The following is a 573,528-nucleotide window of genomic DNA, read 5'->3' on the forward strand; positions in this document are numbered from 1 at the left end:
GGAGACATCAACACGGTTGTTCATTTCAGCATTGTTTGTGGCTGTGAAAAATTAGAAATAATCAAAATGTGCTTCAACTAAATAAATAAATGAAATGTGATACATATAGTGAAAAGCTGTAGAGCATTTGAAAGGGAATGAAATATATTTAGATGTACCAATAAGGATAGATTAGCAAAACACATTTTGAATGAAAAAGTTGCATTTGGCAATATTTGAAAATACACACACAAAAATTACACTATATGTGTTCTATGAAATATATATATTAAAACTCATAATGATGGTTACTAGTATTGGAGGGTGAACACTAGTATTGGGGGTGTTGGTCAAAGGTGATTTAGCATTGTTTGTCATTCTCTCATTTTTATAAGGCAAAAGTATTCATGTTACTTTTGAAATTTAAAGCTATATTTTAAATCCTATGAATGTAGTTTACTACATTAACACTCAAGAGTATTCATGACAAATTATTAGAACTAATACAAGCATCGAGAAGGTGGTGCAATAAAAAATCAACAAAAAAAGATCCAAAGAATTCCTATTCCTCAACAAGCATCAATTACAACATAAAACAGAAAAAATGAAACCATTTATGATCATGAAAACTACAGAATACCTTGGAAAAAACCATAACATGAAACGAACAAAACCTGTATGAAGAAAACTGTAGAACTTTACCAATGGAAAGATATCCATAAAATGTATGCATAAAAGATTTGAAAAATTCCATTTCCTTATATCACTTGATAAAGATGTCATTTCTCCTCAAATTAAACTACTTTCAAATTAAATTTCTTTCAGTGAATGAAAGAATCAAAATAGAAATACAGTAAGTCCCCTACATACAAACGAGTTCCGTTCCAAGAGTGCATTCGTAAATCCAATTTGTTTGTTAAGTCCAACAAAGTTAGCCTAGGTACCCAACTAACACAATCGGCTATATAGTACTGCACTGTAATAGGTTTATAATACTTTTCATGCAAATAATACATAAAAAACAAACACAAAAAATAAAGAAAACATTTTTAATCTTAACAGTACAGTACCTTGAAAAGTACAGTAGTATAGTACAACAGCTGGCATACAGGGGCTGGCATCAAGTGAACAGGCAAGAAGAGTTACTGACTGGAGGAGGGAGGGGAGGTGGGAGATGGCAGAGCTGAAGGATCATCAGCAAGAGGAGATGGTGGGCAAGCTGCAATTTCAGTCACACCTGACGTTGATGGCACAGGTTCTGGTTCCTTGCTGGATTCAATTCTATCTACCCTCTTGAAAAAATGATCCAGTGATGTCTGGGTACTAGCTGTTTTTTTTCCTCATCATAGATGACATGGTAGCACTGGATTGCATTCTGAACGGCTGCTGCAACCTTCGTGTACCATTCTAGGTTCGGGTTCTATGCCTCAAAAACTAACAGTGCCTCCCAAATAAAGAAAATCCCCTTGCCGTTTCCTGCATCGTGAATCTCTTTGGTTCTTCAGTTACTTCTTCTTCCTCTTGTCTCTCTTCCTTCTTTCTCTGGGCCTCCAATTCCATCAGGTCTTCAGTGAAGCTCCTCGTGTTACACAGCAAGGAGTTGAATGAAGTCATCCTCTTGCAGATCTAGCTTAAAATAAAGATACTCTACACTGTACTCTATACAGTACCGTACAGTAGAATACACAAAAGCACAACCACTTGTAGAGGATCCACGCACGTGACAATGTATGCCAGACGCGTGAACTAACTTAAATGATTCGTCATGTGAACGCACGTTGGCATCTTTGAAAGTTCGCAACTTGAAGGTTCGTATGTAGGGGACTCACTGTATGTAAATAATTAAGAGAATACAGAAACAGATCCATGTATATATGAACAATTAATTTATGATTAACACAGCATTTCAAATGAAGGTAAACAATAAACTATTCAATATATGCTTTGGGGTCTATTTGTTATCCATTAGGAAAAAATAACAAAGTCAGATCCCCACATCAACATTCACAAAAATAAGTTCCAGGTGAATCAAAGAGCTTGATATAAAAAATCTAATAAAATATTTTAAGATTCCTTCCCCTTTTCCTTCCTCCTTCTTTTTCTCTTCCTCTTCCTGAACATTTCAGTCCTAAAGCCATTAGGAGTGCAGAGTAAAGTAGGTTTTCATAAGAAGAGGTTGCCTGGCATGGAATGTTTGAGCTAATTAGGAGTTATGACCTGGCATCCCAGAGCCCAAGTGGGATGAAAAGGGTAGATATACAGAAGGTCAACCTGGCATGGGATACCTAGAGCCCAAGTAAGGTGAGGCGGGCATCCATGAATGAGGGTCATCTGGTGTGGTATGTTAGAGTCCAAACAAGGTGAAGAGACTGCTCTCGTTGGGGGAAAGCCTGGCACTGGAAGTTAGAGCCTGGGGAAGGTAAGGAGCGCATTCACTCAGGGACCAGCAAAGGACACTGAGAAGACTAAGAGATACCTTAGAAGTAGGAGGAGAACAGGAGACTGGTGCATCCTGGAAACAAGGCAGGAGAGAATTTCAATATGGAGAACCATTCCCAGAGGTCAAAGGATAAGCTGAAGTCAAGGCAGATGGAGGACTGAGAAGCAGGATATTGACACTTGCAACAAATATATTTTAGCCTGGAGGTATTGCCATACATCACTTCTATTAGTTTGTAAAAACTATCATCCAAGCTCCAGCATAAACATTACATTCAAAATCCTGCCACTAATTAAACGAGTTGACTTTTACCCCAAGGAACATCAGAAGTTTCCAAAAGCCCTTAAGAGTTAGCAACTAGAAATTTGGAGTCTGTTTGGACCTTGATTCCTCAATTGCAGAACAATTAGAATACAATTTTCTGTCTAAATCTGCTTCTCTTAAATAGCACAAGAATAGTGTTTTGTGTGAAAATTTAAATGTTTTATGTTATTTCTGTTAATGCATTGCACCTGTGACAATTAATGAAGCAGACCATCAGTACTAAGTGCCTTGCCTCCTTTTTTTTTTTTAAGAATTTTTCTGTTGAGGAATCATTTCCAGAGAAATGCACAGATCTTAAGTGACCAGTTTCTTCAATTTTACAAATGCATACATCTGTATAACCCACACCCCTCTCAAGATGTAGAACAGGGGTCAGCCAACTACAGGCCAAATCTGACACACCACCTAATTTTCTACAGCCTATGAAGAATGATTTTTACTTTTTTTTTGGCCCAGCCATGCGGCTTGTGGGATCTTAGTTGCCAGACCAGAGATCGAACCCAGGGCCCCAGCAGTGAAGCACACCAAGTCCTAACCACTGGACCATCAGGGAATTCCATATTTTTACATTTTTTAATGTTTGGAAGAAAAACAAACAGTAGTAATATTTTGTGACCATGAAATCTATGCAGAATTCAAATTTCAATGTCTATACATAAAATTAGAACACAACCTGTAAACAGAGGGACCTCATAACTTATTTTCTTCTGTAGTTTCCTTAATGTCTTCAAAATGTGGTCCCTAAATATCTCTAGATAAATTCCCTGGATTAAGTCCACAGGAAAGGCTAATACGCCCCCCCGCCCCCCCACACAAAGGAATCTCTGTCTTAAAATCATATATTTCAGTTACTGACTTCTTACCATGTGGCTGAATGACTCTGTAAGTGACAAAATATTGTTTCAAAAGTTTTGTAGAACTTGTCTTTTAGTTAGTTGACTTATGGCTGAATATATTGTTATTTCTCCAGCTGTTTTCTGTTCTACAACTCCGACCTCAACAATCTGTGCAATGAGTGGAAAAGGGAAAGAGGGAAAATTTCACATGGGACAGTTCCTAGATGCAACCTCTTGTTTGTTTTTTTCCCCCAATGCTTTATTATGAAAAATTTTAAATATTACCCATATGCCTACCATCTAAGTTCAACAATTACCATTTTGCCGTGGTTGCTTTATTTATATAATTTTATTTACATGTATATATATAATTTTTTTCTGAACCATGCAAATTTGCAAATATCATTGAACTTCACCACTAAATACACCAGTGTGCATTTTCTAAAAATAGTCTTTTCTTACAAAACTATAGTATTGTTATCTAATATAATTTAACATCCTGTCAATTTTCAACTTTCTCCAATCATTTTGAGTTTAATTTTGAAAAACAGGCATTCTTGGATCTCAAATATTCCCTTAAGGAAAGAGATGATAAATAATCTATAATTAAGAAGTTTGGATCTTTCCCTGGTCTCTAAAACAAAGTGAGAACTAAAGGGATTTAGTTCATTAAAGTTGAACAAACAATTCTTTTATGCAAATCTTTCTGTCTCCCTCCTAAGAAATCACAGGGTAGTAATTATCCCTAAGAAGTTTTCCAAATAAAAGATTATACATGTTCGGATTCTTAATATCTACCCCTCTCCCCCAACAAAAAGTGATTAACTGATTTTAAATCCTGATGATGATAAGTTCTGGCTTTTCATAGTTAAATGATTTGGGATGCCTAAAAAAATTTTTTAGAACACAGCCACACCCATTCGTTGTTTTATGTATGGCTAATTTCATGCTACAACAGAGATTGTATGACCCCCAAATTCTAACATATTTACTCTTCATCCCCTTACAGAAAAAATCTGCCAAACCCTGACAGAGAACATTCCATGACCCCTGAATGTTCCTAAGTGTTATTTTCTAGTCAATACCCCTGCCCAGGTAAACTTTGTTCCAATGTCTATTACTATAAATTGACTTTGCCTGTTTTTTAATTTTATTTAAATGACATAATACAGTATGTATTCTTTTGTGTCTAGCTTCCTTTACTCAGCATGTTTTTGAGATTTATCCATGTAATTATATCTATAAGATGTTTATTTCCGTTCATTGCTAGGTAGTATTCCATTGTCTAAATATGCCATATTTCGTACGTCCATGCTCTGTATAATATCTGAATTGTTTTCAGTTCTTGGCTATTATGAATAATGTAATTATGGGGAACTTCCCTGGTGGTCCAGTGATTAAGACTCTGTGTTTCCACTGCAGGGGACTTGGGTTCAATCGCTGGTCGGGGAACTAAGATCCCACATGCCATGAAGTGCAGCCAAAAAAAAACCCAGTAATTATGAATATGTTTGGGTTTAAGTCTATTTTCTTAGTGTTTGATTTCTGTTTGTCTTATCTGTTCTGTCTTTATACTTTCCAACATTTTAACTCTTTCTGCTACTGTTCATTCCTTCCTGCAAAATCAGATTTCTATTTCATATTATTTCCCTTCAGCCTAATGAACTTTTAAAAATGGATTAACAATTTATTCAGTAATTTAGATGGCATAAGGACAAATAATCTGATAATCTGATAATTGCTCACTGTGTAATTCTGACTACTGACAATGCTAAGCCAAGAATTTGATATATATTCCACTCAGTTGTATTACAAGTTTCCATGTGTGTGATTTGATCAACAACAACAAAAATAATGTACACAATGTCAAGCTGTTTTTCTTTTTTCTTTTTAAGAGTAGCTCAATGATTTGGGGAGTATTAGTACAATACAGAAAACATAAGGGGGAAATGATATTAAGAATTTTACTTTGGAAAGAATTAATGAGAAAGCAAATTGGAAGATAAGACTTCATCTTTGTTTTCAAATAAGTGATCTTAATTTTTCTATATAGAAAAAGTTTAATTCAGTTAATTATAAATATACCTAAACCATTAATTTTTGCAGCTTTCAGGTAGAACCCAGCACTTTAACACTAATGAACTAATTTTAGTAGCTCTTACAGTGTGCAGATGTGCTGCAGATAAATTCTTTCAGCTTCTGTCCATTTAAAAAGTCATACTTCTAGGGAATTCCCTGGCAGTCCAGTGGTTAAGACTCAGTGCTCTCACTGCTGGGGCCAGGTTTGATCCCTGGTCAGTGTACTAAGATCCCACAAGCCGTGAAGCTTGGCAAAAAAAAAAAGTCATAATTTTACCTTCATTTTGAAGGATATTTTTGCTAGATATAGAATTCTAGATTGACAGGGATTATTTTTTCCTTTTACCTTTAAAGATGCCAATACATTATCTTTTGGTCTCTATTATTCCTGATGAGAAGTCAGACATTATTCTTATCATTGTTCCCCTGTATGTAATGTATCTTTTAGTCTCTGCTGTCAAAATATTCTCTTTACCTTTGGTTTTTAACATTTTGACTCTGATGTGCCTAGGTGTGGTTTCCTTTGTATTTAAACTACTGTAGATTTACTGAGCTTCTTAGATCCGTGGGCTAATATCTTTAATTAATTTTAGTAAAATTCTTAGCCATTATGTCTTTAAATATTTTCATTCCATCTCTGTTCTTGTGGGAATTCATTCACACATATATTAAACTGTTCAGTATTGTTCTACACACTCAGATATTTTGTTTTGTTTTGTTTTCACTCTTTTCCTCTTTGTATTTTGGTTTGGGTAATTTCTAATGACTTGTCTTGAAGTTATCTAATGCCTGTGTGTAACCTGCCCTTTAAAAAAATTCTTTATTTCTTATATCATTTTTTTTTTATACCTAGCATTTCCACTTGGCCCTTTATTATAGTTTTCCTCTTTCTGGGGAAATTCCCCATCTGTTAACATATGTTGTCCACTTTCCCCACTAAATCTTTTACATATATATCACAGTTATTTTAAGTATGGATTTTGATTATGCCAACATATGAGACAGCTCTGTGTCTGGTTCTACTGACTATTTTCTCTCTTGACAATGGATATAATTTTCTTGTTTTTAAAATGTCCTTACACAGGACTTATTTGACCACATTATTGAGGCAATTAGTCTAAGACTTATTTTGCCCTTCTGAGGACCCTATCCAATGCCCAGTGAATTATGATGCATTCTACTCTGCCTGGTACAATCATGGATTATTCCCAGCTCTCTGGTGACTGTGTTCCTTTCACACAGTTATTACCCTAGCTATGGGTAGTTTACTTACTCAAATGCTCTGATCAGCATTTAGCTAACTACTCAAGGTGGACCTTTTACAGTTATCCAGAACTTTTTCTTTGTGCAGCTATTTCCCTTCTGGTACCCTGCCCTGTGAACTCGAGCCTCCTTGGCCTCCCCAGTCTCCCAACTCTATCTGTTCAACTAAAGGAGACCTCCAGGCTCTGCCTGTGTTCCCACTCCTTGCACTGTAACCTGAAGCCTCTCTCAAAAAAAGTAAGCTGGGGCAATTGTAGGGCACACTTCATTTGTTTCCCTTCTCTCAGTTCTGCACCATCCAATGTTATGTCTGTGACCCGTTGTTTCATATAGTTTGCCTTGTTTTTTAATTTGTTTCAGGCAGGAGGGATGAATATGGTCCTCAATACTCCATCTTTCCAGAAGCAGAATTCCATCAAAGGTGCAATTCAGATCAGGGAGGAGAAGCTGAATTGTTCAATAAATGGTGGCAGCACATATATTAATTGGGGGTCCTAATTTGCAGTTATAGAGTCCATTGTTGATAGTTTTAATAGAAAATAAATGTATGAAGCAATAGGAAGTAGAATAAAAATTTTCCAGAAGACTTGGAGCGTTAGACTTTGAAGTGAAGCATTTGGAAACTGAGTTAGCTTGTTCAGCTACCCAAAGGAATGGTTGCACCATTTCTGGTACTGGCACCATACTTTCCACCATAGATGTGCTGTTGTTGCTGCTGACTTCTTCATGGCTTTCTGCTGCACTTCATCACCCTCTTCAGGAACTACATTCAGGTGGAAACTGTCTCCTCATTCTGCTCTTTTCCAACTCAAGACCTCACTTGTGCATACCTGGTTAATGAAACCTAGGTCATATTCCTCTTAGCCACAAGAGAACCTGGGGAATCCTCTTTCCTAGCCACATGAGGAGGCAGGGCACATAACATGAGAATATCCCCAGATATAGAAATGGGATTCAAATGACACTAGGTGGCCACAAATAAGACACATGATCCCACAGCAAAAACTGAATAATCATCTGAAAAAAAGGTAAAGTTGAATTCCCTGTTTCATACCTCACACCAGAAGGTCAAAGAGTTAAGCAGGAAAAAGTAAAACAGTAAAGGTACTAACAGAAAACCAAGAACAACTGAAAAATAACCTATTTTATTTATTTTTTTGCATCTGTATCTTCTAATAAAGTATCTAAGAACTTACGAATCTAAAATAAACAACATAAAACCCAATTGAAAAATGGGCAGATGACCTAAATAGACATTTCTCTGAAGAAGATATACAGATGGCCAATAGGCACATGAAAAGATGCTCAACATCACTAGTAATTAGAGAAATGCAAGTCAAAACTACAATGAGGTACCACCTTACACTGGTCAGAATGACCATTACTAAAAAGTCTACAAATGACAAATGCTGGAGAAGGTGTGGAGAAAAGGGAACACTCCTACACTGTTGGTGGGAATGTAAGTTGGTGCAGTCACTATGGAAAACAGTATGGAGGTTCCTCAGAAAACTAAAAATAGAATTACCATATGATCCAACCATCCCAATCCTGGGCATATATCCAGACAAAACTATAATTCAAAGAGATACATGAACCCCTATGTTCACAGCACCACTATTCACAATAACCAAGACATGGAAACAACTTAAATGTCCATCGACAGATGAATGGATGAAGAAGATGTGGTACATATATGTAATGGAATACTACTCAGGCATAAAAAAGAATGAAATAATGCCATTTGCAGCAACATGGATCCAACTAGAGATTATACTAAGTCAGAAAGAGAAAGAATAATACCATATGATATCACTTCTATGTAAAACCTAAAATATGACACAAATGAACATATCTATGAAACAGGAACAGAATCACAGACATGGAAAATAGACTGGTGGTTGCCAAGGGGGAGGGGGCTGGGGGAGGGGTGGAGTGGGAGGTCGGGCCTAGCAGATGTAAGCTTTTATACATAGAATGGATAAACAACAAGGTCCTACTGTATAGCACAGAGAAATATATTTAATATCTTATGATAAACCATAATGGAAAAGAATATATATATATATATATTTTTTAAAGGGAGGTCCAGGGAGGGTTTTTTTTTTTAATTCATTTTTAATTATTTTATTTATTTATTTTTGGCTGTGTTGGGTCTTCGTTTCTGTGCGAGGGCTTTCTCCAGTTGCGGCAAGCGGGGGCCACTCTTCATCGAGGTGCACAGGCCTCTCACTATCGTGGCCTCTCCTGTTGCGGAGCACAGGCTCCAGACGCGCAGGCTCAGTAGTTGTGGCTCACGGGCCTAGTTGCTCCGCGGCATGTGGGATCTTCCCAGACCAGGGCTCGAACCCGTGTCCCCTGCATTGGCAGGCAGATTCTCAACCACTGCGCCACCAGGGAAGCCCAGAATATATTTTTAAATGCATATATATGTATAACTGCATCACTTTGCTGTATAACAGTAATTAACACAACATTCTAAATCAACTATACTTCAATTTAAAAAAGTAAAAATAAAATAAAATAATATAAACAACATTAAAGTGTACCAATGAAATGCTGATGACCTGTGAAACAAACATAAAATCCAACTAAATGGCTCTGCCTTAGGCATAGGCTGTACTAGTAGGATCTGGGAGGTGTCTCAAAGAGTCTACAGAGTTTTCTAATCTGTATGACAAAATATCCACAACCAATCAGCTGTGCTTCTGAGTCTTATCCTCTAGGGTCTCTATTTTTGTCATCAGGTACATATCCAACAGAGTCCTTTTAGCCTTTAAGAGCTGGAGGTGAGGGCCATTTCTTGTGGTGTTATTAACAGTGCTGCTGGAGGTTCTTAACTGCACTGTGGAACAACAGACACAGGAGAGGCAGTTGTGCAGTGGAAAGAACAAGGGCTTTGACTCATGAGCCCTGGTTTGTGCCCTGGCTCCCATCACTTACTGGATGATTGAGCACATTATCTAATCTCTATGGGGCTCAGTTTCCTCACAGATAAAATTACCCCAGTAATACCTACCACACTGGGTTGTTCATGAGGACAAAATAAAAATAACATGTACGTAATCTTATTTTTATGAAAGAAGAGATGTTCAGTTATGCTTATTTTATGCATACACATTCCATCACAATATTTATAAAATCAATTTTAAAATAGCACTTTCCTTTGAAGAATGAGGAAAATTATCCTTCTAATATATCAAGGAAGACATGGTTTGCATTGTGGAATATGAAACACGTTTTAAAGTCACACATTTTAACTATCCAGGGGCTTGCAGTTGAATTGGTGAGCTCAGGGGTTAAAAAAATTGAGATGAGTGAGGGGTTTTCACTGTCACTAATTTTGGACTCTCATAGACTTTCAGAACTCCATCTCATTTGCCTACAGTAGGAGAACATCCCCCTCATTTCTTGTCACAGAGCTCTGCTAAATTAAAACTGGTTTTATCCATTCTATATTTGGAGAAACATGAGTTTCATCCTTGCAGTTCCTCGTTTAACAAGAGCTGTAGGGACATAATACCTAATGTTGGAATCTTGAGGATGTATCGTGAAAAATGAACTATTTAATAGACCACCTTCAATATATGTTCTAACAGAGAAATTATTATGAACATCTCACCTCTCAAACTCCAGCGTATTATTGGCTTAATTATTTGACTTAGTGACCTTGGCTGTTACAACCAATAATAAGGCAGATTTGAGGATACTGTTGCCAGGATAAGGTTCTAGAAAAGTGAAATCCCCTCACTGGTCCACTTACCTGCCATGTGGCATCCTCAAAACCATCTTTCATACTACTGCTCACCTACCAGAATGACCAAAATCCAAATTACTGACAATACCAAATGCTGACAAAGATGTGGAACAACAGGAACTCATTCATTGCTGGTGGGAATGCGAAATGGTACAGCCACTTTGGAAGACAGTTTGGCAATTTCTTACAAAACTAAACGCACTCTCACCATGGGATCCAGCAGTTATGCAGTTTGGTATTTCCCAAAGGAGCTGAAAACTATGTCCACCTGAAAACCTGCATTCAGATGTTTATAGCAGCTTTATTCATAACTGCCAAAACTTGAAAGCAACAAAGATGTCTTTCAGAAGATGAATGGATAAATAAACAGGTATATCCAGACAGTGGAATAATATTCAGTGCTTAAAAAGGAATGAGCTATCAAGCCATGAAAAGACATGGAGGAATCGTAAATGCATATTACTAAGTAAAAGAAACCAATCTGAAAATACTACTTATTGTATGATTCCATTCGTATGACATTCTGGGAAAGGTAGAATTGTGGGGAGAGGAAAAAGATTAGAGGTTTCTGGGGCTGAGACGGGCAGGGAGAGGGACGAGCAGGTGGAACACAGAGGACTTTTAGGACAGTGAAAATACTCTGTATGATACTATAATGATGGTTACATGCCATTATACAGTATATATACATTGTACATAAAATGTACAACTCCAAGAGTGAACTGTAATGTAAACTGTGGACTTTGGGTGATTATGTTGTGTCAATGTATGTTCATCAGTTATAACAAACATACCACTCTGGTGGGAGATGTTGATAATGGGGAGGCTATGCATGTGTGGGGACAGGGGGTACATGGGAAATCTCTGTACCTTCTTCTCAATTTTGATGTGAACCTAAAACTGATCTAAAAAAAAATGGAGTCTCAAAAAAAAAAAAACCATAAAAACTTTTCACACAATCCCACCAGAGTGGTCCTCCTGAAATGGTTGTAGCAAAAATATTTCAGTGGCTGGAAAGAATAAGTCGAAGACCCTTACCATGGCTTTTGAGGTCTTCCATGCTTCCCCCAACTTGCTGCTGCCCTGCACATATTAATTTTTTTTTTCTTCTTGGCCGCACTGCACGGCATGGGGGATCTTACTTACTCCACCAGGGACTGAACCCACACCCCCTGCAGTGGAAGTGCAGAGTTCTAACCACTGGACAGCCAGGGAATTCCTGCACATATTAATCTTGATTAACATAAACATACCTGTAGTTCCACACCTTCACGCTGATGTTTCTTGATTTCATGGTTTTGCGTATACTATTCCAAGAATCTAGAATAGCCATTACTTCTCCAAAGCCTGGCTAATTCCGGCTCACCTTTGAGACACAGATCCAGTGCCACCTCTCTGACACTCCTAGGCTGGGCTGAGGACTAAGCCTTCTGTCTCCTTCTTTCAGGGCTCATGGATTAGGGTGGGTGAGTGAGGCGGGGGGATAGTGAACAGAGAGAGTAGTGAATGCTATGGTGGGAAAGTACAGGGTTCTGGTGGCGCCCCCATCTCATGCAAGTGACACTGCAGCTGATAGCCAGCAAAAGGGGATGGAGAGAGAATTTTACACCAAGGGAAGAGCTTGTGCAAAGGCCCAGAAAAAGGAAGCCGAAGAGTTATACTGGGCCCAGGTGGAAAGGAGTTTTTGAGCCATGTCAAAGAGTTTGGACTTTATGCTCAGAGTAAAGGACAGCCATTGAAGGATTTACGCAAGTTTAAGCAGATCTGCATTCCAAAATATCACTTTGATCAACTGTATCATGAATTATAAAACAGAGGAGGTGAGAACAACAGCAGGGCGGTGAGTAAGGAGACTGTTTTCTTAATCAAGATGGAAGATGGTGGTAGCTTGACGTAGGTTAGCCAAAGAGGAGTTGGAGGGAAATGGAAGGGTTTGGAAAGTAATAAGGAATAATCAACAGGACTTGGGGATACTTAGAGAGAGGCTGGTGGTCCCAGTTTTCTGGGTTGGATGGTGACACTATCCATGAGAGAGGAGACAGGTGAGAAAACTGTGCAAATGTGAGTTGGTCTAATATTTTAGATCTTTAGAGCTTAAAATTTTAGATCTCAGCTACAGAGGAGTCATTCAACATTTAACAAAGATTTACTGAGCAACTACTATGTGCCAGACCCTGTTCTAGGCACTGGGGATATAGTAGTATATAAAACAGAAAAATATTCTTGCCTCTCTGGAGCTTACATTCTAGTGGGGAGATGGGAGGAAAATTAGTATATTGTACAGGTTATCAGAAGATGATAAGTGCTAGGAAGGAAAAAAAAAAAAAAAAGCTAGAATAGTGTCCTAAGTGAGAAGGTTACCTCTGGACAGAGACCTGAGGCTTTAGGGGAACAAGCTATGTGGGTAACCAGGGAAAGAGTATTCCTGGCAGAGGGACCAGACAGTGTCCTGAGGCAGGCATGTACCCCGCATGTCCCATGGAGGCCAGAGTGGCTTCAGCAGAGGGAGCAAAGAAGAATAAATCTAAACAGGTAGCAGAAGGCCAGTGGCAGTCCTGACAGGCACTGTAAACACCTTGGATTTTAAGTTGAGTGAAATGGGAAGCCACTGGAAGTTTTTCAGACTAAGAGAGAGATGACCTGGTATATGTTTATCCAGGATCCTCCTTGGGGCAAGAATGGAAGTTGGGGGTCCAGTTAGGAGGCTATCGCTGTGGTCCAGGTGGGAGATGGGGGTAGCAGTGGAGGTGGTGAGAGGCAGTCAGGTTATAGATGTATTCTAAAGGCTCTGCTAAATGATTGAGTGTGAGGGGTGTGAGAAAGGGGAGAGTCAGGGATGCAACCATCCTGATACACTGCCTCGTTTTCGCACGGTGGCCTCGCTCACTGATGCACTTCATGAGTGGCATTCCCTAAGTGACTGCGCTGACTTCTGTGGTTCACCACGAAGTCTATTTCCATGAAACGTTGAGCTTGATGGTGCCCATTATGGTGTCTTTAACATCACCACAGAATAATTGATCCATGTTCTGTATCCTCTTAGCATGACCCTCAAGAAGCACATGCTTTCTGTTCTTACATGCTGAATAATGTTTTGAAATACTTAATTCTTTGATTCTCCCTGAATTTTCCCCTTTCTCTCTCCTCTCTGAAAGCCCCCCTCCCACCCTGTTGAACTCAGGAGTAACATTTGTTGGCAAAAGTGAAGTGGATCACTTTGAAATCAAAGCTTTAAGAACTAGCCCATGATTCTCCACATTTCCTCTCCCTCGGCCACAGTGACTGACAATATTCCATCCAGAGACTGCCCCATCAGCACGGGTCCAGAAGTGAAAACAACATGGAATAGAGACACAGCTTACTCCTCAATAAACATGTAGTCCAAGGGAGAAGAAAAAAAAAAAACAAAAAAACCCAGAAAACAAAAACAAACAAACAAAAAAATCTTTGCTGCTGTAAACAATTGAGATTTGGGGGTCGTTTGTTCCCACAGCATCATCTAGCCTATCCTGACTGATAGACTCACCTAAGGACATGTCACAATAAGCAGGGCTGCTGGACTCCTGGGGCTCAAACCTATACAGTCTGGCCACAGTTATTGATTGGTCACAATATGTAACACTGTCTCTTTGTACAAATACAAAAGTTGCAGCCCACAGCAGCTCAGGTAAGCAATAGGTAGTAACTATTTCAAGAATTCAACCTCACTTCTGCTTCAAGCCTCTACTCCATCAGGGGCTATAAACTTCAGTGCAGGGTTGGGTCTAACACTATACCATGGACATACTTTTAAGTTAGTAGATACAGATTTGCAGAATGATCTTCCTAATTTGCACCACTCCCCTGTTTAGACTTTTCCAATGACCTCTTTTGTATTCAAAATAAACCCCAAACCCTTACCATGACATGGACATCTTCCTGCTCTGGCCCTGCCACCCCTTTGGTCTCCTCTCCAACTTCCTGGCCCATCCACACAAGGCTTCAGCCACTTCCTAGCCTCACTAGACTGGTCCCCACCTAGGACCGTGCCACTGGCAGTCAAGTCTGGAGCTTTCTTCGCCCAGATGTTCCTAAGACTGGCTTCTCCTACTCATGCAGGTTTTCAACTCAGCATTTATTTCTTTAAAAGGGCCTCCCCTGGCAAGCCCCTCGCTGCACTGCCTCCGCTTTCCCTACCCAGCCCTGCCCACCGCTAACACACTTATTTTATTTTTGAAACTTATCATACCTGAAACTATCCTGTTGATTTATTTATTTACCTGTTTATTATCCATCTTCACCCTCTTTCGCACACCAGAAAGAGAAGAATTGTTGTATGTCTTGTTAACTGCAGAAAACCTGACTAAAAACCCTGCGGGAAAAGGGCTTAGTGCGTGGAAAGGCTCAGTTGTGGAAATATTATTAACGTTATAAAGAGTCTCGATACATATTGTCAAAATGCTTTCCAAAAAAATTGGACAACTTACATCTTTCCCTACACTCTTGATAATATTGGAGAAGATTTACAAGTTTTGGTTTTGCTAATTTTCTAGTAACCAAATTTGAATCTGGTTATTTCAAATCTGCTTTTCCTTGATTACTAGTAAGTCTGAATATTTCTTAACCTCTTTCTAAACATTGTTTATTCACATCATTTGTTCATTGATGAGTTAGGGAGTTAGTTCTTGTCTTACTGATTTATATGCCTTCTTTATAATGAAAGGTAGAATTTTGAAGATCAGTAACTTACTGGGAGCTTGAAATCTATTTTAAAATATCCCATTGGAAGCCCAGAATAAAGACACGCTCACATGGTTTGTTTTGTTTGTTTGTCTTTAAACTTTTTTTTAATATGTATTTATGTATTTTATTTTTTACTGCATTGGGTCTTAGTTGCGGCACACGGGATCTTCCTTGCGGCGTGTGGGCTTCTCTCTAGTTGTGGCCCGCAGGCTCCAGAGCACATGGGCTCTGTAGTTGTGGCCTGTGTGCTCAGCAGTTGTGGTGCGGGGCTCAGTTGCCCCACAGCATGTGGGATCTTAGTTCCCCGACCAGGGATCGAACCCACATCCCCTGCATTAGAAGGCGGATTCTTAACCACTGGACCACGAGGGAACTCCCTGTTTGTCTTTATTGGAGGGGGGAGTGCACGCCTAGTTAATAAGCCATGTCAAGGGGAAGACTACAGGGATAAACAAAATGCTTTTCACAATATGGTAAAAAAATCCTACTGAAAACAGACAGGAGCCTATAAGTGAGTCAGGTAGGTAAGCCAAAGTCCTAGATCAGGGTTCAAAATAAGATTCAAGGTGAGTTCCAAAGGGAATTGTGAATAGAGGACTCCCCATGAGACCAGGATTAGATGAAGCTACAATTAATAATATTAAGGCGAATTTAAAAGGTAAAGTAACTACTTCTATTTAATGTTTATTAATTTGCTTAAATAATTCTTATTAACTCTGTGTACTTGAGCTGTTTTAATGAAAAGTTGATTTGCTGGCTACTTTGTATCTGCCCCTCCAGATGTGCCCATCTCTTGTCTCTGTGCCCCAGGAGGCTGACCCTCCTATTGGGTAAGAGGTTGGATGGTGGGAGAGGGAGGAGTTGGCATGTGTGTTCCCCAGGCTCTCCTTTCCCTGCTGGACCCTGGGTTAACTGCATTCCTTTAGTGAAGGTCACATCTCCTGCTGGGTGGCTCTCTCCTACAGCCATAGCCTCTCCTTCTGGGCCCCAGTGACCCCTTCCTCTTCTTGCCCCTTGAGGTAATGGGTGGTGATGGCTCCACCTTGTTGCTAGCCTTGGAGTATTGCACCGTCCTTGTGGTTAACTTTAACCCTGCCCTGACCCTGTAAATACAGTCCCTTCATTACGCACTTCTTGGTTTTCTTACTTGAGTGTGCTATTTGCTGCCAGGATCCTGACTGATAAAGTGATGTTCCTTAGTAAAAAGAAGGAAGGGAGGAAGGGAGGGAGGGAGGGAGGGAAGAAGGAGGAAGGAAGGAAGAGAGGGAGGGAGGGAGGAAGGAAACTGTCAATCTGGTACTAGTACCAATTGGTAGGATCATAACGTATCCAAAGATGAGAAAATCTCTTAACAATCAAACTTATAAATCTCAGCAAACCCAATGACACATTCCCCTTTTTCTCTGCACGTCTCTGCTTACATTGTGTCCCTGTAATGTAACACACCACCCTTTGTTGAGTATGTTGGCAGAGACAACTAGTTGTCTCTGCATATCCATTATCCTCTCTTTTAGTAATGAATCCCCAAGTTTTAGCTGGGCTCATAGTCATCCAGCTCAAGATTACATGACTGAGCCTGCTCTATAACTAGATGTGGCCATGTGACTAAGTGCTGGCTAATGGAATATGAGCAGAAACAATAAATGAGGTGCACCTTCAGGTCATGCCTTTAAAGGGAAGGTGTGACCTCCATGTTTCCTCTCCCCTTCCTGCTGGATGGAGTATTACAGGGTGACCAATGGCCCCGGTTTGTACAGATTCCTGAGATGCAGGACTTTCTGAGCTAAAACTGGGAGAGTCTCAGGTAAACTGGGACATGTCGGTCACCCTAAATGTGGATGTGATCGTAGAGACTGGAGCAGCCATTTTGAAAGCTGTTAAAGACAGAGGAGCTTGGATTCCTGGCTCCATGACTCTTACATAATTGAAAAACAAACTCTTTTCAGGCTATTGTTATTTTGGCTTCTTTTACAGTAACTAAACCTGTATCTTGACTAATGCATGTTTTTTCCTTCTATATTTTTTCTCTTTCATTTTCTCCTCCTTCTTTCCTCTCTTTCATCATCTTCTCCTTGAGAGCTCTTACTTCCTACTGGAGTATTATAATGGTTTTTGTTAAATTTACTTGTTTTATTTATGTTGTATTTTTAAAAGATGGCCCATTAGACGTATTATTACCATATGACCCTGCAATTCCACTCCTAGGTATATACCCAACATAATTAAAAACAGGTATTCCAACAAAAGTTTGTAGATGGACATAGCAGCATTATTCACAATAGCCAAAAGCTGGAAACAATCCAAATATCCATCAACTGATGAATGGATGAACAAGTACAATGGAATATTATCTGGCTACAAAAGGTAATGAAATACATTGCTACAACATGAATGGACTTTGAAAACAGGCTAAGTGAAAGAAGCCAGGCATAAAGGATGACATATTGTTTTCCATTCATATGAAATATCTAGAGTATAATATTGTATAGAGACAAAGTAGATTAGTGGTTGCCAGGGTTTGGAGGAGGGGGAAATGGAGTGTCACTGCTAAGTGGGTATCCTTTTGCAGTGATGAAAATGTCCTGGAACTAGATCGTGGTGATGTTGAACAGCATTGTCAATGTGCTAATGCCACTGAATTGTACACTTAAAGATGGCTGAGATGGTGAATTTTATCATACTCTCTCTCTCTCACACATACACACACACACACAACTCTGTGTAACTGGAACTGAGAAAGTATAGACTGAAAAGTATAAAACTGGTTGAGTCTTCTTCCTCCCTCCAATGGGCTTTTCTCCCTGTTTTACCTCTCCTGTGACTTCCTGGAGAGCTGGGGCAATAATGTGTCCAGGGCACAGTGTATCCTTGGCTTTCATCACAGATAACTAGACCCCACTCCTCCAACCCCTTTTTAGGGAAGGGTCTCTGTTTGCTATTGGACTGAATGATGATACGTCAGAAGTCAGAGGCAGCATTCTCAACAGCAGGGTTTTGATGTGTTAGATGGTCCTCCAAGGCAGATCTGAATAATTTGTTCCTAGTAAGAGTTAGGTCTTAAAGAGTTAGGACACCTTAGCATGGACACTAGGTTAATCCTTACGGGGGGATATGGTAAATAGAATAATGACCACCTAAATATATCCAGGACCTAATCCTCAGAACCTTCAAATATGTCACCTCACATGGCAAAGGGACTTTGTAGGTATGACTAAATTAAGGATCTTGAGATAAGAAGATTATCCTGGATTATCCTAGTGGGTTTGATGTAATCCACAATCGTCCTTATATAAGAGGGGGCAGGAGGATCAGAGAAGGAGATGTGATGGCAGAAATGAGACAGAAAGAGAGAGGTTTGAAGATGCTATTCTGATCACTTTGAAGATGGAGAAGGAAGGGCCCATAAACCAAAGAATGCAGGAGGTTTCTAGAAGCTGGAAAGGGCAAGGAAATGGATACTTCCCTATAGCCTCTAGAAAGAATTTAGCTCAGCTGACACCTTGATTTTAGGACTTCTGAGCTTCAGAACTGTAAGACAATAAATTTATGTTTTAAACAAACAAACAACAAAAAAGTGGCATGGTTGAACCTTTTCTTTTTCTCCCTCAAGAAAATCCCAATACCATAAAAATGCTTTTCTTTCCTCTCTAGCTGTCTTGAAAATGAACTCTTTTCTCCTAATGAGTGAATAATGAAGGCTATCCTTTGTTGATTGCTTATCACATAATTTGTAAGCTTTATCTTGTAGAATCTTCAAGATAGCCTTATAAGGTAGGTATATTATTCTTACTTTTCTCAGGAGAAACTTGAGCCTTTGAAAGGTTAGGAAGCTTGCCTAAGAGCATGTAGCTAAGAAGGGTGAGTTGGTCTGTCTTCAAAGCTGGTGTGTCTTTACCCCAGTCTTATACTATTTGTGACCCGGGGTGTTAAAATGTGTCTGAACTCTGCCGTAGACCATTATTGACTGCTGCAGCTGTGACTGCATGTGTGCAAGGGGCTGAGAGGGGCCTCCTGGCAGCCCAGTTGGTTTAACAGATTTAGCTGACAGCTGCCTACTATTGCAGTGTGGTTTCTCCCAAAGAGCAGCCTGCAAGGGGCTCCCACAGGGGACTAGGGCCAGAGGACAGGGGTCCTGCTCTCTTGCTCTATGCCCCCCACCAGATTCCTCCCTATGGGCTGCTTCATCCCTAAATTCCTTCTTAAACACTCACCCTTGACTGTGTTTCATGAGTATATCTTTCCTTTTTAAGGGTTTAGTCTGAAATAGTTTTACCTTTGTACTTTTGTATTGTCTTACTTTGTTTTTTAATTCTGATTTATGTTGCTCTGATTTATTTTATTTTATTTTTATAAATTTATTTTACTTATTTTATTTTTGGCTGCATTGGGTCTTCGTTGCTGGGCGTGGGTTTCTCTAGTTGCGGCAAGCAGGGGCTACTCTTCGTTGCGGTGCACAGGCTTCTCCCTGCAGTGGCTTCTCTTGTTGTGGAGCACGGGCTCTAGGCGTGCGGGCTCAGTAGTTGTGGCTCGTGGGCTCTAGAGCACAGGCTCAGTAGTTGTGGCACATGGGCTTAGTTGGTCCACAGCTTATGGGATCTTCCCGGACCAGGGCTCGAACCTGTGTCCCCTGCATTGGCAGGTGGATTCTTAACCACTGCACCACCAGGGAAGTCCCTCTGACTTATTTTAAATGGTATTCTCTTATTTTTTCACCTCTAAAGTCTTTATCAGTTTTCTAATTTTATCTTTTTAATCTTTTCATATTTGTTTTGCTTTAAAATGTTTCCTTTTTAAACTTTTATTTTGTATGTAATTTAAAAAATATATAGCTTTCCTAACATTGTGTTTGATTTTTAATATTTTTGTTGCTGTTTTTCTCCCTTTAATCTTTTTCTTTTTTTGCCCTGCTATCCTTTAGCAGTCACTATTTTATCTTCAACAATTTTGATCTTCTGGTTTTGTTTCAATATATGGTTTTTTCCCAATTCTTTACATTTTAAATTAATTGGCTTCCTTGTTTTGATTTATTTTATAATTTCTATTCTCAAGCTCATTGTCTCCTTTTTATCTGAACACATTATATTAGCTTTGGGATTTATTTAAAGATTATTTGGTAGGTTTTTTTGATATTTATTTTCATATTTTATATTATTTTAAATTCCTTTAAAAATAATTTTATATTTAAACTGTGCCATTGATTTCACCAGATGAATTATTAAGCTTCTGCCTTGTTTTGAATTTGTTTCATGAATTTGAATCATGATTCTTTCCCTCTCCTTTTCATTTCATTTCTTTATCCCCTTAAAAAAGATAACTTCATCTTAATAGTTGTATCTATTTCTTCTTTTCTTAACTTCTACTTTTCACTGTTTGTGTTCATAATGGTCATCAAGAAGTTGCTGGGAGGGTGAAAGCTTCTGCAAAAACTCTCGCCATAAACTGGCGAGATTTCTTTTCAGCTCTGGCTACAGAGGTCCCTCTGGCTTCTCTTAATAGATTTCACATGCTCCTGCTACTCAAAAGATTTAAAAAATACCAATAAGAGAAACAAATCACCCCTCCTGAAATGAACGCCCTTCTGGCCGTGGAGAGCTTGCTGTGCATCAGCTGAGGGGCATGGATTTAGCAGACACGTTCCTTGAGCTTGGGGAGCAGCGTGCCCCCATGCAGCCACCGAGGCAGTACCAGAACTACACACGTATTCAAGCGGCAGGCGTGCACCAGGGATTATTTTAAACTGATGTTCATGTTCTTGGTCCTTACGCTCCTGAAAAAAATGTCTTCAGCAAGCGAGTAGGTGTGAATCTCAGTCCATAGATACAGGTAAGTAAGAAATGGAAGCTTCTTTACTTTTTATAACTCACCTCAAATTCCATGTCCAGCCTAGCAGAAGATCTTGAGTCCTGGCCGGGGTCCCCATCCACAAGGTTGTGTCATGGTTTGAGGGCCTTACTCTGGTCCAAGAAATGGGCATGCCTGGAGTCTGTCTGGTCATCAGTGATCTGAGCTGGGGCTCTGCCACTCTCCCGCTCCACACTTGCTAAAGAAGGGGCATCTTTTTGAGGCTGACAAAAAGACAGGATACCCATTCCTCCAAAACCCACAGGTCCTCTCCCTCCCTGGCCCTTACTATTCCGTCTCATTACTCTCCTCCCAGACAGTCTTTTTGGGTTTGGGGATGACCCTTCTCTCATCTGAAATTTCTTCAAAGCCCTTGTTTATGCCCAGGAATTTCCCTTCCTGGTAGAATTCATGGCAGATGTGTGGGATACTTCTGGTTCTACTCCAGAGCAAGATGGGAAAGCAAGTTACTTAATATCTCTATGCCGATGTTTTCTCACTTGTAAAATGAGAATAATTATGGTATCTATCTAAAAGATAGATTTGTTTGTTGTAAGTACAAGACACGAAGTGTTAAGACAGTGCCTGGTACATACATAGTAAACACAAGTCCCATGAGCCAAGAGGGGCTTATACAGTTTTAAGTGGCTGAAAAAAATCAAAGGAAGAGGGACTTCCCTGGTGGTCCAGTGGTAAAGAATCCGCCTTCCAATTCAGGGGATGAGAGTTCGATCCCTGGTGGGGGAACTAAGATCCCACATGCTGCGGGGCAACTAAGCCCCTCACACCACAACTAAGACCCAATGCAGCCAAAAATCAATCAATCAATAAATATTTTTTTAAAAATCAAAGGAAGAATAACTTTCTATGACACATGAAAATGACATAAAATTCACATTTCAGTGCAAAACAGAAACAAAAATGAAAAAACAACTTTCCCATATTTCTCAATGCCTCCTAAGAATCAAGAATAGGAGAGAGATTGGGTCCCAGTGTCTCAACTTGCAAATTATTCTGGTGTCAGGATGACTGGACACTTCCAGAGCCCAAGAAGAGCTTCAGCCATTGGAATATATACCCAGAAAGGAAAACAATTCTCTGGCCCTGTGACTTGTTTTGACTTGGAATGCTTTGAATTCTGTGGAAGTGATACAGTGTGGCTTCCAAGGTCAGGTTTTAGGGGCACTGTCACTTTTGTTTTCAATGGAATGCTGCCTTGAGTCCACTGTGCTCTGAGGAAGCCCAAGCTATCCACCTGAAAAGATCACATGGAGAAGATCCAAGATACCCCAGCCAACTACCCCCCACCCCGAGCCCAGCCCCCAGCTGACCCACCAGCCCATCACCTATCTCAGCCAATATTGTATGGAACAGAAAAACCACCCAGCCAACGCATACAATGACAATCATCACAACAATTTATGAAGAATTGTCAGAAATAATGAATTATTGTTTCAAGTCATTAAGTTTGGGGTGATTTGTTACACAGCTGTACTCTCAAATGCTAGAGAGATTGTATGAGCCAGTGCATTCCATCTGCATATCCCAACCTAGTTCACCCCAAGTGAATGTATCAGCTATTACCATCCTTAGAATCTGCTTCCTAGAACCAATTTTGATACCAATCATCTGATGTCAATTTCCCTGGAAGTTTAGCCTGAGACAGGGATGCATGTGCATCTAATTTATTGAGGGTATGCTCTCAGAAGAGAGGGAGTGAGGGAAGCTAGATGATACAGGGGAAGGAGCTAAGCAAGGATGTAGTCTCAGCCTCAGCAGTGTGATCACACAGGGGCCCCAAAAGCATGAATTGTACCTCAGCCCTGGTCCTACCTTGAGGCAGGGAGCTGGCCTTTTTTAAAAAACAGCTTTATTGAGATATAATTTCACATACCATACAATTCACCCATTTAAAGGGTACAACTCAATGGTTATATCCATCGCCCTTTAGTTATCACCTCCCTATGCTCCATCCCCACATCACATGCCTTAAGCAACCACTAATCTACTTTCTCTCTACATTTCCTTATTGTGAACATTTCACATTAGTGGAATCAGACAATGTGTGGTCTTTTGTGACTGACTTCTTTCACTTAGCATAATGTTTTCATGATTCATCCATGTTGTAGCATGTATCAGTACTTCATTCTTTTTTTATAAGTGAATAACACTCCATTGTATGGATATACCATATTTTATTTATCTATTCATCAGCTGATAGAAATTTGGGTTGTTTATACCTTTTGTCTATTATGAATAATGCTCCTATGACCATTTATATGCAAGTTTTTGTCTATGTTTCATTTCTCTTGGATATATACCTAGACATGAAATTGCTGGGTACTACAATAAATCTCTGCACAATTTTTTGAGGAACTGCCAGACTCTCTTCTAAACTAGCTGTACCATTTTACGTTCCTGCTAGTAGTGTATGAGGGTTCTAATTTTCCAGGATCTTTGACAACACTTGGTATTCTTTGACTTTTTGATTCTAGCCATCCTACTGGGTATGAAGTGGTATTTTACTGTGATTTTGATTTGTATTTTCCCAATGACTAATGATGTTAGTGTTTCCAAGTGCTCATTGGCCATTTGTATATCTTCTTTGGAATCAGATCCATTGCCCATTTTATAACTGGATTATTTGTCTTTTTACTGTTGAGTTGTATGAATTCTTTATAGGTTCTAGTATAAGTCCCTTATCAGATACATGATTTGCAAATATTTCCCCCCGTTCTGTGGGTTTTCTTTTCACTTTATAATGGTGTCCTTTGTTTTTGTTTTTGTTTTTTAATTTATTTTTGGCTGCGTTGGATCTTCGTTGCTGCATGCGGGCTTCTTCTCTAATTGGAGTGAGTGGGGGCTACTCTTCATTGTGGTGCATGGGCTTCTAATTGCGGTGGCTTCTCTTGTTGCAGAGCACAGGCTCTAGGCACATGGGCTTCAGTAGTTGCGGCATGTGGGCTCAACAGTTGTGGCACTCAGGCTCAGTAGTTGTGGCTTGCGGGCTCTAGAGCACAGGCTCAGTAGTTGTGGCGCACAGACTTAGTTGCTCCGCGGCATGTGGGATCTTCCCCTACCAGGGATCGAACCCGTGTGCCCTGCATTGGCAGGCGGATTCTTAACCACCACACCACCAGGGAAGTTCCTAATGGTGTCCTTTGAAGCACAAAAGTTTTAGATTCTAATGAAGTCCAATTTATCTATGTTTTATTGCTCACAATTTTGGTGTCATAACTAAGAATTCATTCATTGCCAAATTCAAGATCATGAAGACTTACTTCTACGTTTTCTTCTAGAAGTTGGTAGTGTTTAGCTCTTACATTTAGGTCTTTGATCTATTTTGAGTTAATTTTGATATGTGAGATTGTGGTGTTAAGGTTAGGATGTAACTTCATCTTTTGCATGTGGCTCTAAAGTTTTCTTGGTACCATTGGTTGAAATGACTATTCCTTTCCCATTGAATGATCTTGGTATTCTTCAAAAATCAGTTGACAATAGACACATGGTTTTGTTTCTGGACTCAATTCTATTCCATTAATCTTTTTTTAAAAATACATCTTTATTGGAGTATAATTGCTTCACAATGCTGTGTTAGTTTCTGTTGTAGTTTCTGTTGTACAACAAAGTGAATCAGCCATATGCATGCATATATCCCCATAACCCCTCCTTCTTGAGCCTCCCTCCCACCCTCCCTATCCCACCCCTCTAGGTGGTCACAAAGCACCAAGCTGATCTCCCTGTGCTAGGCGGCTGCTTTCCACTAGATATCTGTTTCACATTTGGTAGTGTATATGTGTCCATGCCACTCTCTCACTTTGTCCCAGCTTACCCTTCCCCCTCCCCATATCCTCAAGTCCATTCTCTACATCTGTGTCTTTATTCCTGTCCTGCCCTTAGGTTCTTCAGAACCATTTTTTATTTTTAGAATCCATATATATGTGTTAGCATGTGGTATTTGTTTTTCTCTTTCTGACTTACTTCACTCTGTATGACAGACTCTAGGTCCATCCACCTCACTACAAATAACTCAGTTTAATTTCTTTTTTATGGCTGAGTAATATTCCATTGTGTATACGTGCCACATCTTCTTTATCCATTCATCTGTCGATGGACACTTAGGTTGCTTCCATGTCCTGGCTATTGTAAATAGTGCTGCAATGAACATTGTGGTACATGTCTCTTTTTGAATTATGGTTTTCTCAGGGTATATGCCCAGTAGTGGGATTGCTGGGTCGTATGGTAATTCTATTTTTAGTTTTTTAAGGAACCTCCATACTGTTCTCCCTAGTGGTTGTATCAATTTACATTCCCACCAACAGTGCAAGAGGGTTTCCTTTTCACCACAGCCTTTCCAGCATTTATTGTTTCTAGATTTTTTGATAATGGCCATTCTGACCAGTGTGAGGTGATACCTCATTATAGTTTTGATTTGCATAATAAATAATCTTGAAAAAGAAGAAACAAGTAGGAAGACTCAAATTTCCCAATTTCAAAATTTACAAAGCAGCAATAATAACTTTATGTCTATCTATATGCCAATACCACACTATCTGTATTATTGATGCTTTGTAAGTTTTGAAATTGGGAAATTTGGGTCTTCCTACTTGTTTCTTCTTTTTCAAGATTATTTTGGCTATTCTGAGTCTCTTGCAATTTTATATAAATTTTAGAATCAGCTTGTCAATTTCTACAAAGAAATCCACTGGGATTCTGACAGAAATTGCATTGAACCTAAAGATAAATTTGAGAAGTTTAAACATCTTAACAATATTAAGTTTTCCAATCCATGAACATAGATGTTTTTCCATTTATTTAGATCTTTAATTTCCTTCAACAATTTTTTACAGTTTTCAGAGTATAAAATTTGCATTTCTTTTGTTAAATTTACCCCAAGTGTTTTATTCTTTTTGATGCTATTGTTTAAGTGGAATTGTTTTCTTAATTTCCTTTTTTTGATTGTTTATTGTAAGAATATAGAAATATAATTAATTTTTTATATTGACTTTACGTCCTGCAACTGTGCTGAATTTATTCATTAGTTTTAATAGTTTTTTAAGTGGATTCCTTAGAATTTTGTACCTACAAGATCAAGTCATTTGTAAATAGAGATAATTTTGATTCCTCCTTTACAATCTGGATGCCTTTTATTTCTTTTTCTTGCCTAATTGCCCTGACTAGAACCTCCAATACAATGTTGACTAGAAATGGTGAAAGCGGGCATCCTTATCTCACTCCTTATCATAAGGGGAAAGCATACAGTCTTTCACTATTAAGTATGATGTCATCAGTGGGTTTTTAGGTAGATATGCTTTATTTTTTTTATTTATTTATTTTAAAATTTTATTTATTTATTTTTAGCTGCATTGGGTCTTCATTGCTGTGCACAGGCTTTCTCTAGTTGCGGCGAGCGGGGGCTACTCTTCATTGTGGTGCAGGGGCTTCTCACTGCAGTGGCTTATCGTTGCAGAGCACGGGCTCTAGGCGCGCAGGCTTCAGTAGTTGTGGCATGCAGGCTCCAGTAGTTGTGGCTCACAGGCTCTAGAGCGCAGGCTCAGTAGTTGCGGCGCATGGGCTTAGTTGCTCCACGGCATGTGGGATCTTCCTGGACCAGGGATCAAACCCATGTTCCCTGCATTGGCAGGCGGATTCTTAACCACTGTACCACCAGGGAAGCCCAGATAAGCTTTATCAAATTGAGGAAGTTCTTTCTACTCCTAGTTTATCTAGTATTTTACCATTATAGGGTGTTGGATTTTTGTCAAATAATTTTTCTGTGAATATTGAGACAGTCATGTGTTTTTTGTTTTTTTCTATTAATATGGTATATTACTTTAATTGATTTTGGATGTTAAACCAACCTTTCATTCCTGGGATAAATCCCACTTGGTCATGGTGTATAATTCTTTTTATATGTTGATGACTCTGGTAATATTTTATTGAGAAATTTTGTGTCCATGTTCATTAGAGATATTGGTCTATAGTATTCTTTTGTTGTGTTGTCTTTGTCTGGTTTTGGTGTCTGGTTATTACTGGCCTCATAGAATGAGTTGGGAAGTGTACTCTCCTGGTCTGTTTTTTGGAGGAGTTTGTGAGGAATTGATATTACTTCCCTTTTCAATGTTTGGTAGAATTCAACAGAGATGTTATCTGGGTTTTTCTTTGTGTGTAGTTTTTTTATTATGAATTCAATCTCTTTACTTGTTATAGGCCTATTCACGTTGTCTATTTCTTCTACAGTCAGTTTTGGTAGTTTGTATCTTTCTAGGGATTTGTCCATTTCATCCAAATCATGTAATTTATTGGCATACAATTGTTCATAATATTCTTTTTTAAATTTAATTAATTAATTAATTAATTAATTATTTTTTGGCTGCGTTGGGTCTTTGTTGCTGTGCACGGGCTTTCTCTAGTGAGAAAGCAGGGGCTACTCTTTGTTGCAGTGAGCAGGGGCTACTTTTCGTTGCGGTGCACAGGCTTCTCATTGCAGTGGCTTCTGTAGTGCAGAGCTTCTCTCATTACTGAGTACAGGCTCGGTAGTTGTGGCACATGGACTTAATTGCTCTGTGGCATGTGGGATCTTCCCGCACCAGGGCTCGAACCTGTGTCCCCTGCATTGGCAGGCAGATTCTTAATGACTGCATGACCAGGGAAGCCCCATAATGTTCTATTATAATCCTTTTCATTTCTGTATGGTGAGTAACAATGTCCCCTCTTTAATTTTGGATTCTAGCAGTTTAAGTCTTCTCTCTTTTTTCTCTGTAAATCTAATATTTACTAAAGATTTGTCAACTTTGTTGAGCTTTTACAGAAACAACTTTTGACTTAATTTTCTGTATTGTTTTTCTATTCTCTATTTCATTAAGTTCTGCTCTAATCTTCAATATTTCCTTCCTTCTGCTTGCTTTAAGTTTAGTTTGATCTTCCTTTTCCAGTGTCTTAAGATGGAAGATGAGGTTATGATTTGAGACCGACCTTCTTTACAACTATAAATTTCCCTCTAAGCAGTACTTTGGCTTCATTCTATAAGTTTTGAAATATTGTGTCTTCATTTTCATTCATCTCAAAGTATTGTCTAATTTCCCTTTTGATTTCTTCTTTGACCCATTGGTTATTTAAGAATGTGTTCTTTAATTTCCACATATTTGTGAGTTTCCCAAATTTCTTTGTTTTTGATTTCTAATGTCATTCCACTGTGGTGGGAGAACATACTTTGTATGGTTTCTATCCTTTTTAATTTATTTTGTTTTATGACCTAGCATAAGGTCTCTCCTGGAGAATGTTCCATGTGCTCTTGTGGAGAATGTATATTCTTGTGTTGTTGGGTGGAGTATAACATAAATGCCTGTTAGGTTTCTAGTGTTGTTCAGGTCTTCTCTTTCCTTCTTGATCTTCCAGTTAGTTGTTCTATCCATAGTCATAAGTGGAGTATTGAAGTCTCCAACTCTATAGTTTAATTGTCCATTTTTTCCTTCATTTGTGTCGATTTTTGCCTCTTGTATTTTGGGGCATATATGATTATAACTGCTATGTCTTCCTGATGGACTGACTCTTTTATCATTATTAAGTGATTTTTTAAATCTCTAGTAACATTCTTTTGTCTTAAAGTCTATTTTGTCTGATAGTAGTGTAACTACTCCAGCTTTTTCATGGTTGTTGCTTACATGCTATTTTTCCATTCTTCTACTTGCATCTTTGAATTTAAAACACTTCTTTCCTAGGTAGCATATAGTTAAGATCTAGTTGAGTTTTTTAATACAGTCTGACAATCTCTGCCTTTGGATTGGATTGTTTCATCCATTCACATTTAATGTTTGTATTGATATAGTTGGATTTACATCTGCCACTTACGTTTTTGTTTTCTATGTTTCTCATGTCTTTTTTGTTCCTCTATTCCCCCTTTCCTGCTTTGTTTTGTATTAAGTGAATATTTAGTAATGTAGCATTTTAATTACTGTAATGATTTTTCACTACATTTTTTAAGGTATTTCCTTATTGGGCTGGCTTATCACATACATTTTAACTTATTAGAAACAACATCAGATTTATAGTAACTTAATTCCAATGAGATATAAAAACATTACTCCTGTATAGCTCTTTTCTTTTCTCCTTTTTTGTGGTATTGTTATACATATTGCATCTATAAATGTTATAAACCCAACAATAAATTGTTATAATGATTACTTTATATAATTTCATGTTTTATATAAGCTGAGAGAAGAAAGAACCATATATATTAATACTTTTTGTTATATTAACCTTGTTTTTTTTTATATTTACTTATTTATTTTTGGGTGCATTGGGTCTTCATTGCTGGGCACAGGCTTTGTCTAGTTGTGGTGAGCGGGGGATACTCCTCGTTGCAGTGCACGGGCTTCTCACTGTGGTGGCTTCTCTTATTGTGGAGCATGGGCTCTAGGCACGCATGCTTCAGTAGTTGCAGCTTGCGGGCTCAGTAGTTGTGGCTCACGGGCTCTAGAGCAGAGGCTCAGTAGTTGTGGCGCGCCAGCTTAGTTGCTCCGCGGCATGTGGGATCTTCCCAGACCAGGGCTCGAACCTGTGTCCCCTGCATTGGCAGGCAGATCTTTAACCACTGCTCCACCAGGGAATTCCCTATATTAACCTTTTTACTTGTCATTTCTAGTTCTTTTTATTTATTCTTATGGATTCCAGTTACCATCTGAAGTCATTTCCTTAGCCTAGTACAGCTTTGCTCCCTCCCACCCACATCCTTTGTACTGTTACTGGCAAAAACATTACATTTCTATATGTTATAGACCAAACAATACATATTATTTTTGTATACATATATTGTTTTTTAAATCAGTTGAGGAGAAAGAAGAAAGTACATGCATTTATATTGTGTTTTTAAATTACTTCCCTTCACTTGTGCTCTTTCCTCCCACCCCCCAGCTCCCACTTTGTGGATTCAGATTACTGTCTGGGGTCACTTGCTTTCAGCCTAAAGAACTTCCTTTAGTAGACTTGTAAGTCAGGTTTGCTAGGAACAAATTCTTTCAGATTTTTGCTTATCTGGGAATGTCTGTATTTTGCCTTCATGTTTGAAAGATAGCTTTGCTGGATATAGGATCCTTGGTTGACAGCTTCTTTCTTTCTTTTTTTTTTTGGTGTGTGTGTGTTTGGCTGCTCTGCACGGCTTGCAGGATCTTAGCTCCCTGACTAGGGATCGAACCCAGGTGCACAGCAGTGAAAGCACCAAGTCCTAACCACTGGAATGCCAGGGAATTCCTGACAGCTTATTTCTTTGAGCACTTTGTATATGTGATCACATTGCCTTCTGGTCTCTATTGTTTCTGCTGAGAAGTAAGTTGTTAATTTTATTTAGTTCCCTTTTAAGTAATACATCATTTTACTCTTTCTGCTTTCGAGATTTTTGCCTTGTCTTTGGCTTTCAGCATTTTTTTAAAAATTTCTATTTATTTATTTTTGGTGGTGCTGGGTCTTTTTTTTAACATCTTTATTGGAGTATAATTACTTTACAATGGTGTGTTAGTTTCCACTTTATAACAAAGTGAATCATCTATACATATACTTATATCCCCATATCTCCTCCCTCTTGCGTCTCCCTCCCATACTCCCTATTCCACCCCTCTAGGTGGTCACAGCTTTCAGTATTTTTATTATGATGTGTCTATAGAACTTTCTGTGTTTATCCTACTTGGGATTCATTTAGCTTCCTGGATGTGTAGATTATTGTTTTTCAATAAATATGAGAGATTTTTCAGCCATTATTTCTTCAAATATTTTTTCTACTCTTTTCTCTCCTCTACTTCTGTTACTTGTGTTACATATGTATTGGTGCTTAATAATGTCCCATATTTCTCAGAGGCTCTGTTCATTTTCTTCATTCTTTTTTTTTTTCCTTTGTTCTTCTGATTGCATAATCTCTATTGACATAGTTTTAAGTTCTTTAATTCTTTCTTCTGCCAGTTCAAATCTACTGTTGAGTCCCTCTAGCTAAGCTGTCATTTCATTTATTGTACTTTTAAACTCCAGAATTTCCATTTGCTTCTTTGTCACAATTTATATCTCTTTATTGATACTGTCAATTTGATGCAACACTGTAATAACATTTTCCCTTACTTCTTTAATCATACTTTCCTTGAGTTTATTGAACATATGTATAATAGCTACTTTGAAATCTTTGTCTGTAAAATGTGACGTTCGTTCACTCTCACAGGTAGTTTCTGTTGGCCTGCTTTTTTCCCAGGGTGTGGGTCATATTTTCCTTTTGTTGTTGTTGTTGTTTTGTTAGAAACTGGATATTTTAGATAATACATTGTAGCTTAATTTTGTGTTTAGTGACTGGCTGGATTATTTTAATATAGTCTATCCCACCCATCCCCAGTGTTTATCCTCTGATGTTGTTTCTTGGGAATGCAGCCTTGGGTATGCCCATGGTCACCCAGGGATGACAGTAGTTTTGGTAGGGCTCTTTTTGATTATCTCTTTTCCTGACCACGCTCAGCTGTTAAGCTCCACTAATTGTCAGCTGATTTCTCCATTGTTTTCAACAATGTCCTGGGGCATAAATTGCTCTACAGATTAAACCAATACAATTCAGCTCCTAAGAAGGGATAGTTGCCAAAGTCAGTTCTTAAGATTTGATCCCAGACAAGCTCCTCCTAGCTGCCTCTCTTCCCAGTACTTTTGGACAAACCTGCTGGCCTCAGATTTAAGCTATATGCCCAGTGAGTCCACTAATCTCCTCCTAACTGCCTTTCAGCACAACCTCCACTGTCTTCAACAGTGCCCTTAGGCTTGAAGTTCTTTATACTCTGTTCCTAATAAAGTCAGTTCCTTGAGAAGAGATTAGGAACTATTTGTTTTATGGCTTACTTCTCCTCCCAGGCAAAAATCTCTGAGCCACAGCTCTGGATCTGGGGGTGAAGACAGAAAAGATCCTCTTCTCTCTGAGTGATACCCCCATTTAGGAGTTTGACATTTGGTGGATTGGGGGGCAGTAACCTCAGATCTCCTTGGCTTCTTTCTCTTGGTGTGAAATCACTGCCTTATGAGCTGGGACAGGGGTATTTGGGTCCCAGTATTCTCAGTGACACCATGCTTAAGGAGCACTTTCTCCTCATGAGTGGCGGCTGGATGGAAAATGGTAGCCCCCACCAGCCAGCCACTTTCCTGGGACAGGTAGCTCAGGGCCAGATGAGAAATGTTGATGTCCTGCCTGTTGGGCTGCACCACACAGGCCTACAAGGCCTGTATTTGCCCAGCTTCAAGACCAAAGAGCCCAGAGTCAGCGACAGAGGCATCAATGGTTTAACGGATGCGGGAGTTTACACATCTGAAGCAAGGTCCTGTAGTGACGCTCCACCGTGTGTGGTGGATAGCAGGCAGGACATGGAAGCAGTCTTGGCTCCCAGGGGGAAGTGGAGATTGCCAGTTATAGGGGGAATTAACATCAGGTTGGCTCATCAGTTACCAGGGAAACTAGCAGAGGGGCACGCCCCTCAATCCCCTTTGATAAGAACAGTCACTAGCTGGGGCAGGGGCAAGTATGTAGGGTCAGTCATGGGCATAAGGTGTAGGTGAAGCAGACACTGGTCAAGCAGGAATGTACAGAGAACAAGAGAACACAGCCTTGAGTGGCCTGACCATACACTGCCCCTTTCAGGAAGACAGTTCTCCAACTCAGAGCTGGGGAAGAGGGGTGGGAGCCCTGTGTTCTTGGTTGAACCAGTCTGGAGTAGAGTTTCCATCTTGCCGAGTTGGAAAGTTGAAGGCGGGGAGCACATCTGGGTTCAAATACCATAGAACTATTCATACGGAATTTTAGTAGGTTTTCTTGAATAAATATTTCTTCATTTGCTGTATGTCTTTGGAACCATTTCTAGAGGCTTTAAATGACTTTTTAAAAAATAATCTTCAACAGTTTCATTAGGGAGTGGGTCCACAGAGCTCCAGAAGTCCCTCTTCCAGGATCTTTCTTTTTGTATACCTAAGTCGTATGTCTTTGGTTGTGGGATGCCCTTGGATGGGAAGCAGGAAGAGGGCAAAATATCCCAGCTGCTATCCCTGTCTCAGGTTACTGGCAAGTCAAGATGGCACTGCTTGCTCAGTCAGGATGGATAGATGCTTCTCCAAGGTGATGTTCTCTTCTCTGTTTTGTTTCCTGCCTTCCAAACACACACCTGGACTCTGGGGGTGGGGGGGGCATTGGGGGGGAGCAACGTGTTCTCACTTGGCCAGAGGGTCTGGGGTGTGGCCTTGGCACTTGACACACAGCATTTACTTCCAGACCCCATTGTGAGCCTGGCCCCAGCTCACAGCAGAGTTCTCTTGGGCAGTGATTCCAAACCTCAGTTGTCCCAGTGACCAGAAATTTCTGCTCCAGGAGAATTGGACCCTTAGGAATGGGGAAAGAAGAGCCAGGCTATTCTCAGTTCCTCCCACCCATGTTGGCTGCCCCTGTTTAGCCTAACATCTTTTTTAGCAGCAAACTACAGCTGACTGGGACTTCCCTGGTGGTCCAGTGGGTAAGACTCCACGCTCCCAATGCAGGGGCCCCGGGTTCGATCCCTGATCGGGGAACTAGATTCTTGCATGCATGCCACAACTAAAAGTCCACATGCTGCAACTAAGAAGCCCGCATACCGCAACAAAGATCCTGCATGTTGCAACTAAGACCCGGCTCAGACAAAATAAATAAATAAATTAATTAATTTTAAAAAAAACCTACAGCTGACTGTCATTGCCTCCTATTCCCACCACCCTGGGCTCTGGGCTACAGTTACAGTGGTTGCAGGACTCTGAAAAAGGAGTCTCGAACCAATCCAACCTTTAAACCCTCAGAAGGGAAATGCTGTTCTAAGTTAGGGAATCTCAAAAAAGGCCTGTCGGCCATCTGGTTGTTAGCAAAGTCTCTCCAAGGCCTAGAGTTCAGGGGGCCTCATCCTCTTGTCTGGTCTCAAGGCAAGCTGCACAGTGTGTTTTCACACTCACCTAAATCATTCAACTTAACGTCACTAATAATGGGGCCCATTGCCATAATGTGTGCTATTAACTGAATGTTTGTGTCCCCCCCAAATTGAAGCCTAATCCCAATGTAATGGTGTTGGGAAGTGGGGCCTTTGGGAGGTAATTAGATCATGAGGGTGGAATCCTCATGAATAGGATTAGTGCCCTTATAAGAAGACGCTCCAGAGAGCTCCCTCCCTCTTTCTGTCATAGGAGGTTGTAGGAGGAAGACAGACATTGATGAGCCAAGAAAAGAGCTCTCACCAGACACCAAATCTCCCCATACTTTGACCTTTGACTTCCCAGCCTCCAGAACTGTGAGAAATAAACTTCTGCTCCTATAAACAACCCAGTCTGTCGGATTTTGTCATGGCAGCCCGAGCTAGGCCAACGTGACTCCTCATGTGCTGCTCAGAGAGCAACACAACATCATCTGTGAAACATTCCTCCTAAAAATATTGAACTGAATGTGATCATGAGGAAACAGCCAGACAAATGCATTGAGGGATGTCCTGCAAACAACTAGCCTGGAATCTTCACAAATGGCAGTCAACCCTCCCTGGGTATGTGTGTGTAGGGGTAGGAGGTAGGCTGGCCCTGGGACACTAGGAGGACCAGAGGTTCCTGGGCATATATCTCCCACCCCCTGCAGTCCTCAGCCCATCCCTGACCTGAGCACAACAGACACCCCAGCATGCCCACTGCAGAATCAGGCTGGAGCGCCCCTCCCTGGGACTTGATGGAAACCGTACTTTTGTTTCCCCTCTTCCCTTTCCCTGTCCTGCTGACCCCACTCTGTGATGATTTTCCTTGATAAGTCTCTTGCACAGGAGTTCTCCTCTATGGGTCTGCTTCTGGGGAATCTCTCCAAAGTGGGGGTACCACAACCTAGCAGGGATTTTCCACTTTGCCCTCAGAGACTCCTCCTCAGGCTCCTCTCAACATTTGACATCCCAGCCACTCCCCTGGGCACAGCTCTTCTTAAAACCTGTGTCACGACTTCTCCTTTCTGCTTCCTCTCTAACACCTCCTCTTCTGTTTCTCTCTCTGGCTAAGAGTGCTTGCTCCACCCATGAAGGAAGTGTTCCCCAGAAGTTTTTTTTTTCTTTTCTCTCTACATTTCTCACTTGACAAACTCATGTATTGTCATAGTTCATCTGTTATCTCCATACTGGGTGGCTGCCAAAATCCATCTTCTCTCCTGAGTTGCAGTCTCACGGTACCACCAGATCCTGGCAGCTCATCCTCACTGTCTAAAATGGGACTCTCACGAATTCCCTGGTGATCCAGTGGTTAGAACTCGGCACTTTCACTGCAGTGACCCGGGTTCAATCCCTGGTCAGGGAACTCAGATCCCGCAAGCCATGCAGCACAACCAAAAAATAAAAAATTTAAAAATTTAAAATAAAATAAAATGGGACTCTCCTCCAACTGGCTTTGCCTCCTTGTCGCCTAGTTCTGGGACCAACACCTCCACCCTACTTCACTGTCACCGTGGGATCCTCACTCTACTTTGTTCCCCTTTTCCAAGCACTGACCAAGGACTATTGGTCTTGCCACCACAATTCTTGACTCACTAGCCCTCCTTTCTCCGCCCTCCACCACCTCAGTGAATCAAGTCCATATCCAGGTCTCAGCCCCTCCCATTCTGTGTGGTCTCAGGTCATTTCTGGTTCTACCCCAAGATATCACAGAAGTTGGGACAGACCCTGGGATCCCAAATTTCTCTCTGAAAGCATCACTAATGAATTCAATGACTTATATCACTTTATATCTAGTAGATCCTCATTACAGTATTGATGTCAGAAAATGTTAATATCAGGAATTATAGGCATTTTGTAGTGACAGAAAGAAAGAAACCCTAGGTACTATGGAGTAGACAGAAAAGGTAAGTTAAATTCAGTTTACCCCAAACCATGGCATAATAAAGCCCTTTACAAAAGATTACTATAGGGCTTCCCTGGTGGCGCAGTGGTTGAGAATCTGCCTGCCAATGCAGGGGACACGGGTTCGAGCCCTGGTCTGGGAAGATCCCTAATGCCGCGGAGCAATTAGGCCCATGAGCCACAATTACTGAGCCTGCGCGTCTGGAGCCTGTGCTCCGCAACGAGAGGCGGCGATAGTGAGAGGCCCGTGCACCGCAATGAAGAGTGGCCCCTGCTTGCCACAACTAGAGAAAGCCCTCGCACAGAAATGAAGACCCAACACAGCCATAAATAAATAAATAAATAAATAAATAATTAAAATAGCTTTACCTTTAAAAAAAAGATTACTATAAAGTAAATGAGACACATTTTCATCTCATGGACATGCACTGAGTTGTGAAGCTATGGTAATTTTCTGAAAATATCTGGATTAAAATACCTTTTTTCTGAAACTTTAAGTAGTTGTTTGTTTATATTATCAAAAGATAAACACCTTATTCTAATTGTGTAAAAGACAATCTATTACTGGCATCAACAAAATAGAATTTAAAAATATTGACTTGCTCACTAATTATGTCACTGACATGTATTTCCTCCATAGCAAAATTTAACATGCATCCGTGTGGTATATTATTATTTATATCATCTGCCCATAACTGAAACATCGTTCTTCTGGGAAGTTGTCCCTACCCTCCAGGCACACAAGTCTGCCATTCTTGATACCCTACACTTCCGGTCACCAGTGAGGATAGATCCAAAGGATTCCTGGACCCAGTTCCAGTGTGAGTGTGTGTGTGTGTGTGTGTGTGTGTGTGTGTATGTGTGTGTGTGTTTGCGCACGTGCACATGGACTTCCCCACACCAACAAGGAATTCTTGGATGCCAGCAAGATGTCAGAGAATTCAACTCAGTTCTGACACTATCTACCCAGAGACAGAATCAGATTCCATAGGTAAAGGGCTCAGTCCCACAAGACCGCCCTCCACTTCAGACACGAGTCACAAGCCCAGGTTGCTACCTGTACTTCTGACTGACTGGCTATAAATCAGATGTTCCCATGACCTCCTCTTGGGGTTCAATTAATTTGCTAGAATGGCTCATAGAACTCAGGAAAACCCGTTTACTCACTAGATTGCCAATTAATTATAAAAGAATATTAAAGGTTACGAAGCAGCAGTCAGATAAAGAAATACATATGGCGACATCCCAAACAAAGGAGATTTTGTCCTCATGGAGCTTGGGGCCTGGCATGGTGGCACTTGGAAGTGTTCTGGTTCGCTCATGGGGAAGCTTTCCGAAAAGGGCCATAGAACTATCCTTTTGGGGTTTTGTGGAGGCTTCATTACATAGTCATGATTGACTAAATCATTGGCAAATGATGATTAATTCAACTTCCAGCCCTTCTCCCTTCCCCTGAGGTCAGAGAATAGGAAAGGACTGAAAATTCTAACCCTCTAATCACATGGTTGGTTTCCCTGGCAATCAGCCTCCATCCATAGAATCTACTAAAAATCACCTCATTCACATAACCAAAGACAACTTTCCCTCCACATCCCCGCAAGGGATCAAACCCATGCTCCCTGCATTGGAAGCACGGAGTCTTAACCACTGGACTACCAGGGAAGTCCCAACAAAAGACAACTTTATTACTCTCCACACTTAGGAATTTCCAAGAGTTTGGGGACCTGTGAGCCAGGAACTGTGGATGAAGACCAAATATATATGAGAAATGTATTTTGGTTATCTGAATGACCAACTATATATTTCTTATAAATCACAATATCACGGTGGGTAGTGCAGGCCAAACATTAATTCCTAAGGCATAATGATTGGGCCAGCAATGAATACATGACCTAAGCCTGGACAATCAGAGTTTTTCTGTAGGATTTTTCTCATTAGAACTTGGAGAAAAGAGCCTTATTTCCTCTCTGGTTGTGTGCTCTATGGCCACATCTCCTACCCCATAGAGGAGCCAGTCTAAGAGAATAAGCTAGAATGAAGAGAGGAAAAGAGACTCAAGCACAGAAGAGAGTCCTGGCAGAGTTTAAGCCCTGGATCCAGCTGAATCTGAAGGCAGATCTATTTCTACTTTTTCTGTAGTCTTTCTCCTTGAGCCAATATGTTTCCCCTGCATCTATTTTTTTTAATATTTATTTATTTTATTTATTTATTTTTTTTGGCTGTGTTAGGTCTTAGTTGCGGCACGCGGGGTCTTCATTGAGGCATGTGGGATCTTTCATTGCGGCGTGGGCTCTTTGTTGTGATGCGGGCTCTTCATTGTGACGCTCAGGCTTCTCTCTAGTTGTGGCGTGCGGGCTTCTCTACAGTTGTGGCCTGCAGGTTTTCTCTCTCTATTTGTGGCATGTGAGCTCCAGGGCACATGGGCTCTGTAGTTTGTGGCACGAGGGCTCTCTCATTGAGGCGCACAAGCTCAGTAGTTGTGGCGCGTGGGCTTAGTTGCCCCGCAGCATGTGGGATCTTAGTTCCCTGACCAGGGATCGAACCTGCATCCCCTGCACTGGAAGGCAGTTTCTTTACCACTGGACCACCAGGGAAGTCCCTCCCCTGCATCTTTAAGCTAGTTTGAAGAGTCTTGACTAGTAAATACTTGTAGGCAGAAACCGTGTCTTGTATTGATTTATGCTTCATGGAATCTAGAGCAAGCATAGTGTGAGGTCTTAATGAAGACCTGCTTAAAAACTAACACGCAATTATCTGAGTCAGGTTTAACTGATTCATTTCCTTGGAATCTCCAAGATAAGCATGCAAATGCACACAAACATACTCACATACACAACAGACTTACTTTGGCCTCCACCATTTAGCAGAACTGGAGTGTATGCATGTGTACACACATATACATGCACACATACAAATGCTATTTTCTGGAAACACAGAAATAGTCAAAGGCCAAATTGCCAAAGCCAAGTTTTTTAGGGAATATATCCAGCATTATATTCAAGACATGAAAGAAAAACTGGTATTTTTGAGGTCTTACTTTCCCAGGAGTGGGCTTTGTGTTGTTTTCTAGTCCCTCTCATTTGCATCCCACAGTATCCTGTCAAGTAGATATTATTATCCCCATTTCACAGATGAGTGAGCTGAAGGCTCAGAGAATTGAAGCTCAAGGCCACATATCTAGTATCTAAATCGGAATTCAGAACCAAACCTGGCTCTGTGCTCCTGTACCACACCTCGTGGATTACAGACTGCTCTGAGGTGGAACAGAACACAACAGTTCATTTCTGAGAACACACCTCATATTTTCCGGAATCAAGAGAGGTACATAGCTAAGGTCTCAGACAAACCCAAATTCTGGGGACTCATCCACATGGAGAGAGGTGGGCACTCTGTTGACAGGTATGGGGTGGTGTCGGTGGCCTTGCAGCTGGTTTGCTCTGTGAGTCTGTGGAACCCACACTGTGAGGAGCAGGAACAAGAAGACAGTGTTGGGGGCAGCGGGAAGACCAGGGTTAGAAAAGGGAAGTAGACAAGAGCCAAGAGGGAAGGGCAGAGACCCAGACCTCCTCGTCCCCAGTCTTCTAGTTTTGTTCTTTGCAAACCAATGATCATCGTTCAATGAACCACTGACTGTAAATTGATACTTACATACCCCAGGCCATCTCTCCTTCTTCAGTAAGTGGATGACAGATGTAAATACTACTGAAAACGCTGTCTATTGGGAGGATTTCCCTTCACCCCTGTCTTTCAGACTTACTTCTGAGGGAAGAGGTAAAACAGCATCTGTTCACTTGAGGCTGTATCATACAGACCCATCTGCAAACTAAGGCTACCCTTTGTCTTCCTCTGTCAATTAGTCATAATTCCCCATGAGGCTGTGGATGTGGGCTGAGAGTGAGATGGTAAAACAGTAGGAGCAAGAACCATGGGAGTACGGCTGACCTACTCATGCAATATTCTTGAGCTTTTAGACCTGCTGGAACCTTATCTTCTTCTTACCATTTCCATTATATACTGAGCGCTGTTCCAACTTTATGACTCAGTGGATCAAATAACATCTAGTTCATGAGGGACAGTTTGGGTTTCCTGGTGCCCCATGTTCAAGATTCAATCTCTATCAGGGCCTTGTTCTGATAACTGGTGCCTGGGGACTTGCGGTTTCATGGGATTTCCGGACTATCTTCTCTAAAGGGCACAGGGCTTCCTGTGTGCAAAAGAGGACCTTGTACCAAAGGCTAATTGAAAATCTCCATCCCTAACATGGTTTTGTTGCTGCATAAACCAGGGTAATAATGATTAACATGGTTCCCACTTCCACTACCTTAGTTAACCTTCGTAACAATTTGGTGAAGTAGGTTTTATGATCTCCATTTAACCAGAGAGGAAAACCAAGACATGGCTCTAGATGTTAAAAGCCTTGCTCAAGTTCACATGGCTCAAAAGTGGTGACAGCTGGATTCAGAATGCCAACTGCAACAGCGTCCCTTTGCCCATCCAAAGTAGCTGCCTAAAGGCATGTTCACATCATTGGCTTCTGGAGTCTTCTCATCGCAAACAGTCAAATTAGATTGATCTAGCTTTGGCCAAGGGAGAGGGCATGTTGGGGGTAGGGGTGGTCAAGGCAGGATATCAATGGCTATCAATGGGCACACGCTGATTTTGTTGAACTCCAAAGGACCACATTGTCAAAGGTGATGACTACATTGTGATATATATTGAAGTACTTATGGATAAAATGATATCATCTAAAATTTGCTTTACAATGGCCGGGAGAAATCAGTGATGCAATAAGATTGGCCATGTGTGGATAACTGTTGAAGCTGAGTGATGAAAATATAACTCATTATACTATTCTTTCCACATAGTAAAAAGTAAAAAATGTATTATATTCACCAAGATAGACCACATTCTGGGCCACAAAACACACCTTAACAAGGTTAATAGAATGGAAACCATACAATATCTGCTCAGACCACAATGGAATTAAACTAGAAACCAATAACAACAAGATATCTGGAAAAATCCCCAAATATTTGGAGATTAAACAACATCCTTCTAAATAACACATGGTCAAAAAAGGAATCCTTTTTTTCTTTTTTTTAATTGGAGTATGAGTATAGTTGTTTTACAATGTTGTGTTAGTTTCTGCTGTACAGCAAAGTGAATCCATTATACATATACATATATCCACTCTTTTTTAGATTCCTTCCCATTAGGTCACCACAGAGCACTGAGTGGAGTTCCCTGTGCTATGCAGTAGGTTCTCATTAGTTATCTATTTTATATATAGTAGTGTATATATGTCAATCCCAATCTCCCAATTCATGCCACCTCTCCTTCCCCCCTTGATAACCATAAGTTTGTTTTCTACATCTGTGACTCTATTTCTGCTTTGCAAATAAGTTCATCTGAACCATTTTTCTAGACTTCACATATAAACAATATTATATATTTGTCTTTCCCTTTCTGACTTACTTCACCCTGTATGACAATATCTAGCTCCATCCATGTTGCTGCAAATGGCATTATTTCGTTCCTTTTTATGGCTGAGTAATATGCCATTGTATATACATACCACATCTTCTTTATCCATTCCTCTGTTGATGGACATTTAGGTTGCTTCCATGCCCTGGCTATTTTATGTTATTTTATTTTTATTTTTTAAAATTTCATTTATTTTTTGGCTGTGTTGGTCTTCGTTGCTGCACGTGGCCTTTCTCTAGTTGCGGTGAACAGGGGCTACTCTTCGTTGCAGTGCGCAGGCTTCTCGTTGAGGTGGCTTCTCTTGTTGTGGAGTATGGGCTCTAGGTGCGTGGGCTTCAATAATTGTGGCATGCGGGCTCAGTAGTTGTGGCACACGGGCTTAGTTGCTCTGCAGCATGTGGGATCTTCCCGGACCAGGGCTTGAATCCGTGCCCCCTGGATTGGAAGGCGGATTCTTAACCACTGCGCCACCAGGTAAGCCCCAGTAAACCACTTTTAAGAGAAGAGAGGTAAGAAAGAGGGAGCTACACAACTAAACAAATATATTGGGTATGAATCTTAGTTTGCTAAATTTACTTTCCTTAAATCAAGTTAATTCTGACTCTACGACTTCATCCTTCCTACAAAAATCCATCTTGGGCACTGTTGGGCCCCTCCCCCTGATGCTGAAAGCTCAGCTTCTCTGTGCACCGGTGCCAAATCGAATCTCGGAGATGGAGTTTTGGGTGAAGCAGAAAAGGTTAGCTTTATTGCTTTGCCAGGCAAAGGGGGACACAGTGGGCTCCTGCCCTTGAAAACTATGTGTCCTCACCCAGGAGGATTTGATAAGGAATCTTGTTTTTGTTTTTGTTTTTTTTGGCCACTCGGCATGGGGGATCATAGGTCCCCAACCAGGGATCAAACCCGTGCCCCCTGTATTAGAAGCACAGAGGCTTAACCATGGAACTGCCAGGGAAGTCCTTAATGAGGAGTTTTATAGCACTAGTTCAAGGGCGGGGTTGCTGACAAGATTAGGGTGTGTACAGGGTGTCAGGTGGTGGGTCTCCTAATCTTGATGAGCTTCTCTGGTCCCTTTAATCTTGCCTCAGGTGGTTTCTTGGCTGCTCTTCCCTTGATTAGCAATTGTTTGAATCTGCCATTTGGAACTCAGGGAAGGTCATGGAGGCTGGTGTCTCGCCTACAAGAAACAGGGGACAAAAAAAAAAAAGAAAGAAACAGGGGGCAAAAAAGGCTTCCGTGCTCAGGAGCCCCACAGGGTCCTCCTCGGTTTCACCCCTCCCCCTGTCCCTGCGGGGGTGTCATGGCACTCCAAAATGCTGACAGAGAGCCCTGAGAATCAGAGAAGGGTCTCTACTCTCCAGTTCACCACAATTGCCACTGTCCCCGAGAGAGGGAACAGCGGGGAAGCACCACATTCTCCGTAAAGTAAGTCTTCCAGCCCCTGGCGGTGTCCTCATGTGGCCACGGTCACGGAGCTCACGCCACTTTGTAAGGCAGTATCCCCTCCTTAAGACTGAGTGACCCTGGAGGTTAGCATTCCTTTCTTTTTACCTAACTTCTGTACCTTCTGGGGGAGGGGGGCTCAGGAACGTGTGGCTGGCTGGTCCCCCATGCCACTTCAGAGCCATGGGAAGTTAGGTGAGGCTGTGCCAGGACCTCTGTGCCCCTGGCATCCCACTCAGCCATTTTTACTCTATGGCTGCTACTGCATGAAGGCTTGAGAAACTGCTGCAAGGTACCAGAGTTCTGGAGAGAAAGAGGGAACAGAGCTCTCCTGATCTCAGATCTCCAAACTTACTGCATCTCTTTCTGGGCCGCCCAGATGGTAACCACTAGCCACGTGTGGGTGTTTAATTTTAAATTAATTTAAATTAAGTACAATCTGGGGGAGGGATAAATTAGGGGGTTGAGATTAACATATACATACTACTGTATATAAAATAGATAATCAACAAGGACCTACTGTATAGCACAGGGAACTCTACTCAATACTCTGTGATAACCTATATGGGAAAAGAATCTGAAAAAGAATAGATATGTGTATATGTATAAATGAGTCACTTCGCTGTACACCTGAAACTAACACAACATTGTAAATCAACTATACTCCAATATAAAATAAAGATTAAGAAATAAAATAAATAAATAAATAAATACTTTAAGTAAAATGTAAAACTCACTGCCTCAGTCACACTAGCCACATGTGTCTAGTGGCTACTGCATTGGCTGGTGCAGATACAGACTGTTCCCATCATTGCTGAAAGTCCCACTAGACACCTCTAAACTACTGTTTTCCATTTCATTTGGATCTAGGTGGGAAACCATCAGTTCTCTTGCTTCCTCTCCAGCTGTCTTCTATTCCACAGGCCAGAGGGAATTTTTATCTCCTTTCATCTCCTTTCGAGAGCATGTGTGTGTGTGTGTGTGTGTGTGTGTGTGTGTGTGTGTGTTGGGAGGGGGGCGCATACTGGTTAATTATAACACCCCTCCTCTCAGCTTTCCCATTCTTCTTCCTCTCCCATTATTTCCTCAGTGATACCTGTCATTAAATTGCTGACCTTTCCTCGGACTCATGAGAAGAGGAAGGAGTTTGTCACTCAGTGATTTATTAAAAGTGTCCTATGACAGTGCAATTCCTTTTATTATATAGGAAGCTATTAAAATGGATATTGATTAGTACTCTTTATTAGTCAACGTGAACATTAGATTTTTTTGCATGCACTTCTTTTACCATAATTGAGGTCTGTTAAAAAACAAGATTCTGGAACGCTGATCTGGCAATTGAAAATCTGAGAACAAAAGGAATTTCAGGGCTTCCCTGGTGGCGCAGCGGTTGAGAGTCTGCCTGCCAATGCGGGGGACACGGGTTCGAGCCCTGGTCTGGGAAGATCCCACATGCCGCGGAGCGACTAGGCCCGTGAGCCACATTTGCTGAGCCTGCGCGTCTGGAGCCCGTGCTCCGCAACAAGAGAGGCTGCGATGGTGAGAGGCCCACGCACCGCGATGAAGAGTGGCCCCCGCTTGCCGCAACTAGAGAAAGCCCTCGCACAGAAACGAAGACCCAACACAGCCAAAAATAAATAAATAAATTTATAAAAAAAAATTTAAAAAAAAGGAATTTCATCTTATCCCAGGGATTGTTTCAGAGGGAACATCGAATGTGAATGAATTGGTAAATATCTAGCAAAGCAGGAGGGAGGTTTTGAGGAGGGAGGGGGCTTCTGCAGTTAATAGATAAACCAAAATGCCCTGCTGTTGGCTGTCAGGCACAGAGTTTTATGAATACCATACTGCTGCATAATTTTGTTCTGTCTCTCTCCTCTTTCACAAAGAGAGGAAAGATTCAAGAGAGATGTGGAAAGGAAATGAGAAGGGCAGAAATAGACCCCCACCCCCGCCCCAGTGGTGCTGTAAATAAACAGTTAAATGTCTGTGCTCCTGGAGGGGAATCAGATCTTGAATGTAAGCTTCCATAAGGCACAGTGAAGTCAAGCTTTCCTCCTGCTACTGAATGCTGGAGATGTGCATATTGTTTAAAATGTATCATACATTTTCTTTTAATTATAAAAGTAACACATGCTCAGTCTAAGAAATATAGAAAATATAAATAAATATGAAGAAATGAAAAATTAATCACTATCCAGAGATAAACACTATTATAATTTCCTTCTGTTTCATTATACACAAACACACCTTTTTAATTTTAACACAGTTGGGAATATACTACAGAAACATTATTTGACTCCTTTTTCTCTTTTTACATCATGAGTATTTTCCCATTTCATTAAAAATTGTTTTAAAATGTCATTTTTTTAAAAAAATAAATTTATTTTTTTATTTCTTTTTGGCTGTGTTGGGTCTTCATTTCTGTGCGAGGGCTTTCTCCAGTTGCGGCAAGCGGGGGCCACTCTTCATCGCGGTGCATGGGCCTCTCACTGTCGCGGCCTCTCGTTGCTGAGCACAGGCTCCAAACGTTCAGGCTCAGTAGTTGTGGCTCATGGGCTTAGTGCTCCACGGCATGTGGGATCCTCCCAGACCAGGGCTCGAACCTGTGTCGCCTGCATCAGCAGGCAGACTCTCAACCACTGCGCCACCAGGGAAGCCCCTAAAATGTCATTTTTAATGACCACGTAATATTCCATCTTGTAAACACACCATAATTTATTTAACCATTCTCCTGTTGTCAGACTTTTAAGCACTTTTTTTCTCTTATAAAAAGCATGGCAATGAACTTTTTTTTTTGCATTGGCTTATTGTGGATCTCTAGAAGTAGAAATTCTTGATCAAAGAGAATGAATTTTTACACATTTTTTGATGCACTCATAGCCAGGTACTTATCAGGCAGGTCTCCATCTGCCTAGATTCCAATTTAGACAAACTTAAGCTGTTTCCTAAGGCAATGTGAGCCCCATGCAAATCAAAGGATACTGTTTTTCAGTGTTCTGAACATTCTAAGATAGTTATAGAGTGTGCCGGTTATCAGTTTATTGCTTTCCAGCTCCAACTTCACCCTTTTTGACTGCTCTGTCAAAATGGGGCTGGGACCTTTAAACATTTTTCCTTTCCCACTGGCCTTAAAGCTGTGTCAGTAGAGGGCGCTGGAGAGACGCCGCAGAAGGAAAGCTTTGCTTCCTCCTTCCAGTGTGCTTGTTCAGCAGGTTCCTGCAGCAGGCACAGCTTCCCCAGCCCCAGGCACAGCTTCCCCAGCCCCAGGCTCAGCTTCCCCAGCCCCAGGCTCCTGCAGCACCCAGAGGCTAGCAGCTTTCCCTGGCACTCCCACCTCTGGTGGTTTTGCAGCAGAATGTCTCCAGTGACACCGCAGTGTGAGCAGCTTTCCCTAGCCCCCTAGAGGACTGATTCTCAGCAAGTTCTGTTGCTGCAGCCTCTCGGTAACCCTGCTATCCTGTCCACCATGGCAGCCCTAGGGGTAGCAGCTGCTCCTTGTATTTGCTATGGCTATATTTTTTAGAGTCCTCTTTGCTTCTTACTGGCCAATCCTTTGTTACTCCAATCCACGATTATAGTGAATAATTCTTTGTATTAAACTTTTCCTGTTCAAACTGGTCTGTGGTTTCTCTTTTCTGATCAGACCCTGACTGATCCTGGAGCTAGACTGCCCTGATCTCTCTGAGGGGTGATGCAGCCTGACTCCTCAAGCCAGCCTGGGTCTCAGCTCTGACCCAGACCCAAATATTCTATGTTGCAGTATTAAATAAACTGCTGAAACACTGATTTAAACTTCCTTTTAAGCTTTCAGGTTGAAAGCCTTATTGATATTTAATTTAGGAGGCAAAGTATAGGCACTATTGAACTATTGCTTCTTCCTCTTTTCTGATGGCCTCTACTCAGTAGCCACCAAGTTCAGTCAATTTCTCCTCCTTCTCTCCTCTCCTCTCTGTTGATGTCTCTCCATTCCTCTTTCCCCATTTCAGGCATCTAACCCTCTACACACAGCAATGCATTCTTGCTGTCACCAGGTAATTCTCCTTTCCACCTATTGCTCTACTCAAAACCAGCGGCATCTGAGTTAACAGTCCCCAGCCATGACCTTGGGTGATTAGTGACCTCGTGAACTAATGAAGATCATATATTTTCCCTTTTCTGTTATCATCCAGAGCCACCAGCAAATGAGGCTGCCTGACTTACAGGGTAAATAAGAGATATCAAGGATAACAGCTCTTCTGCTCTGTTGAGCATAAAAGAAAACCCTGAGTTTAAGGATATTTGAACTGTTATTAAGTAATAATAAAGTCCTTCTTCTCTGCCTGCTGGAAATTGCACACAGCCTTCAAGATCCAAATCACATGTCACTGTTTTGCTACCTGAAAACTGAGTTTGCCTCTTGGTGGGTGTTGAGCTAAAAGACACAGCCAAGCCAAAGAGCAAGAGAGAGAAGGATTTATTACTTGCAGCAAGTAAGAACACCAGGGATCTTTCCCAAAGCAGTTGTCTCCCCAGACAGCAAAATCGGGGAAGTTTTATGCATATTCATGAAGAGGCTTGAGCAGAGGAGAGTTCAGCAAAGAATTTGGGAAAAAGTTGACAGAGGCCAAGCTTTAGTTGATGGAAGTCATGAGAGTCAGAAAAAGCCAACGTCGTCATTCTTTAGATTCCAGCTGACCTGGTGGGCTGGAGTGGGGTTTGAATTCGGGAAAACTGCTCAAGAAAGTGCTTCAGGCTAATCTTTGCCATTGAAACAGAACTGGGAGTCTTTACAACTGATTTATTGCCTTTGCTATTGTTACTTCTTTTGCCTGAAAACAGTCATTTGTTCCTTCATTCTTTTGTTCCCTTAAGGTCATTAATTACTGAGACCTGTTCAAGGGCAAGCATTGTGGCCAGGCTTAGATCACAAAATGGCTTGGGCCAAAAATGGCTTCTCTTACGTCAAGAAAGCCATGCCTGGTTCCCTTTCTCCAGGACCTCCTACCCTATGTACCTAACAGTTTCAGTAATATTTTCCCTCAGCTTATCAGTGGGAATAAATCCCTTCTTTCTTCTGTGCCCTTAATGTGTTTATCCCTTGGCTGTAGAGCAGATCACAGTTTGTCTGGGTTGAAATCAAGTTTCCCATCAGATTGTGAACTCCTAAAAGAAGAATTCTTGTTCACTTTCGTGTTGACTCATAAGTGCCTAATTAATGAATGCTATATTGTTATATTAACAGCAATAAAATCGATCCTATGTAATCAACATTCAGAGGACAAGAACACCCAGAATAAGAAGAACTCTAGATAAGTGGTTCTCAAACTGTAGCTTGCATCAGAATGCTGGAGTGGGGGTGGGGTGGAGAAGGAAGGTTTGTTAAAACACAGATTCTATGGGCCCCGCCCATAGAGTATCTAATTCGGTAGGTCTGGGGTGGGGTCCCCAAATCTGCATTTTTAACAAATTCCCAGGTGATGCTGAAGCAGCTAGTCTGGAACCACATTTCGAGAACCACTATGAGACAGGAGGGAAGGGGGCAGGGCACAACCATTAAAAGAATGATACAGCCATTGAGAAGAACTGGATACGACAAAAATTGGTTAGAACCAAGTAGGCCCAAGATGGCGGAAGACTAGACTTCCAGGGGACTTTGAGCCTCATTATACGCTCATTGTAATATATTAGCATTTGCTAAATGACACACCCACCGGCGCCATGACAGTTCCGAGGCCCAGCATAAAAGGCTGAAAGTGGGTGGTGGCCCAATACCTGGAAATCCCCTGCCCCTTCCCCGAAACAGCTGGAATAATCCTCCCACTCGTTAGCCTATGAAATTACCCAGCACATAAAAACTAACCACCCTCCACACCTCAGGGCCCTCTAGCTTTTTGAGACAGACCACATTCAGTCTCTGGAATGTGTACTTCTGCTTTTTTTTTTTTTTTCCTATCTCTATTGGAGTATAATTGCTTTACAATGTTGTGTTAGTTTCTGTTGTACACCAAAGTGAATCAGCTATGTGTATATATATATCCCCATATCCCCTCCCTCTTGCGTCTCCCTCCCACCCTCCCTATCCCACCTCATTAGGTGGTCACAAGCATCGAGCTGATCTCCCTGTGCTATGCAGCAGCTTCCCACTAGCTATCTATTTTACACTTGTGTACTTCTGCTTTCACTTTACTGTGTCTTGAATTCTTTCCTGCTCGAAGCCAAGGACCCTCACCTGGTGGCCCGTCCCAGAAACTCGTCTGAGACCTGGGACATGACTATCCTCTTGTGCCCCATTTTCCTGCAACCCCTTTAATAAGTAGATATTTAAAAATCTACTTCTTACCTATCACTTTGCCTCTCATTGAATTCCTTCTGCACTGAGACGTAAGGCACCTGAGCTTCATTAAGTCCTAGGACACGTTGTGCAGCTTTAGTTGTAAGATTGTGGGTTCAAGTCCCATCTGAGGTGCGGTTTCAGCTAGGCTAGCGCACCCCCGTCTTTCTCAGTATTTCCTCCAAATGTGCTTCTGTCATCCTCAGATTAACTCCAGGTGTGAGAAGACCCCCCCCCAAATGCACTTTTCCCTAAAGCAGCACCTGTGGTAGAATCACAGATTCTTGACACAGAAACTTCAATTAGAGAAACTTCAGAGTTTTCTATTAATTGCAATTTTGTATCCAAAGCGGGAATCCTTTTGACTGTCAAGTGGTCCTCCGTACTTCAACTTTCGTCTAATATAACAGTCGATTGTCCTACTCCCCTCAAGTTTTGACACTTTCTGAGTTGGACCTCAACAGCTTTCACCTCACCTGGCTGCCTCTGACCGGCCGGGGAGTGAAGATGATGTCAGCTGACCAGCGCCAGGGACTGTCCCCTGTGAAGCGGGCCCCTCCAGGAACCTCCCTTGTTTTGAAATTCTCACCCACCTGTTCCCGATTCTAGATCCTCCCAGGGCATAAGTGTTGGGACAGTCCGGGTTTGAACTTGGGTTTAACTTGGTGACTTAACTGAATTGCCGTCCCTCGGGAAGAGCCAAGCGCCTGCTGAAGGCAGCGGGTCCTCGGAGCCCCGTCGGTGGCTTTTTTCGCACCCTCCCCGCAAGCTCCCCCAGGGGGCGCATGAGCCCCAGGCTAGTCTCGGAGACGTCCCTTCTCGGGGCCGCACAACGCGGGGCGGGCTTCCTCTTGGCGAGACGGTCTTGGGAGAAATCGGGTCGATTTGGGCTTGGGAGTAAGATTGCTGGGTCCTGTCTGACACTGTATTCCTGCGTGACCATGGGCAAGTTACTCACCGTCTCTGAAACTTCGGGAAATTGCAGGATTAGAGTGAGAAAAATACATTTAAAGCACTTGCCGCCAGCCTGGTAGATAACCGTGTTCTAAATGTTCGTGGCGGTTAAGTTTGAATCCACTGACTTCCATTCGAGTCGTATTTTCTCATCTGATGGAGGGATGTTTGCAGGAAAGAGCCAGGGACGCAGGGTTCTGCAATTAGAGGAAAGGTTGGTGGGGGGGGCGGGTAGATGAGGAGGGGGCTTAGCAGGCTGGGGTGCAGAGGAAGAAACAAGAATTCAGTGAATGCTGTGTGCCACTTGCTTTATAGACACTGTTTGATATAATCCTTAGAATGAAGCAAAGGAAATACAAGAAAACCATCCTTATTTTACGGATGAGTGGTAGAGAGGTTACATAACCTGCCCATGGTCAGCACGTGGGAGTAGAGCTGGGGTTTGAACCCAGGAATTGAATAGCTGTGCTGCTCTTCTTACTGGCATCCAGTGGAAGCCAGGGCACGAAGGAAGCTCAGGGTAAGGGGTACCTGGGTAAGGAAGGGCAAGGGGGCTTTGGTCATGAAAGACACTGTCCCCAGTAGGCTGCTTCACAAAGTCACCCCCAAGTCTGCCTGTCCCACTCACAGCCCAGCAAGCCACCTCTCTCTGCCCCTGAAATTATACCCCAACCCTCCTGATTACAAATGGATATGTCACTTGATTGAGGCAAAGTTAATAGCCTGGTGCCATGCTGCCTGGGTTTGCATTCTCACTCTGCCACTAACCAGCTCTGAGCCCTCAGGCAAGAGTTTCGGGCCTCCAGTTAGAAATGTCTGTGTATAAGCAACTACTACATTTCCTTTTCGAAATGATGTTGAGGATAATCATTGATTTAGTAGGATTAAAAAAAAAAAAAGAGTTTTGGGCCTCAGTTTCCTTATCTGTAAGATGGGAGAATTTTACACTTCCCCTCTTGGGATTGTCATGAGCTTAAGTGAGTTATATTTGTGAGGCCCTTAGCCCAGTGCATAGAGGAAGTGTAGGTCCGGGTTATGGGAGTGTATCCCACATGTCAAAAGTTGATTTGGCTTGGCTTTGCTACTGGCCAGCCTGGCTGGAGATTGAGCTCTTCTAAAGCATTCTTTTCTTCTCTTCCTTTCTCTTATAGCAGTAGGTGCCCAGAATAAGTTATTGCAGTTTATCATTCAAGTGTAAAATATTTTGAATCAATAATATATTTTCTGTTTTCTTTTGGTAAAGACTGGCTTTTATTAATGCACTTTCTATCCTCTGTAAACTCTTTTTGTGCTGAATGTTGGGACTGACTATGCTAAATAAAATTTGTTGCATAAAAAAAAAAAAAACCTCAAGGAGTCACTTCCTGTCTCTGGTCAGCAGTTTCCTCCTCTATAAGGTGGCAGCAGAATCCTTTTGGTTTTGCTAGCGCTAGGTGTCAGCGCTGTCCTATGCTCTTGACATGCATTGAATGACCACCCCGGAATATAGCTGCTAGTATTATCCCCAGTTCACACTGGGGACACGGAAGCTCAGAGAGGTGACGTGATGTTTGCACATCACAGGACTCGGAGGGGCAAAGCTCGGAATCAGAGTCCCTTTTTCAGACAGAATCCCGTGATGAAGTCCTGGGGGCAAAATAGTTCAACAGTTTGGCCCAGGGTGGGGGAGGTAGGGAAGGGCCTGGCACCTGTTAACATCTGCCTTCTGCCCACCTGTCTCCCAGCAACTGTCAGGACCCTCCAGCTCAGGAGACCACAGAACACTTTCCCAATGCCTTTTATTTTATTTAGCCACAGATATGTCTGTTTTCTTCATGTCCATGTTCAGTGTAAACACCTGGCTCCAGAACAAAATATACCCACTCCTGCATCTCTACTTTCCCTTAGATAATCTTTCCATCTGGAAGGTTCTGGCTCTCTGCCCTACCCATTTTAATAATAATTAGAATACCTAATATTTATTGAGAGCTTACACTATGCTAGACGCTTAAGAAAAAAATCCTTCGAAACATTAGCCCCTCAGGCTTCAGAACAACCCATGAGGTTGGAATTAATTTTGTCACTATTTTACAGGTTTTTCTACACGGAGTGTTGCTTCTCCTGCTAAATCATGTCCTTCAGCTCTGTTGTTTCTTCCTTTCTTTTTATGAGCACATGTCTTATCTGCCCTTCTCTGTTACCTACTAGCTTTTTGACCTTGGGCACATTATTTACGTCCAACGGCCTGATGAGAGGCTAAAACGAGACATTGTTTGTAAAGTGCGTGGCGTGCTGCCTGGCATGGTAAGTGCTCAGTAAATGGTAGTTTTCATCATTACATTATTAATAAGAACTGGATCATAACCTCCAAGTGCTTTTGCCTCCTCATTGTCTCCCCAGCACCCAGCCTTGCCTATTTTTAGTAAAATTCTGCTCATTCACTAATGTTACCTCCACACTGGCTCATTTTATCATCTCTACTATAGAGAGGGGGCAACTGCGCTGCGGACTGCCTCCTGGCCCTGGGCCCTAAGCCTGGACTTTGCACAGGGCTATTTTCACAGGGCGTCCCTGTGGCTGGCTGTTACAAACCCAGGGCCCTGTATGCTTTGCTCACATGACTGTGATTCTCACCCCGAGCCCCGCCAGGGATGCGGGAAGAGCCCAGCCTCCAGAGAACAGGGAGAAAACAAAGGCACCTCCCCAGAGATTCTGAAGGCAGCTGCCTGTATCAGTTTCCTAGGACAGCCGTAAAAAATTACCACAAACTAGGTAGCTTAAGACAACTCAAGTTTATTCTCCAATGGTTCTGGAGGCTGGAAGTCTGAAATCAAGGTGTGGGCAGGACTGGTTCCTTCCTTTTTTAAAGATATTTATTTATTTATTTGCGTTCGGTCTTAGTTGCGGCAACCGGGCTCTTCACTGCGGTGCCGAGGCTTCTCTAGTTGCGGCACGTGGGCTCCAGAGCACTTGGGCTCAGTAGTTGCAGCGCCCGGGTGCAGGGAAATTGAGAACTCAGCTAAGGGGCTTGGCCAAGGGGGAGGGCTGGGGGCGGAGAGAAGGGAGTGGTTGGCATCCGGGCTCTGCAGAGGGAGGGGCTCTACCCGTCCTTTCCCCTCCTATTTGCCTCCCTCCCCTGCCCCTCTCCATCACCCCTGCTGCCCTCTGGAGGTCAGGCTTCTCTCCTCGCCTCTGGGGGGTGTCCTTGCCCCTGTCCTGGAAGGTTGTACAGTTAGCTATGCCACACTCTAAAACGAGCCACAGTCTGGTGGTGTCTGTCTGCTCAGAGGCCCCCTCCAAAACCTCCCTCAGTTCCCCATTCTGCCCCCCACACCCAACCGCTGCCACCTAAATGCAGGTGGCAAAACCATGGTGCGTGGTCGGTACGTCAGTATCACTTGGCCAGTGGGTTAGAAGGCAGGTTTCAGGCCCCGCCCCTCAGGGTTATCATGTGATTTTCACGGGCCCTGGGCAGGTCTACCTTCCTCCATAAAAAAAAATACTAAAAGTTATATTTTACCACGATGTTGGTACAAAGAACCTACTGCAGGCTAGACTGTGTTTCTTCTCGTTTTAAAAGAAATTAAAACATTTTCGTGGGCCCCAGGCACTGTGCCTAGTGTGCTTGGGGGATATGGCAGCCCTGCCCTCCCCCGGATATTTTGACTGGGAGGGGCTGGGAATTCGCACTTGAACATGATGCTGACCGCACTTAGAGGAAGGAAGCCGTCGGGGTTTTTTGGACATGTTCCTAAGTGTAAAGAAGCAAGAACAGGTCCCAGGAAGTGGCTTTAGGGAAGACTTCTAGGTGGCTGAGGGAGTCCTTGACCTCAGGACCCCCCCCCACCTCAAGTGGGGAGTATGGGGAGGGGGTCTGTGTGTGGTGCCGTGTGCTGCCATGAGGAGAGTCCTCAGGAGAGGCAGAACAGAAGGTGAGGTGGAGCCAGACCTTCTAAGGTCTGGACTAAGACCAGGGCTTCTGACCTTTGGCGGGGGGGGGCGGTGGGGGGGGGAGGGGGGTGTCATTGACACCTCTGAGAGTCACGGGAAGGCTTTGGATCCACTGCCCAGAATGATGCACGCATGCACACACATAAAACAGCATTTAGGGACTTCCCTGGCGGTCCAGTGGTCAAGACTCCGCGCTTCCACTGCAGGGACACATCATGTTCCATCCCTGGTCAGGCGACTAAGATCCCACAAGCTGCGAGGCTCGGCCAAAAAAGCAAAAAAAGAAAAAAAGAAAAAAAACACCAAACAACATTTACACAGAGTTTCTGGGGTCAACAGCAGCAACCTGTGCCCTGGAAAAGAGAAGCATTGCACCAGCAGTGTCTCCCTACCTCCTACACGGAGGCTCCCTGCTCCTGGGTTCCAGAACTCAGGTTGGAACGCTCAGCAGCGCTGTGGGCTACTCAGAGAAGGCAGTGCTGTTCTGGACGCAGCATCAGTTCCCATGGGGAAAGACAGGCCTGCTTCTACAGCAGACTTTTGAAGGGCTCTTGCAGCACGACTGAGTTTGTCATTTGGGGCTCGGTTGTCCTGACAGTAATCCACGTTAATGAGCTCAACAGTAAGAACAGACAAAGCAGCCTTTTCTTGTAGTCCTGGCTCTGAGTTGAAATGCTTCCTACCTCCAAATCCAAGTGTCCCACAAGCATCGCTCTCCCGTGCCATGGCTAGCCAGCTCCCATCACAATAGCGTGGCTCTGGGTGGATTAATTAGAGTTTATGGTAACAATTCACCCAGCTTCTGCAGAACCTGCTTCTGCCTGGAGAGCAAAAGAAAAGACTTTAATTAATTCTGAATTAAAATAACTAGAAAGAAATCTCTCCAGTCTACCAATCAGAGAAGGCAAACTGAAAATTAAGCTAACCACAGAGGCCGGAATTTCAAGTTTCACACACTCAGCTAGCTCAAATTATTAACGTTGGTCTTGTACTTGAAGTAACTGTTTTCAACTAAATCAATTAAAATATAAAAGCAAAAGATTATTTGGTTAAAATAATAGTACCTGGTCATCGAATGTAAAGAATGTAAATATCCAGAATAAATGGGGGTGTGTGTGGGGGTGTGTGTATCCTTTTAAGTTATCATTTATGGGGAATTCCCTGGTGGTCCAGTGGTTAGGACTCCATGCTTTCTCTGCTGAGGGCCTGGGTTCAATCCCTGGTCAGGGAACTAAGATCCCGCAAGCCGAGCGGTGTGGCAAAAAAAAAAAAATTGATCATTTATGAACTTTCATTCTCCAGTTCAGTGAGATAAAGGCTGGTTGCGACAGGGAAGCAGGAGAAATTTAGGGAGTGCTTCCTTTGTGTCTACCCTGGTACTTGCTTCATATGTGTGACTTCATTTAATTTAATTATCTTGTAAATAACCCTGTGGGAGATCACAATTTTGTGGATAAGAAACTGAGGTTCCGAAAGCAGTAGTTTATCATTATCATCATTATTGTTGTTGTTGTTTTTTCTACTGAGATAGACTCTTCTTTCCTGGATAGCCTAAATTTTCTGTTTCCTGAAGTCAGATGGGTGAACCAGGTTTCTTCTGGTCTGGAAATTCTCTGCTTGTATAATCTACACAGTTCTCACGTGTGGAGCGAGAGCTACTTGTTTTTCCGGACATGTCAGCCAGGTCTTCTAGAACAATGGCATTGCAGGGAAGCGTGAACTTCCTTCACATTTCTCTGTGGGACATTACCCTGAAATCTAATCAACTCTCTCTAGGCCCTTGTCCGGAGGATCCTGGACCTTTGGGAAAAGAGGGGTAGGCAGTAAGCTCTGCTCAGCACTTGTCCAGCCCAGCTGTCTTAGTCCATTCGGGTTACTACAACAAAATACCATAGACTATGGGACTTCCCCGGTGGTGCAGTAGTTGGGAATCTGGCTGCCAAAGCAGGGGACACAAGTTCGAGCCCTGGTCCGGGAAGATCCCATATGTCACGGAGCAACTAAACCCATGTGCCACAACTACTGAGCCTGCGCTCCAGAGCCCACAAGCCACAAGTACTGAAACCTGCATGCCTAGAGCCTGTGCTCTGCAACGAGAGAAGCCAACGCAATGAGAAGCCCGCGCACTGCAAGAAGAGTAGCCTCCACTCACCGCAACTAGAGAAAGCTCGCGCACAGCAATGAAGACCCAATGCAGCCAAAAATAAATAAATAAATTTAGGGGGAGAAAAAATACCATAGACTGGGTGGCTTAACTGACAAACATTTATCTCTCATAGTTCTGGAGGCTGGAAAGTCCAAGATCAATATGCCAGCAGATTCCGTGTCTCGTGAGAACCCACTTCCTAGTTCATAGTCAGCAGTCACTTTGCTGTGCCCTCACTTGGTAGAAAGGGTGAGGTGAGGGAGCTCTTTTTTGAGGGCACTAATCCCATTCATGAAGACTCCACCCTCATGACCTAATCACCTCCCAAAGGCCCCACCTCCAAATACCAACACATTGGGGATTAGCTTCCGACATATGAATTTGTGGTGGGTGACAGGGGGGCAGGGGGTGACATGACACACAAACATTCAATCTATAACATCAGCTTTGTGAAGTAGTAAATGAACTCTTTAGATGGTCATCAGTGAGACTGTTAACACTCTAGAAAGATGTCTGGAAGCTAAAGAGTTTGGGTAGAAGCTGGGGATGTGGTGAGAAGAGCAATCAGCCTCTTCTCTGGGTTGGATACGAGGGAATAGAGATTCTTTGTCTTCTGGGACTGCCAACCTGGGAGGATAGAAGTCTGAGGCTGCTGGGCCATCTGTCTTCAGCCTTCTGTGTGGCTACCACCTCCATGCAGACACAAATATCAGAGAGGCACAGTAAGAGAAATACAGCTCTGGTAAAGTAGGCATAGCCTGGGAGTTTGTCTAGTGTTTTTGATTGATTGATTCATTCATTCATTCAACAAGCTTATATGTAACACCTGCCACATGCCTACCATTGGGTCATGAGCCAAGGAGCCAAAAACCATAGATGGATAAGCCAGGCCTATGTTCTCTTGAATCTCCCAATCTGCTGGGATTGAAAGATGTGTAATGAAATACAAGGCATTTCACTACTCCCTGCTAGGTGTGAACAAAACTTCAGGAGAAACAAAGCAGGGAGTGATCAGGTTTGCTCCAGACAGGATCTTATAAGATGTAGAAGAGTCCAGGGTGATGAGAAAAGGGTCTTCTGACATTGAACACAGCCAGGATAAGTGCTAGGTAGATGCTGCTATGTTGCGTGCCATAGAGAGAAAGCCGGCAGTGGGGGAAGCAATATTAAAATCCACCTACAAGAGGGAATGTGCTGTGGATCCAAACCCCACTCTTCCACAGCTGAGCTGTGGGGAGTCGGGGCTGTGCATGTGGGCGTCACGGTTCTCATCGCAGAGAATCAGTACTTGGGGCTTGGTACGCCTGTAGTTGGCTGTTGGTGAATGTCCCTCAGCATCTGGGAGTCCTCAGCAGTCAGAAAGTCTTTGATGGGAATAGTTGGCCCTTTGCACACCTTTATGTCCATCTGTGATCTTGTTTTCCTTTCCATTCTAGGAATGAATAAACATCTCATGGGAATAATTGGAATCATATTAAAGACTTTATGGGGCAGTTTCATTTGAGCCTCATAACAATATTATCAGGTAAGCAGGGCAAAGATGATTTCCCCTAATTTCCTGGTGGAAAACAAAAACCTGAAGCTCAGACAGGTTGTAATTTGTGCCAAGGTCAATGGCTCACTAGTTGTGCAGGCAGAACTCTGACAATTCTCTCAGTACAGTCCACATTGCTTAATCCACATTGCTTGTCTAGCATGTATCTTACCAGGCGTATCTAAACTTGTGTGGGATGAGTTCAGGGGCCTCAGAGGTCCCATGGACCCTGAACTGTTACCCCCAAAGAGCTTCCCTCCATGCCTGAGTTGAAGTTTTTGTCTCCAGGTAGCCCTTTTTAAAATGCTGGGCTCTTACCTTGAAGACCTCGAAGCTTGGGCTGCTATAACAGAAATGCCATGGACTAGGTGGCTTAAATAACAGGAATTTATTTCTCACAGTTCCAGAGGTTGGGAAGTCCAAGATTAATGTGCCAGCTGATTCAGCCCCTGGTGAGAGCTCTCCTCCTGGCTTGCAGCTGGTCACCCTCTTGCTGTGTCCTCACATGGGAGATAGAGAGAGAGAAAGAGAGAGAGAACAAACTCTCTGGTATCTCTTTTTATAAGAGCACTAATCCCATATGAACACCCCACCCTCATGACCTCATCTAAATCTAATTACCTCCTAAAGATCCCGTATCCAAGTATATCACATTGGGGGGTAGGACTTTAACATATTAATTTGGGGGAACACGGTTCAGTCTATAGAAACCTGCTATGTGAAACATTAGCACTCATTAACAGAATCCAAATTAATTGATCAATTTAGTCAGACATCACCATGGAGAGCAGAGTGCGGGATCCAGTGGGAATAGGACACTAGGTCAGCTTTGCCTTCTAATAGATAAGAGGAGAATAGTAGAAGCCTGGGCATTATTGGGGAGGGGGGAGCTGGGTAGGTTTGGGCACGTGGGAGGGGGTGGTCCTGATGTGGTAGTGATGGCTATTTATAGCTTCTTTCTTTGAGCCCTATGATAGCATTGTACTTCTTAGCTACTCTGTGGTAAGGTGGGACCATGAGAAAAGGGTCAATGAGATATGAGCTCAGGGGGTATTCATCACTTTTGGACTAGAAAATTTAATCATCAGTGTGAGACTCTCCAGGGTACCCCTTCCCAAGCCACATTTCATTGGTGGCTGTTCTGTCAGCCTCAGTCCCAGAGTGAAGACTTGTGGAGTAGCCAACCTGTGATTGTCACGTGGCATGAGAGAGAAGTAACTTTGTGTGATAAGCCATGGAGCGCTTGGGGTTGTTTGTTACTGTGGCACAGCCTAGCTCTCTTAGTTGATGCATCGGGATTCATAAAACAGTAGGAGACTATCCGGGGCATCCTGGTGGGAAGTCACAGGGGCTAGGTCTTCATGCTCAATAGTTGAGCACTGCTGGAATCACACAATTCAGGCACACAACTCAGTCCTGCTGACTCAGTCTTCAGGATGTTGGGCCCTTCTCAACGAGGCCAGTGAATTCCCTAGGATTTGTTTTTTTTTTTATGAAGATGGGCCGTAAGTCCATCCTGTATGCTGACCATGATGATTCTGGAATATTGGCTGCTACTTTAGAAGCCTTAGGCTGGAGGGGGTGTGTGGAGGGTGTCTTGTTGGTTTAAACAAGAATGTATCCAAAGCTCTTGTGTGATGTGAGAAACATAATTGTCTTAGAACATTTATTCATTCATTCAACGATACAGCAGTGAACAAAATGAACAAATGCCCTTATTTTCATGGAATTAACATTTTAGTGACAAGAGACAGATGTCAAACAAGAAAATTAAGTAAAAAGATAGTATACTGTAGCAGCCGCCTCTTTTAAGTTACTCATGTTTGCTGAAGACAGCCTGATCTAGAGGAAAGAGCATGGAAGGCAGTCCTGGGTCCCAGTACTGCCCTTTGCTGGCTGGGTGACCTGGAGTCTCAGTGGCCACATCTATGATTCTAAATGTATAGGCTGTAGAGGTCAAGGGCAGGTATAACCAACATGATTACAATTCCCCAGCTGTGAGGGACATTTAAACTATCATCAGATATTTCAGGCATACAAAAAATAGACAGAATAATGTAAGAACACTCACATAACTACCTACCAGCTTTAAGTCATGAAACTGCAAACTTAGGGTGGCTTTGTAATGTGTCAATTTGGCCGGCCTGAACTGCATTTCCCAGAATTTCCTTCCCTGTATGTTTCTGCTGAATTGGGCCACGAGAGACTTTTCGTGAGATTTGGAGGGCAGAGCTGAAGCGGCAGCCATATTATTTCTCACATATGGAAAGTCAGGGCAGTTGCTTTTATTGCACATTGTTGCTTCTCTGCTCACCTTGGTGGCTGGGACAGCATCCAGGCCTGCAGTGCTCCACCATGCCCTGCTTCTTCCTTCAGTTTCCCTGACTGCTGAGCCAGGTGTGTGCTAGGCTCCGTGACAAGGAATGCCAGCTTCTCCTGCAGGACACCCTTCATCAGGGTTGGAGGTGGTGAGTGACGGACACGGCTTCCCGTCCAATCTTGTGGGTTTCAGCTCATGCTCATGGGTTCTACCTCGTTCTCACTCTCCCCAACTTTACAACCGTCTTCCCTTTCTTAGCCCAAGTTTCAGCTAGAGCATCATATTATATACAAAGAGGTAGATTTAAAAAAATCGATTTACTGAGGTATAATTTCCATATAATAAAATTCATACATTTTAAGTGTATGGTTGGTTGCGTTTTAAAATATATATATACTAGGCCACATCCGTCACAATATACGTGGAGAGAACATTTCTGTTGTGCTCTCTCCCAGTCAATCTTCTCTCTCCACCCTATGCAAATATCAATCTGCTTTCTGTCAATGTAGATTAGATTTGTCTTCCCTAGCATTTCCTATAAATGAATAACACAGTATGTATTCTTTTGTTGCTGGTTTTATTTATTTTCCTCAGCATGAAGTTTTTTGAGATTCATCCATGTTATTGTGTGTGTCAGTAGATCATACCTTTTTGTAACTGAGTAGTATTTCATTGTATGGATACACCACATTTTGTTTATCCATTCACCTGTTGATGGCCATTTGGGTTGTTTACTATTTTAGCTATTACAAATCATGCTACTGTGAACATTTGTTTACAAGTCTGTGTGATCATATGTTTTTATTTCTCCTAGGTAAAATACCCAGGAGGTAAACGTATATTGGGCCATTTGGTAAACATATATTTCTTTTTTTGTAAAGACTTATGCATCATCTCATATTTATGCACTTTATGTGTATATTTTATTTGATGAATGAAATTTTTAAAACATTTGGCATTTTATAAACAACCAACGTGTTTTCCAAAGTGGTTGTGTCATTTTTCATTCCCATCAACAATGTACAAGAGTTCCACTTGCTTTTGAGTATTTGCTTTCAGCATTTGGTATTGTTGTTCTTTTTAATTTTAGTCGTTCTCCTGGGTAGGTGGGCTGTCTCTTTGTGGTTTTATTTTATTTTATTTTTAAAGGTTTTTTTGATGTGGACCATTTTTTAAAAATTTATTTATTTACTTATATTTATTTTTGGCTGCGTTGGGTCTTTGTTGCTGTGCGCGGGCTTTCTCTGGTTGCGGCGAGCGGGGGCTACTCTTCATTGTGGTACGCGGGCTTCTCACTGCAGTGGCTTCTCTTGTTGTGGAGCATGGGCTCTAGGCACGCGGGCTTCAGTAGTTGGGGCATGCGGGCTCAGAAGTTGTGGCTCGCGGGTTCCAGAGCGCAGGCTCAGTAGTTGTGGCATACGGGCTTAATTGCTCCGCAGCATGTGGGATCTTCCTGGACCAGGGCTGGAGCCCGTGTCCCCTGCATTGGCAGGTGGATTCTTAACCACTGTGCCACCAGGGAAGCCCGATGTGGACCATTTTTAAAGTCTTTCTTGAATCTGTTACAATATTGCTTCTGTATTATGTTTTGGTTTTTTGGCCACGAGGCATGTGGGATCTTAGCTCCCTGACCAGGGATTGAACCCGCACCCCCTGCGTTTGGAGGTGAAGTCTTAACCACTGGACCGTCAGGGAAGTCCCCTCACTGTGGTTTTAAATTGCCTTTCCCAGGCCGTGTTTTAAGTGCTTACTTCTCACAACCACCTCATGAAGTATGTACTATTATTATTATCCCCACTTTACATATGAGGAAACAGAGGCACAGAAAGGTAAGGCAGCTTGCCCAAGGGCATGACATACCTAGTAACTGGCAGAACTAGGGTTCAATCTGGGCCCTCTTCCTCCAGAGATCAGACTTTTAATTCCTTTGCTGCACTAGCCTCCCCAAAAGTTTTTGGGTCCCACTGCAGGTGATCATTTATAAAGAGGACTGGCAGCAGCAGCCAGTCACCTGAAGGGAAGAGGTGTTGCCTAAGTCACAGCTTTACAGCCTAAAGATGGACGTCTGAAGAACCACATGCCAGGAAACAGAAGAAGCCGCCGCTGCCAGCCCACAGTTGGGGGCTGGGCCAGGACGAGGGCCAAGGGGCCCTGGTCTCAATCTCTGCCTTCCCCTGCTGAGCTCTGCCGAATGGCAATGTGGCAGCTCTGTCTGCAATAGATAGCACAAGATCATCCCTCATCCAGCCACTTCTGCTGTTTGAATCCTGTCGGCACCCGGGGAAGGGCCCCATCTGACTCAGTAACCGTTATAAGAATCTGGGGGTATGCCAGGGGAAAAACTGTCTTGCTGCCTTGAATCCTTTTTGGAAACAGGTGGGGTATAAATTATAAATCAACATATGTGCTAATCCTATAAGGGAAGAGGGAACAACCAAAGAAAACACGAAACCCTACAACAATGTCAAGTTTCCTGTGTATCCACCTCTGAATCCATGATACTCAGGGAATAGGACAGAGCAATGGCCCCTGGACTTCTGAATTTCAAATACCAGTGAAGCTTAAAAAAAAAAAAAAAAAAGGAACTGAAGGGAATGACATTAGTTTGGTAGCTTTTTACTTTGCCAGGAAGGACATTAGTAAAATAACAACCACTAATTGCTATCACCATTATGTCATAAAAGAAAGGACATATTAAGAACCCCAAAGGTATAAAAGGCAATCTCAGAATAAGAGACGGTCTTTTAAATGGCATATGTTAGCTTTATGAAAAATGCACTATGTTACCTTGATTTTTCTCACTGAAAATGCTATCATTGCCGGGCACTGGTTCCCAGGAACCACTGGTGAAGTAGAAAGTTCACGGTCTGGAGAATCAGAAAGATGAGTTCAAATCCCAGCTTTGCTACTACACCTGGAGCTTTACTTGGCATTCTGATTATCTGTCTATTGCTATGTAACAAACTACCGCAAACTAGTGGCAAAAAACAGCAACAATTTTGTTACACTTATGTATCCTATGGGTCAGGAATTTGGACTGGACACGGTGGGATAGCTTGTCTCTGCTCCAATATATATGGAAACTCAGCTGGGAAGACTCCAGTGGCTGGGGGTGACTCTAATGACTAGGGGCTAGAGACATCTGAAGGCTTCTGTGTTCACATATCTGGTGCCTGGGCTGGGGTGACTTGAAGCTGGGCTCAGCTGAGACTGTCAACTAAAACACCTACATACGGCCTCAGCGTAGTCACATTTCTTTTATGAGCCTGGTGGCTCAGTCCTCCGAGAATGAGTAGCAGATAAGGCAGAAACTACATGGTCTTTTATGACCTGGCCTTGGAAGTCATATGGCGTCACTTCCACCATAAAACAGTAAAGTACTGAGCTAATGCCTGACTCCCTGCATTCTCCTGTGCTCATGGCCTCTCAACCTGAACCTTTAAGCCAGCAGACCATACCCTCTGACCTAGCAAGTGCAGGAGCTGCAGGTGCCCAACACTGCTTGAAGAGAGGCCAGGGACCTGCTTTCTGCCTTAGCTGATCTATTCCTATAAATCTACTTCCCAGGCCCCTAGCTCTCTCTGCCTCCTGGTCTTGGCCCTGATGAGAACTGAATCCTCCACTTACAATTTTATACAGCCAATGATTGGAAGAATAGTCACAGACTAGATTTTTGGCTCTGTACATTTCAAACCTATTTCTCTGTCACTATCCAAACATTTCCAGGGGCAAGGCTGTAGGACACATTCATACCATGATCATACCAATCTTTAGCTCTGTACCCTTGTGTCTGAAGCTGGGTGAGTTGGCACAGAGGACAGTAGGAGGATTCTTGGAAGCCGTTCCTCCAGTGGAGAGTAGCCATAGCTTAAACTAGACATGGAAATGACTGCAAGTCCATAAATCTATATCTCCAAACCCTAACAAAATGTATTCCCAATTCAATTTCACTTTAGCCAGCTCCCCAAAATGCTTTTGACCACTTGGATAATACTCAGTACAAGGAGAAGTATGATTGAGAGATGGAGTAGGAAAAATAGCCACCCCAACAGATCTTAATTAAAATATTTTACTTTTGCACATGTAATCATGTGACTATATTGCTAGGGTCCTGCCTAGGGTCTTAAAAGGGAAAAAATTAGAGGCCCTAAAACTCAAGTTGTTTTTTTTTTTTTCATGGTAAACCACTTCTGGTTTATCTGTACCTTATGCTGAGTTTTCATATCAATATCAATCTTTAAGGCAAAAAATTGTATACAGTAAAAAATTATTTATATGGTCCATAACAGTCTAATACAATGAGTTTTTCCTCAAGCCATGAATCAGATCACTTTATATTTTTGTTCATTTCCAGATGAAGCATTGGAAGTGCCTAGGATGTCTTGCTTTCAAATAGGAAGGCTAGATATTGTAATGAAAAAATTTCTCACTAAATTAATTGACAAATCTTACCTCATAACAATTAAAAATAACCAGAAATTCTTGAAATGAATAATACGACTCTAAAGTCTTATGAAAGTATAAATGGCAAGAATAACAAGAAAAATTCAGGAAATAAGTGGAGGAACTAGCCCTACCAAATAGTAAAATATATTATAAAAAGCTACATTAATTAAAATTGTTTGGTAATAACTCATGAATGAATGGGCAGAACAGAACAGAGTCCCAAAATAGACCCTGATATAATAACAATTAGAGTATATCATAGAGATGGTCTTTCGAAGTAAGGGAGAAAATGGTGGATTATTCAATGAATAGTGTCAGGACAATCAGCTAACTCATACACTAAAATAAATTCCAGATACACTGTAAGATAAAAGGTGTGAAATTAAAATTGAAGCCACAACAGCAGAAAGCACGGGGAGATTTTTTTAATTAAAAATATTTTTAAATTACAAAAGTTTTTTTTTTTTAATTTATTTTTGGCTGCATTAGGTCTTCGTTGCTGCACACAGGCTTTCTTTAGTTGTGTCGAGCGGGGGCTACTCTTGTTGCGGTGTGTGGGCTTCTCATTGTGGTGGCTTCTCTTGTTGCAGAGCTCGGGCTCTAGATGTGCAGGCTTCAGTAGTTGTGGCATGTGGGCTTCAGTAGTTGTGGCTCACGGGCTCTAGAGCACAGGCTCGGTAGTTGTGGTGCACGGGCTTAGTTGCTCCGCGGCACGTGGGATCTTCCTGGACCAGGGCTTGAACCCATGTCTCCTGCATTGGCAGGCGGATTCTTAACCACTGCGCCACCAGGGAAGCCCCAAAGCTTTCTTTGAAAAGAAAAAAATACCATGAACAACGTCTGAAGGAAAAAAACGACAAACTGGAAAAAAACATTTTTAATGTGGCTTGAAAGACTTATTTTCTTAATATATAAAATCTTAAATCAATCAGTAAGAAAAAGACTAATAAAAAACATGGTTTCCTAGAACTACTGAGCCTCACATAGCACATTATAAACTTTTTTCCCTAATTTTAAAGATTAGCTTTACTGAGATATAATTACATAAAATAAAATTCGCCAATTTCAAGTGTAAAGTTTGGTGAGTTTTGACAAATGTATATGGTTGGTAATTACCATCACAATCAGGATATAGAATTTTTTCATCACCCAAAAGTTCCCTCTTGCCCTTTTGCAGTCAATTCCCTTCCCCCATTCCTGGCATCTGGGCAACACTGACGTATTTTCTGTTACTATTGATAGTTCAGGTACAAGCAGCTAGAATTTGTAGAGCAAAAGGTTTTGTCTTGACTGGAATTTCGTATAAATGGTTGAAAGTGGAAGTGTCTTTTTCCTATTTTCAACTTTAAAAATCCTAGGGGAGATCTTTGGTCTAGCTTATGTCCAGTGCTCACCCATGGCCAATCGAGGTAGTAAGGACCTGTGAGAAAATGACACTTAAAAGATTGGAAAATTAACACAACGTTATAAATCAACTATACTTCAGTTAAAAAAAAAAAAAAAAAAAATTGGTGTGTGCGTAGAACCATTCCCCAATGCGAAATGGAGAGATCTTCCCAGAAGAAAGGGGAAGGGTACAGGGTGAAAACAGATCATAAGCATCCACATGAACAGCAGTTCACGTGAAAAATAACTTAAAGTGAACCAGCTGATAGGGCTTTAAGAGTCGCATTGTCTAGAAGGCTGTATCCATCCCCTGGCCTGATGTTTTCCAGGGTCAAGGACAAACTGGAAGGGGTCTATGATGGAGAGATGTAATATGTGTAACAGTTACCCTGAAAGAGATAGAATGAAATAGAAAAGCAACTTTCTTCTCTCGGTTCTTTCCCCTTCTGTGTCCGTCAATGCTTTGCAGTGTTGAACATGTTCTTTCCCCAACCCTTGAGTGAAATCTGCTTACGAGGCAGACAGACAGAGGGAAACTGTGGTTTCTGCGGGAAGGAAAAAGCAAGGCAGGATAAACAGGTTCAGGATTGGCTAATTTGAATAATTTCAGTGGGCTCGAGGGCGTAGGAGCTGTCCCCGGCCATCTGGTACCTGGCCCTGGGGTGATAAGCCAGGCGTATGGTGGCCTGTGTGAGAGCCTGATAAAGCAGGTGGTGGGGTGTGGACTTATTTGGCTGCCTAAGAAGGGGAACTGACCGGTCCCTGATGGGCCTCAAAACTGGGTCAAAACAGCATTAAAAACAACAACAACTGTATTACAGGTATTTTAGGGGTTCTTTGGAGACCCCTTATCACAGAGGATGTTTTGTCTGCTGTCCCTTTATTGTGGGCAAGGTCTTTCTTCAGCCGGTATCACACCCACTCTCTCTCTACTACCTCTGAAGGTACATTTCCAGCCTCTTTCCGCCAAGGTCTGAGGTCTCCTTGCCTGTGCTAGGAAGCTGTCTTGGGCAGGGTTCCTTTAAAGAAGGCTTCGAGCTAGCTCTTTCCTGTGCCTCTCGCAACTGACACTGAATTATACATGACATAGCATCAGCAAAGGAGGACAGTGCTCTGAGAGGGCACCATGGAGGCGGTGAGGAAGGCAGCAACCAAGGCCAGGAGCAATGGACAAAAGTTTTTCAAGAGCACAAGGAAACAATGTACCAGGCAGCACTTATATAATAAGGACCAGGATTAGAGTTGTGGAGAGTGAGGCACTCTCCTCAGTGGCAAAATGTAAGGGAGTGCCACAAAATGCCGTAATCAAGATAAATCACATTCAATGCAATATTTTAAAAAACACATAAAAAACGGGCATACGATGCACATCTTCCCTTTTGCCTAAGGCTCCAAAATGGCTCCGCAGGGCACTGGAACTAGGCAATTTCAGCTTCTAGCTTCCTCCCAGCCAGATCATACCCCTGAGTCACTTTGATACAGAAATACTGAGCAGCCATCTAGGAAGGGCTTTCCTTAGGCAATAAACTTTATCTGAGGCATGGAGTGTATGAACAGGGGAGAGGGAACAGCACTTGTCCGAGTCCAAAATTCCTCAAGTGGAAAGGGCTAGAGGGATATCTGGGGCATGGTGGTGGCAATGAGTTTGCAGGCAGGGACAAGATCTTGTAGGGACTCTTTAGAATTTTAACTAGGGGAGACACAGGCCCAGATTTGTTTCTTATGCAGATAATGCCTTGTGGGGGACAACTGGAGGGGTCAGATCTGGACACAGTGAAGTCCCTTATGAGGCTAGCGCAGTATCCCTATCCGAGCGAGGGATGACTGTAGGGATGACTGTATCTCAATCAGAACAGGTGGAGACAGATTCCCAAGATCCAGGCCTCAGTTTCCCCACTGGAGCACAGAGGGTGGGGCGGCCCCCGGGTCTCTGCTCTGCCAACTGGACCACCTCAGGGTCCCCTGTGAGCGGCGGGGGCACCGGGGCGCGCAGGGGAACCTCCCGAATTCAGCCTGGGGCCCGGGGCCAGCGGGGCGGGGCGGGTCCCGCTGGTGCCCGACCGGCTCGCCGCCCAATCGCCGCGGGCCCGCCGTGCCCCGGGGGGCTGGGGCGGCCGCCGCCGCCGGAACGTGCCGCGGCTGCGCCGACGCGCCAGCGCCGGGCAGGGCGGCGGGCGCGTTCAGTCTGGCGGCGGCGGCCGTGCGCGGACAGACGTGCCCGGAGCGCCGCAGCCGCCAGCAACCGAGACGCGCCGCGCCGCCGGGCCGCGCCCGCCCGCCCCCCGCCATGGTGGCATGGATCATCTCCAGGCTGGTGGTGTAAGTGGCCTTCTTCCTCGCGTCCCTTCCTACCTTCCCCTCCTTCTCCGGCCCCCGGCCCCCGGGCTGCGCGTGCCCCTGCAGCGCCCGCTCCGGTCGTTCCGGCTATTAATACCCGGCGGCCGCTAAATTTAGCAGGTACAGTAGCTGCCGAGGTCGCGGGCGAGCGGGCGGCACAGAACGCGGCTGCTGCCCTGCGGGGCCCGGCGGGCGGGGCCGCGAGGGCTGGGGCGCACGGGGCTTCGCTGGGGTCCGCGTCGAGCCGCGCCCGGCCGCTTTGTTCCCCCGCTTGGTGGGCTTGGCCGAGGCCCCGAGTAAGTGCGCCGCGGGGACACGTGTCCCTCTCCTTGGGAAGAAATGTTGGCCTGGGGTCGCCCGTTGCCGCGCCCCGCCGCCACGCTTTTGTCAGGTGAAAATGACAGAGCCCAGAAGAGCCTGGGGCGCTGCCTGGAGGGATCGGCGCGGAGAAGGGCGGAGAGCTGGAGGCAGGGCTCCTAAGGGGGTTGAAAAATACTCCTCCTTTTTAGGGTTCTCAAATTGACAGCGGCCAAGGCAAGTGGGACGGAGGAGGACAGATCCGAATCTTGGGGTAGCCGCCCCGCGTCCCCTTGTCTGATTCCTTGGGCGGGGGGTTTAAAGGAGAGATAGAGATGGGCATCTCCGGGAATTCACGGGAAATTTCCAAGTGACAGATGGCCACACTGACGGTGGCGATGACACCTGCCAGGCCTTGCGGGAGAGCGCAGAGTCATCTGGGGTGAGGCCTGTGTGAAGCCATTGCGGGTGGGCGCGGGGGCGTTTTGCTCTGTCAAGCCCCAGAGCCGAGTGGACCTTTGAAGAGCTCCTTCCCTCGTGGATTTGTTCTCCTTTGGAGGTAGACATGGCCATCTATTCCAGTTCCCCTTCTTTCCTAACCATCCTTGCCTGAGTCAGGACAGATTTGCCACCTGCTTGGGGAGCCGGGGTGAAATTGTTCTGGGGAGTGGGAGCTGGTGGTGCCATTCCGGCTTTTTCTTTGTCTGAGAAAGAGGGGCTCCCGACTCTGGTTGATTGTGCACCATCACTCCCCACGTTTGGGAACACCTCCCATCTCCTACCCTTCTTTCCTGATTTTCAAAGAAGCCGGTCAGGGTAGCCTTCTGAAGCCATTCTCAGCATTGTCTCCTGGCCACCATTATGGGCTTTCTTCCCAAGGCCAGTGTATGTCCCTCTCGGCCCCCAAGTCATTCATTCCTTGTGGGCCTCTCCACAGCTGTTGCCACCTGCTGGGGATTTGTGCTGTATCTAGAGGAAGCATGTTAAATGTTTGGAAGATTCCTCCGGGCAGAGCTGGCATGAATAACCCAGGGAAGTGGCTGGCACGGCTGGGTGCCTGCCACTCATGCCTGATCAAGGCCTGTCTTGCCTTCCGGGTGGTATTTTTTTTCTCCTGAAGTAGTGCCGTGATCGTCAGATTTGCAGGTGGCTTCTGTGGGGGTGGGGCTCAGGGTGGGTCAGAGAGTTGAGTTGGCCAGGCTGGAGGACTCACTCCCTATAGGTGCTCCTGGGCTGGGGTTGGAACACTGAGGAGCCAGGGTTTCTGGTCTGGGGTCCATGTGACCGTCTTTCATTTTATTAGCACCCACCCCCTGTATACTAGACAGCTAAGAGGGGTGAAGGGGAGAAACATGTGTTTGGGTGGGGTCTCAAGGACTAGCAGTTACTTTCTAAAACAACCACACTCCCCAGAAGTGAAGAATTTCATGTCAGAGAATTTATTTATTTATTTATTTTTTTAAAAAATATTTATTTATTTATTTATTTATGGCTGTGTTGGGTCTTCGTTTCTGTGCGAGGGCTTTCTCTAGTTGTGGCAAGTGGGGACCACTCTTCATCGCAGTGCGCGGGCCTCTCACTATCGCGGCCTCTCTTGTTGCGGAGCACAGGCTCCAGACGCGCAGGCTTAGTAATTGTGGCTCACGGGCCCAGCTGCTCCGTGGCATGTGGGATCTTCCCAAACCAGGGCTCGAACCCGTGTCCCCTGCATTGGCAGGCAGATTCTCAACCACTGCGCCACCAGGGAAGCCCATGTCAGAGAATTTAAATGACCATGAGAACTGCCCCTCAGGTCAGCCCAGGACCCTGTGCTCCAAGGGAGAATTTGTGAGATGTGGGGTTATTATTCCCACTGTCAACTCCAAAAGGTCAGAGATATGACCTATCCCTTCAACCCCTAATTCCGTAGAGAAACCCAACATGGATGTGTCAGTTGTGAGTTGTTAAAACCATTTTAATAAGCAGCACCTGTTTTGCGTAAATCATACCTGTTCATTATAGGAAAATTAGAAAATGTAGATCAATAGATGGAAAATCATCCACATTGTTCCCATACAGAGATAGCTAATGAAAATTTTGAGAAGTATATTCGTCAAGCTGTGTTTCCCTAGGCATATATGCACATATGTTTATATTTACCATTCGAGAAAATTATCGATTCAGCCCAAATTTCCACAAACCTCTTAGCAAAGAGTAGAAATGCCATGTTTGGAGTCAGAAAACCCTTGATTCAGATCCCACTTCTGCCTCTTGCCAACAGATCCCAGTTCACAACTCAGATCACAGGGGATCCTAGTTCACAAGCACTAGTTAATCTCACTTTACTGTTGCAAAGATTTCGATGATACATGATTTCTAAATTGCCAAGTACCACAGAGGACATTCAGTCAATGAGCGTTCGCTCCTGTCTTCCGAGAGAGGGTGTAAGAGCTCTGGAAGGGGCTTTCAGACATTATTCCTGCAGTTTTCCAACTGGCTTCCCTGAAGGCCACTCAGCCTGAGTGGGTGGGCTCTGGGCTCCCAGTCCTGATTCCTTTTCTTTGTTTTATATCCTGGGGTTCTATATAAAATATAATTTGGAAACTATATGGGTTTTACTGCTAATAAAAACCACTGAGCCAGTCCTCCCCTCATCTGTAAAACTGTAGAGGGAGTGTGCTTTGCCCAAGGACACGCGGTGAGCTGGTGAAGAACACAGGCTCTGGATTTTTGGGTCAGTGCCCTTTCCACCTCTGCCTGTCCTTGACCTAAACTGATCTCTTTCAAGCTTTCAAGACCTCTAGTATGGCATCCTATGATTTTGTCCACAGGTCCCTTTTCCTATAAGCAATCTTTTCATGGTTTCGTAAGCCTCTGTCACATCAAAGAACATTTAAGGAAGACCTATCACTGTGCTCTGAGGATGCGGAGGGAGCGTCTTCCTTCCAACCAGAGGCGTCAAGACAAGCTGATGGTGTCTGGGGACAGCCAGCTGTGATGGTGGCTGTCTGTGTTGCCATGGGCTGTGAGCGTTTTTAGGGCAATGGTGCTAGTTCTTTTCCCCCTCCCACCTCTCGCCCCCTCCCAAGGCTCTTTTTTGAAGTACCTGGCACCTCAAGTGCACTCAGTAAAGGTTGGTTGTGTTGAGTGAGATCAGAGGCCCTAGGATAAGCAGGGGAGCTGGTCAGTGTTATCCCCTGGGGACAGAGGTTAGTGGGCGTCGGGACAGGCTTGTGCCCACTGGGCAAAGCTCTTGGAATGGGAACCAATTTGAGACGCTGCTCTCTTGCCAGCTGTCTTCCTCCTAACTCCCTTGGCTTAGCTTAGGAAGAATTAAGGAAGAAATATTAGTGCAGTAGCAAGGTTGGCCTTGTTAAAACCTGGTTGATATCTGCAGGGAACATGGGAGCTCATTTCGGACTGGTCTGCTCGCCTCCTTTAAAATACTTTGTTTTCTTTCCAAACAACTCAAGGCCTAGGTGTGAAAGCATTTCAAACTGTGCACTGGAGCGGGCACACAGAGGTTGCTCTGTGCCTTCTTGGGAGAATGCATTATCTTGAAACATTTATTCCAAGGAGCAGGTTTTGCCTCTCTGTCTCTGGACAGAATTTTGGCTGAGGCCCAGGATGTTGGCTAAATGGATCCAGAGCTTCCCACCACTTACTGGGTTAGTAGACCAAAACTCCAACTCACTGCATGGGGAAAAAGAGAGTCCTAATTCATAAATAACCAATAGCTATGCCGAAAAATGCCATTTTTCCACGTTGCACATCTTTAAAAAAATGTTAGTTTTTAGAAAGTAGAGTCTGATGTTTAAAACAGTCTTGAGTTGATAGCTGAAGATCTAGCTAAGTCCTAGGACTGTTTAGAGCATGAAGTCTCTGTGCCCTGGGTCAGGGATGGACATATAGAGAAGCCTGGAAGAAATGTGGGTTGTCCTCAAGATGTTCCTCAACTGTTGCAACACAAATGGAAAAAAGAAAAAAACATACACTCTTAAACATAAACTTGCCTTTCTTTGGGGCCTGCTTTAAAAAGTGGAATGCAGAAAAATGATCCTATTAATGGAGGGTTCAGGTTAGTTGATGATTTCTTTCCTGGCACTGGGTGCGGTACAGGGTAGGAACTGGGTGACTGTTTCAGTTGAATTGTGAGAGGAAAGATGTTGGGTTCTAGTCTAAGTGCTGGTCTGACCCGCCTGCAGAATCCTAAGGGCAACTCGCACCTGCGCTGGGGCCCTGCTCCCGGTCTATGATACAATGTTATTGGCCAGCATCATCTTGGAGGTCTTAATAGTTCCAAGAGCCAGTGCTTCTCTGGGCCCTTTCCTTTCCTTCACGTCCCCCAGCCGGCCTACATGCACTGTGTTTATTTATAAACAGGGGCAGTATCCTCAAGGAAGTGAAAAACATTGGCCTAGATTTCGCTGCTCTTCTGCTGCCCTGGTCTTTGTTTATTAATCCTGCCTGCCTGCTGGGAAGTAGCTTTTGTGCACTTCTTCCTGCTGTGTCTTATTTGAAGGGTAGCTGACAAGTGAGGGTCTCACCTGGTTATTAATGGCTCAGTTTTCCTCTTCCGTCTAAAGCGAGCTATCCTCTTTGGAGTGTATATTGTTTGGTGGGAGGAAGAGCCCTGGGAAGAATGAGGGAAGGGGGGTCAGACCCTCAGTAGCCACCTAGTGAGGCTGCCATTTTGTATTGTGTATGTGTGTCGTGTGTGTGTATGTGTGTGTGTGTGTGTGTGTGTGTGTGTGTGTACTTTCCAAGGGATTTCAAGAGGCTTGGGGATGGGGTAGACTTGGCCGTGCAGTAGTCAGAGTGTATGTTACCTTTGCAATTTTATTGCCAACAATGAACTGTGCACATGCCCAGCTGGTTACCAGGATTCTTGGTGTCTGTGGGAATTTTTCCGAGAACAGGAGGGGGTTTGCATTTGGGCCGTGAGAGTATTTTCCTCTCACTTCAGGGCCTTGGGAAGGCCCTGATGGATTGGAAGATGGATAGTTACATGCCTGTGGTTTGTTCTGAACTTTCAGATCTCATCCATTTTCACATAGAAGCACACTGTTTTCCCTCTGGGTTGTTTTCGTCGCACCCAGGGCCTTTCCTTTGATTTTAGAGAAAAAGTAAATATAAAGGACCAAGTATCTGGCACGCAGTAGGGGTGTCTGAAGGAATCTTGACAGTTAATCTGGTATTATAGGCCCTCAAGCATGGCATGTGTACCTAGACCAGGATGGCTAGTAGGTTTTATCTCTTATAATTGACTGGAGGCTGCCTGGGACCTGTCTTGAGATGGGGTATGAAGCTGAGTTGGGCTCAGTGGGGAAGGAGACCCCTGAATTATGCATGCAGGGAGGATGGTAACGGGGGCACACATGTTGGCTCAGTATTTGCTCTCCCAGGACTTCCCTGGCGGTCCAGTGTTTAAGACTCCGTGCTTCCGCTGCAGGGGGTGCGGGTTCAATCCCTGGTCGGGGAACTAAGATCCCACATACCTCATGGTGTGGCCAAAAAAAAAAAAAAATTAAAAGTTTAAAGTATTTGCTCTCCCACACCTGGCCTGTTCCTGATCACAGAAGGTCTGTCCCACTGTCAGAGTTTTAACAAGCTTCCCTGAATTAGGAAACAGGAGGCGCATTCTTTACCTGAGTTAACATCGCCTCCTGACATCCTGCCCCCACCAGGCTTTGTCAGTCACCTGGCAGTTCTAGGCCGTAGGTACCTCCTTGATGCCAGCACAGGGAGCTGTCCAGCCAGTGGCTCTCCAGTCTGCTTCTTTCCTCTTAGGGTGATCACACATATGCCACCTTTTCCCTTTCTCCTTTGCCCTTCGCCAGTCGCAGCTCAGTTACATTCTGCCTTGGCTGCTCTCACGTACTTGTGCATGCACATCCTTTCCACCTCCTTTAGGGATCTGTGGATGGTACTCTGGGCTTCAAAACGCATTTCCCATTCCCCTCTGGTCACATACCCCATCCTGTCTCCCTCCACTCAACCATGGAGGTGGGCAGGGACTCAGGCCTAGCGACACATTTCCTTGGGCACAGAGATTGGTCCAGAGGCGGGTCTGTGGCCCAAACAGAACCCCTAGATCCTTCCCCAGGGTGTCATGATTTGAAGCTGGGAGAGAAGAGCCTTGCCTATGGGACCCAGAGCTGGAACGATGTGAAGGTGGGGCTGCTGGTGGCTGCCTGGCACATGGAGAAGGCATGGTGGCCAAAGGGGCGAATTATGGCGAAGCAGAGGTGAACACAGAGTCTTGACTCTGGTGACTCAGGCCCCGGTTCCTGCAGCTCCTCGTTTAAGGCCTTGATCTGTCCCATAGCCTAGAATGAAGGCCTGGAATAGTGCTTGTATTAATTAAGCATTTATTGTCGTGGTGAGGATGGATTGGGCCATGCTGCAGTAACAGCTCTCACATCCCAGTGGCTGGAGACAACAGAGGTTGATTTCTTGCTTTATGCTGCCTGTGCCCTGTGGGTTGGCAGAGGTAACCTGCTCATTGCCATCACCAGAGGCTCAGGCTGACTGAGCCTTCTCTGTCTCAGGGTGCTCTCATTGCAGCACAAGGCACCAGGGCTCGCTGGGGTAGGGAAAGAGAAATGGAGAGTCATGCACCAGCTCTTAAGTACCTCTAACCGGAAGTGACGCGTGTCACTTCCGCTCACATTTCATCAGCCAAAGAAAATCATATAACCAAGCCTGAATTCAAGCGGGTGGAGAATTACAGTTACTAAACATCTGTGAACAGCCCCAGTGACCACCATGTATATTGAATGAATGAATCCTAACCAGCTTCGCAAACCTATAAATGTCCTTTTTTGTTGAAGTTGGTGTAAGATGGGTTGGTTTTTTTTTTTTCTTCTTCTTGCAACTGGGACAGTCCTAACACATTCCTTTACCTCTTCATATTAGAAAAATCTCTCACTCTCCTTTTGACCTCTGTTCTTTATCTTGTTTTTGAGTTTTAAAAGGAAGTCTTCATTTTGAGGAGAAATCAGCAATTGTAGAGAACTGATGCTATTCCATGGATAAAGACCTTGAAGGTGCCCTACGATTGTCATTACACTCTCCACGTTTGCCTCCATCTACCTTCCTCCAGGAAACCTCCCTCGGGTCCCCTAACTGAAGGAAGATTTCTGTTCCTGGGTCCCCAGTGTGGCATTGTCACTTTGTACCTTGTGATGTGGTGGTTTGTGCATTTACCTCCCACATCTGTTTCTTAGTCTCCCTCTCAGCTCTTCATGGGTAGTAAGTGCCCGATGAGTGTATGTTGGCTCATGAATGAGTCAGGACCTCTCTATTCAAAGAGTGGTCTGTGCACCAACGACATCAGCATCACCGGGAGCTAGTTAGGAATGCAGAATCCGGGGCCCCACCCAAGGCCTGGTGAATCTGCATTTTGACAAGATCCCCATGAAACTTGAGAAGCACTGAGTCAGGATTCAGGGTGTCATCATCTCCCCGGTGAAATGAACAGAAATGGGCTTGCCTAATGTTCCCACTATTGGCTGTAAATGGGAATTCAATCCCAAGGCATCCATTTGTGCTGGATTGTGGTTCATCCGTCTGATTCTGAGAGGTCCCAACCCTGACGTTGTATGAGTTCTGAATAGCCTAACTGGATTCCACCAACCCAGCGCTCAGCTACGAACCTTTCACAAGCGGGCTGCCGAATTGTGATCTATGTAAAATTTAGTTTTGCTACAGCTGGGGTTTAAACCGCCAAGACAATGCCTGTCAGACAGAATATTGCGGTGAGCAGATCATGCTATTCAGGAGGGTGGGTTACAACCCACCGTGAGAAAGAAGCTGGTGAAATACAGTTGGCTCATGCCGGGGACTCACAGTGGGTTTACAGGAACATGAAAGGACTTTTTCTCATGAGCCCATGAGGCCAAGAACCACTGGTCCCTAGATGTCCCTCCTGAGGAAGTCACAGGACCCAGTGGGCTCTGTAAATGCTTCATGCCAGACCCTGTGTGCTGTGGAATCCAGTAGTGTCAGTGAGTCCTCTCAGCCCTACCTTCAAACCCTCCCTGCCCAACCAACTCCCACCTCCACTGCCACCACCCTGTTCCAACCCCAAATTATTGCTCTCCTGGACCATTTCAAAACTCTCCTAATTGTTTTCCCTGCTTCTGCTCCCATCTCTCCAATGTCTACGTTGTTTAAAATATAAGATAGGGGAATTCCCGGGTGGTCCAGTGGTTAGGACTCATCGCTTTCACTGCTGTGGGCCTGGGTTCAGTCCCAGGTCGGGGAACTAAGATCCTGCAAGCTGCATGGCGCGTCCAAAAAAAGAAAAAAAAAAAAATGTGAGATAGGTCTTACATAGAAAACAAACTTATGGTTACCAAAGGGGAAAGGGGGTGGGGGATGGATAAGTTAGGAGTTTGGGGCTAACATACAAACTACTAAATATAAAATGGATAAACAATAAGGACCTACTGTATAGCACAGGGAACTATATTCAATATCCTGTAATAAACCGTAATGGAAAAGAATATGAAAAAGAATAAATATATATATATGTATAAATGAATCACTTTGCTGTACACCAGAAAGTAACACAACATTGTAAATCAACTATATTTCAATAAATAAATAAATTAATTAAATATAATGAAGGAAAAAATTTTCAAAAAAAACCCATAAGGTAGGTCTTAGCTTTCCCCTGCTGTTTAAAAACTGTCTAAAGAACTCCTATCACACTAAGAATAAAATTCAGACTCCTTACCATTGTCAACAAGACTCAGCAAGGCCTGGCCCCTGCCCACTGCCCTGACCTCACCTTGTACTGTTCCCCCCTCACTCACTCAGTTCCATCATCCTCACTATTCCTAGAAGGCGACAAGCTTGTCCCACCCAGGGGCCTTTGCACTTGCTGTTCCCTCTGCCCTGAACACGGTGCCCTGGATCGTGCATGGCCCTTTCCCTCTTTCCATTTAGGTCTCTGCTTACATGTCACCTATTCAGGAGAGGCATCTTTTGACCACCTTCTCCAAGATACACCCCACCCACACGTCTGTGCTTTAGTCCCTCCCTGAAACTATGCTTCTAATTCTTTTGCTTGCTTGTTTCTGGTCTGTCTCTCCACTAGGATTTGATCTCCATGACTTTTGAGACTTTTATCTTGTTCACAGCCGTTTTTCCCAGCAGTTCTAAGCTCATAGAACATGTTTAAAATGTATACGAATGATGACTTTGTATTCCCTCTGGGGTTAGAAGATCCTTTCTTAAACCTAGGTTTTGTAGAACCTTGATTTGTGACCATGGCAAGTAACCTAACCTCTCTAAGCCTCAATTTTCTCATCTGTAAAGTGAAAGATTTGATTTCTATTTCTGGCAATATAGAAAACTATATAGTCTGAAACCCCTCCCTAATAAAACTGAATTGAACATTTTTCTAAAAATTTTTCATGAAATATAACAGCGATCCCCTAAAAGTATAGCAGAGCTTTTAAGTAAGTAAATTTTCCAGGAGACAAAACAGAGAGGGAATCATTTTGCAAGGCTGTAAACCAGTACTGTAGCAGCTGCACGACAGGCTACCCTGAGATTTAGCTTAAAACAACAGCCGTTTTGTTATCGTCTCTCCTGGCTCTGTGGTCAGGAAGTTGGACAGGACACCGAACACAAAACTCATTTCTGCTCCATGATGTCTGGGTCTCACCTGGGATGATGCAAATGGCAGTGGCAGACTGGCTGTCTCTTCCTTTTTTTTTTTTAATTTATTTATTTTAATTTATTTATTTTTGGCTGTGTTGGGTCTTCGTTGCTGTGCGCGGGCTTTCTCTAGTTGCGGCGAGCGGGGGCTACTCTTCGTTGCGGTGTGCTGGCTTCTCATTGCGGTGGCTTCTCTTGTTGCGGAGCACGTGCTCTAGGCGCGCAGGCTTCAGTAGTTGTGGCATGTGGGCTCAGTAGTTGTGGCTCGCGGGCTCTAGAGCCCAGGCTCAGTAGTTGTGGCGCACGGGCTTAGCTGCTCCGCGGCATGTGGGATCTTCCCGGACCAGGGCTCGAACCCGTGTCCCCTGCATTAGCAGGCGGATTCTTAACCACTGCGCCACCAGGGAAGCTCTGGCTGTCTCTTTCTTTTTGTGTGTTGCAAGGCCTCTTCATGTGGTCTTTCTATGTGATTTCTCCAGCATGGAGGCCTCAGGATAGTCAAGTTTCTTACATGGTAGCTCAGAGGTGCAAGAATGGGTGTCCAAGAAACATCAGTAGAAACTGCAAGACTTTTTATGAGCTGGTCTCAGAAGTCCCAGGATGATACTTCTGCTGCATTCTATTGGCCAAACAGTAGGTCACTAAGGCCATCCTAGATTTGAAGAAAGGGGGATTAGACTACCTCTCCATGAGTGGGGTAGCAAACGGTTCACAGCCATCTTTAATATACCACACGGGAGGACTGGCCTAACTTGGTTTTAATATCTCAATAGAGAAAAGAGGGGCCTTGGACTTCCCTGGTGGCGCAGTGGTTAAGAATCCGCCTGCCGGGCTTCCCTGGTGGCTCAGTGGTTGGGAATCCGCCTGCCAATGCAGGGGACATGGGTTCGAGCCCTGGTCCAGGAAGATCCCACATGCCGCGGAGCGGCTAGGCCTGTGCGCCACAACTACTGAGTCCGCGTGCCTAGAGTTCATGCTCTGCAACAAGAGAAGCCACCTCAATGAGAAGCCCATGCACCGCAGCGAAGAGTAGGCCCCGCTCGCCACAACTAGATAAAGCCCATGTGAAGCAAGGAAGACGCAATGCAGCCAAAAATAAATAAATAAAATAAATAAATTTATTTAAAAAAAAAAAAAAGAATCCGCCTGCCAATGCAGGGGATGCGGGTTCGATCCCTGGTCCAGGAAGATCCCACGTGCCGTGGAGCAACTAAGCCCGTGCGCCACAACTACTGAGCCTGCGCTCTAGAGCCCGGGAGCCACAACTACTGAAGCCCTCGAGCCACAACTACTGAAGCCCGCGCGCCTAGACCCGTGCTCTGCGACAAGAGAAGCCACCGCAATGAGAAGCCCGCGCGCCGCGACGAAGAGTAGCCCCTGCTCGCCGCAACTAGAGAAAGCCCGCGCGCAGCAATGAAGACCCAACGCAGCAAAAAATAAATAAATAAATAAAATCTACGTTTAAAAAAAAAAGAAAAGAGGGGCCTTGAGTCTGTGGGGGTATTAAGTCAGAGCTGAACGCTGGCATAAAGTTCAGACTTGAAGGGCGATTCTGCAGCATAATCCTGAGTAAAAGCATAGACCCCCAATCACTGAGAGATGACAGTGAAGCTTGTCTGTCTTGCCCAGGGTTCTTGGTGGAGGGAAAATCTCCCTTGGGAATTTGAAACCATCTATGGACCTGTCCTCATCTGGATTTGGGGTTTAACACATTCTGCACGGTCTGCGTACCCTTAGCTGAGAGATTAACATAAACATTGGTCTTGGGCCAGCATTACTCCTGGGACATCTGACAGAAATTAATACAGTCTCTCTAAGAGCTCTCAATACACATCATACAGAATTAGCCCCAAAGCACATGAATTCATACTCCAAATTTACAAACTGCCCTCCTAAGCAGGAGTTAACAAACACTACAAGGCAGGATTAGCCCTCCAGAAATAAATAGGTAAATAGCATACCTATATTAATTGTATGTTATTTATATAAAGTAACTATTAATGCTTAGGGACCTTAGAATAAATCTTTCTAAAATGAAAAAGTAAAGAACATATAAGAAAATAGCAGATGCCGGGCTGGAGCAGGGAGAGGAATGGGCCCATGGGAAAAGAAGCAATTCTAAAAGTAAAAAATAAAGTATTAAAATTTAAAACCCAATGGATAGTTTGAAATGATGAGGGATTGAACACCAAGGGGGTGATGTTTTCCACCCTGCTTCTTGGAGCTAGAGGGGCTCTTAGTGATTTCAGGCTCTTGTTGACAGACAAGGAAGATGGGACATGAGGGTTTAGTTTTAGGTCATTCATCAAGGTCAGTAACATGATCGGCTAGGCCAGGACTTGAGGCCAAGTCTCCAATTTCTGAAAGTGTTTTGATGTGGAAGAAAGAGGTTTGTTTTATGTGGTTAGAGGCTTGGACTAGGACCAGTGGGCGATTAGAAGACAAATTCTTGTCATGATAGAAGGAAGAGTTTTCTAGTCATTGGTGCTAAAGTGAGGCAATGAGCCCCTGGCTTCCAACCCTAAGACCTTCCAACTCTGAAACTCTAGGATTTTAATCTTTTCCCTTATTACAGTGGAGGAAGGGAGAGAAGAGTTGTTGGAAAGATTCTGTTTTTCAGTGGGTAGGCCTTCTATCCTTGTTCGAGATTGATTGATTCATTGCTTGATTGATTCATTCATTGATTACTGCCCATTTATTGACCATTTGCTTTGTGCCAAGCATACACTGGGCACCAGGGATAGAAAGATGAATGAATTCCAGTTGCATCTTTGAGAAGTTTCTGAGTTCACATAGCCAGTCAGTGGGGAACTTGGACTTGGATTCCAGTGTCCTTCCTGCCTGGCCAGAGTTCTTTCCGTTGGGTGGTTATTTTGTGGGTGTGTGTGAATGACTTTTCTGGCTTTGGTTGGAAATTGTAGGGAGGAGCCCTTTCACAGGGGAAGTGGTACATCTGATGTATGAAAGGAGATTAAACCACTGCTGTATCTCTGCCTGGGAGACACTGTGGCAGCCAATGTTGAGAAAGAAGAGGAGGCAGAGGAGAGGATGTGCTGCGTGAATACAATCAGGGACAAAGAGGTGGATAAAGTTGAACATCCTTATGCACTGTATTAGTCTACTATTGCTGCTGGAAGAAAGAACCACACAGTTAGTGGCTTAAAACAGAAATTTAGTCTCTTACAGATCTGGAGGCCTGAAGTCTGAAATGAGTTTTTGGGGGCTGAAACCAAGGTGTTAGCAGAAGTGTTTCATTCTGGAAGCTCTGTGGAGGATCCATGTTTTGCTTCTGGAGTGTCTGTTGGCTGTTGGCTTATGGCCGCATCTCTCCAGTCTGTGCTTCCATGGTCACATTGCCTTCTCTTCTGTCTTTATGTCTTCCTCTACCTCTCTCTTAGAAGGACATTTGTGATTACATTTAGGGCCCACCTAGATAATCCAGGATAATCTTCCCATCTCAAAATCCTTAATTTAATCACACCTGCAAAGTCTCTTTTGCTATATCAGGTAATATTCATAGATTCTGGGGATTAGGACCTGGACATCTTTGGGGACCATTATTCAGCCCATTAAACCCATGGCTGTTAGCCCTGCTGCCACCAAGCTGAGGGGAGTTAAGAAGAGCCTAAAGAAAGAACACTCTGGGGGAGTTCCCTGGCGGTCCAGTGGTTAGGACTTCTTGCTTTCACTGCCGAGGGTGCAGGTTTGATCCGGTGTGGCCAAAAAAAAAAAAACACTCTGATGTTCTAACATCTCATTTTGTCTCCATTTCCAGACTCTCCTTGATTTGTAAAAATTAATTATTGCATCAATAGAAAAGATTACAAAGAAGTGGTTAGGGCATACAGTAATGGATAATAATACAATGAATACTCCTTTACTCACCAACCAATTTAAGAAATAGAACATTACCTTCATTGTATCAATATACCACTGTTTACAGACATTTGGGTTCTTTCTAATTTTTGTTTTTCTCTTGCTCTTGAAAAGAAAAGACTTCCGCAATGAACATTCTTATATGTGATTCCTGGCGCATTGGTGCACAAATTTCTTTAGGAATGGAATGGCTGAGGCATAGGGTATATGCATCTTTCACTTGACCAAATAACATAAATTAAGTTTCGTAGATGTGTGGGTCTGTTTCTGGGCTCTTTATTCTGTTCCATTAATCAATTTGTCTGACCCTGCACCAGGACCACACTGTCTTAATTACCATAACTTTTATGAAAATTCTTGATATCTGGCCTGCCAAGTCCCCTCCACATTTTGTTCATCATAAATTGCTATCCAAAATCGTTTTTCTCCAGCAGCATATACAATTTCAGTTGTACCATGTCTTTACCATCACTTGCTATTGTCACACTTTAGAAGTTTTGCCAGTCTGGTGGGTACAGAATGGAATCTCATTATAGTTTTAATTTGCATTTCCCTGAATACTAATGAGATTGAGCATCTTTTCATATGTTTATTGCCCATTCATCTTCTCTCTCCTGTGAAGAACCTGTTCAAGTCTTGCCAATTTTTCTCTTGTCCTTATCTTACTGATTTGTAGGAGTTCTTTAAATACTTTAGATGCTAATCCTCTGTCACTATGCATTACACATGTTTTCTCCCAGTCCCTGGTTTATTTTTTCATTTTCTTTATGGTGTGTTTTGATAAACAGAAGTTCTTAATATTAGTGCAATGGATTTATCAGTTTTTTTCATTTATAGTTTATACTTTTTGTGTCCTAGGAAAACCTTACCTAATCATGAAGGTATTCTGAAATCATGAAGCTATTCTCCTATATTGCTCCTAGCTAGCAGTTTCATAGTTTTTTTCATTCACATTCAATTTCTTAATCCATTTTGAGATGATTTTGGTATATGATGTGGAGTAGGACTCCAGAATTTTTTTTCCATAAGGAAAACCAATTGTCCTAGCACCGTTTATTATAAAGTATGTCCTTTCTCTTTACATCTGCAATGTCCAGCCCTGTCATAAATTAAGCTTCCCTGGATGTGTAAGTCTATTCTGGGCTCTTTATGCTGTTCCATTGAACAGTTTTTCTGGCCCTGTACCAGTACCACTGTTTTAATTACCATAACCTTATGAAAATTCTTGGAATCTGGCCTGGCAAGTCCCTCCACCTTCAAAAGCGCCTTAGCCCTTTCTCTTCCATATACATGTTTAGAATTATCTAGAATTATATATTACAACACAGACACACACACACACACACACTCACTCACTCACTCAAAAATCTGTTGGGAGTCTGATTGGAATAACACTGATGTTCTTAAGATATTGACTGTTCCAATACATATACATATACATGGCATCTATCTATATTAATTTAGATCTTCTTTAATGATTTTCAATATAATTTTATAATTTTTACTGTAAATGTCTTGTGCATCATTTGTTAGATTTATTCCCAGTTACTTGATGTTCGTTGATGCCAGTGTATTTGGTATCTTATTAAAATTTTCGTCTTCCAACTGTTTGTTAGAACAATGCATCCTTGCCACACTATAGGTTCTTTTGGGCTTTCCAGATAGAGTCATGCCATCTGAGTATAGCACAGTGTTGTGTCTTTCCAGTAATTCTTTTTTTTCCCTTCCTCTTACTGTCCTGGTTAAGATCTCTAGTACAAGATGACTAAAAGGGGTGAAGGCAGATCTTCTTGTCTTTTCCTGGTTTAAAAAGGAATGCTTCAACATTTTCCCATAAAGTATTGTGCTTGCTGTAGGGTTTTCAGAAATATACTTTATCACTAAGTTTTCTTCTCGTCCTAGTTTGTTGAGAGTTTTTATAATGAATGATACTGTATTTTAGCTAATGCTTCCATTGAGATGATAATGGGGTGTTCTTTTTGACCTTTAATTTGTTAAGTGGCAAATTGTATTAATTAGTTTTGCCATTAAACAATTTTACCTTCCTGGATAAACAAAATTTGCTTATAAAGTTGTGTTTTTGTTGTTGTTGTTAGAACAACCTAAGATTCAGTTTGTTAATATTTAGTTTAGTCTTTTTTCTTTTTTAAAGCTATGTTTGTGAGTGATATTAGCTGTGCTATCTTGTCTGGTTTGGGTATAAAGATTATACTAGCCTCATAAACCACGTTGAGGGCAGATATATCCTCTTTTTTATACCCTGGAATAGTTTGTGTAAGATTGGATTTCTTTCTTGCGTGTAAAATACATGACCTTACCAGTAAAATTATCAGGGACAGGTGTTTTTTCTGTGGGAAAAATTTAACCTATCTATTCGATTTCTTTAATGATTATAGATTTTCTCTATTTTCTTGAGTTAATATTAGCTTAGGAGTTCATTCATCTTAGTAATTTTTCAAATTTATTGATAGTTAACAACACTGCTTTTGCACTCCATTCCTTTTTTCCTCTTTTTCTGGTACTCTCATTAGATATATGTTAGGTGTTCTTACTCTGTCTTCCGTATCTCTTCATTTCTTATTTCTGATTCCTTTTTTTGTCTCTGCTGCTTTATTAATAATTTTCTTCATGTCTGTCTCCTTAGCAGTCTCTAATCAGCTGCTGAACATATTCATTGATTTTAAAATTTCAATTATTCTGTTTTAGAAATTCTATTTAGTTCTGTTTCAAAACTGGTCATATTTTATGGCTTCTGTTCCTTCCACATAGTTTAAATTCATGGATCTTTTATCCATGCATAATTTGTAACATCACACTTTGATCATTTAGAAACTATTGGTTTACCAAGTGAAATTCAGATCTTCTAAATGCTGACACATTTCATTATACAATATCAAAAATTCACATTCATTAATATCACCATCAATCCCATCAGGAAAGTCTTTTAAGTGTTGGGACACTGTCAGTTTCATGGTAGTGGATAAAAATTTTCCAAAATTCTAGTTTTAGCTTGAAATTGAATATTATCATTGGCAACAAACACTATTGGTTTTTCTTGAAGTAATGGGCTCATTTCATCCATTTCCTAAAACATGCTTGCCAACTCTGAATAACCATTGTTTGTCAGTCATTCAAGTAACTGTATTATTCCCTGAAAAACAGTGGATAATCGACCTAAGGGCTTTTCCTCAAGACAATCATCATACTTGGTATGCAGCAGTACTTAATGCATGCTTCCCATTTCATCACAAGATATTAAAAACACCTGTACTCCAGCGTCAAGATTTAATAAAATTGATGATTTCTGCTATATCATCAATGACATTCTTAAATGAAACAGGCTTTTTTTTTTTCCCTACTGCATCACGGTGAAGAATACAATGACTACTGGTAAAGTTTAGTGCCATTGCCTTGATTCGTGCAAAGGCAGCGGTTTTACCCCTTATTGTTCTTACACCATCAGTGCAAGTTCAACACAGTGAAAAAGGCATATGTTTTAGTATTATTATTAAAATTGTTTCAACCTCATGAACCCTCTGACAGGGTCCCAGCAACCCCTGGAAGGGGTTTTGGTGTCTCCCCGGAGTCTGTGGATCTTGCTTTGGGAACCATTCACTGTTCTGTACAATCAACAATCATTTCCATACCTAAGAAAATCAACTCTCATTCCACGGCTTCATCCAGTCACAGCTTCATGTGGTCCGTACTCAAATTAACCCCAATTAAACAAAAATCCTTTATTTATTTTTTCTTGTTTCTATTTGGATCCAGTCAAAGTTCATACATTGAATCTGGCTGTCGCATCTTTTGATCAACGTAGAACAGCACCTGCACCCCCCGCCCCCCAGCTTTATGAAGAGTCTAGGCCGACTGTGATGTAGACGTTCTGGACTTCTCAGACTTGTCTTCATGATTAGACTCAGGTCATTGTGTCTACATTGTGTAGATGATGAGGTGCACCTCCCACTGCCTTCTGTCAAGAGGACAGAATGTCAGGCTGTCCCATGATTGGTGATACCAAACTTGACCACTTAGTAAAACAATTTACAATTTCTTTAAATCTAGAATTTTTAGTTGTTGTCAATGGCAGGGTAAGTCAGAGTCTCTTGTCTGATACTATTGGAAATAATGGTCTCCTTTTGATTCTTCATTTTTGAGGTTCAAAGGTATAGCAGTTAGAATTCTTTTGGTTCCAAGAAAAAAAATACAACTCATGCTGGTTCACATAACTTAAAAGTCTAGCAGGGCAGTGACCCAGAATCAGCACCAGTCCAGCAGGTTCTCTTGGTCTCTCCCCTGCACTCATGTTAAGGCTGGCTCCCCTTGTGGACACAAGATGATTGCCAGCAGCTTCTGGGGGGGTGAATTTCTCATTGGCGTCTAGCAGGAAAAGGGCGTCTCTCCAAAAAAGAGAGCATCTTCTATGGGACACAGGAAGGCTTCTTTCCCTCCTAGCAAGCATCTTGCTCTCCTGATTTTAGTCACACACCTGTCCCTGAGCCAATCCCTATGGCAGGGGGATGGGATGTGTAGAATGACTTACACCAGCCAAGACCCACCCTGGATCTGGGGATATGGTCAGCTTCTCCGAAGCACAGGGGCTACATGGGGCTGCGGAGAGGACCCAGAGAGCCTCTGCATCCTGTATCAAGATGAAGGCAAATATCCACCAAGGATTAGTACCCACAATAATGGAAAACACTTGACTGAGTACCTAATATGTGGCAGATATTGTGCCATCCTGTTCCTCATTCATTCATTCAGCAAGTTCACTCAGTCATCTCGTATCTAGTGCGACGTTACTGTGGGCTGCGTGCTGGGCCACCACTGAGGCGAAACGGAGTCTTCGCCGTCACGGCACTTCTCATGTAAGGCTCCGTGATGTTATTAACACAGCAGTCATACAAGGCGGGCATTACTACTTCTTTCCCAAATGATAAAGCTGAAGCCCCAGGTAGGGGGTAGGTAGCCTGCCCCAGGTTCCCCAGCAAGTTAGTGGTGGAGCTGGACCCAGAGAAACATGGTGCTGCCAATAGTGCCACCTGGCCCAGGACTGGGTGGGCCTTTGGGGGTGTAGATTCAGGCCCCAGCTCCACCCCTGATGGGCTGTGTGACCTTGGGCTTCTCTCTCAGAGCTCCTCTTCCTCTCTGTAAAATCGAGTGGGGTCGGGCTGAACCTCCTGGCATGCAGGTTCCCTGGTTGTTCACACCGTCCAACCGTTTACATCTCCTAGGAGTGCCAGCTGCTCTGAGCAAGGTAGACCTTCTCACAGCCTCTCAGCCTCTCTCCGGAGTCTCAGGGGCCCTGCAGGGTCTATGATGTTTATGGTGAGTAGCTGTTGAGGACAGGAGACCCAGGAAGGAAAAGGCAGGACCCTCAGGAGCTGCCTCCACCCACACGTACCAGTCTCTCCATTCATAAAATGAAGTGGGGGGGGGGGGTAGCTAAATGCTCACAGGGGTCCTGCTACGTATGTCATCTGGGTAGTTGTTGACAGTGTGCTGCTCGGTGCTGGAGGGTCACAGATCTGCGCTTTGTTCCCAGACCTAAAGGCAAAACTTGGGTCCATTTTACTGTAATACAAGTAAGTACTTCTATTGGCACATATTTATACTCCATGTCAGATGTTGCATTGGCGGTGTGCGTACATTATTTCACTTAATCTTGACAGTAGTCTGATGGGATAGGTACGTAGTATTATTTCCATTTTACAGATGAGCAGTCTGCGGTTTAGAAAGGTTAAGGAATTTGCCCAGTTCTTAATTGTTAGATCCATTGGATCTGTCTGATTTCACAGCATTTGCTTTGTCTTTGCTTCAGTGTTGCTGCATCCCCTTTGCTGGAAATGGTCATTAACGGTGGAAGGCCGGGGGCTTCGCTGTTGGCCCAGTGGTTAAGAATCCGCCTGCCAATGCGGGGGACATGGGTTCGAGCCCTGGTCAGGGAAGATCCCACATGCCGCAGAGCAACTGAGCCCGTGCGCTACAACTACTGAGCCTGCGCTCTAGAGCCCGCGAGCCACAACTACTGAAGCCCGCGCGCCTAGAGCCCGTGTACTGCAACAAAGAGCAGACCCTGCTCTCTGCAACTAGAGAAAGCCGCACGCAGCAATGAAGACTCAACACAGTCAAAAATAAATAAATAAAACAAATAAATTTATTAAAAAAAAAAAACAGTGGAAGGCAGTGAGAGAGTAAGGGTGCACTAAAACTCACGGAGATTCCAAAGTACTGTGCGCTGGGCTGGCTGGTCCCCAGTACTGTGAAAGAGGAATGAATGGTCTTCCACATGCAGTTTGGATTCCCTTCTGCAGGGAGGGGGAGGCCCATGCCAGCTGATTTCGGGTAAGGTGTAGGGGTGAGAATGTGCCAGTTGTGTTTGAAGGACCAGACTGGCTTGAGTTGAGAATTCATGTCATGATGTCTGGGGAGTTCAGGTGGGAAAGGTCAGTTTGAGGTCAAAGTACAGGACTTTGTTTTGAGGCAGGAATGAGCCAGTGAAGGTTTTTATAAGGGGAGAGTGATGTGAAAACAGTTATATCGATGTCAAGTTTGAAGCAATAAGGGTTGAACCAGAGTCTTGGCAGTGGGAATGGAAAGAGAGGACTGAATTGGTAAATCAGTAGAACAGAAATAATTGACAGGACCTTGAACCCCACATGTGTATAATTGGAAGGATTTTTGGAAGTCATCTAGCTTTATCTTGTCCTGACGAGGGGACTCCTCCTTTGGTGACATCTGTCACAGCAGAGCATCCAGTCACTTCCAATGCAGGGTCAGGGAACAGTTGCTTACATGGCTGTTAGCTTCTGGAACCAGCACATGAGGGTGAGAGTTACTCAGTGTCTGCACTGACATGAATAGTGTCCCCCAAGGTTCATGTCCACCCAAGACCTCAGAATGTGACTTTATTTGGGAATAGAGTCTTTGCAAATGTAATCAAGTTAGGATGAGTTCACACTGGCTTGGGGTTGGCTCTAATCCAGTGACTGGTGTCCTTATAAGAAGAAGGAAGTTTGGACACAGACTGAGACATGCAGGAAGAATACCATGTGACAACTGAGGCATTTTGGAGCGATGCCTCTGCAGTCCAAGGAACACCAAGAATTGCTGGCCACCACTAGAAACTAGGAAAAGACAATGAAGGATTTTCCTTCTGAGCCTTTGGAGGGAGCGTGGCCCTGCTGATACCTTGATTTCAGACTTCTAGCCTCCAGAGCTGTGAGAGAATAAATTTCTGTTATTTTAAGCCATCAAGTTTATGGGACTTGGTTATAGCAGCACCTTGAAAAACCTATAGTCCCCTGCTGGTCTCTCTGTCGTAAGAAGAAACAAGGGCTGTCCGGCATGATTGTCTCAGAGGACCTGTGCAGGCTCCAGGTGCTTGTCTGTTTCCTTTCCAGTGCTCACAGTCATTCCACAATCCAGTCTAGAATTTTGCACTGATGTTCAGGGCCCTCCATAATGTATCAGTACTTCTAAACGACCTTATTTTTCACTGTTCCCCATGACCATCCCTACACATGTCATGTGTTTTCCATGCTTTGACTTGAGTCACTGCTACCGCACTCCTGAAGGCCATACCCCTCCACCCCCCCCCCCACCAAGCTATATCCCACCCATCTTTAATGCCTACTTTTTCTTCCTGGACCATTTTAAACTAAAGTGGGTTCTCTGTCCTGCAACCTCAAAGCACGTTCAGCTCGCTAGCACCAGTCATTGGGCAATATCCTTCCCAGCTGTCCTGAGACATCTCATGTGTTTTCTTATTTCTTAACTCATAATTTTTTTTTTTTTTTATTTTGCCTGTGTCGATGGCTTGTCTCTTGGGCTCAGGTCTCAGTCCTCGAAGGTAGACAGTCTGTCTTTTGCTCCCTTTTCTGCTCTATACACTTTATACATTGCTGTTACTCAACATACATATAGAGGAGTTTCCATGCAATGATAGGTGATCATTTTCTTTGTCTGGGAAAGATTAAAAAGAAGAAAGGTTGACTAGAAGGGAAATCTTCTTGACCTTTAGGGTGGAAAGCATACTCTGGCTCTGAGAAGGTGATGATATGTCTGTGTATAGCTTTGGAGCACAGACTCTTTATCCTTCTCTCAGTCAGTGTAGCCCCGTTTATCCAAAAAAACAACATCCAGGCATTGAACATCGTCTGTGTGCGGGCATGAAGAGGTGGTGGTGGGTAAGAGAGAAATGACCTTTATCCTCCATGAGTGTTGAGTTTTGTGGGCAATATTGACCAAGAGGAATACTTCTTGACTTGCTGCCCTATGGCTTTTCATTCAGGTGACAAGGTACAGACAGGCCTGGAGATCAGGATAGGCTCCGGGCGGCCAGGTTTGTGCTGGATGGTCTGTCCTCTCCACCTGGCTATGGCTGATTGGATCAGAGGTAGACACCTGACTCAGACTGAACCAATTCTGTTTTCCCTCTCTTGGCAACATGGAAGTGAGATTCAGAGGTAGCCAGTTGCCATGGACTGGATTGTGTTTCCCCCCAATTTATATGTTGAAGCCTTAACCTCCAATGCGAAGGTATTTGGAGGTGGGACCTTTGGGAGATAATTAGGTTTAGATGAGGTCACAAGGGTGGAGCCCCCATGATGGGATTAGTGACCTTGTAAGAAGAGACACCAGAGAGCCCTGTCTCTCCTCTCTCTCTCTCTCTCTCTCTCTCTCTCTTTCTCTCTCTTTCTCTCTCTTTCTCTGTCTCTTTCTGTCTCTGCCATGGGAGGACACAGAGAGAAACTTGGACATCTGTAAGTCCTCACCAGAACCCAGCCATGCCAGTACCCTGATCTTGGACTCTGAGCCTCCAGAACTGTGGGAGAATAAATTTCTGTGGTTTCAGCCCTCAGTCTGTAGTATGTTGTTACGGTAGCCTGAGCTAAAACACCAATTATTCAAGAGGCAGGAGCCGTAATAAGTAAGTGTGAGGAGGTGTGCAGGCTGTGTTCTGCCATGAAGAGCATGTGGAAGGTGGGCCAGCAAGGAAGGAAGAGTGACAGGAGACGTTCAGAAAACACAGAGGTGCCAGAAACACTGCATGGTTTCCCAGGCTCTTCAGTCCCTGGTTCTAGACACTAACAAAGCCCAGCTGCCCTGGAGTTCTGGCTCTACCCCAGTGTCCTCCCCACAAATTCCCTTTGTTGCTTACTCCAGCTTTGTCAGTTTCTGTTACTTAAAACCGAAAGAATCTCTACCAAGACCCTCCCATTTTACAGATGAGGACAACAAGAGCCGAGGGCTACATTGGTGAGTGACAGAGCTCGGGCTGCAGTTCAGGTCCTCAGACCAGCTGTCTGCAGTCCCGCCCTTCCAGGCCAGCAGGGTGAACTTGTTAAGCAGACCCGGGAGGTTCTGGAACCATGAGGAGAAATGTTATTCCTCTATAGCCAACCATTTAAAACACCACGATCTGTGTTTGGTCATACTTGAAAGTGCCTTTCCAACATCACATGTGTTTTTCCCTTTTTTCTGTAATCCTGTCAAATTGAGTAGCAGGGCTGTCACCACTTGCATTGTTTGCCTTTGAATCTTGCATCTAAGAGATTCTTAGCAGCCTGCACTGGCTGAAAACAAAGGTCTGCCCAGTCCGTCCTGCGTTCTCTGCATTTGTCTGCCTTTTGTTCTTGTAATCGGATACACGTTTCTATCAAGAACAGGTGATTTTCTCCGAGCTATATGATAGGGAACACCTGACACCCGTGCCCGGTTTGGTTTCTATATTTATTTTAAGATATATTTTTTAAAAATGAGCTCATCATTAATTGGAAACACCTAACAATAGAAAGGAAAAGTTATGACTGTTTCTACCAGCCCACCCCAACTGCCGATAACATTGTAGAGAATCTCTCTGGTAGTTTTCCACTTGTGAACTTAATTTGTAAAAATATGTAGCTGTGATTATACATAGTAACAATTTTGTATTCTACTTTTCCCCTAAACATGATGCTCTAAACAGTTCTGTGCTGTTTAAGACATTTTGTAAATATCATTTTTTAATGGCTGTATCCATTCTAGTAAGTTGAGCACAGTTAATTGTATAGTACATCCTTTTTGGCATGAATGACAAGAAATAAATACATGAATGTGAGAGCCGTGCCTCTGTGAGACATTTCATTTGTTTCTGATTTTGTGTATGCGTGTGTGTGTGCGTGTGTGCGCGCGTGTGCGCCTGTGTGTGTGTTTGTAGGGAATGGTATAGTTCGCCTTTGTTTTTCAGATCTTTTCCTTATACTAGTGGAATTATGGATAAACAGGTGTGAGTCTTTGAAAGGCTTTTGAGACGTGTCATCGAATGGCTTTCACACAGGGAGTGCTGATTCCCATGCTAACCGGCAGTGAGAGAGACCCTATCAGAATTTTGTTGTACGGTTCTCGGCCCTAGGCTCTGAATAAGTAACACAAGTAAGAACAAATAGCTGTTTCTATTAGTGTTCTTTGAGGTCTGTTAGGAGAACTCCCAGCCGCCGGTTTGTAGAAGATCACATGACCCTTAGCAAGAGGGAGGGACATGCATTTTCTTCCTTCATTTGATAAAGTTATAGTAACTGTTTGTCTCTAATGTATGGAAAAATGTTGCCAATGTGGTACTGTAGATTTTTTTTTTTTTTTTTAGAATTGAAACTGTAGATTGTTTTACATAAAAATCCATCAGTCCTTTTTTTTTTTGATGAATGGATAAAGACTAGGTAACAATGCAGACCAACTGGTAATATTTTATTATGATCACATTTTTCAAGCAAAGGTGGGAAAATGAGGAACTAGATTGTCTTTACTTGACTGTTTTTGTGTATTCTGTGTTTCAGGAAGAGAGCCCTCTGTGCTTTTTAGATGAGGGTGGGTGGGAAAAGTCTCACAGAAGAGGTGGGACTTGATTTAGAGGGAACGGGACGCAGGGTGAACGTGATGAGGACCACGTGAGAACGCATGTGGTGTGTTGGGTTTGGCTGGATCGGCAAGTTGGGCCAGATTGCAGGATCCTGGAAAGCTGAGCCCAGGATTCTGGAAAAAGGTTACTACTCTGTATGGAGTCATTGAGAGGTTCTGAGCAGGGAGGGAATGCAAAGTGGTTCGGACACTTTAGAAAACAGTTTGGCAGTTTCTTATTAAGTTAAACATACTTATCATCTATCACAGCAGTTTCACTCCTAAGTATTTACCCAAGAGATATGAAAACATATGTCCACACAAAGGCTTTACTCAGATGTTCATAGCAGCTGTATTCATAATAGCCAGAGGTTATGGCAGGAGAGTGTCCTGAGGATGAATCTGGCCATGATGTGCAAGGTGGACCATTTTGGGTCAGGGCAAAGGGAAGGGAAGCAGGTCAGAAGGTTCTCACAGTCCTCCAGGAGTGAAATGAGAAGGGCCAGTGTCATGAGACGAATAAGAAAGGGCTGAGTAGAAGAGTCACTACAGAGGAAAAGGCCTGAGATGTGGCTTCCACGGGAGAGAAGGAGGTTATCTGAACAGGGCAGGTGGCGGTATCTCAGATGGAAACAGGGCAGTGGTCTTCACAGTGTGTTCCCCGGACCAGCAGCAGCACTACCTGGGAACTTGCTAGAAAGGCAGACTTGGGCCCTACCTCAGACCTACAGACTCAGAAGCTCTGGGCGTGGCCCAGCAGTCTGTGCTTTAACAAGCCCACTGAGGAATTCTGATGCACCCTCACGTTTAAGAGCCACTGACATAGGGAAATTGGGTTTGAGTGGGGGTATTTGATCCAAGAGGAAATGCTGACGGGCTGTTGGAGATTGGGGGAGGAGGAGGAGGCTAGGGAGGGGAGTGGCGGGGCTGGTGTGGACACTGGGCTTGCCGGATCTGTGCACACAGGAGTGTAAGGGATGCTCTGTGAGACGAAGGGGGGCAGGGGTCCCAGGCATTCTTGGGGTGTCTCAGTGAGACTCTTCGGTTGCAAGTAACAGAAATCTGCTTTAGATCTGCTTAAGCAAGAGAGGACATTTATGGGAAGGGTGCTGGGGCAGCTCCTGGAATATGAGGTGCGAGAGTCCAGACCAGGAGCTGAGCATGGAGAGAACCCCGAGAGCTGCTCCCTCTGTCTCTGTCTCTCTCTTAATTCACTGAACCAGCATCTATCCACCTCCTTACTATGTGCCTGTTTTAGGTAACAATGATGAGCTAAAAAAGGAGACTCAGCTCTGCCCTTATACAGCACGTCTGTCTCTCTTAGCATGAAATATTGTCTCTGCTTCTCTGTGTTCCATCCTTCTTTTTGTCTCTGCAGACATCCGTTTCTGCTCTGGTGAGCATCTGGCCAGACGTGGCCACCCCAGAGCTGCTAGTTTACAGTCCTTATTTTCAGTAACCCGCAGACCTCTCAGCTCTGATTCTAAATTCCTGGGGAGGAAATCTGAGAGGCCCAGCTGGGAGCCAGCGCTGGTTGAATCAGTTCTGGCTGGAGGCAGGGTCCTTGGTACGTACCGGGAGGGTGGGTGGTCCTTATGAGAGAGGCGAACGCGCGGCGCGGCTGTGCCAGTGTCTGTTCCAGAGCGCCCTGTTTTCATCGTTACTGGTGTAATCCGTGGGGGTAAAAATGGCTTTTGTTTCCTTTCATAATGAACTTCTTAACGGAGCAGTCCCGCAACGTTGCAGGGCCCTGTTGAGGGTTTGTGCGCACTAATTATTAGGAACCCTTGTTGGCCGAGGCAGGGGGAGAGGAGGAGCTTGCTGGTGCAGAGGGATTGACACGGTGCGTTTTTTCCTTTTGGGGGCGGGGCAGTAGCCTTTAAAGCCGCTCCCCCTGAGAGTCTGTGATTACGCATGAAACCACAGAGTTTGGGCTTCCAAGCCTGAAGGATGGGTTCTGGGCTCAGAGGGGAGAGAAGGGCATTGCAGTGGCTTCTGTGTTTCTTCCTCTTGGCCAGAGTAGATTCACCTTCATCTGGTTGGTGCTGTAGTGAATTTGGGTACATGCACCTGTCTTTCCCGCGAGATCTAAGGCTTGGTTGCTAATGGTTTTACAGGAATTGTTCCTTTGTTCTACTGGAATATTTATTTAAGTCCTGGGAGACCACAGGGCGTATGTATGAATGGATCTTTTACCCACTTTGCAAAGAGGGGGAATGCCGACTCACTGGTTTCCTAACAGTCTTGGTTGTAAATTGCTTCTTTAACCTCCTCTCTGCCCCTTAGCCATTCATTCATTCATTCACTCATTTATTCATACCTTCTGGGTGCCAAGCACTGTGTGAGGAGGTAGAGTTCATCCTACTTCATATTTTCAGTCACGCGCCTTGCCACTTTCCTCTTAAGTTTTCCCTCCTCCCCTCAGCCTTTGGAGTGACCCTGGAAGATGGTGCTCTGGGGAGTGACAGCTCCCTCCCAGCCTGTGCCCAGCTAGCCTGGTCCCAGCTGCACTGAGCACCTTGTAGCCCCAAACCCACAATGCTCACTCCTGTTTCTGGGGTTTGCTCATGTTTTCTCCCCTCCTGGAATGTCCCCTCCTTCCTCTCCAATTTACCAACCCCCTACTCATCTTTTAACATCTCCTGGAGCATCTTCTGCTAATTTAGTGGCCCAGCCTCAGATCACAGAGCGCAGTTGTGGGTGTGATGATCTGATTGAGTGTCATCCAGCTAGACTTGAACTTGGTGATGTCTGGGACTGTCCCACTCATCTTTATATCATGACAGTGATGGATAAAGGATCAAATGCTACTCTGGGCAATAGGATGAGGGAGAAAAGGAAAGGATAAAGAAGACAGTTTAACACCACTCAGAATTCCATTACAGAGGTGCATCTGGAGGAATCCTTAGGACTTTTTGAATACAGAAATTTTGTGTGGTTGGAGTTATACTGTGTATCTTCCTTTCCCATTAACATTAATATATTAATATATCCTCGTGTCCAAAAGATTTCTAAACGGGATTTTGGTGACCTTTTAAAATTGTACAGTCCATTCCTTTTTTTAAATTGTTGGACATCTATATTATTTTCAATTTGTTATATAATCAAAAGCCATGGAATGTATTTGTGCCCTAATCTTTGTTTGCCGCTGATGATTTCTTTTGGATGGATTCCCAGGAGTACAATTACTAGGTCAGAGGGTAGCAAAGCTGTAAAGATTTGAGAGATAAGGGCAAGTTGCCTCCCAGAAAGATTGTACCAATCTCTACTCCCATCTGCAGTTTTTGATGATTGGGTTTGTGAGTTCTTAAAGAAGACGGAGGCAAAAAAAATGAAGCACTGATAGCCTCTTACTTGTCTATGCCTTCCATCTGGAGGGAGCGGCAACTTTTCCTGTGTTAGGAGCCCCTGCGTGGAGAAAAGCCTGTTGCTCTGCAGCCCGTGGCCTGGACCTTGGCCCTCAGTGACAAGGGCCAGCGCTATCAGCACAGCTGCCCTTTCCAAGACTCGAGAGCCTCCTGCACAGCTTTCCGAAGCAGCGAAAGAAGCTGCTTGCTGACCTGTGGTTAGGGGGCTCCAGGCAGCAGCGCATTGGCCACACATCCATTAGTGAGGAACTCAAGCTTCAGGAAGCCTGTCGGCTTTATAAAGCCTACTGGACATTAAAGGAAAATGGAACGAGGATGAAGCATTTGTTGCCATCACGGTGTGGGGAGGTCTCTACTACTATGCGTTCATCTGCATGGGGCCTCCTGGCCTGTTAAGCCCAGGAGCAAAGGTGGGTTCCAAGAAGTCATTCATTTGCCTGATAGGAAATCGGACCTGCCTGGAAACTGAACTTGCAGCCTGTTGCACGTGTACATCTGTTGAAGTATTAAGTATACTCTGCTGGTATTGCTTATTTTTGCTGACGTACTTTTGGAATTGGTGCCATTTCGAGGACACTTAAAAAATAAAATGAGTCCTAATCAAGTTTTTTATTTTCCAGCTGAGGATGATCTCTCATAGATTATGTTTTTAAACTGACATTATATTGTCACTTAGTAAACTGAAAAAAATTAATTAAACCATTTAGTATGAACAAGAAGGGAGATGGGAAGCTAACACCTGGTGAGTATTAAAACTCTCTTGTTTTAATACTCTGGTCCCTTTAAAATTCTCATTTCATTTAATCCTTGCAATGGGAACTGTTGTGATTTCTTATTTTTGTAGATGAGGGAACTGAAACTTAGAGAAGTGAAATAACTTAGAGTCATAAAGCCAGTAAGTGGTAGAGATGAGATGAGAATCTGTGTGTCTGCTCCAGAGCCCCTGCCCTTCTCGGTATTCGGGGGTGGTTCTTCTCCTGGCTCTGGCAAGGGCTGGAAGAAAGGGCGCTGTAAGCCAGCTGCCATTATCTGCTCCTGGGAAGGACAGGGCCATGCGCTGCTAGGAAAGTCTGTTGTGCTTTCTGCTGGGGCTGAGGTCTGCTCTGCGAGGTGCTTCGAAGCGGCTTCAAAGGGAACCAGATGGAGAAGTTGGACAGCTCCCAGCTTCTCCGGCCTTAGACCCTCACTGTGGGTGCTGGTGTTTAGTTGGGGTGATGTGAATTCTTACACAAACATACACTTTGGGTAGGTACTGCTCGACTGGATTTCTGGCTCTCTCAGCTCGGAAACTAAAGCCTCACCTTTTGGTACCATCATAATTGGGTTTGTTGGTGGTACTGAGGTGTGAAGGGCTTTGTGCACGTGGATGCATAATCTACCACCAGGGAGGCCTCCGTCAGCCCCAGTGGACGTGAGTTCATGTTGGAGAGAAGAAGGTTAAGGGGACCTGAGCTTTCAGGCATCAGTTGTCAGAGGCTGTGTCTTAGTCAAGGCTGCTTCCCCTTTCTGTTTTTTTGTTTTTGTTTTTGCATGAACCAGGATAGGTAAAGACCAACTGGGGGACTTCCCTGGTGGTCCAGTGGTTAAGAATCTGCCTTCCAACGCAGGAGATGCGGGCTCGATCCCTGGTCGGGGAACTAAGATCCCACATGCTGCGGGACAACTAAGCCCTCGGGCCACAACTACTGAGCCCATGCCACAACTAGAGAGAAGCCCACGCGCCGCAACAAAAGATCCCACATGCCGCAACTAAGACCCAACGCAGCCACAAAATATAAATAAATAAATAAATAAATAAATAAATAGTGTTTTTAAAAATAAATAAATAATAAAAACCAACTGGACTTAGCATGATCCAAAATGGGGAATTCATTGTAAAGAGGCAGGGAGTTGCAGCTGGACGCTATAGGGTCCAAGCACCTGGGCTGGATGCTGTTGGAAAGCCTGCTGTTCTCACTTCCTCCCCCTCCCCCAGACCCTGGTCTCACATCTCTGCTTCTCTGGCCACATCTGCTTCATTTTCTCTGCGTGTGTATGTGTTTGTGTGTACATCTGTGCTGCTCTCTCTCTGACTCTGTCTCTCTCTCCAGGTTTCTACTTTTCATCCATATAGGGCCAAACATGGGCACCTACAATGACAGTCCCCACTCCTGAGTTGGTATCTCTTTAGTCTAAGTATCCAGCAGAAACTGCTAACTCAACGTTTCTCAGTCCCGGTGCCAAACCCTGGGAGCTAGACCCTGCCTGTTCAGGGTCAGAGGGAGGTGGTGTAGTATGAACCTGGCTGCTGGGGCCCACCCCAGTGTTTGAGAGGGGATATTCTCAGAGGGGAGGAAGGAGGGCTGGATCGATACCCTGTCAGTGGAAAACTGAGTGAGTAGATCAGTTGGGCTAAAGAGGTAGAACTTGGACTGGACCGAGGAATAGAAGCTCCCAGGTAACAGGTTTCAGGTCAGCAGAAGAAAGAGCTCCTTAGAGGGGTCCAAGGTAGACCAGACTGCTTTGGGTGATTGCAAGTGCCCACACATGCAGGGGTTCAAACAGAGTCAGGAGTAGCATCCTAGGAGGTCCAAGTGTCTGCTGGGGGTGGACCATGTGACCTTAAGGGCCCCTCGTGGCCATGACAGTCTGGCTGTGAAATGCTGCCTCTGCTGCAGATACTTCCCCTGGACTCTTCTTGCATAGAAAAGATTGGAGGGACAGGTACCAGTATTTTATTGGTATACTAGTAATGGAAGGACATATTCAGTATAGCAGTTTTTTAACTACCGTTATTGCTGGATGGTGGGATTCTGGGTGATTTTGATTTTTTTTTTTTTTTTTTTTTTTTTGCGGGATCTTAGTTCCCTGACCAGGGATCGAACCTGTGCTCCCTGCAGTGGAAGCTCAGAGTCTTAACCACTGGGCCACCAGGGAAGTCCCTGTTTTATTCTTTTCTGTCTTAATTCTTTTTTCTACAATAAACGTAAACAAGTAATGTAAACAAGTTATGTTTGTGTTAACAGTAAGCAAGTTAAACCCAGTGGTTGAGTTTCACTAGGCCAATAGGTATCGAATGGCTTGTAGAAGATGAACAAAAGGTGGTCTTTGCCCTCAGGGAATTTATGGCCTAATAAGGAGGGGTGATATAAGCACACATAAATCAAGCTAAAAGGAGGCTATGTTAAATGCTAATAGAATATTACAAAGGGTGTGGAAGGCACACATATATGATATAATCCTCCTTCTAAGAAGCTCAGCGAAGGGTTTCATGAAAAGAGTAACACTGGATCTGGGTGTAAAATGGTGGTTCTCAACCAGGGGCTCTTTTGCCCCCAGGGGACATTTGGCAGTATCTAGAGATGTTTTTGATTGTCACAGCCGGGATGGAGGGAATGCTACTGGCATCTAGTGGGTAGAGCCCAGGGATACTGCTGAACATCCTTCAATGCCCAGGACAGCCCCCCGCCCCGAACAAAGAATTACCTGGCTCCAAATGTCAATAGTGCCAAGGTGTCTAATGCGATGCAAAGGATTTTGGCAGACAGAGATGGGGAAGAACCTTCCAGGCAAAGAGAATGATGGCGGAACACAGTGGCAGAAACGCATGATGTGTGCACAGGAGTTAGCAGAGGCGCATGAGGCTGGTGGGGTGGGCCTGACTGGATGGTAGAGGCCCTCAATGCCAAGGCAAGCAGTTTCCCGTGGGCAGTAGCGAGCCATGGCAGTGTTTGGAGCAGTGGAATCGCCCCATCAAGAAAGGTGTCATTTCTTCTCAGCCCAGCTTTGCCTCACCGCTTGCTCACCTGCACATCCACAGACTAAAACGCAGCTGTATTTTCCTGTTTTCCACCCCAGTCCGTCCATTCTTTGTTTTCCATGCATCCGAAGGAAAGCTGTGTCAGCACTCTGCCTTGCTGACCCATGATTCCCATCTGCTGGTGACAAAGGGATACAGCAAAAACACGATCCCCTTTTGACCACTTTACTTCCCGCGGCAATTTCCAGGAATCCACCACGGCGAGGGGTGACTGTCCACCTCTGTCCTGATGGCCTTGTAGCAGCTTTGCTTGTTTGCTTATCACCGCCGTTTGGGTGTTTGCTGACATCCTCACTCTATCTCAGGATGCAGAGTGGAGCGGGGGGTGGTGACAAGGGGACAGTTCATGCTCAGCGGTGTCCACAAGGTGCAAGCGGCCGAGCAGAGGCCGGGGCTGGAGCTGGGTCAGCCTGCAGTCATGGGGTGAAAGAATGCCTGAGCTGGGGGAGGGGGTGCCCCAGAACTCAACAGGGTGCTCTCCCCATCTGTTCACTGCTGGCTCGTCAGCAGCAGAGCAGTCCTGGACACCTGCTGTACCAGGTCACACAACAGGTACCAGGTCAGTAGGTCAGTGATTTCTGAATGGACGAATGAGGAGACCGAGGTCCGGGGAGAGATGGTGTGATGGCCCAAGATCACCCCTCTGGTTGGGATCAGAGCCGAGCCTAGAACCGTGGTTCCTGAAGCCCAGCTGGGAGCCCTTCCCCTGTGCTGCACCCCGCTTCAGCCCACAGGCGCCCAGAGATGTCGTCCTGGGCGCTGGCTGTTACGGATCTTGCCCCGGACCAGACACCTTTACCCGGCGCTGTGTGCTCCAAACCCCTCCTGTTGCTAGGATTCCACTGCTCCCCAAACCGACCAACCAACCAACCAACCAACTAACCAACCTACCCTCAAAAGCGACTTGCCTGCTCTACCTGCTGCCATGGCAAAGGAGCCATAGAACTACCCCACACTACATGAGAGGCTTCCGGTTCCTTTAGTTATACCTCCCAGGATAGACTATCCCCCAGGGATACCTCCAGGGACGCCTCAGTCCAGGCACATTTCTCCACAGACCAGTCAGGGCAGGGGTGCGAGGTAAGATCCTACTGGTGCTGAAGTTTGGGCCAACCTGTACCATTTATAGTGAAGCCTTCTTGGTCAAATGCACACAGGGAGAGGGAGTGGTGTGAAGTAGTCCATCGTGTTCCCTCTCTATTTTGGGAGGGACGCAGGCTGGACCTCAGGTGTCCTCTGAGACCCCCAGTACCTTCTGGGAAGAGGCATTTCCCTGGTGTCACACAGCCAGAACGAAGCAACAGGTCAGGGTAGGGGGCTTTTCTCCCCACGCCTCCCAAAAAAATACGTGTCGGAAATGTTAGTGTCCACTTCCCCACCCAGGCCCCAGGGAGGGGCTTACAGGCGGTGCTGTCCTTGGTCTCCCAGCCGTGGGGCATTCCTGGGTCTTAACAGGCACAAGGGCTTGACCCAGCCCCACCCAGGACGGCTGGATAACTCCCACGGTGGCTCCTGCTTTACCCCTCTTGGTAGGGGGACACCACGGTCCTCTGCACAGAGCTCCCTTTCACAGATCTGTGCAGCGTTTCTTTTCAAAGTATTTTCTTGTGTATCATACCATTTGACTGAACTACCAGCCCCTGTGGGGACACCCTGTGGTGCAGAGGAGATAAAACCAGTGAGTCTCCTGGGTGCTTGTCCAAGGACCGTCGTCCGGTGAGTGGTGCAGCACAGAACAGCACTGAGGTCCCTGAGCCCCAAAGCCTCCAAGGTCGTCACCCCTTCCATGCGCAGATAAGGGTTCAAGCAACTTTACAGCCAGGCCACATCCCCCGTTCACAGGCGCTGACCAGCTCCGTGGACAGGAAAAGCCTCTGGATGTCATGAGCATGGGAGGAGATCGGGTGGGTGGTTTGCAGCGCAGCGCTGGACACGGAGCAGGCACTGGGTCTGCGTGTCAGAAGGGCGTGTGGCACACACTCCCCGGGATAGGGGGTGGGGATCCTGAGGAGGAGGGTAGACCCACAATGTGGTGGGATCCACACGGTCCCTCACGCTTCCCTTTGCTTTCAGCAGAACCCAAGTCGTGTTACCGTTTGCCAAGAGCCTTGGGAAGTGGGCTTATGTATTAGATATTCTCATTTTAGACAAACCAGCCCTCATGATGACTTAAAAAGATTTCCTCAGCAAAGCCTGAGGATTCATCATCATACAGGTAATATGTGATCAAAATATTTTACTGATTTTGTGCTGTCAAAAAAGTCAGGATATCAGTTTAGCACCGCGGCTTTGTAATCTCACGTTCTAGTTTCAGCCCTGACATGGACTCGCTGTGTGACCTTGGCCTGATTACTTAAATTCTCTGATCCTCATATTCAGTGTGAGAAATGGAGATTAGAATCATGCCTACTTCCTTAGAGCCATGCTCAGTAATTGACACTGCTTATTATGTGATGTTAACTTTTTTCCAAAATGTGAAGCAGTCCTTCTTGGTGTTGATTCCCTGGATAACAGGCCATCCCTCACCAGGACTTCCCCTTATGCCTGCTCTGTGATCATGGCCATTTGGGGCTCACAACAAATGGAAAGAAAGCGTATTGTTTTCATTCTGAATCGAACAAAATTTCTTATATCACCATCCTCAAAGCCAGCTCTTTCTGTTATTTTGTGTTGGAATTTTTCTCTCCTTAGTGACCTAGTTTTATCCATTCTCTTCAGATCTGCAAAAGCAAATGGGACAGATGTTCAGAAGTAATTCTCATTCTGTGTAGTTGAGAGGAATTAGCTGTCTTTTCTAAACAAAGCAAACTCTTTAGCGTATTTCAACTTCTTAACTCTTAAGCAGTATTCCACCACACCTTTTAGAGCAGTACCAAGGATTACCTTTCTGAGCATCAAAACTAAAATGTTGTTACCCACACCAGGGTCTCGCCTTCCTCTCTCAGGGCCCATTTGCACTTGACGGCTGGGTCCCCAGGAGTCGTGCAGCCAGCACGGCCCCTCGGCAAGGCACTCGCTGGCCTTCTCCCAGGGGAGCCGTGGGCTGACTTACATCAGCCGTAGGACAGGTGTTCCCGATGACGGGGGGTGCTGCCTCGCTGCCCCAGGCTTCCCCAGGCTGGCCAGCTCAGGAGCTGCCTTTGTGCCCTAACTGTCCCTCATAATTAACATAACTCCCTCACCGTTGAGACATGTGCTGGAGAGCCTACTCTCAAAATATAAATTGCACTCACTGGAGGAAACCTGGCTGTTTTCCACTTTGTTTTCTTTTCTCGGACTTCTGTGGTCTCATTAGGGAGGTATTCTGGGCACCGGCCAAACATCCCTGCTGCAGACAATCTCTGCTCTTCCATGAGCAGGTGAGTCAGGCCTGGATGTGATTTGCCTTCCTCTGGCTCCTCCCACTTTGGGTGAGATGACAACAGTGATTTTGTTAGCTGCTCGATCCTTCCTGCTGACAAGCCCAGTGACCTGGAATCGTGGTAATTTCTTATGAGCCACACAGTTTATAACCAAGTCACCTCAGATCTTTTCCAGAGCAAATCAAGGTATAAAAAAAAAAATATATATATATATATATATATATATAAGGTATCAATAGCAGGAACATACTTAATAGTGAAACTTCTGGCTAGAATGTAATACACAGGCTTTTTTTTCCCCTCTACAACCAGAACCGTTTCAAAAATACATATTTGCATTGCTTGCTAATTTTCATTCATCTTAAATGTCATTATATCCTTTATAATGAATTGAGATGGGTTTACAGTGCCTTCTAAAATTGGTAAATTTTATTTTGTTTGACAATTTCAGGAAATTCAATAAATAGCATTGTACCATGAAGCAGAACAGATGTAACTTGAAAAATTATAAATTTTGTTTTCTTCTAAATTTGTTAGAATGAACCATTTATGGATTAAATGAGCCAATGGCCTATACTCAGTATATTCTGTTTTTATAAAATTTTCAGATGTGCAAAGATTTTTTTGGGGGGGATTCATAAACATCATACATTTATTTATTTTAATTGTGGTAAAAAACACATAACAAAATTTACCATCTTAACCATTTTTAAGTTGTTTTAAGTTCAGTAATCTTAAGTATATTCATGTTGTTGTGCAATCAATCTCCAGAACTTTTTTATCTAACATATATAATTAGATTTTAAAGTATATATATACACATATACATATATACATATGTACACATATGTGTATGTGTATATATGTGTACATATGTATATATGTATATGTGTATATATACATATACATAGAGACAGAACCATTTTAAAATCTGAGCTGCGTTCTATTCAGTTAACTTGGCTGACTTTAACCATAAAGAAATCAGTAACTCCACCCACAAGACCAGCCTCATTTGGCTGTATTTGTTCACGTAGTATCACAGGATTGTCAGGATGAAGGGTGCCACCTCAGTATAGCTGAGTGAGAGGGTTGGAAGGACCTGGGTTCATACCTGGGCAGGTGTGTCTACCACAGACCCACATCCCTGCTGCAAGGGAGACTAGAAAAGTGAACATCAACCATTTTCAGTTTCAGGTATATAATGTGAAAGCTTCCCTCCACTAGGTGGTGGGGGTCATTGCTGTGTGGGGAGCCAGAAGAATGATAAAAGCTTGTTACACCAGCTCACCAGCATCTAGAATTGTCACATCCTGTTAGGTCACAACTGTCTACCTGCCTTGAATGGCTTGGCGTGGCTGAGGAGATCACACCATGACACGTGCACTTGGGTGGTGAACGTAAGTGTAGGACCTCTAGGTTCCTGGTGCCCGTGTGGCCATGGGGAACCTTGGGAAACCCCTGCACTTGTGTCCATGCTGGTTCTGCCCCATGGGTGGTCTTCCCTACCTCTCTCTCTGCCGGAACTAGGTCTTGCCTTTCTCTAGGGTCCCACTTGAGTCCAACTTCTTGGGAGCCCACCCGTCTTCTTTTTTTTGATCTGTTCTTGTACTTTTATTCAGGAGAGGATCTAGGTTTCATGGAGCCTGAAGCCTTTACAATGGAGGGAAGGTGCTTTCTCTGAAAAAGTCATAAAAAATTTGATGAGCACGTTGCTAGGACCCCTTCCAGGACCCATGCACCTGGGGGGTCTTGAAGCTTAAGCTTCATTAGCTTCACTGTAAACCTACTTCTGCTTTTTATGTTCATTCTCTTTTTCTCTTTTTTCCCCATTAAAAAAAATTAGAGTATAATTTGTATACAGTGAAGTTTACCCTTTTTATCGTGTAGTTCTATGGGCTTTGACAAATGCATACAATCATGTAACCATGGGACCTCCCTGGTGGTCCAGTGGGTAAGACTCCACGCTCCCAATGCAAGGGGCCCAGGTTCGATCCCTGGTCAGGGAACTAGATCCCGCATGCGTGCCGCAACTAAAAGTCAGCATGCCGCAACTAAGAAGTCCTCATGCTACAACTAAAAAAAAAAAAGAAATTATGTAAACTTTATCACAGTATAAATATAGGACAGTCCCATCACGTCCAAAAATCTCCCCATGCCCCTTTGAAGTCAACTTCTCCCCCCAACCCCAGCCTCTGGCAATGCATCTGTTTCTATCTCTAATAGTTTTGTCTTTTTCAGAATGTCACAAAAATGGAGTCAAGCAGCAGGTAGCCTTTTGAATCTGGCTTCTTTCACTTAGCATAATGCATTTGAATTTCACCCATGTTGTTGCGTGTTTCACCCACTCTGTGCCCAGCGCTGGAGATGCTGAGATGGCGAAGGCCCAGTCCCCACCCTCAGAGAGCTCACAGTCTAATCAAGGAGGCTCTTGGGCCCATCATCATAGGCTTTTCCTTCAATATTTAGTACACACAGCTTTGCCCTGCTAACTATCTTATTCTGCTACACCTGGCACTCCAACCACTTGGTGATCACCCTGAGGATAAAATCTCCTGCCTTCTTGAGGTATCACTTGGATTGGAAAGAGCAAGGGGTTTGAAGCCACGAAGACTCTTTGAATCCAGCTCACCCACTTAGCAGCTGTGTGACCTTGTGTTAGACTCAGAAATTGGCACAGAGTGTGTACTGAATGAATATCTGTTGAATGAATGAATATAACCTCTTAAGTCCCAGGTACCGCCTGTGGAAAAAGGGTATAGTAGTCTCGACTTCACCTGACTGCTGTGGGGATCAGTGCCTGGTGCAGCACCTGGTGGGCATCAGTAAAGGTTTGTCCTGTTCCCCTCCCTTCCCTGGAGCCCTTTGACACCCTCCTCGGATGGGCGCGTGCACCTTGTGTAGACCTCCAAGCTGGGCAGGGTAACACCAGCATCTGCCACGTGGGAGCCGGGAGGGGCATGAGCTGAGCAGACAAGTCCCCAGAAAATCCCACAGGTACTCCACAGCTACCACCCCAAGTCCAGCTCAAAGCACCCCTCAGGCTTATTCCCCCACCTCCCCTTTCATGGTACAGACAGGAAGGCCCATCAGTCCTTTCCTCTCACCAAGTATATTCCTTGCAGGGGGCTTTAGAGAAAGTCCACCAGGAGGAGAAAGCCATAACCCTTTACCAGGGGACCCTCTGGCTGAGGGTCAGGTGTATGGTTCTCAGATCCTGGGAGGCAACACAGGCTGGCAGATGGGTGGCCACAGGACAGTCATTGTAAAGCAAATCTGTTCTTCCCTTCCAAACACATTCAGCAAGATTCAACACATTAGTTGTCATTAATCAGTTATTTGTATAATTATCTGTTTGTGGGCTGCCTTCCCTACCAGAGGGCCCAGGGCACATAGTAGATGCTCAATTAATACTTAATGATCAGATGAAAGCTGTTTTGTGCCTAAAAGATTTGGCATTCGCAGTGACTATTTCTATAGAAGGAAAGGGAACTAGGATTTGTCATTCCTCTACAGTGTCTCTGGGATGTTAAATCCTTACCTATAGTCTCCTTGTTTAATCTGTGCAGTGGCTGTTGAATGTAGGTGTTTTTCTCTTCTATACTCAAGGAAACTGGTTCAGAGGAGTTAATAAACACTCACAGTCCCATAGCTAGTCAGTGATGGAGCTGGATTCAGACTCAGTTCCAATGCTGAAGCTCAGCCTCTGGATTTCTTAAGAATAGAAATCTCTACAATTTAGATTTTAAAAAAATATTCAAACTGATACTTGAGCAGGCTATAAGTGGGTTGGATTGCAGAGTTTAACGCTTAACAACATGAATTGAAAATTTGCAGCCTGTTCTGTTTTGTGCTTTTCTAAATTGGATTTGAGAGTTTAACGCTTAACAGCATGAACTGAAAATCTGCAGCATGTTTGTTCTGTTTTGTGCTTTTCTAAAGTGGATTTGGGAGTAAATCCGAATTTCAAATTCGGATTTTTGCCACACACACATTACACACAGCCCTACATAAGCAATAAACCCCTCTCTGTGCTAGGGCGATGTGGGCTGTAGAATGGTCCTGGACTTGAGGGCAGGAGGCCTGGGTTTGAGTCTTGTTGGATAGGGAAGGGGCCTTTGGCAGGTCCCTGAACCACTCTGAACCTCAGTTTTTCATTAACTGCAGAAAGAACCCCGGTTATCTCAGAGGGTTGTGGTGTGGATCAAAGGAGCAAATAAGTGAATGAGATGTTTGTGAGGGGGGTTCCCCCAGGAGGAGTTTTGTATGTGATCGTTGTCCCAAGTCTGCAGAGAGGAGTAGGGCTTGAAACACACTGAGAAGAAAGAAACACACTGCTGTGTGACATGATATCTACAGACAGGGGTCAGCAGAATCATGTGTCAAGGTGAGAAAGAAGGACGTGGTTTGTTTCTGTTCTGTCGAGATCAGCTTGGGCGGAGAGAGAACCTCGTTTGTGTGAAGTTTGTGTGCTTGGAACCCTGTAATTATACTGTCACCTGGTGTCAGCAAATATATAATGCAGGGCCAGAGTGGAATTCTCTTGGGCAAGGAAGCAGGCAACATTCTTCCTCCCTCTCTCCTGGTCCTCATTCATTCATTCATTCATTCAGGGGCCACTGCAGGCTCTGAGCCATGCACTGAGGTCAAGTCAAGAAGGCAGTAGAGTCAGATAGATCTGGGTTTGAGTCTGACCCCCTCCCCTGAACAGTTGTGAAACTCAATTATTTGATTTAACTAAACTCCAGTTTCCTCATCTGTATTATAAGGAAAACAATTTCTGTCTCATGGGGCCATATGAAGATGAAAAGTGATGATGCTTATAAAGAAGTCTGCACAGTTTGTGGCACATAATGAACACTCAATAAATAAATAGTAGCTTATAAATCATAGTAATATAATCTCCACGGAGCCAAAATGCACAGTGGGCCAGTTTTGCTGTTTTCCTATTTTCTCCCTCTAGCCTTTTAGAAGGTCACTGTGGGTAAGCAGAAGCAGAGGCCCGAGGGTTGGGACCCATGGCCTCCAAAGCCTAGGGAACCTTGAGCTGTGCACCCAGCCCGAGAAGCTGCCCAGCTTAAGTTTCTGAATGACGACTGTGAGTAAGGATGCTCCGTACAGCAGCGCAGTAAAGGTCAGGCTTGCTCAGTTGCGTTTAGAACCCAGGCCCATAGTGCATCTAAGACAGTCCTTTCAGAGCTATAGTATTAACAGGAGGTGTATTATGTTTTTTGTGAATCCTTGTTTTGTCACACATGGTGTGACATGATATCAGGAAGTTGTCTCGGAGCTTGGGGGCTAATGCCTGGTCAGCTTTATGCATTTTTGGAGACAACTATACACACACACACACACACACACACACACACACACACACACACACGCTTATACTTGTGAGTGTGGATTCTTCCAAATGCTTTTTCTTTTTAAGGTCAAGCTTCTTGAGATGTAATTAGTAAAATCTACCCTTTTCAGTATGAGTGCTTTAAGTGTGAGCTTGAATTCTGAGTTTTGATAAATGCATACAGTTACGTAGTCACCACCATAATCAAGATGCAGGAAAGTTCCATAATTTTCCAAAATTCTTTCACTCTCCTTTGTAGTCAACCCTCCCACCATCTCTAGTCCTGGCAACCGCTGATCTGTTTTTGGCCCCTATAAACTTTCCTTTTTCAGGATAACATATAAATGGAATCATACAGCATGTTGGCTTTGGGGTTTGGCTTCTTTCATGGAGTGTAATGCATTTGGGACTCCAGATGCTTTTGATTGCAGCAAGTTGGGTGGTTCTGAGATCAACATGGAAAACCAAGAGCATTCCTGTATACCATTAATAACCAAGAGAAAAATCTAATTTATTTTTTAAATTTATTTTTTATTTTTTAAAATTTATTTATTTATTTATGGCTGCGTCAGGTCTTAGTTGCAGCATGTGGGATCTTTCGTTGTGGCGCACGGGCTCAGTACTTGTGGCGTGCGGGCTTAGTTGCCCCACGGCATGTGGGATCTTAGTTCCCTGACCAGGGATCAAACCCACATCCCCTGCACTGGAAGGCGGATTCTTAACCACTGGACCACCAGGGAAGTCCCAAGAAAATCTAATTTTAAAAATGCACAATACCACCAAAACCCCCCTGAGGTACTTAAGAATAAAGAAAGTGAAACATGCCCAAGATATTTATAGAGAAATTTATAACATATCATGAAAAGACATTAAAGAGGACTCAGTGGAAGAGACCGTGTTCATGAAGAGGAAACCTGATAAAGATGGTGATTCTTCCCAAGTAAATCTGTAACTTCAGTGTACTCGCAATCAAAATGCAGATAAGGTTTTTCATGGAACTTGACAAGCTGTCATGAAATTCATATAGAAAAACAAAGGCTAAGAATAGGCAAGACAGTTTTAAGAATATCAGGATTTACTATAAAGCTATGGAAATTAATACACTGTGGTATAGGTGCATGGCTAGTCGGTAGACCAGGGTAACAGAATGGGGAGCTGAAATAATACTATACATGTTAGAAAACGTTAACAAGTGATGGTAGAATTGAAAATCAGTAGGAAAGAATTCAGTAAATGTTATTTGGACAGTTGGGATCTGTACAGAAAAGAATAAAGTTGAATCCCTAACTCATAACATACATAAAGATAAGTTCCAGATGAATTAAAACCTAATAGTGAAAAAGCAAACATTAAACTCTTTTATGAGAAGATGTATGTGACCAGATTTCCTCAACAAGATATTAAAAAAACAAGCTATAAAGGAAAAGATTGATGCATTTATCATATAAAATTTAAAACTTCTGTACAATAGAAGACACCACAGCAAAGTTAAAAGAGCTTTTTATTGGGAAAAGATGTTTGCAATGCATATGTCCAAGGCATAATTTATACCCAGAATTCACAAAGAAGTCCTAAAAATCAGTAAGAAAAAGATGAATAACCTAATTGGGTGGGGGGGAGACGGAAGGGATATAAATAATTCAGTTAAGGGGGCCAAATGGCCGAAAGGCATAAAATGTTGATCAACTTCACTTGTAATTGAGGAAATGCAAGTTAAAACAAACATGATATACTGTTTCACGTCAGTCAGACTGGCAAAAATTTTTAAATCTGCCTATATTAATTTGGCAAGAATGGGGAGCATCAGAACTCGTTTACACTGCAGGAAAGAGTAAAAACTGGTACAGCCTCTCTGGGGAGTGGTTTTGCATTGTCTGGAGGAAGATGCTGTGCCCTGTGACCCAGCAGTTCCACACTGTGTGTAAACCCTAGAGAAAGTCTCACATGTGCCCAGGGAGACATGTATAAGAATGTTTGTTCCAGCCCTATCTGTAATAGTGACAACTTGGAAATATGCATCAATAGCATGAATAAATAAACCGTAATATATTCATATAATGAATTAGTATACAGAGGTTAGAAATGATCTAGAAAGACAAGTCTCAACCTGGATCAAAATTTCAAAAACTGGCAAAAGGAGGCATATATTTATTCACTTTGGGGGAGAAAATGTGTCAAAGTATATCAAAATGTTTAGGATATAAACCCCTTGACTCAATAATTCTATATCCAGGAATTTATCCCACAGACATATTCATACGAGAGTGCCAATATGTAAATACACACAAACACACACACAGATTTCTTTACAGCAATATTTATAACAATAAAAACTAAGAAGCATATTAGGTATCTATTGGTACACAGCAAAATACCTAAAAAGTTAGCTGGTTAAACCTACAGTAAACATTTATTATCTCACATGGCTTCTGTGGGTCAGGAATTTGAGGAAACTTCAGCAGGATGGTTCAGCTCAAGCTTTTTTCATTAGGCTGTGGTTAAGTTATATGGGGGCTGCAGTTATCTGAGGGCTTCACTAGAGCTGAAGGATCCACATCCCAGATGGCTCCCTCACTTGACAGGCACATAGGCGCTGGATTTTGATGAGAGATTCACTTCCTCTCCAGGGCTGATTGTGTGTCCTTGCAACACGGTAGCTGATGTCCTGCACAGAAAGTAATCTGAGGGGTGAAGCCACAGTGTCTTGTATGACATAAGTCTCAGAAGTCACACACTGCCATTTCCACCTTAGTCTGTTCTTTGGAGGTGAATCACCAAGTCTGGCCCACATTCAAGGGGACCTAAATTAAGCTTCACCTTTCGAAAAAACGAATGCCAAAAAAAAAAGAATTTGTATACATATTTTAAAATCATTACAGGAAAAATACTTAAACATCTGTTAATGAGAGGCTGGTTCAATGAACTGTGACTGTTACCCCTTCAGTAAAAAAAAAAAATTTTAATACACACTTCTAATATAAAAATCTGAATTACAGTTGACACTTGAACAACATGGGTTTGAAGTGCACAGGTCCACTTATATGCAAATTTTTTTCAATAAATATATTGGAAAATTTGGGGGGATTTGCAACAATTTGAAAAAACTCACAAACCATGTAGCCTTAGAAATATTGAAAAAGTTAACAAAAAGGTATGTCATGAACGCATAAAATATATGTAGATAGTAGTCTATCCTCAAATAAGGTGTGATATTTAATATAAATTAATAATGTGTTAGTTTTCTTACTGTTTTATAACTTTGCTTTCAAAGAATTACATTATCATGCAGTATGCCTCTCTCTCTCATAATTGGAGAAATTATGTATCACCCTATCATCACAGATAAGTAGGTTTTTTTAATGTAACAATGTTTCCAATCCTGTATTAAGAATATTACTGTTGGAGTTCTCTGGTGGTGCAGTGGTTAAGAATCCGCCTGCCAATGCAGGGGACATGGGTTCGATCCCTGGTCGGGGAAGATCCCACATGCTGCGGAGCAACTAAGCCCGTGCGCCACAACTACTGAGCCTGCACTGTAGAGCCCATGAGCCACAACTACTGAGCCTGTGTGCCACAATACTGAAACCTGCATGCCTAGAGCCCATGCTCCACAACAAGAGAAACCACCCCAATGAGAAGCCCGCCCACCACCACGAAGAGTAGCCCCCGCTCAATGCAACTAGAGAAAGCCCGCGCGCAGCAACAGACCCAATGCAGCCAAAAATAAATAAATTTTTTAAAAAAGCATATTAATGTAATACTGTATGCCATAACAACTTTCTACCAATTCATTCATTAGTGTATAGGGTAGGCCACCGTGAAGCAATTCTATCTATCACACTGGGCTACCATAAAACAATCACATTGCTGCTTCTTCATTATCAATGTACAAATCATTATACCTGTAAATAAATATGAATTTCTTTTTCTTATTACCTTTTCATTTTTGATGCCTAGTGTTAGTAATACACATAACATCTACAGTGTTTTGTATCATATAAGACAATATTGATTTAGGTACTGACAGACGATTCATTTTGTAAACAGATGACATAAACTTATGGTATTGATAAACACAGTACAGTACTCTAAATGTATTTTCTCTTCCTTACAATTTTCTTAATAACATTTTCTTTTCTCTAGCTTACTTTATTGTAAGAATACAGTATATAATACATACAAAATATGTGTTTATTTTTTACAGTATTGGTAAGGCTTCTGGTCATCAGTAGGCTATTCGTAGTAAAGTTTGGGGGGAATCAAAACTTATACATGGATTTTTGACTGTGCAGGGGTTTGGCATTCCTAACCTTCACTTTATTCAAGGGTCAACTGTATATTTTCCAATTATATACATATACGCTTGACTAATTAAAAAAAAAATTCAAAAACTGGGAATTCCCTGGTGGTCCAGTGGTTAGGACTCCGTGCTTTCACGGCTGAGGGTGCGGGTTCAATCTACGGTCAGGGAACTAAGATTCTGCAAGCCGCGCAGCGTGGCCAAAAAAGAAACAAAAAAACTTCAGGGACTTCTCTGGTGGTCCAGCGGTAAAGAATCCGCCTTCCAATGCAGGGGAAGCGGTTTTGATCCCTGTTGGGAAACTAAGATCCCACGTACCACGGGACAACTAAGCCCACGTGCCACAACTTCTGAGCTCACGTGCCTCAACAAGAGAGCCTGTGTGCTGCAAACTACAGAACCCACGTGCTCTGGAGCCTGAGCACCACAACTAGAGAAAGAAAAACCCACACGCCACACTAGAGAGAAGCCCACACACCACAACTAGAGAGAGAAAACCCATGCGCCACAACTAGAGAGAAGCCCGCACGCCACAATGAAAGATCCTGCGTGCTGCAACTAAGACCTGACACAGCCAGAAAAATAAATTAAATAAATAAATATCTTTAAAAAATTTCAAAAACAAGTTTGAGTGAAAAAATTTCAGTGGAATACATAGTGTGATTCCATTTATATAATGTTTAAATAGATATAAATAATTTTTTTGTTGTTTAGGCATGGCTTATGTAGTTGATAAAAACATGGTGAGAATGATAAGCACCAAATTCAAGATGGTGCTTGTTTGGGGGAAGGAGAGAGAGAAATGTATGAGGAAGGAGTATATAGGAGACTTCAAATATATCTCTCACGTTTTAAGTTTTCCCATATTAAAAATTGTAGCATATTTATTGGAATGCCAAAAGGAGCTCAAGAACCAAGGAGTACCCTTCTGTTAGAGAGTGAAAATGGTCTTGGAAATTAATTCTCATAGAAATAAATCAAAATTGATTCATAAACTGTCAGGAAAAAACCTACAGAGGACAGTAATTCGAAATTGTATATTTTTTGTATCAATGCTGAGCGAGCATCGCTGCCAGCCCTGGGGCCCCCCAGCAGGGCTGGGAAATGGTGGAGCTGGCAGAGGCAGGGGCGACCGAGTGTTAATGGGAACCTGTAGACTCGGCTGAGGTGGAATCGGGTTCGGGCTCACCCTCTGGGACCCTCCACTTCCAGTGGCTGCTGCCCTTGGGCTTGGTGAGCCCAGCCCTAGGTGGGGCTCGGTCAGGCTTTCAACAGACCTCCCATCTCTCTTCTTATGAAATTATACCTCCTTGGAGATTAACTAGAGAATGAAGAGAAGCCCCTAGGCCCTACTTAGAGCAGGTATCATGTCATTCAAGCTGAAAGAAAAGAGCATATTGTTCACTTGGAAAGGAATAACAACTCCCCTCGTTAAATGCCTGACTGCTAGCACCACCCAGCAAATATCCTCTACTACCAAGTTCCAGTAGGTGATTCAGCCGGTCTGTAATGAACAAAAGACAACTGAATGAGGAAATGGACTTGTATTATTCAGAGGAAAGAAGAATGTCTTTTCTTTCCTTGAACAAGAAAGGAGACTGACAAAAATTCTTTGCTTGCCCAAACTTTCATCAGGTTCCTGAACCGTCTCCTAGGCCCATCCGTGTAGTTTGTTGTAAAATCTGGTTTTAGCAAGAACCTCCACCCTGCGCCCATATCTCATCACCCAAGATGTCTGATGAGGTTCTTTGTCCTCCACCCCGCTTCCCCGCCCAGTGATGTCTGATCACCCTGGCTTGTCTTCAGCAAGAATTTGTTAGATTGGTTTAGCCAGAATACCCCTCATCCCTGATGTTTCCTCTTAGTAATTTTCCATCCACTGACCCCCACCGTGCTCCTTGGCTATAAATTCCCCCTCGCCCATGCTGTATTTGGAGTTGAGCCTGGTCTTTCTCCCCACCCCCCTGTAAAATCCCTTTACAGTGATCCCTATACTTATGTCGATAATAAAGTCTGCCTTACCATCTTCAAAAAAAAAAAAAAAGAAATTCTATATTTTTATGTTACTAAGAACAAAAAGCACAAAATGTAATCAATGTAAATTTTAATACCTTTTAATGTTCAGAGGAAACAATGTACCTTCATGACTTGGAAGACCTTTTGTGAAAATTCATTTTTTTAATATTTTTTATTGAAGTAGAGTTGATTTACAATGTTGTGTTAGTTTCTGGTGTACAGCAAAGTGACTCAGACACATACATATGTGTATTATATATATATACTTTTTCATATTCTTTTCCATTATGGTTTATCCCAGGATATTGAATATAGTGCCCTGTGCTATGCAGTAGGACCTTGTTGTTTATCCGTTCTATATATATTATAATAGTTTACGTCTACTAATCCTGAGGTCCCAGCCCATCTCTCTCCTACCTCCTCTCCCCCTTGGCAACCACAAGTCTGTTATCTATGACTGTGAGTCGTTTCTGTTTTGTAAATAAGTTCATTTGTGTCATATTTTAGATTCCACATTCAAGTGATATCATACGGTATTTGTTTTTCTTTTTCTGACTTACTTCACTTAGTATGTTAACCTTTAGGTCCATCCATGTTGCTGCAAATGGCATTATTTCATTCTTTTTTTATGGCTGAGTAGTATTCCATTGCATATATGTACCACATCTTCTTTATCCATTTATCTGTCAATGGACATTTAGGTTGCTTCCATGTCTTGGCTACTGTAAATAGTGCTGCTATGAACATAGGGGTGCATGTAACTTTTCGAATTATAGTTTTGTCTGGATATATGCATAGGAGTGGGATTGTTGGATCATATGACAACTCTATTTTTAGTTTTTTGAGGAACCTCTATACTGTTCTCCATAGTAGCTGTACCAATTTACATTCCCACCAACAGTGTAGGAGGGTTCCCTTTCCTCCACTCCCTCTCCAGCATTTGTTAGAAAATTTTTTTTTTAATATGGCACATTATTTAATAAAAATTATATATAACATGTACATACAGAAAAGTACATAGAACATATGTGTACAGTTTAATATACATTTATGATTATAAAGCAAAACTCTGCATAACTACCATCCAGGTCAAGAAATTCAGTATTCTGGTAGCTCCTATGTGGTGTACCATTTCTTTTTTTTCTTTTTTTTTTCTTCAGGCTCATTTAATCCATACAACAAACCATGATATAGTTATTGTTCTTCCCCTTTTTACACATAAAGAAATTGAGACTGAGAGAGCATAAAACCTATGCCAAATCACCATGTTACCATAGCATGAGCCGTAATTTGAATTCAGTCTGTCAGACAACCTCGAAACCCCATACCCTATTCACTACACTACAGAGACCTCTCCAAGCTGGGGTAGATCTTACTTTCTGCTCTTATGGTGTACCGTTTCTTAAATTCAATTTGTTTTATCATAACATGAACAACTGTACAAATAGGCCTGTTGTTTTACATTTAAAAATTAATTTCAGAAAAAAATATTGCTAGTATTGATTTTTTTTAAATTTTCAAGATAACTTGGCATTGGGAAATGTTGGCCCAACACTAAGATGCCTGAGAAGACTGTGGAAGATACTGTCGTTTCATGGTTTACAAAAGTCTTGGCCCCAGTTGGTGACGGTGGTGCCACAGCTTGTAGCTGAGCCCTATCCCCTGCAGTCACTCCAGGCTCCAGGGAACGGTGGGCAGTCCTTCTCGGTGACGATAACTAGTGCCACAGTTAACCGTTAATTCCTGTGAGCAATACCTCTGTTCCTTGGTCAGAAGTTGATAGGTAGCTTCAGAGTTGCATTTTCCTGACATTGGCCAATGGGGTAGGTGTATGGTCTTTGCCATTTTGGACTGCATTTGCTGTGTGCCTGGGACTCTGGGCACTTTAAAAAAAACTCTTGGGGCAGATTGCCCATGATGGTTGGGTGAAGGGCCCAGGACCCAAGGACCGGGAAACATCACCCTAGACCAGGATTTCTCCGCCTCGGCACTTCTGATGCTGTGGACTAGGTCGTGCTTTATTGGGGCTGTCCTGTATGTTGTAGCACGTTTAGCAGCGTCCCTGGTCTCCACGCACTAGATACCAATAGCTTTCTCTCAGCTGTGACAGCCACTTTCCAGACGTTGCCCAGATGTCCCCCAGGCAGCTAACTCACCCCCAGTTGGGAACCACTGCCTTAGAGGGTAGAATCCACATGAGGCTCCTGGTCCCTCCACTGCAGCTGTGGAGGAGATAGGAGAGGCAACCTGGCTGAAGGCCCCTAATTTGGAGCATTAGGAGGAATTAGGGCAAAGATAGGAGGAATGCAGCAGGCAGACAGATGGAGGCAGTAAGTTGGGGAGGGGCCTTCTGGGTAGCAGTAAATGGCAGTGGGCAGAGGGAGGGTGGGTGCAGAGCTCTGCGGCTCTGAGGCACCGGGCAAGGCTTCGTTCACAGAAAACTGGAAGGAGTGTATTAGCACAGAGCCCCGTCTCCCCTCTAAAGAATGGCACTCAAGGGCTTCCCTGATGGCGCAGTGGTTAAGAATCCACCTGCCAATGCAGGAGACCCGGGTTTGAGCCCTGGTCCGGGAAGATCCCACATGCCACGGAGCAACTAAGCCCGTGCGCCACAACTACTGAGCCTGTGCTCTAGAGCCCATGAGCCACAACTACTGAGCCTGCGTGCCACAACTACTGAAGCCTGCGTGCCTAGAGCGCGTGCTCCGCAACAAAAGAAGCCACCGCAATGAGAAGCCTGCGCACCACAATGAAGAGTAGCCCCTGCTCACCACAACTAGAGAAAGCCCACGCGCAGCAAGGAAGACCCGACGCAGCCAATACATACATACATACATATATACATAAATAAATAAAATTAAAAAAAGAAAAAAAAGAATGGCACTCAAGCCTTCCCTTCCCACACTTGAGCCAACCTTGAGCTCTTAAGCAGCATTAGATCTTTCTAAGAATTCTACCGCTTTCCTCTTGATCTTGTAGAGAGAGTTACGTGAATCTCTCAAGTGGGCTGGTTCCTTGGAGAGAGATTGCAATTGTTTGACATTTATTCACCCATCAGACATTTGTCCGGCACCCACTTGGGCAAGGGCTGTGTGAGGTGCTAGGGACCCCACTAATCACCCAGGCCTGGATGGTCTGACTCAACCAGCCCAGGCAGCCCTGGGAGAAGACAGTAAGCCAGTCGTCAGGCTACCCAGGTCACATCCCAGCTCGGCTCCTGGCTGTTGTGTCTCTTTGGGCCTCAGTGCCTAGTCCCTAGTCTGTAAAATGGAGTAGTAAGAATTCTTATCCCGTATGGGCGTTGAGAGAATTGAGAGAATATACAGGCTGTGGAGCAGTGCCTGGCATTAGTGAGTACTCAGTGATATATTTTTTTTAATTTTTATTTATTTATTTATTTATGGCTGTGTTGGGACTTGGTTTCTGTGCGAGAGCTTTCTCTAGTTGCAGCAAGCGGGGGCCACTCTTCATCGCGGTGCGCGGGCCTCTCACTATCGCGGCTTCCCTTGTTGCGGAGCACAGGCTCCAGACGCGCAGGCTCAGTAATTGTGGCTCACGGGCCCAGTTGCTCCGCGGCATGTGGGATCCTCCCAGACCAGGGCTCTAACCCGTGTCCCCTGCATTGGCAGGCAGATTCTCAACCACTGCACCACCAGGGAAGCCCCACTCAGTGATATTAATATCATTATTTTTAATTTTTTTTTAAATTCAAACTACTACATAAGGACTGTAATAGACTTAACAAGTGTCAAGAAAATTCTGAGGGACACGTGATCAAAGACTCACAGAAGTGGCTCTTTTGAGATGGGTCTTAAAGGATTAGTGAGACTTTCTCAGGGGGGAAAAAAAGGGTTGTGGGAAGATCATGCACTAAAATTCAGGCAGAAGAGCGAGACAGCAGGAAGTCACAGATTGTGAGCTTGTGAGCCCGGCTCACTGGGGGACAGCTGCTGGCCTTAGGGTCCGGAGCTAAGGGAGGGGGGTCTGGGAGGCCAGGAAGGAGAAGGGCCTTGTCAGGGGGACTCAGTCTGAATGGACATAAGTCCCAAGCCCCTTTGGCTTGGACCTGCTTCATTTGTTACTTCTTTTTTCCAAAATAGATTTAGAAGAGCTTGCCATTTTCATCCCATTCTCCCTCCCCTGGGCAGTGAACTACTGAGTCTGCTCCCTTCCATGTCTGTGTTTCAGAGCTTTTAGAGACTGGAAAGCAAATTCGTCTTGCTATCCCTGTGCTGTCAAAAGGGAACCAGGTGGGGGGATGCTGGCAGCCACTTCACATGCAAGTCCAGCAGACGGACGGAGCACTGACCTCCCTTGCCTGGGTGCCCATGCTTCCCACCTCTGTGACTGCTCAGGAGATGTTGTTGGCCACTGGGGTTCACGGAGGAGCAGATCCGTGGGCCACTGGGTGGAGATGCATTTTCCACCTGCCTCTTCTGCTGCTCACACGCTGCCTCAGGGCAGGGGCTGGACACCACCCTGGAAGATGTGGCTAATAAGCAGGACATCTGTGCCAAAGGACAGTGTGTTTATTTCTCTGGAGCCTGCGGAGTTGTGCCCGAGGCTTTGCTGAATCAGACCAGTGCTGTCTGGCATCCCCTTGCTGCTGAGACCTCAGTCCCAAGGTCACGAGTGTCCCCTGGATGGCTCTGGCCTTTGCTTCACCACTCTCTGAAACTTCCCAGAGTGAACATATATTTACTGAGCACTTACCAGACCCAGGGGGTGTGGTTACATGAGCGAGATAGACACCATCCTCGACTTTGTGGAACTTAAAAGTCTTGTGGGAGAGACAGACATTGAATAAACCATTGCACGTGGTATGGATAAGGGCTGAGAAAGGGGACTATCCAGGGAGTGGCAGTGAAGAACAGGAGAGGAACCTCATCTTCAGGGGGTGCTGAGGTCAGGAAAGGCTCACAGAGGAAGGAGGACTCTCCCTGGTATCTGAGAATACTGCTTAGGGGGCGGGACAGCATGGGGGTGTTGGGGAGACCCCCCCTCTCTGAGCTGGCTTGTGACAGAATCCAGTGGGCTTCCCCAAGCTGCCTGTGTCTTTGGCACTGTGGCCATCCCTCTCTTAAATTTCTTGCTTCCTTTCAGACTGCTCGTTTGTCCCCTTAGCTGTCTTATCTTGCTCCCCAGATATAATTTCGGCCTTTCCAGAGGATGGCCCCATTTTTGGCTTCATGACCTCAAACCACCCTGCTGTGTTGCCAAATGACAGATTGAAGGAAGTGGGTGTGGAGCTGTAACAGGACATAGAGGTTCCTAAGCATGTCCCAGCCATGGGACATTTGCCAGGGCATTCAGAAAAATTAATCAAGCCTCACAGCAGCATTTTCTGTAGCTTGGAGGATGCTTCTTGCATCGAAGATGACATTTTCCATCAAATAGGATGAATGAAAATCACATTTCTCTTTTTTTCCCCTCTCTCTCCCCTCCAGGCTAATATTTGGCACCCTTTACCCTGCATATTCTTCCTACAAGGCTGTGAAATCGAAGGACATTAAAGAATATGTAAGTAGCACTTTTGGGGGGCGGGGTGGTGGTGGTGATGGGGTTAGATGGGGGAAGCTGGGCATGAAGTGCAGGGGCGGGGCACAGATGCCCTCTTTGGTGGGTACTGAGAGCAGGGCAGTACGGCGACCTGCTGAGTGTGACCCAGGAGTCCTCTCCCGGCTAGACCTCCTCTTTAGAACTAGAGTGTGGAAGTGAGCAGAGCGGGGAGGCCTGGCAAGAGGAAATGGCACCTGGAATAGGAGGCCCCCAGTGGCCACAGGCCACTCTATGGCCTTGGAAGAGTGACTTCATCTCTCTGAACCTCAGTTTCCTTGTCTGGACTGGAAAGCAGCATTACTGGGAGACAGTCTGGCATTGGGGGCAGGAGCACAGGTCCTAAAGTCCAGCAGACCCTGCCTAGCAGTTCTGATCCCCGTGCCGGTTCTGTGATTTGAACACCCCACTGTTTAAGCCCTGTTGCTTTGTAAGCTTTTAGAGGGCAGGAGTTACCATCGTCCTATGACTGTTTCCCACTGCACCTTGCAGAGGGCTGAACACACGGGCAGGGGATTAGGCGTACTTACTGGTGGGAGGATTGTATTACTGTTGGGTGATTTGGGTGCCCCAGTCACAGCCCTCAATGTGCTGGGCACCTCTGCGCAGGAGAACCTTCAGACCACACGTTGATTGAAGACCTGTGGGGGTGGCTGGGGAGGGAGGAGTGTCCCTCCCCAGGGAGGATAGTATCCCAGGTCAAAGTACGAAAGATATAGATTTTGTCATCAAGAGACTGAAGTCAAGTCCTGGCTCTGACGTCTGATTGACACAATGCTTGACAAGAATCTTAACTTCCAAGAGCCTCGGTTTCCTTATCTGAGCAGTGGGTGGAAATCAACAATCCTAGCGCCTAGCGTTGTGAGGGACAAAGGGTCTTTGCTCTGCTTTTACTCAGAAGAGCTCACTTGGCAAGTTAGGCACAGGCAAAGAAATCATTCAAAGCAGGTTTGGAAGTTCTCAGCTTTCCCAGGATGTCTTTCGGATGAAACCAGCCACCTCCAGATCAGCTCAACTAGAGCTGCCTACACCCTCTCTCTGAGTTTCCTAGAACTGCTTGCCTGGCTTGCATTTGCTACGAAGCAGGGGATCCAGACGGGGCGTGTTCTCCTGTGGAGGCTGGGTCCCCAGCATGTGTCTGTGAAGGAATCTCAGAGTGTGAACTATAAATAGTTGTTAAGTTGCAAGCACAGAACCTCATGATTCCTAATGGACTCCGCCCAGGGGAAAGCCCTGGGCAGCCTCCTCCAGGTCACCCTTTCCCCGACTGCTTCCAGCCTGGGGACGGGGGACGCTGTGCCAGGAAAGGAAGCAAAGCAGGGGTCACCGCAGTTCAAGGTCTGATCCTCCGATTTGCAGGGGTAGAAACTCAACGCTGTCCGCTCATCCGGGAGAGAGCAAACCCTGGTGAATTGTTTTGCTGTATCTAAACTCACAGGAGCCTGGTTTATGACTAGAACGGCAATCATTAATTTAAACTGAAAAATATAACTGACAAGCAGAGCAACTGTTTGTGCTGGCGGTGAGCACGTGCTTTTCCCAGGAGGGAAAGCTTGAGAGCTAAGATTAGACAGTTTCTCGGTAAAAATGGAACTGGAAGCAAGGCGCCCAGTGGTATTAAGGGAGACCTGCCTCCTTTTCCTGCGCTTTTTCACATGCGCTCAACTCACACACTTGCGTGCACGCTCGCATGCTTTCTCCCACACGCATTCACACTCACTTCTTTCCCTCCTTTTGACCAACAGACCCATTTGTCCAAGAGAGAAACCTGGAAACTTCCTTTAACTCCTGTCCCTTCCTCACCACCCATCCCCACCCAGACGCCCAGGTGGTGACTATGACCCTTCCTCTCTATCCTCTTTATAATCTTTCAAACCAGGTCTCTCCTTCTGTGCTACCTCTCTCTTCAGTGAGGCTGTCATCATCATTCCCTGGAATGTCACAGTGGCCCCCTGTATTTGATTTTTTTATTGCCACGGTAACAAATTACCATGAATTTAGTGGCTTAAAAGAACACAAATGCGGGACTTCCCTGGTGGTCCAGTGGTTAGAACTCCAGGCTTCCACTGCAGGAGTCACAGGTTCGATCCCTGGCCGGGGATCTAAGATCCCACAAGCTGCACGGTGCAGCCAAAAAAAAAAAAAAAAACCCACAAATGTATTATGTCACAGTTCTGGAGGTCAGAAGTTGGATGGGTCTCACTGGGTTGAAATCAAGCCTCCTTTTGGAGGCTGTAGGGGAGAGTCCATTTCCTTGCCTTTTCCAGTTCCTGGAGGCCACCTGCATTCCTTGGCTTGAGCCTCCTTCTCCATCTTCAGAACCAGCAGCATTGCGTCTCCCACCGTTCTTCCGTAATCCTGTCTCCCTCTGACGGCAACCAGGAAAGGTTCTCCACTTGTAAGGATCATGTGAATACATTGGGTCTGCCTGGATAATCCAGGATAATCTTCCCATCTGAAAGTCCTTAACTTAATGACTGCAAAGTCCCATTTGTCTTATAATGTAATATACTCACAGGTTCTGGGGATTAGGACGAGGACGTTTTGGGGGCAGGGGCTGTTATTCTGCCTGCCATACCGCTAACTGGTTCCTCCACTTCCTGTACCTCATCTCATGCTCTGTTGTCTACATCACTTCTACAAGCCTTTGAAAAATGGAAATCTATTCAATTTACTCCCCCTGGATCCTTTCATGGCTGCTTATTACCTGCAGGATGAAGTCCAAACTCCATTAGACAGTGTTGAACCTTCTTGATCTTGCTCTCCCTACTTTCCAGCCACTTCTCTACAAGCATTCAATGCTTCTTTTTTTTTTTTAATATTTCTTTATTTTCTTTATTTTTTTGGCTGTGTTGGGTCTTAGTTGCGGCACGTGGGATTTTTTTTGTTGCGGTGGGCGGGCTTCTCTCTAGTTGTGGCGCGAGGGCTCCAGAGCACATGGGCTCTGGAGTTTGTGGCACATGGGTTCTCTAGTTGAGGTGTGCAGGCTCAGTAGTTGTGGCACACGGACTTAGTTGCCCTTCAGCATGTGGGACCTTAGTTCTCTGACCAGGGATCGAACCCGCATCCCCTGCATTGGAAGGCGGATTCTTTACCACTGGACCACCAGGGAAGTCCCACGTTCAGTGCTGTTGTTCTCAACACCCAAAGTGTGGTCTGTGGACTGGTGTTATCGACATCACCCAGGAGCTAGTTAGAAATGCAGAGTTTCAAGCCCTACCCAGACCTCCTGAAGAAAAATCGGCATTTTTAACAAGATCCTCAATTTGAGAAACACTGCTCTTGACGTTCATAGCTTTTTATGTCTTTCCAAACTTACTGCACTAGTCAAGGTTTTGAGACAAAAACTTAAACAGAAAGGAACTTATGGGAATTTGTAGAATTAACTAGAAGCCTGGGGAAAGATATTCAGAAATTGGGGAAGATCTGAGAAGGCTGGGTGACAGCCAAGCTTATACGTCAGGAAGGGTCTGGTTAGGAAGCTGCTGCCCAGGTCACCACCATGGAACTGGCTGCCAGCTGCCCATGGCTTTGGAACATTTCATGAAGATTCAAAACCCTGGATAGGGGCATTTGATTTTTCCAAGCCTGGATAATAGGCCTTGCCTCCCATAAAGACCTGCATGCTGGGAGACGCCCTCCAAATGAGAAGGCTTTGGATGCTGGTAGTTTAAAAAAAATACATACACACGCGCGCACACACACACACACGCACACACACACGCCCTCAGAGATACTGCACGTTTGGTTTCAGACCACAACAATAAAATGAATATCACCAAACTGCATATAAAAGTTGTCTTTACATTATGCTGTAGTCTATTGTGCAGTAGCATTATGTCTAAACAAACACGATACACACCTTTATTAAAAGATAATGCTTTGGGGAAAATGGCACCAATAGACTTGCTTAACCACAAACCTTCAATTTGTGAAAAAAAAAAAAAACAAAAACCACAATATCTGCAAAGTGCATTAAAAAAAGCGCAGTAGGGCTTCCCTGGTGGCGCAGTGGTTGAGAATCTGCCTGCTAATGCAGGGGACACGGGTTCGAGCCCTGGTCTGGGAAGATCCCACATGCAACGGAGCAGCTGGGCCCGTGAGCCAAAACTACTGAGCCTGCGCATCTGGAGCCTGTGCCCCGCAACGGGAGGGGCCGCGATAGTGAAAGGCCCGCGCACCGCGATGAAGAGCGGTCCCCGCACCGCGATGAAGAGTGGCCCCCACTTGCCGCAACTAGAGAAAGCCCTCGCACGAACCGAAGACCCAGCACAGCCAAAAATAAATAAATAAATAAAAATAAAAGTAGCTATAAAATTTAAAAAAAAAAAAAAAAAAAAAGCGCAGTAAAACGAGGTATGCCTGTATATTATATATATGAAAATATATAGTATAATGATCTATATTACAGTTACTTCTCGGGCTGCACAACATCCACATCCACTTTTTTACCCAGGTTTTGGCTTTTAAAAAAACCTTCCAGGGCTTCCCTGGTGGCGCAGTGGTTGAGAATCTGCCTGCCAATGCAGGGGACACGGGTTCGAGCCCTGGTCTGGGAAGAGCCCACATGCCGCGGAGCAGCTGGGCCCGTGAGCCACAATTACTGAGCCTGCGCGACTGGAGCCTGTGCTCCGCAACAAGAGAGGCCGCGATAGTGAGAGGCCCGCGCACTGCGATGAAGAGTGGTCCCCACTTGCCACAACTAGAGAAAGCCCTCGCACAGAAACGAAGACCCAACACAGCCATAAATAAATAAATAAATATTTAAAACAAACAAACAAACAAAAAACCTTCCAGGGACTTCCCTGGTGGCACAGTGGTTAAGAATCCGCCTGCCAATGCAAGGGACACGGGTTCGAGCCCTGGTCCGGGAAGATCCCACATGCCGCAGAACAACTAAGCCCGTGCGCCACAACTACTGAGCCTGTGCTCTAGAGCCCGTAAGCCACAACTACTGAAGCCAACGCGCCTAGAGCCCGTGCTCCGCAACAAGAGAAGCCACCGCAATGAGAAGCCCGTGCACCGCAACGAAGAGTAGCTCCCACTTGCTGCAACTAGTGAAAGCACGCGTGCAGCAACGAAGACCCAACTCAGCCAAAAAGAAAAAGAAAAGAAACCTTCCAACAAGAATTCTCTGCCACTCATTTATTGATGCTTGCTAAATCCAATTCTTCCTCTGAGTCCAGCTCCAGATCCAGTATCCTCCGGCTCTGACAGGATCTAACCTTATATTCAACACTCTAAAAATTAAATTGTCAAGTGAACCATCACTGATACACCCTATATACTATATTAGGAGGAGAAGGAGAATAAATAAAAATAAAATTAGTTAAAATATTTAAATCTATACATAACACAGAAAGGAAGAAAATGGATAGAAGGCACAGTCCTTATTTAGGCAAGTGGTCATGAGTTCATAGTTGGTATTTATGTCTTTTGTTAAAAGATGATTTTTAAAAGGGTAAAATAATGATTCTTGTACAAATATAAAATTAACACATGTTGAAAATTTTACTTAACTCATTAAGTAATGAGAGAACCAGTAAGGTGTTAAAAAACAGTTCAAAGGAAACTCCAAAGAACAGATATATAGAAGCATTGAGGAATGACTAAATGAATTTGTTCATAGATATTCAACTGATTTCTTGGGAAGTAGGGCCATTGGACCCAATTGTACCTCCATTGGACAAAATTCTTTGGCACATCTATAGACTAAATTATTTGCATTGTAGTCAGTTTTCTGAAACTTACAAAGTTGCAAAATAGCTCAAAGACATTGTAAAACAAGACACCTGCAGAATTAAGATAACTCGGAAGGCTGCTCTGGACAGCACCTAGCATTCCACGGGACACCCATTCCAAAGTCTTTCGCAATGTTTCCTATTACTTCCCTCTTCCACCATCCATCCAGTGTTCCCCGGTGCCTTCAGTGTGGTTTCTTCTCCAAGCGTGTGGCCTAAATCTTCATTCCTGAGGAATCTGAGGCCTTAGTAGTCTTACCTCTGTAGGGTTGTAGTAGTGATCCATTGACTTTACCTCTAAATAAGACAATACTAGGGGATCCCCTAGAGGACCCTTAAATTCCATCCACCCTCCTTCCTGCCACATTGTGTAGTAGCAACTCTAGTTCCCCTTGATAAGCAGGATCAGTCACCCCATGAAAGCCCATAAGTCCCTTTATTATCTATTTCCTAGTGGCATGGTGGTCTTGAAATGGCCAGGTGACCTTCTAGTCTCTGCTTCCACTTCATCAGAACCATTTTATATCCCTCATGGAAGCATCCATCTTTCGAGTACTAAAGTTATTAAAAAGCAGAGCTCAGAGGTTTGAGGATGAGAAGCAGAAGTGTTGTGAGTGGGTTAGACCAGTGATTCTCAAACTTTAACATGCATATGAATAAAGAGAGAGTTTTATTAAAATGCAGATTCTGATCCATTAACTCTGGAGTAGGGCCTGAGATTCTACAAGCTCCTAGGAGTTTCCAGTGGTGCCAGCCCATGAACCACACTTTGAGTTACAAGGAGCTAGCATTAGGCTTAATCATAAGAAACACCACCCTCATTTCCTTGGTCCCTGAACCTTTAGATTCTGGCTAAGATGCAATACCTTGTATTGGTCACTAGTTCAGAGAGGAAGCTGCATCCTCTAGGGCAGCATATCACCTCACAGAATGCTGACTCCCACCTGGTTCTTTTCTGGAACTCTCCAAAGCTCTTGTAGCATTGTATAAAGCCAGCTGCCTCAGGGCATTGGGGTACATGATTAGATCAGTGATTCCCCAAAACATCAGCCTATTGTCATATTTCTTTTGCTGTAAAAGAGGGCCCTTGGTCAGAAACAATGTTGGGATACATCAAAATGAAAAGGGCACTCACTGAGTCCACAACTTGTTGTATGGCTGCTAGAAACATGGCAGTGGGAAAAGCAAGTCCACATACCCAATAAATGAATATTCCAGAAAAGAGTCTATGCTGCCCTTTCTATGAAGGAAGGGGCTTGTTATGATGAGCCCACTCCCAGGATGCTGGCTGGTGCCTTAAGATATGGGACTGTCCTAGAGATACGTAGTCACTACTGCTGGCAACTTGGTGTCTGAGCAGGGTCATGGCCAGGTCGCCCTTGGTGAGAGGGATGAACATTACTGAGTCCATGTGTTCCCTCTGTCTACATGACCACTGGTCCATGAGCCCATTGAACATGCAATATCATGCTGAGGTAAAAGGCTCATAGACATCCATAGGGCTGGTCATCTCATCCACCTGATTACCAAGAGCCTCCTCTGCCATCAGGGCCTTTTGGTGAGCATTAGCAAGAACCACAAATATTTGCATTCTGGGGGCCCATTCATATAATTTCCAAACCACCTCGACACCAATCGCTCAGTCTTGTCCCTTCCAAGTACCTCATCATCTATCCAAATTCTTACCTGGTGTTTTAAAATGTATCCCAGGTTTGTTTTCATCAGGTATGGTAAGGCATGCAGACACAGAAATGGCTCATGGAGGAGGAAGGTTTTACTCCCAGTTCCCTGGAAGTGGGAGGTACAGCACACCATGCAGGGCCACATGGAGGAGCACCAGGGTCAGTGAGGGGTTAGAGGGAAAGTGAGGGGGAAATGTGGGCAATGACCTTTATCATGGTTTCTGTGGGAAAGGCAAGGCAAGGCAGAGTAAGCAAGCTTAGAACTGGCTAGTTGGAATAATTTCAGCAGGCTCTGGGGTGTGGGGGCTGCCTCTAGTTATCTGGTACCAGGTCCTGGGATGATTAGGGCTGGGAAGTATTGGCTCAACCTACGAGAGCTCCATAAAGGAGGTAGTTTGGAGTATGGATCCTGGATTGGTCAGTTTGCATGTTCGCTCTGGGGCAAGAATGTCTCAAGAATTAGCTAGTCCTAGAGGGGGCAGTCTCTCTCCAGTCAGCAGGACCCCAGATGTCACAGCATCAAGACTACAGAAAATAAGAAAACACAGTTAATAAACCTGGTGACAGTATAAATGTATTACCTCAGGACATTTCTCCTTCCAGGCTGACTGTGCTGCTCAAAGTTCTGCCTGCAGGGAATTTCCTTCCCCACTCTCTCCAGGTCACCCCTGACTATACAGTTGTCCACTGTGAGCTCGTGCCAGCAGATGGTGCAGACTCATCTGTCAACCAGGCTCACATTTGTCCTTTCTCAGTCATTTGGCATAGGGAATTCCCCATGAGGCTGAAGCAGGGCCCGGATGCAGGAGGGAGTGTGAGAGGCTCAAGAAATATTCGTGTGACTGCGTCGGGGAGGCTAAAGGTGAGGCGAGGCTAAGAGGTGGCTGAGTTTGCTGTCTCCACAGCTCATGGGGGAGGCCTTTTGCAGGCTCCCAGGAGCCCTGGGAGCAGGGTCTCATGGGCTGTGGGGTCTCAGCCCACCTCTGTGGCTCATGGAAGGTCAACAAGCTCTGCTTCCTACCCTTTATTATGGCCTAGGGTTACCACTGCTCTCCTGTCTTCTCATTCCTGTGCTTGACCAGTCCAGAGGAAGTTCCCAGTTATGCTGTCAACTGTCCCCTCCAGAGTTGCCCCCAGTGATAACCTCGCAAATCAGCAATAACTTTCTGTCTCTTTTTTGTATGCCGGCCCACCCAAGCTCCTCCTCATCTTGCAGGGAATTTTGAGTAGAATCCCTCAAACCTGGCAAGTTCTATTTCAAATCTTGGAAAAATAACTTACATTTGGTTTCCCTGAGGCCTAGTGGGGAAAACCATTTCCAGGTAATTTATTTATGGTTTCCATGAATGAGTCACCAGTATTTCATTTACCTTGTTAAGCTCAGTGAGTCATTCTCAGACCCTTCCTTCTGCATGGAAGTGTTTTAACGTGGAGGAGTACATGATGGAAACTTCTTTTAGGCTAACACTTCCAGCCTCCTCTCTGCCTTGGCTCCCTTACCTTTGTCTTCAGCCCCAACCCCCATCCTGAAATGTAGTTTTGCCTTTCCAGAGGCCTGTTGGGCATTCTTCTTGGATGTCCTCCGGGACCCTCAGAATGTCCTCTGCCTCATGGAGCTTAGCTTCTTCTCCCTAAATTGACTCTTTCTTTACTTTCTTGCTAGTGTGAGAGGCTCCATCACTATCAGTCACTCATGCCCTGGCTTCACCAGGACCCTTTCATCCCGTGTATACCTAGCCATCCATCTCATGGGGAGCATCTGTTGCTTTGCAAGCTATCTAGTTTTGTCTTCTCAAAAAGCCACCTAGACCAGTATTTTCCAAAGTATATTCCATCTCAACCTTTTTGAGACCGTTCTTTCTTTTCCATTCACAACACCCAACATTCTAATCCAGGCATTTAAAACATATTCACCTAGAACCTACTATGTGCCAAGAACTGTTTTGGGTACAAAAGATATAATGATGTGCAAGAAGAACTGGTCTCTACTCTCAGGGAACTTACAATGCAGGAAGAAAAACATCAGAATAAACAGGTACTTTCAAAGTACCTGTACCATTTATCATAAATGGGTATTGGATTTATTAATTATTGATTCATTTTCTAAAAGATATGGGCCCTTGGCACATTTTAAGTTGGGTTTTGTCTTTTTATTATTGAGTTGTATGAGTTCTTTATTATTTGGACACAAATACCGTATCAAATATTGATTTGCAAATATTTTTTCCCATTTTGTGGGTTGTCTTTTCATTTTCTTGATGGTATCCTTTGAAGTACAAAAGTTTTAAATTTTGACAAAGTCTAATTAATCTATTTTCTTCCTTCATTGCTTGTGTTTTTGATGTCACATTTAAGAAAACATTGTTTAATCCAAGGTCACAAAAATTTACTCCTGTGTTTTCTTGTAAGAGTTCTTACATTTAGGTCTCTAATCCATTTTAAGTTCATTTTTTGTATATGGTGTGAGGTAGAAGTCCATCTTCATTCTTTCACATGTGAATATCTAGTTGTCTCAACACACATTTATACTTTTTAAAGTCTTTGCTAATTATAAAATCTAGGTCAAATATGGATCTGTTTCTGTTGACCGATTTTTCTCTTAACCATGGAGTATGTTTTCCTTTTTCTTCATATATATAGCTTTTCTTGTTTATTGGACTGTTATGTATAATACATCATAGGAACTCTAGATCTGCATTGCCTTCTTGTGAAGAACATTAATTTTTGTTCTCACAGGCAGTTAAATTCTGACAGATCATCTTGACCTTGTGACAGCTAGGTTTTATGTTTTATTGGGGCAGGCGTATTTCAGTTTTGCTCTTAGTCCTAGAGCTAATTTCTTAGTCCTAGGGTATAATTTTTATTCCTAAGGTATGGCCTTTTAGGTGTTTCACTGGAAATTCCCAAATGTTTACCAAGCTCCTCTAATTTGGCAGAACTTGAACTCCAAGCTCTATTTCTCCTCCAGTGGGCAGAAACTGAATCTCTGCTCAACTCTCAGTTTTCCAGCTGTATTTTACTCAGTCACCTTGGAATATTACCTGATTCTGTGCAATTCAGGAGCCAGCCAAGAAATTGAAAGGAATTTATGTGTGGATTTGCGGGCCTACCCCCTTATGGCTTCCCTCTTACTGGGGATTTTTCCTTTTCAGTTTCCAGCATCATTGGCAGTCTCAAACTCTATTTTCCACTTCCTCAGGCAAATAAGACTATGGGTTTCTTCTGGAGTTTTATCTGCCCCATGATTTGCCAGCTAGGGAGTTTCCTTAACTGCATCAACATGGATTTACTCTGGTGTGGTCCCCTTATTTCAAGAGTTGAATCCTTTCCAGTTTCTGCCAGCTTTTGATAGCTTTTCTAGCCTTCAAACAGTTGTTTTAAAATATTTTGTTCAGGGAATTCCCTGGCGACCCAGTGGTTAGGACTCTGCACTTTCACTGCTGAGGGTGTGGGTTCGACCCCTGGTCGGGAAAGTAAGATCCTATAAGCCGCGTGGCGCGGCACGGCAGGCAATCAATCAATCAATCAATCAATAAAATAAAATATTTTGTTCAGAGTTTATTATCATTATTGGCAAGAGGATTAGTCCAATACAAACTATCCCACTGTTTCCAAAAGCCAGAAGAAGCAGACTAAGCAATTTGGACTTTATGCTGCAGGCTAGAAGATTTTAAATGGAGGATTAATAGGTTGAGTTCATGCTTTTGGGGAGATTAGTATGGGGATAGTTTGTAGAATGGATTGGTGAGGGAAAAGCCAAGAGACAGAGAAGCAGTCAGGAGACCCCTGCAGTAGTTCAGCAGAGAGGGGACCAAGGCCTCAACTGGGGAAGAGAGACAGTAGAAATGGAAAAGGATGGTCACATAGGGGAGATTAAAAGAAAAGATCCAGTTTCTGGGAGGGACTATGGGGCTTTCCCACATGGACAGGTTTTTTTGTTTGTTTTTGTTTTTGTTTTTTGGCCACACCATGGCATGCGGGATCTTAGTTCCCCGACCAGGGATTGAACCCACGCCCCCTGCAGTGGAAGCATGGAGTCCTAACCACTGAACCGCCAGGGAAGCCCCTGGAAGGGTTTTTAAATGACCAGTGAGGATTACCATCATTCCATATCAGAGAGTCTGGCCACGTTAAAGTGTCCTCCAGGGTGTGTCTCTGTGGAGGTTTGAAAACTTTATTCACCTGGTGTTAGTCCTGGGCAAATGACCTGACTGAAACCCGAGTCACTGCTGGTCTTCGGGTCTCTCTGGCTCACCTGAGGGCTATTGAAGGCCACCTAAAGTCTACTTAGAGCTTGAGCCTGGGTCAGTTGTGGAAACAGCCTGTTTGCCCCCAGCCCCAAAGTCTGGTGTAGAACTGGACCAACCTGGGGAAAGATAGGAAAAGGGGTTACCAATGCAGGCCCCTCTGCCTGGACACATCTCAGCATCCACTGTCGGGGCCTGTTCTCTTCAAGTTGGCAGCCATTCATCCTTGACCTTTTCTGCTAGCTTTATTGCTTTCTCTTTCAACAGGTCAAATGGATGATGTACTGGATTATATTTGCACTTTTCACCACAGCAGAGACTTTCACCGACATCTTCCTTTGTTGGTAAGTACTCCAGGAATTGGGACTTTTCCAGGAAAGATGTTGCCAAGTGTCAGGAGAGAGGTGGGAAGGTCTGAAAGCAGTCTCAAACCTTATCAGCACAGAGAAGCAGGTGCAGGAATGCTAACTGGAACATTTCAAATCAATTAGTCTGTAAAATTGTTCTTCAAGTAAATATTTATTGAATGACCATATAAGAGCAGGTATTGTTCTTACAATGATATAATGATGGGCAAGATAAACACAATTCCTCAATTAATGGAGTTGGTAAAGAAGCATTCATATGTTAAAAAAAATAAAAAGGAGAAAAACAGTACACAAAAGTGTGCAATAAAACTGTTTCTCGGGCTTCCCTCGTGGCGCAGTGGTTGAGAATCTGCCTGCCAATGCAGGGGACACGGGTTCGAGCCCTGGTCTGGGAAGATCCCACATGCCGCGGAGCAACTGGGCCCGTGAGCCACAGTTACTGAGTCTGCGCGTCTGGAGCCTGTGCTCCGCAACAAGAGAGGCCGCGATAGTGAGAGGCCCGCGCACCGCGATGAAGAGTGGCCCCCGCTTGCCGCAACTGGAGAAGGCCCTGGCACAGAAACGAAGACCCAACACAGCCATAAATAAATAAATAAATAATAAATTAAAAATTAAAAAAAAAAAAATGTTTCTCCCCTACACCATGCACTCTCACCATTACTGCTTTTCACAATTGTATATACTTGTAAAAAATGTATGCGTGTGTATACGTACACACATATACACATACTTCTTTTCCTTTTTTTAAAACAATAGTACTGTAGTATACCTAACAGTTCTCTCTTTGTTTCTTAAATTTATGTTTGAAATACTTTGACGTAGCATAAATAGATCTACCTACTTTTTTAAAGGCCACATATAATTTCATGGTGTAGATGGATCATAATTTATTTAATCAGTCCCCTTTCAATGGACAGCTTTTTCTCTCTCATGAACAATGCAGCTATTACAGCAATGGACCAAGTGAAAATCATAAGCTAGGTGTTTGTATTCATATATTGTGTCTTAGCTGAGAGAGGCTGTGAATAATATACAGTATCCTGTTTGTATCTAAAGGGTCTGAGTTTGTGCACATGTGAATGTGTACTAAAAATAGTGTGGAAAATACTTGTCGGTTAGCAGAGGTTATTTCTGCAACTTGGGATCATGGGGTCAGTTTCACATTTGCTGTGTTGTATGAATGTTTTACCATGATCAGGTTTCATCAGGGAAAATAATAAAGATATTTCCATTTTGGGAAAAAAAAAAGTTCTTACCCCAAAAAGGATTAGCCTGGACTTACCCTCTGGGATGTCCTAGATCAAAGACATCCACTTCTCTGAACACTACTTCACTGAATCCTGTCTTGGGTCAGTGGCCTTAATGACCTCAGTGTGTAGTTTTTCCCCCGAAGGAGCCTGGCTTTCATCTCTACTGGGAGAGATAGATGTCTCAGCTATTATGGCCTTAAGCTGGAAGGAAGGAATCTGGATTACCTAATTCAATATGCTTGTGCCATTCTGCCCTGTCCTGTGCCCAGATAAACAACAGACTGAAGATGGGGCTGAGTCTCCAGGACTGGAGACGGAACTCTGCTGAGCCATTTTTTTGTCTTCCCCAGACCTCAGAGGCTGGCACTAGGAGGTGGCCCTCATTTTGTGCAGAGCTACAGTGGGGAGGTTCCTGTCTGTCCCGCAGAGATGAGGAGAACAGGCCAGACCCAGTGAGGATTGTATAGTCGATTAAAGAGCGTGGCCAGCACTTCATGTCGTGCAGCCTTCTTAATGATGCCCTCCTTCTGTCTGGTGCCAGGTGGCCTCCTGCTGTCCTCCTGTCCCTTATCATGAACAAAGCGGAGAGAGCGTTAGTCTCATGAGCTCTTTCCCGGGGGATTCTGGCATTTCAGACTTGCTGCTCTTTCCTGGGTGGAAATCCTGCCTGATGATGGATATGCTGTTCCCTGGTAGCTGGAATATGTTTTACCCATGGCCCTGGAATTTTAGTCTCGTGCCTAATAAGTGCTCAACAACTGTCTCTGGGATTGATTTGATTTTGATTTTGGGAGATGTATGACTTTTCTTTCTTTTTAATTAAATTTTTGTTTATTTATTTATTTATTTTTGGCTGCGTCGGGTCTTGGTTGCGGGATCTTCATTGCGGCACGTGGGATCTTTCGCTGCGGCGTGTGGGCTTCTCTCTAGTTGTGGTGTGTGGTCTCTGTAGTTTGTGACGCGTGGGCTCAGTAGTTGTGGTGCGCGGGCTTAGTTGCCCCGCGGCATGTGGAATCTTAATTCCCCGACCAGGGATCGAACCCACGTCCCCTGCATTGGAAGGTGAATTCTTAACCACTGGACCACCAGGGAAGTCCCAGTGTATTACTTTTCTGTTGCTGCAGTAACAGATTACCACAAATTTAACAGCTTAAAACAATACAAATTTATTATTTCACAGTTTTTGTGAGTTAGAAGTCCAGGTGGAGTCAACTGAGAACTCTGCTGAGGAGCTCACAAGGCCAAAACCAGGGTGTGGGTCAGCCTAGGCTCTTATCTGGAGGCTCTGGGGAGATTCCACTTCCAGGCTCATTCAGGTTGTTGGCAGAATTCAGTTCCTTGTGGCTGTAGGACTGAGGTCCCCATTTCCTTGACGTGTGCCACCCTGTCATCTTCAAGCCAACAATGGCATGTCATCTCCATCTTCTTCTGTTACCAGCCCGAGAAAGATCTCTGCATTTGCTTTTAAAGTCTCAGTTAATTAGATTAGACCCACCTCAGTAATCAAGTATAATCTCCCTATCTTAAAATCAGCTGATTAATTACCCTAATTACATCTGTAGAATCCCTTTGCTACATAAGTTAACATATTTGTGGGTAACATGGAGAGGAAGGCCATAGGATCAAGGTCATGTGCTGCATGCCACAGGAAGGCATCTGATAACTAGGGTATTTGGAGCATGTGTACAGGTATGGGTAGAATCCCCCCTCTCTTCCTGACCCATGTGGAGGCCTCATCTGGTCCCTCGTTGGTCCCTCTGAACTGGCGCTGTCCAGGCAGTTTGTGGGTGGAAAGTGAGGGTCCCTTGCCTCTCTCCTGGCACCGTGGGCTCTGCTTCTGCAGGGAATGGTTCGTTGGGGCCCTTCCCTGCCTGCCTCAGCTCACAGCCTGGACACGCCCTCAGCCTGCTTTCTCTTTTCCTGCCAACCTCCAGGTATTACAGATCATGGTCTCCTTCTAGGAGAATCCTTCCTCTCCATCCTCCCTCTCGCCCTGGGAATGGGCATGGGATAGACCCATCAGACACAGGGCCCTCTTTCCCTTTCAGGGAATGGACACCAACTCAGCTGCTCTAAGCTCTGTTTATAATTGAAAGGGGGGCGGGGTAGTCCTGCACCTTCTGGCTTCCTAGAAGCATCTTTAACTTTTGTTTACTTCCAGGACTGGAGATCACCCCTCATGTGTATACTCTTCCCCTCACTCTTCACTCATCCCCATCCTGCTCTCTCCACCCCTCCACCAGGGCAGTTCCCTCTTCATTGGTAACTTTTAAAAACTTTCTATGTTGATGAAGACAGCAATTGTGTATGGTCACAGAAGAGATAGGATGGTGGCTTTTTTCACAATTTGTGTAAGTGATTTCATTTAATTTTTTAAAAACTATAAAATACTACATACACATGACAAAATAAAATTGAAACAATACACTAAAAAGTAAGTCCCTCCTCCCACAGGCCCTCAGGTCCCTCCCCAGAAGTACCACTGTTAAAAGTTAGTTGTGTTTTCAGGACTTCCCTGGTGGCGCAGTGGTTAAGAATCCACCTGCCACTGGAGGGGATGCGGGTTCGATCCCTGGTCTGGGAAGATCCCACATGCCGCGGAGCAACTAAGCTTGTGCACTACAACTTCTGAGCCTGCGCTCTAGATCCCGCGAGCCACAACTACTGAAGCCTGTGCACCTAGAGCCCATGCTCTGCAACAAGAGAAGCCACCGCAATGAGAAGCCCGCGCACCGCAACAAAGAGTAGCCCCCGCTCGCCACAGCTAGAGAAAGCCTGTGCGCAGCGACGATGACCCAATGCAGCCAAAAATAAATACATTTTAAAAAGTTAGTTGTGTTTTGGGAATTCCCTGGTGCTCCAGTAGTTTGGGCTCTGCGCTCTCACTGCTGAGGGCATGGGTTCAATCCCTGGTCGGGGAACTAAGATCTCGCAAGCTGCAAGGCCAAAAAAAAAAAAAAGTTGTGTTTTCTTCCAGAAATTTTCTATACACGTTAATTGTATGTGTTTTTGACAGTTTCGTCACTTGCCCAGCCCTCTTCGAAAACCCTTACCCCTTCAAGTGTGAAGGTGTTACATTGGGAGGATAGAGAGACTACACCTGCCCCATGCACCCCAGTGCTCTGCGTATGCCTTGGATGTGATGGTTGCATCTGGCCTTTTCTCCTCAAACACGTCCTCAAGGTCAGGGCAGTTCAAGGGCTTATCCTTACGGAATGTGCAGGGTCCTTCACTTCTTGAATGAAGGCTGGGATAGCGGTACAATGGCTGGGAGTTGACTTGGTTGGTGGTGATTGTGTTGGTAGAGTCAAGATACCCCAAGGCCTCTGGGAAACACAGAATCTGAGTAGCCCAACCTGGAGGCTCTTGTGATGCATGGCAAGAGCCTGGTCCTGGTGTGATCATTCCAGAGGCAGTAGACATAACGTGCACTTCAGCGTTCGAAACACTGGGTCTTGAGGTGGGAGGCTGAGACTTTTAACCCAGGCATCAGCAAACTCTTTCTGTAGAGGTCCAGATAGGAAATAGTTTAGGTTTTGAGAGCCATACGGTCTTTCTCACAAGTGCTCAACTCTACCATTGTAGCACGAAAGCAGCCGTAGACAGTATGTAAATGAGTGGGCATGGCTGTATTCCAGTAAAACTTTATTTACTAACATAGATTGTCACCATGGATTTGGCCCATGGGCCACGGGTTATTGAGGCCCCGGATCCATTCTAGCAAGCAACAGAGACCACCTCTAATTAACTTAAGGAAAAGAAGAGAAAACAGTGAGACTTTGTTGGTAGATCCTGGAGTAAATCATGGAATGGAAGGAAAGCTGAACAACTAAGAACTGGAAGGAGAGAAGCCGGCCACCTCGGGGACCCCAGCTCTGAAGCTCAGGGACTTTCCTTCTGTCCCTCAGCTGCCCGTCACTCCCCTCAGCACTGGTTATGCCCATGCTGAGGGCCTCCCAGTTCCAAATGTCACTCTCCAAGGGTGGACAATCTGATTGGCCCAGCTTAGGTCAGCTGTGACCTAGAGGTCACTTAGTACAAACAAGGCCGCTGGGGACCTGCTTGAATATGTCTAGGGCCAGGGGAGGGGAGGCAGCTCCCAGGGAGGCTGGTCGAGGAGGTGTCTCCACCATCTCCATGTATTTGTAGAACCTACTGTGTGCAGTTTCATGTGGGTGCTAGGTGGTTTAGTCAGAGTCAGCACCTCTAAGCAGCCTTCTGGGAAGGAAGCTCACCTTGGGGCGTTGCCAGTCCCAGTGAGGCACAGGTGTGGAGTACATCTCTCTCTCCTCCCATCTCATACTTTTCTTCTGCTGTGAAGTAGGTGCCTCTTCTTGTCTTCTATTCTTCTATGTTGGTGGCTTAGGGGCAGGATTCTTTTTTCCGCTGTAGTGTGTGTGTGTGTGTGTGTGTCTGTCTGTCTGTCTGTCTGTCTGTCTAGCCTCCCTCCGTCCACGCTCTTCCCTTCCTTTCCTGTCCTGGCTAAGATACACAGCCTTTACTCCTACCCAGGATATCTCGTTCCACACTAGAGAGGTAGGGAGTTTTCCCACTTATGTTCTGTGGCGTGAGGCTTTAGATTTCAGCAGGAGCTCTCAGCTTCTTTTGATACCACAGGGCAGCTGGCATCCCCAGGGACCTTCTCAGGTGGCCCGCATGCCTTACCGACAGTCACTGGCAACTTAGACTAAAACTTGAGGCCCACTCAGTCCTAAGGTCATTTCCTCACTTGAATCTGCAAAGGGGAGAGGGCCCTCACCCACCAGAGAGTAATGTGTAGAGACTTCTGAGAGATTTGCTTTGGGCCTACCAAGGTTGAGCTGATGCCAGGTACACAGTAAGAATTATGAAGTGGATGTTTGTGAGTGGCGGATGGAGATTTGGAGAGAAGCAAGGCTCTTGATCCTCACTAAGACATTGTTCCGTATCACATTGCACATTATGGGATCACCTGTTGGTTTCCGCTCTCCTGCTAGGTGATAAACCCCTAAGGGCGAGGACATGCCTAACCTAGCTTTGGTTTCCCTGAACTGCTCAGCACAGACCTTTCACCTCACAGATTTTCAATAGAATTTTCCCAATTCATTCAATTGAATGAATCAATCAATAAGCTAGTGGTTATCTTGGAGTAGAAACCGGGGCAGGAAAAAAGCTTGAGGAGAGAAATTGAAAGAAAACGTAGTGATTGCTAACAGTAGGAGGCAGTCTTGAGATCCGAGTTTTGCTACTAAGAAAAGACTCTAAAGGAGCCTACTTTTAACCAAAGTCCTGGAAAGGTCGAGAATTAGCAGGCTGTAACCTCTTCCTTTTTTCTTCTCTGGATATTCATGTCAGCTTTCTGCCCAAGGAACAGACCCATTCCATTGTGATTCTTCTACAACTGGTTGATTTCGCTTCAAAGGAAGCTCCATCACTCAAAGTGGACAGGGGAAGACAGAGGAGTCCTCTGTGTCCTGGTCTAGAGATGCCAGGGGACCACCAAGTGAAGTCTGCTACCCCAATTGGTCATTGGAGATGCTTTGCCAGACTGACAAGAGAAGGTTTGGGAGGTGAAGCCAGAAGGTTAGGAGGCAGGAAGGTTTTCAAAGGCTGTGTCAGCATGGATGGGGCACCCGGGAAAGATCCTGAAGAACAGGAGTTTCAGTAGCAGGCTGGCCAGAGAATAAAGGGTCTCTGGCAGCCCAGAAGGATTGCTCAGGATCTAATGTTCACCCCCCCACACCCCCGCCCAGCCTGGGGCAGGCTCTTAGGGTTGGTCCTACACTGTGGGGATGTGACTGTGGGGAATCAGACTCTTGTACCTATGTTTGCACAGAAGTACAACCTCTCTCTGTAAATCAGATGCCCGCAGAAATTCCACCTCTGGGCATTTTCCTAAAGGCACGTTAGCATAGGTACGTAAAGAAGCACGCTCCAGGAGATTCACTGCAGCTCTGTTGTAGTAGCCAAAGATTGTAACCTTTGTAAATATCCATTCATGGGGGTCTGGGTAGATGCTCATGCCCCCATACACAGCCATTAAGAAGAGTGACTAATAAGAACCTGCTGTATAAAAAAATAAATGAAATAAAATTCAAAAATTCAAAAAAAAAAAAAAAAAAAGAAGGGTGAGGCCTGGGGAATTCCCTGGTGGTCCAGTGGTTAGGACTCCGCGCTTTCACTGCCAGGGCCCGGGTTCGATCCCCAGTTGGGGAACTAAGATCCCGCAAGCCACGCGGTGCAGCCAAAAAAAAAAAATCCCCAAAGTGTACTGTTAATCGCATGTGTGCGGTCGGGGGAAGCAAGGTGTAGGAGGGGTGCAGAGAATGCCACTAGGTGAGCATGGGGGACATTACGGGAGTCATATATACCCACACAATTTTATATCATAGCCCTAGTCCACTTCTGGAAGGATGCACAAGAAGCTGGTGATGTTTATGCTTTTGGAAAAGCATCCAGGATGGGAAGGAGACTCTGCTATATACTCTTTGGGACTTCTAGAATTTTTTAAACTATGTGCACGCATGACCTATTTTTTTAAAAAACCCGTCTTTTACATAATAAACATAAGAGCAGCAGTGCGACAGAACCCCCTGGGATTATCCGTGAATCTTGGGTTGATGCCTGAGCTTTGCAGGTTCATTTGTCCCTTGGGGCTGACAGATACTTGTTTTCCAGACAAAACTTCCTTCATTGTTCATCACCAGAGTGTTCAATTATGGGAGAATCACACCTCTCCTCCTTCAGCTCCTTCCCTTTTCTGGCTGTGAAACATTAAACAATCTTGACATGACAGTGTCCTTTAGTTGCTAAGGGAATGTTCAGGAAGGGCCTGCCAGAAGCAGAGGGCAGTGAACTAGGATGAGGAAAGGAGGAGGGGGTGGAGCCGCTGATTGGAGTGACGTGAGAGTTAAAGGGCTCTGAAGTGACTTGCTAGAAATTGCTCTTTGTTTTGGCTCTCTTATCAGGGAGGATGCCTGGGAGGGTTTACTTTTCTGATTCCTCAGACTAGCCCAGGTGTCACTTTCCCTCATCGCATCTGTTTTGATGGTACCCAGACTTTGTTTTCAGGTCTGGTAAGACATGCAGACACAGAAATGACTATCATGAAGGAATAAGTTCGTTATATTCACAGATCCCTAGAGGTACAGCCCGCTGCGCAGAGCCACATGGGGAAGCACGGGGCTGATCAGGAAACAGAGGCAGGAAGTGTGGGCAAGAGACTGTATTGTGGTTTCCACGGGAGAGGCTGTCTCTCCAGAGTCAGCAAGGTCCCAAGATGTCAAAGCATCAGAGTACAGAAAGTTTAAAAATATGGTTAATACACATCCGGCCTGCCAAGTATGGTTGCACAGGTTGTTCATAGCACAAGATATCTGGCCAAGGAGGCGAGTGGAGCTGAAATTCAGATGAAGCCCTGTTTGCAAGCCATGTGCTCGCAGGACTGCACCAGCTGAAGGGCTTGGCTTTTCCTCACACGTGCAGAGGCACCACATGGGTTAGCAGAGGCCCGTGATGGCACTTGTCTCAGGTTGCTGTTCTATATTAATTGTGATGATTTGAGCAATCTCTGTTTCCTTGACTGGACTACCAGTTCCAAGGACGCCAGAACCTTGTCTATGTTTCCCGCTAGACTGGAAGCTCCAAGAGAGCAGGGGTCAGGCCTTCTTTGCTCCCCATTGTCTCCTTGGTGCTCAGCACCAGCTGCCACGTATGGGTGCCGGGTGAGTGTTTATGGGATGCATAAACGAATGGCATGCAGGACTTTAAACTTCAGAATCGTATGTTATCTGTACCCTGAACTCTTCTTTCTTTTTTTTTTTTTTAAAACATTTTTATTTATTATTTATTTATTATTGGCTGTGTTGGGTCTTTGTTTCTGTGCGAGGGCTTCCTCTAGTTGCGGCAAACGGGGACCCCTCTTCATCGCGATGCGCGGGCCTCTCACTATCGCGGCCTCTCTTGTTGCGGAGCACAGGCTACAGACGCGCAGGCTCAGTAGTTGTGGCTCATGGGCCTAGTTGCTCCGCGGCATGTGGGATCCTTCCATACCAGGACTCGAACCCGTGTCCCCTGCATTGGCAGGCAGACTCTCAACCACCGCGCCACCAGGGAAGCCCCTGAACTCTTCTTTCTTTTCGCACCAAAAAGATCAAGACCTTTTTGCCTGCTGTTGGTTTTTTAAATTAAATTTAATTTTTTTAATTGAAGTATGGTTGATTTACAATGATGTGTTTGTTTCAGGTGTAAGCAAAGTGATTCAGTTATATATATATATATATTTTTTTTCAGATTCTTTTCTCTTATGGGTTATTACAAAATGTTAAGTATAGTTCCCTGTGTTATACAGTAGGTCATTGTTGGTATCTATTTTATATATAGTAATGTGTATATATTAACCCCAAACTCCTAATTGATCCCTCCCCCCCTCCCCTCCAGCCTGCTGTTGATTTGAGCAGGGTGAGTAACGTCCTCTTTCCTGGCAAGAATTGGGCTCCCATCCCTGCCTCTTTGGGGACTAAGAAGATAGCCAAGGAGGGGAGGCTTTCATTCTCAGTCTGGCGATTCTTTGTCAGCTCCGCCCTACTGAAAATCCTTCTTGGCCTCCAGTGAAGAGTGAATGACCGGGAAACTGGGCACAGCTGGTTGTGGCATCTGGGCCTGCAGGAGCCCCGGCTGCAACCGAAATGAGCAGAGCTCGGAAGGAAGCTCCAGCTGCTGTCAAGCACGGTCATAGGGTGATTGCTGGAGAGACCCCAGGTCCCTGGCTTGCTTGACAGCAAAAGAAAACACGAACCGGCTTTGGGAATTCCCTGGCTGTCCGGTGGTTAGGACTCAGTGCTTTCACTGTTGAGGGTCCAGGTTCAATCCCTGGTTGGGGAACTAAGATCTCACAAGCTGAGCTGTATGGACAAAGAGAAAAAAAAAAAAAGAAAAAAATGAACTGGCTTTCAAGAGGCCTTGGGCTTGTGCCTTGGATGTGCTTGTGTGTGCATACACCTTCATGGGAATCTGGGGGCCAGGCGGCCGTGTGCAGGCAGGAGAGGTGTCTATGCCCCCAGGTCTCATGTTTCAAAGGCTCAGGGCGGAGTTGCCGAGAACCTAATGGAATGTGTATTTTCTCATCTCTCTCCAGGTTTCCGTTCTATTATGAACTGAAAATAGCATTTGTAGCCTGGCTGCTGTCTCCCTACACAAAAGGCTCCAGCCTCCTCTATAGGAAGTTTGTACATCCCACGCTGTCTTCAAAAGAAAAGGTAATTTATGTTGCTCTGCCTTGCACTCCTTCCAGCGAGTGAAAAAAATTTTTAAAGTGATTTAAAAAAAAAAAGGCAGATTGTTTTATTGCAGGAGACTCTCAATTGACTCTTATTTTCCCCCTCCAACATTTGTTCCTTCTAATCTTTCTTTTTTAAGTCTATTTTTATGACCTGTTTAGAAATAGTGGTGAAATTCTCAAAAGGATATTATTCATCATTATTTATTGTAAAACATTTCCATACATTGAAATAAAAAACAGAAAAGGTTCACTCATAATTCAACTTCCCAAACTGAATTTCCTTCCTTTTATCAGGCTCAGCCCCTATCCTTTTGCAGATAGGATTTTTACATAGACTATTAAAATACTTCAAAAACTTAACATAAACAGGAAAGTTGAAGCCTAGAGAGATTAAATGATTTGAACTTGTACCCAGATAGCTGCTAACAGAGACTGGAATATAATAAATTTCTAGTACGTTTGCTTTATTGTTCAGTGATAAAATGTATGCTACCAATGAAATACCTGCTACTTCAGTAATTATCAGTCAATAAGTATTAATGAGAATAGTCATAATAATTTGTTTCATGCTGTTTATCTTTTGTGTTTGCTTCGCTTCAAAGTACTTCACATACGTCCTTGAAATGAAAATGTAGGTTTGTCTATTGTCAGAGATGGAAAAAATAAGATAGGGAGAAATTGCAGGAAGGGGTCAACAATAACTAAGGATTCAAGGAGGAATTACAACTTACACCTCTTGAAAAGAAATTTAAGCTACTTATAAGATAATGTCACTGTCTATAAAATTATTTTTTGTTTAACATCTCCACTGAACCTAATTTGCCGGATTTGCTTTCAATGGATTGTTCCATTGTTTTCTTAAGATTTTATACAATAGTAGATGCCGAGACCACTAAAATAAACATGACCTCTGTCTTATTAATTCGTTTGGTAGCTCCTTTTTTAAGTTCAATCCAGTCTGTGAAACGTTTCTTTAAAATAAAATTTTAAGCGTACATTAAAAAACAAAACAAAAAACCACTCCAAATCAAAAAGCAACAACAAAAAAGCTGAGCAGATGCAATATTTATCTTCTGAGATCTTAGACACCATGGCATATCATCCTTTTTCACTTGGTCTTCCTAATGACCCACGACAATCACCACACATAGTATATAGTTCCTTCTGTTGACTTCTTATCTTAGAATAAATTCTCAGGAGTGGGATTACTGGGTCCAACATTGTATAATTCATTAATGATAGTATATGACTTTCTAAACTGATTGTGTGGTAGGATTCTACAGTGTGAATTAGGAGCACTGTTGGTAGCTTGATATATTCATTTCTATTGCTTCTGAAAGTTGGATACTTTGGACTTCCAGGGGAAGCCTTTGAGTATATTGTTTGGATGAGCAGCCTACTGTAGATGTTTCTGAGAATCCGTTTAGGAACTAGGACACACTTCCCGTCTCAGCGGGTGGATTTTGAGGAATGGTAATCCCTGTCTCGACCTGGTTATCAAATCTCTATTCTTCCTACTTCCCTTTCTCCAAACACTGGACTTACCCTGAAGCTGCCAATGTAATTTCCATTGAAGTGAAGGTGACTGACCCTTAAGAGCTGCCAAGAATCACTTCTGGAGTCAGCCAGGGGTCACAATGGAAACTTAGTGTTGTGACTTCCTGAAGAAGCTTAAACAAGGACAAGGCAGGGGGTTGACTGCCCACCTGCATACCTCAAAGCGAAGGAAGTGCACCGATGTGCTGAACTTCAAATGAAATGGAGGCCAAGTGTCATTGACTGAACTCTGCAATGAGCTCCTGTGATTACACAACAGCTGTTTTCTTAAAACAGTGACAACAACAACCCAACCCAAACCAAACAAACAAAAAGAATGAGCCAGCGTTGATTCAAATTTGAACTAAACCAATATCTTACTTGGTCTTGATCCCTGAAGTAGGTGTCAATCCTCTTTCCCACCTCACCTTTACCTTGTGGTATGATGCTAGATGACTTCTAATTTCTGCTTTTATTTTGTTATCTGTAAAATGATCTTCTCTATCAACAAAAATAACACCTATTTCTTTCTACGTCCTAATCCCTCCCATCGATATATACATGGGGAAGGATTTGGATATTGTGTGAAATAGCTATGGAATAATAGAATTTCAGAGCTGCCGGGGCCTGACCTCCTTGAGATAAGGAAGATGACAATGGTTGTTGGTTATTGAAACCAGCCACCGTGTCAGGTGCTTTCCTGGAATGATCGCATGTAATCCTCACCTTGCTCCACAAGTTAGATGCCGCCAGGGTCCTCATTTTTCAGAAGACAGAACCGTGAATAGAGGCTAAGTACTTGCCCGGGTCTGACAGCCAGTTAGTGGCAATGCCAGAGAGAATCAGTGATTGGGCAAGCCCCCAAGCTCAGCGCTCAGGAGAAGGGAGAAAGAACAGAGATTTATTTGAGCTTTCCAACTCAGTGTGCCTCTTCTTTCCTTTGACAGGAAATCGATGATTGCCTGGTCCAAGCAAAAGACCGAAGTTATGACGCCCTTGTGCACTTTGGGAAGCGAGGCTTGAACGTGGCAGCCACGGCGGCGGTGATGGCTGCTTCCAAGGTACCATGCTGGGACCTGACCACCATGGCTGTAACTTGCCCAGAGACAGGCTAAGGACCAATCAGGTTCCTCATCCTTTTTGGGGTCCCATTGAAAATCTGAGGGGAAAAAGGGTGAATCTTGCCCCCAGAAAACTGCACACCCACACACACAAATGATTTATGCAATATTGAGAGGTTCCCAGAGCCCCTGAAGCTCATCTGTGGGTCTCATGTTAAGAACCTCTAAAGTACTTGGAGTGTAATCCTTGGACGCAGAGAAGAGAGAAGGGGAGGGGAGGGAGCTCTTCTCTGCAATTTCCTAGGGTGCCCTGGGAGAGTCACCTAAATAGACAGGTGCAGAGACTTATTACCTGAGTGAGTGGGTGCACTCCATGCTCACGTGGCCCCACAGATCCAGGGGAAGGAACCCAGGGTCCTAGAATAAGTTGAGTGGCTCAAACGTGGAGGACAATGATAAGTGTAGCAGCAGTAACTAGAGGTAGAGGAGGTTTGAAATAAATACTGGTCTTGTGGGATATTGTGATATAAGCAATTACTTCCTTCTTTTTTCCACCCAGCCCTGTTCAAAGGCCCTCCGTGTTCCTTCCCAGCTTCCTCTCCCATCACATTCTCCTTGTCGTTTTGTCAGCTTCTCGTTATGTGCTCAGCCCTGAAAAATTAAATTGGTAGATGTTTACTCTCAGAGCAAATTCAGCAGGTTGCCCTAGTGTTTCCTGGTGACAACACCTTCCTCCAAATCCCAAGGTAGAGTAGGGGTCTACAGTTGGCTGACGGTGGAGGAAAGGCAGTTACGCTTATGTCTGGAGAGATACGATGGTTGGTAGGTGAGCTGTATTAGCAAAGGGAAGCTATGAGTCCTGGGTGGCGATGTGAGGGTTTGGGGGAAAGAGAGGGTAGAGCTGTGAAAGGGTTTGGAAGAGGACAATTAATACAGATTTTCATGCTCCATGGGCTCCCGGTGGATGGTGGGATGGAGGGTGTTTTTTTTTTTTGTTTGTTTGTTTGTTTTTTTTTTTAACATCTTTATTGGAGTATAATTGCTTTACAATGGTGTGCTAGTTTCTGCTTTATAACAAAGTGAATCAGTTATACATATACATATGTTCCCATATCGCTTCCCTCTTGCGTCTCCTTCCCTCCCACCCGGATGGAGGGTGTTGATCGCCAGTTGGGTCAGGGGACTGAGCTGGGTTTTCTGGGCCCTGAAGCAGGGAGGGGCACTTTAGGAGCATTTCTGGGAGAAAAACTTAGCACACAGGGCTGGGAGTTTGAAAAGCACCTTCCACATAAAGTCAAGGAGTTCTGCAGACAAAGGCTGGCGGGGAGACAGGAGAACCAAAGGGGAGTGATTCCTATTTCAGAGAAGGACCAGGTGCTTCTGTAACACAGAACCATAGTGAAGTGTTCCGCTGGTACCTGGAGGGGCCCTGTCCACCATAGGTACAATAGTAGCTGGCAAAGCGATGAATCCCAATGATTATCATTGGAGGGGAAATTCCGCTTTGGTATCTGGAGGAGATGTATCAGGATTTACAAAGAGCAGTGAATTCCAAGATCCTTCTGTTTGAGGTGCAATCGTTTTAGGCTTTTGTGTTTAAGCTGAAAGAAAAGAGAACTCAGAATTGCTAAATTCTGAATTCATCAGGCTAACTTTGCCACATAAAGCTACAGAAGCCTCCCAGGCCCTCTCTCCACCCCATCTTCTTTGCTTCTGCACCTGAAGGAAGATAGGTTACTGCTCTTTTCTCAGCTCAGTTGTAGAACATCAATGTGCTATATTTATCAGGGTGGCTCAGTACGGGTCACCAGGCCACTCAGCCGTGTGTGTAAATTATATTCTTATGGTAATTCTGTAGGGCCATCCTTTTCCAGGTCTGCCTCAAGCTGGAGCCTCCTGAGTCTTGATACCGTCTTGGCCAGTCACTGCCAGTCCCTCTGACCACCAGGGAAGCCCGTGAGCCTAGGCCTCCAGCCGGGCACCTTACAACTAACCTGAAGGAAGCTCTAGATAGTCTGAAACTTGCCTCAGAAAATAACTGCTCATTAGTTCTTTCTAGTTGGGCTAAAGTAGTGATGGACGCCTGCTTCCTGCTGAATTTGGTTTCAGACAAGAAAATTTTCTGCCTTGTGTGGGCTTTGCGTTTCCTCTCTAAATATCTTGAGAGAGAAAACACTCTTTCCCCAAAATAATGCCCTCTTGTCAGTCGCTGTTAGACTGAGGAACAAATCCTGAGAGCAGGTGAGGGGATTAAGAAGAGACGGGGTCAGGAGGATGGTGTACAAGCACACACACACTTTATCTCCCATCAAAACTCTTTTTATAGATTGCAGTAGGCAATACACGTTTTTGTTAAAATCACAAGACAGAATCATCTGACAGTATTTCCTTAATGTTGAAGTTATAGTACAAAACATTCTGCGAACCAGAATATAAACATGCTTGAGAACAGACCATGATTACCGAAACATGCCAAGGACAAACTATAGTTAAAGAAACCGCAAGCAACCTCATGGGCCAAGACTCATATCTTCTCTAATAACTCTTTCGGGTCCTGTCAAGAATTAAGCAGGACTTTGCCATGCTTTAAGCTGCAAGAACTGTGTTAGCTTGCAGCTGGTTCCCGACACCCTCTGTTTTTGAAACAGATGTGTACTTAAAGAAAAGAAAAAGAAGAAGTAAAATTCAACCTGGCTGAGGGATAGATCAGTGGTTTCCATAGTAACAATGGACCACTCCAGGCCGCGGCCAAAGGATGATAAGTCATCACTGGGTTCAAATCTGGCTTTAGTATCCAAACCACCTGGGAAGCTTTGTTTTTCATTTTTAAACAGATTCTCAGATATGCTGAATCAGAATCTCAGGCAGTGAGCCCTTGAATCTCTATTTTTAACAAGTTCCCCAGATGATTTTTAAACAGCCAACTCAGACTTCCCTGGTGGCTCAGTGGTTAAGAATCCCCCTGCCAATGCAGGGGACACGGGTTTGAGCCCTGGTCCGGGAAGATCCCACATGCCGCGGAGCAACTAAGCCTGTGCGCCACAACTACTGAGCCTGCGCTCTAGAGCCAGCAAGCCACAACTACTGAGCCTGTGTGCCGCAACTACTGAAGCTCCTGCGCCTAGAGCCCTTGCTCCCCAACAAAGAGAAGCCAGCTCGATGAGAAGCCCTTGCACTGCAATGAAGAGAAGTCCCCGCTCACCGCAACTAGAGAAAGCCTGCGTGCAGCAACAAAGACCCAACGCAGCCAAAAATAAATAAACAAAATAAATAAATATATTTTAAAAAATAAATAAATAAAATAAACAGCCAACTCTTTACAGGTCACTGCCTGAGGGCCCATCCAGAACCGTACTCCACAGGTGATTAGGGTTAAAACAGTTAACTTCTTTAACATTCCTGGGATGCAGATTTAGCTCCTTAGAAGCATTAACCTTGAGAATGAGAAAGCTGAATCCAGAACAACCTTGTCGATTACCCCAGGGGAACAATCAAAGCAATTTTGTGAAAAAAAGACACTCTGCCCAGTCACAGTGGCTAGGGTGACCATATAATGTTCAAACAGGACACATCTGAGGGTGAAACGGTGCTGTAATTATTATGCTGGGACAACAGGTAGAAACTAGGTCTGTTCCAAGCAAACCGGGATTTACGGTCGCCCTACTCATGGTTCCATTTTACATCTCTTGGACCCTGCCTGTCTCCTCCCAGAAAACACCCTCAACCTACAAATCAGTTCTCACTGTAAATATCCACTGCATTTAGCCAAACAGTTGCAGGAGAGAGGGTGAGGTGACTGAGAGCCTCTCTCTGAGTTCAGACAGATTGAAGGGAGGCTGGGACCAGGTGACCGGATGAGGAGGATCACTCCTTCCTCATCTGCTCTACTTTCCATCCTTTGATGGCTCCCCAGGAGGAAACTGCAGAGCTTAACCAGAAGAATGAAAGATCTTCTGCCTACACTTTTAGTTAATTCTTTTTTTCCTTATAACCTTGAGCCCTGAGCCCTTTCTCTAAAAAAATGAAAGTTTGCAGGGTTTTTGGATCATCATGAAGTGTGAAGAAGCTTTGTAAACCATATCACTGTACAAATATAAGTTGTTATTAATGTTAATGTTTTATCTTAGAATAGAAAAGCTAAAACAAACAAAAAAAATTACACGTTGGAAATTTCTCCCCAGGCCTATTAACCCCCAGCCCACCCCCCCAGTTTTCCCCAAGGTCTAATCCTTGTCCCCGGGAAGTAGTGATGGATGCATTTTTTCTTTCAGCAAAAGCTGCTCTGTCTCCTTCCTAGGGACACACTTCGCTAGTACCTTCTTTCTAAGTGTCCCTAGTCTCTTGGCTGGCTCTGAGCTTAGATATTAGCTGTTTCCCAGCCAGTAATTCCACCCAGAGGGAAAATTGAGCCCCACGTCTTTTTAAGACTAGAATTGGAAATCTCTCTCTTTTTAAAAATAATGCTCTAGGGCTTCCCTGGTGGCGCAGTGGTTGAGAATCTGCCTGCTAATGCAGGGGACACGGGTTCAAGCCCTGGTCTGGGAAGATCCCACATGCCGCGGAGCAACTAGGCCCGCGAGCCACAACTACTGAGCCTGCGCGTCTGGAGCTTGTGCTCCGCAACAAGAGAGGCTGCGACAATGAGAGGCCCGCGCACCGCGATGAAGAGTGGCCCCCGCTTGCCGCAACTAGAGAAAGCTCTCGCACAGAAACGAAGACCCAACACAGCCAAAATTAAATAGATAAATTAACTAAAAAAATAATAATAATAATAATGCTCTAGAAACTCATTAGTTAAGCAAAACACATTCTCACGGGAAGAGAAACAATAGTGAGAAAAAACAATTGATCCAGAGTTTTAAAACTGTCAGGTAGTTTTAAAACTGACTTCCCTGGTGGTCAAGTGGTTAAGACTACGCCTTCCAACGCAGGGGGTGTGGGTTCAATCCCTGGTCGGGGAACCAAGATCCCACGTGCCTCGTGGCCAAAAAAATCAAAACATAAAAAAAAAACAAAACAGAAGCAATATTGTAATAAATTCAATAAAGACTTGAAAAATGGTCCACATCAAAAAAATCTTCCAAAAAACCCCAAAAAACTGTGAGGTATCCAGGCCACCTTATTCCCCTTGACATTTGAACCATATCCTAGGTCTCTTCCACCTGCCCACTTCTCAGGCCTGGTAAACCAATCTTGCTTTTTACCTGTCTCATAACTTGAAAAATAATGCCCTTTTACTTTCCCTGGAGACCCTATCCCTAGAACAGTTCCACTGCTGCCAATAGCGTTATTAAAGTCACCTGTTTAAGACAGCTGGTCTAAGTAGAGCTGGCATTCTGTGAATTAGGGATGCTTCTTCCCCAGATTGCGTGTGGGATTTTTCCCCCCTAAAATCTAGTATTTCCTGTTAGATTGTGAGCTTCTGGCCACGAGTGACTCTGGATTCTTTTCCTTTGTCTCTTGCTTAGAAAAAACCCAAAACCAAAAACCAAACTTTGCTAACTTGTCTGGTGTTTTGCACTCATTAAACCTCGTTGGTTGATCTGAAGAATAAACTTTTTGATGCCTCCAATCCTGCTCTGCCCAAAATGGTAGCCACTTACCACGTGTGGCTATTTAAATTTAAATTAATTGAAATTAAGTAAATTTTAATATTCAATTCCTCAGTCTTTACTCACCCCCTTTCAAGTCCTCAGCAGCCAGTGTGGCTTGTGGCTGACACAGGGGTAGAACGTTCCCACCATTGCAGAAAGTTCTCTTGGGCAACACTGTCCCAAGCCCTCTGTTAAGCCTCTTGGGTTCTCCTTTGCCTTATTTCCATCTTCTTGCCTGCAGTGCTCTGCTTTGACAAGGGCCCCTCCCTTACCCACTCAGCCCTTTGGGGCCTCTGTATATGAGGTTCATGAGGAAAACAGGGAGATGGAGACTCAGCCTATAGCATTCCCCATGGTGGATCTTTCATTTCTTCATCTTCTCCCCTGGTCCGGCTCTGCTTTCACACCATGACCTCCACTTTGCTGACTTGCCAGCCAAAGCTCAGGTACTTTGCCTGCAGTTATGGTCAGTGGCCACCAGGGTATAGCCAAGCCTTGGTTATAGCCCTAGCATCTGAACATCTAGGCACAATCACAGAGAGATAAATTATAGTGTTTCCCCACTCATTAAAAAAAAAAATTCCCACTCAATTTTGCTTTAAAAACAAACTCTTTAAACAGTTCAGCATAAATAGTTTTAAAAAATGTCCTCTCCCTCTGATCCTTATTTTTTATCCATCACTGCTTTATCTAAACTTCTTGCTTGAATAAAAATACTGCTTTCAAACGACATGGAACTTTATTCTTGGAACCAGAAGCTCATTCTGGAAAGTTCATAAGCCTAGTGATTTGGGGCTTCTGACCAGACTGGAGTTGTTTGCCTTTGCCTTTGTTTTTTTTTTCTTGCCAAAAACCCCCACAAAAGACAAAAGCAAAAACTACCTGTTTACGATTAATCAGAGGGCAGGTGTTAATTTTCTTTTTATAAAACCTCCCTGTATCCACTCATGCTTTGAATGTATTTCCAAGGCAGAAGAGAAGACTGCTGTCCCTTCTGGGTCCCTGTGTCTCCCTTGTCTGGCTTTCGCACACTTGTGTGTGCTGAATCTAAGTGGCTGAGGACTCCAGGAAGTTTCATGCTTGTCCCTTCACCCCTCAGAGGAACATTTCCCAGCCTCTGCGCTACCTTATGTCAAGTTAGCCCTCTTTCTTCTGTTTTAGCCAAGGACTGTGTGACATAAAATTAATATTTAGGGCTTCCCTGGTGGCGCAGTGGTTGAGAATCTGCCTGCCAGTGCAGGGGACACGGGTTCGAGCCCTGGTCTGGGAAGATCCCACATGCCGCAGAGCAACTAGGCCCGTGAGCCACAATTACTGAGCCTGCTCGTCTGGAGCCTGTGCTCCGCAACAAGAGAGGCCGCGACAGTGAGAGGCCCGCACACCGCGATGAAGAGTGGCCCCCACTTGCTGCAACTAAGAGAAAGCCCTCGCACAGAAACAAAGACCCAACACAGCCAAAAATAAATAAATAAATAATTAAAAAACAAAACAAAACTAAAAAAACCTTTCAAAGAGCATCTTTGGGCAGTGTTTCTAATGTAAATTTAAAAAAAATAATATTTAGAGTTCACCATGGCAACCATTTAATCACCAAGACTACATAAACTGTTATGGACAACCTGCTGAAAAAATTTAGGTAGAGGGTAGGGAATACTTCCCTCCCAGACAAATCAGCTTGCACTGGAGCTTATTTCCGAAACAACCTGAAGCAGCACCAAGCAAGCCTTGTCCACTGTGGTTCTACCACACTCGCCTTTGCTACTCAACACCCTGTCTTCCTCCCGACGTTTCTACTTGGAATGTTACCTCACCTTACTCCCTCCATGGATGGTGAGGTGGATTAAAACAAGCAAGAGACTCAGTCTCACAAGTCAGCAGAAGGGCTGGCACTCACGCGGAGTTGCTGGTCTGATATTACTTGCCCAATCTCTGTTCCAAGTTTGCCTGTGGAGATCATATGTAACTGGATGCATCGAGGGTCCCAGTGGAAAGAGGGAAGCCCACCTGCCTGCCTGACCTCTGAGAAGAGGCTGGTTGAACCTAGGAGGTCTGAGAAAGCACTTTTAGGATCAACATGAGTGGGAAGAGCTATTTCTTGGCTGTGGCAATGCACTTTCCTTCTTGGTCACCTCCTCCTCCCTGAATCCTGTCTCCTGTCTCTCCCTCCCTCCTCCCCTCACTCCCTCAGTGTTGGGGGGAATTCTCCAGGGCCCCACCTTGCTCTCCTCTCCATCCCAGAGCCACCTCATCCTTTCCCTTACCTTCAGCTGTCACCACCTGATGCTCCTGGTTCCCAGATCGGCTTCTCTCCCAGGTCTCAAGTCCAGCATTTCTGGTTCTCTGAACATCTCCTCCCTGTCTCCTGGTACCTTCAGTCAGCATCTCTCTAACTCCAAACCTGTCCCTCCTCTTGTGTCCCAAATTTCTGATGATGACAAAATCACCATCCTCTCTGGACCCCAAGCTCCAAATCTCAGTCATCTTTGATGCTCCTCCTTCCTCCGATTTACTCCTCAAGTCCTGCCTGTTTGATACCCCTTCCTTCCTTCTTTCCAGGCCCTCTTCCAGGCACCCTCCCTTCTAGCTTGGACTATTGCAGTAGCCACTCAAGGGGTCACTGCCACTCTCCCTTCCTGTTTGAGACCTGTGCATTTGGTCCTGATCCCAGCCTTCCTGTCTAGTATCTCCTGACCTTTCTGGTTCTTGTATACTGTACTTACAGCGCCACCTTCAGTGCTGTTCTAGAAATAGCAACTCTGCTGTTTCTAGAATTTTCTCTCTCCTGCCTCTACTGATGCTAGTTCATCTGCCCCTGTTCCCACCTATTTGAAATCCTGTCCGCCCTTCAGGGTCAAGAGCCACCTCCGTCACAGCAGCCTCCTTAGATTCCTGGTGGAACTGGTCTCTCACTTCATGGCACCCCAGTGGCCCTCTTGTAGTCATTTATATCCATGTCTTATCTGCACCCCTACTAGGTGCACAGTAAATGGTAAAGGAATGAAGGATGGCTGTTCATATTTTTAGCTGTCACAGCCAGGAGAGCAACGCTTAGCAACAAGTATGGGCTTTGGAAATATGCAGACCCAGGTTAGAAAAATCCCAACTCCAGGACTTCCCTGGCGGTCCAGTGGTTAAGATTCTGTGCTTCCAGTGAAGGGGGTGCAGGTTCCATCCCTGGTCGGGGAATTAAGATCCCACATGCCACGTGGCCTGGCCAAAAAAAAAAAAAAAAAAATCCAGCTCCCCCACTTGCTGTTGCACCTCTATGAGCCTCAGTCTCTTCACCTGCAAAATGGGCATGATAATGGTTTTTGCCACAAAATAGTCATGAGTCGATGTCCATAGAGACTTCCCAGGAGGCAGAGCTCATGCTGAGGCTACCTGTTAGTCACTTCTCCTGTGTCAGTTTGCTCTCTAAGGTTGATCATGATCTTCACTCACTGTTGAACCAATAAGAGAAACAAGTCCGATGCTGGCATTGGGAAGTTATTTACAATCCGGACTCTTGTGGAGACGAGGCTGTCTCCTGCTTGTGTGGATCTCTTCCCGTCTTTTCTCTGTGGTGCAGTAGCTTGGGCACAGTTGGGGCGTTGCCTGTGCCCTTGTCCCTCCCTGTCCACCTTGCCTGTGCTGTGTGGCCCTGGGCAAGCCACTCTCCCACCCTGGGCCTCAGGTCCCTCATTGCTCTGGGCCCGACTTCCGCCTCCTGCTCAGCCTTGAGGTGAGCAGTGTCTGAGTGGCAGCGTCTATATAACACGTGAGCCCCTGCCCCAGTCCCCACCGAGAAAGAGAGAGAGAGAGAACGAACAGGAAGGAGACTTAGGTGCACTTACTTCACAGGGGAGGACACTGAGATCCCAGTGCTGAGCGGCTGCCCAAGGTCATGCTGCTGTTAGATGCTGCCCAAGGTCATGCTCCTGTTAGATGCTGCCCAAGGTCGTGCTGCTGTTAGATGCTGCCCCAGGTCATGCTGCTGTTAGATGCTGCCCCAGGTCATGCTGCTGTTAGATGCTGCCCAAGGTCATGCTGCTGTTAGATGCTACCCAAGGTCGTGCTGCTGTTAGATGCTGCCCAAGGTCATGCTGCTGTTAGATGCTGCCCAAGGTCATGCTGCTGTTAGATGCCGAGCTGGGCTGAGACGGATACTCCAGTTCCCAGTCCTGTGTTCCTGCATCACTCCAGACACTCCCATGGCCCCCCCCCCCCCCCCCCCCCCCCCCCCCCGCCTCCACACACACTGAACTGACAATTCCTGACCACATTCTGCTTGGATCACACCCCCAGGCCCTGAGGCCCCACGGCTGAGAGCCTGAGGGATGCCTGTCTGCCACTGAGAATTCTAGAGCCAGTCACAGCCCAGGGTGCTTTTAAGGTTGTCTGCCTGCTCTTCTGACCGTTTTATCTGGAACACCTCTAGGAGTTAAGAAGGTACATTCATATGCAAAAGACAGCCAGCAACTGCCCCCAAGGCAGGCTCCCACTTTGCCTTGAGGCAAAGCTGGGGCCACGCTTAAATGCAGGTGGTGGGTCGCAAGTTACCTTAAGAGACTAAAGATAGTTTCTTTAAAGCTTTATCACTGTGTCCTAATATAACATTGTAAATCAACTGTACTTCAATAAAAAGAAAAAAGAAATTAGGATATTGAAAAGCAAAACAAATAAACACACAAAGCCTCATCACTGTGATAAAGTGGGAAGTTGTAAATGTAGCTCCACTTTTCACTGAGCAAATTTGTCTTGTGGATGCCCCACCTTTGGGTCCCCTACCCCACTCCTGCTCCTTGAAGAGAGATCTGCCACCACTTTAACCTCCCCTCAGGGCCTGGCCTCTCCAAGGAGGAAGCGTGGACCAAGCAGAGCTTCGAGCTGCGTCTCACTGGCGGCCTTCTACACATGAGGGCTGGACAGCTGCTGCGGGTGGAGTCCTTCCCAGTGACCCCCGAACCCCATCACCTGGGTGCTGGCCTGACTCAGATGACCAGGCCCTGCTCTGCTTTACAGGGACTCTGCTCATCTGTGTGCTGTCATTGTGCTGCACAGCCCTGTGTCACTTCCCAGATCCAGGTCCTCATGTCCTCAGCAGCTGCTGTCAGCACCTCAGATCCAGCCTGGCCTCAGGTGTTGGCCAGTGTTCCCACCCGGCCTTCCCTCACCAGTTAATGTTCATTTTTGCACTTCATCTCCCATTAAGGGCACTTCCGGTCTTTATTGCAGACACCCACGTGCCCAGCTCCAACCTGAGGAAGGAAGACAGAGCAGATACCAGGGGCCGTTCTCCATGTGTGCCACGCAGTGTGTCCAGAATGTTCTCATGACTCTAAAATCCCACGGTCTTCACTTTGCTCACTACTCAGAAACCTTCAGTGGAGCTCTCATGGAAGTCCAAGTTGAGGCAAAATACAGTTTTTCCAGACTGATCTCCCACTCCTCACCAACACCCGAGCCTCTTCTCCTCAGACTGGTTCAATCGCAGTTTCCCAAATGCACCCGGCTTTTCCACTCTCACACCTTGGCTCCAACCACCCTCTGACCACAGTGTCCTTCCCTCTCTTTCTGATGGTGCAGCCCTTGCCTCGCTCAAGTCTGAGCTCTTGGACGAGGCCTCGCCGGGTATTCTAGCCAACAGTGCTCTGTCTCTGTCGCCTGAACTTCTGTCGCATGTTTTGTCGTCTGTCATTTGCTGTCTCGTACGCGTTTGTGTCTCGATGCCTCAGCCAGACCGTGAGAACCTTGGGAGGAGGAACCGTGTCATGTTTCCTATTCATGTTTGTTTCCCCTGCGGGGCTTCACTCAGAGCTTCAGGAACACTCCATCAGCGTTGGCTGCGAATGAAGGAGTGAAGAAGTGAGTGAGCGAATGAGTGACTTGTAGGAGGCCAGGGCAGCATGGTGCCCTTCAACCCATTTTGTCGGTTTGGTGCCCATGGCTTTTTTTTTTTTTTCTTTTCCCCTTTATCAGGTGGTTGGATTCTTTCCTTTTGTCTCCTCTTTGGACCTCAGAGAAGGGCAGGTAACCCCGCTGAGAGATGTGACTAACTCCAAACTGATCCCTTCGGGAAGGGAGGCCAACAGCCACCTGTGCCCACCAGCCGATGGTCTGGATCGGAGCCAGGTGTCTCTCCTCCCGACAGCCGTGTGTGTACATGTGCGTTAATCCCAGAGCCGAGGCCCAGCCAGCCTCCTCCCAGAGCCTCTTATTGTGTTGATTTGGTAGCATCTAACATGCAATTAACTTATTTGGTTTTTTGGTTTGTTTCATGCCTGGAGAATGAATTGAATTTGACGATTGATGCTATGGTGGGAAGGATCCTTTCTCTCTCTTTTGTTTGTTAATCCAATTCTGTGTCACGAACGAGGCCCTTGCCTTCCTCCAGCATGTTGAGAAGGAGCCTGCTTGGCCTTGATGTGGAGCATGTATAGCTGTAGAGGTTAACTGTGTTAGCGAGGTGGGAACCCTGTGGGAATTTAGAAGGAAGTACTAACTCTTTTTTTTTTTTTTCAAATATTTGAATCGCCAGTGGGAAATGTGGTTATGCTGGTGGCTTTGTTATCAATTGCCTGACTCACACTTTTGTCTTCATTCTCATTGTTATCAGTTGAAGGCAGTAGAAACCATGTGAGGTGAGGTGGGCTAAACTTTGTGCTCTGCTGGAGCCCCCTCCTGTCACTTGTGTCCCTGTCACTGGTGTCCCTTCCCCTGTGTGTCCCTCTGGAAAAGAGGACCTCGTCAAGGGCTTGCAACCAAACTTAGTAACTGTTGAATCGGGGTTCTGTGGGCCCTAATGGCAGGTATTCTATTGGTGGTAAATTGTTTTACTTAGAATATCAGCTTTTTAAAGGTCTGGGTTTTCCCAGGAATACACTCCCTCCTCTGACTAAGAAAAGCATCAAAATGTAGAAAATTTGCTGTGTGTTAGCTACATGGATTTCTTATTCCTTACAAATTGGGGGAAGGATTAGGAGTTAAAAGTTCTCAGATTCACAGCATTGCAAATCAACTGTACTCCAATAAAAATTAATTGTGAAAATAAAAAAAAATATTTATAGTACATATACATATAAATATGTACATAAAAGTACATATGGAAAAAAAAAAGTACATATGAGTCCCTAAGGTTTATATCTTGAATCCATCTATAAAATTAGAAAAATGTAGTAATTAAATACAAATGAAAGACTACATCAATAAAATTAAAATTGAAATACAAAAAAGATCTCAGATTAATAGAAAATTCAGTGACACAGTTTACTTTTTTTTTTAATTTACTTTTATTTATTTATTTTTGGCTGTGTTGGGTCTTTGTTCCTGCACGCAAGCTTTCTCTGGTTGCGGTGAGCGGGGGCTACTCTTCGTTGCGGTGCGCGGGCTTCTCATTGTGGTGGCTTCTCTTGTTGCAGAGCACAGGCTCTAAGTGCATAGGCTTCAGTAGTTGCAGCACGTGGGCTCAGTAGTTGCGGCATGCAAGCACTAGAGCGCAGGCTCAGTAGTTGTGGTGCACGGGCTTAGTTGCTCTGGGGCATGTGGGATCTTCCCGGACCAGGGCTCGAATCCATGTCTCCTGCATTGGCAGGCGGATTCTTAACCACTGTGCCATGAGGGAAGTCCCCACAGTTTACTTCTTAAAGTCCAATTTTCTAAGAGTTTTAGCCAGGAAAAAGAAAAGATTAAAGTAATCAGGAATAGATTCCCCTCCCTTGCCCCCAAGATACTTCTGTGGGATTTCTGGGGCTCTAGGAGCCCAGCTGAGAGGGCCACTGGGCCATATGTTGTTGACGTGCCCAGAAAAAAGCAAGGTGAGTCTTTTAAAACAAACAGCATGTAAACAAGCAGCCACAACAAAACTGGGTAGACCATGCTCATAATACTGTGGGGAATAAAGAGGTCAAAGTATGACAATACAAGTAGGAGATTAGTTTTCATGGAAGGCTGTGGATGTGTTCCTTTCTGGTCCCATGAGGCTGGGCTCTAGAGTGCCCATGGGCTCAGTTGCCCCGTGGCATGTGGGATCTTAGTTCCCCAACCAGGGATCAAATTCGTATCCCCTGCCTTGGAAGGTAGATTCTTAACCACTGGACCACCAGGGAAGTCCCATCTACTTCTACTTATTAAAAAGACTCTTTTGGAGTCTTTAGACATAGATTTTTCTGTGTGTCACTTTTGTACATGCAATAAAGGATATAGGCACAATAAATTGATTGAAGTCTTTCTAACCTTCACTTTCAGAATCTGGTTCTTCTGAATCACTTTTCAACTCTGTTCATCCGTATCCGTTTATGAGGAGGCCACATCGCTCTCTGTGCTTTCTAGAGCATTGGTGATGCAGAGCTTTTGTCTCTGAGATTTTCATCCATGCTGCTGATACCCATTCTGCCAGTTCTGATGTTGCCACTTTCTTCATCTTACTTGAAGGTGTCAGTGGAACGTGTTTTAGGCAACCTAGACTCAGATTCCTTCTTCAAGTGGGTCTTTTTTTTTTTATCTTTTGGCTGCACCGCACGGCATGTGGGATCTTAGTTCCCTGACCAGGGATTGAACCCGAGCCCCCTGCATTGGAGGGGCGGAGTCTTAACCACTGCGCCACCAGGGAAGTCCCAATTGGGTCTTAAATGGTTTGTTAACAGTGAACAGTCAGGAGTTTCTATCGTCTGGTCATGCCTTTGGGAATAACAACCAAGTGCATTCATGTGTAGGCAGTGCCAACAAGGACAAGGCAACAGCAGTTGTAAGACCCTCCCTAGTTTTCAGAGGTGAAAAAATGTATGTCTTGTAATTGATGAGAATTATTCACAAGAAGTCTAGGAGTAAATGGGCACTGTCAGTATTCCAGTGACTTAGTGATGCCAAGGCTCTGGGTGGATGTCTCTGTGAGTCTCCTTGTCACAAGGTGGCAGTTCCCACACTCAAAGGCAGAAAGCAGGGAGCAGGGTCAGGCCTTTCTCCTTCTGCATGTGAGAGGGAGAAAATATCTTTCCCAGAAATCCCTTAGCAGGTTTCCCCTTACCTCCCATTGGCCAGAACTGCATCACACGGCCATGCATAATAGCTAGGAGGGAGTTTGGGAAATCTGTTTTTTTCTCACCACTTCGAGAACGGAATTGGGAATGACTTTTGGATGGTCAACTAACAGTCTATCCCACTGTGGTCAAATACATTTGGGATATGCTGAGTCAAACAACCCAAAACACTACGACTTCTCAAAGCTTTTAATATGTGGCTCATTGAATTACAGAATATGTTTTTAAGCTTTTCCAAATTTAGGGAGTCCAAATTTATTTTCCCAAAAATAAGGAACCCAATTTTGCAGAATACCAGAGAACCACTCTTGGCTGTTCCCAGAATAACAAAATGAAGATTCTCAGAGCAGAGCTGAATTGGCCGGTGGAATAAGGTTTGTGGAAAGTGAATGGAGATGAGGTTTGCTGTAGAGACTGAGCAGGGCTGAGGGGTTCACAGATGAAAGGGCTGTATTGATCTGAACCATCTCAGATTGTTTTGATGGGTACGGGCTAATTTGTTTTCAAGAGCCTGTATCCATGCTGCCGTGGTTTCTTCTGAGACAGGACTCATTCGATACTGAGCTATTATTATCTCCTTTTCTTTCCTAACCTCTGCCACTTCCAGTCTTCATGATACTAGTGATACTGGAGCAGGCCGGCTGGCTTCTGGGACTGGAATTGAGTGCTTTGCTGAAATGGTCACGGACCTGTGTGATGCCTGCTGCCTCTTTTCCTCAGATACATTGCTGAGCCTTTGTAAGAGCTGGCAGACCCAGGGAAGGAGTTAGTCTGCCACCAGTTATTTGGACTTAGAATCATGAAGCCCCTCCTAGTTTTTTTGCCCAGAAGTGATCTTTTTTTTTTTTTTTTTTGGCTGCCCCACACAGCATGTGGGATCTTAGTTCCCCGACCAGGGATTGAACCCATGCCCCATGTAGTAGAAGCATGGAGTCTTAATCTCTGGACCACTAGGGAAGTTCCTAGATGTCATCTTGAATGTTTCTGAGTAGAATAATCATGGGTCATTGGCTGATGGATTTGGAGGAGATTATACTGGGGAGCTGGTCTCCCCCCCTCATTTTCTTGGCAAAGACCATCCAGCTGTTATGTCTAGAAGGTGAAGCCTCAAACCCCTTGCCCACCGTTGTTCAGAAGCTGTATCTGAGGCAACCAGGGAGATTTCTGCCTTTCTCACATAATGCCCTCCAAACACTCCTTTGCCTGGATTTAGGATTCTAGTTGTATATACATATATTTTATTTTATTTTATTTATTTATTTTTAAATTTATTTTTATTTTTGGCTGCGTTGGGTCTTCGTTGCTGCACGTGGGCTTTCTCTAGTTGCAGTGAGCAGGGGCTACTCTTAGTTGCGGTACGCGGACTTCTCATTGCGGCAGCTCCCCTTGTTGCTGAGCATGGGCTCTAGGCACACGGGCTTCAGTTGTTACAGCACGCAGGCTCAGTAGTTGCGGCACGTGGGCTCTAGGGCTCACAGGCTTCAGTAGTCGTGGCGTGTGGGCTCAGTAGTTGTGGCACACAGGCTTAGTTGCTCCGCAACATGTGGGATCTTCCCGGACCAGGGATTGAACCCGTGTCCCCTGCATTGGCAGGTGGATTCTTAACCACTGTGCCACCAGGGAAGTCCTGTATATATATTTGATTATTTAAATAGTTTTCTTTCTGCTGTTGTTAGTTTCCTGGAGACATGGTTTTTTAAGTATCTTTGGTAGGTTGAGAACTTATCATTTTCATATTTTAATGCATCTTTGTTTCATTCTGACATTTTTTCTAAAACTGTCTGCAAGCTCCTTTGTTTTCCCTGTTGCCTCTAATGAACTCATTCTGTGTTTGCTCCTTTAGCTAACTGACTCTTTTGCTAAAGTTACTTCAGTGAATTACTGTGCTTTGTTGGCTCATTTTCATTACTATTTAAGTAAAGTGAAAAAAAATCTCCAAACCCTTCTGCCATCTCTGAAAGCCTCTTACTAATGCTGTCATGGCCCTTGTTGGTTTTATCAATCCCACCCCGCAGCCCAGAGCCCTTGTTAGCTGCTCTCACTGATTTTGTGCTGATTTGTTGGTTCTGTTCTATCTGTGGTGCCTGTGGTCCCCACATCCTCTAGCCCTCTAGGACTACTCTTTCCTTCATTATTCAAATAAAATACCTCCACCCCCCCATCCATGCATCCCATGTACCTATGGGAAGTCTGCATGCCCACGAGTGTTTCTGAAGATACCCCAGTTTATCAATTTGCCTAGTGGTTACTTGTCTGTCACCTCTTGCTCCAAATCCCAGCCCAGTTCTCAATAATCCACGTCTCCTTACCAGCCCCTCCGCCCTCAGGTTTCCTTCTCCCCCAAACACGAGTCTCCCCCTCCAGCCCCTGAGGCACACCTAAAGCAATGCTCTCATCCCTGTGCCTTCCTGATAATCCTTTCACTTTGACAGATTCTCTCATCCAGACAGCGAGGCCCTTCCCTTTCATAAGTATAATGGATTGATCTTGCTTTCCTAAACAAAAGAATAGTTTCCCCCTGAGACAGCTTCTGTGGCTCCTTCAGAATAAGAAATGGTTACAGTCAACAGTGTTTTGTTGCGTGTGTGTTTTTTTTTAATATCATCTTTTTCCTTCCTGATTCATTACCTTTGGGTATTTTATGAAGCTCAAATGTGACAGTGGCAGTCAGTGTGACTGATGAACAGTCATGTGAACAGATAAAAGAAATGGCTGTTGTCATACATTTAAAAAATACTGTCTGCATTTTATTTCCTTTGAAAAGAGTAAGGACTGAGCACATAGATTATTAAGTTCTGATATTCCAGCCAGATTCTTGTGTCCTGGGAACTGAGCAAAATATAGCTCTATAAGGATTTTTATTTATGTAAAGCCTGAGAAGCCACAGACAAGCCCTGGAGAGTAGGAACCGAAGGCAGCAGTCGTTTCCTCGGCCCTGAGTCTGGCTTGAGGCTCTGGCTTATCGTGGGGGGCGTCTGAAGGAGAGGAAGGAGACTGGAGCCAGAAGAACAATTCCTGAGCCCACAGGAGGCCCTAGAACATTCTGGGCCTGGACCCCCTCAGTGTTCCCTGCAAGTACACCAGGTAGCTGGCCCTCTGCAGAGTATTCCAGAGGACTGGCCTCCACCTTGCTGACTGTCGGAGCCCCCTCTTGGCCTCGGTTGCGCTCGCCCGCCACGGCTGCCCTGGTCCGTGGGGCAGGCCTGTGACGTGCGCCCCGTCCTGTGTTGTGTCCAGGGACAGGGTGCCTTGTCAGAGAGACTCCGGAGCTTCAGTGTGCAGGACCTCTCCACCATCAGGACAGACGGCGCCCCTGCTCCCGCAGGCCCCCCGCCACCGGGGCCCGGGCGGGCCAGCGGCAAGCATGGCCAGCCTAAGATGTCCAGGAGTGCTTCTGAGAGCGCTGGCAGCTCAGGTAGGTGTCACTTCCCTTCCCCTCTTTTCCACCTCGTAGGCCTTGCTTTCGTGGAGAGAGACCCAGGCCCCCCCCTAGGGCCCTTGCCCCGAGGACTCGCCACCCATACAGACGTCCATCAGACCATGCCAGGCCAGACAAGGGGCAGAGCACCGCTTGGGCCAGGACAGAGGGCTGGCCTCGGGGACTCTGATGGGGGGCAGCGTTAGGTGCACCAAAGGGCCCCATCGCCTCCATCTGATTATCTGGGGGGTTTGGGGGGGTTGTGTAGTAGTACCTGCACCAAGCCTAGAGGCGACAGGCCCAGCTGGACCTGGGCCAGGGCAGCTTTCTCTGTGTTCTTCTCTGACCCCGCACTCCCAGGAGGGCTTACCTGTCGTGAGTCCCTGAGCGTCTCCTCCCACCCAGCCAGGGCTTACGGCACGGTATCCCTTTTCCCTGCGTGGTATTTCCTGTCCTGTCTCTTGCTCTACCACCTCCTCCCCTCCCTGAGCCCCCATGCCCCATGCATAACCTCGGCCACCACACGCAAAGGCCGCACTAGCTCTGGGGTCTAATTCCTGTGGAGGCCAGGGCTTTACGGAAACCACACCTCTACCTCGATGTCTACCCCTGGTAGAGGGGTACCTGGGCCAGGATTGACCTGGAACTTTGTTTAAAAGTGCAGAGTCCTGGGCCCCCCCCCCCCCCGCCGCCCGCACCAGAGGATTCAGTAGGTCTAGGGTGAGACCCTGGTACATGATGCTGTCGAGGTTGCAGCCACATTTGGGACCCACTGACGTCTGATCCCTCAGTGGGTTTCGGGCTTGTGGAAGGTAGGGGCAGGTATTAGAGGGCTAGGGAGTTGGACCAGGACTCAGGGTTTCCCAGACTGTTCCTTGGGACGATTACGGGGACTTGGCTCTCAGGAGCTGAGCACTGCTGCTGCCAGCAGAAGGGTGATGGGGAGAGAGCTGCAGGGGATCGTTCTAGATCATCACCTCCGCCCCTCCACCTTGGTGGGAAACTGAGCCTGGGGGCTGAAACTGGGCCACTGTTGGAATCTCTGGCTGTGACCTGTGCAGGTGGCTAGTCTGCCCTTAAATGTATAAACAGGGACATCCAGGCCACCTAGACCTACGCTGTGTGCTGTGAGGTGCAGCCTACAGGGGCACCTCAGTCCTGCGCCTGGGGTCCTTCCAGGCCCCACCTGACTTGAGGGTCTAAGACATGGATGGGAAAGAGGGAGCCTCACCACTGCCCTGGGAATGACAACCCATGCTCCCCTCCAGGGGAAGGAGAACGGCTCAGGGCCTGGCCCAGCGTCTGCCAGGTTCCAACCCTCTCAGGAGTGGCCTCTCTACCCCCGGCCCCAGGATTGAAGAATGTGGCTTTTCTGTTGGAAGGGAGAGATTTTAACCCTAGCAGGGTTGGGGAGGTGGAGGCTTGGCCATAGGGGTGAGGTCCACCTCAGGTAGGGGGAACCCTGTCCCTGTGCCAGGGGAACTTAGTGTGGAATCCCAAAAGGCCAGGCAGGAGGGGACCTTGGGGATCACTTAGTCTAATCCTCTGATTTTACCAATGAAGAGACAAAGGCCCAGGGAAGGGAGCTGTCACCAGGGTCACCCACTGGTGGCATTCTCCTGTGGCCCCCTGACTCCTAGGCCAGTGCCTTCTCTCCACTCACCTGCTGGCCATCAGGTTTCCTTGAGCATCTACAGCTTCTGACCTCCTGGGCACTGTCACAGAAATAGGGATGTGAAATGCAATTAGATATCGCCTCCACCCTCGGTCAGCTTACCGGCTACGAAGCCTCAAATGAAAGCTGTCATTGGAAGAAAAAGGGCCCTAATTCTGTGAGGCTCAGTGGGCAGAGCTGGAACCAGTGGGGTAAAGTTCCAAGGGGGTAGCCACTTACTAGCTGTGTGGCCTGGGCAAGCTGTTTATCCTGTCTGCACCGCAGATTCTTTATCTGAACACGGGGAATGACAAGCCCCATTTGTAGGGTTGTCGTGAGGATTCAACCAGAATAATCCATGTAAAGGTGCTTAGGGTCATGCTTGGCACTCTAGGTAGTAGCTGCTGCTATTACTGTTCTTGTTGATGTCTAACTCAGCTACGGAAGCACTTTATAATATGGAAGTATCCAGGACAGAAATGGGCTGCCTTGTGAGGTAGTGAGATTCCTGACATTGGAAGGGCCCAAATCAAAGTCAAATAGTCATACACCAAAGCTCTAGGGAGGGATTCCTGCTTTGGTGAGGAAGTGGGCCTAGCTGGCCCTACAGTCCCTTTCCCTCTTAGAGTCTGTATTGTCATTATAGAGGTGAACGAAGCAGAGGAAGTAGGCTCAGAGAGGTCACACACTGTGCCAAGGCCACACAGGACTGGAATCCAGGCCTCCTGCCTACACCTCCCCTTGGTGGATTATTTGTGGCAGCTTCAGAACTAGGAAAGAGAGAGGTTTGGTAGGATCGAAAAGGTGATGGATATTACTCAGCCATAAAAAGGAATGAAATTTTGCCATTTGTGACAACATGGATGGACCTGAGGGTATTATGCTTAGTGAAATAAGTCAGACAGAGAAAGACAAATACTGTATGTTTTCATTTATATGTGGAATCTAAGAAATGAAACGAACAAATGAATATAACAAAACAGAAACAGACTCAGAGATACTGAGAACAGACCTGTGGTTGCCAGAGGGGAGAGTGGTGGCGGGGAGGGGTAAAATGGGTGGAGAGGATTAAGAGCTACAAAGTACCAGATATCAAATAGATAGGCTACAAGGATGCAATGCACAGCACAGGAATATAGCCATGATTATTTATAGTATCTGTATACGGAGTATGATCTATAAAAATATTGAATTACTGCACCTGTACACCTGAAACTAATATAATATTGTAAGTCAACTATACTTCAATACGGGAAAAAAAAAAAAGGCGATGGGAGGCATCCCCTGGGCTTTGAACATCTTCCCAGACAATCACTAGACGGAAGCGGATTTGGGCTGATTTGTTTGGTTCTGACCCTGCCGCCCTCCGTCCTCTGCCATGCCCCGGGGGGCAGGGGCAGCGCTTTGGTTGCAGGTGTGCAGGCCAAGCAGGTGGGGTTCGCAGAGAACCAGAGAGCCTGCTGTGCTGCCACACGACCTGCTCTCCTCACTGCCTGCCCTTGGCCGTGGCGCCTGTGATGTCAGGGGGCCGGCAAGGGAGGTGCTGACCTAGCAGGGAGGGTAGGGACCATTGGCCCTCGCCCTGGCTGTTCTGGGCCTAAAATAAAAGTCATCTCAGAAAGAAAGACCAGTGAAAGATGGCCCAGGGTCTGGGCATGGGGCAAAAGCACCCAGATCAGAGGCTCTGGGGCTGTCGTAACCCCAGAGTGGAGGGTCCGGGTGCCTGGGAGGAAGTCAGCCAAAGGAGGCCCAGCTTTGTGTGCCCTCCCAGCGCCCAGCCTCGGACGCCAGGCATGGTCGGGTCGGGGAAACGGCCCCCAGTCTGGGCTTCCATCCTGGCTGAGTGACCCTGGGCCTGTGCAGAGACGGTAAATGCAACACAACGAGGCAGACGTCACCAAGCAGTCACCACACTTGTTCCCTCTGGGCCTAGGTTCAGCCTCAGAACCTTCCTCAGAATGATACCCCAGGCGGCTGCTATCAGAGGATTTGACCTTGGCACAGAAAACGAGCTCAATTCGCTTCAGGTTTCCTTTGGAGAAAAGGCACAAGAATCCCTATCCAGCCTACATCTTAGGCTTGTGAGGAGAGCAGTCAAGGTTATTTGCAGGCCCTGGCGTGTGGCACCTGTTGCAGGCAGGCTGGGGGAGGATGGGCAAGACGCGGTAGCTGCACCCGGTGGAGTTGTGTGCAGTGTCGGAAGCAACAGTTTCAATGTACATACAGGTAGAGTTTGAAAACACGAGGCCTAGTGGAAAAAGTACAAAACGGAATAAGATATTATATAACAATTTATGTAAAATAAAAATATAGGCCCACTGGTGTAAAATAACACTATGCAGTTTGCATCGCCCACCCTGCAGAATGGACTGGGAGGCATTTTGTCAGACGCCATTTATGGAAAGTCTGGCACGGAACCCCGGGAAGGGTACAAGGGAGTTGAAAAAATGATCCTTGCCTTCCATGAACTTGGAGACAGCCTGTATTTAGTGAGCACCTACTGTATACCAAGGCCCAGATGTGCACCAAGACCAATGGACTGTGTAAGGTAGCAGCCAATGAGCCGTTGGAGCACTTTGAGGGTTCAGCGGTCAGTTTCCTGCAGGTCATTCTGAACTGGGAGACAGAGAGAGGAGGGGCGTCTGGGCAGGCACAGTTGGAGTTATTTCTCAGAGGAAACTTGGACGTCGTCCCCTGCCTTCCCTTGGGCTGCGGGACACAAGGACTGACCTCTGTGGGCCAGGCAAGGTCATTTTCTAGCACCTGAGAGGAAGCTGGATCCGGAATGATCCCCTCCCCCACCTCGGTGTCTCTACAGAGACCCACATTCCTGGGACCCCTGTATTGAACACACTGGGATCCCCACACCTCCCTGGGACCTCCCAGTTTGCCTGGGGCTGGTTCCTGTCAACTGGGGGCTATCACTGATGGTGCCCCCATCCCCACAGTGTGTACCTGCTGCTTCTCCTGCAGGACCCGGAAAGGTGAGTAGACAGCCAGCATCTCTGCAGCGTGAGGGACTCGCCTCGGGAGAAGGCTCTAACCATGAGCTGGTGTCAGACCTGGGGGCTCCCTTTCAGCTGCAGGGTCTGGGGGTGGAGTCAGGAGGTTAACTCCTTAAAACAGCAAACATGGATTAATTTACAGCGAAGCCAGGCTAGACGTTTGGGAACGGCTTCACTGGGTGGTCTGGCTCAGGGACTCTCAAGAGTTCTGGTCAGGATGTCGGCCAGGGCTGCAGCCATCTGAAGGCTTGACTGAAGATGGCTGTCTTGTGACTGCTGGCTGGAGGCCTCAGATCCTCACCACATGGGCCTCTCTGGGGCTGCTTGAGCATCCTTACAACATGGCAGCTGGCTTCACCCAGAGTGAGTGATGCAGGAGAGAAAGGGCAGGTAGGAAGCCACAGTACCTTTTAGGACCTGGTCAGAAGTCACACACCACCACTTCTGCCTTATTCTGTTGGCTGGAAGTGAGTCATTAAGTCCAGCCCACACTCCAGGGGAGGGGAATTCATCTCCACCTCTTGAAGGGAGGAGCGTCAAAGAATGTGTGGAGCTATTTTAAAACCATCCCAGGGTCATAGTTCCTTGTGCTCTGGGTGATGATGACACAGGCCCTTACCCAGCTCCTCTGAAGTGATAGAGCCGCAGGGGTTTCGGTCCTTGTGCAGCCAAGGGAGCCCTGGTCCTGCTTTGCCACTTACCAGCTGTGTAACTATGTGCGAATCACCTAACCACTCAAAGCCTTGATTTGCTTCAAATAGAGATAAAGATCCCCGCTTTCCCAGTTCACTGTGCTGCTGTGAAAATGTCTGTGAAAGGACTTTTTGAAGGGTGGTGACGATGATTACTGTTATAGCCAGGAGACCTCAGGGAGGGGAGGGGCCTGGGCTCTCCCCAGCCCGGGCCGGCCCCCGCTGCCACCCTCCCTGGGTGTGGGTGATGGCTTAGCCGCATTGTTCTCTCCCAACCTGCTCCTGCGCTTTCCCTGACCTTAACTAGACACGCGAGGGACCAGAGATGGTGCTGGGCTAACCCAGCCCCCTTTGCTCCCCCCAATGAAGGAGCTGCCTTTGGCTTAGAAGGCGAGAGGGGCCGCCCCTGGCCTGCAGCTGCTGGCTGGCGTGAGGGGAGGAGAGAAGCACGCCTGGCGCCCTTGTTGCCTGTGCCCCCAGCCCCGGTGCCACTGAGACGTGCCTCGTGCCTCCCATATCGGTGGAGGGCAGGAGGATGTGGAGCTGCGTTCTGAGAAGGGTCCTGTTTTCCCTTTATTTCTTCAGTTTTAAGACTTTTCAATGCTAAGGTTTTCAAAGGTCTGTAGACATGGGGGTTTTGGAGGCCATCAACCTAATGAGGACAGATGGTCCAAGGAGTCCTGAGCAGGGCTGCGGAGACCAGCATCGTGCTGGAATAGAGGAGTGTATATATGCTCAGCAAGGATAAAAGAAACAGAGGGGCTGCACGCAGCTGTTTCCAGCACTAGTGGCCAAGACTCGGGCCTGCTGGACGTACTAGTTCGTGGGAAACAACCACAGTGTCCCAGGCAATTATGGTTATTTCTATCTAGTCACCCTTTACAATTTTGAGTTTGTAAATTCCATGAGCCACTCAGAAAGCCTCTCCTTCCGGGACCTTGTCACTTGGGGGACCAGGGAGAGGAGAGCTGCCTTCTCCTCCGTTCTTGCCTCGTGGGCCTGCTCTGTGCTGCCCTCTGCTTGGGGAAGCCCTCGCCCTCCCCATGACACCTGGTGGTTTCATAATCAGAGGCTGCCTTTCCAGTACGTTTAAATAGAATTACAGCTGATTGTGGGAACTGAGTAGAGTTCGGTCTTCCTGGGAGCTGCGGGGATGGGGGCTTCTTGGGGACCGGACAGCAGGTGGGGCTCGGTGGAGGCCTCCGGCTGGGGTGGCCCTGCTCAGAGTTGTGATCTGGGAGCCTTTGCCCCAGCCCTGCCTTTCTGGGCCCTCTTGACACCCAGGGCCCTGGAGTTCTTCCCCGTCTCCCTAAGGTCTTCTTGCGAGGAAGCAGCTAGTGATTTGTCCACACCATTTCCCTCTGTGATGGTGGGAAAACCCCTTGGCTCTCCAGGCCTCAGTCTCCTACTCTGTAAAGGGGGGGGGGGGGTGGCTTGAGCTCGATGCCCCTGGGGCCCTTCCAGCTCTGACCCGTTTTCTGCGGGTGAAGGGTGCTGAGTGTGAAGTGTCAGCAGATGGTGTCGGGGGAGGTTGGTCTCACGGCCGGGGCTGGGGCAGTGATGCTGGGAGAGAGGATTTCAGGGGGTCACAGATGCTTTGGTCAGAGGGGCCCTCCTGGTCCCCCGAAATGATTTCCATCTGTGCGTCTCAGGCCCCAGGAGAGCGTTCTCCTCCATTCCTGCCCATCTGTTAATCGTTTCCTGTTGTCTCCTGCACATCTGTCTCTCTTTTTGTGCTTCTGTTATTCTCTCTCTCTCCCGCTCTTACCTACCCCCCTTTCTCCCCTCTTTTCTCTCTACCTGCCTTGATGTTCTATAGAGCTGAAAACTGAATTCTATTACTGCTTGAAATTAGTCATAGAGGTGGGGTTTTTTTTTTCCTTTTTTTAAAAAAAATCAAGTGCATGCGACATATAAAAAGCAGAGTCATCTCTTTTTATCCTCTCTATTAAAAGAAAGAGAGAATTGCATCTTTCTTGAGGGTGGCCCCGGGGCAGTTTCTTTCCTCAGCAGCCGGAGCCGTCAGAGGTTTGGAGCGCGGGCAGAGAGTGAGCGTGTGTCCGTGTGTGTATACCTGTGTGTGTGCACGAACGCTCACACGTGTGTGTGAGTCTCATCCCCAAAGGTACCTTCCCTAACAGAATATTCTCTTCTCTCTCCTCGGTGGCTGTCGGGGACGCTGATGTGAGTGTTCCAGATGGGCGTGCCCTCCTCCAGATGCCTTTGCTGACTTTCATTAACGGCTCCCACTAACGTGTGCTGCGGGGGGAGTGTTTGCTAACCCGGGGTGTTTGCTGCACTGGTGGGACGGGGAGGCCCGGGGCTCCTGCAGAAGGATCAGCTCGGCCTTGGAGGGCTGGGAGTTTCTCCCTCCCTGGCCTCTCCACGGAGAGAAGAGGTGCAGCTGCTTCCTAGACTGCTGTAGACACGTTTGCTAATACAGAACGTCAGTCAAGGCCACACACTCACTCCCCTGCTGACCCCTGTCCTTTCCTAGAGGCCGCGCAGCCTCGGGCACCATGGTCAGCTCTGCGGGCTCAAGGCCTTGGCTGCCGTTCCTTGAGATTTGGAGGTGGTTGTGGCCATGACCTTGCATGAGATGCTCCTCATACAGGTTGTCTTCAGGAGCCATCCGAGTATTAAGATGTGGGCAGCAGTACCCTTGTGGGTGAGAACCTATTCAGTCACCAATTCTATTTGGATCTACAGGGAGAGGAGTGCTGAGGAGGCCCACCATCGAATTTTCTGCCCAGCCACTCATCCTCGTCCTGGTGCCCATCTTGGTGGGACCAGGTTCTGTGGGGTTTATATCTTCATTTATACTCCTCCCTGTTCCACAAAGGATTTAAGTCTGGTTGTGGAAATACAGGTGATACATTGAACCAACTAAGAAAAATGAAGCTTGAGAGAAAGGGAATAGGCAGGTAGGATGGAGTCAGAGTGAGAAGAAAAGTTTAAGTGCATGTCACAAAGTCACAGACTGTCCAAGATGCTGGGCTTCCTGGCAGCCAGTGCAAAGAGGGAAACGCAGTTAAGAGATTCAGTGTCACAACACGGTAGCCAACCGGAGGCTCAGCTTGTCCACAGTGGTTATTCTCACGGGTCCCGAGAGTCAGGCAGAGCATTACAAACAACATTCTTGGCAAAACCCCTCCATGAACACAGTGACCAGTAGGGTTCTTCTCTTTTTAGCAGGTTCTCTCTGTGGCTTCCAGGATTCTTCTCTTTTTAGCGGGTTCTCTCTGTGGCTTCCATCCGAAGCTACTTCCAGCCCCCAAGCTGCCCACACTAACTTCCTTTGCTCCCCACCTCTGCTGAGGTTGAATGATTGTTTTCCATTCCTGCCTGGATATCTGGGTTCCCCTTGATCCATCACTCCTAGTAGGCTGGAGGGTCACTTCTTTTCTACCCTTTAGTCCATTCTCAAGGATGCAGTGGAGAACAAACTCAAAGCCATTTTTGTTTCAGTCCTGAGATAGTCGTTGTTGTTGTTATTATTATTATTATTATTTTGGTAATGTGTGAGTTCATTGCTCAGTCTCAGTGACTCCAGACCCTGTGAGCAGGCTGAATTGTTCGATGCCTGAGGATGTTTTGGTGACTCTGGGCTGCCCTCTGAACCCCAGAGTGATCAGTACAGAGAAAGCCCTGGCCCCGGATTTAGAGGGAACCACGTGTGCAGAGGCACAGACTCACACCAGTCCCCTAGCCCGTTCTCAGGATGTGGGGTTCTGTGCTGGGGCGGACGGAGCTGGCCAGGCTGCTTCTGCAGTTTCTGGCCTGGTCTGAGAGCTTTCAGGCCTGGGCTGGCCTGTCTCTTTTTCCTCCTGTCAGGTGTCCAGAAGGAATGTCCTTGTGATAGGTGTCGAGTTCTGATCTGGGACAAGAGCCAAGCCCTCTGAGATGATGTCAGGTCTCCACCTCGGTTAGTGGGCGAGCAGCCACTGTGGGTACAACCCCGGGGTCAGGTGCTCAGAGGGGCCGAGGAGGATCAGCCATAGCTCAGGATGCTTTCTGTGGGGCTGAGGCAGTGAGACTGACAGACAGGAGAACCAGGGTGCGCGGCACAAGCCACTTGGTACACATTCCAAGCCCTGCTGGGAGTAGAGAGGCAGGCAGGACCGGAGCATTCAGGGAGGGCTCCCTGGAGTTGCCAGCCTTCATGTTCCTCGGTCCTAAGGATGCAGCTGATTTGGCCAGGGGAAGGGACCAGAGGGAACCTAAACCCGGAGGAGACAGGCTGGGGGATGCACTGGAGCAAAAAACGCAAAGGAAGTTTAATGATCTCGGGCTTGGCTGTTACTCAGGTGCTGTCTGAGCAGGTTGCTCCCAGCCTACAATTCAGCTTTGAAATCCGTGGTTAAGACAGCCCTGCTCTCGTGCTGCCTCCTGCCGGCTGTTGGGAGTATAGCAGCAATGACCGGGAAAGCGGCTCAAGATGAGGCTTCTGCCGTTAGTTTTACTAAGCCCACACCGGGTGCTGTTATTCCCCTTTTGATAGAGAGAACACGTTTGGTGGCTGAAAATGTTTTTGGGAGAAGTAGCAGGGTGTCCCAGAAAGAGCTCTGGTTTTTATCTGCAGGCCTCGGGGTGGTTGGACCAGGTGATCTGAGGGCCCCCTGGCTGTGAATTCTGTGATTCTAGGTAAAAACAATATACGAAGCCTAGAAAGATGTGTCTCTGGGTGTCAGATAAACTGGGTATGGGCAGGAAGTATTTTATATCTCAACTGAGATAGGACCACATGGCCAGATGACATGGAATATGCTCAGCATTGAACATTGCAGAAATACCGTGCCGTCAGTGACACGAATCCATTCTGGTGCTTTCCCTGTGGATTAGTCACGGCAGACCAAAACAGGAATCCTGCTGTCGTTTCTGAGGGGAAGAACTGCTGCTAGATTCTCCTTCCACTAGGCTCCTTTGCTTCTCTAGGACTTAGCCTTTGAAATGAAAAATCTACATAGCTTTGCTTAAGGTTCTCTTTGAAGGCTTCCTGGCATTTTACATCCTGTCTCTTAAAGAATGCTTGGAGCTGAATGTGCAAGTGTAATTAAGGCACTGTCAGCATTGCTAGTTTGTATTATAGAAAACTGTGCTATTCCTCTCCAGAGGTCACTGCCACCATCTTTTCTAGAGATTCTTCCCCGGAGCATTCTTCTGGTATGGCCTCACAGCTCTAAGCTGCAGGGTTAGACATGTCTCAGTTAAGGCAGCGCTGTCCCCACCTCCCCTGGTAGCTTATCAGTAGATTCTGAAGACTGTGCTCGTTCCCATGGACAGCACCTCACAGTCTCACAGTTGCAATGATCCTGGATCCTCTGCAGTACCGCTGGAGGATACCGGGGCCTCGGCTCTCCTAACCGGCCTGGCTTGCCGTGCTGTGTGCCTAACTTTGACCTTGTGTGCCCTTCTTCGCTCCTTTCTACACTGATCCCACCTCGCTGTACTTTGTCTCCTCTGCATAGATTGTAAATGGACATTCAGTGGTTGAGGGGGATGTGAATGAGGGTGGTGTGAAGGCGTGGGAGCCTCACCAGGTCCAAAACCCATTGGCGTTTTCCGATGAGGAGGAGGAAGACCTGCTGGATTTCATATACAAGTATAAAGCACCTCGAAGGACGGAGTTCCCCGTGGAGGTACACGGTGTTGGGGGCTGCGGGGTGGAGCGTGTGTCTGCACAAAGGGCTCTGCCCTGGAGAACTGGGGCTCCTGGGAGCAGCATCTCTTGGGGCACCCAACATCTCCTGAGTGCCTGGGGCGGGGAGACCTCCCTCCATCAAACAGGCAGGACAAGCCACTAGGTAGCGTCCAGCTACTTGCCAAGGGGTAAAAAAGACCCTACTACTTTTATTTGGAAATAGGAGAGGTGAGATAGTGCCTAGAGATTAAAAAAAAACCCCAAAAAACCCAACTACCAACCTAAGGTGATGTGTGAATGAAAAGCAACCAAATGAGCGTTTTGGAGGAAGAAAAACTCAGAATGTGTTATATGACAAGTCTTTATAAATAAAGCGTGTTCATCCCTGTATCTCCATGACACAGTGTAGTGCCTGGTACAACACAGATGTTCATAAAATGTTACAGAAGGGACACAGCCCTTCAAAATGACCAAAACAACACACTTGATCTGTGTACTCTTGCCAGTTGTAGATGCAGATGGAGTTTTGGCAGCAGGAGGGCCAAGCCTAGAGCCTCAGGGCCTTGCTCTGTGCAGGGTCACCAGCCTTGGGCTCGGGTGCAGGGCCCGCAGAATCGGGGGACCCCAGAGTCTTCCTCTCTGTCCCATCACATCTCCCCTCCTTCCCCTTCTGCTGAACACTGCGGCCTGAGAGTCCATCTGAGGCAAGTTGGGAGTCCCCCTGCCCACAGAGCAGAGACCTTTGTGAGACTCAGGTGAGGCAGTGCATGGAAAGGCTGACCTCCTTCCCGGAGGGCAGAGAAGGTGCCAGAACCATTCTAGGTCCTGAGGCTTTGTGCCTTTTTGCGTTTGTTTTTGTACAGCTGCGCAAGCTGCTTTACTGTTTATGGTTAAACTGCTTGAGGCAGATCCCTAAAACAGAGGTTTCACCGATTCTTTTCTTACTGTGTCCAGAGGTGGCTGGTAAACATTTCCTAGTCGCAAAGGTGTAGCGTGAGGACTCAGGATGTGGAAGGCCAGAGCCTTCCGTTCCTGCTTCTTTCTCTTCCGCCTCCCTTCCGTGTGCCCGCTGGGCACCAAGCTCCTTGCTGGGAAACGGTGGTGAACTCGGCCCTGCTCCCAGGAAGTCACAGTGTGGCAGGGGACACAGTGCACAGAGCAGGCACGCTCCCCCCGTGGGCACAGAGTCCTCTGATGCCCTGTCACGTGCTAAACAATGTGAGAACCAAGGAGCTGATCCTGGCTGTGAGTGGGCCGTGTGGGTGGGGCTCAGGAGTGACTTTGGACAGAGAAGGGAGGAAGGACCTCTGGTCAGAAGGGATGGAGGTATGAAAGGGCAGTGTAGAAAACGAAGCTGAGTACAGAGAGTTGGGGCCAGTTGTGAACCCCCTTGAGTGCTATGCTAGAAAATATTTCCCTTTTCTTTTATTGTGATAGTAACTTCCCCTGTGATTTGTGTGTCCCATGGAAGGAGGGGTCCCTTGATAGTCATCTGTAGGGAAGATGAGGTGGAACCCTTCATACTTAAAGGCAGTGTTTCCTCTGTTGTATGGTCTGCTGTGCATGAAGGGATTTCACCTCCAGAAAGAGGACTGGAAATTTGGTGATGGAAATTTTAAGCAGGTACCAAGTAACACGAGGCTGGTTCCCAAGGGAAGAGATGGGGAGGTCTTTCTGCTGAGTCACTTGGTAGGATCACTTTGCTCTCAAGGCAGAAACAAGATGTGTCGTCCTTCTGTGTAGCCATTTGCTTGGGAGATCCAGGGACTTAGGAGAACATGAAGAGGGAGGCGCCGGGCTCCTCATGGCTCAGCTTCACGGGGATGCTTGGGCTGTGACTCCGATTCCTACTGTGGACACTCCGAGTGGGCCCCCAGCCGCACCAGCCTCTTCACACACGCGTGCGTTTGACCAAAGGAGCTGGAGTCTCAACACAAACCCAGCCGGGTGCTGTCCTCGAAAGCGTCCATGCTATGCCAAATTGAGGGGTCCTTTTTCTGTTTCCTCTACCAGGCACCGCCTAGAATCCTTCGCTCTCGCTTCAGGAAGAAAAGTACCTCATCCTCGGCCACTGAAACCACGTGAGTGAGATGAGCCAACAGCGCTGGATCCACAGAATGTTTCTTCTCTGCCTTAAAGAGCTATTTATTCACTAATAACATAGAAACCCGCAAGCTGGTGTACTGAGCGTGCAGCCTCGGACGTGGCCTTTCCTCTCTCCCCTGTTCCACTTTTAAGAGTTTCTCTTCCCCCCTCCTTTTCTTTCTTTTGCTGGGGAGAGGCTAAAGGGAAAGGTAAGTGTGCCGGGGGTCAGCAGTTTTCCACAACTGGACCGGCGTACAGACAGCAGTGTTTTAGAAATAGAAGAGAATCACCCCCACTGCTGGGATGCACATTTGTAATTTCTTGGTTGCATACTTCATTTTTAGTCCTGTATATGCAAACAAAGCAATTTTCTTTTTAACTTTTTTTTGTTCTTGGTACTAGTACTTTGGACTACGATGTACATATTTACGGCTTTTGGCTTAATGTAGTGGACTTGCAAGGGCTGCCAGAGGTTCTGATGTGTAAGAAAACTGCAAAAGCAGAAGTGTAAAAAATTATTTTGATTCTAGAGAATGTCTCAGATGTGCTTATGAAGCTTCCAAATACAGCTCGAGTACAACATCCCTTTTCCTGCAGGGCGATGGTCCATATTCTTCAGACAGTTAGTCAACAGACCAGAGAAGTTTAGAATGAAGAGAGGCAACATTTTAGTGACAGGTGTGAGTGTAACAAAGTCAGGGGAACAGCCTAGAATAAGAGAAAAGTCACAGGAAGCTCGTCTCTCCCATGGATCCAGGATTAGGAGCTTCTGAATCCTGACAGGGGATTTATCATTGTCTTAGGCAGGAGCCTCGCCCTTGGTAAAACTTCTCTCGGGCATGTAGACTTACAGAGCTGTTGTAAGGAATCATTTTGAGTGGTTCAAAAGTGCTTGACGATGACTGTGTCTCCATAATAGTACCCAGTGCTGTGACTGATTTCCCCAGGTAGAGGAGCCTACAATGGGAGCGCCTTGTTTTAGGAAACACTAAGCGAAAACCAACCCATCCACCCAAACAAAAGCAACCCTAGAATCATGCTTTGCTTCAGATACGCGGTGAAGTACACCTGAGACACCTGGGTAACAATCCAAACGCCGGGTTCTAGAAAGGTTTCAGAGGTTGAGATCTTCATGGATGTGACTTGCTCCTCAGCTCAGGGGCAGCTCTGGCTCATGCCCTCTGTTCCCTTCCTGGCCTGTGCAGAATGTGAACGAGAGAGATGTCGCACGCTCATGGGCACTCATACTTCGTACAAGCCCGCATCGCTTAGGAAGAGAACAAATCACTGTCTGAGGGGACTCCCTGCTTAGATTGAGAATTTTATCTGAAAAGAAGAATCTGGTTTAAATAGCATTTTGGTCTGAGGCAGCTGCTCTCCCCTGGCAGAGCTGAGCCTAAATGTAGGACTCATATACTTACGCTTAGAGTTGGTGTTTCCTTTCAGTGTGATGCATGCAGTGGTCACAACCCAGTTACTTCTAATACTTGGATTGTGTTTGTTCATAGATAGGCCCTGAACACTAGAGAGTGTTATGTACCGCATAGAACCTACTGTCAATCAGCTATAAACAGGCCCAGTTAAAGACTGAGCTACGCAAACATACATCAGTCTCTGCTGGTGACACATTGGTTGGATCTTAGCCACCACGGAGAGGGTTTTACTTGAAGTTGATTGTTACCAGATGTGCATATTTAAATCCCTTTTCCCCACAGTGCCTCTGAAGGTGACTTTGTAATTTACAAAAGGATTTCGGAAAATAAACCTAAAAGCAAATTTGTGGTTCAGAGGGCAAACAGAGGCTGTCTGTTCATTGTCTGTGCCCCATACCCACCAATACCTAAACCCCTTAGGGAAGACAGAAAACCTGTTTTCTTCAAGCTCACTGAATAGTTTCAGACAGAGGAAAAATATATGCTTTAAAATGTATTTACCTGTCATTGGGAGTACCCAGAATTATCAGAAACAAAAGCAAAAAAAGCTTAACTTATTAAGCAGCTTTTTAGCAATTTTTTTTTTTGCCAAAATAATAAATGCCTTTAGCAGCAGAGATTAAAATCCTATTGTGAACAAACTATATTTTCACCATTTTACAAGGGAGAGTTTTAACAAGTATGGGCTTTGAAGTTTGCACTCAACTATGCCAAAAACAAGTTTGAAGCACTCTACTCTCAGACATGCTGTATTATTTCTCATTTAAGATTTAAAAAATATAAAGGTATCCAAACTGCTGTCTTAATGTAACTATTTTTCCTTCAAGTGTTGTTTAGGGAGTTGGATTCTCTCTTAAAAACACTCACTGTACAACTGAGAGCAGCTGTCATATTTCTGGCAAAACATGTTTACTTATCCAACAAGCTGTATATTTGTGTGGACTGACGTAAAATGTGAATGCCTCAAAGTGTACACGTAGTGATGTGGAGTTCTGTCTAGAGGATAAAAGTGAATGTTTTTCATTGGCTGATTTACAGACGCAGGCTGTTTACAAAATGCTAGCTGGAAAGTCTGTACTTTTCATGTAGTAATTTTCGGTTCTTTGCTATTGAGCACCTGTTCTGTTTCTGAGAAGATGAGACGTGGTATTGTATTTATAAACTGGAGAGTTAGGCATAATCCCTCCTGGCTTTGTGTGAATAGCTTGCTCACTTCGCTGGCCTCTGAAATGTGTGTTCTCTGTAGTATACTGTCCATGTGTCTGTGATAATAGTGCTTGTCAACCACGACCACCACCGAGTACCTTCCTAGTTGTTCACCTTGCACAGTATTGGAAATGGTAAAGGAGGTGTGCTTCATTCACAAACGGCACACACTCAGAGAGCTGGCATTCTGGACTGTGACCGTGTACACTTGCCCTTAGTTTATTGCTGTAATCCCCATAGAACGATCTGTAATCAAATAGTATACTGAACTGTGCATCAAAGGGATGTAAAATTACAGTATTCCAAAGGTTGAAGTTCTGCTGTTTTGTTATAATGCCTGATATATATCTTGAATAAAGTCTTAACATTTTTCTTTTAAAAGACATCTTTGTAATGTTGGGCTTATGAGGAAAGAGAAAATACTTTAAAAAAAAAAATGTATTCGTCAGCAAGGATTAGAAGCTGAGTACTCAGCCACTAACTGGCCTGGTGCCTGGTGACTTGGCTCTGTGCCTACTGCATAGAATTGTTGCAAAGAGAAAAAAATTAACTGATATCTGTGCTTTGAAAACCAGTTGATCACATAAATAATATAAATCTGGTACTATGTTTGTTTTACATTTTTAAAGGTCACCAGTGGAAACTAGGTAGCTGTGAAAACAGGGTAGTTCATCTGCAAGGCAGTTTTAATTCTGCAAACAGACCTTTGGTCTGTCGCTTTCCTTCTAGGAACCTGTGTCCTCATCTGCAAATGCGGGGGAAGGGACGCAGGTCAGAAGAGGGCGGGGCACATGGAGATGCACCGGGAGTTATGGATGCCCTTAATGCCACTGCAGCCTTTGCCTTTTTTTTTTTTTTTTTTAAATTTTATTTATTTATTTATTTATTTTTGGCTGTGTTGGGTCTTCGTTTCTGTGCGAGGGCTTTCTCTAGCTGCGGCGAGCGGGGGCCACTCTTCATCGCGGTGCGCGGGCCTCTCACTATCGTGGCCTCTCCCGTTGCGGAGCACAGGCTCCAGACGCGCAGGCTCAGTAGTTGTGGCTCACGGGCCCAGTTGCTCCGCGGCATGTGGGATCGTCCCAGACCAGGGCTCGAACCCGTGTCCCCTGCATTGGCAGGCAGATTCTCAACCACTGCGCCACCAGGGAAGCCCAGCCCTTGCCTTTAAGATATAAATGGGTACACGGACTTCCCTGGCGGTCCGGGGGTTAAGACTCCGCGCTTCCACTGCAGGGGGCGCGGGTTTGATCCCTGGTCGGGGAAGATCCCACATGCCGCATGGTGCGGCCAAAAAAAAACAAAAACAAAAAAAACCCAAAAGACTTGGAAACTCAAAATCTGAAACGTTACAATGAAACACTCATTTACTTTGCCTTTATAGTCCTGTGTGTTTGACACGAGGACTGTAAAGCATAGCAGCAGCAGGTAAAGATGACGATAAGGGGGGCTTCCCTGGTGGCGCAGTGGTTGAGAATCTGCCCGCCAATGCGGGGGACACGGGTTCGAGCCCTGGTCTGGGAAGATCCCACATGCCGCGGAGCAACTGGGCCCGTGAGCCACAATTACTGAGCCTGCGCGTCCGGAGCCTGTGCTCCGCAACAAGAGAGGCCGCGGTGGTGAGAGGCCCGCGCACCGCGATGAAGAGTGGCACCTGGTCTCCGCAACTGGAGAAAGCCCTCGCACAGAAACGAAGACCCAACACAGCCAAAAATAAATAAATAAATAATTAAAAAAAAAAAAGAAGACGATAAGGACTGAAAGAAAGAAGAGATGCAAAGGAAGGCTGAAAATCCACTCATTAATCATTTCCTGAGCCAAGTCCAATGTCAACAGAACTGATATTAACCAGGTTAAGAGCTGACAAATAACAGAAAAGCAAAGTTATAAAATTTAAAAGCTGACTTGGTTCAGTGTCATAAAGAAGTATTTAGTATTTATGGTGCTAGATTACAGTCACTTGTTGATTTTGATGTGAATTTTCATATGTTGTTAGACTTGACTTGGGGAAATACACAGGATTCCAAGGAGATGGACCCGGGTTCTGTGACTTACTAGTTGTATTTTGGGTAACGTATTTAACCTTCTGTGAGCTTCAGTTTCTGCAAATCTAAACTAGGGACAGATAATATCTCCCTTGCAAAGTTGGTATGAGGGTTAGCCGTCTTGTGGATACATGCTGGGACGTAGTAGGTGTTAAATAAATTCCACTTTTACATATACTTGAATGTCATTTAGATAGACCCTTTAATGTAATAAGATGTTTTGTTGTCAAACTATAAAATCACTGTAGATGATAAGCCCTGCTACCCATAAAACAAAAATTACATGTATGAAAATTCCCTTTCCCCTAAATCATGTGCCTGTCAGCCCTTCCACTTCAGTCCATCTCTGGCTGCTGCGGCCTTAGCCAGCCCTTGTCTCTACCTCTCCTGCCCCTGGCCTAGAGAGGAAACCAAGGTGCTCTGAGGCCCAGGGACCCTGTTGTCCACATTGCACTAAGAAGTCACGGAGGTGGTTGAAAAGGATCCTCCTCCTCAGCTTCTTCGGGCACCAGATCCATCCCGCTTCCAGGGCTGAGTGGAAGAGGTAAGGAGCCAGGCAGGTGAGAAATGATGTGGAGGCCTTGTGAGGGACTGGCTTCTGCTACCCCAGAAGCAAGAGGAAATGAAAACCCATCAAAACAGAAAGCCATTCCACGTGTGAGGTTCTTGAGATTCTCGTCTCAAATCAAATGTCTGTTCTTGGGCTTCCCTGGTGGCGCAGTGGTTGAGAGTCTTCCTGCCAATGCAGGGGACACGGGTTCGAGCCCTGGTCTGGGAAGATCCCACATGCCGCGGAGCAACTAGGCCCGTGAGCCACAACTACTGAGCCTGCGCGTCTGGAGCCTGTGCTCCGCACCGAGAGGCCACGATAGTGAGAGGCCCGCGCACCGCGATGAAGAGTGGCCCCCGCTTGCCGCAACTAGAGAAAGCCCTCGCACAGAAACGAAGACCCAACACCACAGCCAGAAATAAATAAATAAACAAACAAACAAAACCATTAAAATGTCTGTTCTTTATTAACTGGTCCCATAAATAGACACACACTTGGCCTTGGAGTTTTAGAACACTCTCTTGTCACCCTTTTTCCTTTTAGTGAACACACACTGGTTTCAAGGAGTTCCTCCAATAATCCTAGTCTGACATGCCACAGAATTACAATTTGGTTACCTTTTATCTTAATCTATTAATAGAGGAACTGCATCTTATCATCACCAACTATTATATTAAAGGATCTGAAGCAGTAATTGAGGCATAATTGTATTTAATAATGGTTTTTCAAACAGTCAAAATGCTCTGCTCTTTGAAAATGCTTCCCAGATGATTCTGATGGGAGAGCGGAGAACCACTGCCCTAGACTATAAGCATCCTGAAAAGCTGAATTTTCCTCAATGCCGCTTACCTGACCCTCTTCATGTGAACAATGCTTAACTTTTGCATCCTTTCTAAAAATGACTGAGATTACTTTTCCCCTTTAGATTCTACAATGTGTCTTTGGAAAATTTTGGAAAAAGTTTACCCTCACAATTAAAAATATGAAATCTCAAGTGGATAAATGAACTTTTATAAAATACAGTATCTTTTAACTCTTGGTTAAAAAGTTTTTGTCTCCACTTATACAGCCTCTTTAGCTTCACGAATGAGCATACTGAAAGGCTATTTCATTTACTCCTCTCAATAAAAATCCTGTTCCAATGAACTAAGTGAGAACTGTTATGAATGCAGTGAACCTAGTAACCCAGACGTGTTACCACCCCAGGCTCACCTCTGAGGGAAACTGCTCATGTCACTATTTTTGGCTCCATGTGAACCTGCTAGCCCAATCAGATGGGCCAGGGTGGGCTCCTGACCTCAGAACAGCCAGCCCTACACTGGTCGGTGACCCCTGATGAGGCCTGGTGTAAAAGGACAAACTGACCGAGTTAGAGTCTCTCTGCAGTTAGTTAGAGACTGGAGGTAGGAGCTGAGGGTCACGACGTAGAAAAGTACCTCAAAGGTGCACGCTAGCGTTATTATGGGAAGCAGACACTAAGAGTAAACAAAAGCTGTGAATCAGAGAAGTTGGTGAGGAAAGAGAATGGAGCCAGTGATGTAAAAAGAACTGAGCCCCGTGCATGGCAGACCCCAAGCCTGAAGGTCCACCACTTCTGCTGCTGAGGCCCCTGGAGGTGCCTCAGATCCAGTATCACTGTGTAATTTCCGCTCTTCCTGAGGCCTGGGGGTTAGTTCTGGGTGGGAGATGGGGCTGTGAGGTGCTCCTGCGTTCCCAGGCACATATCCTTAAGATAATGTCACACTGCTTGAGCTAACTTGTTAGCTTTACAGTCTTTTTACATTTGTCCTAGCTGGAGATTCCTTGCAACTAAATAAGCCTAATTGGAACAACTATTTAAGCCATTACCATTTGTTAAAAATAATCAAAATTTAAAATTTCTATTTCTCTGAACAAATCTGGGAATGTTTAATCCATTAAGTTTTAAAACATTGGTTAAGTTTAATGTTGGTACTGCATGTTTCCATATCAGTTGGTACAATTTACATCATGTCTTATACTATTTCATCTTCGCAAAGACATCATATACACAAAGATACACGTTCAGTAACTGGGAAATCATAAAACTTCTGATCTATACTTTCAAGTTTGTTCGGTCATGATACTTCTGATAAAGATCATCAGCATACCAGTTTCGCCTCTTCCAGAAAGACGTTGTCATTTTATCTAAGAGCTTACTTTGGGTTTTATTGCAGAAGACAAATTCCCTCAAGCGTCTTTTTCTTGCAACCGTCTTCTTCCATAATTTTTTCTTATAACCAGCCTGTTAGGTAATATTACAAAGACAATTTAAAACATTATATTATATAGGAAACAACAGATATGTTAACCACTCATGGTTCATAGGCCCGCTGGAAACAAAGACTAAACTTTCATAGGGGCTGGTATGTTTTTCAGAAAAATGTGATTCTCAGTGTGGGGTTAGACAGAGAAATCGTGTGTAGTTTGAAAAAGGAATATTAATAATATAAGAGTTTTAAAAAGATTATTTAAATTAAAGCCACAGCAAATAAAGCTAAATAAATCGTTGTGGCTGGTGAAGTACAGGGTAATGATATATAATTATAACAGCTAACTTTATATGCATTACCTTATTATCTCTTCAACAATAGCATACTATTATTCTCATTTTACAGACAAAAGAGAAACAATTAGAGCAGTTAAGCAGCAGACTGAGGTCGGAGAACTAATAAGAGTTCTTAACCACTACACTGCTATCTTCCTAAAGTGGAGGATGATGAAGGGAGTACTGGCTAGTTGGTGACACTTATGTTCATTTAAGGGGGCCTAAGTATTACAAAGGCTGAGAAGCAGAGTTCTCAAGTATACTGTGTCATTTATTCTTTTCACACACTGGGGGGACCAGTTTCTACAGTAAGTATTTTTCTAAGGAATAATGACTGCAGGAAAACTATTATTGGGAGTGGTGAAGGAATAATCCATGCATTATTAATTTTGAAGAATTTTTGGAGAAATAGATAATTAGATCGAATATAAAACTATAATCATAGCCTGTTTATTTTTTTTCTTTTGGCCGTTCTGCACAGCTGTGGGATCTTAGTTCCCCAACCAGGGATTGAACCCAGGTCCTCGGCAGTGAAAGCGTGGAGTCCTAACCACTGGACCACCAGGGAATTCCCAATCATAGCTTATTTAAACTAGAAGAGACCTTAGTTGCCGCCCAGGTTAGTGCTTGGCTAAAAGAGACCTTAGTTGCCCCTCAGGTTAATGCTTGGCTACAGTAATTTATAGGAGAGGTGAGACTAGAAACGCAGCTACTGGTAAGAACATTTGGGTCCTTTCAAACCAAGGGCTCTTTAGGGCAGCACACTAACTGAACAAAACCACAGCTCTTTGCTGAGAAGGTGCCTTGGGGTTCCTGACATGCCTTAGTGTCATCACTGTGACCAGCAACTTCTATAGTATAGTGATGCTTAGAAATAAGGAAGGGTCATTTCAGAGTTCTGGCTTTAAAATGCCAGAGATTACATGGTTAATTCTCATTACTTACAATTCTAAGTTGAAAGATAAAAAGAAAAATCCCCATATTTGTGTAACAATTTTCTAGTTTGCAAGCCAATCTGGGTCCCTGTGGATCTCTGACATACAAACAGCTAGTTTGCTGTCCTGCCCATCAACAGCAGAATAATCTCCTTTGAAGATTATTCTGTGGAATGTAACCACTGTTAAAATGCTCGAGACTTTTTAGATAATCTACAGGTTCAGAAATGGAAGGAGGGAATAAGCAATAAAAATTAGGGACACCTGGATGAAACTGTGCTGCAGAAAATGCTTTCTGTTTTTATACATTAGTGTAAATTAACCCACCCAGCTTTTTGTTTTCTTCTTAAAATTAGATTTTGATGAAGCAGGCCATTCTGCATATGGAATACTTTTGGGGGCCTTGAGCAGGGACTAGGTATTATGATTGGAGAATTCGATCAGGTCATTTATCACAGTGTGAGGGTTTCAGGGCCCAGTAAAAGGGATGTGGAAAAGGAAGGCAAGGAGAACCACCCATTTTATTTTATCTAGGGCCAGATGAGGACCTGGAAATAATTAGTATAACAAAGGGGAGGAAATGTTTCCAATGGTCCAAAATTCATAACTATCTGCTGAATTACTTAGTTCAGCTACTTATGGATTACATGAGCTTCTATTGACTAGTGTAGGAAACTAACTACCACAGTATTGTTCCAATGGAGAAGTGAGCTGAGAGTTCCAATTAACTTATTTGTCTACAAATTTAGGATTGTTTATAACAGAGTACCTTTCAAATAGTGAGAAAATGCTACCAATTATCTTATTTTCACAGGGAAACAAATTTTGATCTTTAAAGAATTATTTGTTTGTTAACTCCCAAGTAGTAAAAGGGAATTAGGATTTGAAGTTATCAAAACTCAAAGGTGTTTTGCAAAACTCTGGTCTTCAGCTGCTTTCTAATTATCACCTACTCTGTTTCCATGAATAATAAGGACATGAATGGAAAAGACCTGCTGCTGTGGTAGAAGACAGAGTAGGAATACTCTGTCAGACAGAGTCCCCCTCTAGAGGCCATGGTCCCTGGCCAGAATAAGTATTGGAGTTCTGTCTGATATGATCACCAATCATACACACCAACAGAGAAAAACTTACAAAGTCAAATTTAAAACAAGTATATGAGGGGTTAATGTTCCGCCATAAAGATTAAGCCACCTGGAGAACCCAATCCAAGGTAGGCTGGAAGCTATTCGGTCCCAAATCTGCACCACAGGACTAAGTCCTCGCTGAAGTCCGCTCCGCTGTTTTAATGCTCTGGGCTTAAACAGAGCCTCCCCACAGGTTATTTACATATCGGGGGCTTCAAAGGGATTCCGGTAATCATCAGACAAGACAGACATGTAAGAGACCTGAGATGAACCTGCCCTGCAGTGAAGACTTTCGCCATTGTGAATAATATTTTGTTATATGAATAGTTAAAAATGTTTTCTTCACATGTATTCACTTACATGAAGAGATGCCTGCAAAGCAGGGACTTAAGCACAGCACTGTAAAAGCTGCTGGTAGGATGGGGGGAAGATGTGTCAAGGAACAAGCTGACTTCTGCTTCAGTTTAATCTAACCTCACACTCCTTTTCTAAGCAAGTAACCGTGTGAAGACTCACCTTCCTCCTTAGCCACAGGCCAGAATGAAGTCGAAGAAACCTATAGACGGCAGCTTTCACAGTCTTTCTCTTGCCTTTTCTTGAACTGTAGTATGTTACAGTTCTGACTGGTGGCTTCAGGACGTTTGGGAGCAAGGGGACCACTCTAAAATATATTAAAAAAATTTTAACTCAGCAATAAGGCATTAAAGGATAAAATCCACTTCTATACTTAGCAATGAAAGCAGCAGCTCCACTGGAATAGAGCTCACTTTCAATAAACACTGTTACTCCAGATGATCCGTGACACTACACATCAGAATGGCAACTACCATCAATTTGCAAGTCCTCCATAATCTACCCCCTCAATCCCCAGGAGAGAATTTATCCTGCTATATTTTAATCACCTGATTCCTTATCCACCTGCCACCAGATTATAAACTCCTTGAGGACTTTAACTTATTTTTATCTTCATATCGTTTTTGCCAAGTATGGTGCTGGGCACCCAGGAGCGCTTAACTGAATACCTGCTGACCGAATGAGCACGACACGCAGCCGAGCCTTGCAAGTTGAGCATCTTGTTCACCCCCCCACTCTGGCTGACAGCTTCCACCCAGCAAACCACATCTTAGAACATCAGAAGTGGGCCCTGTGTAGTCATCCCTGATGCTGGCATGTATATTCTCCCATCCTTCAGGCAAAGTCTATATAATAAACCGGCAAAGAATATCATCTACTTCTAAGATGTTGTAGGCATGAAGATTTTAGAATTTTTGCCCAAGCATCATGTTTACTGAAATATACTCAACCTATTGAGGACTGTGGCAGTCTGCCCACATGTCAGGTTTCTGACAGATGTGATCAGTCTGGGAGCAGAGGACACAACCAGTGTCTGAATATGACTGAAATGTCGGGAAGACAGTGCAGAACTAAGACAGGCATTCTTGGAGCAGTTTCGATAGGCTGAAGATGCCAAAATATTCAGGGGCCGTAAGATTCCTGGAGAGAGAGAGAAGCATATATACTTAATATGACACTCCAAAATACACATCCAGGGAATTCCCTGGCAGTCCAGTGGTTAGAACTCGGCGCTTTCACAGCCGGGGCCTGGGTTTGATCCCTGGTTGGGAAATTACGATCCCGCAAGCTGCGGGGCGTGGCCAAAACAAAAACAAAATTATGCATTCAGATATTTAAAACGAAGCAATGTACCAAAGCGACCAAGTATTATACATAATTAATGGGTCCTGAGCATCAGACTCACACGTGGAGCTTTTTATCCTTGTTGAGGTATAGCTTACACACCACAAAATTACCCATTTATGTACAATTCAATGCTTTTTCGGAAATTTAGAGAGTTGGGCAACCATCATCATCCAGTCTGATGTGTCCTAGTTCTACATTCAACAGTAGGAGACAAAAGACGTGTGATGTTAATTCCCACCACCAGATCTTACACTGTGAATACACAGAACTCCCGCACGTAGGGAACGGCATGGCAGAAACACAAAAGCTCCTCGGCTCCGCAGAGACAGCAGGTGGCAGGAGGAGGATTCATAAAGAAAACAGAAGAGGTACTTGAGCTTCCCTCTAGAAAATGAACAGGCCATGAGAAGAGGAGACACAGAGCCCAGGCAGGATGAACAACGTACGCAAAGGCAAGGAAGCCGAAACAAATCCATGTCGGGAGCGGGGACTGGACCTGCCACAGAGGCTGAGCACTGTTTGCCTGACTATCGGAGATGCCTGGGGAGTAGTGGGTAACAAGGTGGGCAGCTCAGAAGGCAGATCACGGAAGGCCTAGATGTGTGGACTGAACGCAGTCCTCTTTATCAATCCTTCACACCATCACCGGACTCAAGAGTCCACGGCCGCAAAGCAGAATCACTCACAGAGCTCTGACTCCACTTGTAGATTCTGAGTGAGGCTAGTGTGGGACTCAAGAATGTGCATGTTAACAGAAACAGAGTCACAGATATAGAAAACAATCTATGGTTATCGGGGGGAAGGGGGAGAGGGATAAACTGGGAGATTGGGATTGACATATACACACTACTATATATAAATAATCAACAAGGGCCTACTGCATAGCACAGGGAGCTCTCCTCAATATTCTGTAAAAACCTATATGGGAAAAGAATCTAAAACAGAGTGTACATACGTATGTGTATAACTGATTCACTTTGCTGTACAGCAGAAAATAACACAACATTGTAAATCAACTATACTCCAATAAAAATTTTAAGAAAAATAAAAAAAAAAGAATGTGCACGTTGATAAAACTCCACAGGATGATGGAAATGTCTAAAAAGAGGATTGTGGTGATAGCTGCACAACTCACTATATCAAACTGTACACACAGGGCCTCCCTGGTGGTGTAGTAGTTGGGAATCCGCCTGCCAAGGCAGGGGACACGGTTTCGAGCCCTGGTCTGGGAAGATTCCACATGCCACGGAGCAACTAAGCCTGTGCGCCACAACTACTGAGCCTGCGCAACACAACTACTGAGGCTGTGCTCTAGAGCCCGTAAGCCACATCTACTGAGCCCGTGTGCCTAGAGCCTGTGCTCTGCAACGAGAGAAGCCACTGCAGTGAGAAGCCCAGGCACTGCAATGAAGAGTAGCCCCTGCTCGCCGCAACTAAGAAAGCCCGCGCACAGCAAAGAAGACCCAACGCAGCCAAAAATAAAATAAATTAAAAAAAACTGTACGCACAAAACAGATAATTTCATGGTATGTAAATTATACCTCAATAGTTGGTTTAAAAAAAGCTCCACAGGACTTCCCTGGTGGCACAGTGGTTGAGAATTTGCCTGCCAACGCAGGGGACACGGGTTTGAGCCCTGGTCCAGGAAGATCCCACATGCTGTGGAGCAGCTAAGCCCGCAAGCCACAACTACTGAGCCGGCGTGCCACAACTACTGAAGCCTGCGCACCTAGAGCCCGTGCTCCGCAACAAGAGAAGCCACCACAATCAGAAGCCCTCGCACAGCAATGAAGAGTAGCCCCCGCTCGCCGCAACTAGAGAAAGCCCACACGCAGCAACGCAGCCATAAATAAATAAATAAATAAATAATAAATAAATTTTATTTTAAAAAAAGCTCCCCAGGTGAGTCTGATACTAAGTGAGGGCTTGGAACCACTTTATTGTCCACTGCACTGATTTCACATGACAAATGAGGGGCAGTGTGGAGAAGTGAAATGCCAGTGTTTGAGCCAGACTGGGTTCATACTCTAGCTCTACTGCTTACTAGCTGTGTGACAATGGGCCAGTTAGTTAACCTCTCTGTGCCTCAGTTTCCTCAAATTTAAATGAGGTTAATCATGGGCTTTCCTGGTGGCACAGTGGTTAAGAATCCGCCTGCCAAGGCAGGGAACATGGGTTCGAGCCCTTGTCCAGGAAGATCCCACATGCCGCGGAGCAACCTAAGCCTGTGCACCACAACTACGGAAGCCTGCACGCCTAGAGCCCACGCACCGCAACAAAGAGTAGCTTCCGCTCGCCGCAGCTGAAGAAAGCCTGCGTGCAGCAACGAAGACCCAACGCAGCCAAAAATAAATAAATAAATAAATTTATTGAAAAAAAATAAATGAGGTTAACCATGGGCAGGTAATGAGAATTAAATAAGATAAAATATGTAAAGTACTGGGAAGAGTGCCTGGCATAGAGAAAACATTTAATAAATGCTAAAAGCAGACAATAGAAAAGAGCTGAGGAATGCTTAACAAAGATGGTATAATGTTAACAGGTGGCAGAAGGAAGATGGAATACTTAAAACCCTTATTTTGCTTTTTTCTTCTCCATCAAAGATAATAATTTCCAGTCACCTGGTGACCTAGTGTTTAGGATTCTGGGCTTCCACTGACGTGGCCCAGGTTCAATCCCTTCTAATCTCCAAGTATAAATAATTTATATCTCAAAGAACTGAAACTATTTGCAGACATGATTACAAGCCAGGAGGTAATCTTTGAAAGATTAAGTGAATAGGTGGATTGTAGACAACAAAATGTCCCAATTTTCACAGCTCATCGGAGCTTGATATATCTCAATTATAAAACACAACAAAACTCTCAGAAGTTCTTGGAAACTGCCCCTGAAGGAGGTGAGCAGATGCAGTCCAGAAATAACTGGGTAAACTTATCTGTAGAAAAAAAAAAATGTTAGAATGGATAAATAGAAATGCACAGAAAAAAAAATTTTTTTTCGTCAACCAGGAGTGAACTGTTCCTTGAAAAGAACTTCATTTCACTTTTTGATGTAGTCACCAGCCTGAGAAATCATGAGAATATCTAGACAGTGTATTCTGACTTTAGGAAGGCATGTGAAAAGGTTTCTTATATTCTAAATAAATATAGAAATGTGGGCAGGACAATAAATTAGGTAAATTCCAAGCTGACTGGAAACTGTACTCAAATTAGTTGATTGCTGCTCTCCTGGTGGAAGTGTCTTCCTGGCTCCCTAATTGACTCTTATTTTTCCCCAATTTATATGAAGGTCCTGAAGCTGTACAAGGCATGTTTAGTAAATCTGCATAAAAAACAAGCTGGGAACCATGGCTTATTAACATATTTGTGAAAAGATAGGCTATCTAGACTCAAAGTGATCTCAGTAAAAGGAAAAACAGACCAAAATTAACAAAATGAAACCAGGGATAAACAAACTGAGGTTAGAAAAAAATGGTTCCTGGAACAACAGGAAGGGTGACTGTGGCTTGAGAGCAGTTTCTGGGAAAATGACTTGGGGGCTTTATCCACCATACCCTCTCCTGGACCAACACTTTGATTTAGCTTGTAAAAACCAAAGTCCAACTTAGACTGTATTAACCAAAGGGCAGCTCACAAATCAAGGGCAGTAATTAACTGCTCCTTCAGTCTTCTGCCCTCTTTGGGAATTTCACTACAGACAGGCTTTCTCTTAAACACCCTCTTGTATGGAGAACACTGATGTTTTCATGAAGAAGGTGACACAAAACCAGTTTTGAAGGAGTAAGAGGAGGTAGTGGAAACAGGAGGCCAAAAATGGAATACGTAGTACGTTTGGGGAGCTCTGTTTAGGGAATTACAAATAGCCCCCCTGTGGCAGGAATCAAAGGAATGTGGGGGTAGGGGGAGGTGAGTGTGACAGTGTCTAAACTAGTCTTCAAGGTTTTTTTTGATCCCATACCCTCTAAATGAATTTTGAAAAATTATGTACCCTTTCACAAGATTTCAAGTAATATCTAAAATTTTAAATAGTTTAAAAAGGATATAATTTCCAGTATATTTCTAAAACTGACATTTAAAAATAAGCTGTCGCATCACTCTTTTAAATGTTTTCAATGGACTCTAAATACCATAGTGAGTTAATACCCGCCTACATCATCAATTGTTAAAAAACAAGGGCAATAAATCCAAATTGATGAAAATAAGAACTTTTCATCAAAAGATACTTTAAACAAACTAAAAAGGCAAGCCAGAGTGGGAGAATATATTGGAAACACATTTAAATGAGAAAAGACACACATCCAAAATACATAAAGAACTACTATAAATCAATAAGACAATTCAATAGAAAAATGGGCAAAATATTTGAGTATTTCACAAAAGAAATTCAAATGGTTAATACACACGTGGAAAGGTATTCAGGCTCATTACTCATCAGGGAAATGCTATTCAAACCGCAACGAGACACCACTAAATACTCACCAGATTGAAAAAATGTATAGGTCTAACAATACCAACTGTTGATGAGGATATGGAGCACACAGTGCTGGGTGACTTTAAATAAGCGCATCGCTTTGGCAGCATCAGGCTATGCAGAATATATACATACTCTCTGATTCAGCAATTCCACAGCTAGTTTTATATGTATAAACGCACACACACCTTAGAGAAACTCCTGCACTCATGCACCATGACACAAGGCCAATCAGCTTTGTACCTAACCGCCCCAAAGTGGGAACACCCAAATGCCCATCAATAGTAAAATGGAGATTTGTAGGGTAGTCCCATAAGAGACCATTCTATAGCAATGAGAAAGCATGACAGCTACGTGTAAAACGAGTGAATTTCACAAAGCAAAAGAAGACACAAGAGTACATACTATGTGATTCCGTTCCTGGAATGTAAAAAAACAGGCAAAACTAAACAATATATTACTTAGAGATGCACATATAGATATTAAAACTATTACAGAAAAAAAGACAAGGTAATAATAAAAGTGAGAATAGTGTTTATGTTTGGTGGAAAGGGGCAATTTTGGTTGAAGAGGCACACAGAGGTGAAGGCTCCTGGTAGTGTCCTATGTCCTGGCCTGGGTGTTAGTTATACCGCATGTGTGCTAGAGAGTTATTTGTTAAGGTAGTCATGTATGCTATATACATTTTTCTTTATATGTTATATTTCACAATTGAAAAATACCCCACATAAACCAGCTCTTCTGTAACAGTTGGAAACTTTACCCTTTTTTCTTTCTAGTCCTGTTCCACAGAATTTTATCCTATTTTGTGTGAACGTAATTTACCGATCATCGTATCTTATTTGAATGATCTTTAACTTTTGCAAAAGTCCCTACAGTGACGGCAACCCTTCACTTCTGTCATCTCTCTGTCAAGAAGTCCTTAAGGCTGCCCTAGGGCCGCCACTGAGTGAAGCAAGCAGCCGCACTCCCTGCACGTTGTGTGCACTTCATACAGCCACGCTTACCCCCTGCCGGGTACCACACGAGGCGCTTTACGTGCTCGAGATCATTTAGTCCTCAGGTGGATGGTGTTATCCCTATTTTAGGGCCGTAGATCTGAAGTTCAGAGATATTAAATAACTTTTCAAGGTCAAAGCTCGTGAGTGGCGGATCCTAGCCTCGATGGGACTTTTCTGTCCTCCTCGCCCCCCATCCCAGTCCTTCTGGTTTGTTTTCTAGGGAAGGCGGAAGGGCTAGGAGCCGGTAAGGAAGCCAAAACTGCGGGACACCCCGGTTCGCGAGGGTCCAAGAATCTCGGGGATCTCCGGTGCTGGCGGCCGAACACAGGCCGCCCCGGAGAAAATTCGGAACAAACCTCTGGCCTCATATAACGACCCCACTCCTTTCTTTTTTTTTGCTTTCCCTGTTAACTTCCACGCTAAACGCCCACTCCATCCCGCACCAGTCCCTCCTTCTGTGGAGGCATGAATCGAGCTCCTTGCTGCCCACTGACCTGAGGCTGCTCTCACAGTACACGCAAAAGCGGAGGCCGCCATCTTGCCGCATTGCTTTACGGCAGCCGAATTGGATCTAAAAGCTTCGGAGCAAGAGGGCGCTAAGGAAAAGTAACCTGGGCGGAGTCGAGGCCACTAAGGAAAAGTAACCTGGGCGGAGTCGGGGAAGGGAGTTAAAAACATGAATAAAGGAACGGTCAAGTCTATCTTTATTGAATGTCTTCTTTATGCCAGGCTGTCCTTCACCGCTGTAAAACAAGTGCCTGTAGAATAGTGCCTGGCATATAGTAGGCTCTCAGTAAATTCTTACTGAGCATTTGATTGAAAGATGTATTTAAGTACCAGCATATTTGAAACAATTTCTTTTTGCTCATTTCATTAAATTAGTTTGAAAGAATAAAATGTATCCTTCCAAAGCTGGGATATGTTAGGCTAAATTAACAGGAAATAGCAACATTATTAGAATTTTTTTAAAAAAATTGAACGCCAACTCTAATCAAATGAATGTAAGTATCCCGAGGACATCAGACACACACACTTTTTTTTTTCTCTCTCTAATCAATAACACTGTTATTTGGTAGAACAGCACCTCAACTCTTCCTGAACAATCTACATACCTTATCTTATTCCTGAAAATTAGTGATCATACATTTTTAAACAATGTTCATTCAAACAGAAAATAAACAGCAAACCTCTCTCCCATCCTTGTAGTCTAAGATACTTGACGCATATACAATATATGGCACTATTTACTGGTTGAAATGGGTAAGGGTCAAACACTGAGTCTCAAGGAGTTCACATTTAATAAGGAGACAACTACAGACCATAATAGGCAGATAAATGACTGATGGGGCAGTTCAAAGTTAAGGAGGGAAGGCTCCTGGTTGGGGTGGTCAGGGACAAGGAGATAGAGTATAACATGGATCTTAAAGAATGGGGAGGATTTTTTAACAAGGGCAAGGTCACTGTTGGCAGTAAGAGCATCAAGCGCTAAGGTGAGAAGAGAGGAAGCCAAGACAGAGAGACACAGGATTTATTTAGAGCAGTGGTTTTCAAACTTTTTGCTCTTGGAACCTCTTTACATGCTTAAAAATTGTGGATCCCAAAGACCTTGTGATTATATGGATTATATCTATTAGAATGTATTATATTGGAAAGTAAAATTGAGAAAAAATTTAAACGTATTGTACTAGTTTCCTATAGCTGCTATAACAAATTAACTCAAATTAGGTGGCTTAAAACAACACAAGTTTATTATCGTACAGTTCTGTAGGTCAGAAGTCCAAAATGGGTTTCACAAGGCTAAAATCAAGGTATCCAGGGCTGTGTTCCTTCTGGAGGCTCTAGAGAAGAGTTTGTTTCATTGTGTTTTCCAGCTTTTAGAGGCTTCTTGCCTCTTTCCATCTTCAAAACCAAGAATCACATCACTCTGACTTCTGCTTCCATTGTCACACCGCCTTTTCTGATTCTGACCCTTCTGCTTCCCCGTCACTCCTAAAGACCCTTGTGATTACGTTGGGTCCACACAGATAATTCAGAGTAGTCTCCCCATCTCAAGATTCTTAATTTATCACACCTGCAAAGTTCTTTTTTGTCATGTAAGGTAACATATTCACAGGTTCCAGGGATTAGGAGAATGTGGACCTATTGGGCGATAAGTATTCTGCCACTGCACTTATTAATTCATTTTAAAACAACAATTATAAGGACTTCTCTGGCAGTCCAGTGGTTAAGAATCTGTGCTTCCACTGAAGGGGCACAGGTTTGATCCCTGATAGGGGAACTAAGATCCCGCATGCTGGCGTGGTGCAGCAAAAAACCCCAAAAGACCTATTACATATTAACACAGATATTTTTATGAAAAATAACTATTTCAAAATTTAAAAAAAATTAGCGAGAAGAGTGGCATTGTTTAACCTTTTTGCAAATCTCTGTAAGGTCTGGCTTAATAGAAAGCTGGATTCTAAAATTTGCTTATGCATTCAATTTGTTGTGGTATCACTTGTCAATGTAGTCTCTGGGAAAACTCTACAATTATGTATAATTAGTAAAAACAGCACATAATATCTTAATATTACAAAGGTTGTTTTGATTTTTTAAAAATATATTTATTTATTTGGCTGTGTTGGGTCTTAGTTGCAGCACGCGGGATGTTCTTTGCGGCAAGCAGGATCTTTTAGCTGCGGCCCGTGGGCTCTCTAGTTGTGGCGTGCGGGCTCTAGAGCGCACATGGTTCTGTTGTCCCTTGGCATGTGGGATCTTAGTTCCCCAACCAGGGATCAAATTCGCGTCCCTTGCATTGGAAGGAGGATTCTTAACCACTGGACCACCAGGGAAGTCCCATATGAAGATTGTTTTGATTTTATGGACACTCTGAAAGGGTCTCAGGCTCACCAGGGGTCCCATACCACACTTTAAGAACCACTGAGATGCTTTCTTGCTTTAATTCTCCGGAGTCACACCTGCCCGGTTTCCGCGCGGACCAGAGCCCGAGTTTCACACGCACTGCTACCCCTCTCATTCACCGAGTAACCCGAGCTTGGGGTTAAAGCCAAGAACCCCGAGCGCGACCCGGAAGGAGAAATCACCCTTTCCGCCTAAGCAGGGCCCACCCTCTCCCAGCGGCCTGGACAAGGGCGAGAGGGGGCTGCGCGTGCGCAGTGGCGTTGGCTGCCCTTCCGGTACGCCCGGCGCGGAGAGGCGGCACGGACGCAAGCACGCACGGACGCAAGGTCTACCCTATTTGCGCCGCCGCCCTAGGTCCCACTTACACCTGCAGCGCGGTCAGCCCCGCAGAGATGCTGCGAGCCTGTCAGTTATCCGGCGTGACCTCCACCGCCCAGGTGAGGACGCGGGCGCCGGGAGAGAGCGCGTGGTGAAACTGACTCTCGGCAACCGGCGGAAAATAAGGGAGGCTTTGGCTCTGCCTAGGCCCGGGGACAGAGGCGTGTCTCAGCGCCGCCCTTATCGCGAGAGTCCCGGGTGAGCCCTTGAGGCAGCTAATTCGGGAGTTCGGTGGACGGGGATGACTTGAGAGTTATTGCTGAATAGGGATGGGGCGTGGAGAAGAGAAGGTGGCGGGGAGGCGGGCGTAGGACGGGAGGCACGGCTTCGGGGACATGCCATCCAATCAGCCCCGCGCTGCCCCAGTCTAGGACCAATTGAGGCTGCTGGCGCCCGGGTCGCCGGTTGGGCGCTTGATAGGTTTCGCGCAGCCAGTGGTTGAAGGTCGACGGGGGAAAACTGCAGTTCCCAGCAGGACATGCATAGCCTTGGCTTGTTGCATCTTAATAAGCAGGTACCTGGACTGCTAGAGTCCGCGTTTTAGGGGGTCAAGGTTGTAATTAATCAGGAGGGGCTGCCTTTCTTTTCGTAGCGGAGAACACCTCTTGAGCTATTCTTACTCTGAACAAAAATGAAAGATTGTAATTTATGGAGCTCGAACACCTGGTACTCGAGGAAGGTTAGGCGTCATGACCTTGTGCTCATTTCTGAGATAGCCTGAGGATCTGTGTCTCTAGGTGCTGGGACAATTTTGGCAGACATTCAAGGAGCCCAGACACCCAGTTATTTTTATTTCTGCATAATTATCAAAGTAATTTTCTGAAATTAAAAATAAAAAAGGAAACCTATTCCCATTGCTCACAATTTAAAGAAAATTGGTATTTTGGCAAAATGTGGTATTTGCAAAACAGGTACTGTGACTCAAGCAATTGAGCAAAATCCCTGGACACAGTGAGTTAGAAATAAAAGTCAAGCTTTTTTTTTTCAAGTTTGCTTATCTCCCCTTTCGTTTCCAGGGTAGGAGAAGCAGCCTCTTCTGTAGGACAGTGCAGGGTAGTGTTAGTTTTCTATTGCTATATAACAGGTGCCACAGATTGAGTAGCTTAAAACAACACATTTATTATCTTACTGTTTCTGGACATGAATGGTCGGGGTTCTCTGCTCGCTGTCACACAAGGATGCAAAGTGTTTTCTCTGCTGTGGTTCTCATTTGGAGCTCCTCTTCTAAGCTCCTTCAGTTTGTTGGCAGAATTCAGTCCCTTGCAGCTGTAGGGCTGAAGTCCCTGTTTTCTTGCTAGCTCTCACCTCACCCCTCCTGGGGGCTGCCTGAAGTTCCTTCCCGCAAGGTCCTCAGAGGCAGTTTGTAACACAAATGTTTACTTTCTTGCAGGCTACCAGGAGCTTGTCTCTCAGACTTCAAAATCTCTTAACTTCCCTGTTTCTGATCTCCAGACCCAGATTTAAACGGCTTATGTGATTAGGCCAGGCCCACCTGGGTAACTCCCTTTTGATTAGTTCAAGTCAACTGATTAGAAACCTAATTACATCTGCGAAATCCCTTTTGGTATGCAACTCTAATCATGGGCTTAACCTCAGGGGGCAGAGATCATGGGAGCCGTCTTAGAATCTGGCCTATCATAGTGCCCAAGTGGGGCTAGGAGGTTGGAGGAAGCAGAACTGCCTTTCAGGGCAGAACTGGTGAGGTATGTTTTTGGAGCCCTCCTTTCAGGCCCAGTCTTGTTACATCATGGTTGTCACTGATCTGTCTCTGTCTGCCCTGAAGTCCAAAATTACTTTTTCCTTCCTTGCCTTTATCAAAATATTTTCCACTTAATGGGATCCCAATTAGGAAATTAGGAGAAAACTGGTTAAAACTTCATACTAAAATATGAGCAGGCTTTTCTAGCCTGCAACCAAGATTTCTTACCTTCCTAAAACTGCTGTCTTGAAAAATTCATTGGTTTATTCTTCTTATCTCCTCTTCATTCTATAGTATTTGCTCCTGTTGCTTTGTGAAACTCTTTTTGCTCTTCTCATGTAGTATCTTGGGTCCCATTTTACCCTTCATCTCTTTTATTTTCCTTTGTTGAGTCGACTTCTTGTACCTCTAGGAGGAACTCTAGTACCCCAATGAACTTTCCCCCTCTCCCTCTCCCCCTTTCTCTTCATTTAAGACATTTTTTCAGAGCAGTTTTAGATTCACAGCAAACTGGAGGGCATTCCCCATATACCCTGTGCCTGAGGGATGCATAGCCTCCCCCTGTATTAACATCTGCCACCGGAGTGTTTCATTTGTTACAATTGATGAGCCTACATTGACATATTATAATCACCCAACATCCATTGTTGACACTAGCGTTCACTTTTTTTTTTTTTTTAAACTTTTGGGTTTATTTATTTTATTTTTGGCTGTGTTGGGTCTTCGTTTCTGTGCAAGGGCTTTCTCCATTTGCGGCGAGTGGGGGCCACTCTTCATCGCGGTGCGCAGGCCTCTCATTATCGCGGCCTCTCTTGTTGCGGAGTACAGGCTCCAGACGCGCAGGCTCAGTAGTTGTGGCTCACGGGCCTAGTTGCTCCGCGGCATGTGGGATCTTCCCGGACCGGGGCTCGAACCCGTGTCCCCTGCATTGGCAGGCAGACTCTCAACCACTGCGCCACCAGGGAAGCCCTAGCGTTCACTTTTGATGTTGTACATTCTGTGGATTGACACATGTATGATGATATGTATCCATCATTATGGTATCATATAGAGTATTTTCACTGTCCTAGAAATCCTCTGTGCTCCACCTGTTCATCACTTGCCTACCCCCACCTCCTGGCAACCACCAATCTCTTTACTGTCTCCACAGTTTTGCTTTTTTCAGGATGTCATATAGATGGAATCATACAGAACGTAGCCTTTTCAGATTGGTTTCTTTCACTTAGTAGTATATTTAAGGTTCCTCCGTGTCTTTTCATGGCTTGATGGTGCATTTCTTTTTAGTGCTGAATAATATTCCATTGTCTGGCTATACCACAGTTTATTTATCCATTCACCTACGGAGGGACATCTTGGTTGCCTCCAAGGTTTGGCAGTTAAGAATATAGATGCAGTAAACTTTTCAGTGCAGGTTTTTACGTGGACATACATTTTCAGCTCCTTTGTGTAAATACCAGGGAGCACGTATGCTGGATCATATGGTGAGAATATGTTTTGTTTTGTAAGAAACTGCCAGTCTGTCTTCCAAAATGGCTGGACTATTTTGCATTCCCAGCAGCAGTGAATGAGAGTTCCTGTTGCTCCACATCCTCACCAGCACTTGGTTGTGGTCAGTGTTGGGGATTTTGGCCATTCTAAGAGGCATGTAGTGATACTGTCCCATCTCTTTATATGCTCTCTTACTGGGATTACATCAATTCTCAGAATTTTAATTCCTAAGCAGATGATTGTCTAGACTCCGCTTTTGAACTTTGTACTCAAATTTCTAAATTCTTGTTTGATTTTGTCAAAATCCTTTCCACTCCATCACACCATCTTCTTAAATGTCTTCTGGCTTTTACTGTTGCCCTCCTAGAGTCAGTTCTTCACCTAGTTGTTAACAACGGCCTTTAAAAAAGCATATAGACCATGTCATGCCCTCCCGTGACATCCCGTCTCATCAGAGTAAAATCTAGACTCTTTACCGTGCCCACTGGGCCCTTCATGATCTGGCTCTTTGCATATCTTATTTTTCTACTCGGCCTCATTCTCTTCTTCTCACTGCCTTTTCATTTGCTGTTTACCCTGAAGTCCTCCCATACATCTTTGCTTAGCTCACTCCCTTCAGATATTTTCTCAGCTATCACCTTCCCTTCAGAGAGGCCTTCCCTATCCAAAACAGACCTCTGACCACTCTCTCCTTTGCATCACTCTGAACTTACCCTTACCCTACTTGGTTGTACTTTGTAGCTCCTACCACCACCTGACATACTGTGTATTTACTGTGTATTTTCCACATTAAAATGGAAGCTCCTCAAAGGGACTGTATCCATATCAGTACTCACAATCGTCCCTAGCTCCTAATAGATGCTCAGTAAATAAACATGTCTCATTTGTGGCATGTTTGAATGAAAGAATAAATGTGTTCTGTGAATTTTTCTTAATTTCTGTAAGTGGATGTGACCTCCCTTAAACTTAAACCTCCATTGGTTTTAGAACCTCCAGAGAAACAGAACCGATAGGGTGTGCAAGTAGATAGAAAGATTTACTATAAGGAATTGGCCCATGCAGTTGTGGAGGCTGGCAGGTCCAGCGTCCGCAGTGGAGGCTGGCAGACTTGATACGCACAGACCCAGAGGAGCTTGTGGTGCTTTTTCAGTCTGAAGGCTGGCAAATTGGAGACCCAGGATAGCTGATGGTGCAGTTCCAGTCTGAAGGCAGTCTGCCGGAGAATTCCCTCTTGGCTTGGGGAGACTGGTCTTTTTGTTCTATTCCGGTCTTCCATTGACTGGATGAGGCCCACCGACATTATGGAAGGCAACCTGCTTTATTCATAGTTCATTGATTCAAATGTTAATTTCATCCAAAAACACCCTCCAAGTTGACATATACAATTTACCATCACGGCTGGCATCTAGCTTATCCTCGTGTCTGGGCTTAATCATCCTTAAATTCCTTACATGTGGGTATTCAGCAGAAATGAATTGCTCTTTCTTTCTTTCCCAGAAATGAGCTTCAGAGCTCTGGTTCTTCCTCACTTTACTTCCCAGACCTAACACCATCTGTCTTGTTTTAGTCCCAGGACTGCATGGCCAGGCCCAACCTTTTTTGAGGTGGGCATTGGGTTTGGAGGACCTGGGCTTTCAGCCTAGCTGGCCCTCTCCCAGACTACAAATTTGGGAGTGGTCATCTGCATGTGCATTGATCTTATCTGCTTATAATTTTGAAAAAGAGAAAGAAACATTATTTTTGAGGGTTGACTAAGCTAGCTTATTTAACTAAGACCAAGTTTGATAGCAGGGCTAGTTTAGGACTGAACTTGTGTGTGGACATTTTTAGCTATCATCTTCCGGAATTCTTTCTTTTCATTAGGGTTATAAAACACTGTTACTCCATAATAGATGTAGGTAATGAGGCACATGTGGTAGAAAGTAGTTTAGTATATGATGCAGCCTGTTTGCTTCTATGCATATTAGAATCCTTTTTTTTTTTTAATAAATTTATTTATTTGTTTTTATTTTTGGCTGTGTTGGGTCTTCATTGCTGTGCACGGGCTTTTCTCTAGTTGTGGCGAGCGGGGGCTACTCTTCATTGCGGTGCGTGGGCTTGTCATTGCGGTGGCTTCTCTTGTTATGGAGCACAGGCTCTAGGTGCTTGGGCTTCAGTATTTGTGGCACGTGGGCTCAGTAGTTGTGGCTCGGGGACTTAATTACTCTTAATTACTCTGCGGCATGTGGGATCTTCCGGCCAGGGCTCGAACCCATATCTCCTGCATTGGCAGGCAGATTCTTAACCACTGCGCCACCAGGGAAGTCCAGAATCCTTTTATATTATTCTTCATTTTCATTTCTCTGGACCAGTTGCTTTCAGACCATTTTGAAATACATTTTACATCGTAACTTAGAACACAAGATTGAGAGTATATAGGTAATATATATTTTCACACATATATGCAGAGAAAACTAGAGAAATATCACCTGCCTGCTTTTGCCATACTGATGAATATCTGCTATTTCCTTGTCATAACTGAAGAGCACTTTTTCTCCTAGATATAGAATATGTTTTTACTGGGAAATAATACTGCTTTCATGCCAAACTTAATTGGATTTGTGTATGTGATATATTTTTAACCTTAATGCATGATTCCTATAAAATATTTTTAGTCAACTATAGAAAGAGTTGTTGGATATTAATCTGTAATTCAAATGTAGAACTTGCCATTAACTTCTGGATACCTTTTGTTTGTTTGTGTGGGAGGAATCCTTATGACAAATCTCAAAACCAAAATGTCAGTTACAGCAAACCACATCTAGAAGGGAAACCTGCAACCTCCAGATAGGGTTCATATGTGGGGACTTGTATTCTAGTCTCTGTTTCCAGGATTGTGGTTCCTTTTCGTATGTTCACTTTAATTTGGAAGAGCTAAGGAATAAGTGGTCTTTGCAAGAACATTACAGGGCTTTCCTGGTGGCGCAGTGGTTGAGAATCTGCCTGCCAATGCAGGGCACACGGGTTCGAGCCCTGGTCTGGGAAGATCCCACATGCCGCGGAGCACCTGGGCCCGTGAGCCACAACTACTGAGCCTGCGCGTCTGGAGCCTGTGCTCCGCACCAAGAGAGGCCACGATAGTGAGAGGCCCGCGCACCGCGATGAAGAGTGGCCCCCGCTTGCCGCAACTAGAGAAAGCCCTCGCACAGAAACGAAGACCCAACACAGCCATAAATAAAATAAATAAATAAAAATAAAATAAAATAAACAGGGACTTCCCTGGTGGCACAGTGGTTAAGACTCCACGCTCCCAATGCAGCGGGCCCGCATTTGATCCCTGGTCAGGGAACTAGATCCCACATGCATGCTGCACCTAAGAGTTCGCATGCTGCAACTAAGGAGCCTGCCTGCCGCAACTAAGACGGGGCCCAAATAAATAAATAAAATACTTAAAAAAAAAAATTAAAAAAAAAATAAAATAAACAGGAGCTGTTGTTTAAAAAAAAAAAAGAACATTACATGGGAATTGTGTGTTTTAACTTGCTTTTTTGGGGTTTGTTAAAATCATGTTTCTATAGGTTGGAAGCAGCAATGCTAACCTTATAACATTTATTACAAGGCTATGTGTCAAGGCAAATTGTTTTGAAACAGTATTGTCTTTTCTACATTGTTGGTTATTATTAATAAAAAGGTATTCCAGAACTAAGAAGTGTCCAATATTTTGTGTGTTAAAGTTAGGACGTTTAGTTTATATAAATAGAGAGTTTAGTTTGGTGCTTAAGAAAGAGAGTTCTGAAGGTAGACCTTGGATTTGTCAGTGGTTTCTTACACGTGACACCAAAAGACACAAGATAAATTGGATTTCACAAAATTAAAAAATGTTTTGGGGCTTCCCTGGTGGTGCGGTGGTTAAGAATCCACCTGCCAATGTAGAGCCAGAAAGTAGATAGTGGCTGCCAGGAGCTGGGGAGAAGGGAAAATGGGGAGACTGCTTAGTTGGTACAGGAATTTACTTTTGGAGTGATGAAACTGTTCTGGAACTAGGTAGTGGTGATGGTTGTACAGCATTGTGGATGTACTAAATGCCACTGAAATGTACACTTTAAAATTTAAAGTGAATTTTATAAGCCAATTTTACCACACAGAGAAAAAAACAAAACACTTAACACCAGGCAGTTGCAGATGGCCTGATATATACAGAGCTAGACTCAAATATATATATATAATTAAAGTAATATAAAATAATATATAATAAACTTGAAGTAGCATCCATTAGCCAAAAATGGGACAATTTGAGTTTTCAAAAGGATAACAGTTGCAACTGGTTTAAGTTCATCTAAAGTGTTTAAATCCATGAATTGATAAAGATCTTGTTTTAGTTTGCTAAGGCACCTTGAGCTTGGGGTAAAAGATTTATTTACTGCCTCTCTCAGTTCTGGGGGTTTCCTGGCCTCAGCTGGGCATTTTGTGTCCCTCGTGAGGTTTTAGTCAGGCCATGGCTGGGGCTAGAGTCATCTCAAAGGCTTCCTCACTCCCGGTGTCTGGCAGTTGATACTGGCTGCAGCTGAGACCTCAGCTGGGACTGTTGGCTGGAACACCTACATGTGTGTCTGGGTTTCCTCCCAGTTTGGCGGCTGTTTTCCAAGAGCAAGTATGGCGAGAGGCAGAGAGCCAGGCAGAAGCTGTATCCCCTTTATGTCCTGGTCTCCGAAGTCACAGGGCCTCACTTTCACTGCCCTCTATTAGTAAACTAGTAACTAAGGCGTGCCCTGGTTCCAGGGAAGGGCTCAGTTTGCTGGAGGAGTAGCAAGTTTCTGGAAGAGCATGTGTTACAGGAAATATTGTTGTAGTCAGTTTTGGACAGTACAGTCTGCCTTGTAGCCACAACAACTTGCATTCCTCCCACATGTGAATACATTCACAGCCTTCCTCATAACCCTCCAGAACCTCATCCCATCACAGCATCAGGCTTAGACTAACGGACCAAGATCTTGCTGTCAAATCAGATCCCTTTGCAGGTAAGACATCTTGAATGGGGTCTGTTGGGTACAGTTCCTTAAGTGCCTTTCCTTTCAGTCTAAAGACCTGTGAACTAAAGAGACAAGTTATCTGTTCCCCATATACCCTACACACAATACAGCGTGACACTCCCATCCAAAGAGGCACACAGCAGTCACCGTTCACAACAGATGTCAAATCCAACTGGCACATGTTGCTGCTTGCTTAATTAGGACTGAGTCCTCTTGCTTGGGAATGTTTCTCCATAGCTCTTTTTTTTTTTTGGCTGCACTGCGCAGCATGTGGGATCTTAGTTCCCCAAACCCGAGCCCCCTGCCGTGGAAGCGCGGAGTATTAACCACTGGACCGCCAGGGAAGTCCCCCTCCATAGCTCTTGGTTCTACCCTCTGGGCTTCAGATTTCACCCTTTGAATCATCCTTCCTTTCCTTTTTTAATTATTTAATTAATTAATTTATTTATTTTTGGCTGCGTTGGGTCTTGGTTGCTGCGTGTGGACTTTCTCTAGTTGCTGCAAGCAGGGGCTACTCTTCATTATGGTGCGCGGGCTTCTCATTGTGGTGGCTTCTCTTGTTGCGGAGCACGGGCTCTAGGCGCACGGGCTCAGTAGTTGTGGCTCGCGGGCTCAGTAGTTGTGGTGCACGGGCTTAGTTGCTCCACGGCATGTGGGATCTTCCCGGACCAGGGCTCGAGCCCATGTCTCCTGCATTGGCAGGCGGATTCTTAACCACTGCGCCACCGGGGAAGACCCATCCTTCCTTTTCCAGATATGTCGCCTGTTGGCAGCTGAATCGTTTTCTCAGAATGCTTTCTGTCTGTAGAAGTTCTAGAGTCCAAAAACCTCTATTTGTTTTATACTCTTTTCACCTTTAAATCCAGGCCGGCCTGTTTTTCATCTTAAGGACTTTGTGGGTTTCTTGTGGGTCTTACTGGGGTTTTCTCCATTAGACAAAAGCCACACCCACAAATCTGATCAGAATAAGCTCTTCTCCAATTTTGGGCTCGCTGTGAGGCTGCTGTGGTCTCAAACCCCTAAGGTTTTCAGTTGCCCTGTTGTTTAATAAAAAGAATATGGGATGCATACTCTTAAGATCCTTAATGGGCCTTTTCTCAGTATAAAAAGTTCTGTGAGGAGCACCTCCTGAGACCTTTCTGAGGTCTTAAAGGATCGTTGCTAACTGGAGAGGCTGAGAATGAGAAACAGTCTTATTTTTTAACCCACCAAGTACTGGCTCCTTTATATTTCCTTCAAATTTTGCTTGAAAGCTAAACAGTTTTTTTTGGTTTGTGTGTGTTTCAGAAGCCCGGCTCTATCCTTATCATACTGTGCTAAAAGGAAGCAGTTGGCACTTGTGAACGTTCTGCTTAGTACTCTCTTTAGCTAAATCCATCAGTTCATTAGGTATAGCTATACCTAATTTTCTGTTTTCCATGTCTTACCATGGGGGTGACGATTTTGATAAACTTCTGCCACTACATACAAAGATCCCTCTTTCCTCCAGGTTCCAAAAATATTTTTCTCACTTTTCTTAAGCCCTCACCAAAACAGCTTCTGTGAAGGCCATTAGGCTTCTGCTGACAGTCTCCTCAAGGCCCTTCCAACTTTCACTCCCCACCCCCCAGTCCCAAAGTCATTAACACGTGCCGTATGTTTTATAGTAGCACCCTATTTCCAGGTACAAGCATTTGTTTGGTTATAGCTGTAAAACAGATCACCTCAAACCTAGGCTTTATTTATTCTTTTACGGTAAATAATATTTATTATTATACAGATAAAAATTATATTGTATTATATATACTTATAAGGAAATAACATATAAGTAAATATCTTTCATTTCTAAGGAGGTTCCATTAGGAGGTTCTTGGGGTCTCACGAGCTTGCAAGGTTCTGGGGAAGTGGCAAGGTTCTAGAAAAGCATGTGAGATGTGAAATATGGCAGTTTTTGGAAAATACAATCTGTCACAATTAATAAATGAAAACCAAAAAACTGCACAATTGTTCATCATCAGAGGATAACTGGATAAAAGGATAAGAAGAATCAACCATTTATCCTGCCTTTCCTATATGAACTGTACTATTGAGTAATCAAATTGTAGATGAGGGGAAGCATCTCTTTATAAAATACGTCAAATTATAAATGAAAAATAGAATTAGAGACCACTTTTTGCAACTTCCAATAAATTAATGGATCTAGACATTGTACATAAGCACAATTGATAACAGCACAAAAAGAGAGGCAAGCAGACGTTGCGTGCCTCCCAATGAAAGAAAACACCACCCCCTAAAGTCTTGCCAAAGAGACTAAACCTGAGTCTGATCAAGTGTCTGGTTCCAGCTCCAGCTTGCAGGAAATACAGAGGACAGGAACGTGTTAAATTGCACCTTGAACAAAATCCAGTCTGTGGAAAATTCTGCAGGTTGAACAGCAGATTTCTTCAACTGAATGATTACTGGAGGGAACACCTATAGAGTAAAAGACCTATGGATTAATAGACTTAGAAGATATCCATATTTTTTTAATAGGCAAGACTAAACTTTGTATCTAGGGATTCATGCTTGGGTGATAAAACCGTAGAAAACTTAAATTTCCTGACTCTTAAAGCTCTGTTTGGAATATGAAATGCAACATAGACTATGACGGTAGCCTAATGAACAGGATACTTAAATTTTTTAAACCAGGAGCCACTATTTCAGATAAAAATCTATTTATTTGCATCAGGATACAATCAATTTTCTTTTTTTTGTACAGAAGTATGAAACTTCTTTTAAATTAATTTTTAGGCTGCGTTGGGTCTTCATTGCTGTGCGTGGGCTTTCTCTAGTTGCGGCGAGCGGAGGCTACTCTTTGTTGTGGTGCGCAGGCTTCTCATTGCGGTGGCTTCTCTTGTTGCGGAGCATGGGCTCTAGGTGTGTGGGCTCCAGTAGTTGCAGCGCGTGGGCTCAGTAGTTGTGGCTCGCGGGCTCTAGAGCGCAGGCTCAGTAGTTGTGGCACACGGGCTTAGTTGTTCCGCAGCACGTGGGATCTTTCTGGACCAGAGATCAAACCCATGTCCCCTGCATTGGCAGGCGGATTCTTAACCACTGCGCCACCAGGCAAGTCCCAAGTGTGAGACCTTTTATTGCTACTATTTTTTGGTCATAAAAGATGAATTTTTTCACATTTTATTCCTTCTTAAATCAGGATGCATATTACAGTTGTTTAATTGAAAGCTCAGCTTTCAAAAACAAAAACAAAAACAAGAATATCCAGAAAAATTCTGAAAAAGAATAGTACTAGAAGAGAGGACTAGCTCTACCAGGTTAAAACCTAATTCTAAGATGCAGTAGTTAAAACATTGTGGTATTAGTCTATGAATAGAAGTGTGTGAATAGGTGGAACAGTGGAACAAATTAGGAAATCTAAATGCATCAAGGAATTGAGTATATTTTAAGGTGGCATTTCAAATTGTTGGGGAAAAAAAATGGATTATTCAGTCTACGATTTAGGGACCACTGAATAGACATTTAGGAAAAAATAAAGTTGAATCCATGCCGTATACTTTACACTGGATTCAAAGATTTAAATATAAAGAAGATGAAACCATGAGAGTAAAACCATGGAAGACTTATTTTATCATCGGAGGGTGGCTTTCTAAGAATAGGAGAAAACCCGGAAGTCATAAAAGATGGACACTTTTGGCTATAAAAGTATCACAAACTGGATAAAACCATTTGCAAGTAGCAGGGACATGGCTAATTTTTCTTCATATGTAAAGAACACTTAGAACATGAAGATGATCAATCTTATTTAAAAGTGGTCAAAGGATACACTCTGATAGTTCATAGAAGAGGAAATAAAACAGATCATAAATATATTAAAAGATGCACAGTCATAACAAAGGAAACTGTGGTTAAAACTGCACTGCAAGGCTGTTGGAGAGGCTGTGGGAACCCGCGTCCCCTGCACTGGCAGGCGGACTCTTAACCACTGCGTCACCAGGGACGCCCCTAATAGGGCAATATTTACCAACGTTTCAGGTGTTACTTTTAGGAATACTTTTAGGAATTGACCCCAAATGATGTATGTTTCTCATTGTTTATTACAATAAAAATTTAAACAAAACCTCAGTCACCATCAAAAAGAGGCTGGTTAAATATATTAAGTGACAACTGTTGGAGGCCAGAGGGAAAGAAATGTACCCACCGAACTGAGAGCGTCTTGAGACGAAAACACAAGGCAGGCAGCTCCACATAATCAACAGATCAGTTTATTATAAGGTAACTTACAGGATGGGATCCGGCAGACAGTGATCCGGAAGCATTCACAACTGTACTCCGCATGTCTAAGGGGCTATTGGGACGATTTTATAGTTAACCTAGAGTACAGGGGTACGTGCTTGGGAACAGGACGTGCATTCCTAAGTCAAGATGATTGAGTGGGTAACTGGTCTCATGGGTAGGGGAATACGTCAGCAAAGGTCTTCAATGTTTGGGGACTAACAGAGCATAGAGGCCCCCTGGTCCTAATGATTATTAAACAATATCTATTAACTACAAAGCCTTTGATGACAGAGTAGCGATTTACCACACAGTACCATCCTGGGCAGGGTCTGTGGAAGGACAGGAGGAACTATGTGGGCCTAAGATGGCATCAGTTATGCTAACAGCTGTGCAACCAACCATACAGTGGAGCACTGAATCACTCAGATCCAGTAGGAAGATTTTCATGTGCTGATATAGAATGAGCTCAAGTGTATATTGTTGAGTGAACTTTAGTACAGGACTGGGTGTATGTTATGGTTTCGTTTGTGTAAAGGAGGCGTGCCCGGAATTCTCCGTCACAAAATATCTGAATATATAAGAAACAGATTAGCATTGGTTGCCTATGGAGAGGGAATCTAAGTGGCTGGAAGACAGAAGTATGAGGGAGACTTCACTCTGTATGTAACTAAACATTTTGAGTTTTGATTTTGAATTTTAGATTTTAAATTTACTTAATGCTAGGAACTATAAACTTACAATCACATCAAATATATCTGTCAAAGGGAGGGAAGAGGGGCAAGGTAAAAGCAGAAGATGGATAAAGGAACAGATTAAAAAATATATATTGCTGTGAATTAGGGTGTTCTCAAACTAGTGTTGAATTTGGCTCTGTATTACACAGAATCAAGTATCCATTATTATGTTTGCTGCTTGACATTCCAATTAGCTAATTATCCACTGTTAACAGTGCCTTAATTTTTGACTTGAATACCTTTTTATACCCATTGAGGTAAAAAAATGCTTTCTTAAACAAAACATAACTTTAATGGTTTCCTAATATTTCATCCCTAAGTGAACAAAATGGAGTTGTTGATATATGAAAGTAGATGCAATTCTGTTTGAAATTTCATGCTACTTGTCTTATAGAACAGTAGGGAAACACCCTTTTCTTGTCATTTCGGTTGAGAATTCTACACTAAAGGTACTAATTGAAATACTTTTAAAATACCAATTATAGCTGCTTTACACATTGTAAAACATACAGTTTTTCCTCCCCCAAGTGTATTAATATGTTAATTTGATGTTTACCTCTAGGCTTTGGCAAATAGAATGTAAATGCAGCTATAATTCTAGAGTAATTTCATGTGCTCTCTGACATGTGATATATTTTCTTAAAATTTAAGATACTTTTAAAAGGAAGTTTGTGTTTTTCTGTTATTCCTTAGATGCAGTTTCATCAAGGAACCTAGAGAAAGCATTTTTTTTCCCTTGCTGCTGTTTGATTTCCTACTTGGTATAAAGAAAGATATTATTTCTGGATACAATAAGTTTGAAATTTCATATTGATAGCTATGAATGGCCTTAAGTTTATCAAAACCCTCCCCAAATAGTATTTAGATGCCCAATTATTTGTTTTATTTAAGGGATCTACATTTTGTTAAGAAACATTTGATGTTATGTGCTTTACTTTGATTAAAACAAATCACACAACATTGTCTTGATCATTTGCTTTTGTGTAAAGGTAGACAACTTATATGGAGATAAGTATTTACATGAACATTTATGACATTAGTAAAATTAGTTTTTTTTCTTAAAACTATTGACTTTTAGTCTAATTACACATTAGGAGAAACCAAAATGAACTTTTAGATTTAGATGAATGCCTGTTGGAATTGAGTAGCTACATAATCATCGTAGAGATGGGAAACTTGGTTTTCTGGGTAGATTAAGCTAAGGTTGGATCTCTGCCCTGAGTGCATTCATATGTATCTTATAGTGCAGTGTTGTTTGCTAGACTCTGTAGGTGATTTTTCAGATGTTTGCGTTTACAAAGTGAAAATAGATATTTTATACTTTGTTTTGTTTTTTCTTGCCAATTAAGAAAACATGGTGCTTCCCTGGTGGCGCAGTGGTTAAAAACCTGCCTGCCAACTCAGGGGACACGGGTTCAAGCCCTGGTCTGGGAAGATCCCACATGCCACAGAGCAGCTAAGCCCGTGTGCCACCACTACTGAGCCTGCGCTCTAGAGCCTGCGTGCCACAACTGCTGAAGCCCGCGTGCCTAGAGCCCGTGCTCCACAACAAGAGAAGCCACCACAATGAAGAGTAGTCCCCGCTCGCCGCAACTAGAGAAAGCCTGCGCACAGCAACGAAGACCCAATGTGGCCAAAAATAAATAAAATAAATAAATTTATAAAAAAGAAAACATGGCAAATTGTCTCTAAGAAATAATTAGCATACATAACATTAAAAGTGCTGATTGGCACCCCAGTGTTATAGCAGCAGTATTTACAATAGCCAAGAGATGGAAGCAACCTAAGTGTCCGTCAACAGATGAGCGGATGAAGAAGTGTGTGTGTGTGTGTGTGTGTGTGTGTGTGTGTGTGTAAAATGGAATACTACTCAGCCATAAACAAGAATGAAATTTTGCCATTTGAGCAACATGGATGGACTCGGAGGGCATTATGCTAAGTGAAATAAATTAGGCAAAGACAAGTACTGTATGATATCACTTATACGTGGAATCTAAAAAATACACAGCAAACTAGTGAATATAACAGAAACAGACTCACAGATACAGAGAACAAATCAGTGCTTATCAGTGGGGAGAGGGAAGTGGGGAGAGGCAAGACAGGGGAAGGGGATTAAGAGATACAAACTGCCATTTGTAAAATAAATAAGCTACAAGGATATATTGTACAACACAGGAAGTATAGCCAGTATTTTATAATAACTATAAATAGAATGTAACCTTTAAAAATTGTGAATCACTGTGTTGTACACCTGAAACTTATACCGTACATCAACTATACCTCAATTTAAAAAAATGCTAATTGATCATGGTCTCATAGTCCCTTTTTTTTTGAAATCTTAAAAGTAGTTTGGGCTTCCCTGGTGGCGCAGTGGTTGAGAATCTGCCTGCTAATGCAGGGGACACGGGTTCGAGCCCTGGTCTGGGAAGATCCCACATGCCGCGGAGCAACTGGGCCCGTGAGCCACAACTACTGAGCCTGTGCGTCTGGAGCCTGTGCTCCGCAACAAGAGAGGCTGTGACAGTGAGAGGCCCGCGCACCGTGATGAAGAGTGGCCCCCGCTTGCCGCAACTAGAGAAAGCCCTCGCACAGAAACGAAGACCCAACACAGCCAAAAATAAATAAATAAATAACTAAATAAATTTTTAAAAAAAAGTAGTTTTATATGAGCCTTGGGGCGCAGGAAGCATCACTGTTTTTAAGGGTTTGTAAATATGTTTCATGGTAAGTTGGTTTCTGAAAGTAAAATAAATTTTTGTTTAATGAAGACGGTTGTATTTGTAATAAAAGTACTACTACTGAGTTCCCAACCCTAAAGTCCTCCCAGATTCTTATAACTCTGTTGGTTGTGGTGTTTTCTCCTTCTTTTCTAGAGTTGTCTTTGTGGGAAGTTTGTACTCCGTCCATTGCGACCATGTCGTAGATACTCCACTCCAGGCAGTTCTCGGTATGTAGCATGTCTCCTTGTAAATAAATAGGCTTTTAACTGTATGCTGAGGGGCGTGTGTGTGTGTTTGTTCTTTGGATATGAGGACATCTGCTTAAAGTCTTTTTTTTTTTAAGGGGTACAAACACTGGAGCTTTGCTGTAATATCTTTGGAGCATTATTTATTTGTAGGCGAAAATTTGTTATGGTGCTCCTTTTGGTTCTTTGGTGACTGGATGGCATCCAAGGTAGACCCCCACCCCTTTATGGCAAATAGATTTACATCCAGAGCTCAGCACGTTGGAACTTAAAAAGTATTTGTTCTACTTGACATTTGTTTTATTGTATTTACGGAAACGTTTAAGGGAGAGGACTGTTGAGAATTAGTGATACTTGTTTTTTGGGTTCAAAGGAAACCTCATGATTGTGAACATGCCAAGGTTTTTTTTTTTGATGTGGACCATTTTTGAAGTCTATTGAATTTGTTACAATGTTGCTTCTGTTTATGTTTTGGTTTTTTGGCCCAGAGGCATGTGGGATCTTAGCTCCCTGACCAGGGATCAAACCTGCACCCCCTGCATTGGAAGGCGGATTCTTAACCACTGGACCGCCAGGGAAGTCCCTGAACATGCTAAGTTTTAAGTGTTAAAGGGAAAATTGCTTCATTCTTCCTATCCTAGATATTACTGTTAAAAAATTATCCATAAAGAAATATTATTTTTTGTTGTGAACATATTAAAAAACAAATCAGGGAAAGGTGATGTGCAGCTGTGGTGATAAACTGGGCTGCTGTGATCTGAATCAGTGATAGAGAAATAGAGGCTTGAGGTCTTTGAGACTCTTACATTAGTCTAGGGAAGTAGGTTTAGGAGAGCCAAAAAATAAAAATGTGTTTCCTATTTCTTTCACTTAGGTTGTCTCCTAGCAAAATTGCCGGAGCTGGCATCTTGTTTGTTGGTGGCGGTATTGGTGGCACTATCCTGTACGCCAAATGGGATTCCCATTTCCGGAAAAATGTAGAGAAAACCATACCTTACTCAGACAAACTCTTTGAGATGGTTCTTGGTTCCCCACCGTATACTGTTCCATCGCCAAAGAAGCCGGTAAGAGTTCTAAGCACAATTTCAGTTTATCCTAGAGAATACTTTGAAAAGCAGGTTGTTTTCATCTTGAAAATATTTTGCCGGGTATATGTTTTCATTTTTTTAAAAATTGAAGTAATATTATGTAGAGCTGGGTTTTTATCCCTTTGGAGTCCCATAAGTGCTCTCATTTAGTCCACATGGTATAGAAAATAATTATGTGGCACACAAGGCTAAATGGAAGGGGCAGCTCGGGCAGAAGTAACCCCAGCTGCCCTGTGGATGGAGGGGGTTCTGTGTCAGCCTACAGCATTGCAGCTCTCAAACTCTGACTTAGAAGACTAAAAACATAAATGTAGAATGGCCATGACACAGGACCCACATGTCATAGTTAGTAATGGCTCCTTTTAGACCTCAAAACAGCCACAGAATTTTCAGCTACATACTGATTCTGTGACGGGAATACCTTCTAGTATTCCTGGAAGTTTGTGCATATTCTTCAGTTTCACCCTTTTTTACCCCGTTAGGCTTACAAATTTTTTTTTAAACATCTTAACATATTTCTTCTTTCAAACGGGTGCTTGAAAAAAATGTATAAAAGAGAGCATGAATTTTTGGTGATTTGGTATTGGATATTTCTTTATGCTGTGAGGCTGGACATGGCTGACCAGTTCTTTTTTTTTTTTTTTAAATCCATCCCCATGGGGCCATTTTATTTTTTATTTTTTTAAATAAATTTATTTATTTATTTATTTATTTTTGGCTGTGTTGGGTCTTCGTTTCTGTGCAAGGGCTTTCTCCAGTTGCGGTGAGCGGGGGCCACTCTTCATCGCGGTGCGCAGGCCTCTCACTGTCGCGGCCTCTCCCGTTGCGGAGCACAGGCTCCAGACGCGCAGCCTCCAGACGTGCAGGCTCAGTAGTTGTGGCTCACGGGCCGAGCCGCTCCGTGGCATGTGGGATCTTCCCGGACCGGGGCATGAACCCGTGTCCCCTGCATTGGCAGGCGGATTCCTAACCACTGCGCCACCAGGGAAGCCCCCAGTTCTTTTTTAGAAACTGAGTAGACGTCTGTTCTCCAGTATCTAACATGGTCTCGAGACCAATCCTATGACAGAGTTACTATGTGGAAAAGCAGGTGCCCTCTGATTTCTCTCATCTCCACCCCAAATGACTCAACATGTTCTTGGTCTTCTACATCATTTATTCTTCCATCTGAACTTTAAAATGTCTACGTGGGCTGAGGGAGGTAGTGTTGCAGCTTCAGTAGTCAAGGAGCAGAATCCTATGACTTCATTCTAAAGTCCTGGGCCTATTTTAAGCGCCATGACCTGGGAGAAAGAGCTGGAAGCAATTTCAGGAGCATACAGTCAGGCTGAACAGTTCAGAGTAGTGTTCTTTTCTCCCTTGACATGACTTCAGGTGTCATTCTCAATAGCCTTGGCCTCTTCTTGTTCCACTTTCCCTACCCTGCTGAAGATCGCCTTGTGAACTTTGCATGTCTGTACTCCACCACCTCAAAACTTGCACTCTTCCTGATTTGCTTTTCACGTATTAAAGATTGTACCACGCTGTCAAGTAGCTCCGTTAGAATTCTTGGATTCATCTTCACAGCTGCCCATATTTTGTAGCTATCCTATCTTTTTTTTTTTTTTAAATGTTATTCATTTCTTTTTTTTTTTAAATTCATTTATTTATTTATTTTATTTATTTATTTTTGGCTGCATTGGGTCTTTGTAGCTGCGCGTGGGCTTTCTCTAGTTGCGACGAGGAGGGGCTACTCTTCGTTGTGGTACGGGCTTCTCTTGTTGTGGAGCACGGGCTCTGAGTGCGCGGGCTTCAGTAGTTGTGGTGTGTGGGCTCAGTAGTTGTGGCTCGCGGGCTCTAGAGCGCAGGCTCAGTAGTTGTGGCGCACGGGCTTAGTTGCTCTGCGGCATGTGGGATCTTCCCGGACCAGGGCTCAAACCCGTGTCCCCTGCATTGGCAGGCGGGTTCTCAACCACTCTGCCACCAGGGAAGTCCTAGCTGTCCTATCTTGTTAGATCTCTAATGTTTATTCTTTTTCTTTCCACCATCTTTATCTCATTTCTGACCTTTATCACTTTGTATTTAAATTAGCCCTGTTCCTCTCCCCTGACACACAGCCTTTCCCACTTCCTCCCAGTCTCCAACCCCCCAGTCTCTCTTCCTAACATGATCTAGGCCATCCTTATATCAGTATCAGAGAACCTTTTAGAATAAGTGCTGTGATGTTTTCATGATATTTTCTTCATATCACTTAATCAAGAACTTTGATTCCTATTGTTTTAAAGACAGACGAGAGATTGTCTCATGTTCTGAATAAGGAAAGTGAAGCCAGGAGTGGTTAAATGTTAACCTGGGAGCTGGCTATTGGTTCCTTTATTTCTGTCGTTTATGGCTTTTGCTGGTTCTTAGGTTGATATTTATTACCCTTGGCATTCTGGCTCTCATTTACATTTCCAGTCTTATCTCTGTATGGTCCTGCTCATAAATACTTAGTTTCATACTTGTTTACCTTACAAATATGCCTTGTGCTTTTCATTCATTCATTTACTCAAATGTCAATCAAGTGATTATTATGTACCAGGCATTGTTCCAAGGTCCTTGGTAAACTAGAGAACTGAAGAGTGATCCTTTCCATTTGTACAACTCTTCTCATGTCTGTCTTCTACTCAGAATGACTTCCTTTCTTTTGTCTTTCAGTGTTCTCTTCAAGGCCTGCATCCTTCACTACACAGCTGAATTCCAATAGGAATTAATGTTTTTATTTTTTTATTTTTTTTTAGGGCTGGGTTGGGAGGAAGGTTGTGACTTTATTTATTTATTTATTTGTGGCTCTGTTGGGTCTTTGTTTCTGTGTGAGGGCTTTCTCTAGTTGTGGCAAGCGGGGGCCATTCTTCATCGCGATGCACGGGCCTCTCACTATCATGGCCTCTCTTGTTGCAGAGCACAGGCTCCAGACGCACAAGCTCAGTAATTGTGGCTCACGGGCCCAGCTGCTCCGCGGCATGTGGGATCTTCCCAGACCAGGGCTCGAACCCGTGTCCCCTGCATTGGCAGGCAGATTCTTAACCACCGCGCCACCAGGGAAGCCCAGTGTTTTTATTTTTTAATTTGTACCGTTTATTCAGCACTCTATACTGTTGTGTGTTCTTACAAACTTGTTTCTTTTAGAAACTATGCATTTTATTTCATGATAACCCTTTTAGTGTCAACATGGTTATTTATGCATAGACAGTAAATACTGAGAGAAGATAAACCTAAAATCTTTTTGATGGACATAGAATAAGACCTGTCTAAATGGTGACAAATGTTATGTTCCTGGATGGGATGTAATATTAAAATGTCATTTCTCTTAAGTATATGCATTTCTCTCAAATCTCTCTTACATATGTATATATTTGAGAGAAATAATGTTTTTGTGATGTGTGTGTATGTGTACATAAATACACACACAGACATCTAATATGAATTCTAATTGATTTTTCCAGAGGGTAAAGAACCAGACAAGATGATTTTAAAGTTCATGTGGAGGAATAAGTAATGTATAAGACTAGTCAAGGACATTTTTAAAAAGTGTTGGGGTAGGGGGTCAGAGGTCACTTGCTTTTCCAGATACTGACTGTTATAATCCTACTTTCATAAAGCAATAAGGTTTTGACATAGGAATAGAAATTAGAGGAACAGAACAACGGAGTCTGGAAATAGATCATATTTATACACAAACACATACACACACATTTGTTGTGAGAGTGTGAGTTGCCAGAACCTTACGTGAAAGTGATAATATCTTAAAAATATACAAGCCCTCTGACCCAGCACTCCCTCTTCTGGCAGCTATCCTGCAGACATCACACTCTAGTGCTTTTCAGTTGTCTGTGGACAAGAATGCTTAACAAAAATCAGGAAACAACTTGAATGTCCATAAGTAGGGGAGTAATTGACCAAATTATGGGATTTGCCACTCCATTAGGATATACAATTAAATTAGGATATTATTCAACTAAAAAGAGTTTCTTGACCGGAAGCGAATGTACATAATGTGTTGTTAAATGAAAAAAAGCAGGTTACATGATAATTTGTATAATATAAAATTAACTATTTTAGTTTGTTTAAAGAAATGAAAAATTGTATATGTATATATACCTGAGCTCATGGGTGGAAGGATTAATTTCAGGGCATTAGCAGTGGCTCCCTGAGAGTGCTGGAACGAGCAACGAAGGGGCAAACTAAAACAATGATGTATCTTGATGTTATTTTGCTTGTTAGATAGTGAGCATGCATTTCATGAGTTAAAAAATAACAAAATTTTAATAGTAAGAAAATGGCTATATTTCTGATTTCTGGTAGTGACAAAATTCAGAACAATTTCTATTATGTTTGAGTAGTCATCTTAGGGATATCTGAGTCCCAATGCCAAGGTCTGGCAAAAAGGGGGACAACATAGGTGGTAAATGAAAATATTTCTGTTACTCAGTAATTTTCTGTGGCACATCACCTGGCAGTCCTGTTAATGAGTGGTGCCTTAAACTTAAGGCAGGTGGTTACTGAGAAAGAGAAAAACAGGCATTACTCACAATTGGATCATATATCTTCGTGTGCAGGTACGGGAATCTTGGAGATTAAAGAGAAAAAAGATGAATTTTCATTTTTACTCAGAGCCTTCTAAAAACAAATTTGATTTTAACTGAATTTATTTAGAAGACACCATAACTGGATTTAGAATGCGAATGGAAATAGCCTTCTCAGTGTTGTATATATAAAAGGAATGGTGTTTAAAGGGAAGGTCATATATCATGTACTTTATTAGTTGCCCTAAGAGAAGTCTTTGTTACTATTAAAATATAGACTAGTCATTTGGAATGACATTTTTGGACTGCGTTTTTCTAGTACGATGGCTTCTCTTACTATGGTTAATAAAATACATTGTTTTGGCACATATATACAATGGAATATTACTCAGCCATAAAAAGAAACGAAATTGAGTTATTTGTAGTGAGGTGGATGGACCTAGAGTCTGTCATACAGAGTGAAGTAAGTCAGAAAGAGAGAAACAAATACCGTATGCTAACACATGTATATGGACTCTTAAAAAAAAAATGGTTCTGATGAACCTAGGGGCAGGACAGGAATAAAGACGCAGACGTAGAGAATGGACTTGAGGACACGGGGAGGGGGAAGGGTAAGCTGGGACGAAGTGAGAGAGTGGCATGGACATATATACACTACCAAATGTAAGATAGATAGCTAGTGGGAAGCAGCCGCATAGCACAGGGAGATCAGCTCGGTGCTTTGTGACCACCTAGAGGGGTGGGATAGGGAGGGTGGGAGGGAGACGCAAGAGGGAGGGGATATGGGGATATATGTATATTTGTAGCTGATTCACTTTGTTATACAGCGAAAACTAACACAACATTGTAAAGCAATTATACTCCAATAAAGAAGTTTAAAAGAAATTAAAAAATAAAATACAGGGCTTCCCTGGTGGCACAGTGGTTGGGGGTCTGCCTGCCAATGCAGGGGACGGGGGTTCGAGCCCTGGTCTGGGAAGATCCCACGTGCCGCGGAGCAGCTGGGCCCGTGGGCCACAACTGCTGAGCCCGCGCGTCTGGAGCTTGTGCTCCTCAACGGGAGAGGCCGCGACGGTGAGAGGCCCGCGCACCGCGATGAAGAGTGACCCCCACTTGCCACAACTTGAGAAAGCCCACACACAGAAGCGAAGACCCAACACAGCCAAAAATAAATAAATAAATAAATAATTAAAAAAAATAAAATAAAATACATTGTTGTAAATTGTTGATACCTTTATGTTAAAAGCCTGAAAAACTTGACTTTTAAAATAATACAAGATACTTTGTGCTGCCTGTTTTTAAGAACACTATCATATCTGAAATGTTAAATGTTTTTCATTTCCAAGATTCAGTCTGGTCCACTAAAAATCTCTAGTGTATCTGAGGCAATGGAAGAATCTAAACAGCCTGCTTCACAGCTCCAAAAACAAAAGGGAGACACTTCAGCTTCAACAACAGGTACCTATATTTAGAATCATTCTTTTAAAATTATAGGTAAATGAATTGTTTTAATGTATTTGTACCCATGGTCAAGAGGGGGGCCCGTCCCCATGAAGGACTCTTCCCTCACCTTGGGGAGGGAGTATTCTCACCTGTCATCTTGGCTCTCATTTTAAGGGTTGAGTGGGATATGAAATTGGGCTTTATTGTGAACAGCTACTAAGTAATGGTAACAAGAATTGTCTTGCCTGCAGCACACTTATTTTTCTGTTACTTTTTCCTTTTCTCTGACTCCTAGCTTTCCCTCTCTTTAGATTTTAAGATTTGTTCTCTTTCCACACCTCTTTTTTCTTCCTGTTCACCAGCTCTTTCTTCTCTCTTCTTTCTTAGTGATGAAGTGTCTTGATCTAGTTTTGATCTGCAGATTTTTTTTTCCCTTGATGATTATAATCCCACAATAACTTATAGCACTTCCTAGTCCTAACCTGGTCTGCATGCATTTGAATTTATTATGTTTCTCCTTTCACTTCTGTCCTTGATTAAATCACCTGACTTTCACTCAGTAAATACTGAGTATCTACTGTGTGCCAAGTGCTGGGTGTCTTTTAGGCACTGGGGTTATAGCAGTGAACAAAACAGTAAAAACAAACACACAAATGCTGTGAAGATTCCTTAGTGGGATGAGGGGAGGGAAGTCGCATATAAATATACAAGTAAATTACGTATAGGATGTCATGCAGTGATAAGTGTGGGAGGGAATATTGCAATTTTAAATGGAGTGGGTAAGAAAAGTTTCCTCTGGAAGGTGTCATTTGGGCAGAGACTAGAAAGAGCTGAGGGAGTCAGTCATGTAAAGGGCTGGTGGGGAAGAGCTTCCAGGCAGAAGGATTAGCTAGTGCAAAGGCTTGGCGTATTCTAGCAAGGAGCAAATGAAACCCAGGTAGAGTAAGAGGAGAATAATAGCAATAGTAGAGAGGGAGCAGAAAGCCTATAGTGGCAGTCTTCGGAGGCCATCATAAGAGTTTTGCTTTCTAGTCTGTGTAAGATGGGAAGTTGTTGGGAGGATTATGAGTCAGGGGATTGATAGCTGACTTTTAATAAGATTACTGGCTATTGTGGAGAATAGATAAAGGAACCACGGACAGAGCAAGGAGACCAGTTAATGGGCTTTGTGATAGTCCAACTTTAACTCTTAAATGGGACCTTCAGTTTATTTAAAAATTTTTTTTCTCCATTTTGTTGCTCCCCACCCCACCATCTATTCCACCTTCAGAATTACTCATTTCTCTTCCATCAACACTTTTATTTATAATTTATAAGCTCTTGATTTTTCAACCTTCTTTTCTTTAAAAATATGTCTATGAAGTAATTTTTTTAACTGAGTCCTGTCCTTTACTCACTTGCCATCTAAACTGTGAACTTTTCTTGTTTGTGTTTAAAATTGCCATCCTGTTCTTGCCCGCACCTCTTTCATCTCTACCACTCTTCAAAGCAATTAAAAAATGGTTTTTGGTTACTTTCTTTTATCTACCTTCTTCATTACAGGCTGTTTTCTCATTTGTTATTATATTTCCATGCTTTGTAAATCTTATGTCCCCTTCTCATGTTAAGATTTAGTACCATTTAGCGCTGTTATTAGAAGGCTTGCCTGAGAATAATGGTTAAAATGCAGGTGGATGCTGACCAGACTCTCTTCTCTTGTGCTTTCCCAGCCATTGCTCATTGTGTGTGGGTTTGTGCAGTGGGCAGCGCCCCTGACTGTTTGTGTGTTTGAGTAGTGGCAGCACATGTGTTTGTGTCTTTAAGGAGTCAGATGTGAAGTGGGAGGTAATAGTAGTGGATTCCTGTGTGTTTCTCTGTTAACCCAGGAAACTGTAAATACCATGTGTAACATATATTTATAGCACCTACAGATGCAGCTCAAATAATTTCTGCAGCAGGTGACACACTGTCCGTCCCAGCGCCTGTGGTTCAGCATGAGGAATCTACAGAAACTGATCACCCTGAAACTGGTGAAGGAAAACCCAAGCCTGCAACTTCAGGTAGTTAAATTATCTGTATTTGTGGTTATGTAAACGATATGCTCATCAAAACTATGCAATGTCTAGGCATTCCCTAAATTTCAAAGTCTGAATAAATCTTTGAAAACAAGGGGTTTAAGAGCTGACCCTTTATTTCTTTGTGTTGGAATCATTGAGTGATGATGTGGTTTTAGAATCTTTATCACAAAAATGCCCTCAAGTTGATACATCTGGCAAGCACAAATGATGGTGTTTTTAGGTCCCCATTAGCTGTTGAAATTCTGTGCTGAAATTTGATTTCCTCTCATTTAGTTTTGCTGCAAGAGGAAGCATCCTCAACTTCTGTAAGGGAGCGGCCACCTGAAGAAGTTGCAGCTCGGCTTGCGCAACAGGAGAAGCAAGAACAAGTTAAGATTGAGTGTATGTAAACCTGACGCTTCTTAAGTACTTGGGTCATCTCTCTCGGTTGCTCTCTTCTTCAGCTGTCACACAAGTTTCTCATCTGTCGGCTCTTTGTGGTTTCTTTAGTGGTGTTGCTCTGTTCACCATCTTTATTTCATCACTTGTGTTCTTTCCATCTAAACTTTTACCCAGGTGACAAGGGCTATTCTAATCCGCATAAATTCAAGTGATTCACGTACTTTGTCCTTTTGTTTTTATTATGGTTAGTGCTGAAGATTCTTTGTACTCTGCGGAACAGAAATTATTTATGTTTTGGCCACTTGCCTAAGAGTCTTCTGTTACACTCATACATATATTTGTGCAGGTTGGAATGGCTCCCACTCTGGTTTATTACCTGGCCTCTGGACTCAGTCTAGCCGCCCCCTTATCTGACATCATTGGGGGATGGAATGTTCCACACATTGCTGGTTTCCACCTAACCGAAGCATATTCCTTTTTAAGTTTCAATTTTACATTAGGTTTTTTGATGGCTTAAAGAAAGATGTTAGTGGGACTTCCCTGGCGGTCCAGTGGTTAGGACTCTGCGCCAAGGGCCCAGGTGTGATCCCTGGTCGGGGAACTAAGAGCCCGCCTGCCGCAGGGCCAAAAAAACCACAGGTATCAGTTACCTAAAAATGTATTTTCCTGTCTTAAACGAGGTACATGGAACATAATTTATTGTACTGTGCTGCAATATATTGATGTCCCTGGAGGTAGTGTGCATGTAGCTTTTTGCTGGACCAAGAGATGTTAGTTTTAAATTCTTAGGACAGCTGTTTATAGTTTTTTGTTTTTTTTTTGTTTTTTGTCTCCACGTTTTTCTGTTGTTTTTTTTGCCTTGAGTGGTTCTTGTTTTCTTTCAACTTGCTGGCTCTGTCCTACTCCTAGGAGGCAAGTTTGTTAGAATTGTGTACAGAGTAGAAGAGCCAGAATGAGCACAGATGTAGGGCATTCGTTTGATTACTTGGATTTGGTTTTTCGTCTCAGCTGTGTGGGTTTATTTTGGGGCTCTTTATTCTGTTCCATTATCCATATGTGTCTCGTTCTCTTTCAGTACCACACTGTTTTGATTACTGAGCTTTGTAGTGTTGCCTGAAGTCTGGGAGTGTTATCTTTCCAACTTTGTTCTTTTTCCTCAGGATTGTTTTGGCGATTTTGGGTCTTTTCTGGTTCCATATAAGTTTTAGGATTATTTGTTCTAGTTCTGTGGATAATGTCATGGGTATTTTGGTAAGGATTGCATTAAATATGTAGATTACTTTGAGTACTGTGGACATTTTAACAATATTAATTCTTCCAGTCTAAGAACATGGGATATCTTTCCATTTCTTTGAATCATATTCAGTTTCCTTTATCGGTGTATCGGTCTTTCACCTCCTTGGTTAGGTTTATTTGTAGGTATTTTATTTTATTTTTTGGTGTGACTTTAAATGGGAATTGTTTCTTTACTTTCTCTTTCTGATGTTTCATTGTTAGTGTAAAGAAATGCAACAGATTTCTTTATATTAATCTTGTATCCTGTCACCTTGCTGAATTCATTTATCAGTTCTACTAGCTTCTGTGTGGAATCTTTAGGGTTTTCTATGTAGAGTGTCATGTCATCTGCATATAATGACAATGTTACCTCTTCCCTTCCAATCTGGATACTTTTTATTTCTTTTTCTTGTCTGATTCCTGTGGCTAGGACTATCCAGTACTATGTTGAATAGAAGTGGTGAGAGTGGGCATCCTTGTCTTGTTCCAGAATTTAGTGGGAAGACTTTCAGCCTTTCACTGTTGAGTATTATATTGGCTGTGGGTTTGCCATAAATGGCTTTTATTATTATGTTCTCCCACATTGGTGAGAGTTTTTATCATGAAGGGGTGTCGAATTTTATCAAATGCTTTTTCTGCATCTATCAAGATGATCGTGTGGTTTTTGTCTTTTCTTCTGTTGCTGTGGTGTATCACAGTGATTGATTTGCATATGTTGAACCATCCTTGTGACCCTGGAATGAATCCAAATTGATCATGGTATATGATCCTTTTTATATGTTGTTGGATTCGGTTTGGTAATATTTTGTTGATGATTTTTACATCTCCATTCATCAAAGATATTGGCCTGTAAATTTTCCTTTTTTTTTGTAGTGTCTTTGTCTGGTTTTGGTATCAGGGTGATATTGGCTTATAGAATGACCTTGGGAGTGTTCCCTCCTCTTCAGTCTTTTGGAAGAATTTGAGAAGGATAGGTATAAGTTCTTTGTATATTGTTGTAGAATTCCCCAGTGAATCCACCTGATCCTGGATTTTTGTTTGCAGGGAGTTTTTTTAAATTATAGATTCTATTTCACTTCTAGTGATTGGTCTGTACAAATTATGTTTCTTCTTGATTCAGTTTTGGCAGGCTGTATGTTTCTAGAAACTTGTCCATTTCTTCAAGGTTGTCCACTTTGTTGGCATATAACTGTTCATAGTATTTTCTTCTTAATGATTTTTTTGTATTTCTGTGGTATTAGTTGTTATTTCTCCTCTTTCATTTCTTATTTTGTGTATTTGGGTCCTCTCTTCTTCTTGGTGAGCCTGGCTAGAGGTTTGTCGATTTTGTTTACCTTTCAAAAAACCAGCTCTTGCTTTGATTTTTTTTCATTTTTTTAATCTCTGTTATTTATTTCATCTCTAATCTTTATTATTTCCTTCCTCCTGCTGAATTTAGGCTTTGTTTGTTCTTCTTTTTCTAATCTTTTAGGTGGTAGGTTAGGTTATTTATTTGAGTTTTATTTATTTGTTTTTGAGGAAGGCCTTTATTGCTATGAATGTCCCTCTTAAGACTGCTTTTGTTGCCTCCCATAGATTTTTGTATGGTTGTGCTTTCATTGTTGTTTGTCTCAAGGTATTTTTTGATTTCTCTTTGACCTATTATTGGTGTTTTAGTAGCATGTTGTTTAGTCCGTATGTAATAGGTTTTTTCTCGTTTTTCTTTCTGTGGTTTATTTCTAGTTTCATGCCATTATGGTCGGAAAAGATGCTTGAAATAATTACTATCTTTAATTACTTATCCTCAATTGGTTGGGCTTGTTTTGTGTCCTAGTATGTGGTCTGTCCTAGAGAATGTTTCATGCGCACTTGAAAAGAATGTGTATTCTGGTTTTTTGGATGTAGTGTCGCTGTAGATAGCAATTAAGTCTAACTGTTTTATTGTGTCATTTAGGATCTCTTTTGCCTTGTTGATTTTTTGTCTGAAAGATCTGTCTGTTGATGTCAGTGGGATGTTAGTCTCCTACTATTTATGTATTCCCATCAGTTTCTCCCTTTATGTCTGTTAGTATTTGTTTTATGTGTTTAGATGCTCCTATATTGAGTGCATATAAGTTAATGAGTGTAATATCCTCTTCTTGTATTGATCCTTTTATCATTATATAGTGTCCATCTTTGTCTTTCTTCTTTGTCTTTCTCCATGTCCTTTATTTTAAAATGTATTGTTTCTGGTATGAGTATTGCTGCCCCTGCTTTCTTATTGTTTCCATTTGCATGAAATATCTTTTTCCATCCCCTCACTTTCAGTCTGTGTGTGTCTTTCGCCCTAACATGGATCTATTGTAGGCAGCATATTATAGGTTCTTGTTTTATTATCTAATCTGCCACCCTGTGTCTTTTGATTGGAGCATTTAGTCTATTGACATTTAAGGTAATTATTGATAGGTATGTATTTTTTGCCATTTAAAATCTTGTTATCCAGTTAACGTCTTCTTTGTTCCTTTCTTCTTCTTTTGGTTTTTCCTTTTGTGGTTTGATGGTTTTCATTTGTATTATGCTTGAATTCCTTTCTTTTTGGTTTTTGTGAATCTGTAGCGTGTTTTAGATTTGTGGTTACCCTTGTTTTCAAGTGTGTTAACCCATTGCTATATCTGCTTGCTTTAGACGGATAGTCATATAAGCTCAAACACATTCTAAAAGATCTACATTTTCTTATTCCCCTCCCCCACATTTTGTGATTTTGATGTCCTATTTTATATCTTCATGTTTATCCTTTTGCTGTTCACTGTAGTTATAATCGCTTTCACAAAATTTTTTTGATTGTTTCTTAAACTATATGCTGGCTCATTTAAGTGATCTTCAATCCTTTTATATATTTGCCTTTCCTATTGCGATCTTCCCTTTCATATAGAAAACACAAAACATGTTTTATTTTGAAAAAATTCAGATATACATAAAAGTAAAAATAGTGTAATGAACCTGCATAGATTCACCATCTGGATTCAGTGATTATTAATATTTTATCATACTTTTAAGTGAAATTTTGATTCACTTAATCTGTATTTTGTTTGTTTTGAGGGGGAAATGCAATGCAAGACTCAACAGGTGAAGAGGGAAAGATTAAAGTCATTTGGTAGGAGGGATCTAGTTTTTAACTTTTTTTTTTTTTTTTTTAACTTTAGCACTAGCCAAGAGCTTAGAAGATGCTCTGAGCCAAACTGCTTGCACTACTCAGCAGGCTATTGTGGCTCAGAATGCTGCGGTCCAGGCTGTCACTGCCCACGCCAACATACTGAAAACAGCCATGGACGATTCTGAGGTGGGCCAAAGAATGTTAGACATGATTTCTTCCTTCTAAGTTGGGCTTTCTCTCAGTAAGCGAAAACGAACTAGAATGATGGTCTTTTTAGAAAAACAAAAAAAAATGAAAAAAAAAATTTCAGGTGTTCTTTTTAATGAATTTTATATATGGTGCTTTATCTCACAACAGTGATATGGTATAAGAATTAGTTCAGATTTGCTTTCATATCTTAATAGTGCTTGAATGTATTTGTTGTTTGCCTTTTTTCTTTTGCTTTAAAATCGCCAACTATTTTTTAAAATAAACTTTTTTTGTCAGATACTTTTAGATTGACACACAGTTAAAAGAATAATACAGAGATCCCAGGTACCCCAAAACACCAGCTACTTTAAATGCTTATGTTGATTATTTAACTTACATTGGACACCTCAAAGAATAAAGTAATTACACTAATTAAAATGTAATACTGGGACTCGGGGCTTCCCTGGTGGCACAGTGGTTAAGAACCCACCTGCCAACGCAGGAGATCCGGGTTTGAGCCCTGGTCTGGGAAGATCCCACATGCCGCAGAGCAACTAAGCCCGTGCACCACAACTACGGAGCCTGCACTCTAGAGCCCGGGAGCCACAACTACTGAGCCCGTGTGCCACAACTACTGAAACCCGTCCGCCTAGAGCCCGTGCTCCCAATGAAAGAATCCACCACAGCAAGAAGCCCGAGCACCACAACAAAGAGTAGCCCCCACTCGCTGCAACTAGAGAAAAGCACATGCGCAGCAACGAAGACCCAATACAGCCAAAAATAAATAGATAAATAAATTTATTTAAAAAAATGTAATACTGGGACTCAATAAATTTCCTTTATAATTACATTCAGTTATTCAGTATATAAAAATGTATCTTGACACCAAGTCATTTAAAGAATAAAATGGGGGGCTTCCCTGGTGGCGCAGTGGTTGAGAATCCGCCTGCCAATGCAGGGGACACGGGTTCGAGCCCTGGTCTGGGAAGATCCCATGTGCCACAGAGCGTCTGGGCCTGTGAGCCACAATTACTGAGCCTGCGCATCTGGAGCCTGTGCTCCACAACAAGAGAGGCCGCGATAGTGAGAGGCCCATGCACCGTGATGAAGAGTGGCCCCCGCTTGCCACAACTAGAGAAAGCCCTTGCACAGAAATGAAGACCCAACACAGCCATAAATAAATAAATAAATAAATAAATAAATAAATAAATAAATAAATAAATAATTTTAAAAAAAAGTTCAAGTTTGGGTTGAAAAAAGATTTGGTCTGCTACTTCCAACAAATGTAACTTAAAAAAAAAAAAAAGAATAAAATGAAACAGAGAACCTATAAATCTCAGGAATCAGGATCATGCATGATCCGTAAAGTTACTTTGCTACCATGACTGTGGTTTTTAAAATATTTAAATACACTTCAGATTGCTTTAGTTGTATGTACGTGCATCACGAAGGAGTTAAATTAGACCTCTGATGCAAACGGTCAAGAAACTACAACCTTTGAAAAATTAAAAGAAAATTCTGTTTTGTTCAAAGTCCACGAGAAAAATTTAAATCTTAGTCAGAGTTCAGTCAGGAAAGTAAAAACCACACAGGAAATACTTACTATGCTGGTTATACACATGTATAGAGAAGGCTGGAAGTTGCATGATAGCAGGAAGTTGAGTTCAAACCCAAGTAGTTTCTTTCAGAAGGACAGTGATTAGAGGCTTTAGATGTCCATGGTACTGCTTTGGGGGAAGGCTGCATAAGAGGGTATTTCCTCTTCCCGCTGAACACATAACATGTAGTGCATGTGGATTAGACAGTATGAGATCGTTTACAATAAGGATGTTACAACTAAAGGATACTTTATAGTAGCACAGTTAACCAGATTAGGGAACATTAGCTGGTGTTAACAAAATAATCAGAAAAACGTATTGAACACAAGTTTTGAAATGTTAAAAATTGATCCCAACTCTGTTTCTTGTAGCAAAAGAAGCTGTAGGTGCACATGGGCTCGTTCTATAATATATACTGAGTTAATTTCTCAAAGCATTGTTTGTAAACAGTTGGACCAGGCTTGATCGTAGGGGAATCCGATGTCTGTTTTACAGGACAGCTTATCCTTGGACCTCTGTAAACAGGAATACCTTTAACACAGGGAGACACATTTTGGCCCCCAGATATGTCATTGACATTTACATGATTCATGAGTCTGTTTGGGTTAGTTATGAAGAGTTACCTTAATACAATACCAGGGTCTTGTAACAGCATACGATAAAGTCTTGGAAAATTTTTTATACAGGATACTGATATGGCCCAAACCAACAACATTTTTTGATGTATTTTATTTTGCAAGATGGCTAAAGTGGCAGTTCACTGAATCTTCAACTTGATTATTCACACCATGAAATTAATTGGTTTTGTCACTTTGCAACAATCTGTGTAGAACATAAAAATTAGAAAAGTGAGATACAAAGATAGAAAAAAAGTACCAACTATTTCTTCTAAAAGCAGGGGTTCTTAACCTAGAGTTGGGTCTGTGGATAGAATTCAGGGGCTCGCTGAACTTGGATGGAAAACATCTTTATTTTCCCTAGCCTCAAAAGCTTTTCCTTCAATTACGAATAGTGACAACAAAAGCAGTAGTGTTAGTAGTATCCATAACTTTATTACCAAGAGAAAGCACAGGTATTTTCATATTACATTATGGTACTTGCAGATCTCTTGAAATAGCATTTATGCTTATCACTACTTCTGGATTAGGGTATTTATTAGTTCTACTACTAGATTTTGGTTTCTATTTCACAAAATTAAAAAAATGTATCTTTTATGACCATATTTCAATGTAATTGGGCTTCTCTGCAATCTAATAGTTTCATTTTAAGCATTTTAAAATGTTACCCTGAGAGGCTTCCTCAGACTGCCACAGTGGTCCGGTGGCAGGGTTAATCCTGCCTTAAGGAGCTTGGTTGTTTAAACTTTGCATTGATAATGGATGTACCTTTAAAATCGAGATCACACTAGATGTCAGTAGGAACATAATGTGGAGAATTGCTTGTGAATGACCCAAACCAGAGGCATTACTTTTGCTGAGCCCTATTCCCCTTAAAGTAGCAGGCCTAGGGCTGCAGAGGCAAAACCACTTCTGTTTCTAACAAGGGAAGATATAGGTTGGGCATCCAAGGCCCAGGACACCACACTGAGATTGCACTCATGTTTCAGGTGTGCAGCAGCCCCTGTAGTGGCCCTCTTTGGGCGACTTGAAATGTAATTACTGAACCAATTCAGTCGTTTTTTTCTTTGATAAAAAATATTTCATTCTTTGGTAATTTAGTATGTTCCTATTCCTCTCTAAGGTCCTAGCATAGTATATAGTTACCCCTCAGTATCTGCAGGGGATTGGTTTCAGGACCCGCCACGGATACCAAAATTCACGGATGCTCAAGTCCCGTAGTTGGCCCTCCTGCATCTGTGGATTCAGCCAACTGCAGATTGTGTAGTACTGTGTTGAAAAAAATCTTTGTATAAGTGGACCCATGCAGTTCAAACCTGTGTTGTTAAAAGGTCAACTGTACTTTGAAGAGAAGCCATAAGGTGGATTTTGCTTCATATCTACACATAATATACTACTTTAAACTATATGTACTTGGCAAAAGAAAAGGGAGGGGAAAAAAGTCATTTAAAATAGTTAATAACTAATTTTAAAAATAGTTTTAAAGAGTTGAAACAGTTCCAAACAACATTCCGCTCATTGTTTATATGATGCAAAGTGAGAGGGGGATGGAAGCTGGACTCGCCTATGCCACGCCTTCAGTGATCGGCTTTCTTACACCTCTCTTGTGTGAGCGTCTTGCTGCACTGAGTGTGATTATAGTGTTAGAGGTGGTTTTTGTTTTTGGTATGATGTATCCCCTAAGTATTAGCCAACTCTGCTCAGTTGAAGAAGTGGCTGGCAGTCAGTTCCAGTGCTGGAGCAAAACATGTTAGACCTGCCTGAGGAATTTTCAAGGGAGACATATATATATATATATATATAAAGATAAAATTCACGTTCTGTAGAAGTCAGCCCAAGGTGGAGTGGGGTTCTTGGGTTCTTTTTTTTTCAAATTTAATTAATTAATTTATTTATTTATTTATGGCTGTGTTGGGTCTCCATTTCTGTGCGAGGGCTTTCTCTAGTTGCGGCAAGCGGGGGCCACTCTTCATCGCGGCGCACGGGCCTCTCACTATCGTGGCCTCTCTTGTTGCGGAGCACAGGCTCCAGACGCGCAGGCTCAGTAATTGTGGCTCACGGGCCTAGTTGCTCCGCGGCATGTGGGATCTTCCCAGACCAGGGCTCGAACCCGCGTCCCCTGCATTGGCAGGCAGACTCTCAACCACTGCGCCACCAGGGAAGCCCCTGGAGTGGGGTTCTTGACAGTAGTTGATTTTCTCCTTAAAAATTATGGAGGCTCATTCTTTAGGGTAATGTTTTGGAGGAGTAAGGACCCTACAAATGTGTAAACTTTCTACTTATTCTTACTATGATTTCAGTAGACCTGCAAATAAGAAAATTTTAAGCACCGGTGCCTCATTGAAGAATGATTTAATCAACAAACAATTCATGACAAGTTATTGTTCTTACTAATCTTTTCTGCTTCGTATCTCCTTTTGAGACTCTGATAAAAAATATCTCTCCTTAGAGAATGCTTGTGCGCTGGAGCACAGTCTTTTACAGTTTTGGTGCGGGTGGTTGACGGGAGATGGTTCATGGATTTCTTTGAGCCTGTACGTGAACATTAGATTAAGAGTTCCTCTTCCGGAGAAATAGTGTATATAACTTTTTACCTTTGACTTTCATGTCACTACTTTCTGCATTTAGTCATGTTATTGTGACAATAATAGCAGTTATTCATGTTTACATAATTAAAACTGTTTGTTTAGATTGCAGGTGACAAGAAGTCAGCTCAGTGGCGCACAGTGGAGGGTGCATTGAAGGAACGCAGAAAGGCAGTAGATGAGGCTGCCGATGCCCTTCTCAAAGCCAAGTAATTACTCATGGGCTTTAACAAGCAATTAGGGCCTCCTGGGGGCTTTCTTTGTACTGTCTGCATAGAAAGAGGAGGCAGAGAAACCCTTCCCTCCCCTCTCCGCCTGTACTGTATTGGTGATAGGAGCACGGAAGCTTAAAAGGGAGAGAGGGAAAAAAATATTGATATATAATCCAGCCAAAATAAACTTGGCAGAAGCCTATATAAAAGATCTTGTATAAAAATCAAGTTTTTCTTTGGATTATTATTTAGGTGATATGTGTTCTACAGATTTACTGAGGCTCTGCCATCATTTCAAGATTTTTCTGGGATGGCTTGAACAGTTTTATCAGAAATTAAAGAGTATGTCACAGTCTCTTTGCCTTAACTACCAAAGTAGTTAGCATATAATGAGTCTAGTTTTATGCCACCTTGACCTTTCCTGGAAGTTGTCTAAAACTAGGATCAAGCAAGCAAACCAAGTACAAGATCAACCTCTGACAATGGGAACCTACATTTGAATAAAGGGCTCTCATCAACATTATGGAATTGTTATTGGGTGGGCCAAAAAGTGCCTTCGGTTTTTTAAGTAAAAATGAAAAACGTATTTTTCATTTTCTCCAAGAACTTTATTGCACAGTGTTTTCACCCTTTTGTTCCACTGCCTTCTGCCATTTTTCAGGCAACTTCATAATTCCATCTTCCCAAAACTTTTTATCTTTTTGAGCAAAGAACTGTTCCAGGTGCCTTTTACAGTCTTCCCAGGAATTGAAATTTTTTCCATTAAAAGAATTATGTAAAGACCAAAATAAATGAAAATCCGAAGGTGCAGTCAATGTGTGGTGAATACGGTGGATGAATCAGAACTTCCCAGCCAAGCTGTAACAGTTTTTGCCTGGGCATCAAACATGCAGTCTTGCGTTATCCTGATGGAAGATTACGTGTTTTCTGTTGACTAATTCTGGACGCTTTTCGTCGAGTGCCACTTTCAGTTGGTCTGATTGGCAGCAGTACTTGTTGAAATTAACCGTTTGGTTTTCCGGAAGGAGCTCATAATAGAAGACTCCCTTCCAGTCCCACCATAAACACATCACCTTCTTTGGATGAAGACCGGCCTTTGGTGTGGTTGTTGGTGGTGTATTTCGCTTGCCCCACAATCTCTTCCATTCCACATTATTGTACAGTATCCACTTTTCATTGCCCATCACAAATTTGTTTTAAAAATGGAATGTTTTCATTACGTTTCAGTAGAGAATCGCAGGCGGAAATATGGTCAGGAAGGGTTTTTTTCCGCTTAACTTAACGTGGAACACAAACACCAAAGCGATTCACATAACCAGGCTGGGGCAAATGATTTTCAGTGCTTGATTTGGATATTTTGAGTATGTCGGCTATCTCCCATGTGGTGTAACATAGATTGTTCTCAATTATTGTTTCGATTTGATCGCTATCGACTTCAACTGGTCTACCCGACCATGGAGCATCGTCCAGCAAGAAATCTCCAGCACGAAACTTCGCAAACCACTTTTGACACGTTCGATCAGTCACAGCACCTTCTCCATACATTGCACAAATCTTTTTGTGCGTTTTTGCCTTTCTTGAAATAAAGTGTAATATGCCGAAAATGTTGCTTTTTTCTTCCACCTTCAATATTAAAATGGCCACACAAAAATTCACCAATTTTGATAATTCTTTTTTTAAATGCGTGCTGATATGACAGCTGTCACATACAATCTAACGAAATTGTTTAAGTGCTACTAAAGCCATCTTACGGAAAAACCCGAACAAACCTTTGGCCCACCCAATCAATATTTGTCATTCAAATTTTTGCTGTCTTCTTAACAAAATATTTAGAGAAAGAGAAGCCTTCTAATAAAGCCAGCATATCTTTTAGGAGATTGAAGGCGTTATGCCCACATCAGTCGACCATGAGTCAGGGCTCTGAGTTCTGTGTTCTGTGGTTGGGTAGACCATAGTCCATCCAGCCTGAATCGTGAGGGCTCCTGAAGGCCCAGCTATTTGCTTAGTGAGCTCTTAGGCCTCCTCCCTTGCCTTTGCCTTCCTCAAGCTCTCATTGGCAGGGGAGTCAACCTAATCCTTGCAAAAGCTGCCATTTATTGAGTGCTCCTGATGTAGCAGGCACTGTGCAAGGTACTTGGCATGAATTACCTCTACTCCCTATATAAGCGTGAGCAGCAAAGGAGAGGCTGGTCTGGGAGCCGAATCCAAGTCTCTCTGGTTCTGAAGCCTATGTGTTTTCCTGTACACCATGCTACTCGTCCGGTTCACTCTATAAATCTAGCTTCTCACCAAGGTGTTTTCAATTGTTGGTGAGGAAAGGTTCTGTGCCTGTTGACTGAAAAAGCATTGAGTAGTTTTTTCCAAATTAAATTTTTCATAGACTTAACAATTGTTTGTCATATTCTTTAATAAAGTTGATAAGGACTAATACTAAACCTTTGTTTTGTTTTATTGGTTTCCAGAGAAGAGTTAGAGAAGATGAAAAGTGTAATTGAAGATGCAAAGAAAGAAGAGGTTGCTGGGGCCAAATCTTATATAACTGCTGCAGAGGGGAAACTTCACAACATGATAGTTGATCTGGATAATGTGGTACAAAAGGTGTGTTTCTTAGATCTTGTACAAGTACTTTTTATTTTTAAATGTAATTGTTTTGTCAAAGGATTTTTAAGAATTCTGGAAAGTAGTAAGATTCCTATCATCTTTCTCTCTTTTCCCTTGAAAAGAATATTAGTTGTAACTAATTTTAAAAACTTGCTTTGGACACGAAGTGGATTCTTCAGTATTGTTGATACTTTTTATAATAGGTAAATATTTGCTCATGGTCATTACCACTTATGGAAATTTCACAAGTCTGCATTTGTGATGTGTATGGGTAATTTCCCGTGACCCAGAGAAAGAGGGACAGGGGCACAGTGAGATGGGACAGAGCCTGTCCATGGCATTTGAATAGAATTAGAAGGAAACAAAGACAAGACTTACATTCCTTTTTCTGAGCTTGAGATTTCTTTCTATATATTGCTTATATATTCACAACCAAATGTAAATAAATAAATGAATATGACTTAGAATATTCTGGAATGTTTATGGCACTTTTTGTTCACTTTAACCACATACCCCTTGTATCTGTTCAGGTTAAAGCAGCTCAGTCTGAGGCTAAGGTTGTGTCTCAGTATCATGAGCTGGTAGTCCAAGCCCGGGATGACTTTAAACGAGAACTGGACAGTATTACTCCGGAAGTCTTGCCAGGGTGGAAAGGGATGAGTAAGTACAACTGAAGTGTTGGTACTTTCCCTTTTGTGTTTTTTTTTTTAACGACTGATCAACTGATCTAAACTTGCTTCAGCTCCATTCTCTATTCTAAACCCTTCTGGCATGCATATCTCATCTGATATGCAGTATCATGTTTTCAACATTTTATTTCAGTCACACCTGTGACAGGTGACACACCTGGTTTAGCCATGGTGGACACAAGTTCCAGCCAGTGTAATTTGGAATCTAAGTGAGTGAAGCGACATAACCTTGACTCTATTAGCATATTATATATATGTAAAATTATTCAAAACCTTTGTTACTTTAAAAATATTCATAATGAATTACTTAAGGCACACCTTATGACTGCTCTGTGACAACACTGTGGTTGAGAACTCACCCAGGGGTGCTGGGTGGAAAGGAAATCTGCTGTGTGGCCTTCAACTTGCAAATAGCTCAGACTGCATGGAACTTTGATGGCTCAACAATTACATGTTGTAACTGCAGGGAATAGTCACATTTCCTTGAAGCTCTGTGAGAATAATAAGAATCACGGAGATTACCAGTCTCAACAAAATCAAAACAGTACTTCCTAAATGCCAGTGTCTGTTAGAAACTGAACATCAGGTAGCACCTGAAGAACTGGCATTATAGACTTCTCTGGGGTGAAGGTGTCAAGGCTGCATCACAGAACCGTGGCTGGTCTAAGGAGCTCAGGTAATAAAGACAGTGCAGGAATTTTAACAGCGTCATAGCCAGCCAAGGAGATGTCATGGCAAGAAGTAGAGTCAAGGCTGTTATTAACTCAGATATGTAGTTAGTTCTTTTAATGTAGTTGACTCACTTAAGAGGGAGATAGATACCAGATTCTTGTCAAAGCAAAAAATAAAAGCAGGATTTGTAAGAGAGGATTAAATGGAGAATCACACAAAGTTCAGTGTGGGAACAGTGAGTCAGTCTTATTTGAACATTGTTGGTTAAACTTCTTTAAACTGACTAGCAGCAGAGGGGAGAGTGTGTCCTTGAACAGGCTCCCTTAGGCCACAGCTGTACCATTTCCCTCACCAGAATTTTCCAAGGGCGGCTTCATTGAGGTTACAACTGAGACAGATATTATTATTCCCAGAGACATCCTCCTCCACAAGTCACTCTACCACGTTACCTTTTTTTAATCCTTCTGAAGTACTTACTGGTTTTTGTTTGTTGTGTGTGTATCTCTGTCCATTGGATGTAAGCTCCTTGGCTTAAACCTGACGTTGGTAGACAGTAGGGAGTCTAGGTTGGCTGCAGTAAATTAAATAAGATTGAAAGGGCAGGTCACGCTTTGCCTATGGAGAGTTAGTTATGAGTGCCATCCCTAGAAATTTGCATTCTCTCATCTAAAATACTTGTCTTTGGTCTTCCCAGTAGGCTAAATCCTACTGATTTTTCCATGCCAGCCTGTGAAGTTTTTAGCTTAAAAAATTTGGGGGCCTGGGTCGGGGGGGAATTCCTTGGTGGTCCTGTGGTTAGGACTCTGTGTTTTCACTGCCAAGGGTGCAGGTTCCATCCCTGGTCAGGGAACTAAGATCTTGCAAGCTGTGTGGTGCGGCCAAGATAAAAAAAATAAAATAAAAAATAAAAATTTTTTTTTTGGCTGATTTAAAAAATGCCCATTGTAAAGCATGAAAACATTAAAGCAGGTGTTCTCAGCTCAGGGCATTTTGCCCCCAGAGAATATTTGGCGATGTCTGGAGACAGACTTGTCACATTGCGGGGGTAGAGGCCAGAGGTGCTGCTCAGCGTCCTGCGGTGCACAGAACAGCCCCTCCAACTAATAATTACCTGGCCCAGGATGTCAGTAGTACCAAGGCTGAGAAACCCAGCATTAAAGAAGCGTATCGTATAGAAAGGGAAAATCCTCTGCAGTGTAATCTTTGGATTATTTTTTAGAGGGAGGAAGGCAACGTCCATTTAATTTCTTATTTTTAAAATAGATTGAAAGGTACAAATGGCACCTGCTGAAGTTTTTCCCTTCCAGCCATGCCTACAGCTGCAGAGTTTTCCTGCCAATGCTGCTGATTTCTTGTGTCCCTCTGGAGATAGTGACTTATTCCATGATTACCTCAGCCCTCAGTGTATGTTCTCGCTTCTGAACTCTTTTAAGACCTATACTAAGCTCATTAGTACTGATTTGTGTTACCAGTTATTTTTCTCTTATTAGTCTTATTTCCCTAAGTTATAAGTATCCTGGTGATACTCATCTGTCTAGTACTTTTTCTGTGTTCTCCATAGCTGAGCACAGTGGCAAACATAACAATATTTAGCTAACATTGTTGAGCATTATGTTATGTCTAGCACTGTGTTCTGAGTGCTTCACATGTAGTAACTTTTTTAAAGTTCATAACAGTCCTTTGAGGTAAGTTTTATTATTATGCCCGTTTTATAGATGAGAAAACTGAGACACAGAGGGCTTAAGTAGTTTGTCCACGTTTGGGGCTAGGGCCAGGATCTCATTCTTACCTACTAGCCTCACTGTTCTCTGGCTGATTGATTCGTGTGGGCAGCACAGGACCCCCTTTTGAGCTTTTGAGAAGAGGAATGATGTGATTATAATAAGTAGGAAAATTCATTTTTATGAGCTTGAGGGTGAGTTTGATGTAGGGAGGGATGCCTCAGGGTAAGGAAGCTATTTATAGCTGCTGGAGTAATCTGAGGGTGAAGTGATATGGGTCTCCCAGTGTGTATGCCAAGGGCACTGAAAATGAGGAATAGGAAAGAGACTTAGAAGTGATCATTCACCAATTGTTTTGTTTTGTTTTTGGCTACACCGGTGTGTCTTGTGGGATCTTAGCTCCCCAACCAGGGATCGAATCCAGGCCCCTGTCAGTGAAAACGCCGAGTCCTAACCACTGCACTGCCAGGGAATTCCCAGCAATTGGTTTGTTGAACCATAACTTGTATCTAGTGAAGTTGACGATGTATATACTCCTGATCCAACAGTTCAGTTCCTAGGTATGAGCTCAGGAAGACTCACACAGGTGCTCAGGAAGATTCATTAAAATGTTTATAGCAGCACTGTTTGTAAGAGCAGAAAAATCAGAGACAGTTAAATACCACACGTATGGCAGTGCAAATGAATGACCTAGACCATTTCTCTTGAACCTAAATGTTAAGGAAAAGCAAAAAGTTGCAGAAGAATATGTAAAATAGGATACCGCTTACATGAAGCTTAAGAACATGTAAAATGAAACTATATATTGTTTAAGGATGCATGCATATGTGAAGTATAACAAAATGAATGATAAACACTATATTCAGATAGTGGATACCACTGTGGGAGGAGGAAGTGTGCACATGGGTGTTGCCAGGATGAGAGGATGAGGTGCAATTTGTAGGTTGTCAGTATTCCCGAGGGACATGTCCTTTATTGCTAGTAGGCTAGTATATATAGCCATACTTACGTGCCATGTTCAGACTGACCTATTATCTCCTAACCTTGTCCATCTTTTGCCGGTTTTTCCTGCAGCATTGGGACAGATCCCTGTGTCTTTGGTTGAATACCAGATTAAGTAGTTGAACTTTTAGAGCCATTTTGGATGAAAAATACTTGTCTTTGAACTTGTTGAATCCAAGGGTCATACCCAGGATGTTAAGAAGCTTATTCCGAGAGGCAGGAGACTGTCTGCGGGTCCCCTCCTGTCAGGTGTTCACGCAGTGGTACTTGTGATCGTGGTGGGGTACATCATCCAAACTCTTCAGAATGTTATTTTTTTTTCCTTACCGCCACGTCAGGCAGTCATAGTTCTTAGTTTAATTTGCACACATTAAGCACAAATTTAATGTGAGTTCACTGTTTTCACATTTCCAAAGAAGAAAAATTAATTTCTTAAGTATTTGCAATGTTAAGAGAGGCGTGGTATTGAGAACACAGTCAGGACTGTGACTTCGTGAAATAGTCTACGAACTAATGCAGATGGGATAAACGAGAATTGTAGTTTCCATGTAAAAACTAAGTTGATTGCTTTATAAAAGTAGTTAGAGATGAGTCCCCGGAAACCAAGACTACTTTAATATCATTGACTCTCTTATTTTCTGAAATGTTAGAATTTACCTTGATTTATGTAATGTTTTCTGATCCTTTAAAAAATTTTGCTTTCCAGTACTAAAGTATGCTTTTTCTACTACTAGCTTCTGGTTCCTTCTTGCTTTCTTTTGGATATTCCTACTTAATGATTAATAACTGAAACATGTACTTACTTTTTTTCAAACTTATTCTTTTTCTTTGTAGGTATTTCTGACCTAGGTGAGTAATTATGTGTATTTTATGTTTAAAGCCTTCTGTTTTGAGTCTTAAAAGACTCAAGTCTTTTTGTTTTGCCTATGATTCTTATACTAAACCGTCTAAATTAATCTAAAGTAGAATTATGTTGCATGTGATAAATCTGATTTGTATATTTTTGTCATCCGTGTGCTCTCAGGAACAAAAATGTTTTCACTATGTGATTGGAAGCCTGTAGATGTGATAGATATATATGTATATACATTTTTAAGTTTTTATTTTGTAAAATTTGAAACATTAATAAGTAAGAAAACTATAATGAACTCCTGTTTACCCATCACCCAACTTTAGCAGTTACCAACACATGGCTGGTTTTGTCTCATTTATTCCCCCAACTTATGTTGAAGCAGATCCCAAACATTATATTCTTCAGCTTGTAAAAACTTTCAGTATGTTTTTTAAAAAATGTGATCACCATACCATTGTCCCAGTCAACAGTAATTCCTTCATGTCATCAAAGATATCTCTTAAGTGTTCAAATATCCCTAATCACTTTATAGAATGAGTTTTTTTAGTTGTTTTGTTCAAATCAGTATCCAAAGGAGCTACACATGGTGAATTTGGTCAATAAATCTCTCATCCTCACTTTGTTTTTTGCTTTTCAATCTATGTATTGTGGAATTGAGTTGTTTATCATAGTATTTCCCATATTCTTTATTTTGCTGTTAGAGCCATAATTCTTAACCTGTGGTAATATATCAGAACACTTCTGGAGTGTGAGATTGGGGAAAGAAAAAAAAACCCATCAGAACCAGACTCTTTGGGTATGATTATTTTTAAAAGCTCTGCAAGTGATTTTGATGGACAGCTCTGGCTGCAGGTCACCGTCCTGGATAATATTATCTGTGTCAGAAAAAGTAGAAAACTCTTATTAGGGAAAAGTCTGAGAGAATTTGGATTTGATTCAGGTTTTAGCAGAAAATGGAGAAGTGAGTACATTTGTAAGCTTTGTGTTTGTAAGCTTTGTCCTTAGAGGCAAAATTACGGTGAGTTACAAAGCCAATTTATAATCAGTTCAGATTGGAAGTACTACTAATTTGGGTTCCTGGAAAAAAACTGATTCTGTACTTGGAGGCCTCCCTGAATCATTTTGCTTGGGATTGAAAATGCTTAGTTGCTGGCCACGAGCTGTGCATTTCTGATTACACGGCAACCTCTCCATCTCTTTTTAAGTGTCAGCTCCTCTTGGCTTTTCTTCCTAGCTGTTTAAATTACAATCAGTTGAGGCAAGTTACCTTGTAGATGTATGATTTTGGTGAAATCATTAACATTTTCACGTGGTTTTGTTTAGCTGACAAGCTGTCCGCCGACGACCTAAACTCCCTGATTGCTCACGCGCATCGCCGCATCGACCAGCTGAACAAAGCGCTGGCCGAACAGAAAGCCACGGAGAAGCAGCACATTGCCTTAGCCTTGGAGAAACAGAAGCTGGAGGAAAAGCGGGCGTTTGACTCTGCAGTGGCAAAAGCATTAGAACATCATAGAAGTGAGATACAGGCTGAACAGGACAGAAAGGTAAAGAAATGAGCAAAACTGCCTAATGTTTAAAGTGAATCTAACTTGTTTGCTTCTAGAGGTAATACCAGCAGTCACTGACTTTAAAATACTAGCTGTAAGTTCAGGCCGACCCCCCCTCTTGAATGGAACTTTGGCCCTTGTTCTAGTCAGAACTTCTAGGGAAGGAGTGGTCTAGCAGAGAGCCTTTATGTTGAGCTGATGCAGGAGTGTCAGAAAGTAACGAGCTGCTGGCATCCAGGATTATCTAGCTTGCCTTTTCCCAGTGGAGCCTCTGTCCCCTTAAGCAGTGCTGAAAGAGTCTGTTGGATTCCGAGTATATTTTTCTCAAGTGTTTTTTTTGTTTCTTTGTTTGTTTATTTGGATTGTTTTTGGCTGCAACACATGGCCTGCAGGATCTAGTTCCCTGACCAGGAATTGAACCCGTGCCCCCTGCAGTGGAAGTGCTGAGCCCCAACCGCTGGACCGCCAGGGACGCCCCTCTCTGCAAGCGTTTCTGAGTAGTTAGTGGTGAAGCATGGATGAAATAGCTGTAGTCTTCTGTCTGAGCACATCATGTATTAAATAGGTGTCTACAGGCTGATTTGGGAACCTGACTACTCATCCTACCTTCACGTTTTCTCAGCTGCACAGTTGACCATTCCCTCCTCCTTTTTTAAAAAAATTAATTAATTTATTTTTGGTTACGTTGGGTCTTCATTGTGGTGCACGGGCTTCTCATTGCGGTGGCTTCTCTTGTTGCGGAGCACGGGCTCTAGGCACGCGGCCTCAGTAGTTGTGGCACACGGGCTTAGTTCTCCGTGGCATGTGGGATCTTCCCGGACCAGGGATTGAACCCATGTCCCCTGCACTGGCAGGCGGATTCCTAACCACTGCGCCACCAGGGAAGTCCACTTCCTCCTCCCTGAAGCTCTTTCTTCCCTAGGCTGCCAGACCCCACACTTGCTGGCCTTTCCCCCGCCTTGCTGACGCTCCTTGGCTTCCTTTGCTCAGCCTCTCAAATATCCGCGTGCACTGGCATTGTTCTGAAACCTTTTATCCATCTAAGCTGCCTCCAGGTGCTCTTCGCTAGTCCTGTGGCCTTGAAGTTTAAATACCGTCTATTACTGACACTTATATTGCTGGCTCTGACCTCTGCCTTGGCTTCAAGGGCTGTCCAGCAGCTGACTTGATGTCTTCAGGTGGATTTTCAGTAGTCATTTCAAACTCAACATGTTCAAAACAAATTTCTTGATTCTCTCCAAACTGTCTCCCAGCCCCTCAGCTGTTTCTCTCTAAATAAACCTCCATCCACTCAGTTGATCAAGCTAGAAATCATGCTCAGTTGTTCCTCCATCAGTTTTTGCATCCAGACCATTGACAGAGTCTACCAGCTCTGCATTCAGAATAAATCCCTAAACGCTCCACTTTTCTCTCTTTCAGTCACCACCACCTTAGTTCAGAGTATCATCTTAACGGGGTCCCTGTGTGCATACCCATCTTTCTATGTCTATTTACACAGGCAAGTGGTCCTTATAAAATGTATTCTCATCAGACACTATGCTGCTGAAAATTCTCCACTGACTGCCGACTGTATTTAATATAAAATCCAAATTCTTAACTTATACCAAAGAAGCCCCTTGATCTCATTCCTGTTTGCTGTGAGCCAGGCTTCCCTTACTTCCCTTATTTCCCTAATGTACCAGGTACCTTGGGTCTTTTTGTTGTCGTTTTGGTGCCTTGACTACATCTTTTGCCCTGGGGTAGCCCTGTCCTGTTCCCTTCAATCTAAAGTAGAGTCTCTGTATTACTTTCTCTCATATTGCCCTATTTATTTTCTTAAAAACAAGTACCACAGTCTGAGATGTCCATTTTGCCTGTCACTGATGCCTCTCTTGAAATGTATGCTGCAAAAGAGCGAGAAGTTTGTCTGCCTTGAGCACCACGGCATCCAAACTTATATAGTAGGCACTGCCTGGCACAGGGCTGGCACTTCATAAATATTTATGCACTGACTGAATGGATTCATTTACTAACTATATTGTTTCTGAGAAAAAGGAAGTTATGATTTCCAGGTAATTAGTATTAAATAATTTGCAATATGACCCATGGCTAATTGTTAGGCCAGACATTATAGGCTTTTCATAGTTTTGACTTGATTTGGCCTGTGTTGAATCTAAATTCATATTAAAATAAGCAGTTTCAGAGGAGCTTTCTTTGTTGAGAGAAACTGTGTTCAGTAACTGTCAGATACTTGTTACTTTTCTTAACAGTTCTGCATGGCAGGCCTTATTATTCACAGACAAGAAAATGGAGACTTAGAAGATGAATAATTTCCCTAAGGTCACACAGATGGTTGCGGTGAAGCTGTGTTTGATCCCAAGTCTTTGTAGTTAGTTCTGTGGTCTCGGATTTCTTGATTCTCAGGGGAGTATGTGATGCAGGAAATGAGTGTTTGCTTTGTACAGGAGGCAGCCTGGTGATATGGAAGAAACTCAAGTCTGGGGGTTAGAGAGACCCCTGTTTGGAATCTGATTTCGCCACAGCCATGCGACCTCGTTTGAGTCACCTTCCAACATTCAGCTTTCTGACTCATATGAGAACTCGAAATAAGAATGTGTTCCCATGCACGGCTCATCGTAAGGGGTTCTGGACGTGGAAGCTGCCATCATCGTGGTTACTGGTCTTTCTCTCTTGCTAAAAGCGTGTGTGGAGAATTGAGAATTCCTCATTACTGTACTTGGCTTCACAGGTGGAGGAAGTCAGAGATGCCATGGAGAACGAAATGAGAACCCAGCTTCGCCGCCAGGCTGCTGCCCACACCGATCACTTACGAGATGTCCTCAGGGTCCAAGAACAGGAACTGAAATACGAGTTTGAGCAGGTGAGGACCTGTCGTAAAGCATCGTCTCCCCTTCAACCTCCTTTTCCCCTTTACGTTATGAACAGTCTCTGCTTTCCTTCTAATGTGCTCCATGTCGTTCAGTCTGAGAGTGTGGAAGAACGGGGAAAGATTTCTAATGGTGCCTATCCTTGCTGGAGGGGGACTTTTGTATATTTCACATCTGCTCCTTTTTACATAAAGGTGTACCTATGTGTTACTGATCAGATGTGTTTTGTATTTATGTCCTAGTCATTTGGAGCCTTCAAAGCTTTAAGGAGGGTTGGTACAGGGGGTTTCAGGAATGCAGGTAATAATACTTGACACATGTATCGCCTGCTTTATCTCCACAAACTCTTGTGGATTATGTGGTAGTTCTGAGATTTTTATATTTGAGGAAACATCCCGGAGAGGTTAAGTTTGGAAACCACAGCAAACCATCAGGATACCTTTAATCATAATTAGTTTCTACTCAGCAAGTCATTTATAACATATTAACTTATTATTCTGTCTCACAAGAAGGGAATGAGGTTTTCCAAGTAAGGAAATCTTCCAGAAAATTGAAATTTATGCCAGTATGAAAAGGTATATTACTTTGAATTCTCTTTGATGAGTATTTTGAGAAAAGTGAACTCTTAAAGTGGAAGATATTGAATACAATTTAATGTCTGGGTGGCCACAGAGTTACTTTATTTTCTAAAGTTGTCATTTTCTCATTTTAATAGACTTCTTTCTTCCCCTCCTGGTCTTCTTCCTCTAATATTAGGTTCCACCGGTAAATTTGTAGAAGATGAACCATCACATATAAGCTTTAGGAAATTTTTGAAACCTTACACATAATGTAGGAGTTTCATGACACCTGTTTTGAGATGTTAAAGGCCCTCTTTACTTTTGGAGGCAGCAGTTACTGGAAGACTTAGTGGCCCGATAAGTGACATGCGCTGAGGTAGCATTACTTTTCTCTGTGCACTGTTTACCATTTCAGGACCTGTCTGAGAAACTCGCTGAACAAGAATTACAGTTTCGTCGCCTCAGTCAAGAGCAAGTTGACAACTATACTCTGGATATAAACACTGCCTATGCCAGACTGAGGGGCATCGAACAGGCTGTTCAGAGTAAGCACACGGGCCTCTTACAGCTAATTTCATTCAGCCCTACTTCTCAGGGTAAATTCTTGCTATGAGGATAATGGTATACGTGCATTGACGTTAGGGAATAAAGATGCCGAAGTCCCTCTAATAAATTTTATTCATTTCTTAGAAAATTAGCCCCAGATTTAATAAGTTTGTAGTATAGAGAGTTGTGAGAAGAAATTTTAAAGGATCTAAAAATTAAACCTAAGTAACTTGAAGTTTTACTCCTTATGTGACCGGCATGAGATCACCATTTACAAGGCGGTTTACCCAACACACTTTGGTTGTGTCTCACGTGCCCTGAGTGGAGAAAAAGGTCAGTGTGCTGCATGTTCGCCCTCCAGGCTCTGCTGTTGGAGGGTTACCTGGAGGTGGTGATTTGCTGGTTCCACCCACCAAATAGATGGTAGTTATGCTGAGGCCTCCATGTGCCACACTGGAAGGGAAATGCCCTGACAGTGAGGATGCTATTAATAAAATGGGTTTCTGTGGGATGTGATGGAATCTTTTTTGTCATGTAAGCATAGCAATGAGCTAAGTACTCATGAAATTTCAAGATCCAGTAGTCTTCCGTTCCTTTGTAGAAAGTTTCTGATGGCCTTAATGTAAGTCTTGGCTTAATTTAAATATCACATTTCTTTCTCAAACATTTCTAAAGATAAATGTATCTGAATTAGATACCCTGCATTCTCCTAGATGTCACAGGAAGAAAGAAGGGAGGCTCGTCTGTGCACATCCACCCTCCCAGCTTTCTCCACGGCTACAGTAGAAACAAGTGTTCAGCAGATTATGTCGTGCCTTGTTGCCTCGTGTGAAGAGGCCAGCTAGGAAAGAACGCACCATAAATAAGTGGTGGGATGGGCTTGGAAGAGGCTCTCTCCAGCCCTGTCTTCCACTTCTGTGGAAGGTGCACCAGTTCTCTGTGTGTATGAGGACATAGTCAGGTGGAGAAAAAAGTCTGTCTTTGCCTTTTTTTTTTTTTTTTTTTAAATAGGTCACGCAGTTGCTGAAGAGGAGGCCAGAAAAGCCCACCAGCTCTGGCTCTCGGTGGAGGCATTAAAGTACCGCATGAAGACGGCATCTGCAGACCTGCCCACTGTTCCCCTGGGTAGCACAGTGGAGGCCATCAGAGTCAACTGTTCCGATAGTGAATTTGCCCAGGCTCTAAGCGCAGCCCTCCCTCCAGAGTCCCTGACCCGTGGGGTGTACAGTGAAGAGACCCTTAGAGTCCGTTTCTATGCCATCCAAAAACTGGCCCACAGGGTAGCCATGATCGATGAGACCAGGAATAGCTTATACCAGTACTTCCTCTCCTACATACAGTCCCTACTGCTGTTCCCACCTCAGCAGCTGAAGCCACCAGCAGAGCTCTGCCCCGAGGACACAAACACATTTAAGTTACTGTCATATGCCTCCTATTGCATTGAGCATGGAGACCTGGAGCTGGCAGCAAAGTTTGTCAATCAGCTGAAAGGGGAGTCCAGACGAGTGGCACAGGACTGGCTGAAGGAAGCCCGAATGACCCTAGAAACTAAGCAGATAGTGGAGATCCTGACAGCATACGCCAGCGCCGTAGGAATAGGAACCACTCAAGTGCAGCAAGAGTAAGGTCCAGGAAGAGCCTGGTAAAGACACATTTCATGTCAAAGGAAATCGGCAGTAATACATGAAGGGTTTGCAACAGGGTCTCAGAATTGCCTAGAAATGAGCAGGTTACAGGTACTGTTCTAAATGTTAACACCTGTTGCATTTATATTATTCCTTCTTGCTGTCATGTCAGTCAACTCCAGGAGCACTTTATTTGCAACTTGTGTAACATTTTCTGTTTTTCAGGTTTTACTGATCAGGCTTGTGAGCCAACCAAAATAATGTTTGCCATCACTGTTACTATTGGTTTTTGCCCTTGGAGCAAACTGAATAAAACAAAAATTGAAAACTGAGTAGCTTATACCTTTTCAAAAAGTTATCATTTCTAGTTTGTTGTGTATATGGAAAATTTCCTTGATTAGCAGAAGTAGCAGAAGTAGCAACTCCTGGGCGCTCAGAGTTTCCAGGCTGTGAACTGGGTTTCAGAAGCCCTAGGCCTGTTCTTGGCTTTGAAGGTCCTGGTGAACTGACTGCTGCTGGTCAACCTCAAGAGTGATGTAAATATAAGCCAAAATGCCAATATATTTATAATTGGAGATATATCATTCCAGTGATTCAAAGGCACTAGAGATAGTGTGTATGCCAAACTTCGATTGCTACCACAGGGAAAAATTATATTTTATACTGGGACCCAATACACCCGCATGCACCCTTATGTGAATGTATACATGAAACAGTTTCTGGAACCATTGCTTCTCTTTTCTACTTGTGATGTACTGTGTTCTGGTCTGTGGCATTAGAAAAATGTTGGTGTCTTCTCTGCCCACAAATTAATTCCACAGCCCTCAGAAAAGTTCATGGCTCCCAGTTCTGGAACACTGGTAGTTGACCTTGCTCCTTTCTGGTATGTTGACTGTGAATCTCTCCATTGAAGTGGTGGGGGTGGCGAGCCTGGAATCTTAAAGGGATTCAATAATTTTGTGGTATATTTGAACTGGATTGCTGTAAAACCCAGAGAACTTGCTTACATAGTTCACTTCTCTTAAGATTAGAACAGTTGCCATATTGGATAAACATTAACCAGTGTTTTTTACCTTTCATTTTTTACTTCATGAAATTACCGTCAACATATTTTTTCAAAATCATGATTTTTTGTTGGTTTTTTTTTTTTTATAAATTTATCTTATTTTATTTTTGGCTGCATTGGGTCTTCGTTGCTGCGCACGGGCTTTTCTCTAGTTGGGGCGAGTGGGGGCTACTCTTTGTTGCAGTGTGCAGGCTTCTCATTGCAGTGGCTTCTCTTGTTGTGGAGCACGGGCTCTAGGTGTGCGGCCTTCAGTAGTGGCTCACGGGCTCTAGAGCGCAGGCTCAGTAGTTGTGGTGCACGGGCTTAGTTGCTCCGCGGCATGTGGGATCTTCCCGGACCAGGGCTCGAACCCATGTCCCCTGCATTGGCAGGTGGATTCCTAACCAGTGCACCACCAGGTAAGTCCTTTTTGTTGAGGTTTATGTGTTCATAAACAGATTATTGAAGAGGCATTTTTATCTGAGCAACATATCTGGAAATCATGAAAAAAAGAGGGTTGTCTATATATTTCTGCAGGTGTATCCAGCTCCTGATTGTTACACTCAAGTCTGCATGGCACTTGACGTTGTCCTTTGATTTGGGGATCCAGTGGTTCATTTGGCGTTATTAACCGTCCTTATGTTCCTCCTAAGTGGATTCTTAATTCAACACAATACATCTAGTTTCTCTGACTGGAACACACACTTCGTGTGATGTCCTTAATCTCTGCAGGTAGAGGGACTCTTGGCACCTGTGGGCCATTAAGCTTTTACTAGAAGATAATGAGGCTGTTCTAAATTAAGCCTTTCTTCCCTTTGGAATAGCATGAAATTGTAGAATACATTAACTTGCAAAGCTGACTAACTTATTTGTCATGTTAGAAGTGTTCATAATTTTTATTTTACTCAGGAAATGTGTAAAACATTACAGATTAGAAGGAAATAAATTTCTCTAGGAGCCCAGGAATAACTTCCTTCAGATGTGATTATCTGAGCTCACAGGAAGCAAGCAATACTGAGCGGTTTATTTCCACTCTCTAAATCAAAATAACGAAAGCCACTGGCTTTCAATTTTAGTATTCCTTTAGCAAACCTCCCCAACCCTCATTGCATATTGAGAAACAAGATGTTGAAAGGGGACTCTGCTTGTCCAGACCTTGATTTTTCTTCCTGATGCCCAGTAAGATTCACATCTTCCTGAGCTACCACTCAGCAACCCCTTAGGTGAAAAGGGCCTTTACTTGGGCCTAAAGAGCCTTTACGTGCGTTCTCAGTTCTACCTTCAAGGAGGTGGAATCATTAAAACTCTGATCTTTGCCTTAATGTTTAAAGTTTCTAAATCAATCAAGAAGGAAAATGTAAACTTAGGCAGTCTCTTTTTTTTAAGGCACGGTACTTCTGTATTCCTGAGTATTGACTTAAACCCTCTGCTTTCTTAACAGGTTCTGCATAAAAGCAGCCTCCAAGTCCCAAATTAGTTGTAATTTAAACTTTTAAAGTAATTTGAACTCAGTGCAGAAGAACAGGTAATTTAACATAAACGGGAAATAAAAAGTGATTACATTTCAGGCAAATCACTCATCAGGTCCAGTGGGCACCATTTACCTGAACCAGGGCTCAGCTCAGCTCCCCTGGTTTCCTCCCTGTGGATGCATTCAGGGGCTGGGGGGTCTGAGAAAGCAGAGGGAGCGTTGAGGAGGAGGGGCTTTGCCTGGCCACGCCACCCTTTTCCACATGGGGTGGTGACACGGTTTCACTGCTTGGTCCGGGTTAGCTGTATGGACACTGCCCTGGGGTCTCAGGAAGAAAGAGGAAGGGGCTCTGGAGGGACTGTGGGGCACAAGCCAGCAAAGGCGCTGCTGTCGTGGGAACAGATGGCGCTGGTATCGGCAAAGCTTAGGTTTTCCTGGGGATGAATTCTGTCGTGACCTTCACTTCTCTTGGACGTTCTGAGTTTTCAAGAGTGAAGTCTTGCTGAGCTCTGTAAACTTGGGTTTGATCTCCAGTGTTCCTTCTAAAATCTTCTATAAAGTCCACAGCTATGCAGGTCAGCTAGACAACTTTTTTTTTTTAAATTATTTTACTTACTGATTTTTGGCTGTGTTGGGTCTTCGTTGCTGTGCGCGGGCTTTCTCTAGTTGCGGCGAGTGGGGGCTTCTCATTGCGGGGGCTTCTTGTTGTGGAGCATGGGCTCTAGATGCGTGGGCTTCAGTAGTTGTGGCGTGCAGGCTCAGTACTTGTGGCACACGGGCTGAGGTGCTCGGCAGCATGTAGGATCTTCCCCGACCAGGGCTTGAACCCATGTCCCCTGCATTGGCAGGCAGATTCTTAACCACTGTGCCACCAGGGAAGTCCAAGGACAATATCTTGATGTTGAAGGTGATCATATGGATGATGGTTTCTTTGTCCAGGAAAGGCCCTAGACAACATTCTTTTACAGGTTAGGCTCCTTCCTGGGCCAGGCTGGAGACTCTTTCACCCCCCCTTTGTGTACCTTACATTTGCTCACTCCATGTCCTAGCACACTGCCTTCATCAACCGAATAAAATATGCCCATTTCTCGGGTAAGTTGCCACTCTACCACTGAGATCTAATCTAAGTGATTCTGTAAACCTTGCCCTGCCCATCCACACTCCTGGTGACTGCTGTCTCACAGCACGTCCTTTTACCAGCAGTAAAATAGTTTACATCACCATCAGGTACACTTATACGTGTTTATCATTATGCATACACCTGTGGTGCTGTAAAAATGTCACGAAACTTTAACGTATGCAATGTACTTAATTTTCTAATCCATTTCATTAAAATATTCTAGTCATCATCTGCAAAAATTGATTTCAAACCCTGCAGTTTGAAAGACGTAAGACAATCCATTTTATTAAGAGTACTCAAGTTTTCTATTGGACCAAAACCAAAATTGATAGGTTATTAACTTCGGCATAGAAAAACAGAACACCTTATACTATTAGAAGCTGAAGAGAGAATGGAGACCAGTCCTGCAGGCCTTCCTTAATTTTTTTCTGAAAAGCTGGAAGCAGTTATTTTGCCCAGAATCGGAATCTGGAATATCTGTAGCACAGAGTTAAGACCACATGGCCACATCATCACCCACTTGGAAAGTCCACTACAAATTCATGTGCCATCATCAGCCCAGATGGACCTTTTCCCCATCAACGCCATAGCTGCGACGCACGATGCTGAGGATTGTTCTCTGGCAGGATTCCCCGGCAATGGAAGTGTTCTGCATCTGTAAGGATTGCACTGAATGGATACTCAGCCCAGAAGAATCAGCCATTTCCAGGTGCTGATGAACCAGAGGGAAAGGGAGGGGCCGAGTTTACAGAAGCTTCCAGGTAGCCAAGTTCTCTTTGCAAGTTTTAAGGCAAGGTCAGAGGCTAATCTGCCCTACCTATCCCTTTTGCTCATTTGCTATGTCAAGGGGCTACTGGGGCGATGCACATGAATACTTAAGTAGCTAGTTACTGTCATTTCCCCTGCCCTCTTTCTTTGTGTCTCACTTAGAATCTATCTTAAATTCTGGTGATCGAGGAGAAAACATACGAGTCAATACTTAGGTTTCTGAGGATGTATGACTGGGTCCTGGCCAGAGGATAGCAAATGGAGATGGGGACAGGCACATGTCACAGACACATGTACAATACAGCAGCCCATAAATGGCAACCCCGGCAGGGTAAGGATGAAGTTGCTCATCTGAGGAGAACTTCTGGGATGCCTGGGTAAATCTGGCAATCAGATTATGAGCTAAGCAGCCTGTGCTAGAAACCCCCGTGAAGCTCCTGCAAGCCTCACAAGTTCCTGTTTGCTTCCCATACCACTTGCAAGTCGTAAGAGAGGCTGGAGTAGAGGTTCTTGACCTACTCGATTACCAGCAATACACAATCATGTCAAGAAGACACTTCAATCCTCTTGTCACCACATACATTTAGACCACTTTAAGTACAGCACAACTGAAGAAGGTGCCAGCACTCACACAGAGAGAAAGGGAGAGATGAAACACTCCTGTGCAAGCCCCAAGCCTAGTGGGAGACTATGGGCTATTTTATAAAAATAATGGAAATGCATACATATGTACCTTGGTTACAGTATTTACAGTCTTCATCTTCCCAGTTCTGCAGCCTAAACTCCTGACGTTGTTTAATCAGTTCTAAGATGAATAATTTCCCACATATAAATATCCCTGAACTTGGCTACTACTGACCCAGCACCAACTGTGATGTAATTGTACAAAAACTTCCTTTAGACGCTTTCTGAGTTGGAGGAAGTGTCAGGTCATAGCATCAGCCAACAAAGGCTACAGTCCCCAGTGGGGAAGGGGCAAACCACACTGACATCAGCTGACAAACACTGCAGTTGTGCGGAGCTTAAGAACATCACAACGTGTGTCCAAAGAAATGAAAATGGTAGTGCCCCTTCTGTTCACATGGTAACCCTGGCATGGACGGTTTAGTTCAGGAATTAAACGTAAATAAGTAAGCGTTGTTATCAAGATTCACCAAATCTGTATTCTCTTGTTTTCTTCACATTACAATTAAATACTAACATCTCAGTTCTCAAGTGTAATCACAACAGCCATGCTAGGCCACAGGAGCTCCTGATTTGACCACTTTTATTTGCCTTCGCCGACGTCATTGTCACTGTCACTGCTGCTGTCACTGGTCAAGGCAGTTAGGTCTCCCAGGGCTTCCCTGTAAGAAAAATAAATGGGAGGGTTACACTGTAACTCAGGCTTGGGGCTGGGGAACTCTGCAGCTGCACTATAGCAACAAAGGAAAAGGTTCCAACCAGCAAATAAACCTATAGGCCTCCCTGACTTTTATGACAAACGAAAAATATCATGAAACCAATACATCCTGACTTTCTGCAAGGAAAGGAAATTCAGGGGGTAGAAAGCTACAAACATCTGAATGGGCAGACAGACAAATGGTCTGCTCCATTTTCATAACTTTCCTTGATGGTGATGATACAGGACCCACTTACTTCTGCTCCTGGCTGAGGGTGAAGTCAGCCATTAATCTCTGGGTGAGGCTCTCACAAATAGGTAAGCTGAAGGCACCTGCCAGCTTCACTATCTCAATGGCCTGGGCAGGGCTGCCGGATGCTTTTGCACTGCCCATAAACTCATTCAGCAACTCATTCCTGTAAAAGGCAAAAATGTCAACATCCCCAACTAAACCCCTCAAAGATTTACATACAAAATCTAGTATCTTATAAAGATCAGTCATAAAATCCTCAACAGTAGCTTTGCAGACAGTTACATGAAGTCTAACTTTAAAGGGCCAAATAGATAATGAACACTGATTGGTTCATTATGCCTTCACTGAGGATCTAGCCAATGTATCCCCAGCGTGCTGTGATCACTGAGCACAGATTAAAAAAAAAACAGTGCTTGCCTCAGGATACCTTAGATGGTAGGAGTGACCGATCACCTACTTGCCTAACAGAAAAGTGCCCAATTGCCATGGCTGAGGTATGTGAGGAAATTCCAACCCCCTTCCCGCAATAAGAGTTAAACGCATGTGGCTAATCCAGGATGTACCCAGGCAGCCCTGTTAACTTGAACTTACCTAGGGATCTTATTATGTTTCCTGAAAAGCCCCAGCATTTTCCTGTTCAAGATGAGATAGGAAAAAGATTATGAATACTAATAGAACAGAAGGCAATCGAATGACCATAGCTTTTCTCCTGGACTCAGAGACCAAGTGTCCTTCCTAACAACCAGAGAGGAAGCTCCTGAAGACACACGTCTGTGAGCTCCACCAGCTCCCAGCCCTGTCTTCCCATCAGAATCACCCCAGGTGCCTCAACCCCCTCTTCCCAAACTTCATATATGCAAATTACGTTACAAATTTCAAAGGCAAATCTGCTTTGTTGCCAGTGTTGAGAATTGCTGTGGTACATCCTCCTCCAGAGGATCACTTCAGTCCCCCCAAGGAGGGAATGTATGATATTATGTGGGCAGTGGGAAGAGAGGGACGCAAATACAATTTCATCTCTTTTCTCTTACAATCCAGCGTGAGTTCAGTGTGTCCTATGATGACGTTATGAAGAGCAGGCTCAGATTCAGGCATCAGTCTCATGTAAGTGCTTGCCGTCATCCTGCCACACGCAGGACAAAGGAGAAACACGTACACTCAGCTCCCATGATCAGCTGAGGTCCGTACCCCTGCGCCAATCATCACAGCCTGGTTCATAACAAGCGTGTGTCACCCTGCCCTCGTCAACAAGTCCAAGCATCAAATGTTAGTCAGCAGCTGTGTAGCCGGCTGTGTGATTCGCCACCAGCTACGATCAGAGGAGGCAGTAAAGCCTTTACCAGCCCTTCCTGGAGAGAGCAGACACCCACACCGTGGACTGACCATCAGGTTCAAATTAAGGTCCTCGCTAGTGAACAGCCAGGCACTGGCTCTTAACACCAACACATGGTTATATCCAAAACAATACACATCGGAACCACCCAACTGTGACCGCCCCTAGCAAGGACTCTTCCACTGACTTCTCCGCTTTTGGAAAAACCACTATGCATAAGGTCTCTATTCACAGTTAAACACCAGAAATTAGTATGTGAGTGAAGTGCTGACGAACACACAGAACTAGAATACAGTGGCACAAACCAAAGACGGGTTCTAGTCAAGGCCAGGTTTAGTAAACACTGGTAAAATGCCAGTTTCCGGAAGTCCCAGTACACAGCCCACATTTTAAGCTGGGGGGTGGGGCGGAGAAGCATCCAGGAGAGGACTTGAATAAACCAAATGACCAAAACATTTTCAAAATTAAGATTCTCTGATCACTTTGTTCTACTTAAGTGAACGGAGAAGTGACTTGCCCACGAATACAGAAAACGAAAATGGAAAGAGAATGAGCCCACTGAACCACATCTTCTCTTAAACACATCATGTATACTGGTTCCTCTTCCCCAAGTTTGCTTTTTTAGTTGGTATTTGGAAATTCCTATAGAAAACTCGTTTGTCTCCTGATAAACTACACAGTATACCACCAAATTAGAGAAACTCTTAATGACCAGGGTAAAAGTTCTCTGAGATCCAAGCACAGATGCTTCCAGTGACACGTGTGGCATGTACTGTACTCACCAGGCTTCCTGGGTTCTCCCGGCCCTTAAGAAGAGGACGGCTATGTAGTTCAGAGAGCTGGCCAGCCAGCTGGGAGCCGTCTGTCTGGCATCCTGGCTTTCATAAGTCGATTTGATATCTGCAGCACACTCAGCAAACGCCACCTGCAGCTGAGATGCTCTGAGAGTCAGCAGAAATGCCCAACTGGTTTTATGAGAATTTAAGTTCAGGAGACTCCATAGGACCATTAAAATTTTTAAGCAATGCGTTTTACCGTGGGAACACATCACATGTACGGCACACAGTAATACAGTATTTAAAAAAAAAAAAAAAGCAAAGCACTCTGCCCTGGGGTAATAATGGGATCAGCCACATATTTCAAAGCCAACTATGGGTTTTCTTTTTAGAGAGAAATTTAAAAAAAAGGAAGAAGAAGGCAAGCTGCTATTAATTGTCAGGATTGAGAGGATCCATTTTCATGCGGCTTGCTTTGGACTAGGGGAATAAGACTGACTTTAGACGGCAGAATTCTCCACAGTGATAGGCAAAACCATGGAAATGACCCTCACCGGGCCATCAGTATTAGAGGATACACTGGTTAGTATACATCTAACAACGACAGCAAAACCTGAGTGTCAACACAAGCTTACCTCTGGTGGGTGCCGATCCCTTGCCATGAGCATCAGAATCTCTTCTTTAAGGTCACGGCGAAAAGTATGACCGTATTCTTTACTATCTTGAAACAAAAAAGAACAGAGTGAGAAGTGATCACTGGCATGTAAAACCAAGACTCTTTGGCTGACCTCTGTCCACTGTCAGCAGTCACCCACATTTTTTTGGCGGGGGGGTGAAAATACATTGCTGACATGTATTCCAGGATTCCAGAAAACTAGCAGGATGATTCATGGTAGGAAAGGACAAATGAGCAGTGAAAGCCAGCACCAGTAACGTGCTCCCAGGCAAGCGTTAACACGGCACGTGCACCACTCTCCAGCAGCCACCAGCTCTACGTGGTTTTACAGCACGTGGGAATCGTCAATAGTCCTTGTACGATCATTAGAGCAGCCTTGTAAGGTAGGAGGGCAGGGCTGTAGTCTCTGTCTCAAGGGAACTGAGGCAGACAGAAACTGATTTTATTATCAGCCACCTAGTGGATGAGATACAGCATCTTCTGCAGCCAATTTACACACATAACCACACACACAAACCCCCAGTCATGGCTGTTTCCTAGAAACCTGAGTGTCACTGACTGGTTAGCTTATTTTTAAAATTTATTTATTTTATTTATTTTTTAATTTTTGGCTGCACTGTATCTTCGTTGCTGTGCGTGGGCTTCCTCTAGTTGCGGCGAGCGGGGGCTACTCTTCCTTGCGGTGTGTGGGCTTCTCATTGCAGTGGCTTCTCTTATCACGGAGACTGGGCTCTAGGTACTCGGGCTTCAGCAGTTGTGGCACGCGGGCTCTAGAGCACAGGCTGAACAGTTGTGCCGCACTGGCTTACTTGCTCTGCGGCATGTGGGATCTTCCCGGACCAGGGATTGAACCCATGTCCCCTGCACTGGCAGGTGGATTCTTAACCACTGCGCCACCAGGGAAGCCCCTGGTTAGCTACTGAAGCACAGTGATGCAACATGGTATAGAGGAACGAACGGCACAGGCTTTGGGGGTTGATATTTTGGGTGTCCCAGGTAATTAACACTCATGTCACACAAGTGCACAAAACCCAGCCTTTTCTTGTCAGAAAGGAACTAATTTAGGTCTTTTCCACTACACTGTCACTCATGCAATCCAATATGTAACATGAGCAAATGACCCTGAAGTAGACCTCAACTATTGCATTCAATTTAGTCAAAAATGGAGGTTTTGGGGACTTCCCTGGTGGCACAGTGGTTAAGAATCCGCCTGCCAATGCAGGGGACACGGGTTTGAGCCCTGGTCCAGGAAGATCTCAAATGCCGCGGAGCAACTAAGCCCGTGCGCCACAACTACTGAGCCTGCGCTCTAGGGCCCACGTGCCACAACTACTGAAGCCCTCGCGCCTAGAGCCCATGCTCCACAACAAGAGAAGCCACTGCAATGAGAAGACCGTGCACCGCAACGAAGAGCAGCCTTGCTCGCCGCAACTAGAGAAAGCCTGCGCACAGCAAGGAAGACCCAAACAAAGCCAAAAAATAAAGAGTAGTAATAAAAAAAAAAAAAGGAAGTTTTCTTCCCTAACAATGTTAACATGCTTGTTAATCAAAACATAAGACAATAAAATGAGATGTGTCGAGACACATAAGCTGAAACTGACCTTTCCAGATCTGAGGAATCAATTCTAGCCGATTGGCCACATCTAATGCTTGGAGAAGATCTATCAGTGTTTGGGAATGTGGAAAGAATACCTGATTCAGAAGAATAAAAATACATTTTCAAGTATTACTCAGCAAAGACACCCACAAACATCTACAATGATAAATGGTAAGTAATGAATCATCTTACTGAAGGTATCAGGTCCTTATACCACTTCAAGGTGACATCAATTTGTTCCATTAGACAAAGCAAACCAAAGAACTTGGAACTGTAATGGAGAAAGAAAGCATGTTTAGTTTAAAATCCGTGCTTAATAGGGGAATGATTAAATTACAGCACAGTCATATAATGACATTACACAGAATTTAAAGACAATAAGTCACACACAATTTCCAGTTACACAGGCCAATGCTTGACCCAGGAGGTGCTGCCAACTGTGCTTTCCAGACTTCCCAGTTAACACCTTCTAATCCTCAACCGGTCACTGATGCCACCTCCTGGTTACACTCCCAGCTCATGGTGAGGAGAGAGTGGATATCCTATTCATTTTAAAAGCGTTCAACGTAAAGCGAGGATTTGGACCACATAGAAGAGAACCATCGCACACCTATAAACAGGCTGCCTCCTTAAGTTCTTGTTTTTCTCTGCTTAAAAGCAAACCCATTTAAGGAGTCTCTTTGGGCTCCAACATGTTCATCTTCAAAAACAAATGAGGCTGCGATGAAATCTTTAGGGACCCACCCTCCCATGAATTCAAAAACATAAAATAGGAGGGTTTACAGGGAAAAGATATATGGATTTAAAGTGTTACAGGGACGTCCCTGGCAGTCTGGTGGTTAAGACTCCACGCTTCCACTGCAGGGGTTGCGGGATAGATCCCTGGTCATGGAACTAACATCCTGCACGCTGTGCGGTGAAAAAAACAAAAAACAAAAACAACAACAAAAAACCCCAGTGTCACAAATAAAAACAGCTTAAAAGATACACAGCAGACATCTCAGGCTAACAAATCAGTTTTACCACTGCTTGACTCTTCAAGTGTTCAATTAACTTACATTGTTAAGTCAGGGTCAAGCTGCCTAAAATCAGGCCGCCAACAGCCTCCCACCTGCAGAACTGACTACTGGTTGCATACAGGTGCCCCGTTAATGCAGAAGGATACATTTCCAATACACTTACTAATAGAAATTACGCCGATGATCGGGTCCAATGAATTTCCGGTTGTCTCCAGTGTTTAAAAGGTCATGGACCTGGTAAGCAAGTTCTAGATCTCTGAGAGATGAGCACTGAAAATTTACAAGTAGTAAATAAGCATCACTCTGCGATCCTTATCAGCCAGAGTGGCTCATTATATAAAGAAAAAAAGTACAGTTACCTGCAGAAACATCTATGCTGATTTAACATTATTATTGGTTGACAGCAAATGAATTACAAGAAAATGGGGGGGAGGGAGGAATCAAAACAAATCACCAAGTTCTGTGAAATTTAAAACAAAATAACCTTAATCTAGTAATTATACCTATATTTAGTAACTATATGAAAACACCTGGTTGCCATGCACAAGACAGCTGGAGTGCTCACTCCAGCATCACTACACTGGCAAAAACCCCATGAAATAACTGCAAAACCCACCCACAGAAGTCCTTCCCTCCTGTGAAATAACTATACTGCTGTCAACAAACAAGATAACATGGAAATGAGTCTGGACATGCATGTTTGAATAACCAAAGGAGAAAACCTGGAAGGACACACACTAAAATGTAAAGCAATTATCCTTAGGGAATAGGATATGCTAATTCATTCTGAAACTGCTTGAAAATTTTTCCTATGATTAGCATGATAAGATGAAAAACCAAACTTAAAAACCATCAATTTAAAAAGTTACCAATAGGCAAATATGAAATACTCTGAAACCTTACTTTCAAACCTTACTTTCTGAAGAAAGGTATGAAAAAAGATAATGTATACAATAAACACAGGGCAGGAATGTTGTGATTTTGTAGAGATTTTAGAGGAATAAAAAATTAGAACTAAAGACGTGAATATAAGTAAGAGTCAGGAAGTGAAAGAATCAGGGAGAATCCCCCCACCCCCCCAGTGATGAATTTAGGAGATGGATAAAAGAAAAAAGGAAAACAAAAGTTAAGCGAGAAATTGTACTTACAACCCTCATGGCTGACTGAAAAAACATATCTGAAAATCAAAGTTCACAAGAGCCTTGGTTACTATGGATAAACATTTTCAGGTCAGTAACATTAATAAAAATCCTGGCAACAAAACTGGTAACACGTAAGACAAACCTAACGGCGTAAAAACTCAGGAGAGGAAGCAGAGGAAGTATACAGCTTCCAAAAATTACTAAGCTAAATTAAACCCTGTCCTCATCACAAGGCTCTAAGACCTAGCAGTCAGGAAAGCGGGGCTCTCTGTCTTATACAAGCAATTTCTGTACATACCGTCATCCGGGTCCTTTGGAGAAAATTTCTTTCCCATTAATTCGTTCATGATGTCATAGATGATGAGGGACGATCCTTTTGAAGGGCTTTCTGCAGAACAAGAAGGCAACTGGGTTTTCTCATGAGTCCACTTCCTGTACAACCACCGGGTGTGCAGAACTAGTCCTAAGGCCACATTTCTCCTTCCTCCACCCAAGGCACGGAGCTGGCCGGGCACATCCCTGCTAGAGGAACGAGCGCACCCTCTGCACAGAGAGCAGCTCTCCCCAAGACCCGGGGCAGTTACAGGTGCTCCCAGCAGAGGCTCTACCCTTCCTTCTTAGGCTCCTCACAAGGTCGACTTGCATTGAAACGGGAGACAGACAGACCCTCACTAAGCCTGCATACTTAGAAAACAAACATGTTTTTGCTAATAAACATTTGCGCTCCTTTTAAATATAACCAGGATGAGAGCCAAGAAAAAGAAAACTGTAGAATTAAAACGCACCTATGACATTTCCAGTTAAACATTTCACATTATTAATCCACATCCCTTCCCCACCTTATCCATATGCAAGCGGTAATATACTTTCCATGACAGCCCAGATATACTTTTGAAGTTCAAGCATGTTTTCATTTGTTAGCGATCCTAATTATTCTATTAGTTTTATAATAACCTATTTTATATGTATCATTTCTTCATTATTTTAGGCTTTCTCCTTTGGGTAAATTCCTAGAAATTATTATTACAGGCAGCCAATTTATATCCCTCAGACACACCGACACTCCTCCCCCCACGGCCCTGGGTGTTACTGAGGAAGCACAAGTACCAATGACTTTAGTTAGCAACCGAACCAAAGTGATATGTGATGTTGAGGAGAAATGGAATAGGCTTTGGGGTCAGAAATAACAGTTTCAGCAAAATGACACCAAAGTTGAGTAAAATTTTGGAAGACAGAATTACCATGGAAACTGTTTACCTGTTTTCAAGATAAAGTCAGTTAACTGCCCTTACTTCCCGATAGGTGAGAATGTGAATTTTGTAAAACTAGCCCTCCAAAATAGATAATCAAGGTTTTCTGTTGTTTTCACACATAAAGTCTACCACAGGAGAGAAGGACTAGAATTGTCATTTCTGAACCCAGAGGTCCTTCCTCAGATTGGGGCAAATGGTTAAGAACCAACAGACTGTGAGTGCCTACTACCTGCCTTCCAAGCACAGGACAGGACATTGTGCATAATTCATTTCATCATTACACCGTGATGGCATCACTCAAGTAAGGTATCCAGTTCCTTCTGACACAGGTGGTAAATGGTAGAGGTGAAATTTCAACTCAGGTGTGCCTTGCTCCAAAGTCCATTCAATAGAGCACAGCTGACCTAAAACTAGGTGACAGACAGAGCCTCAAGGTTCTCCCATGAGGTTTCAAAATAAGGTCACTGTGGAGCAGCACTGTCCAACAGCTTCCTGCAAGGATGGAAACGTTCTGTACCTGCATCGCTGAACACATAGCCAGCAGCTACAAGTGGCCACTGAGCGCTAATACAATGAAGGAATTTTAAATTTTATTTAATTTTAATTAAATAGCCATGTGTGGCTAAGTGGCTACTGTATTGGACAGCACAGCTCTGGAGAGCAAAAGGAACTACAGTTTCTCCTGACCAAAACTGTACACCATCCTTTTTTTAAAAAAATTAATTAATTAATTAATTAATTAATTCTGGCTGCATTGGATCTTTATTGCTGCGCACGGCTTTCTCTAGTTGCAGCAAGCAGGTGTTACTCTTCGTTGTGGTGCGCGGGCTTCTCATTGCGGTGGCTTCTCTTGTTGCGGAGCTCGGGCTCTAGGTGCATGGGTTCAGTAGTTGTGGCTCGTGGGCTCTAGAGTGCAGGCTCAGTAGTTGTGGTGCACGGGCTTAGTTGCTCCGCGGCATGTGGGACCTTCCCGGACCAGGGCTCGAACCCGTGTCCCCTACATTGGCAGGCGGATTCTTAACCACTGTGCCACCAGGGAAGCCCCACCATCCTTGTTAGTATATTTAATGACCTCCCTCCCCTCCAGCTCAAGTTTTGCATCACAAACAAGAAGTTACTCCCCTCAAGAATAACGTTTTGCTCAGGCTGTAGACAAGGTTATTTTGTGAACTGTCTAGTCTTAATTCATAAGCAGTGAAGTTAGCCTAATTTCTACGTAAATTAGTAGCATAATGACATACATACCATGTTGATAAAACAGCTGAATAATATAGTGATACGTTGCAAGCGAGGGTTCTTATGTTACCAGGTACATAGAGGAAAAAAAATAAAATAAGTCATACACAGCTATACAAAATACAGCCTACTGAGGCACACTGAACTAAAAACATACTAATGTTGGTATTTAAGTAAAAGATACATTTCTGTTCCTCTGAACAAAGACATTTGCTAGCTCATATGATTAATGTAAAGGTGGAAAGGTGTCACAGAGATTGAATTCCTCTTAGAAAGTCCAGACACCTATTACGGCCAATGCACAATGAGTTTCATTTAAGAACACTAAAGCATACTGAAATGAATTGATTCCCAAAACATCCTTCAATAAAGTAATTACTGAAAAATATACAATACACTAGCACACAATTGGGTTCAAATACTTAATTATGCTAGAAAATGTCACGAGTTTAAAACCAGCCAACTGTAGGAGAACAATTCTCCCTAGAATCAAGAAGTCCATAAAAAAGTACCTAAAATACTAAAAGAATGTAACTTCCTATAAACAACACAAAGATGATAAAAGAGCTCCCATCATAGTAAATACACGTAATTAAAACGTGCCGAATGGTGGAAAGGAAATTCCCAACACACTACGTAAACAGCAAAAGAGTTTACAGTCTCTTTTTTGCTTGTCTGGACCTGAAACCTCTGGTCAGCACTGTCTTCAGTGAGGGACACTAGGACACATCCTCACCTATTCCAATGGCTTTCATTTCCCGTAAAGTCTGTAAGGCTGGCAATTTTCCAAATGCATGAAATCGTCGGAGACATTTCAGAATAGTATTAAAAGTCTGTAGGTTGGGTTTCACGTTCTGTGCAACCATTTGTTTCAGCAGGTCCTAGGTGAATCAAAAGCAGGAAGTCTTTTTTATGCCTGGTAGGTAATTTATCCAATAAACTAATGTAACATACTAAAAAAGACGTGGGCTCTGTGCCTATGTTTAAAGTAGATTAATAAATACATCCCCAATTTCAGAATTATCTAGTAACTAGCAGGACCAGTAACTCTGCCCCTTAGAAAAGCCCCTCCATCAGTTACCCTGACCCCACGTGATCAAGGTGTCCAACTGTCTTTAGCGGCCTAGTGAGTCTGAGACTGAAGCAAGAGAGCAGACTAGAATGGATTGCATTTTTTCCTTTTTTACATGCGCAGTATGGTAATAACACGGTTTCTATTCCTGCCACTTCAATCCAGTGATTTCAATCTTTGTGTTGCTGCCGTGGGCTTTCTTTAGTTTTGGAAAGCGGGGGCTACTCTTCATTGCAGTGTGCAGGTTTCTCATTTCAGTGGCTTCTCTTGTCGCGGAGCACGGGCTCTAGGCACGTGGACTCAGTAGTTGTGGCTTGAGGGTTCCAGAGCACAGGCTCATCAGTAGTCGTGGTGCACAGGCTTAGTTGCTCTGCGGCATGTGGGATCTTCCCGGACCAGGGCTCGAACCTGTGTCCCCTGCATTGGCAGGCAGATTCTTAACCACTGCGCCACCAGGGAAGCCCCTCAATTTTTTAAAACTTAGCTAATAAATTTTTTCAATAAATGTGTCTCATTTTAATGAAAAAACCATTATGAGAAATAAGTAAATAAAGCAACCCAGGTCTTCCTGGATTCGAGCTGTATGCTTGGGTCACATGTCAGATACACCTACGTAAACTACACGGTCGCTGGAAGGGTGTGAACAGGTCACCATGAGCTGAGCGCCCAGCACAGTGACTGCCATGAAGATGTTCAGTGAATGCTGCCTCCAGCCCACGTACTCCTAGCAAGGGATATTTTAGGCCCATTAGAAGACAAAGTGAGGGTTCCTCCTTACCAATATATTATTCCATTTTTCTTCAAATTTCTCATTCACCACCAATGCTGTTGCTTCAATCAATGAATTGAAGGTGTGTACATCAGCTATAAAAGAAGACAACAACTTTAACAAAATTTGGGGTTGAAGATTAAAGGCAAAGTGGTCATGCACACATGTCTACAAAACTACTCTTTTCTCTGGCTCTGGACTCCTGCTTCAGTCACCAATACCACAGGAAAAGATTAAGAATGAACAAATGGGCTTCCCTGGTGGCGCAGTGGTTGAGAATCTGCCTGCCAATACAGGGGACATGGGTTCGAGCCCTGGTCTGGGAAGATCCCACATGCCGCGGAGCAACTGGGCCCGTGAGCCACAATTACTGAGCCCGCACGTCTGGAGCCTGTGCTCCGCAACAAGAGAGGCCACGATGGTGAGAGGTCCGCGCACCGCGATGAAGAGTGGCCCCCGCTTGCCACAACTAGAGAAAGCCCTTGCACAGAAACGAAGACCCAACACAGCCATAAATAAATAAATAAATAATTTAAAAAAAAAAAAAAAAGGAATGAACAAATGATTGAGGTAAGATCCTGAGATTTTATAGATGCCTGAGAGAAGGAAAGAAAAGGAAGGACAGAGGGGAATTCTCCAAACGCACTTACCGCGAAGTCTGTTGTTTAATAATTCAGTGTACAAGTTTAATGCCTGCGTAGGAGCTCGGTGCTGGAAAAGGGAAAGTATGAAAATTAAGGATCATCAAATTTGTTCAGTTAAGAAGTATGTGCGTATCGACTGCTCTAGGGTTTGGGAACACAGCAGTAAACAGGCATGGTCTCATTCTCAAGAAACGTATCCTCCGTGCAGTGGTTCTCTACTGGGGCAATGCTGCTTCCCAGGAGACATTCAGTAATGCTTGGAGACATTTTTGGTTGCACAGCTGGGGCGGGAAGGATGGACCACCGGCACGCAGTGGATAGAAGCGGCTCCTCAACGTCCTTCAAGGCACTGGACAGCTCCACAACAACAGATTATCTGGCCCAAGTGTGAACAGTCCTGAGGTTGAGAAGCACTGATTTAGGGGAAGATAAAGATATATAAAGCAAACGTTACCTTCACCATTCCTCGGATCATTGTGCAGTAGGAATGTGCGTTTTTCTCTGGCATTAGAGCAAAGATTCTCTCAGCGTTGTTTTTTGCTCTAGACACAAGAAAGTAAATGTGAACCAGAGGAAACAGGAAAAACCAGTAATAGCCACCAACTTACCATGTTCCAGGCACCGTGCTAAGCATTTTATGCACATAATTTCAAGTAATTCTTGCCACCCAGAGAGGAAGACATGGTCATCATCATTTTGAAAACAGGAAAAACTGAGGCTCAAAGACCTTAAACTGTCCAAGGCTTTACAGGCTAAGTGGCAGAACCAGGACTTAAAAGGTGTAATATATACTCAAGGTATTAAACAAAAAGCCAACTGCACAGCAGGGTACATAGTGACGTTTCCCCACCCTCTTTCAATTGGATACAATTCCCCAGAGGCAACCACAGACAAGCGGTGTCTCTAGAATCCTTTGTCCTGTTCTAGCCTATCAATGTGCTATGTTATACAAATCACGCTGTACCTTGATTCTCCCTGTTACCAATATGTCTTGGAAATCAGACAGAACCAGGATTTGGGCCAAAATGGTACTCCAAAGTCAATGCTCTTAACCACTATGAGAAATTATTAATATCTACTGAAAAAATTTAATTTTTGATTCTATTCTTTTTATCACTTCAAAAAAGACTTTAGATATTAATGGTAGCTTCCCTTTTCCAGATATCCATATGAAATACCTTTCTTTTATTTAGATACTTCTACTCAGTTAATTTAATTCTGAAATGTTAAATGACATTCGCCTTTTGTTCGGAAGTGAATACTTCTGTTTGCTGGCCAGTAGTCTGAACTTAGAACTATGCTCTAGCATATGTGTATTCTAACATAATAAAAAATTATGAATCTTTTAGAATTAGAGGTATATATTGCAAGGTAGGACTACTGATGAAACTACCGAAAGAACCATACCATGAAAGTTACATGGAGTTAGATGGAAAAAAAGAAGTCAGGTGTCAACCTTGTGCTGCTGGTTGGAGGTAACGATCTAATGAAAAACGGTCCAAACACATATGAAAACCAACTGAGCCATTTATACTGCACACCGAAAACAAACTGCATTTTAGAATATTCCAGGATCGTACCTTCTTCAGGGGCTGATGGGGAACATTCCACGCACTGTACAGAGCCATAACACAAAGTTCTAATCATGCTGTAACATACCTCCAAGTAACTCCAAGCTGATGACCAGCCTTCTTCTTAGGTTTCTCGTTATTTCCCTCTGTGGCCTCTTCCTGAAATGAACCATCACCAACAGATATAAAACAAAATATGACAATGGAATGCATTCTCTGAGGAAATTTCAGAAAAGCAAAGGACATACAGATGCAGTAGAAGGCAAAAAGGAACCCCAGTGTTTATTAAGAAGTATTAATTTCTAAAGTATAGAGTATGCTCACTCCTCTCTGCCCACATACGTATGAATCTTTGAGGGGGCTGGGGCCAGGGGTTTTCCGCCCCCGTCCCTTACACATCATACTATCACTTTAAGTAACAACAACAAAGGGGCCTGTCCAAACATTTCTGGTCAAAGGTTTGCTGCATGTGGCAGGCAAGGTCAAAATATTTTTAAGGAGGGAACCAGGGCAAAACAATTGTTAAAATCCGTCTCTTTCTCCACATCACTTTTTGTCCAGGCTACGTACTATGCCACACCACACCTCAGAACAAATCTCTTCGACCCTAACACATGGCACAAGAACCTGCCTTAGTCTGAGGAGGTATTACTACCAAAAGAAACTTTAAAAATCACTGCCAAAGCCATTACCAACTCTTCTGCTTGTTCACGTTGTTGAAAATTATAATTAGTTGAGGGCTCTTGGTTACCACAGTAACACAATAAATCCAAGAGACGGTTAGCTGTTTCCAGAGATACGGTGGTTCCTGTGGGTAGGAGAAAAAAAGGGAAAGAAACCTTGAAACGTCAAAGAACTAAAGCCTATTAGATTAAAATTCTTCCCTTTTTCTATGAGCTGTGGCCTTCCTGGCTACATATTCAGTCTCATCCACCACTTTCGCGATGGATGAGTATGCACTCCACATCAGCTTAAACACCTGGAGTGATGCAGACAGGACACAATCCCTAACTGTGCTGTGTGACAGAAAAGATAAAATACAAGATCAAGTTTGACCCTGTGCTCATTTATTTTATGTACTCATATCCCCAGAGAAATTATCTCACGGTTCTAACTATCACCTTCAAACTGAGCCCTCTGCAAATGATTGCCACGTTGTCCCCCGGGCCCAGTTCCATTTTTACAAATGCAAGCATAACTATTCCACTTGGATCCAGGCCCTCACTGAAATCCTTGCCTAGAAATACTAGCATAAATGCCTAATTATAGTAGCCTTTAAAAAATTATTGCTCAAAACATTATGTTCTCATCTTGACTCTTACGAAGGGGGAGAAAAGGGAACAGGAAGAAGTATGAAATATAATTTAGTGCTTTAAAAGAAAACTAACTGCATTTTTCTAAAGAAAATATACTGATAATACAAATGCCCATCAGGAAACTTAAAAGCCCAGAAAAGACAGCATGGCAGAGTGGAGGGGACACCGGTGATGGAGTGTAACTTGACTGGGTCTTACCATCTCAAAGCTGTGTAACCCTAAAGATTACTTGTAATCAGTTTCCTTTATAAAATGACTATAAGCACACCAACTCATAAGGTGTTGTAGAATTAAATGCATAGCAAAGTGTTTGGCACTTATTAGGGCCTTGATAATAAAATTTTGTTTCCTCTCCCAGTATGTTGCCTCATTCCATTACTCTGAATGAGTCGAGTGTTATGGCTTTGACACACTGTCTTTAGTAATGCTTACTGAGCGTCTGCATGTGCCTACACCACACAGTGTGTAAAACAAAGGAAGACAAGTCTTAGTACTAAGATGTTTATCGTACTCAACAAGCAGAGGGAAAAGCCTTCCTAAATGATAACCTGCATCAGCAATTCATTTGTACATCTGAAGCTTTAACAGGCTACACACCAAAATTCTCAAATCAAACACAGCTTTCTGCAAATGTTTCTTGTTGTGTTTAAGACTGTATTGAGTGATTCAGTCCAGTTTCTATCTCTTGCATGTTTGGCTGATTTTTCTCCTAAATCACTGAACAGCACTCGGGATTCTAAAACTTAATGCTGCTGCCTTCCATGTTACTATAGGTACATTCTCATGACAGCTTACAAGCCCTGCCACCTAGATCTACACCCCTGGAGGTTCATCCAGATCAAATTCAGAGAGCTGCAGGATTTGACAGAAGTGACTTTTTCAAGGCCACAGTGCTAACTGGTGCCAGAACCTATCCAAACCTCTGATCCCGCAGCTTAGCGCTCTTTCCTTTTTAAATATTTCTTTTTTGTCTGCTTTATGCCTTCCAAACATACTTAAAGAATATAGGAAATGTGAATAGAGTATGTACACATCTGATGTTAAAAACAGAAGTGAAGGAAGAATGGCTGTATAATTTCTCTACCTGTGATACAGCACAAGAGGACAACATACTAACAAAGTTGCAACTCTACCCCACCCACAGTTTTAAAATGATGCTCAAGCGGAACATGGAATATGACTTATTAAACCATAAAAAACACAAATATAGCCACTGAGCAGAGGAAGTAGCATAGCACTTGTAACTTGTACTCATAACTTATCTGGATCACATACGTAACTGTGGCCCACTTCCAAACCCATGTTCCCAGAGAGGCTTCAAATGAACTTAGTCACCTGCTTGCAAGAGCTGATCAAACATGTCCACAGAAGCTTTGACTTTTCTGAGCTTGATTCGTTCCTGCAGAGCAGCCTCACTTATACCTTCAATCTGAGGTTCAAAGTACTCAGGCATAAAACACTAGGAAAACAAGATGGCTAAAGTTATTGCAAACAGGGCAACGTGAAAGGGAACTGAGTAGGACAAAATTTTGATCACCAACACACCAAAATAAAACTTCACTGCTCCGATTCATGCTTCATGCACCAGATACTATTTATCATTTTAACAAGAATACCTCTGTAGGGAATATAACTTATTTCAAAAAACCTCTCCAGTCTCCAAAACAAGATTACTTAGCGATCTCCTAGCTTGGGGCAGAGAATTTAAAAGCACCCAAACATAAATATTTAATCCATATCTGAAGAATCTAATTTCCAACTAAACTTCCAATTTCAAGGTGAACTTATTTTTCCCTTGCTAAAACCATCCTTCCTACTTTCCTCCCTATCTTGGTTAAAAGTGCCACAGTACACCCAGTTTGCAAAGACAGAAACCTTTCATCCTTGATACTTCTTTTACTCTAAACGTTTAGTACTACCAAGGTATGTTGATTTTACCTCCTCACCAATGTACCCAAATATTTATTGCAGGCCTACTACTTGATGCCAGGCACTAAGCTAGACACTGGGGATAAAGAGACGGAAGTCATTCTCTACCCTCAAGATGCTCACAGTCTAATAGAGAAAGCAAATAAGGAAATAGTTATGATACAGCGTGAATGATAAATGATGTAAGAGGTCTCAGAGGTACGGGAATGCTGCCCGCCACGGGGGCAGGGGACCCACGGACGGCTTTAAGCAGAAGTGAGCTAAACATAGAAGAGTAACTGTTAGAAACACAACGGGGAAAGGACGGCCAGCAAATGATCATTCCACTGCTGCCACCGTCTTAGTTCAGGATTCTAATATTTTTATGGACACAATCACACTGACTACCCAATTTGTCCCCAAGAGTCGCTCCTTGAGAAGCACAGGACGGTGTGTCTGGGGGTGCACTGTGTGTGTGCGTGCTTTGGAAAGTAGGGAGATGTGAGAGGGAGCACTTTTAGACATAATGAGTCTGAGTTACTATTCCCACTAATGAACTCAGGAGGGCAGAGCCCGTGTCTCGCTCACCGCTGTATGACACGCTAAGCACAGTGCCTAACACACAGCAGGCCCTGCACACTCCTCATGACTACAGAACAGAGGCAGTTGGAAATACAATCTGGAGTTCAGAGTAGAGATACCTAGGCCAGATATACAAGAATGCCAAATGGAGTATACGGGTCACTGAAGCAGGAAGATTTTGGACAGAAAAAAGAGAAAGTGACTGAGCATGGAACCCTAAGAAAAAGACACCAAGGCTTAAGGAGTAGATAGAAAAGCTACTGAGGGAAACTAAAAAGGAACAGTCACAGACATAAAGATGTAAGAGTCTGGTGTCACAGAAGCCAAATGGGGAGAATAAAATGAAGAGCAAAGACATATAGTTTAAAAAAAATAATAATAAAGGTTAGTATTATAAGCAAAGATAACCGTAAACATTAAAAGACTTTTCACCCAAATACTGTAGGCATTCAAATGGCTACTTAAATATTAGCCATGAAAACTTAGTTTAAGTTACAATTACATAGTATTATCTGAAAATTGCAATTACTTCGCCTTACCGGTATATGAGGTTCAGCTATGTCTTTCTGAAAATATTTGGGATATGAATTAATAACAAATTTTGCTGCATTCTCCCCGGACTTCTTTGCCAACAAAAATGAATGCTATATAAAGAAAAAGATTTAGATATAAGTTGATATTACCTGTAATTTAAACTCAAGAGATCAAAGTCACACCCTCAGCAAAAATTATTCTGCCCCCTTAAAAAAAAAAAGAGAATACAGTGATACACAGAATCCCAATTAGAAGTTAAACTGCATAATTATTATTTATCTACCTCTACTTAGTGTGACATAATTTCAGGTCACATCTTATATACAGCTTGAGGTATATAAAAGGAATGTGTTTAAACCGAGTGGATTGCTCTATAGTGGGAAAGAGCCCTAAGTATTAAAAACCCAAACCAAATACTCTCTCCACAGCCAATCTCTAAAACTTTTTGATAAAAGTAGTAAAAATTTCAGAAAATCTACCAATTTATCTATCAGCATCTGCAAACTTTTCAAGAGTTTTTACAACTAAGCTAAGTTATACATGTACTCTTGTACCCAAACCAACAAGATAAAACAATACTAGAAAAGTTTCATAAAAATACTCACAGATTCCATAGAGGATGTTGGTATGAGATAAGGGTCATCTTGAAATGCGTAAGGGGCAGCTGTAGCATCCTGTGGAGAAGACACAGAAGTCTCTTTAGCTAGATTTTTATTAGGAGGACCCTGTGGGTTTTGGTGATGACTAAAAACTCTGTAAAGTAAGTTTTAACTATACATGTATCACAGAAGCAGAAATATGTATGTTTGCAGACACTAATACCTACACTGTACCCATGGCTCTGTAGACTTGGTTGTAATTATGCACAACTTAAAGCAAACAATGGCTCAAACCCCCATGACTGCTTTTTAATTGAAGGCTGCTATCACCAGGGACAATTGCTGTTTTAAACTCAAGGTCAAGAGCTTCGGAATTAACTAGCCTGGGCACCAGCTTCCTGCACTAAGGTCTCCTGCAAACGGAGGACAGTAGTTCCTGGGCCCTTTCAGGAGGCGGGAACAGCAGCAGCTTCTCCCGCGTCCTGTTGCCCAAGGTTCTAGATTTCTTTAAATTGTTCTATGTAGAACCCTGAGCAAAATTAACTCTCCAGCACCACTAGAGGCTCACTTAGAACGGCCCTCAAATTACTTCTTCTAGCCTTCTCCTATCCCTTGGAGCCCCCTTCCCTGGGCCTTCTGGCAACTTTGTTCCACAGGAAAAACTCAACTTACATCCTGAATGTCTTCTCTCCCCTTGATGTCTTGTCTTACCGACCCGGATTCTCCAGGGAGAGCCTCGCTGCGGCTCTCACAGGAAGGGTGCTCATGCCTAGGGCCCGGAGGCAGTACTCGTTGGGGCCCTCGCTTCCTGACGCCCGATGCTGTATTCCCTTTATACTCACTTGAGGCTCCTTTCATCTGGTTATACCACTCTCCACCAAGATGTGGTGGGTATGTAACGGCAACCCAGAGGAAGCAGTTCTAGGGCAGCTGCCCTGGACTATTGCTCCCTGATTACCAACTGTTGCTTGGCTCTGTCCTGTCCACCATCCTTATCCAATACCTGTTTGGGGCCCCTAGTTTTGTGACATGCTGGACTTGCCTTACTAGACTTACTCTTACTATTTGTTTCCGACATTTTCCTCCCTCAATGATTTCCAAGCCATTCGTGGTTTCTGAGAAACAACTTCTCCACTGTGGCCCTGTAGCTCAGATGCCCCACACCAGATTTATCCCCACCTGAACTTCCCTGACAGAGCTACTTCTCCCTCCTATCTTCTCTATCTCAGTGAATGGTACCGAGCACTCTGCAATCCCAGCCAAAGATCCTCTCCTACTACTTCCATTCAACTAACCTGTCACCAGGTGTGGTCACCTCTAGCTCCTTAACATCCCCTACCTACTCCACCGTCCCTTATCCCCACTGCCACTGCCTTAGTTCAGTACCTTCCTTATTCATTCATTCCATATTTACTGAGCACCTCGTATGTGCGAGGCATTATTCTAGCTACCAAAGAGACAATAAAATCTTATCCCCCATAGAGCTCACTATTTAGTGGGGAAAAAAATCTCCAGAAAACAAAAATAAATAAAACATAGAGTAATTTTAAAGGCAATAACTGCTATGAGAAAGGGAGGGAGGGAGGGAGAACGAACATCAGAGAAAAGAACCATACATTTATTTTTTTAATTCTTTTTTAAAAAATTAATTAATTAATTTATTTTTGGCTGTGCTGGGTCTTCGTTGCTGCGCACGGGCTTTCTCTAGTTGTGGCGAGCAGGGGCTACTCTTCGTTGTGGTGCGCGGGCTTCTCATTGCTGTGGATTCTCTTGCTGCGGAGCACAGACCCTAGGCGCATGGGCTTCAGTAGTTGTGGCACACGGGCTCAGTAGTTGTGGCTTGCAGGCTCTAGAGCGCAGGCTCAATAGTTGTGGCGCACGGGCTTAGTTGCTCCGCAGCATGTGGGATCTTCACAGACCAGGGCTCGAACCCATGCCCTCTGCATTGGCAGGTGGATTCTTAACCACTGTGCCACCAGGGAAGTCCCCGAAACATACAATTTTAAATGGTGTGGTTGAGGAAGGCCTCAATGAAAAGGCTTAAAGAGATGAAGGAGGAAATTATGTGGATATCTCAGGGAAAAATACTCCAGGCAGAATAAACAGCAAACATTAAAGCCCTGAGGCAGACCCGGGCCTACTAAGAAACTGAGAATTAGCCGCCAGGAGGCCACGTAGAGCAGAGCCAGCAAGGAAGATGGTAGGCGATGTGGTCAGAGTGGCAGTGGGGGTGGTGGCTGAACACGTAGGGCCTCAGGTGCCCTCGGATGGACTTCAGCTTTTATTTGAATTATGACAAATGAGAGGCCATTTTATGATAAATGAGAAGACAAATGAGTTCTGAGTAGAAGAGCAATGTGATTCAACATTTTAGCAGGTCACTATGGCTGCTTAATCGAGAACAGTCTGTAGGGGGCAGAGGAGGTGAAGAGGACAGAGACGGCTGTAATTAATCCAAGACGGTAAGAGATGATGGTGGCCTGGATGACCAAGGTGATCATGGTGATGACAAGTGCTCAGGATTTGGATGCTGTGCAGGAAGAAAAGTTACTAGGCTTGAAATTGCTATTCTTAGAAAGCCTGCCTACAAGGCCTGGTGGGCATCTGGGAACTTGGATTTTGGAGGGTCCCCACCATTCCCAGTACTGATCTAAACTGTACTATGTGGTTTATGCTGAACTCCTGCTTTCCTCTGGGAGTGTGGAATTTTGGTATGTGCCAGGCATAGACTCCGGGCACTGAGTCTCTAAAGAGCTTTCCTGGTAGACTTTTCCACGTGTTGTCACAACTCTGCTGGAGGAATTAAGTGTGTCCTTTGTGACTCCACTGGGAAAACACTCTTGGAAGCTTTCTCCTGGTTTCCTTTGGACTTTACCCCACGTGCCTTCTTCTTTTACTGATTTTGCTTTGTGTCCTTTCGTTGTAATAAAACATAGCTGTAGGACCATATGCTGAGTCCTGTGAATCCTCCTAGCAAACCACTGAACCTGGGCGTGGTCTTTGGGACTCCAAATATTTTGATGGAAGAAACAGAGGATTTACTGAAGTGCAGCACATGAAAAAGAGGAGCAACTAGAAGCATGGAGCTGCCATTAATGAGATGGCAAAGAATGTGTAAGTTTTAGAGAGAAAGGGGTTGGGTTTTGGACATGTTAAGATCATTATTATACATTTGAGAGGAAAGGTTTCCCGTATCCACGTTGCTGTCTTTTCTAAAACTTGCCTGATTATGTCACACCACTGCTTAAAGTCTTTCAGTGGACTCGAATAAAAATCAGAAGTCCCTACCGTAGCATTCATGCTCTTGCCTCACCTCTCACTGCTCTACCCCACAAACTCTTGCTTCCCCCATACGACCTACTCATTCTGTGCCTTTGTGCCTCCGCTCCTGGTGCTGCCTCTGCTAGGAATGCTCTTTCCCACCATCCTGGCTTCTCATCGTCCAAGCATCGATCCGATATCAGCTCTTCTGGAAGTCCTTTCCCAGTCTGGGTCATGCACCCTCTCCTCAGCGCTCCTTCAGCCTCCCTCTCTAGAAACTATGCAAGGACTCTGTCTTAATTCTACAACCAGCACAGTGCCTGGTAAGCACAGTTAAGGGCAGAATGTGTGGTTACTGAATGAATGAATGACTATCCCTTGGATTTTAAGTGCCCAAACCCAGACAAGTCAGACAACTGTACACATAATTCTATAGCTTCTTTGACTTGAACGGGCCCTGGGCCATTCTCATTAAAAAACTGAGAACAGTCTCAGAGGCCTATTTCACGAGTTTACTTTTCAGGTGACTATTTATGGATAAGTGAGCTGAAAATCTCAATGTCTTGCTAGGGTGGAGATGCAGTATTTTAAAACCCGTCCTCAGAAACTGCTAGGGTGTATCAGTGCATATTTGGCCCGACAGCCTATAAGTTTAACATCTACAATAGAAGAAAAATTCTGGAAATCTGTGATAACGGTCTCAGGGATGGTCAGAATCCACACAGACGTTGCAGCAAAAAGAAAGGACTTAATTACTTTAGACATTTCCCCCACAGCTGAAATTGAAAGTACAGTTTGCAGCTAATGAAAAATACAATCAATCAGAAAGTTCCATTTCTGAGGCATTTACCAGGGTTTCAGTTTATCTATCAAGACTACAGACTCTATTCTTGAACTGTCAAGAGAGCAAATTATTCACAAATAAATCACCAAGATAGCTGGAGCAATAATGAAATAGCTAGCACTTACCAAGCATGTCCTTTGTGTTAGGCACTGTCCTAAACCCTTTCACGTACACTAACTTATTTAATTCTCACCCAAACCTCAAGGTTTGGTGCTATAATTAAATCTCCATTTTATAGATAAGGAAACAGAAGCATCAAGAGAAAAGGTAACTTTGTGATAAAGATGAAACAAAACATTTGGCTCCAGGACCCAGATTCTTAATCACTGAATTACTTCCAGCATGGTGGGTACACTATTCTCAAAGTTGGTCTACAGATCATTTGCATTAGAGTATCACACCCAAACCGTTCCCCAGGAACATGTATTTCAACAAGCTCTTCAGGAGGTTAAGTTTAAAAATCACTGGCATAGTATAAAAACACTGAATTTGGAGAAGTCAGGGTTTTAATATCCTAAGTAGCCCTGGGCCAATCACTTTAAAAGCTTTAGTTTTCTCATTTGTCACATGAAGGGATTGGACTAGATATTTCTAAGAAACTCTCTAGATCTACAACAGTTTAATTGTGAATCATGCAGAGGTATGAACATTACATTTATTATTAGCTGAGTTAGATACAAAAACCTAAAATTCCTACTTACCCTGTGTACCGTGGATGCAAGTGCCTGAAGGACAGCCACTTTATCCCTAAGAATGAGAATCACAAGTTAACCCTCATGAGGGCTTTTCACACTCACAAAGCGAACAAGTGATCCTACTCTCGGAATGGACTGGCCAACAACGAAGTTCAGGTCTCAAGTAAAGCCAGTTCTGATCTCTCAAGATCACTAGAATAATAAGTTAGAAAACGAGAAAACTGTTTAGTTCTTTTGCCCAAAGGTGGTTAGTACACGTTCCATGCTACACTCTCTGGCCTGGTCCCTATAACCATCACCCAGGGCTAGCAATTTTCACCCTCATCTCATAAAACTGTCTAACCTGAATCTTACCTCCTCCTACCCATTTTTCTATGCATTCTTACTGTAGCTTTCTGTAATATTCTTGCCTTTATTATCCAAACTGGTGGCTCTTAATTCAGCTGTATATAAGAATAAATCACAAGCCGCACTCTGGACTTTTGAATCAGGACCCCCAGGTTCTATGGAGAACTGTCACATACATTCTTACTGAATTCCCAGATGATTCGAGTTTAGAACCTCTCAACTATATAACCTTTATAAGAAGTTCAGGCCAGCCACCCACTGTGACTATGGGTAGAGACATTCACTAACTACTGAAAAGAGGAGGTTTCACTGGAAAATTGACAAACAAAATAATTTGGTTCCAAATGTATTTTTACTTGTGTTAGATTTTATGTGTTTCATTTCTAAAAGGGAAATAAGAATAAACTTAATAAACCAAATGTATTTTTCTAAATAAAGTTTAAACATACACTCATAATTTAAGTCATTTGAAAAAAAACACATAGGAAATTTTATACTATGTCAAGACTAATTCCCTGACGTACACAACATCTACTGGATTTTCTAAAATCACACTTACATAATTTCAGCGAGAGAAAGATATTCTTTCATCTCTCAGTATTCCCTAACTAAATCTTACGTTAGCATATTTAAGTCGTATCAAGTGAGTACATCTTTACAACATACTGAACAAATGTAAGTGAAAAAATTATGAACATTCAGATCACTCACTAAAAATAACCTCAATGAATACATTATACTTAAAAAAAAAAACAACAACAAACTAGACTATTATATCTGGCATCATTTTGTGACCCCCTCCTACTCTACCGTAAGTTTGGTGTTTATACTTCCAGAACTTTAAAGGGTACTTTAACACACATACCACCATAAAACTAAAACGAAAACATATACTGTCATTCTGGATACGTGCTTCCATAAGTTTGACTGTATTATCCATGTTACTACGTGTAAATCTAATTAATTCCTTAAATGTTATACTGTATGATAACTGCTTTTTATTATCCCTTACATATGGGCATTTGGGCTATTTCAACTTATTATTCCCAAGTTGTAAAGAACACTGTCATCCATGTCTCCCTGGGCGTATTTGCAGGGGTTCCTCCAGAATGGCTAACCGATAAGGTGTGCACATTTTAGGTCGTGGTTCTGCCAACTTTCCCTTCAAAGGGTTGTTCCAACTGACTGCCCAAGCAACAAATGTATCTGAGCATCCATTTCTCCACATCCTCTTCTGGCCAATCTGGTAAGTTTTAACATCCATTCCTTTAATGAGCCCAGTTACCTATGCGCTGATCATAATTGGGCTCCCTGCCCTCTCTACAGTAACTACACCATCCAGATTAGCGTGCTCAGAACACTCTATCCTGTCACATTCCTATATGAAAACTCACAATGACGCTCTACAATTTGTTAGTCTTCTACGGCATCTGTGATTTGCGAAAGATGCCTTAAAGGCACCTTAACAGCCTTAAAAGATGCTTCATCTCTCAAATAAGGCAACAGGAATTTGTAGTCTTTATGGCTTCTTCTAGGTCTAAAAGCACAAATTCCTGAGCCTGGAAAGCAGAGGCTCTCTATCAGAGAGCCTCTATCAATCGCTTTGTCTGTAAAGGGACAGACAGTAGGTATTTTTGGCTTTATGGGCCGTGAGGACTGTTGCAACTACCCACCTCTGCCTTTGGAGCATAAAAGTAGGCACAGATAGTAAGTTAAAAAATGAGTGAGGCTGTGTTCCAAAAAAAATTTAACTGACACTGAAATTTGAATTTCACATAATTTTCATGTGTCATGAAATAGTCTTTTTTCAACTATAAAAAATGTAAAAACCATTCTTACCTCATGGGCTATAAATAAATAGGCCTCAGTTTGCTCTCTATCAACTACCTTATTTCTCCTATTCTAATAGAGCATTTTTCACAGGCCTGCCTGCATGGTCTCCTACTACCACCAGACAGATCATGATCATGTCCCACCCTACCTTACTGTTTCCTATATTTGTGGGGCTTATACTTTAGGGTTTATAAGAATTACCTGCAGGAATATGTATTTTAAAAATTCCCCGGTGATTCTGATGCCAATAAAATCATCTGATCCATTTTAAGGTACACCTAAACTATGTTTTCAATAAAACTCACCTTGATTACTGCAATACAACCACTCTTGATTTGATCATATCCCATGTAGCCCCTAGTCATGTGTAGACAGTTATGTACACATGTAAAGCGGATGTAAGATATAAAATATAAAATATGCACACAACTCAACTAGACTGTAGTCCATCTGAACACACCCTCAATACACTCCCTCTCTTGTATTCCCTGTGGTACCTTTGTCAGGGATAGAGGCACAGTGGGTTGGTAAAGTGCACTGGACTGGAATGTCATTCAAGAAATGCCTCATTCACGATATGTATATTCCTACTCTTATCTTGGTTCTGATTCTCAGTCCAGGGAAGACAAAAATGACCCTGAATATAACCATATAATAAAATACTATGTAATCATTCAAAATTTAAAACAGAGTATAGAACGGTACATCTAACAAATCAATTCTGCTAGACTAAATGTATACGTACAACTTCAAATGTTATATCCCAGAACTTTAAAATAATAGGTATCACCTATTGAGATCTGATTATGTGGCAGGAACTGTTCAAATGCTCATTTAATCCTGAGGCAGGTACTGTATTACCCACATTCTACTATGGCACAGACAGATTAGGTAACTTGCCTCTGAGTACAGTGATTGCTGGTAATTTTACTCCCTTTCTGCATGTTCAATTTATCCCACTGAACAATAACCATTAGTTACCTTACTAATTAATGGCAATAACCATTAATTACTTTAGTAATTTAAGAAAATTTTTTTTTTTTTTTAAGTGAGCCTGAATCTTCAGGTCATACTCAAAAAACACCTGGCTTTTTGAAGGATCTTTAAATGCATTCAATAATATCATTACTATACAAACTTTTGTAAGTTTTAGTTCTTATATATTCAACAAATGTTTCCTATATAAGGCAATTTGTTCAAGGATCTATCAAGTGAGTTAAAAAAGCTAAATTTTGCAGTGTGCACCATTTGTTTTATTCTACCTCAGTAAAGACCATAAAGATAATATTTTTTTTAATCTCCCAACAACGTGAAAACTTCCTTTAAAAAAAAAATTACTCTAATAATGATGCTCATAATTGACCATCACCACGTAAACACTAACCCAAATTTAGTTCAGAAGGTCTTTTAACTCTTAAGTAAATCTCATTCCCCCTTCACTCACTACTCTCTACCTTCCTCTTCTATGTTCTTTCAGACCCCTAAGCTTTTCTCTCTGCAATGGTTCCCTCCCCAAGAATGCTCTCCCATTGCTATTCCCGTCACTAGCTTCTTACCTAACAATGTTTCGCTCATAATAAGCACTTAACCACTTGCTGAATGAACAATGATTGAATACTCACCAAGTTTTCTTTTTTGGAATGACCACTTCTTCAGTCCCTTAATGTGAAAAATAAAACAAAGTGAATCAGTTTCCCAATACTACTACTATAAAGAAGTATAATGCGTTAATATAAAAATGGAGTTATTTCAATATATTTTTATATACCTGTTGCATCAGCTCCTTCAACCTCTGGGACGGCTGCACTTCCAGAATAAAATCTACAAAAAAATAAAAGCCCTAAAGCTAATACTCATTAATGAACTTCCCACCTCACCTCCACTTATGTGCAACTCAGCCAAAATTTTCCAATTATCACGGATCAAACTGGATAATTCATGTCAACGTATGCTGAGAAGATATGGTCTCAATGGCAAGTTGAAAACAATTACAAAATATGTTCCAGATATAGATATCATATTGCCAAAAAAATTTTAAATCAGGCCATCTAATTAAATAAAATCAGGGAAAAAAGGAAAAATTTAGTAGCACTTGAACATTTGAGCAGCTTATCTGAAATATAAGGAACTTCCACCTTTGAGAACCCAAAACACTGAAGCTAAAAGGGATAATGTAATGAGCTCCTGATTTTACATGGATGATGCCCTGATGACAATAAAAGATTATCCCACTTAAAGCAATTTTGACAAATTATGAAACTAAGATCACCACAGCCTTTCATTCCACTTCCTTCAACAATCAGGAATGTACCAAATGTATGTGCCCTAATTTAAACTTGGAAAAATTTATATTATTTTTTTAACCTAAAATATAGAATTACTGACCCATGACTGAGTTTTAAAACGCTCTGATCACGCTAAAAAAATATACCACACATATAATGAACACTACCCTGTAAGTATTTCCTTCCTAAATAGCACTGGTACCATTCAGAAAATTGTCAAGATGTGATTAAACGAAGAATTACTTCCTCTACTAGTAACTGGTCTCGGGCAACATCTTAAAACAATACCTCTCTGCTAGGGATCAACTTCAGAAAGGGATCAATTCTTTCAAATCATGCTGTTTCTCGTGACATGTATGTCACATACACCACTCTTGTCTTGTGGGTGAATGCTGAGGGAGAGATGCTGCTGCCAGATCAAAGGAAATGGGTAGAAAAACAACAACACTGGGCACCACCGGGAAAAGGACTGGGATTGAACAGCAGCATTAAGGCTTCTGCAGTACCAGGTGGAGCGTTTTCTCTTCTATGAGAATTGAGAGAAGGTGTTACATATAAGATGTATATTGTAAATTACACACCTCACTTGTTACAATTTTCTGATGGCTACTACTAGCTCCAGTTTACACATAAGGCAATTTTGTCTACTATCACCTCACAAAGGAAATGGCAAACATCGAATCCAAAATTAGGTTATTCCCAAATTTTCACAAGTTCCTGCCTCTCATACTTCCACAACGCCAGTTTGTACCGAGTGAAAAAAACTACACAAATGATACATGCGCCAAGCTTTAACAATCACAGCAATCCTATTCAGATTGTGTTCAGATCTTTTAGACTTTTCTGTTTTTATGAACACCTGGATAATTTCTTTGGCCAAACATCCCCACAACATCCAGCACACAGTGGAACTCGTAAACTGCCTTTAATTTGGGAAAACCTTATTTTCCCCCCTTCCTCCCGGTGGGTGAAAACGAGTTAAGAGCGGATACAAGTTTTCTTTCTTTTAAAACTTGGGTAGGGGTTGCCAACAGCCACACTTATAGAATGCAGGCTCCACAACAGCAGGATCCTAAATCTTGCCAAGAGTTCTAACCCCGGGGTAGGCGAGCCCCAGCAATCAATATACCCCTAACTAGCGCGTGTGGAGCCCTTCTTCAAGTACGCGGACTCCGCGTGCCATCTTTCCGGGACACGCGGCCGCGAGCGCACGCACGCGCATTCCACTCCAAGGTACCTAGTTCCCCAGCTCTCCGGGGGGAAAGGGGATACATATGGCCCAGGTGATCCTGGGGTCTTTCTCATGGATTCTCCAAGCTTCTCTTACCTGCTACTGGGGGCCCGTCCGCAGAGACCTGCCCGCCGACCCGTCAGCGGTAGGCAAAGCCCGCGGCGGACCCTCAGCCAGCGAGCCGACGATACGGCCGCCATCTTTGGCGTCTTCGCATAGCGTGCGGGAAAAGCATGCCCTCCACCTTAAGGCGGGGGTGGGGGGAGATGGGCGGGGAATAGCTCGGCTATTGGCTGAGACGGAACAAGACGAAAGCAATCACAACATAGGAGGGTACAGTCCCATGGTTTGCAAGATTTTGCTTCGGAAGTTAAAGGCTCAGTACACCTCATTTGCCTCAAAGACATTTCCTAAAATATTATTTTAATGTCTTATATGTATTCCATTATTTTCAAAATAAAAGGGCGAGTGAGAGTCGTGAAATTATTTTCCTTCCCCCCCTAGATCGGAAATGTTATCGTCCACGTAAATCTTCCCGTGAGCCTTTCTCGCGCGCGCAAGCGCAGTTTAAATCACATGGTGGCTGCGGGCCGCAGGCAGCGTTAAAAATATAGCCGTGGTGACTGGAATTTCTCTCTGGGTGTCAGAGCTCGGAACTGACCTGGAGGATGTTGGGCTCAAAGAACATGCCCTGGCGGCGGCTGCAGGGCATTTCCTTCGGGATGTATTCGGCCGAAGAGCTCAAGTAAGGAGTTGGTGGGAAGCGTGCAAGAGCTTCTTGGGGTCGGGGCCACAAACTACCGTTCCCAGAAGGTCTGGCGCCCGGTTTCTCCTCAGAGTCCATGGCTGTCTGGCGCATGGCCTGCTGGGACCCGTAGTTCCGGGGACGTCCTGGGCTAGTGAGCACTGCCTAGAACCCAGTGTGGCTGGGGAAGAGTTTGCCCTTGGGAAGGTGGGGGTACCCAGATTGCAGCGTTATCACCCGCCAGTCTCCTCGTTAATTAGCCTGCGTTTGTGTAGTTACTGTAATGTCTCTGACGTGGTTTATTAAGCTCATGGTTAGTCTCCTCTTGTCTATAAAATGATGATCGTTCGAGACTCAATTCATGCAACAACTTCTCCTTGCTAGGACCGCTTATATTCTCTGCCTAATTACTAAATCAAAGGGGCCCTCTTCAGTCCTCATTTTGATCACCGTAGCATTTGACAGTCTTTCTCTTTTCCAGCACCTTATTTATTGTTTTCAGGTTCTTCTATTTCTGTGACAAGTACTACTTCTTTCTTCCCTTTATCAACCCACAAACATTTATCCATCATCCAGTTTTTGCCAGGCACTAAGCTAAGCATTCGTGACACATTGGTGAGCAAGGTCCTTGCGTTCGTGGTTTATATTCGAATTCGTCTCAGGCTCCTTAGCTGATTCCTCTTTTACTGAAATCTTGCTGTTCCTTGAGATTCTATTCTGGTCATACATGCTGCTTTTCTTGTCCTAAATGTCCTCCCTAGACAATTTCACCACTTTCATGAGTGATACTCTCAAATTTAAATCTCCAGCCCAATTTTCGTTTCCTGATTTTTCAGACTCATTTTTTTCAGCTGTTTTTCGGACATCTCTATTTGAATTACACACCAAATTCTTGAACTCCTATACCAAAAACTCAACAACTACTTCCCCTAAAGGGAGAGGGAACTTGCCCCTCCAAAATGGTGTACCTAGTCTAGCGCAAAATGGTCACTATTTTGTGACAGGACAAATATTCTAGACCTATTTCTCCTGACATCTCATTTACTTATTGGGCTCTTACTGTGTGTCACCTACATGTCTATTCGTTCTATAACCTCCTTTTCAACACTACTGTTACTATCTTAGATCAGACCCTTATCTCTTGTTTGAATTGTCTTTTTCTTCCGCCTCCCCCACCCTTACACCAATCCAGTGCATGCTCTACATTGCTGTTAAAATTATTCTTCCAAAGTGCAGATGTGATCATGCTACTCTCACCCTTAAAACCCTCCAGAGGCTTTCCATTTCCCTCAGGTAAATGATACTTTCTTAGCTTAGCCTACAAGTTTACCCATGATCAGGCCAATGCTGGTTTTTGCTAAAGCATGATCCCTTCGCTAGCCCTCACTTGCACATTCCATAAAGTGCCATCAGGTTTCAACGTCTGGACCTTACCTCAAGCTATTTCCTCTGCATGCATTGTCCTCTCTGCCAGAGGGATCTGCTTCTCTGCTCTTGCCCCCGACCCCCAGCAGACACCTGGAGAGCATCTCTCCCCCTCTTAAGGCTCAGCTCAACCTCCCTCATTTTTGAGGTCTTTCCACACCTAGTACAGCTGTCTATTATGGTGCCTCAGTTACTTTTTTTGCTTGTTTATATTTCTGCCTCTCTCCACTAGCCTTGAGCTTCCTCATTCCTTTCTTTTATCCTCAACTCTGGTTGAATGACTGGATGAATAAACTGAGCTACAACGGTATGCTGGCCCAGAAATTTCAATTATATCATCACTAGCCGTACATAGATACTATTTCATCCAAAAGCAAAAGAATTGAATTTTTACAAGTTAATTGCAGAGTTTTTAGACAGGGAACTGCATAAGCAAATTTATACCCATTACTAGCATTATAGTACTATTTGAGTCTGGGGTTGACAAATTTCAATCATTATGCTACCTTTTATTGTGTTAAGTTCTAATAGCTTCCTAGGTCACTTGGAGTAAAAGCCAAGTCCTTAAAATGCCTTGGAAAGGTCATTCTGGCCCCTGCTACTTCTCTGAACTTACCTCTGTACTCACCCTGGCCTCCTTGCTGTTCCCGGAGCACCATAGTCACACACACACCTCAGGGCGTTTGCACTCCCTGCTTCTTCCTCCTGTAAAGGTGACCGTATGGCTCACTCCCTCATCTCCTTCAGGCTTTTGTTCAGTATAATCTTCTCAATATAGGCTCCCCCAGCCACGGGCCCACTCTATTGTCCTTCCCCTTTTCTGCTTTACTTTTCTTCATAGGATTTTCTGCCATCCAATAGACTGTGTGCTTATTTATCTTGGCTTTTGTCTCCCTGCCTTCAATAGGATGTAAGGCCCATGAGCACAGGGATTCTTATCTGTTTTCCCAGCATCTAAAGGTGTGTCTGGCACATAATAAGCACTCAGTAGATATTTGTTAAGTGCACTCATGGGTGGATGGGGGAGCTATCTGTTCAGCACTTGGTACTATCAGTCCTTACTGCAACCATTTGTGTTGGTGTCTGCAGTTACAGGAGAGGAAACTCCTGCCCAGAGAATAAAATGACTCTCTAGGAGGCAGCAAAGGTCATCCTCAAACCCAAGTTTGCTAGTCTTAAACTCTTTTCTCTGCAGTGGAATCCTTGCTGATTGCTCTTCCCGTTGCATCCCATTCCTGCAATGATTAGAGGAGTTTTCTCCTCCTCCTCAGCTAGAGAGAGGAACTTTGCTCCTTACCACATAGAAAGACTTAGGATGAAGACAAAAAAAAAAAAAATACATTCAGTTTTGGATGTGAGCTGTTTGTGTTGCCTCGACAAGCACAGGACACAGTTCTTCTGCCAGTTGACACAGGTGTGTGCTGGCCCCACCTGCCTACTCTTTTTCCATCCCTGTAGGCTCCAGGCAAGGGAAGTGAAGTACCAACTTACAGAACACGATAGAAAGAGGATCTAGTGGTACAAGTTTTTGCACCCAAACCTAATTAATTTGTGTTTGCCTTATGCAATAAATGTTCTCCTTGTTTATAACTCCAGTTAAGTTTTAGAGCTTAGTGTAAAACGAACGAGAAGAAATGTAGATGAATATTTATCCAGCTTCGAAGGAGAAAGACTTAGCCCAAAGGTAGTGGAAGAAAGCAGCAGTGAGTTTAACTCATTAAAAAATTTTAAATTATGCAAACAATATCATCAAGAAAGTGAAAAGATGAGTCGGAAGAAATATTTGCAAATCATGTATCTGACAAAGGACTTGTATACTGAATATACAAAGCACTCTTACAACTCAATAATAAAACAGCAAATAACCCAATTATAAAACAGGTAAAGGATTTGAATAGACATTTCTCCAAAGAGGATATATAGATGGCCAATAGGTACACAAAGATGTGCTCAACATCATTAGTTATCAAAACCACAGTGAGATACTATGTCACACCCACTAAGATGGCTGGAATCAAAAAGTCAGATCATAAAATGTGTTGGCAAGAATGTGGAGAAGTTAGAGCCTTGGTGTATTGCTGGTGGGACTGTAAAATGGTGCAGCCGCTTTGGAAAACAGTCTGGCAGTTCCTCAAAAAGTTAAACATAGAATTACCATATGACTCAGCACTTTCATTCCTAGATATATATCCATGAGAAATGAAAAAAATATATTCACACAGAAACTTGTGTACAGGACTTCCCTGGTGGCGCAGTGGTTAAGAATCCGCCTGCCAATGCAGGGGACACGGGTTGAAGCCCTGGTCTGGGAAGATCCCACACGCCACGGAGCAACTAAGCCCATGCGCCACAACTACTGAGCCTGCGCTCTAGAGCCCGTGCGCCACAACTACTGAGCCTGCGCTCTAGAGCCGGCGTGCCGCAACTGCTGAGCCTACATGCCGCATCTACTGAAGCCCGCGCGCCTAGAGCCCGTGCTCCGCAACAAGAGAAGCCACCGCAGTAAGCCCGCACACTGCAAAGAAGAGTAGCACCTGCTCACCGCAAGTAGAGGAAGCTTGCGCGCAGCAACGAAGACCCAACGCAGACAAAAATTAAAATTAATTAATTAATTAATTCAAAAAAAAAAAAAAAGAGTACCCAGGAAATTTCCAATGCATTTGTAATTAAAAAAAAATAAAAACAAAAAACTTGTATGTAAATGTTCCTGTCAGCATTATTTATAGTAGCCAAAATGTAAAACTAACCCAATAAAATATGGTGTATCCATGCAATGGAATATTTTTTGGCTATAAAAAAATGAAATACAGATACAGGCTACAGCATGGATGAACCTTGAAAACATGCGAGGTAAAAGAAGCCTGCTATAAGAGACCACATAGCATATGATTTCATTTATGTGAAATGTCCAGATGGACAAGTCTCTGGAGGCAAAAAGTAGATTAGTCATTGCATAGGACTGTGAGGAAGGTAGAGACGGATGGAGAGTGACTGCTAGGGTTTCCTTTACTGGGGATGAAAATGATATTGTGGTGATGGTTGCATAACTCTGTGGATACACTAAAAAACACCGAGTGTATACTTCAAATGGACGAATTGTATGGTACGTGAGTTACAGCTCAACGAAGCTGTTTAAAGAATTTATAAACTTTCGCCTGTGAAAAATGACAAAAGGCATCACAAGCTAGGAAAGTATTTGCCACCAAAAAAGGTTAATGTCCTCATATGTAAGGAGCTCATGTAGACAGTAATAAAAAAGTTAAGATTTTAACTTAAAAATGAGTTAAATTTTATTTTTTTAATTAAAGAACCAAAATGGCCTTTAAAACAAAACATAATAAAAAGATTAATTAATGTGACAGGGAAGGGGGTGGGTGGGATGCTGATTCACTTTGCTGTACAGCGGAAACTAACGCAACATTGTAAAGCAACTATACTCCAATAAAAACTTTTTAAAAATTAAAAAAAAGATATATCCTAATTTCTGTTAAAAAAAATATTTAACGTCACAGTGGGTAGCATTTTTTCACCTTAAATTTGGAAAGTTTTTAAGTGCTAAGACTCAGTGCTGGTTAGGACAGACAGGCAATCTACTTACTGTTAACCCATCTTTTCTGGAATGCAAGATGGCAGAATATATCAAGAGCTTCAAAGCAGTTCGCCCTGGGACTTCCCTGGCGGTCCAGTGGTTAGGACTCCAAGCTTCCACTGCAGGGGCCCCGGGTTCAATTCCTTGTCGGGGAACTAAGATCCTGCAAGCCTCGCGGGAGGCCAGAAAACAAAACAAAACAGTTCACCCCCTTTGATTCAAGGATTTCCCTCCACCAAGGAACTAATTATATTTTTAGGAAATAGTTAAAAGTTTGAATTATGCTATGCAAAAATCTTTATGCAGATAGGTGGCATGAGCTTACTTATAGTGGAGTTTGGCTAAATGAATTATATTAATTGACATATAATGAAAGATTGGGTAATTCTTAATTACCCAGTCTTTCCAAAGAATTTTTAGTGACCTGAAAACACTTAATGCATAATGAAAATGACAAAGGCAATGCTAGAAATAGCAAATGATCCCAGTTACCGTTTTTAAAAATGTATCCATAGAAAGAAGTCTGTTAACAGTGGTTTTCTCTGCATTGTGAGATTTGGATTTCATTATCTTTATTTTCTAATTTACAAAAAAAAAAAGTTTAAAAGCAAACTTGGCATGAACGTAATTTTGGTAAAAGTAGTTAGGTGTCCTGTGGGAGCCCGCTTTCAACCAAACATAAAATACTGCAATGAAACCTTTAGTAAAGCAGGTTATACTTCTCAAAAGTTTGCATATTTATGTTTAACTTTTCTCAATTCACTGTTCCTACATACTGGGATTATTCCCTTTGTTGAACTCTGTGGGTTTGGGGTTAGGTCTGGTCCGTATCTCACCACACCCCCACCATTCTGGGCTTTGTCACCTGAATTAAATCACTAACCATTCTGAGCCTGTTTCCTCCTCTGAAAAACGCATATAGTGATGCCCATCTCAGAGGGTTCAAGTCAGACTAAATGCTGCTTATGATGCATTTGGCGTGTAAGTCAGTACTTCTTTGTATAAAGTCGGCCAGTGTGTTCGGTTAGCGCAAGATTTGCACTAAATCTGGATTTTAAAGATGTTACCACTCACTGCTCTTCGTTCAGCACGTATTCATTGAGCACCTGTTGAGTGCAGGCTCTGGGCTACGTGCTGAGCTGCAGTGGGGAGCAAGGCAGACACCGAGTCTGCCCTCTGGAGCCGTCAGCACATCTGAAGACACAAACATTAAATCATCCCTTTGGGGCTTCCCTGGTGGGGCAGTGGTTAAGAATCTGCCTGCCAATGCAGGGGACACGGGTTCGAGCCCTGGTCTGGGAAGATCCCACATGCCGCGGAGCAACTAAGCCCATGAGCCACAACTGCTGAGCCTGCGCGTCTGGAGCTTGTGCTCCGCAGCAAGAGAGGCCGCGACAGTGAGAGGCCCGCGCACCGCGATGAAGAGTGGCCCCCGCTCGCCGCAACTAGAGAAAGCCCTCGCACAGAAACGAAGACCCAACACAGCCATAAATAAATAAATAAATTTATTAAAAAAAAAATCATCCCTTTGTAAGTGCCGAAGAGGAAATGTCCTAGAAGTTGGGTAACCTTGTCTCACCTGGTCTTTTTTATCTCCCTAGGAAATTAAGCGTTAAGTCCATTACAAACCCTCGGTACCTAGATAGCCTGGGGAACCCGTCGGTGAACGGCCTGTACGATCTAGCTCTGGGCCCCGCAGACTCCAAAGAGGTGTGCTCCACCTGCGTGCAGGACTTCAGCAACTGCTCCGGGCACCTGGGCCACATCGAGCTCCCGCTCACCGTGTACAACCCTCTCCTCTTCGAGGTACGTTCTGGCCTGGGCCACCCTGGCCGCGTGGGTCTCAGGGCGCGGGTGGGATTTGTGAGTGCCACCCCTCTCCCCAGGGCAGGTGTCTCAGGAGGTCAGCTCCCAACACACTGAGTGAAAGTGCTGTTTACTTGGCGATTTAAAACCTTGAGGAGCGAAATCCAGTACATTCAACTTGGCTTCTAGCCCTGCCTAAAGGAACTTTGGTTTGATTCCCATTGAGAAGAGCCACAGCTGGATTCTGTTTACACAGAGGGGAGAGCTTTCAGATCCATCCCTAGACCTTTTGTTCTAAGGGCTTTATGTCTTTCAGAAATGTGGGTGGGGCTTCCCTGGCAATAGAGGACTTTGGAATTCCCCAGGCCTCCCTGGGCCCTTCAGGTGGATCTGTGGGCTCTTGCTTAGTGGCAGGAAGAGCAGAGCTCCAGAAGGCCCAGCACTGAGCTGAGAATGAAGTTACTGTGCAGTCCTACTTCAACACTTTCAGCTTCTTAAGTCAGTTAACCCAGCCTCCGGGATTTGTTTTAAGCAACACAGGTGATAGTGTACGTGGACATGATTTTCGTCTGTTAATCGTATTAGGGGAAGAGAATTGTCTTAGTTAAATACTAAACATTTGAAACATTATTTTAAATGAAACATTTTAATTAAAAGTTTTCAGTATTTAGGACTTCCCTGGTGGTCCAGTGGGTAAGACTCCGCATTCCCAATGCAGGGGGCCCCGGTTTGAACCCTGGTCGAGGAACTAGATCCCACATGCTGCAACTAAACATGAAGCAGTGAAGATCCCACCTGCCACTAAGACCTGGTGTAGCCTAAATACATAAATATTAAAAAAAAAAAGTTTTCAGTATTTAAATGAGTACTAAATTTAGTATTTAAATAAAATAAAGGTAATTCCCGACCTCAGACCCAAAATAAATTTCTAGTGTTAATGGATTAAAATGAAACCGTAAGAGAAAATATAGAGGAATATCTATCGAGTTCTTAAGGTGAAGAAGGGCTTTCCAGGTCCATAGGGTGAAGTGGAATTCTTAAAGGAGTAAACTGACAACATAAAAACAAAAATCGTAAGTATGTATTACGTTGAAAATCACTTTGACTGCTACGTCACTTTCTAATATCCTGTCTCTTTTATTCCCTCGCTTCAGAAACTCTACCTGCTGCTCCGGGGTTCCTGTTTAAACTGTCACATGCTGACTTGCCCCCGGGCTGTGATTCACCTGCTGCTCTGCCAGCTGAGAGTTCTGGAAGTCGGGGCCCTACAAGCAGTGTACGAGCTGGAGAGAATTCTGTACAGGGTAAGTGGGTAGTGGCTGTCATGGCAATCAGGCAAGCCAGAGTGGTGGGTACAAGAGCTATTTGTGTGTGGCCCCTAAGAATAGTCACCAGAATGCTTGAGCTTTAAGTCTTGTGACTGAGTACAAATAGCTAGGTGTGAAAACATGAAGCCATAAGAATAATTAAAGGACTTCCCTGGTGGCAGAGTGGTTAAGAATCTGCCTGCCAGTGCAGGAGACACGGGTTCGAGTCCTGGTCCGGGAAGATCCCACATGCCACGGAGCAACTAAGCCCGTGCGCCACAACTACTGAGCCTGCGCTCTAGAGCCCGTGTGCCACCACTACTGAAGCCCTCACGCCTAGAGCCTGTGCTCCGCAACAAGAGAAGCCACCTCAATGAAAACCCCACGCACCGCAGTGAAGAGTAGCCCCCGCTTGCCGCAACTAGAGAAAGCCCGTGCGCAGCAGTGAAGACCCAACACAGCCATAAATAAATAAATAAATAATTTTTTAAAAGAAGATATTGTCCTTGTCTCCAGGAACTCCCTCTCTTTATCCTCCTTGTGTGCTTATTTTTGACAGTTTGTCATTGTACTTAGCAAATTCTTTGTAAGAATAATCTGAGGTCTGGGATGCTGGCTACCTTCCTCCAGAGAGGGTTCTTATTGCTTTTGCAATACGCTTGGTGGCCTGGGACCATCGTAGTCTGTGTTCAAGGCTGGACTGAACTGCAGGCTATGGGAAGCCAGGTGATTCTGTTCCAGGGCTGGTCTAGTTCCCAAGGACATAGCCCTTAGGGTCCCCAGCCTCCTGTGTTTGTGGGGTGCGATATGGCATGAAGATATCCTGTTAGATTCCTGTCCTTGCACTAACTCTAGGCTTTCATTTCTCTCCGCTTTATCATTTAAGACCTTCAAAATGAAAAGTTCAAAATTTTTGGATTGTAGAATGTTTCCAAGGCCAGACTAACATGTTGTGCAGCTCCAGGGATCATCACAAGTCTGTCAGCATCTTCCCCGGAGGGACATAACTACCCTGAGGGTTGCCCGAGAGCCGTGCAGTGCGGCATCCCTGCCTCAGTGCAGCCTTGGCCCCTGTGCTCTTTGACCTGGATTCCCATTTTCCCTTCAGTTTGGCCTTGGTTATCCCTCACTGTCCTGTCAGTTCTTCGGAGCTTTACATTTTCAAAAATATTTTATCCTGTCTCGGTTCTTTTCGCTTTTCGGTTTGGTCTGAATAATCTAGCCAACCACTACTGGAAGCAGAATAGTCTAAATTTTTATTTTTATTTTATTTTATTTATTTTTTTTTTTTAAATTTTATTTATTTATTTATTTATTTTTGGCTGTGTTGGGTCTTCGTTTCTGTGCGAGGGCTTTCTCCAGTTGCGGCAAGCGGGGGCCACTCTTCATCGCGGTGTGCGGGCCTCTCACTATCGCGGCCTCTCTTGTTGCGGAGCGCAGGCTCCAGACGCGCAGGCTCAGTAGTTGTGGCTCACGGGCTCTAGAGCACAGGCTCAGTAGTTGTGGCTCACGGGCCCAGTTGCTCCGCGGCATGTGGGATCTTCCCAGACCAGGGCTCGAACCCGTGTCCCCCGCATCGGCAGGCGGCTTCTCAACCACTGCGCCACCAGGGAAGCCCTATTTTATTTTTTTAACAGCAGTGTGGCCAAACTGTTTTGGAAATGCACCGCAGCAGCCATGAGGTTTCTTTCTCTCCCCTCAAACGAAAGTCTCCCATCCTTGGAGAGGCTGCCCCCTGGTGCTGTGCATTATACACTTGCTTTACTTTGATCGTACGGTTCTTTTCTTTGTTTTCCAGTTTCTGGAAGAAAATGCTGATCCTACTGCCTTCGAAATTCAGGAAGAGTTAGAACGATATACAGCCAAAATCCTACAGAACAACCTCCTGGGATCCCACGGCGCACATGTGAGTTATCCTGTCTCTGGTTCCCAAACACTCGGTTTTTAGCATAATTATCACAGTTGCCGCCACACTGTCTTTTGCGTATCCTTTGGCTTCCCAAAGTTTGAATCCGAGCTCTGCCTCTCGTGAGGCCTCTGACCTTGTAAGTTACATAACCGTCCCTGAGCCACCGGGTCCTCATCTTTGATGCCTGCCTGCAGGACTGAGGAGAAGGTTAGGTGAAATTAGTGGCTTGGGTACAGCATCCAGTGAAGCTTATGCTCTGGCTTGCGGTCTCACTTGGAGAATGAGGCCCACGCCCTGTTCTTCTTTTTCCTTCCAATACTGCTGAATGACTGCTGCCTCCCTGTCCCCCCATCGCACCTGTGTAAGTGTTAATTTGTTCAGGGAATGAGTGGTCTAGGTAATCAACCTGCAGGGCTAATCTTGAGATCTGATTCACCTCATGCCCAAGTTTCACACCAGAGATTCTGATTTAATTGGTCTGGGGTAGGGCCCCCCGGGTGGGTCTCGTTTGCTGCCAGTTCAGAACCGCTAGTGTAGCTTAACTGTCGCTGTGCCTTCCCTCGGAACTTTGAGGTCCATTCAAGGGAGGCAGCAGCTGCATCCAGAGAGGTTTCTTTTTTTTTTTTTTTTTTTTTAATATTTAGGTATTTATTTGGCTGCGCCGGGTCTTAGTTGCGGCACGTGGGATCATCGTAGGGGCATGTGGGATCTTTAGTTGTGATATGCAGACTCTTAGTTGTGGCATGCAAACTCTTAGTCGCGGCATGTGGGATCTAGATCCCTGACCAGGAATCGAACCCGGGCCCCCTGCATTGGGAGCACGGAACCTTAGCCCCTGGACCACCAGGGAAGTCCCCAGAGAGGTTTGTTTTATTTATTGATGGATTGATTGATTGATTGATTGATTGCTGTGTTGGGTCTCCGTTGCTGTGCGTGGGGCCCCGCCAGTTGTGGCGAGTGAGGGCCACTCTTCGTTGCGGTGCGCGGGCTTCTCATTGTGGTGGCTTCTCCTGCTGCGGAGCACAGGCTCCAGGCATGCAGGCTTCAGCAGTCGTGGCTCGCGGGCTGTAGAGCACAGGCTCAGTAGTTGTGGTACATGGGCTTAGTTGCTCTGCGGCATGTGGGATCCTCCCGGACCAGGGCTCGAACCCGTGTCCCCTGCACTGGCAGGCAGATTCCCAACCACTGCGTCACCAGGGAAGTCCAGGTTTGTTTTAAATTAAAGTAGCATTTATTGATCCTTGCTGTATTCCAAGCCCCCCCCATTGCATTCATGATGTCTTTATCTTAGTAACAGCTTGGTAAGGTGGTTATTATTCTCATTCCCATATTATGAATGAGGAAACTTAAGGAAAGAAGCCGCTCAGTGATTGGTAGCGTTTGGCTATATTAGGGTTCTGTGGGAAATTTTAAGAAAAGGGTGGCTTCCTCTGGTTTTTCAAAAAAAGGTGAAAACCACAAAATGAATACCTACTGGATTCTCTTCAGAATGGCACTCTGAGTTTCCTTGCCTTTTTTTAATAGGTAAAAAATGTCTGTGAGAGCAGGAGCAAGCTCATCGCTTTCTTCTGGAAGTCACACATGACTGCTAAGCGATGTCCCCACTGCAAGTGAGTGCCTTCCCCTCTGTTGTTTTAAATTTTATTAAAGTATAGTTGATTTACAATGTTGTATAAACTTCTGCTATGTAGCAAAGTGATTCAGTTATACATATATATATATATATTCCTTTTCATATTTTTTCCATTATGGTTTATCACAAGATATTGAATATAGTTCCCTGTGCTGTTTACCCATCCTGTATATAATAGTTTGCATCTGCTAATCCCAAACTCCCAATCCTTCCCTCCACCACCTGCCATTCTCCTTGGCAACCACAAGCCTGTTCTCTATAGCTGTGAGTCTGCTTCTGTTTCATAGATATGTTCATTTGTGTCGTATTTTAGATTTTACATTGTTCGGTTTTTTTTCTCTCCTCAAAACTGTCCTCATGTCTAGAACTGGGCGGTCAGTTGTCCGAAAGGAGCACAACAGCAAACTGACAATCACATATCCGGCCATGGTGCACAGGAAAGCAGACCGGAAGGACACTGAGCCCCAGGGTAAGCAGGCCAGGCCCTAGGAGGCCCTCGGCATGTCTTTCATGTGTGGCCATCAGACGTGTCCCGAGCCTTGGGGATCCCTGGTCCTCCGCACCACGTGTTTCTCAGCTGCACATTTGTGGTGGGCCAGCAGATGGCAGGTGTCCAGGCTCTTAGGGCCAGTGGGCATCCTGGCGAGCTCCCGGCCCCGGCCTCTGGCGCAGAACTGACGGCAGCTGCAGGGCGAGGCAGCCCCTCACTGGCTGAATGACGCACCTCTTGCCACAGGTGGTTGGTTTTCTGAAAGATTCTTGAGGAAGAAGTTAAGAAATTTACCTGGCAAATGTTTCACACCATTTTGTTGTCAAACAAGTGTGGATTTATTTTGAAGTAAAATGTAGGTGAATTTTAAAGAAAAACTGTGAGCAGCCAAAGACTGTTAGCGCCTCCTGCACGCTGCTCCTGACCTCTCAGATCCCTGGAGTAGCTCTGCTCTGCCCGTGGGGGTACCAGGGAAGAAATTTGAGAGACTTGGTATTCCTGCTTTTTCATTTTTGTAGTTGTAAGTTTGTTTAAAGATGCTTTTTGTTTTCTCTTTTGAAGTGAAGATTAAATAAGGTGTTCCATTTGAGGTACTGAGACCAGTGCCTGCTATGTCTTATGTGCTCTGTAGATATTGACCGTTTGTTTTTTGTTATACAGTCAGTGTACCAGGGCGGGAAAAGCATCACCTGTGATGGACACCTCACTCTGCTTCTTATTCTGAGGGGCTTAGAGAAGGTCACTTCTTGGACCTTAGGTTTCCATCTCTATATAGTGGCAGCGACAGAACTTCTTGCCCAGAGTTGAGGAAATTTCATGTGCGAAAGTCTGTAGCATATTGTCTCTAAACCTTATTCCAGAGTTAAGAACCATAGAATAGGCAAGGAAATAAGTTCTCTTCCTGGAGTTGCATAATCTGTCTTTTGCACTGAGGACTATGGCAAGGCCTGGAGTAAGTAACTGCCTTACCCATTTGGGCCGCTATAACAAAAGTACCATAAACCGAGTGGCGTTTATAAACAACAGACATTTATTTCTCACAGTTCTGGAGGCTGGGAAGTCCAGGGTTGTGGTGCTGGTACATTCGGTGTCTGGTGAGCGCCCACTTCCTCAATGACAGCCAACTACTCCCTGTAACCTCACATGGTGGAAAGAGGCAAGGGAGCTCTATTGGGGTCTCTTCATAAGGGCACCAGTCCCAGTCACAAGAGTTCCACCTTCATGACCTAATCACCTCCCAAAGGTCCGACCTCCTGACACACCACCATTTGGGGGGTTAGGATTTCAACACATGAAACTTGAGGGAATACAAACATTGAGACCATAGCAATAGCAAACGTGTTTATTACTACTTTTAAAATAAACCTTCTATTTTAGACTAATTTTAGACATATAGAAGGGTTGCAGACATGGTACAGAGAGTTACTGTGTACTCTTTACTCAGTTTGCCCTAATGTAACATCTCAGATGACCATGGTGCATTTGTCAAAACTAAGAAATTAATATTGGTACACTATTAACTACAGACTTTATTTGAATTTCACCAGTTTATCCAGTAATGCCCTTTTTATGTTCCAGGATCCAATCCAGTATACCACAATGCATTTAGAAAGCCTGTTTAATGGTTAACCATAAACAACCACAAGGGTGGATTTTTCTACACTATATATAGCCCTTAAAATAATTTTTAAGGTTGGGAACTGCTGCTCTAGCCCTTAGGGCACCTTAGAAAATGTTCATAGATTGAGAACAAAGATGGTCAGAAATCTAGAGGATAACTGTTTCTTTGGGGCAAATATCTAAAAGTTAGGTAGCCTTTCAGTGCCTTGGTCAAATCCATTCTTTGAAGTAATCTTCACTGCAGCTATGAGAATATGATGGTGCCACCCAAAATTCTGTGCATTAGAAACAAGTCAGCCGTAGTCTTCGATACTTTTTGGATTGGGTTTTTAGTATTTAGCAGACATTTACCTGTTGGGCACTCAGCCTCGTGCCCAGGACCCTGCCTCTGGCCGAGTCCAGTGCCAAAGTGGAGACCTGACCTTGTGGCCTCTGCTCTTGGGGGAGGCTGCGGGTGACGCAGGTCAGTAACTCCAGGGGGAGGTGATGTGGAGGCAGGTGAGCATTAGGAGCAAGGATCTGGCCACGTTCCTGGTATCGAAGGGGTCCAGGCAGTGAGGCCGGTGCCTCAGTGATCCCCACGTACTGGTGATCCCATGAGGGGCGCCATAAGCTCGTGAAATTCACGTTCACTCCAGAGTGTTCCTCAAGCCCCAGGATGCTAGCATTTTCAAATGAGAATTCTTAAAGCCGAGGTACTCCACCCACTGTGATCTAGTCTTCCCCAAGTTATTTGACTTCCCGATGTTTGTTTTTGACACGGCAGCTCTTAGAGCTAAACGAAACACACATTAGGGCCGTTCTGAGGTCCCATCGAGGCAGATTTCATTTTTTTTTTTTTTTAAACTTTGGGTTTATTTATTTATTTATTTATTTATGGTTGTGTTGCGTCTTCGTTTCTGTGCGAGGGCTTTCTCTAGTTGCGGCGAGCGGGGGCCACTCTTCATCGCGGTGCGCAGGCCTCTCACTATCGCGGCCTCTCTTGCTGCGGAGCACAGGCTCCAGACGCGCAGGCTCAGTAGTTGTGGCTCACGGGCCTAGTTGCTCCGCGGCATGTGGGATCCTCCCAGACCGGGGCTCGAACCCGTGTCCCCTGCATTGGCAGGCAGATTCTCAACCACTGCGCCACCAGGGAAGCCCCAGATTTCATTTTTTGCAGGCTGCAAAAGTGTCCCGTTAGGAAGGGTGCAGTCCATGTGAGGAGGTGGCATCCCACAGGTCTCTTCTGACTCAAATCCAGTGAGTGAACAACCCCGGTCTGCTTTAGTCTGTGACTAAACTGTGGTGGGGTCACTTTCTGCCCTGGCAGCCCTGGGTCGGGGGCTGGAGAGCACTGCCAGATGCAACTCATCTGCCTCAGCGCATCAAGCCAGTTCAGTAAGAGAGGGGTTCTTTCCAGAAGTGCCTGCAAAGTGGTTCTTTAGGTTAATGGGGTCTTTTCTCCCCACTGAACACACGTAGCTTTCTAACTCTGCGGTTTATCCCTGAAGGTGAGAGCCTCTCTTCATTGCATTCCCCACGCTTCCTTCAATTGCATTAATTGGTTGAAATGTTTTGCTTTTATAGGAATCAAAATTTTAGACGTGTAACATCTTGACCGAGCAATTCCACTTTAATGATTTTATCCTAAGAATTAGGCATGCCCACAGTATGAAGTTGTTTAAAATTGGAAATGACTACAGTGCCTGTTAATAGAAGTTATTAAATTATGGTACATCTATTAATTGTTATCCAAGTTACAGATTTCTCTAAAAACTTTCAGTGACGTGTCTTCTGCAGTTGGTAAAGAAACCAACTAGAGAATTGGAGGTGGAATGAAGCTGGATTTTACAAATGTGGAAAAAAGCAGAAGAGTAGGGTTTTTTAAATATAGATTATCTTACGATATTTCGAACATGTGTGTTCAAGCCAGTGAAAATTTAGTATCTGCTGGGTCCTAGATACTGTTAGGTGTTAGGAACACAGACAAGACACAGTTCCTGCCCTGATAAGTACATTAAAAAAGAATACTGAGCAATTAAAAAAAATTTTTTTGGCCACCCCGTGCAGGTTGTGGGATCTTAGTTCCCTGACCAGGGATCGAACCTGGGCCCTCAGCAGTGAGAGTGCAGAGTCCTAACCACTGGACCTCCAGGGAATTCCCAAGCAATATTTAATTTCAGTGAATGTATTCCAAAAGAAGTTGATAGTTTTGAACCTAGAGGGTCACATTGCTTACTTATCTTTGTTAATCATCTAAGTGCTTGGGGCCACACCTCCTGAATGGCAGCCCCAAGTGTGATTTTTCTGTCTTACTCCGGGTATAGCTGATAAACAGTATCCCAGAGTCATCTTGCTTAATCTGAGAAACCAAAATCTATCTACTTCTGACACACCAGCAAGATATTTGTAAGAAGAAATTGAATATACGTTTACCCATAAAAATGTTCATCCTCATTTCTCCATAATTCTGCTGTGAAACTTTCTGGTAAAAGCCATGTGCATAAAGCTATGTATCACAGTGTAACTTATAATAGTAAAAAGATTGGGATCAACTCAGATATCCAACTATTACAGTGTGGTTCAGTCACTCAGGAAACATCCTCTCAGAGGAATATCATGCAGCCATTAAAAATGATGGTGATTGGCCTGACCGGTGCCCTAGGCCAGAGCTTCATCTTCATGACAGTTGTGTATTTTGGTCCCCTGACCTGCTCCATGATCACCACAACTCGAAAGTTCTTCACCGTTTTGGCCTCCGTTATCCTCTTCGCCAACCCCATCAGCCCCATGCAGTGGGTGGGCACTGTGCTTGTGTTCTTGGGTCTCGGTCTCGATGCCAAGTTTGGGAAAGGAGCCAAGAAGACATCCCACTAGGAAGAGAGAGACTGCCTCCACTCCAAGAATATTTAAGTTATTTTCTGGAACAGTGACATCTCTTGGGAAAACAGACAAAATAGAGATAAAGGACTAGGTTTCAGTCTGGGTAAAAAAAAAAAAAAATGAGGGTGAGACAAAAGCTATAGGGGGCAACATGCAGAAATGCTCACAAGATGACACTAAATGAGCAAAGTAGTACAAAATAAATCCACACCTGAGATTATAATGATCTAAAACTGTATAAACCGAAGGACCAGAAAAGAATATATAAAAGTGGTAATTGTGTTAACATGATGAAATCGTGGGTGATATTTTTTTTTCCTTTGGCTCTACTTTTTTAGATTTCATACACTAGTTACATGGTTTTCATTACTTTAGAAATTAGATTAAGGGGGAAAAAATTCAGAGCAGAGAGTATGCTGTCCTAGAGATTGATTTTTGTGGTCAGATTGCAGGCTTGGCAGGGTGGGGAAAAGAATTGATAAATCCCATTAAGGAGGGAGTGCCTGTAATTAACTTACTGTGCTCTGATTCCCCTCTTCGGCTCCAGGAATTGAGGACGCTCAGATGGGAAAACGAGGATACTTGACACCCACCAGCGCTCAAGAACATCTCACGGCTCTTTGGAAGAATGAAGGTGCTGTACCAGCCTAAAGAAATAGCCCTTTGCTTTCCTGGACTCCTTTACCCTGCCTTTTTATTTTTATGTTCTCAAAATTGTGATTCTTGTAGATGTCTCCTGAAATCGAACAGTAGGTTTGGGGCAGGCTTCAGGGTACATTGTTGTTGATGCCTTATAGTGTGGGGAAGGCATGAACTTGACAGTTACTGTAACTGAGCCTGGTCGTTAAATGACAGCTGCAGGTGGGCATCGCTTAATACAGTTTGACATAAGTCTCGAAGGTTCAGTGTAACTCACTTTATTTTAAATGCCCATAAATAAAAGTTGGGTTTTTTTTTTTTTTAAGGTGTCTATGGGAATTCCTTCTGTGAATCAAAAAATGAACTCTGTTTTTTTTAAATTAGGATTTTCATACATTTTAATTCCCTACAAATAGGAAAGTCTTCCATTAGTCTTTGAGTTTATAAGAAAAGCCCACATATCACCCACCCTCTGAGAGTGTGTTCTGGAACACTGAATGTAACTGCTGTGTAATGACAAGCACTTAAAAATGAAAATCTTGCTAGAGGGATAAGTGATGTCAGAAAAAAAATAACACTCAAGTTAGTATGAGTGTTGTTGGCCCTGACATGTTTTATTCATTCTCTCTGTAGCTTTTTTTTAGGTTACCAGACACTTGAAACACAGCTTTGATCCATAGACGATCTTGGTAGCATCTATGTGGAGGGTTTTTTATTTTGTTTCCTTTTGTTGTCGTTGTTGTTGTTGTTTTAATTGGGGTATAGTTGCTTTACAATGTTGTGTTAGTTTCTGCTGTACAATGAATTGAAACAGCTATATGTGTACATATATCCCCTCCCTCTTGGACCTCCCTCCCCATCCCACCCATCTGAAGAAGGCTCACTATTTTTTTATTTGATTTTTGTTTCTTTATTTCAAATACGTTTTCTTATAAATACCAGAGTAATAAGTGTGTGTGTGCACGTGCGCGTGTGAGTCTGATGATCCAGGAAGGTGACCAGAAGCACGTGAAAGTTTTTGTTTCCCGTCCTTGCGCATCTCAGCCCCTGGGCTGAGCGCTGTCATCCCTGTAGCACCCGTCTTCAAACCCATCATCTCCCCTGTGTGTAGGCTCACAGCACCCAGAGAATGTTTTTTTGCTCATTAGTTTTTATAAAGACAAATGTAATCTTACTCTACATATTGTCCTACGTTCTGGGATTTTTTTTTTTTTTTTTTCCACTCAGTAAAATTTCTGTGGTCATCCTTCCATGCTCTTATATATAGATTTAAATGATCCTTTTGGTTTATTTCAAACACAGGATTCTTTCTGAATTACCTTTTTCTGGGACTGGAAGATGTTGGCATGGAGTCCAGATTCAATCCCAGTATGTTCTTTCTGGATTTCTTGGTGGTGCCACCCTCAAGGTAATGCCCTTTCATTGGCTTTATTTCACCTGACAAAGGTTTCTGGACCAATTGAATAATGACCTCTGGGAGAGGATGATGGAAGGGTCAAGGGCACTGAGAAGTAGCGCATCTGTTCCACTCCCAGGTGGCGGGTGGTAGGAGCATTTTCCTTTCCGTTCTTCCTGCGTGCAGGAGGGATGTGGGTTTCTTTCTGAGTGTGGGGGTGAAATAGGGGCAGGTGGGAGGCTGAGGAACACGCCCTTCATGCTAAGCATCCACTGACGCCACGCGTCCTCCTACAGGTATCGCCCCGTCAGCCGCCTCGGGGACCAGATGTTTACCAACGGCCAGACGGTGAACCTGCAGGCTGTCATGAAGGATGTGGTTCTGATCCGAAAGCTTCTGGCGTTGATGGCCCAAGAACAGGAGCTGCCAAGTGAGGTGGCAGCACCTGCCGCAGATGAGGTCAGGGCCACCTTGGAGCTGATGTCGTAGTTCTGACTCCCTACCCTCTGGGTCCTGGGAGATGCCTGTTAGCAGTTCTGTACAGCTGTGTGTGAGCCGTGGGTTTGGGAGGACCAGGCGATGTCTGGGGGAACGCGTGAGTCTGAGCGTGGCCCCCGCGATCACGCCTGGGGTGACCTTGGTTGAGTTGCTTTAACTTCTTGGTCTTGTCTCCACTATAAAATGCATGTGGTCTGTGGTGGGATTTTATATGTGGTGTGTTCTGGCCCACCTGCTCTCCCTGGCAGCTCTAGAAACACCAGTCTGCTGCCCTCAGCTCTAAGAATGTCCCTCCTGGGTTATGGTACCAGAGCCCATGCCACCCAGCTCTGGTTTTGGCTCAGGAAGGTCTCCAGCATTGGGGTCAGGAAGGCAGTGTTGTCATTTGTAGGAATTTCCCAGAATAGGACTGTCAGATTTGGGGCCTCAGCTTACTCTCCAGTAAATGGTGGAGCTGAATTCAGTTTTCCTGTTTCAGCAGACATTTCCCGAGCCCCTTCAGTGGGCCAGGTCCTCGGTGGGTATAAAGATGAGTCAGGCGCTCAGGAAGTTTGCTGAGATCACTGACATCCTTCCCAGCTCTAAGATGCTCTCTGGATGTAAATGGGAAGGACCATCTCAGCCTTGAGTAGATAGTCAGGGCTTCCAGGCTCCCTTCCCCTGCTGGGACAGGCCCGTCACCAGGTGGCGCCACTGTCTGTCCTGGACACCCATGCTCTGGGTTACTCGGCCTTTCTGCTTGGGGTTTCTTTGGTTTTGCTTAAGTTTTCTGATCTGCTGGGGCAAATGTGCTTTGAAAAATCCTCAGTATTAGAGAAATCTGCCATCTGCAGGTCCTAGTTCAGTTTCGGAGGGAAGGCCTTAGGATAGACGGCTGCAGTGACCAGGGCTGAGGATTTTACGTTGCTGTCCCTTGAAACTAGGGCAGCCTTTTGTCCAAGAGAAAAAGCTAAATCTCTGCAGAAATGAACAGTATCCTCTCTGATTCCTGAGGTCCTTACTACCTGAAGTCACAGTGCCCTCTTTCCATCTGATTAATAGGGTGTGTTGTTTCTTCCCACGCTTGCTCCCAACATCCCATTCCCATGGCGGCCCTCTCACGAATCGTGAATGCCTTGTGTGGGTGGGCTAGCGCCGCTCCAGGCACTGAGAATGTACAAGTGAGACAGGGTCTCACTCATTTCGCAAGTAGTCACACGGCCCTGAGTCAGGTGCTGCCATGAGAAGTGAGTTAGTCTGACAGGGCCTCTGTCATCATGTAGGTGACCATCTCTCCCTGTGAGGCTCCCTCTGCCAGAACAGAAAATACACCTGTCCTCTCTGTAACTGAGAAGACCCTTCTATTCCTCAGGATTGAGGACAAGCCCACTTTATCACTAATGGGTTCCAAGACATTCTCATTTACTGGGTCTTCCCCCACCCTCCGCTTTCCCTCCCCTCAGTGCTGGCAGCTTTCTTCTCTCATCTGACCCACACTGGGACAAAGGACCATATGTCTGTCTCCTGTGTCGTACCCAGCCCCATGAGACCAGACAGTGTCAGTAGGTGGTGCTCTAGGGCAGCTTACTGCCTTAAGGCCTGTCACCTGGGCAGGTGTGGGAGAAGAGGAGGAGGCAGAGCCAGGGACAGAAATATTGAAAGGATTGGTTAAATATTTCAGTGAGGCCTGGAGATCAGCCAGTAACTTGACATAGCCTTGATCTTAATTGGTGGCACAGGAAATCATAAGGCAAACATTTTTCCTTTTAAGAAATTACTTCACCTGCATTTTTATGAGTGCTTTGGATTAAGTTTTTCCAAAACCATAAATAAAGCCGAAACTCCATATTAGAATCAGTTATCTCGCAGGATAACAGAGCTACATAAGAAGAGTATTGATATGGGAATAATTTCTAGGGTTGCCTTAAGAATTAGATACTAAGGGACTTCAGCTGCTCCTAGCAGATACATCCATTACCTTCTTGGCTTGCACACTTTGAGGGAATAAGCTACCATGTTGGAGAAGCCCATGCAGCAAATAATTGAAGGTGGCTTCTGGCCAACAACCAACTAGAAACTGAGGCCCTTGGTCCAGTAGTCCTCAAGGAACTGAATCCTGCCAACAGCCATGTCAGCTTAGAAGTGGGTCCTCCCCTAGTTGAACCTTCAGATGAGACCCTAGCCCTGGCTGACTCCTTTATTGTGACCTGGGGGAGACTGAAGCAGAGAACCCAGTTAAGCTGTGCCCAGATTCCTGACTCTCAGAAACTGTGAGATAATAATTGTGTGTCAATTTAAAAGGAAAGAAAGGAGACTTCTTAGAAATTTGAGTTCATTTTACTCCCAGAAAGAGACGGGCTGGTAAATAGGTAGTGGGGCTGATGTTTTGGACAAGATAGATTGTATATGGACAAGATAGATTTAGGAGCACTTTTGCCGCTGATCTGTCAAGTTCAAAAGACATAAAGGCAGACTCCAGAGCTCATCATTTGTCAGAGCTCTAGTAAGAAAGAAAAATGGAACCAGGTTTGAGGTTCTGCCATCATGCCTGTTTTCTTGCTTGTGTCTTGGCCAGGAAAAAGACCCTTCGATCGCTATGGACCGGTCCTTTTTGAGTCTACTTCCAGGCCAGTCCCTCACAGACAAACTTTACAACATTTGGATTCGCCTTCAGAGCCACGTCAATATTGTGTTTGATAGTGAGATGGACAAATTAATGATGGAAAAGTACCCTGGCATTAGGCAGGTGAGCAGTAAGTTGGATCCCCATTGCTAGCCAAAGGGGTTAAGTAAGAAACATGTTTGTCTTGAAGGAAGAAAATGATAAACATACTTGATTTTTTTTAATGCTTTCTGTGGACTTTTTTCCCCATAAAGATCCTGGAGAAGAAGGATGGTTTATTCCGGAAGCACATGATGGGAAAGCGAGTAGACTACGCAGCTCGCTCAGTCATCTGCCCCGACATGTACATCAACACCAATGAAATCGGAATTCCCATGGTGCGTGCTGTTAGGTGGCGGATGGGGGTGGCGAGGAGGGCTGGGGAGAAGGCATGTGGCCGACTGCAGTGGCTTGGGTGGGGACAGCCTCTGCCTCTTCCCGGACCAGCTGTTCGGCGGGGATCCTGAGGCCCTGGGGTAGCGTTGCTCTCACTCCCTGCCAGGTCTCCAGATACCCTCTAGCCACAGGGAAGACCCACCTCCCGGGCCACCAGGGTGCACATCCCTCCCGCCTGGCTTCTTCCTGCCTGTCTTGGCCTAAGCTTTAAGCCTTCCTAGTGAGATTGAACACATGACAGAGATGAGGAGGAGGGAAGGGGGGGTCTCCGTCCCGTGTACCTGCCGGCATCAGGAGTCAGGCCGCGGAGGAGCCCCAGAGAGCAGGCATCGTCCATCCTCCCAGATCCGCAGGGGTAGGCGGTTTGCCCCATCCGCCCATTAGTGTTTCCTCGAGGAGCCAGCCTCCTTGTCTCACTCCCCCACCACGTCAAGCTGTGGTGCTCGTTAGCAGCGGCCCCTTAATCGGCTTCCTCCTTCATGGGCCTTGAGGTCCGTAATAGAAGGTGGTTTAATTCCCTCCACGGAGAGGCTCATTTCCTTGTGCACGGTCCCCCTGCCGCTCTCCGGGGAGGACTGGGGAGGAGCAGAGAGCAGAGCTCAAGTGTTCCGATGGCCTCCCACCTGCTGCCGCCTCCTCCCTCGGGCACATATGGGCTTCCTGGGCAAGGGCTCTCGTGTGAGGGGACAAGAGTCAGAGAACGCCCAGTCCGGTGCCCATGGCCTCCTGGGAACCAGGGGTTTGCATCTGGAAGCTGGGTCGGGTGTCAGGGAAAGGCATTGGGAAGCCCATTGGTGACATTCCGGAGTCCGAGGCCCTGGGAGGAGACCTGTTCGTTGCTCTCTTTGGACAGAGGGCAGGGGCTGCCCCTTTTGGCTTTGGCCTCATGGTGCCTCCAGGGTCCCCGGCTGTGGGAGAGACCTTTAGAGTTGCTCCTCTTTCCACCTTCAAAGGTCCTCTCTTTCTTGGATCCGGGTTCATTTGGTAATGGAGGGACTCTGAATTTCCCCCTCTGCCTATCTCCAGCCTGCCCCAAGCCTCAGGGCCATGGTGGCCTGGGGTGTTACTCGCAGGATAGCCGTGAGGAGCAGGGTGTGTGAAGCTGCCTCTTGGTCCCTGTGGCACGCCCTTCCCGTCTAGCATTGTGGACAGGTGTTAACAGAAGCAGAGGAGGTGAAGTCTGGGAAATAAGCTAGAGACCCAGCAGGGAACCAGACAGACTTAGCATGTCCCCTGCGAGGCTTACATTCCATCAGTGGAAACGCATCAACAGATACACAAGTATAGATCTTCCTCGACTTATGATGGGGTTATATCCCTGTAAACCCATCGTAAGTTGAAAATGCCGTGGGTCGAAGATGCATTTAACGGACCTAACCTACTGAGCAGCACAGCTTAGGTCTAACCTACCTTAAATGTGCTCAGAACACTTATGTTAGCCTACAGTTGGGCAAAATCATCTAATTCAAAGCCTATTTTATAATGAAGTGTTGAATATCTCTTGTTAAGTTATTGAATACTGTCCTGGAAGTGAACAACAGGACGGCTCTGAGTGTATGGGTTATTTACCCTCGTGATCACGGGGCTGACTGCCAGCTGCAGCTTGCTGCCCCGCCCTGCTTCAGGAGAGTATCCTACAACGTTTCAGTAGCCCAGGAAGAGACCTAAATTCAAAATGGGGAGTACAGTTTCTACTGAACACGTATTGCTTTTGCACCATCGTAAAGCCCCCAGAATCCTAAGTCGGGCACTGTCTGTACATGTACACTCTGTCAGGCAGTGGCCAGTGCATTGGCAGAAGTGGAGTGGGCCACGGGGCGGGGAGGGCCTCTCACATAGAGCCACTCACGTCGAGACCTGGCCAGCATTTAGCAAGTTTCTTTACCTGGGTCTTCTCAGAGTCGCTAATGTAGTTATACGTGCCTTTTGAAGCATCAAAGGGTTTTAATATTCAGTAGCTCAGACCTCACTTAACCAGGGAATTCATTTTTCTTGGAGTGTGGTGCAGGTCCGGTGTGTCAAATGGAGCACTGAGTTTTCTCATGTATCAGGAGACCAAATCAGTTTCATCTCAGGCCAAGTAAAGAGATTTGGATGGCATGTCTGGTCTCAGGGCATGGGCCACCATCAATTAGTGATGGCTGCTGGGGGCGTGGGGGAAGTGTTGGTGGGAGAAGGTGGTACTTGAGGGCAGGTATCTGCTGTCTCTCAAGCTAGCGTTCCATGCTATTTTCCGTCTTTTGGGACTAAATGAGTGTATTGGCAGACCAGGAAATGGTGAAATTTTTAAATGGGTTAAAAAAAATTCTACTGTATAAACTGCAACACTCAGATTACTCTCTTCGAGCAGACTCTGCTAGAAAAGAAGACCCAGTCTCTTTCCTTAAGGGAGCGAATCTGGAAAAATGTGGAAAAGACAGGGAGGATGCTGCTTTACTTGCTGAAGGACGACCTTCTTGGCTCAGAGAGAACCTCTGCATCTTAGGGAAAAAGTAACACAGCCTGTTGAGTCGGATCTGGGGGTCCATGTAACCTTTCTGCCCCCCCCCTGAATTTTCACATCCACTCCTTGTTTCCAGGTGTTTGCCACAAAGCTGACCTACCCTCAGCCAGTCACCCCCTGGAACGTTCAGGAACTGAGGCAGGCAGTCATCAACGGCCCCAATGTGCACCCAGGAGCCTCCATGGTCATCAACGAGGATGGCAGCCGCACGGCCCTGAGCGCCTCGAACCTAACCCAGCGGGAAGCCGTGGCCAAACAGCTCCTGACACCAGCCATGGGGGCACCTAAGCCCCAGGGGACAAAAATTGTGAGTAATGGGCAGATTTGGTCAGGGGCTCGGCTAGCTCCTGTTGGCTCCCCGTGGCTGACGGCTGTCGGCTGTGGCCTCAGTGAGTGCTGATGCAGGAATGCTGTGAGAGCAGTTCCTGCCTCCCCTTCCCTCCCCCCGCCCCCCGCCCAGAGGAAGCTGCCCCCAGACGTGGGTGTTCCCTAGGGCCTGAACACCATGAATAAAACTTCATTTGGCCATCCCACGCATGCAGCTCAATTCTGGGTACATGTCGGGGCTTGAAGAACGCTCTTTAATTATAACTCCGTTGTGGTTTGCTGCCCTTGAACAGGGCTGCTCACAGGGTGGTCCTCAGAGCAGCAGCGTCCCTGGAGCTGGTAGGAAATGCACATTCATTCCTTCCCCTCTCCCTGCCCCCACCCCTGAATTAGTCTCTCTGGGAATGGAACCTAGGAGTCTGTATATTGATAAGTTCTGCAGAGGGTTCCTCTGCGTGCTAAAGTTTGAGAACTGCCCTAAAGGAAGGGAACATTCTGTGTCTGATAACTGCAAACTGACAGGTTTCATCTGATACTTCACTTTCGGGGGACTGCTAGTTCTTGCCTGTAGTACTGTGTTAAGGGATCCTGAGGCTTTATCTGGGCTTCACTGGAAAGAGTACATGATCGATTAGCAATGTCTGCTGAGGACAGATGGGTGGGTGACATCACTTGTGTCTGTGTCAAATAATAACCATTCCTGCTGGGAGGGGTATAGCAAATAACGCCTAACCAGGCAACAGTGGCGGAAGTTGCTAGAGTGAAATGGACTAGATTTGGGATTAATTTGTGGTGACTGCTCAGAGTCAGGGGATGACTGAGTGTGTCTTCCGCACCCACTTGCACATTCGTTAGACCTCCTCTTGCCCTCTGACACATCCAGAGCCGGTGGCCGACTAGGTCTTCTTTTTAGTGGGTTTGAGCTCTGCAGAGGACCATTGGTCCTTGAAGGAACTTTGGTTGGAGGACAGACGGGGAGAGGAAGCCTTGTCACGGTGACCATTGGTCCCCACTGCTCTTCACCGCGGCCTGTCCTCTTGCTTCCTCTCCATCTCACCACCGTCCCGAGGTCAAGCAGTAACAGGCCATGCATTTTCTGCTTTGGTGGCAGGGGGCACATGGAGACACAAATCTAGTCACCTGTTCTGTTTTTTTTCTCGTGCATTAACTGAGGTTTGTGTTCAGGCCCATGGGATTATTCTGCCATTTTTAAGTGCCTAGTGTTTTGCTAGCAGCTGTGAGAAAGATGCAGGAGAAATCAAGGTGTGTTTTTCATAACTTATGGTGAAGCAAGGCAGACACTGGTAATCTTCATACTAACTCAAGTTGAGCATGTGGAACAGTCTCACAGTAGGACATTTTGAGAAAAAAATTGAGAGAAGAGAGCAGAGTGGGGTCAGGTGGTGCCATGCTCCACTTTGCCAGGCACCGTGGATGAGATCCTGCTGTCTCGGGGTGGACGGCCCGGTAGGGGCACCCCCAGGGAATGAGGCCATAAATGTGTCACCACTGCTGAGTGGCGTGGTGGACACAAGGGAACAGCGACGGGGGACGGTAACTTTACCCACATGAAGCTGGAGAAGAAAAGAGGGCTGTGGGCAGGGTGGGCGTGCAGGGCGAGTTTGGAGTCATCAGGAGGCAGTTGAGGGCCAGCCTGGGGGCTGCAGGGGAACCGAGGGTGAAAGCAGGGTATGTTTCAAGGGGACCTTGAAGTAGGGGGGCTTGGCTGTAGGCTGGGTGTCAGGGCTGTAAAAGAGCGAAGGTGAGAAAGAAGCGTGGTTTCCATTGCCCTGGAAGGAGGTGTGTCTGGACCCTTCTGAACTGAGGTCATGGTGGAGAATCTAAGGGCTAGCTCGTCTCCTGTAAAAGGTAGAAATATGGCACTTAGGTTAGGGGGCATAGAGTTAAGAAATGAAATTATCAGGAATTCCCTGCCAGTCCAGTGGTTAGGACTCCGAGCTTCTACTGCGGGGGGGGCACGGGTTCCATCCCTGGTCTGGAAACTAAGATCCCGCAAGTCACGTGGCGCAGCCAAAAAAAAAAAAAAGAAATGAAATTATCAGAGTTAAACTTTTTGAGCACAAAGTACAACAGAGAGAAAATGCAGGGGCGGGGACCTGTGGAAGCAGGAGGCAGGTAGGGGAGGAGGCCGAGGGAGAGGGGCCGGCCGGGCTCGCTCTCGGTGTCTGCATCTGTCTCCCACCTGCGCTGGGGGGGTTCTTCCCGGTCAGGACCAGCCCCGGAGTATCTTTGCTTCTCCCAGAGGCACTTAGTAGGTGTTTGTGGAGTTAAATGTGAAGTTTAAGAAGAGTGAGGAAACGGAAGGAAGATGCAGATTTGTCCACATGAAGGTCACGTGTGACCCAGGAGAGCCGTTTGAACAAAGTGGGGGGAGCTGGGCTTCAGAGCCTTTGTGGTGAGGCAGCGAAGCGGTAGCTTCATCTATGACTGGAGCAAAAGCAAAAGGATATGGGGTTTCTGACATTATTGGGGAGTGAGGATGGGCAGACGCGCAGGGGAGCTTCCTTCCTGTGGCCTTGTTACGTCTGTGGGGCTGGGGGTGGGCTTAGGAGAGGGCAGGTTGGCCTCACTGCACACTCAGGTCAGCTCGTGGGAAGCGACGGAAATGAGTTCTCAGCAGCCGGGAGACTGAGTGAGGTTGGCCCAGTCGCCTGTCTCCCAGCCGAAGTTCACATCCCAAGCACGCTGTCCCTGCCTTGTCTCCCAGCCCCACCTCTCGGCGTCCCATCGACATGGGCCTCTTTCTCCCCTTCAGGCCTTGAACTTGCTGTCCCTGCTGGCAATACTCTGTCCTCCCCGACACTCCCCAGCCGTGGCCCACTCGTCCTTCTGCAAAGCCTTCGTTCCTCTAGGGCAGGGGTCCACAGCCTTTTTCAGCCAAGGGCCAGATAGTAAATATCTTAGGCTTTGCGGGCCACATGGTCTCTGTTGCAGCTGCTCAGCCCCGCCTATGTAGTGTGAAAGCCGCCACGGCAGTACAAAGTGAATGAGTACGGCCGTGTTCCAAAAAACTCTAGTTACAAAAGCAGGTGGCCTGCAGTTTGCCACTCTTACAACACGAATGGGGTCCCCCCCCCTGTGTCCCACCTCACCCCCCCCACCCGCATTGCATTATGTTGTCACTCCAGGTACCCGCAACTGTCTGACCTCGAGTTCCTAAACCCCGTGAGGACAGGGCAGGGTGTTCGGCCCTCCACCCTCCCCCGCACCCAGCGTGTAGGAGGCGCTCGGGAAACCCCTGTGGACTGGACCGGTCCAGGATGAGGTGCAGGAGGCTCTGAGGTGTGAGGGCCACATGTGACTGAGGATGTGGCCCTGGGGCAGAGACAGGAAGGGCACTTATGAGACAAAAGTGGTCCTTATATCGGGCCCTGGGGCCTAAAGGTGATTATCTTTAGTTTCCAAAATCTCGGTGATGTCATATGTAATGTTTATATATGTAGTCAGATACGTGTGCATTTACAATTCATTTGTAATTTGTAAAGTAATTTTTTGGTTAATGTGTTCCGTATAGATCAGGACCTGGGCCAAAGGGCTGGGTGACGTGACTGGGAGGGAGAGACCCAGGTCCAGGAAGGGACGAACTGCAGGTTAGATGAGAAGGGGGAGGGGTGAGTGGAAGAAGCCATTTCCCCTGGGAGCGGTGAAGTCTCTGCCCCTTCTCCTGGGCCTTGTAAATGGAGTAGGAAGTGGCCAGGACGGCCAGGCCTCATTTCCCGGCCCAGCAGTCAGCCAGGAGCAGCTCTTTGGCTCCGGCTCTGCCTCTGGGAACTCTGACCCGGGCACTGGGGCACACTAATTTTCGCTGCGGTATTTATTTAGAGACAAGAGAAAGGAAGGGCCTCAGGTTTGGGTTGGCGAGGGGAGCACACTGTGCTCCAGGGCTTCTGTTTGGATTGGCTGGTGCCTGCTGGCCGAGCCTGCGAGCCTTCCCAGCTGTGGGGTTTGCTTACGCCGGAGGATGTCTCGAATTTTCAAGACTCAGACCCGAGGCGAGCCCGGGGTTTGGGACCCAAGCCACAGGTCCCGGCAGTTTCTTCCTTGAGAAGCTAAAGAAATAGACCTTGAAAGTCAGTTCAGGCTTCGTGATGTGCCCTAGGCAGCCACTCATGGGAATCCTCGGAATCCAGGTCTCCTTGGAAACACGGACATGGGGGTGGGGGGAGGACGGGTTTGAATTCCTTGGGGAACAGAAAGACTGCCTCCCCGCTAGCTGCTTTTAGGACTCCCTTTTAGAATTTGAGGGGTTTGCTCCCTGCTTCCCTGAGTTGGAGGACACTTTCAGCCCAGCCGAACAGGGATTGGGGGGAGGTGGGTGGGGAGCATCTCTTGTTGACCTCTAGCCTCTTTCTGTAGCCAGCTTTCTGATACAACTTCATAATGTGGACGACCTAAGAAGAAACTAGACCTGGAGTAATTTGTTTCCCCCCAACCCGTTATCTGCTGGATAATTTAGGGGAGACTTGGGGTGGGGGGAGGCCTCACTGAGTCTCCATAATTCCTCTGGGCTGCTAAGGGCAGCCTGCAGAATGATTGGGGTAGCAGTTGCCTCATGCATTTGTTTTTTTATTTTTATTTATTTATTTTTATTTTATTATTTAAAAAATTTTGTTGGCCGTGCTGCAAGGCTTGTGGGGTCTTAGTTCCCCGACCAGAGATTGAACCCAGACCCCCGCAGTGAGAGCGCGGAGTCCTAACCACTGGACCGCCAGGGAATTCCCATGCATTTGTTTTTTAAAGTGGCGTCTCTGTTCATCATTTGGGAAGCCCAGTAATTAATATAGCGTAAGATTCAGGGCCTTATACTAAAGTCAGCTTTGTGGGCGGAGGTGTTCTGTCAGGAGGACATGACCAGTGGCATGTTGATATTGGTAAGGAACGAGAAAGCGTGAGCGTTGGTTGTCTTTAAAGGAGTAAAGTTACTTGTGGTTTTCATTCTCTTCTTTAAGTTTGTCTGTATTTTCTGTATTTTCCCCCACAGTAAGCATCACTTGTGCAGTTTTTCTTGCTTTCTTTAGAAACAGTCGAAGATCTTTTAAAGAAATTTCATAGAAGTAATACACGCTCGTCGTAACACGAACGTCACTAAGACGTATAAAGATAAAGGTGATGATCTGTGCCTTACTCTTCCTCCCCTGTGTCCCTGCCTCAAGGAGAGCATAGAAACAGCTCAGTGAGGATCTAAGTACCCTTTTCCCTCATGTATATAAACCCGTAGAGTTGGGTTGGGTTTTATTTATTTATTTTTTATTTTTTGGCTGTGCTGTGTGGCATGTGGGATCTTAGTTCCCTGACCAGGCATCGAACCCACGCACCCGGCAGTGGAAGCCTGGAGTCTTTTAACCACTGGACTGCTAGGGGAGTCCCCTGGGTTGGGTTTTAAATTGCCTCATCCTATCACCTTAGATGGCACCTGGATTGTTTTTCTTTTACTGGAATACATTATTGCCATCGCTTCAGGACTGTTATAGGGTTAAGTCATCCTTTTTCATCATTACATAATATTCCATAGTACATACCATGATTTAGCCACCAATGCCCCTTCTGTGGGGCAGCCAGGTTTTTCCCAGTTCTTGCCACTGTTAACACTGCTGCATAAACATACACGTTCTTAGAACCTCGCGTTGACACCTGTTTTGTTCTGAAAGGCCAAAAGGAAATGAGTTTTAAATGTTTTAAAATCTATTGTGAAATTGCTTTCCCAGAAGACCATGCAATTTAAACTTATTATTAATTTTTAAGTGCAATAAAACATTTGCAGAGAGCATTGAACTGGGAATCAGGAACCCTGTGTTTCAGTCCTGGCTCTGCTGGATGAGGTTGGGCAAGTATTTCTAAAACGTGGAATTCACATTTCGAATAACGTACTCAGATGTGGCCATGGCGGGGATTCTAGAGGTCTGCCAGATCCTTCTAGATCTGGTAGACCAGGAGTTTTAGGGTTATATGTAGGTATGCTGTCTTCAGATGTGTCTATTTCTTTCTTCAGATTAATTCGCAGAGGAATTCAGACTCCGGAAAGGTCATGCATCTCTGAAGAAGACAGAGATTACTGGACAGGGGCCTGTAGCCTCATTGGCTTATGCCTCTGTGCCCAGAGCCAGGACACGACTATGCTGGGCTAGCAGCTATTTCTCAGAGTACCAGAGGGGCTTAGTAGCTATTTCTCAAAGATTTCTAGGGTTTCACTCCAGACTAAAAGTTCTCCTTTTATTTAGTTGAATAAAACCTGAGACAGACAGAAGGCACACTCAGCCCAGGCCAAGGTGAGCCCTTGGAATAGTAGCGACGTTGCCGAAGTTGCCGCCGCTCACCCTGTTCTCTCCCCTGCCCCCAGGTATGCCGGCACGTGAAGAATGGGGACATTCTCCTCCTGAACCGGCAGCCCACCCTGCACAGGCCCTCCATCCAGGCGCATCGCGCCCGCATCCTGCCCGAGGAGAAGGTCCTGCGGCTCCACTATGCCAACTGCAAGGCCTACAACGCCGACTTTGATGGAGACGAGATGAACGCCCACTTCCCTCAGAGTGAACTGGGCCGGGCCGAGGCCTACGTCCTGGCCTGCACGGATCAGCAGTACCTTGTTCCCAAGGTAGGTCTGACCTTGAGGCCGTTCCATGGTCATCGCCAGCACAACTTGGCAGTCCAGGTCCGGGCCCTTGCCAGCTCCTGGAGTCAGTGGGTGGCTCTAGGGCAGGGGCATGTGGAACAGAAGGTCTTGGCTTCTTCCAGGTGGGGTCTTCAGCTCTCTAGTGGCTAGAGGCAGGGAAAGGGTTCTCTCTTGCTGCCCCTTAAGGTGGCAGGAGAGAAGTTGTAACAGTCATCCCAGAACGCTGAGTTTAGTAGCTACATAACAGGTCTTGTCTTCTAGTCTGTTTGGATTCTACAACTTATTAGCCTCTGGCAAGCATTAGCATCCCAGCTGTGAGGGTCCCCAAGGTCCACAGATGACTCTGATCCTTTGAGTCTAGACAAGCAGGAGTTTTAAGAGACAACTTAACCCCAAGGGTCCAGATGAAATTCCCCTCCAGCCCATGAGCAATCTCCTCTGTGAATCCCTTCCTTTATAAGCCGTTTGCGTCACAGTGATTCACAATGACACATCATTCATTTGGGCTGCAGTGTGGAATAGTAATAATAATAAAGAATTATGGCTACCGTTTGCCAAACACTTTTTCAGTGTCAGACACTACAGAGCACGTTGGAGGCCTCTCCTTTCTTCCTCCCCACAGTCCTTGGGGTAGGTAGTACTAACATCCACATTTACACATGAAGAAACGGTGTAGGGAATTCCCTGTCGGTCCAGTGGTGAAGACTCCTTGCTTCCATTGCAACAGGTGCAGGTTGCATCTCTGGTCGGGGAACTAAGATCCCACATGCAGCACGGCGCAGCAAAAAAAAAAAAAAAAAAAAAAAAAATGGTGTAACTTACCGAAGGACACAGAGCTGAGGAGGAGGAGGAAGGGCCAGGAACTCCCAGATCCTTGTGGCTTGTTCTTTTCCGCTGTGCGGGCCCTGCTGCCCTTCCACAGAAGAGAGGGAGACCTCCGCACCCAGGAAGCACCAGAGGCTGCTCGGACATGTCCCTCATCGATTAGTAACCTCTCCTCCTGGGAACTTCTCTTCCCCCGTCAGTCCCACCTGGGGAATCAGGCACGTGGCCAGGGTCCTAGCGTCCCAGCCTCGTTGCCTACCAGACACACCACGGTGGCTTCGTCCTGGACGCAGTTATTTGAATATAACTTTCTTTCCCTTCTCCACCCACCTTAGCTGGCTGTTGATTAGTGAAGGGGCTGACAATAGGCAGGAGGGGTTTAAGGGCCCACTCAGGTCCCCCAGAAATTAGAAGAAATAATTTGATTAATTTTTACTAATAATGTTACTAGTCATTAGTAATAATTTTGCTAATAATTAGAAGAAAAAGAAGAAATAATTAGCCTAATTTGAAAATTGGCTTTTTGTCTTTTTAAGTAAATAATATCCGTGGTAGCTCTGATGATGGTGGCAATAAAAGCCGCCGGCTGCTGAGCGCTCCCTGTGCCTCAGGCACTGCTCTGAGCAGTTTGCAAACATTCTTAGTCCTCACAACAGCCTTAGGAGGTGGGTGCAATTTTCAGATGAGGAAACACCGGTGAGTGACTTGCCAGCCAGTGACAAAGCTGGGACTTGAACCCAGCGCCGTTGACCCCCAAGCCTGTGTGCTCAGCGTCGTGTGTGATCAGCCCTGTTGACAGGCGAGGCTGGGCCTGGGTGAGGGCACGTGGCAGTGAGTGGCTCCCAGGACTGAACCAGCCGTCTGGCTCTCTAAAGGAAGTGTCACATTTCACCCCGGGGGATACTACCAGCGAGCAGCAGGTGGTTCATTTTTTGCTGGCAGAGTGACCCCTGGACTTCAGCCTCATGGGGAGTTGGGGGTGCTCCGAAGTTCTCAGGCCAATGAATTTGAATGTGCTATACTTGATTTTGATTGAATAAGGTAGCATAGGGGACCTCATTGCTTACAGCATGTCCTGCGAAGGGCTGGACTATTTAAAATCCAGATGTGCCTCATCATATGCTCACCTGCCTGTGAGTTTTAGGTCCAGAGATGGAGAACACAGATAAATAAGCTTACATCAATAAACTGAATTCTTAAAAAGTAAAAACAAAAAACAACTAAAAAAACCACTTCTAGGGGATGACCTGAGGGTTCACTTTACTTTCAGACAGATTTTTTTTTTTTTTTTGGTCACCCTGCACAGTTTGTTGGGATCTCAGTTCCCCAACCAGGGATTGAACCCGCGTCCTCAGCAGTGAAAATGCAGAGTCCTAACCACTGGACCGCCAGGGAATTCCCTCAGACAATTTCTTTTGTCAGAGGTAAAGAGCTTTTGATTCTTGATAAATTTTGTTTAGTCCTCAGTGCAATTGCCGAGAGGTGGACTCGTTATTTTTTTGCTAATCATTATAAAAATGAAACATGTACTTTGGTGGCAAAGTCCTAAAAGGACAAGAGCTGGTTTCCCTAAGCCATTTTTGGGTAATTTTTCTTGGTGTGTCTTTATTTCCCTTTGTTTCTGTTTCCCTTTGTTCATTATTCTATTTCTTCTCTATTTCTAGGTTCTCTTCCTTGACTAACCATAGTACCAGATTTAAGTTCATTTTATTGTTGGTTATATGTGTTTAATAGGGTTGGAGGTTGTCTTCTTACTTAAAATAGGAGATGAATGGAACTTTAGCTGTTTCTTTTCCAAGAAAACAGTTACACTTTTCATTTACATGTTTCTTTGTGGATTCTTTTTTTTTCTTCTGTTTGTTGTATCTACTGAGGGCCAATGCTTCGTGGAAGTTTTTTTTAACAAAGCTTGAGACATAGTTTCCAGACTTTGACTTAGCTGCGAAATTCAAGTCACAGAATACCCTAATTCTCAAAGCATCCTGACCAAAGACATCAATTGTAATGTCATTTTGCTGTGATATTAAGTGGAATAGGATAGCTGACAATTATCTGGGTTTTTGATTCAGAGATGGTCTTTCTGATCCTAAGCAGATTTAGGAAATTCAGAACTGTAAGTAGACCCTTAGTAAATTGCTTTAATCAGTATTCCTCCCTAGAATTCATGATTATTGCATTGAAAGCAATTTAGCCATTAAGGTAATTTTCTAGTCATGGAAAAATCTGGATGGAGAGAGAAGGCACTGACTAGATCCCATAACTTATAATTATGTTCTTTAAAGGAAAAAAACAAAAGGGAAAATCTATATCTGCCCCCAAAGACTGGGGGATGAGTCAAATGCCTAATACTGTTTTGGGTTTTTCCTCTAAGCAAAATAAGACATTGTCTTTGGAATAAGACACAGAGTGTAATTTTGTATTCATGTTCATAACTCAGAGCCTTCGTAAGAAGGGCTGCGTGCCCCATCTGATCTTGCCTTCCATCTGCACCACCTATTCAGCTCATCTGTAATAATTATCTTTGAGTTTACGTAAAGCCCGTTGCCACAGTATTGAGACTGTTTGACAAGCATCCTTTTTAGCCTTTGAATTAGTGTATGTGGTTAAATTCCTGGCGCTTCTCCATGGCTGCATTTGTGAGTTCCTTAGTTATGAAACATGGCCATGATATTGGACAGTATTTAACAAATAAGCAAATGATAAGAATCTGTAGATCCAAGGCACAGATTTTTCTCAAGTTCCCATACCCATTGAAAAGGTTGCAAAAACTGCTTCTTCGAGGATGTCAGTGGGCACAGCTATTTTTACTTTGGTGTGCCTTTATGTTGCCATGAATGCAGACCTGCAGGTAGGGTTCAGGAGACTGGTGATCAGAAAGGCTGCGGCAAGATGAATGTACCCACCCAACTGGGGCTTGTATAAAGGCCCTTGTTTTGACATCTGGTAAATAACAGCCTACCATGAATACGTGCTCCATTATGAAGAGACGCTGACAGCAGGCATTCTTTCCTTCTGCAGTCACACACGTCAAAGCCCTCCACAACCCTCTTGAGGAACCTCTGCCCAAACCCCACCCTCCCTGCGCTGGCCCACTCCAAGTCACTCCTCAGGCCAAGATGCAGTCCTGCCCCTCAGAGAGACCATTCCTGACCATCCTCCCCACCCCAAATCTATGTGGTGACCCATCCTGTTATTTTCCTCCAGTATTTAAAACTCTTTGTGATAATGTATCTGTCCAATCATTTGTTTACTGTCTAGCTCTTTCTCATCATGAAGGATCGTGTCTGCTTGGGCCACTGGAGTAGATTGAAGGTCTAAACCAGTGCCTAGGCGTACAGTAGGCTCTCAATAAATATTTGTTGAATGGATGACTGATTTAGAGGAGAACCAGGCCAGAAATGTGTGAAAAATACCAAAGCGTAAAACCAAAATATAAAAACAAGGACACAGCTAACAGCAGCCAGACCAAATTTATGCATAAGTGCCAGAAATATGCTGGAGTAACTAGAAACAGATAGGATTATGGAGAGAAGACTAGGGGGCCTGGATGAATTTGCAGCAGTATTGATACGGAACAGTGGGCAAAAGGCAAAGGTGGGAGCTGGTCAGGAAGCCCTGGTCATGTGCTCTGGTAGGCAGTTTGCTCTCAAGATGGGAAGCCCAAGCACCAGCCTGGTGCGGCTCAGAGACAGGACAGTACGGGGATGTAAAGGAGGGCTGTTGCTAGCGGGCAGCTCCCAAGCACAGGGTTATGAATTAGAATGCCACTTCAGTTTTTTCTTTGCTCTTCTCTTATCTGTTTTGGTTTGTAGGATGGCCAGCCGTTGGCAGGGCTGATCCAAGATCACATGGTTTCGGGTGCAAACATGACCATTCGAGGCTGCTTTTTCAGCCGGGAGCAGTATATGGAGCTGGTGTACCGAGGACTCACCGACAGAGTGGGGCGCGTGAGGCTCTTTCCTCCTGCCATCCTGAAGCCCTGTCCGCTGTGGACAGGAAAGCAGGTAATTGGGAGAAAACAAATGGTGGCTATAAAAAAGGGAAACCGGCCACTCAGTAAAGAGGTTTTTGTTCCCAGGAGAGCCCAGGCCAGAAACAGAAATGGCAAATCAAACAATAGTCTGACTCTCTCTTTGATGGGGTTTTTGGGTGTAGATGGTTTCAAGGGAGTGTCTGCTAAGTGTAAGCTGCATGGTTTCTGTCCTTTGCTTCTAACTTAAACTCAGTGTCCTCATAATCCAGATATGGTGGTAATAGGCAGTGGTGCTGATGGTAGCAGTAGTTAAGGTTTGTTGGGAGTGCTTCAAATATGTTATCTTACTTAACCCTCACAACCAACCTGCGATGCAGAAACCATCATTACCACCATTTAGCAGATGAGGGTAATGAAGTTTGGAGAAACTGTTACATGCCCACGTCCATAGGAGACAGAGCTGGGATTCAAACCCGGGACTTTCTAACACCCAGACCATCCTACTATACTTAATCAGTTATGTGATCTTGGCTCTGTCAGCCTCAGTTCTTCATTTATAAAACGAAAGGGTTCAGGTTGATGAGCTCTAAGGTCTCTCCCAGCTCTGCAGTTCTTTAAATCTGTGGACCTGGGACTTGACTGCTTTTTAGTTACTAAGCCAACTTGTATTCCTGAGATCAACCTGACTTGGTTATGAGGTAGTATTTGCTAAACTTTTGTGTAGAATTTTTTGTATCTGTGTACATGAGGGATTTTGATCGGTGGTTTTCTTTTCTTGTCATATGTTTGCCTGGTTTTGGTATCAGGGTAACATTGGCTTCATAGGATGAGTTGGGAAGTATTTACTCTTCTTCAGTTTTCTGTAAGAGTTTGTATAGTATTTTTTTTTTTAATAAATTTATTTATTTTTGGCTGCGTTGGGTCTTCATTGCTGCGCACGGGCTTTCTCTAGTTGCGGCGATCGAGGGCTACTCTTCATTGCAGTGTGCGGGCTTCTCATTGCAGTGGCTTCTCTTGCTGTGGAGCACAGGCTCTAGGCACGCGGGCTTCAGTAGTTGTGGCATGTAGGCTCAGTAGTTGTGGCTCACGGGCTCTAGAGTGCAGGCTCAGTAGTTGTGGCTTGCAGGCTTAGTTGCTTCATGGCATGTGGGACCTTCCCGGACCAGGGCTCGAACCCGTGTTCCCTACATTGGCAGGTGGATTCTTAACCACTGTGCCACCAGGGAAGTCCCCAGAGTTTGTGTAGTATTGATATTATTTTTTCCTTAAATGTTTGGTGGAATTCACCAGTGAAGCCATCTGGACCCAGAGTTTTCTCTTTAGGAAGGTTTGTTTAATTAAAATTTTTATTTCTCTAATACATATTGGGCTATTTAGGTTATCTCTTTCTTCTTGGAGGAACTTTACTGCTTTGGTTTTTCAAGGAATTTCATCTAACTTATTGAATTTATAGGCGTAAAGTTATTCATCATATTCCTTTACTTTCCTTTTCTATTTGTAGAATCTGAAAGTGGGTCCCCTGTCTCATTTCTGATAGTGGTAATTTGTGTCTTCTCTCTTTTTCCTGCTCAGTTTGCTTAGAGGTCTGTCAGTTTTATTGTTCACAGAGAAGCAGCTTTTATTGACTTTCTCTATTTTTCTGTTTTCTGTTTCATTGATTTCACTTTGATCTTTTTTATTTCCTTCTGTTTACTTTGGGTTTGATTTGCTTTTCTTTTTCTAGTTACTTAAGGTTGAAACAGAAGTCACTGATTTGAAACTTTTTTCCTTTTTTAATATTGGCATTTTATATATAAAATTTCCCCTAAGCATGTTGTAGTTTCATTTACATTCACTTCAGAATACTTGCTAATTTCTCTTTTTTTGACCCCTGAGTTATTTAGAAGTATATGATTTAGTTTCCACATATTTAGGGGTTTTCCAGATATCTGTATTACTGATTGCAAATTTAATTCCACTGTGGCCAGAGAACATACTTTGGATAACTTGAATCCTTTTCAATTTATTGAGATTTGTTTTATGACTTCAAATACAGTCTGTCTTGGTAAATGATCTGTGTGTTCTTAAAAATAATATGTATTCCGCTGTTGTTGGATGGAGTGCTCTGTAAATGTCAGTTAGGTTCAGCTGATAGATAGTTCAAGTGTACTATATCCTTGCTGATCCCTTTCCTTCATTTCCTAAGGTCACTGTATTGAAAACCTTTGTTTTATATTCATGTTTCATGTTCATGTCTGCTTTTGTCGTTATTGTTTTGTTTCTAGTGAATGTGAAATCAGATCACCATTGTTCTATCCTGGCCAGAAACAGAAGTTGATTTAACAGAAAAGATGGGGAATTTTGCAGTTAAGTTTAGTTCAGGGATTGGTGAGCTGTTTCTGTAAAATCCAGATAGAAAATATTTTAGGCTTTGTTGGTCATACAGTCTCTGAGTTAGAACTACTCAGCTCTGCCATTGTAACGTGAAAGCAGACATAGACAAGGCTTAAATGAATGAGCATGACTGCGATTCAGTTTAACTTTATTTACAAAAACAGATGGTGGGCCAGATTTGGCCTATAGGCTGTAGTTTGCTAGCCCCCAGTTTAGCTGGTTATATGTATTTGTCCACTTATTATTCCTATTTATATTCTTTTTATTATTTCTTTTTTATGTCTTTATTTTGTAAGTCATCTCAAGTTATCTTGGACATAAAGGGATTTTAATTCTTAAGTAAGTGTCCAGAATTTATTAGGATTTTGTTTAAACATAAGCAGTGAGTTCAAAATAGAACCAAGTAGTGGACAAAGACCGTATATCTAGAGCTACGAATATGTTCATTCCCTTCAATCTGAGAATCCAGCCTAAGGAAATCATCTGAAGTATAGTAAAAGATACTTGAAAAAAGCAGTCCATGACATCGTGGTTTATAGTGGTGGAAATTAGAAAAACCTAGATACTCAGCACTGGGGCTAAGTAAATTGTGGGACATCCATTTGCTAAGATATTATGTAGTTGTTTAAAATAGTGGTTTTAAAAGGTTATGTAACAGTCTGGAAAATTCTCTGGCATAATGTTGAAAGAAGAAACAGACTACACAGTTCTATGTGTAATCACAGTTGGAACATGTTAAAAACGTATATGAGCAAAAACTTTGACATAAAAAAGATCAAAATGATAGAGTAATTTGGTTTGTGTTAGGAATAATTTCTTTTTCACTGTTTAACATTTCTGGGCTATGCTTATTTTATAATGAAATAGAATTGGAAAATAGGCCCAGGTTTTATTTCTGTTGCAGTTGAGATTTTTCAGTGTTTTTTGAGAGGTTGGTACAGGCTGGTACTTCTTTGCAAATAGATGAAAAGGGGAAGAGTGACTGCACCGCGCAAGAATTTGTTAGTGACTCAGTGTGATTCTACAGAGAAAAGCCATGTTTTGAATCAGGAAATAAGGAACTTAGCTTGGGAAATTTATTTGTACTGCCCTAGAAAATTAAGTCTTAGGCTATTTCTCCAGGGCATTTTATACAGCCTCTTGAGTGGTTTTCTTTCCACCTAAGAATCGGAGGTCTCTCACCATTTGTTGAAAATGAGAGAGCATGCAAAGGAAGAAGATTTGCCCGTCACTGCAGATCTCGAGCATATAGCTCAATGAGTGTTCACAAAGTGAATACATAAGTCGTCACCTAGATCAGAAAGTAGAATATCACCAACACCCCCAGAAGACCCTTCCAGGCCCCCCTCAATTTCTGCCCCTCCCCAAAAGTAGCCACTCACCTGACTTCTAACACTATAGGTAAGTTTTGTCTTTTCTTGAACTTTACATAAATAGGATCATAGAGTAAATCATATCTTTGTGTGAGTCACTCATGTCATCACATATGGTGGTAATTTATTCACTTTTGTTGATGTGTGGTATTATATTATATGAATATACCATTATATATTTGTCCATTTTACCGTTGATGGACATTTGGGTTGTCTTCGATCGTCTTCATTTGGCTATTACAAATAGGGCTACTATGACATTCTTGTACATGTCTTTTGTTGAGCGTATGTATGCATTTTGATGGGTAAATGCCAAGCAATCAAATTGCTGAATCATACGATCTACCTTCAACTCTAATAAATAGTTTAATAAACAGTTTTCCAAAGTGCTTGTAGCAATTTACATCTCCACCAGCAGGGCATGAGAATTCCGGTTACTCCTTATTCTCAGCAGAACTTCATATTATTGTCCCATTTCGTTTGGGTGTTTTTTATTTTTTGTTTTTTCCCCCATCTGTGTAAATTTAGCCATTGAAATGGGTGTGTAGTCGTGTCTTATTGTGGTTTTAATTTACATTTCCTTAATGACAAGTGAGGTTGAGCACCTCTTCATATGCTTATGGCCACTGGGATCTCATCTTTTGTGAAGTGCCTGTTCAAGTCTTTTGCCTTTTTTTTAGTCTATGCCATTCTCTTATTAATAGGTAAGAGTTTTTAGAAATATATTCTAGTGTAAGTCCATTGCCAGATATATGTATTACAAATACCTTCTACTTGATGGCTGGCCTTTTTGCCCTTTCACTTAATGCTGTTTTCTAATGATCAGAAGTTCTTTATGTAATATAATTCACCAGGCTTTGCCTTTTATGGCTAGTCCTGTATAAAAATTACTTGGCTGCCCCAAGGTCATTAAGGTATTTCCCTGTATCATTGTTAAGCAGCTTTATTGTTTCCCCATTCATGCTTAGGTCTACTGTCTGCCTGGAGTTGAATTTTGTGGATGTTGTTGATGTGAGGAAGGGGTCAGGATTCATTTCCTTCCCATAGGACTATCCAGTTGATACAACATCATTGATGAAAAGACCATTGTTTTTCCTCTGCTCTTTAGTATCTCCTGTGTTGTAAATCAACTAATTGTATGTGTGTAGGTCTACTCCTGGACTCATTTCACTTCCATTGATTAGTTTGATTCCATTGCACCAATACCACACTGTCTTAATTATTGTAGCTTTATAGTAAGTTTTGATTTTCGATAGTAAAAGTTTCCAGCCTTGTTCTTCTTCATGACTATCTTGAATATTCTTGGCCCTGTGAATTTCCATATAAATTTCAAAGTCATCTTGTATATTTCTGCAAAAAAGTACCTGCAAGGAGTTTTTTTGGGATTACATTCCAGTGTTGAATCTTCCAAATTATGAACACAGTATGTCTTTCAATGACATAAAAGTCTTGTTGATCTTTCATTAGATTCATTCCTAGGTATTGCTATTATAGATGATATTATGTTTTAAATTTCCTAATTGTTTATGGTTGGTATATAGAAATACAATTAATTTTTGTATATTGTCCTTGATTCAGCAACCTTGCTGATTTCATTTATTAGATCTCTGCCCTTTAAATTATTTTTAACTATAGAAGTAACGTAAGTTTTTCGTTAAATAAAGAGACAGTAGGGCTTCCTTGGTGGCGCAGTGGTTAAGAATCCACCTGCCAATGCAGGGGACACGGCTTCGAGCCCTGGTCCGGGAAGATCCCACATGCCGCGGAGCAGCTAAGCCTGTTCGCCACAACTGCTGAGCCTGCGCTCTAGAGCCTGCGAGCCACAGCTACTGAAGCCCACGCGCCTAGAGCCTGTGCTCCGCAACAAGAGAAGCCACTGCAATGAGAAGCCTGCACACCGCAACAAAGGGTAGCCCCCGCTCTCCGCAACCAGAGAAAGCCCGTGGCAGCAACGAAGACCCAATGCAACTAAAAATAATAAATAAATAAAATAAATAAATTTATAAAAATAAATAAATAAAGAGACAGTAATATGAAAGGAAAAAGGAAAAATTTCCTCTCTGTCCAATCCCATTCTTCATGTATGTGCATACTCTCATAGAAAAGAAATAAAAATGGAATCATATTATACCTACTCAGGAGAACCGTGAGCCATGATTAAATTTGACATTCAGTTTTGAGCTTGTATTTAAGACCACTTCTTTATCCATGATATTCTGGTGCCTGAGGCATGCACTTACCTCATCCTCAGGCACGTCGACCTCAGTTTTAACTGGTCTGTAAGACGGCTTACTTTAATTGAGCCACCAGGTCCTCCAAAGGGAATCCCATTATTTCAGGCAGTTTGTATTTTTAATTTGAACCACCCTAACACACTCCAAATATAGCATTAAGTTTATTTAACTGTTTTCATGTGCTAGGTTGACAGAACCTTTCTTGTAATTGCTTTGTGACATATTTAGTTCACTTAATGCTGTATCATGGGGTCCATTCTGTGTCTGTACGTGTAGATTGACTTCATTCTTCTTAACCCATTCTGTGTTGTACCCAATAACATGGATATATATAATTGATTTAACTGTCTCTCTATTGGCAGACATTTAATGAGTGTCCAGTTTTTTTGTTGTTGTGGTTTTTTTGTTTTGTTTTGTTTTTGGCCACGCTGAGTGGCTTGTGGGATCTTAGTTCCCTGACCAGGGATCGAATCCAGGGCCCCGGCAGTGAGAGCGCTGAGTCCTAACCTCTGGACCGCCAGGGAATTTCCTATTGGCAGACATGTAGATTGTTACCTGTTTTTTTACTATTCTGAACAGTGCTGTGGTGGACACCCACTTATATCTATACTAGTGTACTTTTCGTTGGCATATATTTTAAATGAATTCCTAGAATTGTGATTGCTGGCTTAAAGGGCACCGCCAGGAGACGGGGTGAGGAGTAAAGGTAGTAAAGGTAAACACATTTCAAAACATTTTTAAAAAAGAAGTCCATTTAATTTTTAGAGCATTTTTTAAAGTTCAATACAGGCTTCATATAAATAATTTAAATAATAAATAATTATAATTCTTATAGATTTTGCCTCCCTTCACAGTTTAAAAGAATGTTGCAGGTATGATCTTTCCTCCCTAGCATAGTTTATGACCAGAAAGTAAATTATGCACTTCTAGAATATTAGTGTAGGCAAGGACCTCAAATCATCTTGTCTGGCATCCTTGTTTTTTTTATTGAAATGTAATTCATACTTACCAGAAAAGTTACCATTTTTGGTAAGTATATAATTCAGTGATTTTTTTTTTCGGTGTATTCTTTATGTTGTACAATCATCACCACTAATTCCAGAACATTTCCATAACCCCCCAAAGAAACTCAGTACCTATTGGCAGTCAGCCCTGATGCCTCCTTCCCCCATTCCCTGGCAATCACTTTCTGTCTCTATTGATTTGCCTATTTTGGACATTTCATATACATGGTATCATACAAGTTAGATACGCTTTTGTGGCTTGTTACTTTTACTTAACATAATGTCTTCAAGATTCATCCATGTCGTAGCATGTCCTTTTCATGGCTGAATAATATTCCATTGTATGGTTATACCACATTTTGTTTATTCATTTGTCAGTTGATGAATGGACTATTTGGCTCGTTTCCACTTTTCGACTCTTACAAATAAGGCTGCATTGAGTATTCGTGCACCAGTTTTTATGTGAATGTGTACTTTGAATTCTCTTGAATATATAGCTAAGAGTGAAATTGCTGGGTCATATGGTAATTCTATGTTTAACTTTTTTGAGGAACTACCAAACATTTTTCCAAAGCAGCTATACAATTTTACATTTCCACCAGCAATGTATGAGGGTTCCAATTTCTCCACATTCACACTAACACTTATTTGTCTTTTGTTTTTTAAATAACCATCTTAGTGGGTGCAAAGTGGTGTTTCATTGTGGTTTTCATTTGCCTTTCCCTAATGATTAATAATATTGAGCATCTTTTCATATGCTTACTGGCCATTTATAATATCTTCTTTGGAGATATGTCTATTCAAGCCCTCTGCCCATTTATTAATTGGGTTGTTCGTCTTTTTAATTGTTGAGTTCTAACAGTTCTTTACATTGTGGCTATTAGATCTGTATCACATATATGACACACAAATATTTTATACCATTGTATGGGTTGTTTTTTCACTTTCTTGATAGTGCCCTTTAACACACAAATATTAATTTTGATGAAGTCCTATTTATTGACTTTTTCTTTCATTGCCTGTGCTTTTGGTGTCACATCTGAGAATCTGTTGCCTAATCCAAGGGTACACAGATTTACAGCTGTGTTTCCATCTAAGAGTTTTATGGTTTTAGCCCTTACATGTAGGTCTTTGATCCATTTTGAGTTAATTTTTCTATGTGGTGTGAGGTAGGGGTCCAGCTTCATTCTTTTGCCAGTAGATATGCAGTTGTCTCAGCACCATTTGTGGACAAGACTATTCTTTCTCCATTGAATGTTCTTAGCACCCTTGTTAAAAATCAGTTAACCACAGATGTATGGGTTTATTTTTAGACTCTCATTTCTAGTCTATTAATCAATGTCTATTTTTATGCCAATATCATGTCCTAATTACTGTAGCTTTGAAATAAGTTTTAAAATCTGGAAATGTGAGTCCTCCAGCTTTGTTCTTTTTCAAGATTGTTTTGGCTATTTGGGGTTCCTTGCATTTCCACATGAATTGTAGGGTCAGCTTGTCACTTATGTAAAACTGGCAGTTGGAATTTTAATAGCGATTGCATTGAATCTGTAAATCAATTTGGGGAGTGTTGCCATCTTAACAATATGAAGTCTTCCAATCCATGATGTCTCTCCATTTACTTAGATCTTCTTTAATTTCTTTAAATAGTATGTTATTGTTTTCCACTTACAAGTTTTAGACTTCTTTGATTAAATTTATTCCTGAGTATTTTATTCTTCATGATGTTATTGTACATGGAATTGTTTTCCTAACTTCATTTTCAGATTGTTCATTGTTAATGTGTAGAAATATGGTTGATTTTTTTAAAAAACAAATTTATTTGTTTATTTATTTATGGCAGAGTTGGGTCTTTGTTGCTGCGCACGGGCTTCCTCTACTTGCAGCGAGTGGGGGCTACTCTTCGTTGCGGTGTGCGGGCTTCGCATTGCAGTGGCTTCTCTTGTTGCAGAGCACGGGCTCTAGGCATGCAGGCTTCAGTAGTTGCGGCACGCAGGCTCAGTAGTTGTGGCTCGCGGGTTCTAGAGCGCAGGCTCAGTAGTTGTGGCACACTGGCTTAGTTGCTCTGTGGCATGTGGGATCTTCCTGGACCAGGGCTCGAACCCATGTCCCCTGCATTGGCAGGCGGATTCTTAACCACTGCACCACCAGAGAAGCCCTACAGTTGATTTTTGAATGTTGATCTTATATCCTTTAGCTTTGCTGAAGTCATTTAGTAGCTCTAATAATCTTTTGTGGATTCCTTCAGGTTCTGTCTACATAAGGTTATGTCATCTGCAATTAGAGGTAGTTTTCATTCTTACTCTCCAATCTGAAAGCAGCTTTATTCTTTCCATGCCTGATTGCCCTGGCTAGAACCTCTAGAACATTGTTGAATAGAGTGGCAAGAGCACACATTCTTTTCTTGTTCCTGATCTTAGGCAGAAAGCGTCGTCTTTGCTCACTGAGAATGGTAGATGTAGGTTTTTCATTGATGCCTCCCCTTTATTAGGTTGAGGATGTTCCTTCCTATATCTAGTCTGTTGAGTGTTTTTATCATGAAGGGGTATTGAGATTGTCAAATGCTTTTACTGCGCCCTTGATTTTACGGATGAGGTCGCAGGTCACATCTCCCTGTCCTTAGATGGTTGGATACGTATGTTACCTTTCTCTCAGACTTCCCACCCTGACTGTGCCCAGCTGGCGGTCCCCACTGGGCACGTGGCACTGTGGTTGAAGTGCAGCTTGTGGTCAGCATCCTGGGGAAGTCACCCTCCTGCCTTTACTCCTCACCCCCTCTCCTGGCAGTGCCAGCCTTGTGAAGAACAGGGGCCGTGACCTTCCTGGTCATTTTCTGAGGGATGACAAGGACTTTTGTCTGCTCTCTTTAACGATGCCGTTGCCAGTTGTCCCTGGTTCCCGGAGCACTTGCGTGAAAAGACAGCTGCTCTCGTAGCTGCCCCGACCCCATTGTGCACATACAGATGCTTCTTTGTGGGGCACAGGCACACAAAGAGCTGTTGATGCCAGCTGATGGCTCCCAGCCCCTCCTCAGCCCTGGGCCTGTCAGACCGGTCTGCCTGCCCCCAGCCTGCCGTGTCTTTGGGAATGCGTGCTCTTGGCCTCTGTGGAGCTGACCCGTGGTCGTCCCCAGGTATGGCTGCCCCCATGTGGCTTGTCTGTGGAGCAGCTGTTTGTGAAATCGCCTCTCTTGGCCTCCTGCTGGCAGCCGTGTATTGAGTGGATGGCCATACTGATGGGCCCAGTTGGGCAGGGGAAGGACTCCCCAGCCTTCCAGTAGCCATAATTAATCCCAGTCAAATACATTTATTTCTGGTATTAGCTATGGAAAAGTGAATTGTGTGGGAGCCGTTGGGTGGCCGAGCAATCACATCCCCGGCGCGCCCTGTGATAGACCTCACACAGAGACAGCGTCCCATGTGCTCCCCACTCAGGACGCCTTAATAACTGCTTCTAAAGTGCCAGTCCTTCTTGTCAGTGTCACTTGGGAGCCTTATTCTTTGCAGCATTTATTTAGCTTCAAAGTCCAGACCAGGAATGTATTTGGAACAAGTGATCCTGCTAAAAGTTAAATCCGAGCCTGTCACTCCTTTGATCACAACCTTCCAATTACCTTTCCTTCTCACCCAGACGAAAAGCCTTCTGCCCAAAACGCATGATCTGATCTCTGCAGGGCTCCCTTCTCCTTCGTGGTGAGGCTTTCCCTGCCTATCTTATGTAAAATCCCAGATACTCTCTCCCCCTGCTCTACTCCGGGTCCTCCTTCCCCGCTTTATTTTCCTCCAAAGCGTGGATCCCCTCGGGATTGGAGGCTCCACTGAGGGCAGAGACTGTTTTATTCATGACTCCCCCAGCGCCTGGCTCAAAGTAAGCACTCGGTATATAATTGCTGAATGAATGAACGGATCTCATCTGTATGCTACACATGAGCAATGCTAAGGCTAAGAGAACGTAACCTTTTGCCCCACAGCCCATGGCCAGTCAGTGATGGAGTGGACCCTGGGGCACCCCCTTATCCCCCAAGATTCACTGCAGCCCGCGTCTCGGTCACATACCTCGGGCCTCCTCGGTGAAGCTCTTCAGAGGGAAAACACTGGATTCTTAGTCTGTACATCTTTTCCTCCTTGGTGCCCACCAGAAAGTCAGCACTGCTCTGTGGGAGGACATTACTAACTGTATGTGATAATTGTCATCTGTTTTGATGTGGCCTGAAAATGAGAGAAGGATGCCTCTGACGAGTGTCCCTGGACCTTTGCCTCAGTCCTGGGGCTCACGCTTTGCCTCAGTCCTGGGGCTCACGCTTTGCCTCGGCCCTGGGGCTCACGCTTTGCCTCGGCCCTGGGGCTCACGCTTTGCCTCGGCCCTGGGGCTCACGCTTTGCCTCGGCCCTGGGGCTCACGCTTTGCCTCGGCCCTGGGGCTCACGCTTTGCCTCGGTCCTGGGGCTCACGCTTTGCCTCGGTCCTGGGGCTCACGCGTCAGGGCTGCCTTTCCCTGGGCAGTGTTACGAGCCCCGCCATCTCTCTCAACCCTGCTGTCTTTGTTTTCCTTTTTTTTTTTTTTTTTTTATTTTTTAACCACATACAAATTTAAATCTTCCTCTCCTGTGATCCCACAGCAATTTATTTTCCTTTTCTTCCTTTGGTCTATTCAAGAACTTAATTTCAAGTCTAGGGGATTGTTCACTCTAAGAAGAAGTGAAGTTCTTAGTGGTATGTGTTTGTTTCCAATCCTAAACTGCCTCCTAAGTCATGTAAGCAGAAAAGTAAAAACTGAGATCTTGTCCCACAGACAAGAAACTGTCCCTTTTTTGGTGGTGGTGGGTTTTTTTGTTCGTTGTTTTCTGCTTCACCTCCAGCTCGTCAGAATGGAGTTGTCTGCCTTTCAGGATGAACAGGGACAGGAGGCCCTAAAAGGGAACGTCTCAGCTTCCCTTCCCGCCATCCGCTTTGTCTTCTTTTTCTTTCCAGGTTGTGTCCACGCTGCTCATCAACATAATCCCAGAGGATCACGTCCCACTGAACTTGTCAGGGAAGGCGAAGATTGGCGGGAAGGCCTGGGTGAAGGAGTCTCCTCGGCCCGTTCCCGGCTTTAACCCCGACTCCATGTGCGAGTCCCAGGTGTGGCTGCGCAGCTGTGCGGGTTGGAGACCTTCTAGTGCTGGGTTTAGGCAGCTTGATTTAAAACCAGGACAGAGAGATGGAGACACGTGCACAGAAAGAGGAGTCGTGCCTGAAGGGAAGGAGTTGTACCCAAACTGTGTCGACTTCGGTTTTGGAAAGAGTAAGAGTTGACCAGTAGCATTTGACTCTCAGTATAAAACTCATAACCAGCACGGAAAGGCTTCTCTGGCAGAAGGCCTCTGAACTTGACTCAGCAGAGCTTGGAAATGCAGACCCTGTGTTTTCCCCTGAGACCCCTGAGAGGCTGAAGATCATTATGCTGCTGTGAGGTTTCACACCCCCCAGCTCTGTGCTTAGGAACCAGGCCTCGGGGGCAGCCCCAGGGCAGCCAAACCCGGGGGGCACAGTGCTGCTGCGGGAGAGCGACACACTGAAGATTGCCAAGGCCTCTGTGTGCTCTTGGTGGGGGAGTATCCCCAAGGCCCCAGCTCACAAGTGCTTTGTCACAGGGTCTAACACACATTGCATTTGGAACCCAAGCTGCCCCTCTTCTTTCCCTTCGTAGATTATATGCTTAATGTGTGTGGCACTGTGCAACTGGAAGTCCTTCCTTGAATTAGCTTCTAATGCTTGAACCCAACTTTATGGAAGTACAAATTCAGGCCTTAAGTGATATTAAAAAAGGTTGTGTTTTTCTTATTCCCAGGGTACAAGGAAGGGAGTACCTAGGCCAAGGTCACGGTTATGAGGTTTAGACGCTAGGTGTTCTCATTTCCAGTCACAAGGCTTTTGTCAAGGATCCTTGACTTTAAGTCAGTACAGATGGGTGGAGAGAGCAGGGGGGCATAAGAACACACTGAAATATCTCTGTGTGTGTGTGTGTGTGTGTGTGTGTGTGTGTGTGTGTGTGTGTAGTCTTCTTTGCATCAAGGGCTTGAGGCAGGTTACAGTAAGGTTAACAAGACACGAGATGGGGTGGGGTTGGGGGCCTCACACAGGAGGCGTTGCCTCCAGCCCAGCGTTGGTGGCCGTCCCTCTGCAGGTGATCATCAGGGAAGGGGAGCTGCTCTGTGGGGTGCTGGACAAGGCGCATTACGGGAGCTCTGCCTACGGCCTGGTCCACTGCTGCTACGAGATCTACGGCGGGGAGACCAGCGGCAAGGTTCTCACCTGCCTGGCCCGCCTCTTCACCGCCTACCTGCAGCTCTACAGAGGCTTCACTTTGGGTGAGTGTGGGCAGGTGGCCCTGGGGCCCCCTCCCCTGGCCAGCACGCCCACCGGCATGTCTCCCCGGCTCTACTAGCAGCCTCCAGGGGAACAGCGGGCTCCTCCTACAAAGGCAGCCTCACTCGGCCACCAGCGACATTTCACAGCCTTGCTCCTTCTCAGTGCTTCCCCCGCCCCCCAACCCCCTGTTTCTTCACACAGCACAGAATGACACCCCCCTGCACCCCCATCTCCATTTCCATTCTGTCCCTTTCTCAGCTCCACCCTTTCTGGTTTTCGGTCCCTGAGACCGATGTTTTCACACTCACACTCACCTCCATTCTCTCTTTTTTTTTTAATAAATTTATTTATTATTATTTTTGGCTGCATTGGGTCTTCGTTGCTGCTCATGGGCTTTCTCTGGTTGCGGTGAGCGGGGGCTACTCTTTGTTGTGGTGCGTGGGCTTCTCATTGAGGTGATTTCTCTTGTTGCAGAGCACGGGCTCTAGACGTGTGGCCTTCAGTAGTTGTGGCACGTGGGCTCAGTAGTTGTGGCTCACAGGCTCTAGAGCGCAGGCTCAGTAGTTGTGGCGCACGGGCTTAGTTGCTCCGTGGCATGTGGGATCTTCCCGGACCAGGGCTCAAACCCATGACCCCTGCATTGACAGGCGGATTCTAAACCACTGCGCCACCAGGGAAGTCCCACCTCCATTCTCTCTTGCAAGTGCCCTTCCAGAATCCTCCAGGTACTCCACACTCCATCTAGGGTCCTCCCTGCTGTCAGAACTGCCTACACCTCCCGACGCAGCAGGTGAGGTTGGAAACACCATGTTGGGGCCGACCTGTCAGGTGATCCTAAGATAGAAGGAGGAACTCTCTGGTTTCCTCCCTGGAAATGAGAGCCCGCTGTTTTAGGAAGTGGGCTTTGGTAAAGGAAACAAGTGCGCAGATACTTTCCGTGCCCTGAGCTCATTCAGGGCAGCGCGTCTCCAGGCGCGCAGAGCGGAGCCCGAGCCCTCCGGCAGTTCCCTGTGAGGAACGGGTGACGGGCTGCGTGCTGAGCAGGGGCCCCAGTGAGCGTGGGAATCGTCCAGCCGACAAGACCAGCAGCGGTGGGACTGAGACTGTGTGTCCGTGGTCTGGCTGGCGTGCAGACACAGGGCCGGTGGGCCTGCCGCAGCTGGAGTTTGCTCGTCGGCCTGCAGCGGGGCCTGCATAACTGTATAATTTATATTAACTGTGGAAAAGTCAAAATAATGTAGTACAGGTGTGAAAATAACTTAAAATCACCCAGCATTCCACTGCCAGAGATAACCAGCAATGTCGATTTGATGTGTGTCTTTCTAGACTTTCCAAGTGCAAACACATTCAGAAAAAAGGGGATCCTACACTACCTAGTGTTTTGTAATCTCCCCTCCCTCCATTTGCAGATGTGTTTTATAAATGTCCTCTTGGGTGAGCAAATATAAACCAACATCCTCAGGTCTGTGGCTACAGACTCTTCTACTTGTGTAGATGTACCGTAGCTTATTTAACCAGTTCCGGTTATTAGACATTTAAGCTCTTTCCTGGTTTTCACGATATTGCTGGGATGAACACCCTTGAACAAATATCTTTAAAAACGAAAAGTAGAGGAAGATCCTACACCCAGACAGTGACGAGGACCAAACCGAACAATCAGCTCTGCTTAGCACATGGTACGAGGAGAAATTGGCCAAAGTGCAAAGACCATCTGGTGCCAAGAGACTGAGAGGGCGCAGGGCCAAGCTGGGTGTCGAGCTCGGAGGGAAGGCCGGGCTAGCCATGGTGCCTTCTAGCCCTCGCAGCTGGAGGTCACTGGAGGGACAGCAAGGCTGTTTGGAGCTGACCCCATGGAAGGGCCCACTTTCATGGTTGTGGCTTCCTCACAGAGGGACAGTTTCTTTCCCCTCCTGCTCACACAAGTTCTTTAGAGGCTCTCAAGCTTCCAGGACATTGCATGTGGGAGTCCCAGCCATCTTAGCCCAGCTTTGGAACAGTGCAACCTTTGTCTCCCTTCCCACTCAGACCTTGGCCGAGGGACTTTGGAGTCCAGTAGCTCTCAGATGTAGACAGAAAATAGTTCATTGAAAGAGAAAGTGGGAAGACTTCTTGCCCAAGGTGAGGAATTCCTCAGCCCTTTGAAGCCAGAAGGACAGGCTTAACTGAAGTGACCCAGGCTTTCCTCCTTCCAGGGCAATGAAGGGGACCCTGCGGTGGTGGTCCCTGTCGCCCAGGCTTGAGCATGTCTGTGTGTGTGCCTGCACACGCATTCTCACAACCATATAGGCTGGTCCCTACGACGTGTGACTTCTGGGAGTCAAAACTAGGATGTCCTCTCCCTCCCTCTCTTCTTTCCTCAAACTCAGTTTTTCACCCAAAACGTCATCTTCACCTCTAGCCCATCCATCCAACATGTTTTTATTGAACAGAGGGAGTATAGCTGGTGGCTAAGTGCACAAGTTTGGGACGTGGGCTTGGATTTGCTTTCTGCCTCTGTGACTCTGGGCTCAAGTTCGAGCCTTAGTTTTGTCATTTGTAAAATGGTAAGCCCTTAAGAGATGGTACAAATGTCACCATCATTATTCAGGTGCTCCCTGTATGCGTGGCACCGTGCTCCATGCCCTGACCTCACCAAGTTCACGGCCTGGTGAGAAGTCAGGCCTGGTTGCATCCTAGCTTGTCTATTTCACTTCACAGACGTGGAAGACATTTTGGTCAAGCCGAAGGCAGATGTCAGGAGACACAGGATCATTGAAGAGTCCACCCACTGTGGGCCCCGGGTGAGGAGGGCCTGGGCGGCTACTGCCTGCCGCAGAGGGTTGGCCGGGCTCCAACGAGATGAAGCCCACACCCTCCTCACTTGGCTGCAGCCTCCGACGTTTTCCTTTTCTCATTCTAGGCTGTCAGGGCTGCGTTAAACCTTCCAGAAGCGGCATCATGTGATGAGGTCCGAGGGAAGTGGCAGGATGCCCATCTGGGCAAAGACCAGAGGGATTTTAACATGATTGATCTGAAGTTCAAGGAGGAAGTGAACCATTACAGCAATGAAATTAACAAGGTTAGTCCAGCAGTGTGTGCACTTACCACCACCATTTTGAATGCTGGTTTTTTAAAAAATTACATTTTGATTCTCACTCTGGGCCCTTTGGAGCAATTTGGCTGTTTAATAGCTGACTAGGTGAGACGTGAGGTGGGGCGAGTAGAATTGATCGTTTTGAAAAGCCAAGGGCTTCATTCCCTCAACCCGTTGGGGTCTGGAAAGGTCTTTGATTAATGCTGAGAAAGAAGGCATTGCACTATTTTTCTTTTTTCCTTTTTTGTTTTTTTTGACCACACACAGCTTGTAGGATCTTAGTTCCCCGAACAGGGATTGAACCCAGGTCCTTGGCAGTGAAAACACCAAGTCCTAACTACTGGACCGCTGGGGAATTCCCCACTATTTTTCATTTTAAATGTTTTTATTTTGGGGTAACTACATTAAAGGGGATGGAAGAAAATCTTTGCCAGGGGCCACTGCAGGGTGGAGGGGCAGAATGAAGGATCAAAACCACCAGTGCTGCTTGTATGGGGGACCCAGGGGTGAAGACCTGGGCTCGAATCCTGGCTCTGTCGCGGACTTGCTCTGAGATCTCGGGCCTTGTGTGATGTGAGCGGTCTGAGCCAGGTGTCCTCCCCCAGGGGCGTGGGGATGGGAAGAGCACCGGCCTCGTGGGCTTGCAGGGAGGATTCAGGAGCTAATCTGCACAGTGCCCTGGGTGAGGTGAGCGCCCTGCCAGTCCTCCAAAGCCCCTTCCTGCGCAGCTGAGAAAGGAGAGGGACGTCCCCGCACAAGCCAGGATGGCAGCCCGGTTCTCTCGCCTTCTCAGCCCAGAGCTGGGGCTCCCAATCCTGCAGCTTGAAGGAGCCCACCTGGCCCTCACCCTGCCTCCTGGGCCTTGAGGCCCCACCTGAGGAGGAGAAAGGGAGGCGTGGCCGGTGCCCAGCAGAAGTCCGTGTTTGCTCGTGGAGCCCTCTGACTGGCTGTCAGCATCCCCTCAGCTGCCAAGAATGCAGACCCTGTTGGTACAGTTCCGTCCTTGAGAGGCGTGGTTCAGAGGAGCCCTCCAGCACCGCATGAAAACCAGGAGGCTCAGCTTCTAGGGCTGACTGGGGATGCTGCGTGGGGATACTGGGTGGGGCGTTGTCTCAGAAGCATCTTAGGGTTATTTCTTGTTCCTCCATCTCTTCCCATCCACTCTGCCTCTCCTGTGTGGGGCTGGGTCTCTGCAACCCTACGCAGAAGCTTAGATAGACTCAGAGCTCCCCCCACCTCAGGATCTCCCTGGTCCCCCTGGGGGCTTTGCCCACTTCCGCCTGCCCAGGAGCCAAGGTGAGCCTCCTGCTTGGTACTTGGGCAGCATGTTGGGAAACGTGAATGTGACACAGACGTTGGTCATCATGGCTACTGTCCAGGGCCAGGCCATGCTCTGCTGGACAGGTTCCCAAGGGCACCACCTTAGGTTTTATTTTTAACCAGCTGCTTTTCAGAATCACGAACTGGAGATGCTGGCCCCTCTGCATCTCCTTTCCGGCTTCCTGGCAGAGGTGTCAAGAGAACGCAGCGCCCTGGGCCATCCTCTTTTTTTTTTTTTTCTTTTTTTTCTTTTTTTTAGTTTTTATTGGAGTATAGTTGATTTAAAATGTGTAAGTTTCTGCTGTACTGGGCCATCCTTTAGACTTCTCTCTAGGGCTTCTAGCCAAAGGGTTGATGCCGGATGAGATTTCTTACCTCGCGTGGGATCTGGCGCTTCTCTCTAGATAAATAGTCTGTGTTGGCTCCTGCATCCTGGATTTACCTTCTGAACCTGGGATTCCCAAGAGGGTGAGTCACTGACCAGTGCGTGTGTTCTCTCCGCAGGCGTGCATGCCTTTCGGCCTGCACAGACAGTTCCCAGAGAACAACTTGCAGATGATGGTACAGTCTGGAGCCAAAGGTTCAACTGTGAATACCATGCAGGTGTGAGCAAAGGCGGGTGCTGGCTGGTTTGCAGAAGGGTGAGGTAGTTGCAGGAGGCACTTTTCAGATTTGTTTCTATTTTTAAAAGGATCCACATTCCGTACAAAATGTGGCAAGTAATGAAAAATACAAAAGTATGTAGAAATCAGTGCAGGTGCTAACCACTGTTAAGTGTTATAGGCAGATACCGATATTAGTATCCAGATACTGATGTGTATCAAACAGATACATAATTGTAAACTTACATACTGTATTATTATACAGTCACATTATATATAAACACGGTGTGTGTGTATTTATAATCTTAGCTGAGATCCTGAAATTTTGCATGATCTGCTTTTTTCATTTAGTATTACATTATAGGGATTGTCGTAGAGGTTTCTTAACCTTTAATTTTTGGCTCGTTATCTCCTCCAATTACTGCAGTGCTATCACAGCATTTTCACAAATTTTAGCAACTTTTGAAAAAAATCTTGATGACCTTGAGAGGGTCTTAAGGACCATCTCATTCTCTGGTGAGTAGAGAGCAATAGGAATGGGCTTAAAAGGCTGGAGGCCATCAGGAAGCCCTTTTGACTAAGTAAAATCCAGACCCGCTGCTCTTTTCCCCCCAAGAACATTAATAGGTGGTTTTATTCTCTTTTGACCTGAGAATGTTAAAGATCACAGTAAACTACTTTTTCTGCTAGTCTCAGTTTCCCTGTTAGGACCTGGGGGTCCTGTCCAAGTATAACATGTGATGCTTCTGAAACATGGCTACTTTTACAAACACCGTCCATTTCAACTGAGTCCAAATGCGAAAATTGCCGTCATGGAAAGGAAGACACAGTTATCTTCCTGAAAGGTCAGCTTTCTTGGCTCGTTTAGCAATCTGGGTTGGCCTTCAGGAACTTGGATCCCATGCAGTTTTTCTGGAAGAGCAGGCCCCCCATCCCCTGCTGGGACAGAGCATCATTTAACGAGCCTGTGGGTCTTCAGTTGCCTTTGGGTTTCCTTTCTCCCAGATCTCGTGCCTGCTGGGCCAGATCGAACTGGAAGGTCGGAGACCCCCGCTGATGGCATCTGGCAAGTCACTGCCCTGCTTCGAGCCTTATGAGTTCACCCCCAGGGCTGGCGGCTTCGTCACTGGCAGATTCCTCACCGGCATCAAGCCTCCTGTATGTATTTTGGTTCTTCCTTAGGGCTGTTCTCCTCATCTCTTAGGCTCAACAGTAAGAGAAGCCTATGACCTTCACCAGCAGCTTTAAGCAAAGACAGCCAAGTAATAAGTGCCAGGCTATCCCTGCTTACCCACTAGACCCTGGGGCCTGCAAGGACCAAAAGGACGCAGCCATGTCGTGTTTACCATCATAATGCCAGAGCCCAGCACGGTGCCTGGCACATCGTGGGTGCTCGGGAAGGATTGCCGATGAATGGGAAGATGAATAAGATCATTCCCAGCTCTGCCTCTTCCTGCTGTGTGCCCTTTGTCAACCGGTTCTTCCCTGCGTCTGAGGGCAGCTGGGAACGGGGAGGCCCCTCACCAGGGTGCTCTCTGTTGCCAAAAGGAGCATCACAGAGATTTACTTCACAAAGCTTCCCTAAGAGAGCCTCCCCTGGCTCCTCCCTGACCTTGGGAAAATCGACCAGCTGTAGCAAATGTCTAGTTTTTCCTCGGTCAGCAACAAAACTCTCCCTTAAGAGAAAGGTTTTCTCCCCACACTTGGCAGAAATGGCTTTTCGACTGTTAGTACCTCCTGTTCCCTGGTCTAGTGCGTCTCTGCAAGGACGCCTCTTGTGGTCAGACAACTAAGTCCAGGTTGTGAACGGGACCGACCCTTCGTGTCAGGGCCACCAGCTGCTCCCAGGGCTCCTCCCTCAGTCCCACGCGGACCCTCCAGTGGTCATCCGTGGCCTCTGGCAGAGGGTGGTGGAGAGCTGGCGTAGACCAGAGAGTTCTGAACTCTGGTTGCGACCCCTTAGTGAATCATGAAATCATTGTAATAGGTAGTGATTGACTTCATAGAATGAAACAGAGTAGGGTGGTAAAGAAAGCATCAGAGTGAGGGATGGGGTCATTTCATAGAGTTTTAGCTCGAGTCATGTTATCTTTATCAGCACGTGTGTGTATGTATGTACGTGTTTGCTGATTACTGTGATAAACCCATTTCTCGTGGAATTTTGGAAAACACTACTACATGATGAGGCACCAGTGCCATTTCTGTTTGGAAAGTGGGGTGCGTGTGGGGTGTGGGACATGGCACTGAGGACGGACTCCTGGGAATGGGAGCTGGCACTTCTGTTCCACTTGTCCCTCTGCGCTCGGGCAGAATAAGACAGAGGCAACCCCAGGAGATGGCAGAAGTCCCTGGGGCCGTGGGAGACGTCACAGCTGCCAGGGGCACTGGCTTGAGCCACCCTTTAGGAAGCACACTGTCCTCACTGCCACCCCTGGGACCTGGGTCCCCGCTTCTCCCACAGGAGTTCTTCTTCCACTGCATGGCCGGGCGAGAGGGTCTGGTGGACACCGCTGTGAAGACCAGCCGCTCCGGCTACCTCCAAAGGTAAAGAGCACCTGCTCTGCCACCTTTAGGTGGCATCAGCGTCGCAGGTCCATTCACCTCTGTCATTTTTTTCACATTTTCATTGACAATTCACTTAAGATCCCTTTGGATGAAAAAACTGCTAGAAAAAAATGCCCATGGGTGGCCCAAGACAGAAAATAGCAGATATTCTTCCCCTCCTAGAGGACTGGTAAAGTGTGAGCTCAGAGGTTTATAGGAAGGGCCCGTGCGTCGGCGTGTGCACCTTTCCCTGGGGGGAAAGGTCCTGGGTGGTGATGAGTTGTTCCCCCCCCCGGGAGGGCTCTGCGGTTGGGGCAGAGAGGATTCCAGGCCCCCTGAGTCTGGCACTCGGAGCCGGGCCGGTCTCAGTTTTAAGCTTCAACCTCCCACCTGCCCAAACAGGTCAGTCAGAGAAGCTACGTGTTCCCTTTCCTCCCAGAGAGGAGATTAAACAAGCAGGTCTGGGCTGGGGCGCCCTGAGTTCCTGCATCCGGCGTGGATTATAGGGCCAGATCCACCTGTGAGCAGGGGTTACACCCCACCTCCATCCTCTTAAATCATTCAAGGATACCTGTGGAGTGTAGAAAAAGCTAGGAAACGAGTGATCACGTAAGTCTGGGGGTGGGGGATCTGTGTGGAGCCATCTGAATGCAGGGCAGGGAAGAGGAGGGTGTCAGGGATCCCGGCGGGAGTGAAGAGCGGCAGCCGCTGGGGCAAAGGGCACAAAGGTCCGCAGGACCCCTCTGCCCGTGGAGGGTCATGGCAGAAAGGGCGCGTGCCTTCCTTCAGACAGCAGGGGCTGCAGGCTGGATGGAAGGCTGCCTCTTGTGGGTGGCGACGGAAAGGGAGAAGCCGACGCGGCAAAGACGTGGGGCAACCTGCTGAAATGCACAAGAGGCAGGAGGCGTCAGGCCTGAGTGGCAGCACAGTGGCACGGTGGACAGAAAGCAAGACGCTGCAGAGGGGAGAGAGAAAGTGTGGCTGGCGTGAGGGGGCAGCGGCAGGATAATCAAGGGGACACGTTCCAGGGAGGGGGCCTGAAGCTCGGGAGAGGCCTGGAGATGCAGCCTCCGGGGCCGTGGCTGGTGCTGAGAGCTGCGGCCCTGTGAGATGAGTGGCACGTCAGCATCTTCAGCAAAGGGACATGGGTGCTCAGCTCCAGCCTTGCCAGGCCCTGGGCTGGGTGCCAAGAAGATAGTGCCGAGCTCTGTCCTTGGAGCTCAGGGGAACAGTGGCTCCTGGGAAACCCCCTCTGAAGGTGGCAGGAGGAGAAACCAAGGCAGGGTGGCCAGAGAAGTAAGCTAAGGCCAGCGCCAGGGCAGCAGAGGGGGCAGGTTGAGGGAGGCAGCTGACTGCTGGGAGCACTGAGGGAAAAAGGCACCGGGTTAGGGCTGTCACATCAGCATGTAGTTCCTAAGGTCCCCTTTGTCCCTGACAGTCTCTGGACTAATGGCGTGAGAGAAGCATTGGATGGGGAGACAGCCCCGCTGCTTTGCCTGCCTCCTGGGTCTAAGGACACTGGTCCCTGGGGAGCTCTGCCATGCCAGGGAGCGACAGAGCAGGCAGTGGTCCCAGCAGCTGGGGCTGGAGATGGGAGCCAGGGTCGAGCGGGGCAGCCAACCTCCTCAGACACGTGGCTGCAGACCCTGGCCGCGAGGTGCTGTAGCTCAGAGCCTGGGCATGGGAGCCAGCCTGTGCTGGGGGCTTGCCTGCCTGCAGAACAGCAGTCCCCTTTTCTGCCCTCCATCCGCTCCATCAGAGGCTGCCCTGGGAGGTGGCGAGCGCTGTGGGCGCTGAGCCAGTGGTCTCTGTACAGGTGCATCATCAAGCACCTGGAGGGGCTGGTCGTCCAGTACGACCTGACGGTCCGCGACAGCGACGGCAGCGTGGTGCAGTTCCTGTACGGGGAGGACGGCCTGGACATCCCCAAGACACAGTTCCTGCAGCCCAAGCAGTTCCCCTTCCTCACTAGCAACTATGAGGTAGTGTGCCGGCCCCCGGCGCCTGTGGGTCGTGGGGCGGGGGCCGTGCGGTGGGCCTCCCGCCCTGAGCCTTCCCACTCAGAGTGGCCGCTGAAAACTAGAGTGGGAAGAGTGCAAAAGCACCAGGCGATGCCTTGGAACGCCTGACAATGTCAGAGCCCCTCCCTCTGTGTGCTTCATCCCGTGAGATGGCAGAGAGGCACGCATACGTCTAGAAAAACTGCACCGTGTGGGGCATTTGCCTTGTGCTGGGCCCTAAACTAGAGCGCACCATGGCTGCTGTCTCCCTTCCTCCTCCCTGCAGCCTGGGGACGCAGGTGGCCCTCTGCCCATTTTACAGCCAAGGCAGCTGAGTGTCAGGGTTTAAGTGACGAGCTGGTGAGTAGCAGGGCTTGTGTCTGCACCCAGGCCCTCTGACACACAAGCCCGCGATTTTCATACCACACCTTACTGCCCCGAGAGCGATCGTCACCGTTGGCTCAGCAGTCACCCTGTTTTGCAGATTGGGAAACTGACACTGACATGGCCTGTCCAAGGTCATGAAGCAGGTGGTCGAATTGAAGGTTGTGCTCTGGGGTTGGCTCCTTTCCATCCTGGCGCCATGTTCGGGAGGGACTCTGAGTGTCACGGTCTCTCTCTCGTGACCTCAGCTCCTGAGACCGCCAGCTGCCAAGTCTGACTGGCACAGAGTGAGGGCCCTGGTTAGCAGTGGGTGCTCAGACCCCCCAGGGGCATCGTGAGGGCTCCACACGGGCCACCTCCGTCCTGTGAAGTTGTGTGACATGGCCCTTGTGTTACGCCCTCATCTCTTCGGTTTTGTCTGTGTGGTCTGTTTGTTTAGGTGATAATGAAGTCGAAGCACCTCCATGAAGTTTTATCCAGAGCAGATCCCCAGAAAGCTCTCCGCCACTTCAAAGCCATCAAAAAATGGCAAAGCAAGCATTCCAACACCCTGCTGAGAAAAGGCGCCTTCTTGAATTATTCCCAGAAAATTCAAGCAGCTGTGAAAGCCTTGAACCTCGAGGGCACAAACCAGAACGGCCGCAGCCCTGAGACTCACCAGGTAGTGCTGGGGTTGGGGCGGGGGGGTGGGGTGGGGGTGAGCGATCAGTCAGGGGTTGAGGGGATGAGGAGTTGTTTTCCCGGTGGAAGGTGCAGTCATGAAATCTGGCTTCATTCGGTGCTGGTCAGGAAACATGGCGCTCAAATAGGGATTTAAGGAAGGGAATCTTTACAGAGGTGTGGACAGGGTTCCAGGAAACGAACTAGGGCTGGTAAGTTGGGTTTCCACCCGCCCCCCACAGGCATGAACAGTCACCAGGAGTGGAGAGGGTGGCCGTGGGCAGAGGCCAGCTGACAGGAGCCCTCAGCAAAGAGTTCTGGGCTCCGAGGTCCGTTAGAGAGGGCGGGGGATGAATGCCCAGCCTCACTCTCCTCCCACATGCCCTTCTGCTTCTGGGACCTCCCATCAGCCAAGCACAGCTGGGAGCCAGGAGGCAGGGGAGCGCTTTGAAGCAGTTGCTGTGGGACAGCTTTGGGGCATCGAGCGTGTGAAAGCCTGGGTGGGGGACAAACAGGGATCCGGCACAGTCACCTGGCTTGTGGTGACTGTGTCCTTGTTGACCTGAGACAGCCCTGGCTTTGCCTCTCATCCCAGTATTATTATTAATAGTGCCCCATTTTACGCTAGAAGACACTCAGTTTGGACAGTAACTTACGTGGTCACCCTGCCTGTGCTTGAAGGGCCAGGACGAATCGCTTGTAGAGTCATGGTCACGCAGTGCGCCCTGGGATGGGTTCGGTTTCTCCGTGTTTCAGATGTCGAGATGGCTTTCTCATTGCCGTCAGGTTTCTGTCTCTTTCCCCTATTCTCATTTGAAGCCAGTGCCTTTGATCCTCCTTATCCTACTGGACCTCCCAGGAAGAGAAGCCTATTCCTGGTGTCCTCCAGCGTAGCTGAGGCCCATCCTTCCTTTCAGATGTTGAGGATGTGGGCTGAGTTAGACGAGCAAAGCCGGAGGAAATACCAGAAGAAGGCGGCTCCTTGTCCTGACCCCAGTCTGTCTGTCTGGCGCCCAGACATCTACCTTGCATCAGTGTCAGAAACGTTTGAAAAGAAGGTGGATGGCTACAGTCACGAGTGGGCAGCTCAAGCAGAGAAGAGTTACGAGAAATCGGAGCTCTCTCTGGACAGGTAATGACATTGATTTATTGCACAGCACACGCAGAGGGAGAATCTGCTTCTCAGGCCCTTCCCTGCCCACTCTGGCAGCCTCCTGGGTTCAAGACTCCAGCAAGAAGGAGGGAAGTGAAACAGAGGGCACCTTGCAGGCCCTGAGGCCTGTGGGACGGATGAGAGCAGGTAGGCAGGAGTGCACCCCCCACCTGGGCCACGACAGAAGAGCGCTCTGCGGGGACAGAGCCCTGCACAGGTGGCCCCTCTCTTGAGTGTGGTGTGGTGGGCACGGTTTTGTGAGAATCAGGGAATCTGGTCAGCAGCTGCCAACCCTGTGACCCGGGACAGACCATTCTCTCCCCCGTGACACCACAGCTCGGCCTTTCCTAAGGAGTTTGGTCTGAATAGTCCAGCGATCCTTTGAGTTTTGCGTTTCAAAGCCTCTAGGAAGAAGGACCCCATGGAATCCTGAGCTTAGACTTATTCACAAAGAAATAAGACAGGAAAAAGAAATCTCGTGGCCTAGGCAAGTGGGAAGCCAGGCATGGACCAGCACTGAGCCACAGTGAGTTAAAACATCAAAACTGCCCCCAGGGAATGCCTGCTGGGGCGTCGGTCTCAGACCAGTTGTCCAGGGATCCTTCCCACTCCGCTCACTAAGCCTGGCCTGCAGAGCCGGAAGCCTGAGATCATCCGCTGTAGCCTGGCTGCTTGTGCTGCACCCGGTGGAACCCAGCCAGGTGCACGGAGAGGCTGAGGGTCCAGGGATTAGGACGGCAGCAGGGGGATGAGCAAAGAAGAACACTTGGGTGGAGGACCTGGAGGGCAGAGACAGGGCTCTTACTTTTTATCCTTTGAAGTACTTTCTCCAGCCAGGCCTCAGAGATTCGAAGATGGAGTAAAGCATGCCGGGTTGTGATTTAGCTACCAGCCGGGCTTTCCCTAAAAGAGCAAGACCCTGCTCCCCAGCCCCCCTCACCTGCCTCCCTACAGCTCAGGATGCTGCCCTTTACCTTCAGAAGGACCATGTGGGTCCTCCCTCCAGCTGTGCTGCATCCGGAGTGGGGCGAGCTTGGCCCTGGGGAGCATCTCTTGGGTTCAGAGGGCTGAGATAGGGAGGCAGCATATGCTTCAGTGGCTCTCACAGGGGACCTGTTAACAAGCAGCAAGCTCTGGGTGCAACTCCAAAGTTCTGGAAGTATTTGAAGGTTTTTCCTGTCGGGAATACTGGTAGGCACTCAAACCTCACTGGTTTGAAGTAATAGGGAGAGAAGACACATCAGGTTCGCAAAAAGTCTGACTTTTGAAAAGAACTTGCATAGAAACGTAGTTTTATTACCTTCCTCTGTGTTCAAAGGTAATGTCCCGTTTAGTCTCTGTTTGTTGAGCCGCTTCCTTGTCCTATGTTCCGGGGTAATACAGTGTTCCTTGGCTGTTCTAAAAGGGCCGGCATTCATAGGAAGAAGGGTTAGTAAATTATGAAATTGTAGAGTGTGCACATTTCCAATGTGGCCTGTAGCCATTTGCACTAATTAAGACAGTAAGCACCCCTTCCCGCCTCCCCCCCATATCCCCATAATTGCTCAGTGAACCTCTTCCTAGTTTGTACAGAGGGAGGTTTAAGCCCTCTCCAAGCTGTCACAACTAGTGGGCAAAAAAGAATTAACAAAGGGAAACGTGAATAGTGAACTCACTAGTTCCATGACGTTCTCAGGGTGAACGTGAACAGTCCGAGCATGGACGTCTAGAGCTTCAGCTACCCAGCTGGGCTCTGTGCTGTGTCATTTAGGACATTTCAGGGTCACTGGCCGGAATTTAAGGCTTAGAAGGACCATTTGCTTAGGAAAAAACAAGCCCAGAAAGAGGGAGAGGTAACAGGTCCATGTACCCTGCTTGCGGGTGACATCGACAGCTCCTGACGGGCAGGTAGTGTCTGTGCCCCCGACTCCTGCTGTCCCCTGCCCCATCTCCAGGTTGAGGACTCTTCTGCAGCTGAAGTGGCAGCGCTCGCTGTGTGACCCGGGAGAGGCCGTGGGCCTGCTGGCCGCACAGAGCATCGGGGAGCCCTCCACACAGATGACCCTGAACACCTTCCACTTTGCCGGCAGAGGCGAGATGAATGTCACCCTGGGCATTCCCAGGTGGGGCACTGCGAGGGTGCAGGGGCGGGGTCTGTCCTAGCCCACTCCTGGGGAGGAAGTCATTTCATTAGAGAGAGAGAGAGAGAGAGAGAGAGAGAGAGAGAGAGAGAGAGAGAGTGTGTGTGTGTGGGTGTGTGAGAGGGGGTGGGGGAGGGGCAGGGTCTCATCAAAGCAGGGGTCAGGGTTGGAGTTTCCAGAGCCCAGTGGCTTCTGTGGTTGGATCCATGCCCAGGCCTCTTAGCATTAGCATCTCCATTTATCTCTCCACCAACTCCTGTATCCAAGTTACCCGGGATGCTTGTGAAACTACATACTCCTGCGGTCAGGCCGTCTGGTCGCCCAACTTCGGGGGCACCACTTACCTAGAACATGACCCAAAGGGGCCCTGGCCCTTCAGGTAAAAGTATGCACCTTGCAGGACGATGGCCGCTGGGCGAGGGGAAAGAACAGAGATCAGGCTCACCTGCCTGGCCCGGCTACTTTTTAGCAGAGTGACTCAGGCACCTCAGCTTCCTGTGGGAGGGAGGAGGGCGGGGAGCACCGTGCAGTCGGGCCCTGCAGGCTGACTGAGCCATGGCCGAGGTCTAGCCGTGGTCCCTGTGCCCAGTGGGAGCGCTGCAGACGCTGCTTCCCTTCCCTGCATCTCTCATTGGTTCAGTAAGCACCCATGCTGTAATGCGAGGCACAGGTGGTAGGAAACAGGAAGAAGACACAGCCCTGTCCTTGAGGAGCTCGTGCTCCGGTGGAGGAAGCTGACAGAAGAGTCCCTTGCTGTCACACGCAGGGCCAGAGCTGGGACTCCCTGATCAGCATATCTCCCCCACGAGATCCTGTGGTCTCTGGCAGATCCTGAAAGAACTGTGACATCTTTATGAGAAAGGCCTCGCAACAATACAGAATCCGGGTGCCTCTTAACGATCAGATGCGCCCTTGTTCTGTGACAGGCTGAGGGAGATTCTCATGGTGGCCAGCGCCAACATCAAGACGCCCATGATGCGCGTGCCTGTATTCAGCACCAAGAAAGCGCTGAAGAAAGTGAAAAGCCTGAAGAAGCAGCTCACCAGGGTGTGCCTCGGGGAGGTAATTGTCTCCCTGGGACCCAGTGCAGGCTGGCTGCAGGCGTTTTCCTGCATCCTCCCACCCATCCTCCCACCTGTCCTCCCATCCGGGCAGAACAGCCTTTGCCAGCTGTTCAGACCCTGCTCAACTCCACCCAGTGAGAGGGAGGCTTTCTCTGCAGCTGCTAAGCAGGGATGGATCAGGAAGCTTTAAAGGTAATCACTGGTCTGCAGCATTCTAACGTGCCTTAAGAATAAGGGCACTTTCTGGGTCAGCTTACCAGCCCCGCTGGAGCCTGCGCCCTACAGCCTCAGGCCGTTCTCTGGAGGTGTGCCTACAGGGTGGGGGGGTCTCTCTCCCCACCCCTCCAGGGATCTACAGCAGCAGAGCTTGTTGGAGTTTCTTTGGGATTTTGGCCTGTGGTCCCAGCCCCTGTCCCTGCAAACTCTCAGTTTTCCCATAACCCACTTGTAATGCTCAGTCCCAGGCTTTGGGCAAAATTAGTTTCTGTCTGTCAATCTGGTTCTAGGTGTTGGAGAAAATTGACGTCCAGGAGTCCTTCTCTATGGGGGAGAGACAGAACAAGTTCCGGGTGTACCAGCTGCGGTTTCAGTTCCTGCCACACGCGTACTACCAGCAGGAAAAGTGCCTGAGACCCGAGGACATCCTGCATTTCATGGAAACAAGGTCAGGACTCAGGCCATGCTTATTGCTTGACTTTGTCATGGACCTTGAGGGCTTCTGGCCACAGGACTCCCAGAGACTGGGTGCTTTTGCCCAAATGATTCCTTCAAAGGAGGTGTTTAGAAAAAGAACAGGTCCTGCAGCCTAATCTGGCTTGTGGGTATGACTGCATTAACTACATTCCCATCTCTGCCCCCTATTCTTCTCCCTGGCCCATGAGTCTCGTGTACTCGGGTTTGTAGGCTTTGAGGTGGAGGAGTTCATGTACCATAAAGAGAACAGTGCTCCGTCGCAGTGGTGCTGCTGTGACGTCAGACCAGCACGTGGTGTTAATTTCTGTCATGATGTGGTTCCTGGTTCGTTTATATTCTGCGAGGAAGGAGCAGTGTACTGCCAGCATGCTGCTCTTAAACACAGGTCTATAACTGGGGTTACCTTCAGCTGCTTAGAGAAATTCGGGTTCCCTTCTGGTGGGGAGAAGGAACATCCATTTTCTCTCCAGTTCAAGTCACTGTTGGACATTGGAAAGCACGGCCCACAGTGCTGAGCGCACAGGTGTAGGAGGGTGGTCATATTGGGGCTGGGGAAGCCAGGAAGAGCCAGCGAAGCACTTCTGACCGGCCACGTGACCCTGGATCGTGGTGCGCAGACTCAGATGGCTGCGGGGCCGGCAGGTGAGAAGGCCGGTGAGGCAGGTTGGGGGCCCCCGTCCGGCTGGAGAGCACGCCACCGGCCTCAAGCGGGCAGGGGTGTGGGCCAGGGTGGCCAGACCTTCTGATTCAGATAAATAAGAAGAAGAAAACCGCCTCTCTTTTTTCTTTCTTTGGCTGTTTGCTTGCTTTTACTTTTTATAGATAAATCTCCTCTAATTTGTAAGCATTGGCAACTAATTCATATCTTTTTAAAAGCCTGGTGAGGGGACTTCCTGGTGGTCCAGTGGTTAAGACTCTCCGCTTCCAATGCAGGGGGCACAGGTTCGATCCCTGGTCAGGGAACTAAGATCCCACATGCCACGCAGCACAGCCAAAATACTAACTAAATAACTAACTGCGAGGCAGCACAGCCAAAAAACTAACTAACTAACTAAATTAATTAATTAAAAAAAAAAAAAAAAAAAGCCTGGTGAGGCTGAAATAGATCCCATATGTCAGCAGGATTTGGCCACGGACCACCAACCACCGTCTTCAGTCTAGAACAGCCCTCAGGTCTTCCAGAGCTGCTTGGAAGTAGCGAAGTGATGGCAGAGTCGAGGCAGGACGTCCGCGCACTCAGTCATCCCACAAATATTTACTGAGTGATGCCCACTGACAGGCTGGGCCCCAGGGCAGTGTGGCTGGGAGGAAGTGACTGTCCTGCCGTCACCTGAAGATGGGGACTGGCTGCAGCCTGGCCCCCTGAGCAGGTGGCACGTAGGATGGCGGGTGCTGTGGTAGATGAGCTTGGACGTGAACTCAGCCCTTTGGACGGGGGAGCTTGCTGGGCCTCGGAAGCACCTATGTCGCTCTTCGCCCGGGTGGAGGAGGCTCGTTTTATCAGGCAGGCCCAGTGCTGTCGGGGTGCTGGGTCACGTCGCAGGAGACCTGTCTGTGCCCCAGCTGCCGGCTCATTAATTAACCGGGAGGAACGTCACTCCCAAGCGTGCCGCTGTTTGTGCTGGCCAGGCGGCCCTTTTCTGAGAAATAGGAATTCGGATCACGTGGCCTCCTGAGAATTACCGAGAGCAGGCGGGGTTGGCGATCTGCCCCATTTCTATGCATCTCAGGTGTGGGCCTGCCAAGCAGGTGGGTCGCATGAGGCGTGCCCCAGGCTGTGCTCAGAGTTCTTCCTCTTTACATTGCCTTGGGGAATTGAGAATTCATCACTTTTTAAAAATTTCTTCTTGGTAAGGAAGAGCCCTGGCTTTTTCCCGGTGGTGAAAGACTTAGTCAACTCCTTCTTTGTATTTGGCTTGTGCACTAGAAAAGCTGTGATGAACAAAGCCATGTGCAGTCGCGCTTGGTGGAGCTGCCCTGTAACTTGGGCAGGGGGGCCAGAGAGGGAGCAGCTCGTGGAAGGGGTTGTGGTTGGGCTGCCTTTGCCAGGCCTGGGCAGCGAAGCAGCCTCACGCAGGCCCCCTGGAGACTGCACGGGGATGGGTGTGTGCCTTCAGAAGAGGGGACCCCCCCACCGGGAGCGTTTTCTTTTTCCTTTCTCCCTTCCTTTTCCCCCTCTCTCCTCTCTCATCTCCACCCCCTTTTCTCTCTCTTCCCCTTTTCTCTCTCTTCCCCTTTTCCCTCCCTTTCTTCCCTTCTTCTTTCCCAGCTGTGGGATCTTGAGACTCTTTTGACACAGATTGGAGAAAAAAAAAACAGAGACACAGAGGCACTTCCCTAGATGGAGGTGTATAAGCCGTGAAGCTCCCCTAAATATCTGTCCTGGTGCCCATCCCTTTGGATATGTGTGTAAATGATCTGGAAGGTGGGCCGGGGTGGTGAGGTGGCAGGAGTACTGAGCTAGGAGGCAGGGGTGTGAGTTCCGGCCTCCGGTCCCCAGCCGTGTACCACTGAGTCGGCAGTCTGCAGCGAGAGCTTCTGTGAGTCTGACTCTGCAAACAGCAGGTGGTGGAGCTGTTGGCAGGCACTTTCGGAAACAGCCGAGGGTCATGTTCCCTGTTGGTAATTATTTATGTGGGACGGAGGTTTCTCTGCAGCTGCCCCCCTCCAGTTCCCCCTCAGTTGCCACATTCTGACAAACAGCACGACCTTCACAGAGCAGTCACTGTGGGCCTCCGGTTTCCTGGCTCTGGGCAAAATCACAGAAGGGCAGACTCTTTGTACCCCCGGGAGAACTTCTGGCACACAGGTGACATGCCTGCCACTTACCGTTCAGGGTGTTATTCTCCTTTCTCACCTCCTGTCACGTTCTGCACTGGTCCTGTTCACCAGAAGAGGCAGGCAGGGTAGAAAGGATTTGCACCGGGGGGATTAGGGAAGGTCTCTTGGGGGGGTTCCATCTGCGCTTAGACCCCACCGTGGGCGTGGGCGCGGCTCCAACAGGTCAGTGGGAGGCTGGGGAAATTGATGGTGGTGCACATGGCCCGAACAGAAGCCCAGTGATGCACGTGCAGGGGGTGAGAGCAGGTGGGTGACGGGTTGAGGCCAGTTGCGGGGATTGAAGTGCTGGCGGGGGAGCCTCAGAGGGGTGATGTCACCTGAAGGGACAGGCCAGGGCGGCAGCCCCACAGCAGAGGGAGGCGACAAGCAGCTTGTGTGTGCGGGGCGGCCCAGCTTCACACCCCGTCCGTGCTATTTCACGTCCTGCAGGCTGCGCCTCAGGCTCAGGCATGGGGCAGGGGCGGTCCCAAGACTTACAGACGGGGTCAAGGCCCTCGTCTGTCTCTGTCTCCAGACTCTGGCAGAACAGAGACTTGAACCAGAGCCTGGCCTTTCGGAAACATCTCTTCCGCCCCCTCCTCCCGGGTGGACTGTGTCTTTCTAAAGTCAAGCCAGGCTTCCCCCCCTGTCTGGCCCTCTGGTCCCTGTCCACAGCACCTGGTGACCAGGCTCTTCCTTGGATCGGTGGTGAGGAGGCTTTTTTCTGCCAAGGGCAGAAACTCAGCCAAAACCCTGTACAACTTTAAAAAGTTGGGGAAAAAAAAAAATGGTAGGGAGGGAGAGTAGCAGTCTTTTGTTTTTAATGAACAAAATAGTAAACATCTGACCTGCCTGTTTCTCCAGTTAAAGCTCTTAAGTGCCTGTCTTTTCAGCCTTGCTTTGCCCTCAGGGCTGGCACATGGTGGGCCCGTCATAGGCACTCGGAGAACACAGGATGGCTGGCTGGGCAGATGAGGAACTGATACTTTATATAATTAAAAGAAGGCTGTCTGGTGTGCTGCTATGGCCTGATGCAGAAGACAGGCAAGAGGTTATATGAAGAAAGGAGCAGGGGGCGGGAGACAGGGTGAGGCCCAGAGGAAGCATTAAATAGATAACTCAGGAGGAAGGGCCCAGGGGCCAGGAAAGGTCCTCTGGGCTCTGCCTCAAGTTGGTCCTTTTAAATTGCTTTCGTTCTAACCTGTCGACATGATTTACTGCCACAAAGTAAGTTGTCACCGCCTTGGAGATCCCGATAAGCTCTTCCACATCTTATTTCTCTCATCAAATTGTCGGGGGTCCCACACCGAGGAGACAGGAGTTGCCAGCCCTGAGCAGTGCCACTTCCTGGAGATGCGGTAGGCGGCGGGCTGGGGGCGGCCCTCGTCCCGGCCTGGCCTCCCCTCTCCCGCTGCAGGCCCTGCCACCCGAGTTAGACGGCCGCCACACAGCACCAAAAACTGTCACTTTCTGAGCAGCCAGCCTGCCAGGCCCCATGACAGGTATCGGATGTGGTGTTGTTTCTAATCCCTAAAGCAAGACTGCATGGTGTCTATTAATACCCGCGTTTTCCGGAAGACAGAGGTAAAGCTCAGGAGACCATCTGTGGTGATCGAGGCCACGCACCCTGGGAGTGGCGGGGCACGTGTTCAGTCCGGGCCTATTGGGTGTGGAGCAGTGTTCCTTCTGATGCGCCATATACCACCCAGAAACAGCAGGAGGGGGAAAAGTGAGCTGAAGGGAGAGGCAGGGTCTCCGTCTCCTGTAGAAATCCCCGACATCACCTTCGGTGGTGTGAGATCCTTACAGTGTCCTGTCCCCACAGGGAGGGGAGAATGGAGGTGCTGGTACTGAACGGGGCTGCGTGGCTTTCTTCTCGTTTCAGATTCTTTAAAATTCTGATGGAATCCATCAGAAAGAAGAATAGTAAAGCGTCAGCTTTCAGAAGCGTAAACACGCGGAGAGCTACCCAGCGGGATCTAGACAACGCAGGCGAGTTGGAGAGGAGTCGGGTGAGCGAGTCCCCTGAGGGCCCCTTGGGGAGGGTCCAGGGCTGGGAAGCACATCGGGTGGCGGCTCACTGAGTCAGTTCTCCTAGGACGGCTCTGTGACTATTCTCGGTGCTCCTCGAGCCCCTTCCTGCTGTTGGCCCATCTCTCCGCTTACCTTAGCGTTTATCCACTGTTCTGAGAGAGCCGAAAAGCAACATTTTCTTCTTGAGTGTGGCAGGCCATATCGGGCAGCATAGTCTGCCTGGCCCTGGGTGAGGGCCCCAGGTCATCCATCTCTCTGCTCTCAGGGACCCCTCTGTCAGTGATTTTTTTTATCCTGAGGTTAGACTCAAAGTAATGGTACCCACCGAGGTCTTGGAAGTTCTTTTTCTGGTTTTGTTCAGTCTGCCTTTGACTTCCCTAGGCCAGATGAATTGAGGCCCACAGAGTACTAGGAAAGGACCAGAGAGGCATTTTGAAGCAGGGAAGTTGGGCTACAGTGCCGAAAAAGGATAGAGCCAGGGAAAAACCATTGGAGGCAAAACAGTCCAGGAATGATGGTACCTCATCTGCCAAGAGGCCCAGGAGCAGTGTGGGGCAGGTCCCTGGGTGTCATCTGAGCCGGCAGTTGGTAGGGCTGTGCTGTGCTTGGACAGGGCCACAACGAAGACTGGTCCTGTCCCTTCCCGGCTCGGTGACCTCAGCTATGTCACCTCCTCTCTCTGGGCCTGTCTCCTCATCCCTAAGATGAGGGCCTGGCCTACCTAGACAGAGAGAGTGCCAGGTCTCCTGCCCCGGGGTCTACCAGTTGGCTAACTCAAGCACAAATGGGCACAGGATGTCTTTGAAAGGCTGCCCAGCCTTAATTCTCAAATCACCCAGAAGGAGACTATAAGGAACTAAGAGCCAAGGCCAGGAGAAAGGTATAAATATTTGGTTTTTAAAATACCAAGACAACTCTTTCTCTTCATCTCCACCCATAACAAAAATACTTGGAATGACACTAGCACCATTTTCTTTTAATGACTTGAAAAGCCTTGGCACTTTCTTTCTTTTTTTTTTTTTTAAAATGCAAGGTTTTGCGGGTGGTACGTGTAAAGAGTTAGGCTGCAGAGAAGGAAGCGTGGAATCCAGGGGTGGGGAGGGGGGTGGAAGGTAGGTCGATGGACAGTTGGGAAGGTGATAGGTGGCTGAACGATGAGTGGATGGGTGGGTGGGCAGGTGGGTGGCTGGGTGAGTAAGGAGAAAGGCAGGTGGATGGGCGAGTGTGGGGGGTGGAGAGATGGAGTCACCAAGCACTGGGTATTAGAGCTCATCTTTCTCTTTCTTGTCCCCAAACCCCAGGGAGAGCAGGACGGCGATGAGGAAGAGGAGGGGCACATTGTGGACGCCGAAGCTGAGGAGGGAGACGCTGATGCCTCGGACGCCAAACGCAAGGAGAAGCAAGAGGAGGAGGTGAGGGGACTCTGAGGTGACACTTTCGTCACCCATGAGGGCTCACCCCCTGGTGCATAAGGCCACACCTCTGTGTCGTGCTGGAACCATCAGGGGCCTTGAAGCAAGGCAGTCTGCCCAGCGCACCACTCGATTGACAAGGCGCTGTTCATGGGGTGGCGAGTGGGCCAGGGCTGGCTGTCCCTGCGTCTGAATCAGATCCGAGGACCCAGAGGCCTTGGGCAGGGAGAGGAAGTCAGGCCGCCTCCTGTCTTTGCCATGAAAATACCTCCTTCTCCTCCCCGTTACTGGTCCTCCACTGCCACGATTGCTGCCAGGACAGAGGGCGGTGAGGCAGGGCTGAGCGGGTTCACGGGTGAGAGAGCTAGAGGCGGGGGGGCGGGGTTCAGCTCAGAGGAGGGGGCCCTGGGACTGAGGGGCTGGCATCCCCAGGGGAAGAGGCGAGGACGGCGGCCGGGCCGACGGAGCAGGCGGGGCCGGGGTCAGCCAGCGGCTGAGGCCTCTGCAGGGGTGCCTGTTGTGCAGGCCAGGTCCAAACGGCTGGTGGGGCCCGAGTGACATGGCCTGCGCTCCGCCCCCCTCCAGGTCGATTACGAGAGTGAGGAGGAGGAGGAGGAGAAGGACAAGGACGATGACGACCTGCAGGAGGAAGGGACCGTCCTCGGGGAAGGCGTTCCCCAGGCCCCGGCGCAGGAGGAGGAGGGGGGCTCAGGCCCCGAGGAGGACTCGCTCCCCGCCGCCCCCCTGACGCAGCCGTGGAAGCCCACCCGCAGCCGGGAGCCCCAGGGCGCCGAGGCGGTGGAGCGCCGGGTGCGGGCGGTGCGCGAGTGCCACCCGTTCATAGAGGACTACCAGTACGACACCCAGGGCGGCCTGTGGTGCCAGGTCAGTGCCGGGGCGGCCGCCGGCTGCTGTCGTCTCAACCCCAGGTCCCTTAAAGAGGCTGGTGGCAGATGCGCACCTGCTGCCCCCGGTCATGGCCTCGCACATTCGACTTTCACACCCTCGTGGGCCAGTCCTCTCGCTGCGCGGGGATCTGAGCCACCAGACCCTACGGGTGCTTTCACGTTGTACTTCAGGGCTCGGTACAACACGTGCGTTAACGTGTATCAGTTGCCATAGAGACCAGCAGAGACACTTCACTCCTCACACCGTCTTTGTTCCTGGTCCCCAACTTCAGCATTGCAGTGTTCCCTGAGAGGCCCGGTGGCTTGGATGCGTGGACGTCTACACACAGACTGGCTTTTCAGTCCTTTCCTTTGATCCGGTTCATTGGTTCCCAAATGGTAGTGTGGGTACGAAGCCTTGACCGGGATTACACACATGAAAGGACACGTGTTATGCTTTGTGGTAATTGAAAGGATATCAAGGGTGATGTGCGTGGGTGTGATTTTCACCGTTCTCACCGACATCCGTGAAAACGTTGCTCTGCTGTTTTCACCTCAGCCTGTGTGACTGGAAGTGGCTGCTGTGTGGCCACGAAGGCACGCAGCGTTCACAGGCCCGGCCCGCCACCCGCTCGCCCCAGCAGGGCCGCGGTGTTCCCTAGTGGGGCTTCAGAGGCGTCTCCCGGGGAGCTCGGGCGGTGGGTCTGGGGCGGCCCTCTCCCCCGCCCCAGCTCTCCCTCCTCTTGCAGGTGATGGTGAAACTCCCTCTCATCAAGGTCAACTTTGACATGAGCTCCCTGGTAGTGTCCCTGGCCCAAGGCGCCGTCGTCTACGCGACCAAGGGCATCACGAGGTGCCTCCTGAACGAAACCACCAACAGTAAGAGCGAGAAGGAGCTCGTCTTAAACACAGAAGGCATCAACCTCCCGGAGCTGTTCAAGTACGCCGAGGTGCGTGGCCCCTCCGGGTCGTCTGCTGGCCCCTCCGGGTCCTCACGCCGGCTCAGGCTCCCTCCTGGGCCATTCGTGCTCCTAGCCCAGGGTCCCCAAACCGAGTCTGCATCCCCCGGCCCACCTCTCAGGGATCCCCGATGCACGTGAGCCTGGTAAAGCTTGCAGTACAGAACCTGCTTAATTTTACGGAACCCAGAGTTTCCCAAATTACTTTGAGTACAGTTTCTTCTCCTTGAAATTAAAACCTTCCCGACGTAGACTTGTAAGAAGTAGTTTTCTGAGTCGCTGGCCTGGGGGCTGCTCACTTCACCGGGTGAAGGAGGCCCTGGGTGCAGAGGGGGCCCCGCCCCGCCCCCCACGCCCGGCAGAGGCCTGCGCGCCCTGTTCCGCCTGCTCCACCAGCTCACCCACCTCTCCTCTGGGCTCTCTCCTGCTTCCCCCCCGCTTCACTGAGCCTCCCAGAACCTTCCGAGGTGCTCTCGACCCGTGGGCGCGAGTTTTCCCCACAGAATTCTGAGTTGCCGGGACCAGCTCACTCTTCCCTAGTCCGCGCGCACCAAGCTGGCGAGGCTCTCCGGCCTCACATGCCCCCCCCCCACTGCCCCCCAGCACAGCACTGCCCCACAAAGGCCCCCTTGTGCCCCGGAGCCTCTCACAGGCTGCTTTCCCAGAGGACGGAGCAGGCAGGGCTCAGGCCTCCCGAGAGCCAGCCACTGACAGGCCAAGCTCCGTGTCGTGCTCGTGGGCTTTGCCCAGACGAGGCCAGGCAGGCCGCCAGGGTCTCTGCTCTTGCCTCTGGGGGTCACCTGCCACAGTGCAGAGCCACCGTGGGCCCCCCGGGGCAGCCGACCTGGAGCCCCAGGCCCCTGATGGGGCCCAGCTGACCCCCATGCAGCGGGCCCAGCCCTGCTCCCCGTGCCTGGGGGAGGCGTTTGGGTCTCTGCTGGGGAACTTGCCTCGCCTACCAGGGGAAGCCTCCATCCTAGGAAACAGGTCTCTCTGTTAAATAAACAAACACCTTTCTTCCTGTTGACTCTAAAGCGGGTACCAAGTCTTCCTCTGGCCCTGGTGATGATGAGACAGACCTTGGGGCCCGGCCAGCATGCTTGTTGGCAGCTCTGCCTACACTGTTTCCTTTCGCTAGTCCTGGGCCACCTCGCAACCACTTTGTCATCAGCTGCGCTTGAGTGCCAGCCAAGGAGGGAGGGCGGCCTGGGCAGGATGTGTCCACAGGAAGGGGCAGAAGGCCAGGCCCTCCTAACCAACCCCTCCCGCCTCCCCCAGGTCCTGGATTTGCGCCGCCTCTATTCCAATGACATCCATGCCATGGCCAGCACGTACGGCATCGAGGCCGCGCTGCGGGTGATCGAGAAGGAGATCAAGGATGTGTTCGCCGTGTACGGTAAGAGGGGCTGTGGGCGGCGCTCGGGAGGTCCCGGGGTGTCAATCCCGCTCCGCAGGGAACTGAAATAGGGGCACGGTGAGCGTGGAGCCCGTAGGGGATCCTCAGGGCCACCGTGCAGAGGGAGTCCCTTGTGGGTCAGTCTTGTCCCGTCCCCGAGGCCTCCTAGCGTGTTTCTCGTCTGCTGGCCTCTGAGGGAGAGTCTGCTTCCTCATCCTGCCTACAGGGTTTCAATTCCCAAGTGCAAACAGTGCTTTAGGGTCTCGTGTCCTGCGAGGCTGCTTCCTGCGCTGCCGGATGGAAGTGGAGAGAGACGTAGTACTGGTGACCAGGGAGGGAGGGCTGCCCGCCGAGGTCAGGGGTTGGGGAGCTGAGTGAGCAGGTGACGGAGCTGGAGGGGGCGCCCTTGTATCGGGTGGTGCTGTTCCCACCGTCCCCTCGTCACTGCTTAACCCTCCCTTCGATCGCCGCCCGTGTGACAGGCATCGCCGTCGACCCCCGCCATCTCTCCCTGGTCGCTGACTACATGTGCTTCGAGGGTGTTTACAAGCCACTGAACCGCTTTGGGATCCGGTCGAACTCCTCCCCGCTGCAGCAGATGACGTTTGAGACCAGCTTCCAGTTTCTGAAGCAGGCCACCATGATGGGTCAGTCGTGGGCAGGTGCCCTTGGCCCCCCATCTCCTGAGTCTGCTCTGGGCAGACGGGCTCGTCCCTCAGGCACCTCTCCACACACCTCGCATGCAGGGGAGATCTTGGCATCTCACTGCGGGAAGCAGCTGGCAGGGGCGGGCAGCAGACGGGAGAGCTGCCTCTGCCTTTTGGAGGAGAGGGAGAGGGTCTTCCTCTCTTTGAAACGCAGGAGCAGCGCGGCCTCATTCCCGTCAGCCCCCGAGCCTCAGCACCACCCCTCGTGGCCTCGGAGGTGCCCCACCCGCCCAGCCTCAGTGTTGAGGGCCGCCCCCCATCACCTTCCACCACCCCCGACTTCTCCCTCAGCCACCTAACGAGCACTCTTGTGTCTCTCCCAGGATCCCGCGATGAGCTGAGGTCCCCGTCAGCCTGCCTCGTGGTCGGGAAGGTCGTCAAGGGCGGGACAGGCCTCTTCGAGCTCAAGCAGCCCCTGAGATAGCAGCCCCTGCGCACTGGCCACCTGGCCCGCCCGTCACAGGAGAGGACCGGGAGACCGGAGTCCCGGGCGGTTCGTGGTGACGGTGCAGAGCCCGGCAGTGACTCTGAGGGGTCCAAAAAGCAGCCGGCCTCTGGGCTGGACCGGCTTCACCTGGAAAGTGGCCACATTGCTCATCCTCGCCCCTCCCATCTCAGGATGCGCACGAGGTTCACCAAGTCCCCCGAGCCCCTCCGAGGCGGCCGGACCTCCGCCTGTGCTGCAGGAGGCCTTGGAGGTGGAACCCCTGGCGCCCCCAGGGTAGGGGCGCGAGGTCTCAGTGCTGCGAGCAGCCAGTGACTGCAGGCAGGCTTCCTGCTGCTCCGTGACCTGCTCCTCCTGGCTACGCCAGCCCCTGGGGACAGAGTCCCCAAAGAGTCCCCCGCTAAGCCTCTTTCTCTGGAACAAGCACAGGATGGTGGAGACCTCCACCCACCCAGCTTCTGTGCCTGGGGCAGAGCCCTGGCCCTGCTGGCATGTGGCTGCGTGTCCTTCTGAACCGGATCAGCCCTGAGTCCGGGGCTGGTCTCTTCGGGGCCCCAGCAGCTCACCCCCAGACATAAAACCCTGGATCCCCAGCCGGGCTGTACCGCTTGAGCAAGTTGCCCGGCTGTCTTTCCCTAGCTCTGCTCTCAAGCCAGCACTGAGGCCTGCGTCCCTGTGCAGGCTCTGCCCCATCCGGGGTCATCCGGGCTCCCTTGACCTCTGGTACCCGCAGCAAGGGGCCTTGGCATGGACAGAAAAGTCAGAGGACTTGTACCGAGGCTTTGTAAAACCAGAGGCTGTTTCTCTTTTTGTCTAATGTTATTCCAACTCAGGCTGAGTAATAAACATCACTGGAACTAGCTGTTGGGAGGAAAAAAATCTACAAGACTGTGGGCTTTTTGGTTTTGTTCTTTACTCTTTGGTTTGTGGTTTCTACACCTGTGACTTGAGAGCCTGGGACTGGAATTACTCAGCGCAGTCACATCTCGGATCCCTCTTCCTGTTTTTTTGGCAGAGGACGTGGAGGGAGAGCTCAGCCCTGGCAACCTCCCACTCTGACCCCACCCTGGCCCTGTGGGGTCCCCCTTCCACAGCCAGCTTCTGGCCCTGAGGCCAGGAGAGCAGAAGCCAGTGGGAAGGAGCTAGCTATGTGTGTCTGGGCTGGGAAGGGAGGCCTCGCCTGGGGAGAGTCACCATGCAGCTCCCTCCAGGTACGTGACGACGGGACCCAGCCTGTGTGTCCTGTGCCCACACTGGAGAAAACCTGGCAGAAACAAAGTTCACCTGGGAATTCCCTGGTGGTCCAGTGGTTAGGACTCCGCGCTTCCACTGCAGGGGGCGCAGGTTCGCTCCCTGGTTGGTGAACTAAGATCCCGCGTGCTGCACAGCGTGGCCAAAAAAATAAAAGAAGAAATAGGGTTCAACCAGGGCTTGGGGACAGAGGATTATGGACAGCTTCTGAGGGGCGCAGGAAGAAGGGTCAGGATGGAATCCGCACCACGGGTGAAGATGTGCACTCGGGGTGTTAAAGGACCAATGTATAACCTGATGATTTCCACTCATACTGGACTGTGGGAGAGGGTCTTCAGAGGAGGTCACAAGGTACCCATTGGACAAATAAGCATGTGGTTACCTGGCCCTAGGGCTCGGCATAAGCACTTGAGTGTCATGGCTCAGCCCCACCTGGGAACTGAGGGTGCGGAGGTGAAGAAGCGAGCCCCAGACGTGGGCAGGGCCGACGTGCTTGCTGAAATCAGACCCCTGACCTGCGTTGGGAGGTGGGTGACGGCCCCCTGCCCTTCCTGCCCGACCATCCATGCACGTCCTGGGCATCTCCGTTCTATGCGTGTTTCTCTCCTGGGAGACCTACCTCTGGTTTGTAAGCAGACGTTCCAGGCTTGCACATCTTGGCAGACCAGGACTCCCTTTCTCCCCTATGGGATTTACACGCTCACTTCAGTGCCACTCTTTGTTCAGAGCCTCTGGGGGTGGCCTCCTTTGCCATTTAAGATGGCATGTCCTTTGGAATATTTTCAGTATTGTAAAGGCTCCTCTCTGAGGGCAAAGTTGATTTTTGGAGAGAGCCACAAGTAGGTCCAAGTCAAATCTGATGAAGAGAATAGATCAAGCTGCATGATTTTTTTTTTTTTTAATATTTACCAACTTCATTTCTTTATTATTTTTTAAATTTTTTAATTATTTTGGCTGTGCCACGCGGCTTATGGGATCTTAGTGCACCCACACCCTCAGCAGTGAAAGCACGGAGTCCTAACCACTGGCCCGCCAGGGAATTCCCCTGAATGATCTTTTTTTTTTTTTTTTTTTTTTAATCAAAGTGGAATGGATTGTGATTGGCGGGGTTCCCAGACTCCACAGAAGCTACGAGTTCTTGCAGAACCCCAAGGTGCTAGACCAGACACTGCTCCTGGATGCCCTCCCCACCCTGCCCCTTCGTGTATCAATTTCTACCTACTTGCTTGCTTCTAACAACAGTTAAATTTTTAAAAAATCTCCCCTCTCTAGATTCTCATCAAAAACACTACCAGCATTCCCACAGGTACCCCAGTGAGTCTTTGAGACATTTTCTACCTGAATCGAGAAGAAAACCAAGGAATGGATAAAGCCCCCTGTCCCATTCCCAGTCTGTCCCCTTCCCCCAAAATACAGGTGCCAAAATACATGTAGGTTCCCCTGGGCCTCCCTGGGCCTTTCAGAGCTGGTACAGGCCATTACTCTGATAAACCACTTCTGGTGAAAATGTGGGCTCTTTCATGTGTGCCCACCCCAGAACTAGGATGTGGGTTTTTTTTTTTTTTTTAACTTTGGTAAAAATAACATAAAATTTACCATCTTAACCATTTTTAAGTGTGCAGTGCAGTGACATTAAGTAGTTTCATTGTTGCATAACCATCACAGTTACCTTCATCACAAAACTAAAACTGTACCCGTTCAACGATAACTCCCCATTCCTCCCTCCCACCACCCCTTGATAACCACCATCCTACTTTCTGTCTCTGAATCTGACTACTGCCTGATATAGGTGGAATGACACAGTATTTGTCCTTCTGTGATTGGCTTACTTAACATAATATCCACAATGTTCATCTATGTTGTAGCATGTGTCAGAATTTCCCTGTTTTTAAGGCTGAATAATACTCCATTGTATGTATGTACCATATTTTGTTTATCCGTTTACCTGTCAGTGGACTTCGGGGTTGCTTCCACCTTTTGGCTCCTATGAATGATGCTGCTATGAACATAGGTGTACAAATATCTGTTGAAGTACCTGCTTTCAATTATTTTGGGTTTAGACCCAGAAGTAGAATTGTTGAATCACAAAGCAGTTCTATTTTAATGTTTTGAAGAGCTGCCATACTCTTTTCCACAGTGACTGAACCGTTTCACATTCCTACCAACAGTGTGCAAGGGTTCTCCACACCCTTGCCAATACTTGTTATTTCCTGTTTTGTTTTATATGTTTTATATACATAATAAAATCCATGATGAAATACCATATATATATATATTGGCCATCGTGATGGGTGTGAGGTGGCATTTCATCGTGGATTTGATTTGGGTTGCAGGACCCAATAAGATGTTGGGGCCAGGGCTTCCCTGGTGGCGCAGTGGTTAAGAATCTGCCTGCTAATGCAGGGGACACGGGTTCAAGCCCTGGTCTGGGAAGATCCCACATGCCGCGGAGCAGTCGGGCCCGTGAGCCACAGCTACTGAGCCTGTGCGTCTGGAGCCTGTGCTCCGCAACGGGAGGGGCCGCGACAGTGAGAGGCCCGCGCACCGCGATGAAGAGTGGCCCCCGCTCTCCGCAACTGGAGAAAGCCCTCGCACAGAAACGAAGACCCAACACAGCCAAAAATAAATTAATTAATTAATTAAAAAAAAAAAAAAAAGATGTTGGGGCCCTTAGGTGGTCTGCACCTACAGAGAATTAGGAACCACTTAAGAAGTGTCTCTTTGTTGCTTGCCAACCCTAAAATTTTGAGTTTACGATTGATTTGGGGGCTGTAGGAGTCCAGAGAATGCTCTTGAAATAGGAAAGACTGGTCCTCAAAAGCTGGCTAGGTGACAAGTCGTCCATCAGCGACTTCTCTGCTCTGTGACTTCACCCACTCATGAGTGGGTGGCGCTGGACCACAGCATGAGCGAACCAGTTGCCGCTCGTGTTTGCGGACACGCAGTTCAGGTGATGGATTTGCTGGACTCTGCAGGTATCCCAAACCTGGTGTGATCTTCTTTCTCCTGCCTCGCTTACACAGGGCTCTTAGTTCAGTCACAAGCGCCAAAATAGCTACAGTCTAAAATTTCAATATTTCTACACCATCAAGCCCCCCTTTTGCCAAAGTCCACTTAGAACAGAGGTCCTCAACTCTGCGCATTGGAAACACCTGGAGAGCTTATAAAACCTGTGATCACAGGACCACCGTCCCAGAGATTCTGATTTAACGAGCCTGGGGCATGAGTCTAATGTGAGCAGGGTTGAGAATCACCGACTTAGAATAAGCCCTAAGTTGTGCCGAGTCACAGCCACTATCCCCTCCTATTGGTGTGTTGACTTCTCGACAGGTGAGTCATGGACGCCAGGTTTCTCCACAGAGATCTTAAGGTCTGATCCCTGTCTTCAGAAAGCAGGAGTGCGTGTGTGTGCTAAAGTTCTCATGGTGCCAAGAATACAGTGGGGTTCAAAGGACGACTTGATCAGCTCTACCTGGGGACTCAGCAAAGAAAGAGGTGGTGATGCTGCTTCCCAGCCCAGAACATCAGGGGCAACGGCTTTTTCAACTTACACGTTCCTACCAGCAGGGGACCTGCAGGGGCAGGAGGAGGGGACACAACCAGCAAGTGTTTCTAGAAGCAGCTCCAAGAGAAGTTTCCATTTAAGAAGCTAAGCTTGAATTACTGAATGAGGACCATGCCTCAAGTTCTTTAAGCAGCTCTTGTCTCCTCCCAGGAGAGGTAATCAGGAGCCCTGTTCAGTTGAAAACTCCTCACAGCTCTGCTCTGTTCACAGATCCAGGGAAAGGCCAGAACCTAGTCCCAGGGGGCAGAGCTGAGCACCTGAGCTCACCAGGGCTGGGCTTGAGTGTCACTGGAGCTGCTCAGCCCTTGAGCAATTGCCCCTCTCCCACCTCCTTCCCTCATCCTGCACCCACCCAATCTTGATGCCCACTGCACCAGACCCCCAAGGATGCAAGAACTACCCAGGCTCTGCCTTCACAGAGCTCATGGTCTAGGGCCCCAAACAGACGAGCCAACAGGAAATTCAGCCCACTGTGACCCGGCCACAGGTTGAGGAAGCCACCAGGCATCGTGTGAACATGCACCCGCCCACCTCCCCTGCCGCTCCGGGTGGGGCTGTTGCCCACCCAGCTGGCTGTAGCGGGGCTCTGGGGAGAGGGCAGTGTGGGAAGGACAGTGAGGAGGCACTTGGGTGCTCAGAGGCCAGAAGGGAAGGAAATGAGAAAGAATCAGGAGTCCAGTCATCAGCACCCACCTCCTGGCACCTGCCCCATCCAAGCTCCTCCACCTTCTCCCCCCCACCCCGGGGTTCAGCCTCTAGGCCTTTCTCTGCAAATGGTGGTCAGCCCTGCTCAGAGGTCAGGCGGCCCTGCTGGCTGATGCTTTTTGGACTGGCCACCCAGCACTGTCATCTCAGGGAGCCAAGCCAGCCCTGGGGCTGTGGCCTCATATGTGACAGTTTCAGACACCACAGGCCTGGGCTCCCCTTCGCTGACCCGTGGTTCTTGCCTGGAAACGTGAATCTGAAGTCCCGGTACATTCAACCAGTCGAACCTCAAAAATGTAGTTGAGCAGCGTGGCTGCAATTCAGGCAAGAAACTGAGCTATGAAATCAGACTCCTCTTGGAATCTCAGGTCCTCAGCTGACAGTTACTTGGCCTCTGTGTGCCTAAGTTTCCTTATCTGTAAAATAGTGATTAAAAGTAAATAAGTGTTCATTAAAGCATACGCAACTATAAATGTTTACCTATATACCAAGTGGTTTTCAAGCAGAGGTGGGGGACAGTTTTGCCCCCTGGACATTTGGCAGTCTCGTCCTTGGTCATCACAACTGGAGAGCAGGGGGTGTGCGACTGTCATCTAGTGGGTAGAGGCCAGAGATGCTGCTACATACCCTACAATACAAGGACAGCCCCTGCAATCAAGAATTGTCCCCTCCTTTCCCCTGGCTGGCAGTGCGGAGGCCCCACGACTCCTGGAGTTACTGTAAAAGACGTGAACCAGCGGGAGTCCGTCAGAGTTCTGGCAGCCTTCCTCAGAAAGTCCGGGAAGCTTGAAAGGCCCTAAATGGGTGGACACTGTCAAGCTGGCCAAGCACAAAGAGCTCACGCCCTGTGGCTCTACACACGAGCTGCTCCCACAGCACTGCACCTGTCCCTCCGGCGTGGCGCTGGGGCAGCTCCATGACCGAGATCTCTGGGGGGACGGCAGAGAAAGTGTCCTGCCCAGCCATTTCAGCACGGGCTCCAGGAGCGGGGCCCGCCGGGTGCTCTGAGACCCAGAGGGGCTGAAGGTGGTGGGAAAGGACCAAGATGGGGGCTGCAAACTGACATGTTCGGGACAGAGAGATCTGGACAGAATCGCTGGACAGGTGGCAGCGGCCAACAAGAAGCATTACGACAGATGATGCTGGGTTAATAAGCTGCCTTATTCATTAAGAAAAAAAAAAAAAAAGAATTATCTGGCCCTAAATGTCAGTAGTGCCGGAGTTGAGAAAACCCTGCCACATACACATCTATGGGGGCCGGGGGAGGGGGGAGGAACATTGTTTCTTTTACAAAATGGAATCATCGAAATTTTAGCCACTCTGAGAGGTAAACAACGCCTCTCATTGTTACTTTAATTTGCAATTCCCTATTCATACTTCTGAGCCTCTTTTCAGACGTGTATTGGCTAGTCTGATTTGCACTTAAACGAGAATTGTCTATTTGTATCCTTTGCCCATTTTCTATTGGTTGGTTTCTATTGACCTTTACTGTCAATTTTTAAGAACTCTTATTTCTTACAGATATAGATAACCTTGTGTCATCTGCATTAAATACTTCCACCCCTTCCCAAATTAAATGAGATAATACAGGCCAAAAATTCAGTGCAGAGCCCACACTGTGGTTAAGGAGGTTCGCTGCTGGCCCTGCTCACCCCTAGACTCTAGTTAGGGCAGCTGGGCATCTTCTGAGGTCCGGAGATCGACTGACAGAGCAAGCTCCCCCTTGTGAGGGACCAACAGGAGGTCTGCACACAGCATCTCCATAGTGCTGCAGGGACCGTGGTAACAGCAGAAAGTTCCCGAAGTCAGCAGCAGAGCACGGAGAGGAGCCCTGCGCTCCTGCACAGCTGTTCTTAGCTGGCTTCCAGGTGCAAACACCCACCCTCCCCTGCGGCTCACCCAGGGCAGCGAGGGATACGGTTACGCTCCTCCTTCCCCCCGGAACGCGTGGACACAGTCAACATGTGGAGGCACGAGGATCTGCAGCCCGACCGCGGGCTCCAGAGCCTGGGCTCCCGGTCTCCGCACTGTGCCCACCCCCTCTGCTCAGACCCCAGGGAAGGGGTTTTTGCATCAGAGGCTGCCTACGTGGAGCGTGGCTGGCAGACGGGAGGGTACCAAATACCTCCCCCGGCCAGGGAGCACCCCTTCCGAGTGTGCCTTCCAGAGGTACAGATGGGACAGCCAGGTGATGGGAGGGGGTCCTGTGCTTTGCCTGGCTGGGGAGCTGGCAGCTCACGAGATGAAACTGGAACAAATAAACAGCAAACAGCCGCCTTAAGGAACTAAGAACCCCAACCTATGGCCCCAATCAAAGCAGAGGCAAATTTTGAGGAGTTTGAGAACTATGTCATGTGTGTTACCAGAAAGAATCTCAGAACCTGGGGGCCAGCCCTTGGCTGCAGAGGAGAGAGGTACCAGTTACCCAGGATTCCCGTGATACTAGCTGGTATGATCCCCTCAGCCCTTCGGCACTCATCCTATTGGCCCCATTTCTTGATTGAAGAAATAGGTCTGGAGAAGGTGAAAGCAATGCCCTGGGGTCAGATCAAATTCCAGGGAAGACGCCCAGGTTTGGCGTCCCTCTTGGAGCTGAGCCTCTGCAGTTCATCTCCTGGCGCTTTTGTTGGGTTCTGATGATGGACACAGGGGACCATATTAGGTTCCATTGATCGGATTGGTTTGTGATCTCCTTTGAAAATAGAAAAGGGGGCCCTGAGGAATGAGACCCTGGTCCGTTAGGGAGGAGAGGGAAGGTCCAGGGAAGCCTGATGGATGAGTCTCTGGGAAGGTGGACTGCAGGGTCCACCATGGGTCACGGGGTGGGACACAAGGACGCTGGAGCCTTCAAAGAAAAATGTCACAAGCTGGCCATCTAAGGGCCAAGGGCTGCCTGCCCCTAGTGCCCGTGGACCTCTGCCCCTACTCACTGAGCCTCTCAGCCTGCTTTCCAGCCCTCAGTCTGCGGGATCTTAGTTCCCCAACCAGGGATTGAACCTGTGCCCCTGCAGTGGAAGCGTGGAGTCCTAACCACTGGACCGCCAGGGAATTCCTCCAGCCCTGCCTCAGAAGACCTAGCCTGGCAAGCGCCTTAGGGCTGGGCTGCCGGGCCTGGCACGGCACCATATCAGGTGCCTCTCCCAAGACCAGCTCCTCACCCAGTGTCCTGCTGTGTGGGCACCACCTGACCCCGGGGGAAGGCTGCCCCGGCCTTGCACAGTGCCCTGGGCTCTTGCAGGGCCTGGAAGCCTGCCTGGGCCCTCGCCCAGAACATGGTATTTTCCCTCCCCCCGGCAGCCTGACTCATGCAGACTCCTCTACATCCGGTCACAGCACAGGCCTCGGGCCCTGGGCGGCCAAGGACCATCTGGTCAACCCAGGCCAGACTCTGTGCTCTAATAATAAATGTTGGACAAAGGAGGAAGGAAAGAAACAAGAAAGGGAGGGGAGAGGAAAGGAGGGATGGCGGGAACTCATGTGTCCGTGGTCTTCAAAATAAGCATCTTTTTTCCTCCATTTTCTAGAGCCGTGGTTCTCAGAATGCAGTCCCCACATCAGCAGCCTCAGAATCACCTCAGCAGCCTCAGAACTTGCAGGAGAGCAAATTCTTGGGGCCCACCCTAGCCTTCCTGAATCAGAAACTCTGGGGTGGGTCCGTTCTCTGTGCTAACAAGCCCTCTGGGGGATTCTCAGTCATGTTCTAATTTGCAAACCACTGCCCCAGAACTGTCTTGAGGAAGTGATCTTACTGAGCTGTCCTCTTTTTAGCTATTTCAGCCCCGGGGGCTCTTCCGGCCTTGTGGAAGCAGCCTCAGCCTTTGCAGACCGTCACCCCAGCAGTGCCCCTGTTTGACCCACCAAGAGGGGTGCGTGGAGGGCAGCCCGGGAATGGGGGGTGGGTCTCCAGCAGGAAGCAGCATCTCCGTGTCCCTCATGTCCATTAGTTCACTTGAACCTCCTGACAATCTGTGAGGTAGGCGGGCCAATACCAGCACCTCAGTTTTATAGCCAGAAAAAGAGAGGCTTAGAGAGGTTAAGGGCTGTTCTCCCTGGAGAAATTCCCAACTACTATGGGGGCAAGATCTATGCCTGATAAACAGTTAAATAACCGGGCAGAGAGACTTTCTGCACCTGGGTGGTGGGTCGGGGCTCCCACAGCCCCACCTCCCCCCGCAGCAGGTGAGGAGTGCCTAACCAGGACATCCTGGTGGGGAGGGGAGAGCAGTGAGGAACCTGGGGGGTCTTGGGCCTCCTCCTACTTTGCTGGTGGGCAGCATTTTCCCCTGGACCCCAACGAAGCCCACCAGCACCTCTGACCCATATAAAGTCCTTTATGTTAAAAATTCCTCTGGACACAGCAGTCCCACTTCTGGGTATATACGCAAAAGAATTCAGAGCAGGGACTCCAAGAGATATTTGCATACCCATGTTCATAGCAGCATTAGTCACAATAGCCAAAAGGTGGAGACAACCCAAATATCCATCAATGGATGAATGAATAAACAAAAGGGGGTTCATGCATGCAATGGACTATTACTGAGCTGTAAAAAGGAATGATGTTTCAATACATGGTACAACATGGATGAACAGTGAAGACATTATGCTAAGTGAAATAAGCCAGACACACAAGGACAAATACTGTATGATTCCACTTATATGGAATAGAGTCGTCAGCGTCATAGAGACAGAAAGTAGAACGGTGGTTGCCAGAGGCTGGTGGGAGGGGTATTGGGGAGTTAGTGTTTAATGGGTACAGAGTTTCAGTTTTGCAAGATGAGAAAGCTCTGGAGATGGATGGTGGTGATGGTGCCCAACAATGTGAACGTACTTAATGCCACTGAACTGTACACTTAAAAATGGTAAATTTCATGTCATATATATTTAACCACAATAAAAATTGCTATCCGTTAATGAGTCCCTCTGTCCCCACCCCCCAAATCCTCTGGATGTTGGAACCAATTTCCAGGAAACGGCATCACACAGATCATTCTGCAAATCTCCTACACAGCCATACCACCTCCCTGACACCACGGTGGCAAGGGTAAGAAAGCCCTGGACATTGGGTTCAATTTCCTGGGCTCCCATGTTCTGGCGCTGTGACCTCATCTCAAACTCGCAGTCTCCTCTTTCATGAAAGGGACCAATACTATCTTGGGGTTCTTGTGAGGGCTAAGAAGGAAGCGATCTGAAAGCTTCTAGCACATAACCAGTGCTCCATCAATGGTAGTTAATTTATGGTGTTTCCTCAGCCTGGAATGTTCTCCCCCTTCTCTGCAGGGTAAGCTCCTGTTCATCCTTCAAAGCCCAGCCAGCTCAAATCCCACTGCTTCTATGAAGCCTGTGGTAGCCCACAGGATCATTCACCAAAGCAGCTCCTCCTCCCTGTCTGACGTCTGATATCGGGCACAGCCATGCAACTCGAAGGAGCCAGATGGTGCTTTGCCGTGACTTCTCTCCCTCTGCTCTGGCCACCTGGTTCCTGGGAGCAAAGCCCCAGCAGCTCACAGTGGACAGGTCACATGAGTAAGAAACAAGCCTTTGTCACTTAAGCTTCTGAGATTTGGGAGTTGCTTGTTTCCTCAGTGTAACCCAGCTCAGGGCCACTCAAAGCGTGGTTTCACTTCCGCAGCCTTGACATCCCCTGGGCACTGGTTAGGGATGCAAATTCTTGGGCCCCACCCTCGACCTACTGAACCAAATTCTGTGTAAAGCGCTAAGCATGGCTTCTCTCCCATAAAGGTGTTCAGTGGCTGTTATTTCCCCCCCCCCACCCCTGAGACTTCCACAGAAGACTCTGCTAGTGGCCTACTCAAAGCCGTGCTCCCCTTCTCCCTACTGAGAATTCAGGTTTTTGAGGGGATGAGAATGTGCTCAGGTGAAAACATTCAGTTTCCCAGACTCCCTTGCAGCTAAGCGTGTTCACGTGACCTGGTTCTTTTCTGGCCCAGAGGAAGTCAGAGTGGGGCTTCAGGGAGAGCTCGTCAAAGGCCACAGGCCCAGGTGGCAGGTGCCTCTGGCTTTGGGACTTGTCCTTCCCCTTCCTTCCTGCCTGTTACTTGGATGTGGTGGCAGATCGTTACCCAGTGGCTCCAAGGAATCACACCTCCCTCTATTCACACTCTTGGGCAATCCCCACCCACGTTGAATCTGGGCTGGCCTGACCCTAACTCTGACCAATAGCATGTGGCTGCAGTAAGGTTCAGGGACTTCTGCTCTCAACCTGGGGCCTGCCTACAGGACCTCTCCCCATAGGAGACCACATTCCTGTCAAAGGGAGGGACATCCATCCAACCCATTGTCCAAACCTGAAACCCGGGACTCACCTCACCTCTTCCTCTTAATCTGCAGCCAAATGGTCAACAAGCCTGTCCTCTCACATGGCTCAGGTCCATCCCAGGCTTGATCCATGGGGCAGCTATCTACTGACCTCCCGCCTCCATCCCTGCCTGCCTGCTATCAAGCCTGCACATAGATGGATTGTCGTCAGATTTATTTCTTTTTTTTTTTTAATTAATTAATTAATTTATTTTTGGCTGCATTGGATCTTCATTGCTGCGCGCGGGCTTTCTCTAGTTGTGGCGAGTGGGGGTACTCTTTGTTGCGGTGCACAGGCATCTCATTGCGGTGGCTTCTCTTGTTGCAGAGCACCGGCTCTAGGCACACGGGCTTCAGTAGTTGCAACACGCAGGCTCAGTAGTTGTGGCTCGCAGGCTTAGCTACTCCGTGGCATGTGGGACCCACCCCCAAGACCAGGGAACGAATCCATGTCCCCTGCATTGGCAGGCGGATTCCCAACCACTGCGCCACCAGGGAAGTCCCAGATTGATCTTTCTAAATGCGGACCTGAAGATCATTCCTCAATGCTTTTAGGGTAAGTCCCAAGGCCCTGGCATGGCCTACACATCCACATGTGCTATGGTGGCTGCCTCGCTCTCCAGTCCCATCTCTGTCCACTCCCCTCTCTAAGCATCATGGGCCCTGGACATACCATGCTGCTCCCTGTTTCTGACACCAACTTCACCTATCAATACCTCCATGTCTTTGCCCCAGGAATGACAAACATCAACCTTCATGTTGACTCAGTGTCTTGGTCTGCTCAGGCTGCTATAACAGAATACCACAGACTGGGTAGTTTGAACAACAGAAATTTATTTTCACAGTTCTGGAGGCTGGAAGTCCAAGATCAAGGTGTCTGCAAGGTAGGTTTCATTCTGAGGCTTCTTTTCTTGGCTTATAGGCAGCTGCCATCTTGCTATGTGTTCACATGTCCTCACATGTGAGGACAGGGAGAGAGGGAGTGAGCTCTCTGGCATCTCTTTGTATAAGGACACTAATCCTACAAGATCAGGACCCCACCCTTAAGACTGCATTTAATCATAATTGCTCCATAGGGGCCCAATCTCTAAATACAGCCACCCTGGAGGTTAGGGCTTCAACATATGAATTTGGGAAGGAAACAAATATTCAATCCATAACATTCAATTAGGAGTAGCTGCCTAGAGAACTGTGTTGAGAAGAATTCTGAGGTCCTTCCCAGATTCTGTGATAAAGAGAGCTATGCTTGATTAGTCATGTCTGCCTGGGGCTTAGAAAGGAGGGATTGTGGTGGCTCATGTACTGTATATTTTATTTCTCTGTTTTATGTGTTTATGTTTTCTACCCTCTCTCTTGGCTCAAGCACAATGCCTGACACATTCTGGACTCTCAACACATTTTCGATGAATGAGTCAACAAGTGAGTAGTTGTCTCAAAGCGCATTTTACATCTATGATCTCATTGAAGTTTCACAGCTGACTGTGAGGTAGGGCAGAACGATCAAAAATGCTTGGAAATCTCCTTGAAAGTGTTCACCCCTCTCTCTCTTACCCCATATTGGAGATGCTACATCTCTACTGGAGATGCTGCATTTTTCCTATAGGCTACATGGATGCCTGGACCAGGGTGTGTCCAGATCACAAGGTGGCTCTTGCTGCCATTGTCTCCTAGAGCTGCTGAGGCCTTTGCCCTTCCTTCTGCCCCACCAACCCTGCACCTCCACTTATCCTGTCACTGCCAACCCCATCCTCTGGCTGACATCACTTTGAATGAGAAGCAAATACATTCTGTGGCCTCCAAGCCCGGTAGAGCAAGGGAGGGATTGATTTGTCTTCTGATGGGAGACAAGGGGCACGTGTTAACCATTGCTGTGACACAGGCAATCGAGAGCAGGTAAGGGTGTATATGATGGGGAGAGGGTGCCACGGTTAAAGGGGAAATGGATTCAAGTCTCCAGTATACCTGTTAGAACGCAGCTCATGTAATTGTGAGCGTGTGTCTGAGTGTGTGTGTGTTGGGGGGCTGCCTCTCCCCTGCTTGTCACCCCTGTTCCCAGGCTCAGCTGTGCTGCCCCTGCCATGTGCCACGTGCTTGAGCCCTTTGAGGGCTGCAGATGGACCCACTGCCCTGGCCCTGCTCCTGCTCTGTCTGCTGTGGCCTCTCCCCACTGAGCACTAGTTCTCAGCCAGCGCCGTGCTTAGCCCTGTGAAACGTGCTCCAGCCCGTGAGAAGCTCGTGGCCCGTCTCAGCTGCAGGACCACCCTGAGCCATGTGTTGGGAAGGCCAGAGGCTGTGCCCCCTTCTCGTTGGCTGGGGAAGGCAGGTAAGCAGGCACAGGGCTGGGTGGGCGTGTTTAGGCCAGTGCATCCCCCTGTTTGCCTGCAGTCGAAGAGGGGAGCACGGGGCTGAGGAGAGGAGACCATATCAGGAGGGATTGCTGGAGCCACACTGGACAGCGAAGAGCTAGCAACAGCGCCTGCTCTCTGGGCCTCACAGCCTCGAGAACAAAGCCAGGACTTCCTGCAGCTGGTTCACTCCGGGTTCTGTCTCCTCACCGTGGCCACTGTCTCATATAGTTACTGCTGGGAGAGAAGGAAGCCAAGCCCAGCTCTGCTTAGGGCCCAAGGGGAGCCCAGGACCCAGCTCTCAACCAGGACCTGGCCTCCAGTGAGTTTCCCAAGGCTGGATAAAGCCTGTGATCATTTCCCAGGCCCCTCACAGACATTCCCAGGAGACCCACTCAGAGGTCGCTGGCCTTTCCACTTCCTCAGCATCTTCCTGGAGGTCCCACGAGTCCAGCCAAGAAGGCAGTCGAGTCCCTGGGGGTGGAGTCACAGGGAGAAGGTGAGGCATCTGTGCTCTGGGGGAGCGACCTCCCTGCTAAGTGCTCGGCGCCCTCAGAAGCGCTTTGAGAAGGTCTCTGTTCGAAGCCCGCCTATGGACAGACCTGAGTCCTGTGACAAGAATCCTGGGTGGCTCACTCTCTACGAGGCTCCTTACTCCCCAGCAAAGTTGTTTGATGTTTATTGCATTGTAAAAATGGAATCTTTTCACAGCCATTTTCTGCGCATTTTGTGTCTTCTACTGTGGGTCCCCAGAAGGGGGTCAGGGCTGTGCACCCTCGGCCCCTGCTTCCCTTACTAAGAGAGCCCCACTTTCAACCAGGCTGCAGTACACCCAGCCTCTGATTAGTCTAAGCCAAGAGTAACCCCACCCCCTTTGCTCTTGACCCTGGCCGACAATGACAAGTAAGTGGCTTCTGGGAAGATCCATGTTTTCCATATACGGAGGAGGGCTGTCCTCGTCCTTCCCTTCCTGCTGTGCATGGTCCTGTGAGGGTGCAGAGCTGAGACAGATGTCCTGCTGCCACTGGGAAGACCAAGGAACCCCTGGGAAGTGGCCAGAGGGCCACTTCCGGCTGACATGGCAGAGCCTGTTGTCGTAACCGAGCAGGACCCTATTGGGCCTTCCTGGGACAGACCCCTCCCCCATATCCTCTACTGTAGCTCCTCTCTGAAGTCCCTAGATAGTAGTATCTGATGCACATTTTCAGAGTTGCTTTACAGATGCTAAAACTCCAATCAAATGGAAGAAATTAACTAATTGATGACCATGAGCACGTAGGCCTGGACCTACTGGTGCCTAAGGGTGGATAATGTTAACCCCTGTGACACCACCCTGTGACCTTGCCATCAGCCAATCAGAGAATTGTGCACGAGCTGATCACAGACCCTGGGAGGCCCCTCCCTCACCTGGCCTTTAAAAATGCTTTGCTGAAACCCTTCAGGGAGTTTAGGGTTTTTGAGCATGAGCCACCCGTTCTCCTTGCTTGACACCTTACAATAAACGCTGCACTTTCCTTCACCGCAACCTGGTGTCAGTAGATTGGCTTTACTACATGAGGGCAAGTGGACCCAAGTTTGGTTCAGTAACACTGTGACCAATTTCAATTCTGCATTGTATTTTAAAGTTCATCTATTGTCATCAGTCTTACATTTTACAAAGAGGACCATGCCTTTCACTGTTTTCCTAATTTTAAGAAAATCTGCACAGTCTTCCTATGTAAGTTGAGTAAATGAGAATGAGATCAATGAGGTCAAGGGAAGTTCACTGTCACCTGGACCGGTGGATAAGATCAAAGGCCTATTCAAATAGAATTTTCAACTTTATGTGAACAAACTCAGTTTTCTACAACAAACGTCCTGGTAAATGTTACTGGAACAGACATATTCTGGTCTCAAGGTTTTTTTGTTTTTTAATTTTAATTAATTAATTAATTAATTAATTTGGCTGGTCGGGTCTTAGTTGCAGCACGCGGGCGCTTTTGTTGAGGAGCGTGGGCTCTCAACTTCTGGCCCAAGTGCGCTCAGTAGTTGCGGCACGTGGGCTTAGTTGCCCCGCGGCATGTGGGATCTTAGTTCCCCTGCCAGGGATCGAACCTGCGTCCCCTGCGTTGGAAGGAGGATTCTTAACCACTGGACCACCAGGGAAGTCCCTGGTCTCAAGGTTTTGTAAGTCAATGATTCTTAGAACTAGCAAACTTTCACTATTTCAGGAAAACTCTGTCCTTCTTTATTAAGAAGTGAATAGACAGAAACTGAATTTTATGATGAAACTATACCAAAAAAGTATAGTTTTAACTTACATTGTATGGTAATAGGTATTTAAATATTTGCTTTTTCTTTATCTGATGAGATATAATGGCTAGCTCAGGACCTGTCTTCCTTAGGCAGCTGTGTCATTGACTCCCATTCTGTCAAGTTTTTTCATTAACCTCAGGCTTGCAGCCTTAAATTTGGATTAGACTTTTCTAGCCTGGGCTGAATTAAAGAATATGTGGCTCATATAGTTTCCTGTTTCCACAAACTCCTGAACCAACTTGGAACTCCTACTTCCAGGCCTTTTTTATGTGATGTAATTAAACATCTTTATCATTAAAGCCCAGGCATTTGGGTTTTCTGTCACTAGCAGCCATTGCATTCCTGACTAGCACAGAGAATTTGCAGGAAGGATTCCAAGGAGGTGTTTCCTGCAGACACATTTTCCCTTCTAGGGTTCCCTGTCACAGCTACTCACACCCAAAGCCTGAAAGACGTTGTTGATCTTTCCTTCACTACCCTCCACCCTCCCAATCTATCACCTACTTCCCAAGTATATTTTGAATCAGCCCATCTCTTTCTATTCTTTGCCATTAGTGGAATCCCAGCAATTATGTCACCTCCTGCCTCTGCTATGTCACCTCAGTAGCCTTCCAAATGGTCTCGCTGCTCCCACACTTATCCTCTTGAACCAGCCAGAGTGATCTCTAAAAAATATACCTTTGATCCTGGCACTCCTATCCTTAAAGCAACCCATAGATTCTCCTTGGACACAGGATAAGATCTTAAACCCATAGCATGGTATATTAGTTCCTTTTGGCTGCATAACAAAATTCCACAAACTTAATAACTTAAAAGAACACACATGTATAATCTCACAGTTTCCATGGGTCAAGAGTCTGGGTGTGACTAAGCTGAGTCTTCTGCTCAAGGTGCCACAAGGCTGCAGTCAAGGTGTCGACTGTCTGTGAGTGCTCATCCAAGGACTCATCATGGAGTGTCCTCCCACTCACGTTTCATTGGCCGAAGCTGTTTACATGACAACACCTAACTTCAAAGAAGGCAAGACAATGCAGCCCTGCTATTGATACCGAGCAGGACCCTGTGGGGCTCCTGGGCACAAAAGCCTTTCTGTGTCCCCCATTTCTTGATTACAGGAAATAGGCTTCATTCAGCCTCCATAGCTTCCCTGAGTTCCTTGAGCAGGTTCAAATAGTTGCTAATTAGGGAAGGGAGGGGATGCAGAGACAGGGGAGGAACAGTCAAAAGAAACAATAGTGCAGCTTTGGGGCAACGTCCTGGTTCCCCATCATGGGATACAGACAACAATATCTTTGAGCTGTTTTGCAGATACTGAAACCCTCACCAGGTGGGAGAAGTTAAAGGTTAATGATGGTCTGCTGCCCACAAGCACTAGACACTAGACCAGTTGGAACCAGAAGGTTGATGATGCTGACTCCCACTTACGTCACCACCAACCAATCAAAAGAATGGGGCACTAGCCCTCTGTGGCCCCCTTTGCCTGGCAAAGCAATGAAGCTATTCTTTTCTACTTCACCCAAAACTCTGTCTCCGAGATTTAATTCGGTGTCGGGATACAGAGGCCAGATTCAGCTCCACTATGTGAGTGAGAGGAGGAGAGATAGAATCTTTGTGCACAGAGCTAATGACTATCCCAGCTACTATGAGGGGCTTCATTATCTGCCAGTGGAAACCAATGCACTTCACATAGCATTCTTTGACTCTATCTCTTTAGTAGCTCTCTCATCTATCAGCCTGGTGACTCTACAAAGAAAGAATATGAAATTAGTTTGGCACGATTTATTCCTAGTAAACTTACACTGGCTCATGGGACTTCCCTGGTGGTCCAGTGGTTAAGATGCCATGCTTCCAATGCAGGAATGCAGGTTCAAACCCCGGTCGGGGAACAAAGATCCCGCATGGTGCGTGGCCAAAAAAAAAAAAAAAAAGAAGAAAAGCTCACACTGGCTCCAAGGACCAGTATTTTCTCTATCTTTTTTTTTAAACTTAAAAAATATTCCAATTTAAATTCTTTTTTTTTTTTGATGATATAAATTATTTAGTCCTGCTTAATTTTTATCTTTATCCTGAATATGTTAGTTTGAAGATCACAGATCTAGGATTGGTAATGCCTGGTGATGACACGAGACCACTAATGAATGAGCATAATGCTCTTTAAAAAAAGCTAATGCACAATGTCCCCAGGATAAGGACATAGGAGGCTCTTGAATTTCCCTCCTCTCATGGACACACCGAATATACAGCTACACATGGAGCAATTCCCTGTAACGAAAATCCAGAAACTGTCAACTTGTCTTCCAAAGTGTTGTACGTTTTGCATTCCCACCAGCGATGAATGAGAACTTCTGCTCATTCATAGAACACCCTCACCAGCATTTGACATTGTCTTGTTCTGTGTTTTGGCCATTCTAATAGGCGAGTAGTGACGATATTTAAATTCTTTTTGTTTCCAATCTATATTCTAAGTCAGCCATCCCCAACCCTTCTGGCACCAGGGACCGGTTTCGTGGGAGACGATTTTTCCACGGATGGGATGGTGGGGGGTTGGTTCAGGCGGTAACGCGAGCGACGGGGAGCCGTGGGGAGCGGCAGATGAAGCTGCGCTCACTCTCCCTCTGCTCACCTCCTGCCGTGCAGCCTGGTTCCGAACAGGCTGCAGACCCTGTTCTAAGTGATGACAATCTAATGTGTAGCTAATTGTTCTGGCATTCTCTCAGGGATAAACGAAACTTACAAATCTATGGTTTCTTAAGTCATGCATAATCAATTGCCAAAAAAGGAATTGCATGATATTCATTGTTACAGTGTCGTAAAGGCCTTTTTTTATATAGTCAAGGCAATTACAAAGTCTGGAATGAATGATCAAAAGTAGTATGGATCCTCAAAGCTCTGTGTGTGTGTAACCAAAGATGGTTGAAACCAACTGAGGTTTAACCTCAAATGCAACAGAAGACTTGGGTTTTCTAGGAAGACATGGGGTGTCCTGGCATTGACAGGTCAGGTTGGGACATCCCATCTGAAGATAAGCAGAATGTGCCGTGAATGCACCTCCCGGGGGAAGCCCTTCCTGGTACGTGCTTAAGATTCCCAGGGAGCTAAGAGCAACCCAGTGTCCAGGAATCCACAAGACTCTGACATAACCTTTGACCCAAGCATTTAAATGAGACAACCAGGGGTCCCAGGACTGTCTGTGAAGAGAGAAGCAACTAGCACCACCACGTGATGAAACCAGAGAGTGAAATCAGAGAATGGAGAGGCCTGAAGAGGAGATGACACCAAAGGGTCATCCCCTCAGCTCCTCTGGGATGGAGTTAGCTCACGGGGAGGCACACACAAGGTCCACTGAGGGACCACGAGTGATATCCAAGTGGGCAAGCACAGACTCTTTAACTGGCCTGAACTCAGCTATCCTTCCCTCAACCCTTCCTCCTGGACCCTCAGCAGTCCTCTTCAGAATGGTAGGAGTTCAATGTGAGCAGTCACCTGTGGCTGAGAGGGCAGGGCAGGCCTTACCTGGAAGTGGGATTTGGACTGCACATTTATTATTATTATTATTATTATTGTTATTTTTGGCTGCATCGGGTCTTTAGTTACGGCGCACGGGCCCTTCGTTGTGGAGCACGGGCTTCTCTCTAGTTGTGGCGTGCAGGGTTTTTTTTTTTTTTTTATTCTCTCTCTAGTTGTGGCACGCGGGCTTAGTTGCCCCGCGGCATGTGGGATCTTAGTTCCCTGACCAGGGATCAAACCGGCGTCCCCTGCGCTGTAAAGCGGATTCTTTACCACTGGACCAGCAGGGAAGTTCCTGGGCTGCACGTTGATGAAAAGATGGAGCGGGTGGGGAAGGAGGATTGGCAGGTCAGTGAGGAAGCTGATTCATCAGGAGCGGGAAGTTCCTGGAAAAGGAGTTAGGCCAGAAAGTTGAGTCGGGGACCAACTGCAGAGGCCTTGAATGTCCTCGGGCTGAAGCTTTCAGATGTTTCACCAGGAAGCCGTGGAATGCTTCTGATGTGGGACTCGACGACATGCACAGGCCTGCATGAAACCAAGACAAATCTGACAGTGAGCTGTGGAACAGACTGGGCAAGAGAGACTGGAGACAGGGAGGTCTGACCTAGGCTATGGTCATGGTCAAAGCCCAAAGTGAGATGTGCATGGGCCAAACTGGAAAAGGAAAGGAAAAGACAGAGATTCTGGTGACCAATCCAATGAACTTGGGAGTGAAAAATACAGAGAAGTTGACAAATTAAAAATATCCTCTGTTCACAACCTGTATGATGCTGGCTCGTAGACAGCTGTGCCCTAAGAAAGAGAGAGGGCCCTAACTGAATTGGTAGCATATTCCTATTTCCAACTCTTTTATGTGGGTCACACTCTCCCAGGAAAATGGAGAGTTTCTTTCAAAAGAAGTAACTCCCCCTGCAGTGCACATGTGTTATTTTTCCCTACCAAAAGAATCCCGGCTATCTTCTCGGTTCTGGGTATCTTATTTATAATTTTTATCTCAAAGGCCTTCTAGCTCTTTATCCACTTCCTGTGGGAGCCAGAGTGGGAGGTGGAGCAGGGAGACAAACTTCTCCCTTGATCTCATTGAATCACCAGAGTCCCGGCAGGAGAGAGATGGCAACAAAGTTACAGCCTTGTTACCTGAGAGAACATAATAAATGGACCACGTGTAGAGACTTTTACAGAGATGTGGACAAGATGAAAGGAAACCAACCAAGATGGTAGAGCACCTCCGGGATAGTAACAAGGAGAGCCATCAGCACGGTCAGCTTGAAGGGACCAGGAGAGGAAGTGGTTACGAGAACCCAGAGAGGCCTGTAGCTGAAGGATGGGGTCACTGGAAAGCTGCTGTGGCCTTCAGTGTAGGAACCAGACACACGGCTGCCAGCCCACCCCCACTGGCAAGGCGCTAGAACAATCAACGCCCTGCAGGCTCTTTCCTCCTGCCCTCCTATTTCCTGCTGGTGTCTACTATGGGCTGAAGTTAGCCAGAACCCAGAAGGGGGGGGAGCTCCAGGGACAGTTCACACAGGTCAGCCCCTGGGGACAGAGCAAGATGGAGGAGAAAGGGGAGCAGATCTGGAGGGACGAACGGAATATTCAGCAAGTTAATATTGACATACAAATCAAAGCAACCCAGTAGAAACTGGCCTATCCTTTACAGAGCACAAACTATGGACCTAGCTTGAGGAAATGATGTAAAGCCAAGGCTTTAGGTGAGTGAAGGGGTCTTTCTCTTTGGAAGCTGGTCTGCAGGGAGAGGAGATGAGTTGAGGCCCCAAGAAGAAGGCACCCAAGAGCACATGGAGACAGGGCAGGATGAGGGACACTGCAAATCCCTTTTCAGGGTCCTGGTTTCAGTTTTCTGAGAGGACTGGTGGCCTGTTTTCATGAAAGTACCTTAATTCCATAGAAAAAATTCCCCTTTTACAAAGAGCAGCTTGAGGAAGTTTCTGTGTGTTACAACCAAAGAACTTGAGGTCCGCTTTGTTTGAAACAAAGGAACCTTGAGCACACGATTTCATTTAATCCACGTAACAGCCCTGATGGAAGGTAGGTCCCCTTATTCCCATTCTATTTTATTTTATCTTTATTATTACTACTTTTTTGGCCACGCGGCTTGCGGGATCTTAGTTCCTTGACCAGGGACTGAACCCAGGCCCCGGCAGTGAAAGCGCGGAGTCCTAACCAGTGGACCGCCAGGGAAGTCCTCCCTCATCCCTATTTTAAAGATGAGGCTATTCAAGGTCTGAGTCAGATCAGGCAATCTTTGTCTAGGGGTCAGGGACTCACACACTCGGGTCTGCCTCCAACGCTCTGGAATTTTCAAGGACTCCGCAAGCTGGCAAGCCCGGCCAAAAGCAATTTCCAAAACCAGAAGGGAACTCCACCTTTGACCAAGGCACCCCGCGGGGACGCTGGCCTCTCCGTCAGTTTGCCAACTAAAGCAGCTGGAATTCTGGGAGGAGCCAGCAGGCACGGCCACCCAGCGCCTAAATGTTTGAAAGGGACCAACCTTGGACTTGGAAAACTGCAGCCGAGTTTTTTTTCAAGTACTCCTGGGAAAGCAGTGTATTTGCAAATGCCATAATTCCTCAGCTAAATACCAAGGATGCGAGCATCCCCGCATCCCCCAATTCCAGAACCCCCAGCCCCAGAGGAGACCGAGTTGTTGGAGGAAGGCGGCCTGCTCACTCCGGCCCCCAGGAGCCCGGGGTGGGGCTCTCAGCACCCCATCTCATCCCCCCCACCCAGGCCCACTCCCTGTCAGCTGCCCCGCCTCAGAGCCGGAAGGTGAAGTGAGGTAATGTCTCCACAGACCAGCGGTGGCCAGGAGATGAAAAGAATCTCAGAAACACTGTGTTAAATTTAAAGCAGACCCACCTGCCTTAGCCAGGCTGCAATTTCACTCAGAATAACCAGTTTGTTTTTCTTGGACATTCCAGGAACTAACTGGCCACCCCGTGTAAAACCCCAACAGGAATGTTAGGGGGGCCCCCTTGCAACTCAAACATTTGCTGCCTCGTTCTCCCTCAGGCCAGGGACTCCTGCCTCAGGCGGGGTCGGGCCTCTCTGGGGGTCACTTGAGGGCTCTCCCTTTGCTCCCTGTGGTTCCTTTATCCCCGAGAGCCTGACTTGGTGCCCAGAGTTGTGGGGAAAGGTCGTCAAATGGGTAATAGCCGCACCTGCTCTGTTCATCCAGCGCTCTCTCCGTGCCCTGCTAAATTCATCGTTTACTGTCCTGTCCAGTCCTTACCACATCCCAGGAAGGTGTGTCAAAAGTGTTTACTGCTCCCTTTTTACAGATGGTAAAGCTGAGGCTCGGGGAGGTTACCTAACTTCTCCCAGGTCACCCAGCTGGGACTGAAGCCCCCCAAGCGCTGGTCCGAAGCCCAGGCTCCTCTTGCTGCCCATCTGGACATCCCACCCCTCCTCCAGCCTGGGGGGCTTCAGGGGCTCGGCTTAAAGGCGGTGTCCTTGTTGGTTATATTGTTGTCAAGGGAGTGCCCTGGGGACACCTGGGTGGCAGATGGTGAGAGGCGGTGCTGTAATCACAAGCCCTGCCTTCTGATTTTGACACCCTCACTTTGGACTGGGTTGGCTTGGGGCCTTCCAGCCCCTGGAGGGTTTTGCTGCTTCCGGGATCTGTTGAACCCCTGGTTCCCAGAAGGGCTGAGCGGCCCACGTGGTGAAACGGGCGTGGGCAGGGCCCGGCCTCTCTCCAGCCTCAGCTTCCTCTCTGTAAAATGGTAAATGGGGATGGAGAGGGGGAGGGGCACGGGGCTCAGAGGTCTCGGGCCTCTGTTTGCCGGGCACTGGGATTCCTGCAGCTAGGCAGGGCCAGCAGGGGGAAAGCGGGTGCCTCTGGTGGGGTGGGGAGCCTGGAGCTGAGGCCTGGCAGGGGGACGGTGATAAGGGCCTTCTGAGGGGGGCCAGCTCAGGGGACAATGGGCTTAGTGTGGGAGGCCTGGGCTGTTGCTTTCCCTCTCTGCTCCCAAGAGAGGTTTCCATGGCACCCAGACCCGACTTGGACACAAGTGTCAATGGAGACATTGTGTGGGAGTCCTTGACTCCCAGCCCCTCTCTGGGGGGTGGGAGTGGCGGGGAGAACCCGCCCTAGGCCTGCAAATGGCCCCTAGCGCCGTGCAGAGGGCCGGTCTCCCCCACCCAGGAAAACGGGGAAGATGTTGGGGGTTTTCCTGGGAGGGGACTGTGTGGGGTGTCCACTGAGGCCTGCTCATCCCGGGAGGGGGGCAGCCAGGTGACACGTATCCTTCTTGTGCATTTTCCCCAAACCTAAGCTAATAAATGAACTCTCCCTTCTACTGACTCATCTGTGGGAATGATAAATTTTGGTGCCAAGTTTGGAGAAACGGGAGGCATTTCACAAATTACCAAGCCATGAGGACATGCCACTCTTTTTTTTTTTTTAAAGAAAGAAGCATTGTAGCTAGTTAACCTAGTTAAGACTTAGCACAAGGCAGCCAATGGCAAATGCTATCATTAATGTACCAACAAAATGCTGCCACAGTGGCCTGGAGGTTCTAGGAAGGGTTTGTAGAAGAGCTGGTATAGGAGCTGGGCCTCAGCAGGTACAGTCAGTAGGAGCAAAGGTGAAGAGGTGGGAATGTTTAGGGCATCTCGGGGCATGGGAGTGAGTAATGGAATATGGCCTACCATATCAGTAAACAAAGGATGTCTCAGTCATCAGCCATTGCAGCCACCGCTGGTGAGCTGGTGAGCCCTAAGGGAATTCAGGAAGGAAGGAATACCTGCCATCTAGCAGCCATCAGACTGCAGCCACTCCCCACTGTGAGCCCTGAGGAAACTCAGGATGGGAAAACACAGGATGCTGGCCCCAGATAGCTGAGGTGCAAATCAAAGGAATGATTTAGGTGAGCCCAGATTCTTGCATCTTTCCATACATAGAAAAGCACGAAATTCCTTAACCGAGATATCTAGTTTTCTTAACAGTAATCTTTTCTTCCTACTACCTGCCCTTTGTTGCAAAACTGCTATATATCCTAGCTCCCCGCCTAGCCTCCTCGGAGCAGTTCTCTCAGGGTTACTTGAGATACTGCCTCCCTGGCTTGAAGTCCTAAAAATTCCCACCAACTAAAACATAACTCTCAACTTGTAGGTTGTGCATATATTTTTTTAGTTGACAGGCACATGGTACCAGGTAATGGGAGATGAGGTTCCCACAGATCACATGACCCTGGATTGGGCTCACGAATCTAGACTTTGTTGGGCAGGTGGGGGAGACACTATTTAATTAGAATGGGTCTTCAGGGCTTCTCTGGTGGCGCAGTCGTTGAGAATCTGCCTGCCAATGCAGGGGACATGGGTTTGAGCCCTGGTCTGGGAAGATCCCACATGCCGCGGAGCAACTGGGCCCGTGAGCCACAACTACTGAGCCTGCGCGTCTGGAGCCTGTGCTCCGCAATAAGAGAGGCCGCAGTAGTGAGAGGCCTGCGCACGGCGATGAAGAGTGGCCCCCGCTTGCCGCAACTGGAGAAAGCCCTCGCACAGAAACGAAGACCCAACACGGCCAAAAATTAATATAAAAATAAATTAAAAAAAAAAAAGACCTAAAAGAAGAAATACATGGCAAATATCTTAAAAAAAAAAAAAAATGTGTCTTCACAGAAATAAACCCATGCACCTGTGGTCAGTTAATCTACGACAAAGGAGGCAAGACTATACAATGGAGGAAAGACAGTCTCTTCAATAAATGGTGCTGGGAAAACTGGACAGCTACATGTAAAAAAATGAAATTAGAACATTCTTTAACATCATACTCAAAAATAAACTCAAAATGGATTAAAGACCTAAATGCAAGACCAGATACTATAAAACTCTTAGAGGAAATCATAGGCAGAGCACACTTTGACATAAATCACAGCAATTTCTTTTTTGAGCCGTCTCCTAGCGTAATGGAAATAAAAACAAAAATAAACAAATGGGACCTAATTAAACTCAAAAGCTTTTGCACAGCAAAGGAAACCATAAACAAAATGAAAAGACAACCCACAGAATGGGAGAAAATATTTGCAAACGATGTGACTGACAAGAGATTAGTCTCCAAAATTTACACACAGCTCATGCGGCTCAATATCAAAAAAACCCCAAACAACCCAATCAAAAAATGGGCAGAAGATCTAAATAGACATTTCTCCAAAGAAGACATACAGATGGCCAAGAGGCACATGAAAGGATGCTCAACATCGCTAATTATTAGAGAAATACAAATTAAAACTACAATGAGGTATCACCTCACACTGGTCAGAAAGGCCATCATCAAAAAATCTACAAACAATAAATGCTGGAGAGGATGTCAAGAAAAGGGAACCCTCTTGCACTGTTGGTGGGAATGTAAATTGGTGCAGCCGCTATGGAGAACAGTATGGTGTTTCCTTAAAAAACTAAAAATAGAGGGACTTCCCTGTTGGTGGGTAAGACTTCACACTCCCAATTCACGGGACCCAGGTTCGATCCCTGGTCGGGGAACTAGATTGCACATGCATGCCGCAACTAAGAGTCCACATGTGCAGCTAAGAAGTCCGCATGCTGCAATGAAGATCCTGCATGCCACAACTAAGACCCGGCTCAGCCAAAATAAATAAATAAGTAAATAAATATTTTTAAAAACCAAAAACAAAAAACAAAACTAAAAATAGAGCTATCATATGATCCAGCAATCCCACTCCTGGACATATATCGGGAGAAAACCATGGTTCGAAAGGATACATGCAACCCAATGTTCATTGCAGCACTGTTTACAATAGCCAAGACATGGAAGCAACCTAAATGTCCATCGACAGGTGAATGGACAAAGAACATGTGGTACATATTTACAATGGAATATTACTCAGCCATTAAAAAGAATGAAATAATGCCATTTGCAGCAACATGGATGGACCTGGAGATTAGCATACTAAGTGAAGTAAGTCAGACAGAGAAGGACAAATATCATATGATATTGCTTATATGTGGAATCTAAAAAAGTGATATAAATTAACTTATTTACAAAACAGAAACAGACTCACAAACTTAGAGAATGAACTTGTTAGCACAAATTCACGTGCCTGATACACAGTGAGGCCAAACAAACCAAAACTTCGGAGTCTGGAATAGAAAAAGGTTTATTGCAGGGCCATGCAAAGAGATGGGTGGCTCATGCTCTAAAAACCCCGAGCTCCCTGAAGGGTTTTGGCAAAGCATTTATTATTTTTTTTATTGTACTTGATATTTACTTTTATTCTGATTGTATATGCATTGATATTCTTTTTTTTTTTTCCAAAAAATATGGAATGCTTCACGAATTTGCATGTCATCCTTGTGCAGGGGCCATGCTAATCTTCTCTGTATCGTTCCGATTTTAGTATATGTGCTGCCGAGTGAGCACTGGCAAAGCATTTTTAAAAGCCAGGTTTGGGGCGGGGGGCAGGTTGCAGGGTATGTGATCAGCTCGTGCACAATTCTCTGATTGGTTGATGGTGAGGTAACAGGGTGGTGTCACAGGGGTTAACATTATCAACCCTTAGGCTCCAGGAGGCCTGGGGCTCCGTGCTCATGGTCAACAAGTAGTTAACATCTTCCATTTGGTGGGGGGTTTTCACATCTGTAAAACAACTCAGGAAATGTGCATCAAATACTGTTATCTATGTACTTCAGAGAGGAGCTAAAGCAGAGGATATGGGGGAAGGCCTGTCCCTGGAAGGCCCCATAGGGTCCAGCTTGGTTACAAACTTATGATTACCAGTGGGGGAAGGGTTGGGTGGGAGGGATAGATTAGGAGTTTGGGATTGACATGTACACACGGCTATATTTAAAATAGGTAACCAACAAGGACCTACTGTATAGCACAGGGAACTCTACTCAATACTCTGTAATAACCTAAATGGGAAAAGAGTTTGAAAAAGAATAGATATCTGTATATGTATAACTGAATCACTTTGCTGTACACCTGAAACTAACACAACATTTCTTTTTTTTTTTTTTTTGGCTACGTGGCATGCAGGATCTTAGTTCCTTGACCAGGGATTGAAACCACGCCCCCTGCAGTGGAAGCACGGAGTCTTAACCACTGGACTGACCGTCAGGGAAGTCCCCTAACACAACATTTCTAATCAACTATGCTCCAATATGAAAAAAATTTTTTAAATGGGGCTTCTGAAAGCCCGCTCTGATAAAGAGCTCTGATCAGGAACAATGCTCTCACATAATTGTCATGAAATGGCTAATTGTGAAAGCAATCATCAATCCCATTTTCCCCAGTAAAATGTCCACCCCATATGAACCCGTGCCCTGCTGTATCACCTCCACAGCACTGGTGAGTGCTGTTGGGTGAAGTGTAGAGGGTGGATTTGTAACAGGGAAGAGACAACTCTGACCCCATATTGGATCTGTTTCTTTTAGGTTAACCTTTGCTTTTCGTTGCTTTTCTTACTATAATCATACATAATGGCCTGCCACAGAGAACCCTGCCCCTCTGCCTGAATGTTAAACTAAAGGGCCTTTGTTCAGCTCACAGGGAGGCATTCTGACCCTGCCCACGTGTGAATGGCTGTAGGAAAGAAGAAATTAACACATCCCCTCCCCCATGCAGGCCATGCGAGATGCTTTGCAAGACTGATGGCCTTTTTACTTTACTTCCTCCCCTCCCCCTCCCCCGGTTCTATAAAAGAATCTGGCATCCAGACCCCATAAGACGGTTATTTGGGGACCTTAGTCCGCCATCTTCTTGGTCTACTGGCTTTCTGAATAAAGTCACTATTCTTTGTTTCAACACCTTGTCTCCTGATTTATTGTCCTGTTGTGTGGCAAGCAGAGCTTGGATTCGGTAACAGATTGGGGAGGGGAGACCAAATAAGGGACGGTGGAAGTAGGGACCGTGGAAGGAAATCGAGGGTGATAGGAAAGACACAGGGGGTGCAGTAACCTTGGCAAAGGCCTCTTTTACAAATGAAGAAACTAAAACTCAGATAGGTAATACTAGATCTGGCCTTGCCTCTCTGCAAAACTTGTCTTTTTCCTTTGGAGACCCTGAATGTCACGTAAGCAATTCTCCAGGAGGACAGATGTACAAGAGCATGGCGGTGGGGGGGCACGTATGAGAGGTGGGTGAACTTCTTTCCCCCCCCCACCCCCCGCAACCCCACTAAAGAAGATACAGGGCTCAGCAGGGTCAGAAGGGAAAGACCTGGGGGGCACACTTGATTCTTCTGCATCATCCTTTCTTTCTACTGGTGGCAGAGTGGTCCCCCAGGAAACAGACTCTGAGGTGGAGATTAGTGGGCAGGAAGTTTATTGTGCTGTGTCCTGGGGTTAATGCCCCTGGGACGGGGAGGTGGAGGCATGGTGGGGAGAAGCAGAAGTGAGCAACAGGAGAAATCGGGCGGCCAAGCGGTCTCAACAAGGGCCTCAGCCCAAGCCACGAGGCGCTCTGGAGCTGGGATGGCCTCTGAGAGCTGTCCTGAGTTGGGACAAGAAGGCTGGCACCTGGGGCAATAGCCCCCTCAGTCCTGGAGGAGGGTCTGAGCAGCACTACACACAGTCCAAGTGGGACCAATGTCTCCAGCAAATGCAACTTCCCTCTGAGTTCCAGAGGTCACATTCCTGAGACAGAGGATGTGACTGACCCAGTTTGTTTTTCGGAGCCAGGATACACAGGTCAAAGGCCACTGACCGGCCCATGGACAGGCTGTGTTTGGGTAAGCCATGCGAGATTCTCAAAACTAGAATTTCTTTCTTTCTTTTTTTAAAAACAAGTATGTACAACAGGAACTAACACAGTATTGTGACCCAATTATACTCCAATAAAGATCTATTAAAAAGAAACAAGTAGGTGTAAGTTTTGTAGTCAGGAAAAAAGAAATACATTTACGTTGTAAAAAATGGACTTTTATTTGTGCATTTATACAGCTGTGTGTTGTGAGGGAGGAAGGTGAGAGATGATAAGTGCATGGTCTAGGAAGGGACAAGCAGGAATAGGCTTGCGTGGCCACATGCAAACCTATGACTGCGAACACCCCAAAGCCTTATGAGTCTCAGCCAGAGAGAGGAATCTTGCAGATGCTATGTTGAACAAGAGATGCCAAAAGAGTACATACATCCTGCATGATTCCATTTATATGCAATTCAAAAACAGGCAAAACTAATCTATGGTGACAGAAATCAGAACGGTGCTTACCTTGGAGGGGAGGATTTGACCTGGGAGGGAACAGAGGGAGACTTCTGGGGAGATAGAAGTAGTCTGTGGTGATCTGGATGGTGCTAACCTGGGGAGATATGTCTATCTATCATCTGTCTGTCTATCTATCTATCTATCTATCTATCTATCTATCTATCTATCTATCATCTATCTATCTATCTATATCTATCTATCTATATATCTATCATCTATCTAACATCATCTGTGTAATAAGTCATTAGGCCATACTCTTAAGATGTGTGCTGTTTATTACACATGTTACATTGGAATTTTTTGAAAAAACAATAAAAGAGCAATTTTCTGCTCAGCCATAAGAAGAAACGAAATAGTGCCACTTGCAGAGACGTGGATGGACCTAGAGATTGCCATACAGAGTGAAGTAAGTCAGAAAGAGAAAAACAAATATCGTATAATATCACATATGTGGAATCTAGAAAAATGGTACAGATGAACTTATTGGCAAAGCAGAAATAGAGTCACAGATGTAGAGAACAAACTTATGGCTACCAAGGGGGGAAGGGAGGGTGGGATGAACTGGGTGATTGGGATTGACTTGTATAAACTACTGTGTATAAAATAGATAACTAATGAGAACCTGCTGTTTAGCACAGGGAACCCTACTCAATGATTTGTGGTGACCTAAAGGGGAAGGAAATCTAAAGAAGAGTACATATATGTATATGTATAACTGATTCACTTTGCTGTACCGTAGAAACTAACATAACATTGTAAAGCAACTATACTCCAATAAAAATTTTTAAAAATAAAATAAATAAAAAAGAACAATTTTCTCATGAAGTTATTTGCACTGAAGTTCAGTGGGGATCTAGGCCAAAAAAGACATTGGCTCTAATGATAGAACGTTACATTTTTCTAGAGGGCCAATGGAACCTTGAAGACACCTTCTAGGCTGTGGGATTCCATTTTCGTCAGCTCTCTAAATTCTGCCTCTGAATCTCCTGGTTCCCAGGCCACTAATATCCTGCCTCACATGATAGGGACTATTTTTAGAGATGATTCAAGAAAAACTTCCTCTGGACTCAGCACGACTCCTATCTCATGCCTGCAGAAGGGGATGCTGGGTGAGTGCAGGGCTCCTTGGGGTGGTCTGGGCCTCCTGAAAAACTGGGTTGGCCCTGGGCCTTCTGCTTACTTTTAAAGACTCTATTCCAACAACATATCAAACACGTTAAACACAACCTGCACTGACTATGATAGATGTATGTATATATACATATAACATACTCACCTATATGTGTGTGTATATATATTTTTTTATTGCCAAGTATTTTTAACTGGCTTTAATAATTTTGCTTCTTAAAATAATAGGATATGAACAAACAACACATGTTATTTCTGGGCCATCTCCATGCACTCTTGCAGAGGAGAAAATGTTACTTTCAATTCATTTTTCAAATGTAACGAAATTATTATAAATACTAAATTTACCAATTAATGTAACTGACATAATGGTCCACTTTGTAGACATTTAATTAAACATGTATTCATTTTGATTATGCAGTTTTTCTTTGTATATTTTGGAGCAAATTAATTTTTTCCCTGGAACTCAAACTTTTCCTGTGTGGATAGCAGTCAGTGGATAAACTGGGTCTGCCTGGGCTTACCTTTTGGGCCAGGTGGGTGGGCCTGGTCAGGCGCATGGGGATCAACAGCAGACCCCACAGCTGGGGTGGGCAGACAGGTTGTGGGTTGTGGGCAGTGAGCATGGGATGGTCTCAGAGAAGAGCTGGCCATTTCCCAAGAGTTGGTGAAAGTCGTCTTTTCTCTCCTGTGGTGATGAGGAGAAAGTCAAGTTTAGCAGACCCTCGGAATCATGGCGTGCTATTGAGTCTGACCGAAAATATGAGTCTGATGAATCATTTTATTTATTTATTTATTTATTTATTTATTTATTTATTTATTTATTTATATAACCAAGGCTCGTGGCACGCAGGGTCCTAGTTCCCTGACCAGGCATCGAACCCTCGCCCCCTGCTGTGGAAGTACGGAGTCCCAACCACTGGACCGCCAGGGAAGTCCCCTGATGAATCATTTTAAAAAGTCCTCTCACATGGTAGATCTTTACGAGCTGATGTGAAGAGATGTCCAAGGCAAGCCAAGTGAAAGAGGCAAATCTTAGCACAGTGAGTAGTAGCATCCTGCAGTGTGTGTGTGTGTGTGTGTGTGTGTGTGTGTACACACAAGCACAGACATATCTGGAAGAATGCACCAAGGACTAGAAACACTGATTATATCTAGAAAGCATAATTATGGGGGAACTTTCACTTTCTAAGTCACCCATATCTGTGATGTTTGAATTTTCACAATGAACATGTAAATCCATCTCCTGATTTATGTGATAAGTCCTGAATAATGTCAGTTCACTCAAGATGCTTACCTCGAAACTTCAAAATTAAAAAATCAAGAGCACTAGTGATATATTCCAGTAGGTTGAAAACAGCATGCCAGCGATGTCCTTTTTTGTCATTGATTAAACATAGAAAATTACCCAAATAAACATATATTAATGATTATTCAAGGAAAAAAAAGGTCACCTGGCAAAGAGAGCACCTGCAGCAGTGAAGCTGCAAGTGGTGACTTTGGCCTATAACCATTAAGTACGTGTTTCTCCTTTTTCTCCGTTTTTGAAAACCTTGCTTCCAAAATGTTTGCTGTGAGTGACATTTCAGTCTTTGTCCTTTAAAAAATTTAGTAGCTGTTTGATAAGGTGAAATTTGGTTGAAAGGTGAAGCTGGAGACCATTTCTCCAAGGGCTGACAACTTTTTGGTGATAACGTTTTGGCCACTTGTTCATTGAGGATCTCCCAAGGGTATCAACTGACATTTTTTCTGTCCTGATATCCCTACAAGGTAAACTCCCGGGGAAATACACATCACAAAGTGTCATCTCAGACCACACACAGGACACAGCCTCCAGGGTAACTGGGAGCCCACGGCACTTTGCATCATGCTGTGAATGTCACCAAGTTTCTGAACTTGGTGGTCATGGAGAAGACCCAAAAAAGGAAGGCAGGCAGGTTATCCCAAAACAAGCTCTGTATATTTTAAAGGAATTAATTTCTTTAGCAATTTTTTCTAAAATGTGTAGAAATGAATACTGTGCAAGTTGGCTAATCAGAATAAGTCCTGCAAATGAAAATTTCAAAGGAGAGGCTCCAGCTCTGGGTGTCCAAGTTTCCATTGGTTGATTTGCTTATTCATTCATTCAGCATTGGCTGCCCCTAAAGGAAGGGCTGAGGGAGGCTGATGCAGCAAGTAGAGTGGACATGTAGACAAGCCATATATGACGGTAAAGAACTCACAGTCTGGTATTTCCCAAACTCTGAGCACTGTCGTTGCATTTTTTGCCGTATCTGAGTACCACATGTACTATCGTTTACTTAAGATTTTTCTTTAGAGCAACTGATATTTTTTCCTTCAGTAAATTCGTTTCTAAGGGAGTCTATGTATCTATTATGGACTCTTTGTGTCCCTCCAAAATTCTTATGTTAAAAACCTAACCCCCATGTGATGGTATTAGGAGGTGGGACTTTTGGGAGTTAATTAGGTCATGAGGGTGGAGCCCTCATGGATGGGATTAGTGCCCTCATAAAAGGGACCCCAGAGACCTCTGTTTCTCACCAAGTGAGGATATACTGAGAAGGTGGCCATTGGCAACCTGGAAGAGGGCTCTCACCAGAACCCTGATCTCACACTTCCAGCTTCCAGAACTGTGAGTAATAAATTTCTGTTGTTGGTAAGCCTCTCAGTTTATGGTGTTTTGTTATAGCAGCCTGAACTAAGAGAGTACCACTGTGAAATATAGATTGAATGTGATAGTCATAATTTTTCTAATATACATTAAAATAAATATAAACTATTAAAATGGCAGCATGGCATGTGGGATCTTAGTTCCCCAACAAGGGACTGAACCTGCACCCCTTGCAGTGGAACCGCAGAGTCTTAGCCACTTGACCGCCAGGGAAGTCCCTAAAATGTTTTAAATACCTGCTCACATATCACCTAAAGACATCTTGATTATCACCCACGGAGTGAGCAGCAGTCAGGGAAACATTGACTTTGTAGAGGAGATTGGACATACACAATAGGCATTAATAGTCATAACCTAAAACAGGGCCCAATTCATGGGTGTGAGACCAGGGCAGTCACACAGGCCCCATGGTCAGAAAGGCCCTGCATTTGCGGTTTAATGCTCTGTGGGCATTGTCTTGAAGTTTTGTTGGTTTTTTTAAAAATAAATTTATTTTATTTATTTATTTTTGGCTGCGTTGGTTCTTCCTTGCCGTGCGCGGGCTTCTCATTGCGGTGGCTTCTCTTGTTGCAGAGCACGGGCTCTAGGTGCATGGGCTTCAGTAGTTGTGGCTCGCAGGCTCAGTAGTTGTGGCTCACAGGCTCAGTAGTTTTGGCCCATGGGCTCTAAAGCGTAGGCTCAGTAGCTGTGGCATGCGGGCTTAGTTGCTCTGCGGCATGTGGGATCTTCCTGGAACAGGGCTCGAATCCATGTCCCCTGAATTGGCAGGTGGATTCTTAACCACTGCGCCACCAAGGAAGCCCTGTCTTGAAGTTTTTAATTACTTTTTAAATTGAGATATAATTGACATATAACATTATATTAGTTTCAGGTGATTCACGTTAGTTTCATAATGATTCTATATTTGTATATATTGCAGAAAGATCACCACAATAAGTCTAGTTAACATCAGTCACCATTCATAGTTACCAAGTTTTTTTTCTTGTGATGAGAATCTTAAGATCTACTCACTTAGCAACTTTCAAATATGCAATACAGTATTATTAACTATGGTCACTATGCTGTATATTACATCCCCATGACGTATTTATTTTATAACTGGAAGTTTATAACTTTTGACCACCTTTACCCATTCCTCCCATCCACATCCTCAATCCACCCCCTCACCGCCCTACCTCTGGCAACTTCCAGTCTGTTCTCTGTATCTATGAGCTCAGTTTTGTCGGGTTTTTGTTTTGTGGTTTAGATTCCACATGTAAGTAAGATCATATAGTGTTTGTCTTTCTCTATCAGACTCATTTCACTTGGCCAAATGCCCTCAAGGTCCATCCATGTTGTTGTAAATGGCAAGATTTCAATTTTTTTAAGGCTGAATAATATTCCATTGTGTATATATCTATGGATGGATAGATGGATAGATAGATAGATAAATAGATAGATAGATAGATACCATATTTTCTTTATTCATCTGTTGATGGACACAGGTTGTTTTCATATCTTGGCTATTGTGAATAACGCTGCAATGAACATGAGGGTGCATGAAGCTTTTAATAATTTTATCTTTGAGTTTGTATTTTCTTTTATTTTTTTAATTTTTAATTTTTAAAAATGGGATCTTAGTTCCCTGACCAGGGATCAGGTCTGAGCCCCCTGTTTTTGAAGCTCACAGAGTCTTAACCACTGGACGGCCAGGGAAATCCCTTTGAGTTTGTATTTTGTAAGTGAAGTCCGACGGGACAGTGAAGCATGTCCTGGTGGCTTGGAGCCTTGGCTCACACACCACGCTGTCTCCCTTCACTTCCCTGGGATGTGGTCTTGGCTGCCCACTCCCCTGACCCACAGTGTCCCAAGGTCTCCCAGCTCCGCTCCTTGCTGCTGTCCAGAAACCACTGCCCCTCTTAGCCCTGGCTGGAGGGGCCTGGGCACACGGGCCCTGCTGTGTCTTGGGACAGGGTATGGTGGCAGCCGTCTCTGCCCTGGGCTGGTACTCAGCAGGGGCAGACCTCTCGGTCTCCCCTGATCCAGGTACCTAGTGCATCCCCCTTGGGGATTGCCCATCTGCCATGGGTTGGGGCACAGGCCCACGGGAAGGGAGATGCCTGGCTCTGCATGCTGATCCAGCAGCTGTGGTGGGAGGGGAATCAGTCAACCAGCGATGGGTGAGCACCCAGTTGCGGAGAGCAGGGGTGGCTGGATGCCTGTGAGAGTCTGCCATCAGTATCGCCTTGCCTGAGGGACCACCAACATTAAATAAAAAACAAAAACACCATGATAGGTCAAGAGAGAGCTTTCGGAAGAAAGGAAAAAGCTGTATATTTTAGTACCTTTAATAGTACCTTTTCTTTTTTTTTTGAACAGAGGCCCCTGTATTTTCCTTTTGTACTGAGCTCACAAATGATGTAGTCGCTCCTGACCCAAAGCAGCACCGGGGAAGTCCCACTGGGGCTGTGCAGGTAGTTTCCAGGGGGCACTGGAGGATGTTTCCTGGTGGCCGGAGGCTCCAGGGAAGCGCCGCGGTAGATGGAGCCCCTGCTTTGGGAGTCAGATGGGATTTAGACCTGCAGGGCTGAGGCAAGGCACACTTCGAGAAAAGGAACAGAGGTGGGAACTCAGGGTCTGCCCAGGGGACTACAAAGGTGAGGTCCCAGGGGACTACACAGGTCAGGGAACAGGAACTGGGAAATGACTCAGAAAGTGGGTTGACTCAGGTCAACTGATCCAGGAAACTTGTTGTAGTCTGGGACCGCAGACAGGAAGACCCTGATAGCTGTTGATCAGGGAAGCAACAGGTGTGAGACTATGATGGTGGTGATGGCAAAAGGCCTAGGAAAGGAAATCCAAGTCTGGGAAAGGGGTGAGATTGGGCCCCTTGAGGTGATTATACAAGTAGCAAGTCACCCTTTTCTTTATAAACCTTGAGAGGTCAGGAACTGAATTGCAGCAAGAGGTAACTCTGTGAGGAGAGAATGAGACTAAAGGCAGGGTGGGGCATGGGGAGAGTCCAGAGAGGAAAGAGGCTAGATGTGTGTTATCCAGGCCAAGAAGAAAAGATCTATCGCAAGTGTCTCCAAACTTTTTGGATCACACACCCATAAGGTATTTTTGAGCACACACCCTAAGATATATATCTTATTTATGCATAAATTATGCACGTGCACAATTCTATTATGGTTGTTATGAAACAAAAGCAAAACCAACTTTTGAAAGGATAACTAGAGAATTCCCTGGCGGTCCAGTGGTTAGGATTCCGGGCTTTCACTGCCGAGGATCCAGGTTTGATCCCCGGTCGGGGAACTAAGATCCTGAAAGCCGTGAGGTGCGGCCAAAAATAAATAAAATAAAATAAAATAAAAGGATAACTAAAAATGAGGATAAAAAGACGTTCTGATGTCCTCTTTCACCCCGCAGTGGGCTGCCATCTTGTCCCCGCTGGAGCTCTGGAGCCTGGTATTTTGCCTGGAGGCCTCTTGCCCGGTTCTATGTCCCCAGTGGCAGTTCAAGACTGTCCTCCCAGATCTTGTCAAGTAAAAGGGGGCTGGGCTTCTGGGCCGTTTGCATTGTACATGTGGGTGGAGTGAGTTCTGTGCAGAGTTGTGCGGAAGAGTCGGGGGTCGGGGCAGCAGATGCTGACTTAGTGGAGTGTCTGGGAAATTCCTGGGCGGAGAAGTCTTGGGGGATCCTCATAGCACCCCCTGGGCAGAAACTGTGGCCTCTAGGCTATTAGGAGGATGCTGGCCCGAAGTCACACAGCTTGGCCAGGATTCAGACCCAGGTTTGGCTGACTCCAGAGCCCGTGTCTGCCCCACTGGGCTGCACCGCCTCCTCTGGTCAACTTCGGGTCGGGTCTGTGTTTCTGGGAAGGAGCAAGTTGTTGGGTTTTTCTCCGTTGCCGGAGGAGGGCTGGTTGTTGGAAGGGGACGGCCACTGCAGAAGGCCCTGCCAGCACCCTGCCCACACTTGCCAAGGGCGTCCACCTGCAGGCTGTGACCCCCATCCCAGGGTTTTGTCCTGGGGTGCACTGGAAGTTGAGGGGCATTGGAGGAAATCTCCCCCCTCCGTCTCCTCTCAGGTGGGGCAACTCTGAAGGGTGGTCCCCACTCTCTCCCAGAGGAGCCCCAGCCGAGCCTCAGATGCTCTTAGAGGTGACCTACTTAGTAAGGCACCCTGCACCTCCCTTTCCCTTCCATCCCTTCCCTGTTTCAATCCCTGTTCCTGGTATCATTTCTTTTCTTTCCTTACTTTCTTTCTTTTTTTTTTTTGGACCGAGCCACACGGCATGTGGGATCTTAATTCCCCAACCAGTTATCGAACCCGTGCCCCCTGCAGTGGCAGCACGGAATCTTAATCACTGACTGGACCGTCAGGAAAGTCCCCTGGTATCGATTCTTGAACAAACTGCTTGCACAAGAGTCCTTGTCTGGAGTCTGCTTCTGAGGAAGCCAATCTCAGCAGGCCCATCGGGAAGGAGCTTTGTCTCAGGGGATATAACTTGCCTGTCCCATTCCCTCTGCCTAGGCCTTGGCAGACATTGCCAATCAATCATGGCCTTCCTCTCTTTAAGCCCAGAGCTCTCCACGGGGCATCTCAGGACACTATTAACAATCGGTTGGAATTGACGAGTGAGTTGGAATCTGCTTGCCAGAGACAGAGCCTAAGTGGGGATCACCACAGGGAAATATACCCCTTTGCTTCCAGCCCTTAGTGCAAAGAAAACCCACCACCAGGTTAGCAGAAGGGGAGAGTGTGAGGCCGAGAGAGGGGGCTTCTCCCCTACCACAGAGCACCCCTCCCCATACAGCTTTGGTCACAAGTCCCAGCAACCATAGGCACGGAGAATACAGTTAGAGGTAAAGTTAGTGCCATTTATCAAGTGCCTGCACCCTTTATAACATCATTGCTAAACCTCACCTGCGACCCAGGCCTCACTAGGCATCAGGTGCAAGTGGAGGGCCTGTTGCTGGCAAGGCCTGTATTCTTCCCACCCTGTGTTGCCCTGCACACAGCACAGGGCCTCCCAATTCAGCCCGCAATTTAGCAGCTCGTTAGTATTTGCCATCACGCACGTGGCGAACGTACATCCCAGTTTGTCCAAGGTGGTCTGGCTCTCACAGCCCTTTACTCTTTTCATTCCAGCATTCAAGCCAGGAAGGGTAGAGCCAGCCTTTGCCAGATTTCTATGTAATACAGATTATCGATATATTATAATACGTATGTAAATACAATTGCAAATCCGAAATCATTTGTCAGACTACGTGTCCTGGTTATTTTAATTTGGAGACCCTGATTGTTGTTGTGTCCGGGCCAAACCTCCAGCGGGACTGGGGTGCCAGAGAAGGGCAGTGTCAAGGGGGTGTCATTTCTGAGCCACGGGCCTCAGTTAGGTCTTTCAGTTGGGCTTCCTTCTTTGGAAGGTGGCAATATCTAGGCTTTGGGAACAGAGCACTGCTTCCTTTCTGGGATGTGTTATTAAAACACCCAGCACATTTGCATGCTTTTTCTCTGCATCTTCAACATTTCTGGGAACTGCTACAACTTTTTTTTTTCTTTTAAAAATATTTCTTAAACTAAGGTGTCAGGCTTCTGCATTTCCATACAATTTGAATTTATTTGCATTCAGCACAGGTTGTAAGAAGCCCTGTTTCTCTTGTAGTTTCCTGTGCTTGGGATATGCACTTGGGCGGGCGAGACTCCTGGGAGAAGCTGCTGGCATTCGCCAGAAGCCAGAAGTTTACCCTGGAAGCTTTTGCTCAGTGTCCCCTCCTGCCCCCCGGGCTGATCCATCCCAACAACCCAGCTCTGGGTAGACCCAGCTTTTGCCTTTTTAAGGACAAGAAATCTTTCCCTGCATGCTCCATTTAAGACACATTACTTCAACACCTCCTGGAAGGGTGACAGAAGGCTCAAGCTGGGTGTCCCGAGGGCTGAGGGACAGGAAGGCCCTAGGCTCCCAGAAAACCAAGTTCCTTCTCGTCTGGGCTGCACCAGTTCCTCTAGGTAATGTCCCCCCAGCCCCCTCCCATCTGGTCTTCCATCTGACTCCTAGTCCGAGATGACGGTGTTTAAAGTCCTGGCTTTACCTTTAGGGAAGTCTTGGTTTTACCTCTTCTATAAAGTGAGAACTCCACCCTCTTCCTCCTAGAGTAGATGTGGGATTAAATGAAATGTGAGAGAGACCCTGGGAGAGCTCTCACCGTGAGGCCTGCCCTGAGACGAGCGGGTACCCCAGAAGGGGTACGTGTTTACTGCCTCAGGGTCCATATCTGCAAACGGCACGTGTTCACTGCCTCGATGTCCATATCTGTAAATGGTGATGGTTACATTTCACTCACAAGGGATTCTCATGACATGGAAATAAAATATCCCATGTAGAAACTCCCACCCAATAAGTGCTGGTAATTAGTTCCCCATTGCTGACAATTGCTCATGAAGCCTCTGTTGTCCCGCCTAACCCCGGAACTATGTGAACGATGAGATTTCTGAGCCAACCATTCTTAGGAAAACCAATGGATACTGAGCACCAACCCAGTGCCAAGCACTGGGGATCAGACATGGAGGTGAGAGATGAGACACCATGGCGCCTTTAAGGAGCTTGCACACAGACCAGAGGAGGAAGACAGACTGGTCCCCGCCATCGACAAATGTTAGGAGAAGGTGCATAAAGCAGAGCGGAGGCACAGGTGAGGGAGCATGTCTGATCTGCTGGGAGCTGGGGGAGCTTCCCAAGGGAGACCCTGGCACTGGAGTGATGGGACTGAGCTTGTCAGGCAGAGGAGGGGGAGTAGGGATTCCAGGCGTGGGGAAGAGAGTGACAAGGATACCTGAGCAGGAAGTCATCTGGAGAGGTGTGGGGAAGCTGGGTGGCTTGGAACATAAGACAAGAGGTGAGGCTGGAAAGGGACCAGGGTTTGGCTTTTGTTCCAGCATCACTGATAGAACATCAAAGTCCCTGCCCTTCCCTGTTCTCTCTCTGTCTAGTGTCTGGAAGTTCCCTCTCTGAGAAGAAAGAATAAGGCAGGACTTGAAGGGAACAGGGAGACAGGGGTGGGGGTAGGTTTGACACTTGATACGGGGTGATCAGAGAAGTCCTCTTTGATAAGATGACATCGAAAGTAAAGGAGCATGTGAGACTTCTCTGCTGGTCCAGTGGTTAAGACTCCGTGCTTCCAATGCAGGGGGCCTGGGTTCAATCCCTGGTCAGGGAACTAGATCCTGCATGCCGCAACTAAGAGCCCGCATGCCACAACTAAAGATCCCACATGCCGCAAAGATGATCCCGCACATGTCAACGAAGACCTGCATGCCGCAACTAAGACCTGGCGCAGCCAAATAAATGAATTAATTTTTAAAAAAAGTAAAAGAGCATGTGACTATCAGGGGAAATTGTCCCAGGAAGAAGGAGCAGGAAAGTGCAAAAATCCTAAGGTAAGAATGTGCTCAGTGCATCCAACCGGGGCCAGTGAAGCTGAAGCAGAGTGATGTGGGGAGGAAGTAGGAGATCAGGTGAGTGGGGCAGCAGAAACCAGATAATATAAGGCCTGTGGGCCATTGTAAGGACTTGGGCTTTTGCTCTGTATGAGATGAGAAGTCACAGGACGGTTTTGAGCAAAGGAGCAATTTGATCTGACTTGAGTTTTAAAAGGTTTACTCCAACTGCTTAAGTGGATGTAAGGATGAGGGCAGAGGCAGGGAGACCATTTAGGAGGTTACAGCAGTAATTCCGGCGAGAGATGATGGTGGCTTGGACCATGCTAGAAGCAGTGGAAAGAAGCACTGGGTTCTGATGTATTATATTTTGAAGGTAAGCCAACATGATTTACTAATTATTGCATGTAGGGCATGAGAGGAAGAAAGGAATCAAGGATGACTTCCAAGTTGTTTTTTTTATTGCCTGAGCAACTGGAATTGTCATTTTCTGAGATGAATAAGATCGGGAGGAACACTTTGGAGGGATAGGAGATGGTAAGTTTGGGATGTCCTTAGACATCCAAGTAGAGAGGTCAAGTTGTAAGTTGCAGATAGAAGTTTGGAGTTTGGGGGAAAGATCTGGGCTGGAGATCTAACTCTGGGAGTCATTCAGTCCTTGAGACTGGATGAGGTCAGTGAGGAGTGGTAGAGGGAAGGTCCAAGGCCTGAATCCTGGTGTCCCCCAACGTTTAGGGTCAGAGAGATGTGAACAAGCAGCCAATGAGGTCGAAGGAGATCCAAGGGGAGTGCATGTCCACACCAGGAATGTGTCAGGAAGGTGGAGTGAGCTGCTCCATCAAAGGGTCAGACAAGATGAGGTCAAAGAATCGCCCATTAGATTTGGCAACAAAAGGTCCTCAGAGGTCTTGACACAAACTGTTTCAGTGGAGTGAGGTGACAGAGCCAGTGAGGGTGGAACCAGCAAGAAGGGGAGAAGAGGAATTTGTGATAGGAATTGGACAACTCATAAGGAATTCTGTCTACGGGGAGCAGAGAGGGGAAACAATGTCTGAAGTGGGATGAGGGATAAAGGGGGAGACATCTGTTGTCACTTTGTTTCTCCATCTTGTCATTGATTAGGCCAGCTGTGCTGAGGTTCTGCCAGGCAAATACAACGGAGGATGTGGGTGTGGGCAAGAAATTCTGTAACGATGAACTGTGAACTCTAGGTTGGGTCAGGAAGGGAATGAGGCAATGAAGGGGCTAATTATCAGTGAAAACATGGTTGAGTCATAGATTGTAAGTCCTGACTGGAAGAAGAATTATTGCAGTCTGAGTAAGAGAAGGAGTGAGCTGGAGAGACAGAGCAGAGTGGCTGGAGAGTGGCCACTAGAAACGGAAATAACAGAGAGCTGTAGTCGGTGGTGGTGACGGGTCCCAGGGTATGACCCTGGGAGGGAGTGGTTGGGGTGGAGGTGTCAAGGTCATGAGTGGAGAGTAGGTCATGAACTGCAAGGCTGGGTGCTATAGACTGAATGCTTGTGTCCCCCTCAAATTCTTATGTTGAAACCTGATCCCCAATGTGATGGTATTAGGAGGTGGAGCCTTTGGGAGGTGATTAGGTCATGAGGGTGGAGTCCTCATGAATGAGATTAGCATCCATATAAAAGAGACCCCAGAGCATTCCCTTGCCCCTTCCACCAGGTGAGGACACAGCAAAAAGATTGTCATTTAGGAACCAGGAAGTCGGTTCTTACCAGACACCCAGTCTATGGATGCCTTGGTGATCTTGGACTTCCCAGTCTCCAGAACTGTGAGAAATAAATTTCTGTTGTTTATAAGCCACGCTGTCTGTGATCCTCTGTTATAGTAGCCCAAATGGACTAAGACACTGAAACATGGGGAGGATCTTCTATGTGGATATTGAAATCCCCATGAGATAAAACAGAAGTAGTGCTGGAGAGAGTGAGTGTGAACCCCAAGTCCTCAAGGAGCCTGGGGTCAGCGGATGCTGGCAACAAGCAAGGGGTCAACTGTATAGTTTGATGAGATTCAAAGGGAGATTCAACCGGGTGGTTTTTTAGGAAGGAAGGAAGGAGGGAGAAGGGTTTGGCAGCAGCACCGAGGAGCAAAGATGATACCGACCCTCCCTCCCCTAGGAGCTGAGGTCTGAGAGCCGGAAGGCCAGCAGCCCTACTATTGGCTGCAGGAAAGTAACAGCTTCATAGGAGCACTTTCTGAGCCTCTGAAAGGCTCTACATATCATTTTCACATCACCTAAAGTGCTTGAAAGACAGTACTTTCTGAACCCACATGTGATGCTGACAATGGACATTTTAACCCAAACCACAATTACCAATTCACATAACATTAGGACAGTTTTTCTCCTCCATTTATGCAGTAGGTATATATATCTGTCATCTTCAGAGCTTTTCAAAGGTATTTTTAAATGACCTTTAAAATCCCTGTTTACGAAAACATGCAACTCTTTTCGCTGTGAAAAATCTCCAGGGAGACTTACTAAATTTGTGTTTAAAGTTTTTTGCCTATGTTTTTCACCAGTGTCATCAGATGACCTTTATAAACATACAAACAAGCACTGGTTGAGGTCATTTCAGACTAAAGCATCTTCCCCAGACAGTTGTCATAACTTAAGAGGAAGGAAGGAAGGAAGGGAGGGAGGGAGGGAGGGAGGGAGGGAAGAGGGAATGAAGGAAGGGGTGGGGAGGAAGGAAGCAAGTAAGCATGCAAGCAAGGACTCCCATGTAAGACTACTTAGAGTTAGTCTTTTCTGGGGGATCATTTTCAGAGAAAAACAGTGCCAAGAAATATTTGTGGAATGAATTAACTGATTGCTATTGCCTCCTAGTCCTAGCAAGGATTCCTTCTTGGCCTTTAGGACCGTGGGCCTGTGGTCCTAAGAAAAACAGCTTCCCCTCCTACGCCCACCCCATGCTCTAGGTTTGCTCAGCTACTGAGCTCTAACTTGCTTCTTTTCTCCTCCAACATGTGTGTTCAGAAGCTCTTTGGCTTTTATTAAATGCAACTCTACTGTTAATACATTACAGAACATAATCTTGTGCCAGCCACACCCTGGCACTGGACCCGGCTGGGTAGGGGGCCAGATTTGGAACAAAGTTCTCCCCGCCAGTGATCAAGTTTGGTTAAGAGGTGGGATATTCACTGCCAGATGCAAAAACTGCAGAATGTTTTTCCATCTGCATTGAGGACTCTGTTGACGGAGTTTAGAGGTACTCTGAACTGGGAGTGTTGTGAGGCAGGAGCTATAACAGAAAGATGTAAATAAAACAGAGGTGAGGGCAGTATGGTGAGCTCGGTCTGGCCTGGAGGAGGAGAAAATAAACTATGTTGCTACAAGCCTCTCCAATCTTTTACATCCCTAACCCCATCTCTCTCCAGGAAACCTGTTGATGAAAATTAAATTAACTATCACGTTAAGAAGAAAAAAAGGGAATTTTATTTGAGCCAAACTGAGGATTATCACCCAGGAAGCAGATTCTCAGAGAGGTCTGAGAAATGTTCCGCCTGTTAGAATTCGAAGCCACAGTCATATACATTTTTGAGACGAAGGATCATACATCAAAATGACATATTGATATTTTACATAAAGTTCATCAAGGATACCTAGTCCAAGTAAGCACTTACAAAGTGAGCAGCAAATCACCTTGCTGCTCATGACCCTCTACAGAGCTGGGAAAGAACACTATTCTTTTGGGGACTTCCCTGGTGGTGCAGTGAATAGGACTCCACACTCCCAATGCAGGGGTTCCAGGTTCGATCCCTGGTCAGGGAACTAGATCCCACATGCATGCCACAACTAAGGAGCTCACATGTTGCAACTAAGGAGCCCGCCTGCCACAACTAAGACCTGGTGCAACCAAATAAATAAATAAATATTAAAAAAAAAAAAGAGTACTATTCTTTTAAGAAGTTGCATTGCTAATATCACAAGAAAGAAAAGATTGATCTTTAAGGTCGAGCAGGCGTTCCCATCTTTGGGGAGCTCTGGTTAATGGGTAATGCAGATGCACACTGCACATTAGGGAGGAAGGAGGCCCAAACAAACACACACACAGAGAATTTTACGTTTAATTTTTTCTTGGCCTGCCTTAAAATATCAATTTTATTTCATCAAGTCGTTGTCTGGACCAGAGTTGGCTTTGAGAGTTCTGAGAGTGGACATTTTGATAACACATGGTGAGTTTCTAGACCAAAGCATATTGAGATGGTTTTCTTCGAGGAAATGCATAGTTCATTTTGCAGTCTCTTGTGGGGTCAGGTAGCTTTGTTTGGTTCCACCAAGCACTATTTCAGCCACAAGGGCACAGGGCCATGGTTTGGGGAAGAGTCCTCACAAACCATCCACTTGGCTCTTGAGTATACGATAGAATCCTCATTTGATGACCCAAGTCCTTATGCGCTCCGGTGAGATGAAAAGGAAAAACTTCCAGAGTGAGGCTCTACAAATACCTTTGAGGATGCTCCAGGTGAAACATCAGTCACTTGTAATGGCATGGAGAGTCACGTGTTCTTCCCACCTCTGCATCCTGGAGCCTGGAAATTCCTGAGACCTTCACAATGCAACTCAAGGCTAGGAAGGAGACAGATATAATTTTAACATAAAAAGGTAGAGCAGAAATGCTAGCAGGAGGTTTATTCTTCTAACACTATAGATGCACTGCCCCAAAGCTGATCATCACAGATCTAATCAAACCCACCATTCCACCTCTTACCTCTCCCTGCCCATTAATCAGCCATGGAAACAAACATGGCTGAGAAGGACCTGCCATCCATACTGGAGGCCAGGCGCAGGGGTAGCTCATAAAAAAGACCAAGGGGCTGGAGGAGCGGGGAGAGCAAGAAGAAGAGGCTCCAGGGGCAGGGAGTGTAGTCTTTGCTCATCAAGATGGTGGCCACATCAAGTGTCCTGAGTTTTCCATGCTGGGCCACAGCCATAGAGATCCATTCAGTGGTTTGGAGGAGTCACACCAAACCCCGACTCTGTGGCTTCCCTGGGAGAGACCTGAAGCAGGGGACCCTGGGCGACCCCCGTGTGCTGGAGGCCAGTGAAAAGATGGCTTGTCTTGAGCCCTGTGCTGCCCCTCTCTTCACAGCAAGGGCTTGAGGCATGGTTACTGTGACCTGTGTTGAGTGCCTCCTACGTACCAGTTACTTTAACACACATAGTTCCCTCAGCTGAGAGAAGCCATGTCGCCTGCCTAAGGTCCCACAGCGAGTGAGTGAGAACAGGGTAGCAGCTGAAGGCTGATATGTGCATCACAAATGAGGCAGCCTTTTTCTTCTTTCTTTCTCTCTTTTCTTTTTTTTGGGGGGGGGGGCTGTCCTGCGTAGCTTGTGGGATTTTAGTTAGTTCCCCCACCAGGGATTGAACCTGGGCCCTCGGCAGTGAGAGCTCAGAATCCTAACCATTGGACTACCAAGGAATTCCCTTTTTTTTTTCTTTTTAAAGCACACACTGAGGCCCACCTCCAGTCCGAAACCCTGTCACACCTGCCAAGGTCCTCCAGTTGAGCTGCTTTCCTGCCTAGTCCGGTCCTATCTGGTGTGAACCCATTTCACACCCTTCTCTGATTTGTTCCAGGCTGCCAAACATACCACACCCATCATGTTAATTTAGGTATTTTGTTGAAGGTGAAAAAAACATGTTGGATGAAAGCTGGGAGAGTTACAAAAAGGAGGAACCACATTCTTGATGCAATTTCTTCTTTTCAGTCCTATTTCCTCCTTGGCAAAGACCCTCAGCACAGATCAGTGCTCCCATCTTGGGGAAAGGCAAGATTACAGAGACTGTCCACGCCTGTGTCTTCTTATTGGTCCCCTAGCATAGACGTTCTCAAACCTTGTTGTGCTGAAGTAGCACTTGCAGAGCTTGCTAAAACACATTGCCGCCGCCCCCCCCCCCCACCTCTAGAGATCTAGAGATTGATGTTTCAGTAGGTCTGGGTGGGGCTGGGGCAGAATCATCATTTCTTTTTTTTTTTTTTTTTTTTCTTTTTTCTTTTGGCCGCACTGCACGGCATACGGGATTTTAATTCCCCGACCAAGGATCGAACCCATGTTCCCTGTAGTGGACGCGTGGAGTCCTAACCACTGGACCACCAGGGAATCTCCAGAATCATCATTTCTGACAAGCTCCCGGATGTTGTAGATGACACCCCAAAATATGGCACTTTGACATATTGAATGTCTTAAGCTGAAGGAGTTTGAGAAAATGGCAGAAGCAGGAAGGTCATTCTGATCACTGCCTGCTTCTTCCCTGAAACAAGTCATGAAACTCCCATGTGAAAGGTGCCCTCCCTGTACCAGGAGGAAGGAATACATTCTCATGACCAGAGACGGGGAATTGGGGCCAAGAAATCTGTACATTGTTAAACTAACCCTTATCTTCCTAGCTAATTCTTCACCACTTACTGTCCCTAGTCCCAACCCCTTTGTTTTGTCAACTCTTCAAAAATGGATTATTTCTTTGTCTAAAGTTATAAAAGCTTCCTGTTCTGGTCACTTCTTTGGCTCTTCATGCTCTTGTGAAATCTCCATGTGCATGTAAAAATTCAATAAAATTGGTAGGCTTTTCTCCTGTTACTCTGTCTTTGTCAGTTTAATTTTCAGACCCAGCCAGGTACCCTAAGAGGGTTGAGGAAAACTTTTTCCTCCCCCGCACGGAGGCTCTTAGTCAGCAAATGCATTGAGTGGCACTGCCTTAAGGATGACACAAGTGGATCTTCTCATGTCCTGACTGGATTTGCCTGCCAGTGCTGGGAGAATGGAGAACTTTCTAGATTGCCCTGAGGGCTCCTGGGAAATGTGGTTCCTTAGGGTGTTACTCTTACCCAGGAATATCAGACTGTCCCCAACTTTCTCTTCCCTACACCAACTTGGTGGGGAGAGGCTTGGAAAGAGATGCAGCAGGCAGTAAAATAAACTTTGCTGAGTGGTAATTTTGCTGAGACCATACCTGCCCAGAGGTTTATTAGAAAACATAGTTGTGTTTGATCCAGATCTGAAGACTTGAGGTTGGACATGCATATCAGTTTCCTTATTTGTAAAATACAGAAAATACTACTACCTTGGGGATTGTTATGATTAAAGTCACAAAAAATAACTGTTGCACCAGAGCCAAAATCTGGTTTCTCAGAATTTCAGAACAGTGCACATATTAGTAACAACAGTATTAGTGGTTCCCATGGAGTGAGTGCTTACTAGGGTCCAGGCAATGTGCTAACTGCTCCATAGACAATTTTCCATTGAAATCTCACAATATCCCAAGGAGCAAGATATTATTATTCTTACCGTACCTCTGAGGAAGCCCAAGCTGAGAGATTATGTAACTTGCCCACAGTCACAGAGCCAGGGCTGGAACCCAGGTCCCACCCACAATGAGGTTGTTATCACCTCACGAATCCCAGGAATCTTCCCATCAGTGCCTCTCAGTAAACTATTAGATTGGCTGCAGCCCAAACAAGGCTGGGAGCAGGGAGACTTGGGACACAGTACTGACTCTGCTATCACAGAGCTGTGTGGGCATGGGCAAGCCACTTCCCGTCTGGATCTGTTTCCTTACCTGTAAGGTAATGTCTAAGGTCCCTTCCAGTGCTAACCTGTCTGCATCCTACTACTTTTTTGTTAGGGATTGGGAACCAAGTTTGGTTCCAGAACTTTCTCACATTGCCCTGGAACCTCCAGGTTTCCAGCAATAAACCAGGTCCCAGGAAACTACTTAGATGCCTGTAATTCTCCCCAGCTTGTAGAGAAGGGGCCTCTATGTTAATTAAAAATGTTAAAATCTAGATCAAAATACAGAATTTTCTAGGAAAATACAAATTACCAAAATTTATACAAGAGGACATAGAAAACCTGAATACGCCAATAAACACAGAAGAAATTAGAACTATTGTCAAAGTCCTTTCCCTTAAAACCAAAGCCAACCAAACCACAGGCTAAGATGGTCTTATTGGTGAACTACATCTAATTTTCAAGGACCTGATCGTTTCTAGGATACATAAATTCTTCCAGAGTGTAGGAAATGAACAAGGCTTTATACCAAGCTGGCAAGGGTAGCATGTGTGTCAGCTGCGGGCTCTGGGAAGCATATGCTGATTGGAGTTGGGCATACAGACAGTTTATTGTGGAGTAACACCTGTGAAAGGGAAAGGGCAGAATCCAGACTAGGCAGGGAAAGCTGTCAGACAAGGATGCAGGTCTGACCAAGTCTTTGCCAGCCCAACGAGAAGCTCCAAAGCAAAGACTGCATTAGAGGATCCTACAGAAATGGTCAGGCACTTGTACCTTCTTTATAGTCTTGCTTAGTCATTACCTGGAAGCCTCCTGAGAAAAGCGTGACCTTGGCTCCCCATGTCCCATTAAGGAAGGATAGAAGGAAAGAAAGAAGGATGGAAGGGAGGAAGGGAGGGAGGGAGGAAGGAAACTATAGGCTAACCGCACTAAAAACTTAAAGGCAAAAATTCTAAATAGACTATTAGCAAATGAAATCCAATGGTATTTTAAAAGGATTATATGTAGGGACTTCCCTGGTGGTTCAGTCAGTAAGACTCTGAGCTCCCAATGCAGCGGCCCCGGGTTTGATCCCTGGTCCGGGAAATAGATCCCACATGCATGCCGCAACTAAAGATCCTGCATGCCGCAAGGAAGACCCAGTGCAGCCAAAATAAATAAATAAATGTTAAAGAAAAAGAAGAAGGATTATATGTAAAGAATCCAAAGATGATTTTCAGCAGAGAATCTATTAATTTGCTACAGGACTAGATTAAAAGGGAGAGAAGATATTCCCATTACGATAAATGCTTTGATGAATGAATTTGATAACATATCAACAGATGCTTATTTCTAAATAAGAACATAAAATTCTTGGCAAGCTGAGGTGGAAGGAATCTTTCTTACCTTGATGAAGTCTAACTACCAAAAACAGTTAGCAAATATCCTATTCAATGGTGAAAAATCAGACATTCCAGAAAAATCAGGAAGGAGACAAGGCTGACCACAATCACCAGCACTATATAACAGTCTACTGGTGACACTAACCAATTCAATAAGGGAAAACCAATTTTTTAAAAATTGCCATTCATTGTTTTGAAGTTGATTTTGGTGGTGGTTGCACATTCTGTGAATATACTAAAGAAACATTGAATTGTACCCTTTAAATAGGAAAATGGTGTGGTATATAAATTATATCTCCAAAAGCTGTTAGAAAAATCATTATCTTCTCTATTACAAGATTTTACTATTTAGAAGATACTTCTCTATTTGGAAAATGAAAGAGAATAAACTTAAAAACTAGTAAAACTGAGAGTTTAGAAAGGTGACCAAGTACAGTCAACATACAAAAATCATGTTCTAATAAACAAACAGTAGCCAATTTCAAAACATCACAGAAAAAGAATCCTATTGACTATACACAAAGCTAAGAATAGACCTAATAAGAAATGTGGAAGACTTAAAAACAATACAATTTTTTACTGCTGGAAACAAACTGGTATAAAGCATGGCTGCCACACATTCCCTGTGCCCCAGCCCCCCATTCAGGAATGGCTGGGGGGAAGTTCTTTCCAGAAGTGCCTCTGGACATCACAGGGACCATGAAGAATGTGACTTATGAACGATATTAAACGCCTGGCACAAAGTCTGGCGAATAGTGAGCATTCTACAAATGTTAATTATTTTTCCAGATTCCATGTACAGCTAGAACTCAGGATCACAGAAATGGAAAACTGAACTTGATTCAGTGGTGTTGGCGGATTGGCTGGGAGGGTAGAAGTGCTCAGGAAGGAGCGTGACATTTCTTTCAACAAAATATGTCCCTGAGATGAGGGGATCTGACTGGATACAAGAGCTCCTGGGAAGATGAATCATTATAGTTCAGAGACAAGACTCACTCAGTGTTTGTGTTTTGGGGTGGGGAGAGTTGTCTTACTTGTGGTGACCAGATCATGAGACAGTGGGGCTCCCTTATTCCCAAACTCCCCCCCACCCCAAACCCAACAGCCAGCACCTGCAACTCATTCTCAAAGGGCTATCCTGAGGCTACAGAGAGGTGGACCGCCTGGGAATTTACTTTCCCCCAACAATTAATAGGGTGCTACAGCTGACCTCTGTTCTAATAGGTTGGGGACCTGAATTGATTAGGGTAAAGTGAGCTGCTGTAACACAAAATGTAGAGTGACTCAAGGATGAACACAGCTTATTTTTCAGATAACGTCTAAAATGGGTCTTCCTGATTTCTGGGTGGGTCTCCTCTAAGTGGGCATCTTGGGCCCAGGCTCCTCCTCTCTACACTTTGCCCTCTGAGCGCATGTCTTCCAGAGTCACTGTTCGTGAAAGATTTAGGGGCTGGGCTGGGAAATGGCACACATCACTTCTAATTACAAGGAGGCTGGGGAAGCTGGTCTAGCTGTCGACCCAAGGAGAAAAGGAAACTCGTTAGGTAAGCAGCTAAGCAGTCTTGGCCACTGTACCTGTGCCACCTTCGTGGTTAACTATTTTGGATGCCAACCCCGGTCAGAGGACGTGGATTTGAGGCTCGGCTTAAATCGTAACTGAGGGACCTTCAACAAGATTTTTAACCTCTCTGCCCCTCAGTTTTCTTTAACCTAAAACAGTGACGATAATAATGATAATAACAACCCCTTCAGGGTTATTTGGAATTATACAGAAGGTTGTTTGTTAAAGGGCCTTATAAATGACAAAGCCCCCTGGAAATACTCTTCACTCACCTACCTGGAACGCGCTGCCTTCTCCTGCCTTTATTTAGTTTCTATCCCCTGTTCAGAGGCTGGGTCTAATTCCTTGTGAAGAGTTCCAGAGTCCCCTATTCTACCAACTGTAGCCCTTTGGGGTCCTGGCACCACTGAATAGAAGACAAAAACCAGATTGCTTTGAAGTAGTTTGGGAATTTTTATTACCTGGGAAACCTGAGAGCAATCCTGACCACCTCAGCACTTACTCCTAATTCAGAATTGTTTGTTTCCTCTCCTGGTGAGTTTTTGGCAATTTGTGACATTCCTCCCCAAAGCACTGTGGATTCTTGGCCAGTGAGTAGCCAAATCCAGCAACCAAAAAGGTGAATAACTCAGTGTAAGAGACATGGAAAAGAGGCTAGAGACTTATTCGTGCTTCATATTAGAAGAGCTGTGACTTCAGATTCCCCCAAATGTAAGTGGGGAGCCCAGGGCGGCTCTCTAATCCTCATTAATGTCCCCTTAACAACCACCTCTTTTATAAAACGTTCTCAAATGTTACCAGCTCAAATTAGGCTCCACTTTCCCCCAAGGGATTGCATTTCCTAAATGCCACATGACAGAGCTCCCACTTCAATTCAAATCCTTCCCTTGTTAGTTTTAACTCTCACACAGATTAAGTTACTGGAGATCAGGGACTGTGTCTTTTGATTCCACACGAAAGAAGATATGCAGATATCAGTAAAAGTGTGTTAATCAAGGACATTCCATGGGGAGTGGCATTCCTGGAAAGGGATAGTTGTGTTCTGATCCTAAACCCACAATATAACGGTTAGGTTATCTGGATCCTTGAAATGTGACGTTCTTGGGCATTTATCGACGCAGGTTAGCACTGCCCCATGGCACTGCTCAGGACTGAACAGAGAAAGGGTGGATCATAGAAGGGTTTCATTCACTCCATTCATTCATTCATTCAACAGATAATTGCAGGGTTCTAAACTGTTCTTAGCACCAGCAAGGAGCTTAAAGAGAAAAGGGAGATAAAGATTCATTTTCCAGTCTAGTAGAGTGAGACCAGGACAGAGCAGACCAGTAAAGTTGGACAAAGGACCAGGCAAGCAATTTAGAAGCAAGGTTGGGGGCAGGTAACTTTAGGGGCAGGCATGCGGGAACATGACCCAGAAAGAGGCCCGGAATGGAACAGATTTCAACAGCTGTCTTCACTTTTCAGACTGGCAAACATTTAAAGATTGACAACACCAGGTGCTGCTGGAGTGTGCAGAGCCGACTCTCACACATATCGCTGGGATGGTGTAAATTTGGGTCAACCTTTCTGCAGGGCAACCTCACAAAATGTGTCCATGTTTAAATCGCACATACATATGACTCAGCTATTCCAAACCAGGCATTTATCCTGGACAAATGAATGATTGGACAAATGAAAAAAGATGTCACTATCAGTATAGCATATTCATTGCGTCATTACTTGAAGAGGGGAAACTTGTAGGCATTGGATTGGGTCATACGCTCATCCTTGAACGAATCACAATGGCCAGAGGGATCAGATCCTCTGATTGGCTGAACTTTAGTCATGCATCTCTCCTGTGTTGCCAGGGTATGGAGGAGAACCAGGATGAGGACCAGGGGAAGGGAAGTTGCCCAAAGGGAAAAAAAGAAGAGTACTATTACCAGAAGAAGACTGGGGATGAGAAAGACTATTGAGTAAACAAAATCTATAGCTGCTTCCATCCGCTATAGCAGGAGTAGCTGGGGCAGAGGGAAGGATGTTTCATGTAGAGAGAATAGATTATTCTTAACAGATCCTCAGGGAGCCTTTATAGTCTGTGATGAAGATCCTTGTCCTGAGAGGATGAGAAGGGACATTGGGGAAGGTCAGCCCTTTGGAAGGAGAGCCAGACTGATAAATCCAGACACATGAATAACTGAATAACTTGAAAGATGGGGTTGAGACCGGGGGAGGGGGAAGTTTTAAGAAAAACATAAACAGGACAGTTGAGAATGCTATGAGTGGGATCAGGAAAGGTTCTGATACTGGATGGGCCCATGTCATGTCCACATATGTCAGTGTAACATTGGACAGATGACTTCATCACTCGAAACCTCAGTTTCCTTATCTCTAAAACTGAAAGAAGAGACCAACCTCATGGGTTGCCTGGGAGAATTTCATGAGACTGTGTAGGTGAAAACCCCTAACACAATGTGAGTTGAATCTAAGGAGAAGGGCAGGCCAGAAGGAACCCTCAAATTTAAACAAAAAGAAAAACAATTTGCATGGAAGACGTTAATTATGGTGGCCCCAGGAAGTCTGAAAGCCAGAGCTTTGTTCTAGGGCAAAGGGAGCCCTGGAGTTTAACTTGGGGACAGTAATGAGGGTTATAATCCTACTTGTAACCTGAAACTATGTTGAAAAACCAGAACTTGCCCTTCTGCAAGCTCTTAACTGTGTACAAATGGAACAAGTGTTTACTTTTACGTTTTTATTTTTCATGCGCACTTTTGCTGGCTGATGAAACACTTGAGAACAGGAGCTACTTAAACTCCCCAAGGCACCCAAGCCCCACCACCCTGTTGCTCTGCTTTGCCCTGTGTCCATGGTACCTTGGGCTTTGCTTCTGCCTCGCGTGCCTCTTCTCAGGATGGAGGATGGACCACTCATACAGAGGCTGCCTTGAATTTCCTTTGCCTCAAGCTCAGAACCAGTGAGTCTTGTGCCAACAGGGTGGCAAGCGTGTGTTGCCCTGTCCAGGAAGGAAGGAGAGGGCACGCCCCTGGGAAGGAGTGAGTGGGGAGAGAGCCCAGATGCTCCCACCACTCCTGACCTCAAAGTGGTCCAGTCTGTGTGCAAAGAGCCTTGAACCAGGAGCCCAGAGGCCACTGGGTACTGGACAAGGCCTGACCTCTCCAAGCCCCTTTCTTTTTTTTTTTTCCCCTCCAGGAAATATTTTATTTTATTAAAAAAAAAATTTTTATTGGAGTATACTTGCTTTACAATGTTGTGTTAGTTTCTACCGTACAGCAAAGTGAATCGGCTATACGTATACATATAGCCCCTCTTTTTTGGATTTCCTTCCCATTTAGGTCACCACAGAGCACTGAGTAGAGTTCCCTGTGCTATACAGTAGGTTCTCATTAGTTATCTATTTTATACATAGTATCAATAGTGTATATATGTCAATCCCAATCTCCCAATTCATCCCACCCCTCCAAACCCCTTTCTTCACTCTTAAAATGGTGGCAATGTTATCTCAGAGGACAGCCGTGGGGAATGGGAGAAACCCTGCGATGACAGAGCCTAATAAACAGCGGGGCCCTGAGCAGGTGCCTGTTATTATCACCCTTCCACGTCTCACGGGGTTTACAGGGCGTCGGAGCTGCGGTCTATGTCCCAGGGTGAGAAATGGGTGGTCCATCTGGGTCAGATTACCAGGCACAAAAACGAAGCCAAGAACCAGCAGTCATTTCTGAGAGCCTGTCTTGGGTTTTTGTCTGGGATCCAAAGCAGTGCTGTTGCCATGGACACCAGGAGTTCTTTGCCTGTGTCCAGAGGGAGAACTGACGTGGTGGTCAGGAACTCGCAGAGCTGTTGTGGATCAGGACAGAAGTAACTCCGCTGTGCACACAGAAGTGTGTGCCCATGGAGAGCAGAAGGGAGCAGAACGGGAAACAAGGAAGGAAGCAGAAGCGAACTTTCTCTCCCTTCCTCGGCACCTCGTCACATGTCCCGGGGCTTAACCAGCCCTGGCATCAGAGCCCAGCCGCCACCAAATGGCTTCACCCCACCACCAAGCGGTGGGCTCTCCCTAGAGGTGAGGTAGGGGCGCCACCAAAACAGATGGTAGCGCTCTGAGGCAAACGCTGCATTCCAAACAGCATACGTGAGACAATTCCTGCATGCCTGCCCTCTGCTTGGTGCTTTGGGAAGAAACCAAAGACACAAAAGGACCTGTTGGCACAAGACGCTCAAAACAAACAGCTGTTCTGTATAGCCACCCCTGAAGAGGGACTTCCCTAGGTCTAAGCCACCAAGTAACATAGGTGCCATTAGGCTCACCCTCAGGCACATCGCTGGCCACTGGTATCCAGTGTCCAGAGGGACGGCCTGAGGGACGAGAGGGTGGGGTTCACTGGAGTGTCGTATGACCCCCGGCCAACATGGAAGGGGTCCCCTGGAGGTTAGGTCAGGTTACTTGGCTTGAGAGAAAGCACCAGATCAGGGCAGGGCAAATCCAGCAGAAGGAAGGCTGTGCCATCAAAGGGTGGCAAAAGCTCTATCAGGAACACGAATGGCAGGCAGGCCAGGTGTGCTTAGGTGATGAGGGGAGGGGCCCCTGCTCGTGAGGATGAAGCCCTCTTCTTTCCCTCCCCTCGCCCTTCTTCTTCCCCTTTTCCTTCTTTCCTTTGATTCAGCAGCTTTTGACTTGATTATTTCCCAAACAGCTGGATGTCTTGGAGATTTTACTGCTCTCACGGGCACTGAGGATCTGAAAACTGCCCCGATGTTTCCAGCTCTTCAATATTCCTTAGTTGTCCAAAAACATTTCTTCTGAGGGGAAGGAGTAGCTGCACCTCCCGGGCTTACGTAGACTTTTTAAAAATTAATTAATTAATTAATGGCTGCGTTGGGTCTTCGTTGCTGCGTGCGGGCTTTCTCTAGTTGCTGCGAGCAGGGGCTACTCTTCATTGCAGTGCAGGGGCTTCTCATTGCAGTGGTTTCTCGTTGCCCAGTACAGGCTCTAAGTGAACGGCCTTCAGTAGTTGTGGCACGCAGGCTCAGTAGTTGTGGCTCTCGGGCTCTGGAGCGCAGGGTCAGTAGTTGTGGCACACTGGCTTAGTTGCTCCGTGACTTGTGGGATCTAGTTCCCGTACCAGGGCTCGAACCCGTTTCCCCTGCATTGGCAGGCGGATTCTTAACCACTGCGCCACCAGGGAAGTCCTTTATGTAGATCTTTCGTCAGTTAACTTCTAGCCCAGGGTCTGGTGAAACTTTGGGAGAACACATTCTGCTGCAGGAAACCCCTGGTCTCATCAGCAGTACACAGCTGTCTCTCAGGTGGATCATTTCCTCAGAAGGTCACATACTTTATCCAACTCTCTGGAGTGTTGCTCTGAAGCTCAGGGCCATGTGGATTGATCCTTCCCTCACGTATTCAGGCCTTGGGCCTCTCTTAGCATGTAGGCTCTTTCTTGGGCCATCAGACCCTCACAAGGTGAACTGAAGTGGATGGAACATGCCTGGAGCTTGTGCTTGGCCGCCCCGGGTGGAAACTTCCCTCTTTCCACCACGGGCACGCTCAGGTCATCTAGTTTCCGTGGAACACATGCCCCAGCATGTTGAGATCTGAATGGAATCTTTCTAGATGACAGACGCCTAACAGTCTCCCTTATCCCCCAGACCACCCCCAGGCTGGCCAGAACTATTTAAAATGCCAATCTGAGCCATCCCTCCAGTTGAAAAGCATCTCTGATCTTCATCATTACATCTCCAGCCCAATCGCCCTTTATTCTGCCCCAATAAACTGCTCAGAACGACTCTACCCCCGACTCCTGCCAGTACCCACCGCTCACCACCAGCTCCTGATAACGCCCTGTGTGCACACACCACACCTCTCCTGGAAAATCGGTCCCCATTCTCCTACATCCGGAGCAGACATGGCTGCACTGTGCACCTTCTCCTCCCACGGGCATGCTGTCATTCTGTTCTCAGAAGCTGGCTGTGCCACCCACATGGGATAACGGTACCTCAGCTGTTTAGCATCTGCCCCCCACCCCCTCTACCAGGGCAGCTTGAAGGCAGAGGCTGAGCTTAGCACCTGATAGGTGCTTATTACTTATCTACTGCTGCAGATAAGACAGATGCTAGAAGCTCTAATTGGAGAAGAATAATAGTGCATTGAGTACGTACTACGTGCCAGACATTATTTAAGCTCAGTTAATACTCACAACAACCCTATGGGACAAGTACTATTACAGTCCTTAGTTTACCATTAAAGAAGCAAAGAATGGTTAAGTAACGTACACAAAATCTCTCAGCTACTAAATAATAAAGCCAGGATTTGAACCCACAGTTTCCACTCTTAACCACTAACTTGTAATGCTTTTCAAACTAAGTAAGAATGGTCAAGAACTCAATTTTAGAAGTTTAGAGGCCTCAGCATCAAATGGACCAGGGTACAAACTTTGGCTCTGACCTTGACCTTACTCAACCAGGCTGAACCTCAATTTCCTCAAAAGTAAAATGAGCACAAGAATAGTATTTTGCCCTATCTACTGTTTGGTTGATTTTAAAACTATACGTATCTTCTATAATCTACAACTGCAATTCAGGGGTGTGGTGGCCTTGTGAGGCTTTTAGACTTGAATTACTGCTGCCAACTCTAATCTCAACCCTCACAGAGAATTTCCTGGAGAATATGTAGGGTATCTCCTTTAGATTAGCCAGATTAATCAAAGGCTGTGCACTTGAACTCCTTTTTTTGGACACTGACTTTCCCTCAAACTATCCTGCTTGCTTCCATGATCATTGCCCCTGGGTGCGGGGCCCTCACTGTGTACCTGAGATGATTGGGTTTCTTGTGGGCATTGGTGGTGGACACCCTGAATGTGATTCAGTGTCCCTTACATGAGGGTCATAGGGACACTTCTCTAACACGAGTATTCTCTTCATCACAGGCACAATGCTAAAAGGAGGGGAACTGTTTTGATCTTTAATTGCTGTTATTTCTTAGGCAGGAAATAGTGCTTGTTTGGGAAAATATTTTGATAAGCTGCGAGGCGTGGGAGTAGGAGCCCAAGATCTGCGTGTTTCCTTAAGTCAAGCAACTCAAGATAAGGCACAGACTGCTCTGCCTGAGATCAGGAGAGGAATTTGACCCTTGAGAAGGAGGAGAGGAAATTCAGGGAAGCCAGGTGAGAAGTGGGAAGGGATCCCTGTGAGAGGGTGGGTGAGGTGAAGGCCAGTGGCAGAGGTGCTATATTAATTTGCTAGGGCTGCCATAATAAAGTACTGCAGGCTGGGTGGCTTAAACAAAAGAAATTTAATTTTTTCACAGTTCTGGAGGCTAGAAGTCTGAGATCAAGGTGTCAGCAGAGTTGATTTCCTTGTCCTGTGGGTGGCTGCCTTTTCCCTGTGTCCTCACATGGTCTTCCCTCTGTACATGTCTGTGTCCTAATCTCCTCTTCTCATAAGGACACCAGTCATATTGGATTAGGGCCCATCCTAATGACATCATTTTTAACTTCATCTTTAATGACCCTATCTCTAGGGACTTCCCTGGTGGTCCAGTGGTTAAGACTCCACGCTCCCAATGCAAGGGGCCTTGGTTCGATCCCTGGTCAGGTAATTAGATCCCACATGCCGCAACTAAGACCTGGAGCCGCCTAAATAAATAAATAAATATTTTAAAATAAATAAATAAAGACCCTATCTCTAAGCACAGTCACATTCTGAGGGACTAGGGGTTAGGACTTCAACATATAAGTTTTGGGGGGAGCAAAATTCAACCTATAATAGGAGCCAAAGGACATTTGAAGACCACCCCCCATCCTCCCAACCATGTCTTCCTGTGTAAGTCTTCACTAGCTGCTTTGTGTGAGTGGAATCTTTTGTAGAGGTCAAAGCAAAGGTAAGCCTCACATCTGGGAGCCATGTGGTGTGGAAGAGAGGTACCCCTTGTGGGATCAAGAACTGTGAGAAAGGAAGCCTCCAGGGAAACAGAAGGAAACTTGGGACATTCTTTGGACCTCCCCGGGGCCTGGAGACCTCGGCTAGCATCTGGTTTGTATCACTGATCATGCTTCCTTCTCGGCTTTCATCGTCAGGAAACTCAGAGTCATATTGGAGGTCCCTTATAAGAAATGTTCGGGAACTTATGCAGAGTTACTCCCCAAGCTGTATCCTACTATTTGGCCTTCATTTTCTCTCGCCCCTCTATTGTGAACCTTTCTTGTCTTTGTCTACCCAGCATCCCTTCCTTTGAAGCATTTCACTCCCCTCCATATCGTCCCTTCAAAGCTGCCAATCATAGCTCCCGATGGGGAGTCTTCCCCTACACCCTACTGAGCAATGGCCTTAGAAATCCCTAGACAAGGGGGTCCTTGCAATTAGTAGGAAAGGGGGCAGTTGGTTTGGCTGGACCAGACACTGACTGCATTGCCTGGACTGTCCCTCTTTCTGCCCTGAAGAGCATGGAGTATCCTAGGAGCGCTCTGCATGGTTTTTCCTTCTCTCTGTTACCAAATGGGAGACGTATTGCATTGTTTCTGTTGTCTCTTTGTCACTGGGTGGTGGGTATATTGGAGGTGGTGGTGATGGTGGTTAAACTTATCTTTTAGCTCTAGGCTGCCAAATCCGTGAAAGGCCGCTTTGGAACCTGATGGGAGAGGAAAACCCATCAACCAGAAATTCTGGTCTTGAGACTGAATGTGGCAACTAAACATGATCTTGGTTTTTAGTGTTTGTTTATAGAGGGGTATTTATAGAACTGTATTTATGGGAAGAAGGATGATTTTGTTTGTCAAGCTTCCTTCCCAGGAAGGACCATTTTTCTGACCCCATGTGGTCTTGAAGGGTCTAGGAGTCAAGACACTCCCATCCTTATTTCCATCTCCACGAAGACGGAACCTAACCCAGGCTGGTCAATCAGAGAACCCCATCTCTCTATCTATAGTGATTGGTTCAGTTATGGACACATGACCTAAGCAAGGCCAATCATGATTGACAGATGAGCATTAGACAAGAGAGGTCCTCTTTACCCAGAGAAAGCTGAAGAAGTAAAAGTGGCTTCAAAGTCAGCATTTTCTGAAAGGTTCTCCAGTCATTCTACCATCAGAGATTTTTCCCTAGCAGTTTCACCTTGTAAAAGTTTGGAACCACAGACCGTCAGTTTTTCTTGGACCCTTGGCATGAGTTATTTAGATGATGTGTTTTAATTTACAAATCTATAGATTTTTGTTGCTACTGACTAAATTCATTGTTTTTGTTAGAGAATGAGATCTGTATGAATCTGTATGTGATATGTGTGTTCAGTTCTTTGAACTTTATTTAGACTTGCTTTATGTACTAGTGTGTAGCCAAGTTTTGTAAAACATATCTTGGGTGCTTGAAAAAAACGTTTTCCTAAATTGATTAGTGCAGAATTCTATGTAAGTCAAACATTTTTGCGTTGTGCAAATCATCAATATTCCTACTGATTTTTATTTGTTTTTTTAATCTACTTGGTCTGTAAATTACAAAGAGGTGTATTAAAATCTCCTATTATGATGACAGAGAAGTCAATTTCTCCTTGTTATTCTAATTTTTGTTTTCTATTTTTTAAAAACAACAACTTTTTTAGAGCAGTTTTAAGTTCACAGCTAAATTGAGCAGAAAGTACAGAGATTTCCTGTCTACCCACTGTCCCCATACATGCATAGCCTCCTCCACTATCAATATCCCCCACCAGAGTAGTACATTTGTTACAACTGATGAATTTACATTGACACATCATCACTCAAGGTCCATAGTTTACATTAGTGCACACTTGGTATTGTATGTTCTATGGGTTTGGACAAATGTATAATGATATGTGTCTACCATTATAGTATCATACAGGATTGTTTCACTGTCCTGAAAATCCTCCGTGCTCTACCTGTTCATACCTCCATCAATGCTAATCCTTGGCAACCACTGATTTTTTATTAATTAATTAATTAATTAATTAATTTTTGGCTGCATTGGGTCTTCGTTGATGTGCGTGGGCTTTCTCTAGTTGCGGCGAGTAGGGGCTACTCTTTGTTGTGGTGCGCGGGCTTCTCACTGCGGTGGCTTCTCTTGTTGTGGAGCATGGGCCATAGGGCGTGCAGGCCTCAGTAGTTGTGGCTCGCGGGCTCTAGCGCTCAGGCTTAGTAGTTGTGGCGCACGAGCTTAGTTGCTCTGCAGCATGTGGGATCTTCCTGGACCAGGGCTCAAACCCATGTCCCCTGCATTGGCAGGCGGATTCTTAACCACCAGCAAAGTCCAACCACTGATCTTCTTACTGGTTCCATAGTTTTGCCTTTTCCAGAATGTCATAAATTTGGAATCATACAGTATGTAGCCTTTTCAGATTGGCTTCTTTCACTTAGTAATGTACACTTAAGGTTGCTCCATGTGTGAACGTAAATCTTCAACTCCTTTGGGTAAGTACCAAGGAGCACAATTGCTGGATCCCGTGGTAAAACTATGTTTACATTTTGTAAGAAACCACCTAGCTCTTTTCCAAAGTGGCAGCTCTATTTGGAATTCTCACCAGCAGTGTATGAAGAGTTTCTGTTGCCCAACAGCCTTGCCAGCATTTAGTGTTGTCAGTGTTCTGGATTTTGAACATTTTAATATATGTCTAGGAGTATCTCGTTGTTGTTTTAATTTGCATTGCCCTGATGACTTATGATATGAAGCATCTTTTCATATTTTTATTTGACATCTGTATTTCTTCTTTGGTGAGGTATCTGTTAAGGTCTTTGACCCATTATTTAAAAATTAATTTTTATTGGAGTATAGTTACTTTACAATGTTGTGTTAGTTTCTGCTGTACTCTCTGACCCATTTTAAAATCAGGTTATTTTCTTACTGTTGAGTTTTAAGGGCTCTTTGTATATTTTGAATAATAGTCCCTTATCAGATGTGTCTTTTGCAGATAGGTACTTTCTGTCTGTGAGTTGTCTTTTCATTCTCTTGCAGTGACTTTCCAAGAGCAGAAAGTTTTAATTTTAATGAAGTCCAGCTTAACAATTTTTTCTTTCATGTGTGTCATGCCTTTGCTGTCATATCTAAAAAGTCATCACCAAATCCAGGGTCATCTAGATTTTCTCCTATGGTATTTTCTAGAAGTTTCATAGTTTTGCATTTAACATTTAGGTCTATGATATAATTTTGAGTTAATTTTTGTAAAAAGTGTAAGGGCTATGTCTACATTCATTTTTTTTTTTACATGTGCATGTCCAATTGTTCCAGCACCATTTGATGAAGAGACTGTTTTTTCTCCACTGTATTGCCTTTGCTCCTTGTCAAAGATCAGTTGACTATATTTATGTGGTCTATTTTTGGGCTCTCTATTCTATTCCGTTGATCTATTTGTCCGTTCTTTTGCCAATACAACATTGTCTTAATTATTGTAGCTTCATAGTAAGACTCAAAGTTGGGTAGTATCAGATCTCCAACTTTGTTATCTTTCAATATTATGTTGGCTATTCTTTTGCCTTTCCATAAAAACGTTAGAATCAACTTGTCAATATCTACAAAATAACTTTCTGGAATTTTGACTGAGATTGCACTGAAACTGTAGATTAAATTGGGAAGGACTGACATCTTGACAATCTTGAGTCTTCCTATCCATGAACATGGAATAACCTCTTCTTTAGCTCTTCTGTGATTTCTTTCAACAGAGTTTTGTAGTTTTCCTTGTACATATGTTCTTGTACATATTTTGTTAAATTTATACCTAAGTATTTCATTTCAGAAAATGATAACGTAAATGGTATTATATTTTTAATTTCACATTTTACTTGTTCATTTTTGGTATATGGGAAAGCAATTAACTTTTATATATTAACCTTGTATCTTGCAAACTTGCTATAATCACCTATAGTTCCAGGAGGTTTTTTTTTTTTTTTTTGAATATTCTACATATATAATGTCATCTTTGAACAAAAACAGTTTTATTTCTTCCTCTCAAACAGTATACCTTTCATTTCCTTTTATTATCTTATTGCATTAGCTAGAATTTCTAGTATGATGCTGAAAAAGGGCAGTGAAAGAGGACATCCTACCTTGTTTCTGATTCTAGGGGGAAAGATTCTAATTTTTCACCATTAAGTATGACATGATATTTTTTTCTCAGGTTGAGGAAGTTGCCTGTATTTCTAGTTCACTCAGAGTTTTTATCATGAGTGGGTGTTGGATTTTGTCAAATGCTTTTTCTGCATCTATTGATATGATTTTTCTTCTTTAGCCTGTTGATGTGATGGGTTACATTAATTGATTTTCTAGTGCTGAACCAGCCTTGCATAGCTGGGATAAATCTCAGTTGGTTGTAGTGTATAATTGTTTTTATACATTGTTGGATTCAATTTGCTAATGTTTTGTTGAAGATTTTTGCATCTGTGTTCATGACAGATATTAGTCTATAGTTTACTTTTCTTGTAATATTTTTGTCTGACTTTGGTATTAGGGTGATACTGGCCTTATAGAATGAGTTAGGAAGTATTCTCTCTGTTTCTATCTTCTGAAAGAGATTGTATAGAATTGATAAAAATTTCTTCCTTAAATGTTTGGTGGAATTCACCAGTGAACCCTCTGGGTCTGGTGCCTTCTGTTTTAGAAGGTTACTAATTATAAATTCAATTTCTTTATAAATATAGGCCTATTTGGATTGTCTATTTCTTCTTCTGCCTTTTGTGATTTTAAATGAACATATTGTGTCTTTCAAGGAACTGGTCCGGTTCATCTATGTTATCAAATTTGTGGGCATAGAGTTGTTCATAGGATTCCTTTATTACCTTTTTAACATCCAAAGGATCTGTAATGATGTGTTTTCATCTCTCTTCTTACAGTGCTCATCTGTTCTTGAATGCTGAATATTTTATCCTTAGAGACCTTAGCATATTAATCATAGTTATTTTAAGTTCCCTGTCTGATAATTCCAACATTCAAAGTCTGGTTTGAATGCTTGGTCTATCTCTTCAAACTGTTTCTTTTTCCTTGTAATTTTCTCTTGATAGCTGGGCATGATGTAGTGAGTAAATGGATCAGTTGTAAATAGGCCTTTAGTGATGTGCTGGCAAGTATAAGGAAAGGGGAAGCATTCTATATAGTCCTATGATTAGATCTCAGTCTTTTGGTGAGCCTACGTCTCTGGACTACGAACTTCACAGTGTTTTCAGTTTTTTTCTGCCCCTTAGGTGGGACAGGAAGAGTAGAGTGGGCTGGAATTAGGTATTTCCCTTCCTCAAGGTCAGTTAGATTTCTGATAAAACCCAGCAGGTTAGGCTTTGGTTAACTAGTTTCTTCTAAGGGCAGACCTTGTTAAGAAGAACAGAGTGCTCTTGTATATTTAAAAGCAGTTCCTTCCCCATCCCACACCCTGCTCAGAGCACAAGGGGATTTTGTTTTCTTGATATTTACTGTGAGAACCGGGTAGAGCTCCTAGAGGTAAAATTCAAAAAGCACACTCTCGCCCCTCCCCCCATAATTTTTAACTCTCAAACTTGTCCACATGTAGCCTCCAGCAATTCATCAATTATAAATTTGCCCTACCCCACGCTGGTTCCTGCATAGACTTCTGCTCTGGTATGTTGTGACTTTCTTTAACCACTTATCTGTTTCTCCAACTTGGGGACCAGAAATTTGTCCTGTGACCTTACTTCTCTCACAGACCTAAAAAGAATTGTTAATTTTTCAGTTTATCCAGCTTTTTACTTGTTGTTAGGATGGAATGGTGACTTCCAAGCTCCTTATATGCAGAAACTGGAAATCGCTCTCTATATTTGGAAAATGTGTTAGTAGATATTTGCAAGTCCGAAATTATTAAATCTTCCTGTGAAATAAATTTTGTATCAATATGTGTAACTCTTCATAACTAGTAATATTTTAAACCTTAAAGTCTATTTCATCTATTATCAGTCTAGCTGCCCCAGCTTTCTTTCAATAGAATTTGCCTGATATATCATTTTCCATGCTTTTAATTTCAACCTTTAATGTTCTTATGTTTTACCCTGAGCTTAAAGACAACATATAGCTGTAGTACAAAAAGAATCAAGCTGTTAATCTTTGTCTTTCAACTGGAGAGTTTTGCCCATTTACATTTATTACAGATTAAAAAAAATGTTTTTTGGCCATCTTGCATGGCATGTGGGATCTTAGTTCCCGACCAGGGATCGAACCAGCACCCCCTGCAGTGGAAGTGCGGAGTCTTAACCACTGGGCTGCCAGGGAAGTCCCTATTACAGATATATTTGAATGAATTTTCATTTCTCCTTTTGTGCTATTTGTGTTACTTTTATTTTTTCTTATTTCCCATCCTTTCTTGACTTCACTTTAACTGATTGGATTTTTTCCTATCTTTCCTTTTTTTTTTCTTACTATTTTTTAAATGGCTATTTGGAAAATTTTAACACAAATATTTAACAAAGTCCAAAGTTAGTATGCATGCTAGTTTGGGTTGCCTCAGAAGCAGACCTTGAGGTAAGAATTTGAGTAAAATAGTTTACTGGGGAGATGGCTTGAGTAAACACTGATAAGGGAAAAGGGAAATGAGACAGGGAAGGGAAGGACACCAATCAAAGGTCTCTATTTATGTTACCAACGTGGCCAACTAGTGCTAAACCCCAATAGGAAGCTCAAGGAGACAGTGTAGAATGTGTGCCAAGGAATGCAGGAGCTGGAGTATTTATCAGCTAATTCCCATCAGTTCCTAGTTGAGGACTTCTTTTGGAGACATTAATTCCTCAGCACTTCCAGCTTGTCCTGCCCATGTACAGGAGAGCTGTAATGGCCAGAAGAAGCCCTCAGGAAAAGTTTCAAATGTTTCCATTTATAAGTTAAGCTAGAGTCCGGAAATGGTAAAGCCCAAGGCTATACAGGCAGGGCATTGATAGCATCTGTACAGCTACTATCTTTACCTTCCTCCCCAAAATACAAAGGCCTTAGAATGCTTTAACTCAGATTACTCTCTCCCAAATTATATGCTATTGCTGTCCAGAATTTTAGTTCTTTTTAACCACACGAATTAGAGATGACGATGATGATGATTTTATATGGTCGAGTGTTTATTTAGATTTCTCCATATGTTTATAATTTTTATTGCTCATTTTTCATTTCTAACACCTTTGATTGTTCTTCTGAGGTCATTTTTATTTTTCCTGAAGTATATCTTCTGAAGTTCTATCAGTCAAGGGTCTGTGGGTGTAAGTCCTGTCTGAAATGTCTTTATTTTGCTCTTGTTTTCAAATGAGAATTTCCCCGGATATAAAATTCTACACTGACAGTTATTTTCTCTTCATATTTTGAAGATATCATTGAACTGTTTATTGGCCTCTGTTTGTGTATTGAGAAGTCATTCCCAATTCAGTTTGTCATTCTTGAATTTAGTCACATGACCACACCTAGCTTTAAGTGAGGCTGGGAATTATAGAACTTTAGTAGGTTGAATTACCTTCCCATTTATTTATTTATTTGCTTTTTTGTTTGTTTGTTTGTTTGACTAGCAGAAAGACAACCTTCCTGTTTAATCATGCAGTTTGAAGATACCCTACTATTCCAATACTGATAAATCACTCACAGCTACGTCACGCTAGGAGGAAACAGCTGACCCACTGGCTCTTTGTACACCCAAGACAAATGTGTCTTTAAGACAGAAAGGACCCCCAGTCAGCCCCACCCCTCCTCCAAGCAGTGTGTGCAGAGGACCTGATCACGATAGCCAGCCAAGGGGAGAACTCTGGGAATTAGCAAAACCCGGAAACAATCTCATCACGTTACACAGGGCGGTTAGCACTGGGATGGAAATTACTCAGACACACAGAGCCAGATCAAGTGACAACTGTCGGATGAGATCATTTCAGTGAGGATTAAGAGGTAAGCTTCTTAGAACTGATTTTTTTTTTTTTCCAATCCCTGGCTGAGTATTATGGTCTGGGGAAAAAACAGCGACCACTGATCACCACCGTGCGTGTGGGAAAGGCCCACTTTTGCGTTCCTGACACCGACCGGCAGGAGGGCTGACTCCACAGGGCTCCACTAACCTGTGGCAAATCAAGGACAGGTCCAGCCCAACCAGAAGTTGGTATACATTCACCTATATGTACTTCTGAACATTAAATTAGCTGGTGGAATAATAACTATTTCCTTGTCAACCTCCCAAATTTAAAGGCTGGATACATTTCAGGAATGACAGGTTAATAACTTGGCAGTTCAAGTGATTATTAACTCCAGTGTCCACAGATTGATTTGCTTATTGTGTATTTTGTTGAACTTCCTCAAAGGATTTTCCTTGTCAGACCAGGTGCCGTGATTAGCTGCATCTGTGCCTCATTTAGGAGATGTGCACCATATTTCTTGGCTCTACCCCGCACTCAACCGTTCAGAGCTAAGGAAGGAAAATTACAGCATCAAAAGGGATTAAAACAAGAGATTTGCTGTTTGAGCCTTTCAAAAAGATCTGGAACACCTAGATCCAGCAAATGGAGAATAACTTTAAGAAATAAAAAATCATTTAGTTGCCAGGGCAATGTGCTCCATAAAAGTAAACACTCTATGGAAACCCATTTCCTAAAGGGTGCCTCCAGGTAATGAAGGCTTAATATATTCTCTTCCATTCCCGTGTTCATATGCCATTTTTATATTCTGACTCAGGCCTGTCTACTACTTCCTTCTGTGCCCTTTGTGGGGTTAGATTAGAGAGGTAAGGTGTTAATGGTGGACTTGATGAAGATTGAAGACCCACTTTCTCCCTCTGGAGACCAGCCTGATTTGAACAAATCGGGGAGAACAAAGCAGCCCTTTTGTGTCCTTGGGAGGAAACCTGTTCTATGTCCGTTTCTGCAGCCAGGTCTGCTCCTCGCAGGGAGGGATGGCGGGTAGTCCACAGGGATCCCGGCTCGGGGAGGACACAGTTCCTGCGCCATCTGGGCCCACCCGAGTCACTCCACACGTGCACCACCTTTATCGGTGCTGCTGGATGGCTGAGTACGAGTTGGAGCCTGGGCTGGAAGGCAGCGAGTTGCCGCTGGGGGCCTACAGGACGTGCGGGTCGAGCTGCTGACTGGCCAGGCTGGTGTCCCCTGTCCCCAATTCCCCACTGTTTTCCTCCTTCTGGCTGCTCTGCTGCTCAGGACACTCAAAGTGGACGTAGTGGAACACCTCGTTTGCAGCGTTGTGTGTTCCAACGATCCGGATGAAGGAGGCCGGCTGTCTTTCAACAGTTACTGATTGCCAGGACTTGCAGGCGACTTTAGTTCTTTTGGCTACTATGGTCCACTGCTGCTGGTTGGTGGAAACCTCAACATGGTAGCTGTAGCTCTGATCTTCACAGTCCCACAGTAATAACCACTTTGACCCGATCATGTATGGCTGTGCCGGTTGAACCACAATTGTACCACTTCCCAGCTGATGACATGTATAGCCAGAATCCCAGTCATAGTTCTTGGTGTCCTTGTTCAGCAAGGTATTTTGGCTCCGACTGACCCCTTCAATCACACTGGCGCAATCAGCAATTGTTGCAACGTTCTCCATGGGCACTATTAGCCCCTCCTCCAGAGTGAAGGTTTTGTTTGTAAACATACGTTCAAGAGCCACAATCTGAAAAATCTTATTCACTGTGTTATGAGTCCCAACTGTTTGAATATACCTGCTGACATGGGCTGGAAGATATAACGTTTGCCAAGAACGACCCAGATATTGTGAATGATCAATCACTCTGATCCAATCAAGTTCATCCATTGACACTTCAATGGAGTATGAATGAGACCGGTTATCTCGGTCCAACAGGAGTATCCGAATATGATTGCTAATGGACGGCTGACACAGCTTAATCTCGATGCCAGAACGGCAGTCATCATCAATCAGATGTCTAGAAAATCCATGATCCAAATCATAATTTTGAGTGTCACCATCTGATAAGGCAGACTTCAGCTGTCCTTTTACCACCTGGGCTCCATACTTCATAGTTGCAATGTTTTCTTCTGGTATGAGCATGTCTCTATAATTGAGGTCCATGTCCCGGCTCTCTGATTGAACTTTAATAGCATCCAGAATGGTATCAGGGGACCACAGTCCCAAAGGCCTCACATCATTCAGAAGTTCAGTGAGGCTCATCAAAGGCAAACACACAGCCTGCATGATTTCAGCATGATTCTCCTTTGAATTATGCTTACACAAGTTTAACAAGGCTAGGAAAATATCTTTTTCGGGAGCTGCAAATGAATCTTTTAATACGATGTTTAAAAGTGCTGTTTTAGAAAGGGAGAGGAAGCCTTGGCTTGAGAATACCTCCTGAGCATTTCTGTCCATAAACATGCTGCACACGCAAGTTAACTTGGGAAGTGAGTAGAGACTGGCAACATCAAAAGTCATACAGACATTCTGAATGTTAAGTTTGGTGCAGAGGTACTCAGAGGTAGAGTCCTCCAGTTCTGGAAATCCATATCATAACCAGGCTCAAAAAGTCCAGCAGCACCTCCTCCTTCTTATCTGTCAGCCTCGCCTGCCTAGTGTATTGAATAGATGTATGTAAGTAGCATTGCGAATGCTTCTGCAGTGGTGTCCTGGAGAGGGATTTTGACTTCAGGCTGAGATTGTCACATTCCACCATATAGTAATGCTCGAAAATATTGGCACCTGACTGCTAAAATTACCCTGTGGGCAAGAAAACGTTTCTTTTCCACAACAAATGTGACATAGCCATATTCTTCCCCAATCAACAAGGCACAAATATGTTCAGACACATGTGTACATGATTAATTTCCCCCACTGCAGTAAAGCGGCAGAGGGTGGCTGTTAGTCATCTTGTAGAACAGATGATAGTCGTGGATCCCCACGATGTTCCTCTGCGACCTCACCGCCCTTACAGATGCCTCTTCCATCCATTCCGCACCCCCATCCTAGCCACGGCCCCCTCCTCTGCCATCCTTGCCACCCCTGCATACCTTCCCATTTAAATTTGTGGTTCTGACATAAGGAAAAGGAGGACAATGGCTCCTGGCATAGGCAAGTAGCAAATCTCTACCACAGTCTGTCTTTTGGCTATTAAACATCCATTTTGGGACTTCCCTGGTGGCGTAGTGGTTAAGAATCCGACTGCCAATGCAGGGGACACAGGTTCGAGCCCTGGTCCGGGAAGATCCCACATGCCGTGGAGCAACTAAGCCCGTGTGCCACAACTACTGAGCCTGCACTCTAGAGCCAGCAAGCCACAACTACTGAGCCTGCGTGCCACAACTACTGAAGCCCGCCCCCCTAGAGCTCGTGCTCCTCAACAAGAGAAGCCACCGCAATGAGAAGCATGCACACCGCAACAGAGAGTAGCCCGGCTCACCACAACTAGAGAAAACCCGTGCGTAGCAACGAAGCCCCAACGCAGCCAAATATAAATAAATAAAATTTTAAAAACACATCCATTTTATACTCCTTTCCCACATCTAGAACACACTCGTCTTCCAAAAGAGAAACCTCAAAAGCCTCACCCTCTGACATCTAGCTCAAAGTCCTTCTTTTCATGCTCAGATGTGACTCTTCATGTTCCAGTGACCTAAAAACTAAATGACAACCCATCTGCTGAACAATGATTGAGAATAGGTTTTAGTGGTTAAAATTCTCATTCAAAAAAGGGGAGAATGGGCAGCATGCAGCAGTCACTGGTCTGTAGCAATCACCAAGTGCAGTTGAGTAGGATAGCGGAGACCTCCAGCCCTGGCAGTAGAGTCTGCTGCCTGGTTCACTGCCAAGTTCTCTGGGTCTTTTATCTCATCACCCCACTGCTTTGTAGCCCATGGTTTCCTTTCTCAAGGTCCAAGGTGGCTTCTGGAGCTGCAGCCCTCACACCTACGTACCAGTCAGTTGGATGGAACAAGGAAGGGAGAGACGCTATAGGACATAAAGGTCTTTTGTGGCTGTGGCTCTGCCTTCTCAGTTTCTTCCCTGTCTCTCATCCTCCATGGCCACATCTGTGTGGGCACTGGAAGGTCTGCCTCTCGGAGCCTCATTGCCTTCAGTCTGCTTCTGCTGGTGCAGACTTGGGGTTTAGAGTGTACTTTGGAGCGGGTTGAATTAACTCTCACAGGTTACATCAGGCCAGTCTTGGGATTTTTTTGGCAGTAAAGTTCCACTGAAAACTTAGTAGGCTTCCAGACATTTTTGCTTTCACTTGGAATCAAGATTGTTTCTTTTAAGCCTCAAGACCATCATCTTTCAGTTACTGTCTCTGTGCTGTGCGTCCTTCTCCCTTTGAAATACTCTATTTCATTGCTTCCAAGGCACAGATTTCTTTCTTTTCATTTTTATTGAAATGTAACATATTTACATAAAAGTGTGCAATTTACAGTATACAGCTTGACAAATTTTCACAAACTGATCACCCCTATGTGACCGACACTCAGCTCAAGAAACAGAACATCACCCAGAGTATAAACCTTCTAGCTACTACTTCCCTCAAGGGTAACCACTATCCTGACTTCTAACATCATAGATTTGCTTTGTTTTGCCTATTTTTAAATTTATAAAAACTATGTATAAATGGAATAATCAATATATGTTTTTTGTGTCTGGATTCTGTTGTTCAAAGCCCTAAATGTTTGTGGGTATCATCCATATTATTTTGTGTGGCCATAATTTGTTTATTCTTATTGTTGTGTAGTATTCCACTATGTGAATATACCACAGATTATTAATCTATTCCACTATTGATAGGCATTTTGAGGTAGTCACCAGTTTGGAGCTAGTACAAATGGTGCTGCTATGAATATCCTTGTATTTATATTTCGGTGAACTTATATACATATTTCTGTTAGGTATTGTCTCAGTTACCTATGGCTGCATGACAGTCTCATTTTAGTATACTCATTGATTCTGTGGGTAAGGAATTTGGATAAGATGCAGAAGGTAAAATCTGTACTCTGCTCTGCCTTGTCTGGGGCCTCAGCTAGGAAAACACAAATGGCTGGGGGTGGTTCAGTGGCCAGGGGCTGGAATCATGTGGAGACTTCTTCACTCACTTATCTGGTGTCTGGGCTGGGATAACTCAAAGACTGGGCTAAACTGGAACTAGACTTCAGGGTACTTGTCCACAGTCTCTCCGTGTGCCTGAGGCTTCCTCACAGCATGGGGGCCTCATGCAGTCAGACTTCTTACCTGGAGACTGGGAGCTCTAAGAGAAAGTATTCTAGCAATCGAAATGGAAGCTGTAAGACCTTTTATGATCTGGCTTCAAAAGTCACACAGTGTCGGGACTTCCCTGGTGGTCCAGTGGGTAAGACTCTGCGCTCCCAATGCAGGGGGTCTGGGTTCGATCCCTGGTTGGGGAACTAGATCCCGCATGCATGCCACAACTAAGAAGTCCAAGTGATGCAACTAAAGATCCCGCACGCCACAACAAAAATCCCACTTGCCGCAACTGAGATCCGGTGCAGCCAAAACAAATAAATAAATAAATAATTATTTTTAAAAAAGGTCACACAGTGTCACCAACACCACACTTTACTGGTCAAAACAGTCATAAACCCTCTGTGGTTCAAAGGCAGTGGATATAGACATCTGTTTTTTGATGAAAGGAGTGTCAAAGAATTTGCAGCTGTGTTTTAAAACTGCCACATACCTCGGACTAGAATTTTGGGGTCTTAGGGTATGCCTATGCTTAGCTTTTAGTACTGCCACCCATTTACATGGCATACTTGTATCAATTTGTTACATGAGCAATGTATGAGAGTTCTGGTTGCTCCACATTTCTGCCAACACTTGATGTCACCTTTTTCATTTTAGCTACTCTGGTGGTTGTAAAGTAACAGCACGTTGTGATCTTAATTTGCACTTCCTTTGCATTTTCCTGACAACTAATGACACAAGCTTGAGTGGGCTGAATGGTGCCCTCAAAAGACATCAGGTCTTAATTCCTGGAAGCTGTGAATATTATCTTATATAGTAAAGTTTTTGCAGATGTGATTAAATTAAGGATGAGATGAAGAGATTATCCTGGATTATCTAGTGGGCCCTAAATGCTATAACAGGTGTCTTCATAAGAGAGAGGCACAGAGGAGGAGGTGGAGGGAAGATGGAGGTAGAGATTGGAATGATGCAGCATCAAGCCAAGGAATGCCAGCAACCACCACAGACCAGAAAATGCAAGGGATGGATTTTCCCTCAGAGCTTCCAGAAGGAGTGTGACCTTGCCAGTATCTGGATTTCAGACTTTTAGCCCCCAGAACTGTAAGAAAATAAATGTCTGTAGTTTTAAACCACCAAGGTTATGGGAATTTGTTATAGCAATCCCAGGAAACTAATATAAGAACATTTTCATTTATTTATTGGCCATTAGGATATTCTCTTTTATGAACTGCCTATTCATATATGTTGCCTGTTTTTCTATTGGGTTGTCTGCCATTTTATTTATTGATGTGAAGTGGTTCTTTTAATGTATTCTGGATATAAGTTGAACTGATTTGGGTTCTCTGGGAAGCAGAGACTGAGGTGGAGTAAGTAGTATGAAAAGCTTATGGTGGAGTAGCACCAATGAAAGAAAAGGAGAGAAAGCAGGATTGGGAGGGGGCCATCAGACTACAGTGTAGACCTGAAGCTCTCTGACAGCCCAACAGGGAGCTCTGGAGCAAAAGGCTGCCCATTAGAGGAGTCCCATGGTGGGGTGGAAACAGCTAGGACCTTGTACCAATGCCTTGCTTATCTTTGGTTGAGGAACACCCTGCAAAGAACATGGTGGTTATCAGTGCCTTTTTCAATCATTGGTCAAGAGCCACCACAAGAAGAACATGACCTGGGCTCAAAATGCTGATGTGGACCTGAAGGAGCCAACAGCAGGAGGTTGTGAGTTAACCACACTCCTCACAGGTCTACAGTGAGTCCTCTCTTGAAGAGGGATCTGAATTGTGCATCTCAGTCTGCCATGTGAGTCCTTTATTGTAAATATCTTCTCCCACTCTGTGTTTGCCTTTTCACACTTTTAATGGTGTCTTTTGATGAACAGAAGTCTTTGATCTGAACGTAGTCCAATGTATCATTTTTTTCCTTTTTAACTCATTGTTTTGTGTCATGGTGAGAAACATTTGCCTACCTCAAGTTTTATCCTAAAAGACTAGTTTTTTAACCTTTCACACTTAGACCTATAATTCACCTAGAATTGATTTTCATGAATGTGAGGTAGGGAGTCAAGATTTATTTTGTCCCTTTGGCTATTCAATTGCCTTAGAAAAGAACATCTCTTCCCCTTTTCCCCACTGTACTACTGCAGGTGTTGCCTTTGTCATCAATCAGGTGAACATATATGTTGATTTGCATTTCCCTTATGACTAATGATGTTGAGCATCTTTTCATGTGCTTATTAACCATTTGTATATCTTCTTTGGAGAAATGTCTATTCAGGTTCTTTGCCCATTTAAAAAATTGGGTTATTTATCATATTATTATTGAGTTGTAGGATCTCTTTATATATTCTAGACACAAGTCATTTACTAAATATATTGTTTGCAAAAATTTTCTCCCATTGTGTCATTGTCTTCTTACTTTCTTGATCATGTCCTTTGAGGTACAAAAGTTTCAAATTTTGATAAAGTCTAATTTTTCTCTCTTTTTTTGTACTTGTGTTTTTAGTGTCATATCTAATTCAAGATCATGAAGATTTGCACCTATCTTTTCTTCTAAGAGCTTTATAGTTTAGGCTCTAATATTCCAGTCTTTGATAATTTTGAGTTATATTTTGTATATGGTGTGAGATAGGGGTCTAGACTGATTCTTTTGTATGTGAATATCCAGTTGTCCCAACACCATTTGCTGAAAAGATTTTTCTATTCCCCATTGAACTGCTTTGGCACTCTTGTTGAAAATCAATTGACTCTAAATGTGAGAGTTTATTTCTGGACTTTAAATTCTATTCCATTGATATATATGTCTGTCCTTATGCCAGTACCACACAGCCTTGATTAGTTTAGCTTTGTAGTAAGATTTTTAAAATTGAAATATAGTTGATGTACAATATTATGTTAGTTTCAGGTGTACTGTATAGTGACTTGACACTTGCATACATTATGAAAGGATCACCATGATAATTCTAGTAACCATTGGTCCCCGCATAAAGTTATTACAATGTTATTGACCATATTCTTTATGCTGTATATTACATCCAGTGGCTTATTTAGTTTATAACTGGAGGTTTGTATTTCTTAACCCCTTTCACCTATGTCACCCCACCCCCACCCCCCGCAACCACCCATTCGTTTTCTGTATCTTGAGTCTCTTTCAGTTTGTATTGTTTGTTCGTTTTGTTTTGTTTTTTAGATTCCAGAAATATAGGAGATCATATGGTATTTCTCTTTCTCTGTATGACTTATTTCACCTAGTGTAATATCCTCTAGGCCCACTGATGTTGTCATAAATAGCAATATTTACTTTTTTCATGGCTGAGTGATATTACATTGTATATATACACCATATCTTCTTTATTCATTCATCTATTGATAGACGCTTAAGTTGCTTTCATATCTTGGCTTTGTAAATAATGCTGCAATGAACTTTGGTGTACATGTATCTTCTCAAATTAGTGTTTTTGTTTTCTTTGGGTAAATACACAAAAGTGAAATTGCTGGATCATATGGCAGTTCTATTTTGAAGTTTTTGAGGAACCTCCATACTATTTTCCATAGTGGCTGCACCAATTTACACTCCCACCAACAGTGCATAAGGATTCCCACATCCTTGCCAACACTTGTTATTTGTTGTCTTTTGGATGATAGCCATTCTGACAAGTGTGAGATGGTATCTCATTCTGGTTTTTATTTGCATTTTCCTGATGATTAGTGATGTTGAGCATCATTTCATGTGTCTGTTGGCCATCTATATGTCTTCTATAGAAAAATGTCTATTCAGGTCCTCTGCCCATTTTTAAATTGGGTTGTTTTTTTTTTTCATATTGAGTTGTATGAGTTCTTTGTATATTTTGGGTATTAGCCCCTTATTAAATATATGATTTGCAAATATCTTCTCTCATTCAATAGGTTGCCTTTTCACTTTGTTGATAGTTTCCTTCACTGTGCAAAAGTTTTTTAGTTTGATGTAGTCCCATTTGTTTAATTTTGCTTTTATTTCCCTTCAGTGAGGAGACAGATCCAAAAAAATGTTGCTAAGACTGATGTTAAAGAGCATACTGTCTATATTTTCTTCTAAAAGTTTTATGGTTTCAGGTTTTACATTTAAGTCTTTAATCCATTTTGAGTTATTGTGTATATAGTGTGAGAAAGTAGTCCAGTTTGATACTTTTGCACGTAGATGTCCAGTTTTCCCATTTTTTGAGAAGACACCATTTAGTGAAGAGACTCTCTTTTCCCCATTGTATATTCTTGCTTCTTCTTGGGGGGGGGGGCTGCACCATGTGGCATGGGCTCAACCAGGGATCAAACCCACATGCCCTGCAGTGGAAGCATGGAGTCTTAACTGCTGGACTGCCAGGGAAGTCCCTATTCTTGCTTCTTTTGTCATAGATTAATTGATTATATAAGTGTGTGTTTATTTCTAAGCTCTCTATTCTGTTCCATTGATCTATGTGTCTGTTTTTGTGCTGGTATCGTACTGTTTTGATTCGCATAGCTTTGTAGTATAGCTTGAAATCAGGACACATAATACCTCCAGCTTTGTTCTGCTTTCTCAAGACTGTTTTGGCTATTTGAGGTCTTTTAGAATTACTTGTTCTAGTTCTGTGAAAAATACCTTTGTTATTTTGATAGGGATTGAGTTGAATCTGTAGATTACTTTAGGTAGTATGGTCATTTTAACAATATTAATTATTCTAATCCATGAGCTTGGTATATCTTTCCATTGGTTTGTGTCATTTTCAACTGAAGAAAGTCATCAATGTCTTATAGTTTTCAGAGTACAAGCCTTTTGCCTATTTGGTTAGATTTATTCCTAGGTATTTTATTCTTTTTTTTTTTAATTTTTTTTTTATTTTTGGCTGTGTTGGGTCTTCGTTTCTGTGCGAGGGCTTTCTCTAGTTGTGGCGAGTGGGGGCCACTCTTCATCGCAGTGCGCGGGCCTCTCACCATTGCGGCCTCTCTTGTTTCGGAGCACAGGCTCCAGACGCGCAGGCTCAGTAGTTGTGGCTCACGGGCCCAGCCGCTCCGCGGCATGTGGGATCTTCCCAGACCAGGGTTCGAACCTGTGTCCCCTGCATTGGCAGGCAGATTCTCAACCACTGCGCCACCAGGGAAGCCCTATTTTATTCTTTTTGATGCAATTATAAATAGAATTGTTTTCTCAATTTCTCTTTCTGATAGTTTGTCATTAGTGTATAGAAATGCAATAGATTTCTGTATATTAATTTTGTATCCTGCAACTTTACTAAATTCATTGATGATATCTAGTAGTTTTCTGGTAGCACCTTTAGAATTTTCTATATATAGTATCATGTCATCTGCAAACAGTGACAGTTTTATTTCTTCCTTTCCAATTTGGATTCCTTTTATTTCTTTTTCTTGTCTGATTGCTGTGGCTAGGACTTCCAATATTATATTAAATAAAAGTAGTGCGAGTGGGTATCTTTGTCTTATTCCTGATCTTAGAGGAAATGCTTTCAACTTTTCATCATTGAACATGATGTTGGCTGTGGATTTGTCATATATGGCCTTTATTATATTCAAGTATGTTCCCTCTATACCCACTTTGTTGAGAGTTTTTATCATAAATAAACATTGACTTTTGTCAAAAGCCTTTTCTGCATTTATTGAGATGATCATTTAATTTTTATTCTTCAGTTTGTTAATGTGATGTATCACAATGACTGATTTGTGGATGTTAAACCATCCTTGCATCCCTGGGATAAATCCCACTTGATCATGGTGTATGAACCTTTTAACGTATTGTTGAATTCAGTTTGCTATTATTTTGTTGAGGATTTTTGCATCTATGTTCATCAGTGATATTGGTTTGTAATTTTCTTTTTGTGCTGTTTTTTCTGGTCTTGGTATCAGGGTGGTGCTGGCCTCATAGAATGAGTTCAGAAGCATTCCTTCCTCTACAATTTTCTGAAATAATTTGAGAAGCATAGGGGTTAATTCTTCTTTGAATGTTTTGTAGAATTCACCCGTGAGGTCATCTGGTCCTGGACTTTTGTTTGCTTGGAGATTTTTAAATTTAATTAATTAATTAAGGCTGTGTTGGGTCTTTGTTGCTGTGCGCGGGCTTTCTCTAATTGCAGCGAGTGGGGGTTAGTCTTCATTGCAGTGTGCAGTCTTCTCATTGCAGTGGCTTCTCTTGTTGTGGAGCACGGGCTCTAGGCACACAGGCTTCAGTAGTTGTGGTATGCAGGCTCAGTAGTTGTGGCTTGCGGGTTCTAGAGCACAGGCTCAGTGGTTTTGGCGCACAAGTTTAGTTGCTCCGTGGCATGTGAGATCTTCCCAGACCAGGGCTCGAACCCATATTCCCTGCATTGGCAGGCAGATTCTTAACCACTGCACCACCAGGGAAGCCCGCTTGGAGATTTTTAAATTACTGATTCAGTTTAATTACTGGCAATCTGTCTGTTCATATTTTCTGTTTCTTCCAGATTCAGTCCTGGGAAATTGTACATTTATAAGAATTTATCCATTTCTTCTAGTTTGTCCATTTTATTGGCATATAATGGTTCACAGTCATCTCTTATTATATTTTGTATTTCTATGGTGTCAGTTGTAACTTCTCCTCTATCATTTCTTTCTTTTTTTTTCCAGAGACATCAGTGGTTTAATGGATGGGGGAGCTTACACATCTGAAGCAAGGTCCTGGAGCAAAACCCCACCATGTGCAGCAGACAGTGGACAGGACATGGTGACAGTCTTTGCTCTCATTTCTGATTTTATTTATTTGGACCCTCTCTTTTTTCTTAATGAGTCTGGCTAAAGGTTTGTCATTTTTTTTTTTTCAAAGAAGCAGCTCTTAGTTTCATTGATGTTTTCTATCGTTTTTCAGTCTCTATTTCATTTATTTCCACTCTAATATTTATTATTTCTTTTCTTCTACTAACTTTGTGTTTTGTTTGTTCTTCTTTTTCTAATTCCTTAAGCTGTAAGATTAGGTTGCTATTTGAGGTTTTTCTTGTTTCCTGAGGTAGGCTTGTATCGCTATAAACCTCCCTCTTAGAAATGCTTTTGCTGAATCCCATAGATTTTGGATTGTCTCTTTCCATTTTCATTTGTCTCCAGTTATTTAAAATTTTTTCTTTTTGATTTTTTCAATGACCCATTGGTTGTTTAGTAGCATATTAGATTCCACATGCTTTTTTTGCAGTTTTTAATCTTGTAGTTGATCTCTAGTCTCATACAGCTGTGGTCAGAGAATATGCTTGATATAATTTCAATCTTTTAAAATATGAGACTTGTTTTGTGGCCTAGCATATGAGCTATCCTGGAGAAGGTTCCATGAACACTTGAAAAGAATGTGTATTCTGCTGGTTTTGATGGAATGTTCTATATATATATATATATATATATATATATATATATATATATATATATATATATAAATTTCCCATGGGTCTAATTTGTCATTATATATATATATATAAATTTCCCATGGGTCTAATTTGTCATTAAAGCTAGTGTTTCCTTATTGGTTTTCTGTCTGGATATCCATTGATGTGAGGTGTTAAGTCCCCTACTGTTATTGCATTACTTTCAATTTCTCCCTTTATGTTTGTTAAATTTGCTTTATGTATTTAAGTGATCCTATTTGGGGTGCATGTTTATTTTCAATTATTATATCTTCTTGTCAGATTAATCCCTTTATCATTATGTAATGTTTTTCTTTGTCTCTTGTTACAGTGTTTGTTTTAAACTCTATTTTCCCTGATATAAGTTTTGTTCCCTCAGCTTTCTTTTTCTTTTTCTTTTTTTGGTTGTGCCACCCAGCTTGCAGGATCTCAGTGCTCCGACCAGGGATTGAACCTGGGCCACGACAGTGAAGGCCCAGGATCCTAATCTCTAGGTCATTAGAGAACTCCTTCCCAGTTTTCTTTTTGTTTCTGTTTGCATAAAATACCTTTTTTCATCCCCTTTCAGTCTGTGTGTGTCTTTAAATCTGAAGTGAGTCTCTTGTAGGCAGCATATATATGGGTCTTGTTTTTGTATCCATTCAGGCACTGTATGTGATTGGAGGGTTTTGTCCATTTATATTTAAAGCAATTATTGATATGTATTTACTTATTGCCATTTTGTTAATTTTTGGAGTTTTTTTCATAATTCTTTTTTGTTCTTTTCTTCTTCTTTTGCTCTCTTTACTTGTGATTTGATGACTCTCTTTAGTGTTATGTTTGGATACCTTTCCCTTTCTTGTGTGTGTATCTATTATAGGTTTTTGGTTTGTGGTTACAATGAGGTTCATAAATAACAACATGTGTGTATGTGTGTGTGTATATATATACACATATATATAAAATCATATATATATTATTATTTTAAGTTGATGATTTCTTTTTTTTATAAATTTATTTATTTATTTATATTTTAATTTATTTTGGCTGCGTTGGGTCTTCGGTGCTGCACGTGGGCTTTCTCTAGTTGTGGCGAGAGGAGCTACTCTTTGTTGCGGTGCATGGGTTTCTCATTGCAGTGGCTTCTCTTGTTGCGGAGCACGGGCTCTCGGTGTGCGGGCTTCAGTAGTTGTGGCGTTCAGGCTCAGTAGTTGTGGCACACATGCTCTAGAGTGCAAGCTCAGTAGTTGTGGTGCACGGGCTTAGTTGCTCCACAGCATGTGGGATCTTCCCAGACCAGGGCTCAAACCCGTGTCCCCTGAATTGGCAGGTGGATTCTTAACCACTGCACCACCAGGGAAGTCTAAGTTGATAATCTCTTAAGTTTAAATGTATGCTAACCACACTATGTTATTACTCCCCCACCACGTTTAATGTTTTTGACATCATATTTTACATCTTTTTGTTTCGTGTACCCCTTAACTACTTATTGTGAATATAGGTGATCTTACTACCTTTGTCTTCTAACCTTCCTACTAGCTTTATAAGCAATTGATCTACTACCTTTACTGTATATTTTCCTTTACCAGTGATAATTTTTCCCTTCATAATTTTCATATTTCTAGTTGTGGCCTTTCTTTTCCATGTAGAGAAGTCTCTTTAACATTTCTTATAAAACTGGGTTAGTGGTGCTGAACTCTTTTAGATTTGCTTATCTGTAAGACTATCTCTCCTTCAAATCTGAATGATAACCTTGCTGGGTAAAATGTTCTTACCTGTAGGTTTTTTCCTTTTATCACTTTGAATACATCATGCCACTTCCTTCTGGCCTGCAGAGTTCCTGCTGAAAAGTCAGCTGAGAGTCTTATGGGAGTTCCCTTGTATGTAACTAGTTGCTTTTCTCCTGTTGCTTTTAGGATTCCCTCTTTATCTTTATTTTTTGCCATTTTAATATAATGTATCTGGGTATGGACATCTTTGGGTTCATCTTGTTTGGGACTCTCTGTAATTCTTGGACGTGAGGTCTGTTTCTTTCCTCAGGATAGGAAAGTTTTCAACTATTATTTCTTGAAATAAGTAATCTGCCTCTCTCTCTCTCTCTCTCTCTCATCTCCTTCTGGGACCCCTATAATGTGAGTGTTAGTATACTTGATGTTGTTTCAGAGGTCTCTTAAACTATCCTCATTTTTTAAAACTTCTTTTTTTTCTGTTCGGCTTGGGTAACTTCCACTACTCTATCTTCCAGATCAGTGATCTGTTCCTATGTACCATTTAATCTACTCTTCATTACTTCTAATGTATATTTAATTTCAGTTATTGTATTCTTCAGCTCTGTTTGGTTCTTCTTTATATTTTCTAACTCTGTTGAAATATTCACTCTGTTCATCCATTCTTCTCCCAAGTTCGGTGAGCATCTTTATGATCATTACCTTGAACCCTTTATTGGGTAGATTGCTTATCTCCATGTCATTTAGTTCTTCTTCTCTGAGGTCATATCTTTTTCCTTTGTTTGGAATATATTCCTCTGTCCCCTCATTGTGCCCAATTCTCTGTGTTTATTTCTGTGTATTAGGTAATTTGGTTATGTTTCCCAGTCTTGGAGAATTGACCTTTTGTAGGAGGTGTTGTATGGGGCCCAGAAGCATGCTACCCTCTGGTGACCTGAGATATATGCTCTAGGGATGCCTCTTATGTGGGGTGCATGAGCCCTTCTGTTGTGGCAGGGCTTAATACTGTGGGTGTGCTGGTAGGTGGGGCTGGCCCCAGCCCAATTGGCTGTGAGGCCCTGCCTCGAGCAGTGGCTGCAGGCCTGCTGAAGGTGGGTGGGGGGTTCGGCCTCTCACCCAGTTGGCTGTGCCCAGGGGGTTGAGGGGCTGATGACAGCCTGCTGCAGGGCAGGGCCAGGTCCCTGAATGCTGGTCGCACAGCCCTGTGGGGCTTGGGGTTGGTGCCAATGTGCTGAAGTTTTAAGTTTCGTGTTACATAAGGAGTATGAATTCCAGCTCCTAAAACAAATGTAAATAGGCTTATGATTAGGGATTATTAGAAGAGATCTTTTTTCCATTTCACTCAGAACCAAGGCCTAGACAACACTTTGAGGGTTGAGGCTTTTTTTCTAGTTCACCAACCAAGACTGTTACCTTTCAGAGGTACTGGCTTGATGAAAGAGTCTCTAATCCTACTTCCCAGCCCACATACATCCCAGAGTTTGCTCCTGTTGCCAGTACACAAGACCTAGCACAGTACACAAGCTCTAGGCCCCCAGGGATTGGCAAGTATCTTCTGGGTGAGTTCTAACTTCAGCATTTGCTTACCTCTGTATTTGGGTTTGCTCATCTTGGACCTCTATAGATTTCTCTTACTTTCCCTCTACTTTAACCCTATATTTAAAAAGATATTTAAAAAAATATTGTATCCAGCACTTCTGAGTAGTCTACATTGGCAGGGTTTCTCTGGCACCTTTGCTGGGAATGATCAAGTCTGGATGGCTGCCTGCTGACAAATTCAGCTCCAGGTTGACCTGAGCATGTCCAAACCTACCAGGTGACCAGAGCTGAAACAAAAGGCCTATTGCATAACAGATTTTCTTCTTAATAAGGCAGTTGTAGTTGATCATAGAATTTGTTCCTTTCTGTTACAGTTCATACAGACAATTTGGAAATGATCAGTTGCTCTCAACTGGGGGCAATTTTGCACCTTCCTTCCCCACAGGAGACATTTCGCAGTATCTGAAGACCTTTTTGGTTGTCACAATTGAGAAGGGGGTGCTACTGGCATCTAGTGGGTAGAGGCCAGGATGTTGCTAAACAACCTACAATTCACAGGATAGCTCCCCCGTAACAAAGATGATCTCCCCCCAAATGTCAAAAGTTCCATGATTGAGAAACTTTGGATAGTAATCATAATGTCTTTTAAAAATCTTCCTACAGGAATCTTGAGTACAAGTGTGACTGTTAACTGTCTCTTCTAACTCCTTTGGCTTAGATATAAAAGTTGAAAATGTTTACTTGTCAAAAATAGATGAAGGAGGATGAACATTGCTACCATCGATGGAGCACCTTTTCTGCTTCAGGCATGGTGCTAACTGTGTTAATGAAGATGGTACCATTCATTTCATCATTTTCTCCAGAACTTTGGTGCTTTGGGTCAAAGGTTGACATAAAGCTTTCAGAGCAAATGATAGGTAGTCTGCAATTTTAAAGTAAATTATGAAATTCAAAGCAGAAACAATCTCACTTGAGTTTCTAGGTATGAAAACATGTGGCATTTTGAAGTTAAATTTTATTAGGTCAGCATATCATAGCGTGATTGATGTGACCACATCAATAACTTTCCTCTGACTTTTGGAAAAGTTAGAGACACAGAAACAAGCCTGACTTAGCAGCATTGTGAGTCAGGCTGCAGGTAAGAAACGCTCCTAGAATCACTTCCCTGGCCTCCATGACCCTACCTGTATCAGCCTGTGTGGTCTTCCTTGCAGGGCCTCCCTTTCAGGGAAGGGAGAATTGAGTAATGACTTGAAAACTTGATCAGCAGCATCCAGCCCACTTGACTGGTTAGAAAGAAAAAAAAAGATAACAAATATTCTCACAAATATAGTGCCATTTGACTTGCAAAATCCCACAGGATTGTCCAGGGATCAGGGCAGTGGACAGGGATGGACCAAGCAGCTATAAATAAAAAATGGAATAAAGGTTTTATCTTGATTAGGAAGGACAGTGTAGGGTGCTGAGAATGATCCTGAGGCAGTGTCCAAATCCAATGGGAAAGAGTACAGTCATCAACTCATGATAATTGGTTTATGCCATATTTGCTATGTCCGCTCTAATGTCCTGCTTTCATTTGAGGAAGGCATGACCAATCAGGAAAAGTTATGGGTTGTCTCAATCATGCCATTTATAGGGGGTTAAGAGCAGGGTCATCCCACCCTTATTAGCATACACAGTAGATAGGGTACAAATCCAGCTGAGTGTAGGCTCATGTCATCAAATTCATCCAAGCTTCCCCATTGTCTTATAACAATTTCTGGCTCTCATCTTTCCTGGACCTAGAATTGGTGGGTTACAGGGGATGCACGTTTAGTATCTTGGTAGAGATTGCCAGATACCCTACAGCAGTATCACTCCATTTTTTTTGCTCCCATCAGCAGTAGATGATAGTGCTTGTTTCCTCACATCCTGCCAAATTTGGGTGTCATCATTCTTCTTAATATTTGCCAATCTGATAGTTGAAGATAGCTGCTGATTTTGATCCACTCTTGTTGGCTCACCTTTCAACCTTGTGTTCCCACATTTCTACCCCTAAAATTACTGTAATTACTCCATAGTCTAACTTTTACCTAGCCCTTGGGCCCAGTGGTTGGGTCTCTACCACTAGAAACAGATCTTGGAGGTCAGGATTCTTATATCTCAAATTTTTATTTCCTATTCCAGGGCCTTAAGTATTTTGGGAGGGTACAGGATAGCCCCAAAAATGCTTGCTGAAATGAGTGGATTTAGGCCTGTCCACGTGGAGGAGGAGTGGAATGTTGGCTCCTTCAGGGTTGGGAATTGGGTGTGATCGGCAGATTTGGGATGCACATCTCCCAAACACCCTTCACTTGGGAAGTGCTCTGCACACCTCCAGAAAAGGGGGCAACCTGAGTGGCCATATTTTCTTGGGAGACTCACCCTTGGTCATAACCGATTGGACCACAGGGAAGAACTGATCCAAGCTGAGCCAATTAGATTCTCGGGCATTCAAAATAAGAGACACAGAAACAAATGTATTGTGTTGTATTGTGGGCCACTGGAGTTGTAAGGTCATGGAGGGTTAAAGCTGTTTGGGGTAGAATGGTAACTCAAAACAATGAATTATTATTACAAAGCAGGAGATATTCAAAGCCCGAAGCAAAAGCTAAAAGAGGAAGAGATGAAGGAACTCAGGGAGGGAGGGATTGAGAGAGAGAGAGAGAGAAGGTGGAGAAAAAAGCCACCAGATCCTGTGAATCCCGGCTTCTGCAGGTGTGTTCCCTGAGGTTACCTTGTATCCTTACAATAAATTTTCCTTTTACTAACCCATCCTTGACCAAGGCTATGAAATTATTGCATAAGTCCAACTCTTTTTGCTCATTTTTGACAGTTCCCAAACAACCTTCTGAGAAATGCCCTTGACATCACGATATAGGAACACACACCTGTCAGTCTATGTTTGCCCGTTATAAATGTGTGATTACAAAGGGGTTATTGAGTAACCTCATGTGTCTGGAGCTATGCTGGGGGCCATGTACACACCAGAAAAGTAGAGGACATAATTCCTCACTCCAAGGAATTAAGGTGGGAGATAAAACTAATATATGAAAGAATTACACCCCCATTTATCCTAAGGGCTGGGCCAAGAATGTCATTCCTTGAGAAGACTGCTGAGATCAGATTGACATGTACCAGACACAGCTGGAAGGCACGAGGGGCAGCTGCTGGGTCAGGGGCAGCTCTAAAGAGGAGACGTCAGGTTGTAGTTGGAGGGACTATCCTTCATGCGCCCACCCACCACACAGCCATGTCCCGGCAACTTGGGGACCTCCCAGGAGGCTGACATGCCCTCTGGGGAACAGCCCTAAGGGCCAGTAGGTGTGCCCACAGTAGTGTTGCCCTACAAGCTGTCCTTTGAAAGGGGCGAATTGTTGTCCTTGTTTTGGGCTTTGCACAGAGGCAGGGGGAGTGGGAGAAGGCATCGAGCTTACCAGCCCAGGTGGGATGGAGGGGTCAGAGGACCTGGTTCACTCCAGACCCTGGACTCTCCAGGTGAAAAGCCTCCATCTCATTTTCTCTAAAAAGAAGGACACTTCGCTTCCTTCACAGGATAAGTTTTAAGACTTCAAGAAGCCAATGTGTGGAAATTACATTGCAACTTTTAAAATGCTATTTGAAAGAGAACTGTGACTATCCTGGTGATTATAACACTGAATGTTTTTTTTTTTTTTTTTTTTTTTTTTCCACACACACACACTGTATTTTATTTTTACAAGAGATAAATCGACTGACACCAAGCATTGTACATGGATGACCACAACAAAAGCAACAATGATTGCAATTACCAAACATGAAACACACTCATACTATGTCATAGTATTGACATTCAGTCCAGTAATCCTCCACTGTAACAGCTCCTTTACTTTGCAGTGAAAATTGATTTGTATATTCTTTGCCTCTGAGTCCTTGTGGAATTTTTTTTTTTTTTTAATTCAGACAGAAAGTCACAAAAATTATACTCATCCTCATCAGTTCACTCAGTCCCATGAAATTAATTTTTTTTTTTTCATCTTGATCTTTTGTTAGCACTTTTATGAGTTCATCAGTTTTTCATTAGAGTTCTGAAAATGCTTATTCATTCAGTTCAGCAGTACAGTCCGTTACCAGAAACCTGTACTTGTCAGAGTCTTTTCCATGTATTTCTTGAAGATGAAACCCTTTTATAGGAACATATTTGCAAAATCATCAGAGTACACCCAGAACTGTCTGTAAATGACAAAAGACTTAAAAATGACCACGGTTAAAGATTTGATGACAGTTCATAATAATGCAGTTGACAAGAAAATTAGTTATTTCTGAGATATACATTTTAAAGTAATAACTAGGATTATTACTTATAACATTATACCAGAACATATAAGATTTTTAGAAATTTCATGTAATGTCTGAAACATTTATATTAACATATTTCCATACATATTTCCATACAAGTACAAATATAAGATTTTTAGAAATTTCATGTAATGTCTGAAACATTTATATTAACATATTTCCATACAAATAACCCAATGAAAGTTTAGTATTAGTTGTTTTGTTTGTTTTTTTATACTGCAGGTTCTTATTAGGCATCAGTTTTATACACATCAGTGTATACATGTCAATCCCAATCGCCCAATTCAGCACACCACCATCCCCACCCCACCGCAGTTTTCCCCCCTTGGTGTCCATATGTCCATTCTCTACATCTGTGTCTCAACTTCTGCCCTGCAAACTGGCTCATCTGTACCATTTTTCTAGGTTCCGCATACATGCATTAATATACGATATTTGTTTTTCTCTTTCTGACTTACTTCACTCTGTATGACAGTCTCTAGATCCATCCACGTCTCAACAAATGACTCAATTTCGTTCCTTTTTATGGCTGAGTAATATTCCATTGTATATATGTACCACATCTTCTTTATCCATTCGTCTGTTGATGGGCATTTAGGTTGCTTCCATGACCTGGCTATTGTAAATAGTGCTGCAATGAACATTCGGGTGCATGTGTCTTTTTGAATTACGGTTTTCTCTGGGTATATGCCCAGTAGTGGGATTGCTGGGTCATATGGTAATTCTATTTTTAGTTTTTTAAGGAACCTCCATATTGTTCTCCATAGTGGCTGTATCAACTTACATTCCCACCAACAGTGCAAGAGGGTTCCCTTTTCACCACATCCTCTCCAGCATTTGTTGTTTGTAGATTTTCTGATGATGCCCATTCTAACAGGAGTGAGGTGATACCTCATTGTAGTTTTGATTTGCATTTCTCTAATAATTAGTGATGTTGAGCATCTTTTCATGTGCTTCGTGGCCATCTGTATGTCTTCTTTGGAGAAATGTCTATTTAGGTCTTCTGCCCATTTTTGGATTGGGGTGTTTGTTTCTTTGATATTGAGCTGAATGAGCTGTTTATATATTTTGGAGATTAATCCTTTGTCCGTTGATTCATTTGCAAATATTTTCTCCCATTCTGAGGGTTGTCTTTTCGTCTTGTTTATGGTTTCCTTTGCTGTGCAAAAGCTTTGAAGTTTCATTAGGTCCCACTTGTTTATTTTTGTTTTTATTTCCATTACTCTAGGAGGTGGATCAAAAAAGATCTTGCTGTGATTTATGTCAAAGAGTGTTCTTCCTATGTTTTCCTCTAAGAGTTTTATAGTGTCCAGTCTTATATTTAGGTCTCTAATCCATTTTGAGTTTATTTTTGTGTATGGTGTTAGGGAGTATTCTAATTTCATTCTTTTACATGTAGCTGTCCAGTTTTCCCAGCACCACTTATTGAAGAGACTGTCTTTTCTCCATTGTATATCTTTGCCTCCTTTGTCATAGATTAGTTGACCATAGGTGTGTGGGTTTATCTCTGGGCTTTCTATCTTGTTCCATTGATCTATGTTTCTGTTTTTGTGCCAGTACCATATTGTCTTGATTACTGTAGCTTTGTAGTATAGTCTGAAGTCAGGGAGTCTGATTCCTCCAGCTCCATTTTTTTGCCTCAAGACTGCTTTGCCTATTCGGGGTCTTTTGTGTCTCCATACAAATTTTAAGATGATTTGTTCTAGCTCCGTAAAAAATGCCATTGGTAATTTGATAGGGATTGCATTGAATCTGTAGATTGCTTTGGGTAGTATACTCATTTTCACAATGTTGATTCTTCCAATCCAAGAACATGGTATAGCTCTCCATCTGTTGGTATCATCTTTAATTTCTTTCATCAGTGTCTTATAGTTTTCTGCATACAGGTCTTTTGTCTCCCTAGGTAGGTTTATTCCTAGGTATTTTATTCTTTTTGTTGCAATGGTAAATGGGAGTGTTTCCATAATTTCTCTTTCAGATTTTTCATCATTAGTGTATAGGAATGCAAGAGATTTCTGTGCATTAATTTTGTATCCTGCAACTTTACCATATTCATTAATTAGCTCTAGCAGTTTTCTGGTGGCAGTTTTAGGATTCTCTATGTATAGTATCATGTCATCCGCAAACAGTGACAGTTTTACTTCTTCTTTTCCAATTTGTATTCCTTTTATTTCTTTTTCTTCTCTGATTGCCATGGCTAGGACTTCGAAAACTATGTTGAATAATAGTGGTGAGAGTGGACATCCTTGTCTCGTTCCTGATCTTAGAGGAAATGCTTTCAGTTTTTCACCATTGAGAATGATGTTTGCTGTGGGTTTGTCATATATGGCCTTTATTATGTTGAGGTAGGTTCCCTCTATGCCCACTTTCTGGAGAGTTTTTATCAGAAATGGGTGTTGAATTTTGTCAAAAGCTTTTTCTGCATCTATTGAGATGATCATATGGTTTTTATTCTTCAATTTGTTAATATGGTGTATCACATTGATTGATTTGCGTATATTGAAGAATCCTTGCATCCCTGGGATAAATCCCACTTGATCGTGGTGTATGATCCTTTTAATGTGTTGTTGGATTCTGTTTGCTAGTATTTTGTTGAGGATTTTTGCATCTATATTCATCAGTGATATTGGTCTGTAATTTTCTTTTTTTGTGTTTTTTTTGACATTGAGCATTTCTTTTAAGGTAGCAGCCAATTGATTAGTTGTAAGTCCAGGCCTGCAGGCCCAGCCTACCCCCTTTTCTGGACCCACTCCTGACTTGGGGTTTAGGGGCCCAATCATGGCTGATGTGAATGGACACATCGCACGCCACGTAGTTCTAGGTGCGTTACATGCATTATCTGTCTCCATCCTCCAGAAGTGAGCACTACAAGGATTCTACTGAGGTCGAGAAGGCCAAATGACCTTCCCAAGGTCACACAGCTCGGAAGTGGCAGAGTCAAGATTCAACCCAGGCAGGCTTATCCCGGAGCCCTTGCTCTTGACTCACTCTGTTGCCCTTGGAAACCTGCCTTCCCCAGGTGCTTTCCCCCTGATCCATGCCAGCACCGTGGGCCACCCCTTCCCCTGTGTGCTCCAAGCATCCAGATGGGAGAAATTCCTTTCCACTCTTTGAATAAACCCATTTCTCTCTTGCCTCGGGGTCTTCGCACCTGCTGCTCATTCCTCTCCATCCTTCTTTACTTGAACAATTTTATGTATTGTTAGGGTCTCAGCTTAGACCACATGCCCTCGGAGAAAGCACTTCCTGAATGCCCTGGGTCTGAATTAGTGCGGCAACTCTGGGCTCCTACAGAACTTCCCCTATTGTAGGGCTCATCGCTTTGGATTGGAATTGCCTTTTAATGTCTCTGTCTACCCAGCTGTTAGCATAAGGGCTGCATTCGTTTCCCCCCACCCGCCAGGGTTAATCTTGCTCCCCGAGCATCCTGAGTGGTTAACACAGTGCCTGGCACATAGGCGCCCATACATACTTGATGGAGAAGGAATCAACTAATGACTGCTCGGCCCCGCTTCCCTCACTGTCTCCACCTTGGACCGTGTGCGCGCTCTCTGGGCTCCCGTGAGCCCTTCTCAGCATGTGCTCGCCTGGCAGTGGGGCCCCGTCTTGCATGGTGCTGACTGCTGGCCCAGAGCCCGCCCCCCAGACCCATTGTTTGTCTGCTGGACTGGATGCCCTCGTGGTGCCCCACGTCTGCCCCACCTGGAGAGCAGGTCTGGCTGGTCTAGGTCTCTCCTGGGACTCTCTTTCCACTGCTACCCACTGGGTCATATCCTGCTGAGTATCCACCTTTGGCTCCTTTCACAGAGATGGGCTTAACCCATATTTAGACAACATAAGTTTGACCATCATAAAAGACCTCAAAGCAGGCAAAGCTACCTTTCACCCATTCCCTGAGGACAGGAATGACAGTCAAAATACAGATAACAGGTATATCGTGGACCCCAGTTGATCACAACCAAGGGACCAGAATCTGGTCTTGTCCTTGATATGTAAAGCAGTAACCTTTTCTTATGGAATCTGGGGAGTGTGGGCTTCAGGGGCCTAGGGACAGCAGGTGTGTACGAACTGATACAGAATGATTTCAATACCTAACAACTGATAATAGCACCTTGGTGTGTTCTAGCTGAGCGCGTTGTTTATGATATGGAATTGGAGTGATTGGGCTGAATGACTGGAAAGGCAACTTGTCTGCTGTTGCCTAAAATAGCATCATCAGTGCGTATCAGCAAATTATTCATGGTCAAGATAGGGGAGACAGACAATCCGCCCCTGGTGACATTTCCCTGTGACCTGGGGATTGAGAAGCACACTGGAGTCTGTGGAAGGACAAAAGCTGGTACCAACTCAGTTCCTGCCCAGAACAAGAGTTGACAAGAGTCGAGTGAGTGAACGTGTGTGTGTGGTGTCTAGATATGCACTATATGTGTGTGATGTGTGTTTATGTGTGGTCTGTATGTGTGTGTGGGGTAGGGGGTAGTATAAGAATGGTGTGTGGTGTGTGTGTTTCTGCGTTGTGTGCCATGGATGTGGTGTGGAGGTGTGGTTGTGTGTACATGCCTCTGCGTTCTGGACGAGACCAAGAAGATGGTGGCTGGGAGAACAAAGAATGGAGGGGGCCCTCCCTTAGCCAAGCCCTTGAAGTACATTGTACGTCATCATCCCAGGAGGCCAGGTGAACAAGAGACTGGCTGGGACCAACCAGCAACCGACAGTACTCAGCAATGGTCTCCCCTGATTGGGAGGTTCTTCTCACCTCTGCAGGGTGGGAAGCAAACCTCATTCCAAAGACAATCTGACAAAAAAGGAAAGAAAGGACTTTCCAGCTTCCTTTGCAGCTTCTACACTGTTTTTTGTTGGCATGTTGTTTTTTTCGGTATAGCTCTTTGCCAAAAGAACTTGCCCTATTGAGCCTGTTGGGGAAAATTTACGGCCTGAGTCAGTCTCAGGCCACATCAAACAAAGCAAAGCCTTCAGCCCAGAGGAGATATCCGCCTTTCCTGGCAGTGACAGTAGCATAGGGATTATAAAGGATTTTGGTCAAGGGAGTGTCATAATGAACAAACTGTTCTAGGAGCCTGAGGTCCTGGATAGATTGGAGCAGGGGTAACAGACGCCTTGTCCAAGGTCACTGCACTGTTTCTTTCTGGCTGGGTGTCAGCATGGCTGGGGATGGATTTTTTTTTTTTTTTTGCTTTGTTTTGTTTTGTTTTTTACTTTTTATTTTATATTGGAGTATAGCCAATTAACAATGTTGTGTTAGTTTCAGGTGTACAGCAAAGTGATTCAGTTATACATATACATGTATCTATTCTTTTTCAGATTCTTTTGGGGATGGATTTATTGGTCAGTGTAGGTTATTGGAAGAACAAAATCTCACTCCAGGCATCCTGACCCCCAGCTAACAGGATCCTCCAATTCTGTGGCACCTTCAGAATCTGATGATTCACTTGGGGCTGTGACCAAAATGTCACCATCTCTCCAGTCCCCAGGTCTGAGGGATTGGACAAGCCCTGCTCCTCAGCAAGGGAGCATAATGGGACCCTGACATAAAAGTCACCAGTAATGACATTTTGAGTTTACTGAGCAGAACCTGAGAGCCACTTGTAAAATTACTTTAAGAACCTAAGTTGGGGGACTTCCCTGGTGGTGCAGTGGATAAGACTCTGCGCTCCCAGTGCAGAGGGCCCGGGTTCAATCCCTGGTCAGGGAACTAGACCCTACATGCATGCTGCAACTAAGAGTTTGCATGCCACAACTAAGGAGCAACTAAGAAGCTTACCTGCCACAACTAACACCAGGCGCAACCAAATAAATAAATAATTTTTTTTTTTTTAAGAAAAGAACCTAATTGGATGGACCTCATTCTCCATTTTCAGAAACGCTTTCATCAATGATTAACTGATGATACGAAACGAAACTGTTTCCAGTTGGTTGCCGACCACATGTTCCCCCAATTGCCTCTCCAGCTGGAAGGTCATCAATGTTTCCATTAATGTTCAGGACACAGATCTCCTAAGTTTGCTCTTAGACCATTTGAGGAAATAGCCTGATTTTTAAAAAATATTTTTTATTGAGGTATAATTTACACACAGTGAAATGCTCAGATCTAACCTACAGAGTGTGATGAGTTTTGACAAATATTTACAAGGTGGAACCACTATTCCAATCAAGACATAAAACATTTCTATCACCTGGAAAGTTCCTTCTTGTTCTTTTCCAATCAATCCCAACTCTTCTTTCACCGTAGATTGGTTTTGTCTTTTCTCGAGTGTCTGTTATGGGCTGAATGTTTGTCTCCCTCCAAATTTCATATGTTGATGGTATTAGGAGGAGGCCTTTGGGAAATGATCAGTTCATGAGGGTGGAGCCCATATAAGTCCCCTTATAAAAGGAATCCTGGAGAGATCCCTCACCCCTTCCACTATGTGAGACACAGTGAGAAGATGGGAGCTCTATGAACCAGGAAGAAAGCCCTCACCAGACACCGAAACTGCTGGTGTCTTGACCTTGGACTTCCCAGCCTCCAAACTGTAAGAAATAAATTTCTGTTGTTTATAAGTCATGCAGTCTATGGCATTCTGTTATAGCAGCCCAGATGAACTAAGATTGTGTCATATAAATGGAATCATGTAGTCTTCTGTGTCTGGTTTCCTTCACTCAGCATGTCTGTGAGATTCATCTGTGTTGTTTTGTATATTGGTAATCCTTTTCTTTTTATTGCAGAAGAGTTTTCCATTGTATGTGTAGTCTACAATTTGTTTATCCATTCATCTGCTGATGGACCATTGGGTTTTTCCAGCATTTGGCTACTAAGAATAAAGCTGCTATAAACCTTTATGTAGATTTCTTTGTGTGGGTTGGATATAGGTTTCATTTGTCTAAGGTAAAAGTATCTAGGAGTAGAACTCCTGGGCCATAAAATAGGTGGATATTTAACTTTACAAGAAACATGTGGCTTGTTTTTTAGATTACCTTTCTGAAAGGACGTTTATAAGTCAGCTTGCAAAGACCACACCAAAAAAATCTCCACAGGAAGAAGGTGGTAGCAGAGAGGTCACAGCCTTTATTGAAAATGGCTGTTTCAACCAACTCCTGAGTACATGCTAACTTTGGGCTGTACACCAGAAAATGCTATTTGCATTACTAATGGAAATGGACAAAGCAGAGTGGCAATACTGAAATACACAGAAGGTTATTTATGCCAAAAGTTTGACCAAACCTTTCGGAATTTTGCCTCAACCAATTACAATTTAGCAGGTTGATTTATTGAGAATGTAAACTATGGAAAGGTCACCCTTTGAAAAGCTAATCTGAGTTCTGAATTTTCACTTCCGTAGACTCCGTCTTACCCCGGGAAAGATAAACAGGCTTTTCTGTGATTAGAGGGCCTGGCTAACTGGGCCTTCACTGTCAGCCAGTTGTATCAGCAACCCTTATTCTATGAGAAAGCAGCACAAGAAAGCTTTTGTGTTTGGGGGACTGAACAGGAGAAACGGATCTTACCTTGGCTGGACCCCTGGGAACTGCAGTAATGGAAAATGGCAGCCTGGTCCCACATGGAAGAGTCCTGAATCTCATGGAGACCCTGCTTCTCTTGGCAAGACCTCTGAGGAAATGGTGACAGGGTGGCTGGTGAGGCCGGGAACTAGGAATTGTGGCCTAGAAAGCTTATATTGGAGGCTGGGCTAGCCTTGTTCTCCCACCTGGAAAATGGGGCCATCAGAAGTGGGGAGCTAGAGCAGGAGACTGCAGTTAAAGAAACAGCAACATCACTAGGCTCCTGGGAGGTCTTGGGGGACCAAAACCATGGATACTGCATTTCCTGGCAAAGTTGGTTGCTCTCTGTCATAGGATGAATCATTGTTTACCACTTTTCAGACCCTTCCTGAATTAGAATTTTACTCTCACCGTCTTTGACATGTGACTTTGCAGTGGTACGCATTAGTGTGAATGGACTATACCTCTGCCTTTGATGTTGGCATGGCCACGTGACCTGCTTGAATCAATGGAGTGTGGGCAAGAGGGGCTCAAGAGGACTCAGGAGGCATCATGCGTCTCTGCTCAACTTCCTGGGCTCCTGCCATTTGCCATGAAAGGAACATGCCCTAGTAGGGCTGGTCATAGGAAAATATGGAGGAAGGTAGATGAGAGCCAATTTGAAGCCTTCATCCTAACCCAGGAGATTTGTAGCCTCAAGCAGAGCTTTCCCAGCCCAACTACAGACCTGAGAGCAAGAAAGGTCCATGCTCATTGTTGTATGCCATTGAGTTTTGTGTGACTTGTTATGCAGAATAATTATAGCATTTGCTGACTGATACATACACCAATACTGTTCTCCTCTTCTTTCATAATAATGCAAATCCCAGTTTTCATTGGCTCTTTGGAATAAGGCTAAATACCCCAGCCTTCCTTGCAGCTCTGTGTGGCCATATAACTGAGTTCTGGTCAATGAGATGTTAGTAGAAGTGTTGTGTGGTAGCTTCTGAGACTCTTCATTCAAGGCCAACAGCATGCAATGTTCACCCCTTTCTGCATCCTGCTATCTGGAACAAGGATGTGATGGCTGGAGCTCCAGCTGACATTTCAGATCCTGAGGAAGAAGGCCGTATCCTAGAGAAGATGAACAGTGAGCTACCTGGAGTTACCTGGGCTATTCTATGAGACAGAAATAAACTGTGGTCTTTAAGCTTTTTTCTCTTTAAAATTCCCCTGCTGAGCTTACTCCTGACACAGTTCTCAAGACAGTTTTTACTAAATCTGATATGTACTTGTGATATTACTTAGAAGCAGACTATTGTGCAGCAACAACCAACTGTTACTACTAACCAACTGTTTGATAGAAATCAAAATGGGTACAACGTTAAGCAGTCTAAAAATAAGTCTCTCAGGAGGGAGAATGGGGAGTGACTGATAATGGATGTGGGTCCCTTTAGGGGTGATAAAATTGTTCTAATATGAGATAGTGGTGATGGCTGCACAACTCTGAATACACGAAAAACAATGAAAGTGTATCCTTTCAAAGGGTGAACTTTACACTCTGTGAATGATAGCTCAATAACCTGTTAAAAAAAAATCGCTCACTTGTTCACTGCTTGCACCCTCGTGAGGCAGGTGCTATCATTTTCCCGTACATCTCGGTACCTGAAACGAAGTCTCAGAGAGCTGAAGTGACTCTCTCAGTTTGTCTACCTCATAAATGTCAGAGACCAGACTGGAACTTAGGTCTCCTGACACCAGTGCCCATGCAGCTCCTACCCCAATCCCCCCCGGTGTGGTTCCCACCTCCACCTTAGGGCTGCAGGGAAACCGGACTCAGGGGCGATTTAGACAACACTGAATTGTGAGTAAAGCTCATTTTCTGCTCTTCCTTCTAGCACTTTCTCCTCTGGCACCCTCTTCCCTCCAGCCACCCTCTCTTATGTCAACGGCCCTTAGTGATTCAACATCCCTGCCCACTCTATTTTACAAGCATTCTTGTCAAGAAATGTAAGAAGATACTTGACTGATAGAAATCAACATACGACGTAATTGCAAGTAATTTTTCCCACCTTGCCAGGTACCTCGACTCCCAAGTGCCCCTCCCCCACCACCAAGTGTCTGGGACAAACCACCGAGGGGCTGCCAGCTTCCATTGTTGTGGACGAAGCCTTTGCAAACCTCGGGAGCCATTTCATTTAAAGCTGCCATCTTTTCCACATTTTTATTTGTTGGGGTGGTTTGCATTTTATGCAATTGGTTTAAAATCAGTTTTTTCTTTCCCCTTGCCTAGGAAGAGTGGCAGAGGTAAATGAGAAGTAAGTGAGAAGATGCCAAAGATGGATGGGGTGGAGCAAAGTGATTTACTAGGTCACGGTAGATTTGCCATGACAGAGCCTGGCAGGAGACAGGCTATAACCATCAGTTTTCCATTAATTCTTGGAACCAGACCCTCCCTGGCACAGTGGTTAGGAAGGCAAGGTTGATTTTATGCTCAAAAATGTTGGGACTGGAAATTCCCTGGTAGTCCAGTGGCTAGGACTCCGTGCTTTCACTACCAAAGGCCCAGGTTCAATCCCTGGTTTTGGAATTAAGTTCCCGCAAGCCGTGCGGTACAGCCAAAAAAAAAAAAAAAAAAAAAATGTTGGGACTGGAAGGGACCTTAGAATTACCTAGTCCAGTTGTTGTCAAGCATTTTTAAAGCCATGGAATCCATGCTTTAAAGGAAATCTTCACGAAAGCCCAAATTCTAAAAATAGATCAAACAGGAGCTACTCTGGCTAAAGTGAGACTGGGGGCCCAGGGCAGTTTAAGAATCACTGAGTCCACATAGACATAGAAAACAGACTTATGGTTACCAAAGGGGAAAAAGGTGGGGGGGATAAATTAGGAGTTTGGGATCAGCAGATACAAACTACTATATATAAAATAGATAAGCAACAGGTCCTACCGTATAGCACAGGGAACTATATTCAATATCTTGTAATAAGCTATAATGAGAAAAAATACATATATATAACTGAATCACTTTGCTGTACACCAGAAACTGACATAACATTATAAATCAACTATATTTCAATTAAAAAAAAATAAATGAAAATGACCAACACACACACACACACACACACACACACACACACACACACACACACATGAAGTACACTAAGTCCAACCCCTGTGCTACAGGTGAGGAAACTGAGGCCTAAAAATGAGAATGACTTGTCCAAGGGCACACAGCCATTTAGTGGCATAGCAAGCTCCCAGCCCCAGACCTCTCAGGCTCCTTTAGCCTCATGCAGGTCAAAAAAGAGCTATTTCTAAAATTCTAGAAGACATTGGAGCACAAACAGTACATTGCTGAGACCCCTCTAACAGAGTGACACCGAGCAGGGAGAGATGTTCCCTCCCATACTGCCATAGGCACTGTGTCAGCTCTACTTTAACAGGACCGAGTAGAATTATCAATGATGCTCAAGGGGAGGTGGGATGGCCCCAAGGATGTATATACAGTGGAAACAGCAGTGGTGTCTATGTGGTCAGGGTCCTAAAAGGAAGCAAATGGCATCTCAAACTAAGGAGAGTTTGAAGAAGGACCATTTACAAAGATGTGAGCAGTGAAGGGAAACCTATAAGGGGTTGGAAAGCATCCCAGGGCTAACAGCAGCAGGAAGGCTTTACCTCTCCTAGACCTGAGGGCACAAGCAAGGAAGTGGCCGCCTGGTCAGAGCTGCAGCCTTTGTTAAGGGAATCAGCCAACTCACAGCAGGAGGGAGCAGGCAATGAACACCCTGCCCTCAGTGCCTTCCACTGGCTGAACCTAACCAGAGGCCAAGACAAAGTAGCCTTGGATGAGGCAGTTCATAAAGGTCAGCTTTGCAGGGCACTGAGCATGGCAGGGAGGGTGGGGAGGGAGTCTGGAGGGGCAAGTAGAAGATATCCACCACAGTGTGGTCCGGTGGAAGCAGCAGTGTCCAGCAGACCTCGGAAACAGCTGACTCTGCGTGTTCATGAGAACACCCCCAGGTACTCCCAGAAATTCTCATGGGGCATAGGCACTTCGCAGGGGTGGCTGTAGGGAAGAACTTGAGAAACAAGGTCATGAATGTGACCTCATTTGTACCTATGGGGCCTGGGGAAATTTGCATACTTCATTACTGAAGTCCGGCTCCTCTGACCTTGTCAATGGAGGAACATGCCCCAGTTGCAAGGGCAGGTGAGGTCTGCAAAGGTCCATTTTGCCCCTGGAGAGCTCCTCGTCTCCAGCACTTGCTACCATGGCAGCCTCAGGGGAGCGTGGCTTCCTCTTTGCCTTTCACATCTGCATTCCTGCAATGCAATTCTGAACCTAACTACTCAGGGTTAGTGCAGACTCCACAGGCTAAGGGCACAGTCGCCAATAAGACTGCCTTCGTGCAACATGCCGGCCACAAGTTCAGGGGTCCCTGAGCCACCCAGACTTCTGACCAACTGGCTACAAATTTGGGGGTTCCCACTACCCCTGCAGGTTGATAATTCACTAGAATGACTCTCAGAACTCAGGAAAGTGCTAGACTTACAATTTCAATTTTATTATAAAGGATACAAATCAGGACCAGCCAAGTGAAGAGGCTCATAGGGAAACGTCTGGGAGGGTTCTGAACCCAGAGCTTCCATGTCCTCTCCATGTGGAATCTAGAGCACATCATCCACCAGCACTTTTATGTGTTCACTAGTCAGGGAGTTCACCCGAGCCTCTGTGTCCAGAGTTTTTCTTGGGGTTTCATTACACAGGCTTGATTAATTGAATCACTAGAAGTGTGATTGAACTCAATCTTCAGCCCCCCCACCCCTCCAGACCAATATCACCTGACTCAAAACCCCAACTTTGTAGTCACCTGGTTGGTCTTTCTGGCTTGGCCAACCCTCATCCTGAAACTCCAGGGCCCACCAGGAGTCACCTCATCAACACGAGCTCAGGTGTGGTCCCAGGGCCCGCTGTGAATAATAAAGACACTCCTAACATTCAGGAAATTCCAAGAGTTTAGAAGACCCATCCCAGGAATCCAGGACAAAGACTGAATAAAGTATTATACAACAATATCCCATAACATGGCTATCATAGGCTGAAATATTTAAGCTGAACCTGACTAAAGGCGAGCAGTGGGGTGGCTAGGATTTTCCTTGGGTCCCAACCTACAATGATTTTAGTGACTGACTGCAGTGCTGGGTGTGGAGTGAGGGCAGATTCTGAGACCACATCCAGGATCAACTGGAAAGAGTGATATGATTAACCAGCCATGACAGACTTAGCATAGAAGAGGATTAGAAGGGGAGGGTGAGAGCATGCATGTTTGGTCCTTACTAACCCTGTGCTAAGGGATAAAGTTTTTAAAAAAGGAATAACTACCATATGACCCAGCAATCCCACTACTGGTCATATACCCTGAGGAAACCATAATTTAAAAAGAGACGTGTACCTCAATGTTCATTGCAGCTCTATTTACAATAGCCAGGACATGGAAGCAAACTAAGTGTCCATCGACAGACGAATGGATAAAGAAGATGTGGCACATATATACAATGGAATATTACTTAGCCATAAAAAGAAACGAAACTGAGTTATTTGTAGTGAGGTGGGTGGACCTAGAGTCTGTCATACAGGGTGAAGTAAGTTAGAAAGAGAAAAACAAATACCGTATGCTAACACCTATATATGGAATCTAAAAAAAAAATGGTACTGATGAAACAGTGGCAGGGCAGGAATAAAGATGCAGATGTAGAGAATGGACTTGAGGACACGGTGCAGGGAGGGGGAAGCTGGGGTGAAGTGAGAGTAGCACTGACATATATACACTACAAAATGTAGATAGCTAGTGGGAAGTAGCAGCATAGCACAGGGAGATCAGCTCAGTGTTTTGTGATGACCTAGAGGGGTGGGATAGGGAGGGTGGGAGGGAGGCTTAAGAGGGAGGGGACATGGGGATATATGTATGCATATGGCTGATTCACTTTGTTGTACAACAGAAACTAACACAGCATTGTGAAGCAATTATACTCCAATAAAGATGTATTTTAAAAAAAAAAAAAGGAGGGCTTCCCTGGTGGCGCAGTGGTTAAGAATCCACCTGCCAATGCAGGGGACACGGGTTCAAGCCCTGGTCTGGGAAGATCCCACATGCTGTGGAGCAACTAAGCCCGTGCGCCACAACTACTGAGCCTGCGCTCTAGAGCCAACTAGCCACAACTACTGAGCCCACGTGCCACAACTACTGAAGCCCATGCGCCTAGAGCCTGTGCTCCGCAATAAGAGAGGCCACCGCAATGAGAAGCCCATGCACTGCAACGAAGAGTCGCCCCCGCCCACCACAACTAGAGAAAACCGGCGCGCAGCAACAAAGACCCAACGCAGCCAAAAATAAATAAATTTTTAAAAAAATTTTAAAAAAGGAATAACCTCAGAGTAATAAAAATGATAATACTGTTTGCAAAGACTGCTCTTTAGAACATGTAAGACCCATCCCACTTTAGTTCCCATCCTAATGCCATGTAGCAAGTACCATGTTTAACCCTCGCCAGCAAGGAGGTCATATCTTTTTATTTCACCTCCTTAAAATCTAGACTCATGAAAGGAAGACTGAGAAAGAGATGGGAGTGCCTCACCTGGCCTCTGAATTCTGATTTCCAAGCTAAGGAATCATTTCTACCCCAAATGACTGTCCTAGTGAATGTGGGTCCTTTTAGGGACTATCACATCAACCCACATCTGGGCCGATATGCACTAGTTGCCATACCAACTGTTAAGTTAATCGAAACGTTTCATACAGGTTGGTTAAAAAAAATTGCTGCTCCCTATTCCTGGAGTGCACTTCTACCATTCTGACTTTCTACCCCATTCATGTGGGTAGAATGCACTTCTACCCACCCTCTGCTGGGACTAGGATGGCTACCTACAATAATTTTTAGAGCCCTGTGCAAAATAAAAAGGCAAGACGCCTTGTTTAAAAATTGTTGAGAATTTCAGGACAGTGTCAGCTGAGCATTAAACCAAGCACAAGACCCTCTGAACACATGGGGATCTATACACCTGCACAAGTCACACGGCCACGAAGCCAGCCCTGCCCAGGACCCCTCCACACCTCCTCACAATCTGAGGAAAGGGCTTATCCTGGCACAGATGGGGCCTCCAGGACTTCCTCCAGCTGCATGGCCAGCATCCTTCTGATGAACTGTAGTTCACAGAACACTCCTCCTGCTTACCCCCTCCCCACCAATGCAGGAGAAGCAGGATGCATGAGCAAGAAATAAATCCGTTTTAAAGATACTAATGGAAGGTTGATTGTTACTGCAGCATGACTCAGTGCATCCGAACTTACATACCGATACCCTACAAATTCTTACATATTTTGACAGTCACCCTGCCCATGTGGTTGTCTCCTTGATGCCCAAACAGGACAAGCAGAGTTGTTTTCTTGGAAGGAACATGACTTGACTCTGTTATCAGAAACCCGCAGAAGTATACAAGGCACAACTATATTACCCAACACTATTTTTAACATGTGAACTTTGCCAGTAAACTCGTTTTGACTTATGTTTTCATTGGAAGGTTTTCTCCTTAAGAAAGTGCCAACTTCCTCTCACTGCTGGATCTGAGGTGAGGCAGCCCAAGAAGGAGGAAGGGAAGGAAAGCAGACAGGTTCAACTTTTATTGATTTGTGAGGATAATCTTCTTCACGGAGGGATATTGGGTGAGCAGAAGAAAAGAACAAAGCTGAGAAATGCTGGCCTCCTCTGGAAGCTCCCAGCCCCAGCCCCTCCAGTCCCACCCCCCACTCCTACTCCACCCCAGCGAGGTGGAGCACGGAGGTGGGTACAGGGAGTAGAGCATTTGGGATTTAAAACTAAACATAGCCACAGGATTTTTTTAGGCAGTGAAACTATTCTATATATGACACTATAATGGTGAATCCATATCATTATACATTTTGTCAAAGCCCATAGAATGTACAACACAAAGAGAGACCTCTAATATAAACCAAGGACTCTAATAACCAGGTATTATTGGTTCATCAATTGTACCTAATGTACCACACTAATGCAAGACGTTCATAACAAGGGAACCTTGGTGTGGGTGAGGGTGTGTGTGGGAACTCTGTATTTTCCATAAACCTAAACCTAAAACTGCTAAAAAAAAAAAAAGAGTCTATTAATTTAAAAACTAATAATAAATGTATATTAGAGGAAATGCTCTCATTCTTGCTTCTCTCTGCCTGTTATTTCTCTTTCTCAGGCAGACCTGTCCTAACCAACAGACTGGAAAGATAAAGAGGAGATTTTGTTGTGAGCTCAGGGGAAAGGCCAAAAGATGGCCTTGGACCCAAGGCCACCGTGTACAACTGCCCAAGGCACCTTGTGCCACTGCACAAAGGCACCACATCAAAGAAGGAACGTTGTCCTTGTTGACATTAGAGCTTTGTGTACTTATTATGCAAAATCCAAGAGGTACATTTCCCTGTTTTGCTCAAGGCTAGTAGTAGTCCTAGGCCCTAAATCTTTCCAAGGTGAAGAGGTGGGCCATGGGGCCCAACCTTGCCTACCTACCTGGAGGCAGCTTTGGGGTTTGGGGAATAAAAACCTTTCTGCATTTACCTTTCTTCAGAACTTTGAGGTGTGGCAGGTCGTGGGGAGACCTGTGCATGGGAAGCGCAGAATCCGCCATAAATGCAAAATTGGAAGCCCTGTCCCCCAGGTCCAGAGAAGGAGAGATTTCCCGGGGCTGGTTCAGCCACAAGGTCAGGAGGAGCTGAGTAGTGCTGCTTCCTGAATGGCAGAACTAATGTCACATATGAGAGCATAAGTGGTTTCGGGATGCTGACATGGCTGGGGGTGTAAAAGGCTGAGTGCCCACAGCTCTTGGCTCCTCCACCCAGGTTGCCGAGAACACCGAGTTTCATGCCTGCCCACTGGAGGTACGAAGGGGAGTTGCGTCCATCCATTCATCACCACCTTTTACACAGCTTATTTGCTGTTTCGAGAGCAAGTAGGCGCCCTGAACGCACACATGCCTGTCCTCTGGACTTGACTTAAGGTGTGGCCTCGGGCAGGACACGTGGAGTTGGCTGTGGCAGCTCAGTTGCATGGGCAACTCTCTCCATATAGGTAAACGTCTCTTAGCCCACTAGCATACTTACAGTGATGCTTTGTAGGGAAGAATTTTAGGAGGAGACAATAGCAGTAACATTTTGGAAGTGGGAACGCAAACCAAGGAGGAATAACGGGCCGAGCAGTCTTTTGAGCCCAATCCCAAGTCTGACTTGGAAAAAGATAGAGCAAATGTTTCACACCACAGATTCCTCAAACAGAGGAAGCGGGAGCCCCAGGGACTTCTGGAATCGGCAGGCAGATCATGTGTCATTAGGTGAGGGTTAGGAGAAGCGCTGTTTGAGGAGTAGTCAATGTATGTAAATATATGTTTATATATGCAAACAGATATGTAAATTACCTCGTAATTTACCTGTAAATTACCTTACATACCTAGGATATGTAAATTACCTTGGACTTACCATCAGCAGTGTTCGCACTTGGTAAGCAGTCTCTGAGTGTCTGCTATTACTACATTTCCTAGGTCCCTTGAGACCCTTTTTATTCCACTGGGCACTTACCCACCTCTCGCCGAAGCAGAAATCTGGAGTTTTACTCTCTGGAGAGGGTAACAGAGTGGGCCTCTGGGTTGAGGACCAAGGCACAGTGCAGTGTCGGGTGCAGAACAGAAGGATAGAGGACTCATGCCATTAATTTCTTTCACTCCACCCCCAGGCTGTGCTGTGTGGCTTGTGGGATCTTAGTTCCCTGACCAGTGATCAAACCTACGCCCTCCTGTGCCTCGGCAGCGAAAGTGCGGAGTCCTAACCACTGGACGGCCAGGGAGTTCCCTCATGCCATTAATTTCTAAATTCAGGGAGTCCCAGCTCTTCTTGCCATTCGGGGTCCAGACATGCTGGCAGCCTGACCCCACCTTCCAGGAAGGAGCCTGGAAGATTCCTCTCTGGGGAGTCTGTGCAGCTCTGGACTGCATGGGAAACAGCCCACCCAGATCCCCTACAATATGTTCAAGCTCCATCTCTACATGCTTGACTGATGAGGAAGTGCCATCTGAGATGGGCCTTGGGAGGCTTTAAGAGGGAAGTTAAAGAAATTGGGGTGGAAGGAATAGTATAACAAGCGTGCAGATACAGGATAATTTGAGGCCTTTGAGAGAGGCAGTGAGAGGGTGCTGGGCTAGGGAGCAGGGCAGGGAGAAGGGAGAATTAGGAGATGAGTTTGGAAAGGGTGTCTGGGACCAACAGGTGTCTGACAAAGGCACCGGGGTGAGCAGGGCAATGGGGCTCCCCGGCAGTTCAAATGCCCCTTTCTGAGCCTTGTGCCCCAACCTGGGGCTGCATCAGCCAGTGGAAACAGTGCGTCTGGCTTTGGGTCTGTGCTGGCTGTTGCCCTGGGGACCAGATGGAAGAAAGCCGAGCTCAGGAGATGGAAGTTATTTCGGTAGATAATGAGGAGCCTGATGAGAGTTTGGAAACAGGAAAGTGACATACAGAATTGAGTTAGACTTGAGAGAAGAATTAATTTATGAGCCAGATGCTGAGAAAGGCGATGCGGGACTACACCAAGGTGAACTGGAAAACTCTGATGAATCAGTGTCCATATTTATAGGATAAAGAAGAGATCAGGGACTCGAAAACGGAAATCACTCAAAAAGGAATTGAGCCCTTTGGATAGGAAACAAGAACTCTGATGGAACACAGGAGGAAGGATTGAGCAAGAGAGAAAGAAAGCAGCTGCCAGCCTATCCCATGAAAACAAACACCTTGAACTTGACAGGTGACTTCAAACGTTACTAAACTCTTTGGCAGTTTTCTCCCCCTTAACCAGCCTAACACAGGAATGCAAGGAGAGAATTATTTCCCTTTCCCACTGCTGTGGTGTTTTCAGCTTTCCAACTGGAAACAGCCTCATGGAAGCATCAACTTGTTCCAAGCAGCTGACAAACGGAGGAAGTTTGGGAAGTTGGGTTTCCCAGCGGGTGTCTTGTCCTTGGAAATTCTTTTCCCCTCAGCCTTCTGCACAAGAACTTCCCTGATGATGCAGATAACAAGGTCCGTCCTTTCATGAGGAGAGAGATGGCAATGCCAGCAAAGTCTCCCGTGAAGGAAGCAGGACCCTCCGACTCAGAAGTCCCTCTTCTCCACCTGCCTGCAAACTTGAAATTTATTCCCTACTCTTTTCTCTGAATAAAGACATGGGAGGTCTTGGTTACAAATGCAAATAATTGTCCGGAAACGGAAATGAAAAGTTCATTACTAACCATTCACACCTTGGTTCATGTAGCAGGGCCCGAAGGAAGGAAGGGGTTCCAGAATAAATCTTAGTAATATATACTGATCAGGCTTTAGAGTAAATTGAAGACGTTCACACTTATCAACTTGATCCTCAAAGTCACACTGAGGACCTTATAGGATTATTATCTCCCTCTGACAGCTGAGGGAGTCAAGACCCAGAGAAGTTAAGTGACTTGCCCAAGAATACACAAGTAGTTGGTGTTGGGAGAATTAGGACTTGAGCTCCCGATGTCCAGTTTGGTGCCCTTTCCCACGTGTGGAGGTGGTAGGAGCTGTGACAGTCTGGGTTATGTGTGGTGGAAGGGTCCAGAGGACCTTGGGCACACCAGCACCTGCTAAGGTTGAAGCCACAGTCAGGCTCCTCTAAATTTCACCCATTGCCAAGGCCTCTTCCTTCAGCTCTGAGTGAGACACAGTAAAGAGAAGAGAATAGTGGGCAGTAAAACCCTGGCCACACATCAATCCCAAAACCCAACCCTCCAACCCAGTTCTTTTCCTCTAAAGGAGACAGTCCTGGAGAGCCAGCCCTACAATCACTACACGCTCCTGATTTCCCTGCCAGAGCCAATATCGCTGTCTAAGAACTTGGCCCCTTTTGGGGAACTCTGTCCTCCTGACATGTGACACTTTAGCTACAGTCCAAGGTCCCTGAGGTGCTCAGAGCAGGGAGTTGACTGCCCATGCATCAGCCCACCATCAATGGTAAACACGGAGGCAGCTCTGGATGCTCTCCAGAAAGGACTTTGCCCCCCAAGCTCAGGCCCTGGACAGAGGTTCACAGGAACTATGTCTGAAAGAGGCAATAACATGGCTATGACTCTGGATTCAAACACCTAGATCTCAAATAAGCTGCCTCTGAGGCCAACACTACCCTTCCTCAAGGCCCCCATGGGAGATCCATACAGAGAGGAAAAAAACCCAGCAAGAACAGTTGATAACCTGTCGGGGCTTTGACCCAACCTCAGATGTGGAGCTCAGCAAGGCCTCCTTCCTCTTCAAGGCCAAAGGAAGGAAGCAGGGAGGCCAAAGTGTTCTTTGGAGCTGAGACCCTCTGGGAATTCAAGGCGAGCTCTGAGGCTCCTCCCCGACCCTCCCCCACCCCATTCCCCAAGGCGCACACTCACTCAACAGTTTGCACATGATCACTGGGGTTTATAGGGCTGGTGCTGCCCATCTAAGGACCTCAGTTTGAGGACCCCGGACCCGTAATGAAACTGGATGACTACTTCCTTGCCCCTTTCCCTCAGGCCTCACAGGGGAAGAATAAGAGAATGGGAAGAGGCCCCCCCCCCGGGATCCCACCCTTGACTCAGACCATCTTATCAATATATCATTTGAAAATAAATAATCATTAAAAATGACCAGGATAGGCATTCACCTTTGACTCATCAGAACATCTTTCACACTCTAATGCTCTTGATGGGCCCAATGAATGCAATTTAATTCGACATAGCACAATGAAGGGGCTATTTGAGTCAGAAAGAGAAATCCAGCAAGATCATTCATAGAAGCAGTCATAGTGTCGTCAGGAAAACACATACACAACTAGTCACCATTCAGGCCAGTGTTAAGTTAGTTTTGGGAGAACAGGGGAGGCAGTGATCCTTTCTGGATAGAGGAGAAAAGTTAGGCAGCGAGCATATATAGAGGAAGAGGTGTTTGGGTCAGGCCTTTGGGCCTCCCCCTGGGAAGGCCTCCTGATCAAAGCAGAGAGGTGAAGTGCAGGTGTGTCTGAGAAAAGGCAAGTACTCTGGGAGGGCAGATGCAGGACACACGTGAGTGTTGGGTTAGGGGAAGGAAGGAATGAGCCAGCTGTGATCCAGGTAAATCTGGGGTCCAGCAACAAATGGAGCAGGACAGGGAAGGGAGTGTAAGAGAGAGATTACTAAGGGGACTTGCAATACAGTAAGTCCCCTACATACGGACGAGTTCCATTCCAAGAGCACATTCATTAAGTCCAATTTGTTCGTAAGTCCAACAAAGTTAGCCTAGGTACCCAACTAACACAATCGGCTATATAGTACTGTACTGTAATAGGTTTATAATACTTTTCACACAAATAATACATAAAAAACAAACAAAAAATAAAGAAAACATTTTTAATCTTGAGAAGTACAGTAGTACAGTACAACAGCTGGCATACAGGGCTGGCATCGAGTGAACAGGCAAGAAGTGTTACTGACCGGAGGAGGGAGGGGAGGTGGGAGATGGTAGAGCTGCAAGATCATCAGCAATAAGAGACGGAGGGCAAGCTGCAATTTCACTCACACCTCGCGTTGATGGCACAGGTTCTGGTTCCTTGCTGGAACCAGATGCACATTCGCATCTTTGAAAGTTCGCAACTTGGAGGTTCATATGTAGGGGACTTATTGTATTGAACACTCGGGCACTGTTATCAGAACTGACCAGTTTCTCCCCTGAGAAGTAACATTTACGGTGAGAAGTGCATTGAGTCCATTATGCACTGGGGAGACCATTCCTAGCTCTGGCTCTCACAGCTGGGGGACCTTGGAAGAGTGAGTTCCCTCCTGGGTATCAGATAGCACCTGTACAGGTGGAAGGAAGGGATGCCTACCATTGGTGATGTTTGACATTGCATTCCTCCTAGCAGGAAGCAAATGGCCCCATGAAAGGGAGAAGTTGAGGAGGGCTCAGGGAAGGGATTGTTGACAAAGGGATGGGCACAATTAAGGCTGCCAACAGGAGATGGTAAAATGCCAGGGACTTGCAACATCTGGAAGCCATGACCACTCCTCGACCTGAAGGGATGTGTTGAGAAGCTAGAAGCTGGTGTATTGAATTAAGAATATGCCGATTATGGGGCTTCCCTGGTGGTGCAGTGGTTAAGAATCCGCCTGCCAATGCAGGGGACACAGGTTCGAGCCCTGGTCCGGGAAGATGTCACATGCCGAGGAGCAACTAAGCCCGTGCGCCAACTACTGAGCCTGCGCTCTAGAGCCCACGAGCCACAACTACTGAGCCCACGTGCCACAACTACTGAAGCCCCCGCACTCTAGAGCCCGTGCTCCGCAACAAGAGAAGCCACCACAGTGAGAAGTCTGCGCACCGCAACGAAGAGTAACCCCAGCTCGCCGCAACTAGAGAAAAGCCCGCACGCAGCAATGAAGACCCAATGCAGCCAAAAATAATAAATAAATAAAAAATAAAAAAAAAAAAAGAATATGCCATTATGACCTGCTGAATAAGGAGACAGAGCCACTCCTCGAGGGGCATGGCCCGGAACTCCCTCAGCAACCGAGCTCCCACTTCAAGGAAGTGAAACCCGTGGGGTCAACTTAATTGAAGACACAGTTCTAATACACCCACACAAAGGAAATTGAGTCATAAGATTTATTATTCACAAGATTCTAGAAGCTGGGGGAAAGGCAATCCTACAACCCAGGTCATGAGCGAGCAGGACAGAGAGAGCAGGGTAGCAAGCTGGGGTGGAGGTCACTAGGTTTTCAGGGGCTTAACTCTAAACGGTTATTTTAAAGCTGCCTCTGGGAATTCCCTGAAGGTACAGTGATTAGGACTTCGTACCTCTACACTGTGGGTCTGGGTTCGATCCCTGGTCGGGGAACTAAGATCCCACAAGCAATGCTGCATGGACAAAAAACAAAAACAAACAAAAAAACTGCCTTGCAAAGCGGGAACTTAGGGCGGGCAACCTAAACTCAAGCCCATAACTAAAATGTCCAGACTCTGGGTGTGAGCAGGGTTATCATACTGTAAAATGCCTAGGCAGTAACTCAGAAAAAACAAAAGTTGTTTTTCTCATCACAAGGGGCAAGAAGATGAAACTATTAGCTGTGAGAGAGGGTCTGCCTGACCAGATAGATCTGCAGCCTTTGATAGAGAATGTGGCCACTGCCAACTGGGGAAGGGCAAGGGCAGAGGTCAGGGGCATGAATACCCTGACCTCTAGCTACCGTCCAACGCCTCGCAGCTGAACACACGCAAAAGCCAGAAGGCAAGGGAGCTGCTAGAGGCGGTCTGCAGGGCTCAGCTTCCCAGACAGAGCAAGGCAGGGATGGACCAAAAGGAGACACGGAGAATATATCACACAGGAAGCAGCAGGCTGACAAATTTATTTAAATAGTTATGTGTTTATTTTTTTTAAATATCTGTCTCATGTTCGAAGAGGAGGTTATTTGAAACTGTAGTCTTTCTTTTTAAGCTTTTTTTAAAAATATATTTTTATTTATTTCTTGGCTGCGCCGGGTCTTAGTTGCGGCATGCAGGATCTTTCATTGAGGCGCGTGGGCTCTTCGTTGCAGGGCGCGGGCTTCTCTCTCTCTAGTTGTGACATGCGAGCTTAGTTGCCCTGTGGCATGTGGGATCTTAGTTCCCCTACCAGGGATCGAACCGGCGTCCCCTGCATTGCAAGACAGATTCTTAACCACTGGACCTCCCTATGTGTTTATTTTAATGTGTAATAGAACATAGCTAGCACATCAAAGCTATCTGTTCACAGCTGTCATTGCTTAAGGTAAGGCTGAAGCAGATCTTTAAATGATAAAAAGTTAGACAGTGGAAAGAAAAATATTAAGTGATGGTAAGGTGGTACAAGAATATGGCAAAAATCACCACGATGGCATTTGTACAGTTGAAGTTTGGGAAATTCTGGGCTGGATGATATATAAGATTTCTTCCATCTCTGACTCTCATTGAGTTTCTAAGTGTCTCCACGTAGCTACACTGAGTACAAGAACTATCTCAGATCATCTAGGTTCGGTAAAATGTTATGATCACGAGTGACAGGGTGGGATGACAGCGGGACTCCTAGTGACTTCACTACTCTCTTAAGATTGTTCTTCCTCTTCTCGAAGGTTAAAAAAAGGCACAAGGCCACCAAAACACATGAATAAGACCATTTACAGCATCACTATTTGTTATAGTCTCAAATTTGAAACAACCCAAATGTCAGTCAAAGGGATAAAAAAATTGTCATATATCCACACTAGGCAGCAATGAAAATGAACAAATTTAAGCTGCATTTGGCAACACAGATGAAACTCACCAACCCAACATTGAATGAAAGGAACCAGACACAGGGTCCATACAGTGGGATTTCTTTTGTATAAAGTTCAAAAACAGGCTAAACAAATCTATGAGGTAGAGATCAGAAGAGTGGCTACCACTGCAGAGGGGAGGGTGAAGGTGGTGGCCAGAAGGAGCCGTGAGGCAGGCTTTGGGAATGTAGGCTACGTTCTCTTTCTTGACATGGTATCTTCACTGAGTCAGAATTCACTGAGCTGTACAGTTGTGATTTTTTTAAAAAATTTATTTATTTATTTTATTTATGGCTGTGTTGGGTCTTCGTTTCTCTGCGAGGGCTTTCTCTAGTTGTGGCAAGCGGGGGCCACTCTTCATCGCGGTGCGCGGGCCTCTCACTATCGCGGCCCCTTCTGTTGCGGGGCACAGGCTCCAGACGCGCAGGCTCAGTAGTTGTGGCTCACGGGCCCAGTTGCTCCGCGGCATGTGGGATCTTCCCAGACCAGGGCTCGAACCCGTGTCCCCTGCATTGGCAGGCAGAGTCTCAACCACTGCGCCACCAGGGAAGCCCCAGTTGTGATTTTTGAACTTCTTGATTGGTCTCTTATACTTCAGTAAAAATTTTAATTTTAAGTGTATAGAAAACAGAAAAGCTGTGATTATTCCCTTGTTGATCCTAGTAAAATGGCCACAAAGGATGAATTGCCCCTCTGGGATAAGCAGAGGTGACATGTCCCTGATGGTCGAAGGAAATTTATGGGAATTGTCTTAGGCTTGGGTCTAAAAAGCATGTCTCTAGAGGTGATTTGCTTCTTATAGGAATCTGAGAGAACTACCAACCTAGGACCACTTTAAAAGGTTTTTGGTCCGAAGGTGATATGAACTCCAGCCCCAAACCTGTATGAGTGCAGGCTTTTGGTTGAGAATTCTCAGGGGAAGATTTCCTCTTTATTTTGGTTCCACTCTGAACTAAAATTAAGTATCTTAAGGCAAGTAATTACCTATAGTGAGTAGTCCACTGTTTCCCTTGGGGAGCAAAATCTGACTACACCCATTGAAACTTCTACCCTTTGAGGGTTCTGGGGTACCCATAAGGATCGCCATTCTAATCTCACATTCTGCTTCAGCCTAGGTTTTGTCTCCCATCTCCAATCTACTTGACAAGAATTAACAGATGACTCCAAGGCAAACTCTGGTTCCTGCTCACCTCTCTGTAGTCACATTTTTCCATTGTTTCTGCCTCAGAGGGGCAGCTCAGCCTTCCTGTAAAAACATACCTTTGATAGTTTCCTCAGCATCTTAAGGATTTTTTAAAATAAATTTATTTATTTAATTAATTTATTTTGGCTGCATTGGGTCTTCATTGCTGCACATGGGCTTTCTCTAGTTGCAGTGAATGAGGGCTACTCTCCGTTGCAGTGCGTGGGCTTCTCATTGCGGTGGCTTCTCTTGTTGCAGATCACGGGCTCTAGGTGAGCAGGCTTCAGTAGTTGTGGCACTTGGGCTCAGTAGTTGTGGCTCACGGGCTCTAGAGCGCAAGCTCAGTAGTTGTGGCTCACGGGCTTAGTTGCTCCGTGGCATATGGGATCTTCTCGGACCACCGCTTGAACCTGTGTCCCTGCACTGGCAGGCGGATTCTTAACCACTGCGCCACCAGGGAAGCCCCCAGCATCTTAAGGATATTTGACTTGGCAGATTTCTCCAGAATTTAGCCTGCCGTGTTGCTGGAAACATGGCATTCACTTTTCTATTTTCATTCTCCAACGGTCTCTCGGAATCCTTTGCTAATCCTATTTCCTCTTCCTGGATTGATATTCCTCATCTTCTCCATTTGCTAAATCCTACTGTGGTAGGCAGAATTCTAAGATGGCTCTCCAAATCCCAAGCCTCTGGTGTACACACACTTTCTCCTGGTTATTCAATCAAACACTAATCTAGGTGTTGCTGTGAAGGGATTTTCCAAATGTAATTATTTCCCAAATCACTTAATCTTTTTTTTTTTGGAATTAAAATGTTATTATTATTTTTTTTCACACACACTGTATTTTATTTTTACAAGAGAGAAATAAACTGACACCAAGCATTGTAAATGGATGACCACAACAAAAGCAACAATGATTGCAATTACCAAACATGAAACACACTCATACTATGTCATAATATTGACATTCAGTCCAGTAATTCTCCATTGTAACAGCTCCTTTACTTTGCCGTGAAAATTGATTTGTATATTTTTTGCCTCTGAGTCCTTGTGGGATTTTTCTTTTTTTTATTCAAACAGAAAGTCACAAAAATTATAATCATCCTCATCAGTTCACTCAGTCCCATGTAATTAATTTTTTTTTCATCTTGATCTTTTGTTAGCACTTTTATGAATTCATCAGTTTTCCATTAGAATAGTTAATCTTTTTTTTTTAAAAAAGATGTATTTATTTATTTGGCTATGCCGGGTCTTAGTTGCAACACGTGGGATCTTCATTGCCACATGTGGGATCTTCTTTGAGGCATGTGGGATCTAGTTCCCTGACCAGGGATCGAACCCGGGCACCCTGCATTGGGAGCACAGAGTCTTAACTGCTGGACCACCAGGGAAGTCCCCCAAATCAGCTAATCTTAAGGAGATTTTTCTGGGTGGGCCTGACTTAATTACATGAGATTTTTTTAAAGCAGAGAATTTATCTGACTGGTAGCAGAAGAGATAGTCATGGAGCTGTGCTCTGGCTGGCCTGGAAGAAAGCAAACATCCGTGTTGTGAACTTCCAATGGGGCCACAAAGCAAGGAACTGTGGGCGGCCCCTAGGAGCTGAGGGTGGTCCTTGGTCCACAGCTAGCAAAAAACACAAGGACCGCAACCCCGGAACTGCAAGGAAATAAGTTCAGCCAAAAACCAGTGAACTTGACTGAGGACCCTGAGCCCACATGAGGACTGCAGTCAAGGCCAACACCTTGATTTCAGTCACGTGAGATCCTGAGCAGAGAATCCAGTCACACTGTACCTGAACTTAAAGTGTGAGATAATAAATTGGTGTTGTTTTAATCCGCTAAATTTGCGGTGATTTATGCAGAAACAGAAAATGAATACAGCCCCAAACGAATGTACTTGCCAGTCTACCTACCCTACCTTTGGATGCCAAATTCAAGTTTCACCCCTCCAAGAGATGTCCTTGAGCCATGTCCCCTTGATGCTCCCTTGGTGCTTTGTTCATTGTCTTTCTCTTATATCTCGTGGCGTGACTGGTTTTGTTCGTTCATTTGTTTTTCAAGTGTCTTTCTCTTTAGTTAGACCATTTGGTCCTGAAGGTCCTGAAGGTCCTGAAGGGCAAGGACCATGTCTTAGGTGGACTCTGGAGTCTGATAGCCTGGGTTCAAATCCTGACTTTGCTACTTCTTAGCCATGTGATCTTGTGCAGATTATTTCCTTTCCCTAAGTTTCCCCAGGCCTCAACTTCCTGAGATAAGACATCCCTCACCTCAAAGGGGAGTTGTGAAGATAAAACGCAGCCCTGACCAACACCTTGATTAGCATAATACCATATACTACTAATAATTATGGCACATAATAGGCACTTGGCAAATGTTTGTGCAATGAACATAGGGGTGGAGGATGGACGGAATAAGGGCCTGCTTGAATCTCTGTGTGTGAAGACATGTCCCACAGCTTCCAAAAGGATTCAGTCTGTTCAGAACTGTTTCCTCAATAAGCCGCCCTCTGCCAACAGACAGCCTCCCCTGATGTTTCTGTAATGTCTCTTTCCCTCCCTTGTGTTTTACTTCTGCTTCTCCCTTGATTGTTCACAGGAAACATTCCTAGTAAAACCTCAAGGGACCAACTTTCTTTGTGCTTTGGGGCAGCAGAGAGAGTCTGTGTTGTGTTGGCTGCAGCCGTGTTCCAGCCCCTTGGGGCCGAGGGAGGCACAGCACCTCCGGAGGACTCGGATGGGGGTTGAACAGAAGGTGAAGCACACCAGGGGGAAAAGACAAAGACAACGCCTGGGCCAGAACCCCCATGAGGTGGTGGTGGAGGGCGAGGGATTCCTGAACCCTCACCTCACCCACATCCTCGGTCTTGGTTGCTACAACTTCCTTCCCTTCTTTCCTTCTGGCCGCTTACAAAATAGTCGCATCAGCATCACCACTAACAGCTTCAAGGATGCCAGGCCCTGGGGAAGGCACAGCTTCTGTCTTGCTGTCAGATGAGAGCCATTTGGCAGGTGAAAAGAAACAGGCCATCTGGAGAGGCCTCTGAGACCTCGGTAATTTGAACCAATGACTCCCCGCATTTTTAGTTATTGTAAAAAAACAACATTTAGCAACATGGAAGGACATTCCTTAAAAAGGAAGAAAAGATTATTCATGATCTCACCACCCTAATGCTACAACTGGTTTCTTTTTCCAAGTTATCTTCCAGTTTTTGGCCACATGATAGAAATCTGCATACAATCTGTATCCTCTTTTTGTTGTTGTTTTCAATTAAGTTCTGTCTTAAGCCTTTTCCAGTGTTGGAATAATCTTCACATTTGTCTCTCTCTCTCTCTTTCTCTCTCTGTTTTTTAACTGCAAATATTCCAGCCAATCTGATTGAGGCATAATTAATGATTCCTTAACCCTTCGGGATGTTGTTCATTCCCTTGAATCTTTGAAGTTGACTCCTGGCAAAGCTGGAAACGAAAGGAAGTTTGTTTCCTAGGCTCATCTCCATGCCTTACAGATCTTCTTACTTCCCTGCCAGCAATTTTAGCCCAAGAGTTCTCTCGCCGTGGGAGCAATCTGCTCTCCAATCCCAACCTGCAAAGTCTTGCCCCCATTCGATGGGCTATTAAAAAAATAAGAATATAGTTCTATTTTTTTCTCTACATAAAAGTGATGCATGCTCATGTTATCCAATCTGAGAATACATAAAAGCAAAAGAAAATAAAAATCTACTATAATCTTCCTATTCAAGATCAGATGCCACTGTTCCTTGTTCCTCTCAAAAATGTTGTTGGCACTTTTGATGCCACTTATCTGTGCTAGGTTCCTTTCCTCCCAGACCCTGCTCTGCCTTCCAAGTTCACCTTAGAAGCTAATTTGTGTTGCAGTGATGAGGACTGAATGAGTAAACCCTAGAAAGTATATTATCCTGAGGCCTTAGGCACCTGTTGAGGAAAAAAAGAAATACACACAAACAGGTACATAATGCATCAATTGTGGCACCTGAGGTTGGCTAGTTTAACCACAGTGGAATTCATTGGCTCATAAAACTGGAATGTGTAGAAGTAGGATGGGCTGCAGGTCTGGTTTGATCAAGTGGCTCAAAATGTCAAAAAGGAAATGGTTTCTTTCTAACCTCTCTCTCTGCTTTCTCCACAACATTATTTTCTTCTTAAGGTAAGTTCTTCTTACTTGGCTGCCTTATCAGCAATTTCTAAGATTACGTATTGCCTGGCTCCTGTCTAGCAGGTTATGAGAGCATCTCTTTCTCCCTACTTGATAAATTCCTGGGATCTCCTCTGATTGCATCAGTCTTGTTCCTATGGCCACCCATAAACCAATCCTAGTGGCAAGGAGGATGAGACAACTATGGGTGGTTGAAACCAGTAGGTCTTAAACTATAGTCTCAGAACCCCTTTACCCTCACAGAAATTAATGAGGAGACCAAAGAATCTTTTTAATGGAGATTTTATCTATTGATACTTGCCAAATTAGAAATTAAATTCATCGACACCTAAGAAATACAAAGGTTCATAAGAGATTACAATGAACAATTTTATGCCAATAAAATGGACAACCTAGAAGGATAGACAAATTCCTAGAAATGTACAATCTCCCAAGGCCAAACCAGGAAGAAATAGAAAATATGAACAGACCAATTTCCAGCAATGAAATTGAATCAGTAATCAAAAAATTCCCAACAAACAAAAGTCTAGGACCAGACAGCTTCATGGGTAAATTCTACCAAACGTTTAGAGAAGAGTTAACACCTATTCTTCTCAAACTATTCCAAAAAATTGCAGAGGAAGGAATACTTCCAAACTCTTTCTGTGAGGCCAGCATCACCCTGATACTAAAACCAGAGAAAGACAACACACAAAAAAGAAAATTACAGGCCGATATCACTGATGGGCATAGATGCAAAAATCCTCAACAAGATGCTAGCAAACTAAACTCAACAATGCATTAAAAGTATCATACATTATGATGAGGTGGGATTTATCCCAAAGGTTCAAGGATAGTTCAATAACCACAAATCAATCAGTGTGATTCACCACATTAACAAATTGAAGAATAAAACTCATACGATCACCTCAATAGAGGCAGAATAAACTTCTGATGAAATTCAACATCCATTTTTGATAAAAACTGTCAACAAAGTGGGTATAGAGAGACCATACCTGAACATAATAAAGACCATATATGACAAGCCTACAGTTAACATTATACTAAATGGTAAAAGCTGAAAACATTTCCTCTAAGATCAGGAACAAGACAAGGATGCCTAGTCTTGCCACTTTTATTGAACATAGTATTGGAAGTCCTAGCCACAGCAATCAGACAAGAAAAAGAAATAAAGGGAATCCAAATTGGAAAGGAAGAAGTAAAACTGTCACTGTTTGCAGATGACATGATACTATACACAGAATATCCTAAAGATCCCACCAAAAAACTACCAGAATTCATCAACGAATTTGGTAAAATTTCAGGATACAAAATTAATACACAGAGATCTGTTGCATTTCTATACACTAACAGTGAACTATTGGAAAGAGAAATTAAGAAAATAATCTCATTTACAATCACATCAAAAAGAATAAAATACATAGGAATAAATCTAACTAAGGAGGTGAACAACCTCTACTTGGAAACCTATAAGATTCTGATGAAACTGAAGATGACCCAAACAAATGGAAAGATATACTCATAGATTGGAAGAACTAATATTGTTAAACTTACCAAGCTACCCAGCGCAATCTACAGATTCAACACAATCACTATCAAAATACCAATGGCATTTTTCACAGAACTAGAACAAATAATTTTAAAATTTGTTTGGAAACACAAAAGACCCCAAGTAACCAAAACAGTCTTGGAAAAGAAAAACAAAGCTGCAGGTATTATGCTCCCTGATTTCAAACTATATTACAAACCTTCAGTAAGCAAAACAGTATTGTACTAGCACAAAAACATACACATAGATCAATGGAACAGAATAGAAAGCCCAGAAATGAACTCACACTTATATGGGCAATTAATCTCTGACAAAGGAGGCAAGAATATATAATGGGGGAAAGAACGTCTTCAATAAATGATGTTGGGAAAACTGGACAGCTACACGCAAAAGGACCGAACTGGACTACTTTCTCACACCATGCACAAAAATAAATTCAAAATGGATTAAAGACTTAAATGTAAGACCTGAAAGGTCAAAGAGTATAGGCAGTATACTCTTTGACCTCAGTCTTAGTAATTTTGCGGGGGATATGTCTCCTCAGGCAAGGGAAACAAAAGCAAAGATAAACAAATGGGACTACATCAAACTAAAAAGCTTTTGCATAGCAAAGGAAACTACGAACAAAATGAATAGGTCACCTACTGAATGGGAGAAGATATTTGCAAGCGATATATCCAATAAGGAGTCAATACCCAAAATATACAAAGAATTCATACAACTCAACATCAAGAAAACAAACAGCAGATTAAAAAATGGACAGAGAATCTAAATAGACATTTTTCCAAAGAAGAAACACAAATGGCCAATAGGCACATGAAAAGATGCTTAGCATTACTAATCATCAGGGAAATGCAAATTAAAACCACAAAGAGATACCACCACACCTGCCAGAATGGCTATCATCAAAAAGACAACAAATAACAAATTTTGGCAGAGATGTGGAGAAAAGGGAACCCTTGTGCACTGTTGCAGCCACTATGGAAAGCAGTATGGAGAATCCTCCAAAAATTAAAAATGGGACTACCATATGATCTAGCAATTCCACTCCTGGATATTTATCTGAAGAAAATGAAAATATTAACTCAAAAAGATATATGCACCCCTATGTTCACTGCAGCATTATTTACAATAGCCAAGATATGGAAGCAACTTAAGCGCCCATCAATAGATGAATGGGTAAGGAAGATGTGAGATACACACACACACACACACACACACACACACACACACACACACTGGAATATTACTCAGCCATAAAAAAAAAGAATGAAATCTTGCCATTTGCGGTAACATATATGCACCTAAAGGGTATTATGCTAAATGAAATGTCAGACAGAAAAAGACATAGACTGTATGATTTCACCTCTATGTGGTATCTAAAAAACAAATGAACAAACATAACAAAACAGAAACGGAGTTATAGATATGGAGAACAAACAGGTTTTTGCCAGAGGGGAGAGAGGTGAAGGGAGGAAAGAAATAGGTGAGGGTGATTAAGAGATACAAACTTCCAGTTGCAAAATAAATGAGTAACAAGTATGAAATGTACAGTGTGGGGAATATAGTCAATAATTATTTAATATCTTTATACGGTGACAGATTGTAACTGGACTTATTATGGTGATCATTTTGAAATGTACAGAAATATTGAACCACTATATTGTGTAATAGGAACTAACATAGTGTTGTAGGTTGATTATACTTTAAAAACAAGCAAACAATAAACAAGCAGACTCACAGAAAAAGAGATCAGGCTGTGGTTACCAAACGCAGAGGATGGGGGGGGAGGTGAACTGGATGAGAGCAGTCAAAAAGTACAAACTTCCAGATATAAAATAAATAAGTACTAGGGATGTAATGTACAACATGATAAATATAATCAACACTGTTGTATGTTATATATGAACACTGTTAAGAGAATAAATCTTAAGAGTTCTCACCATGAGGGAATAATTTTTTTTTTCTATTTCTTTAATTTTGTATCTATATGAGATGATGGGTGGTCACTAAGCTTATTATGATAATCATTTCATGATGTATGTAAGTCAAATCATTATGCTGTACATCTTAAATTTATACAGTGCTGCATGTCAAGTATATCTCAATAAAACTGGAAGAAAAAATTAAATTCTTTAAAAATAATAAAATAATTCATAAAAAATAATAAAATTACATGTTAATATGTTGGCAAAAAAGCCTACGTTTTCCAAAACAAAAAGATGGTGAGAAGAATGGCTTTTTAAAAAAACATATTTGCAAGTCTCTTTAAGTCTGGCTTAATAGAATTAAGCTGGATTTTCATATCTGCTTCTGCATTCAGTCTGTTGCAAATTGGTTTGGTTAAAGTACGTGAAGAAAACCTGCTTCACATTGACATGTAATTGGAAAAGCGAGGAGTATTTTAATAGCCTTTTAAGATAATTGTGGATAGTCTTCTTTGGTAGTACACCAAAACTCTACAAGAGGTGATTTCTTAAAAGTTTGTTGCATTGTGGAATCTGAAACCTTATCTATGAACTTCTCATACTGTTAAATTAAAATCCACTGGGGAATTCCCTGGCGGTCCAGTGGTTAGGACTCCGTGCTTCCACTGCAGGCGGCAGGCGTTCAATCCCTGGTTGGGGAACTAAGATTCCCGTATGCCACGTGGCTCGGCCAATAAATAAATAAACAAGTAAAATCTGTTTTATATTAAAATATAAATAAAATAAAATAAAACCCATTGTCTGCCTTGCATTTAAAACGGATCTTTTACCCATACATGATTTTGTAACATCATGCATTAACCATTTGGAAAACATTGATTCACTGAGTAAATGCAGGTCTTCCAAATATTGGCACACAATACATTATCCAATATCCAAAAATCACCTTCATTTATATTACCATTGATCACATCAGAAAAGTCCTGAAATACTGACAAGCTGTCAAGCTGATGATGATACAAGTTTTCCAAAATTCCAAATCCCTTTTGAAATCTGGAATTTTTTCACCATTGGCAACAAGTAGTCAGTCGTTGTCCTTGAAGAGACAGGCTTGCTTAGTTGATTTTCAAGAAAATGTCTACCAAATACCCAAGTTGAAATAACCATAATTGGTCAGCTGTTTTCTCAAGCAAATATGCTGTTCCATGAAAAAAACAAAACAAAAACCAACCAGCTAGTTCAGCTTGCAACTCAAATGATTGCATGAGTGCTTCTCCTTACACAACCATCATACTTCAGTTTGCAGCAAAAGTGTTTTATGTGCAGTTTCCATTTCGCCATATAAAATATTTAAAAGGTGTGTGCTCAAGAGAGATTGAGATTTTTTTTTAATTATTTAATTTTTAAATTATTTATTTAGCTGCATTGGATCTTCGTTGGTGCGTGTGGCTTTTCTCTAGTTGCGGTGAGCAGGGGTTACTCTTCATTGCGGTGCGTGGGCTTATCATTGTGGTGGCTTCTCTTGTTGCAGAGCATGGGTTCTAGGCGTGCGGGCTCAGTAGTTGTGGCTCACGGGCTTAGTTGCTCCGCGGCATGTGGGGTCTTCCCGGACCAGGGCTCGAACCCGTGTCCCCTGCATTGGCAGGAGGATTCTTAACCACTGCGCCACCAGGAAAGTCCCAGAGATTGAGATTTTAATGAGGTAATCACATTTTTGCTGCTCCATCAAGAACATTCTTAAATGAAATCGCGTTTTTTTTTTACCATGAATGTGTGGTGGTGAAAATACTACTACAGTTGCACACCTTTTGCACACCTTTGCTTTTGCACCATCAGTGAGAAAGGTAAATAAAGTCTTAGATTATAACAAAATAATTTTGACTTCAGAGATACTCTGAAAGGTCCTCAGGGATCCGCTCCCCACCCCCGTCCCCCCGCCCCCCAGCCAAGGGTCTGCGGACCATACTTTGAGAACCACCGACTTAGACCAATTGCAGCCCAGTCATAGAGCTAAAAGTGGGGCAGACTTACCTAAACCGTATGTTGCATCACAGAGGGGGAAGATGGGATGGATGTTGGGGGCAGTGCCTGCTAGGAGAATGACCAAAGTAATGAGCCTAAGGAATTAACGAATTACAAAATCATGGGTGCTGTCCCAGATTCACAAATAGCCCCACCATTTTGCTAGTCAGGATCCAAAGGCTTTTCGGAGACCAGTCACTGACTTGAAGAGATTCTAGTTGAGGCTTTGAAATCCAGTGGCTGATTCTCATCTACCGTTTGGGGATCTCTGTCTTAACCCTGAACAGTAACTAAGGATGGCGGGGACTCCCCTGGCGGTCCAGTGGTTAAGACTCTACGCTTCCACTGCAGGGGGCGCAGGCTCGATGCCTGGCCGGGGAACTAAGATCCTACATGCCCTGTGGCACGGCCAAAAGTAACTAAGGGTGACCCTGAAGGCAGTGGAAAGGATGTTTAGGGCACGGCTTGTCTTGTTGCACAAGTGGGTCAGCTTCTCTCACTACCTTCCAAGCCAGAGTACTGTTGACCCCCATGCCAGCCATAAAGGGTGTCTGGGCCATGCCTGCCTATGGGCTGGCTGAAATGCGGAGGTGGATGGATGAGGGTCCTGCCCAGGAGAGGACAATGGTGGTGATAAGGCCTCATCATGGTTCTGCTAGTGGTGGATTGACTGGAAGGTCAGCTGTTCCTGCTCTAAATAAATACTTTCAAACAAGGCCTGGCTTTATGGACAAGGAGTATCTGGGAGAAAAGGGGGAAAGCCGCTGAGGCAAGTAGAGGTAAAGAGTATCTGATAATCAGGCAGGCCTCTGCTGGTCTCCAAGAGAGAGGGGGTGAGGTGCTCAGCATTTTCCTTGCAGCTGTGACTGACCCCAGAGACAACAGAGAGCTAGGCTGATGCTCTGTTGGCCAGCCTTGGCCAACACACTGGATTTAGATCTCCTAGTGACAGCTTTTCCTCCAACATTTTCAAAATGCTCATGTGTCTTCAAATTAAAATAATCCAGAAACATTTTTACTACAAAATCCCTTTGAAAGGTGTGAAGGCAGAGTCCTTCCACCCCTTCCTCTCCGAGATTTCCCTCCTGATTTTGTTACCCAGATACAACAATTTTTTTTTCCCCAGCACCCCTGCCCCCACCAGGGGAAGAACACATACAAACCGTGTGCAAGCTGTTGCACAAAAAAGAGTGACAAGACTCTCGGTGTACGCAAATATATTTTGCTCCGTGTCTAGGATCTTCTTTTTCAAACGGGAACTGGAACCGGTATCACGGGCACACGACTGCGATACTCTGTGCTCACCAACCCGAAAGGAAACTATGAGAGCAGATCAACTTCACTGACTTTACTGAAGAGTCAACAAGTCCTACGGCACAGAAATGTCCCAGGCGCATTATACACACCTGCCTGTGTTAAAGAAATAACATATCCGTGCTTTCAAGTCCTCTTAATTCCTGAATTTGGGGGTTCACTAATATTCACACTTTTAAAAATTGTATGACACTTCCGCTCCAGAATCGAGGGGGACTCCAGAGTTATGGAGATGGACGCTCCAAGCACAAGTTCTGATCCTGGCTCTGCCACTAAATGCCCTAATGATTTAGGGTGACTCACTTCTGCTCTCTGGGTCTCAATTACCCATCTGTGAAACTAGTGCTCCCTCGATTTTTTCTGATACGTGGAACAACAGAAAGCTGTTCGGCAAATGCCCAGACACACTCAGGCTGCTCTCGTTGTGTCGAGGGCTCCAGGATCCAAACCAGTATTGCCTGCGGGTCCGTCCTAGAGAATAAAGCACGCGACTACATAAAGCCCCTTCATTCAGCGGCTCCGCATCTACGAGTCCTCTGTGCAGTAAAAGCCTATAACCAGCCTATAAACACCTTTTGTTCCTTCGCCATCTAACCGCACGCAGAGATCCAGACGGCGGTGGGTGCCCAGGACCCTCGCCCGGGCCAGCACACAGCCAAGCGCGCTTCCAGCTACGGGCGTCTGGCTGGGGGTGCCCAGCTCCCCTAACCCCGCAGGGTGGAGGATTGAGCGTCTGTGGAGCAGGGCAGCCTCTGGGGCCCTCGCGCGCTCTGATTGGTTCTCGTGTCCTCGTGACTCCAGGCCCCGCCCCACGCCCCTCCTCCGCATCGGAGCTGGGGAGCGGACAGTCTGGGACTGAATGGGCGCTAGCGCGGCGCAGGGGGCGGGCCGGGGCGTCGGGCCCAGGACTGGTGGCAGGCTGGCGCCCGCTCCCTAATATGCGGACGAAGGCGGAGGGCGGCGTGGAGCGGCGTCCCCTGCAGCCGCGGACCAAGGCGGCGGTGGCGGCGGCGGCACCTGCCGGTCGAGGTACGTGGCGCAGCCCCCTCCTCTGCGTAGCGGGGCCCGCGGGCCGGGGGCTGCGGCGGAGATCCGTCCCTGCCCCCGCGTGTCTGGGCCCGGCGACTCCGCCCAAGCCCCCGCGGGCAGCGCCCAGGGCACGGTTCCCTCAAACGCGCCTGGCGGGGGCGCGGGTTGGGAGTCGTGGCCTCGCTCGGAGTGGACCGGCGGGAGGCGCCGCGGCCCGCTCAAGTGTGGACGCGGTGGAGGCGGAGGGGTGAACGGCCGGGACGTGGGGTCCAGGCACGGTGTCCCTTTCCCCTCAGTCTTTCACATCGACTTGGGGTTTAATTCATTGCTGGAAGCTTCCGAGCCCGGGAGAGCCGAGTTAACTCATTTCCCCGGGACAGAACTGGGGGACCCTATGACTAGCAGCTCCGGAAACTGACCTTTGCATCCATCGGGAAGGCGTGCGGTGTCTGCAGGTAGAAGTTCGCCAGTGATCTTCCCTGCTCCTTCTCTGCGGCCAGCCCACACGTTTTGGTGACCTTTGGTTTCTCCTGGATTGTAAGCAATGGCTTGACGTGGGCGTGCATTCATATGAGCCTTTAGTGTGTAAGTAATGCAAGATTTTCGGGGAGCATCTTCGAATAGGAAGAGGCGGGGGGTCCTGCCCAACCCCACATCAGGTGGGTGACCTTGGCGGACACTGATCCCCCTGTAGGACTCCATCTCCTGATCTGTACTGGGAGGCTTGACCTGCTGATGGCCAAGGCCCCTTTCAGGCCCCTGGTTCTGTGGTTCTGACTGCAAAATGTGTTCACCAATGAAGAGGGTCCTGCAGAATCATTAGCTGACTTGAAAGACAAATTTATGTCCTCATGTCTTAATTCATGTTTATGACATTGCTTCATTAGGTATTGTTCATTTAAAAGGGAAAATGGTTTTACCTGCTACCCTTCATCTGGTACCCTCGGTTTGCCTGCTCATTAGGCCACGCACTGTGCTGGGTGTTGGGATTACAAAGAGAAAGGAGACGCATCTCCTGCCCTCTGGTGTTAAGCGGAGCCCTCCTCTTGGTAATCCTCTTCCACAGAAGAGTGCGCTATCCTGAACCTGGAAGAGGAATCGTGTCTGTTGAGTGAAGGGGCACAAACTCAAAACTGTCAGGATGGGTTGTGGTTTCACTCACATAATCCTGAAAGCTTGATGGTTTAGAAGAATGTCTTAAATTTCTAGTCGTAGATCCAGGGGATCACCTAAATTGCAGTCAGTGCTGGGACAAGGAGAGACTGAAGAGAACTGGCAGAGCCCTGTGACTGGAATGTCGTTAGCTTTTTCATGTGTCTGTCCGTTGTCTGAGTGCCGCTGTTTCTGTAAGATGAAATGAACCTTGGTTATGATTAGTAGCTGTATCTTCCTCTAGGCGAGAAAAGAAAAGGGTGAGGTGGGAAGGCATGAAGGTGTTTGTAGAAGACGGAGAGGGCCAACAGGCAGAAATTCTAAAAATGCACATTTATGACTACCTATTTTGAAAATGCTTATAATTTTGGCACAGACTGCCACATTGTTTCATATTACCACAATAGATTAGTATTGAATTTTTTTAATTTAATTTTTATTGGAGTATAGTTGATGTACAATGTTGTATTAATTTCTGCTGTACGGCAAAGTGTGTCAGTTATACATGTACATATATCCACTCTTTTTTAGATTCTTTTCCCATATAGGTCATTACAGAGTACTGAGTAGAGTTCGCTGTGCTATACAGTAGGTCCCTATTAGTTATCTGTTGTATATACGGTAGCGTGTATGTGTCAATCCCAGTCTCCCAGTTTATCCCTCTCCCATCCCCCTTAGTAACCATAAGTTTCTTTTCTACATCTGTGACTCTATTTCTGTTTTGTAAATAAGTTCATTTGTACCATTTTTTTAGATTCCACATATAAGTGATATTATATATTTGTCTTTCTCTGTCTGACTTACTTCACTTAGTATGACAATCTCTAGGTCTATCCACGTTGCTGCAAATGGCATTATTTCGTTCTTTTTTATGGCTGAGTAATAGTATTGAATTTTAAGACTACACTCAAGGCAGGATAAGAACAAACCCTTTGTTCTTTGATATGCCTCCTTCAGTCCTCCCCTGCTTCCCTGCTGGTCTGTTTGGCAGGAGTTTATCTAGCAGGTTGGCTCTTAGGAGGTGAATGGGACAGTAAAAAAGGTTCTGGGTCCTCTGTGGGAGTCATCCAGGTGCTGAGGGCAGAAGGGGGAGTCTTGGAAGAGGGTCAAGCCTCACTTTCCACACCTTGCTAGTTCCTGAGAAGGGATTTAATCGATTGAATCTGAATTGCCTGTGGAGACACTCCCAGAAAGCATGCTCTGTGTTTTTGGTCTAGCTGGGAAGCCTTGGCAGAATTAAAGCAACTGGGAGTATACACACATTAATGATGGTACGAACTCCCTAACTGCTGAGGAAGGAGAAGCAAGGGCTGGATCAGTATGAAGGATATAAGTTAGCAAAGGCATCCAGAAGTGGGTGAATCACTGGCCTAGTGTGGGAGGGATCCATGACTGTGGTTGGTGACACGCAGGCTGTCCGGGGAGAGAGACCCAGCTTGAGCACATGTGCAGGGGGGCAGTGAGGAAGATGTATAGGGGAGCAGGAGAAAAACGAGGTTAGAGGGGTACAAGGACACTACCAGGCTTTTCTTACCTGGACAGCTTTTTCTTTGTTTTTCTAAGTATAGCATACATACTAGAAAAGTAGGCATAAGTATACTACTGTTCAACAGATTTTCCAAACTCAGCAAGACATTTTTGTTCCCCTTTAGAGTGTGGAAAAATATCCAGGATTAAGTTATTGGATGGTTCATCAACTCCTTATACCCATGAATTCTTCCCCTTTTCAAGTTTTAAATATCTGGAATTAATAGTTCAGAATCAAGTGGTATGATTTGATTAATTTAAACAGGGAGGGCTTCCCTGGTGGCACAGTGGTTGAGAGTCTGCCTGCTAATGCAGGGGACACGGGTTCGAGCCCTGGTCTGGGAAGATCCCACATGCCGCGGAGCATCTGGGCCTGTGAGCCACAACGACTGAGCCTGCGCGTCTGGAGCCTGTGCTCCGCAACAAGAGAGGCCACGATAGTGAGAGGCCCGCGCACTGCGATGAAGAGTGGCCCCCACTCGCCACAACTAGAGAAAGCCCTCGCACAGAAACCAAGACCCAACACAGCCAAAAAGAAAGAAAGAAAGAAAGAAAGAAGCTTTCATTAAAAAAAAAAAAAAAAAAAAGGGAAAAATTGATACAAATAACAAATTTGTTTTGATGGAATAGTAGGTTGTGTTTTGAACATGAAGTCTGCCTTTTTTTTTTAAATTAATTAATTAATTTATATTTATTTTTGGCTGTGTTGGGTCTTCGTTTCTGTGCGGGGGCTTTCTCCAGTTGCGGCGAGCGGGGGCCACTCTTCATCGCGGTGCGCGGGCCTCTCACTGTCGCGGCCTCTCCCGTTGCGGAGCACAGGCTCCAGACGCGCAGGCTCAGTAGTTGTGGCTCACGGGCTCAGTTGCTCCACGGCATGTGGGATCCTCCCAGACCAGGGCTCGAACCCGCGTCCCCTGCATTGGCAGGCAGATTCTTAACCACTGCGCCACCAGGGAAGCCCTCTGAAGTCTGCCTGTAAGACTAGGTGTCATTTTCATAATTAAAGGCTTATATGTATTGAGTTCATCAACTCCTTTCTGCTTTTCACAAACGTCTTGTTCTCATTTCCAATCTAGACTTCAGCAGCAAGAGAGGAGGACAGAGTTGTGGTACTTTTACAGGGCTACCAGTACTCTCCTCTCTTTGCTTGTCATTTTCTGCAGTCAAGTCCTTAGTCACCCAGGATTTGGTAGCTGGTTTTCTTGCTTATTCTTCCTCTGGACCAGCTCTGTCCAATGGGTATATAACCCAAGCCATGTATATAATTAAAATTTTTCTAGTAGCTACATTTAAAAAATTAAAAGGAAACCGGTGGATCAAAGTTTCAGTTTCCCAGGAAGATTAAAAAAACCTTCTAACTCTTGTGCACCTAATAACACAGCTTCAAACTGTATAAAGTAAAAAGTGACAGAATGACAGAAAAAGTTGACAAACCTGCCGTAATAGTGAGAGATTTTAGCATATCTCTTTCAGTAATTGATAGAACAAGCTTACTAAAAACCAATAAGGGATTTTTTTTTTTCCAATAAGGGATTGATTCAACAAGCAACACAATTAATAAGCTTGATCAAACTGGTTAAATAGAAAACATAGTTCCAGCAAGTGAAGATTAATTATACTTTTACAAAAATCGAACATATACCAGGTCATAAAGTAAGTCCTAACATATTTAAAATAATCAGTATCATATTGACCAAGTTCTCTGAACACAGTGAAACTAAATTATATATCAATGTAAGAATATAATTTTAAAAATTAAAAAATTTGAATTTGAAAGTATTTAGATTTGAATGATAAAGAAGTAATAACAATGAAAATATATATATCAAAACTTGTAGAATGAATTGTACACGTAAGGCTTGTGGGATGCAACTAAATCAGTATTTAAAGGGAAATACACAGTCTTAATTACTCATATTAGCAAGAAAATAGTCAAAAACTAATGAGCTAGTCAGCTAAATTAGGAAGAAGTTAGGAACACAGCAATTAAAATAAATCCAAGGAATTAGAAGGAAGGAATTAAAAAAAAACCAAACAGGTGAATTAATTTTAATAATATATTTTAGTTAACCCAACATGTATAATATATTATGAAATCAATATAAAAATTGTTATTGAGCAATTTTACATTCTTCTGGTCAAACTAAGTCTTCAAAGCCTTGTGTGTATCTTATACTTTTATTAGAGCACATCTCAATTTGGTCTGGCCATGTTTGAATTACTCAGCAGCCACATGTGACTATGGTGTCTTTGCCTCCTGTAAATGTTGAGATTTGTGGTGATAAACAGGACAGTCAGAGCTAACAGTGGTGGGGTTCAGTTATCTGCCAAGTGAATCGAGGGTCATGGGAATCTAAGAGCGTTTTGTGGTTGGCAGAGGGTGGCTCTTCTTGAAAATCTTATACACCACCCCCTCCCAACAAACATAGGACAGAAATAAAGATAAATGCTCTACTGACTCACTTTGTCCTTACCTGTTTTAGACATGTTACGTATATGTGTGTGTGTGTATGTATATATGTATGTATATATATATATATATTCTTTTAATTTTCACAAAAGCCATATGAGTTTGGTACCATTATTATCCCCATTTTACAGATGAGGATATTGAGGCTCAGGGAGGTTAAGAAACTAAGAAATTCTAGGGGACAGAGCTGGGATCCAGACTCCGGCAATCTGGCCTGGAGGGGGTAGACGAGGCAAATGCATCCCTGTCTTTGCAGCGCATAGGGCATTCCTACCCCACCCCTCAGAAGGTCTCCTGAGAGGATGATCTGAGGTGGCTGAGGCAGCTCTGTTCCCTGGTCCAGGTTCCTGCGTTTCCAGGCACAGCATTGTCACTCTGCTGGGTCTCCGTGACAGCCTCCTCACTGGTCCTGCCTCACAAAAGGACTTCCCCATCTCCAGTCCTGCCTCAAGAGAGGTCTCTCCAAACTCCAGTTCCAGTTCAAATCCACACCCCAACCCCCAGTTGCTTCTTTTATCTTAGGATAAAATTCCAACACACCATGGCATGACCGGCTTCCTTTCCCAGCCTCTGGGTACGTTGTTCCCTCTGGGGCTAGACCTTCAGAAACTTCCCTCAGTGCCTACTGTCCTTGCTCAGGCGGCACCTGTCTCCCCACCCCCAGCAAGTCCTACCCATTCTTTCCTGGGGTGGGGGTGAGCCTTTTCTAAGCCCCCTCCCAAACATACACATACACACGTCCTCCAAATGTAAAATACCTCCTAACCCTGCCCTCATGTCCAATGCAGAGTGAGTTAAAAAGAAAAATGAGGAAAATAATTACATTGGTGTTAGATCTACTTGTCTGATTTTAAAAATGAGATGAGAGCTTTTAGAAGAAGAAGCTGTGTCTGTGTTGCTTCTTGCTCTACCCCCAGGCACATACTCCCTGCCTGGTTAAAAACGGGGTTACGTGAATGACAGTACGCCTGTTGGGAGCCTGCCCAAGTGCTGGTTTCCCAAATTTTGGGGAGCAGAGAGTAAAAGGGACATGTGATTGGGGCATAAAAGGCAACTGTATGTTTTAGCCGTGCCTGTTACAGACCTAAATACATGTTGTCAGTTTTAGGAACTCAGACATGCTTAACTTATTCTGGGCTTAAAGCGACCCACACAGAACTTTCCTTTGCCTCCTACGGTTGCTCCCTCTCCTTCAAGTCCCTCAACTGCCGGGGCCTGTCAGCCTCCAGGTTGTTCCCACTCGCTGTCCTTCCAGTTCCTTTTCTGGGGTCATTACCACTCTCTGCTAATGGATTTGGGGTTTTACATGACTAGTATGGTTCTTCTGTTCCTGTAGGACAAATAGTGTTATTGAATTCAGCCAGCCCTCCATATCAACCAACTGCGGATCAAAGATATTCAAAACGGAAACTTTCTTGAAAGTTCCGAAAAACAAAACTTGAGTTTGCCGCATGCTGGCAACTACATACATAGCATTTACATTGTGTTATTATAAGTAATCTAGAGATGATTTAAAGTATACGGGGGCTTCCCTGGTGGCGCAGTGGTTGAGAATCTGCCTGCCAATGCAGGGGACACGGGGTCGAGCCCTGGTCTGGGAAGATCCCACATGCCGCAGAGCAACTGGGCCCGTGAGCCACAAGTACTGAGCCTGCGCGTCTGGAGCCTGTGCTCCGCAACAAGAGAGGCCGAGATAGTGAGAGGCCCGCGCACCGCGATGAAGAGTGGCCCCCGCTTGCCGCAACTAGAGAAAGCCCTCGCACAGAAATGAAGACCCAACACAGCCATAAGTAAATAAATAAATAATTTAAAAAAACCAAAAAACTGCAAAGTTAAAAAAAAAAAAGTATACAGGGGAATGTGCATAGGTTCTATGCAAATACTGCACCGTTTAATATAAGGGACTTGAGCATCCATGGATATGGTATCCAAGGGGGGGTCCTGGAACCAATTCCCTGCAGATACTGAGGGGCCACTGTACCAGATCAGTGCGTAAACTGCCTGTCAAATCCTCCACCTTCCCAATGGGGAACATTGACCAGCCAGCTGCTCCCTGAGGAATATTGCTAAGGTCCTGTTTGGTGATGTCTCTTCATAATCCCAAACCTTAAGAACCCATACCCTTCCCCTTTCTTTTTGGGGTGGGATCTTGGTTATTTTAGAATTTGCACACTCACTTTTCCATCATCTCATACCTGGTGTTTCCCTTTATACTCCTGTTTGGGGGAAGGTCCCCATGTTGGAGCTTGTTTACATTGGGTCCCAGAGTTGCTTTTGTTAACTGTTCATTCTACTGACTTTCACTTTCTCCTATTAAGTATTATTTATTCAGCCTGACTACTTGTATTTCCTTTAGATTAAGAGGGAAATCTCCCATTAAAAAGGTAGCTTCTAGATTTTGCTTTATTTATGGCACTCATGAGGTTGCCACAGACGTGCTCTGCTGTAGCATATTCTGCATGTCTAATTTGCTGTCACGTGGAGGCCCACCGCCAGAGAGCTGTTACGTAAGGTGTTTTGTTAGAGCTTGGAGGGGCCCAAGGAGGACAGGCAGTTCTCTGGGCCATTTCCTCAGTTTATCCCAGTGTCCTGTCTTATTCCCTCTGGCCTCCTCCTCTTTGATGGGTGCCCACACCTCGGCCGTGAAATCATCTCAGTGGATGGTGGAATGGTGGCAGCTGGTGTAGCCTTCTTGCATACTTTGCTTTTTTTTTTCTTTTTTTTCTCCCATTAGCAGCCTGAATTCGTTATGCAGGCCAGATCTCGGCTGGCTGGGTGCGACAAGAACAGCCCCTGCCAGCTCAGTCACCAAGTTCCGTGGTCTCTTCTTCCTCCACAGCTCTTGTCGGCCCCCATCTCGCCGTCCCTGCTCTGGCTCAGCTGCCCCATCACCCCTGGCTGCGGTGGTCACAGCAGCCCCTTGACCACTCTGTCCCGTGGCCTCCTACATCCCAGTGTGAGCTCTCCGCCCCCCTGCTTAAGAACCACTTAAGGCCGCCTCCTCCTCTGGGGCCAGTTGGAAGGGCCTGGTTCCTTCTTTGTCACATCTTCTGCCACTTCCCCCCAGGTCCCCTGTGACCTGGCCTGAGCAGCCCTCTCTGGGCATCTTGACATGCCCTTCCTTCCATCCGGAATGCTTGCTCTCTCTTCTTTCTGTCTCTGAGGTCTTGCCTATCCCTCAAGGATCCATTTACACATCATCTCCTCAGGGAGGCCTCCTTGATTTTGTCTGATGGAGCTAGTGGTCCCTTGCCCAGGGCGCTCCAGGTTCCTCTGTTATTTGGCATTTTGAGTATTTAACTATTTTTTGCTTTCCCTGGCTGGGTTTTTCCTTTCAAGAGAAAGGCTGTGTCTTAGTTTTCTTTATATTCCCAGTGTTTGGTGTATGCTTATTAAATGTCTGTTTAAAGGATTATTAGGTGAACAAAACAAATTATACAACAGTACAGACCAGCCCTCCCCAGCTGGGGCTCTACAAGAGAATTAAGCCCTAATGCGCTAAGGTCACTATTGTATACTATGAATTAACTTCTCTCCTGTGCTTCTGGAGTGATTCTAGTTATGTACCGTCCTTGGGAGAATTAAGAAAATAGACACTCAGGGACTTCCCTGGCGGTCTAGTGGTTAAGACTTCACCTTCCAGGGCAATGGGTGCCGGTTTGATCCCTGGTCAGGGAGCTAAGATCCCACATGCCTCGCAGCTGAAAAACCAAAACATAAAACAGAAGTAATATTGTAACAAATTCAATGAAGACTTTAAAAATGGTCCATGTCAAAAAAAAAAAAAATCTTAAAAGAAAATAGACACTCAGATCCTTTTCTGTAGGGCTTAATCTCCAGTGGACCCAGCCCGAAGAAGGCTAGTGTAGGTAATATGATCCCAAACCTGATAAAATATACATATGCAAAGAGGAAAGGCAGATGGAATATAGACCAGAATGTTAGCAGTGGATATCACTGCACTGTAGTGTAACAACCGGTGTGTGATTTCAAAATGTTCTTTCTGAAGTTTCTAACTTTGTGATAACAGAGTTGTTGTTTTTTTTTTAATGTTTCTTGAATAATCCAAATAGGAGTTCCTAAACCTGACTGTGCTTTAATGTAAGGCAATGGAGAGTTGGAGTTTTGTTTTTAAGTATAGCTCCCTGTGCCATGCCATAGCGGACCAGAAATCACCGAGCTGACCCCTCAGCATTGCCCCTGGAGAACCAGGCCTCCACGTGAGGATGGCTAGGTGTCAGCCCTCTGAACCTGGGTGTTGCCACTGAGCACTTGTAAATGAACGGCTGTGTCCAGCAGGCATGACTCAACGTAAGAGAAAATAGCATAGTCATGGGCACTCATGGAATACTCTCAAAAGCAAATCTAGAGGTGTTTTTTTCTTAATAGCGAAGAGTGAACATACCTTGTGGTTATTTGAATTAAGTCTGATAGAGGAGTCTCAATGCTAATTCTTGCTCATCAGCTACTGCTTCAACCAGCCCTGGATGTTTTGCCTGAAGTTTGACCTTGCTTGACCTCACACAGAACTTTATCCTTATCCTGGGTGCTGAAACCAGTAGATTGGATGAGGAACAGGGTAATTACTTAGCCTCTAAGTATCTCCCATCAAGTTACTTATTAATTAACAAAGGAAAAAGGGTAACTTGACAGTAGTTAAACTTGCCTTACACAACTTTGACCAATTGATTTAACATCACGAGTAATGGGACAAAGCAACATCAGGTGCCTCCTGAGAAAATGCACCGAGACAGACCAGCACCACTTCTGTGATATTCCTGCCCAAAATGCGTAACTTGAATCATGAAGAAACGGACAAATCTCCACTGAGGGACATTCTACAAAACAATTAGCCTGTACTTTTCAAAAAATGCCAAGGTCATGAAAGATAAAGGAACTGTTTCAGATTAGGGGAGGCTAAAAAGATATGACAGCTGAATGCCACATGTGATCCTGTTTTTGCTCCAAGGCCATTATTGAGACTGCTAAAGAAATTTGTCTGAGGTCTTTAAATTAGAGAACAGTATGAAAGCCACAGTAATTTCCTGATTTTTATCATAATGCTGCAGTTGTGTCTGGGAATGTCCTTGTTTTTAGGAAATACTAAAATATTTAGGGATGAATGTCATTGTGTCCTCGACTTACTTTCAAGTGGTTAAAAAAGTAGTATGCGCGTCATATAATAGAATCACCAAGCAAATGTGGTAGAATGGTAATAAGTGGGTAGTCTGGGTGAGGGGAATTCTTTGTAGTTTTCTTGTAATCTCTCTGTAAGTTTGAGATTATGTCCAGAAATAAAGTTTAAAAGCCCAGAAGCCTCCAGGTCATGGTGCTGCGGCCAGTGTAGCGTCAGAGGCCAGCGCTCTCAGTGGCTGCGCTTTGCAGGGTTGCTACTAAATCATTTCCAGCAACACCGAGCTCTCTTCAGAATTAGTTTTGTGGAAAACAGGATAGAGACCACTCAGTGTGGTTTCACCTGACAGGAAGTTTCTTTCTCCAACTTCCTGTTGATGTCGCCACCACTGTTGTCCCAGAAGGCATCACTCCTGCTGGTCATCCCCGGGTATCTGGTCAACCAGCTCCAATGCACACATTTGCCTGGTTGAGACTAGACCTCCAGCTGTCCTACGAAAGAGGCTTCCCAGGCAGAGTGTAACATCATTATCACCCAGCCTGCTTCTTACATGTTAGCAGACATCCTCAGAGAGGTGACTTGGCCACCATGAAACAGGCAACAGCCAAACAGTTACTTATGTTCTCCCTCTTTTCTTGAAAAACAAAACAAAACAGATCCAGTCGCTCTTTTATTTTAATTGGATTTTTCCTCAGCTTTATTGAGATATAATAGACAAATAACATTGTATGAATTTAAGTTGTACAGCATGTTGACTTGATACACTTGTATGTTGCAAAATGATTACCACCATAGCCTTGGCTAAAACATCCATTACTGCACATAATTATCTTTTTTTTTTTTTTTTTTGCGATGAGAACATTTAAGATCTATTCTCTTAGCAACTTTCAAGTATGCAATACAGTATTATTAACTATAATCACCATGCTGTGCATTAGATCCCCAGAACTTACTCTTATAACTGGGGACTGACACCTCCCCATTTCTCCCACCCCCCCGGCCCCTGGTAACTACCACTCTACTCTTTGTTTCTATGAGTTAGGCTTTTATAGATTCCACATATAAGTGATGTTGCAGTTGCTCTTTTATTTCCTTGGTGGTAGGTGGGACAATCATTTATCTCCCTTCCTCACCCTTCCTCACCATACACACACAGTGATTCTTGTTTGAAAAAGGATTCCTGTCCCTGTTCTCTGTATGCCGGGTGTGCCCTGGACACTGTACAAACAACCAATGATTGTGATATCTGGACGCATGGAAGGATCTGGTCTTCACGTCTGCCTCCTGTTAGGATCTTGCTGAGTTTGGGTTAGCTTTTCTGTGGGCATCTGGGTGCAGGCTGCTGACCAGTGCATTCATTTATTCATTGGTTCATTCGTTCAAGTATTTAAGTGCCTTTTACATGCTAGGCACTGTTTTCGGTTCTGAGGTTACAGCAGTGAACAACATTGACAGTCTAGGAATCTTACGTTTTAGTGGGGAGAGCAGACAGTAGGCAAATATGTACGAGTCGCAATGAGCGTATGAGGTAAAGTAAAGCAGGAAAGTGAATCACAGGGCTTAGGGTGAGAATGCAGTGCTACAGAGGGTGATCAAGGAGGCGACTTTTGAATAGAAACCAGGATAAAGACGGTGCGAGAGGGAGCCTTCTGGAAGAGGGGCAGAGGGAACCACCAGTGAAGACCCCGAAGTGGAAGTGGGGATGGCCTCCCCACCACTTGAGGAACAGCAGGAGGCCTGCTAGGCTGAAGCAGAGAGAAGAGGAGAGTGAGGAGAGTGCGGGGAGTGGGAGAGAGCTCCAGATTTGACAGTGCAACAGTCGATGTCAATATCTTTTGTCACTTCAGTAAAACCTTGGAGAAATACCATCTGCAGTTGCCGGGCATGTTCTCATTTTGGAAAATGTTTACATACTGTGAGGGCTCAGTTAGTTGCCTTTAACAATTTTAAACATATAAAAAGCAGGCGATTGAATGATAGTCATCATGTATTCTCCGCATTGGAGCTATACCAGTTGATTAGAAGTAGATTAAAAAGCATCCCTCAGAATCATCTTGCAGTTGCTTGCATCTTGGTAGGTGGTCAAAATTGTAGAGTGTAGACTACACATTCGCAGAGCAACACTTTTATGTGCTTTCTCGGAAGACAGGTCCTCATAATTTTGTGCAGTTTGCAGGAGGATCTGAAAATCTTTAGGCTAAAATCTGTTGTAAATCACAGCTGTGAGAAGCTTGCTGGAGAGCAAGGTTTCCTAAAGGGCCATACCCACATAACTTGGGGGAACTTGCTTAAAATGCACATTTGCTGTCCTCACCTGGTCCTGCCAGGTGGGAAATTCTGGGGATGAGGTCTGGGAACCTGCATACGTTACAGCAGCAAGTGGTTCTTGTGCATGGTCAGGTTGGAGAACTGCAGGCCGAGACACATGGAGGCATTGATCAATTAAATTGAACAAATATTAGAAGCTTTGGGGAGATGATTGAGCGTGATCTCAGCCATCAGTGCTCTCACCAGCACTTTTGTTGTGGTTTTGACATCATGGGTGAAATCTCACATTCCTAAAATAGAAATGAGACACTGCCTACCCAGCAGAAATAGGAAGGTCCCATATAGCAGAGGTTTGCACCCTTTGCTGGTGGGCGTGGACTGAGATGGTTAAGGTGATCTGCTTGAGTTGCATGGATCCAGGAGTGAAAGCTGTCCTTCCTCCCCCGTGCACACCTGTGAACCCGCCGCAGCAGGCTGGTGTGTGAATTGCAGGGCTGTGCCTGCCAGTTGGTTCCTGTTCCATTGTACACATGAGAACACGACCACGTATCTTGCTGAATCGGGATTTCGTGAGCTTATGCAACCCAAACCAAATCTAGAAAAAGATTGGATACTGAAGGTCAAGTAACATCAATTTTTAGCCCACAGTCTTTGATTTTCAGTTTTTGCATTGTTTAATTACCTGCAATACTTTAAAAAATATAGCAGTATTGAGATTTTAATATATATAGTGACTTTATCCCAATGGGTAAAGTCGGGGGCGATTTTGCCCTCCAGGGGATGTTTGGCAAGGTCAGAAGACATTTTTGGTTGTCACAACTGGGAGAGAGGGCGAGGACCAGAGATGCTCGCAGCATCTAGTGGGCAGAGGCCAGGGATGCTGTGAAACATCCCACAATGCACAAGACAGCCTCTTTGCCTCCTACAACGAAGAATTACCCAGCCCCAAATGTCAGTAGTGCCGAGGCAGAGAAACCCTGCAAGAGATCAACTCCATGCCTCTTCTCTGTGTTATATGTTAGGATTCTAAGTGAGTGTTCCTGTTTAAAACACAAAAAGAGTTCCACGGCTGAAACTGGTTTGAAATTAGCCACCTAGATTATATGAGGATGCCGGTCAGCTTGGGTGGACCCGGAGCACAGGTCACCAAGACTCTGTGAGCCCCAGGTAAGGCCGTGGCTGCTGTGCTCTTGAACTTTTCCAACTAGACCATCTTCCCCCCGCCACTTCTCCTTCCTGTTGGCTGGGGGCAGAAGAAAGTTTAGTTTAGAACTTCACTCTGACCCAGGGCTTCCCAGCTTCTGGGCCCTAGCCCCCTGGCTTTTGTGATGGTACCTGTGGGTGGGCTTTGGGGAGGCCACACCGTGTCTGTGTCTGTGTCTGTGCTGGATGTCAGGCACCACACCTGTGAACAGCCTCCTTTCCTGCAGGCCTCCCCGTGCTGTTGGAGTTACGTTCCTGTTGTCATTTCCCTGGACCTCGGGTTTCTAGAAAGCGGGGACTTAATCCATTTCATCTTGGCATTCCCACAGAGCATGTTGGAGGAACTGATGAAATTAGAAGTCACCCTTTTTTCTGTGTACAGTGGGGACACACATATTACTTTTTTAGGTTAAAGCGATCCAAAATGCGTTTTGTTTAGGAACTATTGTGCTCCTTTCTTAAATAGTTGAATTTCCGGAGTGTTATGGAACCCAGGCTTGGAACTGTCACAGCAGAGTCACAGATTTTACTTAAGGTTTCCTTTTCTGATTTCCAGCAGTAACTTCTGTGCTGCTTCTTCACCTCTCCAACCCCTAGAAGGCTCTGCCTTTTGTTCTTCCCCTTGGAGATCTAATCTCTTTAGAACAGCCTTAATTGTTCCTTTACCTAAATAGCCCCAGGCCCTTATCTCGGCTGTGGCTGGCCCTGCTGCTGATTTAGAGATTCCCTCTCTCCTCCTTCCTTAATGGCAGAATCCTAATTTTGTGTGGAAGCAGCCTGCCCAGTTTGTGAAAAGTTCCTGGCCAACTTTGCGGCTGGGAGTAGCCACGTGATGCAGTTCTGGCTAAAAAGATAGAATTGGAAGCCCGTCAGGGATTTCCGGGGAAGTTTTTCCTCTCCTGATGGAGGTGCCTCCCCTTCCTCTCTGGCTCATCCCTCTTCTCCTTCCTGCTTGGAGTTTGGAGCAGAGGCTGGTGGGAGCCAGGGGCACGGACAGCTTTGCAGAGCCTCTGCGCCTGTTCTGTAAGAAAAACACACGCCCGGGGAATTCCCTGGCGGTCTAGTGGTTAGGACTTCAAGCATCCACTGCAAGGGGTACGGGTTTGATCCCTGGTTGGGGTACTAAGATCCCGCATGCCTCGTGGCATGGCCAAAAAAAGAAGAAAAAAAAAAAAAGACACCCCCAGTTGGCTGAAAGCCTTGGCTGGCGCCCAGGTTTCTGTTACGTGCGACCAAGTGCACCCCTGACTGATACTCCAGCTCAGATCCCTCCCCGGGGCTCCAAGCTGGCATTTATCAGCCTGATGGCCCACTGGCATTGGGGACTCCGCAAGGGCACACGTCCTCCTTGTGACCTCCCTGACACGAGTTCTCCTCCTGCCTGCCTGCTTGCCACACCTGACCTGCCTCAAGCCCTGTCTTTTCTGCAGCTGGAAGCCCCTCCTGCCCACCTGGCCACAGCATGGGGACTGGGGCACAGGGTCTGCTGCTGAGACCAGCCCCGTCTCTGGCTCTACCCCTCCACCACGTCCCTGCTGCCTCCCCGGCGACTCTCCTCCACATCTCATGACCCCCCTGAATAAAATCTTCAGGGGCTTCTCGTGATCGTCCGTGACCTTCTGCCATCATCCGTATGTTGACCCTGCTGACCTAATGACCTGTCTTAGGTCAGGTTCCCTAGAAGCAGAGCCAACAGGAATTGTGGTCTCAGCTGCTCCCCCAGGGAGCTCTGGAGCTTGAATTGCTCTCCAGGGTAATCCCAGGCCTTTTGTCCCCCTGTCAATCAATCGTCGGCTGGGGACAGAGGGCAGATCCTCAGAGAAGGGGGCAGCGGTGTGCTGTCAGCAGTCAACACTCACAGCCGAGATGTGGCACCAGCCCTGGGGTGTCCAAGGAGACCACAGTATTGCCCTTAACTCCTGCCTGCGCCCACACCCCAGGCCATACTTTCACAGCTGTACCTGGTCGCTCGCTCTCCAAACTCCCCAGGCCTCTGCTTTGCTCGTTCCGTTCCTTCTGCCCACAGGGTGGGTCTCCCCTCCTCACCCAGCCCCCTCTGCTCCTGCTGTAGCTGGGTGTGTTGTCCTTGGCACTGGGAGGTGTTTAATCTCTGCGCGTGCCAAAGCCGTCTCCCCCTGAGGCAGGCTTTCTGTCTTGTCTCCTGTCCTCCTTTATCAAGTACAGTTCTTCATCTAAAACATAAAATCCAAGCATGATTTGAGTGACTGTCTTCTCCACTTTCCCGTGGATGGCGTGTGACTTGTACCAGTCGAGGTTCACAGGAGAGGAGTGAATCACTCTCGGACCTGCCGAGAAAGGCTGGCTGGAGGGATGGGCGTTCCGAGGAGTCCAGGTCGCATTTCCAGCTGCATCCTGGGCATCTTTGTCTAGTTATTTATCATCTCAAGTTTAGCACATCATCATCACTAAACTACAAAAATTGACTTCCAATCCTATTTCTTTCCGTAACCGGGACCCAGATTGATCTTTGCCTGCTGCTTTTGGGCGCTAGTCTTCATCATTTCTTGATCGATCTCTGTTCTTGTCCCATCCTCTTCCTCACCAGGTGCGGCCCCCTTTCCACCCGAGCGTCCAGTGTCCTGCCCCGCTGTCCCCAGACAGCCTAGGGTGAGGCTTCCTTCTCTCTTGCTGTGAAGTCCTTCTCAAGACACCTTCCACCTTGAAGGGCATGCTCTTTCGGCTGCCGTGTTAATATCTAAGCTGTACCTTCTCATCTTCCCAGATTGTCCACTCCAGCTGCGTCGGTTTATTTACTGCTTTGTCAGTTTCAGGTTTTTGTTTCTAATAATCTGTGCTTTGGCGTGCCTTTAGTATTAAGAAAATTAAAAACCAAAAAAACCTTCACATACAGGCATACCCACCTAATTCCAATACCTACCCTTCCTAAGTACCCCCAGGCGGAAGGGCGTGGACTTGGACATGGATAGATGTTGGTTGGAAATTTCAGCTCCCTACTTGTCTGTGTGTGACCTTCGGCAGGTTAAATGCAGATGGCAATTCAAAAAAGTAGGTGTTTGGTTTTTTTAATATTGATTGATTGATTGATTGATTGATTGATGTGGCTGCATCGGGTCTTAGTTGCGGCACGTGGGATCTTTGTTGTGGCATGCGGGCTTCTCTGTAGTTGTGGTGCGAGGGCTCCAGAGCGGGTGGGCTCAGTAGTTGCGGCGCGCAGGCTTAGTTGCCCTGTGCCATGTGGGATCTTAGTTCCCTGACCAGGGATCGAACCTGCATCCCCTGCATTGGAAGGTGGATTCTTAACCACTGGACCACCAGGGAAGTCCCCGAAGAAGGTGTTTTTCGGATTTAATGATATCGTGTGTAGGCTTATTCCTCCCAATAAATATTAATGTCCTACCCTCTCTTGCACCAGTAATTGGCTGTACAGTTAATCTGACAGTTTGTCATGTACTGCTTTGCAGCGTCTGTTGTATTCTTATCTTGGATGGTTAATTCTTAATTTGAAAATGTTAGTACCAGTTCTACAAGTGGACTGAAGGCCTGGACCTTACCTTAGTATTTCTTCATTAGGGTCTTAATAAGAATGATTTCTTCATCAGGTATACAAGCATTTGAGAAGCACCTGTTACAGTTTTACATGTGAGTAGAAATATATACTTTTGAAAGCCAGGCCTTTTCTGCATAGAAAGGGTTAGTGGAGGCTCTTACTCTGGCAGTCTGAATGAAAGGAGGGACACATTTATGAGCCTTGGGACCCTAGCACTTAGAAGGAGGTGGTAGGGGACGAGCTGCCTGTGAAGGAAATGGAGAAGCAGAACCAGGAGGGTGCCACGGGACAGATGGTGATGGCTTGCCAACACATGTCCTTGGAGGAATGCCTGAAACCAGCATCACCTCTGAAATCTCATGAGAAACTTGAGCATTTATTCAGTAAATATGTATTAGTTGCCTATTGTGTGCCCCTTACCAACCTAGGCACTGGGAACTCAGTAGTGAGCAAAACAAAGACCCCTGCTTTCATGGAATCTACATTCTGGTGGGGAAGACAAGAGACAAATGTATACTAAAAGGACAAAAATTATGTGTAACACGTCTCATGATGATAAATGTTTTAATTGAACTTTAAATTGCAACCCGTCCTCCACCAAACAGCACATTAAAGACAAAAGAAATGAATGGACACAGTGCAGATGGTGCAGAGGTGAGCATGACTAGAAACACGTAAACCCCGGGTTCTCCGAGGGAGCATCTTAAGGCCACCCAGCCATACGTCAGCTGCACGTGTGTGAAGATGACTCTGCTTGGCCCTCCTTTTGTCATGCTGAATCCAAATGGTCCCTTCTAAATTGGAAGAAGACATTCCAACCCAAGTAGGAGGATTCAGTGACTTCATGGGAAATCAAATTCTCCTACCTTGAGTAGGTACACCCTAGAACGTGATTATAGGTATATATACATACATTTTTACAAACCTGCTTTTTTCTTGCAGTATCTTTCTGTGCCAATAAATGTATGAACTGAATACTTTGAGTGCTTCTCAAACTTTAACGTTCCTATGAATCCTGTGATTCAGCAGATGGAGGGGGCAGTGCTGAGACTTTGCATGTCTAACCTGCTCCCAGCTGATGCTGAGGCTGTGGTCACAGATTCCACTTCGTGTAGCAAAAGCTTTTTAACAACTGCAGAGTATTCTAAGTGGTTTGCACCATAATTTACCAACAAATTTCCCTGTTGCTGGACATGTTAGATGTTTCAGTAGAGTTTACACTTTACTCTTTGCTCTTAGAATTGCTGTTAACATTCAGTTTTAGTTTTAATCTTAAATATCATTGGGAAAGTACACTTGGGTGGGGGGGAAGTTTATCTTGTTTGATAACAGACCATAGGCGAGTCATGCACATTCCATTCAATGTGGGATGTTTCTTAGGGGCCTGCTGTGTGCCAAGCCCTATCCTAGGTGTTAGGGTTACAAAGATGAGCAAAGCCCCGGCCCTGCAGCTCAGTCCTCCAGGTGCTTGCAGAAAGGTAGAGGAGACCCAAAATATACACAGAACGTTTCAGTTCATAACGGTAAACAGAGATGGGGAAGTGCCCAGGGACGGTTATGGTGTTGAAAATGATCTTCACAGAGAAGGAGAAGTGTTTAAGGGTGAAAGGAGACACGTCACCAGGCAGATCGTTGAGGGAGGATTCCCACCAGGATTCCAGATTGAGCGTGCATCTGTACAAAGGCACGGAGGCAGCAATGTGGCACATCCAGGCTTCTAACAGTACTTCTTTGTGGCTAGAGTGTAACAGACAAGTTTGTCACCTGAAGTCATAGCACCTGAGATGAGCTGGGAGCCACTAAGCAGATACATATTTTAGAGAGATGGCTTTGAAGGGACAAAATTGAGACACGGGAGTCTGGGTAAGTGACCTCCACTAAGAGAATGTCCGTGGGCCCAGGAAGTTCAAGAAGGTATGATTGAGAGGCCCTGGGGATTGATTGGGCCTGGGGACGCCAGGGAGAAGTCTGGAGCCGACCTGCAGGTTTTGGCTTGGATGACTGAGTGGATGGTACAGCTACCAAATGATGTGAGAATAGATTCTGCTTTGTGATTTTGTTTGAGGTGAAGATAGCAGGCAGGTCATTAGCTAGACAGGTCTGAGCTGGGTGAGAGGCCTGCATAGGGAGATAGATTTGGGGTCTGATCCCTTGAGGAGGTGAGTAAAAGGCAAGTGGTGAACCTTGTCGTGAATATATGTGAGCGAGGAGGAAATGGTGCTGAGGGTGGGAACCGGGACCCTGGAGTCCTGCACCGTGTGTAAGGGAGTTTACCATTGCAGAGGTTGGGAGGGAAGCGTGGTTCTAAGGCGCGCGGCATGGTGCGCAGACTGAGTGAAGGAGCGGCTGGGCCATCACGGTGGGGAGGAGAGGCCGGTGAAGGAAGCTGGGCGTTTAGAAAGGGGTTGGGGAGAGAGAGTATAAAATGCCTGTCACTTCCCTCTCTGTGTAACCATAGCAACAGCCAGCACTGAGGTAGTGCTTCTTATGTGCAACCACCATTCCCACATGAATCCTGGGAGGTAGGTAATATTGGACCCATTTTCCAGATGAGGAAACTGAGCTACAAGAGTTAGAGTCAGTTGCCCCAGACTTCTCAGGTGGCAGGTGGAGGAGCTGAGCCTAGGGGTCTCTCCTGAGATCCTCTCCAGTGTGATAGGAAAAACAAAACAAAAACACAACTGTCTTTTTCTTTTCTTTTGTTTCTCTCTCTCTCTTTTTTTTTTTTTTTTTTTTTTTTGAGCGTTTGAATAATGCATGAGTGTGTTGTGTGGCAGTAGTGGTGAGAAGAGGAAGGAGTCCAGGACTGTAGACCCTCCTCTCACTTCCAGAGCCTCTTCCTGTTTGGTTCCACTTCCCTAAAAGTAGCAGGAGAGAGTTATCTGATGTCCCAGTCCGTATCCAGCAGGAAACCAGAAACCATAGAGATATGAAAGGCTGCCCCCTCCCTTTGCCTGCCAGTTTTCCACCCAGACGGCACACAATCACAGTTCCTCAGGAAGCCGGGTGGCACAAGAGAGAGTCTGGGAATGCAGTTTGCAGGCATGCAGCCTGAGTGGCAGAGCAGATGAGAAAGAGGGGGCAGAGTAGAGCCCAGAGCCCACAGCGCCGTCCAGCACGCCAGCCGTGGGCAAGGGTGGGATCCCGGTTCCAATACCACCGTCTGCTTTGTTCTCGGGAGGTCCACGCGGGTGTGAAGTGTCGTTCTGGTCATAAAAACACAGGCATCATAGAAACTTCCTTTTTATAGATGCCCTGGTCATAGGCAGCCCCCTAGGACCCACCACTTGGCTGACTGTGCATCTAAGTAACCACGAAGTTGTGGTGATTGAAAACCTTCCAGGGTCTCAGTTGATCTCGCTTCTCCTTTAAGAATTCAGTAGATTCTTCAGCAGAGGTTTACTAGTGAGGCCCTTGGCTCAGTTTTTTGAAACTACTCAAATGGAGTGATGCACGTCTATGAAAATTCTTGTACTCTAGCGTTACACAGTTAAAATTGCAGTTGAGGGAGAGTGTTTACAGTAGCAAGAAATCAAATACTTGGATGTCAATTTGATAAAAGATTTTTTTTTTTCGAAGAAAATGGCACAGCACTAATGGGGGAAATGAAGTGAATAATGAGATATAACTTCCTCCTGGCTTCAAGACTAAGTATAGTAAAGACATTATTTCTTGAATTAATATATAATAAATAATGTATATAATATACATTATTTCTTGAATTAATATGTAAATATCATAATGCAATAGGTGCCTATATTAGCTGGGATTTAATTAACAGTTGCTTCAACAACATGGAGGTTTATTTCTCCATCATGTAGGCGTCCAGAGGCAGGCAGTCTAAGGTGGATTGGCAGCTCTGTCCTTGGGGTGGTCCAGGGGCCCGGGCCCCTTCTCTCTTGTTGCTCCTCCATCCCTTGGGTGACATGCTGTGTGGTCCAAAGTGGCTCATCAAGTGTCAGTATTTCAGCCAGCAGGAAGGGGGATAAAGGAGAAAAGGGCGTATGCCAAGGAAAGCACCCTGGAAGTTCTCCGGGTCACTTTTGCTTGTATCCCATTGACTAGAACTTAGTCACAAGGCTGTACTTAGCTCCAAGGGTGGCTGGGAAATGTAGTCTTTATTCTGGGAGGCCATGTGCCCAGCTAAAAATCCAGAGGAGAGAGGAAGGGGGAAACTGATATGAGGGGAGATGTTTTGATTTCTACTACAATACCCCTTGTAATATTGCTTAAAAATTGAAAATTTGAGAATAAAATTAATTCAAAAGAATAAGTAGGCAAGCATACCAGAGAACATATGTATTTTTTAAAGAAAACCTCTTTTAAAGTTGTCATTAAAAATTTTTTTAATTGCCATGTTTTCTTTTTCTTTTTTTCTTAGTGTAACCCTCTTCCTGTTTTTTAATGTACCACTTTCTTTTTAAACTTTTATTATAGAAAATTTCAAATAGTTTTGAGAATTGTATAGTGAGCCCCATGTACCCATTGCCCAGATTCGACAGCAGTTTAAAGCTCATCTTGTGTCAGCTATTCCCACAAACACTTATCCCCTTCCTGGTTTTTTTGAAGCAGATTTCATTTCTCCTGTTTCATCTGTAAATAGTTCCGTAAGTATCTCTAATAGTTAAAGACTCAACAAAAATTAGACTTTTACTTTTGGGATAGTCGTAGAGTCACAAGCAGTTGTAAGAAATAACACAGATTACTCACTTTCCCCCCAATGGTAGCATCTTGCAAAACCATAGAATAGCACAACTGGGATATTGACAGGGGTACAGTCAAGATACAGAATATTTCCATCACCAAAAGGACCCCTCCTGTTGCCCTTCCATAGCCACCGCACCACCCCCTGTCTAACCCCTGACAGCTAATCTGTTTACATTTCTGTAATTTTGTCATTTCAAGAATATTATATAAATGGAATCCTGCAATGTGTAACCTTTTAGTATTGGCTCAGCATAATTGCCTCGAGATTCATCCAGTTGCGTGTATCAATCGGTCACTCCTTTTTTTGGCTGAGTAGTATTTCATGGTATGGCTATACCCCATCAAAGCTCTTTAGGAAATTCCCTGGTGGTCCACTGGTTAGGACTTGGCGCTTTCACTGCCAAGGGTCCAGGTTCAGTCCCTGGTCGGGGAACTAAGATCCCGCAAGCTGCGCAGAGAGGCCAGGAAAAAAAAAAAAAAAAAGCTCTTTAAAAGCATAATCTGCTGAACTCACTTTCCTCTTTCCCTTCTCCTGCCATCTCCTCTCTTCACAGCAATGCCAAGCGAGTACAACCGCGTGAAGCTGAAAAGCGATTGCTCTCGGCCCTCCCTGCAATGGTACACCCGTGCTCAGAGCAAGATGAGAAGACCCAGCTTGTTGTTAAAAGACATCCTCAAGTAAGCACGAGCCCTCAGGCCGCAAGACACCTCTGATTTGGGTGAACTGGGTAGAACTGGGGGAAAAATTCAGTGAGAGCCCTGAAGATGGCTCTCATCCGCGGTCACACTTGGTCAGGGATCATTTAAAGGCACATCTGAGTCAAGGCTCAGAGCACAGGTGCCGTGGGCTCGTGCATCAGGCTGTGCTTGGTGGCAGCACAGCGCCAGCCAGGAGCCTGCAGTCCCCACAGCTTCCAGTGCACAGCCCTCGCAGCCGCTACCTAGTGCAAGAGGGCTATCCCCTTGGCCTTCGCTATTTCCAGTGAATCTAAAAACACAGTTAATGAAAGTCCCCGACAGGCATTTGAATAACATTGAATATCAAACACTGAAAAGGATGAGAGGTGTACCAGCCAGGTCACCCGTACATCCTAATAAGAGATAGAATTTTTTTTTTTTTTTAATATTTTATTGTATTTATTTATTTAATTTTGGCCACTCGGCAAGGCTTGTGGGATCTCAGTTCCCCGACCGGGGGTTGAACCCAGGCCACTGCAGTGAAAGCGCCAAATCCTAACCACTAGACCACCAGGGAACTCCCGAGATAGAATTGTTAAAGGAGGAACTTGTCAGTTTTACTTGGTACCAGCCAAACTAGGTGGTAAACTATCCTTTCTTTCATGCTGACAGGTAGAAATCCAACCCTGAAATCTAGCCTCCCATCTCATGTTACTAATTCGGGAGGTGTAGAAGAAGAAAGGTGGGAAAGGAAATGTATGTTAATAAACACTCAGATCATTTTCCATCTCCTTTTGTCATCAACCAGTAATTATGGAGGCCCTCATATGCCTGGCACCAGGCTGGGTGCTGGCCACATGGGAGATAGACCTGGGCCCTGTGCTGCTTACAATGTGGCTGAGACGGACTTGCAACCAGGAATTACAGAACAACGGAATCAGTGCTGTAGATTCTGGGCCTGCTTTTAACTTTTTCTTCCTTCCTTTTTGTTTTTCTTTTCTGGCCACGCTGCACGGCTTGCGGGATCATAGTTCCCCGACCAGGGATTGAACCCGTGCTCCCTGCATTTAAAGCTCGGAGTCCTAACCACTGGACCGCCAGGGAATTCCCCCTTTTTTTTCTTTTATAATCAAAATAAGGGAATTATTATTTTTTTTTAATTTATTTTATTTACTTATTTTTGGCTGTGTTGGGTCTTCGTTGTGGTACATGGGCCTCTCATCGCGGCGGCCTCTCTTGTTGTGGAGCAGGGGCTCCAGGCACGTAGGCTTCAGCAGTTGTGGCACGCAGGCTCAGTAGTTGTGGCTTGCGGGCTCCAGAGCACAGGCTCAGTAGTTGTGGTGCACGGGCCTAGCCGCTCCACGGCACGTGGGATCCTCCCGGACCAGGGCCCAAACCCGTGTCCCCTGCATTGGCAGGCGGACTCCCAACCCCTGGGCCACCAGGGAAGTCCCCAAAATAAGGGAATTATTAATGCACTGAGTATAATACCTTTTCTGGGACTGGAGAAAAGAATAGGTCACACTGCATTCACAAGATTCAAAAGATATTAAAGGTACTCAGTAAAACATCTTCTCATCCCTGCTCCCCACATTTCCTCTTTCCACTGAAAGATGACCAACATTAGCAGTCTTGTGTATGTAAGAAGTACCGTGTGTGTGTATTCCCCTCCCCCGACCCTCTCTTTTTTATGCAAGTGGTTGCATCCCATTCACTTAGCATTGTATTTGATCCCAGGGAAGAATTAAGATGCTTGTCCAGGTTTTCATGGTAGAGTCTATTGAAATGAGAATCAAGAAGTCTTGAAAACACTTCCTAGCAATACTTTCTTGCAACATAATCCTCAAATATTAAGAACTATTTAGCATCTATTGTGTATGGTATACTATGCAAAATGCTATATATATATTTTTTTTAATTTATTTATGGCTGCGTTGGGTCTTCGTTGCTGCGTGCAGGTTTTCTCTAGTTGTGGCGAGCGGGGGCTACTCTTTGTTAAGGTGCATGGGCTTCTCATTGCAGTGGCTTCCCTTATTGCAGAGCACGGGCTCTAGGCACGTGGGCTTCAGTAATTGTGGCACACAGGGTCAGTAGTTGTGGCTCAGGGGCTTAGTTGCTCTGCGGCATGTGGGATCTTCCCGGACCAGGGCTTGAACCCGTGTCCCCTGCGTTGGCAGGTGGATTCTTAACCACTGTGCCACCAGGGAAGCCCTAGATGCTATAGTTTTTAAACTGCCCTTTTCTTTAGAGTATATTTTCCCCTTAAGGTTATTCCTTAACTTCGTTTTTTCAATAACGCAACTTATTTAAAGTACTGGTTCATAAACTTGATTTAAACTTTTTTTTAACCTTTATTTTGCCAGTATCACTTGGGGAGCTTATTAAAAATGAGATTTCTAGAAGCAGGACTAGACTCAGTTCTTTTCTCCTAGTGTGTGTGTGTGCGTGCACGCATGTGTTTTAAACTGTAGAATAGTTTGAATTTATCAGATCTTTAAAAATAGTTTTCATAGGTGGTATTAAAGGTGACTGGTGGTACTGTCTTAGCCTCATTTCTGAGTAGAATTGTTTTGAAGAATAATAAGTAGATTGTTTATTTTGTTTTCCTTTTTTTTTTTTAAGAACTCACTGTATTTTCTCCTAATTATTTTTATTGTGGTAAAATAACGTAACATAGAATTTACCATCCTAACCATTTCTAAGTGTACAAGTTCAGTGGTATTAAGTACATTCACATTGTTGTGCAACCGTCACACCATCCACCTCCAGAACTCTTGTCACCTTGAAAAGCTTGATCCTTTATACCCATTAACACTAAGCCCAGCCCCCCTTCCTCTGGCCCCTGGCAACCACCATTCTACTTTCTGTCCCGATTTTGACTACTCTACGTACCTCAAATAAGCGGAATCTTACAGTATTTGAAGGACTATTTTATTTTATTATTTTTTAAAATATTTTATTTATTTATTTATTTGGTTGCACCGGGTCTTCGTTGCGGCAGGCGGGCTCCTTAGTTGTGGCTTACGGGCTCCTCAGTTGTGGCATGTGGGCCCCTTAGTTGTAGAGTGAACTCTTAATGCGGCATACATGTGAGATCTAGTTCCCTGACCAGGTATCGAACCTGGGGCCCCTGCATTGGGAGTGCAGAATCTTAACCACTGCGCCACCAGGGAAGTCCCAGGACTGACTTTTTTTTTTTTTTTTTTTTTAATTGAGGCAAGGAATACGACTTTATTCCGAAAGCCAGGCATCTGAGAAGATGGCAGACTAAAGTCTCAAAATAACCATTTTCAGGACTGACTATTTTAAAGTGGCAAAAAATTGAAGCTGAGATTCTATAGTTCAAAATTTATTACTTAGTTTTTTTTTTAAGTCCAGTAATCTATATTGTGATTCGGATTTTATTGTGGTACCTTTGCAGAAAAAAGTTTTTTCTATATTTGCTTGTAACAAAGACAGTCATAAATGACTAATTTCTCTTGTTAGAAAAATAAGAAATGCTGCCTTAAGAGATCATCTTAAAGACTGTACTTTTATGCTGTGTGGCAGGCAGACTATTTGGGTTAGGTTTTCAGTTATTTCACATGATCTCTCTTGATTATCACGTGACGACATCATTATACGTAATTGTTTTTTTTTCTAGGTGTACATTGCTTGTGTTTGGAGTGTGGATCCTTTATATCCTCAAGTTAAATTATACTACTGAAGAATGTGACACGAAAAAAATGCATTATGTGGACCCCAACCGCATAAAGGTTAGATATTCCATCAGTGTGGTTTCAATTAGAATATTTCCAAGTGTACGCTTAAATAGTAATATTGTCTCTCAAGTGTTATAATCAAATGTTCATGAAAGTTATAAACAGAAGGGAAAACACTTAACCTTAGCACTTCAAAACACCCACCTAACACTCACTGTTCTTCCCCCATTTACTGAAGCCGTGGGGTGAGGTGAGTTCCATTTGACCCTGTAGGGCACCTGTCATGGAATTAATACACCATGACGCTGCCAGCGTACATGTTCTTAAAGCAGATCAGGAAGAAATTCTTTTAGTATCATTTGTCATTTCTGTGTTTTATTTTTCGTTTTAATGATTGCACATTGTATTTCAAGATTTTTCCTTCAATGTGTATTTATTTTTTTAATCAATTGACATATTAAATGCTGATTTCACTGTCTGAGTTATAAATTATCTGATACTGTTCAGCCTTGGACCAAAGACAGATGATTTTCAATAAAGTAGCATGGTAATAATGATAACCGACATGTATGGGTGCTTTACATGTATTATCTCATTTAGTGATCATCATGACTGAGAGATATCCCAGGGTTCTCTGCATCTTACAGATGATGGCCTGGGAGGTTAAGTTGCTGGCCCAAGTTCACACCTAGTTTAGTTAACTAGTTTAGTTAATCTAGTTTAGTATATACTGTGTAGCTGTTCTGAGAATGCTTTAGCAATAGAAACTCATTTAACCCTCATAACAGTCCTGGGGATACGGCTAGTGTTATTACCCCCACCTCATAGCTGAGGATAGGGAGGAACCTTAAGTAACCTGTCTGAGGTTACCTCAGCAAGTAAGTGGTGGTGTGAAGGCTTGGACCCAGCAGTGTGGTTTCAGAGTCCAGTCTCCTGGTGACTCTGCTTGCTGCTGGGGTAGGGAGCGTCCACAGAGAGGAAGCCAGAGGTTATAGGTAGCATGATGCAGAGGAGAGAGCTTAAACTTCTGACCCGGATTCAAATCTAAATGCCGCTTCGTAACAATGAGACCTGAGGCAAGTGACTGAATCGTTTGGAGTCCCAGTTTCCTCAGCTGTGAGGTGTAGATAACAACGTCTGTGCAATGGGGTAGTCATCAAAGTCCAGTAAGATAGTATGCACAAAGCTCCTTTTCTAGTCCTGATTTTTAATCACGTGTTTCTATTCTGTATATGCTTTGAAGTACCTCACATTTTTCTTAGTACAGACAGGTATAAACATGTAAATGAAAAGAGTGTATTGTAGTTAACAAATGCACAGCTTGGCCTGTGCAGAACCCTCGTGTCTCAGGGGTCTTGCTGATCACGGGGCCTTCCTCCCCTGCTGTTTCTGTCCCTCAGATGTTGGCCGACTCAGTTCATCTCGGCAGCATTAGCCCCTCTGCTCTGCTGGAGCAGGATGTGGTCCCGCCATCATCCGCTTGGGCTTTCCCTCCTGAACGGCTGGCCTTGCAGACATTCCCAAATCCCTTTCAATTCCAAGGCCTTCCACAGCTCGCTTGGATAAACTTTGCAGACATCCTGTCTCTGTTTTTTGTCTCCTGGAAAAACCCTGAAATGCTGACACTTGATACTGTGATACACGATTACTGGTATCTGTGAACTCGTCCCTTTGCTACACTTCTCCACATTCTCTGTGCGTCCCCTCTGTCCTGTCCATTTCATTCATCAGGCCGTTGACCTTCTGACCAACAACAGAGATCATTGCTCTCGAGTCTGGGTTAATTGAGGAGAGATGTGAACTCTCTGTGCAAGAGTAGAGCACTGTGTGAACTTGTGAGATGGATGGAGAAGATGTGGTTTGGTAACACCTTGGGTGAAGTCAACTTAGTGGTTTTCGTGCCTGGCCAGCGCTGTCCGCGTCAACTGTGCTGTGGCTGCCTACAGCTGTTTTCTTTTTAGCTACATTAATAGGCCACTATTAATGGTCTGCTCGAACCTGCCGTGTTCAGACAAGTGCTCTGGTCATTATGGCTCTTTAAGTTTCCCCTAAGGAATTCTAATGACTTTAAAAATTTTTTTGGCCACACCCTGTGGCTTGCGGGATCTTAGTTCATCAACTAGGGATTGAACCCGGGCCCCAGCAGTGAAAGCGCCAAACCCTAACCACTGGATCGCCAGGGAATTCCCTAGTGATTTCTGAGAAGAACCAGAGAAGAGATTCCAGACCTTGTCCCTGAGGAACCTTTGAAGGGATGGGAACATTTGCATAGAGAAGACCAGTGCAGGACACATGGCAGCTGCTGCCAACAAGCCAGAGGGAGAGTCCCTGGCCCAGGGGAGAGTCAGCCTGCCCGGGTGGCCTCACTGGAAGAACTTTGGATCAAGGGTGACAGCCAAGCTGAAAGGAGAAGGGTTTGATGGTCCACGACATCCAAAGATGGAGAAAATGAGCTGCCTTTGTGGTGAATCTCTGGAGGTCTTTGACCAAAGCCAGGATAACTATTTTGGGGTAGAACTCAGGCATCAGACAGTTGGTGGCGCAAGGGCCTTCTGAACCCTTCCAGCCCTGGAATTCCGTGGTTCACTGCAATCGTCTAGTACCTGGCTGGAAAGCGTAGGCTGGTTTCGTAACCTGGGTTTTTCCTGTTCTGAATGCAGGCATGTGACACCACTAGTTCCCACTCAGTGACGTTCAAACTGAACCTCAGTGGTCTTTGAAGCTCCTCCGAAACTTACCAGATTCCATCTGGTATTATGAATGTTTGTGTAAGCATTTCATTGTCCCATCTAAAGTATGTTATTTGAGAAGCGGGGCTGTGCTTATACAAATATATAGTTTCTAGGATTCTGGAAAAAGGAATAATGATGCAGGGTTGCCCTTGAAATCCTCTGTTCTCACCATTGCCCCAGTTCAGTGTTTCCTTACCCGCCTTTCTGCATTCAGGCATGCTAATTATGGCGGAAGTAGTATTTCTAATAACTGAATCTGACATGTTGCTTCCTTGCTTCAGACTCTTTGGTTTCCCTCCTTTACCTTCAGGAGATTATCTGCACTCTTTAGTCTGGCCTGTAGGGGTCTTCATGACTTGGTTCCTGCCAATCTCTTCAGGCCCCCTTTGTCACCGCTACCATCGCAGCCCTGCCTGTATCAGGCACACGAACCCCCTCACAGGTCCTTGGTGAGCTTCCTTCTTCCTCGTTATGGTTTTGATCTGATGACTAATGATGTTGACCATCTTTTCATGTACTCATTGGCCATTTGTAGGTCTTCTAAGGAGAAATGTCTATTTAAATTCTTTGCCCAATTTTTAATTGGCTTGTCTTTTTATTATTGAGTTGTTTAAGTGTTCTCTGTATATTCTGGATACCAGTTCCTTATCAGATATATGATTTGCAACTATTTTTTTCCCATTCTGTGAGTGGTCTTTTTACTTTTTTTGATGGTGTCATTTTTAGCACATAAGTTTCTAATTTTGATGAAGTCCAGTTCATCTACTTTTCATTTTGTTCCTTGTGTCATATCTAAGAAACCATTGCCTACTGTTTTCTTCTAAAAGTTTTCTAGTTGTAGGTCTTATACGTAGGCCTTTGATCCATTTTTGAGCTACTTTTTATATATGGTGTGAAGTCAGGGTCCAGCTTCATTCTTTTGCTTGTGGCTTTCCAGTTGTCCCAGCATCTTTTTTTTTTTTTTTTTTAAGAAATTGGAGTTTATTTATTTATTTATTTTTGGTTGTGTTGGGTCCTCGTTTCTGTGCGAGGGCCTTCTCCAGTTGTGGCAAGTGGGGGCCACTCTTCATCACGGTGCGCGGGACTCCCACCATCGCGGCCTCTCTTGTTGCGGAGCACAGGCTCCAGACACGCAGGCTCAGTAGTTGTGGCTCACGGGCCTAGTTGCTCCGCGGCATGTGGGATCTTCCCAGACCAGGGCTCGAACCCGTGTCCCCTGCATTGGCAGGCAGATTCTCAACCACTGCGCCACCAGGGAAACCCCTGTCCCAGCATCTTTGTTGAAGACTCGTCTCTGTGTTTGCTGCGTTGTCTTTTTTTTTAATTTATTTTATTGAAGTAGAGTTGATTTACAATGTTGTGTTAATTTCTGCTGTATGGCAAAGTGATTCAGTTTTATATATTTTATATATACACACACACCCATATATTCTTTTTCATATTTTCCATTATGGTTTATCACAGGATATTGAATATAGTTCCCTGTGCTCTACAGTAGGACCTTGTTGTTTATCCATTCTCTCTGTAATAGTTTGTATTTGCTGCATTCTTTCTTCTCTGCCTGGATCCCTTCCTTTGCCTCTCTATTATTCATCTTTTACATCAAATCTCAGCTCAGGGGTTACTTTTTCTAAGATCCTTCTCCGATCATCCTTCTCTCTTGTCTTCTAGGAGCCCCCTCATGCCTTAATCCTGACAGATACCACTGTGGTACTTTAACTGTTTTGTCTTCCCCACTTGTCCTCCAGACAAGCCCTTGGGAGACAGGAATTGTGGGATAACATTTTACATTAACGAATACGTACTTATATGTATTGAACTCCAGAGGGAGGAGAGATATTACTCAAACCTCAGCACGGTGTCTCATCTTTGAACTCCAGATTGTACAGAAAATCCACAGTTAAATTTTAACAGGCAATTCTTTGAGGACTCTCAGTTATGTACATTAAGTTTAATATCCTTTTGAGGACTAGGGCAGATACCTCCTATTCAGCTCTTCATATCCCCCAGTAAACAGACTCTCCCTTCTCTTTCCCCCTAAACCATGGCATGTGAGTCCCCCCCCCCCCCCCCCACCGCTTTAGGCTGGTGGAACCAGTTTTAAACCTAAGTTCACTGCTGGGCCAGTAACAGCCTCTCATGGGTGCTAGTGCCCTGTCCCAACTGGCTCCAGTAAGGATTCCTGACTCATCCCTGATGGGGGGATGGAAGGACCTGATGAGTGGGATCAGCCTCCCAAGCCCCACTGCCTGCATGGAGAAGGGGTGACGGCTGCCTGAACGAAGGACGCTACGGTTCCCGAAGAGGAAGGAGCAGGAAATGGAGACCCAGGAGGTAGCCCACGGTGACTGCCACATCAACCCGTTTCTGAAAGACTTCTAAAAGATCGTTATTTTTTCCAATTAGAAAGTTCCCCTAATGGTGCGGAAAAAAGGAGGAATGGGGGCACGGTTAAGTCAAACAGGTTTGTGCAAGTCTCCGTTCAGAAATTAATAAAGTAGAAAGTGAAAGCCTGCTCTAACCGTGATGGAATGAGGGGTGTCTTTTATTCTATTACTTGAGACTTTTTTAAAAAAATGTAGCTTTTTAGCACTATTGACTCTGTCAAATTGCCCTACTTTTCACAATGGTCGTGACAGCGCGTGCAGACAGAACATGTCTCAGCAGGCTTTGCAAAGTAGAGGAACAGCAAGAGTAGATACTGCTGAGGATTCGGGGTGGGGAGTAGCAGGATGTGAGACTGAAAATGAGACAGGACCAGAGCGTGAGAGGCCTTGAATGCCACACTGAGCAGTTCCTAACTTTGATATCTGGTCACGCATCCCTATACAAGAAGAGAAATCCTCTCTCAAGTCCCCAGAATAGAGGAAATAGCCAGGTAAGCCGGCTGGTATGAAGGGCTGGGAGATGGTGTTCAGTATGAGCTCTCTGCAAAGAAAACCCTGTCTCCAGGCTTTGGTGGAGACTGATCCTTACTACCAAGAGAGTTTGGACGAATCTGAATGATTGTGGCTGTGTATTAGCAGAGGAGGGTCTCAGAGTCGTGAGAGTGGGGCCCTGTGAGCTTTGTTGATGACGTTCAACAACTTGCAAGGTCAACAACCCTGTTGGACTCTGAACATCTGGTTGCATTCTGCCTGTATTTATACAGCGGAAGTGTGGCCATGTTTGCTGTGGGTTTTCTATTTTCTATTTAAAGATGTCCCTGAACGTGCCATTTGTGAAAAAAGACGAACAGTGGTCTCTGCAGGGATGCTTGGACAGTTTGAGTGTGGTGCAGATGTGAAACTGCACTTAAAAGATGTGTGAAGAGAGACAAGAGCACATTCACATCAATTTAGGTTCAGACCTCGTGGTAGCACCAGTTTGAACTTGGCCTTCCCTCAGGAACTAAAGACCACACATCACCCTGGGGACTGCCTCCTGGGCCGTGTGGTTCATCATGGCCAAGTTTACGTCTTCACTGTGACTCCATAGACCTACACTCACGTATCCAAAGTAAGCAGAGTAGGACTTCCCTGGCGGCCCAGTGGTTAAGACTCCGCGTTCCCAATGCAGGGGGCACGGGTTCGATCCTAGGTCGGGGAACTAAGATCCTGCAAGCAGGGCAGTGTGGCCAAAAAAAAAAAGTAAGCAGAGTAACCCTGGGCTGAGTTAAATCAGTCCAGACACTCACACTTCCAGATCGATCCCTTTCTCTCCTGGGTGCCGCTCTTGCTTTTCCCAGACCATCCTTTAGTGGTCTCATAGAGGTGAGGAAACTGAAGCCTTGAAAAGCCTTAAAGTTCATGCTTTAACCAAGTTTACACTACTGGTAAAGAGATCTGAAACTGCGTCTAGATCCAGATCACCTGATTGTTTTCTTCTTAACCGTGTATTGTGATAAAACATACATACCATAAGACTTTCACCTTTTAAGCATCCAGTTGGAGGAGTGTTAGTAAATTTATAGTGACACCACCATCACCACAATCCTGTTTAGAACATTTCATCACACAAGTTAATTCCCGCTCACCCCTTCTGTGGTCAATCGCCACCCTCAACTACCAGCCTGAGGCAACCATTGACCGGTTGAGATTTTACTGTGCTATTCTCTCTGTGACTTGTTTATTCAGATTTTTCCGCTTTTAACCACGTAAAAGTTATAGACAGCTAACTCATGGAAGTTAAACCAGAGTTTACAAACGTGGAAATGAAAGTGTCATTGCATAACTCATCCCCTCGGTTCATGTGGTCTGTGGCGGAGTTGGGCTCCTACCCAGGTCCAGTCAGCTCCAGGCCCCAAACTCTCCTTCATCCCAAATGCTGTGCCCTGTCCTGGGTTTAAATCAATAAATAAAAGAAAACATTGCCTTTTACTAAGAATTATGCCACTTGCCTATATTTCTGAGAAGGATTGTCCTAAAAATTATGGGGTAGAAATGAAAATGGAGATTTTTACTGAGGAAAATTCATTTTTTAATATCCTTCAGGGAATTCTCACATTGTGGTTTTCCATGGCACATCGCCACATCAGTGACAACTGAAACTGCCTGATGTCTGTTTATTCTCAGTTGTGGGCAGCCAGCAAGCTCAGCCTTGAAGCCTTTCAAAAAATGAAGCTCTTGTGTCCATGCCTCGATTTGGGAGAAGACGGGGCTCCTGTATCTTTGAGGAAGTCACCAGTCCTCTGGTTCCCAGTGGTCCTCACCCGGGATGGATGCCATCCGGACCCCACTGCGTCCTTCCTCGCCAGCCTGCTCTGGCTCCCAGGTTTGACATTGTCTGCAGTGGAGAAGAGGAAGGTCGGGATGCTGGCGGTCTTGACTGCAGCTCCACGAGGCGAGCTTTCCCCCCCGAGGCATTTTTCTTCTGAGCTTTGAAACCTGGAAGAGGAAGGAGGGAGGCTGAGACACTTCTGGGGCGTGTTACATGTTTAAACAAGTTGAAACAAGAGAAGAAAAGGAATTGCTGTGGCTTTGGCCATTTCCAGTGGCATTCAGAACATTGTCACTGGGATTGATTTATTGCACCTGCTGAGGGACGGGAGGGGCCACCATCAAAAGATGCTCTGCTCGCAGTCTAGAAAATTAAGTTTGAGGCCTGAGATGGAACTCTTTGCCAGAATGGAAATGGAATGAAATTTCACTCCTTCCAAGTGAAACTAGAAAATTTGGTGCCCAAGAGTCGTGCTCCAGTGTCCGGCTCCATCACCTCACCTCTCTTTCCAGTCCTGAGTCAGTCACTAAGCTGCCGTCTCTTGGCACTTCTCGGATGTTCATTTCTATCCCAGGAGATTTGTAAAACAAGATGCTTGGGATGTCCTTCCATAGTGAAGGATTAGACCTTTTGTTCTCTAAAAACTTGTTCCCAACCCTCAGGCCCGGGGTGTAGAGACGAGTATGGACAGTACATGTGGCTCCTCTTCCTGCCCTGCCCCCAAGTTGGGCATTAAGTGCCTGCAGGTGCAGAGTGTCACCAACCTGGAGGCCTGGTCAGGGCGAGCCCTCCACGCAGGGGCTGTTCTGGGTTACGACCGATTCCTTGCTTAGCTTTCCCTCCGATTCCTCGCGGAGGTGCTAATTCGCGAGGTACCAGTGGTGGTGCTGGTCACCTGCTCTCTGTGGGCAGGGGCTGGGATTGTAGGGGTTTGGGAGGTGATCAGGCGACGCGAGGCTGCCAGCTCAGCCCTCTTCCTGGATGTGCCACCCGGAACCCTCAAAGCGAAGATACTCAGGACCATCTTGCGAGGTGTCCTAGGTGTCGTGCCGGTGACCTCAGACAAGTGACCTTACGTCGTGTCTGCGGCATCTTCTGAGGCTCAAAGAAAATCCATTCCCTTCTCCAGACATGGGGCCAGATTCTTAAGATGTAGACAGCGTGCTCTTCCCAGTACTAAGAACTTTTTGAAGCTGTAATTTAAAGAAAAGGGAGTGGGGTTCTCCTGCAGTAAGATGATTATTTCTACAAAAATTTTATTATGCAAAAATCAGACAAGACTTTGAGGAAAAACATAGTTGAGACAAACATTTAAAACTGTATATGGCAATAATAATCCTCATAATAATACTGACACAGTTCAAAAGACATATTCAATCCTGAAAATAAATATCCCAGCAAATAAAATAGAGGAACACACACACACACACACACACACACACACACACACACACACACGCACGCACGCAGCTTGGTGGGAGGAGGGATGAGGTAGGGCCAAAACTGCTCCGTGTGGCGATGAGGACAGAAGGCACAGTGATGTTGCCAGATGGTCCCGAGGCAGCATTTGGCCAGACTGAGCCCAGGGGCAGACTGTGGGGCAAGTGGGTGTCTGTTCCTTGTTTCTCCGTGTCTTGCTGTGTTCAGCCGGGCTGGTGTACTTGGCCTTCAACAGTCATTTCTTGTCGATGCAAAATATTAACGTGCAGGGAAGATGGTATACAAAACCAAGGCAACTTCTTTGTTGACCGGACACCGTTGCAGGTTACACCTGGTTCCCATTCCAGACTGTGTGAAGCTCATTACTCCATCTGATAAATAAGCCTGTTTCTCATCCAACTAGATAGGAACCTGAAATAGGAAATCTTTTTCTCTTTCGGCTGTGCTGCACAGCATGTGGGGTCTTAGTTCCCTGACCAGGGGTTAAACCCGTGCCCCCTGCATTGGGAGCTCGGAGTCTTAACCACAGGACTGCCAGTAAAGTCCCTGGAAATCTTTTTATTTTAATTGTGTTTAAAAAAAAAACCCACATAAAATTTACCGTCTTCATTATTTTTAAATGCATAGTTTGGCCCTGTTAAGTATATTCACATTGTTGTGAAACAGATTTCCAGAACATTTTCATCTTGCAGAACTGAAACTCTACCCATTAAACAGCAGTTCCCCATTTCCCCTCCCCGCCAGCCCCTGGTAACTACTGTTCTTCCTATTTCTATGAATTTGACTGTTAGATGCTGTCTATAAATGGAGTCCTACAGTATTTGCCTTTTGTGGCTGGCTTATTTCACTGAGTATAGTGTCCTCAAGGTTCATCCATGTTGTAGCACATGTAAGGATTTTTTTTTTTTGTGGCCGCACCACGCGATTTGTGGGATCTTAGTTCCCCGACCAGAGATCGAACCCAGGCCTTCGGCATTGGAAGCACAGAGTCCTAACCACTGGACCACCAGGGAATTCCCATGTCAGGATTTTATGAAACATGAAATCTTAAACACCTCAAATTTATTTGAACAGCTTAAAATAAACACCTCAAAATTTATTCAAAATTTATTTGAAAATTTGTTCAAAATTTATTTGAACACCCCAAATTTATTTGAACAGCTTAGGCTGGGAGGGTAGGAGGTGGGGGTCCTTCCTGTTTTACTTGTGCCATGAAATAAATATCCTTGTTGAGTTTGTCTCCTTGTCATGTGATTCTCCCAGGTTTCCCCCTCAAGTTTCTAGCATAAATTAACTCTTTATTTTATTTATTTATTTTTTTAAATTAATTAATTTATTTATTTATTTATGGCTGTGTTGGGTCTTCGCCTCTGCGCGAGGGCCTTCTCCAGTTGCGGTGAGCGGGGTCCATCCTTCATCGCGGTGCGCGGGCCTCTCACTGTCGCGGCCTCTCTTGTTGCGGAGCACAGGCTCCAGACGCGCAGGCTCAGTAATTGTGGCTCATGGGCTTAGTCGCTCCGCGGCATGTGGGATCCTCCCAGACCAGGGCTCGAACCTGTGTTCCCTGCATTGGCAGGCAGACTCTCAACCACTGCGCCACCAGGGAAGCCCAAATTAACTCTTTAAACCAGATTTTTGTTGTTGTTGTTTTTTAAAATTTATTTTATTTATTTGCTTTTGGCTGCGTTGGGTCTTTGTTGCTGCGCGTGGGCTAGAGGGGGGCTACTCTTCATTGCGGTGCGAGGGCTTCTCATTGCGGTGGCTTCTCTGGTTGCAGAGCACGGGCTATAGGCGCGCGGGCTTCAGTAGTTGTGGCGCATGGGCTCAGTAGTTGTGGCACGTGGGCTCAGTAGTTGTGGATCAAGGACTCTAGAGCACAGGATCAGTAGTTGTGGTGCACGGGCTTAGTTGCTCCGCGGCATGTAGGATCCTCCCGGACCAGGGCTCGAATCCGTGTCCCCTGCGTCGACAGGTGGATTCTTAACCACTGCGCCACCAGGGAAGCCCCCTAAAGCAGGTGTTTTGTGTTACAAGACAGTCATCCACAAGGGAGGTACATCAAACATCGCAGGACAAAGTGTCACCTGTCAGAGTATATTTCTGATGCCTGAGACCCTTTGACACTCAGGTCTGTGTGCTTCATTCCAGAGAGCCCAGCAATATGCCCAGCAAGTCCTGCAGAAGGAATGCCGGCCCCAGTTTGCCAAGAGGTCGATGGGGCAGCTCTTCAGGCACAGGTACAGCTCGGACCTGCCACCTTTCGTGACGAAGGCCCCCGCAGGGAGCGAGGCCGAGTACAAGTACGACCCTCCTTTCGGATTCCGCAAGTTCTCCGAGAAAGTCCAGACCCTCTTGGAACTCTTGCCCGAGCATGACTTTCCTGCACACTTGAAAGCCAAGAGCTACAGGCGTTGTGTGGTCATTGGAAGTGGTGGAATCCTCCACGGACTAGAGCTGGGCCAGGCCCTGAACCAGTTCGATGTTGTGATAAGGTACGTTGGCTTTCAGACCATCCTCTCCCCTCTGGACTTCAGTTCTCTGCTGTGGGTCAGGGCGGCCCTACATGTCCCTGCCTTCAGGGGACTCACTGTTTGAGAAGTTGAAACAAAGACATGAAAGGATTGGACGCCCCAAACTGTGCAGTACTGACCCTAATTTTGGTAAAAACCCTTTCAGAGGAGGTGAAGGTTGGAAGGATGGGTAGATTCAGATAAGCCAGCAAAGGTGGAAGGCTGTGCTAGGCAGGGCCCAGAGGAGGATGCAGTGTAGGGAGCTTGAGTCAGTGGGGCGCCTGGCTTCTGAGAGCAGGGCTTGGGGTGGGTGAGCCCTGGAAGGTGGCACCGGCTGGGGCCAGAAAGCACACAGAGATGTTTGAAAGCCACATAACAGGCAATAGGCAATCATCCTAAATTACAGGAGTTTCTGATAGTTGGACAGTCATGTCAGGGGACACCAAGATTTCTAGTCTGGGATCTGAGACGTTAGTGGGACCGCTGTCGGAGACGGAGTAGTTGAGGAAAATCTCTGGCTAGTGAGGGAGGATGACAAGATCCATCTCAGATATTTTGAGCCTGAAAGTGGTGCTGTATCCACATAATGCCTTTATCCCCAGTAGCTGTGATCTCGGGCAAGTTTCCTTGCTGTCCTGTCCTTGCCTCCGTTTCCTCATCTGTAAATGGGGGCAGTGATGGCACAGACCTTATAGGGTTACTGTGAAAACAAAATGAGTTAACATCTAGATGTAAAGCACTTGGAACAGTGTCAGACTTGGGGTAGATGCTCAGTACATGTTAGCAGCTATTTTTGGAAAATGTGTAGGAAGCTAAGGAGGAAAGGGCACGGGGTGTAAGATGTTTGTAGGAAAGAACCAGACTTTTGTAAGGGCCAAGAGATAGAAGAAACAAGTAAGAGCCACGTTTTAAGGCGAAAGGTGTGACGTGAGGGTGTGGGAGTGGGTTTGGGGCCTCGGGGGTTGTGGACGTTGGTTACCTCGTCAGGTAACTGCTTCCTTTCTCTGGGTGCTTCCTGTGTGCCAGACACTGTCACGTGCTCTGGATGTTCTCGTTCCATGGTGAAGCCATCCCCTTAGCCAGGGTCAGGCATGAGGACACAGAGACACTGTGGGGCACAGGGTCCAGGCCAGAGCCTAGCATTCCACATGCAGGGTTGTGAGGCTTCCAGAACCTCACCCTGACTCTGTGTGAGCAGCCGTGCACCGGCGGCACCGGGGGAGGCAGACAGGACCCCACATGCCCTTCTAATGGTGCACGACCAATACACGGGAGGAGAAGAGGTAAGAAACCGGGGTGCACACTCCAGTCCAGAGGAGAGATGCAGTGGAAGAGAAGGGCGGCCTTGAGCTGACCTTGAAGAATGGTGGGATTTAGCCCTTTAGGAAGGAGGTGGGCAGGAGATCTGGGTGGGGAACCTTACCTGGAAGAAGGAACGAGGGCCTGGGAGAGGGAAAGGGGGCTGGGCAGGTGGCTCGATGCCCAGTGATGGTGGGGCCAGACTGGACAGCATGGACTTCAGGCACAGGCACTGGGGGCCACAGAGCACTGGGGACCAAGGAAGGGGACTTAGCCTTATTATGATGGAGATCAGTTGAAAAACTTTTTTGGGGTAACTTTTATGTTATTTATTTATTTATTTATTTTTAAAATTAATTTTTATTGGAGTATAGTTGATTTACAGTGCCATGATAGTTTCCACTCTTTTTTAGATTCTTTTCCTATATAGGTCATTACAGAGTATTGAGTAGAGTTCCCTGTGCTATACAGTCGGTCCCTATTAGTTACCTGTTTTATGTATCGTAGTGTGTATGTGTCAATCCTAATCTCCCAATTTATCTCTCCCCCCTGGGGTAACTTTTAGGTTTAAAGCAATTCTGAACTTAACAGGAAAGTTGCAAGAGTAGTACAAAGAACTCCCATTCACCCTTTTCCCAGATTCCTCAGTTGATAACGCTGTATCACACTAGCTTTATAATTTTCTCTCTTTATATACTATTATTCTTTTCTGAACCCTTTGAGAGTTAGTTGCAAATCTCAAACTCCTTCTTTACCCCTAAATACTTCAGTGTGCATTTCCTAACAACAAGGACATTCTCTTATAGAACCGCATGACGATATTCAGAATTAGGGAATTAACACTGATGCAGTACGGACCTTAGCTACAGACCTTATTCAGACTTCACCAGTTATTCCAGTTGTGTCCATTATTTAAAAAGAAAGGAAAAGAGGGCTTCCCTGGTGGCGCAGTGGTTAAGAATCCGCTTCCAAGGCAGGGGACACGGGTTTGAGCCCTGGTCCGGGAAGATTCCACATGCCGCGGAGCAACTAAGCCCGTGCGCCACAACTACTGAGCCCACGTGCCACAGCTACTGAAGCCCGCGCACCTAGAGCCCGTGCTCCACAGCAAGAGAAGCCACCACAATGAGAAGCCCGCGCACCGCAACAGAGAGTAGCCCCCGCTCGCCACAACTAGAGAAAGCCTGTGCGCTGCAACGAAGACCAAAAAAACACAGCCAAAAATAAATAAATAAATAAATAAATAAATAATAAAATAGAAAGAAAGGAAGAGAAAAAGAAAATACCTCGTCCAGGATCATGCTGTGCATTTAGTTGTCATGTCTAATAATAGCTTTTAATAATCCAGGAGTTAGGTATCTGAGATCTGGAAGAGGAAGTGGGGAAGTGGCAGTGGAATAGAAAAGAAAGGTTTATACAGGTGTGATAATACAGGGAAAGAACCAAACAGACTTTTTTTGAGATTTCAAAACTGTTGTCCTGTGTGAGTGGTACTGCTTTGGGAAGAATTCTTAACATTTTCCCCAGAGCATCCACCCTGGCAAAGCCTTCATTGATCTAACAGTTCTAAGTGCCCCAAATTCCTGCTTTAATTCAAGACCAGGTTGCACTTGGACCCAGTGCCCTCCTCGGGCCCAACCCTGTCTATATAACTATGGTTTGTGTCTGCCTTGCCCCGGTTTTTAGGTTTTCTTTTCTGATTACCTTTTTGAAATTCTGGCAAGAACCACTAATATCTAAGCACAATGGGAAGCTTTCAAGGAAACATGACTAGTGCCCAGAGTGTAATGTGTTTGGGTTGGCTTAAAGTGGCAGGACTAGATGGAATTGCTTGTCATTCAGAGATTGGGTACGGGAGTCTCTTGCAGACTGAAGACTGCGTTCATCAAGCACCTGGAAAGGGCAGAGCTGAGGGATGACAAGGCTGCTGGGAGGGGTGCCCTACCCCCCAACCACACCCTCGTTCCCAGTCCTAAAAAAATGTGGAAAACACGCTGCAGGAATTTGGCATGTGTTAAAGTGGTTAATGTCAGTTTATCTTTGTCCTTTTTACTCAAATAGGTTAAACAGTGCACCGGTTGAAGGATATTCAGAGCATGTTGGAAATAAAACTACTATAAGGATGACTTATCCAGAGGGTGCGCCACTGTCTGACCTTGAATATTATTCCAATGACTTGTTTGTTGCTGTTTTATTTAAGAGTGTTGACTTCAACTGGCTTCAGGCGATGGTCAAAAATGAAACCCTGGTAAGCACTAGAAATTCAGCTATCAGATATGCCTTCGTAAAAAGCGAAGGGGTCTCTGATTGGAATTAACAGGTTTTTATTTTTAAACTAACACACATGCTTTCAAATAAACACTCCCTTTGTAGAAGCCCCTCAGAACTTCCCCTGGAAATTGCTTTCAGAACTTGACTGAGTCACATGTGGAAACTGGGATCATTACTTAGTGGAAATAACAAGCTTGGGACCAAAATGGCTGTTATTGAGGTTGACCACCCACCTCATTCACCAGACTTGAATTTACATGGCTTCCGACTATTTTCAGAAGTTAGATTTATGTGCATGAATATAAACCATTACTGAGGCTATTCAGAAGAATATACATAAATTCTCTGAAGAGTATTTTCAAAGAGATTCTCCAAAAATGCTTTGATTGGTGGTGGTCTTTTTTTTTTTTTTCTTTTTTTAATGTTTATTTATTTATTTGGCTGCGCTGGGTGTTAGTTGTGGCAGGCGGGCTCCTTAGTTGCGGCATGCAAACTCTTAGTTGCACATGCCTGTGCGATCTAGTTCCCTGACCAGGGATTGAACCCGGGCCCCCTGCATGGGGAGCGCGGCGTCTTATGCAGTGTGCCACTGGGGAAGCCCCTCGTGGTGTTCTTGCTGGAGTCAATTCACAGCGTTCCAGAAGGGCAGATGTGGAGGAGCTGGCCCCAACTTGGTCATATTCCTTTTCTTTGTCTTTACAATAATCCATCACCTTACTTTATAGTCCCCCAACCCTCCACATTATGTTGAAATAAATTCCAGAGGTCAGCTGTTAAGCAGTGTGTGTGCGTTTATATGCACTTGCACAAACCAGCTGACTGTAAAGTTAACAGGACATATCAGACTTTTCACAGAAGCTTCATGTGCTGGAGAATTTGTATCTCCAAAGCTCGATTCCGTACAGGTTATTGTGGTCCTCTGGATTTTCTCTTGGGTAGTTGTTCTAGTTGAAAGATGAAGCACATATGAAATGACTTACAGTCAGTTACCAAGAGACATCACAGGACTAGGAAGTGGAGTAAGTGGAGAAGGGGGTGCATGGTGGGGGCCTGAGCACAGGCGGGGCACCCAGAACACTTCATACCCTCGAATTGGATCTATTTGCTTGGTTTTCCCTGGGCAAAATGGTGGCTTTGGATCCTAAAAAGGCTGACTATCTCAGGTCATTACCTGAACAATTTCTTCCCCAAATCAATAAAGAGCTGCTTCTGCAGTTCCTTTCCTTGTCCAGTGCCACCTTCATAAATCAGATCCTTAGAGCTGCTTGTCTGAGTTGAGGTACTGGATTTGCATAGATCTGTGACTTTGCCACAGAATGCAGCACACAAACCCACAAGGGACCACACCCACGGTTCTGGCCTCATTAGCAGGGGATGCACTCTCCCCCCTCCACTGATAAGATAACTTTATTAAATCCCCCTAATGATTGCTTGCTTTCTTTCCTTAGCCGTTTTGGGTACGACTCTTCTTTTGGAAGCAGGTGGCGGAAAAAATCCCACTACAGCCAAAACAGTTCAGGATTTTGAATCCAGTTATTATCAAAGAGACTGCCTTTGACATCCTTCAATACTCAGAGCCTCAGTCAAGGTTCTGGGGCCGAGATAAGGTATTTTTGTCGCTACTGAAACTTAGCTGTTCTTCTCTGTGTTGGAAAGGAGGCACCTGTACAACTTTCAGTGAGGCTCAGCTCTATACCCAGAAGCATCTTCCAGCGATGAAACCTAGTCATGGATTAGATGTTCCATGTGTTTTTCCCTCTCTACATCTTCACCTTAGGGCTCCCCACTGTTTAATCCCCCCACTCCCGGTGGCTCATCTCATTAGTATAGTCAGCACGTTAGCACTTCGGTCACTGAGATATTATTTAAGGTATTCTTACTCCAGGACTCCGTATAATTAGCTGCAGGACACTGAAAGGAACTTCGGTGGTCAGAAAGTTCTTTACATTTTAACTCTACAGGCCACTTGGGTGAAAATTGACGTTTATCATCACCTTATAGGTGATAGTAAATAAGCAATCCTTTAGACCAGTGCTTTTCAGTTGATGCCTGGATCCCACCCCAGACGTTCTGATTTAATCTCTCTGTGTTGTGGTCTGTACATTGGGATTTTCAAAGTTCCCTGGGTGATTTTTATTTTTCAGCCTGCTTTGAGAACCTTGGTGCTATAGGCCGTTCACTGCAGTAGATTCTTTACCTGCAATTAGCCTGTGTTGCTGCTGGGGGGAAATGCCTTTATTACCTGTTTCTTCATGATCTGAATAGCTAAACCGGTGTCTTTAAATAAAACTTTTTTGAAAGCAGTGGAAATCGTTTAAGCAAAAACATTTATATATAAGGAAAAGCAAGGAATTTTGAAACGTGGGGACTGCTACCCACACTGGGGGCCTGAGATACCTCCTAGGAGATGGGGCTGGTCTGGGGTGCAATTTGCAAACACAGAGCTAGACTCAGGGGTCCTCATCCCATAGGCAGATGAGCAGGGTCTTCTATTTGCCCTTTGAATCAAATTCTAATTAAAAAGATGCTTTAACACAACTGTGTAAATTTTAAAGGAAGAATTCTGTGCTTGTTAAGGAAAACAAATACCTGAATAGTCTCCTTAAAAACAAAAACCTAGTTCTTCACTGCGATCAGTAAGAGCTAAATCCAACTCTGGCTCCAGCTTCAGGCTTGAACACCCAGCTCGGGTGAAATGGTTCACATAGTGGAAGCTGTTCCCTTTGCAGTCCGCCGTTTTCCTCCAGGGCTCTGGCCTCTCCATCCATGGGGAGCCCAGGAGGGCCATGTAGTTTCTGCCCATTGCAGGAACGTGTCCAGAACCCATGATGCGTTTTGCCTCTCATAGGAGAGCAGCCCTACCCCCGACCAGTGACTGTCGGGTCTCTGATTGGCTTTAGCTGGGCTCTCCCACACAGAGCACATGGGTTCCTCCGGAATGTGGGCTTATAACTTTTAACCTGTTGGCATCACTTTTAACAAAACAATTTTTTTAAAAAGACAACATACTTTGGCAAGATTCTTAAATTAAGTTATAAAGAGGTTTCACTATAAATGCACTTAGATTTCTGTATCTTTTAAACTGCCCTGTTTCTTTATTAGATTCCATAGTATTTTTTTAAACACAGGCAGATGCTCATTTGTTGGTTTGCAGGTCGATTTTATTTTAAAAGTAACCTTTAAAAAATGGACAGATTTAATTACGTGAAATACGAAATTGCCGAATGGCAAAGGGTATCAGAAACAAAGTTAGTGGGGGAAAATTTATCATAGAAATTACAGAGTAAGTATTCTCAAAGCATTAAGAGATCTTATTAAATCAAAAAGAAAAAGATGAGCCAATAAAGAAATGAGGAAAGGATATGAACAGACATTTCACAAAAGAAATTAATACAGCCCAGGAATCCATGATAAAATGTTCATCTTCACCAGTAATCAAGTAAAAGCGAATTAGAGCCACAGTGACATTTTTTGCCTGTTTTCTTAGCAGAGATTTAAAAGCTTGATAATGTCCTTGTTTGGCAGGAATGTAGGCAGAATTATAAGTTGGCACTTTTTCCGGAGGGTGGTTTGGCAATACATATATCACTTTAAAATATGAAGAGTCTTTGACCCCGCAATTTGACTCTAAAAATTTTATTATAAGGAAATTAGAGAAAATCTGCAAGGCTGTTCTAGGATGTTCATCATAGCATTGATAGCAAAGGACTAAAAACAGCCTAAACATTCATCATTAGAGAATTGTTTGAACATTATGGTGTAGTCGATGCAATATCGTGTGACTGTTGAGGATGAAGAAAAACTAATGGATATGAAAACACCTCCACAATGTATTAAGCAAGAAAATCGAGTTACAGAACATTTATTTAATCCCGTATTTGTTTAAAAACTAAAAATGTGTATATAGTTGCATAGGAAAAAGCTTGGAAAGAATCACCAAACTGTGAAGAATGCCCTTCTCTGGAGAGTGAGTCTATAGGAGTCTTTTACATTCTACTTTATAATTTATCATTTGAATTGAATATTTGCTTATTTTTTATCATTGTCAAAATGGTATTCTTCTTTTGGATAAAAACAGTAACTTGAAAGATGGCTTCTGATCTAAAATTGCATTGTCAGAAACCCCCTCATGCATCTGCCCTCCCAGCAGACAGAGAAGCCTGTTGGACAGTGAGGGCTGCTCTTGGGGGACATGTTCTGGAGATAACATGCTCTGGGGAGTTTTTGATAGTTTCTGAGTTTCTCTCCATGCATTACCCCTATATACTCCTCCACAAACACTGATGGGTACTCCTAAGGTGCTGTGTGCCGAGCTGGCCGCAGGTGGAGAAGACAGGACACACTGCCTTAGAGTCCTAAGCCCAAACAGGAGGCTGGCTTCTTTAGGGTCAATTTCCCTTGGTTTTTATTTCCAAACATGTAAAATGACTGTAGAGTTCCTTTTTAATAAGGGAGGCTGGCTTTGAGAGGTAGACATGACACACTGAGGAGCAGGAAGCAGTTTTTATCGAATGGTGGGTTCCCTGGAAGTTCTCTAATCCCACCTTAATCTTTGAACTCTGAAAGGTTCACTGTTGTTCCAGTTTACAGAAAAGGAGAGTTGTTTATGGAAGTCACAGACTCGGCTGAGATGAACCAAGGAGGTATATTTGCACATGAAAGACGATACAAAAGAATATCAAGTAGTAGATGGGCAGCAGCCTCCAAGGAGGGCTTAGGCATTGCAGGGCTTTCTGTCTTCCTGTCTGCCGCCCTGTGTGCTGTCTTTACCCAAGTCTGTGAGGGAGATCCAGAGGACCAATTCCAGATTTACAAGTGGCAAGATGTTGGACGTGAAGAGGGAGTGGTGATACAGCCAGAAACCAAAATTTTGGACATTTGGCATTCTAGGCCAAAGTCAGCAAGGGTACATTTTGGAAAAAACAAATGTGAAAGCCCGTAATGTGAGCCGAAAAATGTACTTGCCTGAACAGAGAGTGAGCAGAAACTGTGAAAGCAGCAGGACATGTGAAAATGGCCTGGGGGTGTTATTTGCCAGAAAGGCAAGTAAGGGTGAAGTAAGACTGTCTTCACAAGTAAGGGGTGAAGACAGTCCTCACCAGCGGGAGCTGAGTCCGCTCTGTTCTCAGGCAGAGGCTGTACAGGAGCCAGCCAGGACGGGACGGGTTCCCAAACCATGTCTGGAGAAGGGCTGTGGCCACTTGTCCCAGAGCAGCCCTTGTAGACATTTGTCACCTGAGAGAGGAAGTGGGTTAGCCTTGCTATTACGGTCATCCTGTGCAGGACCGGTGGGTGGAAGTTTTAGAAAGAACACCTTTCAGCTTGGTGCAACAGGACCTGCCAGGCTGCCTCTTGCTGGTGTGTTAAAAGAATTCACATCACAGACCATGATTTAGAGTCTAGATTCCTGACTTGGATGGCAAGTCAGACTTTAGAATTGGGTGATATTTGAAATTGGGTGACGTATAACATTGCAGCCCCCAGTGCCACTTTCATCACTTTGCATGGCATGTAGCGTACCTGTAAAGCAGTGACTTGTGCTAAGACCTTTTTTTTTTTTTGGCTTTTCTCCTTTCCAGAACGTCCCCACGATTGGTGTCATTGCCGTTGTCTTAGCCACGCACCTGTGCGATGAAGTCAGTTTGGCGGGCTTTGGCTATGACCTCAGCCAACCCAGAACACCTTTGCACTACTTTGACAATCTCTGTATGGCTGCCATGAACTTTCAGACCATGCACAATGTGACCACAGAGACCGGGTTCCTCCTGAAGCTGGTCAGAGAGGGCGTGGTGAGGGATCTCAGCGGAGGCATCCATTGTGAATTCTGAACCCAGAAAACCTCACTTGAAAATGCAGTTCTGACCCGGAGGGCTGTTTTTCATAGCCTTCTTGACGCGTCCTGCAAGAACTTTGAAGTGCAGCTGGTGTTTTTTCACTTTTAATTTAAAAAACAAAAACAATACAAAAAGTTCCGCTCTTCCCACTTTTTTCCCCTATTTATTTGAAGCCAGTGTTTTTGCACAAAATTTTGTAAGTTAATTTTGAGAATGGGAAAGACTTTCCAAAGAGAATTGTATGTAATGATGTTTTATTGTATTTTAAGAAAGTTATTTAATTTGTAAAAACTCTGTTCATGTCTACTGCACATAGAATCCCAGGTCATTAAGTGGAAGAAGGGAGGCGACTCCTTTGATGACAGCCCTGAATGCCTGATTCTGGTCCTCTGTTAGTCTGTTTGGTGGGACAGATGTCGGAAGCACTTCCAGGGTGACGTGCCGGGTAGCTAAACCACTGGGACTGGTTGGGCCATGCTGCTGCAGGAGGCCTGGGCCGGTCGGAGAAGTTCACCGTCCCTCTCCATTGATCTGCCTTCTGCAGGAAGACCTGTAGGCATCAAGCAGGGTAGCTGTCCTGCAGGTCCCAGGTCAAGGAGGGACACAGAGACATTTTCTGTGTCCTCCGAATACTGCAAAGCTGCCCCAGGCGGTAGAAGCCACGGTCTTCCCCGCAATTAGAACATCTCTTGGATTTCTTGAGAGTTTTTAACTGCCCTTCCAAACACTTAAACGTTAATCCAGATTATTCCACTGTCTGTCTGAGGTGGCTTATAAAAATGAGGACAAAACCTGTGTTCTCCAGAGCCGTAGAGGAATAAACTCTTTCCAGGAATAGTCATGTTTTCTGAAACACTGAAATGAAGTCCTCCCAGTGTTATAAATTGCCTATTTAAGAAAAAACGTTTTTTTTGAATGCCTCCTTGGCAGTGTGTACCAGGCAGTGTGCTGGTCAAAAAAAAAAAAAAAAAAGAATAAAAGCTTTTGAGGAACTCTTACAGTCTAGTTAATTTGAGTGTTTTTTTTTTTCCCCCCCAGAAAATAAGTTTATAAGTCTAGCTAAAATGTCCTTCTTGGACGCCACTGCTCGGCAGGGCCTCGTTGCAGATGCCTGTGAGGCGGGCTGGAGGATGAAGGGGTCTCCTCCGCTGGCCACTGCTGCCGCCCCTCCCCCAATTCTATTTCTCCCACAGCCCCGGTGCAGCTCTGACTCCCAGGCCAGGCCGACGGCTCCCACATCTGCCAGCTCCTCGGCATATGCGGGGCAAGGAGGCAGGTCATAGCTCTGAATGAGTCCCTTGGATCTCCAGGGTTCTGGGGTCAAGCTCAGAGCAACCTGCGTAGCAAAATAGGATTTCTCTGGTTTTATGTCTTTTCTTAAGATTTTCTATGGATGTTGCTTTCTACTCTGTAAGACACCGTTTAGGAAGAAATGCTTTAAAATTCCTACCTGTTAAATGGTGAGACTTAGCTCTGAATATTGAGACTCAGGAAAATGGTCCACAGCTGTCCTGTGATTCAGGTGGGACCAGGCCTGCACCACACACCTCCACCCCCTCATCCCTCAGGGGCTACTTAGAGAAGCCCAGATGCTTATTAAAGAAGACAAGAAGCAGCCAGGGTCTAACACTTGGAAAGCTTTCCCAGTGCAACCCCTCACGGGTGCACCTGGTCTCGTTTCCCCTGCCTTGCACAGCTGCTGGGAAGTAGCCAGTCCAGCACTTTCTCAGCTTTCAACAAATACCAGACATGGCCTCATCCCTCCCCTCCTCCTCCTCTGTGTGTCTTTTTTTTTTTTTTCATTTTTACGTTGCTTTGCCCATGCCTCTCCACGTTTAATTACTGGCAGGCAGTAAGTGCCCTAAGTGAATAAAAAGGCGTATCTTTTTCAAAGACCTTTCATGGTGTCCACCAGTCAGAGTTGACCAGAGACCATCTTTGAGAACTTTAAGCACTTCGGCAGTTTTCATTAGAAGTTACTTCTTTGCTTCAGGGCTGTGTCTCCACCTGCTTTTCTGGGAACAGACCTCCAGGTGCCCCAGGGTGTCACAAGGTCGGTCTCCAGTAACTGAGTTTCCTCCATCACGCTTCCAACTTTGTGCAGCCTTGTAGGCACACATGCTCTTACGTGGATGGAATCATTGGTTTTGAGGCAACTTAGGATGACGTCCACGTGTTCTGTACTTTAACATACTTCTCACTAGAACTTTGAGCCACAGAAAATTTCAGTGGGTTTTAGTTTTTTGTTTTTTTCCTACAGAGAGCTTATTCTCTCCAGAAACCTAGGCTGGCCGTAGAAGAATGTTTTGGGGACCAGGATGAGTATCTCCTGATGACGTGTGTCGTGTTTCTAGGCAAAGCTAAATTGGGATCTTCTGAACAACTTCATTTTTCTAGGTGTTACCTTGCCTTCTTCACTGATACTTTTGTGTCACGGTGTTGTTTTTTTAAAATTTTCCAACAATGTACTAATAAGGCATTGGCCATGTCTATTCTCACAAATTTGGGGGCCGGGGGCGGGTCTCATCATCTGTGGACCCATTAGTTAAAATGAGTTGTCAAGCCCACTGTTTGGACTGTTTCTGTTGAGCTATGACCTCTTGACCGGCAACGGTCAGTCTGGTTTGTGTGCAGACATGGGCTGATTGTAAAAGAAAACAAGCAGTAGTCACACCCTAGTCTCCCCAGGGTATTAAAGATTTCTGAAACCAAGGACCTCTTTATTTTAACTACATTCTAACTCCAGTGCTTTGGGACTTGATATCAAAGGGATTGTTACATGTGCCTTATTTCTGTCTTAGGAGAAACTTTTAGACCAGCATCATAGGAAGATTTTGAAATGGGATCTATTCTCCTTGGCAGGTTTACGGCATCCAAGTGTGGGTTATTTTTTCTTCCTTTCTTTGGTGCACTTCAGTCAAGTCCATTGAGAAAGAAGGAAAGGACTAGTTCTGTGATTTAGCAGAATTCCCCTTAGAATGAAGTGAGCTTTTAGAACGCGTGTGTAGCAAGCAGGAACTGTGCGACGCTGGGCCTGCCCTTCCCTGGAGGACCAGGCACCCTGGCCCAAACTTCTGTCTTTTTCTCTCCTTTCTTACATCCCAATGCCATTTTAGCCTGTTTTTGTGTTCACAGAACAAGGTGTTTATCTGTATTTACCTACAACCGACACAACATAAAACTGAAGTAAATTGAGGAGAACCATTCATTCATACGCACATTCAAATTTTGACAAGAAAGTAGTGTTCCGCAAAAGGAAACCGCAGTCTTTGTAGCTGGACTTTCATTATCCAAATGATTCGATTTGGCTAGTTCCCAGTATTAAATTCCAACCCATTCCACAGACAGGAAAAGTAGCCACTCAGCGGGGCTGTGGTGAAATGAGAATAAATTACATGCTGTGAAATTTAGTTATGACTTTTTTAAAAGCAGATTTTTCCAATGAGCTGTGTCAATAAGACATGCCGGAAGAATGACAGGTTTATAAGTTTCCTTCTGTCTGGCAGAAGTGAGATGTCAAGTTTTGCTCTGGTGTCAGGCAGCCATCCAAGACTGGACAGGTGTAGCCATTACAGCCTTTGTGTAGCTGGAAATATTAACAAAGTGAACTTTCAGAAAATGTACAATAAGAAACTGACTATTCAGTAGACATGTCATAACAGCAATAACTGTTTGTACACTAAAAACTTGTAACTTCTAAAGGAGCAATGTATTTCCACCCTGTTCTCTGTTACCTGGCTTATATTTTTTTGATTTATCGAAGAAAATCAGTTTCAAGAAAAAAACGACGTTAAAGACAATGATGGAATTCCCTGGCGGTCCAGTGGTTGGGACTCCGCGCTTTCACTCCTGAGGGCGCAGGTTCAATCCCTGGTGGGGGAACTAAGATTCCACAAGTCACACAGTGTGGCCAACAGATAAATAAATAAATAAATAATAAAATAAATGGTGGACAAAATACCTTCTGACTATGAGGTTTTGTTCTAGAGCTGCTTCCTCTTCCAGTGTGATATTTAGTATGAAGAGGAAGACTCAAAAAAAACATACGTACACACACACACACTCCAAACAGGTAAAACTATAGATTCCAGTGTAAACCAAAAGTCTTGTCCTAAAATTAAAAGTTGAGTGGAATGTCCCAGCAGCGGCCTTTCCCTCTCTGTGTCACCTGTGGCTCATCTATGTCATTTTTCTCTAAATTGACCTAAATTTAAGAACATGGTGTGCACTGTGATCCTGGAGAAGTCAGAGGGACAGACCCTCTGTTCTCTTACTAATCTCTCCTATTCTCCCAACATCACCACCACTCATGATCCAGAAGCAGGACCAGGAATCAGGAAACATCTGGTCGACCTCTTGCTTCACAGCTGAGCATTTAGGGTTCATGCACGCCAGCCTGGCACCCTTCATCTGGAAGGGGTGGGCAGTCTCAGTTCCAATTATACTGTCCAATTAGCTGGTCAAATATCCTATTTTGACTTTAAACAGTATAATCACCATACTCGTTGCTTTATAGACTTATTCCTAGTGACCTATTTTGTGTTTTTTAAAGTATTTATGCCAAGACAGTTGGAGTAACTTTCAGAAGGGGTTCTCCTGACCACTTACATCTCAGCCTGAAGCTACTTCAAAGTCACTCCAGAGTTTTCCCCAAACCTTTCTCTATAAAGAGCCAGTCCTGATTTTCTTCCCCTCTCCCTTTTCTCTGCCCACCCCACCCCCTGTTCACATCCTGTACTAAACATTGATTTAGCTTCTCCCCAACTAGAAAGAATCCTTCCTCTTTAGGAAGTTTGCAAAATTAGGCTGACAACTGAGGAGATTCTGGCCTGGAGCTAGGAGCCAGATTTAAAAACCACAGCCTTGTGTCAAAACTTCCTGCAGAAACAAAGGACTATCTAATTTCTATTGTCCAATTTTGAATACTCCTGAAAAAAGATAACAGGATTTTAAATATCATTTAACATTGAGATATGAAATAGAAAGAAGAAAAGCTTATTCAGATCATTTTTCATTTCTTCAGGCTTTTTGAAGTCTCTGTGTATGACCTCCTTTGCATAACAAACGGTTTCAGTAGCCCTGCAGCTGGCCTATGCACTGGGGAAATCCAAAAGCTCTATTAACACCCACTGCTACAGCTTTGTTGTAAGAGAAAGGAGAGGGAAATATTTTGACATGTTGGTCCTATTGTCCAACAGCCCAAAGTTGGTAATGTGCACAGCGACAGCATGGCGGGGCGCTGGTCCACCATCAGCTTTGTGGGTGCCTCCATGTTATTGTCATTTTCTGGCTCAAGGGTCTGTTGGCCTCAACTCTGGGAGAGGTCTGACCAGGTGAGAACAAAGGCCATGCTGATTCCTACCTGCTCCAGATGCAGCCCCACTTTCTCCAAAACTTGGAACTGAAACCCTGATTGTTCTATTTTTAAAAACACGAAACTATACCAGCTCCTAGAATACAAAAGTGAGACCAACAGTGGGGGCCCCTTCTGCTGGCTCGATTCTGTGGCTCTGGCTAACCATTCTGTATGGAACACCATTTGTTCAAACGCTGAGAACAGCTGATGGTCTGCCCACGGTTCCAGACAGATGCTCTTGGCTATACGTTAGTACTCAGTGGGCCTGCCCCGAAGATCCTGCCCTGTGACACCTGGTGCTAGCTCCTCTCCTGCTCTGCCAGCATGGTCACCCTTAGTGCGATAGCCTTCCTAGAGCCACGGCTGGACCCTGATGGACAGGCTGCAGACAAAATGGAACCTGTCCTACTGCCCTGGAGTTCAGTCTAGAGGGGAAAAAACATTAAAGACATGAACATGGCAACGCAGGCATTAGAGCACAGGGGAGGGCACTGTGGAGCATGGGGAGGGTGACAGGGAAGTCAGCCTGAGACCAAGGGGTTAGTTAGAGGAGAGAGGAGGAGTGGGGAAGCAGAGTGAAGAGATTGGTGGAGGTGACACAGCAAGACCAGCTTTATCAGAGCAAACCCAAAAGGCAAGTATACATAGGCTCAGGGTGAAGCTTCTAGAGGCATGAAGCCCTGCAGGCCAGGCTAAGGTGAATGTCAGGGTAAAAAGCAATCTGGAGCCACTATAGGGTGTTACTGGGAGAGCAACTTGACTCAGTTTATACTGAAACACATCTCTGTGGCTGCAGGTGGAAGGAGAATGGGGATGGGGTGGATGGGGAACTGGAAACAGAAAGGATGGGAAAAGCAAAGAAGGTGATTTCACTGTCGGCAAGACTAAAAAGTGGGTGGTGCTGGAGGGCTGGGCCTGGTGGGCAAGGTGGCCCTACCGCGGCTATGACACCCCTGTATGCTTTGGGGAGGACCACAGTCCCTCTCTGGGCTTCTCATCTGTTAAACAGGAAATGGGGGGGGGGCAGCACACATTAATTTCTCTTTAAAAAGAAGAAAACCCCGACACGAAAAGGAGTGGCTGTTAGAATGGGCCACAGCGCCGCCTAGTGTCTTGCAGTGCGTGCGCGGCTCTCAGAGCCCTGGGCTTCCAAGCAGCCCCCAGGGCGGCCGGTGGGACCCACTCCTCTGCATGTCAGGACTCCTCTTCGGCTGGGCTAATTCCCTCCTTCCTGCACCATCTCTGACCACTTCTCTTTGGGTTCCCCTTCCTCCTCCCAAGCCGCTGGGCTATTTCCCTCCTTCCTGCACCATCTCTGACCACTTCTCTTTGGGTTCCCCTTCCTCCTCCCAAGCCTCTGGCCTTGATCCTCTTTTCCCCTTCCCGTTGTAATTTCTCCCTGGAGGGTCATCCACTCGCATGGGTCACACTTTGATACAGCCTCTCTTTACTCCCACACCCAGGTCTGCAGTGGGGCCTCGCCGTCAAGTCTCCAGAGCCACAGCCCAGCACGTCCTCCTCCTTCAGGACACTGCCTCCTCCCCAGCTAGCCTGGACCTCAGACTCCAAATGCCAAGAATTCCAGGGCTCTTCCACTGAACGACTGAGTTTCTGATACGCAGCATCTCACAGGTACCATGACCCAGAGTCCTCCAGTTTCAGGTGGAAGGTCAGGTGGATTCTGCCTTTGCAACGCCTCTTACATCCAAGTTTGTCCTTTGTTAAGTGGACGGTTTGGGAGAGTGAGGTTCTGGGAGGCAGTAGAGCTCCTATAGACCCTGCAGAGCCCAGCTTGGCCTTGACACTTCCTTGATCTGCTGGTTGCTGCCCACCACAACTCCTGACTCCTAGACCCGCCATCAGGAAGAAACACTACTTGTATTTTTTCTTTATGGTACAAATAATACACATCCACTGGAGATACTGATACATTTAAACATACATGCTGGGACTTCCCTGGTGGTCCAGTGGTTAATTGGCCATTGTTCTAGAAAATGTCATGCTTGGCCTAGTTTGCATAGAGCATTGTTCAAGTCACTTATTTCCTTGTTGGCCTTCTGCCCAGTTGTTCTATCCAATGTATATAAAACAAGCCTTAATAAACTTAAAAGGATTGAAATGATGCAAAGAATGTTATCCAATCACAATGCAGTAAAATTAGAAGTTAGTCAAAGAAATAAATTAGGGAAATTCACAAGGATGTGGAAATTAAATGACACACAACTGAGTAGCCAAAGAGTCAAAGAAAAAATTTATGAGAAATTAGAAAATACTTTGAAATTAATGAAAATAAAAAACACAATGTACCAGAAATTGTGGGATGCAGTTAAGCAGTCCTTAGAAAGAAATTTATAGCTGTAAATGCCTACATTAAAAAAGAAAATCTCAGGACTTCCCTGGTGGTCCAATGGTTAGGACTCCGCATTTCCACTGCAGGGGGCGTGGGTTCAATCCCTGGTCGGGGAACTAGGATACCGCATGCCATGTGGTGTGGCCAAAATAAATAAATAAATAAAGCTTAAAAAAAAAATGATATCAAGTCAACAATCTAACCTTCCACCTTGAGACACTGGAAAAAAGAAGAGTCAACTAAACCCAAAGCAAGAAGGAGGAGAGAAATTACAAGGATTAGCATAGAAATTAATGAAATGGAGACTAGAAAAATTATAGGATCAACAAAACAAAACCTGGTTCTTTGAAAAGATCAACAAAATTGACAAACCTTTGGCTATATTGATCAAGAAAAATGACAATACTTAAATTACTAAATTAAAAAATGAACAAGGGTACATTACTACTGACCTTCCTTATAGAAAAAAGTCATAAGTGGCTACTATGAGCAACTGAATTCCAACAAATTACATAATAGATAAAGGAAAAACTCCTAGAAAGACAAACTACTGAAACTAATTCAAGAAAAAAAAATCTGAATAGACCTATAACAAGTAAAGAGATCAATTTAATAATTAATCAATAAACTTCCCACAAAGGATAGCCCAGGCCTAGATGGCTTCATTGATGAATTCTACCAAACATTTAAAGAGTCAATACCAATTTTTCACAAACGCTTCCAAAACACAGAAGAGAACACTTCTCAACTCATTCTGTGAGGCCAGTATTACCCTGATATCAAAACCAGAAAAGACATCACAAGAAAAGAAAACTAGAGAGCAATATCTCTTATGAGTATAGATGCAAAAATCCTCAACAAAATGCTATCAAATCTAATCCAGCACTCTATTAATAGAATTATACACCATGACCAGGGGTTTATCCCAGGAAAGCAAGGTTGGTTTAACTTGGAAAAAACACTTTTTGTAATACACTATATCAATAGAATAAAAAACAAAATTCACGTGATCATCTCACTAGATGGGGGCGGGGAATCATTTGACAAAATCCAATACCATTTCATGGTAAAAAAAAACACTCAACAAATTAAGAATAGAAGGGAAATTTCTTAACTGGATAAAGGACATCTACAAAAGGCCCACAGCTAATGGGTTTTCACTTAATGGTGAAAGACTAAATGCTTTCCCCCAAACTGGAGATTCTAGACAGGGCAACTAGGCAAGAAAATGAAATATCAGTCACCCAGATTGGAAAGGAACAATTACAACAGTCTCTGTTTTCAGATAACATAATCTTGTCCATAGAAAATCCTAAGGAATCCACTGAAAATGATTAAAGTAATAAATGAGTTCAGCAAGTTTGCAGAATACAAGATCGACATATAAAAATCAATCATATTTCTGTATAATAGCTTTGAGCACACCAAAAATGAAATTACAAAAACAATTCTATTTACAATAGTATAAAAAAGAATAAAATACTTATGAATATAAAAGTATACTTTTAACAAAAGAAGTGCAAAACTGATAGTCTGAAAACTACCAAACACTGTTGAAAAATTAAAGAAGACCTAAATAAGGGGAAAGACATCCCATGTTCATAGATCGAAAAACTTAAAAGCACTAAGATGACAACACTCCTCCCATACTGATCTGCAGATTCAGTGCAATCTCTATCAGAATCCCAAATGCCTGATTTGCAGTAATGGATAAGATGACCCTAAAATTCATATGGACATGCAAGAAAACACAAGTAGCCAAAGTAATCTAGAAAAAGAAAAAAAATGTTGGAAGATTCACACTTCCGAATTTCAAAACTTACACTAAAGTGACATTAATCAAAACAGTGTGGTACTGGCATAAGGATAATTATATAGACCAATGGTACAGAATTGAAAGTCTAGAAATAAACTCATACATTGACAGCCAATTGACTTTTTTTCTTTTTTTTTTAATCCATTCTTTTTCAGATTCTTTTCCCATATAGGTTATTACAGAATACTGAGTAAAGTTCCCTGTGCTATACAGATTTTCAACAAGGGTTCCAAGTCCTTTCAATGGAGAAAGAGCAGTCTCCCCAATAAATGCTGTTGGGACAACTAGATTTCCACAAGCAAAAGAATGAAGTTGGATCCCTATCTCACACCACATACAAAAAACTAATTCTAAATGGATCAATGGCCTAAATATAAGAGCTAAAACTGTAAAAAAACAAAAACAAAAACAAACAAACAAAAAAAAAACTTAGCAGGAAACATAAGGGTAAATTTTTATGACCTTGGATTTGGCATTGACTTTTTAGATATGACAACAAAGCCATGAACAACAAAAGAAAGGAAGGTGAGGGCATTGGGGTACTTATAGGATTAGCAGGGTGGCCTTAGGCATGGGGAAAGGTGATTGGAGGTAGGGGGAAAAGATGAGGTAATTGGTGTTTGGGAAGGTGCATCTGGGTTACATGCTTCTGCATATTCATGTGTTTAGCATGATCTGAGGGTGGAGTTTTCTGGCCCTCTGATGTCAAAGGCTGTTGGTTGGACATCTGCACAGGCCAGGTCTAGGGTTCATGGTCCCAGTCGTCCTCCAGCCGGCTTGCACTGAATAGGAGCTGACTCCAAGTTCCTGTAGAACAGCTGGGCTGTGTGAAGCTGGGAAGGTGTGTAATTAAAGAGAGGGGGGAAAAATGAAAGAAAAAAACTAAAGTGAACTTAATCAACGAAGGCAGTTTACAAGCAAAGGACTTTTAACAAGTTGTTCCTTTATCTGTTGTTATGTAAGACAAGTTCAAGAATTTCTGTTATCAGCTTCTGTTAATTCTATGGGGCACGGTTTCATAAACAATGGAAATTTATTTTCTCACAGTTCTGGAAACTGGAACTGCAAGTTAGAGGGAGTTGCCAGTAGGTGTCTGGTGCGGGCTTTCCCCTGGGCCTGCAGATGGCTGCCTTCTCGCTCTGTGCTCACATGATGTCTCTCCTTATAAGGACACTAATTGTGTTGGATCAGGGCCCCACCGTTATGATCTCATTGTAACCTTAACTACTACCTCAGAGGCCCCATCCCCAAATACAGCCACGCTGGGAGTTAGGGCATCAACATATGAATTTGGGGAAGACACAAACACTTGGTGAGTGTTCTGTGTGAGCTTGAGTAGAATGTGTATTCTGCTCTTGTTGGGTAAGTAGTCTATAAGTGTCAATTAGATCCAGACAACTGATGGTGCTCTTTAGCTCAACTATGTAATTACTGATCTTCTGTCTCCTTGATCTGTCAGTTTGTTCAGCTTTTCTCCTGTTGTAAGGATGGGAGCAACGACTTCCAAGATTTCAGAGCTAAAACTGGGGTCCCCCTGATTTGCTGTTTTGAGTTACAAATAAGAGGTGAGGAAGTAGAGACAGCCCCCTCCTGGGGTGCCCTTGGGAATGTATGTAGATGAAATGTCTTCATCCATTCATGTTGGAAAGGAAAAAGGTTGCCTTTGGAGTGTGGAAAATAAAGATGGGATGGAGATAGGGACAGAGGAGAAGGAAGAGGTTTCAGAAGGGATCCTGAGGCTGTGGCCCCAGTACCAGGGACAGAAGGCTGCCTGATGTTCCCACAGGGCATCCAGAAAGAGGGTTTACAAACTCAGAGAGACCCTGGAGCATAAGCATGAGAGGGCTTTGAGGACCTTATGTTTGATGCGCAGGTTGGATGCCAACGAGTCAGAATTTCCAGAGCATTTCACTGCTTTATAGGGTCAAGCAGACAGAATCTCCAGTATTGAAGCTGTCTACCAGCCACAGAATCTCCTCCAGGCACTGTGCCAGGCACTTTGCAAACATTATCCCTAATCCTTACAGTAAACCTATAAAGGGGATGATACCCTACTTCACAGATGGGAAAACTAAGACCCCAGGGGAAAAGATGACTTACCCAAGCCACACTGCTGATGAGTCTCGAGGCCAGGATTCATTTTACAGATGAGGCAACAGAGGTCCAAAGATGTGACATCACTTGCACAAGATCACACAGATGGTAGAGCTGTGGAATTTGAATCAATTCTATCCCTTCATGGCACACAACCTTGTACAGATGCTCCACTGCCTAACCGGAGGTTAGTGCCCTGTCTCACCCACCCCAGGGCTCAGGGAGGCCCTGGTAAGGATCTTGGCTCTGCAGAAATCAGGGAACCTCAGGAAGGGCTCTCCCAGCCACAGGCCTTGATCATGCAGCAGTGGGACAAATGGTGTGGAGACATCCTGTTACTCTAAAAAGACCCAGGTGTCCCAAGCCAAAAGGTTGCTAAATTCAGGCTGGCATTTGCTGCCAGAACTCCAGTGCAATAGTCAGGCAGTCTAAGAATCCCGCACTTTAATGATAAATTTAAAAAAACTTTTTAAAATTGAAGTATAGTTGATTTATAATGTTGTGTTAGTGTCAGGTATACAGCAAAGTGATTCAGTTATATATATATATATATATATATATATTCTTTTTCAGATTCTTTTCCCTTATAGGTTATTACAAAATATTGAGTATAGTTCCCTGTGCTATACAGTAGGTCCTTGCTGTTTATCTATTTTATATATAGTAGTGTGTATATGTTAATCCCAAACTCCTAATTTATCACTCCCCCCACACTTTCCCCTTTGGTAACCAACTATAAGCTTGTTTTCTATGTCTGTGAGTCTATTTCTGTTTTGTAAATAAGTTCATTTGTATCATTTTTTTTAGATTCCATGTATAAGTCATATCATGTGATATTTATCTTTGTCTGACTTATTTCACTTAGTAAGATGTGAGTTTATTAATGATAAATTTAATGCTATGTGTTTTTTACAACAGCAAGGGTAATAATAAAAAATCTTGAACTTCATTGCAGCATTGGTGAGAAATAACAAAAAAATTGGATATTACCTAAATGTTCAACAATAATAGCCAACAGCAGTATTCTGAACACTTTATGTGTGCTATCTCATTTAATTCTCACAACCTCCTAATAAGGTAGGTACTATTATCATCTCCATTTTACAAATGGGTAAAACGAGGCACAGGGAAGTTAAGCAACTGTCCCAAAGTCACACAGCTAGTGCACGGTGAAGCTAGAATTTGCAGTCTCGTTCTAGAAGCTGTTATCCGGAACACTGTTTCTGTTTCAGTAGAATTGATTATAATTTGCACCTTAATTAAAAAAAATTTTACCCTCGTTGGAATTACTTGAATTTTCATCTGACCTAAAGTGGGCGAAATTTAATTACAGAATAGTATATGTAGCATTATCTTATATTTTGGGGAGGTGTGGCTATTCAGGATCATGATCTTGTAATACTTAGTCAAATGTAGTATGGACATTCCTATGATCTATGACAAAGCAATTTCAGTCCTGGGTATATGTCTTAATTGCACATAAGTTCTCACACAGGTCTAAAAAGGAAATATGTATAAGAATATTTATCACAGCATGTTGGGGGCGCAATCTGGGTGTCCACCCTGGAGGAGGAGATAGGTCCAGTGTGGTCCATGCACACCCCATGAAGCACTACGCAGCAGTTAGAGGCGACAGACCTGGTGTAGATGCTACAAGATGGATTATCTTCAAATCAAAGAGCTGAGCCCAAAAAGCAAACAAGAGAATGAGATCTGTTTCAGTCCAATCAACAAAATGGAAAGCACCATAAACATTTTAAACAGAGGGTATTGAACACAGAGCATTAGTGATAAAGGGGTTGGAATTGCTGGAGGAACAAAAGTGGAGGTTCAGACTACCTACAGATTCGTACCTGCAGGAAGCAAAAGGGCAGCAGTGTTACCGGGTACCGCCACCGCTGCCACCGCTGCCACCACTGCTACCACTGCTACCGGGAGAGCTGCTATCAGAAGCCCCCACCCCTAAACAGGCTTTTCCCATCTCCCCCTTCCAGTCTCCCACCATTGCCTCTCATCAGCAGAACCTCACAGGTAGAGAGTCAGGGAACACGGCTTTCAGATTTCCAAATCCTTCAGTGGAGAGGATGGTTAGACAAGCAATCAGGAGACAGCGGACGTGACCCAGCACAGCCCATCCCTTTTCTCCTCAGCATCCATAACAACCCATATTTAAACTCCTGAGTGACAGGGATCACCACACCCTCACACTGCTGACTAGCAGAATGCAACTGTCACTCACACAGGTGTGGACACACTCACTCTCTTTACAAAATTTTAGACACCAGGTCCCACTAGTCTCTGCCTCCATCTCTCGGCAAGGTTAATTTCTCTTCTAGTTCAATCACCAATCCCACCTGAATTTTCTGTTACCTAGAAACGATGCTGTAATGTTAAACACCACCATTTCTTATGTAAATCATTAGGAGAGGGACAGCAAGGGAAAAGGATTAATGTATACAACAAGGAAGAAAATATGCATAGCTCCTGGTTCACACCTGTCACAAGGCCATGGCTGTTGTCAGAAGTTCTGTGTTTACAGGACACAAGTATATGGCAGTTCCACAAATGGTACTTTGGGGTTCAGATTGGCCACTCAGAAGTCCCTTCCTCAAGGAGGGGTAAGATAGGGGTAAGGAGTTAAGAGGTATAAACTACTATGTATAAAATAAATAAGCCAAAGGGATATACTGTACAATGCAAGGAATATAGCCAATATTTTATAATAACTGTAAAAGGAGTATAACCTTTAAAAATTGTGAATCACTATGTTGTACACCGGAAACATATTGTACATCAACTATAGCTCAATATTTTAAAAAAAATCCTGAAGACATACATTTTAAGGGAAAATGGGACAAAGTATACGTATAAAAAAATTAATAGGGCTTCCCTGGTGGTGCAGTGGTTAAGAATCCGCCTGTCAATGAAGGACACGGTTTCGATCCCTGGCCTGGGAAGATCCCACATGCCGCAGAGCAACTAAGTCCGTGCGCCACAACTACTGAGCCTGCACTCTAGAGCCCGCGAGCCACAGCTGCTGAGCCTGCAAGCCACAACTACTGATGCCAGCACACCTAGAGCCCGTGCTCTGCAACAAGAGAAGCCACGACAATGAGAAGCCCGTGCACGGCAACAAAGAGTAGCCCCCGCTCGCCACAGCTAGAGAAAGCCCGTTGACAGCAAAGAAGACCCAATACAGCCAAAAATAAAAACAAATAAATAAAGAAATTTATTTTTTTAAAAAATTAATAGATGTCAAAAAAAAAAGTCCCTTCCCTATTTCTGCTGAGCACCAAAGCAGCTGGGCAGATGGGGCCCTGACAAGCTCGCATTCACTGGTATAAGTTAGGGAAGTGTAGCCATTCTCCAGGGACCTCGGTGCAGACCCTGGAAACCCAGGCCCCAAAGATCATTCAGCACTGTGGTTAATACTGTAGCTTCTGGGGACTTTCCTGGTGGTCCAGGTGTTAAGACTCTGCGCTTCCACTGCAGGGGGTATGGGTTTGATCCCTGGTTGGAGGACTAAGATCCCATATGCTGTGCGGCAAGACCAAAAAGAAAAAAAGAAAAAAAAAGGGAGAATGCAGAATTTCTCCTCCAAAAAATAATACCGTAGCCTCTGGAGTGGAAGAGCCAACTCAAGTCCAACCTGTACAGCTTCCTAGATGTGTGGCCTTGAGCAAGTTCCTGACCTCCTAGGGTCTCATATAGAATGGAAGATGGAATGAGATTGTCCGTGTAAAGCCCTCCATAAATATTAGCTATTAGCATTAATAGCTGTTCCTGTGAATTATTTTTTTTAATCTGAGGGCAGTCCAGAAAGGACTACTTAGAGTTACTTAGATTTTAAATTAATGTTCCCTTAATAACATAGAAATAACCTAGTTATCCTTAAGCAGTTATGTTCAGTTTACAAATCTTGTTATTCTGTTTATAAATATGGCAAGATAAGACTAGTGACCTTCGATTCTCTTTGATTAATGATCTATTAACTCAACTTGAAGACCCTAAGCTCCTTTGAAAAATCATTTACAAACTTAATTAATTAAATTCCCCTAAACACTTTGAACTGCAATCATAAATTTAATATATTACATTTCCTTTGTAAGCACTTCGGTTGCCTGACCAAGCAAAATATCTCCAAGTAATAAATTCTTATAAGCCTAAGAAATAAAATGTATTAATATAGTGAAGCACCAGTTTTCTTTAAAATCTCATAATATTCCCAAAAATGGAGTCAAATTTTCTTTCCCCTTCCAACTGAAAGTCACAAGTCTAAATTCTATTACATATTTAAAACGCATCAAGTTAATCTGTCAGTCTTTAATGTGCTAGAGTCTCTTAACTATTACAATATTTTAAAGAAACCACTATAGACAGGTTACTTCTAAACTTAACATGATAGTTTGATCCTTAGGGCTTAATTTGTTTCATCATCTTCATGTTTAAACCTAAACTTTCCCAGATTGGAAAAGGGCCCTTGAGGAAGCAGATGCACCATCTCTAGCAGGCCATGGGCACCACCCTCAGGGAACTGGTGACACTAAGCTGGTAGTTTATGGCCAAGCGGTGGATGTTTTTTGGTCAGAACTTCAAGACACTACTGTGGATCTGGGAACTCCGGAGTCCAGAGGGCCGCAGTTTGGACCCGCCAGGCCCTTCGTATACTTGAGATGACAACAGGGGCCCCAAGTCCATCCCTTTCAGATAGGAATGGTTTTGCAACCCAAGCTCCCTGGGTATTTATCCCCTTACCCAGTTTTCCATAACCTCTTTTTAAGCTTTTATCGGTTTAGTTGGGACATGAGTTAACATGTTCCATTCCTCATGACCAACCCCTCTCCCAGGCTTTCTTCAGTTGGATTCAACCAACCTGCTCACTGTCTGAGCCATGTCTTATTGGCTTCAGCTGCAGCAAGAAGGTCATTCCAAGGACATAGCATTTTCCCATAGGCACAAGTTGCTGCCCCGCAGAGTTTAGAGGGGCAGGAACTTTTCTCGAGATAATCATTTACCCTTTGTTCTTGATCTACTTTCCTCCCCTTATTCAACCTACTTTTCCTACTTTTATTTTCAGGATCTTGAGCAATTTAAGGGGATTGGGCTGGGGGTTTGGGGAGAAGAGAAAGAGGTAGTTTGGGGAGAATGCGGTGACCCAGAGTAGCAGTGTTCACCAGGAGGAGACAGGACCTCAGGCGGCAGGGCTGTGCTGTGTGGAGCGCCCTGGGAGCATGTGGGCATGGGCCCAGGCCCCAGGGCTGCCGATCTTGGCAAGGAAGCAGCAGAGCCTCCTGGAGGCTTAGACATGAAGCTCTCACAGTGGCCCCAACATACTGAAGATTTGCCCTCCCCCGCACTCCCCCCTTTTCTGGCATCACGTTAGGCTCCTGGGTCCTTGCATGGGCCTAGGGGAGAGGAGCCCCACTCCCACTTCCAAAAGCAAGTAACAGGGAATTTTTCTGCAGCCCTGGAAAGGTGGCATCAGGTCTAATTTGATTTTTTTTTTAATTGAAGTATAGTGGATTTACAGTGTCCTGGTAGTTTCAGGCATACAGCACAGTGATTCAGTTATATATGAATATATATATATTCTTTTTCAGATTCTTTTCCCTTATAGGTTATTACAAAATATTGAGTAGAGTTCCCTGTGCTATATAATAGGTCCTTGTTGGCTATCTATTTTATATATAGTAGTGTGTATATGTTAATCCTAACCTCCTAATTTATCCCTCCCCCACCCAGGTCTAATTTGATTTTAATGAAATAAAGAAGGGCACTGTTTCCAGTATGCCTGTTCTGTTATATTCACACAAGATGACTCTATCTGGAGTAGGAGGAAGAGCACTGCGGGGTGGGTCTGGCTCGACCATTCAACAGCAGTTTACTTCACTTCTCTGATCCTCAGTTTTCTCATCTGTAAAATGGGGATGGGCTTCCCACCTACCAGGGTCCCTCCTGGGCCGGGGCCTGGCCTGCCTGCCCAGCACAGGGGTGTGGAGGCCTTGCCCGAGGCTGGTTTTAGGGTCACCATCACCCTGTGCTGAGGAGCAGCCAGTGCCAGGCCAGCCTGGCCAGCAGAGGGCGCTGCCATGCCGTGCAGACTGTTCCTGCTTCAGCCTGCGGGATGGGTGGCTCAGGGAGGCCGCCAGCCCCCAGGGCTGTACAGAGCAGATGTGCTGTCCAGCATCCACCCTCCTTTCAGGGGAGCAGTCTCACAGCTGGGACCGGGTCACAGGGTCATCCACTCAGGCCCAGGTCCCAGACTGTCTGGCGGGTCCAGGTCACCCCACCTGTGTGACTCCACTTAACCCCACCAACACTTCTGTTCCCACAGTGTGCCAGGCCCTCTCATACTCCTGCTGTCACTTAATCTCGAGGAAACGAGATAGAGAACATCACCCCCATGGGGAAACTGAGGCTCAGGATAGGTGAAGTGACTTGCCCAAGACCTCATGGAACTGCACTGAAACCCAGACCTCCAGATTCCAAAGGCCATGTGATTTTCACAGCACTGTTGAGTCTCTTGAACGTGGGCACCGAGGGTTCGGCCGTTTGGGGGAAGTAGCATGGGAGGGTGTGTGGGTCTAGCTGCCCGGCAGAGGGCTAGAAGATGCATTGTGCTCAAGCTGAGGTTGGTGTCACGTGGAGCACAGACGGGCCTGGAGAACAGATGCCCTTTGCAGGCCGCTTGTTTGGGGCCACCCAGCCAGAATGAGCTCAGACCCCTGTGAGGTGTCCGTCCTTACCTGAGACTGAGCAGGGCTCCTGGGAAACCCTGATGACAGGACACTTAAGGGGGAAGTAGAGGCAGGGGTGGGGAGGGGAGCCCAGGCCACACTCTCACTGTCCTGGCTGATTCCTGGGCCGGTGGCAGATGTTAGCAACATGGGGCTGGTGCCCACCTTGTCTCCCACCTCCTCTGAGCAAGCTGGTTTGAGCCCCTCTTCTGTTTCCCTCACACAGGTCACCGGTGTGATGTCGCCAATCAGCCCAGATTTACCATCAGTGAAAATTCAATTCCCCCAAATGCGAGGTCCTATCTGCACAAGAAACTGGGTCAGACATGCAGGGGTCTTGATGAGGGACCAGACGAGGAAGATGAACACATCCACAACTCAAGGTGGCCCAAGGTCAAGGGCATGGGAGACCTGAAGGTGGGGGGAGGGGAGTGTTGGGGCAGCTCAGAGAGGGAGGGAGCCTCTCTGGCCAGGGTAGCCTGGGAGGACCTAACGCACAGATGGTGAGCAGACAGAGCTTTGGCTAGGAGAGGGGCTGAGCCCTGGCCGAGAGGTGGGAGGAGGAGCACAGGCTCAGAACCAGGGAGACGCGGGGTGGCTGCGTAGGAGTGCTTGAGGGCATTCAGCAGGGATGAAACTGGGAAGGTGGGCAGGGGCCAAGTGTGGGGAGCTTCGCGTCAGGATGAGGACGCCATGGGCACATACAGCTGACCAGCAGTTCAGAGCGGCAGCAAAGCACCTAAGACTCTGAAGCAGACTGCCTGGGCTCAAATCCCAACCCAGCCAATCACTAGCTGTGTGACCTTGGGTAAGTCATTCCGTTCGTTGGTGTTCTAGTTTCTCACCTAGGGTGTGGTTAAAGTACTACTTCATGGGGCTACTGTGAGGATGAAGTGAATTAAACTGCATGCAGCACTTAGCGAGTGCCTAGCTCATAAGGGTGCTCTTACTATTACCTCATATAAATAATAACAACGGCTACCATTTGGGGAGCAAGTATAATGTACCAGACTCTGAGATGTTTCCCTAACTACATCATCTCTTTAATCTTCACAGGAAACCTCAGGGGTACCATCATCTTACCATTATCACACCCATTTTACAGATGGGGGAAGGGGGGTGTCCTTGTCCACAGTCACAGAGCTACAAAGTGCTGAGCCAATCTCCCACCCAGGCCTGCCTGGCTCTAGGGACCTCTAAGCCGCCGTCTCCTCTGGCTGCATCTTGCTGCCAGCGAAGGGGCCTGGGCTGTGCCCTGTGGTTCATGGATCCCAGGATTCTGAACGCAGCTTTGTGGGTCTTGGATGGGGTAGGAGAAAAATTCAGTGTCCCCCCTCAACCCCTACAGACACGTCCCGGGGCCCACATCCAGGAGTCTCGGTTTTAGGCGACACATCAGTGCTGCCTGTTCAAAGCAGAGCAGGGGGAAAGGCGTGGAGCCCTTAAAACAGTACAAACGTGTCCCTCGCAGCCGTGCCTGATTCTCCTGGAGCCCGGGCGCGCACAGACAGAAGTTGTGTACACAGGATTTTAGTATTTCCTCTCCGGCTCCAGCCCCAATTTGAGGGCCTGTAAAAGCTTGAATGGCGTCCAGTGCGGCGTGGTTTGCCTAAGCTCGGCTCCCGGCACGGAGTCAGAGCAGCCCACACAGGGATGGGGCGCCCACAGGAGGCCCCGGGGGGCAGAGGGCGCCCATGCCCAAGCCCGGGCCACCTAGCCTACCGCCAGCAACCCCTCACCCCCAGCCTGGGGCGCTGATGGGGGGAGGCGAGGGCCGGACCACGTGACCCTGTGCTCCCCCCTGGCCTGGAGGAAGAAAGGGTGAGCTGGGAACCTCTTTCACTTCATAGGAGGTGGGGAGGGCTCCCCCGTGACTGTGGGGGACTGGTCCAGGCTGCACCCCGGGAGGTGGGAGGCTTGTCCAGTCCCCGCTTTTAAACCTGCCCCCGGCATCTCTGCCACTGTCTGAAATCACTCAGTCTCCTTCCCTAGCTGGCTGTGTGAGTCTACACAGCTCATTCGCCCTCTCTGGGCCTCAATTCCCTCACCTGTAAAAAGGGGCTGATGGGGCTCTGTCTCGGGCCCCAGCCCCAGCCCCAGCTCCAGCATCTTGGGGTCCGAGGAGCCTGTGAGCAGTCTGCACTGTAGACAAGGTGCTCTCTGAGGAAGGGAGGCCTGGCCCCCTCCTCGGGGGGCTGTGACCCCGCACAGCCAGGCAGTAAGGGGAGGAATGTGTCTCAGGGCCAGGAAGGGACACGCCAGGACCCCCACGCTCGGGGGACTGGTCACAGGCCTTCCAGGGGTCACTCACACCCTGAGCACAGAAACCTGTGTGGACACAGCCCAGGTCACCCAGGTCTCCACGCGTGGAGGTGTTCAGCCTGCCCTCCACAATCACTGCTCTGCAATTCCCTCGTGCGCATTTGTCTTTGAGGCTCTTAACCAGGGACTTCTGCAGAGGAAAGTTTCTCATTTTAATGAGGCCCAGTTTATCCATTTTTCCTTTTGTGGATCAGGCCTGGGTTTAGATCCCAAAGATTTTTCTCCTATGCTTTTCCAAGTTTTATAGTTTTGTGTTTAAGCCCATTTACGTCTACAGTCCATTTTGAGTTGATTTTTGTATAAGGCATGGGGTTAAGTTGAGGTTCATTCCTTTGTCTGTGGATAACCAATGGCTAAAGGGATTATAAGAGCCGTTTTGACCATACCCAGTTGCTGCCTTAGAGTGCCACTTTTAGATAAAGTAAAGGAAGCCTGGAGAAATGAAACGACTTTCCCCAAATTACTATGTTCAGCATGAGTGGTGCTTCCTATCCCTTCCCCACTCTCTCTTTTCCGGGCACATGGTGGGAATCACTCCTCGGGCGCCCCTCTGTGGTTGGGTGGGTCCTCGCCAGTGAGTTGGGAGTAGAAACTACATGAGTCTCTCCCAAATCAGAGCATTTAAATGCCATTTCAAGACCCTCCAGATCTTTCCTTTCCCTTTGTCCCGGCAACCAGCAAGTTCAAAATGGTGGCCATCCATTAGCCTGCATTCCAGAGGGCGGAGAAATGGAACAGAGCCCGCAGTGGACTCATGATGGACATTTAGAATGAAAAGGATATAAACTTTGTGTTTAAACCATTACACTTTGCAGGCCATTTGTTACCACAGCATGACTCAGCCTCTCCTGACTGATACAGCCACCAAGTTGGACTGAGGGCCCCTCACTCCCCTCACTATGGACTTGCCAGGAGAGGAGACCAACCATAGAGTTATATGGACAATACAGCCCCTAGAGCATACTGCTGCTAGCACTCTCTGCTACGAGGACACCAGGCTCCAAGCAGCAGCTGTCCCCAGGCCCCCTGCACCCGCTCAGCTCAGAAAAGGCCCACAGGGAATTCAGTAATGGTGCTGTGTCAGATGACCCAGGGACCCCTCCCCACTCTGCTTAGCACTAATCACTACCCCGGACACAGGGGCTGGATCTACTTTTTTTTTTTGAAGATTTATTGATTGATTGATTGCCATGTTGGGTCTTCGTTTCCGCGCTAAGGCTCTCTCCAGTTGCGGCAAGCGGGGGCCACTCTTAATCGCGGTGTGCGGGCCTCTCACTATCGTGGCCTCTCTTGTTACGGAGCACAGGCTCCAGACGCGCAGGCTCAGTAGTTGTGGCTCACGGGCCCACTTGCTCCGCGGCATGTGGGATCTTCCCGGACCAGGGCTCGAACCCGTGTCCCCTGCATTGGCAGGCAGATTCTCGACCACTGCGCCGCCAGGGAAGCCCCTGGATCTACTTCTAATGGCCCCTGTAAGGGGGAGTAGGGATAAACTGCAACCCACTGAGGCGAGTGTCTGGAATGGAAGTGGGGAGACACAGTGGGTTTCACAGTGTTAAGTCCAGAAGCTTCTGCTTTCCTGAAAGAATGGGATGGATTCAGCTGGCGTGGACACTTTCTTTTCATCTTTTTGTCTCTGTTTTCTTTTGAATGTGGGCATGATACCTAGAGTTGTACCAACCATCGAAGACCATGAAGAAAAGGCCAAAGAAACCCGCCTGCACTGTTGGTGGGAATGTAAATTGGTGCAGCCACTATGGAGAACAGTATGTAGTCTGTCATACAGAGTGAAGTAAGTCAGAAAGAGAAAAACAAATACCGTATGCTAACACATATATATGGAATCTAAAATTTTTTTTAAATGGTTATGAAGAAACTAGGGGCAGGACAGGGATAAAGACGTAGACGTAGAGAATGGACTTGAGGACACGGGGACGAGGAAGAGTAAGCTGGGACGAAGTGAGAGAGTGGCGTGGACATATATACACTACCAGATGTAAAATAGATAGCTAGTGGGAAGCAACCACATAGCACAGGGAGATCAGCTCAGTGCTTTGTGTCCACCTAGAGGGGTGGGATAGGGAGGGTGGGAGAGAGATGCAAGAGGGAGGGGATATGGGGATATATGTATACGTATAGCTGATTCACTTTGTTATAAAGCAGAAACTAACACACCATTGTAAAGCAATTATACTCCAATAAAGATGTTAAACATAAATAAAATAATAGAACTACCATATGATCCAGCAATCCTACTCCTGGGCATATATCCAGAAAAGGTGAAAACTCTAACTTGAAAAGATACATGTACCCCAATGTTCACAGCAGCACTATTTACAATAGCCAAGACATGGAAGCAACCCAAGTGTCCATCAACAGATGAATGGATAAAGATGATGTGGCATATACATGCAATGGAATATTACTCTGCCATAGAAAAGAATGAAATATTGCCATTTACAGCAATATGGATGGACCTAGAGATTATCATACTAAGTGAAGTAAGTCAGACAAAGACAAGTACCATATGATACCACATCTATGTGGAATCTAAAAAAAGATACAGATGAACTTATTTACAAAACAGAAACAGACTCACAGGCATAGAAAACAAACTTATGGTTGCCAAAGGGGAAAGGGGGCAGGGAGTGATAAATTGGCACTCTGCTATACATAAAATAGATAAACAACAAGGACTTACTCCATAGCACAGGGAACTATATTCAATATCTTGTAACAACCTATAATGGAAAACAATCTGAAAAATATATATATATGTATATTTAACTGAACCACTTTGCTGTACACCTGAAACATTGTAAATCAACCATACTTCAGTTAAATAAATAAATAAGAAAAGGCCAAAGGAAATCTCAGAGTCGTTGAGCTACAACAACAATGTTATAACGGCCTCCTCTTGATTTCTTGTTATGAGAAAAAGACTCCCCTGTGTGTTTAAACTTCTATAACCAGGCTTCCTGCTACTTGCAGCCAAATACTTTCCTAACTGGTACAGTTCCTAGCAGGGGAGTTGGAAGAAAGGACTTTTTCTGGTTATCAGCGCCTGTGCTTCTCCTCTTTCCTCACCTGGGGTTGTATGGCCCCAGATCAATCCTGTCCCCAGAAGTTGTCCCTGATCAATTCTGACTGCCGCAGGAGGTAAGATTTAAGTGCCCCACATCCGGGGCTCTGCAGCAGGAGCTTTTTGCACCTTTCACATCAACTCCAGAGTTATCTCCCCAAAACACAAACCTGAACATGGCACTGCTCTGCCCCCAGATCCTACCACCTTCTCTCGGACCCTAAGAATGACATTCAGGTTTCCTTCCCAGGTCCTCAAGGCCCTTCCCACCCTGGATTCAGCTTACCTTTGCAGCTCTAAATCCCTTGCCTCCTCACCAGGCACCATCCCCTTCCTAAGCCACCACCTCTGTCACCCCACATCCACCGTGGGTGGATGTGCTGTTACCCTCCTTGACACTCTTTGTCCACACCTTTATTATAGCAAGTGCACTTCACCTTGTAATTACTTGTTTGCAAATCTTTCCTTCCAAAGATTGTCAGCTCTGAGGACAAGGGTCAATCCTTATTCTATTTGTATGTGCTTTAGCTTCCAGAATGGCTAGTACTCAAAACACAGCCTGTTGAATAAATAAAACCCCAGTGCTTTGGTTATACTTTGGATGTTAACTGTGAGCTTTCTCTTTGGGTCCTATATGGAACCACTCTTCAGGTAACCTGTGAATTCCCCATTATAAGGAAAGGGCTTGCTTAGTTTCCTATTAAGCGATATTTATTGAGCACCTACCATGTGCTTGTATCCGTTAGCTATTAGCACAATCCTGCTGTATAACAAACACCCACAAATCCCTGAGGCATATAATCATAAGCACTTATTTGCCACTTGTTTTTGTGTTGGCTGGGGGTATCTAAAGTTGCTATTACAAACCCCATTTTTCAGATGAGGAGACCAGAGGTGTAGAGAGGTGAAGTAACAGTCTAAGTTTGCACAGTTGATAAGCAGCAGAGCCAAAAAGAAAACCTAGGGAGCCTGGCTCACATCTGGATTCTTAACCATTATATTGTACTGCCTTTCTGCTATAGACTGAATGTTTGTGCCCCTTCCGCCCCAAATTTAATTGTTGAAACCTAATCCCCAATGTGATGGTATTTGGAGGTGGGGGTTTTGGGAGGTGATTAGGTCATGAGAGTGGAGCCCTCATGAATGGGATTAGTGTCCTTATAAAAGAGGCCCAGAGAGCTCTCTAGTCCCTTCTGCCATGTGAGAACACAGGGAAAAGACGGACATCCATGAACCAGTAAGCTGGCTCTCACCAGACAGTGAATCTGCTGGTTTCTTGATCTTGAAAGTCTCAGCTTCTAGAACTATGAGAAATAAATTTCTGTTGTTTGTAATCTACCCAGTTTGTGGTATCTTGTTGTAGCAGCCCCAACAGACTAAGACGCTCTCCATCTTTGAAAGCATCCCACCTCAATGCATAAGGAGTTTGCTCATTTTTAAAATCACAACCTAAGGACTTCCCTGGTGGCACAGTGGTTAAGAATCGCCTGCCAATGCAGGGGACATGGGTTCAATTCCTGGTCAGGGAAGATCCCACATGCCGCAGAGCAACTAAGCCCATGCACCACAACTACTGAGCCTGCGTGCTGCAACTACTGAGCCTGCGTACTGCAACTACTGAAGCCTGTGAGCCTAGAGCCCGTGCTCTGCAACAAGAGAAGCCACCGAAATGAGAAGCCCAAGAACCGCAACGAAGAGTAGCCCCTGCTCGCTGCAACTAGAGAAAAGCTTGCACGCAGCAAAAAAAAAAAAAAAATCACAACCTAATATTTCAATGAATGGATGGCAATATATCATAAGTACTTAGTCAGTCCCTATTGATGCGCATTGAAATTATTTCCAAACTTTTGCTGTTACAAACAACACTACATGAATAATTTGTGCCCAAGTCATTCAGCATTGGTGAAGTGTATCTGCAGGGAAAATTCCTAGAAGCGGAACTGCTGAGCCAAAATTATGTGCCTTTATAATTTTGAATGATATCACTTAATTGCCTGCCAGCAGTCTATGGACTTGTCAATTTCCCCACACCCTTTCCCACATGGTGTGTTAGCAAGCTTTTTGATCTTTAATAGCACGATGAATGAAAAATACTATCTCAGTGTTGTTTTAATTTGCATGGTTTTCATTATGAGGAAGGTTGAAAAAATTATAATGTTACCTCATGGGGTTATTGTGAAGATGAAATAAATTAAGACAATTAACAGGTCTCAAGTTCTTAGGACAGTACCCAGTACGTGGTAAGCACTTAATAAACGTTCATCGTTATTAATATTATATATTGCAGGGGTGAGGAGAAGGGCGAGACACAAAGCAATATGTATAATATGCTGTTATTTGTGAAGAAAAAGTATATTATTTGTGAAAAAAGAATATATATGCATATATATACATGCACACACATTCACACATATATATGTATGTGTATATATGTACTTGCAGGTATATATAACTTTTCTCAGAAAAGATATACAAAAGTAGAGAATGGACTTGAGGATACGGGAAGGGGGAAGGGTAAGCTGGGACACAGTGAGAGTGGCATTGACATATATACACTACCAAACGTAAAATAGATAGCTAGTGGGAAGCAGCCGCATAGCACAGGGAGATCAGCTCGGTGCTTTGTGACCACCTAGAGGGGTGGGATATGGAGGATGGGAGGGAGGGAGACGCAAGAGGGAAGAGATATGGGGATATATGTATATGTATAGCTGATTCACTTTGTTATAAAGCAGAAACTAACACACCATTTTAAAGCAATTATACTCCAATAAAGATGTTAAAAAAAAAAAGTAGCAAATATTGATGCCTCTAATAGAGGAACTGGGTGCTGGTGACAGCAGTGAGAAGAGATTCTTTCCTGCATTCTCTTTGTATCGCATAATATTTGAACCATGTGCGTGAAACATTTATTCTCAAAAAACGCTGCAGTTACTGGCACTTCCTGTAGGAAGGCTGCACAAGTAAGGAGAAGGCTCCCAGCCCCATAGCTTTAGCCCTAAGTCCCCAGGTGATACAACGCATTTTGCCACCTTCCCACCCTTGCCTCTTGAGGGCGCCAGACTCAGCCCTAATTGTAGCTCAAAAGAAGGTTGGCTTTGCCACAAGCTGAGGGATGGAAAGAGCTGTTCATTCTTCCCCCATTTGTCCATGCTCTCCAAACCCTATCATTCCATTCAGCCCCCTCAAGGCAGCAGGAGGAAGGACGATGCAAGAAGGGAGCCTGAAGAATTTGCTGCCTTCAAGACGCCTGACGAAGTAATAGAAGAATTCCTCGACTTGGGTGCCCTCATCCAGTCTCAGGGATGCCACTGACCTCTTGGGCAGACAAGAGCCATCACCTCCCTAGGCCTGAGTTTCCTCAGAGTGAAAAAGGGTTACTGACGCCCAGCCTACATCATGGAGTTTAGGTTAAATCAAATAAGCAATGTGAAGCCACGTTGAAAAACCAAAGCATGATGTTAGGCAGGCTTACAGAACATGGGAGTGGAGTGTAGCAGTGAGTGTTCCTGAGCTGTCACCAGAGAGAGAGGCCACTCCACAGGACATCTGTTCCCAGAACAAACTCCAACGTGGGAGCCCTCTTCTCATCCAAGAGAACAGAATGAAACACCTTGCCCAGACACTGTCAGATGTCAGATGCCATGTCAAGGATAAAGAGAACAAGGCTGTAGGAAAGAGAAAAGCTGATTCCAGGTTTAATAAATGTCTGCGGGAATTTGGCAGAATGTATTGGAAACATCAATCCTTGATGAAAATCTATTGATTAAAAACAATCCTCAGCCATAAGAAGGAATGAAACTCCAGTACATGCTACAACATAGACGAACCTTGAAGACATTAGGCTAAGTGAAATAAGCCAGACACGAAGGACAAATAATGTCTGATCCCACATATATAAGGTGTCTAGAATAGGCAAAGTCATGGAGACAGACAGTAGAATAGGGTTGCCAGGGGCTGGGGAAGGGGGAAATTGGGAGTTATTGTTAATGGGTTCTGAGTTTCCATTTGGGGTGATAAAAGAAATTCTGGAGATGGATGTTGGTGATGGTACACTGTGAATGTATTTAATGCCACTGAATTGTATGCTTAGAAATCGTTAAAATGGTAAATTTTTGTTAATGTACAGTAAATAATCTCCCTCCAAAAAGAGGGAAAAAAATCCCTTAATGCTCAAAGTGAACTTTGTGCAATCACCTTAGCAGATAATAAGACTAATTTGAAAATAAGGGCCCAGAAACAAGAAAACACCCAGTCCCAAGACCAGCAGTGTCGGGTTGGCACGAAGTGGAGGGTGTGGAGGGTGTGGAGGGTGTGGAGGGTGTGGAGGGTGTGGAAGGTGGAAGGGGGCAGCGGGGCTTTACAGGAGAGGAGCCCACCCTGTCGAAGCCGGTGTCATCTCCCCGCCACACTCAGGGTTCCTTCTGGTCATTAGTGAGAAACCTCCGGGCAGTGACACCAGAATGCACTGTGGAGTATTTATAGTCACATAGATTTGAGTCTATGTTTGTATAAGCTGTGTCATAAAATGCATTCTCATGTCACAACGTGAGGTCATTCATGCGAAAACGAATCCTTTTGTTGACTTCATATCGTCCTGAGTTTAAACAAAAGGAAGGACCCTTCAGCTGATGCCCTGGATCAGGGGAACCTTACCAAGCTATAAAAATTCAGACTCTGCTGTTCTGAGTGGGGAAATCAGGAAAGCCCCTGGCCCAACCCGCTTAATAGAATTCTGTCCAAGTGAGGCTTGGTTCATGGGTCATGTGTGACCCATGACCGTCATCAGGGAGAAATGACATTATTAAACAGCCTATGAGAAGACGGAAGGCATCCACCTCAGCTCTGCTGCCACCTCTGTTCCTGAGGCGGGCAGAGCCCGAAGAGAAGGTAGGTTGGGGCGTGGAGGCAGCTCAGGGGGAAGAGAGGAGGGGTCCAAGACAGCCCAAGCGGTTCTCTGAGGCTGGGGAGGGGAGGTCGTTCAGTTTGCTGAGCTAGCCCTCTGCGCAGGCAGGGGGAGTGGGGCTTCTTGCACCTGGGGAAAGCCGAACCACCTATAGCACCCACCAGCCTCGGCTGCCAAGATCTGACTGACCCCTTCAGGGCATGACCACCCAGGGGCCTTATCAAGGAGAGAAGCGCGTGTCAAACTACTAAGCAAAAGCTCACTTTGCAGAGAGTCTTCGTTAGGATAAAATTTGGCTGTTGTGACCGAGATCCAAAGCTTCCCAAACTGTATTCCCATTCTGGCACACGGGGAAAATGACAACAATTATATAGCTCCACTGGCCCAGGGATGGCTCTAGGCAATCAGTAGCTTCACACACCTGTAACCCACACACCAGGGAAGCCCAACATCGGTGGGGAAGCTCTGACCTTATTAATACAGATGTTTACTTCCCTGTCAGATAGAAGAGTGAGCTATTATGGTGATTTTGCTCTATGAAGCCACCAAGGGCCCACACCCTGTCTATGTTGTTGCTCCTCCATCCTTAGCATGTTGCCCTCATCTGAAAGGTCCAGGATGGCACACCCCACACCCACCTTCCACACAGAGAGAGGGCGAAGGGGAAGCAAAGGCCCACCCATCCTCTTAAGAGCATGTGTTATCTGTGGCTGCCTAACAGATTACCCCAGAACTTAGTTACTTCAAGCAAAACACATTTATTATCTCAGTTTCAGCAAGTCAGCAGTTCAGAGGTTGCAGTCAAGATGTCAGCCAAGACTGTGATCATCCGAATGCCAGCTAGACTGAGGCTTGAGGATCTGCTTCCAAAATGTCTCCGTCATGTGGCTGTTGGCAAGAAGCCTCAGGCCCTTGCCACGTGGGCCACTCCAGAGGGGCTTCTTGATTGTCCTCATGACATGGCAATTGGCTTCCCCATCGTGCTTATTACAAGAGAAAGCAAGGAGGAAGCCAACTGCTTCCTTGCCCTAACCTTGCACATCACACACAATGACTTCTGCCATATTCTATCCATTAGAAGCAAGTCACTAATTCGAAAAGATACCTGCACCCCAGTGTTCATAGCAGCATAATTTACAATTGCCAAGGAAGCAGTTGGAAGCAACCAATTGTCTTTGGAAGCAACCCAAGTGTCCATCAACAGATGAGTGGGTAAAGAAGATGTGGCGTATATATACAATGGAATACCATTCAGCCATAAAAAAGATCAAAATATTGCCATTTGCATGCAGCAACGTGGATGGACTTGGAGGGCATGATGCTAATGTGGCATAAGTCAGATACAGGAAGACATAAATATTGTATGACATCACTTACATGTGGAATCTAAAAAATACGACAAACGAGTGAGTATAACAAAAAAGAAGCAGACTTACAGATATAGAGAACAAACTAGTGGTTACCAGTGGGGAGAGGGATGGAGGAGGGGCAATATGGGGTGGGAGAAAATAGGGTTATTATGGGATTATATGAAATCGTGTGTATGAAACTATTGAAAATTGTAAAGCACTCTAGAATTTAAAGAATCTTTCATTCAATTTAAAAAATTCAGAAAAAAAAAAAGCAGGTCACTAAGCACAGCGTAAACCTAAGCAGAGGGGAATTAGGCTTCACCTTAATGAAAGGAGTGTCAAAGAATTTATGAACATGTGTAAAACCACCACAGGACACATCCAAAAAATTGTACATATTCCTCTTCTGCTCACCCCCCATTGGCTAGAACTCAGTCACATGACCAAACACAGTCCAAGGGGAGCTGGGATGTATTGTCTTTGTGGTAGTGGCTGGACACCCAGTGGGCGGTCTGTTACTATGGGAGGGAAATGGAGCATGAGTAAAGTTTCTGCCTCCAAAGAAGCAAAAATGCAGATATGCCAGCTGAAAAAAGGACCCTGCGGAATATAATTTACATTCTAGGCAAGGGAAACCGTGTTTCTCATCATTGGCATCCTTGAAAATGCCCATGACATACGGACGAGTGAAAAACGCAGGTTGAATAACAGCATGATGCCATTTAAGACAATTGATATACGCAGATCTCAATGGGTGCGGAGGCTGAGAGGTGATTGGAAGGCTGTTCGCCAGCACGATAATTGTGGTTATCTCCAGGTGGCTGAATTACTGGCAGTTTTTTCAAACATTTCTGTCATTTTTCTATATCATTTACTATTTTTCCCCAAAATAGAAATAGAGATAAACAATATTTCTTCCTATCCTTTCTAATCAACCCACCTCCCCAAGCTGGTCTAAAAAGAATGTCGGTGAGAAATTCCTGGATGTCCTGCCGTGAGTCTTGCTGGAGAATCTGTCAGTTCAGAGGCAAGCCAAGCACAGGGCAGCAGGAAGGGCAGGGCCAGGGGTCTGGTTAGACAGTGAGGATGTGCCAGTGGACGTAGTACCAGGGCACGAAATCGCAGCTGAGACCATGAGATCAGTGGTGGGGGGCGTGCCATGAGAACAAAAGTCAGAACAGAGAGTCAGACCGAAAGTGGGAGCAGCCAAGGTGTGGTGCCTGAGGGGATGTGCCAGGGTCTGGGCAAAGTCACAGTCTAAGCATCCAGGCTGAAGACAGTGTTCCCAGTTCCAGCGAGCCCTAGGGAACAAGAGGAAAAGAGATTTCAGAAACTGATGCTTGGTATTAGTGATGGGAGCCAATGCAGGTTGAAAAGACCGCTGGAACCTCAGCCAGGGCACTTCTGGGGAGACGCAGCCAACTGGCAGCCCCGATGCAACCAAGAGGCTGCCCAGGAGCATGGGCAGTAGCCCCAGCAAGAGAGGCCTCTGCGGGGCTGGTGCTGACTGCACTGCCTCCTGCCTGGGCAAGGGTGGGTGAATGCCTTTAATCTTGCCTGCCAGCTCTGACCTATGACTAGCAGCTCCCTGGACTCCTGGGTTGAGAGAGGTTCTATGGCTAAGTCTGGGCTTAGGAGGAACCACTGAAGTGATTGATTGGTGGTGTCTGCCAAGGCCCAGAGGAGAGTGTAGCCCAAGTGCCGTGATTCCAACAGCTTATCCTTCTCCGCTGGGGATTCAGCACCATCCCCTCTTCCCCCACTTGCCTGTCTCCCATAGTAGGGAAAAATTATCCATAATCCCCCCCTTTTCACTTTGGCTGATTCACTGCTAGAGTTTCTATATACAGAGAGCCTTTTTATGTAGCTGTCATCAAAAAGTACATCCTAGGGCTTCCCTGGTGGCGCAGTGGTTGGGAGTCTGCCTGCCAATGCAGGGAACGCGGGTTCGAGCCCTGGTCTGGGAGGATCCCACATGCCGCGGAGCAACTGGGCCCGTGAGCCACAATTGCTGAGCCTGCGCGTCTGGAGCCTCTGCTCCGCAACAGGAGAGGCCGCGATAATGAGAGGCCCGTGCACCGCGATGAAGAGTGGCCCCCACTTGCCGCAACTAGAGAAAGCCCTCGCACAGAAACGAAGACCCAACACAGCTATAAATAAATAAATAAATTAAAAAAAAAAAAAAAGTACATCCTAATTGTAAATGTTTTTTCCACTTGGCAATACAGCACAAGGATTTTCCTATGATTCTTTTTTAATATCTTCTTTTTTTTTCAACTAACACAAGTACATTGTAGAAGAGACAAAGAACCAACAAGAAAAAAACTTTAAAACGTCTTTAATTCCAAAATGCACAGGGGACCCCAGAGCATGTCAGGAAGTGGCAAACCAGGAAGACGCTCACTCTAGACCAATCGCTCCGGAACCTCCATAAGTATCAGAATTGTATGGGATTTTCTTTTAAGAAATGAGGATTCCCTCTACAAACTCATCAGAAAAGGTAAACCTCTCCCCACAACAACAACAACAACAAAAAAGGGGAGCAAAGACTATAAAAGAGACAATTCATAGAAATAAAAATTCATGAGGTCAATAAATAAGAAGGATGTTCTTCTCTAATCAGTCAGGAAAATGAAAATTAAAACAAGGAGATGCCTTCCCCCTCCTCTAGCACACTGACATCGCACATTCAAGAGCCAGAACAAACAGCACAAGCAGGGCAATGGGCATGAATTGCTACAGACTCTTGGGAAAGTAATCTAGAGTTGATTACGAAAATGAAAAATAAATCTATATGTACATTTGTTAGAACAACCTCACTTCCAGGATCTCCTCTACAGAAGTTAAAAAACCCAGAACATGAAGATACATGTACTAGGACATCTACTGAGACACCCACCTATTTGTTCAACAAACATTTGTTGATTAACTACCGTGTACCAGGCACTAGGAATACAATGAATAAAACAAACGCACATCCCCGATCCCATCAAGTTTATCTTGCAGAGGGAGGAATCAATTTAAAAACCAGATACATTTAAAAGACATAGCATGGAGAAAAATAAAACAGGGAAGAAAGATGGAGAGAATGCTAGGGGAAGTGGAGTATGTGGGGTCGGGGGAAGAGGGTTGCACTCTGAAACAGAGTGATCATGAAAGGCCTCACTGAGAAGGTGGCATCTGATCAAAGAACTGAAGAAGAGGAGGGAACAAGTCATGGGGATATTCAGGACTGGAGTATTCCAGGCGGGGGAACAGCCGATGCAAAGGCCAAGAGGCAGACTGGGCCTGGTGTGTCCAAGAACCAGATAGAGGTACAGGTGGTACAGGCCTTGGAGGCCACTGCAAGGACTTGGTTTTACTCTGAGAGGGATCTAGCCGTCTCTGGGATGCAGATAGGAATTTGGAAGTCAACAGCCTACAGAGGGCATGCAGCCCTGAGGGAGGGTGGAGGGGGAGATTGTGGGAAGTGAGGACCGGGCCACAGGGCATCCCAACAAGCAAAGGAGGCTGAGGAGGAGCAACCAGAGAGGTAGGGAGTAACCCAGGGAGATGGGGCTCCATTTCAGGGAGGGCGGATGGGCTGCGTCAAATGTGCTGGCCGACAGGTCAAGTCTGATGAGGACTAAGGACCAACATCCTGAAGGAGACGGGCTGGTCCAGCCCCGGCGGAGGACTTCAGTCACTGAGGGTGGGCACTTGTACAAGCCCCTCAGGAAGGGAAGTGGAAAGAACAGCGAGAGCAGAGGGGATCAGGAGGCAGCAGCTGAGCAGCCTGATGAGGGGCTGCAGGGGCAGCTGGCCGGCTCCAGAGAACAATGGAGCGCCCTGTGTCCTTGAGCTCCGAGAAGGGCGCCTCTCACCCAGGGCCGGGAGGAAAGCGGATCCCCGCGTTAATTAAGTCCCATCAACAGCAAGTCGGTGCTTGCCAAGCTGCCGGGCGGGGCCTGATCCAGGTCCTGCCTCTAAGGAAGCATCCAGGCCGCCAGGACAGGCACTGGCTCCTCGGAAAAGTGCTCAGGTCTGAAGGAGGAAATGAGTCCCTGACCGAGAGCCCGGCCAGAGGAAGGCCACAGCCCTGGGAGGAGCCCGGGTGCCTGGGGAGAGGCCAGGCCAGCGGAGGCCAGTCCTGAGTGAGAAAAGCAGATGGAATGAAATGCCTCTTCCTTCCTGCTGTGGGTGATGCCTGGTGGGGCAGGGCAGGCTGAAAATGGGGAATTTAAAATAGAAATGAAACAGATTTTTAACTCAGCCTGGTGCTGAGTGATATTTTCTGGAGAGACAGACAGAACTATATAGCTGGAAGAGGCTTTAGTCGTCATGTCCTCAAACCACATATTTTACAAATGGAGAAACTGAGGCTCAGAGAGGGGAGGCATTTGCCCTGGGTCACACAGCCAGTGAGCAGCAGGGCTGAGAACCAGCATCAGGGCCCCTGGCACCTGTGACAAACTGCAGGCCAGGGGGTGCCTGGGAAATGTGACTGCCACCTGAATCCACGTACTGAGGAAAGGAGGCTGGGGAGGGGAAAGGAGGAGACATCAGAAGCCAATGGAGGGAGCAGAGGCCTGGCTCCCAGCAGCAGGGGGCTCTGTGAGCGGGGAACAGCCTGGCCCAGGTGGGAGAGGGGGCTAGAGGTCTGTGAGAAGGTGGGTCTCAGTGGGCTCAGGACCTAGAGGGAAGGGCAGACAGGCCCTGGGAGGGACGAACACCCTGCACCTCGGCCTGTGGGCAAGTCAATTTCACTTCAATCCTCTGAATACCTTCGGGCTGGAGAAGCTCAGGTACTCCCGGGGTTCCACTCCCTGTGCGTTCCGTCTGGCTCCCGCTCCTTATTTATTTCATGCTGAGGACACTCATCCTGTTTAATACTTTCTCCCTTGCCTGAATCTCTGCTGGGCTCTGCAGGACAACCTGGGCTGAAGTGGGATGGGCAGGACCCTCTGGGCTCACCCTGCAGCCCCTCACCAGGGCAAAGAAACCCCAGGAGCCCTCCCAGCCCAGGCCAGCAGAGCTGTACATCGAGGCCACAGGGCCTAGGACTGTCCTGCAATGTGTAGACAGATAGACCTACCCTCTGTCCCCCAGGAGCCCACAGCCAAGCCAGAAAGATAGATGGAGAGGCGAGCAACAGTGCCAGAAGGGGGAAAGCGGGCATCCTGAGAGGCCCAAGGCATGTGGAGTTTGGACAAAGGTTAAAGGACCTTTCGTTGAGGCAGCAGGTCAGGAGTCTGGGGGTCTGGGGAGGTGACCTGTACCCAGATTAGAAGGATGACCACTTGTTTATTTGTAATTTCTCTAAAGATGCTCTGTTGGTTTTGGTTTAACAACTCTGGAAGGTATCTGCTCCTTCAAATAATTCTCTGGTTCAAAAGGTAATCCCTCAGGAGAAATATAGCTGCTCTAGCAAGACGGAGGAAGAACCTCAGGCTCCGGGTGGTGGGAGAGCCCACGTGGGGAGCTGTAATCTGAGCCTTGAACTGAGGCATGCAGGCAGGACAAGGCAGTGTGGAACCCAGGATGGAAATCAGCTGCGAGGGACCTTGGAGGTCACAGAGCCACTGTCTACTTGTCTACTCAAGACGGGTCACACGGGGAGTTGAAGGTCTGGCCAAGCTGGACCCCAGGCCCCCAGGTTCCCAGAGGACCGCGTTCTCCCCCAGTCACAAGGGGCTTGGCTCTGGGTGTTTCCTCCCTTGCGTTTCCCAGATCCCTGAGCTTGGGAAAAGAATGCACAGCAGAAGGCCCTCTGGAGGCGGGTGAGCCCAGAGGGTACTCACTTTGCCCCAGCAGGTCTGCCCGTGGGAAGTGCTGACGGGAAGGGCAGGGAGGGGCAGTGGTTTGGAACAGTCCGTCCAGCTCCCTGAGGAGCAGGACAGGGTGCACCTGTGAGGCTGCCAAAAGGGGACTGGGGCCTCCCTCGGGCTTGGCTCTGGTCCAGTCCTGTCATCAAAGCCAAGGGAGGCCGCCCTGACAGATGTCACCAGCACGGAGCTGTCAGTCATCCCAGCAGGTCTGCTCACCACAGCCACCGTCCTGTGAGGGTTGGAGGACAGAGCTCTTCCCGGCTCTCCCCCAGCGCTGATCACTGATCACCCCTCCCGGGTCCTTCCCAGACAGCTTCACCTCTTGGGGCTTTAGCCTCTGCCTTCAGCTTCGAGACTGAGCCGATCAGAGCGCCTCTGGCAGTGCCTGGGGCCGCCATGTGGGTAAGGAAATCCTGGCCCATCCAAAACCCCCATTAACCAGCAGTCCCCAAACTGTGTTCCGTGGACCTCCCCACATGGTGTCCAGCGAGAGATTGGGGCATGAAATAAAGAATAAATGCCTTGTATCAACAGATGAATGGGTAAACCAAATGTAGCACACACATACAACGGAACATTATTCAGCCATAAAAAAAGAATGAAGTTCTGATACACGCTTCAGCATGGATAGACCTTGAAAATCTTATGCTTAGTGAAATAAGCCAGACACAGAAGGACAAATATTGTATGATTCCACTTATATGAGGTACTAAGAATAGGCAAATTCATAGAGACGGAAAGTGGAATTGAGTTTACCAGGGGTGTAGTGGTAGAGGCGGGAAAGGGGGAGTTATTGTTGAATGGGTACAGAGTTTTTGTTGGGGATGATGAAACAGTTTGGGGTATAGATAGTGGTGATGGTTACACAACATCGTGACTATATTTAATGCCACAGAATTGTGTACTTAAAATGATTTAAATGATAAATATTATGTTATACATTTTACCACGATAAAAAAATTTTTTTAAAGAGTAAGTGCTCAAACAACTTTGGGAGACACTGTGTCCTCAAATTTAAATGGAGGGGCAGTACAGGGGTAGGGGATTAAATTTTTTTTTAATAAAAAATTTTTTTAATTTAAAAATTTTTTAAATAAATAATTTTTAATTAAATATATTTTTAAAAAAGGGTTGTTATGGGATTATATGAAATCATGTGTGTAAAACTTTTGAAAATTGTAAAGCACTATAGAATTTAAAGAATCTTTCACTCAATAAAAAATAAATTTAAAAAAATTTAAATGGGTTTTCCTTGTGCAGGACTTTTCAGAGCCTTTATGAAGGGGAAATATCAGCTATGGTTACCAGTGGAGAGGATCACTGAACACTTTGTTCTTAGAAAGCCTATTCATCTTTTTTTTTTTTTTAATTTATTTTTGGCTGCGTTGTGTCTTCGTTGCTGCGCGCGGGCTTTCTCTAGTTGCGGCGAGCCTGGGCTACTCTTTGTTGCAGTGCGCGGGCTTCTCATTGTGGTGCCTTCTCTTGTTGCGGAGCACGGGCTCTAGGCGCACGGGCTTCAGTAGTTGCAGCACGTGGGCTCAGTAGTTGTTGCGCACGGGCTTAGTTGCTCCGCAGCATGTGGGATCTTCCCGGACCAGGGATGGAACCCATGTCCCCTGCATTGGTAGATGGATTCTTAACCCCTGCCCCACTAGGGAATTCCCCCTATTAATCTTAGAGCTGCCCCCGAAGTTACAACATTTGACTTCCTAGGCTGCCTCTCACACCTGAAAGAGGCACTAAAATATTCGTCAAACCCTTTGTCCTGATTTTTATTTAGAAAATAAAGCATAGCATAGCTATCCCAAAGCGTACCCGAAGCTTGATTTTTTTGCTCTATTTTCTTCTCCAAAAATAGAAATTTATTTCCTGGGACTTGGAAGGGTTTTGAGTTCTTTATTAAAAAAAAAAAGTGTGTGAGCTGCATGCATATGTGTGCCTGCAAGAGGAAAATTCTCTAGAAACTTCTGGTTGTGGGGATGGAAATGAAATCCCGGAGGAGGAACGCATGTCGTCTGTGGGCCAGATGGCTTTGAATGTGGTTTGGGGTATGGGCTTGGCACGGGGCTAAGTTCAGGGCCCTGCTTGCCTCTTGGGGGAGGGGGCAGGCTCTGTTCTGTCCCTTCCTCCCCACGGTATTACCAGTCAGCTGCCCTTGGTTATAGGAGAGCCTGGGGAAAGGAATGTGCATCTCTCCAGGTCATGCATCTCTCCTCCCAGAGGCAAGACCCTGGATGCCGGTTCAGCTGAGTGTGGGTGAGAGGCCTGGCCAGCTGTCATGTTTGCTTGTGACCTTTCCACTGGGCATCGTATTTTATAGTCTCCTGTTTTCAGGCTGGGATTTGGTGGTGACCTGGGGTTGGGTAGGGAGATGTTAAATTGAAGAAAAAAGACTGGATTCAAGCCCCAGCTGTGGGACAACTTCGGTGAGTCACAGCCCAGAAATGTAGTGTCAGAGAGTGAAGCCAGAGGGGAAAATATTTATAACTGCCGGAAACATGATGAACCTGTCAAAAATACATGAAATCAGCTAAATAAATTGGGAAGAAAAAGGCAAGGTCTTATTTGGTTTTCTGTGAGTGTAAACATTTTAAAAAGTCATCAGGAAGGAGAAAAATAATTCCTCTATACACAACTGCCTTGTGTGAGTGATGTTTTGGGGAAATCAAGGGAAAGTGGCTGTGTTCCCTGTAAAGCGGAGTAAAGAGAAGGGATCAGCCACAGGAGGCGATTGAGAGAGAGATAATTAGATCAAAGCAGAGATAACCATGGGGATGTAAGCCCCTCAAGAATCCTCAGAGACCTGGGGCAATGCTGGCTTCTCAATGAAGATGGGGCGGCAAAGTGATGTTCTGATTAATATATATGAACAGGAAAGACGAGTCCTTAGGATAGGAGGACATGTACCCAGGCCATTGCTGTTGGGTTAAGCAGGGCCTCTCCGCCTGTCCAGGTTCTGGGATTGAGAAACCTAGATGTCCCCTAGGGAACCAGGGGCCTGGGTGGATGCAATACAGAGGAAAGTTAGATTAAACAGGAACTGTTTCCATTGCAGTAAACACGAGGGTCCAGAAAGAATCTTGTTTTGTGGGCAGCCAGAGGAAAGGGAACTGAGACATGATTAAGAAAGAGGGGCTATTAACACCTGGGGATGGGATTCAGCCAGCATCCTTAGATGCCCACACGGGGGGTCACTGAGTCTGGGGAGGCATTGGAGTCACTGGAGGAGGGGATGTGACCCTCCACGACAAGTCCTATAGGTAGCTAAGGAGACTGGACTTTGCCTGGAGGCGATGGGCCCAGGGCAGGAACTTCAGGACACACCTCCATCAGCAGGAGGGAGGGGCAGCAGGGAACGGATCAGACAGCGGGAGGCCAGCCAGGAGGTGGCCGCATAGCCCTGTGGGCATAAGGAAGGCGACCTCCTAACATATCCTCAGTCATATCATCCTGATGGTGCCCCAGGAGGCTGGTCTGAGGGTGTCCCCACCTACCACTTACTCCAGGATGGCCCTGAGACCCAGATGGCCAAGAGAGCACATCTCTTCAGTGGATTAATAGCGACTGCCTGAAGCACTGTCCTGAACTCAGGCAGCTTCAGGGATCAGGGAGAAAAAGAGCTACCATTGATTAGAGATGTCTGAGGAGGGGCACGAGGGTGGGGCAGCGTTCATTCATTCATCCACACACCTTCAATAAATGTTTATTCAGCACCTAGTGCATGCCAGGTGCAGGTGCTATGAAGCTCTCCTCTTTGCTGGAGCACAGTTCTCAAAGGCTCAGCCACAGAAAGAGCAAAAAGCCCCAAGCCTGGGCTCCACTCTGCTCTGGACCTTCTCCCTTTGAGCCTCTTTGAAGCCTTGGCAAAGGCCTGTGTCCGAGTCTCTCAGGGTCTTGAATAAATTAGCTGCTTGGTAGTTATTTGTGGAAGGAAGAAAATACATGCGTGACTTACCATATTTTTCATTTTTATCCATTCATTCAACAAAGAAACCAACATATACATTTTGCCAGGCCTTTTCAAGGATTTGGAGATGTATTTGACCTAATCTTTGCCCTCTAGGAATTCATAGCGCCATCTGGAGATTAGACACATGCCCGCATAGCCGTAGAACAAAGTCGTTATTTATAAATCCAAGTTCCTTGGAGTGCCTGGCTTCAGGGAGGCAGGCATAGCTTGTCTGGGGTCCAGGGGACCAGAGGGGACCCGTGGGAAGGTGAGGACCCTGGGGCAAAGGGCGAAGCCAGCCGCCCCCTCCTCTCCACCCCTCGCCTAGGCAGGGTCTCGTCCATGCCTCCCCATCCTCCTGGAGCCTGGAAACAGAAGGCAGCTGTGCAGGTGGCAGAGAGACAGAGGGAGAATGGCAACACAAATCCGCTGAAGGAAACACTTGGAGATGTCTGAGTCTTGCTTTGAGAAGGCCAGGCTATTTGTCAGCCGGGCTGCTGGCAACAGTCCCTTTTAGCCCAGGAAGCAGCGTGGAAGGTGGGAGGCAAGTGCAACCCCTGCTCCAGCCCCCTAGCAGGCCCGCCCTGGCTGCCTTACAGTACGGCTCAGCCTAATTAGCGGTACCCAGGTCTCTGCCCTGTATCTCGGGCACAAAGGAGCCCTGTCTGCACCTCAGCTCCCTACACAGTCCCTGCTCACGGCTCTGCTACCCAGTTCCCAGCCCCTGAGACCTGCCGGCTCCTGCCTCTCACTGGCTTGGAAGGAAGGGGAGATGCGTGGGAGGGATCAGGAAAAGAAATAGGACAGCACGGGACAAGGTGAGGTGGAGGGGGGCGGGGGAAGGAAGAGGTCCAGGACAGCGCGGTGGGCCATGGGGACAGGAGGAAGGACAGTGTGGGGAGACAGAATCCACCGGGGCCCTGGCCACGCTGTGAGACCAAAAAGGAGCCCAGGGACGCGTGGAAGGCCCTGCCCAGAATTTACACCTCTCTTCTGGCATTGTCCGAGGCCGGAACCAGGAAGCAGCGGGCAGCCCGTGTGCATGGAGTTTTTGAAGAGTCTTGGAGGGCTCAGCCTTGAGCTGGGGAGATCTCCGACTCGCAGAGCCATTCTTTGTGGGTTTGTCCTTTGGAGAGCAGGAAGCAAGCATGCTGCAGGAACCAGGCATGCACCAGAGGTGCAGACACGTGTGTACACACGTGGCCTCCAACAGGGACACCCTCCCTCTGTGGCTGGTGGCTGATGAGCCATCCCCGGCAATGTGGAGCCAGGACCCAGAGCAAACAACGGAGCAAGAGGGTGTGTGCGCAAACAAATCTGCTGGGGCCCTGTGACCACACCCTCGGCTGGACCGGGACAGGCGCTGTCAAGGCCCCATGAGGGTGGCTCTTCATAACTTTTATTTTGGTGAGGGCCTTCTTGCACGGTTGTTTACACAAACTGTTGAGAAGGCTGCCGATGAAATCTGAATCCATGTGAAATGGATTTCCCTTCCCTGGGAATGTACGCAGTGGGTATCTGGGTGTGCATATGCACACAAGAAGGAGTGTGTGTGTGTACGTGTGTGTGCACAAGAACCCAAGCTGCTGTATTGGGAGAGAAGCTGGAAAAGGAAAGAAAAGCATGGACTTTCAATCACTCATATACACACATACCTGTGTGCGTACATTCAGCGGTCGTCTGACGGTATCACAATTATTAGCTTGTCTATTTGTATACACACACACACACACACGTATCCCTGTACATTTTTGGCACAGCCTGTATCCCATATCAGTGATTCTAAATCACTTTTTTGTCAGAGATCTCAGCCCACTTCAACCAGTAGCTCTCAACCTTGCCTGCACATTGGAATCACTTGGGGAGCTTTTAAAAATCCCAAATGCCCAGACCACACTCCAGACCAATATAGCAGAATTTCTAGAGATGGAACTTTGGTATTAATACTTTATGTCAGTATTTAAAAATCTCCTCAGGTGCTTCCAATGTCTTTCGAGGGCTGAATACTTCTCTGCGTAGAAAGTCCTTCTTCCTTTCCTCTGCTCAGAAAACTTCTATTCATCCTTCATGACCCAACTCACATAGCTCCTTTCTAGGAAGGCCCTTCATGATACCTCCCTAGGGAGAGTTACCTTTTTCTTTCCCGAAACTCCCAACAACACCTTAGTCATCCAACTGTATCACAGTTATTTGCTTGTCTATCTGTCCGTCCCATCTTCTGTTCAGAACTCTGAGCTCCGTGAAGACACTGTGTGGGATCCATCTCTCTATTCCTGATACCCAGCTTAGAGTCTGCTATGCGGCTGGTGATCAATAGATGTTTCAGAATGAAAGGGAAGTACGTAATGAAGGCCGTGAGTAGGAGAGGGGTGGGGAGTAGAGACCATTATTGTTTCTGGGTAGAAAGGCCACGGGTCTGCTCCCTTGTCAGCAGGATTGGGGTATCTCCCCCAAACCGTTAGTAACAGGGTCCTTTTATGTCAACAAGTTTGCTGCAGGTTGGTCCACATTTCCTGCTTCCCTAGGAAATGCCACCAGTGTTACTCAGAGGCTCAGAGGGACACCAGAGTGAGTCTGTCATCTGTGCCTAGAGGCCTGGGGTGACGGACCACCTCCCCCTGCCCCACTCCAAGCCCACTCTGCCTGGCCTGTTTCCAGGGCACTGTTGCTCTGAGGAGCTCCATGAGCAGCCCGTGGCCTCTGCTTCTGCCCCAGATCCAGGACCAGCCCGCATAGCTCGGTCCTTGGGCAGAGCCATGTCTGGGAAACACTGGTGCAAGAGGAGGTGCAGACACTGCAGCCCCAGCCCAGGAGCCCGGGAGTAGACAAGAGAGGGCGACAGTGGGTGGAACCATGGGACAGGTGTGTATTCTGCAAGGGCACAGCCTCCTTTCCTCATCAC

The 573,528-nt window shown here is 45.1% G+C and overlaps 6 protein-coding genes, 2 long non-coding RNA genes and 2 pseudogenes across 33 annotated transcripts; 6 read left to right on the top strand and 4 right to left on the bottom strand.

Annotated features, from left to right (window-relative positions):
- Nucleotides 1–68,234: 68,234 nt before the first annotated feature.
- On the top strand, nt 68,235–180,123 carry REEP1 (receptor accessory protein 1). Of its 9 annotated transcripts, XM_082357687.1 has the most exons (10): nt 68,235–68,392; nt 120,746–120,818; nt 132,792–132,868; nt 143,258–143,378; nt 145,885–145,998; nt 157,551–157,601; nt 163,844–164,021; nt 168,627–168,662; nt 174,863–175,014; nt 177,030–180,123. In XM_082357687.1, the coding sequence occupies exons 1-10, from the start codon at nt 68,361–68,363 to the stop codon at nt 177,099–177,101; spliced, it is 906 nt and encodes a 301-aa protein (XP_082213813.1). In that variant the 5' UTR covers nt 68,235–68,360; the 3' UTR covers nt 177,102–180,123. The 9 variants fall into 9 exon arrangements, with proteins under 9 accessions (XP_082213813.1, XP_082213816.1, XP_082213817.1 ...); XM_082357690.1 differs by lacking the exon at nt 157,551–157,601; XM_082357691.1 differs by lacking the exons at nt 157,551–157,601; nt 168,627–168,662.
- Nucleotides 180,124–182,776: 2,653 nt separating this feature from the next.
- MRPL35 (mitochondrial ribosomal protein L35) lies at nt 182,777–194,738 on the bottom strand. 2 transcript variants are annotated; one of them, XM_082357699.1, is made up of 5 exons: nt 194,627–194,685; nt 193,537–193,551; nt 188,265–188,454; nt 187,477–187,621; nt 182,777–184,595 (listed from the first exon to the last, which is right to left on the bottom strand). In XM_082357699.1, the coding sequence occupies exons 1-5, from the start codon at nt 194,667–194,669 to the stop codon at nt 184,407–184,409; spliced, it is 582 nt and encodes a 193-aa protein (XP_082213825.1). In that variant the 5' UTR covers nt 194,670–194,685; the 3' UTR covers nt 182,777–184,406. The 2 variants fall into 2 exon arrangements, with proteins under 2 accessions (XP_082213825.1, XP_082213826.1); XM_082357700.1 differs by lacking the exon at nt 193,537–193,551 and having other exon boundaries at nt 194,627–194,738.
- Nucleotides 194,739–197,289: 2,551 nt separating this feature from the next.
- IMMT (inner membrane mitochondrial protein) lies at nt 197,290–247,673 on the top strand. Of its 9 annotated transcripts, none has more exons than XM_082357656.1 (15): nt 197,294–197,470; nt 213,463–213,536; nt 214,429–214,618; nt 220,533–220,644; nt 222,531–222,668; nt 222,960–223,067; nt 227,504–227,640; nt 232,549–232,652; nt 235,118–235,253; nt 235,787–235,916; nt 240,175–240,189; nt 241,517–241,740; nt 244,472–244,603; nt 245,586–245,715; nt 246,728–247,673. In XM_082357656.1, the coding sequence occupies exons 1-15, from the start codon at nt 197,426–197,428 to the stop codon at nt 247,339–247,341; spliced, it is 2,289 nt and encodes a 762-aa protein (XP_082213782.1). In that variant the 5' UTR covers nt 197,294–197,425; the 3' UTR covers nt 247,342–247,673. The 9 variants fall into 9 exon arrangements, 7 of the variants coding, with proteins under 7 accessions (XP_082213787.1, XP_082213782.1, XP_082213785.1 ...); XM_082357659.1 differs by having other exon boundaries at nt 222,564–222,668; XM_082357660.1 differs by having other exon boundaries at nt 222,567–222,668.
- Nucleotides 197,935–203,841, top strand: LOC309612247. Its single transcript, XR_014235073.1, has 2 exons — nt 197,935–199,756; nt 200,073–203,841. It is a non-coding gene; the product is annotated as an uncharacterized lncRNA (long non-coding RNA).
- Nucleotides 247,674–251,235: 3,562 nt separating the features above from the next.
- PTCD3 (pentatricopeptide repeat domain 3) lies at nt 251,236–282,156 on the bottom strand. The gene is made up of 24 exons (XM_082357666.1): nt 282,000–282,156; nt 280,156–280,208; nt 280,010–280,046; nt 276,213–276,258; nt 271,413–271,481; nt 270,813–270,917; nt 269,119–269,242; nt 267,160–267,275; nt 266,556–266,626; nt 265,351–265,438; nt 264,903–264,963; nt 264,262–264,347; nt 263,148–263,292; nt 262,421–262,471; nt 260,221–260,310; nt 259,929–259,957; nt 258,944–259,050; nt 257,954–258,032; nt 257,766–257,856; nt 256,124–256,209; nt 255,495–255,643; nt 253,971–254,012; nt 253,384–253,542; nt 251,236–253,091 (listed from the first exon to the last, which is right to left on the bottom strand). The coding sequence occupies exons 1-24, from the start codon at nt 282,101–282,103 to the stop codon at nt 253,013–253,015; spliced, it is 2,067 nt and encodes a 688-aa protein (XP_082213792.1). The 5' UTR covers nt 282,104–282,156; the 3' UTR covers nt 251,236–253,012.
- Nucleotides 282,157–282,460: 304 nt separating this feature from the next.
- Nucleotides 282,461–359,578, top strand: POLR1A (RNA polymerase I subunit A). 3 transcript variants are annotated; one of them, XM_082357654.1, is made up of 34 exons: nt 282,461–282,648; nt 289,264–289,468; nt 290,623–290,772; nt 292,574–292,681; nt 294,209–294,294; nt 294,683–294,786; nt 299,837–299,923; nt 301,231–301,336; nt 301,621–301,783; nt 304,377–304,547; nt 304,679–304,801; nt 307,439–307,669; nt 314,048–314,302; nt 318,958–319,149; nt 331,069–331,218; nt 332,264–332,447; nt 335,146–335,228; nt 335,348–335,506; nt 337,346–337,444; nt 338,449–338,601; nt 339,905–339,987; nt 341,804–341,969; nt 342,811–343,032; nt 343,949–344,163; nt 346,119–346,286; nt 347,231–347,366; nt 347,875–348,032; nt 352,767–352,893; nt 354,217–354,327; nt 354,913–355,212; nt 355,964–356,164; nt 357,452–357,569; nt 358,052–358,216; nt 358,600–359,578. In XM_082357654.1, the coding sequence occupies exons 1-34, from the start codon at nt 282,572–282,574 to the stop codon at nt 358,698–358,700; spliced, it is 5,157 nt and encodes a 1,718-aa protein (XP_082213780.1). In that variant the 5' UTR covers nt 282,461–282,571; the 3' UTR covers nt 358,701–359,578. The 3 variants fall into 3 exon arrangements, with proteins under 3 accessions (XP_082213780.1, XP_082213779.1, XP_082213781.1); XM_082357653.1 differs by having other exon boundaries at nt 294,683–294,784; nt 299,829–299,923; XM_082357655.1 differs by lacking the exon at nt 358,052–358,216 and having other exon boundaries at nt 294,683–294,784; nt 299,829–299,923.
- Nucleotides 359,579–360,389: 811 nt separating this feature from the next.
- On the top strand, nt 360,390–365,432 carry LOC309611762 (annotated as a pseudogene). Its single transcript has 2 exons — nt 360,390–360,499; nt 364,700–365,432. The product of its transcript is annotated as an uncharacterized misc_RNA (transcript).
- Nucleotides 365,433–426,443: 61,011 nt separating this feature from the next.
- LOC309612231 (BTB/POZ domain-containing protein 9 pseudogene) lies at nt 426,444–439,060 on the bottom strand (annotated as a pseudogene). The gene has a single exon. The product of its transcript is annotated as a BTB/POZ domain-containing protein 9 pseudogene (transcript).
- Nucleotides 439,061–445,991: 6,931 nt separating this feature from the next.
- Nucleotides 445,992–484,197, bottom strand: LOC309612246. Its single transcript, XR_014235072.1, has 2 exons — nt 484,122–484,197; nt 445,992–455,248 (listed from the first exon to the last, which is right to left on the bottom strand). It is a non-coding gene; the product is annotated as an uncharacterized lncRNA (long non-coding RNA).
- On the top strand, nt 483,487–534,815 carry ST3GAL5 (ST3 beta-galactoside alpha-2,3-sialyltransferase 5). Of its 5 annotated transcripts, none has more exons than XM_082357677.1 (7): nt 483,487–483,702; nt 506,247–506,370; nt 510,014–510,125; nt 521,090–521,433; nt 524,812–524,998; nt 526,470–526,628; nt 530,601–534,815. In XM_082357677.1, exons 1-7 carry the CDS (start codon nt 483,612–483,614, stop codon nt 530,847–530,849), a joined length of 1,266 nt encoding a protein of 421 aa, XP_082213803.1. In that variant the 5' UTR covers nt 483,487–483,611; the 3' UTR covers nt 530,850–534,815. The 5 variants fall into 5 exon arrangements, with proteins under 5 accessions (XP_082213803.1, XP_082213807.1, XP_082213804.1 ...); XM_082357678.1 differs by lacking the exon at nt 483,487–483,702 and adding an exon at nt 483,834–484,239; XM_082357679.1 differs by lacking the exon at nt 483,487–483,702 and adding an exon at nt 501,608–501,884.
- Nucleotides 534,816–573,528: the final 38,713 nt, after the last annotated feature.

The sequence above is a fragment of the Balaenoptera borealis genome, assembly GCF_965194805.1.
Source record: "Balaenoptera borealis genome assembly, chromosome: 15".
Taxonomy (NCBI): domain Eukaryota; kingdom Metazoa; phylum Chordata; class Mammalia; order Artiodactyla; family Balaenopteridae; genus Balaenoptera; species Balaenoptera borealis.

Coding starts and splice junctions, on each gene's coding strand:
- REEP1 (XM_082357686.1), top strand. CDS start 143,061: ATGAACTGGCTTTCAAGAGGCCTTGGGCTTGTGCCTTGGATGTGCTTG. Junction 145,999..157,550: donor CGGTGATGGCTGCTTCCAAG/GTACCATGCTGG, acceptor CCCCTTTATCAG/GTGGTTGGATTCTTTCCTTT. Junction 157,602..163,843: donor TGGACCTCAGAGAAGGGCAG/GTAACCCCGCTG, acceptor TGTTGTGTCCAG/GGACAGGGTGCCTTGTCAGA.
- MRPL35 (XM_082357699.1), bottom strand. CDS start 194,669: ATGGCGGCCTCCGCTTTTGCGTGTACTGTGAGAGCAGCCTCAG. Junction 187,622..188,264: donor ACTGCCACAGTCCTCAATAG/GTTGAGTATATT, acceptor AATATATTTTAG/AGTGGTCCCCTTGCTCCCAA. Junction 184,596..187,476: donor GCCTGTGGCTAAGGAGGAAG/GTGAGTCTTCAC, acceptor ATTACCTAACAG/GCTGGTTATAAGAAAAAATT.
- IMMT (XM_082357656.1), top strand. CDS start 197,426: ATGCTGCGAGCCTGTCAGTTATCCGGCGTGACCTCCACCGCCCAG. Junction 222,669..222,959: donor ACCCAAGCCTGCAACTTCAG/GTAGTTAAATTA, acceptor CCTCTCATTTAG/TTTTGCTGCAAGAGGAAGCA. Junction 227,641..232,548: donor CAGCCATGGACGATTCTGAG/GTGGGCCAAAGA, acceptor CTGTTTGTTTAG/ATTGCAGGTGACAAGAAGTC.
- PTCD3 (XM_082357666.1), bottom strand. CDS start 282,103: ATGGCGGCCGTATCGTCGGCTCGCTGGCTGAGGGTCCGCCGCGGGCTT. Junction 280,047..280,155: donor TGAAGGAGCTGATGCAACAG/GTATATAAAAAT, acceptor TTTCACATTAAG/GGACTGAAGAAGTGGTCATT. Junction 267,276..269,118: donor TGATCAGCTCTTGCAAGCAG/GTGACTAAGTTC, acceptor TCCTACCCACAG/GAACCACCGTATCTCTGGAA.
- POLR1A (XM_082357653.1), top strand. CDS start 282,572: ATGTTGGGCTCAAAGAACATGCCCTGGCGGCGGCTGCAGGGCATTTCC. Junction 346,287..347,230: donor GTCACCCTGGGCATTCCCAG/GTGGGGCACTGC, acceptor GTTCTGTGACAG/GCTGAGGGAGATTCTCATGG. Junction 358,217..358,599: donor GAAGCAGGCCACCATGATGG/GTCAGTCGTGGG, acceptor TGTCTCTCCCAG/GATCCCGCGATGAGCTGAGG.
- ST3GAL5 (XM_082357677.1), top strand. CDS start 483,612: ATGCGGACGAAGGCGGAGGGCGGCGTGGAGCGGCGTCCCCTGCAGCCG. Junction 483,703..506,246: donor GGCGGCACCTGCCGGTCGAG/GTACGTGGCGCA, acceptor CTCTCTTCACAG/CAATGCCAAGCGAGTACAAC. Junction 526,629..530,600: donor GGTTCTGGGGCCGAGATAAG/GTATTTTTGTCG, acceptor TCTCCTTTCCAG/AACGTCCCCACGATTGGTGT.